Below are 574,002 nucleotides of genomic sequence, written 5' to 3' on the forward strand. Positions count from 1 at the left end.
CATTTATGGACTTTCCCAGCATCCTCGTTGGCTGGCATATGGGTGCTTAAAAGCACCAGAGTGGAGAAGACAGAGGGCTATCATTTCACGTGGAGATCAGGGCCAATGTATGCTGTGAATGGGTGGATTTAGAAGGGTTGGTGGGGGGACTGTGAATGAGGGAAGGGGGTTTTCAGTTGTGCTAAAAGAAAAGATTCCCTCACAGATCAGGGAAGAGCCTTTTGGGAATATTCATGATGAGGACGAGGATACATCATGAATTGATGCGCGTCTCCCACTTGTGTGGCTCATCTTTTCGGTCAACACCAACGTGTACAAAGTGGAAATGTGTTTGCCATGTAGTTTCGAGGATAGTGTTGCCTCTCCACAAAGCAAGATGCGGTTTTGTGCCCTGCGCCGTATTCCTTTTGTATCCGTAGAGCAACAGATGGAGGCCCGTGGAAAGATATAAAGAAGCGAAAACACACAGCCTTTCTTCCTCACAGCTAGCCACCCTGTGGAAAAGATTTTCTCAAGCTTGTGCTATTTCAAACATTTTGGACTTCATCTTTCTTCTCTTTTACCCGTACGTTTTTTGTCCCCCCCCCCCCCCCCCACAACCCTCGTCTGAAAGCCGTGTACTTTCAAGATTCGGGACAATGCACACAGTCTTTATTTACAGCACCGCCCGCAGCGCTTTCAGGGCCTAGCCAGAGTAACGTGTAAGTCCCTTTCACACTCTTTTAGATGCTTCGTGCATGTCTTTCAACTTCAGGCCACCATCAATCCGGGCGGGTGCTCGTAAGGAACCTCTTCCAGATTTATAGTCCGGACACAAGACCAACCTGATGCTCACTTACGGTTGTCTTCAATTTACAGAAGACACAAAGGTGACCTCGTCTACTAAAAAGGTCCGTGACCCACCAGAAGGCCACAAAACCCTTCTGTGCCTTCATCACGCTCTCCTTTGCTCGGGGCTTCTCGGGTCCCCTTCCTTTATGGGTGCCTGCGGGTGTGAATGGGCTCTGTGGTTGGTCAATAAATCCAGTGATTCAGTGGGTGGACAGTTGCAGCCGTGTTAACATTTGTTCACAGGCTTGTCGAAGGGACGCGCCCCGCCCCCCGGCTCTTTGTCTCTGCCGGTCCCGCGACAGGTTAGAAGTCAATGGAGGGCCTTGTGCGGAGGTGGCAGGGGCATGGATGGAGCCGCCTCTCACATGGTTTTCACACAGGGGTTGGACCAGCTCGGATCACTGTGACACTTGTTAGTGTGGGGCCACACACTAATGCTGGGTTGCTCCCCCCAGGGCCTGTACGATATTTTGAACAAACTACCTGTTGATTGTCAGGGAAAGGCGATCTGGACTCCATGGCCCGCAGTGACCAATCTGAAAAGAAATTCGCTGGACTGTGTCTTGCAAAGTCAGTTTACATATCATGGTCACAATAAAATAAGACGGGCTTTCATAAATGAATGATTTTAGTGATGCTTAATCTGGACTTTAAAAATTGGTAGAGCATTTACTGTATGTGCTTTGGTAGCCTATTTTTGTGTGTTTACAGCAGTGATTCTCATCCACGGTGAAATGGATATCGTCGCAAGTCCAGCAGGTAATTTTCCATCCATCCATCCATCCATCCATCCATCCATCCATCCATCCATTTTATTAGCTACTTATCCTCACAAGGGTCACGGGGAGTGCTGGAGCCTATCCCAGCTGTCAACGGGGAGGAGGCAGGGTGAAGTGGTTGCCAGCCAATCGCAGAGTACATAGAGACAAACAGTCGCACTCACAATCACACCTTGGGGCAATTTAGAGTCTCAAGTTAATGTTGCATGTTATTGGAATGTGGGAGGAAATCAGAGTGCCCCGAGAAAATCCACGCAGGCACGGGGAGAACATGCAAACTCCACACAGGCGAGGGCAGGATTGAACTCTTGAACGCTTTCCAGCTGAGGCACCGTCCCGCCAATTTCACTTATTTGGTCTGAAAATGAGAATACAGAATAATTGATGTTCTTCCGCAAGATGACAGTTCAATTAAGGTGAGTATCCACATGTTCTTCGTACAACAGAATGATAGCTACGTCCTCAACTGAAGAGGCCCAGATTTCACACTGAATACATTTGGGTAAGGTTATTTTATGTTTTTTTGTCAATTATTATTTTACCTTTATTAATCCAAGTGAGGCAATTGACAACATATCCTCATTTGTAATGCAGACAGGCAACACACAGCAGAGTAGAAAAAGTAAAAGCAAATACACATACAGAAAACTGCAGTGTAACATGGTGTGTACATGGGTACATAGTGCTACATAACATAATACATACATACATTACCTAATACATTATTATATTGCAAAAGAGCAGACGCTTACTAAAAGGTTCAGCCTATGTGGCTGTGATTTGGGACAGAAAATTGAAAAGAACATGAACTTTGGAAACTGAGTTTGATAAAACTGCTGTAATTAAGAGTGAGGGTGGTGCTATGCATGATGAGCAGAGAGCAAAGACATGGTGGGGTATTGTCAATGAACAGTTAATAGATATAAATATGGACCGGTGGATTTGTGAATCATTATTTCAGTATAGATATAATTTTTGGTGATATTTTTGTTTGGTGCCGTGCGATGAGATTTTTTTTCATTGCAAAATTTGCACCCTAGTACCACAAAGGTTAGAAAAAACACTGGTTTAATTGGCTGAGATGAAATAGTGAAAGGGAGAGCCCAAGATCGAGCAACATAGACAACACGCACACAAACAGAGGAGGGATTTAGTACAGAAAAAGACAAACAAATCCTCGGAGGGACTTCGAGCCATGAAGTCTGACTGTCATGAGATGATGAGCGTTACCATGGCCACCCAGGAGCCACCCACCAAGCATGTGCACTTGGGAGCCAGGGGCCCAGGCCTGGTGCTTGTGGATCACATGCACTAACCAGGGATTATGTGCATAAGTGATGAGCGCTAAGCCGGCAGGTGAAGAAGGGAAGCCCGGGACAAGGAAGGCGCCTTCCCCTTTGGGCAGCTCCCTGTTCAGAGCAGGGACTTTTTTCCCAAGTGAAGCTGATCTCCCATGTGAAGGGGACTCAGCCAGAGGTCCTCCAGTGATGAAAGGGCATCCCCCTGGGCTGCATTCAGCATACAAGTGGCCAAAACACTGGTCTTGTGAGCCATCTTGAGGGGCGAGAATGAGGCATCTTCACTTTCATAAATCCTAATTCAAACACTCTCATGGATATGGGCACCGCATCCCCGTTGACATGTGGCTCCCTTTTTTGGGGGGGGGGGGGGGGGGAGATGGAGGGGTATTTATGCCAAAATACAAGGGGACAGTTCTGTAGGGATGCATTATAAACAAATGTTAATCAAACACAGTAAATAAAACAGCGACACACAGTAGTCTGACATCAGTTTGTTTTCAGGGGCAAACTTTTGTGGTGTTAAAACATTTCACTACTGTACACATGAAAGAAACAATTACATAATGTTGTATTTTTTGTAAGATGATTCAATGCAATTTAACTTTGTTGGGTCAGCATGAAAATGTCAAACATTGAAAAACATTTGTGTTTAACTCACAAAATACAACTGCTGTTTGTACAAAAAGTACTTGTACAGCAAGGTAAGTGGTAAGGTTGAAAGACCCTGTAAAGTGCATGGAGAGATTTGTTTTCAAATATATTATACATGTTTGAAGATAAATACTAAAAACATAAGTTCTGTTGTAGTCAATTTTGGAGAATAGCGTTAAACTTTTTGTTGTTGTTGGTTTGTTTTTCTTGGACATAGCTAAAATGGAGGTCTGTGACACACTAGCGGGATGAGTTGCCCTCTCGCCGACTGTGAAAGAACTTCAGCTATCCACTGATGTAGTTGGGTGACTGGTCAGCAGTCATGTTGTGACCATCAAGTAGGATTTCCTTTGAACTGCATGACTTGGGTCAAACGATTCGGGTAACGTTCCACAAGGTTCTGACAGTACTCTGCTGGAACCCTGACCCATTCCTCCTGACAGAACTGGTTTAACTGAGTCAGGTTTGTCGGTTGCCTTGCTCAAACACGCCTTATCAGATCTGTCCACAAATTTTCAATGGTATTCAGATCAGGGCCTTTTGAGATGGCCACTCCAAGAAATTGAGTTCACAGTATTATCCTCAAGCCACCTTTGAACCATTTTGGCAGTATGCTTTGGGTCACCGTCCATTTGGAAGACCCAATTGCGCCCATGTTTAAACTTCCTGGCTGATGTCTTCAGATATTGCCTTAATATCACCAGTTAATGTTCTTTCTTCGTGATGTCGTCTATTTTAGGAAGATGTCCAGTTCCTGCTGTAACAAAACAGCCCCACAACATGATGTTGCCACCTTCATGCTTCACAGTTGGTGGGGTGTTCTCAGGTTTACTAGCGTCCCCCTTTTTCCTCCAGATGTAACATCAGACATCATGATCAAACAGCTCCATTTTAGTTTTATCAGAACACAGGACATGTCTCCAGAAGTTAAGATCTTTGCCTTGTTTCCTTGGTTGTCCAGCTCTATCCAGCTCCTTAACAAGGTCTTTAGCTTTTGTTGTGAGATTGAGTCACACATTTCGGACCAAAACCCATTCATCTCTGGGACACAGAGCCCATCTCCTTCCTGAGCGGTGTGCTGGCTGGACATTCCCATGATGTTTATATTTGAGTATAATTGTTTTCACAGATGAACATGGCACCTCCAAGCATCTGGAAATTGCACCCAAGGATGAGCGTCTCAATTCTTTCTCTAATTTCCTGGCTAATTTATTTTGATTTTCCCATGATTTCAAACAAGGAAGCAGAGTGTTTGAGGTGTGGCCTTAAATACGCCCCGAGGTGTGCCATCAATTAACTCACATGTTGTCAGTTAACCTATCAGGAGCTACCAAAGCCATGACATCTTCATCTGGGCTTTCCCATGTTCTTTAAAAACAGTGCTTTTTGTGTATGTCGACTTTTGACCTTGGAGAAAATAATATAAAATGCTCTAAGACATTCTCCCTCACATTATTGTGGAATTCAACAAAACTAAATAATTTTTTGTGATCCTGACTGACCTGAAACAGGAGAGGATTAGTCTGACTTCAGACAGTGAGACAAAAAAATGAAATGTGTGTATTTGCACAGTGTACGTGAACTTCTTGCTTCAGCTGTAAGTTGATTTGTGTACTGTCTACTGTAGTATTTGGTTCTGTTGTGTTTTTCCCACCCATTTTTAATTTATCACAAAAAGCCAATTAAAACTCCCAAAACAAAGAAAATATTCAAAAGTGAGCTTTTTTCCCCCTGCATTATTGTTTCACTATATTAATTTCTTTCCAAATCTGAGTTTCCAATTTCCAAACAATTCAAATACTGATGCTGCACTCTATTTCCCGTCAACATCCCGTGTTTAGTACGCGGGATACCAGGTTCATAGGTTATTCCATTGCACAGATTGCCCATGGGAGTACAGGAATGCGTTTGAACCTCGTCTGAACAAAACCACTTCATTCCAATGCTGCAAAGACAGAAAAGCACATTTAATCAACCTCCCACAACACCTTTTCAATGGACGATAGTATCCCTGCACATATTAACATGTAAATACACTTCAGTGAAATGCATATAATCTACATGATAACTAGTCCTTTAAAGCGTTGTCACTGCTGAATGTGGCTGAGGAACACTTTCATGTCTGGGTTTTTAAAAATTAAATGCCAGGCCTCTCTTGGCAAAAGCGTTTTTCAATCTGATGAGGGATAAGGCGACGACTAGGATCTTTTTTCAAAGAGTTCAATCACACTCATTGCCACCACCTCCAAGTCGATGATGTAAACCTCGGCCCGCCAGTTAGTTGGCTGATGGCAGGTTGTTGTGCTGCAATGAGCCCAAAGCAACACAATTTACTATGGTTTCTCTCTCTCTCTCTCTCTCTCTCTCTCTCCCCTCGCCTCCCGTTCCCTGCGAGTGGGGTGTACCGACTTGGAATAAGCTGACTCGAAATTGCCCAGGTTGATGTTGACAAACAGGAGCACAGATGAGTCTCCTAATCCTCGCCCCCTTTTTATGGTCACTTTATTGCCGTATAAACAGGCCCGAATACCCCCCAAAATCTAAACCTCAGTCGTCTCTTATCTCACACAGGGTTTAATCTAATGCCCCCCCCTTTTTTTTTTTACATCGCCGGCTCCGCTAAATTCGACCATATTTTGGATTCAACCTGTTGCCATGACAGTCAGTTATTTCCCATCCCCTGAACCCCCACTGACGGCTCCTCTTCTCTATTGATACGACTAACCTCCCCTACTCCATTTTTTTTGTCCAAATAAAACAAAGCGCAGCGTGAATGCGCTCTGAGGTAGGTAAATGTATTCAGTGACATCAGCCAGGATGATTCCATTCTGCCGGATTCCTGTACCACTTGTTTCCAGTCTTGTCTGGGGGCTGGACACTCTGTCGGGCCCATTGTCCCCTGTGTATTCCATACAGAACCGCAATTAATGGAGGCCTTGTCTAAGGCTTCTGGAGCAGAAACTGCTGCTTGGGAGGGGGACAAAAGGCGGGTAGAGCCAGCTCTGGGAGCTGCAATGGGTGGGCCCCCCTTGTCTATTTAAAGGGAATTCAAAGGGAGAAGAAGCAAGAGGAGCGCTGGGTAAGATGTTTAAGTGAGCCCTGCCCCTCCCGACCAGTGATGTTTTCATGCCAGCAGTTGAAAGGGCTCCTTCGCTGTATTTATGGTCATTTGCCTGCCAACGTGCTTGTGAGCGGGCAGAAGTGATAGCGGGGCCTGCACTTTACTGTCCAGGTAGACAGAAATCAGACATGCAGTGCGTAGCGGCCAAGAGGTGCGCCTGACTGCTGTCATTGCGTTTGCTTGGCCACTTCAATTACATTCATACTGGTAAGACTCTGACTCGGTTTCCCTCCGAGGGGCCGTTATGACTGTGAAACCCAAAAAATCTTCTCATCGTATTCAACACATGAGCTAGTTTTGGAATTAGAAATCAAAAGATAATGAATTTTTTTGTATTTTGGCAACACAAAATGCTTGCAATAGCTCAACCTTATATGACTAATTGAAATTTTAGTACACATTTGAACAAAAATCATGAAAGTTGACACACATGATTTGCCTTCGCGGGCCAGGATCTGGCTCTCAGTCCTTGAGTTTGACCCCTGTGATCTAATGTCTGGGTTAACAAAATGAGATTTTTCCAGGGGAGGGGTCAGTGGGTTGATTTCCATCCATCCATTTTCTTTGCCGCTTATTCTCACGAGGGTCGCGGGGAGTGCTGGAGCCTAGCCCAGCTGTCAGCGGGCAGGAGGCGGGGTACACCCTGAATTGGTTGCCAGCCAATCACAGGGCAGATAGAGACAAACAGCAGCACTCACAATCATACCTAGGGGCAATTTAGCGTGTCCAATGTTAATGTTGCATGTTTTGGGATATGGGAGAAAACCGGAATGCTTGGAGAAAACCCACGCAGCCACGGGGAGAACATGCAAACTCCACACAGGTGGGTCCAGGATTGAACCAACGCTTTTACCAGCTGAACCACCGTGCCGCCAGGGGGGATTTATTATACTGAAACATGTCACACACCCATATAGGGAGAAATTCAGAGATGCGAACAAAGTGTGGTACACTGCTTGAGCTGCGAACAATGCCTTGCTCAGGTCCACCTTGACAGGAGCCAGCAGGAAGACAAGCATCTTTCCAACAACTAGTTACCATGTTTACATTTCCATAGTGGGACTCAAACCCATGTCCTCCAATTGCAAAGCCCAAATCCTTACAGACTGAGCTACTGCATTCCCTAACTAGCTTTTATTTGAAAGTTAGCTTGCAGTGTGGCGGTGTATAACCGTCATGCATAGTATGAACACCACCCCCTAAAGCCACCCCGCCAAAAAGATAAAATAAGCGTTTAATTCCTGTCGCAGCGCAGTTAAGACCTGATGTAATGTGACTTGATGAGAAGTGGAGAAGCTGTCTTGATTTCACTGAGCCAATGCAAACACTGGCCTGGCTTTTGAGGTCATTTCAGCTCTGAGGGCTTCACAAAGTGTTTCAAGTCTAGGACAGAAGGCTCAACTAAACAGCAGAATGACTTTATCAGTGAAAAGCCCATTGAGTCCAGGATTTGAATAGAACTGCCACTAGATAGGAAAGAATTTGATGGATCATCATGTGGAGTTTATTTTTGCAGCGGGAGTGGGCATGTATCGAGCAAAAGCAGGAAATAATTACAACTTGCCCTACTATTCGTCGAATATTCCTTATCCCAAAATAATTATACGCTTTTTAATAATCATACTGAAAGGTATTTAAAATAAGGAAAGTGGCGTTGACATGATTCAACATTTTGACACCAATATTATTTTATTTACAGCAAATGATATTGCATATCGGCCCTGGAAAAAAAGAATCATAGCAATCTCAACTTTATTTATTTATTAATTTTCATTTTTACATTACATTACATTTCCTAAATAAAATGTGTGACCTCAGCCTACTTTTACGGCAATACATTTGCCCTGTCTTTGTTAGTCGTGACTACAAAATAAAATCACACAAAATCGTTCATTGGTGCACTGAACTAAACCAAATACAACAAATAAAAATTGATGCCATAAGACAATCTAAATTCCAACCACTGACTTTTAAAATATACTTTTACATCCAATAAATAAGTCAAATATTATTATTTATTTTTTATACTAAATAATACAGGTGTGTCTAAACTACAGCCCAGGAGGGATTTGTTGCCCGGAATCCATTTTTCAGCGGTCCTAGACATACGTAAATGATGATGATTGACGCAATTTACAATTACAATTTTGCAATGCAAAATTATTTCATTTTATTTTATGTGGGTGAGCGGCATGTGGACAGTGGGTGACGAAAAATGGAGGGCCGCGGGGATTTACGACACCCGCATCCCATGGCTGTGGGCATGTGGTTGAAATGAAGTGTTAGATGAAGAGCTCTCATTGGTCCTCCAGAGTGAGCCGGCGCACGAGCCACTCGCGTGCGGCGCCTCCGCTTCTATAAATAGACCCGGAGGCTGTGTTGACGTTGTGTCAGCGACGGACAGACGTTTGTCATCGTCAAACCGCTCGGAGCTTTGCCAGGGGAAGGCGGGACCCGATTTTCACTTTTTTTTTTCCTTCCTTCCCTTTCCTCTCTTGAGTGGAAGGAAGGAGTACGCGTGAAGATGCCGGCTAGTGCTTTGGAACGAACAACTTCATCCGCGCCGAGTGGGGCTTCCGCTGTGGGAAATTCGCCAAGTCAGATAACCAGCAGAAAGGTACGATATGCCCTCCAATTGCGTTGCTTTTCCTTTCATAGACTAAAACAAATGCATTTAGTGATAATTTTTAAAAACGTGTTATGTGTCACTTTCAAGTCTTCCAAACCAATTATGGAAAAGCGGAGACGTGCGCGAATCAACGAAAGTTTGGGTCACCTGAAGACTCTCATCTTGGATGCGCTGAAGAAAGATGTAAGAAGATCCTATTATATCATAATTGTCGTGTTCAACGTACATTTAGGAAATGACGACCCCCCCCCCTCCCCCCAATAATGTGTTCAGAGCTCCAGACACTCCAAATTAGAGAAGGCGGATATCCTTGAGATGACTGTGAAGCACCTCAGGAACATGCAACGACTTCAGATGACAGGTAATGGATTTCATGCTAACCTATTAAATATGGTTACATACACATCCATCCATCCAAAAACAAATATTTTTCAATCCTGTGACTCATTTAGTAGAGCGGGTTACCACTGACTAAAGTGTCGCTAGTTTGATTCCCGACTCGGCCTTTCCGCTGTCGACGTGTCCTTGTGCAAGGCACCGAACACTAAATTACTTCCAGGTTTGCGTCCTAAATCTGAAACTGTTCTCAATCGTCTTATGAAATAAAATACCAACATTGCGCTAGTGCCAGCCGTCCACGTCAAAGTTTGCGCTCACGCCATCACTAAACCATTTTCATTCCTTATTACCTAAAAAAGTTGGACTTTCATTCTTGAGGCAACGTACTTCCACATGGCTCCTGCTTTGACAGTCAGTTCAAGTGTTCAACAGAGTTAATAGATTTGAACTTAAACTATGTTCATCACTTTAAATTGTTCACCAGTGCATAAAATAACAGGTGAAGTGGGGACAGAGCAATATTATTAACTTGAGGGGAAAAATGTGATATTGGATACACAGGTTGATATCACGTAACAGGAATATATACTTTTTGCGCCATTTAGCGACCATTGGTGCTGTCCTGAAATTCCAGGTTGTTTGTTTTTTTTTTTTGCCCCACAGCCGCCATGAGCACAGATCCGTCCGTCCTGGTTAAATACCGGGCCGGTTTCAGCGAGTGCGTCGGCGAGGTCACCCGTTACCTGTCCACGTGCGAGGAAGTCAACGCCGAGGCGAGGACCGGCCTGCTCAGCCACCTGGCGGCCCGCGTCTCCCAGATGAACGACGTCGGTTTCTACACACCTCACTCCGGCCCGCGCCGACAAAGCGGAATTCCCGCCGCTCGGGTTCCTTGCAAAAGCGTCTCACAGATGGAACACCCTGCGGACGCCGCCAAGCTCCGCGGCGGCTACCAGGTGGTGCCGACCCCCGATGGACATTTTGCCTTTCTTGTTCCCAGTGCAGCTCTCGCCCCTCTGAGCGCACAGAGCAGCCATTACGTGTCTCCCGGTGCACCCCCGCCCACCTCAGACTCTGTGTGGAGACCCTGGTAGGGTCGGAACACAAAACTGGACTATCACACAACTCGACTTGATTTTTATACTTTTTTGTAAAGGTACCTGAGAGTTTACATGTTTTTGGCTTTCTGAAGGAAAGTTTACAGACTCGGTGTGATACGATCTACTTTAGCGTTTCCCAACATTTTTCTCGAAAATTCTAACAGCACCAAACAAAAATGTCACCAAAATTATTTGCATGCTAAACGAATGTGCTTGTCCCAATCTGCACGCAAATGAACCTAAAATCGGAGCTTGCTGAATTGAACACAAAGCTGTTATTCTGTTGGTTGAAGGGCGACTGGTTGATTTACAGCTTAGTCCCACTTTCTGCCATCTCGTGGGAGAACATATTATGGTCTGTCTGTCATGCTTCATTGCCGGCTTAAATTATACAGATGAGCAAAGATACATTTGTCAGAAAAAGTTACAATTTTCAGACCAATTAAGTGCAACGTGCCCAGTGGTTGGGAATCACTGATCTTTATTGTATCCCAACAATTTGTAAGCCTCGTGAGGCAAACACATTTGTTGAAGCACTCCATTTTATAAGCTAAATAATAAAACATTTCTATGTTGTCTACGGTACCGTGCTTGTCTTACCACCCTTTGCTAGTTTGCTAAGGTCAAAAAGTGACATGAAGAAAATCTTAACCGCCTTTCTTATGTGCGCCTCAGCAAACATTCATTTTTCAAAATTATATTTGAATGTCAGTTGAAGGAACGGAATTATATTACAAACAACGTTTTAAATTGTGGAATCACCGTTAATTAAAGGACACAAAACGCAGTCGTAACTGTGCGAGTGCCTTCAAATTAACTGCGGTCACAGCCGACTTTGTGGTATTCATTTCGCCATTCATCTCTTATCGGGAAGTCGGGGACTCCCGTCAATTGACAATTTTAGGACTTGAGACTTTCTGGTTTAGAGCTTATGAAAGATTCAACTTGATTTTTACTTGCCCTTGTGCAGTTCAAAGGCAGTATTTATTATGTATTTTGATAATTATTTTGTGTACGTTAAGAAAAACTGGCAAGCCACGGTTTCTGATTTCCAAGGCCACCTCATGAAGCACGTATCACAGTGGGAGATCTGAACCTCATTTGGATTCCAGTATGATGTTTTTGATTAAGTTGGGAAAACGGAAATAGCAACATGCAAAATTTGAGACGATCCGTCACGAACCAACCAACAAAGACAGCCATTAACCGTTTTACTGAGCTGTGGTCAACCATGTATTACGCTTCATCTCAATTATGCTGGCTAAGCTAATTGGTTAATACTTGACACTTATGACATGCGCCTATTGTTAGCCTCGTAGGATATTTACGTTACAAAGTCATTTTTGACTTGCTGTCAAAAAAGCAAAAAAAAAAAAACCAAAACAACAAATGTGCTGTTTAAATTTTTTTTTCTGTATATAGGTTCTTAGTCATCCACATCATGGTATTTTGCAAAGGTTGAATCGAGGCAGCTGAACTCCTATTTGTAGAATGTGTGGCATTTTTTGTTTTTTTTTCTTGACTTTGGCACTTAAGCTATTAGTCTAACAACGTGTGACTTGTTTAGTCCTCTGTGCTACTCACACCGTCGAACTTCCAATTTCTGCTGATTCTCCAACCCAAGAAGTTGCAGCTCCACCAGCATGCTGCCTAGACTCTGACAACCCGTCAACCAGGACACCAGACACCTCCAAGTCTGTTGCACTCACGTTTCTCATTTTACATTCATGGGATTTTTGGGGGTCTGTCACAGCGATAGCCGAAGATGTAATTCCCAAGCAACAAATACACATTTTTTTTTACATTTCTACATTTGTGAATCATCACTGTCAGAAGAACTTACATCTGTTTTTTTCCCTGATAATAAAGCAGACTGAGTGACAAAACAAGCTCCCCCCAATATCCTTTGAGAAGCCCCCCAAAGTACAAAAACAAAGATGGGCCCCTCAGAGGCTGAATGGCTCCTCCTTCCGTGACCCTCTCCATCTTCATAATGGGCCTTCCCCTTGTTTATCCAGGAAGAGATTCAATAGCTAAAAAGAAGAGGGGGTGAGCATGCTGTCACTTTCACCAAGGATGGAGATTGTCAGCAGCTCCCCAAGGTCCTGCTTTTAAATATTTCGTAGAACCCTACACGGAGGCTATGCTCTTCAGATAAGAGAAGCTGTGAGGTCGTGACAGGTTGCCTCCATCATTGGGCAACCTGCAGTGGCGTGGCATGGGGTAGCATCAACAGATGATAGCTACTCCTGGGAATGCTTGCAGGGGTTGCAGCCCTCCTTCCATCTTTTGTCTTATTGTGCCTTACCCTCTCCCCCCAACCCCGATCTCTTGGCCGCAGCGTTTTCCTGATACGTCGCAAAGACAAAAGGACTAAACTTTTGTAGCTGGGCAGATCTGCCCCCTTTTGCCGTGCTCAGTGATTGATGGCTCACAAACAAAGTGACAACGGCGACGTACACCGGAAACTCCTCTGCCTTTGGCTCTGCCGATGAATTGGCGCGGTGTTGTCTGAAGGGCTGCTATGGCGCTCGATGGGGGTCGACGTCGTGAGTCGTGCCTTGAGGCTAATGAATGACTCGGGCTCTCGATATCAATGGTGAATGCCTTTTGTCCCGTTTTGATTTAGCAAGTTGTTTTGGGAAAAAAAACAACATTCCAGTGGAAGTGACGCTTCCACATGCATGAATCATGGATCAGCATGACACCAGAGCACATTTATCACTTTGGAGCCACACAGAGGGCATAATGGCACAGGCATTAAATGTGGGGAACACTGGTGATGCATCACAAGTCATCCCAGCTTCAAAGGGGATGTCGGTTGGCAGGAAACTCTTGCCTACTCTGACGCCATGCGATCCTTGGCCAGATGCCCTAAAGAGCTTAGAAAGATGTGTAAAGAAACTTCTTATGAAAATGGATACTCTACTTTCAGTGTTCCGAACAATTCTTCCAAATTTAAATGATTTTAAAAAATGGCCAAATGTGCACTAGAAAAACTTAATATATGTGCTTGAATGTGAGGGGCGCAGGAGGAGGAGTGAACCTCCAGGGAGAAGAGATAGCGAGGGTGGATGACTTCAAAGACTAGGGTCAACAATACAGAGCAATGGAGATTGGCGTAAAGAAGTGAAGAAACAGGTCCAAGCGGGGTGAAACAGTTGGCGGAAGGTGTCTGGTCGCCCATGTCACAGATGAGTATCCACTAGGATGAAGGCCAAAGTTTATAAAACAGTGGTGAGGCTGGCCATGATGTACGGATTACAGACCGTGGCACTGAAAAATACAACAGATAGCAGAACTGGAGGTCGCAGAAATGAAGATGCTGAGGTTCTCGCTTGGTATGAACAGGCTGGATAGGATTAGAAATGACCTCATTAGACAGACAGCCAAAGTTGGATGTTTTGGAGACAAGGTTAGAGGGAGCAGACTTCGATGGTTTGGACATGTTCAGAGGCGAGAGAGTGAGTATATTGGTAGAAGGATGCTGAGGATGGAGCTCCTAGGCAAAAGGGCGAGAGGAAGACCAAAGAGAAGGTTTATGGATGTGGTGAGGGAAGACATGAGGGCAGTTGGGATTAGAGAGGAAGATGCAGAAGATAGGCTAAGATGGCAAAAGATGACACGCTGTGGCGACCCCTAACGGGACAAGCCGAAAGGAAAAGAAGAAGAAGATTCAAAACTGAAAAATGAAGCATTGGTCTCCACTCTCAAATACTGTGTGTGTGTTGAATGTAATGAAACTACGACTTGCTCGAATTTCAAATGGCCCGAGTATGACCCAGAAAATTGAATTCTACTTCATCTGGGATCTTTTTTATGCCTACTCATAACTTCCTGCTTGAGCAGCAAATAGATCTGCTTCGAGCTTCCAGTGGCCCTTGACGCTGAAACAAAGGGATGTTGCAACAACGGGGCGCTCTAAAGCAGTCCGATTTTTTATTCTTCCTTCATCAAACTTAAGCCTTCTTTCCAAGACATGCGCAGGCTCACAGTCAACAAAAAGGGATTGTAAAGGGGCCACACCAGCAGATTATCAGAAGGAAAGAGGCATTTCTGGTTTATTGAGTGTAGTTAGCTAGCTGAATACCCGTCACAATTGTGCCAGAAAAGCGGTCAAATTCTTCCATAATTGGAGTGTTTAACAGTTTAATTCTCTACATTACATCAATTGCGCAGTACATACATATATTGCTCTCAAGTCTTTGTACGTTTTCAGCAATAATCTTCAAACATATAATGCATTTGGTAACAAATCTGTACAGTAATGTAATGTACATTAGCGGCCCTTTAAAATTTGCTTAGACTGTGCAAAGCAACAGTCACTGACATGATGGCGGGGTTGCGATTTCACCCTGTTCAGAGGCCACTTTGGTATCATTGAGCCAATTGAGTACATCTCTTGGCCTCTTGAAAAATCACTCCTAATTGGACCACTAAAACGCCACGAAGGACTTGCATGAATAATCAAATACATCTGGGAAGCAGGAAAACAACACAAGGACAGCCGTGTAAGCGCAGTTCTCGGGCATCGGCATTCCTGATTGATCCTTGATTATTGTGACGTGAAGTTAAGGAGCTTAGAGCCCCTTGTCATCCTCAAGACAAAGGATGGCGTACCAGAATTCCATTCTGATGTCATCTCTGCATCCACTTAACACCCGCATCAGGTCAGCTGTTGTTAATTTGGTCAGTAATACCAATGTGCCCCCACCCCCTGGATCCAAGGCTCTGGATGTATTGAAGTGTTCATGTTGACCCTCGTTTGTAAGCAAGACTCACACTGGGAGCGCACAAAATGGCCCGTTTTTGTTCTCGAGAAGATGGGGTCACAGTATCATGGAGGTGGTGTGTGTTGCCTTGGAGGCGATCTAATTGCCACCTGTCCACATCAAGTGGTGCTGGTTAACGTTCTACCACTGTTGGCGGAGTTGTTAATTGCCCTCAAGAATATGTCGATGCCAAATACTATATTTATTTTAGCCTTTTATACTGTGGTGGAAAGTAAATACAAAAAAAAAAGCACATTTTAAATGTAATTTATTATTAATGTTGCGGGATTAATATTATTTTGACTTTATACACCAATCTGATCGGTCTGATCTGCATTGCCCGATAATGAGCATTTTATGGTGATCGGCTTTATTATCAAAATTCGCCGTTCTGATCACTGCTTGATGACAGTGATGTCATTGATCGGCTCACATTTACGCCAATGGGCAATTTAAAGTCTCCAATTAAGCTGGTTTTGGGATGTTGGAGGAAACCAGAGTGCCTGGAGAAAACCCACGCAGACACGGGGAGAACATGCAAACTCCACACAAGGGGGGCCTGGATCTGAACCCCAGTCCTCAGAACTGTGAGGCAGATGTGCTAACCAGTTGTTCCACCTTGACGCACATTAGATTAGCATCGATTTGGGGGGAAAAGAGCAAATTGACCATATTTGGGCATACGAGGTTATTTCTACTTACTGTAAACACAGTGTGAGTGCCGTCATAGTGCATTAAATTGCTTCATGACCCCCCCCTTCCCCCACAGAATGCTGTTTCATTCATCATTATGGTTGATATTTTAAAGAATGCAATTTTATTATTAAAGACAAAGTACCTAATTGTAAAGTTCAGACTCAACTAACATTCAAGTAACAACTCTTGGTACTAGTACTATTATTGCCTCAAGCGCTGGGGCTCGTATGACCTCTCAGTGGCCCTGTGACCTTGCTGCACACTGGACGCTCTAAACTCTGTGGGAACCTCCTCCTTCCACTCCTCGGTGCTTTGTGTCCTTTTGGACATTGTTTGTCTCACCAGATCAAGTGTCCTCTCCTCTTCTGTACCCCGTCCCTTCTGAAGAGCGGTTGCATCGCGCGCTAACTGCCCAATGAGCGGGTTCCGACCTGGAGGTTAAGGCTTGCTTTTCATCCGGCATTGCAGGCCGCCTCTCGGGACCTGCTCCTGCAGGTCAGCCCGTGCCAATCGCTGGCACTGACGGATGCTGACAGCTCATTTGGTGTTGACGATGACTCTATTGATCTCCGAAATCATCCAGGGCTCTTCAGTAAATTCATACACTGGATTGGACAGGATTATTTTCAAATAAATGTACGTGTTTAAGATGCAATCCTCCTTACTGAGTTGAGGAAAACTTTCTTTGTATTTCAATAGTCCAAACCTGGGCCACATTGGAATTTTATATTAAACAGTTGGGCCAAGTCATTTGAACACGAGGTCAAAATTTTCTTACACAAAACCAAAACATAACAAATATTTCACATCTACACTACTTTTTAAATGTCATTTTCAATTCATTCAAATTTGGTTGTTAAAACATTTATATGATTTAATTGAAACATAATTTTTTTTCTATAATGTGTATGTCAAATATTTTAATTAAACATTTAATAAGTGAATATGAATTAAAACACAATTTAAAAATCATTAAATTATTATACTTTTTATACTTTTAATTTAAAATATATATAATATATAGATTTTTATTTTTGTATAAATATAAGATAAAGTACATATAAGTATTTAATATATTGTTATTATTAATAATAATAATAATTTTAATAATTAATTCTATTTACAAACTCAATTATCCAATTATTTAATGTACAAAGAAAAATACATTTAAATTAATATGTATTTAAAAAAATGTAATAAGTCAATATGAATTAAAAACATCCATCCATCAATTTTCTTTTCCGCTTATCCTCATGAGGGTCGCGGGGCGTGCTGGAGCCTATCCCAGCTGTCAACCAGCACGAGGCGAGGTACACCCTAAACTGGTTGCCAGCAAATCCCAGATGAATTAAAACCAGTATTTTAAAATGAATTGCATTATTATAATTTTAAATAAAATGTGTAACTTTTAAATATTTTTATTTTATTTAAATAATGTGTTATTATATTTACAAAATGTGAAATATCCAATTATCTAATGGTACAAAGGAATTGAAAAAACAAATGTGATGATGTTGATGATGCTTTGTGGGCCAGATTAAAGAACAAAATTATTTATAAATATTTGTGCCAAAGCCATAATGTTTTACTAATATTCACATATAAATGAAAAAATATAGATATACTGTATATGTATATAAAATGGAGAACGTGGTCAAGTGAGGATTACCTCCTCTTGAGGTCAAGCCTTCACACTTTGGAAGTAAGACGGCCAAGCGATTTTCTCCACTTGAATTGCGATGTCATTCTGCTGGACAGAGGACCCCATCAAGCCCCTGACCTTTGCCCCTTATTAAGCATGGGTTAGCATGTCGTATTGGAGCGGTAGCCATCTGTGTGCCTTGTTGCGTCCAGGCTCGTCTCCTCCCCGCTCCCATCTCGCATCTTTATATCCCTCTTTGCATTCGGGAGAACTGGGGTCATCCCGGGAGTCTCATGGGATCATAAGTGGCCCGTCGGATCATCTTTTTAAAGACTTAACTCGCAAACTTTTTTTTCCCCTTCGTTATAGTCGACAAACCACTTATTAACATTCTAGTCTACAGAATTTTCTGTTCTATCTGTTAAATAAAAAAAAAATGCATTTTAAATGTAGTCCTCCATAATAGATTCCAAATCAGATTTGCAGACTTACAGATTGTCAGTCCACACTGGACATGCTTTCTCTTCTGTTCAAAGTCGAAGACACTAAAGAGTTTGAGCAATTCGTTCCCTCACCAACTAAGAATCAATAGGAGAATCAATAAGGAAATAGATCACTAAGCAGCAGGGATCATTATCCTTGAGAATCGCTGAATTCTTCTCGATTCTCATCCTTATCCTTTGGTTTCACTTTAAAAGTACATTTTCTGTTGCCTTATTATGAAGTACTGTGGTCCAAAGGGCTTACGGCCACGCTACCCTGAGAACGCCCGATCTTGTCAGATCTCAGAAGCTACGCGGGTTTGGCCCTGGTTACTATTTTGATGTGAGACCGCCTGGGAATACCAGGTGCTGTAAGCTTCTCTCCCCAGCTAAATTTGCAGAGGGGTTGCTTCAAAGAAGGGCATCCAGTGTAAAACTGTGCCATACAAATATGCGTTCATCTGAGATGACACGCTGTGGCAACCCTTAACGGGATAACCCGACAGGAAAAGAAGAAGTGGTCCAAACGAGTATTTTCTCAAATTGGGATTTCCTGTAATGATGAAACGATTTAACGCAGGGATAACCGCAACCTTTTTGAAACGGAAAGGTATTTCTTGAGCTCCGATTAATCCTTCTACAATTAAAACATTTCATTTGATGTTACTCTTAATAATGACTGATGTTTTTCCATCTGAAGACAAGGATCACGTTAATGATCTTTCACAATAGTTGTTCATAAGGGAAGGAACAACAGTTTATTTCTACAAATCAGTCAAAATAAACTGTTGACATTTTCAGATGATCAAATGTACGTCATTCCTAGGAATTCACAATGACCCATCACTGGTGAGCTATTTCTAATAAAGGTTAATGAGCTAGTTGTGGTCTTTGGGGGCTACCAAGTGCCTGCAGGCATCATGCTGGTGACCCCCACAAACTGTAAATTTGTTTGACAAGGACAGGAAATGTTACATTTTCACAAAAACTTTATAATGCACTACCTTTCTTTTTCTATTAAATCTGTATTTTTTTGTTATTATGGGGCTCCACACAGGATAAAACCGTGAACCTTGGAAGATTTCCAACCATTGCGCCAAAAAAAAAAAAAAAAAATGTCACTTAATTGAGTTAATTGAGACAAAACAATTAAATGATCATCCACCAGAAGGTAGAAGGTATATATTTGAAAAAGGGTATTCACTTTTTGTGAGATTTTTGTTTGGTGGTGAGCAGAGAGATTTTTTTTTTTAATGTATAAAAACATCCCTTTGCTCAATAACGGTTGGGATACGCTGGTCTAGTGTACGTGTGACTGTACATGCTGATGGATGATTAACATGTCCCTTTTGGTGACGATAGCATCGCAACAAGAGGGGGACTGAACCTTTGAACCTTGCAAAAAAAAGGTTCATCCACCCTCGCATGCCGGTAATCATCTGCTGCGTTTGTTTGCAGAATTGACTGACAGAGCGAACACATCTGGCAACTCTTGACAAAGGCAATTTGACTCTGTCAAATCGTAAAGAAATCAAGAGAGGTTTATGGCATGGGCACCTCTGATATTGTCACATTGCTGCACTCCGAACCGTCATTTTTCCAAATGTGTTCTCGAGTACTTCCGTTACGCTCCAAAAACTGGACTTTTACAGTCAGTGGCGAACATTTGTCCACTTTGCACTTGATGAGCAGTGAGTCACCGGACTTTTGAAGGCTACAGCTGCTCAGGTCCATCCTCTCATCCCTGGGCAAATGACACAGAAGCTCGTCCCTGCCAATGGACGCCACTGATCGCCTCCGCAGGAACTCGGGATTCTCGCACAGCATCCTGTCCGGCATCTCGATGTCCTGGTCATTGTTCAGCACGAAATCATGCAAATACCACATGTGGCAGTCACATTTCCAAGGGTTTCCATATAGTCGCAGTATGTGCGGGAGCGCAAAGTGGTCCAGAAGGCCCGGAGGGAGATTTTGCAGCTGGTTCTCAGACAGGTAAAGCTGCTGAATGAACCCCTGGTCCTTAAACAATCCGGGATCCAAGCTGCTCAGCTTGTTTTTATGGAGATGGATGATTTTGATGCTCTTGAGATCATCAAAGATTCCGTCTGGTAATGACGTGAGCTGGTTTTCTGAGAGATCCAAGTTCTCTAGTGTGGTGACATTTCTAAATATGTCGTCAGGAAGGCTCGAAAGCTGATTGGATGACAAGAGAACGTCGGTCAGTGATTTCAGCAGGCTGAAAGCGGACACCCTCGTCAGTCTGTTTCCTCTCAGGTCCAACTCGGTTAAATTTGAAACCTGGCGTCCAAACACTTGACCGCTGAAAGTTAAGAGATGGTTTCTGCGGAGGTTCAGCACCTTGAGTTTGGTGAATGCGGAGAAGATTTCATCATCAAGTTCCGATATTCTATTCCCCTCCAAGTGAAGCTCCATCAGCTGACCCACATGATGGAAAGTGTCTGATGAAATATTGCTAATTTGGTTATTGCTCATTTTAAGTATCTCCAGTCCAGTCAAGCCAGATAAAGTCTCTCTTTCTACGTTCTGGATTCTGTTAAGAGATAAATCCAACACGCGTAAATTTTGAAGCTTCTGAAACAAAAATGGAGGCAAAACTGATATGGTGTTGGCTTTCATCTCCAGGGTCTCTAAATGTTTAAGAGAGTTAAAGATACCAGGAAGAAGCGTTTGAAACTTGTTATAGTTGAGCTGCAGCTTGGTAAGGTTTTCTTGCTTGGAAAAAGTCCCCAGAAACAAATTCTCCAGCCAGGGGTTCCCGCTGATATCCAGTTCTTCAAGCTCAGATAAGTTGTGAAAGGCCTGAGAATGAATATTCTGCAGTTGATTGTTGAAGAAGACGAGCTTGTGGAGCTGGAGACCCTCCTCAAAGCTGCTGGGGAACAGGTAGTGCAAGGCTGATGTCATTATGACGAGTTCCTTGGCTTCCCGGGATATATTTTTGGGCACTGATGTCATGTGTTCATCAGCACACAGGACTTGGATCGGGGTAAAACACTGGCATCTGTAGGGACAGTTGGAGTGGGACAACATGGCGCCTTTGGGCCACAGAAGCAACAGCAGGAACAAAGTCGGCTGCAATCCTCTTTCCATTTTTTCCTACGGAGGCATAGAAATTTTTCAGAAATTCAGAAAAATGTGGCGAAAATACTCAGAGTCGATACTTGCATAAGGTAGAGCGTAGCATCGTTTGAATGGCACTAAAAATGAATTCAGAGATTTGCTTCAAAATGCATTACATATGCTACATAATGATTGAAAACGTGCTAAGACTGAGAACTATGTGCTACTTTATCATGAAAATATATCATCACTTCTCAGCAGGCACAAGACGTAGATTCAATGTTGATTTAACGTTGTTTTAGGTCACGATGTCGAACAACCTAAATTCAACGTAAATTCCACAGTTGAATTTTTACGTTGTCAAATAACGTTCTTTCAACATTGATTCCACGTGGATGTCGCAACTAACGTGATGTGTCAGTTACTGTCTGAAAATATTCCCATGATGCAGTGCACATGATGCTGCCATTCCTAGTTTTCAAATCGTCAAGAATCGTTCATCGTGAGTTAAAAATTTTATTGTAATTAATTAAATCTAAACTATCAGTTGGTTCGTGACACCAAAGAGCTGTGACTCCTTGAACTCTGAGGCTGGCAGTAAATCATGGATCAATGAGTTTTCCTGAAATATCTGAATGATATAAAATGGGTAAAAATGGGTAAAAGAAAAAAAATTCAAAATCGAATGCAGTATTAGACTATTATGATGACAGCGATTGTTTCTGTAATGGGGAATTTTTCAAAGATGCCTCAACTAGCCAGCTGAAAGCTCAGCAATCTTCTTCTTTAACTTTCGGCTTGTCCCGTTAGGGGTCGCCACAGTGTGTCATCTTTTGCCATCTTAGCCTATCTCCTGCATCTTCCTCTCTAACCCCAACTGCCCTCATGTCTTCCCTCACCACATCCATAAACCTTCTCTTTGGTCTTCCTCTCGCTCTTTTGCCTGGCAGCTCCATCCTCAGCATCCTTCCACCAATATACTCACTCTCTCGCCTCTGAACATGTCCAAACCATCGAAGTCTGCTCTCTCGAACCTTGTCAGCAAAACATCCAACTTTGGCTGCCCCTCTAATGAGCTCATTTCTAATTCTATCCAACCTGCTCACTCCGAGCGAGAACCTCAACATCTTCATTTCTGCTACCTCGAGTTCTGCTTCGTGAAGCTCAGCAATCTGGTGCCAGTATTTCTGCCTATTACAGTACTATGATGTAATTTGTTGGCATAACGTGGTATAGACACATGACATCCGCTGGGAAGTCGGTGGGAGAAATTGACAAAGTTTGTCGCGCAATTTCAGTACGAGTCGGCTGTCACCGCGCTATCTGCGACAATTAACAGAATCAAAATGTTCAGCATGATGTTTCTCCTTCATGGGACGCTGTTCTTCGCAAAGTGTCCCGAGAGTCGAAAAATTCTCCACCAGAGTTTGTGCGCATGCTGTATCTGACAGCGAACGTACACAAAACAGCGATTCATTACAGTGATTCTCAAAGTGTGGCAAAACTGCAAAAAGTCATATGCAAGCTGCCTCTGATGGTACGTGCAGAATCACTAAATTAAATGTTCAAACTATGCATAACACAGTGGCTTTGAAAAAAAAATCCAGTTCAAACTTCAAACTTAAGCTATTATGGACAATGTTTAATCTTTTTTTTTAATCTAGTCTTTTTTGGCAAAAGTAAGGAGTAGAACGTACAGCTCTACGTAGGGAGTAACAGTAAAAAGTCATCAGAAAAGCACATCGCTGAGAAATCTACTTAAGTACAGTGACAAAGTATTTGTACTTGGTTACTGCCCACCACTGGGTTTGTAGCACGTAGAAATGATGGCGCCATTCAACTCACCTTTACCGCAGTTATCTTAGAGTAGAGAAATGAAACTCCCTCTGGCTTTCACAGGCGGATGAACGAAATACAAACAAAAAGCGCAACAAGCCGCAGTTGGGCAACAGCAAACCTTTGCTCGCTTATTGGACTGTCCGTTACATTTGCTCCCAGCAAGGTATCACAGAGCATTCTTTTTTTTTCAACCCCAATATACAAATGTCAAAACAAAAACTACTTCAATTGGTTGAGTTGTTATTGTTAGTAGAATTAACAAGTACTACTACTGTATGTGACATCTGTTATGATGGAGATGGTGAATGTATTCATTTTAAAAATATTACAAGGAAGTGTCTTGACAGTGTTGGGAAACTAGTTCAAAGTTCAGTTCACAATTCCAAGAAGCAATTAGTTTAGTTGGTAGTTCATAATTCAACATTTTTAACAAAGTTCTTTTTTCAAAATGAATTAGTTTATAGGTCACCATAATATGTTTCTGACAGGCTATTACACTGAAAATACAGATATTTGATCTCCTCATTTTTTTCCCCATCCATTCTGTCCACGTGTCATTTCTTGCAGCTCCTGGTAACTACAAAGACAATCGTTTTTATCTCATTTATTCTTATACAAACCCAAATAAATTCAACATCATGGTAGTGTGAATTTTAACTAAAGTGTTCTGATATGAATAATAATTTTCCTTCTCATCAATTTTTATAACGATGTACTGCATCACAACACATCTAAGGAACAGATTCCCTCATATTTACGCAGCGTCCCTGGACGCACTTCATCCGATTCCCTCACATTTACGCAGTGTCCCTGAACGCACCTCAGGCACCCAGGCTGGTGCTCGTGCCTGCCGAATGTAAACATGATGGCGACATATTTATGAAGGCTCGAACGGCTTTTTGTCCTGGACGTCCCGAGCAAGACCTGCCACTCTTAATAAAAATGAACTTCCGTTCGAAAACGGTTTTTACAAGTCAGAATAACGTTCAACAGGCGCAGATGAGTTCAGTTCACCGGAAATATGCACCAGTTCTGGAGCTTTTCGTTCATTTCAGTCGTTTAAGTACAAAACTGCCTCTTGAAATACAGTACTTCAAACGAAACTCAAAATGGTCATAAACTCACCAGCGGAGGGGCCGGGGCCACATCGTTGTGTGGAGAAATGGGAAGAATAGCCAAAATGATATCCAAGAGCACAGTTACGTCAGTCAAGAGTTTAATGACTCGAATCGCTAAGCATTCAGTGAAAAAAAAAAAAATAATAATAAACTCAAAAACAGAGTAATTGATCCGTCTGATGCAGGCCATGCTTTTTACTTTTTAGTGAAATTACAGGACCGTCTTTTGCGTCTGTCTGAGGGGTTGAAAATAACTAATGATTGTGATTCAACTACGACTGCATCTTTGAAAAGGGAAACATCAAAGTTTATTGTTTGCTACTAAATGCACAAAATAGCAGAGGATGGTTTCGATCCATCGACCTCTGGGTTATGGGCCCAGCACGCTTCCGCTGCGCCACTCTGCTCTGATGGACGCCAGTGTATCTTGTTTTTAATATTTTTAAGTAAACCGCGATGGCCACTAGGTGGTGTAAAAGGCGGCGGACGTGGACTGTAATTGGAGGTATGAGTCAAGGGATCCTCCCTTTTCTCCAGGTTACTCCCAAAAGATGCGCAGCCCGTAAAAGAAATGTGACAAGCGCCAAAACATCTGGCTCATTGATTTCGTTGGTATTGTCTTTGGATTTTTTTTTTTTTGTTTTGTTTTTTTGTAAGAGCCGGAGTTTCAAAACTTGTTTTTGTATTTCCCCTCACCTCCCCGGTCCCCCCAGGACACGCACCTTGATTGTTCCTCTTTTTGTTGTTGAAACATGGCCAACGCTGGACTCCAACTTCTTGGCTTCACGCTGGCCTTCCTGGGCTTCATCGGCTGCATCGCCTCCACGGTCATGGTGGAGTGGAAGGCTTCGTCCTACGCGGGCGACAACATCATCACAGCTCAGGCCCTTTACGAGGGCCTGTGGAAGTCGTGCGCGTCGCAGAGCACTGGCCAAGTGCAGTGTAAAGTGTACGATTCGCTGCTCCAACTACCAGGTAACACTGCCGTGAGTTTTTCTAATCCGTTTTTCCCACCACAACTTCGAAATCATCACCAAAAGAATACCAATGTACCAAAAAACAAGTGCGACACGTGTGTGAGAACAATATTAGAGATGGTCTCATGCTGAAAGTATGAACGCAAATCGGTTTTATTTAATTTTTGCTTGGGGGTAATGCGTGTTCTACGTTCTCAGGCCCGATGCTCATTCAAACCTGTCTTGAGGCATAAAAAAAAAGTCACATGCATGCAAGGACATGCAAGTCAAATACCAAGAGATGCTTCATCAAAGAGCCTGTGAGGTGGGTGGTGAAGGAATAATAGGGACTTGGAGGTGGGTGGGAGAAACCCTATGACATCTTTTTCCAGACCCACCCCAGATAGCTGAAACTCTGCATTTAAGAGAACGTATCAACAACAACAACAACAACAAAAGATTTTTAAAATACTTTACCACTGCGGCACGCTTGAAACACTGAGTGAAACGCTTTGTAAAGTGTTCTTTAGTTCCTATTTTCATTCTCTCACTGTCAAGAAATGGGAGGCCGTCGCATGAGATCACTTTGAGGAAATAAAAATGAAGACAAAAAGCATGGGACGCATGTTTGCTATCAATCTGATTTTTCTAACTCTGTTGAAGTTCATCATCGAAACACAATTAAAACAAAAGAAATTAAGAGACCTGTTAACAGAAATATCATTTCATTGTGATGCTAATGTAATACTTTAATGCTAAATGCAAATGTAAAAAGCCATAAACGGTTTTACAGAAATTTGCATACTTAAACAACTGTTACCTCCACTCATATGGCGCAGCAACATGTATAAAAATACGAAAAAAGATCATTCTACATTGTATTAACATTTTAAGCACCTAAACATTCAACTGAATCATATAATTTCATCTGAAGAAAGTCCACTAGGTTAATAATAACATATAATAGATAGGCTAATAGCAATTAGTGTTGGTATTCAAACAACAGCTACTTTGACACACTGAGGATAACATAAATGGGAACTTTTTTGTAAACTGCTTTACAGTGTAGAAAAAAAATACTCAGTGTCTCATGTATGTAAAAATTCACATGTGGGTAGTTAATATTAACCATTAAAAAAAAAACATTATTCTCAACACAACCATGAGAGTATTTCGGCGAACATAAAGCAAACATTGTAAGTTCGAATGAATCATGGCGCCGGTCCTCCAGGATATAAAACATCACTCCTGAAGTATCCATGGCATCGCAGAATCATGCTAATTTGTTCTCCCCAGCCATCGTCGTGGGAACGCGAGGACTGATGTTGTCGGCCATCTTGCTCTGCTTGATTGCACTCTTGTTGGCAGCGGTGGGCATGAAATGCACCACATGTTTGGCAGACCAGCCGGAGCAGAAAAACAAAGTGGCTCTAACCGGCGGAATCATCTTGATAATCGCTGGTGATTATGCCTGTGCTGTGTTTACTGACACTTTTTTATTAATTACATTGTATTTTAGTTGTTAGTTTTTTTCAGGATAACAAATCAGCATTTAGAAAGGTAAACACAAATGGGATTTTCCTTGTAAGCTGTAGCATAGGAGCATTGCAAAGTTTTGAGAAAGTATATTTATTGTTACCTCAATGTGTATAAATACATTATATGTACATGATACCCAAAACATGAAAATACTATAAATCAATGGCACTTCAAGTCTTTGAACTACGTACAACCTAAAAAAATTCTTAGCACCACTCAAATGGCTAATACTAAAAAAAAAACGTAGGCTCAAGTTTGTCAAAAAAATTAAGCAGACGTCATATTTGTAAAAAGTAAAACACAACAGTGGAACCTTAATTGGTTCTGTGACCTCGTTCATAGCCCGAAATGTTCTTCCCAACAAAATGAATGGAAATGCAATTCATCTGCTACAGCCCCAAAATTAATTTATACTTACTTTTTTTTTTAAATCAGTCTTATTAAACATGTTTTCGGGTCATTTTGTTTTATCATCAATCAGCACAACAAACCAAGCTTGGGAAACTTTTTTTCTGTTCAGAAAAAAATTCCCAAAATGGGACATCACATCATCCTTTAAAACATGAACAGCTCTTGTGGCCAATTTGCTGCACATTTCTTTTAATCGTCTTTTTATTGCCTCGCCAACGCTATCACCAGCGAGCTCTTTCACATTTTGGTCTGGTCTGGTAATAAAATTTAAAAAAAAAAAAGTTGAATTGCACGAGGCACATTCAATGTGGAGCTCTTTCTTTTCGTCAATGAAAAGTACTTCTTAACTGTCTTTTGTAATTTACTTTTCATCTTAGGTCCCATTCTAACAATTTAGGCCTTTGATTACTTCTTTAGAAAAAGTTCCACATGACTTCATTCATAATGTGGCGGCTGATTGTCACATCCGATTGAATATGTGTATTGGTGAAACCTCCGCCAAGCGATCGGTTTTGTAGGGTGCTACTTTGACATGATTACACCATTAACACACTTAATTTCTCATGTATGATGCGCACTTTTTCCCACAAAATTGTCAAAAGTCAGTATTGCACATTATAGATAGGCAAGGGGGAATATGAAAAAGAAATTTCACGTTTCCACGTAGAGGTTATGAAAAAGCTTTATACTTCCATTCCAGTATGCCACCACCACCTAGAGGTTATGAAAAAAGGTGGAGCCTACACTTCAAGGGAAAAATGACTTCATATATGTACAGTGTGCTCATAAGTTGACACACCCTGGCAGAATTTCTGAAATATTGTTTTATTTTTTTAAATAGGACTATCTGAAGAAGAAACATCACTAATTCCTTTATGGTTAAGTTATGTTTAATGATGATACTTTTCTGAAATTTGAATTTCATTAAAATAGAATTATATATGTTTAACCTTGCTCTTCATGTTTTCGTTAAAGAATTAGGGTTAGGGACATCTTACGTATTCTGTCTGGGTAATCAAGCATATGAGCACAACTGTGTTTTCTCATTTACTCAATAAAAGTTGGGATGTGAATTTCAAAACAAGAGCTTGTAAATAAAAAGAAAGTATTGTGTGTTCCAATAACGTTTTTAAATTCAGAATAATTGTTTGAAAAAAACACAGATAATAGTTATTGTTTTGATTATATGGGTTGAAACAAAATCCTGATTTGTAAGAATCCACTACACATAGAAGACTTTTCCAGAATTTTGACATAAACTCTGGGGTTGCACATCATACACGAGAAATTACAGTACATATTGTGCATCCATGCATACTAAAATGATGTTTCAATTAAAATGGAATAAATGTTTGGAAACAGAGTTCAAAAATTGAAAAAACAGTCGCATACAACTGAACATAAAAAAATTTACTTATGTGAGTTTGTGCCACTGAAAAATACGCATAGTTATTGTGTTTTTTTTTTTCACGTACCACTACAGACAGTCTGAATAGTATCAAGCTGTCTTGTTTTGGAACATACTGACAGTGGTGAGCTTTAACGAAATACAAATACTTCATTACTGTACTTAATTAGATTACTCAGATAGCTGTAGTGTACTTGTCCCCGCGGCATTTAAAAATAAATATCTGCACTTTTTACGATTTCCTTCATCAAAGTAGAATCATTGTCTTCATTTAACCCCCGCAGTCCACACCACAATCTAAATAAAAAGTTTTTTAAAAAATAATGATGATGCATTAGATTTGAAACACAACATCTCCATCATCTTTATTTGAAAATGAAAATTCATTTTACTCTGTACTTCTTTATTTTCACTCAAGAGAAGGAATTGAGTCACCACTTTTAACCGTCTTTTAACTGTTTTACAGCCGTATGTGCACTTTTACTTTAGTAGAGGTTGTGAGTACAACTTCTACGTGGAGATGCATGTATGCTAGAAAAATTGAGCACGTTATTTTGATTTTGTTTGCCTCTTGCTCTTGCAGGCCTCCTTTCTCTGGTGGGAGCATCCTGGTACGCTCACAGGATAGCACAAGACTTCTACAACCCGTTCACCCCAACCAATTCAAAGTGAGCTCACTGGAATTTAAACTGCACGCAGTTTATCGGCAGCATTTAATCGGAGTGAATGTGACCAAATGTGCAGGTACGAATTCGGGAGCGCCCTCTTCGTGGGATGGGGGGCTGCGATCCTCATCGCGATCGGAGGAGGCTTCATGTGCTGCAACTGCCCCAGTAAGGGTTCAGGGAAAGCGCCGCGCTACCCGCGGTCCAACCCGGCGAGCAACTCGGGAAAAGACTACGTGTAGACCAACCGTATGTAAAGGGGATCCCCGACATTAGAATCCCATTTATAGTCCTCGATATCATAACACTGAATGCAACTCGCTGAATGTGTTCACATCAATAAAGACAGACTTTACACTATTTTATCTTGAGTATTTAATTTTTTTTAATTTACTATCAACGAGTGATGACAAATTGTATATTTTTGCTCTGATTCCACAGTTTTCCCTATTATTTACCTTCTTTGAGACGTCCCACGCCCCACACTATTATTCTTTATTTATTTTGAGATCACGCGAATGGATTTCTAACACAAGGAGTGCTGTGGAAGATAAAGCATATTAAAGAAAAAAGTGCACTGCATCTACAATTGACGTTTGTTATCGAAGTGTGCTATTACAGAAATTGTGTCCATTTTTAGAAGCCAATCAAATTGAACACACAAGAGATGATCACTGTTATGTTATTTAAATTGCAAATACACAAAGGTATCGCCGTTCTCACAATAAAAAGTGCCAAGAGACTTCTGGCCATCCTGCTGCACACTGTTCCGCACGCCAAAAGGATGCCTGGTGGTGGCACTGTGACAGGATGACCCGTGAGTGAGGGAAAAGATTTTCAATGGACTCAAATGCACTACTTGCAAGATTGTGGTGCCTCCGGGGGAGGCAAAAGTCAGATTGTGAGAGGGGAGGGGCACCTGGCTGGCATACCTGAGTCCACTCATTCCTGTCCAAGCACGCCCGTGTGTACTTCGCATCAAGATCCCAAAACCTTGTCCCATCTCTTACAACCACGCATTCCAAACAAAGCAAAACAAAACAAAACTGCTTCTCCATTACCCGTCATGTCACACAACACAGAAGCAAAAAGCTTTTAACAAATGAGTGAGGTAAAGTCCAAAGTGTTGCATTTGCACAAGTTTCCATGAGTGGGTCCATTGCAAAGAGCGCCCCCATCTGTTTAGACCTCGATGGAGTGAATACAGTTAGCAGCATGTAGTTTTCACATCCCCTCAGAAAACGTATGCTCGGAAGGGAAATCGGGAATCCCTAGGCACACTTCCCGTCTCATTAATGTTTCGTCATTTTTTTTTTTTTTTTTTTGTAAGATGTACCATCAAACTGATGTTGGTGGATATTGGAAAACATCAATGCATTTGTTATCTATCATGTTTAAATGCAGGTGGTAGGATTTTCTAACGTGTTAAATGAATCTGTCTTATATACGACATTTACTTTTTGATTGAAGGACTGAAATAAATCAAGACGGTAGAATAGTACACAGCAACAACATCAAAATGTTTTTTTTCAATACACACACCAGTCGGAAAAATATTTTTCAGTGTGTTTAATGAACAATATGAGTTTCACTTTTCAAATTTAAATGTATTTTCTACATTGTTTAAATTTATTGAGATGCACATGTACACGCACATGCATGCACACACACACACACACACACACTCACACACATGGGTAAATACCTTTTATTTAGAAAATGCTTTGATAATTACTTTTATTTGAAAAATATCTGAATTGCATTACTTGATTCTAAAGAAATATTTTTACTTTAAAAAAAATCCAAAATATGTAATTCTATACATATATTAATTCATAATTTTATTGCAGTAAAACCACACCTTAAATCTTAGTGTTTCTTCTGTGTTTGATTTCTTAACTATGTCCATTGGGTAAACCCGTGTTATGCCACTGTTTGTTTATTTATGGATATAGCAAAAAAAAAAAAAAAAAAAAATCTCCATAACTAACTATATGTTAGTAAATTAACAACCACAAAATTGTTAGTTAAACACACATTGTTATTTTCTCTTCAAAAAGTACAACATCAGATTAAAAAAAAACACATTTATTTTGTTTTATTTTACTATTTAACCAGGTTGGGCTCACAGAGATTAAAAGGCCTTTTTTTCATGAGCGACCTCGTGGACCTTTCCGTCTGGCGATCTTCAGCTCCGCCCCTCTTAGTTACAGTTGCCAACCCCCACAATCTTCCAAAATGGCGAATGAACATAACAGGTTTGAAGTTGATTCTCTATCCCGTATTCCAGATAATATTGGGGTATGTTTTTTGCAAAATGCCCCAGACCAGTCCATGAGGGTTCTACAGAGAGGTCTCAACTATTTCACGCAAGGATATGTACACGGAATTAAGATTTTGGACGGAGCGGGACGCAATGTCAGAGTTTCAGCGAAATGTTGGCGATCGTTGCAAAAAAGTTTGATGCCTCACAAACTTCATATTGAAATCCAACAGGATAAAATTGTGGAATCGTACTGCGCAAGTAAAGCAGGGTGAGTACTTTTTACTTTGAAAGATCACGAGTAATATAATTTTAGTCTTGCCATGTGTACATTATGCAAATAAGTGGGTGTATTCATTTAACTTGGCTCATAATGGAACCCAATGCTATGTCTTAAAAGTTCGATGTGATCCAAATAGGCAAACAGACATTTGTCTTGCATGACGTGGCGCATTTACGTATCACTAACCCGACTCTTTGGCATAAAACATGACACACTTCATTCAGCAGGTCAGTGATACGCTACCAAAGTGAAAGTTGTTCTCCTGCAATGTATAAAGCACTGATAATAATTCAATCAAACTCAGAGAAGGTACGTCTCCCTCACTTCCCTTAGAAAATACAGCCTTGTGTTTGTTGTAATTGTCCACATTTGTGCGCTCTTCCGCAAGCCTTAATCCATTGTAGACACTTCGTCAACTGTGTTTTAGGCTTTGGAAAATGAATCAACCGGGCCCCTTGTAATCTAACAGGATATCTTTCATCAGAACTGCACATTCCCCAAGCACATCTGAGGACCATTTTCTTCGTAACATGAACTTTTTCTAAGCGCACTCTAATGACAACCAGCATTGCTTGTGGGACAATATGGCAAGAGAGGCGTGTCAAGCCAGGGGTTAAGACGATGCGGATATCTGATTGGCTATTATTGTACGAGTGATTGACAGATCGGAAAGGTCTATTGTACTCATCACTAACAATCACCCGATTTTGAACTTAAATAAATGAAGAGTTCAGACCCAAAAGCAGATATATCAATTTTTGTTGTTTCTGTAGATGCTTTATAAATATATATATATATATATACACACACACACACACACACACACTCTTCAAATGCAATCCAACTCCCTAAATTGTAATGATATGAAATACCACTAGGGGGTAATAGAGAACACATTTTGAATGGTTTGAGATGAGGGAAACCTTTCTGGGGGAGAAATTTCCATAACCCTAATACCAATTAACATGACTACCATGAACGAACACCTATCTAAGGATAGAAAAAAAATATTTTTTTTATGAGAATAAAGTTGTATTCTTCCAAGATAGTGATAATATAGTCAAGTTTAACGAAGGAAGGACATGTATTATTTTAAGAAATTAATTTCCCAAAATACATTATTCTCATAATATTACAGCATTTTTTTGGGGTGGGGGTGGGTCGACTATGATCTAGAAAAATACATATATAAAAAAATAAGGCTTTATTTGCACAATATTAAACATTTTGTTATAAAAAAAAACAAAAGAATAGAAGAAGAATAAAAAAAGACTTGCTTCACAATCATGTCAAAGCTTTCAATAAGACTAAAGCAGAGGTAGGGAGGTTTGGTTTTTGTTCAATGGTTTATTGGTCCACCAGTCCTCTATATGCACTTTTTTAAAATGATGCAAATTATTATGTTATTATTCTGAAAGAAAATACGTTTTGGATCAGTGTGTACTTTTTCCATCTCGAGTCCCTCATACACGTTGCATAAATTACAGGACAACAGGCAGCACATTACACAATACAATGAACAATACATAATTACAAACATAGTAATAATGTCTAAATCATAAAAATATTTATATAAAAAAACAAAGCTGCCAAGCTTCTCTTCCTTTTACAAACAGTCCCAAGACCCGACTCCCAGACCCCCTGTGCTCAGTCCCTTCTGTCAATTAACGCCACAATTATTTATATACTAACGTGTTTTTTATTGTATTTTTTTTTTAAACAAACTGTTCATCCATGGAAGTGATGAGCTTGTAAAGAGGTCAACTGGCCATTGGAGACGGGTGTGAAGTGCGAACACTCAAATTCACATTTCATCAGAATGTTCACGACACTAAAAATGTCTTATTAAGCTCCAGTCGATATAGAGATTGCGCCGTCGCTATAAAGAAGTCGTCTAAATGGATTATTCCTCAGGCGAAAGGTCACATAACATTCTTAGAGAGAAAATCAATTAAGGTCTTGGAGTGGATTATTGAGGCGCATCTCTGCACAGCGGCATAACAGTCTGAACGGCAGCGTGGAAATAGCACAGGAGCACCTCAATGAATTAGAATAGTACAGAATAGTAACATTATTTCACTACTTACACCCCCCACCCCTAAAAATACCATAGTAGGCCCAATTATTTGTAAAAAAAAAATAAGGCAAGGGTTTCATTCCTAAAAAAAAAAAAACATTCAATATGACTTGAAGTTGCAGTTTGGATATTAGAAGGGCAAATGTATGGGAAATCTAAATAGTTTTAGACTGTATGTAAATAATGATTCACCCACAAGACATTTCACATAGTTAAAATAAACTGAGAAATGTGTAAAAACAAACCATTTGCACAATAAACGCATGTATTGAATATAAAAGTGAAACGCAACTGAATTGGACTCACTCACACAGTATCATTGCAGGGAGACTTTGAGAATCACAGGAAGTTGATTAAACATCCATCCATTATCTTTGCCGCTTATCCTCATGAAGGTCGCGGAGCGTGCTGGAGCCTATCCCAGCTATCAACGGGCAGGAGGCAGGGTATTCCCTGAAGTGGTTGCCAGGCAATTGCAGGGCACAGGGAGACAAATCACACACCAATCACACCGAGGGGCAGTTTAGAGTGTCCAAATATTGTTGCATGTTTTTGGAATGTGGGAGGAAACCGGAGATCCCGGAGGAAACCCACGCAGGCACGAGGAGAACATGCAGACTCCACACAGGCGGGGATGGGATCGAACCCAGGTGCTCAGAACTGTGAGGCCAACACTTTACCAGCTGAACCACCACGCCACCTTGATTAAATATTGCAATAATATTTTCAACTCCTCCTTCATTCCCATATTAGAAATCATTGTATCGGTTTTTATGCAATATTTCAATTAATTGATATAGTGAATGATGTGCATTTTATTAGCTTTAAGCACATAAATCCTCATTTAACGAAATTCTGAAATATTTCAATCAGTGTGTTGAAAATTTGCACTTTTTAATTTCAACTACTGACAAGTACTCTTTCGGCAATATTATTATATTTTTCGAGGACGTTTTGAACCACTTAAGTTTAACCTTCTCTGGACCAAATCCAATTTTGGAGACAGAAAAGTCTGATACGTTCAGAAAATGATACTCTGGACTTAAAATTTTCAATTATATTAAACCTGTTGCAAAATTGTGACCCCTGCCCTTGAAATCAACTTTTTTTTGTTGTTGTTTAAATTATTGCTTTACAGCAAGTTATATAACCTTTTGTAAAGGATGACCCTTTGATGAAAATACCTGGTCTGCATAATTGACTCAGTTTCCTTGCCTGTTTCAATTGGGATCCTTGCATAACCGAGCCCACGTGCCCCCAAAATATCTGCGGCCTCACACTGCCACTGAGCCGATTGGCCTGTGGAACTCCTGACACAGATCCAACCCAATCGTAATCTGTCAGGTCAAATTGGCCTGATCTCTTAATTCCTTCGGCTGGATCTCTGTGACCACAGGCAGAAGTACATTGTGGGTCATAAAAATCATTATTTATATATTACAAATAATTAATATACTCCAATTTCCCCTCATCGAGCTATATGCCAAAAAACGATGTGACAAGCAGAACAGTTAAAATTCTCTTCCACTAGATGGCACACGGTACTACGAACCAGTGTATCCACCCATCCATTCATAAAACAGAGTAATAACTCAACAGACCACTCGAAGTACATTTGTGAGCACATGGAAACAATAGGATTGTTATTTCAGTTTAAATAGGGAATATTTATTCATTCCAATGAAGGTTGATAAACTTTAGTTGAAGGGGAGTGGAATCTTTGTCATTAATTTGGCTAGAAAGGATCATTGTTAGGCATTGCACAACAAATGTCGCTGCACACTGGAACTACCAGAAAATTTGAATTCAAGAAATATTGTTGTGCTAATATTTGTGCTTCATTTATTTAGTTTCTTGACTGTGCCTTTTTATGTGCTACCGAGGCTCAAATATGAGCAAAGGTTGGGGAAAAGCAGCAGTCGAGAGCTAACGCTGAAAAGACGGCGGAAGCACATGTAGATGGAAATGTTGAAGCCGGACACAAATGTCAAGACAGGGCATCCGAGTCCCTCTGGAACATCAAAAACTTCAAATCTCACATGTAAGATGAGAAGGCTAGACCATTATTTTTAGTTTTGGATTGGTGAAGACACAAAAACAATAACAACAAAAATCTTCTGGCTAAAGTGAAGAAGTTCCATACAAGATATGTTTTTAATTTTTATGTCAAAATGTCACGTAGCAAGGCAGCTGTCTAATTCATGAAAACTAACCTTTTCAAAGGTTGAGAATTAATTTCATTTGAAAGTAAAGAAAATAAATTTCTCGATCGGCCTTGGGGATTTAATGGAGTCTTACTAAGCACGTGCACGTTGCCTCATCCTGCTACCTAACTAAGAAACAAACAGCATTCAAAATAATACATCACGCTTTCGTACTCAAGGGAAAATGACAATAAACTCGTACTCGTACTCTGTTCGGCATTCGCAAAGCCTCAAATTAAAAAATTTGTGGGGGGAACATAATCTCATCTCTTTACTGTTTTTGTGGTGGAGCAAAAACATTTAAACTATAACTTTGGCAGCATCTGCTGGAATCTTTGTGGCGTTGTGAGGTTTATTTACTCGCGTGTGACATCACATCAATTTCTCCTAGCCTGTTATTTAGGCTAGTAGCCGACGCTAGGTACCGCTAACACTATTGATAAACTAAATGTGGAGTAGCTTTATTTGTGTTGACCAATTTAACTTCTGAATATATTTGTTTATGTGACATGCTTAATAATTGTGGACAACGATGAAATTCTTGCCCCAATTTAATGTTGCAATCAACTCGACCGTAAACATATGCTAAGTGTAAGGTGTTGGCGCTTTGTGATTGCTTCTGTTTTAAATTGTTTGCCCCCATCTTGAGGCATCTTCTCTATACATATTTACAAAGCTCTCTTCGGGGCTGACATCAGTTAATGGTGTTTTTTTTTTAATTTATTTATTTATTTATTTTTGCTTTTTACGGGAGGGAACTTGGGCACTATAAAGCCTTTCATTTGTACATTCAGCCCAAAAGGGACCCCCCACCACACCCACCCCTCATAGGAAATCAGACATCTGGCGAGACAAATGTGGAGTGTTTCTGTTTCTGTCACGTGCATAATCTGCCACAAAATGACAGGCACAAGACTCATTAAGATACACGATTTACCAACAAGTTTTTTTTTTTTTTTGCTACATGGTGATTTTCCATATTTGTGGCTGACTCAGAAAAGTTTTATTCCTTGCAAGGATTAAAGTGCCTCTTTGTTTTCTTGAGTGCATCTTCTCCACAAGGAAAATAAACCACCCATGTATGATAATTAATTAAGTAGTTTAATATCACAGGTGTGTCACACAACTTGGCATCAAATCAGACTCTTGTCATGATTTTGATAAACTGTCGACTCGACTTGAAAATATGTCACAAGACTTGCAACTCGACTTGGACTTGAACCGCAGCAACGTGAAAAGATTTGAGAAACTCTGTGAGAAGCCAAAATTCGGAGCGTCTCTTTCTCTTTAGACAATTGACACCTTGATGCGCATTTCCTTGTAAAGGGTCAAGAGGTCATTCTTTCATGCGCTACTCAAAGTTAAAAAAAAAAAAAAAGTAAAGGACTCATCAATGTTACTAATCGCAGCACTACTGGATGCAAACGGGTTTATTTAACATCACCTCAGATTTCAAGAGGGAAAAAAAAGTAACAGAATAGCATTTTCGTAGTATAAAAACGCACAGTATAATTGATTGGTTTTGAGTGGGCAGTAAATTTATGCCCCCCATTCTCATTCATGATTGGCTTTAAAAGGTGCAAAAAAATCCCTATGCACTTGTTTATCAAGCTTGGGATGATAAATAAATATGGATTTTAAAATATATTAAATATATAAATGCAGTTTATATCTAATACATATTCATTAAAAAAATAAACATTATTTATCTGAAAATATATTTTCATTTTGTTGTTAAAATGACTCTTGAGCAATCAAAATTCAAAGTTGAAGACTTGTGATTCAGCTTGAGACTTACAAAGCAATGCCTTGGTAGCACATCTGTTTTATCCCTCCATTGATTTTCTGAGCTGCTTATCCTCACGAGGGTCGCCAGAGTGCTGGAGCCTATCCCAGCTAACATTGGGCAGGAGGTGGGTTATACCCCTAATTGGTTGCCAGCCAATCACAAGGCACATACAGAAAGATAAAGTCGGACTTGCAATCACACCTAGGGGCAATTTAGAGTCTGCAATGAATGCACATTTTTGGGACGTTGGAGGAAACCGGAGTGCCTGGAGAAAGGCTACCCAGGCACGGGAGAACATGCAAACTCCACACAGGCATGGCAGGGATTTGAACCTCGTTTCTCAGAACTGTGAGGCCAACGCGGTACAACTGCGCCTTCGTGTCGCCCAGCTCTGTTTTATGTCAAGGATAAACATGGATGAATATAAACTTTTAACAGGTCTATAATTGCCTAGTGACTAGACTCAAGTGTAGTCAGGCTTCTGCCAAAAGTCAGCTCCTTCCAAACTCTAAATAGGATTTGCAATATTGATGAATGGGTGAGTGAATGAATTCATAATTGTCCCTCGGCTTGAAAGACCAAGCACAGATGTTTTCAGACGTGAGTATAGTATTTACATGCTAAATATATCTTCAATTTCCAATGACCTCGAACAAAAGAACAAAATGGTGCGCAAAGACAAAACTGGCATGTGAACATTCGGCGGCGACGTAATCTGATCTTCATTGGGATGGTTTCAAATTATAGCCTTTCCCAAAGAATATTCACACGCTTAACACAGCCTCTTCATTCTTTTCATGTCAACATCTGTCACATACCAAAGGTCGTATGACTGCCTTCATGCAGAACCACACGTAACTTGAAGCGTTTAGTTGCAGTTATGTAAGCAATTACAGATCCACTCCCAACTTCAGTAATACTCACATTGATATGTCGGCCTTTTGTGCTTGTCAGACTGGTTCAAAAGGATTATGGCAGGGATTTTATGATTTTGCCTTTACATGTCTACCACCAGAGTTCATTTGAAGTAATATTCAATGCTAAGATTTTGGTACAAGAAGTTCCACATCAATATTTTCCATTACCATTCAGGAAGTAAAGACATTTTGTGTGGAGACGTGTACATCTGTTTACAGTGACTTGAGTATTTGTACAAATTGTAAATAGTGTGTAGGTTTTCCATGACAATGTTGGATGGAACAGTGGACAACTGGCTAGTACCTGGGTTCAAATCCCAGCCCGCCTTCAACCCTTGTGAGAATAAAGTGGTATAGGAAATGGGTAGACGGATGAAAAGCCTGACTCCACCTAGTTTGGAGCCCATCAGCAAATTCAAAATTTCCTCCCAGACCAAAAAAAAAAAAAAAAAAAAAGCATTCTCTATTGCGTTAAGGTCAATTTACTGGCTTGGCCGTCTTAAACATTTAATGGATTTGCCTAAATCTGAGGTTGTGTATCAGACAGTGGGGGTCTTGTTTTGTTCCAAAAAGAGCGTGTACTAGGGAACTGTTTCCCCAAATCAATGGTTGACTTTAGGCTTGTGTGCTATGACCTCAAAACTAATTCCCCCGGGGAAACCACTGTGGAAGTCTTATGTCATATAGTTCCAGCATTTAAGGGGCCACAGCCATAAACCCGCAGGCCAAAGCCTCTTGTTTTGCCCGAGTTTCAGATCCAGTGTTTAGACAGGGCTCACGTGCTTCCGTCTGGAGCATGAAGCATGAATAGGCTAAATACACAACTCCAATGTACATTTAAAGGCCGATTGATGGTGAATTATCAAAATTCGGTACCATCCGCATTTGAGAAATGTTCAGCACACCAAAATGAAGACGGAAAATACACGTGAACAGCAAAAATGAGATCACAAAAATACATGATGCCAGAATCCTGTTATTGGTCAAAAAGTAAATACATAATCCATCCATCCGTTTTCTTTTGTCGCTTATCCTCACGAGGGTCGCGGGGAGTTAGCCTATCCCAGCTGTCAACGGGCAGGAGGCAGGGTACACCCTGAACTGGTCGTGACCCAATTGCAGGGCACACGGAAACAAACAGCCGCACTCACAATCACACCTAGGGGCAATTTAGAATGTTTTTGGTATGTGGGAGGAAACCGGAGTGCCCTTAGAAAATCCACGTAGGCACGTGGAGAACATACAAACTCCACATAGGTGGGTCCAGGATTGAACCCGGAACCTCAGATCTGTAAGGCCAACGCATTACCAGCTGAGTCGCCGTGCCCCCTTAAATACATTATCCAAAAAAAAACAACAACAAAAAAAAAACTTAATGACATTAAAATGAGTCAAACTTTTAGTAGACCAAAAGAGTGACATTTTCCCAGGAATAGCTACTTCCTCTTAGCCTAGTTTGATGTACTCCCAACTCATTTGTGCCAAAAAACAGTTGAGAAGATCGCAACTTGCGATTGTCTGCTGTCAATCAATAACAAGATCTCCGTCACCGGTTAGCTTGTGTTTTTAATCAAGCGCTCGACAACACGTCAATGATTTCCTTGTCACGGTGCCAATAGAAAACTGTTTCTCCGCCCGCGCAGCCACACGTCTTGCGGCTGCCAGAAACCACCGCAGTGTATCATTGCTTAAATCAGCAGTCAACAAATACCTCCACAAATGTCAATACTGTACAGAGGATATAAAACGAGTTGCTCACCGCGAGAAAAAAATGGACAGTCAAGACAGATAATGCTCTGTCAAAAAATGTTAAATAAATGATAATTATTGCTGTAGTGGCGGTTTGTAATTGTTGTTGTTTCAAATCCATTGTGGCAAAATAGCTGCCCGTTATTCGTGACCAGAGGAGTACAAATTACTGTAATTACCGATCCTTGGTTCTACCATGTATAATTAGTAAAAACTGTCAATAATATGGATGTGCAAATTTGACGGCAACATTGGCAAGGAAATGTTACTTATTTAAAAAAAAACATTTTGCTGTTATTTCTGTTGTTGTTGAAGTGGACAATTGTGTTTATTTCCTGTTAGCTCAAAGTACAAACTATTTTTAACGTGTAGACAAACAGATAACAATGAGATAGTGATATAATACATAAATCCGTCAATACAGCACAGCAATAAAAATGTACTTTTAGTGGGTGTGGGAGTGTTACGGTTATTTTGGTTATTCCCAATTTGTTGCAGTTGTGTGTGTGTTTTTTTTCCAACTATGTCAACTGTTGTTATTATCTTATCTTTTACCCACTGCGTCTTGAAAGAAACATGAAAATGTTACAGAAGTACAGCAAAAGCGCCACGTGGCCGACACATGGTTGTCATCATAAGACCAGCAGAGCGCCAGAAATCATTTTCGGATCCGAGCACATGGTGTCTTCGCTGCTCTCGCTGTTGTGCTTCATCCATAAAGCTGCCCGCTGATGTGATGGAGTCGTTTAATTCTCTTTTGCTGTTTTAAAACAACTGCAGTTTTATGGTTACGGTAACCTAAAAAAAAAAAAAAAATCATTATAGAGTGGACTGACTTGTGACTTTACATGGTTTATAATCACACAAAAAGAGCTGACAGGTATTTACAGTCATTGGGTTCAAGCTTCCAGTAAAAGAAATGACAACCCAATATGATAGAAAAATATATTGTAGTAATATAGCATTGCAACTGTGTCACTTACATCATCTGGTGTTAGTAGACAAATACATTAGGATGTTTTATAGGAAATGGATAGCTTGCCTGCATTAAAAGAAGACATTTTCTTCTTAAAGGGAAAAAAAGAATGTCACTCCTCTGTATTTTTCTCCTTGTTCTCATTGGAGTGCAACTATGAGTCAGAAAATGTGTATGTCGGGTCATTATAGTTAAGTGCTTTGCCCTTTTCCATCTAGCTGTACGGTTAAGTTAATAAATCACATAATACGTTGAACTAAATGAATTAAACCAGTGGTTCTTAACCATGCCGTTGGTACCGAACCCCACAAGATTCTTCTGTCCATGTACTGAATCCTTTGCACCAGAAAATCAGTGCGTTCCAAGAACAAAACCAGCAAAACATGAATTTCAAACAAATATGTCAACAAGATCTTCATGAAAATTAGATATTTGACTTGCTGTCGCCTTTCACCTTGGCAAGTGCCACTCTCATATCATGTTCAAAACAGTCTCTGTACTTTTTATTTGTTTTGATGTCTGTCTGTTGTTTCCTAAAATACACCCAGAGTAAGTTTGCTCTTATTCAGAGGTGTCGTCGCTTGGCGATCGACCAGAAAGCATCATGGATGTGTTGGCTGATTGATGTTAGCACTATAGATATGAACAATATACGCGTAGATAGGGCACGCCGCTTTTAAGTGCATGTCTACGGCAACATTAAGCTAGTAACGCCAAAGTGTCAGCGGATTCTATGTTTGTGAACGACACGAAAACCAAAATGACAAGCATCCCTGCGCACTGTGCTGCATACGGTCGCACACAATGCCGTGCAATCGCAACAAGGGAACTAGAAATAACCTCTCAAAAGACAAGACTATTTTGGGGGATGTATTTTCAAACATTCTGGATTCATTTCATAGAATTTGACTGTTGACGGCAACAAAAAGTATAGTGAAGAAAATAAGTATTTGAACACCCTGCTATATTGCAAGTTCTCTCTTTAAAAATCATGGAGGGGTCTGAAATTTTCGTCATAGGCGCATGTCCCCTGTGTGAGAGATAATCTAAAAAGAAAAATCCAGAAATCACAATGTATGATTTTTGAACGATTTATCTCTGTGATACAGCTTCAAATAAGTATCTGAACACCTGAGAAAACCAATGTTGATATTTGGTACAGTAGCCTTTGTTACCAATTGCAGAGGTCAAACATTTCCTGTAGTTGTTCACCTGGTTTCCACACACTGCAGGAGGGATTTTGGCCCACTCCTCCACACAGATCTTCTGTAGATCAGAGAGGTTTCTGGGCTGTCGTTGAGAAACACGGAGTTTCAGCTCCCTCCAAAGATTTTCTATTGGGTTTAAGTCTGGAGACTGGCTAAGCCACGCCAGAACCTTGCTATGCTTCTTACGGAGCCACTCCTTGGTTTTCCTGGCTATGTGTTTCGGGTCATCGTCATATTGAACGACCCAGCCACGACCCATCTTCAATGCTCTGACTGAGGGAAAGAGGTTGTTCCCCAAAACCTCACAATACATGGCCAGGGTCATCCTCTCCTTAATACAGTGCAGTCGTCCTTTCCCATGTGCAGAAAAACACCCCCAAAGCATGATGGTACCACAGTAGGGATGGTGTTCTTGGGATGGAACTCATCATTCGTCTTCCTCCAAACACGGTTAGTGCAATTACGACCAAAGAGTTCAATTTTGGTCTCATCTGACCACAAAACCTTCTCCCATGACTCATCTGTATGATCCAAATGGTCATTGGCAAACTTAAGACGGGCCTTATTTGAGTCTTACTGATTGTATAGTGTGGACAGGTGTCTTTATGCGGCTAACAACCTCACACAGGTGCATCTGATTCACGAAAGTACGTGGAGTGGAGGTGGACTTTTGAAGGTGAACGAACAAGTCTTTGAGGGTCAGAATTCTAGCTGATGGACAGGTGTTTAAATACTTATTTGCAGCTGTATCACACAAATTGAGCGTTAAAAACATCACACATTGGAATTTCTGGATTTTTCTTTTTAGATCATCTCTCTCACGGTGGACATGCACCAACGATGAAAATTTCAGACCCCTCCTTAATTTCTAAGTGGAGAACTTGCAATATGGTAGGGTGTTTAAATACTCATTTTCTTCGCTGTGAATCCATGAAAATTGATTGAGAAATGAGCAGGTTATGATTTATTTTCAATGCATATGCTTTGAATGTGATGGGAAGGTTGCCTACGCCAAAGTTAAACCTCCAAATCATAAAATCGGTTTAGATGAATGACCAAACAAATATGCTGCCACATGTTGTCAGAGCTGATATGCAGAAAAAAAAGTTGAAAAGTGAAAACTGAGGCGCTACTCTGCATTCTTACATAAATTCACATTTTAAGGCCAGCATCAATAAGCTGGAGCTGGAAATTGCTACTGGCCTGCCATTCCCCTGCAATGTATTAAATGTTAACGCGTGCTTTTGTTGCCATGGTGACTTGAGTGGTCCGTAATAGCAGCGGACCACCTTGAAAACCTCTGACGTGGTTTTGAGTTTTGTTCAGCGGTTACGCACATTTTCTTCGCACACTGAAAGAAAGATTTGAATGGTATTTCTTTAGCTTTGGACAAATTTATATGCGATGCTGTTTGAAATCAAAAACTAACTATCGCTAAGGTCAATAACAATGAGATCATCGTATCCGATGCACAAGCGCTGCTCTCCTTTGATTCGCTTGACAAGGATCATGTGGGCTCCAATTCTAGGACACACAGAAACTACAAGAAGGTTTTATCAATCCTTAAATGTTGCATTTGGGGCCTGCGAACACACTGTCCCCCCCCCCTCCCCCCCATCCGAAATTGGCCTTAATGAGGACCAGCTGACATTATGTTACAGTTAATTTTAATGCCCTTTGACAGCTCATGTGCCGATGCCTGGAGGACACCACAACAAAATAACACAAAGAAGGAAATGTTTGAAGCCTTGGAAGACATCTTTATTTTATTTTTTGTTTTTCTGGCCCAAAGCAAGATGAGAGATGCATACGACTAACTGGAGCAAAGATGGAAGCAGCTGCCAACAGACCCTGTCACGATTTTGTGGTGATGATAGAAAAAAAAAAAAAAAAAAAAAAAAAAGGAGGACCCCGGGGAAGGAAAGCAAGGCAGGATGAATCTCAACAAAATCATTTAAAATAAATTAATAAGTCAAGAGGGTGGACGAATCAAAATGACAACATTAAAAAAGTCCTAATATTCCAGATGCAAAGAAATAGAAGCAAACAAAACACTCACCCCAAAAGAGGGAACGTGACAAGACTGGGAAACTTGACTTGCAGAAACAACAACAACCCGACACTGACTCATCAAGCCAGGGGAACGAAACGAAAAAAAATTGACAGGACGACGAGGGATACCTGGACAAGACACGAGTCTGGTACAGGGAGCCGATTGGTTGACACACGGTAAAGGGCAGACGAGAACCCATGCAGCCGAAAACCGAACGGACAGACGAGACTTACATGTGACGAAACATGAAAGAACTTAATTCAATGAAAACCAAGACAACGAAAATTTAAAAAAAAATAGATTGGACGGTTATACAAGTACAGGATACTACTGTTTATTGTTATGTGCTTGATTGTGAATAAAATGAACTAAAATAATAATGTGGCCACCAGTCTGGACTTAGAGCCACTTTACCACGAGACTCATTAAGGCATTTTTTGTTGACTTGAGGCCAGAATCCGCTTGCGCCTCTGAACTTTTTATACAGCCTGTCGAGTCTGCTGTCATGATAGTGTGATACTTTTAACTGGCCCTACTTTCAAGGCCAGTGGGCACAGATTAAGTTATGTCATAAATCTTTTATTTTCTAGCGACATTTTGAGCTCAATTGCGCTTTGAAATATTTGCCGATCCTTCCTCTTCTGGGTGGCAAACAATTGTAAAAGTTGACTTGAACATTTTAAAAATTATTCAGCTCCCTGACGAGTTTTGCCCAAAGTCAGCTGGCATCGGCTCCAGCACACCCGCGTTACTCGTGAGGATAAGCGGTATGGAGAATGGCTGGGTGCACGAATTCTCATGGCACGCCACCATATTGAAATGTCACAGAAAGGATGACCTCGCACTAATTATGATCTCGTCTCCATTTGTTTACAAATATCAAATAAAATTTGGGGTAGTTTAATGGAACACAATGCTGATATACTTGCAAGGAGCCGCGACGTATTCTGTGACATGAATGGCAACAGGTGGAGACGCAGCTTAATTGTACCTTTCGCTATCTAGTGGAAGAGCATTTAATTGTACACACCATTGTCAGGGCTAGATGAACAAAAATATATTTCTAATCAATAATTATTTTCTGAGAAATCCGTGGGTTTTCTTTGGGCACTCCGGTTTCCTCCCACACCCGAAAATCATGCATTGATTGGAGACTCTAAATTGCCCCTAGCTGCGATTGTGAGTGCAGCTGTTTGCCTCGATGTGCCCTGCGATTGGCTGGCGACCAGTTCAGGGTGTACACCGCCTCCTGCCCAATGACAGCTGGGATAGGCTCCAGCAGTCCCGTGACCCTTGTGAGGATAAGTGGCTAAGAAAATGGATGGATGATCTCTTACAGCACACTAGTGTGCCACTATACCCTGGTCGGGAAGCTCGGTTCTAAAGGATTTTGCGAACTTCTAGCAGAACGTGCTTACCAACAATAAATTAAGGATGTGTCTCGATTGAGAGTAAGTAAAACGTTGTACAGAAAAATATTCTGACAATTAAAGAAATAAGCAACTTTCCAATATGTTTTGTCGTTTCCAAGTAAAAGAGTCACCAAAAAAAAAAAAAAAAAAAAAAGATCCTGTGAGCTGAAAATTTGTCCAAACTATGAATTCCTCTTGGGTTTACTATACAAGTATGTTCCAATACTGTTTTTAAAAATCCAACAGGTTAAAAAGAAGGTTATTTTGAGAAAACCCAACAAACAAAAAAAAGAATCAGACAGGCACACCATGTTGTAAATGGCCCGTGTTGGGAAAAAAAAGGCGTAAAAGTGTCACTGGACTAATAATTACTTGCAGAAACATGCACGTTTTGGAATCAAACAAGAAGACTGGAAGTGAAACGTCACCAAAGTGATTAATGGCCAGCTTGCTCTCCAACTGCTTTGCACATGTGCCACGGTCATTTTCAATGAGTTTATTCTTTATTTTTTACGGTCACAGTTTGAACAAAGGTTTGTGTTATCAGCATTGTGGAAAATTCATGATTCATGCCATGTTGTCATTTGCAGCCAAAAAGGGTGCCAAGAATGGTTGAGGCTGTCCTCACTGTTTTAGTTAGTAAGTTCAGTTGATAACAAGCATAAAATGAACTACTGTACTGCGCACAGTTTTGAACCAAAACATGAATGACACTTGTTAAAGTAACTCAAGTAAACAGGAAAAATATCTGACTTGCATTCAAGCCAAAGGTCACACAAACCACAGAAACCTTAGGGCAAGTCTCACTTCAGTCAACAAAATAAAAAAAAAACATTGTCTGTGCCTCAAGCTTGACCCTTTTTGGATTTAATATATTCCATCTCACGTGCCTGTTTTACAAGCAAAACTTGATTCTCCTTACAAACCACTAAACGTTTTTCAAAAATGACAACGCATGACACGTGCAATATCTCACAAAAGCGAGTCCATGCCTCATATTCTTCTGGAGAAATGACATTTTGGTGTAATGTAAAGTAGAGCATGTACATCTTGTATACCAGTGTACGGAAATATACTGTCCCCTTAAAATTACTCATTAAAGGTCTAATCCAGAGGAAATGTATTTTGTCCATCACACAAACGTAACTCATTTTTCTTTAAAAGATATTTTTAATATTCTCAATACAACAGAAATGAAATAAATTTGTGTCAAAGTGCACATTTTCTTTGTAATCCAAATGCCTCCGATTTCTGTTTCAAACGGAGGCTGTGTTGAAGCTTCTGCCGCGTGACGTCACGTCAAGACAACCCAGTAAAGACAATGGCTTCCTACGCAGACAATCATACACGGTGCGAGTGGGATCTCGAGGAGATAGACAGCACTGATGAAGAAGTTCTTATAGAATGCTCCGTGGAAGAGATAGGAGCAGACGAGAAGGAATTTTCTTATTCTTCCCGTGTTCGAAAAACATCCCATGCAATATGTTTGAACCCAAGTTGACGAATACAACACAAGGACAGGATTTGCCGAGACCTGACGAAGTTGACGTGGATCTTTGCACCTAAAACACAGATGGCTAGGTGCCTCAAGAAATCTACATAGACCTTGTTGACGAAATAATCTAATTCAAACACGTTTAAACGTCTGATGCTGCTTCCGCACAACAGTGAGTCGTTTGTTGTTGTTGTTGTACTAGCGACTGAGTCGTCGTAAAACAAAAATCGAAAACCTTCGGTAACGTTCTGCGTTGAAAGATTTAGCTCGTATTTTAAATGATGCACCTAACACTTGAAAGCACACACTGCCATAGTCGAATTTCAGGAAGACCTCAGCCTCAACAGTACACTAACTTTATACAGTGTCCAAATTTCATCACCTCCTAAACATCACATAAATATGGATACTAGCTGGCATATATATCTGTATTGGTATTGTACTTACATTTAAAACAAGGTAGATATTATGTCAATGCTAAACAATTGAACATGTGCGTACTTAGTTGCTACCGAAGCCAAGTGAACGCTGTACCGGGTTTTCAAAGCAGTCTTCCGTGAAATGCTTGGAACATAGTACTATATTACTGTCCACTTTGATTAGTAAGTCCAAGGCGCCCGCATTGTCTTCACAAACCTGATCCATAACCTACGTATCGGTTCATGTTTTGGCCATTCATGTAAGCTGACTCCGTCAGCATTTGACGCAGAACAGCCGTATGCAACACACGCCCTCACCATCTTTGTTAGCTTTTTCACTCTCTGGCTAAATGTCGTTGTGACATGACGTCACATTCCGTTGCGGAACTTGACAAATCTAAGTGACATTTCAAACAAAATCTTGAGACTTACTTTGACGCTAATTTTTTTCATTTCTGTTCTGATTAGAACTTTTTCAGTGTTTTTTCATCAAATTTTAGCTACATTTGTATGATAGACAAATAAAATACATTTCCTCTGGATTAGACCTTTAATGTTAAACCATTGGTAACAAACGTGAGTAGACCCCTAAGTGAATATTTCGCTGTAGGGCCTAATTTGTCTTGTTACCTGTTAGTCTGACAAGGACTCTGGTGTGACTGGGGAGTGGGTGTGTTGTATTTTGCTCTCACACTCGTGTACTGGTCACTGGAAGTTTAATATGGCACCACATGGCATTAAAAAAAAATGAAAAGAAAGAGTTGTTACTGGGCAGAAATGTGGTTTTAAGAAGATTGTTAAAATCCCGAAACTGAGCAGCAGCACAGTGGCTGAAGTACCAAACATAAGAAAGAAGAAGCCTTGTGATGAAGGCTGCCTTTAATAATTCATAAACCTCCAAGATACAATGGAAAATTTATGGAGGATTTTTCAGAACTGCTGTCAGTTGTTTGTACTGACTACATAAGGGGAGACTTTAACGTTCATGTTGACAATAACAGGGGGGAAAAAATGCAAAGAACTTGTCTCAAGAAAGCTGTTTTTAATCAACCGGGCAATTTCTAGTTTTTAAATTGACTTTTTGACATATTTCAATCAGGTTTCCGAACTCATCACAGTACAGAATGTGCTCTCATCACAGTGCTAAATGATATTGATACTTGTTGGATCCAAGTACGGCTTTTGATAGGGTACATCATAATATACCGCTAAACAGGTGGGACATGTGGGTAGGACTAAATAGAACAGTCCCTAAATGGTTTAGGTCCTACTTGGAGGAAAGGAGCTACTTTGTAACCAATCGAAGTGCTCAATCTCAACAAATGGCAATGACTTATGGGGTCCCTCAAGGCTCAGTTCTTGGACCCCTCCTGTTCAGCCTGTATACGCTACCCTTGGGTCAAATTCATCAAAATTTCAATTTGGACTATAATGGCTAAGCAGATGACACACGGTTATATGTAGCAGTTTCTCCAGATGACTATAGTTCAATTGAGGTATTCTGCCACTGTCTAAACCAGATAAATAACTGGATGAGCCCAAATTGTCTTCAACTAAATCACAACAAAATTGAGACAATTGTTTTTGCCATTAAAGAAAAGAGAATTACTGTTAGTAAACACCTAGACTCTCTATCTTTGAAAACCAAAGACCAAGTCTGAAACCTTCTAATAGATTCTGACCTGACTTTCATCAGTCTTATCAATTCAATTATTAAAACCGCCTTTACTATCTGAAGAACATATCTCCAGTGAAGACTTCCATGTGTGAAGTAGACCAATAGAAGCCCATCCATGCTTTCATCTCAAGTAGACTGGACTACTGTAATGGTCTTCTGACTGGGCCCAACAAAAAGAGCATTAAACAGCTGCAGTTCATTCAGAATGCTGCAGCTCGGGTTGTGACCAGAACAAAGCGGTCAGAGCATATAACTCAAATTCTAAAGTCTTTACTGTGGCTTCCAGTCAGCTTTAGAATAGATGTTAAAGTTCTGCTACTGGTCTATAAATCACGAAATGAAAGAAATGCTGACAGAATACAAACCCAGTAGAGCTCTGTGATCGACTGACTCGGGTCAAAAAGTGGAGCGCAGAGCCCAAAGCAAACATGGTGAAACAGCATTTAGCAATTAGCGGCACAAAAAAAATGGAATACGTTGCCAACAAAGGTGACATCAGCCGCAAGTTTGAATGTTTTTGAATCCAGGTTAAAAACTTTTTTCTGAAGCTTTTTAAGAGTATTTACAATTTATAATGCCATTTCTTGCACTGTACACTGTTTTTAATTGTACTGTTTCCATTTATTTATTTATTTATTTACTCTTGTCATTTTTACTTTGAATTATTTCCTCCATTGTAAATGTTTGATTTCTTTTAATTCAAATGCTTTCAATCATGCCTTTTGTATGAAATAAATACATTTGCTATGCTTTGCGAAGGTCTGCAAAAAACCTCTTGATAGTTATACAGCTATCGCTGGGACGGGAGGTGCATAATCACATTGTTTAGAGCTACTTTGGGACAAAGAATGTAGTGTTGCACATACAAAAGGGAGGAGCAGTTGGTCAGAGGGGAAGAAAAAAACATCACTGCACTTCACAAATCATAATTTGTGTGATGTGGAATTCCAGATGTGATGACCTCAGATAATAGTCACGTGTTTATTTCAACTGTTTTAGGAGTCCTGCAAAGAATGGAGATTTGGGCGCACAACATTGAGCCCGGGAACAGCCAGATGCACCCATCAATCCGAGCATTGTTGATAGCGCTGTCATTGTTTGGGTTACGGGTGTGTTGGAGCGTTTCTCAACTGACCCAAGATGAATCAAGAGTGAGAATTTGAAAAGAAATTCGCTCCACCTCAGGAAAATATAACATCAGCATGCAGTGAAGTACAAATATATATACAGTACTCTACTTACACAGTAACAGTGATATTAGATTTTCAGGTGACATTTCTTTCAACTTCTGAACCTCAAATTGTTCAGTCTTTTAGTACATTTTGCTCAACATGCTGTTTTCAAACCAGGTCCTGAAAAAAAATATCACACGTCTTTGATACATGTAAATTTCCAAGGACGCCCACTTCTGGGTTTTTCTTTGACTCTTCCAGTCTGTGTATTAAAACCTGGTGATAAGGTCTAAGGTCAGCGGTCACTTACGTCTGAGAACATCTTTTATGAAGCCTCTGAGTGCCGAGATGTTCTCGGATGGAATTGGCATCGGTGTCATCGGTAGGTTGCAACGGAGAGACTGGAAGAGTCACAGAAAAGCAGAGAAGTGAATATTCCTAAATGTTCATGGATCAAACCTCTTTCGTCAAGTTTGTTTTTCAGCTCCTTGTTTGAGAACAGCAATTAACGCAAAAAGTACTGAAACATCAACCAGATGGACATCTGCAAGTCAAATTCGGTTTCACGATTTAAGTCATTTGAGGTTAAAAAAAAAAAAGACATTCCCGTTGATGTCAGATCTGTCCAACTTCGATCATTTTTGCAGCTCACTTCATCAATCTTTCTGAATTCCTCTTGATGGTCCTCATGGTTCCAGCAGCGTGAAGCCATCCGCAGGATTCTCTGGTTTATATCCTGGTGTGCTCTGGGAGAGGAATGTGATCTTTCTAACCTACCCTGATCTCCTGCGTGCAGACTGTGAACTATTTGTGAGCTCTGCGACCGCGATGAGGATCGCCAGCCTCAACAGGTCAGATAGATGGACAAGGAGACGCAAGGAAAAATAGAACAGAACAGTTAATTTTGCTGTCAAGAGTTGAGAGATACCACAAGCCGTCACCGGTGCCAAAGACGATTTTGTTGGCGTTTGTTTGTGAGTCGGGTTTCACAGAAAACAGTGGTGGACAGATAGGCCTTCTGGTGTAAACACTACCAGAATCTCTGACCTATATTTAGCTCCTAATTTCTAATATTTGTCCGATAAAATGGTATTAATTTATTCTCAACTTTTTTTTTTTTTTTTGCCTCTTTCTTATATGCATATGCATGTGTGACATCCAATCAGATTGCGGCCTCTCCATGTTCCCATTTCCATTTAATCTGCCGTGGGCTTTCAGAATCAGTTTTGCTGGCTCCATCTTACTTAAACTACAACAGTGGACTCTTTCTTAAATAGTCACCCCAAGCTGCGTGGATTCAGTTCTCATTCAGTGATGGTGTGAAAGTGTGTCTGAATGGTTGTGCGTGCCCTGTGTCTTTTGAGTGAGTGAGTGAGTGAGTGAATTTAGGAGCACTGTATGGTTGTGATGAGCTCAGTTCACTTCACAATAAACTGCAGTTTTTCACAGATAGTGAACAATTATCCAAAAAAAATGGGCTATAAGCTGTTGATTACCACTCCCGCTTGATGTTTAGGGTCAAAATAAACACAGAACAAAGATAAATACATATTGTGTATTTGAGACTGTTAGGAAAGTCCGTTTAGCTTAACGGTAATACGCAATGGGAAGAAACGGCACAGACGGGCTAACGAAAACCATCTATGTGGCGGTGTTATAGAATATTGTGACTCCATAGTTGGACACAAACACTACGGCAACACATGTAGACAGGCAATATAACAATACTTGGCCATATATTATTTATGCTCTGCAAAAAAATAAATATTTCTGTAGATTCTTAAGGTGTTTATACTAGTTGAGTGAAACTTTACGGCGACATTACAAAGTGCCATTTTTTGTATTTAAAAAAATAGATTCCCCTCTACCCCCTTAAATTTCAGCAATGATTCGCAATACAAGAGTTTTGTGTTATGACCTTGACTACGGAATGAATAAAACTCACCTTCAGGCCCCATTGCAGTTTGTTTTTGTCATGTTTTCAGATAAATCTTGCCATTTTCAGATTTAAAAATGCAATTATCAGATTGATTAAGGACAAGTGATGACTAAAGTCTTATATTACAAATAGTAAAGTCTGTCTTTAGTCTGTGTTTCCACCCCTCAGGGACAACTGATCCAGGCTGCCAACGCTTGCTAGCCCTGGAAGTCTGTCACCTGCAGGTGTCAAATGCAAGGCCGGGCTGTGGCCCTGCTGGCTTGTCACCAAGAAACTGACGATCGCACCTCCCCGCCGCTACTGTGCGAGGGACTTATTTACCACATACTCGGATTTCACGTGTGGGCCTTGACAAGTCTTGCGAAACCAAAAGGATGACCTGGAATCCTATCCCAAACATGAATGGTACTCGTGGGCCACGGTGTCTGGTGCGCTTCTTTAAAAATGTGATTTCTTTTCTAGCAGCTGTTGTTTAATGTAACAGTGTAGAAAATACATGCTTGTATTTGTAAAAATCCAGAGCAAATTGTAACACACATTCAGTCCTAAGTGCCCCCAAGACCAAAGGAATCTGGGTCAAAAACATCAAAGTGGAAAAATATTGTGTTTTTGCCTAAAGCATCAAGAGAAAAACAATAATAAAATCAAATTGAAAAGGAAAAAGAAAAAAAGTAACACTTGTTGCCAGGCAGAGTTCACAGAGCTTATTCAAACTGTAATTGCCCTACAGGCAAATGAAAAAAAGCTGCGTTTTGTCAGGAAGAAGACAAAAACAAGTCAGGCACACACTGAGAAAAAAATAAAATAAATTACAAAATACATTCAGGAGAAACGTTTGGCTGTGGACATTCATTTTCCTATTGAATCACTGACTGTGTTTCTGTATCCACAGTATCATTTTGTACCATAATAATTTAACTTACGCAATGAAGCACAAAGACCACAGATGGTATCTTATTTCATATCCCAACTCCCCGACTAGATTTGGCACAATTTATAGCCTGACCTTGAATCGTGTAGAATGTGAGCAGGCAGTTGACCCGGGACAAAGCGACAGAGTGCGCGCGTATCGATTGGCCACCCAGGAAAGCGTGGACGCAGCTACTTCTGAAGCTTGTTTACGACAGAGTAATAAACAGCTTGTTGCGCACAACAGTGGAATTATGACCTTCATAACATCGTCCAGATATTTCAAGTATCCTACTCTGTCTATGTGTAATGTTAAGCTGGAGCCTTTCAACAGTGAGAATGAGGAATGAAGTTATATAACAAAGGTCAAACGCTTACAAATCTAACACTTGGTTACTTAGCGTACAGTACATGCAGTTGCCTCTCTCAAATTTGTCAAATGCGACAGCTCCACTCAACTGGATGCAATCTTTTAAAGTTATGCTTAGCCAGGGAATATCTTTATGAGACGCCCGCAGTATTGGTTCAATATGCTCACTGAGGTTTTCCCCCTTCTGGAATCCTTTTCCTCTCAGCGTTGCGTTTGGAACTATAGCTGCACTCTGTCCTCACATTTTCCTGGATCGTCAGGGCCTTTCGAGGTAGAAATGCAAAGCTTTCAAAAAAAAAAAAAAAATGAAACTCAAAGAGTAGTGTGGAAATACTTGCCAAACTGGAAGGACGTGAAGTACTTTAGAATCAGCAAACACAAACTGTTACATAAATTTGAAGGCTTGAGGATTTGAAGAGATGTGTTTTTTTTAAAAAAAAAAAAAAAAAGTCTAAATGATTTTACACTTACACTTGTAAAATGAAACAGTTAGAAAAAAACAACTATTACTATCAATTTCTAGCTTTTCTGCATTGTACTACGGCATCCTCTCACGTTCCAAAAATTTACATTCCAGGTTAATTGAACACTGAAATCTTCATAGGTGTGAACGCGAGCACAATATGTATGGTTGTCTGCCTATACAAGGTGTGTCAGAAAGATCCCTGGACGAGTGTCACAATAGATACAATGAGGAAAATAAGTACTTGAACACCCTGCCATTTTGCAAGTTCTCCACTTTGAAGTCATGGGGGGGGTTGAAATTTCTTTTTTAAGTGGATGTCCACTGGGAGGGAAATAATCTTGAAAGAGATTATCTAGAAATCACAATGTATGATTTAAAAAAAACGTGTTTGTATGTTACTGCTGCAAATAAGTATTTGAACACTTTTGAAAATCAATGTTAATATTTGATATAGTAGCCTTTGTTTGCAATTGCTGAGTTCAAACGTTTCCAGTAGTTTTTCCACCAGGTTTGGACAGACTGCAGGAGGGATTTTGGCCCATTCTTCCAAACAGATCTTGTCTAGATCAGACAGGTTTCTGGGATGTTACTGGGAAACACAGAGTTTGAGCTCCCTCCAAATATTTTCTATTAGGTTTAGGTCACGTGACTAGCTACCTCCTCTCAAGAACCTTGATCTGCTCCTTAGGGAGCTCCTCCTTGGTTATCCTGGTGGTGTGCGACGGGTCATTGGCAACTTGGAAGACCGAGCCAGTACCCAAAGGAAGGAGGTTGTTTCCCAAAATCTCAAGATACACGGCCCCGGTCATCCTCTCGTTAATACAGTGGAGTTGTCCTGTCCCATCTGCAGAAGGACACCCCCAAAGCATAATGCTTCCACCCCCATACTTCACAGTAGGGATGGTGTTCTTGGGATGGAACTCATCATTCGTCTTCCTCCAAACACGGTTACTGGAAATTATGACCAAAAAGTTCTATTTTGGTCTCATCTGACCACATAACAATCTCTCATGACTCCTCTGGATCCTCTGGGTAAACTTGAGACAGGCCTGGATATGTATTGATATAAGCAGCAGAACCTTCCGTGCCATGCACCATTTTAAATCATGACGTCTTAGTGTATTACCCACAGTAGCCTTGGAAAGAGTGGTGACAGCTCTCTTCAGGTCATTGACTAGCTGCTCCCATGGAGTTCTGGGGTAGGTCCTCACCTTTCTTAGGATCAATGATATGCTGCGAGATGAGATCTTGCTTGGAGCCCCAGTTTGAGGGAGATTGACGATCATGTTTAGCTTCTTCTATTTTCTAATAATTGCTCCAACAGTTGCTCTTTTTTCACCAAGTAGCTTGACAATTGCTCTGCAGCCCTTTCCGCCCTTGTGGAGGTCTACAATTTTGTCTCTGGTGTGTTTGGACAGCTCTTTGGTATGAGCCATGTCAGTAGTTTCCGTCTTACTGATTGTGTGAGGTGGACAGGTATTTTTATGCAGCTAACGATCTCAAAAAGTTGCTTCTACTTTAGAATAATAAGCAAAGTGTAGGTTGACTTTTTAGAGGCGGATGAACCGGTCTTTGAGGGCCAGAATTTCTGCCAATTGGTGGCTGTTCAAATACGTATCTGCAACAATAACATACAAATAAATTATCAAAAAGCCATATATTGTGATTTCCAAATTTTGCTTTTTTTTTTTTTGCTTATGTCCCTCACAGTGGACATGCACCAGGATGAAAATTTCAGACCCCTCCCTGATTTCAAAGTGGAAAAACTTGCAAAATCGCAGAGTGTTTAAATACTTATTTCCTGTCTGTATATTTCAAACCCAAACTTCGGGTTTTCCCCTTCAATGTGGGTCAGATGATCGAGCAGCATGTCTACAAAAAGATCCTTCAAGGCAGGACCACTCATGGCTGCGTCACCATGACAACAGGGCTGCTTGTATTGCCCTAAGCTCTTAACACTTACTGGTTACGTCTGAGAAGAAAACGTCATTTAGATTTGAAATACATATCTTTTGTGAGACCTTTCCTGTAAGGCCAGACGCTAAATCCAAAAGATCCAGTTTTGTTGCCTAATTAGGCTACTGTTGAATGTTAGTTTAAAACTGAACTTTTGAATTATTCACTGTAGACATTTAACTGTTGTAATAAAAAAGTTATTTGTTCCTGATTCCTTTACAGAATTTATTCTGTACAGCTTTTTTGCTCATTTGATATCTATCTTTGTTTTGAGCCTTTTTTTTTTTCTAGAGCACTGATGGCCTTGTTTTTCTACTGTCCTTTCTTGTTGGTTTTAAAAGATGTCTCTATGTGGGTCAAGGGCTGACTCATTGCAATAACGGTACGCACCAACTACTACTACTAAAATCCACCCTGGGGTACAAATAAAGTTACTTAACCTAACTTAACACTCGTATGTGTGGAACAACTGGCATGCGACCAGTCAAGGGTGTAAGGCCGCAGCTCACCAAGGGGCAAGAAAATGGACGGAGGTAATGTTTTTAACTGAGCCAGATCAAATTATGACAGCCATTTGTAAAGCTCCACCTAAATAAGCACAGGGAGAAGACGCAAAAACACACACAACGTTCAATCCTCGAACCTCAATGACGTGCCTCCTATTTGGATTTTAGCTTATCTAAGGTTCGATTTTTAGATTTGCAACGCTTGACATGCGCAGTTATCTTGGAGAGCCGCTAAAGTGTTTGTCAAGAGAGTTGCTAAACTGCATTTCACTGATGAATGTTGTTTGACTACGTTTACACAGTGACAAGAAACGATTTTCACTTTTGTCTTTGTTATCTAAGCACTGTGCTGCCCGGTTTTGACTTCAGTTATACAATTGTCCAACCAACGTTCTTAAAAACTGAATTTGAGGATGTGAATTTTAGTTTGGACATTTCCTTTAAGGTTTTATTCCAAATGACACATTTTACTCTTGAACAAAACTGTCATGAAGTTACCAACAGTTTAATTTGTGAAAATTACAAATTACTCGGCTGACCGTGTTAGTGTGACAGTTAAAATAATAATTCCATTAGCAATAACGAGGTGCGCTGCTGTGACAGCCACCATTTCATCTGACACCAATCATTTCGAATGAAATGATTTTCTCAGGCAATTATAATCACCCCTGCTGACGACTCACTCACTTATTAGAGGTTTGACTTCATACAACGGAGCAGCGCTGCAAACCCTTTTGACCCTCAAAGGTTGCCATTGTCAGGTATTTTGGGCCTTGGAGACTGGTTTTGTTTTGCTAATTCCGGGTTCCTTATGATGCTTCCACAGGCGCTCCTTGGATCTTGAAAAAGGCTCTCAATTATGCTTTGCACTCTCTCTGAAATATTGCAAGGCACACCTGATTAAAGCAAATATATTGTGGCATGATTAGCTTGGCAATTACAATTATGGCAGCAACTGCACTCAACGGAATGTTCAGAAGGTTAGTTATCCACCTGTAACCAATGCCATTGTTACGGTCTTGCGACAGCCTTCTGTTTATACTCATCGTGAGATGTGCCTTTGACTCACACCTGGGCAATGAGACCTTTTTTGTGGACCATCAATTCGGACTGAACCATCTGATCTTTATTTGTACTGACAAGGGACTGAATTGCTTTGTTGATTGTCTTGGCTTCTCATGCTTCTCATGCCTTTTTGCACCTGCCTTTCTTCATGTGTTCAAAACCTTTTCCATGTCTTTTCACTTTACTACACAGCTTCATTTCTGACCTTATTTGTTCTACGTACTTTCTTTGTATATATTGATTACTTGGGGTGTTCCCAACATCTGGTGAAAATTTCCTGTCAATAGCACCTTACTTACACGTGACTCAACATCTCACCATATAAAGTCATGATACACTTTCTTTTCTCGATTTCCTTTCAGGTATCAATCGCGCAGACATGACGCCAGCAACATTTGGCAACTGAGGTTTTGCATTTTCTGCAAGTTTTTGCCTTGCCCGTGGCTTGCCAATTGAGACTGGAAAAAAAATGACCCCATGTAAAGATGTTTATTTTCAATGTCCCCGGGTGTAGTTTAGCACCAATTGGGCAGGTTTTGCGAAAACAAAAATCTGTTATTGACAAAACACGCAGCTACTCAACACTGAACTTCTATCGCAGGCGTTGGCGCAAAGCCAGGGAAAGTCTATCTGGAGGACAGCATTGTAAGACAAAAGCTTGATTCAGAGAATGCTTAGGAGAGTAGGAAAGCTTTCCGCGTACCAACTTTAGGTTATTTAACGCATTCAAGCGCAAGATTATCATGCTTAATATCTTGAAGTCAAACTAAAACATCATTTTTACATGAATGATAAAAGGCCAACCGATGTGCTTGGTGGTCTGAGCTCCTGCTTTTCCATTTTTCACGTTATGCCAGCATTCCAGGACGAATAGTGAGTATATTTTAGCTGTCAAGAAAGCCACGTGAATCTTCCACACCATCTTGCGGAGGATGGCACGCATCCAGTAGCGGAGGACGCCACATTGGATGAGCAACACTCGTCCACACATACCCATACGTAAATCTGCATAGATTACACGTTGACCTGATTTTCTGAAACTCTTGCGCCATAAGCACACTGTTTACTCAATGATGTTTCTTCTTCAAAGTGTGACAACAAGCACGGTTGCTGAAATAAGTGAAAGCTCATACTTCTAAATTGCAGCTCTGAAAAATCCCGTTTGTCAACTCATAGTGAATACCCGATGACCTACTGAAGGCAGAGCAGAGTTGAAGTAGTAGAGCCACAGCTTAAATGTGCCCTGCTGCTTGGGTTGACCACTCTTTTCAAATACCAAGCTCAGGTTGCACGGTGATATATAATATTTGGCAGACGTCCGAGGTAGCTCACAGCCTGGTAGTACACTGTGATATTTACCTCACGCTGGCCTGCCTATGCTGTAACCCTTGCTCAAGGTCAAGGGTGAAACTGTGGCATGAACGTGCGAGGAATGTTCCACAGAAGGCAGCTGAACCTGACTGTGATTTACGCACACAAAACAAGACTAGAATGCATTTCGATATTATCGAGTCAACTCAAAGGCCTGCTATAAGTTTAGGTTACGGTATATTTTTACTCTGATGAATGAAGGAAACTAAGATTTGCATCAGGAACTGATAGCTGCTATATACACACAGCTGTTACATTTTTATAAATAGGTTTACACAACAGTTAGTAATTTGAATGTACAGGAGTCCCTCAGTGATGATGTACAGTGCAACACCACTGGGACTTTTAACTTTTAACTTTAGATTTCACAAAGCCTCAGAGGTGTCCATGGCATTTTATTATTCAACAGTTGTCTGCGTTGTTGAAAACTTAGCATCGCATACCATTTCCACTGTCAACATTTTATTGGGCATGTAATTATTTCATCACATGCAAACAGAAGCCGACATTTGACCCACATGCTAACGCGGCTATTTCGTGTTTCTAAACTACTGTTTGTTATATTTTATCATTGTGGTCACAAGTATTTGAAAGCGGGATGTGACTTGAGGTGGAGTGGACTAATGGTCAAAGTCACTCTGTGTTTATAACTTCGTCATACTTGACACTGATGCGTTGCTAGTTAGCCTGTTGTACTAACAGCTAACGCCACGGTTTGCAGCTCTTTGTGTTGGCAGTGGCAAAAAAACTAATTAAGAAAACAAATAATTTCTTTTGTCTTATTACTGTTAACCAATAAATGACGCTTGTAGAATTGTTGTACAAAAACAATATGAGACTCAAGTTGTGATGTTCGACTGGATGTCATGACAGTTGTGATTTAGAATCTTACACAAGAGTGGATGTTGGAACCCGCTCCATCCCATAAAAATAGGTCCCAATGCTGAGCATGAAAAAAAAAGTCCACTGAATCCCCAAATTTTGAAAAAATAATTAAATTCACCGAGTCCATCGTTTTTGTTTTTGTTTTAACCCCAGTCAGTCCCTTTCTCCTTTGGTTATAAAATATGCAATCCATGTCCATCCTAGTTACTGTAATAAACACATTGAATTTTTCAAACACACAATTTTAATATCAGGAGGCCCCGTAGCTCAGTGGTTAGAGCACTGGTTTGGTAAACCAGGGGTTGTCGGTCAGTATCCCACTGGGGCCTCCATTCCCTGAGAAGGGTTGCGCCAGGAAGGGCATCCATTGTAAAAATTGTGCCAAACATATATGTGCGTTCATCTGAGATGACACGCTGTGGCGACCCCGAAAGGGACAAGCCGAAAGAAACTTACTTTATTAAAAGTCATATTAGTCCCTCAGTTTATCATTTAGTGCATTGCTAGGTGGAAATATTCAAATATTGACTTGATTTAAAAATAAAGTGTGACCTATCATGGTTTCATGGTGAATGGGGATAAGGTGTGCTTAATTAAATGCTCTTACACTCTCTCACACTGGTAACTTGAAGTTGCCACATCATGCCAAAGAACTCTCTTAGAATCTGTAAAAACAATTGTTGCTCAATGTAAAGTTTGCCAAGGTTAAAGAGTCAGACTGGCCAAGCGCTTCTGCGAACCTAAACGCTATTGCGGAACCCGTGGGGCATTCTCGATCGGGTGGTGGAGGAGCAAAAAGGTCTCTGTGGAGTGGAAGAGGAGGCCTGTGGCAACCTTCGAAGATCTGGTGAACGTGATGCCCAGTGGTGAAAACTAATGACAGCCTCACAAAATACTATCACTTAGGGCACACTGTGGACATTTGTACTTAGGGTTGTAGTCACTTTTGTTGCCAGCGGGTTAGGCTAGAATTATGGTGTTTCTTATTTTAAACCAGGGTTGTATTTATGGTTTCCCTCAGAGTGCCGCTTTGACTGAATGAAACCATAAAATGTATAGTAGTCTCATTGCATTACATACGCGATACACAACAATTTGATGGATACTTAGATATGAAATCAGAACTCAATGAAAATAACGGTTTTGCTACGCAGTTTTAAAAGTGATTTGAGAAAATTCTTGCAATTACTTAATGTTATTAAAAGTAAAGACAAAATGCAATTTGGTTACGGATTTGAGGAAAAAAACTGGAAGTAGATGGACGTTATTTGTTTTTGTGTACCATTTAAAAATATATACATTTTCTCACCAGGATCGCAGGTGTGCTGGAGCCTATCCCAGCTATCTTTGGGTGAGAGGCGAGGTACACCCTCAACCGGTCACCAGCCAATCACAGTGTGCACAGAAACAACCATCCACACTCACGTTCACACCTACGGGCTATTTAGAATCTTCAATCAACCTACCAGACGTTTTTGTCATGTCAGAGGAAACCGGAATGCCCGGAGAACTCGAGACAGACATTTAAATTCCAGACAGGCGAGGCCGGGATTTGAACCCCAGTCCTCAGAGCTCTGAGGTGGGTGTGCTCACCAATCAGCAACCATCCCAACAATAATAACAAATAAATAATAATACAATAATATGAATTTAAAAAATGAAAACTCCAAATTAAAGATTATTTTTTTTTACAAAAGTAAATTTAGATAATTGTCTAATCACAAGATCTTCATGAAATGACTTTTGTGCCTATAGTATGAATTACCAGAAAAAAATGTATGAGCTCAAGGAAACCCAAATCCATGCAGACACAGGGAGAACATGCAAACTCCACACAGGTGGGGGTCGGGATTCGAACGCCGGTCCTCAGACCTGTGAGGCCAACACCCTAAGCAGTTGCTTCACTGTGCCATCCAGTGACAAGTTACAATCCCTTACTAAGATTAAGGAGAAAATTGATAGAAGCAAGTGAAACGCTCTTACATAAAAACTGCCCGGTTAAAAACACATTCTTGGCAGACAAAGAATCTCAAGCATATTTTGCTTTGATGTGAAATATTTTATTTTGCTTAGATTCTATATTTTTTTTCCCCCTTCTGAGTTATTTGTGTCCATCTCTAGCGTGCACCCTTGTGCTGTCAATTCAATTTAGATTCTTTCCTATCGATAAATCAGCAGCATGGAATGGGATGAACGTGGTTTCTTTGGAAATCAAACATCACATGCTGCTCATATGACAAGGGCCTTGATGGCAGAAGCAGGCAGTAGGCAAGGCAAGTCAACAGTGTCACTCCTGTTCTTGTTGAGCGGCAAAGTGCCAATATAAAAGGTCCATTTTATTTGGCCTTAATCTAGATTGAGAGCCCTACATTTACAAGCAAGAAAACCCAGACACGTGCACGGATAATCCCCAAGTGGTGTTCAAGCCTCAGCCCTGTGCCCTGGAGGAAAAAAAAAAAGTGCCATTTTCTCTACAGAAACTACTCTTTTGTCAAGGACAAAGAAAGTTCCCATATTTCCTGCACCCCAAGATGAAGAAAAAATCAATTTACAGTCTTCAAAGAACATAATGTGCATGTTTTTGGAAAGCGGGAGGAAGCCATAGTACCTAAAAGAAAAAAAAAACCGTGCAAACACGTGGAAATGATTCAACCTCTAAACATCTCTGAAATGAGAGGCAGACATGCTTACCATAATTTCACCGTACTGCCTGTAATTAATTCTTCCAATAGTAAATCATGGAAATTGAATCAAATTGTTCCAAAATCAAACTGTCACATTTTAATGTGCATATAATACAAGTGGGGTGGGATTCATCCACTCATTTCCTATATTTATCCTCACTAGTGTGACAGGTGAGCTGGAGCCTTATCTCAGTAGCTGACCTCAAATGAGAGGTGAAATCAAAGGACACAAACAGACAAACAATCATTTGCACTAACATTCACACCTATGGGGGGTTTCTGACTCTTCACTAAACCTACCACATGTGTCTTTGTAATGTAGGAGCAAGTTGGTGTACCAAGACAAAACCGACGGAAACGCCAGGGCCTGGATTTGAACCCCCAGCCTCAGAACTGTGAGACATGGGTGTTAATCATTAGTTCACAGCGCCACACTGAAGAACAACTCCAAATATAAAACAACAACACAGAATTACAAATTTGAAAGCGCGTCAGATCACATGAAGACTTTGACTACTTGAGCTGCTTTTAAAGGGTATGGAATGACCTGCTTTGGAGAGGATTGAAGCCGGCATTTGCGACGCCCACACCAGCACACCACAGACATCCCATTTTATATGTGCTCCACAAAAGTATCGAGCCCGCCGACACTCATATTTCACATTTCATTCATATATAATCATCATCATCGAACCCTCTTGGACCATTGTAGGAGGGAGTTCGTTGAATATGTCGTCATTATTAGCACAGGCATTCTTCAAATTACCACATTGGAAATGATCATTATTATTATATTGGAAACCAGTTCTACTTCAGAGCCTTTTCCTGTAATTGGATTTCTAGGTAATCACTTGTTGGGTTGAGTGCTTATCAAATCTACTGAGAAGAACTTGCATCATGTGCAACAATTATATTGTATTCCAGTCCTGAACTTCTCTGACATGGCTCTATCTTACCCTTTGTTGTCTATGTCTTTACTTTAATGTTTAATTGGGTTAGGCTCTCTTAGTCATCTGGTTCAAGGTTGGATTTGTGCATAAATCACATTAATTACCCTCAAGTCAACACCATTTTATAAGATGTTAGCTTAGCTTCGAAATGTGGAGATCTGCTCAGTGCAATGGCAGATCCATCCTACTGGCATGCAGGACTCCTTCTTCTTCTTCTTTTCCTTTCGGCTTGTCCCGTTAGGGGTCGCCACAGCGTGTCATCTTTTTCCATCTTAGCTCAAATATGAGCGATGCAGGACTCCAAGCCATCCCAAAATCGTGAAGAATAAAGTCAAGTATTTGTCTTATGAAGCTTTAACGCGAAGCTGTGACACAGCACTTTTTTCAAAATAACCAGAGTGTCTCAATAATATCTCATTGATGGATTGGTTATTACATTTTAAAAGTCGCTATTGAGTGGCAAGACATTTCTTCTGAATTTGACACACCAAAGTGTTGGATCAAATTTTTCCCAACCGAGTTGTGAAGGGCTTTTCCCACGGCGCAACAACAAGGCGCTCTATCGTGGCCATGGCTGCACAAAGCCCCAAGCCACACGCTGACTGTCAAGTTGGAGTTAAAAACAAAATCCCACTTTCTTGCTCTTCTGCCTTTCTTTATATGATGTGTGCACACGAGGAGCCAACCACACACACGAGGAGGCAACCACTAGGTGCCAACGCTGGCTTGATGTCCCGGTACAGATGCTGGCTGTCAAGTTGGACTTTTTGGAAAAATATTTCCCTTGCCTTGTTCTTCCGTCTATCTCTGCAAGATGTGCGTGCGCTCATGGCGCAACAATGAGCCGCTCTAAAAGCTAGCCAGCTAAGTGTATCCTGCAATTGCGCCAGATAACCGCTGATGCGAAGCAGACTGCTCTTAACACTCAGTCGTGTGTTTTCACATACAACCCACGTTCATTTTGAAACGATAACAGTTTCCTTTTCGAGAATTTCAGTTCCAAAAGCTTTGTTTCATCTCTGAAAGAGAAACAAACACGCAGCGTTTCTTCCTCCACCTGCAGACCCATGGTGACCTTTCTCCTGTATCAGTGAATAAGCATGTAGCAAAAATAAAAACTTGATGCACCTTCCTGAGCCACTGTTTACATTTCAGTGACATTAAACAACAGCCCTTCTGACTTTGTGTGGAGTTTCTACACCGTGTGCGGGAGCAGAGGGGCAACCCAAACAATTTTGCTCCATTGGGAGGGCTGTAGAAGCCTCAACAAAAATGATGGGAGTGGGTCGGTATCACTATGAAGTGTTTGATGTTTTCATCAGAATCCCCCAGCCATCATGAAAAGTATTAAACACGAGTTATTAGACAAAATGCGTCGTTCGGATAATGTGCATTATATTTTTATAATCACATTGAATATTTGGCATTTGGACCTGAAATGGCTGTCCACCCTGTCATCATGAGGTAAGTCCACCCCCCCCCCCCCTCAAGGACATTGCAACCAACATTTTGTTCAATGGAGGCCGCAACAATGTCTGAACGCAGAATAACTACAGACACTTGTGATTTCTATTTCCGTCATCTGACAAATGAAGTTGGATTCAGCAAGTTTAACATATAGGATCTGAAATATCAAGTGCTATAAAAACTTTAAAAAAAAAGACATTTAAATTTTATTTGTCAAACACTACACAGTCAGCTTGCAAGATGAATCATGTTGGCAAGTCGAGGTCCGCCATGTGCTCATAAAATGCTAACATGAAGCAAAAAAAAAAACTTTTATCAAGCTCATATATTTTCCTGTCTGCATGTACATTATCTGTTTGATGTTATTAAAAAAAACAAAGTGTAGGAGCTTGACCAGTATGCCTTTTATGGGCATAACATCCACTTAATACCATAAATATAAGGTTGAATGGAAAAACTAAACTTTTTTTGATGATGAAATGTGAAAAGTCTCAAGGGCGCATTATATTACTAACTCATGTGGCAAAAGTACAAACTCCTACTCTGTGCTTAAGTTGGAATTCAGGTACTTTTATAAAAAGAAAAGACAGGTGAAAATAAAAATACAGATTCATCTGTAATACTTGAGTAAAAATGTACAGCCCTTGTTAGTACAAAAGTAAAACTACCTGCTTTGAGAATTTGGTGTGATAGAAATAAAAAAAAAAAAAAAACAGTCCCCTGCACAAAAAAAAACAGTTTCTTGCTTTTATTAACATCCATCTTGGACCGCGAAGAAAAAAAAGTCACCATACGCTAGCATTTCTCGACTTTTACGCAATTATTACAACATGTTTCAATTGTAATATTGTGAAATGACAAACAAACAATCCTGAATTAGCTGCTCCTGAACAACTGAAAAAAAATACACCTTACTTGTTTATGGTGTTTGAGCTATGTAGATGGAGAATGTTTGAATGCCAGAACGTGGTCTCCAATTTCTTGCCCTGGTTTTAAATGTTGCTTCCCTGGTTCAAGTTCATCCAAGTTGCTGCTGTCCCTGTCTTTTTTCACATCATAACACCCAAAAATCTCCAACAAAATCCTAAAGTGATTGATTTTACCTTTCTTTAGTCTGTCTTTTTTTCCTGCATGTCGTCATCTGCAGAGGTTTGAATAAAGTAGCCAGCCTATTTTGACAGAGTAAAGAGTACAGATATTCATTTCCAAATGTAGTGAATAAAAAAAAAAGTACAGATACCTGAACAATCTACACAAGTGCAGGAACAAAATATTTGTACCACACGGGGGAAAAAAAAGCCAATTCAAAAGACCAATTGCGAATTTTTCCTCACGTCGCCAAACGAGCTTGTTGAGACAAAATAAACCCTGGCAATTATTTAACCTCACTCCAAAAAATGTTCCCGGCTCTTCTATTACGGCGCAACCCGTCCAAACCTCAGCTAACTGGAGAGGTGCCCAGAAAAACATCAATAACATTCCTCTGCCTCTCACATGCATGAACACATACACAGGGCACACAAATGCATATACGCACCACGCCCCCCCCCCCCACCCCTGTTTATGCACGGGCCCACCCCCTGACAATTCACTGGCTTTGCTGTAAAACAACAGGGGAATCTGCCATGTTGACATGGTGTACCCTGGTAGTTTTCCACAGTGAAACGAAGAGGTGGGGGCGGGGACGTTGTAATGTGTTTGTGTTTGTTTTGTGCATTTATTGCTTAACATTCCATATAGTCAAGGTACACTATGATCAATTCGCCGCAGCGAAAAATGCTCTTTTATCAAGCGTGCACCGGCTGGAGCTTAACGTCTGATCCGTTTTAGACTTTACGAGCCGGACTGAATTGTATATGCATAATATGCATTAGAAAAGGCTGAAGAAATGAACATTTTTAAGATAAAGCTCAGTTACTCGCCAATTGTGTGGATGAGCTGCAGCCTCCGGATAAGTCTTTTTCACTCCAAACTTAATCCATTTAGCCGGCCAAGATTGAGCATGCATTCTTTGGTTTAGGACAACAAGGCCGCCATTATTGTGAGCACCCTCTGAACACTAATATACTTATGACATGGCTGACTTTGAGCAGATGATCAGAAGACACACATGTTCAAACAGTTTTGTAAGGGGAGCGAGTGACGATTTCTTGACAAATAATATGCTGCTCAAACAGTCAATACTTGACCAATAATATTTTTTAAATGAGGAGAATAGAATAGAATTGCCACGGTCAAATGCTTTGGTGCTTCGGAGTACTTGTGCCCGAGCACCTGTCAATAGATTCATTGATACACACTCGTTTGAAAACTCCCTTGGGACCGGAGGAACAGGAACATTAACATACAACACAAACACTTGTTCCATAGGCTCGAGGCTATGTCATTGTTCTATTGTAATTTATGTTGAATTTAAAATTAAAATGTTTATTTCATTTTAGTTATTGTAACATCATTTTAATTACATTTTATTTTAATTGTCCATTATTTTCAAATATATTTTACTTTTTTTATTTTGATCTAAAATGGTATTGAAATCTATTTTATTTATTTTAATGTATTCCTTTTTTTATCTTAAATTGTAATGTTGATTTTGAATTAATTAATTGTTAATAATCAAAATAAATTAATTCCATTCACGTTTTATTTCATATTTAGAATATATTTCAAAGAATATTTTTTCAAAGTTTTTACATACTGTAAGCAGCTATTTCAATTCACTTTTAAATTTATCCTATTAAAATGTGGAATTTAATTTGAATTTAATTTAAAATTAAAACTATGCAATTTTAATATATTGTCATTTTTAATTTGCTTTTCCATTTATTTTTGTCAATAATGTACAATGAAATTAATTTTTTCATGCAATTTTTATCTCACTAGTAATTTAATTTTAATCCAAATTTTAACGCTACTTTTCATGAAAAACTTTTACTATTCTGATCATAATTCACACTTTGCTGTATGTTCACCTTGAGTGATTTTAATTACACGGGCTTGTAATTATAAATGTATGTTAGAAGACAACAGATGGAAATGTAGAACAACAAACGTGAATCATTTGAATTTCGAAATGTAAAAAAAGACATTTATTCTTTTCCTTTTCAAACAGTGCTTGAAAACAACTGTGGCACTTAGTTGCCGAACAACGACGCAGCGGCTGCATAGCACCTGCAAGTAAGTCAACTCCACGTAAGCCTCGCGCAGGCAATTAAATCGTCTCAAAGTTCAAAACGTACAGCTCGCACGGACTTTCCATATTCACTGGTGTGTTTCAACAGCACGCACCTCGGCAACAGCTGCTGAAAAAAAACACAGTGTGGCAGTATGCTATAAATATATTAGGTAGGTATTTGTAGGTCGCGTTTATTTAGATCGCAGCACATTGTTTTGTTCCCACGTAGGCGCAGTTTTGCGGTAAGACGACGGTAATGTAGATAAAAGTCATGCTGCAGGATTTTTGTCTTGTTACTGTTGCTGTAATTTTGTTGTCAAGTGCAAGGTTGCTGGCTCAGGAGGCATGAAAACGTTACCCCCCCCCCCACCTCCACCCCCACCCCTCCCTCTGGCTATATATGTGTGAAGACCAAACTCGTTTCGGAGTCAGATTTTACTGACGTGACCTTTGATCCCTGTCAGGCAACCATGTGCCCGGGTCATGTTTTGGTACAGGGACGTTGATTTGCGTCTGCGTCTGGGCTCCGGGGTCAACTGAGTTCCTTCGAGGGGGGTAAGTGCTCTTGTTAACACTGACAAATCACCCGGCATTTTTCAAACACACAAACACACACATGGATATGTATGTCTTCATAGAAAGTATTTAAGACACTGCAAATTAAATTTTGAGATTGTTTTTTTCCTTCAAAATACACTTGCCATATTTGAAGATAATTTGAAAACATGATCAAAGACTGACAACTATGTAGTACTGAATTGTGGACTCTTTTTCGGCTTTTCAGTTGTCCTGCACCCAATGACCAGGGGTGGAGCCAATGGGTGGCCAGGTGGGGGCCGTGGCCACCCTTCACTGAATGACCAACTGCCTTCGTGTATGATTTTGTCCAAAATGTTCATTTTGTTTCTGAACAGCCAACAGATATGAAGGAAAAATGGGAAAATATTTCATTTTAAAGGTGTCAAAAAATATGCAATATTTATTTATTTTTATTTATTTATGTACTGCAACACTAACTTGTAAAAGAAACAAACAAAAAAAAAAACAATTGTTTAGCTGAGTGATTCTCACCAAGTTGCTCTGTACATTTCAAATGGAGAAAAAGATGTTTTCACTGAATGGAAGACGGGGGGAAAAAAAGAATTAAAGGTAACTGCAGGGTAAAAGCATCTAAAGGGAAAACATGAGAAAGCAATTTATAGACTTTCTTACAGTTGCCATAGTGACGTGAAGAGTAGTAATTTCAACAAGTTCATATGCAACAGGAGGAGACAGATGTTGGTTTGAATGTAGGATGTTTGTTTCAGAATTGTTTGAAAATCACAGTTTTTCTAATCGAGCTTCAGCCTGATAAAATGCACATTGGTCAAGCTGACTTTTATTATGAATCCCATAATTTCCGGTCGCAAGCCGCGACTTTTTTCACACGCTTTCAACCCTGCGGTTTACACGATGGTGCGGCTAATTTGTGCATTTTTTTCTAAAGGCCGCAAGGGGGCACTCGAGCTGAAAAGGTAAGTGTGAGAGCGGTGGAATATATGTGCCGAAGAAGTGACTTTTACTGGTCCGGTGCGCTAGCGTGTTACTGCTGTGTCTCAGTGATTTTTACTGGTATGTTTATTTTTAACCGGCCCTGTTGGCGCCGCGGCGCTAGCGTTAGCGCGGCGGCTCGAGGGTTAAGCTCTCTGTTTACTGTCTTTGTAAATATCTTGTGTTTCAATGTGAGCACTTGCGGCTTTTACACAGCTGCAGTGTACGTATGTATCAAATGGTATTTCCTTTACAAATATACTGTGTGAGGCTTAAAACGAAGTGCGCTCTGTAGGCCGGGAATTACGGTAACTCAAAACACTGTTTATCCCCAAATAAAATCAATGGAAATACTACTAAGTTCCAAAGTGTTTTTGATTAGCCAAATAGTAGTCTAAAATACTGAACGTTAGAAAATAAATATGTCCTTCCATTATTTGTTACTTTGACACAAGTGGGCAGTATAATACAGTCATGCAGAAACAAAGAAAGAAGAGTTTCACACCTACTGTAAGTGATTCAGCAAACTGTGGTAATTTTGTTTTGTTTTGTAGAAGATAAAGAATATACATACACTTGTGAGAATTGTCATATCGTCTATCTGGGTGCGACTGGGCAAATCCCCCAAAAACTTCGGGTCACTGATAAAAGTTATTAAACCTACAATATGTACTATGCAAGTAGCCGCTGATGCAGCCTTTTCTGAAACACATTTTAAGACGTTACCGTAATTCCCGGCCTACAGAGCACACCTGGTTATAAGCCTCGGTACACAGAAAGAGTTTAACCTTAGCGTGGCGCCGCGCTAACGCTAGCGTGAAACTCTTTCTGTGTACCGATGCTAATAACCAGGTGCGCTAATGCTAGCGCCACTTTAACGCTAGCGCCGCATTACCGCATAAACCTCGGGGTTAAAAGCGTGTGGAAAAAGTCACGTCTTGTAGGCTGGAAATTACGGTATATCATTTCACTGCCATGTATACGAATATTTGGCCACTCATAGTAGGACCTCAGTGTGACTGATTGTGATTATGACAAAGACGAGGGCATTTCATAGTGATATTGGAACTCGTAGCTCTGTGAGCACATCAATCAAATGTGCTGCACTATAGTGGCTGGCGAGTGTATACGCACAAAAGTTCCGGTGCATCAAGATCAGGCTTACGCAGCATGACAAACAGAGGAAGTGTTGTTTCCTTTACGTACTTGTTCAACTTGTTCATGCGTATAGCGCTCCCAGGTCCAAATCCTCTCACTGTCAGAGTTTATGCGGTTTTATTCGTTGCGACGTGAATTGCGATTTCTTCCCTGGAAGAGGTCATTCAGGTCCACACTTGACTAACACGCGTCTTGTGCAACAGTGGATCTTGCACCTTGTAATACTTCGATATGCAAGCAGCGCGGTGGTGAGACAGGAAGTGTTGGGAACTGATAAGCAAAGGCGAGTGCAGGTGGAAACTTGGGCCCTTTGGTGTTTGGTGCTGTCAACATTTTTTTTTTTTTTTTTAAACACAGACAATGAAAAACATGAAACGGTGGAATTCAGACTGGCGTGCTTTGCTTCACAAGAATATAAATTATATTTGGGAAAAAAAATCAAAACGTGTTTTTTTACATTCACTCTTCACTTATACGACAGTGTGCAATAATGTTATGGATATTAAATACTGTATGTCCAATGAGGAGTATTACTATTAACATATATACTGCATATAGTGCGATACAGTACGATTATTCATATTTATACCTCTCAATTTGCTGTTGTTGTTCAAAAATGACTGCAGGTGATTGTATGATTTTTATTTTTATTTACATTTTTTATGGTTAAATTATTTACATACATTTTATATATATATGTATATTTATATTTTTATATAGATATCTATATCTATGTAACTATAAATCTATCTTTATAGATATGATTTCTATATATATTGACATTTTAATCAATTACCATACTGTAATATCTTTGTGCATTATACGCATATATTGGGTTTTATGGATGCCAACTGTTTCATATGTTACACAGTATCAAGATTCAGATTCATTATAATCCATTATTGTATTGCTTCATAATGTTTTATTTTGCAAAAATTGTACAAATATTACTGTCGTAATATGATACTGTACTATATTTCTTACATACCAATTATGAACATGCAATGTCAGTTTTTGGGGGGTTATATATTTTTGTACTCGCTTGTTTTTGTTTAGATTATGTTGAAATTGATTTGATTGATCTTTGTTTTTTACTTTGATTTCCCCCGTTATTAATGCGAGTGTAAGTGTGGATTTTGTTGTTCTGAACATCTATCTATCTATCTATCTATCTATCTATCTATCTATCTATCTATCTATCTATCTATCTATCTATCTCTATCTATCTATCTATCTATCTATCTATCTATCTATCTATCTATCTATCTATCTATCAGGCCATCAAAATAAAAACATTGTGACTGTTATGTGTATGAAGTTTAGCGCGCGAAAATAACATCAACATCAGTTCTGATACATGAATCCATATCATAGCAAAGAAATGCGATTTCGATGAACCATTAGGACGCGGGGGAGTGCAGTCCGCGTGCGGCATGATGAAACTTGTGAAGTGAGACTCGACTTGTGTGATTCTGGGCGAGTGCGCGGCCACAAGTTCAACATGTTCTCATTTTGCTCGCAGTATTTATAACTCGGTCAGCTGACCGCTCACTCGGAATGTTCCACTGCTCGGGGATATCGACGAAGCGCACCAAAAAACGACGTTAACTACGACCAATGCGGCACAAATGAGAAAACTAAGTCAATGGAGTGATTAAATACGACGTTCGTGTTAGGGTGCGTAATTTTATGAGCAGGGTGTTGGAATGAGACCGACGTGGGGTTTTTTTCGCGACCACCCCGCCGTCTATAAAATGGTACAGTCTCATGTTGAAATTCCGAGAATTGAGCAGCTCAGTTTCTTAGAACTGGATTCACAGAAGTGGAGTGGCTCGGATTTTCGAGGAAACTTTTTACAAGGTTAGTTTTTTTTTCCTCCTCCCCCCCCCCTCTCAGCACCCTTGCTCGCCTTCCCTTTTCCCCGCATGGAAGAACAACTTTCGCGTTGTCGTTTTCGCCCGCCTTACCATTTTTACATTTTCCATGTAAAATAATAACGAGAGAGTTCGTTTTGTGTGTGTGTGTGTTTTTCCAACCAGTTTAATGATAGTTTGTGAGTTTGTTTTCGTGATATAATGCGGATATTGTTCGGGGGGGCTTTTGCGCGGTTGAAAAAGTTGGGCGTCTAACTTTGAATCGTTGCCACATTCCTTTGATGGACGCACTTAATGCATGCAAACTTTTTTTTTTTTTACTATCCTGCTGTCACTAAACGTGGCGCAATCGGACCGGTCTGTCTGGTTCGAGCGTCTTTTTTTACAGTCTGTACATTGTCGCGTGAACGTAACACAAGCGAGGAGACTTGTTTTCGTGCTCCAAACAGAAATCCAAGACAAACTACAGTACTAATGGCGGAGGCTGAACTTGAACGCAGGGCTGTTGTGTTTAGTTCAGGCCCTGAGTCGCTTGCTGTGGGGCCCCCCAAGTTACTACGCAGCGAAAGCAAGCGTCCTTGAACGCAGCATCGATGTAGAATATCAACATGAGTATTATTTTTTTCCTCTTAAAAACTTGGAATTTGGTTGATTTATTCTCATATTGTGGTATGGTTGAAAAAATGTAAAATAGATCCTTAGAAAATTAGAAATGGGGGTAATTTTTTTACACCTATTCCATATATTGTTCTATTTTTTTCTTTATTTTTTCAACCTTGTAGTTTATGTTAAAATATTTCAGCAGCGGACTCATTGAGTGTATGCAATATCCTTTATGAGTAGAGTAATAACCATGTAATTAATTAATGTAATTAATTTTAAAAAGATCAAGGCAAAGAGGTTGACAGTACTTTTTTTCTATCTACATTTGCGCCGCCTTCTGGTGAGAGTGCCATGTGTCAACTCGATAGCTTCTTTATGACCACAACATGCACACGGAGAAGGAAATTCATCGCAGCCAATCATAGCAATCGGCAGTTGCCGTGGAAATATGCCTCCTCATCGCTGTCGTAATCAACGTGCTGTGATTTTATTAGCTTTGCTTTGGCATCTTTCTCTTTTTGTCTCTAACAAAAACGAGAAAAGTTCAATATTCGATTGGGTTCAAATCTTAGATGGAAAAAAACCTGCTTCAAAACACACAAGACAGTCTATAACAGTGATTCCCAAACCCGTGTGCGGGGGTACATTAGTGTGCCGTGAGCGCTCTTCAGGTGTGCTGTGGGAAGTTATCCAATTTTATGTAATTGCTAAAAAAAAACATTTCAAAGAAATAATGTCTCTTTATTCATCTATTTATGCCAGTGAGGCAAAATGACAGACAGAACAAAAAAATGCTCTTCTATTAGATGGCAGGAAGTACATACAGTAATTATTCGATCCGTTTTTGTTGACATTTACTTTTGTTGGTGTGCCGTGGGATTTTTCAATTGTAAAATATGTGCCTTGGCTCTATAAACGTTGGAAATCACTGGTCTATAATGATATAATAAGTCTATAATGTGCCTCCCACATCTGAAAAACATCCATGGCAGGTTAATTGAAGAGTAAATTGCTCATAGGTGTGAATGTGAGTGCGAGTGGTTTTTCATTTATATGTGCCCTTTGTCTGGTGACCAGCTGAGGGTGCACCCAGCCTCATGCCCAAAAGACAGCTGGGATAGGCTCCAGAAACCCCACGACCCTACTAAGGATAAGCAGTGTGTAAAAGGAATCAATAAAATACAACCTATTTTTTTTTAAAAAAGAAGATAGAAGAAGAAAAGGCCCCCAAAGTTTTGAACAATAGCATATGTATTAGTGCTGCAGCTATGAAATATTTTTTGGAATCGATTATGGTACCAATTAGCCCATCAACAAGTGGAAAAATAAAAAAAGATGCAGATATTATTATTGTCCACCGGGGGTCAACAATTTAACATTCTATTATCTGTGACTTTGAGTGTGTATGGCTTTAAAAAAGAAAAGAAAGAGTGTGCAGTCGGCTGGAGTGATCTCTGGTTGAGGGCTGGCTGTTACCTGGCCAACCGTTTACCGGTTCGTGTGTCAAAATATTCAGGTGAACTCGGTTTAATTGTCGAGTGTGATTCATGGAAAACGTAAAAATTGTCATACTTAACAGAACAAGGAGAAAACTCGTGCTGAGCCCTTTGTTCCCTTTGCGCAGTTTTCACAGCACGGCCATGACTGCAAATGGGTGTGTTCAATTTACACGCCATGCAGGTGACGTCCTGCTCAACTTCAACCGTCTCCGTAGCAGGAATATCCTGACCGACGTCACCATTCAAGTGGACGGACAGCATTTTTACGCTCACAAGGCCATTTTGGTGGCCTGCAGGTAATGCTGGACTGCAACCGGGTCGCAGAGAGCAATGTGACTAAATGTTAACCGCCCCGACTCTTCCTTTCCAGCGGTTTCTTTTATTCGGTCTTCATGAACCCTGAGAACACAAACCTGAGTGTCATCAGCTTAGACCCCAAAATCGATCCCAAGAGTTTTTCAAACCTCCTGGACTTCATGTACACGTCCTGTCTGAACCTGACGGACAGCATGCTGGCGGGCACCATGAACGCTGCCCTGTACCTCCAGATGGAGCACGTAGCCGACACCTGCCACAGGTTCATCAAGTCCAGGTAACCATAGCAGCACACATGCTGTGTACACGCACGGATGTCAAACCCAGTTTTGCCGTGGGGCGGTTTCCCCTCAGGCGGACGTTATGACTGAGAAACCACGTCAATGTTTAAATTGCCTCGTCGTATTATGAATCATTTTCAGATAATTTGATTATTCACAGTACAAGACATTTGTCATGGTGCCTTGGTTTTGTATGGGTAAATGTCTCCATATTGAAACAGCCAAGCTTCTAACTATTTAAAATATATTGTTTAAATAATGTAAAGAATGACCTTTGCAATGGATTACAACTGCCAATAATTTAAATATTAATAACAGTAAAATTAATTGATCAAAAAAAGGAAATTTACTCCTCGGTTTTAAATCCAAACACAGCGATAATTATGTGTTCGGCTTTTGTTCAAGTTACTGTTAAAAGGGTTTTGGTCCCCCCCAAAAAATTGCTTGTAATGTCTACATTTGTTTATTACATATGGAAATTGGACATTTTGGTACAGAAGAGGTGGTCTGCTGCAGTTCTGAGGACCTGGGTTAAAATCCGGCCTTGGATAGCCCCAAATCAATCGTGGACACACATGATTTGCTTTCATCGGCCACATAAAATGATGTGAAATGGGATATGCTCCCTGGGCCCTTAAATTTGATCCACGTGCCATACAGTAATCCCTTGCAGAGTCGCACTTCACTAGTCACAAAATCACCTACTGGCATTTTTGTGTGTGTGTGTGTTGTATCCCTGCTGAAAAACAAAATATTGGTGTCATGGAAGTGCATTGAGATAAACGTTTAATTTGTTCAATGACACTTTACCCAAAGCACTCCTACCTAATGGTGCGTGAAACCTGGCTACTAGGGGGCAGTATAATATAGACAAACAGATGTACTGACAGAAAATGTTCACATTTGATGAGTAACTTCCAGTAATGTTATTCATTCTTCACAGAGGATTAAGAATACATGCTTGTGAGCATTGTTATACTTTGTATACATCTGTTGCTCCACTATTATATATATGTGTGTGTGTGTGTGTGTGTGTGTGTGTGTGTGTATATATATATATATATATATATATATATATATATATATATATAATGTCGCAGCGCTGATGCCATTCTTTAGCCCATCTATGATATTCTGCAATGTTTGTTAGCATTAAGATAAGCTGAATTAAAGCCATGTGGCTGTTTTAAATACACCACGTGGAATTCTCTTCAAGTGGAAGTCCCAAAAATCAGCTTGAAGTTGCACTTGTGAAGTGATTTGAGTTCACTGCAACCACACGGCGCTCATATCTCGAGTTTTTGCTCTTAAGTCAAAGCAAAACCCATCCAAATAATGGGTCGTATCATCTATACAGTAGATAATTACAAACGCAATGGGGGAAATTCATGCAATCATGGAAACATAAAAGGTTCCAAGGTGGAATGATAACGTGTGCTGGATTGTGTTTCCTTAGGCCATCTTTGAATGTGCACGAAGAAGTCCAGGCGGGCATGTTACCGCTGGCTGACCAACTCCCCACATTGAGGCCCATTCATGGAACAGAGTTGGATGTCACAAACCGATACACAGCCACTTCGCCCCCTGTTCAGGAGTGCAGGGGTTACAGTGTTTTCCGGGGTATCAACACCTCCGGCTCATATCACGTGTATGGCGATCACCACATCCCTGCTGGCAAGCCACAAGGTTCCCAACGGATCGGGATGCCTCCCAGAGCTTCTTCGCTGTCGCAGAACCCCTTTATACAAGTCCCCAGCACCAGCGTGCCTCTCAAGGAGTCCTCGCCCGTAATCAGCCACCCGGGTTTCCACCCCAACTTTATTCGACCGGCACCCGCCACCCATATGGAGGAAGACAGCATCCAGCACCCTCTTACCAACTGCCGAGGATCATCTCAAAGTTTTGGGAAAGGCGTGATTTGCAGCCCTCAGAGTCCCCTCAGATCTGACTGCCAGCCCAACTCGCCCACCGAGTCGAGCAGCAGTAGAAATGCGACCCTCAGTCTCAAACAGCCCGCTGACTGCCCCAAAGAAGCCAAGGTCCGAAACTGGAAGAAGTACAAATTCATTGTGATGAACCAAACCCCTCTGAACGAGGAAACTGATGCTCCCAGAGGCAATTCCGAGAGCGAATCCCCTTCGCTTAGTCCCTGCAGGAGCGGCGGCGAACAGAGAGAACCCCAAATGGAAGAAGCTGCCAGTGAACAGAGAGAAGAAAATCCTCTGACTCTTGACAGGTAAGATGACATAACTGCATCTTCAATCTCAGAGTTTGCTTTTGCTGAAGAGATCAAAAATGCTCAGTTTTATCAATTGAGTTTAATTGCAAAAGACAACTGTATTATTACATCGCAATTAACAGGAAAGTAGATGGATAACTTAAATAACTCATAAGTTACATTTAAAAAATAAAATATCTAAAACAAACAGTTCTGAAAGGTTGAATAAAAGCGCAATGAAATAAATGTTAAATATTAACTACATCTACAGTACTTCCGTGTAAATGTAAATAAAAATGGAACATAAAGAGAATTAAGCATAGCATAATTCAAATAGTAAGGCATTGCTCCGGTAAGCCAAGACACTAAAATAAGGGCTCCAGTCTTGCTGCGTTGAATGCCAAGGAATACAAATGAGGAGCAGGGAAGGAGTGAATGATTGCCACCAAATCATGAATGTCCTTCCTTCTCCTCTTCCAGCCACCGCAAATGTTCCTCCTGTGGCTGCGATAGCCCTCAACAAGTGGACACCACTCATCTCTTTCCCAACTCTTACTGCAGAGAGTCCAAGTTCTTTCCGTCAAGCAGTGGTAAGTGCAACCTGGCCCGATCCATATTCTAATTTTTTTACACACCGTCTGAAACGAGGCCGAATGACGATGCATCTTTTGCTTACAGAGGGCTTCCCGGATGAAGATTCGCCCAAAGACCACACGGGCCAGGTCCACAGAAAGAAGCCATACAAGTGCGACTGTTGCCAGGCTGCCTTCCGGTACAAGGGCAACCTGGCCAGCCACAAGACTGTTCACACAGGTAAATAGTTACCCATCTGTCTGTTTTCTTAGCCGCTTATCCTCACAAGGGTCGCAGTAGTGCTGGAGCCTATCTCTGCTATCGTTGGGCAGGAGGCGGGGTACCTGAACTGGTTCCCAGCCAATCGCAGGGCACATCGAGACAAACAACCAGTCGCACTCACTATTATACCTACGGGCAATTTAGAGTCATCCAATTGATGCGTGTTTTTGTAATGGGGGATGGAACCGGAGTGCCAGGAGAAAACCCCCACAGGCAGGGGGAGAGCTTGCAACATCCACACAGGCAAAATAAATAAAATAACCCTAAATAAACTTAAAGGTGTAGGCCTTGCCTGACATTTGCCAACACCGACTCCTGTTGCTAACCGTTGATAATTCCTTCTACGGGGAGATTTTGTAACACTCCGATGACACCATGGTGAACTTTTTGGCCCTAAATCCAAAAGATTTGTGTGGCGCAAACAACACGGTTCGTCACCAAAAGGACGCCACGTCTGTCTACAGTGACGCATGCTGGTGGCAGCATCATGCTTGTAGGGGTTGTTTTTCTTCAGCTGGAACTGGTTCCTTACACGTACTGTAGGTGCAAGGAAAGTAGTAGTTTTGGCGCAAAACCTTCTGCCAAAAATTGGCAGGAAAAGCCTGCTGGACCTTTTGAAGCATCAAGTAGGATGTTATTTAGAGGCACGTGGTGGCAAATGTTCTAACCGGCATTGAACATGAGTTTGAATGGAATTGGTATATTCTGAATGCAGATCCTTCCTAGTTAGTGTGGACATCCAGATTATTTTAATAATTAATTTTTACTTCTCAAAAAGATAAAAAAAAAATCTTTTTTTTAATTTTATTAATACTATTAAATACAAAAACCTGGTCATTTTAACAGGGGTGGGAAGGCTTTTTTTTCTATTGTATACAATTCATCGCTTAACCTGCTGGTTTATTATTAGTATTATTATTATTATTATTATTGTAGGTGCAAAGCCATACTGTTGCAACATCTGCGGTGCTCAATTTAACCGGCCGGCTAATCTGAAGACGCACACTCGCATCCACTCTGGGGAGAAGCCATACAAGTGTGACACGTGTGGTTCCAGATTTGTCCAGGTAAGAAAATACATGTTTTTATTTATTCTTATTTTCCACAGAAATAACAATTCTCTGACGACTAATTAACAGTGGGTGTTTATCTTAATCCTACTAGACTGCCATACTTTATTATAGTACTGTCAAAGTCATTAATAATGATTTGGAATTACAACAAAATGTTCAATCGTAACCATATTAATTTCAAACAAAAGTCCCCAATCTTAATGCTACCATACTGTAATATGTGAAGTGCCATAGACTGGCAAACAGAAATTAGCATAGTTGTTGTGGTTAATACAAAAATGCAGCCCTATGGGGGCACAAACCAGTCCAATCTGTAGGCCGGTCCCAAGCCCGGATAAATGCAGAGGGTTGCGTCAGGAAGGGCATCCGGCGTACAAACTGTGCCAAACAAATATGAGCGTTCATCTAAAGAATCCCATACTGGATCGGTCGTGGCCCGGGTTAACAACGCCCGCCCCCGGCACTGCTAACCTGCAGGGCGTCGGTGGAAATTCAGCTACTGTGGGTCGAAGACAAAGAAGAGGAGGAGGAAACCGGATCCAGCGTCAGAAGAAAAAGAGGAATGCACAGAGCCTACAACTGAGTGTAGGGACTTTGAATGTTGGGACTATGACAGGAAAAGCTCAGGAGTTGGTTGACATGATGATTAGGAGAAGGTTGATATTCTGTGCATCAAGAGAGCAGGTAGAAAGGTAGTAAGGCTAGAAGTTTGGGAGCAGGGTTTAAATTATTCTACCACGGAAGTAGATGGGAAGAGAAATGGAGTAGGGGTTATTTTAAAGGAAGAGCTGGCTAAGAATGTCTTGGAGGTGAAAAGAGTATCAGATCGAGTGATGAGACTAAAATTTGAAATTGAGGGTGTTATGTATAATGTGGTTAGCGGCTATGCCCCACAGGTAGGATGTGACCTAGAGTTGAAAGAGAAATTCTGGAAGGAACTAGATGAAGTAGTTCTGAGCATCCCAGACAGCGAGAGAGTTGTGATTGGTGCAGATTGTAATGGACATATTGGTAAAGGAAACAGGGGGCAATGAAGAAGTGTTGGGTAAGTACAGCATCCAGGAAAGGAACTTTGAGGGCAGATGGTGGTGGACTTTGCAAAAAGGATGGAGATGGCTGTAGTGAACACTTATTTCCAAAAGAGAGAGGAACATATAGTGACCTACAAGAGCGGAGGTAGAACCACGCAGGTAGATTATATTTTGTGCAGACGATGTAATCTGAAGGAGGTAACTGACTGTAAAGTAGTGGTAGGGGAGAGTGTAGCTCGACAGCATAGGATGGTAGTATGTAGGATGATTCTGGTGGTGGGTAGGAAGATTAAGAAGACAAAGGTAGAGCAGAGAACCATGTGGTGGAAGCTGAGAAAGGAAGAATGTTGTGCGGCCTTCCGGAAAGAGGTGAGACAGGCTGACCCGAAGCTCCCGAAGACTGGACGACGACAGCCAAGGTGATCAGAGAGACAGGCAGGAGAGTAATTGGTGTGTCATCTGGTAGGAAAGGGGAGAAGGAGACTTGGTGGTGGAACCCCATAATACAGGGAGTCATCCAAGGAAAGAGATTAGCGAAGAAGAACTGGGACATGAGAGGACTGAGAACAGAGGCGAAAGGAAGAATACATTGTGATGGCGACGTAGGGCAAAGGTAGAGGTGGCAAAGGCTAAACAAGAGGCATATGAAGACATGTACACCAGGTTGGACACGAAAGAAGGAGAAAAGGATCTCTACAGGTTGGCCAGACAGAGGGATAGAGATGGGAAGGATGTGCAGCAGGTAAGGGTGATTAAGGATAGAGATGGAAATGTGTTGACTGGTGCCATAGTGTGCTAAATAGATAGAAAGAATACTTGAGAAGTTGATGAATGAAGAAAATGAGAGAGAAGGAAGAGTTGAAGAGGCAAGAGTGAAGGACCAGGAAGTGGAAATGATTACTAAGGGGGAAGTCAGAAAGGCACTACAAAGGTGAAAAATGGGAAGGCAGTTGGTCCTGATGACATACCGGTAGAGGTATGGAAGCAATTTGGAGAGATGGCTGTGGAGTTTTTGACCAACTTATTCAACAGAATACTAGCGGGCGAAACGATGCCTGAAGAATGGAGGAAAAGTGTTCTAGTTCCCATTTTTAAGAACAAAGGGGATGTTCAGAGCTGTGGGAACTATAGAGGAATAAAGTTGATGAGTCACACAATGAAGTTATGGGAAAGAGTAGTGGAGGCTAGACTCAGGACAGAAGTAAGTATCTGCGAGCAACAGTATGGTTTCATGCCTAGAAAGAGTACCACAGATGCATTATTTGCCTTGAGGATGCTAGTGGAAAAGTACAGAGAAGGTCAGAAGGAGCTACATTGTGTCTTTGTGGATCTAGAGAAAGCCTATGACAGAGTACCAAGAGAGGAACTGTGGTACTGCATGCGTAAGTCTGGTGTGGCAGAGAAGTATGTTAAAATAGTACAGGACATGTATGATGGCAGCAGAACAATGGTGAGGTGTGCCTTAGGTGTGACAGAGGAATTTAAGGTGGAGGTGGGACTGCATCAGGGATCAGCTCTGAGCCCCTTCCTGTTTGCAGTGGTAATGGATAGGCTGACAGATGAGGTTAGACTGGAATCCCCTTGGACCATGATGTTCGCAGATGATATTGTGATCTGCAGGGAGCAGGTGGAGCAACAATTAGAAAGATGGTGGCACGCACTGGAAAGTTAGAGGAATGGAGATTAGCCGAAGTAAAACAGAATGCATGTGTGTGAATGAGAAAGGTGGAGGGGGAAGAGTGAGGCTACAGGGAGAAGAGATAGCGAGGGTGGACGACTTCAAATACTTGGGGTCAACAATCCAGAGCAATGGTGAGTGTGGTAAGGAAGTGAAGAAACGGGTCCAAGCAGGTTGGAACAGCTGGCGAAAGGTGGCAGAAATGAAGATGTTGAGGTTCTCGCTCGGAGTGACCAGGTTGGATAGGATTAGAAATGAGCTCATTAGAGGGACAGCCAAAGCTGGATGTCTTGGAGACAAGATTCGAGAGAGCAGACTTCGATGGTTTGGACATGTTCAGAGGCGAGAGAGTGAGTATATTGGTAGAAGGATGCTGAGGATGGAGCTCCCAGGCAAAAGAGCGAGAGGAAGACCAAAGAGAAGGTTTATGGATGTGGTGAGGGAAGACATGAGGGCAGTTGGGGTTAGAGAGGAAGATGCAGGAGATAGGCTAAGATGACACGCTGTGGCGACCCCTAACGGGACAAGCCGAAAGGAAAAGAAGAAGTTGTGGTTCATACAAACCTTTCAAACAGACTGTTATTAATAAATGAACTTACTCAGGATAAAATCTGGGTCTGGGTCCAGGTATTGAACAAAGACACATGTGAGCTCTTTAACGGTTTGAATTAAGTGAAATTGGAGAATTACCACATGAAGTGGTTGGGAATTACTGTTTGACACTACTACTTTATTTCAATTCTGATTTGTTTTGTTCTGGCAGGTGGCCCACCTTCGCGCCCACGTGTTAATTCACACAGGAGAAAAGCCATACCCTTGTGAAATCTGTGGGACTCACTTTCGCCACCTCCAGACCCTGAAGAGTCACATGCGCATTCATACCGGAGAGAAGCCTTATCATGTAAGTGTGCCTTGTCAAGTCGCTTTTACTTCTCCGCTGTGTCCCGCTGCATGTGATACGAGCACTTTTCTTGTGCCGACTGGAGTGGGCAAAACTGTGGCTACCACAAATGCTAATGCTAATGCTAGTTGAACTGCGTTTGAAAAGGTCAGCAGTATGTGAGCATTTTAGTTGAGGCGGAAATTGCTCAGTTAACAGATATTCTGCTGTAAGCGCTTCCCACAAAATAAAATAAACGTCGCGTCCATGTAGCAGAGATTTAGCCACCGTTGAATTTTATAAGCTCCCGAGGGAAGGTTTTCTGACTTTGAAAAGTTCTGGAATTTCACAACCCTCTGCCACGACGCCAGTCTAAGTTGTGCCTTTTGTTCCTCAGTGCGAGAAGTGTGACCTCCACTTCAGACACAAGAGTCAGCTGAGGCTTCATCTCCGACAGAAGCACGGCGCCATCACGAACACCAAAGCGCAGTACCGCCCCGCAACCGATAGCCTGCCCTGCTGACTGCAGAGCCTCCGTTGTTTCTCCTTCCCACCCTCTACGTCGGCCAATGTATTGTAAAAACACTTTTTTTTTTTTTTTTTTGTTTTGCAATCCAAAGAACCATATTTTGCCAACGTTTGACTATTTCAAGTATTTCAGCGTTTTTATTTGACCACCTCAAACAACTGAATGTACATTTTGGACTGTGAATTTCAACACATGGTTTTTCTTGGTAGCCCAATTTCACCGCTGAATGGCAGGATGCTTTTCAACACAAAATTACTGTTACACTTTGCTCCAGTATTGGTACGAGTTTGCCCACCAACGTCATCATTTATATTTTGTATATAAGATTGCCATCTGCTGGCAGAGCATGAACATGTTGCCCATTATGAGCTTTACTGAAGGACAGTGACAAAAAAATGCTCATTATTGTCACCTCTGGTACTTATTTTTATGTGTACAGTTTTTTTTTTTGTATGTACAGTATAATCTTTTCATAAGCCATTAATGGTACTTTGCACACATAATTGCTGTTATTCAGAATGTTTTCATGATTTCCCCCCTAATTTTATTAATGTTAAAATGTTCTTTAAAGCATGTGCCCTGTCTTTGATGCAGTCAAAAAAAAAAAATATTTATATTCAGCCTTGCCATATGGTCCCGATTGTGGTGCTGAAGTGTTTTCTGAACAAACAGTACACTTTTGACCATACTTTGTATTATTGTGCCTTATATTCAAACGTTTTATTGACTTTTTTATGCAAATGCTCTGTACATGAATGCTTTTTGTTAGTTGTTCACTGTATGCCGCTCTTAAAAATGCAGACAAGCTAAAACATGCTCAGGAATATTGCCTATATTTAATCACATCTTTGTAACTGCAGAATACATAATATATATTTATATTTATGGAATAGAAATAAACATGCATACTGCAATGTCTCTATTACTTTATTACACAGCATACTTACATATATAAAAACATTTTAAAAATAGCAAAATCATTCAACTACTCTTGATCCAAGGTTTATTAAATCTCACAATTTACTGTGTAACTTTAATGTATTTAAGATAAGCAGTTGCCACTGTCATTATTTTACATTTAAAAAAAAAAAAGCTTTTGGCCCCATTCACACCTCTAATATTAGACACAAAAAACACTGCACCTGAGGGAAAACTACCAATCAGTGACAGAAAACATGATTTATGAGGCGTACTGATTATAAAAGCTTTGCTTTTATTTAGTAACGTATCTCTAAGTGATGAAGAAATGTGGCCGTATAGAGCTCGTGCACGTGACGTCACCATTTTCACGGCGCCGTATTGCCGGTCAAACGGAGCTGCTCGACATTGTGGGAGACACGGAACCGGAGGAGAATATTTACAATACCTGAGACCCGTTGTGCTGTTGATTGTCACAACAAACAAGACAGATATTCAAAGAGATCATTCTATGGAATACCAGCTGAAAAGACAATTAAACATGATGGATGGTGCCCAACTAAAATACACACACGCCTCTGTAGCGATCGCTTCATTTCAAGTAGGAATTATTCTTCTCAATCTCAAATTACTAAAAAGTATTTATAATGCCAAGTTGGCTCATTTGAGAACAATGCGTGTTAAAAAAAAAAAAAAAAAAAAACTGTTTGTCGCAGAGGTTTACAGAAGTTAAGTGACCGCAATCGCTTCCACGTATGTTCCATGGAGACGACTCTGCCCTTGTTTTTTTTTTTTCAGAGTTAATGAATGCGAGTTTGTGCAAAACCAAGGGTCATTTATTCAAATATTGGTATTTGTATTGAATACTAGCTGAAAAGATCAATGGATTTTGGCAAAGGTTAACGTGTTGCCAAACACACTTCCGCGTTCACAAGCCGTCAAAAACTATGTGGGATTTATTCTTGAATGAGAACAGCTCCAGCAACAAAGTATTCGTATGCGTCTACAGATTTTTATAGGCTTTCAAACTTCTCCATGTAAATCTCGACGACTTACTCACCAGATCCATGCGTGTATCCAATTGTCCAAGACAAGCGGAAGCGAATTAACGGTCCAATTTCTTTTGGCGAAAACATCGATTTCGGCATTAAATACGGGTCCTCTATACCGAGTTTCTCTCATTTTTCCACGTACTGTCATTTATTTTCACCTTGTAAATGTCTGACGGTATCAGACAAGACTGGGCGTCGTGCTACAAGATATATTTCTTTGTCGTCTCCAACCGACTTAGCATTGAGCAATGCTAAGCCTGACCGGCAATATGGCGAGGTAAACAAAAGTCACGTGATTTTATGACGTAGGCGGACGAGCTCTATGTGGACAGTTGAGACGAGTCAGTGTGGTAGCTACCGTTAGCAATACGGCTGTCATTAGCCGCTAAATTGTTGAGAAACTGTGGCTGTGGGCTTCTAACGTTACTCGTATGTTACATCATGACTTCTTCCTGGTACATTATTGAAAACATATATGATTGATACATGACTTAAATTTAATTGAAGTGATTCAAAACAGTTGAACCCTTGTCCAGTCACTGTCCTGGGCACATGTGCTCGCACTCATACCAGACGCATGCATCGTAGAAAAACTCTTTCCACGCCGCCAAGCACAGAACAGCAGGGGGATACAGCTGCCACTCAAAATTAATTAGCCAATCACAATGCAGCGCTAATAAACCCGCCCACCTGAGAGATTTGTGCGAAAAGTCTAACGCAGAAAGTCAGGCAACACATGCACAGACATGGAAAAACATAAAAATAAACACAACAGGAACAGCACACCTGGAAACGTAGTTACAAGCAAAAATAAAACAGCCTGCAGAAATGCAAGTCATCAGCAGAAAAAAAATACATAATGTACACGTGTTTTTCTTGTTGCTTATTTTATAGCTCATGAAAGTCTTATTTTTTTATTTCCAATTGAAATGCTGTCGTTCTGCTTGATACTCTTGCTTTTTGTGATTTAAAAACTGTTGCTCGAATTCTTTTGGCATGTTTGCAATTTAAAAAGTTTTGCGTCACCCAGCTCAGTGTGAGGCCAGAGAGGTAAGTCATGACATGCCACGTTTCTCAAAGGTTGTTTTACCTCAGGCGAGGTGTTTTCTCGTATATCATGTTAGGGACCAAAAAAAAAAAAAAATGGAAAAAATAGGGAGGATATATTTCACATACGTACATGTCAAATGTTGTGATGACCGTTTCAACAAATATTTCTTTTGTGCGCTTGTTTACTTCCAAACTGAAAACTCCCCTTTTGGAAGGAAAAGTCAAAACTTTGATATTTTAGTCACCAATCTTTATTATTGCAGCAAATGCTTTTAGTAGTGTGGAACTAGCGCTAAACAAACAAATTCCCAAAAAAATGTGGCCATAAGCATGATGTTTGGGGACATGGGGGGGCCCTAAAAAGAAGTGATTTATGCATACTGTAATCCATTTTGTGTACTACCTGAAGATATACTAATGTAAATAAACATGATTCATCACATTCACAAAGAAAACAAGGAACATTTCGATAGTTCTTAATTTTCTGCAGATACAGACACTTGCATGATCTCAGGAGGTATGGGTATGATTAAGTACGTCGAGTGGTTCTGATAGTTTTGCCAGAACATCTAAGTACAGTACTCAGCGTGAAAAGCTCGACTGCGTCAGAGCCATCCATCCGCTGATGCTCACGATAAACAGTATAATAATGTAAGGCAGGACAATTATGCATTTCACTTGGAAACCATTCCGGGTTCTCTTGCCACAACTTTTGATGTTCTGGTCTGACACGCATGGCCGTTGCTTCCAACAACTACAAAGATATTATTGTAAAGATATCAGTGACACATTTCTGGCTAAGCAAAGCAAATCAAGTCTCTTCATTGGTAACAGTATATTTTGTTCCTATAGACAGCGCTCCAAACTATGATGGAAGATAACTCGGACGAGTCGATGTGATTCCTTCCCCTACACATTGTGCACAGCAACAAAAACGGCACAGATTTTAAAAGAGAAAGAAAAACAAAAAGTAAACCCAGGTATAAAGTCATGTAAATGCACATAAATATTACGGTTCTCAAGATAAATTGGCAGGTGATAAAAAGAAAAACTAAAAAAAAAAAAAAAAAAAAAAAAAAAAAAAAAAGAGTAAAATAAGTGCCAGCGACAGCAGGAGAGAAGCCTCAACCCTCTTTGTCAAAGATGCATTTCACGTCAGCAAAGACCTGGAAGAGACAAACAGTGAGGAGTGAATCCATATATAGTGGTGCTCGACTGGCGACTTGTTTGGCAATACGAGCTGGCGTTCAACTGATCGTTTCCTTTGACGAGCAAGCAAAAGTTGGAAACACAACTACTCAACTCACTTCACAACATGTTAGCAGTTTGACAGAGTGAACAAATAGGTTTCAACTTGTTGAATGCCATTCTCTGCTGAGTGTAAAATTAGTGTAAAATTAAGTTAAGTTATCCAGCCATCCATTTTCTCAGCCGCTTATCCTCACAAAGGCCACGGGAGTGCTGGATCCTATCCCAGCCGTCGTCAGGCAAGAGGTCGGGGTACAACCTGAACTGATTGCCACCCGATCGCAGGGCACATATAAACAGACAACCATTCAGACCTACATTCACACCTAGGGGCAATTTAGAGTCTTCAATTATTGTTACATGCTTTTGGGATGTGGGAGGAAACTGGAGTTCCCGGAGAAAACCCACGCAGACATGGGGAGAACATGCAAACTCCACACAGGTGGGGTCGGGATTTGAACCCCGGTCCTCAGAACTGTGAGGCCGACGCTCAACAGCTGCTCCACCATGCCACCTAAATTCTTTACAATTATTTAAATATTCATGTTTTGCATGTGTGCCTTTAAGGGCCTGTGGCCACTGAGCAAAGTTAGTTTAAGATGAAAGTGCACCGGCAACCGCTGCTTTCCTTACCAACAAAAGCGGCATACAGGACAGTGGTTCCATTTTTTTCCCCCCTCAGGCTCACAACACAAAACTAATGTTGTTAAAAGGAGACATATTGTAACTTGAAAAAAAGGTAAAATGGGGCAACAGTTCATCAAGTTCGCATTTGATGAGGACATTGACAAAAGAATGATTGTGGAAAAAAGGGGTCATAAAAATCGAATTATAATGTCAGAGGCGATGCTCTTTAAGATTTTATGAAATACATTCTATTGAAATGTCTTTTTTGTCTTGGAAATAGGTCAAATAAGTCTTGTGGTGTTCATTTCTGACACAAATGAGTGCAGGAGGCTCCACGATTCCACGTCACACGTGTGGATACTCAACCTTTGGACGTCAACAGAAAACAAACCTCACTTGTTATGATCAAGGGCAAAGTTATCACTCAAGCTTGCTTTTTTTTTTTTTTGCCTTTAGCAAACCAATGAGAAAACTGCCTTTGTATGTAAACTCTCGACAAGACTTATTTTTTTTTTTTTAACAGAGGAGCTGCCATCATTCATGAGAAGTTGACATGCAACTGTGTCAGTCTCAGAGCAAATCAAATAAAGAGTCCCAAAGTAGGAAAAATTGACATGGTTAGCACAAATCCAGTCTCACCTATGGCAAGTTTGGGTGTTCTCCGGATCCCTTCGTGTGTTTCATGTGTCGTGTGAATGTGAGCGCAACTGGCTGCTTGTTTTTATGTGCCTTGCAGCCGACCAGTTCAGGGTGTACCCCAGATCTCACCTCAAAGATACCTAGAAGAAGGTCCAGCACACTTGAGACCCAAGTGAGGATAAGCAGAATGGAAAATGGATGGATAAACACTGGACAGTGAGAAAACTACATGAGGGATAAAACTGCAAGTATGGAACACATGTATGAAAGTTACCCTTAAATCTATCCTACAAAATGAATCCATCCATCCATTTCCTATACCGCAGAGCAGAGTTGCTGGTGAGGTGGCGCCTATCTCACCTGACATGGATTGAAAGGCAGGCTCCACCACAGACTGGTCAATCACATGGCACCTAGCTTCTAAAAATTAACCATGATTAGGAAGAGATGAGACCAAGCCCTGCTGCAATTACCAAAAATGAGTAATTGACACCCACAAAAAGGTTTGTAATTGCCTATAAATGTCACAAAATGCCAGAAAAATATTTTTTTCCTATTTGACAAACAATAAATGGAGTCCCCTTGTATGAACAGCTCGTTATCTACACCACCTGGTGCCCAAAAGACTTAATACTGTAAAATCACACCATTCACACAAACACGCCCATACACTAATGCTGCTATTCCCATCGGGAGCAAATGAGGGTTCTTTGCCCGAGGACACATCAACAGCAGACATTTAGAACTGGCATTTGAACCACCGACCCTTTGGTCAGAGGATGACCTGCTCTATCAACGGAGCTAAAGCCGCCTGAAGCTACGGGTCTGGCTAAATGTTACAGAGACCCCAAATTACTTTTCCATGAGGCCACTGTCACAAACGCAATTAAAAAAAAAAAAAAAACATTAAACCATAAAACATTGATTTGTACATATTCTCTGTTGTACAGTGTAAAGCGTATGAGTCTCCCTTCACCAGTCGATCACAGTGTATGATGTCATTCCCGCCCATTCACCACAAGCAACTGCCAAACAAAGCATTCTCATGTAATACACATACAATTGTGTAAAAAAAGATTTTCGCTATTTGCAGCCAGGCTCGGTCCCTATCCTTCACAAAGAGTGGGAGTCTTAATATATAAATAAATACATTCTAATTACATGTGTAACCAAATGAACAACATTTTGTTTTTTAATTTGCAACAAAGGTAAAGTGTTGACCTTGCACGTGAATACAATATTTTTACAGCTGTGACACATTGATGATTTGTCTATTAACTTAATCCGATATATGTGCAATAAGGCTGTTTTAGAAGCAATTCTCATTATCAGCCCAATATTCGAATAGTAATTGGCAAGGCCTGCAAATATTATTATTTTACTACTAAATATGATTTTTGCTCTCATTTATCACGGATAGACTTTGATCCTTGAACATCGGCACGTACTGAGTGTATGGTATAAATTTGGCAGGCAATTTGAGACACCAAAAGGCTAACTGCTAAACTGACAGCAATCGCGATTAGCATTAGTCTGCTCGCGATTGTCTTTTGAGGTCACAAAAAAATAATTACTATTCAGCTCACTTATAATTCATGTGATACAGACACTTTTGGCAGTGTCTCACTTACAATCGTCTTATGAATTTGGCAGTTTAGAAGGCGCCCAACACTGTGTTAGTTTGCAATAAATGTACACGCATTGGTTTCGGCTGGAAAAACACAGTTTCGGGCATAACTGTTTTTTTTTTGTCCCGCCTGGGCTTCGAGGCAGATATTTTTCAGCGAACTATTTTTGAAGTCGACTTTGCCAAGTTATTCTATTTTTTCCCCCAACTGTAATGTGCAACCTAGCATACTTCCCCATTCAGCAAAATGGATAAAAGCACTTCCTCCTCGCTCGTGTAAATGGGGAAGGGGAACATTTTGATACACCTGTAGGAACTTTAAAAGTCTATAAAGTATAATTTTACCAAAAACAAGATGTGACCACAAAACTACAAACGAAAAAAAAAGATGAAAGATGGTGTTTACATGTGCAGTATCGTATGCTTGGATAAATAATTTATGTACATTTAACTAAACTTTAATCCAAAGACACCGGTCAAAGAAAAAAAATAGCAAGTTCGGCTTCAAAGAATCATCAATCTCAGTTATGTATATTAGAATAACATAAAGGGGAAGTCAGCTATAGTGTTCCGTGTTAGGTCACGTGAGGTTCCACGTATTGCAGATGTACTTACAAGTTGGCAGGGAGAGGCAGGAGTGCCAGAGGGTGTTGTGGCACTCTCTGCTGCCATCTAGCGGCGGCATATCAGACACTCGCTTACCCGTCAAATTTTGGCTCTTGCCACAGTGTAAGAAAAAATAAAATGTGACTGAGCAACAGCAGCTGGAAAAGCGTTGGCTTCACAGTTCTGAGGTCCCAGGTTCAATCCCTGACCCGCCTGTGTGGAGTTTGCATGTTCTTTCCGTTCCAGCGTGGGTTTTCTCCAGGCACTCCAGTTTCCTCCCACATCCCAAAAACATGCAACATTAATTGGACACTCTAAATTGCCCCGAGGTGTGATCGTGAGTGCAGCCGGTTGTCTCAATGTGCCCTGCGATTGGATGACAACCAGTTCAGGGTGTACCCCGCCTCCTGCCCGTTGATAGCTGGGATAGGCTCCAGCACTCCCCGTGAACCTCGTGAGGATAAGTGGTGAATAAAATGGATGGATGGATGGATGGATGGACTGAACAACAGCTCATAATTTGGGAAACTCTTAAGTTATCGCACTTGTAAATCGAGGTTTACTACTTAACTCTGAATTCATTGGGCTCTGACAGGTGGTTTAAAACAAATATTGAGAATCAATAATCAAATGTTTTCTGTAACATCTAGTTTTTGTGTATTTTTTTAAGGCAGTTGCTTAAAATAATTGAACTCACCAGAGCACGGTGTATTAGCGGCTAGCACATTTGCCTCACAGTTTTAAGATTTGGGCTTCAAAGCTCACCTTTCTTATGTGCCGTTTGCGTGTTTTTCCTGTGCTTATCTGGTTTTCCTATGGGTACGGCGGCTTCCTCCCACTTGCCAAAAACAAAATCGAATGAACTCAAAATTGCTCAGAGCTGTGAATACGCCCTGCGATTAAGCTGTGTACCCCATGCCTGAGCCAGTCAAATGGGAGTAGGTTGGAATTTCGGAGAAAGCTAGATTATCCACATCTAAGCAACTACACTCACAAAAGTCCAAGCGATGATGACTTAGTCATGTGAACCACATGGACCACCGTGCCACTTTCTCTTGGGTATTTTCACCATATTTAGAAGTGCCATCATACAGTATGTTTTGTAATTGCCTTCCCCTAGTGCAATTTTGGAACTGAGAAGTTCTTGTCTCTGCTTCAACATGTTGTGGTTGTGGAATTGACAAGAACACTTACAGTTCGTGAGTAGACTTACCTCATTCACGGAGTGAGAGGCATCCACACAGCGGACCTTGCCTTGCTTCTCGTACAGCTCTATAATCGGTCGTGTTGACTGCAGGTACGTTTGGATTCTGGATCACAGGGGGAAAATGTTCTTGGGATCTCTCAAAATATGACTGTTTCACTACAACTAACTGATATAGCTTTTGTGAATCTAAACCCAGGAACATAGAGTGGCCAAAAGAAAAAAAAATTAAAGGCCCTTCCACTAAATGGTAAGAGGTACATGATTAAACTGTGCACCCACTTATAAAAACATTTGTGTTTGGTAGTGTGCCATAACAACACTACTCACAAAGTTGGGACGTTGGGTGAAATTTTAAAATGAACACGAAATGCATGATATCCTTTTCCGGTTGAATCCAATTTGATATTCTCTGAACATAGGAATGGATATGTCAAAATGTTCAATGTTTCAGTACATTATGCAAAACTTGAGAAGGTCAAACGAAATTCACCTAGAAAGATTCCAATACATTTTAGGTAGGGATACACCCATACGAGTATTGGGTATTGGTGCTGATATTGTCTGCACTGATGCCACGTCACCAGCTTGATGTATACCTTGTGGAAAAGACCCATGTCAGCTGTGTGGGTCTGGAGATATTTTAAGGACACGAGTGGCATATTTCTCTCTCTTCAGGATTATAAAAAAGATTACTAGGTGGGATTAACGTTTGTATTGGAATGCTTGATTTAAATATACTCCATGATCACAGTTTTAACGATTCATTTTGTTTTGTTTTTTAATATTAGATTTATGCTGTCAATCTCATGCCGTAATGACGAGTTTTTGCTATAGAGTGTTATATATGAGTGAACCAATGAATTTAAGAAAATATTTTGTCTTTTGAAAAACATTTGATGAAAATAATACACAATTTCCTCACAATTGCAAGATGTAGTGGCCCTATAAAGTATTGGGATTTGGTATCTGATAGTACTTAACTGCACTCAAAAGAACAAATCTAAAAGTAATTGTGTAAAAAAGTCATTGGTGCATTTCTAATTTTAGCTTGATCTGAAAATTTCCCCCAATTTCACCTCCACAACCTTTTGTAAATAGTTTATGATCCTTGGCTCAAAAAAAAAAAAAAAAACCCTCAGGAAACAGAGATGTACAATTAGTGGAAAAGCACACCGTTTCTCCAAGCTTTCTCTGTTGTCATCTGTGCGCCCGCTACTCTTCCCTCGTTCTAAACACCTGGTGATGCAAACCTGTACGTAGGTCAGACCAAAGAAATGTCGTCAGTGTTGTCAAAATAAAGCATTTTGTCAACGTCACTGCAGCATTCCCAGGACGTACCTCATTGCTGCAGTCGAAGAAAAGCACAAACTTGACATCTGCTTTTCCATCCATGACACTGGTCCAACCCTGAAGGTTGTCCTCATTCCGGGGGAAGCCATCTATGAGGAAGCGGAATTTTTGTTCATCTTTTTTCATTGTCTCTTCCATTGCCTTAAGGGGATACGGAAAAAAAAATACATTTGTTTAAATGTGACATTTGCTGATGGAAAAACAGATGAAATGTGTTGCACAGTGCCGTGAAAAAAGTAGTTGCCCCTTTCCTGATTTCAGGTTGTTTTTTTTTTTTTTTTTTTTTTTTTTTGAGCCATTCAGAGGTGGACTTGCTGGTGTGGTTCAGATCATTGTCCTGCTGCATGATCCAAGAGCACTTGAGTTTGAGTGCATGAACTGATGGCTGAAAAAACAAAAATCAGGAACAGGCAAATACTTTTTCATGACAATGGACTTGCAAAATCTGTCTGGGTTTTCACAGTGACAAGAAAGCTAAGACCAAAAAAGGTAATCACACTGGCTGTCGGTCTTTAGGCAGATTTTTTCCCCTTGACAAAAAGCAAATGAAGTGTTTCCTATGACCATTAATAACTTAGATAAAGTGGCTGTCACAGTTTAATACATTGCTGCCCCCTTTTGGAATTGAGAACTCCATGCACGATAATAAAACTTGCCCAGAATTTTTGAAAGGTTCAAAAATGAGTGTGCCTTTCTAGAGCGGCGACACACTGAGGTGAAATACATCATAGATTAAATTAGATTTGATCAGATTAGGTAGAGTAAAACATTCTGTAAATTTGGCAAGAGAAATCTTCCACTGATGATTCTAACAGGGAGGGATGAAAAAGCATGCACTCAAAATACAGATGGTAAGATTTGACTTTAGTTTCGTCCTTTAGCATTGGTCAGTAACCTTTGAAAGTTCACCATAAAACACATCTACATACAGTGGATATGCAAAGTCTACAGACCCTTGTTCACGTGCCAGGTTTTTGAGATATATTAAAAAAATGACCAAGGTTAATCATTTCAAAGCTGTACACCTCAACTGAAAAACTTTTCCAGAGTACAAGTAAAACACAATAACTACAATAATGCAGTTGAACAAATGTGTACACCCTCTTATACCTGCCACATAATGTGTTCAGAATTATCCACTTCACATTCAAACTCATGTTAAATGGGAGTCACAGCACCCCTGACAGCATTTGAAGTTACTTTGATGAACCCCAAATAAAGTTCGGCTTGTATAGTAGGCTTCTGCTGACATTTTTGTGATCACATCTCACAGCACAAGCCTTGTTTCACAGATGGATCTCATTGTTTCAAGGTATAAATCAGTATAACAGTATTTAAAAAAAACAAATTTCAATACATTAAATATACCATTGAACTCTGTGAAGGCATTCATCAAGTGGAGAAAATATGGTACAACAAAGATTAACAAGAACTCAGTGTCCTACCAAAAACAATGAAAACACAAGAAGAAAACTGATCAGGAAGGCTAAAGCTATCAAGAGACCTACAGGAATATCAATGGAGCCTCAGGAATTCCTTGAAAATATTGGCTGTTTAATACATGCGATAATAATTTCCTGTTTTCCTTATACGTCTGTGATACGGGATATTAGGATAAGACTGAAGACCTTATCTTTCAAAGAACAAGACCCAAGACCAGCTACATTCTCCAAAAACCCACTTGAGATCTCTGACGTTTAGGTGAGGAAAATGTGTTGCGGTCCCCTGACCAAGGCTGTAGTTTTTGGCCATAATTCCAAAAGCTATGTTTGGTGCAAAAACAAAGAAAAAAACTGCTAATAACCCCCTTCCCAAACAAACAAAAAAAACCCCACAGTGAGATATGATGTTAGTACCATCATACTTTGGCGAACAAAAGAAGCATACCATTCTGAGCAAGACGTGTACTGCTGGGTAAAACAATAATCAAACATGGATTCAACTGTAGCCAAGAAAGTAGAAAAATCTAAATAATGTCGAATAACACGTTTCCAATGTGATGTGACTTCAATTAAATGAATATAGACTGGCAAAAAAAATCTTGAGGAACTTGCCTGACATGTGATGCATCATTTATGTTCCTCACCATTCTTAGTAAGTTGATGGTGATCTCCACGGGGACAATTTTGCCTTCCTTGATGAAGTTGGCGATGAGACCTCCAAACTCCGATCCCTCTCGAGCCCGCTCTGCCCTCAGCAGGTCTCCAGCTGACAGATGGGTGTAGTTGTAGTTCTGTGGTACAACACGAAACAAACATTTCAATAAAGTGTTGCATATAGCATCCAATCATAGACCATATCCTTGGGTACACCCTGGACTGGTCACCAGTCAGTCACAGGAAACATTGAGACAGCCAACCACTGACACTCACATCGTGGGCAATTTAACTGGATGAAGTGAAACCAGAACCTCTTGTTGTAAACCAGTCATCCTTTCCATCAATTCACTGCACTGCCTTCTTTTCCCTATTGACATGTTAATACAAAACATGTAAAGAAGAGGAGTCTTTGAGTCATAAAGCTTTTTTTTGAAGCGCCTTAATCCCTTGCACAACCTGAACAGGGAGTTACGTCCGGGAAAAGTGCTCTTCGCACTGAATGAATAGAGCCTCTGTGTACAGCTGTCACTGAGGCTTGAAAACCATATATGAAGACCAACAGGCAACACCTAGCAATACAGACATACAGATGCCGCTTCACATAGGGACACGCAACCACACTAGTCGAGCAAAGTCCGATTGGAGGACTGAAACAGAGTTTTGTGTGCTTGGATTTAACCAGACAGGACATGTTTGTTTCAAAGGAGCATTCATAAATCAAAAAACCCAAAAAACTGTGTATAAGGCAGCACTGTGCTTGAGTGGTCAGCTCATTCACCTTCTTTGTGAGGAGCTTGAATGTTCTCCCTGCTCTTGCATAGGTTTTCTCATCTATCTTCCATGAAAGCTCAAAATACATGTATGTTAGACAGCTTGACTGAAGACTGTAAATTCTCCTTAGAGGTGAATGCAAGTGCTAAGGGTTGTTTTTCTATATGTACATACTGTACATTAAGGGTTATCGGGAAACATTTTGAGAAGCCTTATAAACATTATTTTTCATGCGCCACAAATAGGGGTGTCCCAGTTTGATCATGAGATCAGAAATTTGGCTGATCTTAGCAAAAAAAAAAAAAAGGATCAGTTAAAACTGGATCTAAAATGTCACATTTTAATCACCCTACCCTACACATATTCCTTTCCATTCTCCACTTCAGCACTTCCATCCAGCAGTGCCCAGAAGGCATCCAGAGCTCGCTCTAAGATAGCAATGCAGAGATGCTAACATAATAGCAAAGTATGAGCAAATGTTTCTCGCTTAAAGTCATTTAAAAATCAATTTGAAGTTCAAAGTAAAACTAAACACAGAATGAGAATTACACCTATTGAATGTTCAAATAAAAAAATAGTTTCTTCCTTGATCAAAGCTAACACACAATGAACAACACCACTGACAATCTTAAAATATTAGTATCAAACTCGGAACACTTATCCCTCATAATTAATACTGGTCCACAAATACTGTAAAAACACAAACATATATCTGGCATATAGTCTTCACACTCAGAGAAACTAATACGAATATGTTCAATCGTGACTTTCTAGGGGTTTTTTTTTCTCCCCAAATCTCAAAAGATTGTTTATCTGTTACAGACATTTAAGCATTCAACAAGTTATACCTGTATTTTGTGTCATGTGCTCTGACAAACTCAACACAGAAAACCACCCGAACATCCTGTTCCCCCACCCAGTTCGAATCTACTCTACCAAGAAATAAACCTCTCATGAGCAAACATGCTCAAACAATGTAAATATTGTACCAATGTTTCTTCAAGTGTTTCTGACGTAATCGGGGGTGGAGTGTTCCAATATGGTTATGTCATTAATAAAGACTTGCTATGAAGAATACAGGTGGGCCATCTGGTGGACCTATCTTGCTATACAAAAAAACCCCAAAAAAACAGATATGACGTTTTTTTTAATCCAGGGTTCATACTCAGTCTGACCGAAAAAATTTAAGGGCTTTTTAGGGGCATTCTTAGGGGCTGACACGGAAAAAAATTAGGGCCATCGTGGGAAATCAAGAGTAAGGAAAAAAAAGACTCACCCAATGGTGCCATCAACCGTTCTTGGTTCATCAAATGTTCCAGTACCTCAGTACCTGTGACAGTGATCACCTGTCGCCCCTTGTGGTAGTTCTCATTGATATGACCATTGTCAACGTCTTCACATAACAGTATACAGAAAAACAGATTCTAACTACAATTGCAATTCTATACACAAATGTCTTCTACTGTTGTCTGTTTCAGCACCCCTACTCTAGCTCCTTGAGCCTACCCAGTGCCTCCTCTTTGTTGCTGCAGAGGTGCCAAAGTGGCTCTCTTGTCCTTTGCTCTGCCTCTGAGTGCATTGGCCTCAGTGATAAATCCCAGATTCTTCTTTTCTTCTGCCTCCTCACACAGCCTGTCAGCCTTCTCAATAAGCGTTGATATGTCAGTCTCTATTCTGGCTTTTTTTGGCTTTGAGGTAGTAGAGATGAAAAGTAGGCAGTGATGCCAAATGTAGCCCTGTACGAAGTCTTCCTTTCCCCACAGTGGTAGTTTTTAGGAATGTCAATTTTAAGAGTCATGCGTATTGGGAGTGAAATTCTTTGTCCAAACCTGTTTCCGAGACGATTATCAGACATCTCAGAACACAGAATAATCTCATAAGATAATCGTATAAAACAAAGATAGTTTGATATCTACCATCCTTGCTCGGGAAGGGGCAGAATGGACCCCACAACAACACAATTATCTTTTGTGTGTACCAGGTCTATCAAACAAATGTGTGGATTGATTTAAAGGTGATATGTACAAGTGTATCCCACAAATAGACACCACCCTTACACATCACCTAGTCACTCCAGCTAGGTTTAATTTTTGACCCATTCAACAAAACTGACTAGTGAGATTTTGCTATATTTAATTATTGAGTTATTCTAATAACCACCACTAAACGCAGGCTGTGGGAGCAAAATATCTCACATATAATGTCCTTAAGTACAGGGTGTGAATACATATTTCCCACCTCTGATTACTGGCTAACTAACGAGCTACCTTGCTAGCTAGCGCAGGTTGATTTTAGAGGACGACCGGGTGTCAAAGAAGAGACGAAAGTAGTGCCCTAATGGGTTTAGCACAGTCTAGCTATGACATCCAGAGGCCGGTGTTTGCTCGTGATTTTTCAACTTCCATGATAAGACGTCACATAAAAGGTGTTCGAATCCCTTTCGCCATCTCTTGTAGCTTACCTCGACGATTTTGGCGCATTGGGTCCCTTTGCCGGCGCCAGGCCCTCCAAGCACGAAAACAACCTGCGGCTTCTTCATCACACAAACCCGGTACGAAAGGCTCGGCCCCCGCTGCGCAACGTTTTTCACCAAACGGCCGATCATAAACCGGCCACGCTGGCCCTGAAAATGTGAACCAGCACGTCTCAGGGGAAGAGAAGGCGAATACAAGCCTGGCCGGTCGTTGAATGCGTGTCAGTACCAACGAAGGGAGCCGAAGGACACCACTTCCGCATTCGAGCTCAACGACCAATGAGCGCCAGAGTCTATTGTGACGTATAGCGGCTGTTTTTTGTTTTTTTTTGTGTGTGCGTGTTTTTCTTTAACCGAGGAAGAGGTCGAGTGACGCCACTCCTCTGGCTTTCCAGCATCAGCACCTCGGAAACCAAAAAAACCGAACGAGGGGATCTGCACCGAGGAGAAAAAAAGATGCGCCCCCTTACCAGCATCGAGAGACGACCACATTTGTCTCGCCTCATTCATGATTCGCCATTCATGCATTTGTAAGAGTGGAAGCACCGCACAGAGAGCCGGGCTTTCAAATAGCGTCTGTCAACCCTGTACAAGCCCCTTCGCCGGCCTTCCTTTGACGGAGCTTCTTTTCTGTAGTGATGCAGAGCAGGGGTTTTATTTTAAATGTAGGCAAACAAAAGGAATCCAAGATCCCCACCCTGTTTCCTTTTGACGCACCTGTCAGCCCGGCCGCCGCTTGACATGACAGCAGCTCCGAGCAGCAGCAGCAGCAGCAGCAGCAGCAGCAGCAGCAGCAGGATCGAGCGGCACCGGGGAGCCGGACGTGTGGACTCAATAAGGAAGAAAGGAGCCTCCGGACGCACGGCGGATAATCATCAGCATCAGCATCATCGGCAGCCTCGGCGAGGCCGGATTGCAGTTTGTGGGGACGAGCACCAAGGGCAGTGCGGCAGTCAGCGGGCACACCAGGGGGAGGAGGCTGCAGAGGTCTGTGATACTTCCTCCCCAGTCCCTACTGTGCTCTCACCTCAACATCACCCCCAATATTTGCCCATGCAGGCGGCTTTTACGTTTGATGAATGGTGACTGGTTCTCCGGGCAAGGGTGGAACCTGGATGGGACTGATGTGCATGCTGGTCAGGTGTCATTTGCTCCCTTGTTTATTGCTCACTCTGCTGGTCACCTGCAGTATGGGATGTATTCAAAGCATCGCGTGCAAGCCCCGCATCAGACGGGAGAATATTGTGGTGTATGAGGTGTCAGCCTCAATTGACCAGTGTCCCACCATCATTGAGGAGAATTCGCCCATCGTACTTCGCTACAAGACGCCTTATTTCAGGGCCTCGGCGGGAGTTGTCATGCCACCGGTGCCCCGGAATGAAACTTGGGTGGTAGGCTGGATACAAGCTTGCACCCAGATGGAGTTCTACAACACGTATGGGGATATCGGCATGTAAGTATACAATAATTCCCCGCATATTCACCATTGACTTCACCTGTTTGTGTTCTTTCCCCCCTGTGGAACGTATCCCCATGCAGCTTTGTGCTGAAAAATGCACCAATTTGAGTTTTTTTCCCCCACTTTTTCCGAAATGGCAAGATGACACAAAAGCATAACTGTGGTACCTTAACTTATGAATGCCCCGTGACAGAAAAATCTGCAACAGAGAAAAAAATGGGATGAAGAGGTGAGCCACGGGTCAATTTTGACCCTGGCCTGCGTTTGAAACGTTTACAGCAAAACAGAAGAATACTTCCAGTGGTGTGAAAAAGAGTTGCTTGGGGGATTTCCTTTAGATACAAGCGAGATATCGATATGGCACCGCTCGAGTGAAGTGAAGAAAAAAATTTAGTACTCTAATGCCTCCACAACTGGGCAAGGAGGGACACAGTTGCTGATGCCCTTTCACCCCTTTATTCAATGGGACAAACAGTCAAACACAAAAATACAATGAAAAGACTCGTAACGACCTGATGCTAGCTACAACTCACAACCAAACACTCGTACGAAGACAAACCCAACCATCTAAGCCAAGTTGACTCCAACTCCTGATGCCACTCATGAGGCCACACCCCTCAAAGGCATACATTCAACACACGAATACTACAGTAGATAGTCATTTCATAAAACATTTCATCTAATACAGTGCATTTTTCTTTTATTAATAAACACGTTGGGGCTGGAATGATTCTTTGTGTTCCAATTTATTTCAACAGAGAGAAATAATTTGATATACAGTGTGGGTAAATGGAGGTTAGAGCTTGGCCACAGAACAAATGAAAGTCATATGACATGGTCTCATCAATTCCCGCTCAGTGATGGTGTCCATATCTGCTCTGTGACTGACTGGCGACCAATTCTGGGTGTAGTCCGCCTTTCGCCCGAAGCTAGCTGGGATAGGCTCCAGATTTCTCGCAAACCTTGTGAGGATAAGCGGCTTGGATAATGACATGACATGGTCTCACTGTGTTTGGTGTCATGAAACAATGATGAAGTGATGCAGCCCGACTGAGAGACAAGCTTCGTATGTCTGGGAGGAGCTTAGTTTAGCAAGGGTTGTCAGGGGAATTCACCACTTGTGCACTTCCGGTCTATTTTTCACAAAATCAGATCAAAATGTTTTGGTATCATAATTTGTGGCATATTAAAGTTGAAACCTTTAATATGAGCAATTATAAACATCTTTAGGGAGCTGTAAATGACTTAAGCCTCTTTCCCTATTCATGGCAGGGTTCAGTTCTTACTACTGATTACAGTATTGTAAAAAGAGTTTGCTTTGTATATTCAGAACATACAATTTGTGTCCTTTCCTGCTTTTTCCCGCCGCAAGGTCCAGCTGGGAGTTACCAGAGCTGCGCGAGGGCCGGGTCAAGGCGATCAGCGATTCCGATGGCGTCAGCTATCCGTGGTACGGCAACACCACTGAAACGGTCACCCTCACCGGTCCTACCTCCAAACCGTCACGCCTGACAGTCAGCATGAACGACAACTTCTACCCGAGTGTGACCTGGGCCGTTCCCATCAGCAACAGCAACACCCCCATGCTAACCCACATCACCAGGGATCAGAGCTTCATCACCTGGCTGGTGGCCATGAACTCCATCACCAAGGTGGGACAAAAATGGCTTGTCTTCAACTCCATCCATCAAACCATCCATCCATCCATCCATCCATCCATCCATCCATCCATCCATCCATCCAGTTTCTACAGCAATTGTCTTAGTTTGGGGAGTCAGTGAGCTGGATTTCATCCTAACTGACTTTGGGTGAGGGGTAGGGTACACCCAGGACTGTTATAGATATATGTTATAGAAGCCCCTATGATTGAACAGAATAGCAGGTACAGAAAATAGATGGATAAAGTATTTTCTAAGTAAACACCTAATGGGCCATCCATCCATGATCTGAGCCGGTTATCCTTGCAAGGATCACGGGTAGACCCTGAACTGGCTGCCAATCGCAGAGCACATAGAAACAACAATTGTAACCTCCAATCAGACCTCAGGGAAATTTAGAAACTCCAATTAATGATTTTTTTGGGATGTGGGAGAAAGTTGGAGTGCCCGGAGAAAACCTACACAGGGGAAATTATGTGGTTTGTTCAGAGTGGCACTGGGTTGTCCACAGGCAATATCGTGCAGCATGAAGAAACTGGTGAAAGCGAACCGAACCAGGTTGTACAAGACTGCTGGAGGTGTTCTCCTACAAATCATCATTAGGTACCTCTCCTCTTCCAGGAACGAATTGTACTGCAGACGGTGCGGTGGCGTATGCGGGTTGACATCGCTGTCGAACCGGACATGCCTCTGGGCTCGAGGGCCTCCCTGCTGGGTCGGCCTTATCAGGAGCAGCCGCACATCCTCAACTACCAGGAGCCGATCCCTCCCAACGCCCTGGGGAGGCCGAACGCCAACGATGCCCAAGTGCTAATGTGGAGGCCACGGCGAGGAGTGCCACTCGTCGTCATACCGCCAAAATAAGAGACTCCCAAACAAAAGTTGTCTATTCTTGCCAAAACAGAAGATGAGGGTGATGAAGCCAACAAGGGAACTGATGCATAAGGTGTCAGAGTCCAGATGGACAGCGACAGAGAACTGCTGTTGCATCAAGTATTGTTTGGCCAAGAACTGCAATTAGAGCTTTGCCAGCATTTTTACAAGCAAACTCTTTTTAGATGCATCGCTATGGTATTTGACCTTCGATGAGAACTATATAATGCATCCTGACGTAGATCTTACTGCATGCGTTGAGAGTGAGGAAAACTGTTGTTGGACAGATTTAAGAATCATATTTGTTTTGTATTCCTTAAAGTGTTTGTGATCGAGACGTCACATCAGCCAAAAAGCAAACCGCAGGCTGGTGATACCTCCTTAGTGCCATTGAAGGCCTTCAGCACACTCATTACCAGAGTTAAAGAATGTATACAGATTATTTAAGACACTTAAGTATTATATTAATCTTTTTAGTTGAGATCGTACTATTGTTCTATCAATTCAGTATGAAAATCGCAAATTAAAAAGAGATCTGGTGGAATTTATAGCACAATGAATTCATAGAGAAAACATTTTCATTTCTGATTGTAACTCTACCTGTTACCATATTCATAATATTTTTCATGATACTTCCAACAAGAGCAATGGGAATTATACAGTGCCAGATTACAATTGAAAAAAAATGTAATTGCACGTCATGTTTATCGCATCTGAAATGAGCCTGAACTGTACTGAAATAGCTGAGTGAATGTGTGTCTAATTTCATCATACCAAGACATTATTACATACATGCTATATGTATTTACAGACAATCAGGGAATCCGACTCTCCTCCTGGTCCTTCAAAAATGGGAGTGCTGTAAACCAGATTATATTTTCACAATGACAAAACCATTGTTATCATATGGTATATAGTGGCTGTGTAGCAGTGTTTTGTTTTTTTCTTCCTGTGGATAATCACCAACGAGAGCCTTCCCATGTCACGGTTCTGGTCCGGTTCATGCTGAGCACCATCCACGGCTCTGCCTGCCACTCCACAAACGAGTCACATGGCTTATCTTCCATCTGTGCTTCTCTCCAGGTTCATGTCTCATCTTCCCATCTGCCTCCTTTCTCGCTTGTCTGTCCATCTCAGACACACAAACACACACGCACTCACACATGCACACACACTCAAACACACATGGGCACACACACGCGCGCGCGCACACACACACACACACACACACACAGACACACACACACACTACCTCCATTCCAAACTACTCATTTGCTCTGAAGGCCACAACTATGCAACGGTTGTCTGAGTGTATAAACAAAAGAACAAATCTGAGAAGGATCAGTTCCACTTCCATTAATCATCTTCGGTTATTTGTAAGGGTGTTTTGTTGAATAAAATGGCCATTACAAACATGTAAATACTCCAAAGATGCTCTGGCATGTTTTTATTGATTCACCATGTACAGCGTGTTGCTTCGCCGCGGCTCATTCAGCAACATTTGCCGGTTGCTACAGAGACTGCGTTTGGTTTCTCAGAGTGCAGTGAAAGTACAGAAAATTTTCCCAAGTATTCATCGATGTGTGTGGATGTGTGCATTCGTGCATGTGTGTGTGTGTGTTTGTGAAACAGAGAGTGAATCCAGGTGCATTGCTCTCACATCCATTTCTATTTGAAGTATCAAGGCAAACCTCGGAACAGATCTTCAAGTCACTGTAAAATAAAAATAAAAATGACACATCCGAGATGGAGCGCCTCTCAAGTATGTAATACTTTGGCGAGAGGTGGCTAACCGAAGTTCTTTCCTCAATCTTAATTAGGAACTAATCAGTTAACACAATGATAATTATTCTAAACTTCTATTACAGCTTGTGCACTTATTCCCTCTCAAAAGGTCTCTGAAATAATATTTCCCTTTATGAGTTACGATTATGCTATTTTATTTATTTTATTTGCTAATAAACTCCACTTTTTTTAACTGGCGTGCAGATAGTCAAATGACTTACCAGTGGAGGTATGGGAGCAATTTGGAGAGGTGGCTGTGGAGTTTTTGACCAACTTATTCAATAGAACACTAGCAGGAGAGAAGATGCCAGAAGAATGGAGGAAAAGTGTTCTAGTCCCAATTTTTAAGAACAAAGGCGATGTTCAGAGGTGTGGAAACTACAGAGGAATAAAGATGATGAGCCACACAATGAAGTTATGGGAAAGAGTAGTGGAGGGTAGACTCAGGACAGAAGTAAGTATCTGCGAGCAACAAAATGGTTTCATGCCTAGAAAGAGTACAACAGATGCATTATTTGCCTTGAGGTTGCTCGTGGAAAAGTACAGAGAAGGTCAGAAGGAGCTACATTTTGTCTTTGTAGACCTAGAGAAAGCCTATGACAGAGTACCAAGAGAGGAACTGTGGTACTGCATGCGCAATTCTGGTGTGGCGGAGAAATATGTTAGAATAGTACAGGACATGTATGAGGGCAGCAGAACAGTGGGGATGTGTGCCGTTAGTGTGTCAGAAGAATTTAAGGCGGAGGTGGGACTGCATCATGGATCCGCGCTGATCCTCTTCCTGTTTGCGGTAGTAATGGATAGGTTGACAGATGAGGTTAGACTGGAATCCCCTTAGACTATGATGTTCACAGATGATATTGTGATCTGCAGTGAAACGAGGGAGAAGGCGGAGGAACAATTGAAGAGTTTGTTTTCAAAACGAGACATAGGTATTTTTTTTTTTCAGATTTACGAAACTCGCGCCAAAATTATCCATTCGGAGCTGGATAATTTTTCTCAGAGTGCAGTGAAAGTACAGAAAATTTTCCCAAGTATTCATCGATGTGTGTGGATGTGTGCATTCGTGCATGTGTGTTCGGAGCTGGATAATTTTGGCGCGAGTTTCGTAAATCTGAAAAAATGCCTATGTCTCGTTTTGAAAACAAACTCTTCAATTAGAAAGATGGAGGCACTCACTGGAAAGGAGAGGAATGAAGATTAGCCGAAGTAAAAAAGAATATATGTGCGTGAATGAGAGGGGCGGAGGAGGAGTGAAACTCCAGGAAGAAGTGATACCGAGGGTGGATAACTTCAAATACTTAGGGTCAACAATACAGAGAGCAATGGAGAGTGTGGTAAAGAAGTGAAGAAACGGTTCCCCCCAGGTTGGAACAGCTGGCGGAAGGTGTCTGGTGTGTTATGTGACAGAAGAGTCTGAAGGGCAAAGTTTCTAAAGCAGTTAACAGTTAACTGCACCACGTTACGGCGTGATTTGAGTAGTCCACTAAAACGACACACTATCACAATTGAACTGTCAACAGTCCTTGTCGAACACGTTGATCAATGTTGATAAATGTCCGTCTTTAACTTTCCTTTTCTTTAAACAACCCTGTGCTTGGCACTCCAACCCGCTTTCCTTTACTCTCTATTGCTCCTCAACTCCTCCTCAACACACCACTTCCTGTCCTTCTTAAACACTGCTTTCCAATAATAAAATGTCAAACAAAATATTGATTTTCACAAATTAAAACACATTTCAATACAAATCCCTCCAAAAGACAACAAATTCAACACACACTTTAACAAATATTCCACACCCTTGTATAAAGAAAACGTATAACCTAATTGCTACTCTATTTATTTTGACTTTTAACTGAAGCAATTTTTAACCGGGTTACAGAGACAGAGTTATTTACAAGCCTGCCTCATTTGAATACATACATGTAAAATTGCTAAGTCAAGGTCTGACCTCAAGGCTTTTGAGTGGTGGGCCTATCCAGCATGACCCAAGTTGGGGGTCAGAAGCTGCACTGGCCCCATATATTCATGAATATGCTAGGTTTTAATGATTATTTCGTACTTACCGTCTTTATAGATTATTATTTAAGTCCCATTAAGAAATTATTAGTACAATTGCATTAATGGCTGTACTAACTTTATCATTCATTTTCTGTACTGTTTATCCTCACTAGGGTCGCTGACGTGCTACAGATTATGCCAGCAATCTTCAGGTGAGAGGCGAGGGATACCCTAAACTGGTCGTCAGCCAATCGCAAGGCTCTGAGAAGCAAACCATCCCCACTCATGTTTACACCTACGGGCAACTTTGGGTACCATGCATGTTTTGGGGATGTGAGTAGGAAACTGGCGTACCCGGACAAAACCCGCGCAGGCATGGGGAGAACATTCAAAATCCACATTGCACAAATGTGAGGGGGATGTTCTAAACCAGGAGTGCTTGATCAACCAACTCCACATAGGCAGGGCGGGGGATTTGAACCCCGGTCCTCAGAATTGTGAGGCCAACTCGCCAACCAGTTGCTCCACCGTGCTGCCCTTAATTTCGGCGGCACGGTGGAGCAACTGGTAAAGGGTTGGTCTCACAGTTCTGAGGTCCCAGGTTCAATCCCGGACCCACCTGTGTGGAGTTTGCATGTTCTCCCTGTGCCTTCGTGGGTTTTCCCCCTGCACTCCGGTTTCCTCCCACTACCCAAAAACATGCAATACTAATTGGACACTCTAAATTGCCCCTAGATGTGATTGTGAGTGCAACTGTTTGTCTGTATCTATGTGCCATGCGATTGGCTGGCAATCAGTTCAGGGTGTAACCTGCCTCCTGCCCGTTGACAGCTGGGATAGGCTACAACACTCCTGTGACCCTTGCGAGGGTAAGCAGCAAAGAAAAGGGATGGATGGAATCTCATTTTCAGCAATTAGGAAAAACATATGCCCATAAGTATTGTTATAGTAACTGTGTCTTTGTCGAGTAACAGCAAAACATGTGTGATCTTTATCTCACATCTCTTTATTTTCTTGAGCATCTTTAAAAAGCATATTTTTGCCTGTCTTTCCACCACTAGATGGAAGCTCAGTCAAGATTTTTTTTCTCTTTGAATTTGGCACACACATCACTGTAGACAAAGAATACTTGGTATTCAGTAACCAATTCTTTCACAAAATTAAAATCATGTCCTGCCCCTCTAACAAGATTCCACAGTACTTGATTATCATGTTGTCTTTTCTCTCACACAGCATTATATCTGGATGTCAAATATCAGTTTTCTCATTCTCTAGGCAAAGTTGCAGTGATCCAGGGGCATATCTGTTCAGAGTCCTTGCAGATGATCTGTAACAGTTTTTTTTTTTTTTTTTCCTTCCCACACACCCATCTTGTTCCCACACTTCACAGAGTCCTGCTCTGTTTATAGTATTGCCGGCAGGAGGACTTCTCTCCTTTATACTTTTACAGCACTGCCACTAGCAGGTTTGCGCTCGTAGCCGTACAGAAATGTGGCTGCCATGACCATCGCTGCCCCTGAGAAAAACGTACTGACAGGTGCCGGGAGGTAGCAGAGGGAATAAAAAGGTGTTAGATGTGAGATACATAAAAACACTGGAATACTGATGGAACCGTTAGCAGATTAAACGAACACAAAACAACAGCAACAACAGAAAACCATCCTCAGTAGTGATTTGCAATTCTAATTAATTGAATGAGTGTCATTAGCATGCATGCATTTACCGAGTAGGGCTGAAGTCTTCCAACAGGAAATAGGAGATAAGCGTAGACATAATGATGGACAGAGAGGTAGCAAAACCTTTGAGGATGTTGTCAGCATATTTAATCACCACAGCTATGACCAAGCCTCCGAAAGCCTGCAGGCGCACGAGACAGTGTTTCAGAGCAACTGGTGGGAGCGACACAGATAATCTGCAGAGCAAACTATGCAAATTAACACAGCAAAGTACCAGAAATTGACCCCTCCGTACAGGGTACTTAACCACGCCCCTGAAGTGACGTCATGCCACGTGCGGGGACGTAAGACAAACAGTAAAAATGGCAAATACAATACATTCTGAACTGAGACAGACTCCATGCTTCTGATTTCATTCAAATCAACGATATATTATAAATTCTAAATACAATACATTCTTAACTGAGAGAGACGCCATGCTTCTGATTTCATTCAATCATTCACACGTAGCAATGTTATGCGAGCCGAGAACGTCTCATTCATTTATACGAGACGTGGATTAAAAATCAAATTTAGGGCATATCTTCGTGCAAACACAGTCTGGTTAAGCTTCTGGCCGCGAGCCAGCAAGAAATCAATAAGTTTGTACAGTCCGATCATCGCTAAATATCGCTCAACAAAGAATAAGTGTGTCAATCGTTCACATGCAGCAGTGTTATGCTAGCGAAGAACTTCAAATTCATTTATACGAGACATGAATTGAAAATCAAATATAGGGCATACCTTCGTGCAAACATATGTGTTGCGGTTGATATTAGATGGATTTAGTTGATGATGCGGTCTTCCACAAAGTTTGATCCATCGAAGGCATTTTTCGTACTGGGTCTTCGGTTTTGGAAAGGGTACGAATCGAACGCCACCAACTAGCCTTTCAGGATACCTGTCGTCACTATTACAAAGTCCGTGACTACACCTCTTAACCATATTTTTTGTTAAATAACCCAAATACGCGATAAAACGCTAACTAAACCTATACTGGACCGTGCAATGTTGTCTGAGAAAATGGCGGACGCAAAAACGGGCTTTGGTTTATGCAGATCTCTGGCCTCTGATTGGTCAGTGACGCGGATTGCGCAATATCCACGGAGGGGTCAATTAAAGAGCCAAGTCATTTTTGAGGTGGTACTTGATGGAAAAAGTTTGAGAACCACTGCTTTGGTTGCCCTCTGAGATGAAGTCTACTGAGATTTGTTACAATGTTTGATTTTGAGGCATTTCTCTACATTTGTTTCATGCATGTTTTAATGACGGTACCCATACCAAGAGGTTTAGATCAATATATACCTTTAAGTGACAGATATTTGAACACAAATCGCGGAGCAACCTCTGAACAGACAATGGAACTACTCCATGCATCCATCCATCTTCTACCGCTTCTCCGGATCAGGTCGCGGGGGAAATAGCTTCAGGAGGGATACCCAGACTTCCCTTTCCCCAGCCACTTCTTCCAGCTCTTCCGGAGGGATCCCGAGGCATTCCCAAGCGTGCCCAGAGACGTAGTCTCTCTAGTGTGTCGTGGGTCGTCCTCGGGGTCTCTTTCCGGCGGGACATGCCCGAAACACCTCACCAGAGAGGCGTCTGGGAGGCATCCGAATCAGATGCCCCAGCCACCTCATCTGGCTCCTCTCAATGCGGAGGAGCAGCGGGTCGACACTGAGCCCCTCACTGAGCTTCTCACCCTATCTCTAGGGGAGAGTCCGGAGGAGGCGGAGGAAACTCAATTTGTCCGCTTGTATCCGGGATCTTGTTCTTTCGGTCACGACCCACAGCTCGTGCCCATAGGTGAGGGTAGGAACGTAGATCGACTGGTAAGTTGAGAGCTTCGCCTTTCAACTTGGAACTACTCACGGGAATCTATTCTTTATCCTCTACAGAGAATAACTATATGAAACCAATTCAAAATAAACTGAAGAATACGGCAAAAGAAAATCTAATGGCCATACCTGTAAGACAATAACTATACTGGTGATCTTGTTGTAGCCTTGAAACATTCCAGACTGTCTCACTCTCTCACCGTCATACACCATCATTCCTATTGTACCAAAGACAAACCCAAACAAACCTGCAGGAAACAACAAAAAAAAAAAAAGTTTTTTTTTTTATGTCTCTCTGTATTTGAATGACACCTCCTTATGCTTCCAGCGTCCTGATAGCTAATAAATGGCAATAGCCTTTAACCCTTATACAAATCATTATATAGCACTTGGCCAATAAAGAACATAGAGTGACTTAGTCTGATCAATCGTGTACGATATATAAGGGTTGTGTCACGGTACCAAAATCCTGACCTTGATACCATAACTGCATAAAGTACCTCAATACCAGAACTGGGAGGGAAAAAAAACACAGCAAAAATCTAAAACATCCATAAAAGCAGTTGACGGAAACTGACAAAAATAAATAAAATACAAATGCTTTGACATCTATTATAGTTAACTCAAAACACTACAATAAACTTAAAAGAATATGTAATAATGGAATATACTTTATATTTATGTTCGTTAACTGTGGAAAAAGGCTTGCTCTCGAAATCAGCTCTTTTATTAATTTCTTGTGAGCTATTTTCATTGTCATTATTATATTTGTCCAGACAAAGTTAGGTTTAGTTGAAGCTGCCATTAAAAAAGAACAAGAAACTGAAGAAACAAGGGACTATGTTGGGACTTCCACGACTATTTTAGTTATTTCTTCTTTCAATACTTATATGTAGTTACTTATACTTATAGTGTGTTTTTCAAGCCAAAAATGAATCTTCCCTGAAGTGTTTTGTTATTTGAACTCGTGTGCCTATTTCCAATTACCCGTCATGCCTCGCGACGGGTGGCATCTTGTGTGTCATAGAGGTCAGAGAACACAGGTGATAGCTGAAGTTTTTTTTTTCCATCGTTAATTTATCCGATTAGTGTAAGAGTTATGACGTCGTAGAAAAAGTGAATCCTGGGACTGTGGTGACATGATCAGAAACCTATCCATAGTGGTGATCCGGGGGATGCGAACCCAGTGAGCCTACAGTGAGTTGAACGACTCCACTGCTAAGTGGTCTCCTACCGGTGGCTAGGCTAGTACTTATTAGATGATTTTGATTTCCCATCCAATACTCCACAGGTTTGTTCCATGCGCCACGTGCAGACCCACAAAATTGAGTTGATTACGTTCGCTAGCCTGCAAGCTAACGAGCTAAGGAACTCGCTTGACCGCGGCGGGGTCGTTTAATACGTCAATGCCTCACTCAGAGTTTCTGTTTGTGGCTCTCCCCACATAACAGGGACACCGGAACGTTAACTGTTTATTAACCATAACCACAGAAGCACGTTATTTAGCCAGTAGGTGACTACAGACACTTAAGCGCATTGTTACGAGTAAACATAGCGTATTGACAAGAGAAGGGCCGTCTTCAGCGAACACGCCCCAGCTGTCACGCAGCTCGATGATGAGCCTTATTTTTCTTTTTCTTTTTAGTTTTTTATTCATTCATTCTTTCAACTTTTTGATGGACACTTCATTTACATCCTTAAATGAGAAAATGGTTTATAGTTCATCACCAAAAAAAAGCCATTGACACATGATAAATAAATCGTGCTCACCCAGCTGTATGTTACGAATCCACACACTCTGTTTAGTCTCCTTGAGGATTTTCTCAAAGTAAACTCCAGCAAAGCCACTGGATATGCACGCCATCAGCACGGCCATCACACCCACAAACTGGATGCTCGCAGACAGAACTTTCTGTTCTGAATCTCCTTCAGAAGCCGTGGGCCACTGCGGAGAATAGAGCAGAAAATAAGCAAAAAAATTAAGATTAATTTGTGACTACAATTATGAGTCAATATGGAAAGCAACTGTAGTCGGAACGAGCGCAGGCACACCCGAGTGCTTCTCCAGTTTTGGTGAGTACCTGCACTAAAGTGACTCCTGCCATGAGAAGGAGGAGCGACATCCACTGATAGAATCCCAGCCTTCTCCCCAACAAAGAGACGGAAAACAGTGCCGTCGTCAGAATCTTTAGCTGGTATGTGACCTAAATAAAACCAAAATCACTTGTTATGCAATCTTGGATCTTGTGATTCACTGTTGTCATTTTGACGAGCTTGGATTTAGCTTTGGACAGATTTTGGTCAGCATTGTATGATATTTACTCGAATTAGGTCACCTTAGTTTCCCCCCGCCCCCAACTTTGACTATTGTTTAAAATCATGCTCTTTCACAACATTTTGTGAATCGTATCATATCCCGAGCTGATCTCAATAAAAGCAATGCCCATTTCATTCCAGCCATATCTAGAAGAGCCTCGAGGTGATGTGTTGAGTTAGTTGAGTTAGGCCGTGAAACATTTGGGAGGAGAGTCAAAGTACAGTTAGAAGGATTTACAGTAGGACAAAAACTATAAGTGGCTTAATTTTTGTCTTCCTCACTTTGAATTTTACATGACTAATATGCTTCAGCACCAACAATGGCAAATTATTGCATTTGGGGAAATTTCCATCAACTCCGATCTCAGGCATTTTCAAGAACAAGTTGCTCATAAATAATCCAATTCACTTTTAAATCAAAAGTATAATTTCAGACCAAATCCCAACAAAAACCTGGATCCAGTTTTGCAACCGAGGATATAAGAAAATATTTACTGTACTTGCTTGTGTAATTTCGAGTTCCACGGCAGAGAGCCAATTATTTGTAAAGTCAATTTTCCATAACAAACTCCCTTTAAAACATGACCACCGCCTGCCCCCCAAGATTGTGCAGTACATGGTAGGTGCACACAAATACATACACAACTGTTGTATTGAACTGGCATGTGTATGCGTAACCTGATAGGTAGCTGCGTCCAGGTTGGACAAGGCAACGTAGAGTAGATTGTTCTGCAGTGTGTAGATTCCCGCCGGGATGGCCAGCTTCATGGTCTCCAGAGGCCTGCTCACAATCTCCTCCTTCAGCTGCTGGTTCGTGGCCCTCATATAAAAATCTTCCAGACACAGACAGAGAAATGTCACGGGAAACTGACGCAGATGCTGAGATGAGCAAAGAACTGAACAAAATCACATGCAGTGCAGTTTTCCCCTGGCTAGATCGCGGTTCGCCTTCCGTAGCACATCTTCATCACGCATCTTTTTCTAGAATGTGTTGAAATCCATTTAAAATCCCGGCCCCCGGGTCTGTGGAATTTGCATGTTCTCGTCGTGCCTGCGTGGCTTTTCTCCGGGTACTCCGGTTTCCTCCCACATCCTAAAAACAGGAGTGAACCTGAGTGCACGTAGTTTTTTGTTTATACGTGCCCTGCAATTGGCTGGCGACCAGTTCAGGATGTACCCCGCCTGTCACCCAAAGATAGCTGGGAAAGGCTCCAGCGCACCTGTGACTTCATGTTGCTTTACCACAACCACTACTACCAGTGGTAGACAAAAATCCACAAAGTTTCGATAAAAACATTTTAAAGCTTTTAAGAATAATACCGTAATTTACGGCCTACAGAGCACATCTGCTTATCTGCCTCACTCAGTACATTTGTAAGGGAAATATAATTTGGTACATACATAAGCCGCACCTATGTAAAAGCTGCAAGTGCCCGCATTGAAACCCACATTGGAACACGAGATATTTACAAAGAAAGATGGTACCCAAAAAGAGTTTTCAAAGTTTTAATACCTCAGCTCAACGTAACATACTGTAGCAACAACACGGAAGCACTAACAGGGCTAGTTAAAAAAAAAACATACTTAAATCACTGAGACACGCCAGAAACACTGCAGCAACACGCTAGCGCGGTGTTAACGCAAGTGTGGCGCTAACACTAGTGCTGCACTAACAGGGCCGGTTAAAAGAAACATACCGGTAAAAATCACTGGGACACGACAGTGACACAGCAGCAACACGCTAGTGCGGTCCCGAACAGGGCCGGTTAAAAAAAAAACATACCAGTAAAAATCACTGAGACACGGCAGTAACACAGCAGCAACAAGCTAGCACAGCGCTAATGCTAATGCAGCGTTAATAGGCGGGTTAAAAAAACAAAACATACTGGTAAAAGTCCTTCCACGGCACATACATTCCACCTGTCTCACTCATACCTTTTCTGCTCGAGTGCCCACTTGCGGCCATTAGAAAAAATGCACAAATTAGCTGCATCACCGCATAAGACGCAGGGTTGAAAGCGTGTAAAAAAAGTCCCGGCTTATAAGCCGGAAATTCCGATACTATTATAGACTAAACGTTTAAGGCGCACGCAACATTTTTGTCCAGTTGGAGACACCATCTTCATATTCTACACTGGATTATCTGTGACTGTGAATGTGTGTTGACCTCAAGGTCTGGGCTAGGCCTGTTTGGTGATAGCGAGTGCTGACAGTACTCACTGTTCTCCATGAAAACCAGAAGGGTGCAGACCAGGATCTTGATCACTTCGGCAGACACTACAGCTGATGAGGCCAGGTAGCGGGGGCCATCTTCCTTTAGAGTGCGAGAGTAGCGCATGGTGAGTACCAGCGTGGTGGTCTGCAACACGAGAACCCCCAGAGACAGGTACTTCAGTCTCTTGGAATGTATGGAGGACACCATGGCGGTGAACTCTCCCTCGGGGGGTTCTGAAGAGTCCTTTGGGAAAAGACAGAAAAAAACAACTGATTAACATCATCCTAGTAAACTGGGAAACAAGCGGGGAAGCTGCTGAAGTCTCCAAATGTAAAACATCCGATTGCTTGAGCTTGCGCATCTCAGCCTGCATGGATCCAATTGGTATAAACAATTCCGTTAGCAAGAAGATACAAGTGAGGACTGATGTAGTTTGTTTGTTGGTGATGGGATTTAACCCTTAAATACTGTTTGAGGTGTTTTGACATTTGCCTGCAATAAAAATACCTTAAAAGTCATTCTTTCACCTTATCATTTCAGAAGCTGTCCTAAAGTGAAAATGAACTCCATGTAAAGATTACTTAGAGGTCATAAAACTGAAGGATCAGAGGTCCTTTGCTTGGCTCCATCTCATTGACAAATCAAAAAGTGAGAAATCTTGGCGTGAATAACCCTAACCTGAGTTGTGAAGCCACCAAAAATTCTGTGATGAAGAACATCTCGAGAATGAGAGATCTTCAGTACAAACAAGAAAAGATGGTTCATTTCGTGTGGAGTGGAATCCTGTCATGGTGCTTTTACATGTCTAAATGTAACAATCAGTCTGAATGCTGCTCCACCAGTTCTTACTTATAAAAAAATCTTCGCTCCTCAATGAATTGAAAACATATTTCCTGAACTCGCAAACTTCCCCAGACTGTTGCTAATTTTACTGTAATTCAGACCTGGAAACTTGATTGTTAGCATGTGTTTTTTCCTAAATCTAAAATATGCTTTTTTTTTTTATACCATCTCGCTTTCATTTTCTGATTTTAGCCTGATATTGAAACATCTTTTGTCATTTTACTGTTGACCATGGTGATCATTTATGACGGGATTTAATCTCAAATTTCACATGTTAATTTCATGTTTTTGAAAATCATTATTTCTTTATAAATCACTGTGTGTTGTGTATGAAGGGCAGTTTTGGGAAAGAAAAAAAACGTGACTTTCCAAAAAAGATCTGACCAGACAATGTGCGACATACAGTACGTGCTTCCGAATCACGTAAGTGTGCTTTCAAAAATCATCTGTTCCACTTGCCGGTATCCGAAAGGATTTCCGCCTTAAGTACAGTTCAGTTGTGTTTAACTTTTAAGTTCAAAACATTCATCCATCTATTTTCTTTTGCCGCTTATCCTCACAAGGGTTGCGGGGAGTGCTGGAACCTATCCCAGCTGTCAAGGCCGGCAGGAGGTGGGGTACACCCTGAACTGGTTGCCAGCCAATCGCAGGGCACATAGAGACAAACAGCCGCACTCACGGTCACACATAGGGGCAATTTATCCATCCATTCATCCATCCATCTATCCATCTATCCATCCATTTTATTCACCGCTTATCCTCAGGAGGTTCACGGGGAGTGCTGGAGCCTATCCCAGCTGTCAACGGGCAGCAGGTGGGATACACCCTGAACTGGTTGGCAGCCAATCGCAGGGCACATTGAGACAAACGGCCGCACTCACATTCACACCTCAGGGCAATTTAGACTGTCCAATTAATGTGGCGTGTTTTTCGCATGTAGGAGGAAACCACAGGTATGGGGAGAACATGCAAACTCCACGCAGGTGGGTCCGAGTTTGAACCTCAGAACTGTGAGGCCAACACTTTACCAGCTGAACCACCGTGCCACCCAAGTTCAAAACATTTGCGTTGAATCTTTGTGAACTCTTTTCTTAAAACTTTTAATCCATGGAAAAAAAATGCATTTATCTCAGCACGCTTTAAATGTTCAGTTGTCTATGTGGCTTACAATCATCTTTAAAATACTTTTAGGAATAAAAGAAGACATAGACTCATTGGCCACAACATAATGGTTAGACTCGCATGGGCTACTACTAAAAGATCATTTTGAATGACTTACATGTTCTGAGTGGCGCATCTTCTGTCTTGACACACTCTGCCTCGATACTTTGCTTGCATTTATCTAGTCATCCTCACGTCACGTAGTATTAAACATATCTGTGCACACAACAATGAGCTATTTTCACCTCGTCCCGACCGTGAAACGAGAACAACTCGATTGCTGGTGGTGGAGAGAAATGCCTGATTTTCCTGTTTCATTCGTGACATAAACACACATCCCAACCGTAACACCATCTTTTAGCTTCCTGTTTAATGACAGATGCTAGGGAGACTTTGATCAAATTTGGTTGTATCATGAAGTTTTTTTCTAGTCAATAATCGGTAACCTTTGGGTTAAAAAAAAGGCTAAAGTAAAATTTAGACAGAATGAGAGGTGCGGTGTGTCTACACTGACCTTGTTGTGTGGCAGTTCAGCAGTGCACAATCCTTCTCAGTGTGTTTGTGAGTGTGCGTGTGCGTGCATGTGTGTGCCCTACAACCCCACCGAACAAACTCCCCCCTCAGTCCTCCGCTCTTTCCATACATTGAAAACACTGTTCACTGTGACGATGAAACGGAACACCCCAGCTGAGTAGCTAACGAACAGGCAGCCAGCAGAAGAGCGCACAATATTTCGACTCTGCGGCTCGTTTGTCACACATTAACTCATGAAGAAGAACTGTACCAAATGTAAACAGCACTTGGTATTACAGAAGGGAGCTCATCTGCAAAGAAATACTTCTGCAACCGTCCTCCTATACAGTGCGCTTCGAGATATGACTTGAATTTGCTCAAATCTCAAAACACTTGTTTCTTAAATCATCCTTCCCCATTGAAATGAATGGAAATGCCATTAATCAGTTCCAGCCCCCTAAAAATACCAACAAAAAGTTTGCCGATGACTTTTATGATCAAGCAAGTGGAAGTCTATAATATTGCACTTTTTCAACACACATGCTACTGGCATCATTAAAAAGAATGAAACAGTTTGTCCATTGTGATGATTTAATTACGCCCTCATGACTGAGCCACCGGGGACCTGAACAAGACACGAATGAAGAAGAATTTCATTACTACTGGAAATGACTAAGTAAGATACAGTAATGGCAGTAATTTTTTTCATTAAGGATGAGTACATCCATGCCTTTGAGAGTTGTTATATTGTTTGTCTACATGTATTATGGCACCATTTTCAATTACATGTGAGGATTAGGCTAGCACACTAAAAGATTTTTTGCAGTTTTTATAGATTTTAAATACACAGGATGTATTTCTCTTTGTTGCATGTTTTGTTTGACAGTATGCTTCAATTCAGAATGGCATTTAGCAGTTTTAGCCTCTTTTTTTGAAGAATTCTTCATCTGCCAAATTGCGTTTACATCTCAAATCAACCCAAAGCAAATAACTGGACGAGTAACATCTCAAATCTCGAAAAAGTTATCATTTGAAGCTGCTGCTGCATATTTGCGCTTGGCATCTTAAGGCACAAGAGGGCAACGGCACTTTGTCACAGTAAGTACATTCATTCATTCATTGGCTGTTCCAGCTTGAAATTTAAAAAGATTTCTGAATTCTCAATTCACTAATCATGCAGTGTGAATTGATATTGTATCGCAAAAAAAAACAGCCCATTTGTACTGATTTCATTGTTGTCATGTATTATGTGTCCAAGTTGTGACATTCAACTCTTATGAGCAAGTAGAAACATTTGTAATTGTTAGTCGTGAAATAACTGCTACTATAAAGTTTCTTTCGGCTTGTCCCTTTCGGGGTCGCCACAGCGTGTCATCTCAGATGAACGCACATATGTTTGGCACAATTTTTACGCCGGATGCCCTTCCTGACGCAACCCTTCTCAGGGAGTGGAGGCCCCAGTGGGATACGAACCCACAACCCCTGGTTTATCAAACCAGTGCTCTAACCACTGAGCTACAGGGCCTCCAAAATAACTGCTACTATAAAATGCAGTTATTCCTCAGCAATGCCTCAGTTACGTTTAAGTTTGGCGGACAGATGAATATGTATTCAAGGGAGCTGACTTAAACAAATATTGGACCTCGTGACATCAGCCGGATGTAAATCCTTGAGAGGAGTGAGTCTCACGGAACAAATGCAGACACCTTGTAAAAAGATGCAGGTGGTGCTCAAATTATGACGGGATCGTTAATACTTTACACTTAAGAAGGCCCGATCATTTTCACATGTATTAAATGTTCTTTCATCTTGGAGCCAAGGAAGAGTTGAAGTGAGTTGAGGAGCTTCATAAAGACACAAGTACTCCTTTGTCCCCTTTTCAGTGGGGGGTGGGGGGTCAATTATACATGGTTTTTTATGACAGGAAGTATAAATGCTTCTTGCTTTTGCCTCAATGGTCCTTTGCAAAAAAACAAAAGAACCAAAACAAAACCAAAAAAAAAACCAAAACAACGCTGCTCGGCCTTTGGCTTCAGACTTCCTGGTTCGGATAAGCTTGTGCAATTTAAAAGAAATCCAGCATGGTACAAAGCCAACTTTCAGTGGCTTAAAACAGTCTCTCACATGGAAAATGCCATTGAACATGTCTACATCCTTCATTTCCTACTAATGTTGCAGTTTCCTAAAAAGAAGAGATCAGCGCCAGAATATCAGTCATGTTGGGGAATTGGGTCATTTAATTTCCCAAGGTTCCTTTTTTGCACGTTCACTCTCACTTTCGGAATAAGATCATCGGAAAGGGCCTTCAAGCATATCAGCGTGTGTTGGAAAAAAAAGAAGGACATCCATATTTTCAAATGTCCCGCGACCCTCGTGAGGATAAGCAAAATGGATGGACAGATATTTTCAAAGGCTATTTTTTAACAATACATTTTCTTTATGGTTATTAAATTCTACAAAAGTGGGTTGCAAGAACAAGAAAATGCGGGCTGTGAAGCATTGATTTAAATTATTCACTCCATTATAGTTCACAAACTTGAAAAAAGGTAGCAGATGCCGCCACACATTCAATGCGTGAAAATGTACAAAACCGTATAAGTAAAAAGTTGGTCAATTTAAATTCATGTTCCGTAGGAACATAAGAAGACATTTAATCAACATTTCTGTGTAAACCTGTCCAATATGCCCTTCCTGAGCAACTTTACCTGAACCAGGATGATGTGGAAGAAGTTCTGTGGACACTCATTCATTGGATAAGGATGATTTGTTGTTGTTGTTGTTGTTGTTGTGCTGCTCCTTCTTCTTTTTCCTCTTTTTCTTCTTCTAACAAAATCTTGCTTCAAAAGTTAATGTTCCTTCCATCCTTGGTAGCCAAATACTCAAGACACACTCGCTCTCTCCAGTCTTTTTGGGGGAGGGGGAGGGATGGAGCCTCCCCCTCTCGTTATGAATAAGCCCTCCTGTCAATCACACGTTGCGAAGAGGCGCCCTCTGCTGGACAAATTATTTGATGTGCAAAGCGGTAAACAGAAATTACAAGTACAAATGAGGAACTTTTTTTTTTTTTTAATCATCGTGGGCTTTTTAACCCTAACGATCGCCTCACTCCACAAGTCACATGATGCCATAATTTTCAATTTATATGACTTGTAAGGGGCCACGGTGGGTCAGCTGGTAAAGCGTTGGCCTCACAGTTCTGAGGTCCGGGTTCAATCCCAGACCCACCTGTGTGGAGTTTGCATGTTCTCTCCATGCTTGCGTGGGTTTTCTCTCGGCACTCCGGTTTCCTCCCACATCTCAAAAACATGCAACATCAATTGGACACTCTAAATTGCTCCTAGGTGTGATTGTGGGTTCGTCTGTTTGTCTCGATGTTGCCTGCGATTGGCTGGCAACCACTACAGGGTGTACCCTGCCTCCTGCCCGTTGACAGCTGGGATAGGCTCCAGCACTCCCCGCAACTTGACTTGGGGTTGACCTGGGTGTAGAGAAAGAAACCCTTCACAGTGGCACTGCAGCACTACGAAAACCTTGAGGAGAGGGAAAAATTCACAGTGAGATATTATGCGTCCTTTTAGAATTTTAAGGTAGTTGTGACTCAGCTCCATGAAAAGCCGTGATAGGTGCTTCACTTTAGTGGAAGACTGGTTACAAAATCGCAAAGGAACAGTTCTACCTAGATCAGGATGAAAGACCGAGGAGCATAAAACTCTCTTCTTAGAAGCACAAAGAAAAATATTCTCTCAATCTCTTTGCCAGGTCAGCAAATGTATGGTTCAACCCTTCAGCTCGTTTTCTTCTTTCTGCAGCTTCGGGCCGGAATGGACGTCTTGAGATTCACAGACTTAGCGTATGTTTCTCCTCATTGTGTCGTGAACATCGAAGGGAGCTTATCGAAAGATTCTAAATTTCATCTGTTTCTTCCTTCCGAAGGTTTGGAATGTAATGGAGCCTTTCTTGAAATAGAAGTTGATGTTTGGCTGCTTTGTTTCCCGCAGTCTCAGGGAAAAACTAGTTTCTCAGTGACACCCTTAGATCACCGATTCGATGTCGGTCTACATCATCAACAAGTCAACGTCATACAGTCCGTGTGAAAGACAGATAGCAACATTTGCTGCCACTGACGGCTTCAGAGCTCAAATATTCATGATAACTGGCAACATTGGGAGTGTATTAATATTAACCTTTTATGATGTGTTTGTTGACTTTGAAGCTGAAGGAATTGTTCCCCAAGATCCGCCTTGTTCTGCCGCAGAAACGTTGGTTAATGGACAACTACGACGCGGCGTTTCTGGATTAGCGGCAGACTGGTTCGCAGAGGTTTCTGCAGTTTCCATTGTTTGGGTCAGCCGGGTTCTGTGTGCGACAGGACCACCGGGCCAATGTGACAGTCTGGAGGAAAACAGGGTCAGTCATCGTTTCATAACTCTTTCCACGTGTACATTCAATTGTCTTGTTTGCACATTTTTCAAACTATAAAACGACAAAAGAGAGGATTTTTAGTAAAGACATTATTTTGAGTCAAATTGAGAAAATGTCCTCAGAAAGAAAGTAGCAAAATATTCATTTTTCATTTTTTAAACTGATATTTTCTTGTTAAAGTGTAAAAAAAAAATCATAGAGCCAGCAAATAGTTTTCATTTTTTGTTTCAGTTTTTTTTTTTTTGGGGGGGGGGGAAGGCAACCATCATCTATGGAGGGAATTGACGGAAAAGCAAAGAGAAGTTGACCACTTGAGGAAGCTCCTGAATGAGAGTGACAACTACGTTGACCTTCTGATGAGGAACTTCAAACCTGTTGATTTTTCCACAAAATCTCAATAACCATCCTAAACCAATCATTTATTTTCCCGAACTGACCCACGAGCTGAAATGGTTTTGTGAATATGAAGTCGAATATTTTTCAGCATTTTCACCGCGACATGCCACTGATGTCCTCTAGAGGGCGTCAGAAATTTCCACTCCAATCCCACCTCATGGCGCAATACTTGGTGTGAAACTTTTCGGTTTCTTGGAGAATCTTCACTGTGGAGACATCCCTTCATAACCCTGAGGGCAATTAACCAAAAACTATCTCGTCTAAGGCTAAACGGCATTGACTTTTTAAATTTTTATTAAATTTTTTTTGGTCCGTCAGTAACATGCAAATTTGATCTGCCCAAATGTTTTGTTTCATCTACCCAAGGGATATCCTCCTCAAAACTTTGTTGCTTGTCAACAAGTATCTGGAAAATTCCACTCTCATTTGTTTCATGTTATTCCAGTGACCACTGTGCGTATTTTTTAATATTTTTTTTTCTGTTATGGCCTTCCAACAATCGTGTCCATGTGCGTACATTCTCACTTAAAAGAACTCACATGTTGTTTGGTGTGTTGAATCATTTTTTTCAATCAATCCGAGATTTTTAGACGAGCTGTCGACATTATTAGACCAGATTTTGTCGAGGAAATTATTCAAAATGGAACAACTAATTATATTCAACTTCTAATTCCATGTATGACGAACTTTTTGGTCATGATCTGGATATGAGTGGGGGGATATTTTTTTTTGGGGGGGGAATTATCAAATAACTTCTTATGGGTTATAACGACCTATAAAATGTTTTGGGGAGATGTAGTGTCATTAAACAGTTATTACACACGTAGTTAACAAAGCAGCGCGTGAGACATCAAAATCGTGTACATTTAATGGAAAAAAATGTCTCAGATGGAGTAAACACATCTTAAAGAACTTGAATTTGCACCATTTATAAATGCTTCGTTTTCATGGTGGCTAAGTGACTCTGATACTTTAACATATTGACCCAGATAGATAATATTTGTAATAAGTCGTAAAAAAAAATTAGATTTCTACAACTGTCTCTCTTTCAGTGGAGTTCTTTCACGCGAGGGAGTCGAACAAATTATTAGATGTTCCATATTAAGACGTCGACATTAGCTGATGTCATCAATAAGCCAGTAACATTCATTCACAATTTAATACATGGCATCATAAAAATAAGATATACAGATAGTTTGGAGAAAACAAGAGACATGATATGCGTGGAGATAAAGCTTTGTTGTTGACGAGCGGCTGTGCGGTTTCTTGGATGGGACATCGAACCGAGTGCGCCACAGAAAAGTGATTACAGAGTCAACAATCCAGATGTTTCACATCATGAAAAACAAGAGGTTTCTTCGACAAGGGATTAACCTTTTTTTTTTGGTCTCGTGGCACATGTTTGGCATCATCTTTGGAAAGACTCATGTCTGCGGTTGGGGAGTGCGAAAGGCTTTTGGGTTGCTGCACTTTGTTGTCACAACATCAATCACAAAGCGTTTCTTTTTTTTTTTTTTTTCTTTTACGCCTTGTATTGCATCTCCCTGTCTTGTTGAAACTGAAAGCACCTCAAGTTTTTATCACCCCCAATTGAAGTCAGGCAAACTCTTTTTGGAAATGTTTTTTCAAGCGGCCAACAAAGTAACTCCAGATGCTCTTTCCTAAAAGTGTCCCGGGGTGCAGTTACCAACACATCTCAACATTAAACTCAACTTCATGGAAATACAGTGGGAACTGAAAGTATTCAGAAGTATTGGAAAAAAAAAAAAAAAGAACAGCTGAAACATCACAAAGTCATAAGTATTCTGACCTTTTGCCGTGACGCTCATGTTTGACTCGGGTGCTGTCCATATTTCTTCGGATCATCCATGTGATGGTGTTTCATTCTACTGATTGGGCTTGATTTGGGAAGCCACACCCCAGGTCACACTACATGTCAGAGCAAATGAGAATCAGGAGGTCAAAAGAACTGCCTGAAGAGCTTAGAGCAGGGCTCAGCAACCTTTTTGAGGCTGAAGGCTACTTCGTGAGCACCGATCGTATGAAGGGCTATGTGACCTGTTTGCAGCAAATTTCCCACTCAGTTCATTATACGTACATCAAATATTTTTGTTTTGATTTATTTTAGCGAATGACATTGCAGGTATTTTAAAATTTTAGTTCGCGTAAGCAAGTCAGATTCAGAATTTAAAGCAGAAATAATAGTAACAATTTGTGGCCTATGGTATTTTTAGAACATACCTCCCGGGCGCCTTATATGGTCCTCGCGGGCTACCATTTGCCCGCGGGCACCGCATTGGTGACCCCTCGCTTAGAGACAGAATTGTAGCAAGGCACAGATCAGGTGAAGGTTACAAAAATTTTAAGATTCCCAAGAGCACAGTGACCTCCATAATCCTAAAACGGAAGACATTTGTGATGACCAGAACCCTTCCTAGAGCTGGCTAAACTGAGGAATTGAGAGACAAGAGCCTTGCTGAGAGGTAAAGAACAACCCGAAGATCACTGTGGCTGAGCTCCAAAGATGCATTTTGGAAGATGAGGGAAAGTTCTACAAAGTCATCTATCACTGCACCCTACCACCACTCGTGGTTTTAGGGCAGAGTGCCCGACTGACGCCTCTCCACAGGGTAAAACAGAAAAAAGCTCGCATAGAAGTTGTGAAAAAAAAAACAAAAACTGACGGACTTCAATATGGTATGAAATTTTAAGATTCTACAGGGATATCCTGGCTGAAAACCTCCTCCAAAGTGCTCGGGACCTCAGACTAGGGAGAAGGTTCACCTTCCAACAAAACAAGGACCCTAAACACATCTAAAATAACAAAGGACCAGCTTGAGAACCACTAAGTGACTGTTCTCGAATGGCGCAACAATGCCCTGACTTAAACCTAATTGAGGATCTCTGGAGGGACCTGAAAATGGCTGTCCATCGATGTTCACCATCCAACCTGACAGAATCGGAGAGAATCTGCAAGGAAGACTTACATAGGTTCCCTTAAATCCAACTTGCATCATTCTCCCAAAAACTCATGGGTGTATTAGCTCAAAAGGGTGCTTCTACTAAATACGAAGCAAACGGTCTGAATACTTTTGGCTGTGTTATATTTCAGGTTTTTCTTTTCATAAATCTGCAAAATATTAAACTTGTATTTTAACAGCCAAGGTTTCAACTGTGACCTTTTCTCTTTTTCATAAGCCACTTTTTCATTTCATATTGTGCATGTTGCCAGGGGCAACCAAGTGTCCTTTATCAGGCATCATCTCCCTGATGTCTGTCAAGCAGGTGGGCGGAGTCTCAAAGTCCAGTCGAGACTTCAGTTGAATCTGCTTTAAAGCCCCCGAAACCCATCAAGTGAGCAGGCCGCACATCTTGGCTGTCTTCGTCTGGACTTGGACTTATTTTTTTTTGTGGAAAGAACCTTTTATGAAGAGATTACGGCATCATGAGAAAAATAGGGCTAAAAGGGAAATACTGCTTATTTTTTTTGCTGCTTGTTGTTCAACTGTACTGCATCGTGGACGGCAAGAAAAATACGACGAAGCGGAACATCGACGCAGGTCGGAATATTGCACACCCATCTACACCTACACAACAAATAAATACATTTATACGTTTTTATACATACACCTCCAACATAGCCAATTGTTGTTTCCTATACACACACACAAATAGATTTTTTTTTTTTAAATTAGTATACTTTCTGTTCTTCACTAATTGGCTGGGAGAAATATTAAACGGTATGCTGATAATTGTTTTAAACAAGACACCAAATAAACAATTTCTTTGTGGGCCTCTGGATAATAAAATCTCTTTTTTTCCCCCCACCCCAAAGCTCTTTGGTTTGAAAACTATAAGCAACATGACTAAAACGGTAATGGATAACAAAAATTGTCATTATTCTGATATTACAGACTTGTGACGCTGCAAGTGACTTATTTGTGAAGTGATGATGTGTGCAAACAAAGCGATCATGTGGTCGTCATCTGGTAACCCTTTTATTGATTTCTTTCATCAAAGCAGTAGGATGTCTGTCGTGCGTGAGAAATGTGTCGACACCCAACCTTTTATGTCAGTCCATCCATTTTTTTTTAACCGGTGGTCAATTTCACATTTGTTTTTCCCACAAAGAAATAAAATTAGTCTGTCCTTTACTTGGATCTTTTATTTATTTATGCTTTTATACAAATAATTGAACATTCTGAAGTTTTGAAAATGCCATCGATATGCTTTCGTGTGTCTGAAATAATTTTACCAGTACTTCTACAGTACTTTTCGGCGAGTCCCTTGGACAGAATTACTGCTGGAAACCAAGTCCAGTTTCAGCCCAGCATATTTTTTCTATGCCTCGGCATCATCATATTTCAACATAATCATATTCTTAAGCATGGTGGTAGAGCCATGCAGGCATAGTCGTATATATGGCTTAAAACAAACAAACAAAAAAAAAACATTAGACATATGCAATATCATAAATCTCCAAAGTGACAAAAGTACTCATAATCTATCCTTAAGTAGAAGTACATACACTTTTAAGTAAAAAAATAAATAAAAATATTTATCTGGTAAAAGTAGAAGTACAGATGAGTAACATTTTTTTTAAAATGCCCCTACTATACTATGCTATACTCTGAAATGTGTAGAAATACAAAATTCAAAAAGGACTTTTATAATATAAAAATAACTGTTTTAACAACTTGGCTCAATAAAAAAAAACTTTGCCATCTTACATGGTGGTCATACTGAGAAGAAAAATATCCACTGTCCCACTATTTGCTGACGTAAATTGAGTAACAACAAAAATAAACTGCATAATAATAATGGAACAAAATCTTTCTCTGCGCTTTATTTTGTATGCTGACAGACGTGGCGCTTACAGCTCTTAAAGAGGCACTCACGGAGGGGACGGTCGGAGGCAAAAGCAAATCTCTAACGAATGCCATGTGATCCACTAAAATAAATTATTTTATGATCCTTCTTAGGAGGGTTTTGAACAACACGAGATGCAAATAGAAAGAGATTACCATCCCAAATGTGTGTCAAATATGTATGAAATAAAAAGAAGTTGGTTATGGTTAGGGATAGGGTTAGAGTTGAGGTTTAAAGCCATTTAGGATGGGTTAAGGTTAGGATTACACATTAACGCCTTCATGCTAAATTCACATACCACAGTGAAGAAAATAAGTATTTGGACACCCTGCTATAATTGCAAGTTCTCCCACTTAGAAGTCATAGAGGGGTCTGAAATTTTCATCCTGTGTGCATATCCACTGTGAGAGACATAATCTAAAAAGAAAAATCCAGAAATCACAATGTATTATTTTTTTAACAATTTATTTGTGTGATACAGCTGCAAATAAGCATTTGAACACCTGTCTGTCAGCTGAAATTCTGACCCTCAAAGACCTGTTAGTCCGCCTTTGAAGGTCCACCTCCACTCCACGTACTTTCCTGAATCAGATGCACCTGTGTGAGGTTGTGAGCTGCATAAAGACAACTGTCCACCCCATACAATCAGTAAGACTCAAACTTGTAACATGGCCAAGACCAAAGAGCTGTCCAAAGACACCAGAGACAAAATTGTACAACCCCACACGGCTGGAAAGGGCTACGGAGAAATTGCAAAGCATCTTGGTGAAAAAAGGTCCACTGTTGGAGCAATCATTACAAAATGGAAAACATGACGCTCAATCTCAATTGGAGTGCAGCCCCATGCAAGCTATCACCTCGTGGGGTCTCAATGATCCTTCGAAAGGTGAGGAATCAGCCCAGGACTACACAACAGGACTTGGTCAATGAACTGAAAAGAGCCGGGACCACCGTTTCCAAGGTGACTGTTGGTAATACACGAAGACATCACGGTTTGAAATCATGCATGGCACGGAAGATTCCCCTGCTTAAACCAGCACATGTTAAGGCCCCGTTTTAAGTTTGCCAATGACCATTTGGTTGATACAGAGGAGTCATGGGAGAAAGTTTTATTGTCAGATGAGAACAAAATTGAACTTTTGGTCATAATTCCACTAACCGTGTTTGGAGGAAGACGAATGATGAGTTCCATCCCAAGAACACCATCCCTACTGTGAAGCATGAGGGTGGTAGCATCATGCTTTAGGAGTTTTTTTCTGCACATGGGACAGGATGAATGCACTGTATTAAGGAGAGGATGACCGCCGCCATGTAGTGTGAGATTTTGGGGAACAACCTCTTTCCCTCAGTCAGAGCAATGAAGATGGGTCGTGGTTGGGTCTTTCAACATGACAATGAGCCGAAGCACACAGCTAGGAAAACCAAGGAGTGGCTCCGTAAAAAGCACATCAAGGTCTCCAGACCTAAACCCAATAGAACATCTTTGGAGTGAGATGAAACTTCGTGTTTCTCAGCGACACCCCAGAAACCTGTCTGATCTAGAAAAGATGTGTGTGGAGGAGTGGGCCAAAATCCCTCCTGCAGTGTGTGCAAACCGGGTGAACAACTACAGGAAACATTTGACCTCTGTAATTGCAAACAAAGGCTATTGTTTTTCTTAGGTGTTCAAATACTTATTTGCAGCTGTATCACACAAAGAAATTGTTAAAAAATCATACATTGTGATTTCTGGATTTTTTTTTTTTTTTTAGATTATCTCTCTCACAGTGAACATGCACCTACGATTAAAATTTCAGACCCCTCCATGATTTCTAAGTGGGAGAACTTGCAAATATAGCAGGGTGTCCAAATACGTATTTTCTTCACTGTATATATAAAATAAAAACGAGTTGGTTTAGGGTAGGTTTAGGGTTAGGGTTGAGGTTTAAGGTTAAGATTAGGGTGGGTGTGACACATTAAGGCCACCACACTAAATTCACATGCTACATTTCCTGTCTGGAGGCAGAAGGGCGTGTTCTACAGGGATACAGCAGCCTATCATAGTGTAGCGCTGCCCGTCCTGGAGCCAGTAATATTGGAGCAGGCTGTGTCCTGTTTGGAAACTATTGGAAATCGAATAACGTCTCATCCACACCTACTTATCTTATTTTTGTACTGTGAGCTACAGAAATCTATGAAAACTGCGTTCTGTGCTCTTCGGAACGTTAGTAATGGAAAACGCTGTCCAGCATCAACAAAATCACAGTTCTAGCAGGACTAAGCTAGCATTAGCATTTAAACAAATCAACATTAGCTACCCACGGATGCGACAGCAGTAACAAGAATTATTTGTAATAGAGTATTGCTGTCACCCAAAAAAGGAGTTCACAACCAATTAAAAATAATTTTAAAAGATGGTAAGAGTGCCGTTCAAACAAAAATGTTAATTTTGTATCAAATTTAATTCCTCTCAGCTGTCTGAGCCCAGTTCATAGCTTGGATTGGCATTTTTTCCCCCATTTAAAACTAGTTCCAACAAAGCTCCTGAAGCCCAAGTGAACACTCAGCCGCGCGGGTGATGGACTGAGTCTGCGCCTGCGAGTGTGCGGCGAATGTGCGACACCTCGACATTGTGCATTCCGTCTCTGATCAGTCACATTCGATTTGAAAATCTGTTAATCAGGTTTTATTATTTCATAATAATAATTAATGGATAACTATTTTTTGAATCGGAAGCCAGTAAAATGAAATAGTGTCATGATCCTGCCGCTTCAGCACGAGCCGTGCGGGTGCCCGCGCGGCTGCGCTAATTGGGAGGCACACACCTCCGCCTCGTGCGGGCTGATCATCCCCTGTATCGATAGGACCCGGTGACGACTGGTCGGCCGCCAGTTCGTTGAGCTTTATGTCCCGTTCCAGCACTCTCGTATTCCTGACCGAACCTGTGTGTACCGACCTCCGTCCGTTCTCCGACCAACCTTGTAAGCCTGACTCCTTGATCCTTCTGCCCGCGTTGATTGTTTCCCCGTGTACCGACTCCTGCCTGTCCGCTCATCTGTTCTCTTCGCCCAACGTCACAACTACCGCTGCCGCACCGGACTGCCTGCTCGATCCCCGACCTCTGCGTACAATAAACGTGTCTCTTCTCGAACTACCTTGCGTCTTCCGAGTTCCTGCATTTGGGTCCGACTCTCGTTTCCGATGGGACGTGACAAATAGTTCTCAATTTATTAAAAAAATAGGGATTGCTAACAAGAAAAAAAATACTTGCATCTATCTCAACGATATTAAAAGTGAAGAGAATTTGTAATTTTGGTATTTTAGCAAGTAGCACGACACGTGATTTGCTGACGTGGGCCACAAAATGAGTTTGACACCTGTACTTTAGATTTAAAATACATAGAATACGACACAAAAATATTCATGATGTACATGTTTTTAATTCTCTAAAAAGGAAGGATTTTGCCTTTCTAAAAATTTGTTTCTCGTAACAACCTCTGAGTTTTTTTAATTTGAGCAGGGCTGCACCTGCACAGACGAAAAATAAATGTTGGCTCTTTATTTCCTGCAGCGTGGACCCAAGTGAAGACCAAACGGATATTTGCAAGACAGAAGCTCTCCCCGCCGATGGAGAGTCGCAACGCGGTAAGTTTCGCTCTTTTGAAAATGTTCTAGTCGTACGCGTGTGCAAAATGTTGCTCGGATTTGCTTCTAAAACCGCAAAGACAGCTTGTAGAACTGTAAGTCCCAGTAAACCTCATACAGTATTTGTAAGACACAAATAATACCTCAATAATCTAAATTCTAAAATCATCTCGTTATAACAGATTCAATTCAAAATTGGAAGGCATGGAAATGTGACAACCAAGTTTTCAAGTATACAGTGTATGACTTGTGATTTTTTTTGGGGGGGGGAGGGGTGAAGGGGACCCTTTCCTCCGTTATTTGGTGAAAACTGATCTTTTCGATATTTGGCCTCGGACCAAAGACTAACTAGAAATGTATTGCTTGGGCGCATCGTGTGGCATCTATAGACAATAATAACACTTTTTATGGTGCTTTTCAGAAATGCAAGCCAGCGGAGACAGCGCCAACGCGTCACTGCGGCCCCCCGAGGGAGGGCTGCCCCTCCTCCGGCGGGCCGTGTTGCGGCCCCTGCTCCTTCTGCCGCTGTCGATTTTTCAACGCCGTCTGCCGCTGCCTGAGGATGAAGCCTCCGTGCTTGATGAGGAAGGAAATTCCGTGCAAGCACAGGCGTTAAGTCAACATGGTGGAATTTTTCTGTCATATAATTAATATATGATAATATACAAAAATTTAAAAAACTAAAAAATGCTAAAAAAGAAAATGTCAAACTATTGATAAATAATGTGGAGATAAGTGCTGTATTCCTGTATTTCAATCATACTATTGGCAAAATAACGTTTTCATTTTTGTCGTGGGCCACATTATATTTATGGTTTCCCTCAAGGGGGTCATCATGACTATCAAAGCATAAAATTGATCACCTCATTACTGTATATCACTACATATACGCAACAAATTGATGGTTTTCACATCAGAAGTTAAAGGATAATCGCTTGTTCAACTACAGTATTGCTCAAGTTACTATGAAGGCATTTTGCTAACAAGAAATGCTCTCACTATGTCTCCACTTGATTATTAATTACATCTGACACTTTCAAAACTCAGTTCAGACTTATTGAAAATCATGTTATGGGCCACATCGGGCCCCCGGGCCTTGTATTTAACACTTCCATATTAGAACATTGAAACTTTAATATGGCACTCAGGCATCAAAATATGCTGTATTTCAAGTAGACCAGGGGTGCTCAATGTGTCGGTCTTGGTTGATCGGGGACGGTAGGCCCAAAAAAAAAAAAAAAAGACGTCAGCCAATGTTCCCTCTAAACTGTGCACGTGCGCAATTGTGCACTGCTGGTGCAGGCTCTTTGCAGATATTCAGTGTTGCGCGCAAAAAAAATTAATCCAATGCAAATTGAAAGTATAAGATACAGCTATTCACTTTGTGGCATTTTGCAATGTGATTCAATGAGTGAGGGATGACTTGTTGTTACATCCAATGGCACAATTCACATACATACTGTAAAAAATCAAAAGAAGAAGCCACTGGTTTCTTTTAGGGCGCACACGGAACTTTCTCCAACAACTACCGCTGCTCGGCCGCACTCTTTTTCCTAGTTTACCTTACAGCCCCTCCTCTCCCGCTCTTAAAGACTTACTGTATACTCATAATTACAAATGTTACAGTACTTCCGCAGCCCATCAAAGTGTTTTATCATGAAAGCATCCACCACCGCTGCTTTAGTTATCAACACAGTCTGGGCAACGTAGAGCAAAGACGAGCTAGACATGCTGCTTATGTTTACTTTTGATATTAATGGAGAAAGTTAAGAAAGAAATGCTGTTGTTCTAAGATGCAATGACTGTCAGAGTATGTGAATAATCAAAGAAAAATTAAAAATTGGTTAAACTGCACGAGATTTTCTCTTTTCCGAGTGGGGAAGGTCCAGTCTGAAGCCAAAGTAGAAAGTGCAGGATGAGATGGTGCATAATGTTAAAATTCACACATGCACAGCCTGATCCAGGATGATAGCACAGACAAATGCACAGAAAGCTAATTCTGTATTGTAAATATAGGAGGCAACATAACATTAACCTTAAAATGGTTTGGGAGTGTCATCATCATCATCATCATCCCACCCAACCCCCCACCCCCTCCCCCAACTCCTGTCCGTTGGTAGCTCACGAGAGGCTGGCTGCTTGAAAAGTAGCTCTGGGGGTAGAAAAAAAAATCTGGGCACCCATGAAGTAGACGCTTTCATTCTAACCTTTTTGAAGAGGAATAAGGAATTAAAAACAGAATTCACCGTTTTATTCCTTGTCTGAGAAGTCAGAAATGAAACAAGCCTAACATTTATCCAGTAAATAATTTTTTTTCCCAATTCTATTTAAACAACATAATTATGTTCTCTACTTAACAAATGAAAATGGAGAAGTATTTGAAAGGTTTCTACACACTGGTGAATAACCATTATGTAAACATTTCAAAAGTTATGATTATCATTTGTAGCAAAGAGGATGTGTTTAACAGGGTGTACACATGTAAAAATTTGATTTGCCCTCATAAAAATCCATAAAAGTACGCTATATGCATGCTTGGTTACACGTGCTATCATTTTTGTTATTGCTCATCAGGAGAACTCTCTTACTGCTTATTCATGCTTTTTACGAGATTATTATTATTTTTTTTATCCTTGGGCTGAACCTACCAGCTATTGGCTCACTGAGTGTAAGAAAATGTCTCATATGTGATGTGTACAATAAGAAGAAACAGAAGGTATACTACAGATGGAGGAGGAATGATGGGTGTGCAACCTGTGGCCCACTGGCCACGTGGGTCCAACTGCCGTCTTCAATGCGACCCACTGAGCTTTTGCATTATCTATTATCCGCTGTCCTGTATTGTTGCATTCATTTATTTGTTTTTCTTTTTAAAAAAAATGTCATTAAAATGCAATTATAACATTTTTATTTCTTTATTACCTCATTAAATAATTAGTTTGTTGTATCATAAATGGACCGTTCTTCTGTATCAATGCCATTTGCATGCACAGGAAATAAAATGTATAAAATAAAATTATGGAAAATGCAGTTTTTATGAACCGATGTGTTTATGTGATTGCAAATGAAATGGTTACTATTTAAAAGAATAATTTAAACTACATTTAACTGTGGAAACATAGATTTTGTTGTCTTTCTCACTTCCTAAAAATAGACTTACTTTACTAATATACTACTTCATTTTGGTGTGTCATGCTTATTTTTAAGATACACTTTTTTTGTTCCCTCATGCTGCCATGGGGTCACTCTAAATACGCTATTAGCATAAATGTTATGTTGCTAGATTGCATGTGTTTCATCACTCTGATAATAACTCAAATGTGTTTCATTAAAAAAAAAAAAGACAAAAAAAAACCCCCACAAATTTGAGATGGGCCAAAACACATCTTGAGTAGTCCAACATGTGTTTTAAGTTTATTTTGGGATAGTGACAATGAGCAAATGGCACCTATTTGGTGGAAGGGCCGAAACAATAAAACAAAAAACTCCTAGTAAAATAAACACTTTTACATTTAACATATGTGCATTCATCTCATTGCTTTGATCATGAATTATAATTACTTAGATAATAATAGAATTAAACACACATGCACAGATTGACGAATAAAACAGGATCCAGCAAGGCTACGGTGATCCGCGTTTCTTTTCCAGTGAACTACAACGTACCTGACCTCCTGACAATGCACAACGTGTCGAAAACCATTTCGGACCTACTGCGGAAACTTGTCGGGAAGGATGTGAACACATGACCGTTAGTCAGAGTCTGAATCAGAGAGAGGTTTTCTTTCAGAAGCGAAGCACCAGCACAGCGCAACAACACTCGGGCTACATGCAGGATGGCAGAAAGTTCATCAGAACTGACGTTTAATATCGACCACGGTTATCTGGAGGGTCTGGTACGCGGACTAAAAACTGGGCTCCTTACTCACACTGACTATCACAATCTGGCCCAGTGTGACACACTCGAAGGTGAGAATACATCCCAGCTGTTACCTGTTTTTGTGTCTTTTTTTTTGTTGCCAGATTTGCTAGAAAAAAAACGACAGCTGTGTCCATTTTGTGTCTTCGTCGCATTTGGGTGCTTTAATGTGGTCACGGGGATCACGTCCTATTTCAACGTCTTTTCCGACCTTCATCGGCGTGAGAAGCAAAGAATTACGGCACGGTGCGCAGAGATTTCTGGACGCAGAGCCGCAAATACACTTTTTCAAGTATTTCTTAGCTCATGTTCTCACACTCTCCCAAGTTACATTAGGCAGAGATTCTCCAATAATACTGAGGTAAGGTGGCTGGAGAGTACACCACAAAGTTCTCCGTGTAAGAGGCACATTGTGCTTGCTTCAAGCTGATTATCTGTCACCCCAACTTGAATTTAATCTAAAATTGACATACAACAAAAGAATTAAACATCTGATATTTAAACACCTGAATGTTCCGCCGAACCATATACACGGTAGCACTGCAGTTTCGCTGCGCTCGTGTCCCTCCAGATATGAAACTGCACCTTCAGAACACAGACTACGGCAAGCTGCTGTCCTCAGCTGGGGAGGAGGACCTAACCGTGTCTATGGTAGACCGCAAACTGAGGGACAACCTGGTCACGGAATTCAACTGCCTCCGCTCCAACAGTCTGCCACCGCTCTCCACCTTCCTTGACTATATCACGTACGCCACAGTATCACGCACATAACTTCATTCATTGACTCCAGTTAAACTTTTGGACAAATTTATGAAAGACTTGACTTTGACTCGTATCCAAGAAACTCCAGCCATCTATTTTCTTTGCCGCTTATCCCCAAAATGGTGGCGGGGAGTCCTGGAGCCGATCCCAGCTGTCAACAGGCAGGATCCGGGTTACACTCTGAACTGGCTACCAACCAATCGCAGGGCACATGGACACAAACAGCCTCACTCACAATCACACCGAGGGGCAAGTTAGTGTCCAATTAATGTTGCATGTTTTTGGGATGTGGGAGGAAACCGGAGTGCCTGGAGGAAACCCACGCAGGCGAGGTGAGAACATGGAAACTCCACACAGGCGGGGCTGGGATCGAACCCGGGTCCTCAGAACTGTGAGGCCAACGCTTAAACAGCTTTTTCCACCGTGCCGCCTCTCCAAGAAACTCAATTTGACAAAAATATAAATTCAACAAACTGAGAATCTACATGATTTTTTTTTTCTTGATAGCAAGCTATTGTGCTACGGTGGTTCAGCTGGTAAAGTGTTGGCCTCACAGTTCTGAGGACCCGTGTTCGATCCTGGCCCCGCCTGTGTGGAGTTTGCATGTTCTCCTTGTGCCTGCGTGGGTTTCCTCCGTGCACACTGGTTTCAGTCCCATATCCCAAAAACATGCAACATCAATTGGACACTCTAAATTGCCCCTAGGTGTGATTGTGGGTTCGTCTGTTTGTCTCGATGTTGCCTGCGATTGGCTGGCAACCACTACAGGGTGTACCCTGCCTCCTGCCCATTGACAGCTGGGATAGGCTCCAGCACTCCCCGCAACCCTCGTGAGGATACGCGGCAAAGAAAATGGATGGATGGATGGATGGACTATTGTGCTATTAAGTTAAAAATGATCATGCTAACTACTAGCATAGCCATTTTTGCCTCATTTTCGTACAACAATCACACAATTCCCATCATCCAAAATGAGAACCAAGCAGAAAAAGTATATTTTTCTGACTTTGCACTCCTGTTCCGTCTTTGTCCCCACAGCTACAGCTACATGATTGACAATGTGGTGTTGCTGATCACGGGGACCCTGAAACACAGGCAGGTGGAGGAACTTCTCCCACGGTGTCACCCACTCGGCGCATTTGACCAAATGGCGGCGGTGGGCCTCGCCCGCACCCCGACCGAACTCTACACGGCCATCCTGGTCGACACTCCGCTGGGTAGATACGTTTTCATGTGCACTGCACACCGAATGCCACAGACTGAACGATTGCTTTTCACCACATGGATCAGATCTGTGAGAACCTCTAAAAGCAAGACGCGCTTCTTAACACGATTGGGCAGGCATGACAAAATATTATGTATGCCCTGTAAATTTGAATAGCTTTTGACTAGCTATCCATGCCATTGACAGGCAGAATAATCCAATGCTTTTATTTCGAGCTCTTACTAAAGTGAAAAATGTGTCTTGTCTTAACCAAAGTTGTGAAACACTGGACTAAAGCGCTCAGAAAGCTCTGGGCTGCAAAACAAAGCAGAGCAAGCAGCTGCTTCAACTCAGCGGGCATCATTTGATACCCCATAAAACTCTCCACCAAATTTAGTCTTCTGCAATGACAACAAAGTACTATCTGCAGCCAAATATCTGCTTCCTGGTTAAAAACCAGGAAACAGTTGTACAAAATGACCCATGGAGGTCTCTTAGCTGTCTGCATTCAATCATGGTCTTATCTCACCAGTCCAAAATGTTACCCTGTCAGGAATTCTATGAGAAATGTCAGCGGATCAGAGGAATCCTCCTCTGAGGTCAACACATGATAATAATAAAACACAATTAGAATGTTGTGGATAGATTCTGAGAAATGATAAAAGGATAAGTCACTGCCTTCTGGTGCCACAGGTCAGTTTTTCCAGGACGCAGTTTCTGAGTCGAGCTTGGATGAGATGGAGGCGGAAATATTGAGGAATAAACTTCATAAGGTCATTTACAAATCCAATACGGGTATCTACCGTTTCATATGCGATATGTGTTCGATGTGTTTATCCTTGGGAATACAATGTTGTCGGAAACGTTAAGCGAGACCAGAGTGTATAAAAAGTCTACCCACCCTTCTACAAATGCCACGTTTTGCACTGAGTCCAAAGCAAACATGGTGAAGCAGAAGTTTGCTGTTATGCTGCACACAAATGGAATAAATTGCCAACAGAGGTCACGTCAGCCCCAAGTGGGAATGTTTTTAAAACTCGTCTTTTTTTTAATCATGCTGTTTACTGCGCTTCCTCTTTTAAAAGACCTTTCCTGCACTCCACCCTATTTTAAAGGCACTTTAAATTTCCAATTGTCTGAAATGTTTGCAAGCTGGGGTTTCTCAATGCTTTTAATCATGCAAAGCAAATTTAGTGACCATATTTTCCCCACTATAAGGTGCACCTTCATTGCATGGCCTATATTAAAACTTTTTTCATATATAAGGCGTACCGCATTATAAGGCGCATAGAATATACGCAACAGTAGAGGCTGGGGTTACGTTATGCATCCATTATATGGAGCTGCACTAAAGGTTCAATATTGATCCATATACATGAGGCACACCAGATTATAAGACACACCATCGACTTTTGATAAAATGAAAGGCTTTTAGGTGCGCCTTATAGTGCGGAAAATACGGCACCTTGTGTATGAAATGTTCCATAAAGTACTTGCCAGACATCTCCAAAGCTCCTTCAATGTTCCTGTCGGCCTCCTGGCTACCTTGCTGACCGGTCGCCTTGTCCCTTTATCATCAATTTTGGGAGGACATCCATTTCTTGGCAATGTCACTGCAAGCACTCTGCGGACCATGGCTTGTGCTGTAAGATGTGACTAGAAAATGGCAGGAAAAGCCTACTTGAACAGTCATAGTTTAATTGATGTTAATCAGAAGCACTTCAAATGTTGACCGGTGCGTGCTAAATCCCACTTAACATGAGTTTGAATGTGATTGGTTAATTATGAACACCCCCAGTTATACGAGGATGTGGACACCTGTGAAAGCGCAAGATCTCAGTTGTTTATTTTTTGTTCCAATTAAGTCACACTAATGCTGGAAACGGGTTCGAAATTATTTATATGGTCTTTTATTTTTCTATACTTAAACCGTGGGATTTGAACAAGGGTGTGTAGACTGTTTATATGCACTGAATATTTTACCATTTCTTTACTAGAAGTGTAGAACTCGTTGGTTATGCAGTTTTAATGTCACCAGAGTCAAAAATCCATCGAAATGTTTTTTTTTTATCACAACAGAAACCCTGAAAGGATGTGTATTTTTTTTCCATGACTTTTTAAAAAAAATCCTGTTTTTCATGTCTTATGTATACTGCATGTTCTTCAAGGCATATTTGGAGTCTTTCCACTCGTTCTGCAAGAACATTGGCGGTACCACAAAGGATATCATGTGTCCCATCTTGGAGGTACTGTGATGATTTCCACCAGGTGGTTGGTTTTATTTTCAGTAGATGATATCAGTTGTGCTTGACTGTAAATCTACACGCAACTGTCAAAAGTTCGAGGCAGACAGACGGGCCTTCATCATAACGGTGAACTCCTTCGGGACGGACCTGAGTAGCGCAGACAGAAGTTCGTTGTATCCATCTTGTGGTAAACTTTACCCTGAAGGGTTGCAATTACTGTCCAAAGTAGAAGAGCGTGAACAAGTCAAAGCGATCGCCGACTGTTACCCGGTAAGTTAAGTCCAACGTTAGAAGAATCACTTTTACAAGCTGTTGTGTTTCTAATTACTGTGTTTACGTAAATGTTTTCAGGAGTACAAGATCGTTTTTGAGAACCCAGACCCAGAATTAGATTTCAAGACACTGGAAGACAAATTCTTTCAGGAAGAGGTAATAAAAGTCCAATGCCTATCTGTATAAACCAGATGCCCAGTGATTAGAGGATTTCTTTTGGGGAGGGATCAAACAACGCAGTTCTCATTTGTAACAGTCATTGTTAATCCAAAAACTGATGCAAATCTGTTCTGGGTAAAATTATAACAATATCGAGATGAAGCACGCCATCCTTGTCAGAATCACATCGTGAAAATCTAACAGGATAATAAAATGGAAACTCATATTTTTGAGGGTGAAATGAGGACAGTTCAAATGAACCTTAGTGACTCTAGTACTGTAGCATGACGTGCACATATACTTACTGATTACTTCGTTAGGTACATTTGATCTTATTAGGCATGCTTGAAATATTCTACGTTTAAAAGTGTAGCAAGGCTCAGTTTCTCATATTCAGCTCATCCATCTGGGATGCTGTAAAACACATTTTTAAATAATTATAATGTCAAGCTCGTGTGTTTTTCTTGCCTTTTGATCAACTTAATCTCTTTCCTCAGGTGAGGCTGAACACACTCGTGTTCCTCCAGCAGTTCCACTTTGGCGTGTTTTATTCCTACATCAAGCTGAAGGAGCAGGAGATTCGCAACATTATCTGGATCGCAGAGTGTGTCACGCAGAGACAAAAGTCCAAGATACATAATTACATCCACACATTTCAGTGTGCAAATTAAGCGGTTAACGGAAAAGATGTGGCTGAGACGTTAAAAACAATTGAATTTAATAAATGCACATGAAACAGACTGAAAAAGAGTTGTGCTTCAGTTGATCACCGATAACATTCATTGGTTGTACAACAGAAGAGGAAAAAAAAACAGTAATTCCTTACTAACAATAAACAGATTTGCTACAGTAATTCACATCATGATTCTGTCTGTTTGCATAAAGTTACAGAATTGTACGGAATGCACCAAACCAGGCTTTAAAAGTCGATTCGGGTGCAGCAGCAAATAAGTCACGAATGTCTCAATTTGGCTCCTTATAAAGTTGTCCATCTTAACTCTTTCACTGAAAAGACAACAAAAAAGATATGCATCATTTGGCCCACATTGACAACAAATAAGCTCGGATGAGTATGAGGACGGTCCCGTCATGTACATCTAAGTCGTACACAGGCCTCACTTACTACACTGGACGGGGACTTCCAGGGGTACGTAGTTGTGTTGGCACAGATGAACAAAAGCAGACGCTAATCGGCAAGGGGCTGCAGAGGAGCTTGACTCGCATAGCAAGGAAAACTGACCAGGATCCACCTGATGATGCAGACACACACAAGACCTTTCACTGACAGAATTTACTCCCCTACTCTCAAAAACTTACAGACAAACACAAAAGGAACCTTGAAGGCAGATAAGGTTCAATTGGACATTGTCCAAACCTCTGGATGCACCTCCATCCATCCATATTCTTAGCAGCTTATCCTCACAAGGGTCACGGGGAGTGCTAGAGCCTATCCCAGCTGTCAATGGGCAGGAGGCGTGGTACACCATGAACTCATTACCAGCCAATCGCAGGGCACATCGAGACAAACAACAACCGCACTCACAATCACACCTAGGGGCAATTTGGAGTGTCCAATTAATGTTGCATGCTTTTGGAGATGTGGGAGGAAACAGGAGTGCCTGGAGAAAACCCATGGAGGCACGGGGAGAACATGCATACGCCACACAAGCGGGCCCAGGATCAAACCTGTGACCTCAGAACTGTGAGGCCAACGCTTTCCAGCTGAGTCACCGTACCGCCTGGATGCACCTCTAACTGTTCAATATTTTAGTACCTATTGTACATCTTGCAAAAAAAAAAAAAAAAAAAAAATCACAACGAGGATTTGATCAACAAATATTTCCAAAATTATTTTTTGAGAGTCTATTATAACATTACAAGAATGTGTAGGTTGTATCTTTGTGAAATAAACAAAGATATGTGCAACGGATAATTCCCATGTCCACCAATGACTTATATGACTATTATACAATTTACAGTCCTCAGGTTAACAGTGTTACAAATTCAACCTTGTTTTAATTTAATACAATTCTGCATATTTTGGCTTTGCTCAAAATCAGATAGAAGTCAGGCGGCTTGTCTGGTGGCCAACATGAAGGGCATTAAATGGAAAGTTAAAAAAAAAAAAAGTATCATAACCTAAATAGTTTTATAGTGCTTTACTCTTTGTAAAGATTTCTGAGGGATAAACCTCAGAAAAAACCTCACCCTCCTGCTTTCGTACTCACCACCCTAAAACAGGAACTCAGAGGGGAATCAGGAGAGGAGAACAGGAAGTCACATGTCATTGCCCTTGTGGCCACAAGTTCTGTTTTAGCTGTCGGTTTTGCACACTCTGAGATCATCTAGGCACAGGAACAAGGGATTGTGCATATTAATGACTAGTCACACGACTATGAATATTGAGTGAATATTTTCAATATTCACAATCGGCCATCGTAATGTATGCCCGATTGTAGCCATGGGATCATTTCCAACTGTAAAATTCTGGAACAATAAAAAGCAAGACTTACCTGCCAGCTAGAGAAAAATTCATTCATATTTTTAGCTTGGGAGCCATCGGGCAAAGGTGAATCATTTCCTGCTTCATTGTCATTGGTCCCCAACAGACCACTCGACATGCCTATGTGCACAAAAATACACACACACTTCATATTTTATACAGCCAACGCGCATACGGTATTTTACATAAGATAAATCTATGTCTAAAAAATACATTTAGTGGTGCTGCCGTGTTTTTCAAAATATGAGCTGTCATTTGGCCAACTTTTTGTGCTGACTTGCGAGCAAAAATGTTTAATTTGTTTTCGTGGCAGTGAACTCAAGTCATTTCATAACAACTATCAGTCTGGCAGATCGTAAACGACAGAGACTTCAAAAGAGACTTCAAGCTGCTCATTGCCACTTCCAGTTGAGGTTGACACTCAAACTAAACTTGAAACAAGATAATTACATGGGTATTTAAAAGACAATGTTGCTTTAAAATATGCTAGTTTAACAGCAACACATAATGGGAAACACCACTTAGTTTCTTTCGGCTTGTCCCTTTCGGTGTTGCCACAGCGTGTCATCTCAGATGAACGCACATAAATGTTTGGCACAATTTTTACACCGGATGGCCTTCCTGACGCAACCCATCTCAAGGAGCGGAGGCCCCAGTGGGATATGAACCCACAACCCCTGGTGTACCAAACCAGTGCTCTAACCACTGAGCTACAGGGCCTCAATGGGAAACACCACACACCAGTTAAATAATAGCGTTAGTGTTTGGTTATTGTAACACTTCCAGCAATTGATATTTAAACACAAATGGTGATGTAACACGTAAACAGATAATAAAACAATTCAGTTTTTTCTCCTTAGTGAAAAACTAAGGCTACAGAATTTAGATTTGACTGTACGTCTGTATCATATTGCCCTTTAGTGGCCGAGGTGTGCACACCAGAAGGACCAGCACAATACCCATTGACTTGAATCAAAAATCTGTCAAAAACTGAAGTTTTACACACCAAATGAAACACTTATCTCAAGGCACGACTGTAAAGTGAAATAATAGTGATCTGAATTTACAAATGTACCTACTCTGACATCTGCACTTCTTTAGTTGAACACAACATTTCTATCCTCACAGTAAACTCTGACCTGTGTAATATGAATGGCAAAAAAGTGGATACACAGGTTAATTATACCTTGTTGAAAATAACGCTGACCACAGTGCCTTGGAATCACTGTGAAATAACAAAAGCTGTTCTATTTGAAAATATACATGCTTCAATAAATGTTGGTGCCCTATCATTTCCCTTATTTATCTTAAATTCTCCTACCGTGCAACCATCCATCGAGAGTCAAGCTGCACACTTCAAGTCTCAGGTCACATGACAGCGACACACCCTCATGATTGGACACCCGCACGATGCGCGATCCCCTTTGGACAGTGACACCGCTGTCACTCTGCCACGTGTGTGTCACACTGCTGTTGCATCGAACCTTTACCTGTAATGCAAACATACATTTTTACAACAACTTTCCATTGGAAAATAAAAAATGCGGCTTTTACCACCTGGAAGTATTGTACATGACATCAGGGCGACGTGTCCTTTACCTGCCCATTGCGCTGAATGCTGAGTGTGCTGTTATTCATTCGAAGCAGGAGAAAGTCGTGTGGGTGTGAATTGAGAAGAAGTGAAAATGAGGGATCAACAGTGGTGTCTTGGGCCAGAAGAAATGGGCACGAGCTTGGCAGCTCATAAAGATGGCCGTCGAAGGTGACCACAAACTGATCTGCCACCAGCAGAGCTTGGTCTGTTGGAGGGACACAAAATACAAATACTGTATCTTTATTGTTACTTTAGGTCTGCGCGATCCTCTCTGGATAAGAGTGTAAGTGCTTCTTACGATTAAATGGGCTGTCCATGATCTTCTTCTTGAGGCGATAAAGTTCAGCAGTTGGTTGAATGGAGGTGAGGCTTTGTAGAGGCTTAAGGAGCCCCTCTTCTAAAAGGATCCCCACCAGACCAGCCTCAGCCGCACGGGTCCAGCGCAGAGGGGGCAATGATATTGACACCGCAACAGAACACTCACTGGATAAACAAAGTAACTCAAATCCATAACTAGCAAACATATTTCTTACAGTGGTGAAACGTACAAGCTATACCATGACAGAAACGTACGTTCTTTCAGTAATAGTTTTAACTTTTGGTATTCAAGAGTCATGCACCTTTCTTCTCACATATAGTTTGCATCTGATGCATTTTCAGTACCTCGGGGAATATTTATAGAGTGAGGCCAGTTGTTTCCTGAGTCCGGAAAAAGTCGCTGCCAACTTACTTTCTACCCAGTGGTAGACGTGCTGGCCTGCCTGATAAATGCAAAACATCGACATATCATGTAAATTCAATCTGCAGTTACTGCAAACGACTTTCAACACTAGAGAATGCAATTTCTGTAGAAATTGCGTGCAAATGCTGAAGATGCTGTCAAATTAATTGAAATGGTGAAATGTAAACTGTGAGACTTCAAATTGGAATGGTTTGAATCAGGCAAGAAACGTGGAAGGAGGAGGTACATATGAAAAATACTTCTTAATTTGAGAACATTATTGTAAAAAAAAAAAAAAAAAAGGGAACTGGGGGAATGTTATAGCTAGTTCCATATACATCCTGAATGAGAAAAACGTTTTGAATGGTTTGAATCAATTGAGAATGGGAAGGAGGAGGTCCTTCCAATTTCCACCTTTATTCATATTGGCATTGAAAATATGGAATCAAGAAAAATGTGGGAATTTGAGGAATGTGACAAATTGTTCTTAGGTTGTCCTGAATGACCTAAACTATGGTGTGAATTGACTGAATAAGCGGTGAACATATGAAAGGATGAGCCACGTTTAGACAACACTTCCTTTATTTCAACAGGATTATTTTGCTGGAAAATTTGTAATCATGGGAAAAATTTCAATTTTGGGGAATGTGCAAATTACTGTACTTCCCAGGATGCCCTAAATGTCGCGGATATTTCGAATGATTTGAATCAGTTGGAAAATATGGAAGGTGTAACACTTCAGCATTCACACAACCAACAAATGATGGCAATAATGAATTAGCGTGAGTGATTTCAGGTTGCTTACAAAATCCACGGCATGCTTGATGGTAACCATGGCCCCTTGAGTGAGCGGCCTTAGCTGGGGACTCTCCAGCAGACCTGGGGCACCCTGCAGAACTTTGTCAGCCCACAGAACCACAGCCTCCCTCCACACAGTCTCCAGCTGTTGGCCTTTGACATCCTGGTACACGCCTGCAAGAGTGGCCAGGGGCCCTGTGGATGGAGTACACACTCAATGACTGACTTTGGATGGATGGATGAAAATCTGAACAGAATTAGGTGTTATGATCCCTACAAAGCTGTTTGGTCATTTATTCGACAGTGATATTGGTTTAAGGTCCGAGTACCCTCTGTCCCCCCTCGTAGCACCAAAACACCACACTAGTAGCATATCAAAAAAATTCTCAAAGAGATTTCCACAAAGCCAACTCGCTCATTCAATCACATTCAGACACCTTCATTGGCTTGCAGATAATTCTGTTAAATCTCATTCTAAATGACAAAACACATTCTTGCTAGAGTTCTATAAATTCTGTGAGTCACCCACGCACAATGAGTGTGATTTGTGATTGGATGAGAGAGTCAGGAGTGCAAGCCTTTGTGGAAGTAATTTGTGAGTGAAACACTGCAGAGATGTAAAGTTGACATATTGACTAATCTACAAATCGATTTAACCCTCAGTAGCTACTATTTGTACATAGCCAAAGTAAAACCGAATGTACAGTATGTGCATGAATGAGATGGGTGGAGGGGGAAGAGTGAGGCTCCAGGGAGAAGAGATAGCAAGGGTGGACGACTTCAAATACTTGGCGTCAACAATACAAAGCAATTGACCCCTCTGTAGAAATTGCGTCATCCGCGTCGCTGGCCAATCAGAGGCCAGAGATCTGCATAAACCACGCCCCCTTTTTTTTGGACCCGCAGTTCCCTCAGACAACGTTGCATGGTCCGGTATAGCTTTTGTTAGCGTTTTATCGCGTATTTGGGTTCTTTAACAATAGATATGGTTAAGAGGTGTAGTCACGGACTTTGTAATAGTGACGACAGGTATCCTGAAAGGCTAGTTGGTGGAGTTCGATTCGTACCCTTTCCAAAACCGAAGACCCAGTATGAAAAATGTTTTTGATGGATCAAACTTTGTGGAAGACCGCATCATCAACTGAATCCATCTAAAATCAACCGGAAAAGAAGACCGAGTACGAAAAATGTCTTCGATGGTTCAAACTTTGTGGAAGACCGCATGATCAACTGAATCCATCAACCGGAACAGATATGTTTGCACAAAGGTAAGCCCTATATTTGATTTTCAATACATGTCTCATATAAATGAATTAGCAGTTCTTCGCTTGCATAATATAGCTACGTGTGAATGATTGACACAGTTGATCTGTGTTGAGCGATATTTTGCGATGATCTGACTGCACAAACGTGTCTGTGCGGCGGCTCCCAAGCTAAGCTAAACCGGACTTTGTTAGCACGAAGGTATGCCCTATATTTGATTTTCAATACATGTCTCATATTAATGAATTTGCAGTTCTTCGCTTGCATAACATAGCTACGTGTGAATGATTGACACACTTGATCTGTGTTGAGCGATATTTTGCGATGATCTGACTGCACAAACATGTCCCTTTGTTCGCGGCTAATGAGCTAAGCTAAACCGGACTAGCAGTCCTAAAAGCCTTCGACGTGCACCGAGACACCAAGACTGAAGGAAGGATGTTTGAGGACACTAAAGTAGTGATTATCGTACTCGGTCGGGACTTACGTAGGTTCGGCACTAATTCAAGAATAATTATTGAGGGGAGCGCGTGATGTTACACAAAGAAAACGAGAGAAAGAACTCGTAAATCAAGCCTCACCTTCTTCTTTTCCTTCATACGGCGGTTCACAAACGGCTATACAGATACGCATACAGATTCTGCACACAAGTGTGATAGGTAAGACGAAAATAGGAAACTGTCAATGACGAATTCGTCTTTGGGTTATAATATATTATATTATGTGGCTCCTCGGTCTTCCTCTGACTCCGGAAAGATCTCGCACTAATATCAATGGTTTCTCCGTCGATATGCATGGAAATACCATTGAAATACCCCTCGCTGAAATACTTGAAGCCCTTCTGTCTGCTCTTCAACGATATTTCACAATTCGGTAAGAATGCGAGTGAAAAATCAGCTGGTAAATCGGACAATTTCGCTCTCGACTTTTCTTCCTGCGACACTATTTTGTGTAATGTTTGTCTGAGGTTAGCAACAGTGGGGTGACGTGACTTCAGGAGGCGTGGTTAAGTGCCCTGTACGGAGGGGTCAATTGTGAGTGTGGTAAGGAAGTGAAAAAACGGGTACAAGCAGGGTGGAACAGCTGGCAGAAGGTGTCTGGCGTGTTATGTGACAAAAGAGTCTCTGCTAGGATGAAGGGCAAAGTTTATAAAACAGTGGTGAGGCCGGCCATGATGTACAGATAAGAGATGGTGGCATTTGAAGAAACAACAGGAAGCAGAACTGGAGGTGGCAGAAATGAAGATGCTGAGGTTCTCGCTTTCAGTGAACAGGTTGGATAGGATTAGAAATGAGCTCATTAGAGGGACAGCCAAAGTTGGATGTTTGGGAGACAAGGTCAGAGAGAGCAGACTTCGATGGTTTGGACATGTCCAGAGGCGAGAGAGTGAGTATATTGGCAGAAGGGTCCTGAGGATGGAGCTGCCAGGCAAACGAGCGAGAGGAAGACCAAAGAGAAGGTTGATGGATGTTGTGAGGGAGGACATGAGGACAGTGGGTGTTAGAGAAAAATATGCACGAGATAGGCTTAGATGGAAAAAGATGACACGCTGTGGCAACCTCTAACAGGACAAGCTGAAAGGAAAAGAAGATACTATCTGTACATGACTCTTGGTGGTCATAACACAAAAAAATGTGATGGCATGAGCTGGTTAAGTTACTTACTCCTGAGCTCCATTTGTCCCAGCAGTGAGGTATGCTGTATAAGTTCGAGACATCGAGGCAGGCTGGTGGTGACAATGTGTCGGAGGGAGCTGCTGTGCCACAAAGCCAAAAAACTCTTGCCTTTGTGTCCCAACAGAGACTGTGCTTGCTGGGCAAAAAGCAAAGGCATGGCACTCAGATCTTGGAGCAACTCGCTGTCTCTGGACTGGAGAAAGGGAACGCTCTTAGTAAAATGTTATTTGCCTCAACATCAATTTACTGTAATTGGCATTTTAAGCAGTTAGGACAACATGAAAGGAAGGAATTTAAAAATGTGCCAATGTTCAGTGTACTTTGGTACTGTGCCAGTAAATCATCATAAGATATTTTCAACATCACAACATGATGAGCTGTTGGATCACCTGTTGACTGAATTCAGCCAAGAGATGTTTCATTGTCTTGATTCTCTCCAAGAGTTTGTTTCTGATTTGAGAGCTTACAGCTTGTATGCGTACCTTTAAAAGAAAATACAAAATATGTAGAAATATATATTTCTGTATATTGCTACCTAGTTTTCCTACAATATATTTCTATTACTCAAAGAGTTAGGGATATTGACTAAAAGTTACAGATATTGGGCTTCTGGGTGAAATTTCAGGACAAACATGAAATGTACCATAACCTTCACAGGTGAACTTTATCGGGCCTCCCCTAAACTTTTCATAGTCCATCTGTTCAATATTTCAGTACTTTTTTTGTTGATAAAACCTGTTGTTCTGTGGAAAAGAACTAAATGGTAAAAATTTACAACAGGTGTTTGATCAATTACATTTCCAAGGACGCCCAGTTCTATTTCATTTTATGACTTCCAGTTTCTCTCTTGCAAATCGCTGATGACACTTTAAGTTCAGTGGCCATTTTCCTCTGTGAACATTCTGTCCTGAACCCTCACAATGAAGTGTCATCAGCAGTTTGCAACATAAATACAGAGGGACTGTCGTAGAACAGCATAGAACTGGAGGGCCTTGGAATAAAATGTGCATTTATTAGTTTAGAGAATGAAAAAACGTCTACCTGTAAAGGTGTTTGTGCATTTTAGGGTCATCCAGAAATCCTGCCTGAATGCCCAAAATCAAAAACTTTTAGTGAGTAGTCTATATTGTATATTTTAATATGTAGCTAGAATGCAAGTGAACAATTGGAAGCAATGAAACCTCTAATGCAGTAAGACTCTCCACACAGCCTCTTGCACTCAATGTTAGCTTCTGATTGGCTGCTACCGCGGACAGACTTCCCAAACTTTCAGGTTGGTTGCTGCCGTCTCCTTTTTGTATGTCCAGGGTGAAATTGTGAATTATCCCCAAACATGCCACCACAGACACGTCCTCACTGAGACCATAACCTGCAAACAAACCCATTCAGTTGTACTGTATACACTATACTGTATAGCATTCAATTAGGGATCAGGTAGGTTGAAGGTGTCAGTCAAACTAAGCATCATTATCTTGTGAGTGTTGTCTTGATGGTTCTATATGTACCGTTTCTATAACCTGCAGTGGTCTGGACACATCTTCCCTCCATTGTTCCATTCAACCACAGCTCTTCTCTGTGGTCCAGTCTAGCACGTACAAGAAGACCGGAGCCCTGGAGCCATGAAAAAGCGCTGCCTCCTATCTCGACACTCCAGTTACCCATTCGAGACTGAAAAAAATAAACATTTTTTTGTTAATTGTAGCTTCACTGATTGGTTTCATGGGGGATTTCAGCACACAATACTCCTTAGTTTGAGCGGGGACTGTGAAGTAGTACACTTGGTCCTTTACCACTTGGAAGATTGCGCAAATCGACCCCTCCTCGAGTGTCATGTCTTTGATTTTTTGTTTTATTTATTACATTCATTATAATCCTTCAAGGGGAAAATTGAACAATGAACGATCAATGAACTTTATTATTCGCAGAAATAGAGCCCCCCCCCCCCCCCCCACATCAAATTTTGCTTATGAGGCTCAGGCAGGCTCTGCATTAAGCCCACTCCGTTCTGCACCTCAGTGAAAAGAGTCAGATTGGAGCTCTGAGCGGTGGATGAGTTGGTCAGGGTGAGCGTGAGGCTGCACAGGTTTGGTCGGCCCGTTGCTGACAGACGGGACTTCGTGTAGAACAACTCCTCTCCAGAGTTCAGCCTGTGGCATCCTGACCATGTCAGAGTCTGAGAGACACATGGAAACAGTTGTGTATTGTGTACATTGTACATGCAAGGTTGATTTTCTTGAATCTATCTAATTGTATATGAATATGTTTTAGAGATTGAAATGTGGCGGCGCAGTGAGAAACTGGTTAGAACATCTGCCTCACAGTTCTGAGGACCCAAGATAAGGCCGCCCTCGCCTGTCTGGAGTTTATATGTTCTCCCTGTCTGCGTGAGTTTTCTCCTGGTATAACTGTTATCCTCCAACATCCCCAAAACATGGACGGTATGTTAAAGGGCCCCTGTCATGAAATGGATGATTTGTAGTATTTAGTTATTAATGAAAAAACGTCAGCCAATATGGGCCCATGCGTTTTTTCACCACAAAACATGATTTTGACATGTACAGCTTTTTGTAACTCCCGCCATGAAAATCCTCTCGAGGGATTTGTTTTCGAGAAGAAGCAGGAAGTGACGTAAAAGACAGCGGCGTCCCCAAGTGGACTCGTCTGTTTTCATTAGTTTTACCTCCGGGAAGGTAGCTCGTTGTTCCTTCGTGTTAGCCAAAATGCCTGCTCTTGCAGTGCTAGCCATTGCTTGAACACTCGGGAGAATGGATTTAGCCTTCATAAGTTTGCAAGAGACCCGGTTCGTTGTGAAAAATGGATTGCATGGGAGCAGAGGACGAGAGCTTCGTGGGTTCCAAATAACAGGTAGGCAGTAATGCGCCCCAGCTCGATGGTGTTCAACAAGTACTGCGGCGGCTTTGAACATCCCCCTAAAAGCAGCATGGCTCGGCTCAATTATACCACTATGGCGCCGAAAATCAGCTACACCGGCTGAGGCGCTGGGTTCAGCTGTCACTGCTTCTGCAAAGGCTGCGCGTCGGGCTTTGGGGACGGGGGCAGCTGTGAAGAACCCAGCCGAGAATGCCTCACTCAGTCGCGTGCGTGCATAAAGCGCCCAGCTCAGCTGTGTTGCTCAGTACTGCGGAATCTGTGAACACCCCCCTAAAGCAGGACGGCTCGTCTCTGTTATAAGCCACACTGGCCGGCTCATCCGCGATGGCTAGTCTCCGCCGGGTATGCGGTTTGTCCGTGTATATCATTTGAATATGGCTCGAAACAATAGTGTCATATTGCCCCGGTAACTTCACTCAGTTGTGTGGTGTTCTCCTTTTCGAAAAGCCGGGACCCTAGTGAGGATAAGCAGTACAGAGGATAGATGGATGATTAATGCCAATCAATGGCAATTATTTGTTGTGCTCACCCCCATATAAAAACAATAACACATTTTGTTGTTGTTTGTAATAAAGAAAATGGGAAATTTATGGTGAAATATAAATATAAAACTACATTTTACAAATGTAAAAAGAAAATGTTTTTACAAATGTAATTAAGGCAATAGTCACACATATGTTATTATATTCGTATGTCTCAACTAATGCCTTCTCTATGCTCATTATGAGTGTTTTCATTTGAAATCTGTATGTTTGGATGGCTGAAAAGTCAGGGTGTTGTTATGTAGCAAGAATGTATATACATACATATATATATATATATATATATATATGTGTGTGTTTTAAAATACTTTTAGTTTAATAGTAAAAATTCTATATTAAAACTAATAATAATTATTATCTAATTATTATTTATTTAATTTATTTCATAATATTAAAAATACTTTTAGTTTAACAGTTCGTGTTTTGGGATTCTAGCGCCCTCTACTGACAGAACCCATTGCCACGAACTACAACCACAACAACAAACAATGTCCATCTATCCATCCATTTTCTGAGCCCCTTTTCCTCACAAGGGTTGCGGGAGTGCTGGAGCCTATCCCAGCTGTCATCAGGCAGGAGGCGGGGAACTGGTTACTTGACGGTAATTCTGTTAATAATAACAGGGGCTGATAAATGTGTTTACCAATAATTGCAATGAAATGGACAAATCCAGAATTGAGAAAAAATTAATCAAATCCATCAAATTAAACCATGTTCATAATATTGACATTACTGGTGGTCTTCATTCATTCAGTCATTTTCCGCACCGCTTATCCACATCGGGGTTGTGCTGGAGCCTATCCCAGCCATCTTCAGGGGAGAAATCATGAACTGGTCAGCAGCCATTCGCAGGACAAATATATATATATAAACAACCATTCAGACGTATGGGCAATTAAGAGTCTTCAATTGACCTATCATGCATGTTTTTGGGATGTGCAAGGAAACCGGAGTATCCGGCTAAAAAAGGGGAGAACAGGCAAATTCCACACAGGCAAGACCCGATTTGAACGCAATTCCTCAGAAATGTGAGGCAAATGTGTTACCCGGTCGGAAAATGGCACCGCTACTGGTGGTCTTGGATAAAAATAATAATTCATATTATTATTTTTAAGTGGTTGACTGACACTTCAGTTTACTTTCCTCAGCATACGTGACCTTTACAACATGCAATTCAGTCAAAGATAGCCAAATCCCAGTTATAATGATGTAATGGTTTCAGATGAGTTACCAGACATGGAAATGTGTACTCACTGGCAGTGAAGGGCAAAGGGCCACCAAAGCTGTGTACTCAATGCGATCTCTGAGGTTGGTTTGGATTTTAGTAAAGACTGAATGTGAGGGACACGGTGCAGGAGACACCTTGTCCACGACCATATTCACATGGAGGCTGTGCATTCCTCCTGCGCCATTCTAAAGGAACACACAACATTATTAGGTGTGCTAGAAGCAGGAAATATTCAGTCAAGTACAGCTGAGCTATGAAATTTTACCGTTTGTGTACCTGATACTTCATCCCTTGTTTAACACTCCTGTTGTCCCATCTTAGCTCAGCATTTTGTGAAAATAGGTTTCCTTCGTGGCTGATTGAGATACAACCCTTGACAGGAGATCCTGCCATCTACTTATATAAAAACAAAAAATGAAACATGAAACATTGATTGCCTGACACAATTCTTACGCCCTTACCTTTTGGGTTGACAACAGAACACATGCTTGCTCCTTGCTAGAGTTAAGCTGCCATCGTTTGTTTAGGCTGAAGGAAACGTTGACTGGGTTTCCACTAGACCAAGACAGATGGGTCTGAGTTGGGCAAAAATATGAAAAGACCTTTTATTTTGGGAAGCCACCTATGCAACAATCATGCTGTTTAACTAGCATCTTGCTATGCCACACTTCTGAAATGACACTTCTCATTCACACTACATGTAAAAGAAATACTTTATGCATAGAGTCTAGGCCTTTTGTGTACATAAAAAAAAAAAGTTTAGATCTTTGCTTCTCATAAAAAAAAAATGGGGGCACAAACAAAAGTTATGTTTATATTTTTATTCAGTTTGTTTTGTAAAACAGTGATTCCCAACCACAATCCCCCTGGCACATTAGTGTGCCTTTAGAGATTATCCAGTAAAATACCCAATTTCACTTAATAAGTCCAACAATTTACACACCAGTGTTCTCCAACCATTGTTGAGCCAAAGCACATATTTTACATGAGAAAAGCTTACCCCAAAAATACTCAATAGAAAAGACAAAAAGTATATTGACTGAAATAATGATGGTCTTGCCTCCATTTACTGATATATGTACAGTACTTACTGTACTCATTGAATTATTTTGTTGAATGAATGGACAGGTAGATTCCTGTGGTAATTGCACACCTTCTGCGTTCTAGTGAAACAATGTATAATTGTTGTGCCTGTCACTATCTCTCTGACATATTCTTCTTTTTCTTTTAGCTTGTCCCGTTAGGGGTCGCCACAGCGTGTCATCTTTTTCCATCTAAGCCGGTCTCGTGCATCCTCCTTTCTAACACCCACTGTCCTCATGTCCTCCCTCACAACATCCATAAACCTTCTCTTTGGTCTTCCTCTCGCTCTTTTGCCTGGCAGCTCCATCCTCAGCAGCCTTCTACCAATATACTCACTCTCTCGCCTCTAGACATGTCCAAATCATCTAAGTTTGCTCTTTCTAACTTTGTCTCCAAAACGTCCAACTTTGGCTGTCCCTCTAATGAGCTCATTTCTAATCCTATCCAACCTGGTCACTCCGAGCGAGAACCTCAACAACTTCATTTCTGCCACCTCCAGTTCTGCTTCCTGCTGTCTCTTCAGTGCCACCGTCTCTAATCCGTACATCATGGCTGGCCTCACAACTGCTTTATAAACTTTGCCCTTAAGACTCTTCTGTCACATAACACACCAGACACCTTCCGCCAGCTGTTCCACCCTGCTTGGACCCGTTTCTTCACTTCCTTACCACACTCGCCTTTGCTCTGTATTGTTGACCCTAAATATTTGAAGTCGTCCACCCTCGCTATCTCTTCTCCCTGTAGCCTCACTCTTCCCCCTCCACTTTTTTCATTCACGCACATATATTCTGTTTTACTTCTGCTAATCTTCATTCCTCTCCCTTCCAGTGCGTGCCTCCATCTTTCTAATTGTCCCTCCACCTGCTCCCCGCTTTCACTGCATATCACAATATCATCTGTGAACATCATGGTCCAAGGGGATTTCTGTCTAACCACATCTGTCAACCTATCCATTACCACAGCAAACAGGAAGGGGTTCAGAGCTGATCCCTGATGCAGTCCCACCTCAAACTTAAATTTTTCTGTCACACCTGCCTATGTCTCCGACATAAACACATGAAATAGATACATCAAATTTGTGGGGGACAGAAAAAATAATTTCATACCAATTAAGATTAATTGGATCACATCAGTTGGGAATCATGAGTGAAAAAAACTTTTGTTTTCACATTTTTTGCAAAAAGCTGTTAATTTTAAACTGATTTTTACACAATCAAGTTTTAATGTCTGAAAATGGATGATGTGAATATGACCAGGCATCAACCTGCTGGATGCTGCGCTGCTCTTTCTCAGAGCACTGTGAGAGTGTGTGAAGGGAAAGCCGGCTGAGCGATGAGGAGAAAGGCTGCTTCAGCTCCAACTTGGTCTCATTCATTTCCTTCGATCGACTCCACAAACTCAGAGCTCTAACCTTGAAAATAGACGCATTGTAGAAATGCAAGTAAAAAATCATTGTTGACTAAAATATATGACAGTCACTTTCACGGTGTCTGCATTCGACCTGCTCCAATCGACCGTGTCTCATCCAGCCTAGTGAAACGTTGTCCAGATGACCTTGGGGGGAGCGCTCTAGTGTCACCTCCAAACTGGTCAAACGGGGCCGGCACTGGATTTGAACTAGTCAATCACAGGACTGCATCATCAAAAGCTGTACAGTTAGCAGTTGATGCAGAACAAAATTTATTTTTAAACACTGATATCTGCAACTTCATAAAGGGCAGAGAAAAAGTAGAAAATACGATATGAAAAACAAGATATGATGAACAATGTGGCTGGCTACCACATAAAATAAAAGTGAAGAGTTTGTTTTCAAAACGCGACATAGGCATTTTTTCAGATTTACGAAACTCGCGCCAAAATTATCCAGCTCCGAATAGTAGTTATCGGGATACTCTGGTTTTTGTTGAAAGTGCGACATATCGTTCTATATCAGCCAAGGAAGATCGCGTTTTATTTCAAAATGCGACATATCGAGATCTTATTTAGAGCAAAATGCGACATAATTTCGTTCAATCAGCGTGCGCTGCTGAACCAAGCAGCATCCAATCAGAATTCGTCTAGAGGGAAGTTCCGGTATCTTCCACATCATCATCCAAAATGGCTGCGCCCACGTTTGAGAGAGATGCTAATGCCGAGTTTGATTTTATGTATGAGACACCGGAGAGAATGAAGCTGGGAAGGAAAAGAAACCCAGCGGAAACGGGGTCAGAAAAGAAGAAGCGCTTGCTATGATAGTAGACCCTATTTTTTCTCTTTGTGAAGTTGACCTATTGTTTCATTTTTTATCACATTTGGATTTTCTTTTACATGAATTCTATTTTTAATAGAATCTACTGATGTGTGAATCAGTAATGTTTCTTTTCTACTTATGAATTGAAAGAAAATAAAGACTTTTGATCTTTGTATATTGTTTTTGTTTACACTGAAAAATATCCAGTACAGTCAGTAGCAAACCTTTTCATTGTTTTGCCATGTGATACATTTTACCATGTTTTTTTATTTGGATCCTTGGCATGGATTTTTGTCGATTTTATCTTTACAGTGTTTCTTGCTTCCAAACTGAACTAAGTCTTGTATTTTGTTTATCAATGTTTAATAATGTCGAATAAATGAATCAGTGATTGTCCTGGTTTACTTGCAGGCTGTCCCATTGTGAGGGTGCTTTTCCTATTTAATTTTAATTCTTTATGAAAATATTGCAATTTAATACTTCAGTTCTCATCCAAGTACCATTGTATCTGAATGTAATAAACATACTGTTTTGTCTATGATTGTGTAATGCTTGAATAGTAATTTTGTTGTTCAAAATATTTCACCAACGATCATTAATGAATGAATAAATGTTTATAATTCTATGCAATCTTTTTTTTTGCCATTTTTTATAAGGAAAGTTATCGGCTATGACTTGAGAAAAATAGACATTAAAAGGAACCCTTGGAGTAGACTCAATTTCTGTCTATGAGCTTTATGAATACTGTTATTATTACTACAGACTTACATCCTATTCTGCAGTGTTCTTTCCCCCGACAGCGACAGCTATAAATAAAATCAAAAGAAAGCAGACTCAATGAGTCAGATTTCAAACAGTGAATTTGTGAGTTTGAAAGTGATTTCATTTTGGAGATGTGTGTATGAGATCGACTACCTATTTTTTTTCTGCTGGTATCCCTCCCAACCCATATTAACCTTGGTAGACTGGTTTGAAGCAGTTTATTTTCTTAATGATCTGACATCAACTTATAAACAAAATTAATCAACTGAGTGACACAATGCCTGCAGATGTCGGATTGCAGAATCGCATACAGATACACAAAATTACAATGATGTAAACTCAGCCTTTCCAAGACCTCATACTGAACAAACAAACAGTTTCTAAATAACTGAAAAACACCTTTTTAAAAGAAATTCCCATTTTTTCATCTCCTTTTTCAACATCTGACATTAGTGAGCTAATTGTGAAAATTGTGACTGGTGACTGACCCTTATTTCTGATACCTAACTCTCTAAATGTGGTGGTCATGGTCTTAAATATTATTTTAAAATGCTTGAAATGTTGAAAGGCAAATAGTTTTCATGATTGCCTATCAAAAGCAACTGATTAAAAAAAATACAGCTGCTCCTGAAGGTTTAAGTCGAAATTTGGATATGTCTCACTTTGCCAAGAATAGAATGTTTGGATATGTCTCATTTTGGAGAAAAAAATGAAATTTGTCATCAAAAAAACTCGGTGAATATTAAAGCCAATATTTTTTGGTAGTATGGTGTTTAGTTACTTTTTAGCATCTCTTTCCATCCCCCAATAGTTAGAAACATAAATTGAGTTTATTCTTTTCACTTCAATACCAAGCCCTTTTCTCAAAATGAAAAAAACGGATATGTCTCATTTTGAAAACAAACTCATCAAGTGTTTCCCAGCCAGTTTTCTGTAGCCCATTAGCAATAAGAGAATGCTAGTCATCTGTTCCAACCTCCCCCCCAAAACACACACAAATACTTGTAATGTGTTTAAATTTGAAAAATACCTCTCCAAAATATTGCATAACCCAAAAAACAGTTTTTGCTTCAATTCATTGGACATTGTGTTCTTCCTTCTGGTGTGTGCGCTTTAGCCAGTATAATACAGACACAGAGACACACAATGAGGAGTTTCACAACTGACTCAATAAACTGCAGTAATATTTGGCACTGTTCGCTAAGGATAAAGAATATATGCCCATAGCAGTGCTGTTATCTCTCTACATGTGTTTTTGACTGCTTATGTTCAAATATCAACTTCTTATACTTGTTACATGAAAAAAGCTTCCAATTTGTGAAGTTCCACAGAATGTATGTGTAATATTTACCTTTAAGCGTCTGATTGCCGCTCGCCAGTGAAGGAGGTGCCATGTAAAGACCCAACAAACCGAACTCCTGCTTTCCCCACAAGCCTGCATGTTGCACTAGGTAACTCCAGTTCCGGGCTTCAAACACAGTCTTTACTGCAACAGTCCTTGGAAGCATCTTCAACTACAGAACACAGACAGCTTTATGTTAATATAGTAGCGTTACCTTGAATTTGTCAATGAGTGATAGCGGGCACACTTGTAAATATAATATTTTATTGGAACTATTGCCTTCTCCAGGCTTCATAAGCACGTACCACTCAGTACTACCAGGTAGAGCCACACTCTGTGGCTATCCAGTGCACAACATGCTAGTAATACCTGAGGATAGGAGTGTTTGAGCTCTAGAGATTGTCTGTATCCGCTGTCAATCACTGCTAACTCCCCAACCGTCCACAGCCGTCTCTTACCGGACAACACCTCCAACAAACCTCCGACACTGGACTGAGATTGGTTAAACTGGACAAAAGGAAAGACAGATCTTTTTTTTTTTTTTTTTTTTTGGAGCAATCGAGCTTCCCTTGGTCATTACCCAGCATGCCCAGCATAAAACAAACCTGTGAGTGGAAATTGAGCTGTGATGGCAAGTAGATCTGCATCCTAGGAATGCTCTGGACCACCTTCACCAACAGGTCCTTGCTGGACAAAACATTATTCTATTATCTATTGCAGTCATTACCAACCATACTGCTGTGGTACGTTAGAGGAGAAAATCATTCATTTGGTCTAAAAATGATTTTCAACTAGTGTGTTGAATTGTCTTGATAGTGAGGACAAAGAATATGTATATAAAGCTCTATACCAAGTATGTAGAATACAGTGCTCAAACGGCTTTTAATTGACGTGTACATTTCTCACTAAGTCAGTTTGTGAAAGAAATTGAGACAACATCATGATAATTGTGACAACATCATGATAATTGTGCCATGCCATTTTTTAAAAAGTAAAAAATCTGCCTTTACTTCAAACACAGATCTAAAGCATGCAGGCGTGCATGCAAGCAAGCAAGCAGATGTGTGATTAACCTAAGGTAGAGGCCAATTTTTCAGTAGGGAAATATTTCCATGCCCACCTGTTGGGCAGATGATGCCCTTGGATGATGATTGCAAGTGAGGACATGAGTTCAGGGTTCAGTGCCATGGAGCACTTGAGCTGTGTTCCAGAGAGCCTTCCCCAGGCTTCAAACTAAATGAACAAACACAAAGCTGGTTGCCAAGCTGCAAACAGTTGTCTGATTCTACCACATTTGTGTTTTTAATGGTTTATTTACTTGAAAGACAGGAGTGGCGTCTCCATTTGTGGTGTGTTTGAAAGTAACTCTGGTTTCTTTGGACACTTCCTGTAACCCCCATCCTGCCACATCTACAACCAATCGAACCCTACAGTCTTGATTATCAGCATAGACTGAAATGATCCTCATAGGACCTGCACAGACGTTAACAAGATTCTGAAAATGGGCGCTAACAACTATGACTTATTCAATAGATATTTGATGAATAGCAAACTGTGACGATTGTAAACGCATTTTCAAGAATTGAAAGATCCAAGCAGACTTTTACCAGATTTTTTTTGCCTTGATTTGTGAGAAAAATATGAGCATTGTATGGTGGCAGTGAACTCAACTTGCTTCACAACAAGGGGCACCTTGTCACCAGGTGAACAATTCTTCAAAATGTTAATCGTCACACCTGTTTGAAGTGTACTCTGAAATTTTACATTTTTTTCATTGTGGATTAAAAAAAAACAGCTTCAGCGAGCAGGTCTGTGTTGCTTAATGTTAACAAACTATCCAAAACGCCATGTACGGGTTCCAACAAGCAACAAATAGATGAACACAAATGGTAGAGCAACACATGTAGACATATAATACTACAATACTTACAGGCATACATTATTTATCTTTTACAAAGGAAGACCAATATTACCATGGTTGGTGAGGCATTGTGACCATTTCCTCCGTGTGTGTGTATTGTAAATGTGTATTTTTTTTTCGGAGGAAAGGCTATAATGGCTTAACGGCCTTTCAATTCCTTTCAATAGGGAAGGATTAATTGAGATACAAGGAGTTGGAGTCACAAGCATGCTCATGGAATCAATTAAAGTGTAGAACACTGCAGTGCATTTATTTTTGGACTGCTTTTGAGTTTACTTCCTTGGGTGGGCTTTAGTTTTCTGGATCAAACCCCTATACTTTCACATTTGATCTGAAACATATTTGACAGCATGTGATTACAGTGACATATTAAACACATACTGTCATAAAGACACTTTCAGAATAAAAAGCGGTTATCGTTACGTGACATAAAACTATCTCCTTATTTGGTAATATGAATACAAGAAAGACGGAAATAGAGAAACATTTATGAATTTGGCTGTGAATGTGTGTGGCTGTACATAAATAGGTGAAGGGAGTGACAGTACATATTGGAAAGAAAATTGATCAAAAAACCTAAGAATATTAGGTACGATAGTAATGATTCTCTTACAAAAAAATAAGCAAATCTAAATTTCTATTTTAGTGTAAATTTCTACTAAATATGTAACTAAACAAGGCAATAGGATTAATGATAAAAAATTAATTTGGGTTGTGTCCCTTGATTCGTTGAATTTCAGAAGTTAAAAACAATCTGACCTTTAAACTGCACAGTCACGGCAGTGTTGAGACGGAACGATTTCCGCGTTTGAGTAGAAGGTGAGGGAGAGTAGGAGAGAAGTACGGCCAGATGCCCATCAACCCAGCTCACATTCACACCCGAGTCGAGTTGCTTGTGCCCGTCTATGGTAAAGTGAGCCCTGGACTGAAGCTGGGACGACATCCCTTGAGTGGAACATAATCCCTGCGAGGCAAATGCAAGTATACAAATAAGTTTCATGCGTAACATTTATTTGGCACTCCAAAAAAAATCTATTTCAACTGTTTAAAGACCGGTGCATTTTTCCGAAATATGTCAAATTCACATGCCACACAACCAAATTCTGAACTATAGCGTGAGGTCCGATCCAAGAACTGAATCAGTCAATCGGCCCACACTGATGATGCTCAGTTTTTATTAAATTGAAAGCCCTTTGAAATATCTTGATTACATTATCTACACACACACACTGGACAATATCTAAGGGGTATTTTTAGGTGTGGCTCTTGATTTGGGATATCATAAGATCACAGTGAAATCCATTTTCATTGCAGCCGACCCACAACTGGTGAAATTCGGTATTTTAGAGAGATCAAATGAAGAGTTTCTTAATAGTTGTATACCTCCCACATGCTTTAAACACATTTAAACTTGTTAAAACATACAACCGCATTAACACACATTCATTAGTGTCTGTTTTCACTCTTGCTGTCATGAAATTGGGGCCTGATGCCCAAGTTATCCTCACCAACCGTACACAGTATTGTGATCCATCCGTCATGAGCAAGGCTTGGCCACTGCCATGAGGGGCATGGCCAGGTCACTGCTCTGGGCGGTGACCCCTGTCACCGGTCATACAGTAGCTGTTTCACATTCGGACTGTAATTAGATAGGCATTTAAGTTGGACTTTTTGTCACTGGAATTTGCCAGTTCGTTGCTTTATGTTAGTGAGTTGCATTCACTCCCTGTGGGAATCTCCACTTCTATGTGTGAGTTAGAGTAACCCTAGTCACAGCGATTCTGTCTCCTTTTGTTTGATCCTGTCCTGTTGAGTTTGTTAGTTTGCCCCAGAGTCATCGGACCTTGCTGTATGTCTTTTGGATCCCGCCTAGCCTAGGGTTTCTGTGCCTCTGCCTTGTCGCACTGCTAAACCGTGTATGACCCACTTTCCGGAATAAACCACATTGAACATTATGCCTGTGCCTCGAAGTCCTGCATTTGGCTCCGCCCCCGCACTGTTGGTTCGTCACACCATCTAACAAAATTCCACTAGCATAATGCTACCATATAATGGAAAATGTCATATACAGGCTAATAGAAATGACCAAAGATGTTATGGTAATTACAAACCTTCAAACAACTGCTAATGTTACAATACTGTAAAACCCAATTTAAAAAAAAAAAAAACAATTCCTCTGAAACCTGCGCTATCACCTGAGGTCATTGCAGGGATGTTTTTCACGTCAACATTTTTTAGTCACATGATTTTTTTTTTTTTTTGCTTATGCTATATATAATATTGCACCTCAATGTTATGCGGTATTCCTCTTTGCTGTAGCCACGGGAAACTGTGCCACATTATTGCTCTTATCTCTTTGGTCATGGGAAAACATTTAATATTTAGTCTCATTCCTGCTTGCTGGTGTCCAAATTGAAACTTTACAGACAGGGCTTTCTCTTCGGAGGACAAAATCTCCACCTGCATAAACAGTCAGCGCACAAGTTAACAATTAAAATAGTGGTTTGTTTAGTTAGCTTTTTATCATAGTTGTTGATTGGACATATCTACCTGGATATGATTGTTTCCAGGGAGGCCCATTTTATTCAGGTAGTTCATTGAATGTCTGAAATGGGTTTTCACAGTAACTGTTTGAAAGGCTTTCTCCATGGTCATCTCTTGATTGAACTGTAATTCAAGGAGGGCAATTTGAGCTTAAAAGAGTAAGTACAGCCGAGCATCCCACCAACTTCTTACGTTTTGGTTCTGTACATTGCAGGATATCCTGTAATAACATGACTGATTCCCATGATTGCCGGAACTCAAAGACACATCAGTTTTTGCCATGAGACCAAGCCTCTTTAACAGGGGTATGGTGTGGTTGAAATGAAGTGATGCTTCATTTTGTTCCTGAAAAACAAAAATGAGAATATTACTAAGTACAGTATCTCTGAAGATAGGGCCGCTATGTGTATGTGTTTATACTATAAACGCATATCAACTTTATAGGGTGAATACTGAACAGCACTTACTATAAATGTGTTCACAGCAACAACAAAAAAACAAAAAAAACAGCATTATTATTCTACCCAATTTTTTACATTCTACTCTTTACACATTTCTCTACTAATTCAAAAAATTTTTAAACTTAAAAATACTCTGAACATTTTGAAAATTCCGGGGCCTATTTCCCACTCTCCAAAGATTCACAGTACACAAGTCTGCATTTTCCACCTGAAAAAAAGAGATCTTTCACATCATCTTTCACGCTCCATATTTCAGTTAATTGAGGAAATCTTGAGAGCTATTATCTACACTACCCAAATTCCCACAAGTGATTATTCCACATTTTCCACATTGAAAAAAAAATACTTAAAATATTTAGCTCTTTCTTCCATATTTCTTGACCAATGTTTTTCAACAATTTAGTAATTCCACAGCATTTCAGTCCAGGCTCAGCTGTTCATCTTTCACTCATAATTTCTACATATAACGCATTCTGATTTTCAAACCTTGGTTTTCTTTAGAGCAACTGAAGAATGTAACTCTGCATTGTCAATTGCCAAAGTGACTTGAGATTCTGCAAGAGTTGGGGTCACAACCAAGGACCCAGAGGCTTGCATCATATCTGGACTGCCCCAATCCTAGAAAGCACAAGTATGAAGTAAGCATGTGAAAAATTCTAATCTAACAGCAAACAACTGTGAGTGGTATTTACATACAATACCTGAATTAGACTGCAGTTATTGTGATACACAAGTGACCCCCGCAGGCCAGAACGTGACATCACAAATCCTCTGGCTCTCACAGCACATTCATCTAATAGAACAAGGGCCTCAGTGGCATACTGCTGTTCCCCAAGTTTGCTTGTTATTATTATTTTACTGTGTTCGGGGAAATTTCCGAGAGCAGTGAGCTTGTGCCTGAGCTCACCCTCCACATTTAACTCTGGCCATGAGTGTGCAACCAGCTGCAGGAAACTCCTTTTACCGTCCAAATTTGCGTCCACCACGGCTACCCATTTACCCTCACTATCCTGCCAGACTGTTCCATTCAGCTGGGCCTGAGAAGAAACAACAATGCTAATAATAACATCTTTGGCGGGACAGACGTTACAATTGGGAAAGAAATTTCAACAAAACTTACCTGAGAGGCTCCGGCTTTTATGAACAGAGCCCCAGTCTTCTCAGCGCCACCTGGCACAGTGGCCTCGATCCTGATCATCCGAGGCACGCCTCGGCTCCTCAACCCTGTGAAAGTGTGTGTAAGGGTTGCTGAGAGATGTGGGGAGCTGAAACTTTCCCGTAGCTCAACACTGAGGTACTGGTTGTCTGCCTTTACGGATGTGTTGAAGACACGGCTACATGAGTACCCTGACAAAGACCCCTGAAGAACCATAGTCACAGGAATGATTGTTCTCTGTGGAAGAGGAAACATCATAAGCGGCATGAATGTGGCTTGCTTGCTTTGCATAGTTGTCACTTTTTTTTCTTTTTACAGTAATCAGAGGTAGACCAGGGGTTTGCAGTTTTAGGGCTGAAGAACATCTTACCAGAGAACTTCATGCAAAGACCCACTCATAATTGTAATGCCAATTAAATATAACAATATCTACCCCTAAATGACAGACTTGCCCATTTTGCCGAATAGAGGAAAAGAATCATAACAATGTGATGAATTCATTCTTCTCATTTACAAGATTTTTTTTCCAATGAAAAAATAAAAATTTTTGTAGAACAGGGACACATTTTTTCCTAAATAAAGTCCCTAAACACTGTAAGCATATCCATTGTCAGTACACAGACATTATACATATGTTTTTTTAATCCATCCATCCATCCATCCATTTTCATAACTCTTTTCTTATCCTCACAAGGGTCGCGGGAGTGCTGGAGCCAAGCCCAGCAGGAGGCGGGGTACACCCTGAACTTGTTGCCAGCCAATTGCAGGGCACATAGAGACAGACAACAGTCACACTTACAATCACACTTACGGGCAATTTAGAGTGTCCAATTAATGTTGCATGTTTTGGGGATGTGGGAGGAAAGCGGAGTGCCTGGAGAAAACCCACGCAGGCACGGGGAGCACATGGAATTTCCACACAGGCTTTAAACCCCGGTCCTCAGAATTGTGAGGCCAATGCTCTAACCAGTTGCACCAGAATGTAATTGATTGCAAATTATATTCAACTATGGCTCGCTGACACTATGGTGTCCTCAGATTGTGAACCCCTGATATACAGTAGACAATAGACACAAACAAGGCACAACATTCAGGTTCAGCTAAACAATTGAATAAGAAAAAAAATGTTCATTGTGTTGGTAAATTTTCAGTTTTAATTGCCATTTTTTCAGATTCCAAATTGTTATTTAACAATAAGTGTGCAGTACTGGTGGCAGTTTAGTATTGAAGAACTGGATTGTGTCATCATGGTTTCTCACTTTTATATTGTGTACGTCAAACGAAAAGCTTAACAATGTTGTACGCTGTTTCTTACCTGTAAGACAGGGCAGTAATGGGCCACATTCACACTATAAGAAAATCCCTTCTTCTCTGCCTCTGAAGATTTGGTCTTATCCAAATGGCCACTGAAATGACAGTTTCCAATCTCCAGAACAACGTTCACAACAGGCAGGTGTGAGGCGAAGACACTGAGGACCAGCGTTGCATGAGAAGGAAACCCCAGTGCATGTATTGCCTCTATGGAGTGGTGGACTGATGCATTCAAACTAAGACGAGGCTGAAAATTAAGCAAGAGCATCATGCCGCCTTTCTGTTCATTCTGAGCCAGGAGATCAATGCTGAGATTTGTAGATGAACCAGAATGCCTGACGGAGAAGTTCATTGATGTCTCGGAAGGGAGGAGAGTCTATACAGCAAAAAGGAGAAGAAGAGTAAAGCTAGGATCAGGATAGACTAGCATTATTTCCTTTATAACATGACAATATCATTAACCAAATCAAACCAAGGTCATGTTTCATCACATGGCTGGTAGCGAAATGACTATAAATGCTCTTCACAGGCAAAATCTAAATCTGAAACTCAGCATAGACTTTCAAGGCTATTTATTGTTCAAGACACGTAATAATTTTGCTTATGTGGGTTCAAACAAAACTTTCTATATTGCATGAAGTCCCAGATGTACAGTACATACCTTGATGTTAAAAGTGAAAAGTTATCTTTTGTTTTATACAGTATTTACCTTTTGATGTCAACCCTAAATTATTAAATTCAACAGCAAAAACAAGGGAATTGGTTTATTGTTGTAATAGTGTTGGAGAGGAGTGTGCAGTACATGACTTTGAATCAAATGGAAAGCAGTGAGTCATCTCCATTGTGAAAATGTCTCTGCTGCTTTCCTTCAGCTGGGAAACAAGACTTCTGACATGTATCTTGTTTCCTGTCCAACCTTCAGAAAGACGCATCGCTGATGAACAAAAACATTCCAGTGGCTCCTCCTGTCCTCTCCCCGGCTTTGTTGATTCAGCAGAAGTATGGAACACTCGTCACTTTCCAGCTGCAACTGGGCTTGACCAGTTGTGGACATCACACCTACGGTGAGTACGCTCGGTACATGGCGAGACACATTTTGGTGAAGCGACACCCTGAGAAAAGGGGATGACTCAAAGCCCACGGTAATGTTTGACTGAGCAAAGTAGGTTTGGACAGAAAGTTGTGCACTATCAGCGAGAGCATTGTGATAAAGCTGACCAGAACCTTGAATGTCCAATGTGTTTGGGAGGATGGTGATGAGGGAGGCCCATTGATGCTGGAATGTCCAGGTCACTTCAGCCTTACGGTCCTTCAATAGACCAGAAAAGACGCAACGGATGGAGTCCCGTTGGTTTTGGAACCGAAGAGCAGCTTTAAGTCCATCTTTCACTGCTCGTCCATGTGCCACTAAAGACCTCTTCTGCAGTCCTCCCCCCTTAAGTTTTCCAATCTGCTCCCACACAAACCTTCCCTTCCCTTTGCATCGCAGAGAGACCAGCAAACTGGAGTTGACGGAATCCCACGATGTCTTGACATCTCCCCAGATGTGACACCAGCTTTCCAACCTTATGCGGCCAGTCATCTCAGCCTTGTGCGTTGTATTTTGACCCCCGAAAGAAAGTTGTCCATGCCAGCCATACAGCCCACCCTTTTCTTCTCTCAGTCTGAAACTCAAGTTGGTTGTCCACAGTCCAATCACCAACCTTATCCCCAGGGCCCACCTCTGAGGCCCAGGCCGGAGGAGCAGCCTGATGCCAGATTTCATTGGCACCCCATAATTACTCAGCAGTATTACAGAAGAATGTGTGAGCTTAGCTCTGAGCTCCCCCTGACCATGAGGACTCAAACAGCCTTTAGCTTCCGCACTGAGGCTCAGGTGTGCGAATGACAGACCATAGCAGATCCTGTTATGGGGTCTATGAGACCGAAATGCTCGTACCTCGACTTGGTGACCTGCCACATCTCCATCGCACTGTGCAGAAAGATGGTCTGTAGCCACGCCCCCTGCGCAGTTCAGCTGTGAAAACAAACCCCCTGTTGTCAGAACTTGTTCCTCAAAGAAGAAACTAGAATAGAAAATAACATTGTAGGAAAGCACATTAGAGATGAGGGCCAGAACTATAACTTTAAAACACTGGTGTGAAACTCATGGCCAGATCATTTTATGTAGCTCCTGTGAAAGCTTACCATGTTTTTTCTGAACGTTTTTTTTTTAAATTAGCCATAAAATAATAATAGCCAAATGTAGGACAGCTATTTCATATGATGGGGTTTATTTAGGAACACACTGAATCGGGTAAGACAAGTCTGACCGCCACACATCCACTCTGTAAACAAACACAGTACAGCTTAGCTTCTGGCTAGCAGATGTGCGTGCATATTCAATTTCCAGCAATGTAAAGAGCCCCCTTCAGCCCCAGCAGATGGAGCCAAATAAATAACAAATGTCAGAACAGTTTCAAGAAACTATATTGAAGTAATTGAGGAAATTCATGCAAATTTGTGCTTTTCTGCTTTGTCACTGTTTTGTTCCATCTTGGCCAGGGGTTATACAGTACATTAAAAAGGGATCAAAACAACAGTACACAAGAAAAAAAGTTACAGCTCAATAATTGAATGTAATGATAATGAGAATGGTTTAAATCTTAAAAAATGATACTTAAACCATGTAACCATAATTACAATGTGGCCCACGAAGAAAACACTTGACACCACTGCTATAAAACATTAATTCCACCCATCCATTCCCAAAACCACTTATCCTTCTCAAGGTTGTTGAGGCGTTAGGAGCCTATCCCACCTGACTTGGGGGGAAAGGTCCACTCCATCCTGAACTGGTCACCAGTCAGTCACAGGGGCAATTCAGACATGGACAACCAGTCGCACTCACATTAAAACCATAACTGAGTGAGAACTGAACCAGCGCTGCCTGCACCATTGTTGGCAGATGCACTACGACACCCTGAGTGATACTATGAAACAAATCATCTTTTTTATAGTCCATTTTTACTGTTTTTTTTGTTGTTGTTTCAGTGTACAAAACAAAACGTGCTTAAAAAAAGACAAAAACATGTACAACCAGTAAAACAGACCTGCAACGTCGCAGGTATGACCCCCTGCAGCAGCTTTATCTGTTGCCTGAGAGATGCTCTGAATACAGCTGTGTTGTTTTTCAATCCAACAACTAAAAGGGTGTCAATCATTTTTTCTTCTTCTGTGTGAAGGATTAGCCCTGTGTCCAACCAGATGTTATTTATCTGTGAGGAGGGAGGGGGGGACAATTAGACTAGGACAATCAAGTGAAAATTCTTATGTGATACTGAAATTTATTTAAAAGACCTGGCAATGTGCTGCGGCTTCCATGGAGCTTGATATTCCTCTTCTCTGAAGAGCTTTGAATCTGTGCTGCAATGTTGAGAAGATATCCCATCGCGGAATGAGCTGGTTTGACCTGCCGCCATGGAACTCAGCTTTTAAATGTTCGGGTCCAGCCTGCAATTCTGCGAAGGCTGACATTCTACCGGTACTTTCATCCTGGTCCCAACTCACCTGCACACTACTAGTAGTAGGTAGACCTGATCACATAACAAAAAAGTCTTGGTTTAAATTCCCATTTAATACCTATCAATGGTATGACAAAAGGAAAAATAATTTACGAAAACACAACAGAGTACTGACTTGAGAGAAGAGTGCCCCGGTTTAGAGGTTTTTCGAGATACAAGTGGGCCAATTTGGCCATTTTCTCGCTTTGACTTGGGAGCAAAAATTTTAGATGCGTTATATGATGGCGGAAAACTCCACTCACTCAAGATAGTAAAGAATAGCATGAAAAAAAAAGCTGTTTACCGCCATTCCCTAATTGAACTTTACTGTTAAAGAAAACATAAAACAAAAATAATTACATTTAAAACAACCACATAGCTTTGATTGAAATAAGTCAATTCTAAAAAACTGCTACAGATGGACTAACGAATAGCATTGATGTCAAAGTGTTATAACCCTTGAAGTGATGGATATTTGAACACAAATGGTGAAGCAACATTTGTAGACAGATCACAATAATACTCACGGGCACATATTCCTAATATGGACCATATTGTATAAGAACAAGTTATTGAGTTGAGGAGCTGTGACCATCTCCAAGCCTGTAAATCTATCTGTATTATAGGCTCCAAAGGGTACCAAGGAGTACACACCAGGAGAAGCAGCACAATATCCATTGGATTAATGCAAAAAATGTGGGAAAATAAAATCACCCTTTTCTTTAATTCTATACAATCATGTAATTACTGTATGATTTAAAGATGTACTATATCATAGCGTGCTATCGTTATAGTTAAAAAAAACATTCTGAAAATATTTTTTGGGGAGGAGGCTGGAATAGCAATTCCATTTCCACTCTTTTCATCATAGAAAGATGATTTGATGATATTTTTGAGTTTTGAGCAAGCCACAAAACAAATTAAACTCAAATCTAAAGGTCCCGCCGTATGTGTAAGTATACTGTATGTTGTAAAACACAGTAAGTATGTGAAATATAATGAATAAAGTCACTGATTACCTGTAGCATTGAGTTGTTGGGATGAGTGAGATAGCTGGACGTAGACCTCACCCGTCCCTTTTTTTTCCAGTTGCCTACTCATGTTTACGCAGAAATTCTCAGTCCGCGACAAAAAACACATCCAGCTATGGGTGTAAGAGACTTTCCTTTCCACCATATGAGAACGTTCCTCCGTTTCCTCCTGATGCCTCAGATCCACGCTGTAAAGAGTCTCCTTCACTCTGACTCTTACTTGTCCTTGAATCGTTTTAAGAACATTCAAGTATCAATCAAAACATTTCAAAACGTGTTTTTCTGGAATTGTTCTACCTTCAGCTATGCTGTCAGACAGTCCCAATACGCCATCTAATCTAATGATGGAAGGCAGAATAGCGAGGTTAGCCATTGAATGCCTCATCTTCCCTGATACTGAAAGCTGTAGACCACTGCTGTTCTTAAGAGACCCTTTCACTTGAGCCAACAGCGTGTTGTGTCCCTCTGTATAGGAACCATGCAGGGATACACTGGAAGGGCAGAAATGAAGCAGACAACAGAGATATCCAGACAACAATATTTGACTGTTGCTGATATGTTGTGTGTGTGTGTGTGTGTGGGGGGGGGGGGGTAATTGGGGGAGTGGAAAAAAAAGGTGACCATACATACCTGTGTCGGGACATGTTGGCAGCCATTTTCACATGCAAGTCAGTGAGCCCATGTAGCAAACTCTGCGATAAATTCAGCCTCAATAGCATAGTTTTGTTTTCTTGAAGGAGGGAGTGGAATATTTGGGCATCCAGTATCAGCCTGTCCTTCCCATCAGCCTTCACACGAACTGAGCTACTTCCTCTACCAACCGCTGCGGACATGTCAGCAGTGGCTTTTGCCTTAACATGAAAATAGCAACATCAGAAGCGTAAGCCTCGGCCACAACATTGGGTAACCGTGCCACATCTCTCAATCGCACATGGGATAATGTGTTAGACTCTGATTAATACAAGTTTGAAGACTTTGGCCATAATTCCATAAACGCAACACTACACATCCCCAAAAGAACACCATACTTACAGTGACGCATGATTGGGGCAACATCATGCTTTGGAGCTATTTCTCTTCAGATGGAATTGCAGGTTTTCTCAGAGTGAAGGGAATTATGAACAGTTTGGTAATTATAAACAGTTTGTGATAGCAGTCATCCACATAAAGCTTGGCAGAGCTTGCGGATTGTTAAAAAATGAAAGCAGATAGCCTTATGCAGAAGCCTGATGTTCCACAGGTAATGGAGAGGAAAAGTGCCAGGAAAAGTCTACTAGAACATCCGGACTTTATTCCACGTTACTCAGAAGTACTTTATTTACATCTGTGTGCTGCCTCCTTTTTAACATGAGTTTGAATGTGAAATTAATTTTTAAAATCCCCAGTTATAAAAGGTTGAGCACACTTGTGCAACCACTTTATTTGAGTTTTTTAGTTTCACTTCCCCTATGGAAAGTAATTCAGATTTCTTTTCGATTGAGATATAAGTCACATCGATGGAAAAAATCTCGATAATTTATCTCAGTCTCAGTTTTTTTCCATCACAAAAGGCTAACATTTGATTATGGTTGTGTATACTTCTTATAGGTTTTTGTCATGATCAATATGATATGGTGATTTCTGTCTTTTATATTTTATACATTTTCGAACATTTCAAAAAAACTTTTACTTCATAAATATGCAAACATTTAAAAAAATGTTTCATGTTGTCATTACGGGGTGTTTTGAATAATAATTTTGTGGAGAAAAAAATATTCTATTTTAGCATAAGGGTGCAAGTTAACATAATGTGGAAAAAGTAAAGCGTGACTACTTCTGAGTTACTGCTCAGTTTTCATCAATCTTGATGGCTTCATTTTCATATTTGTTTGATTGTTTCTTAAATATGACATTTCATATTTAAGTTCAGTTATGTTCAGTCAAACATAATAACAAAATAGCATAAGAAGCAGCCTACCTCGAGAGATCTGGGAATTTTCGACTTGAAAGGATGCCTGAGAGATGAATAGAGAAGAATTCTGTCTGCAGTTCTATTGAGCTGCATTGAAAGCTACAAAGAAAAACTGAGCTTTAGAAAAAGAAGCATTTAAAATCTGCTACTTTTGTAGTGAAGAACTCACCTACGCTATTTACTTACTTGACATTCCTGTCGCTCAATTTTCAGTCTCCCTCGAAGTAGATAATCAAAGTCTGTGTTGTTTTTGGGGCTCCAGAACACATTTCCCTCCACCAACGCAAAAGAGGGGATTTGCAGCTGTAACAGCAAAAATGTTTAACTTGTTACAAGGGTCCAGCCAGTGCAAAAGCAACACAAACCCGATCACCAAGCTATATTTGGTACACTTGGGACACCAAATACCGTTTGTTGGCCTTCTGGTTTTGTTTCGTCAAACTGTCAGATTGTGTTCGAGGCTAATTTACCTGGAGCTGATGGGTGACGTTGGCTTGAACTCTCAGCACTTGCTGAGTCGTGTGAGATGAATTTAAAAGGATTTGCCCAAAGAAACTCAGCTTCTCTTGACTGTTGACTCGCAACCTTCCTTGAATGTCTTTGTGTGTCTAGCGAAAAACAAAACAAAAAAGCCAATACAGTACATGTAGTACATACATTTCCCAAAATATCTTCTATCTTCTCAATTTGAATTTCTCTTATTATTATTCTGGTATTTAATTGTAATATATTTTCAACAACTGGAGACACTCGTATAGTGGAAGTTGGAATGATGTAAAAAGTCTCATAGAACTGACGATATTGATTGAATATTAATGAGTTCATTGAGACTCTCAACTCTCTTACTTGGTTGCTGGACATGGTAACACAGATCTCAGAGTCTGATGGAAATGTTTCTGTGTTGAAAGGATGGATCAGTGCAGAGCAAACCTAAATATTGATAGATGTTATATGAGAAATTCTCTTGAATACAGTAATTAATAACTTGCATTGTTCTCTTGTGAATTTACAACTTGCTTTTACTTACAAAAGGGTTTGGTAATTTGTATCCAACAGTCAGAGTGTGAGTGATCTCTTTAGTGCTATAAAAAACAGCTCCTGATTCAAGGATGTAAAGGCCATTCAGGTAGTCCACGGTAAAAGTCTCCCTAAGGAGAAGCTTCTGAGGAAATGTCTTGAAAGGCTGTCTGTGCGAGATTGAAATCTTTACATCAAAATCACAACAATAAAAGGTTACAAGTGTAAAAGACACTGATGAACAGACCTAAGATGGAAAAATGCTGTTTTTTGGTACATCTTTATGTCCTTCTTCAGGTCCTCCACTCTCCCTTCAAACTCAAACTCAGTAGGAGGACTGTTGGGCTCCAAAAAGTTCACCCTCAATATCGCTTGTCTCTTTTTCAAAAGCTTCAATGAAATAGTTGATAATACAGTAAATGTTTGTTGATAATAAGATAAGAACACACAATTTCAAGATTACAGCAGAGCACCTTGTCAATGGTGTTCAGGGCAGCTGAAACAGTGATATTTTGTTTGCTGTAGCTGGAGGACATCTGCAAGGTGAGACCGGATTTCAGGGTGTCCAGAGAGATGTCTCCTCTCAGGGGAGCGATCCACATTGAGCTTAGGGAATACGAGGCTTTCATATTCTTCTTTCCCATGAAAGCCAGTCCTCCTACCTGGACGCCAAACAATAAAATTAAACTGAAGGACAAGAGAACACTTTGTGCATTTGTGGAGATCGAATGGATAATATACTCTCTGAAGAAGGAGGGGCATTGCGGTACAGTACAACCTGGATAAATTACCACTGAGTCACATGACCTGGGCTCAGAGCTCCGGTCTCAAACTTTGTAGATATAAAGACCCCTTACAGGGGAGAGACATTTTTCCAAACACCGCCTCATTATCCTAATGTTAATTCAACATAACTAGCATGTGCCACACTAAATGTCATGAGAATTAAAAACTTGTTTATTTTCAAGAAAAAAAAAGTAGTCGTATATTTTGGAGATGAGTGATTAAAGTCAGAGTTTAAAAAGTTGTATTTTCTAGAGTAACATTGCAATCCTCCAAAAATAAGATCTAATTTATTCAAGATTCAAGACGAATTGTGATATTAAGTCAAAGTTCAACAATAAGAAGGTCATATTTTAGCAAGTAAATTAATATATATATATATTTAGTCTTTGTTCTGGGAAAGATGCTTTTATTACCTAAAAAATAGGATTATATTGTTGGAGGGGACCTTTTGATTGAGAATATATGGGTCTTCTTTCCCTTTTGTTCTTAAAAAAAAACCTTATTTAATGTAATTTTTAATGACAATTATATGATTTTATTGCGCTTTATTTTGTGCAAAGCTAAGATAGGGAAGTTTGATTTATTACTGTAATTTCCGGACTATAAGCCGCGACTTTTGTCACATGCTTTCAACCCTGCAGTTTATGCAATGATGCGGCTACTAGCAGAAAAGGTAAGAGTGGGACAGGTGGACTATATGTGTCGAGGAAGACGCAGGTTTAATGTAACTTCAAGCTTTGTGCGTGAATAAAATTAGCATGAACAGACCCTCATCATGGAAAATGCAAGAAGAAATGCAGATGACGCAGCTTTCAAGTTAAAAGCAATCGAGCTGGCCAATAAAGAAGGAAACAGAGCTGCAGCATGTAAGCTTGGCATAAATGAATTGATGGTGAGACACTGAAAACGGCAGTGGGAATAACTGGAGCAATGTAAAAAGAATGAAAAAAAAAAGCTTTCAGAGGTAATAAAAGCAGGGACCCGAACTTCTTTGTAAATATCTCATGTTTCAATCTGCGCACATGCGCCTTTTTGAAAGGTGCGGCTTATGTACGTGTAAAATGGTTTTTCCTTTAAAAATGTACTGGGTGAGGTTTATAATTAGGTGCGGCTTATCGTCCAGAAATTATGGTAACTCTATTTTTTCGGTGTACTAATCCCTATATGTAGAGAAGATATGCACATATTTTAATCTTATGACATAATAATTTATTAGCTGGTGACCCTAGTGTGGATAAGCGGTACGGACAATGGATGGATGAATAATCGATTGTAAATTGTGGACCCCCTACTATGGCTCAGGGATCCCAGTTTGAGAACCACCAACCAGTTTTGATCCCAGTTTGAGAACCACCAACCAATTTTAGGAATAACTGAATCTGCCATAACATGCATTTCTATGAATGAAATCCTAAGGTTGATTAAAAAAAAAAAAAAAAAACATTACATGCAAGAATGTGACAGCTGGAGTGTGGAGCTTGAAACGGGCCTCCTTTTCCCGGCCCCTGTCCCTGTAGGAAGCCTCCAGGATGAGGTTGCGTACAGTCACCCATTTGTTGGCGGTCAGTTCAGAGTTGAGTTGCAGTGTGTGGCGATGGTGCTTACTCAGCTTGTGGGTAGTGTAAATGTACAGCCAAGGAGTGTCCATATTAAACGTTCCTGAGAAAGTCAAACGTTTCTCTCACTTTGTACGAACACATATCACATTCAGAGAGCTCGAGATGTCAGTGATCCTGACCTTCCCATTTCTTGTGTGGGGTGTCATGTTGAGGGCTTTTCCAGTGTAAACCGGCCACAAGTGGCGTCAAGTTGTTGTAGTTGATTTTAAGGTGAGTACTGCTCTCCGATCCGCGCTGTCTAAGGTAGGAGTGCATTAGCTGGGTGCGGTAATTTAAATCTTTTTCTGGAATCTGTAAATTAAACTGAAAAAAAATTTGGAATATTTCAGTTTTATATTCAGGAATTTCGCTTTGGTTACTTCAGAAAACAAACAAAAAACCCGCTAGCAAAATATAAATTTGTAAAAACAAACACAAATGTTTGAAAATATACACACCGTAGTTGCACAAATGTACAAATGATGCATTAGGTTTGGAACAAACATAACAGAAGAAAAATTTTAAATAAGAAAATATCAAAGTACAGGATTGGGTTACCTCTAGTGTGTAGCTTGTGTGGTTTTCTGTCGAGTGGTTTTTGAAGGACTGGCTCACAAGTAGTATGTGTTTGTTGTTGATCTCGTCCCAGTGTTTACCGTAGCTGATATCAACAGATGATTTTACCTGGCTTAGGCTTTCGTCATGCCGGAAGTGGATCTGACAAGAACATAAATCTGGAGGTTAATGTGAGGCCTGCTCTCTTGACCTACATTCGCAACCTAAATATTAATATCTGTTCAATTAAATTGTATTAATTTATTTTCAACAGTCTATTCTGTTTATTTTGCAGTGTTTCTATTGGCTGCACTGCTTCCAGTATATGTATGTGGATGTTTGTTATTTTTGTCCAATCAGAGTTCAGCTTCTATCTGTTGCCATCTTCCCAGAGCCTTCAGAATTAGTAGTCCTGACGCAAGTAAATTCGCCAAACAGTACCAGTGAGATGGCCCACAATGACATCAGTATGTTTTCCGTCCTCTGATTGAGTGGTCAGAGCAACCCTATTTCATATACTGAAATGTTTCTGGTTTTGTATTGTTATTAAAACAGTTACTTTGTGGTTTATAGGAGGCGTGTTGGAGCAGTAGAACTCGTGATCCGCTCTCATTGTGTACGTGAGGTTAGCGTGCCTCTCACTCTTCGCACTCTGCGATGTGTGGCACTCCCGATGCAGGCGCCGGGAGTCACCTGCGAAGGGGTCAAAGGACATGGCAATCTGTAATAATAATAATGTTGATACACGCTGCCAAAACTGCTAACTCCTACAGTATATTTTACAGAGTAAACAAGTAATAGGTAATACAAATGTGTTTCAGCTGAGGAAAACTTATTTCACCCTAAGGGATGAAGGAATTAGCTAGTAAGCATTAATCATTAAACAACTATGTTGGAAGATGTACAGTATGCTATACTGTATATTAGAACTTTCTGATCTGTGTTAAGCCAAGGCACTAATTTGATGTTGAAAAATTCTCCCAACTAACCGCTCAAAAAAATGGTGCAAAACGTGTATATGGTGTGATAAAGAACCATGTTGCAGGATGGTTTTCTAACACTCACCACCCAGACCATATTTGAGGCGAAGCGCAGAGCTCCACAGCATGCCTTTCTGCTCCACGAGTCCCAGCATTCTGCTTCCAACCACACCAGGTAAGAAAAGTTCTAAATCCAGAGAGTACTGCTTGCTTTGGCTGTCCCTCCTTCGCTCCAGAGCCACTACAGACAAACATTTGGTTTCAGTCTATTGTGATCAGAAACATGACCCATTTACTTGCCAAAACTATAAAAAGTAAAAAGATAAATACATCCAAATGTAGAATAAACGGGTTGTTCCAGAATTGGTCATTTTCTGTTCCCACGCACATAGATAGATAGATAGATAGATAGATAGATAGATAGACTAATATTAAATTAATAAGAAGTATGTCCATCCATCCATCTATTTTCTTAGCCGCTTATCCTCACAAGGGTTCCTGGAGCCTATCCCAGATGTCAACGGGCAAGAGGCGGGGTATACCCTGAACTGGTTGCCAGCCAATCGCAGGCCACATGCAGACAAACAGCCGTACTCACAATCACACCTAGGGACAATTTAGAGTGTCCAATTATTGTTGCATGTTTTTGGGATGTGGGAGGAAACCGGAGTGCCTGGAGAAAACCCACACAGGCACGGGGACAACATGCAAACTCCATACAGTTGGGGCCGGGATTGAACCCGACTTCAGAACTGTGAGGCCAACAGTTTTCAGCTGATCCACTGTGCTGCCTGGTTGAGCTAGATGAATAAAATTTAATACAGTCATTGATTTTTTTTTTTTATTGGAGGATGTGAATAAAATGCCTTGAAATTTTTCTCCAATTTTGTATCATCCATAAACCCTAATAAGGTCCTGCCTGTTTTATACCTGAAAGCGATGCAGGTACTCTAAACACATTCTTCACTGTGGCAGAAAAGCTCATCTTTCTACCCATTCCACAGGTAACGTTGGCAGAGAGGATGATGGGATTTCTATTTGTAGGCATTTTGGCTTCAAAGTGATAGCGTGTCCTGAGCTCTGAGATGAGTGTCTGCTTATCCACCAAACCCTTGAGTGGAGAAAATATAAAATACACTCATTGGCCAGAACATGAAAAGGACTTGCCCCAAATAAGTGAAATCCTAAACAAAACCTGTTTGAAATATTGTGTCTTCTTTACAGGCATAACCAATAATACAGGATGTCATACAGACATATTAGTTTAGAATAGAGAAAAGCCTTCCAAATATCTGCAAATCTTATAATATACAGTACTGTATAATATCTCTCTCTGACTGTGTAATAATGGTGCATACTGCTTCTGTGAAGCCACAACTTTAAGACACTGTGTCAGATCTCATTTGATTGTATGGATCATTTGATGTTTGTTAACAATGGGCACTAAAATACCTCCGGGTGGCAGAAAAGTGATTAGCAACCACTGATCTGAACTTGAATGACAACATAAACTCATGTTTTGGGGTTGCGCAGACAAATATACCCCCAAAAGGTTTGTGATTTTTCAGACTCTCTTGAGAAAAAAAAAATCTAAATCAGTCCCATGGAACCATAAATCGAGCTGATATGGTAAATATGTGGAACGAGAAGACGGCAAGACTTCCTGGTGGTATAGTGGCCACTTCCACAGGGACAGAGAGAGAACTGCGTCTCCAAGTTTGGGTTTATGGAAGGCATTTTCTCACAGATAAACAGTATAGGAAACATTCGGTTACGTTGTTTTTGAGTAATTTAGCCAAGCATAATGGTGAGCAGTCATCAAAAGACCACGTCTGAACAACTACCGTATTTTCCACACTATAAGGCGCACCTAAAAGCCTTGAATATTCTCAAAAGCCGATGGTGCGCCTTATAATCTGGTGCACCTTATAGATGGATCAATATTGGGCCTTTAGTGTAACTCCATCTAATGGATGCATCACGTAACCCCAGCCTCTACTGTAGAGTCTATTCTATGCGGCTTATATATGAAAAAGTTTTAATATAGGCCATGCATTGAAGGTGCGCCTTATAATGCTCTGCATCTTATAGTGTGGAAAATACGGTAATCAAAGCAATAGAAAAAAAATCCATTAATTAGCTATGTTAACTATATCTAAATTTCCAAGTTGTCTATTTGTTCATCCACTTCTCAAATTATGGTCTGTCTTCCTTTTAACATCTTTTTGACTGACACTTCACACATTCAAACTACGGCAATAGAGAAGAAGGCAAAAATCTTCATTCAAGCCATTTCCCTGTACCTCAGTGGACAGTGACATGTAAGATTTTGTTTACAACTGGTGCTACTTGAGAATACTTCACTTTTTGCCATCTGGAAGTACGTGAGACGTCAAGGGAAAACGTCTCATAGGTGTGACTTTTAGTAATAAAGTGAATCCTTTAGAAAAATACAGAATATGTTAGAAAACTTACCATAACATAATAATGAACCCCATCAACAGTCAGCTCAAGTTTTGCACTCTTTATACTGTTCTCTTGTTCAAGCTGCCCTGAGAAATCAAAATATTTTATGTATTAGGAAAAAAAAAATCTCATGAATGTGGCGTCAAACTAACCTTGTAGGAGGATACTTTTTAGAGGATGAGATACTCTAAGCAGAAATCTGTGAGGGTTGAACGCTAGGTCAAGTGACATGTCCCTGGGGATAGATGACTTTGGAGTAGCCAGAAGGAAGTGGACAGACGCCTCACTTGGAAACCATCTATCTACCTGAGGCCAAAGATGGGGTGGAAGCATTTAATAGTCTGAAACCAGATCAAGTTACTATAACCTTGGTAGCCCTAAAAATAATTAAAAGACGATGTGGAGCTCTCACAGAGATATATCAAAACAGAAAGAACAGAAAATCATCACAAGCATTGTTAAATATATAGTACCAGTGAATCCATTGAGTAGGCAGCTTCAAGCAAGTAGTAATGGAGACCTCTGTCCAGTTTCAGCAGCCTAACGGAGAGGTGGGTGGGACCTGAGGGCGGGAGCGAGATGCTCCCAGAAGCTAGTGGATAGGATGCATTGGCACATAATTGCCACCCGACCATCTTGGACCCTGCGAAGAAAGATTCTCGAAGTATCATTGGAAGACCAACTGGAATTGTGTGTAACTGTCATAATAATCAGTCGGTGACTCAAACATGCACGTTGAGCGATTTGATGCATCAACACGATGTGACAAAAAAAAAAACTTCAGCCTCAGCACACTATATTATATTGTAGTTTATCACTTTTAAGAAATTATAAAAACAGCGTGACTGTTAAGGAAAAAGGGAGTTGGATCAAAGAGTGGAACTGAGTGAGATTAAATGATAAAATGTGGATATTTTGAGTTGATGTAAATGGATACATTTCTCTCATCATCCTTGCTGTTTCTGAAATTAATGGCCGTTCATATTCATGACAAAAAGGAGGTAAATGTGAGCATATCTATCAGTTATTTACAGTTCAGTTTCTAAGTGTACATAGAATGAATATATCTTACAGGTCTTTGGTGTGCAGGCAGTCTCCTGGATGGAACTATTTGGACCTTTAATCTCCTCCCTGTGATCACCACTCAGTTGAAATACTCGGGAGCTGATTGACAAACGCAATTGTGGTTGCAGAGATATAAGAGCGTAAAAATAACAACACACCTTTGTCCACCCTTATCCGAAAAAATTCCCTTAACAGAGAATGTGCACTGACCTCAGAGACACAATGTCCATGGCATCCTCTGGAGTGTTAAGTGTGACCCTGAGATCTTGGCCCTCCTGCATGTGGACACTCCCATCCAGACTGGTGGAGCTCACTAGTTCAGACATCCACTCTACAGCAGCATGACCCAGGGTGCCATCAACCCCCATTCTGGCTTTCAGGCCTACATAAGCACTGGGAAAAAAGACACAGACAGCCATAGGTATTGTTAAGTTGGCCAGTGTGTATGGGGAGCTGTTTGAGCATTTTATTCAATGTCCTTGATAAGCACCTGAAAGTCCATGTACGACGATTAAGCATATTAGTAGAACGGCTGCCTTACAGCTGAAACTAGATATTATTAGTGAGTTACTTACATAGACTTTTACCATGATATTTAAGGATATCTTGACGACTAACTCAAGTCGTGGATTGACAAGTCACAAGATTCAACACATTAATAGAATGACTATGTATATTACTGGTGACATTTATTTCCACTATTGTCTCACTTTTCTGCACAGAACAAACTTTGGCATACTAATTGGACAACTACATATTACTAGTGAAGCATAAGTACAAGTCAGCATTTTGATGCTGTTGGCAGGAACCAGCAAGTGTGTGTGACACATGCCTTAAAAAAAACTGACGTAATTGTCTTACTGGCAAGGACAATGAGTGTACTTATACATAGACCGTAAACTATCAAGGACATTGAATAAATATTCAAAGGCTGTCCCTCAATGTCTAGTTACTTGGGTTTAATGTAACCAGCAAGTGAGAAGTGAGATGCATCTCTGTAGTTGATGTTTCCTTTGACCCGGAGTGAAAGAAATGAAGTCATATTAGTGGCTATTTTCACAGGTAAGCCAGACAAGGAGGGCAGAACCAACTCATCTGTGAAGAGCACAGCCCTGTGGTTCAACTGAACCTCATGACCCTGGAAAAGAAAGATGACATAAGGGATGGTCTGGCCCGAAAAAAAAAAAACGAAAACACTAAAGATGGTGATAATCGAGAGAAACTACCCGCACACCTTGAGTAATTTGATACCTAGTCCTGCTGCGCTAAGTGACATTTGGTTGATTTGAGCATAGAGATTGTCACATGTCAACACACTAAGCTCATTGCCAAACACTTTCACACCAACCCAACACTTCAGGCCATCTTCCATTTTTTTCCTTGTCATTAACTGGAACACACAAAAACAAACGCATGTTGTACACACATTATATTCAACAATGGGTATGTAATCGTGTGTATAATCTAACCAAATCACACCGAGAGGGATATCAAATACTGTACATACACTACTGTGTTTACAGAATTTGGATTCCCAACCTTTATCGAGGCAAGGCACATATTTTGCTTTAGAAAAATCTCACAGGACACCACCAAACAAAAATATCATTAAAGATATACAGTCCAATTAAATATTGATGATCTCATCTTAAATTTTGCACAAACATTCTTAGTCGCTGTGAAATGCAGGAATATTTTTTTAGAACACAATAGGCAGTGTTGTAGGGATAGCACCAGGTGGATTAACAGGTTCATTGTAGTTTCTGCCATGTAGTGGAAAAACATTAACGTAAATGTTCAGCCTGTCACTGTATATCCCTGGCTAGATAGATGAACAAAGTTAAATTATTTTTCATGAAAGAAAAATAATTTTCAGACAAATTTCATTGAAATTGGATAATATTCTATGGTACAGTATATCTTGTGATTTCTTACAGTGGTTGAGAATCACTATTTTAGCTATGCCAAATGTGGAAAAATGCCAGAAACATCTTTAGATAAAGATGCATAATTATACTACACTACTGCAAGCAACAATACAGTAAAACCCCAGCAGGTTCACATTTTGGAATTCACAAATCCATGTCTCTGTGAAGTGAGTCCTTATGTGAATTTTTAGCAAAAAAATTCATTCACTCATGAGGTGAGGAGCTTTGGTTTGACAAAAAATAAGCCTTTGCTTCCATCTTGTGGTATCTCAACCTTTTTAGGTGGTGTCAATTACGCATAGATTTTCACTAATCCTATTGTTTACATTAGTTCCTCTCAAAACTGTACATTATTAATTTGAATGTTTATATACCACATTTTAAAAGCTCTTGCATTAGCTCAAACAGATGTACTCATTTCAGGTGAGACTGAATGAGTGCGTATCCATTGCCAAAAAAAAAAAAACAATCAATAATTAAACAAGAACATGCTGTCTTGTTATAGTCTTTTCCAAATGAACACGTGCAACTCTGCTGGACTGTACATTTCAGAGCATGTACTGTACACTCCTCTGATAAGACTCCACCCTATGCTATGACCTTACCAACGCCCTGGCCTGCTTCAGATAACTGTTGGAGCTGGATAAACACGAGTCTTTCCCTCCTATACGGTCTTCATTTATTTTTCGTCTCGTCTTCGTTGCCTCTTTGGATCCCGAGTGATCTGAGGAAGTCGAGGCTCCAGTTCTGGAGGGATTAAAATGACCTAAAATGCTCTTCACAAGTGGTTCAGCATTCTCAATGTGAAGATCCACCTAGAACACCAATTATGGAAATAAATTTTGGACCCAGCGTGACAGTAGTCCCTTTTAAAAAGAGAGTACAGTAAAAAAAAAAAAAAGCCACTCACTTCTAAAAGGTTGCTGGCTCTACCATGAAAATACAGCGTCAGGTTGACGGAGACACGGCTTGGAAGAAATGATTTGGGGGAGAAAATGACAGTTGTTTCCACATTTGTCATTCCCATGCCTGAAATATTCAAAATCAGAAAGTGTGTGATTCTTGCAGTAGCTACAGTATAACAAAATACAAGAACAAAGAAGGGGATGTTGGATTATTATCAAGACTCCCATAATATTTGTTGCATTAATTTAGCATTATTCCCTAAACTGGGTAGATTCAATTGTTTATTCTTCATTATTGTTAATTCATCTCATTAGATAATTGTTAGTTATTTGTGGAAAATTTTAAAAGAGTAAAATAATTTTTAAAAAATGCATGTACTGTACATTTAATGATTCAATTTTACTAAATGCAGCATGGTGAAGTAACTGGTTAGAGCATTGGCCTCACATTTCAGAGGACTGGAGTTCAAATCCTGGCCCCGCCTGTGTGGAGTTTGCAGGTTCTCCGGGCACTACAGTTTCCTCCCACATCTCAAAAAAAAACATGCATTCATTGGCGACTAAATTGCTCTTAGGTGTGATTCTGGTTATCACTGTTGTACCTCGATGTGCCCTGCGATTGGCTGGCAACCAGTGCAATATCAACTCACTGATAGGTGGGATTGGCTTCAGCACTCCCGTGACCCTTGTGAGGATAAGCGGCTCATAAAATGGATGGATGGATGCATGGATTCATTCTGTACCACTTAACCTCACAAGGGTCGCCGCTGTGCTGGACCCTACCCCAGCTGTCATTGGGCAAGAGGCGGTGTGCACGCTGCACTAGTCGCCAGCCAAACACAAGCCACATATAAACAAACAACCATTCGTACTTACATTCCCACCTACGGGCAATATAGAGTCTTCAATTAACTTAGCATGCATGTTTTGAGGATGCGGGATGAAACTGGCGAGGATGGAATTGAACATGGGTCCTCAGAACTGTGCTGCAAATGTGCTAACTAGTCGTCCACCATGCTGACAGATTTTAAGATATGGTATAAAACATAAAACATGCAAATTAAATACATGAAAAGAAAATACATACAAAATAAAAACATTGTGATTTAGTGATAGGTCAACATTTTTATTGGAAATAAAACATGAATAATTTTTTTTTAAATTAAACACATTATGCAACTTTGCATTGTCCTAAATAATTGGTCAAATAATTATTCACACTACTGTATATACATAATTTAATTAAAATGAGAATAACCATTTTCATTTTAAAAATTAAATACACTGATATAAAACACAAATACAGTGTAGCAATATAAATACAGTACTTAAATAATGCATTGACTTATTTAAAATAAATTATCTTACATATTTTCAAGACACATTTTAATCCCTTCTTTTTTTTTTTTTTTTACCTTATTTACAAATGACCTGGCCCGTTTGTCCATTTTAAATATCAAATGTGGCACTACATCATAAAACCCTGCCGATCCCTGTCGTTAGGTCATTTTTAATAAACATTTGCAGAAGTACCAGTCTTACCATTTGTGGCCGTGTAGTCTGAATAGGAAGAGTATTTTAAAAAATCTGCTTCAAAATCTCTGCTGATTATGTCATCAGGCAGAGAATCGACGAGGCTCTGCTTCATGGGGTCTTCGCTCCTCAATATATTAGTTAGGTGACTCCATACGAATGAGCCCACTAAACGCACGGAAGCACAAAATCAATTCAAAAGATTTTTTAAAATGAAATAAAATGTTTATTGTCTCATACAAGTGGATAAACAAGAGTTAAAATCCCAGTAAAACAGTCTTGCTTGGCACCCCCATATTGTGTACTTTGTTTAAATGTGTTACTAATTTTCGTGAGCCAGTCCATCATATTTCACATTCTATCTTAGCATGAAGCTAGCATACCTTCATTAGATAATATGATATGGTGTGGATCAACATTTTTGGTGTTTAAAGGGCTACTGTCATGAAATGGATGCTTTTTAGTATGTTATTAATGAAAATACGTCAGCCAATATGGGCCCATGCGTTTTTTCACCACAAAACATGATTTTGACGTATACAGCTTTTTGGAACTCCCACCATGAAAATCCTCTCGAGGGATTTGTTTTCGAGAAGAAGCAGGAAGTGATGTACAGGACAGCGGCGCCCCGAAGTGGACTCGTTCATTTCCATTAGTTTTGTTCCCTCGTGTTAGCCAAAATGCTGGCTCATTGCATTGCTGGACATTGCTTGAACACTCGGGAGAATGGATTTACCCTTCATAAGTTTGCAAGAGACCGGGTTCGTTGTGAAAAATGGATTGCACGGGTGCAGAGGACGAGAGCTTCGTGGGTTCCAAATAACAGGTAGGTGTGTATACAGCTACTAAAAAAAATAATAGTTTGGGGCGGACCACGTAATCGGTCTCTCATAACGTAACAAAAGATCCATGTACGAAATATGTCAATGCGTGCATCGGACGGCGTCGGCCTGCTGTGCGGACGGCGGCGAATCTGAAGAACCCAGCCAAGAATGCCTCACTCAGCCGCATGCGTGCAGTAAAGCGCCCCGGCTTGACGGTGTTCATCGCGTACTGCGGCGCCAATGAATAACCACCTAAAAGCAGCATGGCTCTGCTCCATTATATGCCACCAAGGCGCTGAAAATCACCCAGACTGGCTGAGGCGCTGCGTTCGGCAGTCACTGCTTCTGTGAAGGCTGCGCGTCGGGTTTTGCAGATGGGGGCAGCTCTAAAGAACCCAGCCAAGAATGCCTCACTCAGCTGCGTGCGCGTAGTCAAGCGCCCCAGCTCGAGTGTGTTGTTCATCGTGTACTGCGGCGTCTATGAACAACCCCCTAAAGCAGCACCGCTCGGCTCCGTCATAAACCACACCGGCCGGTTGTGATGAGCCGTGATGGCTCATCTCCGCCGCGGAAGTGGACGGGGAAGCGGTTTGGCCATGCTCGCATATCATCTGAATATGACTCAAAACAATAGTGTAATATTGCCCCGAGGGCTCGAAACAATAGTGTAATATTGCCCCGATAACTTCACTCAGTTGTGTGGTGTTCTCCGTTTCGAAAAGAGCTTCCGTGTCAGAAGTGGGGCTTTTGGCTCCCATAGTTAGGGTGAACCGCGTGTTTTCATTCGCGAATGTCCGGGTGACATCACGGACAGAGGATGCAGCCAATATGGCGACCACTTGGATATCGTAGAATGACACTTCTACAACTTTGCGCATGGATGACGCACTCTCCGCTCACATTTATTTTTTCGTATAGACATTGAAGTGAATAATGTTATATGTATTTTTCATTACAATATCTATTTTAGAATGTTTATAGGGATAACAAAGGGCTTTAAACACTAAAAACAACTATTTCGTTGTATGTGTCAGTTTTTTTGCAAAACCAAAAGGAAGGGACAAATAAACAGCTTGAACCAAGTATGCTTTGCCTCTTATTTGGAGGTAAAAGCGATGGTATAAGTTAGTTAGAGTGAGAACAGATTTTAAGTGATACTATTAAAAGTGTGTTTTAATAAGTCTAAATGTGTTAAAATTGTGTAGGACGGGTAAAACTATTATAAAAATATGTATTTGGTTTCGCTTTCCCAGGGTTGTCAATTTTTTGTCGGGAGCCATATTGTAGTTACGATTTCCCTTAGAGGGCCTTTATGATGTGAAACCATAAAAATATTGAATTACCTCGTCATCATATTTGCATCAATTCATGAACAAGTTTTGGAATCAGAAATCAAGGGTAAGGGCTTTTTCAACTATTGTTCACGGTTGATAATATAAGACAAAAATGCTTGTAGTACCTCAATTTTATCATTTATGGTAAATGACAATTAGAAATTTTGAACCATGGATGATGACATGCTAGATTTGCCTAAAATTGCAAAAAATCACGTAGCGCAACGGATCTGGCCCCGGGGCCTTAAGTTTAACACCAGTGCTCTATACCATTGATGTTCACGTCCGAAGTTTATCCCTTGTGATAAAAAGGGTTTCACTGTATAGCCACTAAGTCTTGAAAAAAAGCAACAAATTTTCTACAGGCAAATCAAATGAGCATTTATCAGCTACTGACCTTGGCTGGATTTTTCATATCTTAGGGTCACCTTCACCGCTTCAAAGACATCCTGATCCGGGCAGTGCATGAGCTCCTGGTATGCCGCAATTCTGACCTCCAGAGCCTCCAGGGAGGAGCTGTACAGCTGCAACAACAAAGTCCTCTGGAAGAAGGAAACTGCTGTCAGTCAATCGTGTCATACTCCTGCTAACCTCCTCACCTCTTCACCTTGACCAGTCATGAAGCATGGATTTAGATAATTACACTCTCCCAAATGTGTGTAAAATGTGAAATCGTTCCGCAGCAGTGTCACATTTACTCACATTAGCTGAGCAATCAAAGCGTCTGAAGGCTTTTATGGCGACTAGTCGCAACTCCAAAGGTACTGAGTGGTCGAGTCCATAGTGATTTAACAGCGGGATGAAAGTTGAAGCTGCCAGGCCCATGTTGCCCACGGCTTTCATTGCATAAGTAAGCTGTTTGATAAAATGGGATTGTTTCGAGTTTTTAGAATAAAATACATACTTTTTTACATTTAGGTTTATTTTTTATATACACCTGAATTTCCTATTCATCATTTATTTTACCTCTTTTACTTTGGTGGGAGTTTGTGCTTCACAGCCTTCCTTCAAGGGTACTTCTAGTGTCTGTATGAAGGTCTGGACCTCAGGAAGGTCAATGCAGGGAGTAGTGGACTGATGGCATAGTTGATGGATCAGAGAGGATCCAACCAACAGAGCATTGTCTCTCAACTCTTGGACATCTAATAAAGTCTTTCACAAACAGCAGAGTTTCAATGCTTTCATTCCTTTAAAATGGTACTATTTCCAAAGATGTGAACTATATGGACAAAAGTATTGAGATTTTCTCCTAATCAATTAATAAATCACAGATTTTTTAAAAAAAATCATTGATTCTTCCTGATGAGGTTAAAACAGATTTTGAGTGTGTGTCAAATTTTCCTCTGTAAAAAATGGACAGAGTCCACACATACACAAGCTGATTTCTCTACAAAGTGGCTCCACTGGTGTATTACAAGTATCACAAGACTTTGTACATGTAGTTCATTATCTTGACTAAAAATCAGAAGCTGTGATTCACAGTTGATGCCATGCAGAAGGTCCTACATTGAGGGAGTGTATGATCTGTCGTGATGGATTAGGGATGAGGGCGATGGTAGTGAGAAAAGAATGAGTCTGTTCATCCTCCAGTTCTTTCCCCTTCATTAGGTCGGTCAGTAGTATGATGCAGTTTTCTGAGCCACAAGCAGGTAATACATCCAACAAGGGTTGCCTGTCCCAACAGTGAAAGGAAATTAGTGTCTATGTGGAATGTGGGGTTCACTTCAAGTGGACAGTTTTACTCAAATTAGAGCATGAAATATATTTTACATAATGGTTAGATTGAGAGTAGGTTACTGATCAACTGGCCATACAAAGGCTTATTCAAGCATCCATGTAGATACAGTGTCTTTAAGAGTCAGACATGTTATGATATAATGATGCTATGCAAAAGGAACACTGAACGGACTGACCAGTCATTGCGGCACTTGAAAGACATTTCTTGCCAAAGTGTCTTGAGCTGCGGTAGAGTCAGCTCTCGAAGCTGAAAAGCCAACTGAAGAAACCAATGTGACACCTACAAGTGGAAAATAAAATCACTAATAAAATCCTGTAAGGTTTCTAGGATGGCACACAAAATTGTACATACTTGCACTACTCAAAAAAAGTTTGGAATGTTAGGGATAAATTTGAAATGCAGCAGAAGCTTGACAGGTAAACTTGATTTGACCTTCTCTAAACTCTTGAAAGCACAAGTCCAATTGATCAATGCTTCAGTACTTCTTAAAAATGGTGTTTGTTTGCTCAATGGAAACTTCCAAGGATGCCCAATTTTTAATCGCCCCTTCCCTCTGAGAAGATCCTGTTTGAAGGATCGCAATGGCAAGGTACTGTTGCTCAATAGTTAGGTGTCATCTTGGTCTCAGGATGTAATAGCATGATGAAAAGGACACTTGAAAAACCAAGTGTAAGTCAACCAAGAAACTGGTCGATTCATGGTTGTGAATTTTGCCATTCTGCTACTTGTGAGACAAGAACTTGTTAAAAAAGTACTTCATCATTGGACAGTTGGAGATATGTATTCAAAGGCTTTGGAAAGGTCATATTAAGCTCATCTGTAAAAGTTGGAGAGAATTTCAAATTCATCCCAATATTTTGCGCAAATGCCCAATACTGCACCCTGATTTATTTATTTGTTTTGAGAAGCTTAATTCTCAGGTCCCTCTGACACCTTTTCCATATTAAGCCTACCTCTTGTGGTCGTGATGTGACACTACACAACATCTGGATACTTTGACTGACTTGAGGAATGAAAATGTTTGAAGGTTTTGCAGCTCCTTCGTCCTCAAACGGCAGATCGGTTTGTGTCCAAAAACCTAAAAAATCTGCCAGAGTCAGAACTTAATGTACACCATATAGTTGATGGTTTTATAACATCATGTCTGTTGTGTCATTTCCATTTGACATGGTGCAAGAAGTGAATTAATTTCCCCTCTAAAATCCACTTACCTAGTCCCGCAACAGTGCCAGGCTGGGCTCTGAGCAGCAGCAAAGTTGACTCGGTTTGCGTCTTCACCTGCCCTGAGGTCTTGGACCATGTTGCTATGGATAAAGTTTCGGTACAGTTGACCTCTTCCATAACTGCAGAGCCATAGGTCTGAACGCAGCGTAGCTCTGATTGCACTGACTGTTGACAGGGCAAAAAAAAAAATGGGGTTCATTGCTCCTTTGATACTAACCAAATACATTTATTCAGGATTTTTTTGCTAGCTCAAATTGAGGCACAGACTGTAGTATTCTGATCACATACACAACAAACGTTTTCTGTTTTGTGTATTTCATTTTATGTTATTGGTCTTTAATGTTTTCAATTTTTAAAATCATACGTGGTGTGTCAGATAAGGGTAGAGGTGAGAGTAGAGTAGGGAGGTTGCTCCAGCATAGGGACATTCATTTCGGCGAGGAAGTGTCATGTGCTCAGAGCATTGTAAAAACTGAATGAAACAAAAGCTGCAAACTCTCAAAAACTTGGAATTTTTCTGACATTAGTCTGGGAACTTTTCAGACACATCTTAGGTAACATGCTACAATACATCTTATATTCAATGGTTTTAGGTGGGACCTCCAACTGTTTCAGTACAGTAACGCATAATACTGCAAGTCTGAAATGACACCCAACTTGTAGTGCAACGCTGGTCAGATACATTTCATGATATCAAACATTTTAGCGATAGAGGTGGCCCAAAATTAGGCAGAGGCAGCCTCCCCTAAATTTTATATGCGGGAAAAAAACAGATCTTTATTGAAACGTAAACACTGTATTTTCTTTCCAGAAGGGGACCCTGAGAATTGACTCACCGTGTCTCCAGTTACAGCAACAGAATGGGTGAAGAAATGTGCCAGCCTCAATTGTTGACACTGATTCAGAAACCTGGTTTTCAACAGTAATCGTTCTCGCCTCTCATACAAGCTGGTACATGTACCATGCACATCGGTCTGAAGAAAAAGTAATATACCAAAGTCAGATCAACATGAATATATTATCAGTAAACACTATACTAGGTATACTTGCACCATATAATGAGGTCCAATACAAGGGCTGCATCAAAACAATGTCTTTATCTGTTTTGCTACATGATGAAATTGTGCTGTCAGAGTTAAAGAGAGAACAAAGGCATAGTCCAGACATGCATGATGTTACAAAGCATCAATGATATTTTTCTAGTTCATTGTACAGAACAGATTTTAGTCTGTCATTCAGGTATGTGTGTAGCCTACTTCAGCATCTGGCAAAACAGGTCTAAGCACTTCCTCCTTGTTTGGATGAATGGTCAAGGAGACCAGATTAAAGCAACTGTAGGAACTTTAACTCAAAAGTTAACTTCCAGCAATGTATTTTTTTTTAACAAGGGTTGTCACCACAGAGCCACCCATGATGATAATATTCAATGTTTAGGCTTCATTTGTGTTCACATATCATACTTGTACAAGTAAATGATATACAAGTATGAAACTTTTGTCCAAAGACACTAGCTATAAAAACAAAACTGTAGCAAGTTCAGTTTGAAACAATCACGTAAACAAACTGTAATCATGCTATTTAGCAAAGCATACACAGAAAGTATATCAGGTTTTACTGAATTTTTCACGTGATATTTCTCATATAGCGGAATTTCTTAATTTATAGAAACTGGACTTTACAACAGATGAGAGTTTTTTTGCCCAGGTTAAGATGAGCGTGTAAAGCAAAACTTGGATATTTTGCGTGCGGTTTAACATTGGGGGCAAAGAGACTAAGGTTGCTAGAAATAAAGCGGATCGATGGACTATTGTTTAAATCAGAAGCCAGATTTTTTTAAAAAGTGTTTATTATTTTTAATTTATATTCAAAGAGGGATTGATAACGAAAGCATCAGTAATATCTCACATTTATGAAAAGTGAAGACAATTTGCAATTATGGTATTTCAACAAGAAACATGAAGTTGACCAACACGATTCTTTTTCACGGTCTGCATAAAGTGATGTGGCAGGCTGGATCTGCTCCCCAGATCTTGAGTTTGATACATGTTGTCTCCGGTGTCAAGAGCAACGCTGAGATCATAAAACATCATCATGAAGCCTCACCTCCATTTCTGAACGCTTCGTGGCTGTGTGGGAGGTCTGGAGCATGCTCAGAAGAGCCCTTTTAATGTTCAACGTCCACACCTGCTCTCCCTCCTGGATACACAGGCCAAAGATCTTTCCCCCCTGGAGGGAAAACTTCACTGGCATTCTCTCCAGCGACTCCCTGGGAAACAAAAACACCAGATGAGCTCGCTGAGACCCCAGAACAGACACAAGGGCAGCAACTATCACATTCATTTAAAAAAAAAAAAAAAAACAACACAAACATTCAAAATTGGTCTGGGCCTTAACTTGTGGTAAGCATAGATAAAAGCACATTAACTGATGACATTATGCATAATCATATATATTTTATGGATTACATTACCTCAAACTTTTTAAGTTAGGCACAGAGTGTTCTTTTTGATGGGAAAGATGCTTCATCTGTGGATTTCTTATCTGTGACACAATTCCACTTTATAAGTGCACAACAATTGCAGATTATTATTTATCTTACAGAAACAGACGGAATCTAACCTGCATCATTAGATGACACTTGGAGACAACATCAATATCAACCACACAGTCCAGTATTAATCCATTTCTCCCGGGGTTCAATCCGTGCAGTAATGTGGTGATTGCGGTTCTATACCTGTAAGTATACCTCACCCCTTTCTGATAGGACATGTCAGCGGTAGGAAATGCTAAGGACATGCAGGAATAAAAACATTATTGGTGAGATTTAAAGGGAATTTTTTCTTCTTGTATAGAAAAGTGAAAAAATTTACTTATATACATTTTTTCCCTGGAAAAGTATTCAAATATCATATGAACAAACTCCCATCAAAATTCCTCACCTGCACAACTCGAATCACAGAGATCAGAATTTGACTGAAGGCAATCAGCTCCTGCAAAGAAACACAAAAGAAAATCTAGCTTGCTTCCACCCTCAACACTCACATAACCTCTCATTTTGTGAGGTCAAAATACTCACATACAGTCAGAATAATAGATCAAAACTTGAACTCACCACAGAGGAGACAAATAAGTGCAACATGCAGACAGTAAAGCCACGGCATAGCCATTGCAGCCCCAACTCAAGGCAGGTCCTCCTGCCTCAGAGGCTCCACATGAAAGTGAGATGAAAACGAAGCACTGTTCCCCACCACTGAAAGACCACACTTGTATGAGGGTCTCCACTGTGATCCACGCTGCTCGCAGCAACCAATCAGGAAATACCTTCCAAGCCAGAGCTACAAATACACTCTGGACCAATCATTTCACACAACCACTGGCACCTAAACGCTGCTGACCATATGGCCCTTATGGTCAGAAACCAATGTTTATCCTAGAAAGTGTACAACAAAAAACAATAATTATAAACAAGACAGCTTCTCTGTCGACATTGTTTAGTGAGAGTAATAACTGGTGACATTTTAGAACACAAAACGCCTGATTAATTAGACATTTCAAAAACCTGCCATGTCAGATGATAATAGCATTTTTGAAAAATTATAACAGAGAATGCACTCTGTTAATAGTTTACTCTACACGTGTTAATTTCTGTAGAGAAATTGTTTGTCATAAATGAAATAATACATTGTCATTCTCAAGAGCCATAACACACATAAACATTCAACTTATCACACATTATGTGGTGAATCCCATCCTTCCCTTACCCCACCACACACACGTTGAAGTAAGTGCACAGTTGCTGCTATATTATTACATACAGTTGTGCCATGGTATACGAGCGACCCAACTTAGCTATTTGAATTGTTTTTCTGACAAACTGAGATGCAAGCGCTGTATTGTTACTTGCACTCTACTCATTTCACGTCACAACAAGGAGCCATCTCACATAATGAGTACATTTTTAAAAAAGGTCTTCAAGATATTTAAAGCCACCCCATTTATAATTTTCAGTCCAACTAAATATGAGACCGAGACACATTGTGTATACATTATTATTTTTAAAAAAGACAACTGACTTTCAGTCATCAAACTAAATTTTAATGCAATGTGAAATGCCACAGATAGTCTAACGAATAACAGCTATATGTTAGTCTTGTAGCACTTTAACAAATGCATATTTGAACACAAATGGTGAGACAACACATTTAGACAGACAATGAACGAACACTAAGAGGCACTGTTTCTAAATCCTGTGTTAAGATTTCTACAGATTACTGTGTCAGAATAGTTTAGTAAGAGTCTGATTCATTTGTCTTAAAGACAGCCTAATACTGCTACCAGAAGGTGTTGCGATGAATTAATTGTGCAGCACAAATTGTTTAATTGTTTTTTGTTTTGTTTTTTTCATATTACTACACAATATTTTTACATCATTCTTATTTCCCTTTGAGCTTGTCCATTTGGGGGTCACCACAGTACATCGTCTTTTTCAATGCATCCCCCTCTCCTCTCTAACGTCAACTCCCCTCAAGTGTTTTCTGAGGACATTTATCAACCATTTTTTAATGATTCTCCTTCTCCTTTGTCTGGCAGCTCCATCCTCATCATTCAGCTACCAATATACTCCCTGTCCCTCCGCTACATGTGTCCAAACCACAGAAGTCGGCTCCCCATGACTTTATCTCCCAAACCAACCAAACCAAAACTAACCTTGCAGACCTTATTGCTAATCCTACCCAACCTGGTCACCGTAAAAGACAAACTCAACACCTTCATTTCAGCTACCCCCAGATCTGCTTCCCGTTGTCGCTTCAGTGCCGCTTTTTGTAATCCATACATCATATATATTTAGCAAAGAACAAAAATATCAAGTTGTATTATTCTTACTAAAAACACTTTACAATTGTGTGTGTGTGTGTGTGTGTGCGTGGGTGGGGGGGGGGGGTTAAAGACATTTCTATTAATTTTTACTGGGGAAAGATGGTTTGAGTGTTTTGATTGACAACCGCCGAGATGGAACGAATTAAACTCGTATTCCAAAGCACCACAATATAGTGTTACAGCGTAAAATATTACTCTTTTATGTGGTTATTTTGTTGTGCCCACGCCGACTTCATATGAACGACCAATGAAGTTGTTTCTATGAATGGTTAATGTAACTGCTGCAACCACACTACTTTACGGTAGCGTGTTTACGTCACGCACATATGTTCATTTACGACACTGAGAAAGCAACATGGACGTAAACACGGCAACCATGGAGAATTTAGCCGGTATCGAGGTCAAAACAAAGCCCGAAGAGGACGATGAGGAGCTGGTGCCAAAAATAGGGAACCGTAGCTCTATGGTTTGGCTTTGGTTTGGCTTTAAAACGTCTGACATCGAGCAGAAAACGGTCATCTGCAAAACATGCCGCCATCAAATCATTACCAGTAACTCGAACACGTCCAATCTTTTCTACCACTTAAAAACAAGGCACGAGGAACTGTACATAGAAAGCGTAAGGTTGCGACAAAGCACAAACGGTCCATCACAGCCACAAATTAACGGAACGAAAGAGCCGACAAGCATTGTTGACCAAATGCATTCCGTATGACGAGCAGTCCCGCAGACACCGCGAAATCACAGATGCCATCTCTGAATTCATCATATCTGAAGACTCAGCCTCAAAATACACTATCGAAAAGAAGGGCTTCAGAGAACTGGTCAAAACGCTTGACCCCCCAGATACAACATGCCAGATCGAAAACACTTCAGTGACGTCCAGCTGCCGCGTATGTATGAAGAATGCCGTGCGAAGGTGTCCGAGGAACTTAAACACGTGGAATATTATGCACTGACGACCGATCTGTGGACGTGCAGAGTCACTGAGCCTTATTTGACCCTCACAGTTCATTTTATCAATAATGACTGGATTGTGGTGTTTACATAATTCACCCGCGGGACCTCGAGTTGGGGTGCGGGGTTCCGCACGGACTGTTTTGGTTGTTGCGCTTCCGGAGTAAAAGGTTAACAGAGTTCCCGCCGTTATGCGATTAGTTTGGTGATGTCGAACAATAAAGCAAGTTCTTTTCCTGTGTCCGACACTCCACCTCCGACTCCTTTTCTCCGGCGCTACACTGGTGACCCCGACGTCAGTCCCGGCGTTTTCGAGACTGAAACGAACATGGCAACCGCCATCCTCAAATTGCCGGAGTTTTGGGAGACGTCCGCGGCAGCGTGGTTCGCACAGACGGAGGCTCAGTTCGCCCTCCGCGGGATCTCAGATGATTCCACGCGTTACTACCACGTTGTCTCAGCACTCGGGAGCTCAACGGCGGCCAGAGCAGTGAACTTCATCACCTCTCCCCCGGCCCGAGATAAGTATGCTGGGATCAAGGCTCACCTTCTCAAGGTTTTTGAGCTTTCACGGCCGGAACGTGCCCGACGTCTGTTGGCTATTAATGGACTGGGGGACAGCAAACCTTCCGAACTCATGGAAATGATGCTAAACCTGCTGGGCACGGAAGAGCCCAATTTCATTTTCATGGAACTGTTTCTCAGGCATATGCCACCGCATGTTCAGACGGCGCTCGCGAACAGTACTGTCACTGAGCCCCGGGCCCTGGCCGGGGAGGCTGACCGTTTCTTCCTGGCAACCCAGCGCTTCTCCCCTGAGACGCTGGCCGCGACGCGCAGTTACTCACCTTCGGGCGCGGGGGTGGCATCCAGCAGGGGCCTCTTCGGCACCGACGGCCGTGCTGGCACAGGCTTGTGCTACTTCCATGCCCGTTTCGGTGCGAAAGCGAAGAGGTGCCGCGCCCCTTGCAACTACGACGTGTCGGGAAACGCCAAAGCCCACGCTTCGCAGCGGCCGTGAGCGTGGGCGCGAAGAGCCGGCTGCTGTTCGTCAAGGACAACCTTTCCGGGCGCAAATTCCTTTGCGACACCGGCGCCCAGAGGAGCGTCCTGACGGCCACTGCGGAGGACGCCGCTGGCGGGACTCATGGGCCACCCCTACTGTCCGCTAATGGCTCCCCTATCCGCTCTTATGGCATGAGGACTGTGGACTTGTGTTTCGGGAGTCAGCGCTTCACATGGGACTTTGTCACTGCGGATGTCTCATTCCCTCTCCTCGGCGCTGATTTTTTTTTGTGCCCACGGGCTGCTGGTGGACATTAAGAGGGGCCGTCTGGTGGATGCACTGACTTTTTCCACGGTCGCCTGCGTCCGCAATGAGGCGACTTATGGTGGTCTCTCCAGTTCGCTATCGGACGGCACCAAGTACCAACTCCTCCTTGGTGAGTTCCCTGCCTTGACACGGCCCACTTTCTCCTCTGCCACGACTAAACATGGGGTCGAGCACCACATTGAGACCAAGGGCCCCCCGATCCACGCGAGGGCCCGACGGCTTGATCCCGAGAAGCTAGCAGTCGCTAAGTCCGAGTTTGCCAACATGGAGCGTCTGGGCATCGTCCGCCGCTCGGATAGCCCGTGGGCCTCGCCACTACACATCGTCCCTAAACCGAGTGGTGGGTGGCGACCGTGTGGTGACTACCGCCGCCTTAACGACGCCACTAAGCCCGACCGCTACCCTGTTCCACACATTCAGGACTTCTCAGCCCACCTGGCAGGCAAAATCTTGTTCTCCAAGTTCGACCTGGTGCGCGGGTATCACCAGGTTCCCGTGCACCCCTCAGACGTTCCCAAGACGGCTGTAATCACTCCGTTTGGACTGTTCGAGTTTCTGAGGATGCCCTTTGGTCTTAAAAACGCGGCGCAATCTTTCCAGCGTTTAATGGATTCTGTGCTCAGGGACTTGGCATTTGTGTTCGTCTATTTGGATGACATCCTCGTCGCCAGCTCCTCAGAGGATGAACATCTGATCCACCTCCGCGACCTCTTCGCAAGACTTGAGCAGCATGGCCTGATCATCAACCCGGCGAAGTGTGTTTTCGGGGTGCCCTCTATCCAGTTCCTCGGGCACCTCATAGACAAGAACGGCGCCGCCCCCCTTCCGGCAAAGGTGGAGGCCGTCTCCGCTTTTCCCCGACCTCGCTCGGCTCGGGGCCTCCGGGAGTTCCTGGGGATGGTGACTTTCTACCACCGGTTCATCCACCGGGCGGCCCACATCATGCGCCCGCTCTATGAGGCTCTTAAAGACAAGGCCCCCAACCGGGACGTTGAATGGACGGCCGAGAGGATGGAAGCCTTCGAGGCTACGAAGGCCGCACTGAGTCGTGCCGCTATGCTGGCCCACCCGACTCACGGGGCCCCTGTCGCTCTCACTACCGATGCATTGGACTATGCTGTTGGAGCCGTATTCGAACAGTGGGTCGGCGGCGCCTGGCAACCGCTTGCCTTTTTCAGCCGTCAGCTGGTCCCCAGGGAGCGCAAATACAGCACGTTCGATAGAGAGCTCCTCGGCCTCTGGCTGGCGATCCGCCACTTCCGCTCCCTATTGGAAGGCCGTGAGTTCACGGCATATGTGGACCATAAACCCCTCACTTTCGCCATGTCCAAGGTGGCCGAGCCGTGGTCCGCCCGCCAGCAACGCCAACTGTCGTTCATCTCTGAGTACACTACGGACATCCAACACATCGCCGGCAAATCCAATGTGGTCGCGGACTGCCTCTCCAGGGCGATCGTCGGCACTGTGCATCTGGGTCTCGACTACTCCCGCATGAGCGCAGACCAGGCCTCGGACCACGGGGTGCAGGCCCTCAAGAATTCTGACACGGGTTTGCGCCTGGAGGAAGTCGCGGTTGGTGACTCGGGCGTCAGGTTGCTGTGCGACCTCTCAGCTGACCAGCCTCGGCCGCTGGTCCCTGCAAACTGGCGAAGAGGTGTTTTCGAGGCGGTCCACAACCTCTCCCACCCCGGAAGGAAACCGCTCCATGAAAGCAGCCCTGCGTGCCGGCTTGACGGACGGCAACTGGTTGGATAAGCTCCCGTGGGTCATGCTCGGCCTCAGGTGCGCCCCCAAGGAGGACCTGTTGTCCTCATCCGCCGAACTCGTCTACGGCCAGCCACTGCGGGTCCCCGGCGAATTCATCCCGGACGCCACAGAGCCCTGGTCCGCAGCCAGGCAACGGTCCTCCCTGCTGGAGGCCGCAAAAGGGTTCGCGCCAGTTCCCACGTCGCAACATGGCACCCCAGCTGCCCGGCTGCCCCGTCACCTGCGCTCTGCGGATTTTGTGTTTGTTCGTCATGACGCCCACCGTGGACCTCTCCGCCCCCCATACGACGGGCCGTTCAGGGTCCTGGAGCACGGGGACAAGAGCCTGCTCGTGGACATTGGCAGCAGACCCGAGACTGTTTCCGTGGACAGGGTCAAACCCGCGCACCTGGACATTGCCCAGCCTTTGGGGTTGGCCCTCCCCCCGCGCCGGGGTCGTCCCCCTTTGCCCTGTGCCCCTGCGCCTGCCGGGGTACCCTTGACCCCGCCTGAGCCCTTGTCCCGTGACTCAATGGACAGTGCGGCCCCGCCCCCCTCAGCCCCTACAGTGCACACCCGCCGGGGTCGGGTCATCATCCCACCACGGCACAAGGATTTTGACTATGGGTGAATTCTGGGGGGGCTTGTGTGGTGTTTACATAATTCACCCGCGGGACCTCGAGTTGGGGTGCGGGGTTCCGCACGGACTGTTTTGGTTGTTGCGCTTCCGGAGTAAAAGGTTAACAGAGTTCCCGCCGTTATGCGATTAGTTTGGTGATGTCGAACAATAAAGCAAGTTCTTTTCCTGTGTCCGACACTCCACCTCCGACTCCTTTTCTCCGGCGCTACAGGATCCTATGTAGCCGATGTCTACAAACAGTTTACTTCCCCGAAGACTACACAGAGTCGATGATATGCACAATCCTCAAAGAAGTACTCGAATCCTGGGAACTGCATGAGGATAAACTCATCTGCGTTACTATCGATGATGCAACTAATAACAATGGATCACTGCATTTGACCCAGTGGAACAGGCTACAGTGCTTTGGCCACTATTTCGAGCTGGCAATAGGTGAGTGGAACACAGCATTAACATGCCGATGCCTGTACATTATTTATTAATTGTTGTCCAAACATGTTAAATTAATTGTGCCCCTTCTTCTGCATCGGTGTAATAGCAGACAGCCTGAAAGCCCCTTCTCAAACCCAAGAGGCTGTGAAGCGTGCAGTAGGGCTTTGCAAGCAGGTAACGTCGACCATTTCCAATTCATTCAAGAGAAGACGTGATCTGGCCAAGGCACAAGTGGACCTGGACTTGCCCATTCACCAGCTCAAGAGTGAAAGCCCCTCAAGATGGTGCTCACGACAGCAGATGATCAGCAGGTTCATCGAGCAAGAGAAAGCTGTTAAACAGGTTTTGAATATACGTGTAGTAAATTTTACACACATTTGAAGCCAAGTTTACATACATATTTAATTTTTTTGTCATACAGTCTGAAGTCAAATAAGACTAAACCTCTCCTGTTTCAGGTCAGTCAGTCAGGATCACCCAAATTAATTAATTAATTAATAATTAATTAATAAAGAATTTCTAAGAGATTTGTATATTGTTTTCTTCTAGGTCAAAAGGTTACACACGTACTGTGTTTAACGTACAGTTTTTAAAGAACATGGAGAAGCCCAGATGATGACATCATGGCTTTGGAAGCTCCCGATAGGTTAACTGACAACATGTGAGTTGATTGACGGCGCACCTGGGCATGTATTTACAACCGCACCTCAAACACTCTGCTTCCTTATGTGAAATCATGGAAGAATCAAAAGAAATCAACGAGGAAATCACACAAAATACATGGAGGTCCAAAACTGTGGCTCATCCTTGGGTACAATTTCCAGATGCTTGAAGGTGCCATGGTTATCTGTTGAAACAACTATACACAGTTATAAATATAATGTGAATGTCCAGCTATCACACCGCTCAGGAAGGAGATGGACTCTATGTCCCAGATAAGAATGTGGATTGGTCAAAAATGTGCAAATAAACCCCAGAACAAAACCTAAAGATCTTGTGAAGATGCTGGATGAAGTTGAGAAAAAAGTGTCATTATCCACAGCTTGCTAGGCTACGTAACATTTTGTTGCCTGCTTGTAAGTCGTATTGTAGTAAAAGTATGTGAACAAACCTCAAGCAACCCTTACACAAACACTGGTGACCACCAACATGCTTTTTACCCCATTGTTTCTTCTTATGCAGTCGGTGCGATCCACTTGTGTTGTCATCCCCACGGTAACGACTTTATTTGCATTTGTGATGACAAGATAAAGCCCACTGATCATAAAAACCCAAATGCGGTAGTACCGGAATGTAAGATTTTATTCTAGTAGTCTGACATCGTGAAAGAGCAAATTTGTCTTGCAGTCTGATTCACGCTTTACGTCTTCTCTCTCCCATGGAGCTGACTTTTTTTTTTTCTTGTTATTGGACATCACATAATTCCAATTCTATGTCAAAAGACCTGAAAAAAAAAGATAAAAATGTTTTATTTTTCCATCTTTTGGGGCGGCACGGTGGTTCAGCTGGTAAAGCGTTGGCCTCACAGTTCTGAGGACCCGGGTTCGATCCCAGCCCCGCCTGTGTGAATTTGCATGTTCTCCCAGTGCCTGCGTGGGTTTTCTCCGGGCACTCCGGTTTCCTCCCACATCCCAGAAGCATGCAACATTAATTGGACACTCTAAATTGCTCCTAGGTGTGAGTGAGAATGGTTGTTCATCTGTATGTGCCCTCCGATTGGCTGGCAACCAGTTAAGGGTGTACTCTGCCTCCTGCCCGTTGACAGCTGGGATAGGCTCCAGCACTCCCCGCAACCCTCGTGAGGATAAGTGGCAAAGAAGATGGATGGATAGAACCTATCTTTTGGATTCAGATGTACTGTGCACGACAGCGACGCGGCATAAAGGTCTTTTTCAAAGGCGATCAATAACGTCGCTAAATTATGACATCAAAACCAATCAGCCGATTAGCAAAAAAAACGCCAGTTATCAGCTGATCCGATCAGGCTGACAAAATTGGTATAAAGTCTACTCAAAAGAAAACATTTTTATCACAGTTGCAAGACTTGGTGCTATTATTTAGTGTTGATACTGTACCTGTATATCAGCAAGCACTCACTCAAGTGTACGCACTTGTAACCCTAACAAAAATGGTATTGGTGCATTCCTATGAATAACATTTGAAATAATTTTCCAGGTCCTCCGTGACGACAGGAAAACGAGCCACCTGAACCCGAGCAGGCAAGACATGAGAATTCTGGAGTCCATTAACAAGGCACTGAGTCCTCTCATGGAGTTTACAGATGCCTTGTCTGGGGAGGAGTATGTCAGTGCGTCGTTTGTAAAACCTGTCCTAAACCTCTTCGAGCACCAAATGCTCAAGTCTCAGGATGATGACTCCCCGCACACTAGAACCATTAAAGAGGAAATCCTGAACTACCTTAGTGTCAAATATGCTGACGACTCCATTGAAAAGCTGCTCCACACGGCCGTGCTGCTTGATCCCCGATTTAAAAGAGCCTACATAAAGGAAGAGAGAATTGACCTCATGAAGACAAAAGCTGTAGAAGAAATGGAGCTCCTGGGGGCTGGAGGTAAAGCAGGAGCACCGGCGGTCTCTGTTCCAGCATCTTCTGCAGATGAATCGGAGCTCCCGGCACCCAAGAAAGTAAAGAAGAGTTTGTCCAGCGACTTCAAGAACGCAGCAGCACATACCTGCCGAGACACGTCAAAGCCGAACCGAGCGTCTGTCGAACTGGAGCTCAACATGTACCTGCAGACAGCCAACCTAGATCCTGAGAAAGATGCGCTCGTATGGTGGAGGCAGCACGAGGTCAACTTCCCATTGGTGGCAAAGCTGGCCAAAGAATACCTGTGCATCCCCGCGACGAGTTTGCCATCTGAGCGGATCTTCGGCGCGAGTGGCAACGCGGTGACGTCAAAGAGGTCATGTCTTGAGCCTGAAAGAGTTGACCAGCTTGTCTTTCTATCTGTCATCCTGTGAAGCACAAGACTTTTTTTTAGGTTTTTTCAAGGTGTTCATATTCAAACATGGTGAAAAAAAACCTTCACTTTATTGCATTCCTTGAAAACATTTGTACGATCATGGCATTTGTCCCGTGGATATGTATTGTCTTTTATTTTAATTTTTTATTCATTTGCTTGGACTGGTTATCACATCTGCCTCACAGTTCTGAGGACAAGGCTTCAAATCCTGGTTTCGCTTGTGTGGAGTTTGTGTATGTTTGTTGGTTTTCCCCGACTACTCGATTTCCTTGCACATCCCCAAAACATGCATGGTAGGTTAATTGAAGACCTAATTGCCCATAGCTGCAAATGGTTGTTTGTCAATAGTGCCCCGCCAATGGCTGACAACCAGTTCAGGGTGGTCCTAGTGAGGATAAGCGGTATGGAAAATGGATGGGTGGTTGTAAACTTGTCGTGTGACTCAGTTTCACAACTAGCAAGAAGTAACTAGCAGTTTCATAACTCAAATTGTTTTTAAGTCATGAAACAGCTGTTGATAAATGTGGGTAACTCCACCTGTCGAGGTTCAATATCATCTAAATCTATACATAATTGTACACTTGATAATCTGCCTGCCGAGCCTGCTGTACTGTTTCACGTTTGTAACCAAACAGTTAATTGAAGACATTTTTTTCTGGCTGAATTTGCTTTGTAGTTTGTTCTTTTTAAATATTGTTATAAGCTGATATTGTTGGTTTATATTTGGATTTGCACAGTCCTGTTTTCTATTTTTGATTTGTGTGCTGTTTGAAAATCCATCAGTAAGATGTTATTAACCAGTTACTTAGTATTTTTTCTGCTGAATGTTTACTTATTCTTACCCAAATAATTATTTGGAGGACTACTTTTTACTTTTAACTTCAGTCATATCATGCTAAAGTTGTCATGATCCTGGATTCCAGCCAGGGCTGGGCGTGGCCGTCTAATCGGAAGGGTCACACCTGCGCCTCATGACCTCCGATTAGACCCAGTACATATAGGACCCGGGGGACGACAGAGACTCTATTAGATCGTTGCCTCTCATGCCTCGTTCCCGCACTACCGTACTCCTGACGTCTACCTCCCGTGTACCGACCAACGCCTGTCTCCCGACCTACCCCGTAAGCCTGCCGTTACTGATCTTGCTGCTTGTTTGGACTGACTCCCTGGTAACCGACATTGGAACGAATAAAGGCTTATTCTGCACTGCTTACCTCTCACCTGAGTCATGCATTTGGGTCCACCCCCGAGTCTCGTCCGTGACAGAACGATCTAGCCAAGAACATGGACCCAGCCGACTCTGAAGCCATTCGCCGTGCGCTGCAAGTGCAGGGCAAACGCCTGGGTGAGCAAGAGGCTGCTCTCCAGGGTATGACTCACCAGATCCAGGAGCTCTGCACCCAGCTGCAACCGTGGCTAGCCTCCCAAGCTAGCGCGGCCGCTCTTGTGCCTCCCCGTGCCACCATCACTCCGCTCTCTCGACCAGAGCGGTTCTCAGGCGACTCCGGTAACGTCAAGCCCTTCCTGGCGCAGTGCGATCTCCACTTTGAGCTGCAAGCTCCCGCTTTTCCCACGGACCGCTCCCGGATCGCCTTCGTCATTTCCCACATGACAGGGAGGGCGGAGGCATGGGCCACCGCCGAGTGGAGCCGTAACTCGGAGACCTGCCGCTCATGGGCGAGCTTCGTCTGCGCGCTCACCCAGGTGTTCCAGTATGCGGCTCCGGAACGCCAGGCGGCGTCGTCACTAATGACAATTCACCAGGGGCGTCGCCGCGTGTCCGACTACACCATCGAGTTCCGGATTCGGGCTGCCGAGAGCCGCTGGAATGAGGAAGCCCTCCATGACGCGTTTTACGAGGGACTGTCCCCACAGATCCGTGGTCACCTCGTGGCCATGGATCTTCCGCCTTCGCTTAACTCCCTCATCGCATTGGCCCTCAAGGTGGACCAGCGCCTCACCGTGCAGAGACAGATGGAGGGCCTGAGGGAGGAGGAGAGGGAGAGTCGCAGTCCGGTTGTTTCCGCTTCCCGGCCACCCGTGTTGTCAGCTTCACCGGAAGCCATGCAAGTGGAGGGGCTTGGCAGCTCAGCGGAGGAGCGCTTACGTCGGCGACGAGAGGGACGCTGTTTTTACTGCGGGCGTTTGGGACACTTGATTGCCCGTTGCCCGACTCGACCAGGGCATTCTGACATCAGGATCGCTACTCCGGTGAGTGTGCGGTACACCGCGACGGGGTCAGGGAGGTCCCTTCTTCACCTCACCTTGGGAACGGACTCCCGTTCATGCTCTGTGACGGCTTTCATTGATTCTGGGTCGGAAGCAAATCTGATAAATCCCCGCGTGGTCGAGGAGCTGGGGGCAGCAACCTTTCCCACGCAACGTTTTCGTCACGCCTATGCCGCCAACGGCAAGTTCCTTTGTCGGGTTACACATCGCACTCAGACGCTACGTATGAGCTTTCCGGACGCTCACTCGGAGCGTATTAGCTTTCATGTCTTCGACGCACGTAGTAGCGACGTCATCTTGGGCAGCCCGTGGCTCAAAGAACATAATCCGCACATAGATTGGGCCAAGGGTCAGATCAAGACTTGGGGAGAGGACTGTCTCAGTCGCTGTGTCGCTGTCCGGAGAGACAGGGGTATTCAAGTTGCGCCGGTTCGGCTAACAGAACCTAGTACCGCCCTGGACCTGACCGCAATGCCCTCCTGCTACCATGACCTACGGGAGGTCTTCTCTGAATCTAAAGCAAAGTCTCTGCCGCCACATCGGTCATACGACTGCGCGATTGAACTCCTGCCAGGCACCTCTCCTCCCAGAGGGAAACGGTTCTCTTTAACCGGACCAGAGCATCAAGCCATGAGGGACTACATCGAGGACTCGCTGGCAGCCGGACTCATTCCCCCCTCATCCTCACCAGCCGGTGCGGGGTTTTTTTTTGTCAAGAAGAAAGACTCCACGCTGCGACCCTGCATCGACTACCGAGGCCTGAACGACATCACAGTCAAGAACAGGTACCCTTTGCCGCTTATCTCTACAGCATTCAAACTCCTCCAGGGAGCCCGGATCTTCACCAAGCTCGACCTGCGCAGCGCTTACCACCTGGTGCGGATTCGGGAAGGGGATGAGTGGAAGACGGCATTCAACACCCCCACAGGGCACTATGACTATCTGGTGATGCCCTTCGGACTGACTAATGCTCCGGCCGTCTTTCAGAACTTCATCAACGATGTGCTTCGGGAGTTCCTGAACAGATCTGTCTTTGTTTATCTGGATGATATTCTCATCTTTTCAGCAGACCTAACCTCTCACATTCAACAAGTCAGAGAGGTGCTCCGGCGTCTGCAGCAGCACCAATTATACGTGAATATGGAGAAGTGTGAGTTCCATCGGGCATCCGTGTCCTTCCTGGGCTTCGTCCTGGCTGAGGGAGAGATACGGATGGATCCCGGGAAGGTCGCTGCGGTGGCCTACCCCCACCAACAGGAGGGACGTACAGAGGTTTCTGGGATTTGCCAATTTCTATAGGAAATTCATAAGGAACTTCAGCTCCGTGGCCGCTCCTCTGCATTCGCTCACCTCGCCACATACCCTCTTCGACTGGTCCGGGACCTGCCAGGAGGCCTTCAGCAGGCTCAAGGCAAGTTTCACTACTGCGCCCGTTCTCATTATTCCGGACCCAGATAACCAGTTTGTGGTGGAGGTGGATGCATCGAATTCAGGAATCGGAGCAGTCTTGTCGCAGAGGAGTCCCAGGGATGGAAGGATCCACCCGTGCGCGTTCCTGTCTAGAAAGTTGACCCCGGCAGAGAGGAACTACGACGTGGGAGATAGGGAACTGCTGGCGGTAAAGAGCACGTTGGAGGAGTGGCGGCACTGGGTGGAGGGCTCGCAATTACCGTTCGTTGTCTTCACGGACCATAAGAACCTTGAATACCTGAAGTCGGCGAAGAGGTTGAACGCCCGTCAGGCCAGGTGGGCCCTATTTTTCACCCGCTTCCACTTTAAGGTGTGTTTACGCCCAGGCTCCAAAAACGACAAGCCGGATGCACTCTCGCGGATTCACGAGGGAGGGCGCACGGATTCAGACGCCGCTACTATCCTGCCAGCGGGGTGCTTCGTGGCTGGTTTCACCTGGGCGATCGAGTCGCGGGTGAAGGAGGCTCTGGGAGAGACACCGTCACCCGCGGATTGTCCGTCGGGCCGCCTGTTCGTCATCCCATCTCTGCGGGGAGACGTCATCAACTGGGCCCATACCAACAAGACGGTCTGCCACCCGGGTATGGTGAAGACACGTTCAGTGGTCGAACAAAGGTGGCCTAACCTCAGCAAGGACGTAAGGGAGTTCGTCAACGCCTGCCCGGTGTGTGTGCTGCCAATAAGACTTCCCGCCTACGGCCTGTTGGTGAGTTGCAACCCCTGTCCATCCCCTTTCGTCCGTGGTCACACATCGCGCTGGACTTCGTCACCGGCCTGCCGCCTTCTCAAGGGAACACAGTGGTGCTGTCCATAGTGGACCGTTTTTCCAAAATGGTCCACTTCGTGCCGCTTCCGAAGATCCCGTCGGCCAAGCAGACAGCCCAGTTGGTATTAGACGAGGTCGTCCGTTACCACGGCCTACCCCAGGACATCGTTTCGGACAGGGGTCCGCAATTCAGCGCCCGTTTCTGGAAGGAGTTCTGCAACGTCATCGGCGCTTCAGCAAGTCGGACATCGGGTCATCACCCAGAGTCTAACGGCCAGACTGAGAGGATTAACCAGGAATTAGAGACCGGTCTTCGATGTCTGGCATCCAGGGACCAGAGCACGTGGAGCCAGCACATCAAGTGGGTGGAGTATGCCCACAATTCTCTACCCTCCGCTTCAACAGGTATGGCTCCACTCCATGTCGTGCATGGGTATCCTCCGTCCCTGTTTCCTCCACTGGTCACAGAATCCACAGTTCCGTCGGCCCTGGCCGTGGTGCGACGCTGCAAACGGACCTGGGAAGCAGCTCGGAGGACACTGCTGCGCATGAGCAGCGCCTACAAGGCCGCAGCAGACCGCAAGAGGAGGGCCGCACCTGAGCTCAGAGTGGGACAGCGAGTGTGGCTCTCCACCAAAGATCTCCCGCTGCGGACGGAATCCCGCAAACTTGCTCCCAGGTTCGTTGGCCCGTTCCCGGTTTCCAAAGTTATTAACCCGGTCGCCGTCTCGTTGAAACTGCACAGGTCGATGAGGGTGCACCCTACGTTCCACGTCAGCAGACTTCGCCCGAATCGCACATCGTCGCTGGCTCCTCCGCTCAAATCCCCCCCCCCGCATGGTCGACGGTGGGTTGGTGTACACTGTGCGCCGGTTGCTGTCTTCCCGTCGCAGAGGAAGGGGGGTCCAGTACCTGGTGGACTGGGAGGGATATGGCCCGGAGGAGCGCTCTTGGATCCCCTCCCGCTTCGTCGTGGACCGCTCCCTCATCAGGGACTTTCACGCGGCTCACCCTGATGCTCCTGGGCCGTCCAGAGCCGGCCGTTGAGGGGGGGGTTCTGTCATGCTCCTGGATTCCAGCCAGGGCTGGGCGTGGCCAGCTAATCTGAAGGTGCACACCTGCGCCTCATGACCTTTGATTAAGACCCAGTACATATAGGACCCGGGGGATGACTATTACTCTGCTAGATCGTTGCCTCTCATGCCTCGTTCCCGCACTACCGTACTCCTGACGTCTACCTCCCGTGTACCGACCAACGCCTGTCTCCCGACCTACCCCGTAAGCCTGCCGTTACTGATCTTGCTGCTTGTTTGGACTGACTCCCTGGTAACCGACATTGGAACGAATAAAGGCTTATTCCGCACTGCTTACCTCTCACCTGAGTCGTGCATTTGGGTCCACCCCCGAGTCTCGTCCGTGACAATAAGCTGATATTGTTGGTTAATATTTGGATTTGCACAGTCCTGTTTTCTATTTTTCATTCGTGTGCTGTTTGAAAATCTATCAGTAAGATGTTATTAACCAGTTACTTAGTACTTTTTCTGCTGAATGTTTACTTATTCTTACCCAAATAATTATTTGGAGGACTACTTTTTACTTTTAACTTCAGTCATACCATGCTAAAGTAACAGTACTTAGAGGCTTCAGTTAACCCGCCATGCATCTGTTTGGGATGTGGCAGTAAACCCACGCAGGTACGGGGAGAACATGCAAACTCCACACAGGCAAGGCTGGATTTGAACCCGGGTTCTCAGAACTGCGAGCCAGATGTGTTAACCAGGTAAGCAACACCCTTCCACCACAAGTTATTGCTATCTTTTATACATATGGTTAAAACTGACCATTTCTCTGAGAATAAACCATACATTTTCAGTTTGTGTTGCACATCCATTTATTAGCAGACCCTTGAAGCTTGTGGTTTGGAAATAATGTACTGGCTTATGAAAAAATAAATAAATACATAAATAAAGCTCAAGGTTATAGGCAGAAATTTACCAAATCTTTCAACTGTCAATAGTCTTCACTACAAACACTATGTAGACTGCATATAAAAATCTACACACCCCTCCACAAATGATATGCGCATGTGATATTGATTTTGTTCTTTTAAATACCTGAGGTACAAATTATTGAAATAATGTGGGTGTCTTCAGACTAACCACTCACATTCAAGCTCATGTTATACACAAGTCAGCACACAGCTACCATTTAAAGTGACTCTTAACTCCAAAACAAGTTCAGCTGTTCTAGTAGGCTTTTCCAGACATTTTGAATTTTGCTTTCTACTACATGCCTCTTTCTATACATCATTTTGAATATCACCAAATTTAAATGGGCTGTGTAGACTTAATATCCACTCTTAGGATAAGAAAAAAGGTCAACTATATTGTGCAGGTTTTTTTTCTCGTAGTACCAGGTTATTAAAACATGTACAACAACCAGTTTTACTTTTTTTTTTTTAATCACAACCAGCCCTCCCACTTAAAATGCATATTTGACTTCTTTAACCTTTGGTGGCTTTTGAATGAGTTGCAAATTTTAGGATCTTAACTTGTACTTATGTTTGGGAGTTGAATCAATATTTCTACTTTCACAGGACTGCACTATTTTTTTTTCAACACAAGTATCTTTGATTCTAATTTAAGTATAGGGTGTGATTACTTGTGCCACTTCTGCAATATAGAATGTACTGGACTGTGACTCCCTCCTCCAATCAAAATAAAAAGAATCAACGTATCATCAGTCGATGACAAGTTGGTGCTGACGCATAAGAGAATCGAGCCATCTAGTGGCTGTTGGGGACTTTGAAAAGACAAACAGTGGATTTCTGGAAACCATGTCCGTTTTTAACTTACTGGGGGGGGGGGGGGGGGTTACCAACGATCCCACACGGCTTTCATCCTCCACTCCTCCCCCCATCGTTGTTCAAGCTGGCTGCCAGGCTTCCACGATGCACCCGCCAGGCCGCCACGGGTCCACGCCCGTGCTGCGACGTCAGACAGGCTGTCGTTAAAGATGCATTTGTTTCCTGGGAAAAATTGGATTTATGAAGCGCTTCTAAAAGAACCGCATGATGCACGTTTCGCGGGCAATCCTCGCGTCTACCTTGGCTATTATAAGTGCGGTTGGATATCAGAGCGCTGTCAATTTGGAACACTGCGCACACAAAATGACGCGAACGTGTTCTGTTTGGGGAAATGCGCAGGTTCGTAGGAGCTGGCCGTTTTTGAAAACGTTGGGCCGTGAACGCAGCCGCAGTCCGGATCAGGGGGCGTAGGCTTACCACCGGCTCCCTCAGACACAATGAGCCGTCAGTCGGTGAGGTACACGCATGTTGGCTCGGTGGAATTTTAGCCCACTTTTATTCACTTCTTTGATGTACTTGACTATTACGGCACCGCGGGAGCTCTTTATGGGCTTTATAAGTGCGGCTCCGTCGAGTTTGCTGAAAACGAGGTCGGGAGCAGACTACTGTAGTTAACCCCCCCCCCCCCCCCTCCTCCTCCTCCTTTATTTTTGCTACTTTTGGACCAACAATGTCGGTCACCGCGTCCTCCGACTACTTCGCTGCCGAGTGTTTGGTGTCCATATCGAGCGGTCCCGTGTTGCACAGACCCACCCCGGTGGCCCTCGTCGCCGCCAGCCAGGCGAGCAGCAGCACCACCGCCACCCCCGCGGTGGTGGGCCTGCTCCCCGGGGAGCACGACGGCTCGAGCGAGGACCGAGAAGTGCGGGACACCCTGCGGTTGGAGGGGGCCAACATGATGACGGTGGCCGGTATCCTCACCGACCTCCACGGCAAGTTCCGCCCCATGTCGGCCTACTCCGAGAGCAGCAACTCTTCGTGCGGTGGCGAGAGCGGTTACACCACGTTGTCCGACCCCACCACCCCTACCATGACCCCTTCCGCTACCCCGGTGCCCGGACAGCAACCGCCGAGAGGGGGCGCGGGTGGAGGATGCGTGGGGCCCCCTCGCTCCCCCGTGAAGAGACACCACTGCACTTTTGACGGATGCGACAGAGTTTATGGAAAATCGTCGCACTTGAAAGCGCACATCCGAACCCACACAGGTATGGAATCAACAGCGAGTGAGGTCACGTGCTTCGGCCCGTGGTTGACGCCTTTATCTCCGTTTCTTCCTTTTCCCGAAGTCCAATGAAGGAAACATCGCATTACTGTACTTTAATATACTTCCTTCCGCTTTGTGTGAACTTAGCCAAACTGAGTGGCAGTGTTCCCCCCCCCCCTCTCTAATCGAATGTACCCCTCAACCTGTTGTTGAACAAAAGCCACGGGGGCGGTGAGAGTAAACTACCCCCTTAGCGACGCCGACAAAAGTAAACTCACAAAAGAACTGGGCCGGCCGTTAAAACCGGTGACGAACCTCTTCCCCGACTCCATTTGCATATGAAATGAACGTAAGGCGAAACCGCAGCGTTTTCGTTGCCAGACGGTGTCCCTCCAGTTGATGGCAGCAGACGGCACTCTTTTTGCTTTACAGTATTACGTTTTATGAGGATCTTAAAACTGAAACAAAACAAAAAAAAAAAAAGTTCGACATTGTTAAACCTCGCACGTGACCGTTTAAGGGGACTCGGGAAATTTTGTACAATACGCTGTAATGTCGAACACAGTCGTCAATCGAAAGTAATTCGAATCCTCCTCGTAAAATAAAGTAAGATAGTTTCCCTTCTCTGCCCAACTGGCTTGAAAATCTGTTAATAATAATAATAAAAACGCTGAGAATATTGAAATCTGCAACCTTTAAAGATTCTCAGACACACCAGTGAGTCAAACCACCTCCTCGTGCGCTAAAAGGAGCATGTGGTCCTTTAGGGGGCTAAAATGAGGGGGGAAATGGTGCTTTCGGGATCGCGAGCAGGCGCACACGGACAGGAAATGTCTCAAACTGAGAGGGGAACGCCCACAAGTGTTCCGCAAAAACAACGTGGCCTGCTGGCTTTGTGATCTTGAAAATGGCTCCGGAGCATCCGAATCTCCGACCCTACTCGACTCGTGTTTGCCTGTGGGAGATTAAGGCTAGCAGTAGTTTAGCAAAAACTAATCTGATGGATCTGAATCCATGGTGCTTAGACCCCCCGCCCCCAACCATATACAGTATTTACTGTGCACATCAACAGAAATAAACCTCACTGTGGTGCACTGTTGATGCTAAAATGTGTTAATTATACAGTAAAATAATGCATAGTTCCTACATATGAGTGTGCCAGTCAAACAAATATACTAAACCACTTCCACCTCCCCATTTTATGCCTCGATCAGACTGCAGGATTTAAGATCCAGTATCGTTGCGGGTGATTTCCCAGATCGGGCCCAACATATTGTGTTGGAAACAACAAAACCTCTTGTAGTGTGACATAATAATCCATGACCAACGATTTGGCCCTACGGTAGCCCTATGTCACCCAAATGAGTAGTCTAGCGTGATTGACTTTTTGAAAAAAAAAAAAAAAAAATTAGATCTCTACCATGTAGTGTGATAGATTAAAGACAACCATCCGACAGTGCAGCTTCATGTTGCCGAATAGCATTGCATATTGTGACCAGCGCATCGCCTTCCATACTTGATGTTGTCAACATCCATTGTTGAGATTTATTCAAGCGTCCAACCAAATGTTGACTGAAACTTCAGAGGATGCTTCAACTCAACAGCAGCATGTTTACGTACAAATGTTAGGGCTAGCACTAGCTTGCTGGGCTACATAACGTTTTGTTGTTTACTTACGCGCCGCAATGTATGAAAAGTATGTGAATGTTCCTTGAACGAACGTCCTCCGGAGTACCAGTGATGACCACAGTTTTGTTTTTTGCCCATACTTTCCATTGGTGCAATCCATTGTTGTTGTCGCCATGGTAATGGGTGTAATATGTGTGTGGACTGATAACATGTTTTGTGGTCATTGTTTCATTTGATAAGATAAAGCCGGCCTAGTGATCGTAAAAGATGGTATGTGGTGGTATGGAAATACATGTGTAGTCTTGTCATTGAGCTACAGGAAGATTTGATGCCAGTGGGGAGACATAATACAATCGTTGAAAGACCAAATTTGTCTTGTAGTCTAATCCAGACTTCATCTTTGATTAAAAAAGTTTTCAGTTGTCTATAGATACTCAAAAATGGTGCCAAAGCACTACTTTTAAACTAAAGGGGTCCATGTCCTGAGCATCAAAAGTTAAAACCATGCCATCATTAGGTAATAGAGACTCAAGTAAAAGTCAAACGATTGACGGAAGAGTATGTAAATATAGTGGTGCCTTAACTTGCACATTACACTTGTAACTCAACGCACCCATCTTATTTTTCTTCATTGAAATGAATGAAAATCTCTTGCAGTCCAACAAAGAACACCAACATAGAATATAGAAACTTTTTATAACAGCATAAATAAAAGTCCTTGGTATTGTATCGTCATAAAAACAATGAGCAATAACCTCATGGAATAGAACATAAAAAAATATATATGTTTTTGTATCATGATTTTTTAGCTTTTATTTAAAGGGGAAATACAGTGCTTTGCATGAACAGTGTATCCAATAGGTCATGTAATATGTACCCTATTTCGACAATGTAATGTTAAATCTGAAGGCGGGCTGCGAGCTGAGCTTCGACGTCCGGGGAGGCCGTTAGGCGAGCTTCGGGGGCGGCGGAGGCCTTTAGCCTAGCTTTGGCATCCGGGGCTAACGGCCTCCACTGCCTGGAAGTTCAGCTCGCGGCCCGACGCCAGAGCTCGCTCATCAGGCTCCGCGTCATTCCCGTCCAAAGAACCATAAGCGGCTGCCGGCCCGAAGCTCCCGGGGGCCTTTTACGCTCTTATGTCGCGAATAAGCCTCCGCATCATTCTGCCCAAAGAACCATCCGAAAATGCAACATTATTTACAGCCACAGGTTGAAATCTGTATGGAAGTATTCTAACGTCTTCCCGATCAACCGATACTGCTATTTCTTCATCAGATGAGGATAAATTGAAAAATCGGAGCTGGGCGTAAATGGTGTCCCATGTAATCAATCCTTTGTTGCAGCACAGTACACGTCACATCCGCCCACGTAGGTCATGTGGGTCTCTGAAAATTTGTAATTGTAGATAAAAATCTTCTCAAAACATAATTAAATGAGAGAGGATTTAACGTTACATTGTCAAAATAGGGTACATATTACATGACCTATTGGATACACTGTTCATGCAAAGCACTGGATTTCCCCTATAAAGGGGCTCCTCTTGATCTGTGCATCTTGGCCACCAGAGGGCAATATCATACTGACATACAAGTAATGCTCTTAATTTGATGATAAAACACTAAAAAGCCCGTGAAAGTTAAGATGCGGTAATGTTGGTCATGTTTCACAGATGATAACAAATATGTGGCTTGCTGTAGTATTTTGAGTTCAAATATTAATTTCCTAAAGTTTGAAAACTGCCATCACATCCTTGTCACTTGCAGTAACTCGTCTTTGGCGTTTTCATTGTGTGTTAGCAAATAACTTTCGCCCACTTTAATGTGGTTTGGATGGATACACTTGGAAACCTCTTTAATTTTATGTTTGGTTTCACAGTAAACTTCAGCTGGGTGTGGCGGCAAACAGGCTTTAAGCAAACAGTTGGCATTTTTTGCTTTTTAATTGTTTGCTGTCTGCCAAACTTCAGTTTGTTGTGAAGTTACCTGCCCCTAACTAGCACTTGTAACATTTTTTTTTGCTTGCAATCTAAGATGTAAAATTGGCCAAAAACTAGTTGTTTCAAAACTTGTATGTCGGGACGTTGGTCCCTCTGAAGTCGAGGTACCACTATAATGTGACATTGCATTGTGGCAACAAGCTCAACAAGGGCTGAAATGATTAGTCAAATACCTGACACACTGGTTTAGCAAAAAAATAAAAATGAAAAAAAAAAGAATAAGTCGAAGCAAACTCACTGCCTTAAATCTTTATAGTGAATAGTTTTCCCCACAAATTAATCTTTGTGGCGCAACTACTGCACCACTCAAAAGAAATAAGTTGCTCCGATGGTGGTGAGCCAGGACGAAACATTGCATTAATAGACAAATAATGTCCTGACTCTAAGGTCATTTCACACTTTAAAAAGAAGATAAAGTACAATGTGCCTACTGCAGAGCAAAACTCACCCGAGTAATACATCTATAATCGCCAACACGATGTGTCAATGTTCGCTAATTTACTCTAGCGTATTGTAAGTGGTCGAGAATAGCCACAGCCTTCAGTGCAATTTTAATTACTTAATAATAAGCACATTCATAGACAAGTTGTTACATGCCCTGGCACCAAACAGTACACAGACTGGCTAACGGTTAGACAGTTAACAGCCAACCGCTACACATGATACACTCTACAGTTCGCCCGTTTGCTGACGCCCACGTCGCTTAGCAGGCCAGGTCCCATCTTTTCAAGCCACAGCCTCTGAGTCATTATAGGGCGGAACCCAATAATTGCATCTCCAAGTGAAAAAGAATGATACCCGCACATCACATGTAGATTTTGCTGTTTATCCATCCATCCATCCATCCATTTTTTCTTTTACGCTTATCCTCACAAGGGTTGTGGGGAGTGCTGGATCCTATCCCAACTGTCAACAGGCAGGAGGCGGGTACACCCTGAACTGGTTGCCAGCCAATCGCAGGGCACATCGAGACAAAACAGCCACACTCACAATCACACCTAGAGGCAATTTAGAGTGTCCAATTAATGTTGCATGTTTTGGAGATGTGGGAGGAAACCGCAGTGCCCGGGGAAAACCCACGCAGGCACGGGGAGAACATGCAAACTCCACATAGGCGGGGCCGGGATCAAACCAGGGTCCTCAGCACTGTGAGGCCAATGCTTTACAGCTGATACACTGTGCCACCAATTTTGTTGTTTAATAATGCAAAATCAGTTATTACGTGGTATAATCAGTTCAGCAAATGGATGGATAGACGAATCAGCATATGCGCGCACGAGCAAGCTGTCTAGAGATTTTTTTTCGTGTTTTACAGGCGAGAGGCCGTTCCCTTGCACCTGGCCCGACTGCGAAAAGAAGTTTGCCCGCTCCGACGAGCTGGCCCGCCACACCCGCACGCACACGGGAGAAAAGCGCTTCCTGTGCCCGCTGTGCGACAAGCGTTTCATGCGCAGCGACCATCTGATCAAGCACGCCCGCCGTCACCCCGACTTCCAGCCCGCCATGTTGGGGCGCAACAAGGGCATGTCCTCTCCCAGCATGACTGTACAACATTAGATGGTTCAGGTTACTCTGGGGTTTGGAGCAGGCGGTCACATGGGGGGTTTTAACCAGCTAGAATTTGGTTCATTGAGAAAAAAGTTCAGCATTGCTATATTGTGCTTAAGAGGCACACGTGCAAAAGTCGACACACAGCTGGATGTGAGGGGCAAGTAACTATGTGACCACTTTCTACCTGCAACTATAAAAAGGGTTGGCATTATGGGCTGGTGCTGAAATTAAACCAGTTCCAAATCCATAACAGCGGATTTCAATGTGCTTTTCGATTCCACTTAATCGATTCCTGAAATAAGTTGCATCTATTGCACTTTGTGTTCAAATTGCCGCTTGCAGGCGAATCAAAAGTGCGGTTGTAAAGTATCATGAAACAGCTGTTTTGTTGTTGTTGTTGTTTTTTTTTAAAGGGGAACGAATGGAAGAGGAATGCAGTCAAATGTGAAGCTGCACAATTCATTTAATTGTACGATGTCAGAAGATTTTCTATTTCTAATTTTGGGACACAATAAGTCTGCTGGAAGGATCACACCAGCAAAGAATGGCATTATATCTCGGGTGTATACTTTCAGTACAAAAAAAAAAGAAAAGAAAAATAAATATACTTGGTCGTTTCAAACAGACACTCATGGTTTGGTCAGATTTACAGAAAATAAAATGTTTGCTTTCAAACAAAATTTGGGTTTCTTTTCTCAGGCGGGATCTGATGATAGTTGGAATCGAAAATGCAGATTTGAATTGACCAAATAAACCCAACCCTTAAGTAATCTCAGACTTTCACAATCTGCAGGGATTTTTTTTTCCTCCTTTCTCTGTCAAAATCTGCACATCACCTAACAGCCAAATCTCCTCTGTTATCTCGTGGTTAGTTTTGTAAATTGTTGCCATTTGCTACAGTCGCATTTATTCACTGTGGGCGGCACAATAATATTGTCGTGGTAGTTTAGCACGGCGGCAACTAGAAGATTCTTTCTATACTTTCCATGTTTTGCAAGTTTTAGTAGTGATACATTCCTTTTTTAATGCATTTAAAGCATCATCAAAGTTCTTTCCTTTTATAAAATCCAACCATAGCTCAAATGCTACTTTGGACATGAAATGGCTCAAGCTTCACTGTTAAAGAGCGGTTTGCACGCCATCCTTAAGATGACATCCTTTCGCAGCCTGGGAACACTGAGACATAATACAGCATCGTATTATGTATAATGATGATGCAAATGTATATAAGCTTTAAGCTTTTGAAGTAGAAGAAGTATAATGCTACTAGCAGCAGAATTAATACATGTGATGTGGTCCTTACATTAGGGGTAACAGTATGGCTTGATAGGAAGGCTTTGCAAGTGTGTGTTGGTGTGCGCGCGTGTGTGCTTTTATGTTTCTATTTAGTTTTTTTTTGTTTTTTTTAACGTATAGCTAATTTTGCTTGTGATTCTTGATGCGCTACCTTCAAAGTAAAAGCATCAGGTCCATTAGTGCTGTGGAGCCAGATAACAGATTATCCTTCAGGTTAGGGTGTTTTCCTCACAGCAGCCTTATAAATAAGTAGGACTTGCCGTGTGGCGTTCATGTGGTACTGCTGAGCTGTCTGGGACTAAGAACGGGTACAAAATGTGATTTCAACTTTTCTGTTCATAAAACGCTTAGTGTGATAAGGAACGAAGGCGATTTCGCTTCACTGTCATTTTGAGAACTAAGACCAAATTTACCAGAGGAATGCACGTTTTCCAAATGAATCGTAGTTGATTGTCGGTGACCCTCTGGCCCACCACTCAAGCAGTCAAAAGAAAGTCTGGACAGTGAACGACATATGTAACACAGCTTGACGTTGTGCATCACAATAGACTATATGCATTCATTTACATATTCCTAAAAGATTATCATCATGACCAGTAAGTGGACATCAAATAAATAGCCTACAATGATTGAGACACCAATCCCCCCTTTTTTTAAGTGTGGCTGTAAAAAGGATTTGGCAATGGCGTTGTAAAAATATATATATATAATTTTTGAAACAAAATCCATATAGTGCTCTTAAATTTCATGTAACATAAAAAAAATCTTTGCAACTTAAGATGTAGTAACAATTAAGTCATGTTACGCAGAGGATGAAGACTGTAAAACCCCGAATATATGAGCTGCTGCACTGTTTGTGTTCAAATATTTGTTGCTAAAATAGTTAACTACTGGAACATTTATGGTAGTTTTGTTAGCCAGTCTATGGATTTTTGGAGTAAATGTTAGCATTAATATAGAGAACTTTGGTAAAATGTGGTTTATTAAATACATGACATGTAATTCTCATGAATATAGGGTTTACCACCCGTAGGAGTCGTCTTTGTCTTTTAAAAAAAAAAAAAAAAAAACATGCATCCGCACACCTTATCTGCGACAAATGAAACAGCCGCAAGCCACATAACAAAAATGACCAAAAAGCCAAAAAATGACCTAGTCTTGCCTGTGATGGAGATGCTGGTTGATAACATAGCATCCATGACCACATGTGATGTGATTTCATCAGTTCCGTGATTTCATCAGTTCAAAGAGTGTCCAAACTTTCTCTTGTACTGCTTTGTATTGTCCTGCATACAAAACACAACCTGTTGCCATCGTACGCTTTACCCTCAACCCCGGACAACGTAATTTGATGGGTATTAGTTGAGTGTAAGACTTGGTTGATTCTTGCTTGCTTCCATTTAACCCACTGTGGACAAAAATGTTAATTCTGAAAAGGCTTTTTGTAGATTACAGCAACTTAAAGTTGTAAGACAACAGTGCAAGTATTTTTTTTTTTAATGGCTCCTTTTACTTTATTGATGTGTCTATATCAAATCAATAGTTCGACATCAAAATGTTGACTTTGCTGAGACGCAAAGCAAAACTAGAGGTATAGCTACTCACAAAATGTTAGGGATGTTTTGTATAATTTCAGGATGAACCTGAAATGCTGTATAACCTTTACAGGTGAATTTACTTTGACCGTGGCTGTTTAAACCGTGAACATTTCCATGGTCGCCCACTCTGTCTTTGTGTGAGTCCTTCCGTCACGCTAAACGCTTAGTGGCCACCGTGCTTACGGTGTTGCCATCAGGTTGCAACAGAGAGACTGGAGGAGTCACGGAAAAATATGGAAGTGGCCACCCATGTAAGAGTATTGGAACGACAAATTGGATTTAGAGAATGGAGAAGTTAGTGAGTAATGTATTTCAAACTATTTCAATGGCACCCAAATGTCAAGTGTCACACGGCAACTCACTCACTCACTCACCCATCTCACTCGCATGCATGATGAAGTGAAGCAAACCTCATCTCTTCCCCCCCCCCCCCAACACCACACTGTTTGCCCAGCATGGACCTATTCCTTTAACTCAAAAAACACCTCATCAGGAGACTCTGAAAGCCTTAAACTACGTTAAAACTACTTTGCACCATGTTTACAGTTTGATCATTGTACAAGAATATATACACTATGCCCACTATTTGGGCTCTTTACACATACTCCTTATGCAATATGGCATGTTTGTCTTGTAGTTGTTTCTTGGTTAAAAAGGCATCAGGGCAGTGTTAATATGCGTCTTCAAAAAAAAAAAAAAAACTGTGGAACTTTTTCCAAAATGTGGCGCTGGGTTGTCAAACTGCCTTCAATCTAAGTGCTTTTAGAGAGGGTGACGAAACGAAATGTGATTTGATTTCCGAGACAGACCTGGATCTATTTTGACTGTTTCAACGCATGCACCAGATGTCCTTTTCTTTTCCCTTGCAACGACCATACGGGTCAATATCACTATCAATTGCCTTTGGTGTCTTCATCAGAATCACTTGGTTAATCCAAATATGTATGACGAATGAAATTCTGATGCCTCATATAATTGGCTTAACATTTACACACATACCTGACTAATGGTAACATTAAAATTTTGCTTCATTTTATACGATTCCACCCTTAGAGGAAATTGAATTTGGAAGTACTGATAACTAGTGTGTGTAAAAAGTGATTAAATGACAAATTTAAACAATTTTGGGACGGATTTACTTATGTTTTTTCATAAAAACCTTCTTGTTGATGACATATAATCCATTCTTTTCTATTCTCATGATTATATTGAGCAATTTGTCATTCTGGTTTCTGATCAGCATTTTGTCTTCTTCACTGTAAGATGAAACAGTGGCTAGTTGCAAAGTTAATACTTAAGACTTATGTTTGGCCATTTTCCAATGTGTGTCGTTCGACGTGTGGAAGCTCAACATCTCCACAATGTAGTTTAGTGAAATTTCAGTTGATGTACAACCCTTTTAAAACAATAAAAATCTATTTTAGTTGCAATGTTAAAATCCGCTGTGTACTTATAAAATGCTTACATTCTCCAAAAATGTCCACCCTGTTGTTGACCAACCTGTCAGCAATCTGACATGTTGATATTTTTGGGGTTTTGAAATGTGGGAATTTGAGCAATGTGTGTCTCTAACAGCAAAGCATCTATTGAGTGCAATGAATATGGATTGATGTGAATGGAAAATTTCAGACTTGGGTTAAAATGAGGACATCTCAAAGGCATCTTATGGTGATATTGAGTCGTACTGTCTCACTGTTCCTTATCAATGGGAAACTGTACTCATTGAAGTCAATGTTTCTAAATGTGGTCAGTTTTCTTTTTCTGTTGACTAGTTTTCAGTTGCTGCTGGCAGTGACTTTGGACTCATGGACAGTTTAACAAGGATTTACACAAGCTACCTGTTTTTCCTCACCTCCTGATGGATGTACTCCTGTCATTTTTCCTCTCAAACATCTCTCCTCACACAGACGCTCCAGGTTTTAAAGCTACAATATTGCAATAAGAACATACCTCAGTTTTTTTTCCTGCTCTTTTTTTTCCTTGCAAAATCCATCCAACATGCTTCTGTCATTGAAACCTTAACATCGCAGTTCTCGCACACTTCTCATCGAACTTTTGTTGACGTGACGTGTGAATTTTGCTTCACTTTAGAGTATTTGAAAAGTTAAGAAAAAAAGATTGTTAGGCTGTCAATTAACTGGAGATATCAATAGTGAAACAGCTCATCCCAAATCTTGTTCACATCACTGAATGTGCTTTGTTGGAAGCATTATCCACTTTGGATTTCTTTTTTCATGTGCTACCCCTCAGGGGAATTTAAAGAAAAAGAGATGATTTCTCTAGTCACACACTAATTGGGATCTGCACATTGTACAAAGAAGGTTGTTGGGGTTTTTTTAATTGATGCCTACTTTTTTTTTTACATCAATGTAATTCAAACAAAAAAAAAATATCTAATGAAAGCTTTAGTTAAGGCCAATAAGAGGAACTGGTGGAACAAAATAATTGCTGCAACAAGCTGTTTTGATATTTATATTCTCAGGTTTGTTCAGTTTTCTGCATTGGACTTTTTAGACTTCCTGTGTGACACAAGCATGTTTTATTTCATTTTAGCAGATTAATTTATTACAAAGCGTATCATTTGTGTGGTTTGATTCCTTTCATAACTACTTTTGTGACATGGAACAGTGCTAATATTTAAAAAAGGGTTCCATTGTTGGCTTGACAAATGCTTTTCTTCCTTTTTGTTTTTTTTTTTTTTTTTTCAATAAAATACCCTAAGTTTATTCATTGGTCTATTTATTAGAATTATTTATTTATTATATGATAGGCGGCAGGGTGACTCAGCTGGTAAAGCATTGGCCTCACAGTTCTGAGGTCCCGGGTTTAATCCCGGACCCGCTTGTGTGGAGTTTGCATGTTCTTCCCGTGCCTTCATGGGTTTCCTCCCACATTCCAAAAACATGCAACATTAATTGGACACTAAATTGCCCCTAGGAGTGATTGTGAGTGTGACTGTTGTCTGTCTACATGTGCTTGCGATTGGCTGGAAACCAGTTCAGGGTGTACCCCACCTCCTCCCCATTGACAGCTGGGATTGGCTCCAGCACTCCCCGGGACCCTCGTGAGGATAAGCAGCAAAGAAAATGGATGGATGGATATTATATGATAAAAGTAGTGGTCAATACAAATAAATGACAGCAGTTCTAAAAAGTCCTCCATACATTTTGTATTGTATCTTGGAGGTCTATAAATTATTAAAATAACCTTTGGGTGACCTTTACCTAAAAAAATGAGATTCAAAAAATCTAAAATCCACCTGTCCATTTTATGTTATGTACCATTTATCCTCATTAGAGTCTTGAGCAGGCTGGAGCTACCTTTGGGTGAGAGGTACTCCCTGAATTGGTCACCAAATACTTCATACCTTTTTCCATGTTGTGGTAGTGAAAGAAGGAACCATTCTCCCCTCTTGTTAACGTTGGTCTTTGTGCTACGGCCTGAATCTTGGAGGAGTTCAAAGCTCTGGAACCAAATAAATTCCCTAAGAATCGTAGTCAGCTGCCAGATACTAAAACTGGCTTTAAGTATTTCCTGACAGGTAATGGTTTGTTCGTCATTCTCGCTGACTGTTCCTACCACGTTGGACGATGTTTTCATCCCTCCATTTCATCTAACCGCTTATCCTCACTAAGGTCACGGGCGTGCCGGAGCCTATACCAGCTATCTTCGGGGGAGAGGCAGGGCACAACCTGAAGTGGTCGTCAGCCAATCGCAGGGCACATATACAGCAAACAAACCACTCGGAAACTAGAGTTTTCATCTGCATGTTTTGAGGATGTGGGAGGAAACCGAGGCACCCGGAGATACCCCACTCTGGCAAAAGAACATGAAAACTATTATCACATTAAATTGTTGTATAATCATTGACATATCCAAGATTTAAAATCTTACAAATGTGTAACTCTTCCTCAAGAAAGCTACCAAACAAAAATGTCACGAGTACGATTTCGACAATGATTGTTGCAAATTGTGAAAATCAATGAGTAACTAACTCTAACTAACTAAAAAAACTGTACGTAATTACTTATATCACGCCACAAGCTGTTGGTCAAGTACGTAAAACGGAGAGGACCATTAAACACCATACAGTTAGCATGTGGAAAAAATGAACCCATGTTACACAAACAATTGTATTCAGGAGTAAAATTATACCACACAAACCATCTTCACATGAGGCTCATCAAAAGTATTAGGTCGCATGCCAGCCTAAACTAAAGAAGAGGAGGGGGGGGGGGGACGCCAACACAAACTGATACGCTATCAACCATGAGCAAACAATTAAGTGTATTAGCATGTTCAGACGCAAGCACAGCCCATTTGCATATAATCTTTAGGAAGTACTAAAGTACAATTTTAAAAAACTTTCCCTAATATTCACGACCATTGTTAATGTTCAAACTGTATAATGTTTCAAATAGCTTACAACATTAATTATAACATTTAAGAATTAAACCTCTCGATTTCTTAAAACAAACTTTCATCTGTTGGATTTACTTACCTTATTAATAGGTCAATTCGTTTATTGTAGACATGAAGTTCGTAAATATTATTAAAAACATTATGTGTACTCTTAAAAAAAAAAGTCATGTACTGTTTATGTTTGCCGCCTGTGTATATTTGTAACTTTTTGAGTAGAATGTCACAAACGGTGAGCAGGAATCTTACTTCTTCTGTATTCCTAGAGGGACACATTAAGTGTTACACACACGCAGCAACTATGCGGGTTTGTTCGAATTTTTAGCTGATGTCCTGGTACGACTTGCCAAGCGACAAATCACCACTATTCTGCGTATTTTATCCACGTCTTCGCCAAGACAAATGATTCATGACGACAGTGGGCAAATAGTATGACAAAACGTTAACGGAAAGGTTAACTGCGTGGCTCTGTTGTATTTTGCATTCTTTAGTACAGTCATGGACAAGTCCCAAAAGTCTGCTAACTGGATGCTACACCATCCAATGGTGAGTGTGTTTTTATACGACAGGAGTGCTCAACCCGCTAAATAAATGTATCGCTCAAATACACTGTGTATCTTCTGTTTAGTATCTCAAGATGAAGAACCTCGAGGTGGAAGACAGTGAACAAATCCATGCTGCATTCCTTGTTTACATGGATCTCACTGAGGGTACGTTTGAGAAACTGATGCACAGCCAGCTGAAAGCATCACAGGAGGATGTAAAGCGTTTTGAGCATTTATTTGATATTGTATCCAGTTTCACAGTCCAAGTACAAGTACGTACCTAGTCCCCACTGGTAAGACTTTAGGGCACGAGTAGTTGGAATGACTGTGTACTACCACCTAGTAATGCTTTTTTTTTTTTTCTACTACAAAATATTTTTGCTACTCCAGTACCTTGGAAAAATGCATACCAGTACTGATACCAATTCATCAGGCTGACAAAACACCCGAGGGACATATTTTGCAAACCAACTTTTTCTTGTATTTGGGATGTAATATTATCTCTGTGGTGCCTTCTTAAAGACGTGGAATATAAATTAACCTCATCCACGCTTATCTGACTTTCAAAGATTTTTCTGCCTAGTGGCCTGAAATCAGGGAATTCATTTTTCTCGAGTTTATCGACTCACAAGCGAGTCTTCTACATAGAGTCAGCCAATCCGAGATTTGCCAAATATTGACAAAGCAGATCCAAAACTGGCACAAACAGAAGTAGCTTTCACAGGGGCCTTTTCTGGACACTCGTATGACAAAAAACAAGATGCATTTGTATTGTGTTATGAGATCGACACTTTTATACTAAGTCTATAAAGGACAGTCACTCAATGGAGGTCTAAATAGCCAAAATACTTTGAAGGTAAACATGGATCATACGCTACTACTCGAAAAGACGATAATAACAACCCGGTAGTGGGATTTTATGTTTGTAGTAGTATTAATTACCTGTATTTTTCGACTAGTGCAGTTTTACCTAACTAGTAACATGATTGTCGAACTAGTATACCAAAGTTGTACTTTGAGTGAAGACAAAGAGCATTAGTACATGGATTTTAAGAAAGATGTTAGGGATTTCAACTTCATTGTCCAACACTTCATTTCCATATTTTGACTTGATTATAATTTTGCCTCTGTCGCGCATTATGTATTTGTCTTCTGTACAAATGGTGCTATAAAAATAAACTTGTTCTTTCCTGGTTGTTTGCAGTTCGTAAATGGAAGGAGGTTTCCTGTGTTAAAAGTGATGAACTCCACCTGGTACTGTTAGAGGGGAAAGAGAAGGAAGGATCAGCCATCCAGTCAGTTTTCCCGCTGCCTGTGCATCGGTCTTTGACCCACAGAATGTGAGAAAGAACACTTTTTTTTTTCAGTACATTTAGGCACAGTTCAGTTGTATTTAACTTTTAACTGCAATATCTTAGCATTTAATCTTTTAGAACCGTTTGTTTTCAAAGATTTGTCGAGATATGAGTTGTATTTAACTTTGAAATACCGTAATTTCTGGCCTATAAGCCGCAACTTTTTTCACACGCTTTCAACCCTCCGGTTTATGCGGTGATGCGGCTAATATGTGCGTTTTTTGTAACGGCCGCGAGGGGTCACTCGAGTGAGACCGGTGAATATATGTGCCGAGGATGTGAGTTTTACCGGTCCGGCCCTGTTAGCGCTGCGCTAGCGTGCTACTGCCGTGTCTATACCAGTATGTTTTTTTTTTTTTTCGTTTTTTTTTTTTACCGGCCCTAGCGTTAGCGCGGCGGCCCTAGCGTTAAACTCTCTGTGTACCGTCTTTGTAAATATTTCGTGTTTCAATGTGGGCACTTGCAGCTTTTACACGGCTGTGGCCTATGTACGTAACAAATGGTATTTCCTTTCCGAATGTACTGGGTGAGGCTCATAACCAGGTGCGCTCTGTAGGCTGGGAATTACGGTAATAGGAAATGTCCTCCAAAAATGTTTTCAAGCTGTTGATTGCCTCTACAAGTTTGAGTTTATTGTCAAACCATAAAACAAAGACAATTTGTTGTGCCTCCATCAACCATACAATGTAAAATAACACAGTCACACATACTAACAATCAATATAAGACATATGCATATTGACAAAATAACACCAGCCGTGGGTGTTTAAAATAATTTGGTTCGGTTCAACTGTTTAGGTTCGGTCTGCATATGTCCGGTTAGGTTAAAAGGCATGCACAATTATTATTTTTTCCTCATTTACTAATGTGGTGAAGCAATGAGCAGTAGCACTAATGCAATCCAAGATGGTGATGTGCATGGCTGAGGCAGTGTTGAAATCCGGCTAACTTTGTAGCAATGCCCGTTTATGGCGCCGTCAGTGCATTGTGAGCTTCCACAGAAAGCAACATTTCCAGCATCTTGAAGTTCATCCCTGCAAAACCGGGATACAAACCAAGCCATGGATTTTGTGAACCGTTGCATTCCTAATATGTAAACAATATTGTATGGTTGAGTGCAAATTTTCTCATTATAAGATATGTATCTCAAATGTTTTTGGGTCGTAACTGCTGATGAAAGACATGGAGCCTTCCTGCTGGAAAGGGGGGGGAGGGGCAAATTTAAAGGCACGGCACATGAATGTACACAAGTGTCTGCACATGCGTGTGCTGATTACACTTCATAAAACCAGTTAATTACATTCTTTTCTATTATGCCCTGATGACTGTATTTACATTCTTTTAATAATGGGGAAGTTTGTTTTAAGATAAGAACACCCTCATGGAATGAATTAAACCTATATCTCATGGTACCACTGGATAAGTAAAATGCACTTATCAATTTACAGTATTCGACACGTTCTGGACAGAGGTTTTCCCATGCTGCTGTGCGCTGTGGCTTCGGACTCCACGCTGGTCTACCAGAGGTTGACTGATGGCTTGGTGACCCCTGACCCACCCGTAGGCCCCTTCCAGGAAGCGGGGCGACGACACTCCAGGAAGAGACAACAGCATCAGTTGGCACCCGATGGGAGCCACAAATGATCTTATATCTATTTGGACTTTGATTGATTGAGACTTATGTTCAGTCCTCATTTCAGGAACGTCTGATTGCTGCTTGACAACATTCAGGTCCCCTGTGTGTATATAACTATTTTCACAGATGGGTGATCATTAGTGGTCTCTATATTTTTAGAGATATCATACACCATGTCGTTTGTAAGAAACTAATTAGCTTATCACTGCAAGAAAGTTTCGCATCCTTGACACCTCCATCGCTACCTGTTTAAGTTGCCATTTTTCTTTTGTATGATTTTGTTTCATACATTTCTGTAGTGGTGGGGGATGAAGATTCTTTGCCATGGTTTTGTAAACTTTGCTCAAAATATTTCTTAATCTGTCAGTGTTTTTTTTTTTTTTTTTTTTGTCACGACAGTCCACATCTGCTCTCTCAGGTTTGAAGCACTTAACAACACAGGCTAACTGGATTCCTCGCTAATGTGCTGGTGTTCTGTCCTCCCTTTGGCATCCCGTCCCATATCTTTTGGCTTTCCTCCTATTAAATGCTATGGAGAAGTGCTGGATGATCCATGACCGTTCCCACATTCCACATCTGCTCCCTTGGTGGGGGCTGACCGTGTGTTAGCGTGCTCCTGGTCACCATTTTGAGACATCTATTGCAACGGTTTCATTTCCCTCCACATACACTTAAAGGCGGTGAATTTTTGTTTCCAAGAATGCCATCTTCTGAAGCAGTTTGTGATAGTGTTCAGTGGAAAAGTAAGGCATCTTGTTGCTGGTTGTTTTTGATTGCAATGCCACACTCATGTAATGATGAGGGAATATCGAAAAATGTTGGAATATGGCAATGATTGACTGTCTACAAAAAATAGATCCAACAGGTTTAAAAGTGCCCAGGAATCTTCTTCTTTTCCTTTCGGCTTGTCCCGTTAGGGGATGCCACCACGTGTCACCTTTTTCCATCCAAGCCTATCTCGTGCATCTTCGTCACTAACACCCACTGTCCTCACAACATCCATCAACCTTTTCTTTGGTCTTCCTCTTGCTCTTTTGCCATCCTCAGCACCCTTCTACCAATATACTCACTCTCTCGCCACTGGACATGTCCAAACCATTGAAGTCTGCTCTCTCTGACCTTGTCTCCCAAACATCCAACTTGGCTGTCCCTCTAATGAGCTAATTTCTAATCCTATCCAACCTGTTCACTCCGAGCGAGAACCTCAACATCTTCATTTCTGCCACCTCCAGTTCTGCTTCCTGTTGTTTCTTCAAATGCCACCATCTCTTATCTGTACATCATGGCCGGCCTCACCACTGTTTTATAAATGTTGCCATTCATCCTAGCAGAGGCTCTTCTGTCACATAACACACCAGACACCTTCCGCCAGCTGTTCCAACCTGCTTCTAATTTTAATTTTGCTTCGAATTAAAGCTTATCAGAAAAAAAGTGTCAACGGACAAAGCAAGTCCAATGAGCTAAAAAAAAAAAAAAAATGAAATTCAGAGTGGAAGGCAGTAGTGGATTTTTTTTTTAACTAAGTCATTCATTCTACCAGTGCACTAAATTATCTTCCTCGTGAAGAGAAAGAGCATATTAGTACAATGATGGATCTTTAAGTTTTATAGAAAGGATTGAAAAAAAGGGTTAAATGGCTTTTCATTATAATGTACCATATGTAGAAAAATCTATTATTGCAGGTCATACTTTGACTTTTGGTGACAGTTAATACTTGTGTGTCCGAAGCAGTGGAGATAAGTTCAAAGCCACTTTTATTTTATTTTTTTTAGAAAAACAAAAGACCAACATAGACTTCCACAGTAACACTGATGAGTGAAATACAGACGCCGACTAATGAGTGAGTTCACCCAAGCGGGTCATTACATCGAAAGCCGACCGTGTGAGTGCGTGCAAGGGTCTTAATGTGCGGTGATGAAAGGAAGCAACCCTGAGCCTTGTTTCACATAAATATAATGGAAAGAAATGTTGGGAGACATTTAGAATCGGCCCAGAAATTGTAGAAAAGAGTGATAGGTTTTTGGGGGGGAATGCAGAAGCCAACCTCGTGACTTTTCAGGGGGGCAGGTGGAGAGCGTGGGCCTCATGCATGAAATATCTGTGCGGCTGGTTTTACTGTAATTGTACATACAACTAATTCAATTACTCTTTTTTTTTTTTTTTTTTTTTTCAAATCAGCAGCCTTAAAGCCTGAAGATAATTTTAAAGTATCAATGAAAAAGTAAATCATGGAAACATGACTCAAGGCATAGAAATTCTATTCAGTTAAACTTATCAATCAATTTTATTACACAGTACTGTAACACTGGATGTATTGGGGCATTCGATTTTGGATCAAATTTGTGTGGCAATATAATATGCATCTTACTTTTCACTGAATGGATCCAATTGAAAAATAAGAAATATTCACGCATGAAGCCCAATTTTATGACTTGTCGAAACTGTCCAATCAATGTATATTGACTTCCAAGCAGGGACGAGTTCCTCTTCATCCCCAAATCCTGTAATGGCTTTTCTGTAACGTAAACTGAACCGAAGTCCTCTCATCAACTCGTGAAGCGTCTTTGATTTTGGGTCATTGGGTTAGACACGAAGGAGCTTCGTAATGAGCACGAGGGCGAGAAGTTGCTCTGAATTGTCCTTCTCCCCTTTGGACGGGTGTAATGGTACTGACCATTCCAACACCAGCACCCTTGCCATCGGATGGCTGATGAATGCTCGAGCATGGTGCTATGTCATCTCTTCTTCCTCTGAGCAGTAGTCCCTGCCCTGGAAAGGTATCAAATATTATCACCATCTTATAATCAAAATCACTTGTTACATGGAAGGATTTTGTCCTAATCACAATCAAATTTTATGAACCACACAGAATAGAAAAGGTGGATGGAATGAACACACCCACAAAGCATAAACACACTTCATTGAATAAAAAGCTGATAATAAATCCTAAATAAACAGATTCCTACAAAAATATATATATATAGAAAAATCAATGGATGGATGAAATAAACGTTTTTTTGACGTGACCAATTTACAGGTCCACACGCATTAAGATCAAGCCTGTTGTAAAAGGCACAAGAAACTTATTCACAGGCCAAAGCCATGACCAAACTATTAATAAAATATATGGAAGTAAATATGTGCCACCAGAATTTTAATTTGAAATGCCACAGAAAACAGGATTTGAATTTTCAATGTTAACAATTCAACTGGCTACAATTGGCTGTCTAAAATTCACCGTCTGTGCCACCAGACGGGGTTACTTCAGGTCAGAACTAAACAGCCAGCCAATCCAGTTACGCTTTTTTTAGTATGTGATGTCGCGTGACTATGAAAGCTCCAGTAATACCTTTTCAATCTTCTCATCAAGCATCCTGAAAAACTCTTGCTGGCTCTCTGAGGAATGAATGCTCCTATGAGGGCAAAACAAGAACAGCTAAAATACATCAATCTGTAGTTGATATGGAAATACAGTATAACATAATAGAGCAGAGACTCTTACAATATCTTTCCATCTTCGTTCGATCCGGTTTCATCCGTGAGTTGATTTTTCCCGAGTAAAGCGCTTTTCTCCTAGAAGGACATAAAAACAGAAAACTATTTGTCGCACTATACGTGACTCAGTTATATACACAGGAATGGGGGGGGCGGCAAAACCGTCTCCCATTTTTTTCTTACATATATACAAAATACAGTATATACACAGAGTATAAACAGAGACACACACACAATGTATGTACATAGAGATTCTTTATATATACATCATGAAGAAACCTACGGAAGCGTATTGCTGTCACAAAAAAAAAACAAGAAAATAAAAAAAACTTTTTCGGGCTAAAATTTTTCTCTCTGTTTTTTTGGGCTATTTTTTTCTGTTTTTCGGGCTAATATTTCTTTCTGTTTTTTTTCTAATTTTTTTTGAAAAAAAAAATTATTTGCCTGAAAAACAGGAGTTTTTTGTGACAGCAATACGCTTCCGTAGAAACCTCACGTCTATATATATTTTTTTCACCTCATGTGCTAATTTTATCAAAGAGTTGAAAAAACATTGAGAACTAATCAATTATCTCTTGAACACTTGAACTGTTTGAAAAGTGTTGTCAAACTCTTCTGTTTAGTCTGCAAGAGCCGCATTACTCTTTATCGCATATGGCTGAAAGTCTGGATTTTTCTTTCAAGACAATAGTGATACAAAGTGAAAATATTGAGGTTAGAGACATTTCATTAAGCCTCTTTTCATGTATTCATTAGAAAATATATATACAGCACATATTCCATTTGATATACCCAAAACCCTGTAATAATAACACAGTAATAACAAATGTAACAAACCGTGCTGTCCTGGCCTTCCACTCCTGGCTCTTCGCCGCCGATGTACTTGACTTTGTCCCCCCCTTTCATCTTGTACTCATCTGCGAGCGAGTGGGAGAGACAAAAGAGGCAGAGAGGTGCGCATCTCTTTGCGTTAATCGACGACAGCGATGGCCAGCGGCCCGCTCATGGCTCACCGCGGGCAAAACCCGCCTCTCCTCTCAGTTCACAGGCAGTTCTCACACTTAGCCACTTGGCTAAGTAATGATGTGCTTGATTTCTCACGCCGCGGCCCAAATCCTCTCTACACAATGCTTGGCGAGCGGAAAACACACGAGGTGTCAGGCCGATTCTCCTCTCACTGTGTTTTGGCTCACACTTGCACAGCCTCCACTTCCTACTCTGACTCCCACACGTTCAGAAAGCAAAGGACTAAAATACTCATTGCAATGCAAATATCCAAATATTGTCATGAATTGAAATCATCACATCGAGACAGAGAGACCTTTGGAGGTTGAGCACATGATTCATCTCAAACACTATAATTGCTGCATGCTTCCACGATAGCCATATTTCGAGTCGACTGTAATACAATTGCTATATAATTGAGTCTGTAAAAGTATTTATATATTGTATTTCGAGAACTGGATTAGATACAGAAAAACAACTTACTACCAAAATAACTTTATATTCAATATTAGTACATTGATGGAATTGAAATTCATTTCAAATTATAAAGCAAAAAATTACATTTGAGACTTTTGAGATTTGAAGGGTATTCGTACCAAATGTCATGCTTGTATCACAATTTCAATGATTCTTTCCCTTATATGCGCCACTAGTTTTCACAAATATTCAAGTGATGATTTGAGTATTATTATTTAGGGTCAGAATTTGAGACCTTGTGAAGAATTATATGGAAAGATTTGATTGAAGATTTTACCAATCTTTTGGTTGTATTATTCTAAGTGGGTTGTCAGATTATTAGGAACAGCTTTCAGTACTAGTCAGTGCTCCGCAAACTACAACCAGAATAACATAATATATAATATAGTAAACCTGCCACAAGTAATTGAAACCCCCCCCAACATGTTTGTAATTGTCTACTTTAATAGATTAAACTGTAAATATACCACAAACTGTTATCCAAAACACTATTATCATTTTAAACTTATATAATAACATTACCCGTACAAATTTTGCGTGCATGTCCATCCACATGCAGTGATGACCTTCTGTGACTTCCGCTAACAAGCCAGGCTAAAGTTGGCTCCACCCCACCCCAAAATACAAAGCTCTAAGACTCTCAGTCATATTGTACTTCCTTGACACCAATTACTCCTTTTAGATCTAATACGTCTTAGAGGCCATCTTATGGCCTGCAGAGGAAAAACATGAATAGGTAAATTTGTAAATAGCGAAGCACGAATAGAATATCGTGAAATAAATTGAGACCTCTCTGAGAGTGCCAATCAAATCTCGGACCTTGCTGGTTTTCTATCTCATGCTGAACTGACCAGAGAAGAGGTCTCCATTGCTGTGGGATTTGCTCTGGTCCTCTTCACTGTTGGGAACTGCAGACACCTGCTTGGCGGAGGTGCAGCCCATCTCCTCCTCCTCCTCCTCCTCAGCCTTGCTCCTCTTCACCCCCGAGCATCACAGTCAAGTCTCAGAGAGTGAGAGAGTGAAGAGTGCTGTACTTAAGTAAATACTTGAGTTAAAACAAAACAAAACAAAACAAACAAAAAAAAGAGAAGGGTAAACGCAGAAATACTGATTCAACTGCTGTGATTATGTAAAAAAGTAGACTAAAATGTATTTACGCACACAAGTAAAATTTCATTTTAACATTATTTATGTATAGTACACATTTTTCACCAACAAACTATTTTCCACACTTTTATTAACTTACACAGAGGTCATTCTGTGAAGAAAATAAAATCGCTAAGGTTTTTTTTTTAAAACACAGTGTGTGGTAGTGTTTGGTGAGACTTTTATGCTATCAAAACATGCTCAGATTTCTCATCTTTGCAAACTTTGTGATCTGATTGAAAAAAAAATGCTTTGGTAGATAATTACAACAATTGAAAAGAAACAGAATACAGAAGATTTTCAAGCCGGTGGATTTTAGGCTGACACATCACATTCACCACAAATCATTACTGCAATTGACAACAGAAAACTTACATCCATCCATTTTCAACACCGCTCATCCTAGTTAGGGTCTCTGGGCGCTGGAGCCAATCTGGCATCGGGCATAAGGAGCACCCTACACCCTGACCTGATTGCCAGCCAGTCGCAGGGCATATACAAATGCCGTTACTCAGTAGGAATTGAACCCATGCTGCCTGAACAAAAGTCAGCCGAGTGTACCACTACACCAACAGTAACTTCTGCCAGCAGAAAACAATGGACCTTTCCAACCTGTCAATCACTCGTAGAATAATAGCCAATCAGATATATGCATTGTCTTAACCCCTGGCGTGACACGCCCCTGCCACCATGTTGTCCCACAAGCAATAGCGGTTGTTAGGAGCGTGCGCTTGGAAAAGTTCATTTTACGAAGAAAATGGTCCTCAGATGCACTTGGCGACGTGCAATTCTGATGAAAGATATCCTGCTAGGTTACAAGGGGCCCGGTTGATTCAACTTTCACTTTGTTAGTTTATCACTGACCTGCTGAATTCTTCTTTTCCTTTCGGCTTGTCCCGTTAGGGGTCGCTACAGCATCTTAGATTAAGTGTGTAATGTTTTATGCCGAAGAGTCAAGTTAGTGATACTAAATGTATGATGTCATGCAAGAGAAATGTCTATTTGCCTAATTGTATCACATCAGACTTTTAAGACAAAGCACTGGGTTTGATTACGAGCAAAGTCAAACTTTTTCATCTGGTGACTACAGTACTGACTGAGTTAATCACCATTGTTTAAATGCAATTGTAGAAAATTGAACCTAACTCACTTATAAAGACTACAATGATATTACTCATGATCTTTCCAGGTAAAAATACTCACTCTGCTTTACATGTGCAGTACAATTCCACTATTTTATCCTGTTGGCTTTCAATATGAAGTTTGTGAGAAGCCAAACTTTTTTTGCATCGATCGCCAACATTTCGCTGTAACTCTGACACTGCGTCTTGCTCCGTCCAAAATTTTAATCCCGTGTACATATCCTTGCGTGAAATAATTGAGACCTCTCTCTGGAATACACAATAGAGAATCGACTTCAAACCTGTTCTGTTTAGTCGCCATTTTGGAAGCTTGTGGGACATGGCAACTGGAGTTAAGGGGGCAGAGCTTAAGATCACCAGTCGGAAAGGTCTAATCTCTTGAAAGCTTAAAAAAAAAAAATCTTCCTCTTCACTGGAACACATAAGAGGGAGCATATACTGTAAATCCTATTGAGCCAATTTGAATGTTCAATTAACCTAACAGGCATGTTTTGGGGATCTGGGAGGAAACCGGAGTACCAGGAGAAAACCCATGCAGGCATGTTTTTATTTGAAACATTTTTAAACTGTTTTTCAAATTATGTTACCATTAACGGTTTTATATTTGATTTTTATATTGTGTTGCAATTTGCAGCGGTTGAAAAGAAAATAGCTTCTTTTGAAAAAGTCAGGAGTCGACAGTACATCAATTCTCAAACGTAGGGAGTAAAATTGGGAATTTGTCAGAAAAATAAACACTAGTGTAAAGTGCAGAAACCTGTTTAGTTTTAATTAAGGACCAATTGTACCACTGCACACAGCCTAAGGGAGCCCATTTAAAGACCTCAGCAGACATAAAGGACACAATAACCTCCGTAACCGGTATAACGAACCACTTAAAGATGGTTATTTTCTGAAACGGACCTTGTTGTGCTGGCAGAATTCCCTCCACCCGCAGCTTGAAACCACTCATTTCCCATCAATTAGTCATGAAGGAGCAGCACCGCCCTCGGTTCGAAACACATCTCCTTCCCAGCCCTTCTTGGAGCGACAAAGACGAGCTGCACTCAATCCACGCACACCATCGCTGATCTTGGCAAAGAGGGTGCACGGTGGTGCCAGCTGCACCCCAACAATGGATCCTTTTTTTCTCCTCTTTCTCTCTCTTCAGGCCTTTCAGTGGGGTCATTGATTAGTGCATCCAGGGGTGGGGGTGGGGTTGTGTTACACTCTCAAGGATTAAACTGGCGGCTGCTCCATCCACCGCAGACCTGATCCAGAAAAGTGAGCCGCATCAGACTGTGGGCCAGGGATTGATCCCTCTTGATGATCATGCTGAGAATCCAGCAGCAGTTTTCGGATCCACACCCACAACCATCTTTTCAATACAACCGGGTTGACTGCAGCTCACAATCACTCATCAATCATTCCTAGCCAGGAAGTCTAAACTCCAAAGGTTTTGATTCAATTTGAAAACTAACACGAAGGCAGGCGAGAGTGATGGGAAATGTGCCACATACAACTAATGACCAAAAACAAGCGAGAAGGAAAGCTGTCTCACATCACCAAAGACCCGAAGATGCTTACATGTTAATCAAACAAGATTAGAGTAAAATTACCTATCATGGGTATCCATGATTAGGGGGGCAGCGCTCCGGTTTCAGCTCAGAGAGGGTTTTTGGAGCCAGACAGACCGCATCTGCGCCTCTTGGTTGTTTGGAGCCAGCATCCGAAGTCGAGATGCAGTCAGTCTGCCAGCTGTCTGCTCCGACCCCCAATGCTGCCGAGTATATCCTTAACTCAAGAGGAATACAGACTCGAGCAACAACGGGGGAACAAAATAATGAAATGACTTTATGACACACGCAAACAAATCCGTGCTGTTTTCAAATTGGACTGTGCGAGACGGTCGACGCGACGGGGGAAAAAAATATGCAGCACTGAGTTGCATCAGCGTTGGTTGTAACACGGATGTATATCACCGGCGCACAGCTAACTTCCGTCCAACTGGTTTTTTTCCGCATCGGCAAACCTTGGAGAAAAAAAAATACTTCACGAAGTTTGACGTCTCTTAACTCGAAAAGTTTACTTGTGAATTTTTCAGCTCCAGCGAGATGATTTTACTGACAATGATCGCTCGTGTGGCGGATGGATTGCCACTTGCTGCCTCCATGCAAGAGAACGACCAGGTTTGAATGGAAATTCGCCAAAAATATTTCATATATTTAATTATTTGATTTTTAAAATATATTTATAAATATTTGCTTTGCCTGTCCGTTTTGATAAAACGATGACAAAACCCCACTTGAAACTTCAAGCTGTATTTGAACATTTGGGGCTTGATCGTTGTTTATTGATTTTAAAAACAGATTTCATCTAGAGAAGCTCACGGCACACCGTCAGCAAAAATATTACAGATAGTGTACGTGTGATTAAGAGGGACTTATTTGGCTTAAACTATCAACCATATGGAACTAAACAAACAGGTGGTATTTGTTTTGCTCATTTTAAATGGTCATAAACTTAATTTCCCATGTTCAACAAAGGAAACTGTCAGTTATTCAGAGTTCCTCCTGACAGTCACACTGGACTATATCATGTTTACATACTACTCAAATATTTTTTTATGGATGTTGGGTGACATTTAAGGATACCCCCCAAGGGGGGAATCCACTTACATTTGACTTTTTTTCTGAACATTTGAATGCAATCTTGTTCTTGCCAGTCAGGAAGAGACCTCCAACAGTACCAGAGTCAAGCCAAGCAGCTGTGCCGTAAACTGAATGCACAAAGTCCAGACCGCTGCACTGTGGAAGCAAAGGACATAAGCTTTCAGTATGTGAAGGGAGGAGAGACGTTCAAGAAATGTTCAGCATAACAACAAATACACCGTACAGTGAACCTGTTTTTATTGCGATGTTACTTTCCAAACACAGGAATACAAGTGAAAAAAATGTGATATAGTGAGACCACATGCATGCATATATTTTAAAATATACTTAAGATTTACTCTTCTGACATGCCCTAAACGTATAAATGCCTTGAAACACGTTATGATAACACACTTTTAAAGTTTTATTTAGAACCTGTTTTCACTCTTGGTTGCGCAATTTTAAGATGCAGAGTGTGCTCACTCCCTGCTAGTTTACTTTAAAACACTTTACAGTTAATAAAATATAAATGTACAATTGAGTCTCCGGAAATTAGACTACCTCAGATGTGCTACTGCAAATTAGCACCTATGAGGCTAAACTTTCGAACAGATCTACACAGTGGATGACTGCTTAATCTGGTCTCCCCTGGAATTTGGAATTCTCCCTGTGCCTATGTGGGTTTTGTCCCAGTACTCCATCCAAGTCCCAAAAACATGCATAGTAGGTTAATTGAAGACTAAATTTTCTACAGGTGTGAATGTTATTGTGAATGGTTGTTTATCTCAATGTGCCCTGCAATTGGCCGCCGACCAGTTCAGGGTGTACCCCACCTCTCGCCAAGAATCAGCCGGGATAGGCTTCAGCATGCCCTATTGAGGATAAGCGGTATGCATAAATGAATAAATGTGAATATGAATAAACCCATCAACCTGTTGCTACTTGAACACACACGGAGCAGTAACACAGACAGACAGAGTAACTACAACTATCAGAACTTGAACCTCACTGAAATAGATTGGGATGATGCCGATATTTTGCAAAACAAAATTTTGATAAGTGATTCATCAGCCTAATATTTCAACAATATATAATGACTAAAATAACTTTAGTCCCTTCAAACCTACAACCATAAAGATATGGACTCCAGGCTGGACATTTGACTGTTTTTTATCCTTTAATTTTTAACTACAACACCAAGAAAAATCAGCCGGTGTAGAAATCATCTGGCACACCTTAATAAAATAGCAATATAACCACAATATGGGTTATGTAGGTTCACTGTACTATGATAACGTAGGGGGGAAATATCGCCCTATTTATTTGTTTGCTTGGTATCTGAATGGATTCAATGGTGAATGTCTTTTTTTGTTTGTTTTAATTTTAGTTATTTAATAGCAGAAGGTGTTTGCTACCTGTGCCTTTGTGAGCCATCTTTCCCCAAGAAAATTGTCTTTGCATACCTCGAGGACCTTCACGGTGAGTTCTTGGACCAGTACGGACGGAGGGTTTCCTCAGTGACCAGACCGTACTCCTTCATCGAGTTTGGTAAGTATGCCTTTTGTACAACTACAATGTGCCTTCAATTCTTTTTATATATATACTTTTTTTTTTTTTTTTTTTTCCAAGATACATACATCCAGAAAACCAAAAAGTCATACATTGACAGCAGGGCCAGGAGGAACTTGGGTAATATCAATACAGAGCTGCAGGATGTTCAAAGAATTATGGTTGCCAACATTGAAGACGTTTTGCAACGTGGAGAGGCACTTTCCGGTAAGTATTTTTTTTTTTGTTTTTGTTTTGGGAAAGTAAGAAAAAGAGAGAAATTGTATCCATTTCCCTCATAGCCCTGGACACAAAAGCGAGCAATCTGTCCACCTTGTCCAAGAAGTATCGCAGTGACGCCAAGTACCTCAACACCCGCTCCACGTACGCCAAAGTTGCTGCCGTGGCCGTCTTCTTCATCACGCTCATCATCTACGTGCGCTTCTGGTGGCTCTGATGAGACGCCGAGGTGACACTTGAGGGATTTCTCACCGTGAGCTGCACATTTAAACTGATTACCAATGTGCCTAAACCTCTGGGGTGGAGTTCATTCGAAAGCCGTTTCAGCGTTTATTCCCTATTCCTAGTATCCACTTTGAGGTCCATTTACTTCCACACTCTCTGCCCTCACTATTAAGACAATTCAGCGCACTAGCAGTGTTTTTCCACACAATTTGTGCCATTTTTGGTCACCCAACACATAATTAAACTGTACTAGTAAATTACTGTAGCACAAGTGGGCCAATGCTACCAGCCAGGCCCAACCAGATGGCTTGTCTTGCAGGCACCAAAAAGCCTAGTAATAGTTTTGCCTTACTAGAACTACCCAGTTGTCCTACTTGTATGTTGAAGGAAGAAGTGGGGGGAAATATTTCTACTAGTGCATAATGGTCTTAATTTCTGAGGCCAAAAAGCATACTAGTTCATGGAATGTTATTCATGAGAAGCCATTTGAGCATTTATATATATATATATATATATATATATCCAAATTAAGTTCAATGTACTAGTACACTTTTGTCTTCACTAGTAGGACAATTACATGTTCCTAGTTGGGTAAAATGTCGTAAAAGTAGTTGGCAGCTGTAAGTCGTGACATAAAATTCTACGTTATCAACTAGTACTTCACTACTAGTAGTCCACTGATGTCAACAAGTGCAGTTGAGTAACCTACTAGTATGCCAGTTGTCCTACTAGTGTGTAGTAATGTCAGAGCATTCGGGGTGGGGGGATATATGCCTGAATTGTCATACTAATTACAACAGCACATACTAGTTCATTGATTTTATGCTGGATATCAAATGTCTTTATGTAAATTACATTTTTTGTCATGCTATGGACAATGAGTTAGCGCAAGCTAGCAATTGGTTTGGTGAAGTCTTGCGGTGGGTTCAAGAAGTTCAACCGCGGTCATTAGATATGTTTACACGTTTGTTTCTTGATGTCATCTTGTGTTTCACCCTGTGGAACAACAATCTTTAAGTTAAGTCTTAAAATCTGTGATTTAAAAAAAAAAGTTGTTCAATGTTAACAGTTCTAATTAAAAGCTTAAATAATGAGCAAAATGTCAGTTTTATTACAAATGTTTGTCATCAATCAGTAACGTTTATGCATGCCTAGGGTTAGGGTTATGTAATGTAAGCAATCTTAAAACAAAAACAAAGTCATTAAGCATTTTTATGCTGCCTTGATTTGAATAGGTCAATGTCATCCATGCAGAAACAACCAACCTGAAACACCCATTTTCCAAAAGTTGATTTCAAATTTGAGGTAATCATAGTAAAGGCCGTCTTACTCCTCTCACTTGGAATACACTTTGCATATTGATAAGGAAACAGCTTGGTAAAAATAAAGTTGCACAATTCAGTTCAATAAAAAAAAACTAAAATCCTTTATTTAGACCTTGAAAATACACCGAACTACTTAATATACTTATTACACGACCCCACATTATAACAAATTGAAAGAATACTATTTTTCCACCAGATGGCATCCAAGAAGCATGAGACAAATTGTAACCTCATAGGTCACTTCATTCCTTCACCTAAATGCATCAAGTGTTGCCATGAATGTGGTCCATTTCTTTTTTGTCTTTATATAATCATAATGGTAAAGCCATGCTGTAGTTCTGACACTCAAAAATTCGTACATATTCATAGCAGGAATAAGACTGTTGTCGGCTATTTGTGTGAATGCAAAATGGCTGCCTAATCCTGGCACGTTAACTCACAGATCCCTCTGGTGTATTGCAACGAGATAAGGATTCCTCCATTGACATCAAGTGTAAAGAAAAAGGAACTGTTAAGACACTATGTTTGTGTTAGTTTTAATGGAAAATGAATATTAAGCAATAAGGAGAACATCTTCAAAAAATAATCAATCAATGAAAACCATGAAACTTCATTCAGGACCCACAGCGATACACATTTTGGCATTCATAGTGTGAAATTTAGTACATTACAATATATACTTTTTCTTGGAAACATTTATTACCATTTGAACAATCACTGCCAACAATTCAAATAATCAGTAAATTGTATTTTCAAAAGGATATTCATAGTGGCAAGTCTTTACCATTAGTGATAAATTATATGAAAGTGACCCACATATATTTGATAGAAAACATTCTGACACTTTGCATACCTGCAACAATCTAATGACATTCAATAGCCCCAAATCCTACATTTACAAAGTATTTTTTTAACACATCACTGTACCTCATAATATGGCTAATGAAAGTATACAATATTCCTCAGATATTCTTGGTTCATACAAAACAAGAGCATCTCAGAAACTTTGTCGCTACACACAACCAAATTATAATTTATTACGTCCAAAATAACTACATGACATACCAGATGTGCAATTTTTGACTATGTAAGGAACCACATAGCAATTATGAAATGAGGGATGGAGACTAAAGATGTTTTTGAGAGTGGTGAGACTTTTCTTTCTAATTTGCACTGTGGGGTCACTTTCAGATTTTTTTTTTTACCCTCGCTTGGTGCAGAGTGAACATGGCAAAAAAATAAAATAAAATTCACGCCAACATGTCGAAGTCATCTCTCTGCAAGAGATTCCACAAAAAGACTGTCAACTTCAAATATTAAATAGTGATATGCAATAAAGAAAATCTTTCAACAATGCTCACCTCCTCATTATAATTCATGACATGCTGTTTGATCTTTGAAGAATCCACCCAAGTAATAAAATCTTCCATATTTCTGAAATTATAAAAAAAATGTATATATATTTTCCTATATTCTCAAGTCTGCTTGTTTCAAAGTATTTCAGTGAAGATGACTTTACATACCTTGTGACAAGAAATGCTGGATCTGTGATAACCTCAGGGCCCACACGCACATCTGAGAGCAAGTCAAGGACCACTCAAACATGTTTTTACTTGAGACACAATCAATTGAAAATGCGCAGACAAAAGTTAAGTAGATCACTAGCGAAGGATACGTCCTTGCTCAATGAAGGTGATTGCCGTTTTCAGGTTCTCGGCCATTCGAAGCTTCACCATGATCCAAGGAAGTCTCCTTCTGCGGGAGTGACGACAATCATGTGAAGGACAGCCGGTCAGTACGAATGAAGAGTGGTCAAGGGCACAAAGGGTAGAAAAATAATGGCTAATGTCAAAGAATTACTGAATTCAAATGTACATGTCAAACATGCAATACAATCAGTGTTAGGATGGAGAAAAAGAATGCCAAGATAATAAAGGGACATTCAGATTAAAGTACATTTGGAGTTAAGTTGTATTTAACTTAAGTTACAGAACTATTTGTTTTCCAACATTTTAGTACACTTTTTAATGCAACTACCAACAGTTGAAACATTCGTGGACATTTTTTTTTTTTTAGGGATTCCAACTAATGACCAATTTTAATCAATCATCACTTAATGATTCTACTCCCCTTGCGATTGATCAAATGAAAACTTTTCTAAGTGCACCCATTTATTCAAAAGGGCATTATTTCAAATTGACAGTGCAGAAAATACAAACAAATGGATGACAATGCAGTTATTGGTTTAGTCTCAAATAGGCGAAAATGTTGATCATTGTTTTCCAAAGTAAAAAAACATGTCTTTACAAACTAACAAGAAAAATAATTCTTCTTGGCTTTGGGTGTAATTTGTGCTGTTTTTACTCTACACCAGATAATTTGAATGGATCCATAAACATACACGTGCACTAAGTGTTTTACCTGCAGAATGACGAAGCTGTGACTTTCTCCGTGAGGGACAAATCCTGTTTGGTGGGGATGAGTCCGGTGCTGTATCTACAAAGAAGAATCAATACATGAGGTTCACACAGTCTACTGACCAATCAAATGTTTTTTTTTTTTTTTGTGGACAAACCATTAATTTGTGACTACAAAGAATTGTGCCCAGATTGCCAATCTCCTTTTTAAAGCAATTTATGATGGTGAAAAACTGTTACTAAAATTTCCACAAGATGTGTTCGTTATCTACGTCACAACAAACTATGCAGTATCTGTATGTGCTTTCATTTTCATGTTTCACTTCAACAGTGTATATGTTAAATGGGAAAAACCCCAGTTGGGAAATTACAACTGTCATCTCAATTACACATGAAAATTAACTAATCTTCTCCAAAGTTGCTTGGACATTCCAAATGCAAATTTAATTGCATCAGTTCGAGGGCGAGAATCGACATGAATTCGTGATCAGTTATCGTTTTTTTTTTTAAACTCACTTCTCCCATGTGCACTAGTGCAGGCGAGGGAATTTGGGGTCCCCTGAGTCGGTACAACGCATCACTACCCACAGACACTTTTTTACGATATCATTGCTTTTTTTATGTGTTGTATTTATATTGCAGTTAAAAAAAAAATGAACAGTGCTTTTCTGGTTTCTTGGGTCATTTACCACACTGTGCAACCACACTAAAAATCATGCCAATTTATTAGTCTTTAAGGGTCAAAAATATATAACATTCAGAAATTGCAATTCCTTCTCGCCACTGCAGCACCATTTCATTTGTGTGTCACTGTGTTTGTGTGTTATTTTGAAGTGTAGTAGGGTAAGCAAACCAAATGTACCTTCTGGAGGAACGACAATATTCTAGCAAAGGTCGCCTCCCTATTTTGAGGTCATAACGTAATAATGTTTTCCTTCCCCAGGTCAACTTCGAGACTCCGTAGGTTTTAAATGGCCACTCACAGTTTTTCAAGTAGATGATGCGTGCTCTGAGCTCTGAATCCATCTTTCTCGTCCAAGTCTCGAATTTTCTGGGCCAGGTCCCTGATGTTACGACTCAATTTGTTATACCTAAGAAGACAACGTCAATTTGACACCCCACTTCAACAAGTTCGGCTCCTTCGTTATTTCAGAATGAAACCTAAACCTGTTTTGCAACGCGGATGCTTACTTAGTGTAATCTTCCCTCTTCTCGATGCGATATTTCCTCAAAACTTTGACCTCGTGAATATTGTTGTCAACCTCCCAGTTAATAAAGTCCACTTTCTTCAGCAACTTCTGTTCATGGTACTTCAATTTACGGACCATTTTAAAAAGATTTTTACAAAGACGTTCTTGTGCCTACTGTAAATATATTTCCACGTTGTTGTAATTGGGTTGGGAACACAGGAAGTTTGTTTTCTTCTTCGTTGGTGGAAACCGGAACTTGGACGGTGAACAGCGCTACCTCTTGACAAATTAGGGTGAGTGAGTATTATTTATTACGCACCTTTCGTGTTTCACAGTTATAAAATGTGGAGGGAAAATGCTTTTTTTGTGGCTAACTAATTTACAATTCTGAGTTAACATTTAAAAAAAAAAGCTGCCAAAACGTTTCTCTATCGTATCCGGTGACTTTTTTAGTAAAGGGATTTAATCAGTACTTTTAGTTTAAGTACAGTGTGTGAGAACTTTGGTCACCTCTTTTTTAAAACGTGACCCAATAAGTCATTGAAAACATCCTAATTATTTGAAAGTGAGAATTTAATTGGTGCTCTGAAAAACAGCGACAAAATTATGTTAATATCTGCAATGAAATGAGTGAAATAATATGACACAGGTATCTTTAAATGTGTAAAGTCATTGATTTTTTTTAGCGATATCATTTTTTTTTCAATTTCTCTTCAGAAGGTTAAAGATAAGGAACCGCTGATCGACCCTAAATGGCCGTCCGTTCGCTTTTTATCGATTCCGACGACAGTAAAGGCAACTTCAACCAACCCGGAAGCGTGACGTCATATACAATAACAAACCCGACTGTCCGCGTCTCCTCGTGACCGCGCTGGCTTGTTTGTAAGCAGACAAAACACGCAAAGTGAAACCTACCGGCCCGAATTCCGTTCACTGAGTGGACGGCGTTGTCTCCCAGAAAACAGTCCGAAGTTCACCATTCATTCATTCCTGCCCACCCTTCTCCGTTAGCTTAGCAGCTTGCTAACGCACTTGAACATAATGAGATGCGTGTGAACCAAGCTCCGCTGCTCCTCCTCCTTGCGTATTTCGAAAAGGCCACTTCTGCTTTTATTTATATTTGGGTTGGAGGCAGACAAGTCGCTCTGCCGGCTTTGGAAACGGCGAGGCTCACCAACGGCGATGGAGCCACACGCGCCTGCGACGGGCTGTGTGAACGTTGGTTGCCTGACCAGCACCTTGCCTGTGATTCCCTACCAGAAGCTGACCGACTTGTACTACCTGAGCAGAGGGGGCTTCGGTACCGTGTTCAAGGCTCAGCACTCCGACTGGAGGACCACCGTGGCCATCAAGTGCCTCAAGTTGGACTCCCCGTTCGGCGAAAGGTACCATAAAATGAAGATGTAGCCGCAGGGATGTCGAAATTGTGTGTGTGTGTGTGTGTGGGGGGGGGGGGGGGGTCTCCGTTGTTTAATAGGAAAGTACAGTAATTGATGCAAGTATTCCGAGCCTGTTGATTGGCGGTTCTGACCGCACCAACGAGGGTGGACAAAAGTGATATTAACATTAAAGTAAAAAACTACATGTAAGCCATTAATGTTGGGATGTATGTATGGTGAGCTTGGAATGAAATATTTTATAATTATATATATATATGGGGTGTTCAACTCCACCCAATTGAGCTTTCCCTGAGAGCAGGGGTGTCAAACTCAAATTCACAGTGGGCCAAAATTTTAAATTGAACAAAGCTGCGGGGCAATTTTCAACAAATGAACCTTTTAATATAGAACCAAACAAGTGTGTAATACTTGTAATACCGGCGGTCCAGCTCTAATATTAATTTGAAATTGCCTCGCGGGCCAAATATTGCATTTGGTTCTGAATGGTAAAGCATATACATCGCCCCCTCATATTATTACATATACACAACCAATTTGTAGATAGGTACTTTTTGAAATCAGAAGTCAACGAAAATGTTTTTTTTTTTCACCTCTTATTTTCATTAAAAAAAAAATGGGGGGGGGGTAACAAAAGATGCTTCCAGTATCTCAAGTGAGCAAGGAGCAGTTTGGTACAGATGGAGCTGATCTGGTTCCTATGCATTGAGTTTGACACCTGTGGTTTAATTGATCAATATTGTACTCTCAAAACCCTTGTGAGGATAAGCGGCTCAGATAATGGATGGATGAATGTTTGTCACACTTAAATGTTCCCCTAAACCCCTGTACTCACATTTTTTTCCACTATTCACTTCAGGACTCACGAGGGCAGGGGATTTACTATACAGTATACTAAAATAATGATGGTCTCAGATATGTTGAAATATCATGGAAGAGCATTTCATTGTCTGTTGGCATCGATAGATAAACAAATCTACATGATTTGTAGTAAACATAATTTTCATGAAAATGGTATGGGGGGGAAAAAAAGATTTTCTATCTATCACAGAGCAGTGATTGGGAATCAGTAGTATAATTTATTTGTGATCATGCCATACCTGACAACAACAACACCCAAAAAAAATCATGCAACTGATGGTGAAGACTGTGTGCATCTGCCCGTGTTCCAGAGAGCGGAAGTGTCTGCTGAAGGAGGCAGAGGTCCTCCACAAAGCCCGCTTCAACTACATCCTCCAGATTTTTGGGATCTGCAACGAGCCGGAGTTCTTCTGCATTGTGACCGAGTTTATGAGCAATGGCTCCCTTGACCAACTGCTGCACGAGGTAGACATTTTGTACATGTATCATGTCTGTGTCGTTCTGTACACGTAGCATTCATGTGACGCTTTAGTATAACCCTTGCCGTGTTGAAGTTTGAATAGAATGTACATTATTTTACGGTGTAGAACTTCGCTACATTCAAACTGTTGAGAATTTATCATAATTTACCCAGGCACCCATTTTATCCCCTGCACTAGTATCCTTTGGGGCTCAAGCGATTAATCGGCTGGCTCATTTTAGCAACCTATATAATACCTTTTCAAATTCTCCAAAATCAGCCATTAAAAAAAAGAAAGAAATATTTATACAATCAAACAAACAATACAGGAAATAACTCTGAAAGATGTCACTTTTGACACGTGAAAAAGCCAACTGTTTTTTATTTTGAGATCTCCTGATAGCAAAGAAATGAATGGAGTAGACGAAATGTGATTTAATGTTAAAGGTCCCATATTTTGCCCATTTAGACCTCTTTATTGTGTCTCTCTCACATGGACTTCGTATAAAAGTGTCAATTTCATCGAAAAAGAACACCTTAGTTTTGTCAAACGAGTGTCCGGTAAAAGGAGAGCCCCTTCTGTTTGACCCAATTTTGTACCTGCCTTATCTATATTTGGCTAAGACCGACCTCTTTCCTGTGATTGGTTGCCCCTGTATCAAAGACCCAGTTATGAGAGCACGAGTGTGTGTTCTCTTTACAGCGCGGGCTCAGAAGTAGAAGGAGAATGCAGAGGTTTTTTTAGAAGTGTTAGATTAGCAAAATATACTGTCCATCCATTTTCCGAGCCACTTAGCCTCACAAGTGTCGCGGGACTGCTGGAGCCTATCCCAGCTTCATTATATATTTCTTAGATTAATGTGTCTTGTGATTAATTTTTTTTTATGTGAAATTTCAGAATTGGTAACAGCCTAAACAAAATCCACATCGGTCGCGCCCCACTGTGCTTGCTAAGTAAGCTACAAACTGGTGTATCGAGCAGGAAGTGACTTCAAAATTACAAATGGCTGAGTGTAGCCACCAGATCACTTGATGATGAGTCACTCACAACCGCAATACCCATATTGTATTTTCATCCAGTGACTTTACCGTAACAGAACAGCAATAAAAACATGCTTATCTGTCTAACCTCCCTACATTTCCAGAAAAGCAGCAATTACAGGTTGACAAAGTCTTTCTTTTCAGGGTGCTCCATCTCTAATTTTGCTCAGCTCATTGTTTCATCATATTATTATTATAGCAATATTTCATGGAAACAAAAGTGAAACATCGATGTGTTTTTCAGTCTATAAACTAGAAGGGGAAGTCAGATATTATCTATTTGTTCGTCAATCTGTTATCCAGCAAGGATTTGTAGCATCAAAGCTCTCAGGTAACTCACTTGCTTAAACTTATATTTGTATTTATTTGATATTTCGTGTGTATGTAGAAGGACATGTACCCTGTGCTTGCCTGGCCTCTGAGACTGAGGGTCCTGTATGAGATCGCCTTGGGAGTCAACTTCCTTCACAACATGTCCCCCCCCCTCCTACACCACGACCTGAAGACACAGAATATTCTGTTGGACAGCGAATTCCACGTCAAGGTGTGTTCAGTGGAGTTTAATTTTTGTGTCAGGAGGGCAACATACCTTTAATGATGAATATACAACTAAACGATTATCAAATTAATCTACAACTAATTTGATCATCAATTATTGCCAGAATAATTTTTGTAGTGCTCCATAAAAGCAAAGTGATTCTTTGTGATTGATCAAAATAAGACATTTGCTTTCACTGACACGATTGAACCCTTACTTAATAATTAATAGGACATTAATGATTTGATAACATATTTTTTTTAAACCCTGATGATCTTCTGTTTAGATTGCAGATTTCGGTCTTTCTAAATGGCGGCAACTCTCTGTCAGTCAAGGCTCAGGGTCCAGACCGTCTGAAATTGGTGGCACGGTGATCTACATGCCCCCAGAAGAGTACGAACCCTCCAGGAGCCGCCGCGCTGACGTCAAACACGATATGTACAGGTGAGACATTGAAACTTAATACCGTAATTTCCGGCCTACAAGCCGCGAGTTTTTTCACACGTTTTCAACCCTGTGGTCTATACGGTGATGCGGCTAATTTGTGCATTTTTTTCTAACGGTCGCAAGGGGGCACTCGAGTGGAAAAGGTAAGAAGGAGACCAGTGGAATACATGTGCCGAGGAAGTGAATTTTACCGGCCCTTTTAGTGCCGCACAGGCGTTAGCGCTGTGCTAGCGTGTTGCTGCTGTGTTACTGGCGTGTCTCAGTGATATTTACTGGTAAGTTTTATTTTCACTGGCCCTGTTAGCATTAGCGTTAGGATTAACGTTAGTGCTAGCTTTAGCATTAGCGCAGTGTTAGCACTAGCGTTAGCGTTAAACTCTTTCAGTGTACCGTCTTTTTTTGTAAATATCTCGTGTTTGAATGGGGGTTTCAATGTGGCACTTGCGGCTTTTACACAGCTGCGGCGTATGTATGTACCAAATGGTATTTCCTTTACAAATGTACTCGGTGAGGCTTCTAACCGGGTGGGCTCTGTAGGCCAGGAATTACGGTAATCAGTAATGTGGTACGATTTGAGGTGAACGCTAAACAAACCAGTACAGATACATATCATGCTGACTAGTTCATTTGAAAGAGAATTTAAATTTAAATCATTTGTTTTTAATGTGTTTGCCTTTTCCCTTTCTCATAAAGTTATGCGATCATCATGTGGGAAGTGCTTTCCAGGCAAATTCCTTATGATGGTAACTTGTTTTTTTTTCCCTTCCTTTCTGCACTTATTCAATTTCGATTAAGTTGCCTAGCTGTAGATGTGTATGAAACGTGTGTGTGTGTGTATACATATATTGTGTGTCAGAAGTGACCAACCCCATGAAGATCATGTTTAATGTGCTTCGCGGGATGCGTCCTGACACAAGCCAAGCCAGTCTGTCGGATCAGATCCCTAGCAGAGACACGCTTGTTTGCTTGATGACCTGCGGCTGGACCGCAAACCCTGATGAAAGACCTTCCTTCCTCAGTAAGCATGCACGCACGCACACGCGTACATTACAGAAGTGTCTCCAACTTCTTTGTAATTGACTTTTGAATAATTTCATTGAGGCAAATTAGAGCGTACTGCGGAAGAGGTGCTTGTCTTTTAGTCACGACTAGTTTGTGGCCTGGACAGGGATGAGAATTTTCTGCGGATTCGCGGAATTCAGAGTTTTTTCAGATGAAATTGTCATTTTTGTGAAACGTGTAAATCCGTTGAGGAAATTTGGGGAGGGTGGGGGGTACGGCTTGACACGGGGCGAGGCTGTGATCACGACCGCCCGCCAGCATCTATCTGCAACGCTCGTCGTGAAATTAGTCACAGCTGTGTTAGCGTAAAACGGCATTGCCATCTGTTTACGGCATTGCGATCTATCTGTTTGCATTAAAATTGGTGTTTATAATAAAAACAACATTCCGATTCCCGGCAGCATATCGAGCGGTCTGCACATTTGCCAGTATGGCGAAAGTCTTGTCCAAAGGCAGACATTTTCAGTGTTTTTCCAAATTGGTCATTCTCATCCCTGCCTGAAGAAATGTTGAAATGTAGAAAGTGAGACGAGATGGTTGGTCAAGAAATGTGGCAGGAGGAAGTAGATTTAAAATACTGTAATTATTGATGAAGGAACTTTATTGTAACCAAGTGGACGTTTTGGGGATGTGGTAGATAGTTCTGTATATGCCCCGAACGAGTGGATCAGTTTAGAGGTGAGATTATGTTGAAACCGAAAATGATACTTTTCCTTTCCATGTAATGTCTCGTCAGCGTGTGACTTCCTCGCTGCCATTTCAGAGTGCCTCATTGAGCTGGAGCCCATGGTGAGGAAGTTCAACGAAATCGACTTCCTGGTGGCTGTTTTAGAGATCAAGAAGTCAAGGGTAAATACAGATTATTAGTTTACTCAACTTGAAACTTTAATTCACAGCCTGTTATTTTAGTTAACTTGAAACTTACATTTAGCTGTTACAGCATTTTTATTTTTTTATTATTAATTACAGATGAACTGTTTCCTGGCTCTGAGATTTGAGTATTGGTTACATGATTGTTGCAATACAACATTGATATATATTCCCCTTTTTTATCTTTGTGACGTAAACCCGTGACGTGTGGTTGTTTCACAAAGTTCATCATTCAGAAAGTCCCCCGGAAAGTGAAACACAGAAAATCGGGAATGATAATGAATGACGGGTCATTACTTCACACAATTTCCCCTTCAGGTGACCTTCTTCTTTTTGTGCGCGCATGAGTGTGCACATAACAATTGATCGCTTACAAAGGAGGAAGGGGGTTTTCCTGCTCTGCATCAGAAATAAATGCAAACAAAGTGGTTCCCTTGCTATAGTTTATCCTGAATGCTGATAACCATTCCTTTTGATGTAGTTTGTTGCTAGTCAGTGTGACTAATTCGCATCCTCCTTGCCATCCACAGGTGAAGCATAGATCCAGCTGCTGCTCAGCACAGCCCGAGAGCGAGAAGACGGCCGAGGACGAGACTCTGACGAAGCTGAAGAACACATCCCGCATTTGGCCGGTCAGTCGGGAGCCGCTCGCATAAGGATTCAATGTCAAGAAAATACAAGTAGTTCTATCACTGCATGCGTTGTAAACGTAACCCATCTACCACTCCTGTGTGACAGGAGAACATCATCTCAGGCTCAGGCTCTGGCTCTTGTTCCTCCCAGGAAACGGACATATCACTACCAGGCGCCCTCACCAGCAGCAACGTGGCGCCTTCCAAAGGTGACGCTCAGTCATCAGTCGACATCTTCTTACACTCTTGTCGGAAAATAAAATGTTAATAACATTAAGACAATGACAGTGTGACTAAAATTGTTTTACTGAATTTTGCTATTTTGTTTCTGTTGGAGCAAATTTATAGTTTCTTAAAATGTACAAATGGTGATCTGTAGATTAGATAAAGCTAAAATAAAATATAACGTTCAAATGTACATATTGAAAGTGTACAATGTATAATTATTTTGTAATACATTCTCATTTTTAACTTTTCTTGTTCATTTTTTATGTAACTAGTTAACTGTCTAACAATTTAAAATAAAGACATAAAATGTGCAAATACATCAGTTTTATTTTAATTTTGCTCATATCATTGTTGTCATTTAAAATATATTTAAAATATAAAAATAATACAAATCTAAAAATGAATATCAATTTTTTTATTTAGTAATACGTTAATGACATTATGAACATTAAATAAGTGAATCAGTTATTTAATAAAATGTATTGAAAAAATTACAAATTAAAAACTATCTTTTTAACTCTGCTCAAGTTTTGTTTTATTTAAATTAGTCAGCAAACCATTTGTTTTTCCAAAATAAATAAAGAATAATAATAATGCATGCTAAATATCCTACTAATACTCAATTTAACATCAATAAATTGACTAATTTGTTATGAAGTCGTGATGTTTTTCAAGTAAATGAAAAACAATGCAAATAAAAATGAATGTGTGTTTTTTTTTTACTTTAAATGGGATTATTTACAATAAATCATTACATAAAACAAAAGAGAAGTATAAAAGGAATCTATGTGTGATTTGTTGTAGTTTACGCATTTATTTACTGTAAGTAATAGAGTACCTATCAGCTGTATAGGCTTGCGTCCACGTCTGATGTCTTCTTCCTGTCTCACTCCAGAGCGACCGCCATCATCAGTCTCAGTTCATACTCTGGACCCCCCCGAGTCTCTGAAGGACAATCTAAACGGCTTCCAGAGTGCCCGGCCAATGAACGACATGAGCAAATTTCTAAGACCTGCTCCGCCTTTATGGGAGAGCGACACGCAGCTGGAGGCCCTCACACTCAGTGTAAATTGTACAAAGCCACAAGGTGCGTGTGCATTTGAGCGTGAGAAACGAGGGGTTGGCTGTGTTCATAATCACTTTGCGATCCACTTACAAAGTGGCTATAAAAAGGATGAAAACTTCTTTTCCTTTGCCAAAGTAAATAAGATCAAGATGAATCCTTTTTTGCCTTTAATGTGACCTGTAACCTATGCAACTCAATGTATTTTTTTTTAAATGTATATTTTCAATGGGGGTAAAGTAAACAACTGTAATCATAAATGTGTACACCCTCGTCAAACTGGGGATGTAACTGTGTTCAGAATTAACTAATCTGACTCAATTAGCAATTAATGTATTTATTGACAACTAATGATCTTCAAATGAACAGGCAACTTTTTCACCAAAAGAATACCATACCTACAGTGAAGCATTTTACTTCAACTGGAACTGGGAGCCTTAAAGAATTATGATCAGTTCAAAACCGCCTCCATATATAGTGTAGTGATTAGGGAGTAGGGAATTATTGAATAATTCCAAACAACTTTTGTTATTTTTCGCATTTTCCAATCAACCATATCATCCCTCTCTTTCCTCCCAGCAGATAATTCGCCTCCCTTGCGCTGCTCATCACCTTCGCAGGGTCCCATCGGTCAATGGATGTCGACGCGACGCGAGGAGATCGTGGCCCAAATGACGGAAGCCTGCCTCAACCAGAGCCTGGACGCCCTGCTCGCGCGCGCCATGCTGATGCGCGAGGATTACGAACTGGTGGTGAACCAGGGCACACGCGCCGCCAAGGTCCGCCAGCTCCTGGACGACTGTCACAGACACGGCGAAGACTTCTGCCGCGTCGTCGTCCACAAACTACACCTCAACAAGCAGATGGGCCTCCAGCCGTACCCAAATGAAATCCTCTCGGCTGCCACAGTGTTGGGGCCCAGCGCGCCGCCGTCTTCGGTATCCTACAATATCCCCAGAAACTTGTAGGCCCGCAATGGAAACTGTCCAGATTGTAGACTGTGCCAAATATTTGTTCCATCGACCTTTAATTCAGGAGGTCGTGTGTACAGTACTTCCAGGTGGCATAAACTCAAACATCACAACAAGATGGTAAATGCCTGAAGTTATGATTTTCGATGTGATGTGTTGTGATTTTCACCCACAGACGCCAACGTCCTTGGCCCCACATGTCCCACATGCCGTGAACCACCGCAGGTCGCAGTCAAAAACAAGATGTTGGGGGTAGGCGTAGTTCTTCCAAGACAGTGAACACTGAGGGACTGGCTCATTGATTGACAATTCTGTTGTTATTGATGTTTATTTTCCATGCAAACTATTTCAAACTTTAGTTCATCATTCCCACTATTCCATTCGTAGTCCATAATTCAAAATTTTGAACGAAGTTCACCGTTTCAAAAATGAACGACTACTAGTTTATTTACTTGCCCCCCCCCTCCCTCTGAATATATTGTGACAGGCAATTACCCTAAAAATACTGGCATTTTATTTTTCCCATGTTGTCACCCCTTGAGTCCATATTAGTCGCCAGCTGCAGCTTTCGCTCTACTATCTCAAAAGCTTGAGTAAAAATGTATATTTTTTTAAATGCATAATTAAAAGAAAACAAAACTTTTGTCTTTAACGTGCACACAAAAAAACACACAAAACAATATAATAGGAACAGTGGTGAAAGGACAATGACGACTTTGGATTCCTAACAGCTCTATATTATCTTCATTGAACTATTTTCATTTTTCTTAGATTACCAAAAGGGTTAATCCTAAATTCATTTTTATCAAGGTGTGATCCTACATGTTTTAACTGAACTGGCACTGCACTAAATCGGTTGTCAAATAATGTCCTGATTATCCCCGAAACACAAAGCCTCGTTGAAAGTGTGTTCAGCCGGGTTTTGTCCTGGAAGTACCTAACACACCCGGACGCTCTTGAATGAAAATGAATTGCAGTTCAAGAACTGTTCCCAGACGCCATAATGAGCCCATTCTCAATAGCGTTCACATGGCAGAAATTAGTTCACGTTATGTTTTCCCATAATATCAACAAATTCATGAACTTATTTTTATCGAACTCATTCAGATACAACACTGAGCACAGACTTGGTGTTTTGTAGTCTACTAGTAGACTAGATTTTGTTTTGCTAAATGACTTGAAAACGGCACACCCAGAAATTTTATACAGATCTGTGAGAAAATGCTTTCCACAACCCTAATTATGAAGGTTCGGTTTCCATTCTGTCCATTTGGACTTGACTACTCGGGCATAAAGCTGTACAGTATTGTGATCTCTTCACAGCCACTTGATTTATACTCCTCACTTGTAGGTTCCACCAAATTGTGACATACTTTTAAAAGAATAAACAAAATGGTTTGTCATATACTGTATCTGCCGGCGCAACCCAAAACACGTGTTTTTCAGTTCATGTTAGTAGTAGTTTCCGCCCCCTTGGAAGTACTTTGGTGCCAATTTTTTAACAAACATCGTGAAAAGGTCCATTTGCTAAATCTATTTTTTATTGAAACTGTCGTCATAGCTGGAGTTAGTGTTAAATGCTTAAGTCAGTGGTTCCCAAAGTTTCGTTTATCGAGATGAAATTTTCAGTGACCAAAACTTGCACATTTGCAATGCTGCCCCCCACCCACCCAATGGCTTGCAAACATTATTCCTTGTAAATCAAAAACATGAACAACAGCTGGGAGTAACTTGGTAATGAAAAGTCTTCACAGTAGCCCCCCGCTCCATCATAGAATTGGACAGTCCTCCCAGGGGACACGCCCCCCAGTTTGAAAACCACTGTCTCAAGTCAAAAATAGTTGGGCTTCTCTTCTGTATTATCTAAAGCAAGAGTCCTCAAACCATTTGGTTCCGGTGGTTCCCTCTAATTTTTGCACCAGATGAACATAACTACAGTGGATATAAAAAGTTGACAAACCCCTGTTCCATTTTGTGTTTTTACACAAATGTGCACATGCTCTTCTATCTTGGAAATGTTCAGGAAATTATCATTAGAATTATTTGGTTTTGTCTCATAACACAAAGCTAGCATTAAAACAGGGGTGTGTAGACATATTGACCTGTTTAATAGAAAGGAACTCAAACAAGTCAACTCTAATTATTGTAGCATTGTAGTTTTAGTGACTTTTCTGACGGCATTAGGTAACAAAACAGACATGACTGCACAAATTAATTTTAATTTGTATTTCTTGTCTTGAAGGTCAGTGGTTCTCAAACTTTTAGATTCAAGGGATCTCTTACAGAGGAGAGACCCACCCCCACACGCCCCAAAAAATTCCTAAAACCAATTAAATCTAAGCAGCATGTGTCGCATAAAATGCCATAGGAATTTAAAAAATGTCTATTTTTTTAGTTTGTTTCAATTAGTTAATATTTTTAGCTGAAAAAAAGATGTTTTGAAAATAAAGTCGTATTTTTTCAAGAAAAACAGTCATCTTTAAGAAAAAAAAAGATGCATTTTGTCAGGGTGAAAAAAAGTAATAATCTTACAAGGTGTATTTTTACCCAAAAATGTCATCACAATTAGAAATAAAAGAGAGAAGTGATTCATATTTTATAAAGAGAATGTCAAAAATATAAGTTTATTATCATAATTCACCTTTTATTTTGTAAAATATGCCTTTGCTATTTTTTTAAAGCACTATATTCTTAAAAACATAGGTCTCCTGTATGTAAAAAGAATCTTTTGTTTTTGTGGTAATACCATTTATGTTCTTAAAATAATAATAAGACAGGAGCCTGTTTTTCTTTCAATGGTAGGACTATTGCACATTATTTCATGGCCCGCAGTTTGAGAACCCCTGATCTAAAGAACTTCATTTTATTTTCAAACATTTTAGTGATTTACTCTATGTATAGTTTCTTTATTCTGAGGTTGTACTTTACAGTCTTACTTTGGTATATTTTATAGTATATTTTTATTTTATTTTGATTTATTATTTTTTTTATTTTTGCTCGGCTCCACGGATTTGATATTTGGAGCCTCATTTGTGGAATGTAAACATGCTCAACCCTCCCGTAATTATGATTGCGTTATCGATGTCAAGTCGCTTTTAAGGTGCAGGGAACACACTGCGAAGGTGAGGTTGAAATCCAATTAAAATCTCCTTTGAAATGTTCAGGTAATTATTTTATTGATCAATCATGTCGAGAATATTAGTTATCCATCAATCTATTTTTTAAAACTGTTCTTTATGCTCATTAGGGTAGTGGGTGAGTTTACTCATTTATTAAGGAGATGTTATGTTTTCTATTTGTTGTAATATATATATTTAGTCAGCATGTGTCACATACTAGTAGCCTCTAGGAGCACACTAGTAGTACTGAAATGCCCAGTTGTAGTTTTGCACGACTTCTAATGTGGTTGTCGAATTGAATGTAGAAATGTTGTAGCATTTCGGAACTAATTTGGTCAACATTTCATTGGTGTCGTGAATTGACTTACTATTGGTTGTATGGCTCGCAGAGCCCTCATAACGACATACTGTATACAGCAGGGGTGCTCAATGTGTCCATCGTGATCGACTCGAGGAAGAAAAAAAAGGAGAAAAAAAAAGAGGTCAGCTTGACACCAGAAATGTTGTATTGTAGTGGGGGACAAAAACATTGTAGTAAGAAAATAAGTATACTACTACTAGCGTGCCATAGTCATTCTGTTTTGCTTCGAGTTGCCTTACCATTGAGGCCAAAGAGCATATGCTTGTACAAAGTCCTTGAAGAAGACACCAAGGATATCAAATGAATCCTCCAATGACTTCCCATATGTGCTGTTAGTTCTCAGGAAAGCCTACAGTTTTTTCATTAATGGTGCATCATAGTGTGGCATGGTAAGTTTGTGTGGGGTGGGTTGTGTTGGTTCCTCATCATTGGCTTCACTTCCTCAAAGTGAGTCTTCGGTGAGTGTACTGGCATTGGGAATGTGAACTCACATCATAAATCAAAGCCACAATGGTTATTTCTCCTTTTTCTCTGCAGTCGTGAAGTTTAAAAAAAAAAAAGATTCTTGAACTTTTGGGTTCAGGGACCACTAATGGGGAATTTATTTTTAAAGAGCCCCTATCATTTACACCAATTACACGTAACCGCAAAATGCATCCCTTAAAAATGTCCTAGGAATTAAAAAGTAAGTTAAAGGTCAAGTGTCATCCCTTTTAACATTCTAACATAGATATTGTAATGAAAAATACATATAACATTATTCACTTCAATGTCTATACGAAAAAATAAATATGAGCAGAGAGCGCGTCATCCATGCGCAAAGTTGCGGAAGTCTCATTCAACATCCAAGTGGACGCCATATTGGCTGCATCTCCAGTCCGTGACGTCACCCCGGGATGTCACATTCGCCATTGAAAACACGCTGTGGCGCCTACTGTGGGAGACGAACCCCTTCTGAAACAGAAGCTCTTTTCGAAGAAGAGAACATCTCACAACCGAGTGAAGTTACCAGGGCAATATTACCCAGGCCCAGCGCCGCGACAAGCCATCCCCAGCCGACAAGGCCAGCAGCTGACTCGGCCGGCTCGGCCTTGTCAGCCAGGATGGCTCATTTTCGGCGCCGTGGTGGCTTATCACGGCGCTGAACCGGGCCGCTTAATGGTGTTGCCGTGGCACGCGGCTGAGTGCGCTATTGCCAGCAGCATTGTTCATAGCAGCTCCCGTCCGCGAGCCCAGCGCGGCAGCCTTTGTCGGCGACACTTCGACACATTTAGCACCCCTGTCATACGTACACCGATCTTTTATTACGTTATGAGAGACGGATTATGTGGTACGCCCCAAACTATTTTTATTTTTTTTAGTAGCTGTATAGACACCTACCTGTCGTTTGGGACCCACGGAGCTCTAGTCCTTTGCACCTGTGGAATCCATTTTTCACAACGAACCGGGTCTCTTGGAAACTTATGAAGGGTAAATCCATCCTACCGAGTGTTCGCGGAATATCCAGCAATGCAACGAGCCGGTATTTTGGCTAACACGAAGGAATAACGAGCTACCTTCCCGGAGGTAAAACTAATAGAAACAAACGAGTCCTCTTGAAGGCGGTCCTGCCCCGTACGTCACTTCCTGCTTCTTCTCGAAAACAAATCCCTCGAGAGGATTTTCATGACGGGAGTTTCAAAAATCCACATATGTCAAAATCATGTTTTGTGCTGAAAAAACAGATGGGTCCATCTGGCTGCTGTTTTTTCAAAAATAACATACTAAAAATCACTCATTTCATGACACTTGACCTTTAATTTCAATTTTAAAAAAGCCTCCACTAACGAGTGCTGTAGGCATGTCTATAAATGCGTTAAATCATGGCATCTGAAAAATGCTACTTCTCCTAGCTAGCATCCTTCTAATACCTACACTTCCCAACATTTGAACCACAAGAAAAATTATATATATTCCATAAAGCAATAACGATGTGCGAACCACCAACTAACACACGATTCAACCTAACAGATGCATTTTTCTTTTGTTTGTGTGGGCGTAGCTAGAAAGCTAACTGCTACTGCACAGGTAGCAATGGATATGCCCCCCACGCACCACCCCAAATCAGGAAGAATGATAGGGTGGGGGAAAAATCCTCATGAGAGCGAGCTCAAGAATTCAGCACTGCTTAGTCTTTTCATGTTGTCAGCAGTTATCTTCGAGTATAAATAAACAAACCTCTGAATTTACCTCAGGGGCTCTTTTTACTGCGGGTTGCCCTTAATTTCATTTTCTTGCTGTGAATAACTTCACTTGTATATTTAGCTGCAGTACAATATGTGGATCCAATCAGCATCAAAGGGCTATCTATATATAGCAAGTTTCTATATGAGTACTTGAAGTGCTGGTACAAGTTGACTTTGTTGAGTTTTGACCCAGTAGTGTCCTGTTCTGTGGGGGGGAGTCAGGCTCATCTGGTTCTACCCTGCGACTGAAAATAGCACAGACGGGAACAAGAGAAAGTAGTTTTGCACGGAGCTGGGAAAAACACATGTGAGATGTAGTTGAACAAACCCGTAGGGATTGCCTCACCGGCTGTCTCGTTGAGTCCTGCTCACATGTGAGCCCACGAATGTCTCACGGCTGTGTTCTGAGGAGCTCCAGTGGCCCATGAGTGTGACATTAGTAACCCAGAGGGACAAAAAAAAAAGAAAAACGAAAACAAGAGCAGTTCATCCGAACAATAACGTAAGTAACTCCCCATCTTTCTCATTTTCTTTGTTTTGATAGTCCTGGACTAGACCACAGAGGTAAATGTCCCCGTTGCTGATCCCAAGTAGGAATTTGATAGGTCGCATGACCTTTTTATTGTATGACTTTGTTCATGGACAGAGGATTTTGGTCATTTGGCAGCATGGAGTAGAAGTTCACTGTGGGAAATGTAAGGGTTGAGGTGGCTGACGGAAAAACTTTAGAAATGGAGGGGGAGGGGGTCAGAGTTCTTCGGGGGACGACTTCTACCATCTAAAAAAAAATTGTTGATGTGGGGTGCGGATAAAATTTTTTTTAAAAATCTAGTCCTCAGCCAGGGTGTTGTGCCCGAGCAAAGGGGCACATCACACATTAGGGCCTCAGTAGTTTTGGACGGCCCTTTTTACTATTTTGAGGGCAATTTTTACCACTTGGAGTTTATTTTTTGCTGCCTGAAAACTACTATCAGCAAAGGTACACATATGAACGTGAAGAGGTCAGATTTAATTGAAATGATAATAATTTATTCAGGCGTTATTTCAAGAAGCGTAACATCCTGGAAATGTTATATTTTGAAATGTACTTGTTAAAATATGACACTGGCATAAGTACAGGTATTTGAAAAGGGTGAAAACAGGATTGTTTTAGACCAAAAGGCATATTGTTTGTGGAATAAAGCCCTATTTATTCTTTAGAATGAAGACACAAATTTCTTTTGAGAACGCCATCCAATTTCTAAGAGAATTAAATTGTCTTTTCCATAGCAAAAGACGTAATATCGTTAGAATGGCATTGTATTTACAAATCCAACTATTGTATTAAATCATGAGTTTATGCAAAAATCACGGGCAAGCGGCGCAGGGGCAGACCCAAATGCAGGACTCCGAGACGAGGACATGATGATAAGCATGGTTTTATTCCGAACTGAGGTCGTATACCAATAAGCAGTCCAAAAGATGCAGAAGCACAAAAATGCTAGGCTATAGGCAAGATCCAAAAACATGAAGCATGGTCCCATGACAACGAGGCAACACTTGACACGTGAACAAAATGTAACAAGGCTATGGGGGCACAGATATGCTGTGACAAGTGGATACTCTGCACAAAATTTGTGACTTACACACAGTAGCAGAGTATCCCAAATTGCAGTAATGCAATGCAATGAACTGGCAAATGCTGGTGACACATTCAAAACTCTAATTAGTGTCCATTGTAACGCAGCTGTGTGACACCTGTCAGAGGTGATAGCACCCAGGGCAGTGGTTTGGCCATGCCCCTTAAAGAGAAAAAAAAAGAACAAAGCTTTTTAATTTGTCTAAAAATATGACATTCTTCTCCACGGTGGCCGTAAAGTGCAAACACAAAAACAAAAGTGTTCCCATTTTTGCTTTACTGTTTGCACGTTACAGCCACCGTACTTCTCTCTCTGAACTTTGATTTTATCCATCCATCCATTTTCTTAACCGCTTATCCTCACAAGGGTCGCTGGGAGTGCTATCCCAGCTGTCATCGGGCAGGAGGCAGGGTACACCCAGAACTGGTTGCCAGCCAATCGCAGGGCACATGGAGACAGAGAACAGTCGCACTCACAATCACACCCAGGGGCAATTTAGAGTCTCCGAGTAATGTCGCATGTTTTTGGGATGTGGGAGGAAACCGGAGTGCCCGGAGAAAACCCACGCAGGCACAGGAAGAACATGCAAACTCCACACAGGCGGGGCCGGGATCGAACCCGGGTCCTCAGAACTGTGAGGCCAATGATTTCCAGCTGATCCACCATGCCGCCAACTTTTGCGTTACTATCATACGATTACAAATTTATCTTGGACAAACACAAATGGCTTGCTCTTGTAAAATCATGGCTTTTCATCTTGAGAAAATTTTTTTACTCTTGTCAGAATTTTATTCTGATAACAGGACTTTTTCTCTAAATTTATTGTAATGGTTTGTTATTTTTTTGTCATAAAGATGAGGCAACTTTTTAATCGATATGGCATTTAAGCTTTAATTATGTTTATTTGGCATTTGTATTCTCAGCGTGTACTTGTTAAAAGAATGACCCCCTGACCAAAAAGCGGCCCTGATATTCTGACATCTCCCCAATTAAATTCTGCTCTGTGATACCGTCCTCAGCAGTGTCTGAATAATGAGCGATATAAGAGAGAAGATGGCGGCCATAACCCAGACGATCTGCCCGAGAAGCCGAGTTCCATCCGACGAGGACTTAAAGGCTTCAAAAGTGCAGATGAAGAGAGAAATCTCTCTGGTGAACGGGATCTGTCTCATCGTGGGCAACATGATCGGCTCCGGGATCTTCGTCTCCCCGAAGGGAGTGCTCATGCACAGCACCTCTTTCGGGCTCTCCTTGCTGATCTGGGCTCTCGGGGGCATCTTCTCGGTCTTTGGGGCCCTGTGCTACGCCGAGCTGGGCACCACCATCACCAAGTCCGGAGCCAGCTACGCCTACATCCTGGAGTCCTTCGGGGGCTTTCTGGCCTTCATCCGCCTGTGGACGTCCATCTTTTTGATGGAGCCGGCCAGCCAGGCCATCATTTCGCTGACCTTCGCCAACTACCTGGTTGAGGCTTACTACCCCACCTGCAGCCCTCCCCATAACGCTGTACGCCTCATTGCAGCAGCCTGCCTCTGTAAGTGTTGAGTATTTATTTCTGTACGTATTTATTTATTTGTTTGTTTGTTTATTCATTAATTTTTAAACGTTGATGGGGAATCCCAGCTCTCATTGGACAGGAGGCGGGGTAGACCCTGAACTGGTTGCCGGCCAATCGTAGAGCACATGGAGACAAACAAATATCCACTCTCACAATCAGACCTAGGGGCAGTTTAGAGTCTCCAATTGATGCAAGCATGTTTTTGGGATGTGGGAGGAAACCGGAGTACCCAGAGAAAACTCACGCAGGCAGGGGGAGACCATGCAAACTGCACACAATTGAACCTAGGTCCTCAGAACTGTGAAGCCAACTCTTTACAGCTGCTCCACCGTGCCGCCGCATCTTTGTGTAATGTCACAATTCTTGAAGGCCGCAATCCTTGAAATCTTGGCCTCTCTCTGTCTTCTCCAGGCATGCTCATCTTCATTAACTGCGCCTGTGTGAAATGGGGAACTCTGGTGCAGGACGTTTTCACTTATACTAAGATCTCAGCCCTGCTGCTCATTATAATGGTTGGGATCCTGAAATTGTCTGCTGGTAAGTTGCGCCGAATCACCAAACTGAATTACCGTATTTTACGCACGACAAGGCGCAACTCAAAGCCTTTCATTTTCTCAAAAGCCAACGGTGCGCCTTATATATGGGAAAAGTTTTTGAATAGGCCATTCATTGGAGGTGCGCCTCATAATGCGGTGCAGCTTATAGTGCGGAAAATACGGTAAGTTGATCAAAGCGGCTTTCACTTACTAAACTTCTCTTTGTCTAGGAGAGACGAAGAACTTTGAAAGTCCATTTGAGGGTTCCTCCACAGATCCCGGAGCCATCGCTCTGGCCCTTTACTCAGCTCTCTTCTCCTACTCTGGCTGGGACACGCTCAACTTTGTCACGGAGGAGATTCAGAATCCAGAGCGGTAAAAAGATTATTGTACTGAGAAAATTAAATACAACAACATGTAGTGAATGCAAAACACAGGTTCTGCATTTTGGAGGTCCTCTGCGCTGAACAATAATGTGATTTGTACACTTTAATCAATTAATCAATCAAGCGATCATCGTACTCTTCATACATGCGTAACTAGATCCAGTCTACGGCTACAATGGGTCGCATGTAACTAGTAAAGTTGAGTGGAAACAAACGAAAACATACTCCGACACTATCAATCGATCAGGCACGGCCATTTTTTTTTTTTTCTAAGAATCACGAATCGCTCTATCTATTGTTGCCCTTTTCGCAGCAATCTCCCCCTGGCAATCGCCATCTCCATGCCAATCGTGACCATCATTTACCTGCTGACCAACGTGGCCTACTACGTGGTTCTGGACATGCCCTCCCTGCTGGCCAGCGACGCCGTCGCTGTGGTGAGACGTCAACGGTCACTCCGCTGCTGAACGTTGTCGTGCTCTTCAGTCAAATGCTTCTGACTTCACATGTGTTTAGGCCCGTTGGGATGAAATGTGAGGTCAACTAATTGCGATGATTCGTAATGGTGTGTGAAAAATCTGATCACGCAGACTTTTGGGAACGAAGTTCTGGGACCATTCAAATGGATCATCCCGGTGTCAGTGGCCATGTCCTGCTACGGGGGACTCAATGCTTCCATCATTGCTGCTTCAAGGTACTTCTACTTGAGCACACAGCGTGAGTGCTTTTCCCAAGTCTGAAACAAATTTAGATAAAGCAGCAGAAAAATTCATAAATGTTATTTTGCTGCAGGTTGTTCTTTGTGGGTGCTCGAGAGGGCCACCTCCCTGACACCCTGAGTCTGATCCACCTGGAGCGCTACACACCCATCCCTGCACTCCTGTTCAACGTGAGGACATCAACACTTGAACTTGATCTGAGCTTCTTACGCAATCCATTCCGAAAAAGAAACGACTCGTTTGTTTTTGTTTTTTGGTCTCATTGCAGGGCTTGATGAGCCTCATTTTTCTGTGCGTGAAGGATGTGTTCCAGCTGATCAACTATTTTAGTTTCAGCTACTGGCTCTATGTGGGCCTATCTGTGGCCGGCCTCATCTATCTGCGCTTCACGCAGCCTGACAGACCCAGACCTCTGAAGGTGTCGTGTTTCTTTCTGCTTTTTGTCAATAGCAATATTCTTAAATGAATGCATGGTTAATAGTTGTGGGACGTGCTAATAAGATCACGTACACCTCCCAAATGCCTTAGATTAGTGGTTCTCAAACTTTTGACTCCAACTACTGGAGCTATGAACACCTGAAATGCTAAAATAAGTTAACATAATAATATAAGCACTGAGAGAAAGGTCAAGTAAAAATTATAACTAAACATTTTTTTAAAAAGAAAAAAAAAACGAACACAAACAATACTTGAGCATTAAATGCTAATGTATTGTACTAAAGAGTTAAATACAACTGAATTGCACAGAGGCAGTGATTTGTTGGTGCTCCACTAGAGGGCATCCACATACCACTAGTGGTACACGTACCTCACTTTGAGAGTACTGTAACTGCTTTAGATCATTGTGGAGTTTACATATTCATGTCACGAGTTGGAATGATTGCAATACAGTCGACCCCCAGATGGTCGCGGTTTGGCATTCGTGGTTTTTTTCGGGGGGACCTATTACCGTTATTTGTGAAACTCACATTATTTAGGTTTTTATTCAAATGGGATTTAGAAGGAGCGTCAAGATTCAAAAGTTGCACACAAGCCACTGTACAGGATCTGTATCAAAAAATGTAAATATTTCAAGCGCGTTTGTGACATTTTAGTCATTCTTGATCAGATTTCGTGACAATAAAATGAAGATACATTGTAATACAATAGGCGGCACGGTGGCTCAGCTTGTAAAGCGTTGGCCTCACAGTTCTGAGGTCCCGGATTCAATCCCGGACCTGCCTGTGTAGAGTTTGCATGTTTTTCCTGTGCATGCGTGGGTTTTCTCAGGGTACTCCGGTTTCCTCCCACATCCCAAAAACATGCAAGATCAATTTGACACTCTAAATTGCCCTTTCGGTGTGATTGTGAGTGCGGCTGTTTGTCTCTATGTGTGCTGCGATTGGCTGGCAACCAGTTCAGGGTCTACCCCGCCTCCTGCCCAATGAGAGCTGGGATTGGCTCCAGCACTCCTGGTGACCCTCGTGAGGATAAGTGGCAAAGCAAATGGATGGATGTAATACAATATAATATAACAACATTTCATCGTGGGATTTTCATGATTCACCACCGATTGAGTCGCTATTGAAAAATAATTTTTGAGCTTTACGATTCACTACTGAAGGTACAGGAGTGCACCGAACAGAATTACACAGTACAGTGCTCCATTACATCGTAAATTAGATTAGGATTATGAAGGCGGTCCCTTGACCTAAAAGTTTTGAGAACTCCTTGTACCAGATAGCGTGTATAGATACTGTGCCTGAACACACCACTGTTCAAATCATGAGTGACTTCTTCTTCTTCTCCTTCTTCTTTGTTCTGCATGTCGTACCAGGGCAGGACCGACTGCCGGAGAAAAAAAATCTCGTGTGTTTTTACACACTTGGCCATTAAAGCATGGTTGTGATTCTGATTCTGACTTCTCTCCACAGCTGACCTTGTTCTTCCCGTTCATCTACTGCCTGTGCAGCCTGTTCTTAGTCATTGTCCCCCTGTACGGCGACACCATCAACTCCCTGATCGGCATCGGCATCGCCCTCTCAGGGGTGCCCGTTTATTACGTAGCCATCCACCTGCCTGAGGAAAGGAGGCCCAAATTCTTGCGCACGCTAAACAGTAAGTTACTCAGATGATTCAAATGTCACGTTTTGGCCTCACTTTCTAAATGTCATCATCCTTCCCTTCCTCTTCGAACAGTCTTTGCTACCAGGAACACCCAAAAGCTCCTTTACTGCTGCCTGGCGCAACCAGGCGGCAAAGGGCAGTGAGCTCGGGACAAACAGCAGCGTCGCGAGGCCGCCCACTTTTCAGGCGAAGGAGCTGACGTTTTGTCTGGCCGTGAGCAGAAAAACAACGCCCCGAATGTGTCTGCGGACACATGTCGCATACCAGGTCAAGTTTAAAAAAAACCCTGCCATATCAGATGACAGCTGAGGGCGCAGGCACTTGTGACTTGTGCAAGCAATACACACTACTCACAAAATGTTAGGAGGATACGGACAGAGCCCTGCCAAGAATAGCCAAAATCTGCAAGGTAGTGAAGCCTAAATCAGAATGTTTGAAATTGAATTTAGATGTGAAAAGATGGTGGCAAAGCATATCTTTCGATCAAAGGTGTGTCCTGACTCGATGAAGCTCCTCCTCTCACTTGGCATATGTGCTTGGCACCAAGATGCCAGAAGATGGCACCAAAGACATATTTTTATATTTGACATGGCTTTCGGATGAGCACAAAAACTCAAAGAAGGAAAAGATAGGTTCCCACATGACATCCACAAAAAGGCACATTTGTAAATGCCGAACTGGGATAGCCAAAACTTCGCTCTGTTGGCTTTCTGGGTGAATTTTCATTATGAACTGAAAATGCACTGCAGCCTAATTTCATTTGGCTTCTGAACTTTTGAGGTCCAACTCTTTACTGTTTCAGTATTTTTCACTGTTCTCTAACAAAGCGCTAAATGGAAACATCCGGGACAGATACTTGAACCACATTCTTTCAAAAGTTTGGAGGAGGTCAAATTTAGTTCACTTGCTAAATGTTATAGCACGTTTTAGGTTCATCTTGAATTTCTCCGAAAAGCCCACTTTCCCCAACATTCGAGGAGTAGTGTAAATTCTCTCCAGGGATCATTAAGTATCTTCCGTGAGGATTAAGAAGTTTGCAGATTGTTTGTTTTACTAAAAACCAAACTGTAAGAGCCTTTTACAATGCATGGACTTATTATTATACTATACTTATTATTCTGACCTTTGAGGTCATTTGTAGAGACTGTACAATGATGCGTTTTGTGATTTTACACAATGAACAGGACTTTATGAATAAGTGAAGTTCAACAAATGTTTCAGAGTGAGCGACTTTTATCGCATTTATGTTATTGATTGTAATGAATCCTTAAATGTTCTTCCCCCTATGTATCGGGGGTTTTTTTGCGCCACCACACACCAGACTATAGTGAGGATAAGCAGTTCAGAAAATTGATGGGAAGCTAAATATCATTTCTCAAACAGTGTAATTAATATCTAATCGGAGCACTTATTTGGTGGTCAATGTTTTTATTTGTGACCTCTTAGACACATGGGAGTATGACATAGTATGTAGTAGTACACAAGGATTCATGGGTTGACCAAGAGTTACAACACAAACATTCAAATCAGAGTTGATACTGTCTCCCGAGAGTTTTACTAACTGTAATATTTCTGGAAAATAGTAAATGGAACCCAGGATGTATTGTGTAAAAATACGAACTATACAGGGAAATATCGTATTCCTCTTAGAGTTTTGCTCAATTTTTATCCTAATTTGTTTCAGTGTAATCTGATTTCCATGGCGACTTTCAATTTGTTTTCAATTTTTTTGGTGTAGCTTTTTCTGTGTTTTTAGCCTCATATTTATTGAAAACCAACATATAATGCATTTGACAGCATGAATAAAATACAACAGGTGCTAATGTAAGAGTAAATATTGATGGTAGTCTAATAGCAGAAATGGTTTTCATTAAAATGACAATCAGGAAATAGCTTTTCTCACCCTACATAGTTAGTATGCAAGTATTTTTGCTGCTAGTCTAAAATAAAATGTCAGAAAGAAGAGAAAAAAAAACAAGTGCTTTCTGATGTTTTCCCAGCTTGCCAATTTTCACATTTTGTTCATGGCGAGGTGCAGTTGGCATTTTCAAAGCCAGCACAGATCCATTTGTTGGTGAAGCGTTTGTATCCCTCAGCGTCAATCAGGTCACTTCCTGAAAGAAAACACGTACATGATGTGGTACACACCATCTGGAGCGGTTTGCAATAAATGTTTCTAATAACATGACAAAAAAAGAAAAAAAAATGCCGTTTATGTCAGTGAGGACCAGCGGTGGTATGGCCTTGTGAGGCTTTTTTTTTTTTTTATGTCTGATTGGTCACAGAAAAGGTCCAATTGCAAAGATATTTGAAGTGACATGGGCCAGCAGACAGAGATTAGATTGACTTGGCCACACATAAGGGCTACAATCTGATGAGACTAAAATAAAATAAAGTAAAATAACACAGAACTGGAAGCAGAACAGTCAAGGGAAAGGCAATGAAATGAAGACATTAGACTATTGGTAATAAATAAATACAATTTTATGAAATGAATGTCAGAATTTAGGTTTAAAATGTAGGCCAGTGCTTCTGATTGTGTTTAGGTGAGCAGACAGCCCACCAAATAAAATCTTCATATTTCTTCATAATCCCATTTGGTTACATGAGCAGAGATTATCAATTCACTCTAATAGTTTACTGAAAATTCCCCAACTCAAATGGAAGGTTTCTGAATCTTTTTACGAAGATGTGATGGCTATTTGCCATGCCTTTGCCATTCTATTTACAAGCAAGGCAGTAATGTGGGTTCCTGTGCACATGTACAGTGTACCGGACCACACTGACCGTCTATCAGGTTCTGGAGGCTGCAGAAGTTGGTACTGTTATCTGCAGGATCTTTGGAGGGCTCACACATTCCTTCTCCCTGTAAATGACCGACACATTTTAAACAAATATCAATTGAATAAAGCGTAACTAATAAAGGAAAATCTTCTCCTTAGCATACTGCCCGTGAGGATGTTTTTTCATGCATCCTTTGTTATATCTATGGTGTAAAATTGTGAATACGCTTGCCAATAAGGCACAATTTTGAATGTGTGTAAAGGTTGCATTTGACAGGAGTGACTCACAAAAATCATCTTGGCAAAAAGTAAACCGTTTTTTTGCTTTGAAAAATGAGGCCAATTGTTCTGGTGTCGTTATAAAACCAGAAAAAAAGGGATATCATTATCTGTCAGCAAATTATATTTTCGAGTTTGTAAAAATAAAACATGATTATTAGCTACAGCTATTTTTAAATCCTTAGTCTTTCATTTTTACTAGTTTAAAAAAAAAAGAGGTAACATGATGCTCATATTGAATGGCACGAATGCAAAGTAAAGGCCCTCAAAAATTTTTCGATTTTTCCAATAATCCAGGAGTTATTGTATGACATAATTGACACTTCACTTTCAAAAGAAAAAAAACCACAACAATGTACCAAAACAAACAGTTTGAGATGCTAACAATCGTAAATAACGTACGGTCACTTTGCAAACGGTGGACTGCTCCAGAAGAAACTGCAGGTCATTGACTTTCTTGGTTTTTGGAGACGTGTGCGTGGCTGTTATCTGGTTCGGAGCGGTCGAAACAAGCTGTGGCGAGTTTTGAATTCACACAGAAATATTTTTAATGCCACCGTGGAGATAGTTGTAGTCATGTGTGATCATGGCAGGCCAACGTTACGTTGGCGCAATTGATTAGTATCATTTAGCAAGATTTTTATCAGGGCACATCACAAATGAGATGTTACTGAGAAGAGAAGAAATGAAAACATTGTCCTGTCCCCTCAAGCGTGTCATGGAGATTTTTCCATTTCTCTTTTGCTTTTTCCAGATGCCGAACTCCTGACTGGCCACAATATTAGGTACACCTTCAAACTCCACTGACATTAAGGAGCACATAAGAGTGCTTTGACATATGATGCTACTTTGGTCTGTGATCTCAAAACACCTTTGTCCATTGAAATGAATGGAAATTATATTAATCGGTTCCATCCCTCCATAAAACACAAACAAATATTTTGGTAATGTGTTTTTCCAAAAGATGGATATTGCCAAATCATATCCCCTAATTTCAGATCTTAAATGCTCTTGAGCAAGACGCTCCACTAGTTTCTTCTTGATCTGGAAATTAGCTCACTTTTAAAAAGAATGTACAAATGTACCTAACAGAATGACAGGTCAGGGTAGTATTTTTTTTTTAAAAACAGTCTGACTTCATATGAGCATGTCTCTCCTGCGTCGAGGCAGCTTTGCTGGATCTGCCAGGCCTTGATCTGATTGACCAATGCTCCATAAACATCTTCACACGGGATACCAAACAACCTGCAAAGCAGAGAGCAAAACCGTTGTTTTTTTTTTGTTTTTTTTTTTTTTGTATATTTACACAATCTGTCATTGACCGTAGCAGTTAAAAAGTTAACATTAGGTGACATTTGTTCATCTAACAATGAACAAAATGTTCCACCATCAAAATGGTTTATCTTGGAAGTCCTACATGAGAATAAAAATGCGGGGGAAATCTTGGCTAAAACTTACGCAAACCTCTTCCCCCTGACATACAGTTCATGTCATACAGAATTAAAATACATGCAAAATTTATTTCATACAGCTGTGATCAGAAGTTTACATTCACTCGCCACAGCTCATAATAATTTGGGGCTTTAAATTATTTATTCAAAAAGTATTATTATTTAATGATTATTGCACATACATTATGGGTCATTTCCCAAAACAAAAATTGGGTAATCATAATGACAACAACCAGAACCTGATGCCAAACTTGCCGGGTTCTGTTGCAATCTACTGTAGAAAACAATGACGAGTCTTTGCCGGAAAAAAGTTGCTCGTCAATGGTGATGTACCGGCCTGGAATGTAAGATGTGATGAGGTTGCCAATGAAAGATCGGAGATGGCATCAAACATGTCAGTCCCAACTCCTTCACTGCACGTCCTTGTCATCGAAGCGCAGGTCTTGCATGAGGTCTTTGAAGCGGTTTCGCACCAGTTTTGCTGACTATGCGTCAGGCAGGGATGAAAGTTTGATCCCCCCGCGCAAGTGGAGCGTGCCAATGAAAGCCATTAGTCCTTGGAAGGCCAGGAACCTGCTGTAAGGCCGTGTCTGACGCAACCCAAGAATGATGAAACAGAGGAAACTCTGGAAAGGACTCAACACCATTTTTCTGACCAACGCAGGTGGGTCCCCATCCTATGTAATACTCAAATGGGATGTGATGGAGGGGCCTTTCCACCTCTTCTGGTGCTTTTGGCTTCTCTGTTGGCCCAATGGGTATCTTCAGTCAACCTCTCTTTTCTGGTCCCGGTGAAGTCTCATCTGTATGGTGATTATATTTTTGAGATGTGAGCGATGAAAACCTCAACCGAGGTTGGAAATCTATGCAAAGCTATCCTTTGAATTGTGCTTGGAGAACATCTCAAGTGTACCTCCTCGGCATTGATTTAGGATTATTTTCATCTTTTCTGAAAGCATGACTGCATAATCACCATATCAAAATGGGATGTTTTGGAAAGCTTACCAGAAGATATTTTAGTCTGAACAGAACTGAAAGGCAATGTCTTCTCCAGCGGGTCTTCAAGGGTGGACTTGGAGAATTCTTTAGGTGGCACCAGGAATAAGTACTTATATGTGCACACTGGTAGTATGTGAAGCAGCAGTTATGAAAGCAAATATTCAGAAACGCTGCCGGCTTCTCTTGGCCCCTGCTTATCTAAGATGGACTGATGAAAAGTGGAAAAGTGTTCTGTGGTCCAACGAGACCACATTTCAAATTGTTTTGGGAAATTATGGAGGTCGTATCCTCCGAGCCAAAGAGTAAAAGAACCATGTGGACTGTTATGGAGGTAAAGTTCAAAAGTCAGCATCTGTGATGGTATGGGACTGCTTTAGTGCCAATGGCATGGGTAACTTACAAATCTGTGAAGGCACAATTAATGGTAAGAGATCCATACAGGTTTTGGAGAAACATATGCTGCCATCCAAGCTACATCGTTTTCACACCATTGCTTATTTTAGCAAAATAATTCCAAATCACATTCTGTATGTTACAACATCGCAGCTTTGTAGTAAAACGGTGTGTGTACTAGACTGGGCAGCCTGAAGTCCAGACCTGTCACCCATTGAAAATGTGTGGTGCATTATAGAGGATGAAATAAGACAATGGAGACCCCCAACTGTTGAAGAGCTGAACCTGTGTATCAAACAAGAATGGGAAACAATTACAACTACAAAGCTTCAATAATTCCTGTCCTCAGCTCCCAAATGTTTATTATGATAAAAGAAAAGGTGATGTAAAAGCGCTGGTAAAACATTTTTTGGAAACTGTTGCAGCCATAAACTTGCAAATTAAAATGTACACATGCCACTCAGATACATACAAGAATATACATGAAGAATATAAAAAGTACCACAATAGAACATTTCAAAATACTAATTCAAAAATACTTTACTGTCTTTCGGCATGTCCTGTTTGGGGTAGCCACAGCGTGTCATCTCAGATGAACGCTCAGATTTGTTTGGCACAGTTTTTACGCCGGATGCCCTTCCTGACGATAACCCTCTCAGGGAGTGGAGGCCGGAGTGAGAAACGAACTCATGAGCCCTGGTTTACCAAACCAATGCTATAACCACTGAGCTACGGGGCCCCAATTAAAAATAAATAAATACATCAATAAACTACTGTAAATAAATGCAATTCCAAAATAAAAACACTATCAAAAAAGTCAATGTCGGTTTTGACTTTGGACTGCAGAAGAAATGGGATTTCTAATCACATCATTGTTTTCCAATTACAATTGCCCAATAGTCTGAGTGGTGACAATATCCAAATCCACTTCACATTTTCTGTTGGGCCTAACCTGCAAACTGCGCAGAAAAAAAAGACACGTGAGGCCTGTTGAAGGTTGAGCCATTAGTATTTTGTGTTTTAATTATCAACTCACACACTGTGCCGTTGACCCAAACATGTTTGGATAACAGCTTTCTGTTCCCACAAAAGTCAAAGGGAAGGCGATTATCCCTCATTTGAAAGCAGACCGCACAGCCTTTTGGCCGTCCTCTAGGCACAGTACCGGGATTAAGACAATTTTTTTCTCAGTATTAACTTATGATGCAACCCTCCCCCCCAAAAAAATGTTACAGAATGATACAGAACTAAAGATGCGCAGCATGACAGCTGGAAGCTTCCAAGTTAATACGTTACAATAACAAAACAAAGAAACATTCTCTTACCACTTGATTTTGCACTGCGCTGTGCCACCCGCCAGCAAAATGGGGACAGTTGCCCCCAAAACGACAACCGATGCAGTCAATAATAATTTTAGGTACATATTGTGCTGTGTGCTCCCCGGCTGTCCACTCAAAGCGATCCAAAGGCTGGAAAAGACAACTCACAGCTCATGTGGAACACTGGAGAAGAAAAGCATCCCAAATGGATTCACTCAAGCCAGGACATGAGAACATAAAACTCATCTTTCCTCATACCATCAGAGGCAAGTTGCAAGTAAAACAAATATTTCAGTTTACAAGGCTACTTGTTGTGTTTTTGACCAGGAAACGATGACCTGTTCCTCTTAGTTATAGTTCTATTTAATTGCTGGAGTTGCCCGCTTTTTGTTTGCATTCTGTAAGTTCCCTTAGTTAATTACCAACAGTGAGCAACAAAGACCTGTGCTCCAAAGACAGAGAGGACAAAGGTATTTGTATTGTAGAAGTAGCACAGATACTTGCATAAAAAAAGAAGAAACACCAAGAAAAATCCTTTGCGAAAGAAAAGAAATACAGTCTGAAATGTATTTAAGTATAGAATTAAAAAAACGGGACTTGAGGCCATTCACTCAAAAAGACTTACTGTAGTTTTGTAGTCTAGATTATATACTGTAGTATATGTGCACTTTTCTGTCTTACTGCAGGAAGATATCACAAGTGATCGGATAATGCCAAAGTTTTTATTTCAAATGTCTTTTGATAAAGTCAGAGTGTCGCACATCATCACTGCAAATGGGATGTTTAGTCTTATTATCTTTTAAGCACTTTATTACCGAGTTGAGCATACATTGTATTACAAACTGAACTGACACTAGAAATGTTTGGAGACGAGAAGTTTTTTTTACAGATTTAGGGCTTTGTGAATTGTGAATTTAACAACAATACCGTTGATTATCTAAAATAGGAAATCAATTGGATGTTTATTACTCGGTGACATTTTTTACTTTCTCGTGTATTCATAATTGCTCTTTAACGAAGGAAAATATGTATTATCCTGATACTCAATTATTGGTAAAAAAAAAAAAAAAAAAAAAAAAAAACTAAAATACTACTAATAATAATATTACGAATTCCAGCATGGCCGCCACTGTGACTCAGCTGGAAAGTGTTGGCCTCGCAGTTCTGAGGACCTGGGTTCAATCCCAGCCCTCCCCGTGTGGAGTTTGCATGTTCTCCCCGTGCCTGCGTGGGTTTCCTCCGGGTACTCCGGTTTCCTCCCCCATCCCAAAAACATGCTTGCATTAATTGGAGACTCGAAATTGCCCCTAGTTGTGATTGTGAGTGTGACTGTTTGTCTCTGTGTGCCCTGTGATTGGCTGGCAACCAGTTCAGGGTGTACCCCGCCTCCTGCCCATTGACAGCTGGGATATTCTCCAGCACTCCCGTTACCCTCATGAGGATAAGCGGCTAAGAAAATGGATGGATGGACAGTTCCAGACGACTGGATGCAAATTCTTGTTACAGATCCGTTTCATGACACTTCAGATATAAAGTGGAACAAAAAGTAAGTCGTAGCATTTTCATAAAATAACTAAAAACCCATTATCAATCGGTTTTGAAGGGGGAATAAAACTAAGAGCCCCGCGCCCCATTTTGACGATTGGCTTTGAGGGTGCAAAAATTATGATCGGCCCCTTCTAAAGGTTCGATGCACTTATGAAATTTTGTTTGAAATAAATTTGCTGAGGTGCTTCCGTGGCCCTCATTTTATCCACCCCCCCACCCAAAAAAAAAAAAAAATCTGGAAAACTGATATGGCAAAACCAGTTTCACGCTGTATCTCCAGAAATCAGTTCTACATTGTTCTCAGTCTTTGCACATTTTCAGCAATTATGTTCCAACACAATTTCAAAAAAAAATTTGTATTCATTTAATAAGGTTCATTTGTTTTTCTTTGAAGCTGTTATGTTTCAAAGTGGTGACATCATCCATAGCAATAACCCCCCTTCACCTTTCTTGAATTCTCTTACCTGACACGGACAAAGGACTATGAAAACAAGACTGTACTAAACACACCCCATGCAAGACAATGAGATTTTACTTCCTGGTACCACACACAAGTGGCCAGAGTGGCTGCGTGAGAGCAAAAGGAACTCTTGCCCACCTCGGATTTCACACTTTTATTTTTGCCCAACTCAACCACTTCTTCATCATGCTGCTGCTGATCTTCTTTACTGCGTCTTTGACTTCGTGCGCTGCACAAATCTCAGGTGAGTACATTGAATCGAATCCCGATTCTAATCACTTCTAATGGTGTCAAAATAAAACAGAGAAAATATTAATAATTGCTGTTACATTAAAAACAATAGTTTTGGATCACATTGGAATGGTACATGGAAGCAATTATGTTGAGTTCAAGTATATGGGTGATAACTGGGAGATATAAGTTGGGGGGAGGTTAAAAAAAAACATCCAATACTTCTGCGTATAAGGTTTGTTGTTCCATCTGTTGAAAGATGCTTCAAACCTTTTTTTTTTAACTAGTAAAATATTAATTAATGAAACTTTTTTTCTGTCTTTTGATTTAATACCACAGGCCTCTTCTACTGCCATTACGCATATAGTTGCACAGCTGCCAATTAAAACAAAGCCAGGCCGTTCGCAATTGTGTTAAATTTCTTGTTGATTTTTCCAAAACCTGGGAACCTTTAGTATAAAAGAATATATAAATATCCTCCAATGTTTCATCTGATTTGATGGATTTTATGCTAGTGGCCTCTCTGACTGCCAGTGTACAGAAAAACAGCCCGTCGACAACTACAACGTATCCTACAACGACAGGCAAGTACATGCTAATAATTGTGTTGCATTTAGTGCCTGTTGTGGAGTTTCCCAAAACCTTTCTGATTTCTGTTAAAACTAAAAAAAAAATTCAGCACTTGTACAACGAGATCAGAGTTTGTTGTTCTACCTGTTGAAAGATTCGTCAAAGGACTTCTTAAAATTAAAATATTTAGTAATGAAATTGTTTAATATGTCATCTAATTTGATGGATTTTATACCAGTGGTCTCTTTGACTGAGAGTACACACAAAACCAGCCCGACGACAACCACGACGTATTCTACAACGACAGGCAAGTACATGCTAATAATTGTGTTGCGTTTCAGTGTTTGTTGTGGAGTTTTCTGAAACCTGGGAGATTTCAGTAAAAAAAAAAGAAAAATTTGGCGGCACGGTGAGGTGGCTGGAAAGCGTTGCCCTGCCCGATGATAGCTGGGATTGGCTCCAGCACTCCTGCGAACCCTTGTGAGGATAAGAGGCCAAAATGGATGGATGGATGGATGGATGGATGGATGGATGGATGAATGGAACCAGCATTTGTACGATCAGATGAAAGTTCTTCTACCTGTTGAAAGATGCGTCAGATAAAAGCACATTTTAATGGTAAAATATTTAGTACAGTAATTCCTTGCCATTGGTCGAAGTTGAGCCGGGAACCAATCACACGCCTTGTATCAATGTGCCTTTCCACAATATGCCGCAATATGTTTTTTTTTAATTCATAAAAACCTGCAAAGCCATGAAGCCGCACAAAGTGAAGCACGAAGTAGCGAGGGAAGTCTGGAATGAAATTGTTTGATATGTCATCTGGTTTGATGGATTTTATACCAGAAGCCTCTCTGACTGCCAGTACACACGAAACCAGCTCCACGACAACCACGATATATCCTACAAAGACAGGCAAGTACATGCTAATAATTGTGTCACATTTCAAATCCTGGAAGATTTCGGTTTAAAAAAACGAAATAAATTATGCAGCACTTGTACAATGAGATCAGAGTTTTTTGTTCGACCAGTTGAAAGATGTGGGTAAAAAAGGTAAAATATTTAGTGAGAAAATTGTTTGATATGTCATCTGATTTGATGGATTTGACACCAGTGGCCTCTCCGATGACCAGTACACACGAAACCAGCCCGGCGACAACTGTGACGCATTCTACAACGACAGGCAAGTACATGCTCATAATTGCGTTGCGTTTCAGTGTCTGTCGTAGAGTGTGATGGGCATGGCCTGGCCACTGCCGTGGGCGGCGCTTCCTGCAGGGCGTTTCTGACACCCGTCACACCTGTGTTGTATTCGGGACTCTAATTGACCAAGCACTTAAGCAGTGAATGTGTCACCAGCATTGGCCAGTTCGTTGGGCATGCTTCACCGAATTCTGGGATACTCGGCTACTGTGTGTAAGTTAGTGTAGAGCAATCTTTTATCACAGCGAGTCTGTGCTCTTTTAGTTTGACCACGTCTTGTCATGTTTCTTAGTTTGCCTCATAGTCATCGGACCTTGTTTCATGTTTTTGGACCTTTCCTCTAGCCTCGCGTTTTTGTGCCTTTTCTTTCTAAGCTTTGCCTCGTACTTTGGACCTTGTTTTAATTATTATTGGACTTTGACTTTTTGCCACGCGTTTTTGTGCTTCCGCCTTTTTCGACTGCTTAGCTGTGTACGACCTCTTCCTAAAATAAAACCATTCTTAAGATCATGCCCTTGCCTCGGAGTCCTGCGTTTCGGTCCGCTGCCATGCCGCTGGTTTATGACAGTAGAGTTTTCCAAAACAGGAAGATTTAAAAAAAAAAAAATATATATATATATATATATATAATATATATATATATATATATATATATATATATATTTCCAGGGCGGCGCATTGGCCTCACAATTCTGAGTTCCTGGGTTCGATCCCGGCCCCGCCTGTGTGGAGTTTGCATGTTCTCTATGTGCCCTGCGATTGGCTGGCAACCAGTTCAGGGTGTACCCTGTCTCCCGCTCGTTGACAGCTGGGATAGGCTCCAGCACTCCCCACGACCCTCGTGAGGATAAGCGGCAAAGGAAATGGATGAATATTTATATAATATCTAGCACATGTACGACGAGATCAGTTTGTTGTTCTACCTGTTGAAAGATTCATCAGACAAAAGGACTTCTTAAAATCAAAATATATTTAATAATGAAGTTGTTTAATACTATGTCATCTGATTTGATGGATTTTATACCAGTGGCCTCTTTGACTGAGAGTACACACAAAACCAGCCCGACGACAACCACGATGTATTCTACAACGACAGGCAAGTACATGCTAATAATTGTGTTGCGTTTCAGTGTTTGTTGTGGAGTTTTCCAAAACCTCTGAGATTTCAGTTTAAAAAAAAAAAAATCCAGCATTTTGCGGCACGCTGACGCAGCTGGAAAGTGTTGCCCTACCCGATGATAGCTGGGATTGGCTGCAGCACTCCCGTGACCCCTGTGAGGATAAGCGGCCCAGAAAATGGATGGATGGATGGATCCAGTATTTGTACGATAAGATGAAAGTTTGTTGTTCTCCCTGTTGAAAGATGCATCAGACAAAATAACTTTTTAATGGTAAAATATTTAGTACAGTAATCCAAAATTGCGCCAGGAACCAATCACACACCTTGTATCAATGTGAGTTTCTGGAATCTGCCAATCTGGATGGTATTTTCTTTAAGTAATAAAAACCTGCAAAGCACTGAAGCTGCAAAAAGTGAAGCGTGAAGTAACGAGGGAACCCTGTAATGAAATTGTTTGATATGTCATCTGATTTGATGATTTTATACCAGTGGCCTCTCCAACTACCAGTACACATGAAACCAGCGCAACGACAACCATGACATATTCTACAATGACAGGCAAGTACATGGTAAAAATTGTGCTGCATTTCAGTATCTGTTGTTGAGTTTTCTAAAACCGAAATAAATTATCCAGCACTTGTACACTGAGATCAGTTTTTTGTTCTACCTGTTGAAAGATCCATCAAACAAAAGCACTTTTTAAAGGTAATATATTTTGTGTTGAAATTGTTTGTTTTCTGATTTGATGGGTTTTATACCAGTTGCCTCTCCGACTACAAGTGCACATGAAACCAGCGCGACGACAACCATGACGTATTCTACAAAGACAGGCAAGTACATGATAATAATTGGGTTGCGTTTCAGTGTCTGCTGTAGAGTTTTCCAAAACCTGGAAGATTTCAGTTTAAAATTAAAAAAAAATATCCAACACTTGTACAAAGAGATCAGAGTATTTTTGTTCTACCTGTTAAGATGCATCAGACAAAAGCACTTTTTAAAGGTAGAATATTTTGTGATGAAATTATTTTGTCATCTGATTTGATGGGTTTTATACCAGTGGCCTCTCCGTCTGCCAGTACACACGAAACTACCATGACGTATCCTACAAAGACAGGCAAGTACATGATAATAATTGGGTTGCGTTTCAGTGTCTGCTGTAGAGTTTTCCAAAACCTGGAAGATTTCAGTTTAAAATTTAAAAAAAATATCCAACACTTGTACAAAGAGATGAGAGTATTTTTGTTCTACCTGTTAAGATGCATCAGACAAAAGCACTTTTTAAAGGTAGAATATTTTGTGATGAAATTATTTATGTCATCTGATTTGATGGGTTTTATACCAGTGGCCTCTCCGTCTGCCAGTACACACGAAACTACCACGACGTATCCTACAAAGACAGGCAAGTACATGATAATAATTGGGTTGCGTTTCAGTGTCTGCTGTAGAGTTTTCCAAAACCTGGAAGATTTCAGTTTAAAATAAAAAAAAAAAAAAAAATCCAGCACTTGTACGACGAGATCAAAGTATGTTGTTCTACCTGGAGAAGATGTGTCAGACAAAAGCACTTTTCAAAGGTAGAATATTTTGTGATGAAATTGTTTGATATGTCATCTGATTTGATACCAGTGGCCTCTCCGACTACCAGTACAAACAAAACCATCCCGACGACAACCACGACGCATTCTACAAAGACAGGCAAGTACATGATAATAATTGGGTTGCGTTTCAGTGTCTGCTGTAGAGTTTTCCAAAACCTGGAAGATTTCAGTTTAAAATTAAAAAAAAATGTATCCAACACTTGTACAAAGAGATCAGAGTATTTTTGTTCTACCTGTTAAGATGCATCAGACAAAAGCACTTTTCAAAGGTAGAATATTTTATGATGAAATTGTTTGTCATCTGATTTGATGGGTTTTATACCAGTGGCCTCTCCGTCTGCCAGTACACACGAAACTACCACGACGTATCCTACAAAGACAGGCAAGTACATGATAATAATTGGGTTGCGTTTCAGTCTGCTGTAGACTTTTCCAAAACCTGGAAGATTTCAGTTTAAAATGAAAAAAAAAAAAAAAAAAAATCCAGCACTTGTACGACGAGATCAAAGTATGTTGTTCTACCTGGAGAAAGATGTGTCAGACAAAAGCACTTTTTAAAAGTAAATTATTTAGTCATTAAATTGTTTGATATGTCATCTGATTTGATACCAGTGGCCTCTCCGACTACCAGTACAAACAAAACCATCCCGATGACAACCACGACGCATTCTACAACGACAGGCAAGTACATGATAATAATTGGGTTGCGTTTCAGTGTCTGCTGTAGAGTTTTCCAAAACCTGGAAGATTTCAGTTTAAAATTAAAAAAAATGTATCCAACACTTGTACAAAGAGATCAGAGTATTTTTGTTCTACCTGTTAAGATGCATCAGACAAAAGCACTTTTCAAAGGTAGAATATTTTATGATGAAATTGTTTGTCATCTGATTTGATGGGTTTTATACCAGTGGCCTCTCCGTCTGCCAGTACACACGAAACTACCACGACGTATCCTACAAAGACAGGCAAGTACATGATAATAATTGGGTTGCGTTTCAGTCTGCTGTAGACTTTTCCAAAACCTGGAAGATTTCAGTTTAAAATGAAAAAAAAAAAAAAAAAATCCAGCACTTGTACGACGAGATCAAAGTATGTTGTTCTACCTGGAGAAAGATGTGTCAGACAAAAGCACTTTTTAAAAGTAAATTATTTAGTCATTAAATTGTTTGATATGTCATCTGATTTGATACCAGTGGCCTCTCCGACTACCAGTACAAACAAAACCATCCCGATGACAACCACGACGCATTCTACAAAGACAGGCAAGTACATGATAATAATTGGGTTGCGTTTCAGTGTCTGCTGTAGAGTTTTCCAAAACCTGGAAGATTTCAGTTTAAAATGAAAAAAAAAAAAAAAAATCCAGCACTTGTACGACGAGATCAAAGTATGTTGTTCTACCTGGAGAAAGATGTGTCAGACAAAAGCACTTTTTAAAAGTAAATTATTTTGTCATTAAATTGTTTGATATGTCATCTGATTTGATACCAGTGGCCTCTCCGACTACCAGTACAAACAAAACCATCCCGACGACAACCACGACGCATTCTACAACGACAGGCAAGTACATGATAATAATTGGGTTGCGTTTCAGTGTCTGCTGTAGAGTTTTCCAAAACCTGGAAGATTTCAGTTTAAAATTTAAAAAAAATGTATCCAACACTTGTACAAAGAGATCAGAGTATTTTTGTTCTACCTGTTAAGATGCATCAGACAAAAGCACTTTTCAAAGGTAGAATATTTTATGATGAAATTGTTTGTCATCTGATTTGATGGGTTTTATACCAGTGGCCTCTCCGTCTGCCAGTACACACGAAACTACCACGACGTATCCTACAAAGACAGGCAAGTACATGATAATAATTGGGTTGCGTTTCAGTCTGCTGTAGAGTTTTCCAAAACCTGGAAGATTTCAGTTTAAAATGAAAAAAAAAAAAAAATCCAGCACTTGTACGACGAGATCAAAGTATGTTGTTCTACCTGGAGAAAGATGTGTCAGACAAAAGCACTTTTTAAAAGTAAATTATTTAGTCATTAAATTGTTTATGTCATCTGATTTGATACCAGTGGCCTCTCCGACTACCAGTACAAAGAAAACCAGCCCGATGACAACCACGACGCATTCTCCAACGACAGGCAAGTACATGCTCATAATTGTGTTGCATTTCAGTGTCTGTTGTAGAGTTTTCCAAAACCTGGAAAATTTCAGTTTAAAATGAAAAAAAAAAAAAAAAAATCCAGCACTTGTACGATGAGATCAAAGTATGTTGTTCTACCTGGAGAAAGATGTGTCAGACAAAAGCACTTTTTAAATGTAAATTATTTAGTCATTAAATTGTTTGATATGTCATCTGATTGATGGATTTGACACCAGTGGCCTCTCCGACTACTAGTACACACAAAACCAGCCCAGTGACAACCACGACGCATTCTACAACGGCAGGCAAGTACATGCTCATAATTGCGTTGCATTTCAGTGTCTGTTGTAGAGTTTTCCAAAACCTGGAAAATTTCAGTTTAAAATGAAAAAAAAAAAAAATCCAGCACTTGTACGACGAGATCAAAGTATGTTGTTCTACCTGGAGAAAGATGTGTCAGACAAAAGCACTTTTTAAAAGTAAATTATTTAGTCATTAAATTGTTTGATATGTCATCTGATTTGATACCAGTGGCCTCTCCGACTACCAGTACAAACAAAACCATCCCGATGACAACCACGACGCATTCTCCAACGGCAGGCAAGTACATGCTCATAATTGTGTTGCATTTCAGTGTCTGTTGTAGAGTTTTCCAAAACCTGGAAAATTTCAGTTTAAAATGAAAAAAAAAAAAAAAAAATCCAGCACTTGTACGACGAGATCAAAGTATGTTGTTCTACCTGGAGAAAGATGTGTCAGACAAAAGCACTTTTTAAATGTAAATTATTTAGTCATTAAATTGTTTGATATGTCATCTGATTTGATGGATTTGACACCAGTGGCCTCTCCGACTACTAGTACACACAAAACCAGCCCAGTGACAACCACGACGCATTCTACAACGGCAGGCAAGTACATGCTCATAATTGCGTTGCGTTTCAGTGTCTGTCGTAGAGTGTGATGGGCATGGCCTGGCCACTGCCGTGAGCGGCGCTTCCTGCAGGGCGTTGCCAGGCCACTCCCCTGGGCGGTGCCGTTTCTGACACCCGTCACAGCTCTGTTGCATTCGGGACTCTAATTGACCAAGCACTTAAGCAGTGAATGCGTCACCGGCATTTGCCAGTTCGTTGGGCATGCTTCACCGCATTTATGACAGAGTTTTCCAAAATGGGAAGATTTCAGTTTTTAAAAAAAGTGTGTATATATATATATATATAAATATTTATTTAGATATATATACCTGTTGAATGACGCGTCAGACAAAAACACTTTTTAGCACTTTTTAAAGTGAAAATATTTTTTCATAACATTGTTTGCTATGTCATCTGATATGATGTATTTTATACCAGTGGCCTCTCCGACTACCAGTACACACAAAACCAGCCCGACGCATTCTACAACGACACGTAAGTACATGCTAATAATTGTGTTATCCAGCATTTGTATGATGAGATGAAAGTTTCTTGTTCTACCTATTGAAAAATGCTTCAGACAAAAGCACTTTTTAATGGTAAAATATTTCATAATAAAATTGTTTTATGTGCTGCATTTGGGTGGCAACCAGTGCAGCCAACCCCCACTTGTGCTCAAAGATAGCTGGGTTGGCTCCAGTGCTCCCGCCACCCTTGTGAGGACAAGCGGCTAGGAAACGAATGAATTCTTTCATGTCATCAGGTTTAATGTCTTTAATACTAGAGGCTTCTTCTGCCTCCACGACACTCCAAACTAGCCTGACGCCAACCACGTATTCTACAACGTCATAGGCACGTGCATAATACAAGGGATCTATTGTGTTGAATTTGAGTGTCCGTTGACACATTTTCCAGAATTCAGGAGCATACTGCTCAATGCCTACACATTGAGGACAAAGTTTGTTGTACCTGTTTTAAGTTGCTTCAAACAAAAGCTGTTTTTGTAATGGGAGCATAATGAATTATGAAAGAAATTAGTTTTTTTTTTTTTTTTTTTTTTCATCTGATGTATTGTTTCCCCAGGGGCCTTCCTCTCTTCTGTGACACCTACAGAGTCTCAGAAACAGCCAGGCAACTTCTTTTTTCTGTTTAAAACTTCCATACAGGTACCCGTTTGAATTTTCAGATTTGTAAATGTTTGTTTTTTTTTTTTTCCCCCCTCCCCACAGTTGTAGTCTTTATTGATGTGAGAGTTCTCTCCCAAATTGAGTTAAGTTACAATACAACGCAAACCGTTTTGGACCAGGTAATTTCAAACTTTCACCGTACGTCATAATCGCTTAATTGTGCACTGGAATGAGACCTCCAACATGCTAATAAAATACTGTACAATTATTCGTGTGTTTCAGCTCAGCGCACTCATCAGCCGGGAATCAAACGAGACGATCCTTCTAACAATACGGAAAATTACCAAAGTTTAAAGTGTGAAGGCAATTAGAAACTACGTATAAATTTCATTAAAGTATATACACACAATTATATTAGATTATTGCTAATATTGTTGTTGATGTTCTTAATGAGACTTCAGGAAAGCAATACAGTTTGTCAAAAATTACTCTCAATTGAGCAGGAAATCATCCAAAACTTCAGGTATGCTGAAATTACACAAACGTACAGTACATGTGATACGTCACGCACGATGAAATCGAACCAAATGTTCAAACTGTGCATCATGTTACGGTGCCTTGAACTTTACTTTAATCAATTCCAGGGCATTTGTTAACTGAAGTTCAAGTATGTAACTTTGCAGTACTACACACTTGTAAGAAGTGTATATGTTCGATACACAAGTATGTGCTATATGCTGTATTACAAATAGTCTTTACTTTAATTCATCCATACTATTTGGTTTGTTGTTTTCATATAATATGTAAAAGTGCATCATGTATAACCTGTTTATTTTTTCAAAGAATAAAGACTTTGACAACAAAAAAATAAATGTATATACTTTTTTCAGAATAAAACCTCTGGCTAATTTTTAATGAACCTTTACTAATAATATTGGTGACTAGGTTGTACTTGAAAAAGGATTTTTTTTTTTTACATGGTGGTGTATAAATGTGGCGGCACGGTGGATCAGCTGGAAAGCGTTGGCCTCACAGTTCTGAAGTCCCAGGTTCAATCCTCGACCCACCTGTGTGGAGTTTGCATGTTCTCCACGTGCCTCCGTGGGTTTTCACTCCAATTTCCTCCCACATCCCATAAACATGCAACATTAATTGGACACTCTAAATTGCCCCTAGGTGTGACTGTGAGTGCGGCTGTTTGTCTCCATGTGCCCTGCGATTGGATGGCAACCAGGTCAGGGTGTACCCTGCCTCCCGCCCATTGATAGCTGGGATAGGCTCCAGCACTCCCGTTACCCTCATGAGGATAAGCGGCTAAGAAAATGTATGGATGTAAAATGTGTTAGAAACAGTTGACTCAAGGAAAAAAAAAATCACATTCACATACATTTGTGTCGACCAATTTTTTTATATACGTTGTTTCTGTGTTAGATTTTATTTGAGAGTAATTTGTGGTCATTTCAAAATTGGATTGTATTTACAACCAAATTCTATTTGTATTTTAATTACAACAAATGCTAAATGTAGATACATTTTGTTACATTAAACCACACATTTTTTTAGATGCACTAATTAAAATGAATTAAAACAGCAAATTGAGGCAATGAATAAAATACTTATTTTTCATTATAGAATAATTCACTTTTTTAAATTTTTAAAATGTATATTCATATTTATCTTTCATCAAAATTAAGTTATCTTAGAAAAAAATGAGTGAAAAAGTTGACAATTTTCATTTTCTATACAATAACTTAACTAATTCTTTCCCGAGATGAATCAATGTAACATTTTAAAAAACAGCTGAATTATTGCAACAAACATGACAGGTCTGTTGATAATTGTAAATTTTATGGTGACTCCTTTGAGGCCTCAAAAGCTCCAATTCACCATGTAAATGTGCACCAAATCGATTTTTTTTCTTCTTCTGGAAGAAACGTGTGAAAAGGTAACTGTGGCAAATGCTGTTGGAGCAGCTTTGAATCCCTTGAGTTCACCACTTTTCTCAGTGAGCTGCTGGCCCTGCGATTGTTTCACGCCCACGCTTTCGATACACATTCCTGCCATATTACATATTATGGAAACAGTTGATGATGAAGTCTCAAGTTGAAAGTGGTAATACTTTTGACATGTTAATGAAGTGTGTCCAAGAGATGTTTTGTCCATTTGTTCTTGTTGTAGTTCCTCTCAACTCCTGTTGGATCCTTCTCGAGGTTGTTGTAGTTGTCATCTGACCATTATTTTATTATTTTCATAGGTAGGGTCTACACACTCCTGTTAATGTCGGGTTAGGGTTATTATTTCAAAAAAAATGAGCCCAGGCTAAATCATTTCAAGAATGTTCACATCATTAATGTGACTGTGATTAATGATTTATCTCAGTCTCATTTTGTTTGTCCACATTAAAAAAAATGCCATTTCAACAGGAGTTTCTCGACTTTTTATATCTACTGTTGTTTGCATAAGGTATAGCTTCGATATTAAGGAAATGCTAAAGAGTCTTAAGTATAGAGCATTCCCCATCCGTCCGTCAAGTTTTTGGGAAACAGGTTAAAATATTTTTACGTAGGCCTTCTGACATAAAAACACAACCAAGAAACAAATTGCAAGGACAACATAATCTCATTAGCGCAGTGCTATTATTATTCCTAGAACGAACTCTACTGTGTTGGTGAAACATTTTGTAAGAATAGGATCATGCTATGGACTCTTTATGCGACTCATGGCTGAGCTGGAGCCTCTGCTGGCTGAAAGAGGAGGTGAAGGAACAGTTATATCTAGACTCAGGGCCACAGTCTTCAGTAGAGGGGACTGAGGTGCAGAGGTTTCCCGTCTACTGGCTGAGGAAGCTGAAGACCTGCCAGGTGGAGAACAATACATTTTTGATTGAGTGAACATTTATTTCAAATATGCTATATCAACGTGATACCATCCTGAATTTGTCTCCCCAAGCAGGAGTATGAAGAAGTGAGACTTTCATAATGGTAAAGTGAATAAATCCAAGGCTTTTTTTAGCCCCAGTTGAAAAACTACAGTCTTTCACATTGAGCTTTTTTCTGATACATTCCCCTCTCAGAAAGTGCTTTCTTGACTTCACAAAGTTGTTTAAATTCTCTTCCCTCATTTTGCATCTTTACTCCATCATCTTCAACTCCTGCAGCTCAACTTGTCAATCAGCCCCACTTTATGACAGACAGATGTGATGTTGGCCCCAGGTGGGAGTGTGTTCCTATGTAAAACCACCTGGATTCAGGTCTAGGTGGAGGATAAGTGCAGCTCATTGAACACCCCTCATGTACAACTTTTAACGAGAGTCTATGGGTGAAGACCCCGGGCCAGAACCATCACTAATCAGACAATACAAAAGAACAAAACATCTTTACTTTCCTGGAAATGCTTACTCTTGGATTTTATTGCAACTTAATGAAGTGTCAGGTGAGCATAAATCAGCATTAAGAGTTACTGTGCATTTAGAGCCCAAGGGTGAGTGCGTCATACCTGGAGGAGGTAGAGATGCGGGCTGAGTTGGTCTTACAGCTTCGGTGGCTGCTGGGAGTGGAGGGAGGAGACGGAAAAGACAAGCTGGTCTGAGAGAGAGGAAGAAATTTTAAACAAAAGAGCAATTTAAACATTTGTATTTACCACAACTATTAAACGATTTCAATTTGCATTAATTGCACGAATGTATCCATCACATACAGTAAATTCCTGTTGGTTCAAGTTGAAGCTTCATGTGTTCTCTCATTGTTTACCTGGAGGAAGTAGCTCTCCAAGACTGATCTGAGGTCAGGCCTGCCCTTGGTGACATCATTGAGCATCTTGTTGATATTCTTGTTGAAGTCCTTTAACTGTTTGAGCCTGATGTCCTTCTCCTCAAAAGTCTCTGCCTTGGTGTTTCTTGAGAACCGGATCTTTTGGGTTAATTTAGAGCACTGGGAATGGGAAGACAAACGTTGAAAATATACGTTAAAGAGCTCTTCCAAAATGATGAAATGACTCATCATTTCAAATGACTCAAATGACTACGTAACAACACACATGTTTTAAGGCTCTGTTAATTTTTTCCTGCTGAGAAGCAACCTCACGATTCAGTCTGCTGATGAGGGACTGCGTGTGATCGATCTTTTGGTTTTCCGCCTGCTTGGCCTGCAGGACACTATCTAAGACATTGTTCAGTTCCTGAACAAAAGCATAAAGGTAAAAAGCACAACAGTGAGTTCCTTGGATGACTCAATTAGATTAACAGAAAAAAGTTGAATACAAATACAGCGAACAAGTAGTTAACAAGTCAACTTAATTACATGGAACAATAAATCAGAATGAAAAGAAAGTCCAGGAATAATTAGAGAACTCCTAATATGCAGAAAATGTTCTTGAATTGTATAAAGACAAGAAACAATGACATACATATTCAACTTTTCATGGTATAGCCTAAACGACATTACAACAAAAATGTTCTTGGGCTGCTCTTTACTCTTAGTGATAAATTATAATTATCATCTCTTGTTGAATTAAAAAAAAAAGACTAGTGACTATAACACATTGCTGATTTAAGACCATCAGGTCCTCTAATACAGAACCTGGTTGAGTTTTTCTTTGTTTTTTTTCAATGTTGTGAATACCCGATTCATTTCCCTCACAGGCCCACTTGGTGGCTAGCGTAAATGACTTAGCTGAAATAAGAACAAGGAAATGATGACGACGAAGAGTCCAGTGAGTGGACGCTGCATGATTCACAGCAATGACCTGTTGCTCTTGCTGAAGCTCTCTGACTTGTCTTCTCTTGTATTTAAGTGTGTCTTCAACCAAACGCAACTGCTCTTCCATCTTGATTTTTTCCTGGTATTCTGCACCTGACAAAACAAGAATAAGTCGTGGAAAGAAGAAACAAAAACATTTGTGCAAGTCCTTCATAGTCACTGAGAAGAATGCTGACGTACTGGATTCTTTTGCTTTGTTTACTGATGTGTGGAATCGTGAATTGCTGATATTGAATAACAGAGTTGTGTTCTCCAGAGCTTTATTTTCCTCCTCAGCCTTGCTGATTTTGGCAGTTAGACACTCTCCCTGCTGTATGAGTTCTGCTCTCTCTAGCGCTGCCTTGTGGGGAAAAAAAAAAAAAAAACATGTCGTTGGTGTTGGTACACGCCACACCAATCTTTCCCAACTTTGGGCCAAGATACATAGTTCACATAATCTCATGGCACACCGCCACACAAAAATCACAAAAGGTATACACACTATTTATTGAAATAATGAGGATCTTGTCTCAGTTTACTCAAAGATATACTCAGTCAGTGTGAAATGGCGTTTAATTGAGTACAATGCTTTTATTGTGTTATATGAATGGGAAATAGCTGATTACAGAAGTTAAATGTATCTTCTGTCATCTGGTGGAAGAGCATTTAATAGCTTTTCCTATCACTATACATAGCTAGAATAGCTAGATAGAGGAAATTACAACTTTTTGTATAAATACATTTTCTGACCTGTTAGTTGGAGTTGGAAAATTTCTCATTGTACAGTGATGTGTTAGGACAGTGGTTGGGAAAGACTGGTACGCAATAAATATTTCCAGTGGTGTTTGGGGTCTTCTCACCTTGGTAATGTACTGTGCTTGACACTTTACTGCATCCTCGTCATCCCCTCCAGGGGCTCCCATTGAGAATGTTACCACTTCGAAATGTTTCTTCATGACGTCGATCTTGGAAAACTTTGCATTGAGTTCAGCACTGAGAATGAACCATTTTCAAATTAACCAACCGGAACAAGACCTCTGTATACTATACTGGATCATATTGATTGGACAGAGATGGGTAAAGTCTTTGCCCTCAAGTCCCAAGTCAAGACATGCAGGTTCTGAATCAAGACCCACTCTTTGAGTTTCAACTTCTTTTGAGTCGTTATCTCAACAAAATAAAATATATTTTAATATACTTTTTTAATGTTGATATATAATTAATATATATGTAGCGTCACTGATGGTGTAGTGGTACACACGCCTGACTTTGGTGGGGGCAACATGGGTTCGCTTCCTTGCGACTGACTGGTGACCAGTTCAGGGTCTAGCCTACTTTCATCCCAAGCTCCCTGGGATATGATGATATAAGATGATATAAGAGCATTATATCATCATCTATAACATTTTCCTGTGGTAAAACAGTAATTAGAACACATACAACTAGAAAGCTCAGCTGGGCTGCGGGTTCCTCAGTGCTTTGCTCAAAGTGGCAAGTCTTTTCAAGTCAATGGGTTTAAGTCCATGTGAAGTCACAAGTCATTACTGTTGAAATCCAAGTCAAGTTGCAAGTCTTTTATCAGAATTGTCAAGTTGAGTCTAAAGTTATCAAATTCACGACTCGAGTCCAAGTCATGTGACATGAATCCACACCTCTGATGCTGGACATAGCAGGGGTGGAGGACTCAAGTCACATGACTTGACAAGTCACTGGTTTGAGAAACATTGACTTGATTTAAGATTTGCTAACCCAATTAATAACTTGATTTAAAATTTGGTGAGAACTTGCCCTGATTTGCTTGATTTTGCTTGACAGTCATAATGGTCTTGCTTGAAACTTGAAGGCTAAGACTTGAGACATACTGTAAAAGTCAGTTTCTTTCAGCTTGTCCCAGCTATGTTTGGCACAATTTTTTACGCCGGATGCCCTTCCTGACACAACCCTTCTCAGGGAGTGGAGGCCCCCAGTGGGATCCAAACCCACAACCCCTGGTTAACCAAACCAGTGCTCTTAACCATTGAGCTACAGGGTCTCTACTTGAGACATACTGTATCTCTGATATATACGATACAATTATGACAGTCAATGTTCAAACCTGATTCTCTGTCTCTCCTGCTCTGTAGTCTTCAGTTCCTGGCTGAGCATTTGACTGTAGACTCTGATTTCCTCTTGCCTCTCCTGAATGGCTTTCTTCACATTCAGTTGCCTTTTCTCCAAGGACACTACGCCGTTGGCTTTGTCAAACAGAAGATCCCTCTTACGCTTGACCTCCAGCTTGAAGATATTCTGCTCCACGAGCTGTTCCTGATCAGGAGCAACAGAGTGCTTGGCGAGGGGCGTCACTTCAAGATCCACCATGGATCGAATTGTGGGAAATCCCTCTCTCAAACAGACTTGGTCATGTCTATAATTAGTAATTACATGTACAGTACTCACAAAAAGATTGGGATAGTTGGCTTATGGGTGAAATTTAACTTCTTTAAACTTTGTTCAGTGCTTCAGTACTTTCTGCTATTCACTAACAAGGAGCCAAATGGATATATAGTACATGAACTGACCTTTACATTTTCAAGTCCACTTCCATGCCTTTCTGTGACTCTTCCAGACTCTCTGTCGTATCTTGCTGATGACACTTTGTGATACTCTATGCTCAGTGACCGAATATCCCAATTTGTTTTGTGAGTAGTGTACTGTAAACTACAGAGCCCCTAAAGGGACATGGAAGGGGGGGGGGGGGAGAAATCTAATTTCTCGTTCTAATGAGAAAGTTTCTTGTTAGAATGAGAAACAACTTTCTTTTTTTCCCCATGTCCCTTTAGGGGGTGTCAAATTAACAAATATCGATACATAGCGAGCAATAATTTCTTCAGGTGTAAAATCAAATATCTTAAATAACATGTTACCTGTTTGTGGAGGCCAAGTTTCTTAAGCTCTTTTTCATTATTATTATTGATGAGCTTCAACTCATCAACTTTGTTGTATAGCGCTTCTTTCTCTGCTACTGACCTCTCATTCTCTTTCCTCAAATAGCGAATATCACTCTGTGAGAGATAAAATACAGAATGAGCAGGAAATATTAGTCAAGATGAGTGAATCCTACTGTCCCCAGGCTGAGACCTCGGACTCTTTGATTCTGTTGATAATTGTGCTAGATGTCTTCATCCTCTCATCAAGGGCTTTGCTCAGATCGCTGATCTTAATTTCTAACGCTTGCTTTTCATCTGAGTCATCAAGACCTTTCAGTCGTGCAAGCTTCTTCTCCAAAAAGATGATCTGGAGGTCCTAGAACGCAAGTGTGTGAAAGAAAGATGCGTGAGAAAGCAGTAGCACAAATCCAGTTTTAATTATTGCTTTAGTTTGTATACTTTTTCACTCTTAATAATCTGCTGCCTCATCAAATGCTTCTCCTGCTTCCTGAGCTCACGTTCCAGACTGGTGATGATAGACTTGCTCCGCAACTCTTGGGCCAAAGAGTCCTTCTCCATTCTCTTGAGGTTGTCAACATGCTGTCTACATCGGAAGAGCTCCTCTCTGCATTCACGCAGTTGGAGATCCAACTCCTTATTTAAAAAACAAAAAATAAAAATGAAAAAACATTCCCCACCATCCAATGTGATTAATGTATTGATGTCCAAAGAGAAAGATATTAATAATAATAATAACTGAATATTGCATCCATCCATCCATTGTCCATGAGCCTATTAGCCAAACAAAGCCAAGATAGTCAGGCATGAAAAATGAGCTACAGATGAGTTTCTGATGTGATTTTATCACTTAGTCTGGTGCCACCTCAAAGGAAGTCAAGCTCTAACACAAATGACCACTGTGATTAGCTAATGTGTGAAAAGCGTTGGGTCTTGGGATTCTCGTGTCAATTGACAGGTTTCGCTCTCGAAAACAAAGAACAATGAGGAAACGCTTTAATAGGGTTTACTGGGGCTCTAAGTCCCGATTTGCTATTTATGTTGACAGTAACAAATTCCTTGCAAATCAGACTGAAACCATCATGTGAACAAATAGTAGTCAAGCAAGTGAAAGATTCAATTTGATTAATTAAACAACTGTCGCTTGAATTGTAAAGCGAGTGTGTTGGTGCCTCCTGTGCCTGCCACTTCTCCCTGAGAGAAACTTTTTTCCTTTGGAGTTTAAAATGGCTTACTTTAAAGGTCAAGTGTCATCCCAATAAACATCCTAAAATAGACATTGTAATGAAAAATACATGTAACATTATTCACTTCTATGTCTATACAAAAAAATAAATGTGAGAGGAGAGCCCGTCATCCATGCACAAATTTGCAGAAGTGTCATTCTACGACATCCAAGTGGTCGCCATATTGGCTGCATCGCCCGTCCGTGACGTCACCCGGACATTCGTCAATGAAAACACTCGGTGCACCCTACTATGGGAAACGAGCAGGCCCCTTCTCACACAGAACACCACACAATCGAGTGAAGTTACCGGGGCAATATTACACTATTGTTTCGAGCCATAGTCAGGTGATATGCGATCACGGCCAAACAGCCTCCCGTCATATCCACTTCCGCGGCTGCCATGAGCCGTAAGGCTCATTTTCGGCGCCGAGGTGGCTTATCACGGAGCCGGGCCGTGCTGCTTTAAGGGGTTGGTCACAGCCGCCGCAATACGTGATGAACTGCATTGTTGTCGCACGCAGCTTAGTGAGGAATTCTCTTCAGAGCCGCCGCCGTCCACAAGCCTGACGCGGCACCTCAGCCAGTGTGGCTCATTTCCGGCGCCGTGGTGGCTTATAATGTAGCCGAGCTGTGCTGCTTTAGGGGGTTGTTCATAGCCACCGATTACGTGGTCCGCCCCAAACTATTCTTTTTTTTTTCGTAGCTGTATACACACCTATCTGTCATTTGGAACCCACAAAGCTCACGTCCTTTGCACCCGTGCAATCAATTTTTCACAACGAACCGGGTCTCTTGCAAACTTATGAAGGGTAAATCCATCCTGCTAAGTGTTCAAACAATGTCCAGCAATGCAACGAGCCGGCATTCTGACTAACACGAAGGAACAACAAACTACCTTCCCGGAGGTAAAACTAATGGAAACAAACGAGTCCACTTGGGGGCGCCTCTGTCCTTTGCATCACTTCCTGCGTCTTCTTGAAAACAAATCCCTCAAGAGGATTTTCATGGCGGGAGTTACAAAAAGCTGTATACGTCAAAAACATGTTTTGTAGTGAAAAAAAGGCATAGGTCCATGTCGGCTGCCGTTTTTCATTAATAACATACTAAAAATCATGCATTTCATGACAGTGGAACTTTAACCAGGATCCTAAACCCTACCACGACCAGAACGCAAGTTGGTTTTGTGTGTGTCTGTGGTGTAAATACACGCTGCCTTGGACCAGCTGCCTCATCTCTAGCTGGCAACTGCAGATGAGATAAATTCTGATAAGTCGAACTCAATTTTCTGATGAAATGGTCATTACAAACTAATTGAACTGTAAATTCTAATGTCTATACCCACAACATGCAGGTATAGGTTGCTGATAATACTGCACTGGCAAGCTAATAATAATACTACAGAATGTAATACTCGTAAGTTGGAAGTGGTTGAGTCCTCACCTTAATGGTCTGTTCCTCATCTGTGAGGAACTGTTCCATTTGGGCAGCTTTCTCCTTCTCACTGAGGGCATTCTGCGTCACAGCTTTCCGCTTCTCTTCGAGGGCAACATTTTGGGCCGAGGTTTGCTTCAGTCTAAATTCAGGCATTTACAAACAACTTGTTTGCCCAAGCAAAACAATGTCTGCCATTTACAGCTTTGACAAATAACAGTGAAAATGTGGCTGACTTGACATTGCTTTTCTGGATTTCCTCCTTGAGCCCGGAGATGTGGGACTTCATCGACTCCACAGTGGAGGTTGTTCTATCCATTGAGGTTTTACAACTTTTGAGCTGCAGACACAAGTTAAACAAATCAAGGACACGATCACTTTAGCTTGAGTGCAGTGAACCCTCGTCTATTTGCAGTTCGGCATCTACATGTTCAGGAATTTTGGGAACCTTTGGCTACTCAGGCTGTAACCCCTTATAATTGAAAAAGGTGTTTTGCCACCATCTCTTGGCAATTAAAGGCAAGTACAAACCTTTTGTATTGGTCAACAACAACATTTGCAATCTGTAATTGTAATTGCTCAGATTTTCACCTCATCCTGCATTTCCATGTAATTCTTCTCATGCGCCTTCAATTCTTGCCGTAGTTTTGCCGCCTCACGATGGACTGACGTCAATTTCCTCCCTTTTTGCTTGTTGTCATTCATCTGAGAGTCGTGCAAGTGCTTCATTTCTGTCAAGGAGTCATTCCTTTCCCTGATGATTTGGTTGGTTTCTGCAAGTTTCTAGAATGACAAATGGACTCGTCAGGGTTTTTTTTTTTTAGGTCGAATTAAGTCAGCTGCGATGCCATCCTGATCATCTGAAGATGGGAAATTCAGGCCTCTTTTCTATCCCAACTTACGCAGATTTGGCCGCCTCTAAATATTATGTCGGAAAACCCCTGACAGTGTTCACATTGTGTTGGTAACATTGCGTGTTTGGATACCAGAGCCCACTGTTGTATATCAGCATCTCTTTGCTTCATCTGTTGGATGGTGTTTTCCCACTGGTGGATGATCCGCTCTGTTTCCTTGTGAGCCTGCTGCAAATTCTCTGCCATCTTGTCTAAAGCAATCTGTGTGCAAAATGGAAAATGTTTAATTTTAGATGGGTTTTTTTTTTTTTTTTTTGACAATTGCGTATTTTCTATCCTTTGTTATATGAGGTATACATAAGAGTATGAGATGGTATACTATGAGGATGAGGTACATGGCTTAACATAATCATCAATCTACCCGACAAATGTGGGTGAATTTCAACATCTGCAGGTAACAGCCCTAATTTGACTGACCACTTTCGTAGATTGTAAAAAGTTATTTTGGGGGGGCTGTGTGTGAGCTTTGAATTTTTTTTTTTTAATGTGTAAGAACCACCTGTCCACTGTTGAGGATGCTTTTTGTGAAAATGTAACTGCCGCAACAGTCACTTACAGAAGAGCCATGCAAGAATCTGCCATAGAATTGGTTCGTTTTACCTGCGCAGATAAATTCTCTGTCATTTCCATGTCAAGGGCTTTGCGCTTTTTCTTGGCCTCCAGCGTCGTCCTCTCAATGGCCAAAGTGAGTGACTGCAGGACAGACCGTCATGCTTTTACAATGCTTTTCAGGACCTTCAAACTATCCATACACGCTTGCATCATTACCTTAATCCTCTGCTCATCCTGCTGCGAATACTTGATGATAGCCATCACGTCGTCGTCTTTTCGTGCTGACTCATCCAAGAAAGAATCCATGGCCTGCTGGTCCCAGTCCATCTGGATGCGAAAGTGCTCCAGCTTCTGTTTCACCTTGAAAATGTCGCTCTGATAATGTGAGCAAAGGTTGATGCATGAATCTCTGCGGCATCTGTGATTTCCTATTAAAATAAAAGTTTGCAAGGTTATGGACCTCCAGGAAATTTTTCCTCTCAGCCAAAGATCGAAGCTCCTTCTCCATCTGAGCGTTCTCCTGCGTCAGATGGCCGATTTCTCTCTGTGCGATGGCAGTGAGGTGCTTCTCCAATTCGGCTTCTCTGTCTTTGGCCTGGCACAGAGCCTTTGCACAACAACCACACAGTTTATTTGCTCGTGCCTTGAGATAGGAGTTTCATTTGTGCCGTGACAATGCTCACGGCTCAAGGTACACGTACCTCAAATCGCCTTTCCCATTGAAATGAATGAAAATGCCATTCATTTGTTCCAGCCTCCTCCTCAAAAGTTATTTTAATAAGTTAAAATAGCACCATATACTTTGATTTTGTAACACAATAGGAAAAGCATGCAGTATTGACATAATTTAATGTAATATATACAATTAAATATTTATTAACAACTATTTTGCTTCACGTCAATGGCTATGGTGTTGCTCCTTCTGGTACATGCACCTCGGGTACCTGGGGGAAGAAAAATCTCCCGGCACACCACCAAACTAAAATGTCAACAAAAACCGATACACAGTGGTGCATTGAGATACATATTTAATTGGTCCCATGATCATGCTTGTAACTCAAAACACTTGCATCTCAAGTCATCTTCCCCAATTGAAATGAATGAATACATTTGGGGGAAAAAAACATTTTTACAACATTTGGGACACAAAGAATTAAACATTTTCCGCTACATTTGTTGCTTCAATTCAAAAGACACTGTGGAGGTTACTTTCGGCTTGTCCCTTTCGGGGTCGCCACAGCGTGTCATCTCAGATGTACGCACATATATGTTTGGCACAGTTTTTACGCCGGATGCCCTTCCTGACGCAACCCTTCTCAGGGAGTGGAGGCCCCAGTGGGATACGAACCCACAACCCCTGGTTTACCAAACCAGTGCTCTCACCACTGAGCTACGGGGCCTCTCACTCAAAAGACACTGTGCTGTTTTTAAATTTTAAAAGGGAGTGGCGATAAAAAGCTTCAATCCTCTTTTTTGATGATTTGTAACGAATTAACTAACATGGTGCTCATATTGAAGTGAGTTGTGTTTTTTGTCACCTTCCAATGTATCCCAAATCTTATCTCGTAAGTTGAATTAAAAATAAATATATCAAGCAAATGGCACTTTTGAGTATTGAAAATTTCATATATACTGCATTGCTCATATTTCAAGGCATCACTGTACCTTAACTTGACATTGCACTCTCTGCCATATGGGAAAGAAAATACCTCCATATTTTCCAGCTCTGCTTTGACATGTTTCAAGAATTGTGTTGCCAGTTGCTTTTGATCTTTGCGACCCTCTCGCTTGCTTTTCAAATGCGAGAGTTCTTTCCTTTTCTTGATAATCTGCGTGGATGTAATTAGATGAAAGAAACAATGTGAAAGATGTACCAGATGTTACAAGGAATGTCACATTGCAAATAACAAGTATGTTTTCCCTCTTAAAAATCTAAATAATCTATTATAAATTATGATTGAGTTTTATTCGTGGTTGTGAGCACGTTTATCCTATAATAAGAAATACCATCTCTTTGGGTGTTTGGCAGTATAAATACAACCATACCTACTTTCAGGACAGTTTAAAGAAATTTTTGCAGATGTTCTCATTCTATTGGCACATATATTTGCTTAAATTAAATATAGTAATAAATCCCCATTTTATTACTTTTTTTAAAAGATGAAATGTAGAGGAGAAATAAAGTACGTTATTCTTGTCCCGAATTTCAAATCAAACATCGTATACTGAGTGATGTATTCAAGAAAAAAAATATTCTCACCTCTTCTATTAACGCCTTGTTTTCAGCATTAGGCCCGGGAACTGAGTAACAGTCCTCCCAGCCAAAATCTGGGAAAACTGCCATGGCAGCACTTAACATTATACGTCCAAAGTCTCCTTAAGTGCCAAGTCGAAATTGAGTTTGAAAGTTGTTTTTTTTTTTTAAGCTGCGTTACAACCAGTGGCTTCTCACTGTAAACTGGGAGGACTGGTGTTTGTTGTCAGTCGCTCCTAGCAACCATTCAGGTTTTTTTTAAAGGAGCCCCGGGAGGAGGCAGCAAGCAGCCAAGCTTAAGCCCTCTCACACAGCAGAGCACAGACAAAATGATAAAAAATGGCAAAATTGTCATTAGGGGGAAAAAAGCAACAAAATCAAAATCTGTCAATGGAAAAAACTTTCAGAAACTCCCAAGACGACAGCTGTTCAATGCATTGTTGCTTTATTTGTAAAATGAGCTAGGGTTAAAAAAAAAAAAAAAAAGTTAAGAGTATCAGGTTTCGCCACTTGTGCAATAGGCAACTGCCATGACGGGAAAAAAAATGTCAAAATTCTATTTCCCCAAGCGGCATTGTGGATTCAGCTGGAAAGCGGTGGCCTCAGTTCTGAGGTCCTGGGTTCGATCCCGGACCCGCCTGTGTGGAGTTTGCATGTTCTCCCCGTGCCTGCGTGGGTTTCCTCCGGGCACTCCGGTTTCCTCCCACATCCCAAAAACATGCAACATTAATTGGACACTCTCAATTGCCCCAAGGCGTGATTGTGAGTGCGGCTGTTTGTCTGTATGTGCCCTGCGATTGTCTGGCAACCAGTTCAGGGTGTACCCCGCCTCTTGCCCCTTGACAGCTAGGATAGGCTCCAGCACTCCCTGCAACCCTCGTGAGGATAAGCGCCAAAGAAAATGGATGGATGGATGAATTAAGTTGAGGTGAAGCGTGAGCTCATATATCTGGATCAGAGGCACAATCTGTGAGCGCGTCCTTAGGATGCCAACGGAAAATTTAAAGTTTTCAATTAATCTAATATCCATGTAATCTGGGAGAACACTTCTGTATCAAAAGGGAAAATTTGAGTTACAAAAATACTTCCGGGTGGCACAGTGGATCAGTTGGAAAGCATTGGCTTCACAGTTGTGAGGTCCCAGGTTCAATGGCAGACCCACCTGTGTGGAATTTGCACGTTCTCCCCGTGCCTGCGTGGGTTTTCTCCGGGCACTCTGGTTTAATTGGACACTCTAAATTGCTTCGAGGTGTGATTGTGAGTGCGGCTGTTGTCTGTCTCTGTGTCCTGTGATTGGCCGGCAACCAGTTCAGGGTGTACCCCGCTTCATGCCCGTTGAGCTGGGATAGGCTCCAGCACTCCCCGCGACCCTTGTGAGGATAAGTGACTAAGAAACTGGCTGGATGGATAGGATTTCCCCACTTAATGTTCTATATTCCAATTAACCCCATAAAATTTCAGTCAATTAAACTGGATTAATGGATGGGGTTCAATTGAAGGCTTGAGAATCCATGTGTGTGTGTGTGGGGGGGGGGGGGGGGGAGGAAGGGGTCAACTACCTGGAACTTTTTCTACAAAATCCAAGAAAAACAATGTATCACCAGATAAATAAATTGTGGTAATTTCAAGTGAATGCTGAAGAGCTGATGTGAAATTTTAGGAATGTGAAAATGATTGATATCACTTTGAAGTACTTTTTGTGGGCTCATCAAAATGGCAGTCACCATGAAAATGGAACACAATGGAGCTCTCATTTCTCACATTAAGTAGTCCAATTTTTGCAGCACAATGTGTTTCCTTTCATCTTATGTTTTTTCTTCATTGGATGCCTGAGTTTAGCATCTAGCAAATACTCCTCTGCAAACTACGAAAACATTTTTTACATAGTTTTATTGCCCACATTATTTGATAGGAGTCATTTTGATCTTGTATATTCTATTTTCTAAAGCATATTGATCACTTTACACATATCCCTTAAATGACTGCCCACTCCATGATAATGGCGTAACTCGCTCTTTGAAAAAAAAAAAAATATTTTCAATGACATTATGACTAGGAGTTTGATGTTATCCAATCGAGGCTGAAAAGCTGAACAGTTGCAGTGTAAATATTTACACTTTTGTTCAAATGAGTTTCATCATATTTTATTATTATTTTATTATAACCTTGAAAAGTCTGAATATACAGAATTTTGTGGAAGGACAAAAAGTGGATCCAAAATATGGACCTGAATATGTGAGGATGTTCTTCAGTATTCACACAAAATACTTGTTGTAGAAGGAAAGTTTTCACTTTGCTTCAAACAGAACTGCATTATGATGCATTCATCAGTCTTATATTTTTTTTAATTCAGGACTCCCCCTGGAGTTGTAAACTGTAATTTACTAGTTAATTTACTTGAGTGCCACATAGGAACATACATTAAAAAGTGTCCTGGCTGGTCCCGCACAATTCTAAATAACCAAAATCAAGTTGCGTATTCAGTCGTGTGCAAGGAATAGCAATCATCCAGTACAGTACGGCACACAGTCGCAAGGATAGCGGGTCAGGGGTTTGACTCCTGACCATCCAAAAGTCATGACAAGGCAAAAAAATTTTTACGGCAGATCCTGGCCCAGAATCACAGTCTTCACAGTGGGGTCCGGATCTTCAGAGGGCTTGCAGCTACTGGCTGAGAATGCAGCACACCTGGTGGGGAGAGGGAAGAATGTACAGTACAGTAATTCAATGCAGAGCTGCAGCACGCTTGAAACAACGTACGGTATATTTAAATGGCGGTACCCAGTGTTGGGAAGGTTATTTTGGTTATGGTAACAAGTTACTCTGTTGAAAATTCAAATGTAAGAGTAATTTGTATTACTTTCTCAAACTAATGGAAAGAATCACATTTGATTACATTTGGATTGTTTTTCTAAATCTCGAATGAATTAATCAACAGAAGCCATGTATGTTTTTTGCTTAAAAAAGATAAATAGCATACATCCTTATTTTAGAATTAACCGTAAATGTGTTCTTTACACTTATAACAAATGCGCACAATTTAGCATGTAACATGGTAGAAATGTACAGAGCCCCTAATGGGACATTGAAAAAATAAAAACTGGTTTCCCATTGGAATGAGTAACTTACTCATTGTAATGAGTAACTTTGTCATTGTAATGAGTAAGTTACTCATTAATTAAATTACTCAATGAATAAGTTACTCATTACAATGAGTAAGTTAATCATTACAATGAGTGTCGAAAAACAGTTACCGATTACCTGCTAGCGGTAGCTTCCTGCGTTCAGGTAGTTGTAGCTTATTTACCTGCTAGCGGTAGCTTCCTGAATCAGGAATAAGGGGCTTTTATACATGCACACATTACGATGAGAAACCAGTTAGGTTTTTTTTTTTCAATGTCCCTTTAGGGGCTCCGTTGTTCGAATTTTTTTATTTTTTTTACACCGTTCAGACGTGACAGAATCTAACATTTTTAAACTCTCAGACAAACTATAAGATGGCACCACAAGGTATCGCTTTGAAGTCTTATTTGGAAAAACATGTCATGTCTGAGACTACAGCAAAATAGCACATGACCAGAAAGAGCCAATCACAAGTGCGGGCTTCAGAAGAAGGAATAAAGCGGCTACTTTTCAAACTGTCAACATGAACATTTCCAAAAGAAATCTGATGACAAATTTTCAGACATAATAATATAACTAGATTTACATACACTTTGTAATTTAATTATATAATTTCATTGCATGTAATTCATTACTCCGCAACACTGGTGGTACTTTGACTTATGATTTGGCATGTCATTATCTAAGCCGCTTATCCTCACAAGGGTTCCGGGGAAGATGGAGTCTATCCCGGCCAGCTTCGGGCAGGCGTGTGTACCTCTATGCCATCAGCGACAGTGACTTATGATGTTAACTTGTTTTATGCTTAAGCTCACAACAAAATCTCTCTGTATTGTATAAAAATATAAAAGAGAATGTAAATTAAAATAAATAAATGAGAAAATACTTTCTACATGCTGTGTGCTTTAAGGGGCGTGGTCTAATCCATAATATCAAGAATTAGAGTCCGGTTAATCTGTGTGTGAACGTTTGGGTATGAGCTGTGGTCTACAACAGCTCCTTGCAAGTGTTCTCATATTGGCAACTTTGGCTCTGGCTTCATTCCAGTACTCTAATTTCCCCCCACCCCTGGTTACTTCTATCTGTGGCGTATATTTGTAGATCAAAAGTAACTTCAATTTTTGCCCAAAATGGCTCGTAACTAAAAAAAAAAAAAATAATCATAATACTAATAAAATAAATCAAAAGTTGGGACACTCATAAGTCAAGGTACCACTGTGTTTGAAATAAAAAAAAGATATGCGTTTGACCCAACATAACACAAAAGATTGCCGTGTTTGACCTGACTGAGGGGGACCTGCTGACCAGGTTAGACCTTCGACTCGTACCAGGGGTAGTAAAAGTGGGAAAAAGCAGATTGGCCTGGAAGAAGCACACGAGCAAACGTTATTACATCTACAGACGATCAAGTATAACTATGAAGATAATCATTAGCTCGTATTGATTTACTCACAAAAGCCAAACACAAAAGCATGTGGATATGCAGGAAATCGTACCGACGGCTATTTCGTGGAAGGGCGTCGCAAGGACGAGCATTATTTGCAGTGAGTCAATCACTCTGATCAATCAATCTAATCAATCTGAATATTTTGCCCATTTAAGTGAAATTGCATTATTTCACACGGAGGTTTGGAATCCCTGATCTTGATCAATTAACTGAGAATGACTCAAAACCTGCTGAAAGTGTTGCTGCAGCGCCGATTTGAGGCGAGGTTTGAACTTGGTGGCGGTGACCAGCATCTCGTCGATGGAATCGTTGAACTCCATCAGCTGCCTGACTTCTTTCTCCAGATCCTGTTTGGCTTGGAGGCGGTTCTTCAAGGCACTGTTAATTTCCTGAGACCAGGTCCAGGTCCAGATCAAAAAGGAGGAATAAGAAAAAAAAGAAAGGAAATGATAGTTAGCTTGTGCTACGATTATGCACTAAACCTGTTCATTGTTTATCATGGTGGCAGAGGCATCCTTATTAGGGGAAAATACACGATATAATAAGACCAAATCAAAAATAGAAATTTTAAAAAGTTGCCTCTGGCACATGCCTTAAACACATTTGAACATTAAAACTCACTTGAACCTATTAAAACATTTTTTTAGACACACTTTTAGCTCCAATTAAACATAACTCAGAAGTTTCTGAGCATTTACTCAGGACTTAAGTAGTTGGGGTTTTTTCTCTTTTTTTTTACTGAGTACTTGCACTTACTCAAGTATTTATTGGTGAAACTACTTTATACTTTTATTAGACTCAAATCGTTGTAACAGTACTCTGGGGCCCACCCACGTATTGAGCGATTTGATATACAGTAATACTGTGCTTGTATAGGTTTTAGAGTTTCCACATGCAGTATATCGCTCTTTATCACATTTATTAAATCATAAAAAGTTTGAACAATAATTAACAAAGAAGAGAGAAAGGCTATGGCCAAGAATAAAAACAAAAATGGGTCAGCTTCGTATCGGTTCAGTAAATTTTGACCTCAACGTGCGCTATTTCATCCACAGGTGCATTATAAATTATGTACAAAATTAAATATTGTTGTAAAACACATATTATGTATACTTTATATATTATATTTGTATGGCTCGATGGTGGTGTGGGTGCCGGCTCTCTCTTACTCGCTTAAAAAAAAAAAAAAAAATTCCAGCTCGTGTGAAAGTTTGTGCATTTTTGATTGGCCGTAATCTATAGCATTACGTTCGGTCATCAAACAATATTTTTAAAATGAAACTTCGTCACGTTACCACACATCCCCTCAAAAGTTATGTTTTCAAAATACACGGCATTGTTGATTAAATCCTACACAAATTCCTCGTGTGTTGTTACACACGTGGCCAATAAAGCTGATTCTGATTCTGATGAGATGAATCTTGACAAACGGGGCTTTTAGTACCTGCAGCTCCTCTCGAAGCTTTTGAGCGAGTTGCCTCTTGGACTCCAATGTCTCCTTGGCTACCTGAAGCTGTTCTTCAAGATGGAACTTTTCCTGGTAATCTGGAGCTGACGTGGAAAAAAACAAATATTGTTCCTTGAGAGACTTGCATGTCAGATGCTACAGTGAAATGAAAGCGCAGAAATATGTTGCTTAAAGGGTAATATTATCAAAGGGTTCTTATACTGCGACGTGACGCGGTTTGTTAGCCAATGTAAGGACGTTTGCGTTGTTTGTTAGCATCAAGCTAAATCGACTTTAAAACAAAGTTGATTGTTCTCAATATTCAAGTTTATTTTGACAGTAAACTTCAAGTGGGAGTGGCATCAAACCATTTGAACCCTTTTTTTTTTTTTTTTTGAAGACTTGCTCACTGCCGCCATTCACACTCGTATGTGAAATTTTTGCTCGCGAGCCAAAGCAAAAACAACGGCCAAACAACAACTCTGATCTCGGGCCACTTGTATCTCAAAGCGGAGTTCCTTGTGGAAGTTGTTTGAATCGGTGGTGAAATGTAAAGGGAGGATTGCATTAAAGTGGTTCAAGATTATCTTTAAAATGGAGAAGTTAACTTTCATTTTGAGGCGAGAACAAGACAAGTTTGAGGGACATTGGGAAAACTGGACAAAATATGCGATGACATGTTACCACATAATGTGAAATCATGTTTATCTTAATTTCGTTCATTGGTTCCACCACTTATTCCTTTTGTTGTTGTCGTTTTTTTTTTCTTAGCGTGTTGTGTCGTGTATTTTTTTTCTTCTTTTTTTTATAACTCATAAGTATTGCATCTTGTCTTGTTGTCAGAACAGATATCACCCAAGGGTTCCGATACCAAGAAAATTGGAAAATTTGAGGTGGTATAATTTATCTTTTTTTCACTACTATAATTATTCTTGTTTTCCCCTTAAGGTTTTTTTTTTTTTTGCTCACTTAGAGTCTCTCAATATTCTCCTATTCTGTCATTTATTCTGTCATTTATATTATTATCCCACTGTTAATGAATATAAATTAATTGTATTTTTTCCTCTCCCTTTTTTTTTCTTTTTTCTTTTTTTCTTTTCTCTTTTCTTTCTCTGTTTGTATATAAAAATGGGGGTGGGGGAATTTAAGATTAAAAAGTGTACAACTTGGGGCAGTGCAAAATGTGAGCAGTTCAGCGTTCACACAACAAATTATGATCACTATAAAAGTGGACAGTAAAATAAAAAGTAAAAAAAGGTTGCAACTGATGAGCGTGGAAGTCATCTTTACTTACTGGCTTCTTTGGCTTTGACGACTGTTGTGTGAAATCCAGTATTACTGATGTGGAACAATAGAGTCGTGTTCTCCAGAGCTTTATTTTCCTGTTCGGCTTTGCGGATTTTGTTATTTAGACACTCTCCTTGCTGCTTGAGTTCTGCCTTCTCCAGCGCAGCCTAGCGGAAAAGAGTCATGTTTTACTGACACGACATCATTTTGAAGTGAATTTAAGTTTTTCAATGATTACCTTAGCGATGTAATGCGCTTGAGACTTCACCGCATCCTCATCATCCTCTTGGGCCGCCATGGTAAAGGTCACGATCTCGTAGTGTTTCTTCGCGGCTTCAATCTTGGACAGCTTTCCATTCAGTTCCATACTAAGGAGGACAATAAATTCAAGGCCAGTTGGAAGTAGCTTGGATATGGTAGACCTCAAGGAGGCACAAATTACCCACACAAAGGGTAACGATCGACATGACCATCATATTTAAAAAAAAAAAAACAAAAAACTGATATACGTTATAGTAAAGTTCTGTTTCAACGGTTCAGTCATTTCTTTTTTTTTTTTTTTGTTACCTGATTTTCTGTCTCTCCTGCTCCGTGGTCCTCAACTGCTGATTGAGCATTTGACTGTAGACTCTGATCTCCTCTTGCCTCTCCTGGATGGCTTTCTTCACGTTCAGTTGTCTTTTCTCCAAGGACAGCACGCTGTTGGCTTTATTGAACAGCAGATCCCTCTTACGCTTGACCTCCAGCTTGGAGATGTTCTGCTCCACGATGTGTTCCTGATGAGGCGTGACGCGGTGAGCAGACACACAATACTGTCCAAAGGTTTCAAGGTCACCCAGAAAATCTCACGTTTTCCGTGATATAGCTTGAGATCACGGGGCTTGATCAGCACACCAAACTGATTTCCATGGTAACAACTTGACTCAGCTACGGCCTGATCTATATCAACTGCAATCCATCCACCGGAAAGTAAAAATCTCCAAATGAGCCGAGATTAGCTATTTTGCATCTCTGGTGTCGCGTAAGCGGGTGTATGAAATTTGCTGCAAGCGAACTTTCGTACTGGTGACCGGAAAATCGGCCCACCTGTTTCTTCAACCGAAGTTTCTTCAGCTCTCTTTCGATATTATTATTGATCAGCTTGACCTCTGCTACTTTGTTGGACAGCTCTTCCTTCTGATCTGCGGAATCCTCCCTCTCTTTCCTCAAATAGCGAATGTCCTCCTGCCACCAAGAAAGGACTACTCAGTATGATGTCATCATTTAAAAAAAAATAGCCATATACTGTAATACTGTGCACTTTCTGACCTCCGACTCCTTGATTTTGATGAGGACCTTACTGGACGTCTTCTTCCTCTCCTCGAGGGATGCCAGCATCTCCGTGATCTTCAACTCCATCCCTATCTTTTCGTCGGAATCACCGACAATACCTTGCAGTCGTGCTAGTTTTTTGTCTAAAATGATCAACTGGGAGTCCTGGTGCAGGCATGGAGCAGATAAAGAATGTTAGATAAGGTACTCAGGGCGGGGTGGATGATTTTAAGCTTTGCTTACCTTTTCATTCATGATCATCATCTGTTTGACTAAATAGTCCTCCTGTTTCCTGAGCTGGTTTTCCAACGCGTTGATGGTGCACCTGCTCCGTAATATATGCGCCATATAATTCTTTTCCTTTTCCCTAAATTCCTCCCCGTGCTGTTTGCAGCGGACGAGGTCCTTGCCACGTTCACGTAGCTGAACTTCCAGCTCCTGGTTCACAAAACAGGACCACATATGACACGGTAAGCAGTCAATAAAGTACGGTCTTGCCTTCTGATACAAGTTAAATTTGTTCCAATACCAGCCTCCTTCACACAAAAAATTAATTTGTAATCTGTTCTTTAATAAGAAAAATAGCACCAGGTGATATTGTACTTAAGAAGTTCTTCCTACATTATTAGCTTAAATTCAATTGACATTGGGCTGCTCCTTCTGGTGCGTGCTTCTTGGCCACCTGGAGGCAGTATAGTACATCCATCCATTTTCTCAGCCGCGTATCCTCACAAGGGTCGCGGGGAGTGCTGGAGCCTATCCCAGCTGTCAACGGGTAGTAGGTGGGGCACATCCTGAACTGGTTGCCAGCCAATCGCAGGGCACACAGAGACAAACAGACACACTTAGAATAATTTAGAGTGTCCAATTAATGTTGCATGTTTTTGGGATAAGGGAGGAAACCGAAGTTCCCACAGAAAACCTACTCAGACACGGGGAGAACATGCTAACTCCACACAGGCAGGTCCGGGATTGAAGCCGGGACCGCAGAACTGTGAGGCCAACGCTTTCCAGCTGATCCACCGTGCCACCCAGTATAGTACAGTGATACAGATAGTGAATATGGGGTCCGTCACTCCTCAGTAAGCGTAATATTTGCCATGCTCAACAGTTAGTCAGTTCGCCCATCTATGGTGCTTTTTATTCTTTGTTGGTGTTCCACTTAACAAACTTGTTACCCGACTGATGCTTTGCGGTAGTTTTAAATACACGAGGCTGCATTCTTTGTTTTGAATGCAAGTAGGTTCACAAGCCAAGTGGATAAGAAAAAGACTTATGCACAAATGGGATAACATGCGATGATGCATGTTAATAGAGATAATGAGTGAAGTGGCTAAAAAGTGACTTAGCAAGATTGTGTGACTTGATGTCACTCTTGACTTGCTTGTATACAAGCTGCGACTCGACTTAATTTTCTTCATTTTTGCCACATTACCCTGGGACCTATTACCTTGATGGCCTGCTCCTCTTCCTTGAGGAAAATTTCCATCTGGGCAGCTCTCTCTTTCTCACTCAGGGCGTTTTCACATTCCGATTTCAGCTTCTCCTCCAGGGCAACATTTTGGGCCCCAGTCTGAATCAGTCTGCAATGGAAAAAAAAAAAAAAAGTCATGATTATCTCACAAAGGCATGAAGCGGGTTCCAGCATCACACTTCGGCAGTTCATTTGGACTGACTTGTCGTTGTTGTTCCGGATGTCTTCCTTGAGCCTGCTTATGTGAGACCTCATCGAGTGCACACTGCTGGTTGTTCTATCCAGTAAAGCTCTGCAAGTTTTCAGCTGCAGACACACAACAATACACACTGTTGATTTATAAAGCTACTAAAAGTTAATTTGTCTTTAAATTTTTTTTTTTTTTTTTTAATCTTAATTCCTTCCCACAGCCCTGACTCCTTTTTTTTTTGTTTTGCTATCGATATGAACTTTTCTGTCCATCAAGCACTGGCCTACATTTACAACCTAAATTGTAACATTTGTTCCATGAAATTGTATTTATTTATTCATTTTAGCAACGACTGTGCCTCGATGTTTTTTCTATTGTTTTTTTTTAAACCAAAGATGTTCTTTGATTTTTATTCTATTTTATTGCATCTTGTGGAGAAGCACACATCATTTCATTGTATGCGCAGCATATAATGACAATAAAGGCTTTTTTATTTTTTGTTTTTATTTATTCCCAGTGATCATTTTTGTAGCTTTTGTCTCGGCTGTACTGCTTCCAGTATGTGAATGTTCGATCTGTTTGGCCCAATCAGATTTTAATCTCTACGTGTTGCCATGTCAAGAAAATCTTCCCAGGACCTTAAGAACAACTAGTTCCGGCTCACATGAACTCCAACTCTTTCTGTTCTCTCTTTCTTATTTCTAATTAGTCCTTTGTCGGCATTTTTTTTAACTGATTGGTTGGTCAGAGCAAAACTGCTCAACGAACAAAATAACCAGCGATTTGCGCACATTAATATATTTGATACTCGGCATCTCTGATGTACGTGGCTCACTGTATTACTCTGCTTTTGTAAAGTATTGATGCTTTCTCTAACTTTGAAGTGTTAAGAGTTGGATGAAGCCAGTGGGGTGAGTCCCAAGTGAAGCCCCAGGTAACAAAAGCAGTGATCTTCCACCTTACCTCATCCTGCATCTCAACGTAATTCCTCTCCTGCTCCTTGAAGTTGAGTCGCAGTTTTGCGGCTCGCTGATTGGCTGTAGCCAGCTTCTTCTCTTTGTCCCTGTTGTCGTTGAACTGGGCCTCCTGCAGGTGCTTCATTTCTGTCAAAGTGCCGTTCCTTTCCCTGATGACCTGGTTGGTGTCTGCAAGTTTCTGGAGTGACGGAGGGACAAGTGGGGTACATGTGGCCGTGTGTTCACCTTGAGTTGCTTGATCATGTCCGGTACGGTAATATCTCCCACTACATCGCGGCCCCGATACTGTGCCAATGTTTCTGTAAAATATTTTATTACCAGAGCACACTGATGCATATCTGCATCTCTTTGCTTCATCTGCTGGATGGTGTTTTCCCATTGGTGGATGATCTGCTCAGTTTCCATGTGAGCCTGCTGCAAATTCTCAGTCGTCTTGTCTAAAGCGATCTGTGAGGGGGGAGAACAAATATTGTACAAATGTTTAACAATCTTCGATCGTACTTTTTCTTCCCATTTCTGTTTTCTGCGTACAGTATTTTTTTGTGTGTGGTCAGTACCTGTGCGGCTAAAGTCTCTGTCATTTCCTTGTCGAGTGCTCTGTGCTTTTTGTTGCCCTCCACTGTTGTCCTCTCAATGGCCAAAGTAAGCGACTGTGGGACAGACATTTTCGTTGAGAAGGATTCAAAAAGGCAAAGCCATCGTTCATACGAGTGCGTCAAACACCTTGATGGTGTGCTCGTCCTGATGTGAGTACTTCATAATGGCCATCATGTCATCATCTTTTCTGGTCGACTCCTCCAAAAAAGAATTCATGGCCTGCTGGTCCCAGTTCATTTGCAGCCGAAATTGCTCCAGCTTGTGTTTCGCCTTCAAAATGTGGTTCTGAGCAAATGGCCAAAAGCTGAATTGTCGTATTTTGCCAGCGTCTCTGTGATGTTTCAAATTTGAGTAAACGAGCTACGACTGCTACTCACCTCAAGAGTTTTTATCTTCTCAGCCAAATATTGAAGATCTTTTTCCATCTTCGTATTTTCCTGCCCCAGACGGCCCTTTTCTCTTTCGGCGATGGCGGTGAGGTGTTTTTCCAGATTTTCCTCTCTGTCTTTGGCTCTACACAGAGCCTTGGCACAACAGTCCGCGTTATTGTCGCGATTTGACATTTTTCCAACTTAGTCACTCAAACCTACCTCTGTGAGTTCCAGCTCCTTTTTTGCATTTCTCAGGCAATCGTCCCCTAATTGTTTTTTTTCTTGATTGGTCTCGCGTTTGTTTTTCAGTTTCAGGAGCTCCCTCTTTATATTACATATCTGTAGGAGCAGAGAGAAAACTTTGCAAAGTACAATTCCCAACAAATTTTACCGGCATGCTTCCTGTTGATCATTTTAGTTACTTTTTACTACTTTAGCTTTGGCACCATTAAAAATTCTGACACAGTATGACTGTGACATATCACACGAGTCGCACATTCATGAAATGATTTTTTTGTCTTCAGAACACAAAGTATATTAGCACAGAACTCAAGTCCTACTTCTTTTAAGAAAAGGTGTGTACTTTCAAAAAAATTTTGGGGAGGATCAAAAAGCACAATACTACAAGAAAAAAAGTTGTCTTTTTGTAATTCATTTGATAAAAATGACTTTCTTTTCTCTTTAAACTTGGTCACTGCTTTTTCTCAAAAAAAAAAACCTTCATTCTAATAACCTTACAACTTCATCCATTTTCTTAGCCGCTGACCCTCACAAGGGTTCGCAGGAGTGCTGGAGCCTATCCCAGCTGTCAACAGGCAGGAGGCAGGGTACACCCTGAACTGGTTGGCAGCCAATCGCAGGGCACATAGAGACAAACAGCCGCACTTACAATCACACTTGGGGACAATTTAGAGTGTCCAATTAATGTTGCATGTTTTTGGGACGTGGTAGGAAACCGGAGTGCCCAAAGAAAACCCACGCAGGCACGGGGAGAACATGCAAACTCCACACAGGCGGGGCCGGGATTGAACCCGGGACCGCAGACCTGTGAGGCCAACGCTTTTACCAATTATTGTTGCATGTTTTTGGGGGTGGCACGGTCACACTTCTGAGGTCCCGGGCTCAATCCGGGACCCGTCTGTGTGGAGTTTGCATGTTCTCCAATTGCCCAGAGAAAACTCAAACCCGGGACCTCAGCACTGTGAGGCCAACACTTTCCAGCTGAGCCACCTTTACAACTCGTTTTCTCTAAAAAAAAGATATATTTGTCGTCATACATTACGACTTTTTGCCCAAAAACAGGCAACTTTTTAAATCCTGTGACACCTATGGGGATAGGCGAAAGGGATTAATTGACATTAAGATTACGATTTTTTTTTTTTATTTGTACAGATAAGGGATCTATCCATCCATTTTCTTCGCATCTTATCCTCACAGGGGTCACGGGGAGTGCTGGGCCCCATCCCAGCTGTCAAAGGGCAGGAGGCGGGGTACACGCCGAACTGGTTGCTAGCCAATCGCAGGACACATAGAGACAAACAGCCGCACTCACAATCACACCGAGGGCCAATTTAGACTTTCCAATTGCTGTTGCGTGTTTTGGGGATGTGGGCAGAAAGTGGAGTGCCCGCAGGAAACCCACACAGGCACGAGGAGAACATGCAAACTCCACACAGGATGGGCCGGGATTGAACCCGAGTCCTCAGAACTGTGAGGCCAACGCGTTACACCTGCTTCACCGTACCACCCATAAGGGATCCATGGATCCAAAATTTTTGTGAACCATTGCTGCATATGCAGTGGATATAAGAATTATGCACACCGTTGTTAAAATGTCGGGGTTGAGTAACATACAGTAAAATAAATAAATCAGGACCATACTCACCTCGTCTATTAAAACCTTGTTTTCATTGTTGAGGACTGGGAGGGCATAATGCTGCTCCCAGCCCATCTCTGACAAAACCTTTGCTGCAAATGCGGCCATGTTTATTTCATGCGGTTTAAGTTTCTAGATTGATCGGGATTTCTTTCGTCGACTCATGTAAACGCAGTTTACGGTTAAACCAAGGTGCGCATTCAAGTGCTTGGAGGAAATTGATTGTACGACATCACGGGTTGTTGTCGTAGTCATTCTCTCTGATGTCATCACAGGGAGGCAACATTTGAAAGGCAATTGTGCGGCGGGAGCTTTATGACATCACTATGCTAGAGGCTCACCTTGCTAAACTACTACTGTTAAACTACATTTCTCGTCACCTAGCAACCGACACACATGGTTGGGTGCAGTAAGATGAGCAAACAAACAAAAAAGTAAAGTGGTAATATCACCAAAGAGGTACTTTTTTCAAAATGTAAACTGCATGTAAAAAGTCTACACACCCCACAGGTATTTGCAATTTAGAAAAACAAGGCCAAAATAAATTATTTCAAAACATTTCCCACCATAAATGGGGCATATCACCTGTACAACCCAAATGATTTTTTTCAAACCTCTCAATAGGGAAAGTTAAATTAAATTCATTAATTCAGATAATGTTTGCCCAAGTGTGCATATCTTATAACTGGGACAATACTCTTCAGAATTAACAACTCACATTTAAATTCATATTAAAAGGAAGTCACCACAGAAGTTCCATCCTTTAAAGTGCCTCCAAAAATCCGCCATATAAAATTCAGCTCTTCTTGTAGACTTTCCTGAATCTTTACCTTCACTTTCGAGTCGAGGCCTGAAGCTTTTTGACCTAACACTGAGTGCCAGTTGGAACTCCACATAACTCAGTTCCAAATATTTTAGAAAACATTTATACTGTTATATGTATGAATGGTGGATAAAGTTTTGGAACGATTTAGGTTGGTCTTTTTAACATCACAAAAACCTGGCATTTGAACAGGGCAGTTCTTCTTTTTCTGATTTATTGGAGGCCCCTGCTGCATAAGGTTACCAATAATAATCATTTTGAAAAAGTCACTGTGATGCAATGCAGTTGTACATCCCCCCCCCCCCCCCCCTCCTCCACCATTTAGTAATTTTCAAAACCAATACTTATTTTGACTATCACTTCCTCCTTGTTTGGAAAGAAATATTGACATCTTCCAAAGATTGATCTTCTTTAACCTAAGCCTGAAAGTTTAAGAACATATTGATCACGCTGGGGCTGTTAAAAACAGCTCTGAAGCACACAAGGCAAGGCTGCTTCAAAAACTGAAACATTTATTTTATGTTCAAAGAAACAGGGTTGAGCTTGGGAAAGAAAAAAAAAAGGTGATACGGAATAGTCACAGAGATGTATCATAAAACAAAAATCTTGATGCTGCGCAGAAGTCAAATTAAAAGTCATTATTAAAGAATGTTTACATTATAGTTGAAGAGTGTGTGTTGACATTTGAGCAGAGTCCAAACACATCCCAAAACTGACATGATGCCTCTTCTTTCTTGGCTTCGGGGCACACACACACACACACACACACACACACACACCACATACGCGCGCGCACGCACACACACACACACACACACACCACACACACACATACAAAAGCCCATTATGGTAGATAACACCATCAAACTACCACAAGTTGACTCACAAAGTGATATGCATTTTTTTTTTGTATTGTACATACATGAACACACGCGCACACACATACACGTGTATGTATATATAAAGTCTCTGCTGTGTAAAATATTTCAGTCCTGAGGATTGAAAAGGCAACGTAGTTGTCAGCTCAGCGTGGGCCACGTGTTCGTTTCTCTAGTTTGTGCAGGCTGTCGTTAACGGGAGCTCAAACTGCAGTACTTTTGGTCCCGATGTGCGGTCGTGCAAACTCCACAAAGTCGTCAATGAGTACCGGCCATGCTCCTGATCGAGGGGGGGGAGAGACAAAAAAACGTCTTCTTCAGAACAGGCATGTTGAAGTTTATTTCCAAAATAAACAAATATAACCACACACAAGGCATTCTATTTTATTTCATGTGCATTACATCGAGTTCCCAGTTCTACGCACGCCTACAGGGGACCCGTTTTCATTAAATGCAGCACGAACCTTCCTCATCATAATTGGACATGTCGTCTGTGATCATGGTGCTGAAGTCTAACAGCAGGTTCCATGTGTCTTTCGGAATTGATCTTTTGTGATGCTCCTGCAATAGCAAAACATGAAGTCAAGCTCAAGCTAATCCTGACAAGAGTTTTTGAGAGAATGTACTCGACGATCATCGGATTCCTTTGAAATTACTGACATGTTGCCTGGATTCTCTGTGCCCAGCCATAAGTCATGACATTATTATTTTATTAAGTGTTTGCGTGTGGATAAAATGTAAAGTAATTCTGATTTCATACCCATCTGATATACATTATTCACAAAAAAAGATAGCAAGGACATATTTGAACAAAATGTGAAGACGCATTGGAAAGGTGCATCACGGGAGCCCACAACTTACAACTAAAAATGTTTTCCATAGGTCGAGAAACTTGAATCTTCCGTCCAATACTAAATTCCAATATGCAATCGCCATTTCTAAATCTAGAAGAAAACAACAAAAGAAAAAAAAAATAGACATAACTCAAACAAGGTTATAATCACTCATTCAGAGTATCAGAGTTGATTGTTACCTAAACCTTTCTGGCCAGGATTCTTGGCAAAATTAAACGTAAACTGGTAAAAGTCCTTAAATCTTCCTTGGTCTTTTAACTCTTGTTCCATCTTGGGGAGTTGCGCTTTTAGCTTGTCTATACTGTCACACCTGAGGAGACACAATGCAGTCAACAATATAACGCGGGATCTCCATCACTAGACATTTTCCGTACAGCTTATCCTCACCGGGGTCGTAAGCATGCTGACTTTGAGTTAGAGGTGGGGTACACCCTGAACTGATCACCATCTTATCGCAGGGGACATATACTTTGTAACAAGCGACCTTATGTTATCATATAAAGCTGCAGTCTGGGTCATTTTTAACAAATACACTGGTGCCGTGATTTACGAGAGAATGACTTAAGAGTGTTAATATACGAGCTGTCGCTGAACCAATTTTGTGCTTTGACTTGCGAGCAATTTTTTTTTTTTTTTACGAGCGCGAGATGGTAGCAGTGAACTCATGTCACTTTGCAACGAGCAGCACTTTAGCAGATAATTTGAAAATGAGGCTTGCAACTCTTTTATTGCCATTGCGCCTTGCTAAAGTTGACCATAAAACCAAATACAAGGGGGATAAAAGTCATAAAAGTAATGAGCCCAATTTAACTTACTGCTAATTGAAATGAGTCGCTGATGGCGTTGTGGTACTTTCGCCTAACTTCGGTGCAGCTCAGCGTGGGTTCACTTCCCACTTATTGAGTTTGCGACTGTGAGTGCAAATGCTCGTCTGCTTGTCTATTGGTGCCCTGCGACTGAGTGGCAACCAATTTGGGTCGTAGCTCGCTTCTTGTGGCAATTGTGTAGGTTAGGTTAAATTGGGCTCATTACTTTTTGACACTCCCTTGTAGAATGTGCATGCCACTCTGAAGTACAAAACATTGCTTTGGGATAACCCCTTAGGCAACTGATATTTGAACACAAACTGTGCTGCAACACATGTGGACAAACACTATATCATATGTGACCCTCCAGCATGAAAACCAATCGAATGTTGCATGGTCCTGTTTAGTTTGATGGGAATTTTTAACGTAAGGGCTAAAAAAAAAAAAAAAAAAAAAAAAAAAAAAAAAAAAAAAAATGACTACAACAAAATATGCACGAATGAAGTTCGATAATGATGACACAAATCGGCTGCTGCCACTCGCAAGAAGGAAAACCACACCATTTCTGGCATCGGCAGAAATGTTGGGGCTCTCTGCAGCCACGGATTTAATTCAAAAGTACGTCATTACGCAAGTGGCAATCAATAAAAGGCTGTATGACAGTCCCTTCATTATGTAAACAACACATCCTATCTAACTGCTTGGCTAACGTTGCCTGATAACTGCAATTTATATATTATTGGAAAACATTTTAAAACATTTATGAAAAACATATAGCTCAAAACACAGCCATGCGACTTCTTCATTGGTTTTGTGATGGAGGCTCACATATGTTCTTTATCCTCTGAGAAAAACAACTACACATGATTGCATCTTATTGAACAGGTGCGACTGTCGTCTTGTTTTATAATCATATGTCTATAGTGCACCCGTGTCCCTGGTGGTCAAGTCTCACCCACCAGAAGGAACCGCACAATCTTTTTTTTTTTTAACATTCTTTTTGATTATGTTTTTAAAGTATTTGTTAAGTACAATAATCTCGAGCACTTTTTGTCTTAATATAGACATCCAAAATGTCCTGTTGGTATCCTAATGGAGGGATATGACAGATTAATGGCATTTTCAAAGAAGGATTATTTCAGACGAATGAGTGTTGTCAATTTGGAATAAAAACAATCTAGTGAGGCACTACTGGATGTACATTCTCACCCTTGTTCTGTCATGCCGTCCATGAACTCCTGTTTTGAGAACTCGCACTGTGTCGCGGCCTTGAACTTCCATGCGATGAGAAGAACGCTTATACTAGCGGGGTCTAAACCGAGGTCGTCGCAGAACTGCTGAATCCCTTCGATGCCAATTTTGTTGTCGTCGTGAGGATCTGAGTGGAAAGGTATTCAGTGGAAGATAATCACATCCATGTTGCAGTGATTCAACAACCCACAAAAATAAGAGCTCAGTAAGAGTGTTGCAGGAAATAATTCATTTTTACAGAACTTGTCCAAAAACTACTATTTCTCCATTACGAATAATGTACATTTACTCATCTATTTATGCAGGCACAGATTTCACACACAGTAAACTTGGGAACATATTGAGATGACGTTATCATTAATTCCAGTATATTTTGTTGCAATTTGTTTAGTGGTGTGCAATGACTTTTTTTTCTCATGTAAAATATGTGCCGGAGCTCAATAAAGATTGAGAAACACTGACTCAGTGTTGGACTTTGTGACAAATCTTTCTGCGAATAATCCAGGTACGGGATTGTTTGAATGCATATATATCCTTAACATATTTGTGTTCAGCATTTTCTTCTTTGTGTACCTCTGTATCTGTTGTAGAGCTGCTCAAGCTTCCTCTTGTCTAAAGCTCCCTTTAAAGTCGAAACATAGAGCTCTGGATTTTGGAAAAACTTGTCTGTGGCCACCTCTAGTTTCCAGTCATGTTGTGACAGACAGACCAGCGCAGTCTTTTCGTTGGATTGGGTGAAAATCATGAACTGGCGAATTTTATCCTTCTGTGAGGACTTCAGCTTGTTCTGGGGATAGGCAAAAAAAGAACACCACCACATCACGACAAATGTGGGATCCAGAAGTACCAAACAAAGCACAAATACAGTAAAATGCTACCTACTGAAGCTTTACTTTCTCTTAAGTACCATAACAATGAAAGTTAAATAAAGAGGTTTTTTTTTTCATGGTGTCAAGTTTTCAAAACCTGCATTGCTTATAACTGAAATGGAAGTAAAAATTCATTGTTCCTTTTTTCTTTAAAAAAAAAAAAAAAAAAATCTTGATTTATGAGTACTCCAATTAATGTATCAGGGCACCACTGTATATTGAGTTATGAACTCGCTAAGGCAGCAAACCAAACTTATCAGTCAAGGTAACATATAAGGATGCACAAATTTATCAACTAGTCAATTCTCATCCTATTTGACGATTTTGTTGATAATCGATTAATAGAGACACTTTGTTCAACCTAATATTGTCCAAATCCTCAGAACGTCAGCCTTTCAACAGTGAATATTCAGTAGTCCTCTATGAAAGTTTGAAAATTGTGATTGTGACGTTTTGAAAATTAATGGGTTTACATTTTTACTAACATTTGAAGGCATTATTTTTTAAACCAGATTTTGGGGGATTCTACCAAAAGGCATATTTTTTTGCGACACACACAAAAAAAATCTCACCCTCCAGGATCAATCATCTGATTTTCAAAGTTTTTGCAGCTTTATACTCACGTTGACACAGCCGTCCCAACCAGGTTAAACTTGTCACATCGCTAATTAAACTCAAAAGTCAAAGTACCGCTCTAAACTAAGATAGTTAAAAAAAAGATAGGTCATGGAACAAATTAAAATCCTACGTCCAGACACCACTGTTCACTACAAATATAGTCAACAAACAAATTAAACTCATGTGTGTGGGAGTGACTTTAAATACATTTAACTCTGCACTTCCTTATTTTTTTACAGTTTGGTCCAGACGTTGAAGGACTACTTCTACTTGTACAGGTGTTTATTTCTCTTTACCAAGTGTCTCGACTTCATCATAAATCCCCGCCTTCGCTCTTCGGTGCAATGTCAATAAAACCAGGCAAATCGTCCCAAATGTGGTGAAATCTGAATCCCCACTACAAGACTGATTTCATAACATCATGGGAGGTGAGCATAGCTCCATCTCCACTCCCAACGCACACATTTCACTTATCTCACGCCACAACCCTGTTTGACAGCTGTGACCAACTGATGATAGGAATCTGTTTGAGGAAGGACAGCCCTTGGCAAAAGCGGTGGACGAGGCTGCCATTAGACCGACGAGTGTAGAAACAACTCTTGAAAAGTTACCATGTAAAAGCCTTTAGCAGCTTGGCTAGCTAATAGAACGAGTTGGCCTCCGTACCATCAGCTAGTCAGCGCAGGCTAACGCGCATATGTACGTTTTGTGGGGACAAGTAAGGGCTGTTTAAGGCAATTAAGTCGGTTTCTCGGCCAGTCGTGTCGCGTTTTCCTGATCAATGATATTTCAGCAGCATCCTAAGTTAATAGATAAGATTTCTTACCATGTTTGTCTTTGCTCGGCTCCCTTTCCACCCATTCAGCTAAGCGTGTAAGCAATGTTACAGAAACAAGCACGGCTCCGGCTGACTTTTTCAAATTAAAACAGTCGTTTAGCTTTGAATCCCTCGGCAAATAATTATGTAGACACGATTTCATTAATGAACACGATCCATATATTTTTTTATTTATAATACATGTAGTGACAAAACCGAATAATGAATAACCAAGCGTAAGGGTACTTTTATTTTTGTGAAGCACCGGTGTCGGAAGTCATTAAGTTGTTGTTGCACAGGATGTATTTAAGTCCTCTTGTTTGTAACTTGTACGAAGACCGTGAATGTTTAGAAAAGTACTGGAGAGATTTCGGCTCACCTGGAAGTCGTACCGACACCGTTTTTTGCCCTGGATTGTACTTAACATCTCTAAAAATGAGAAAACGCTGCGCCAAGTCAAAGGGCGCCGCGAGGACAAGTTGGTCCCGGACGAGGAGGTGTCACGGAGTCTTCTGCACCTCTTCCGAGTTCTGGACAGGGCGAATGGCGGTGTGGAGCTCGGGCATTTCCACGGCCAGGTAGAAAGTGCCAAGGGGCGCTGTGGACGTGATGCCATGTTCCAGTCACTTGGCTTCTGTATCGATCGGAAGCCCAGCACGCTTCCTTCTGCGGGAACTGGAGTGTTCGTCACCAGGGGCTCAGTACCCAGAGGAGCAACAGTTGCCATGTATCCTGGCACCATCTACCAACCTTATGAGCCGATTCTGCTCCAATCCATCAGAAACCCTTTTGTCTTTCGGTGCATCGATGGCGTCTTGGTTGATGGAAACGACAGAGGCATCTCCAAGATGGTGTACAAGTCATGCAGTGGCAGGGACCGAATGGGCCCTTTGGAGACAAGCGATACCAGCTGGCTGACTGGCACGCCCCAGAACCCGCTGGCAATGGGTCAGTATGTGAACAACTGCTCCAACGAGAGGCCCGCCAACGTGTGCTACCAGGAGTACGACGTTCCTGACACGATTCCCGTCCAGCTCCGCCGATACCTTCCCAACGTCAACTACAGTCCTTACTCGCAAAGACCTCTTCGCTGTGTGGTCCTCGTATCACTCATTGACATCACGGCAGGAGAGGAGCTATTTGCCAACTACTACACTATTGTACACTAAAGTCAAGATACAGTATGGAACTGAAAAATAAATGATGACTGCACAGCTCTTTGCGTGATTATGACTAAACTCAGCTATAATGGCACGTCTATGCTAGTGTTGCGATAATACTGTTGGATACAGAAGTGTTCTCCCTGATTACATGGATATTAGATGAATTGAAAACTTTAGAAATTGTCCGTTGCCATCCTAAGGACGCACTGTCAGATTGTGCTTCTGATCCAGATATATGAGCTCACGCTTCAGCTTAACTTCATTCAGGGGTAGGAGGCGTGAACTGGTTCTCAGACAATCGCAGGGCACATCCAGACAAACAACAGCTGCACTCACAATCACAACTAGGGGCAATTTAGAGTGTCCAGTTAATGTTGCGTGGTTTTGGAATGTGGGAGGAAACCCACGCAGGCACGGGGAGAACGTGCAAACTCCACACAGGCAGGGCCAGGATCGAACCCAGGTCCTCAGAACTGTGACGTCAACGCTTTACCAGCTGAGCCACTTTTCCGCTTTCAATTTAATTCATCCTATTATTTCGTTTAAAAAAAAAAAAACTAGATTGAAGATATGTTTCGTCGGCAAGTATCTCTCAACCAGTTGACATGATGGAAAATGTTATCATATTGGGGTCAGAAATCAAGGTAGATGTGGTAGAATCCAGATGTGATTCAAGTGTAGACTTTAGGCCTTTGAAATAAACTGCAGAATCGTCAGATAGTGCAGCAAATATTGTTGTCATTCACATTTTTTAAGTAAATCTCACGTGAATCATCTCAAAGTAGTTTTGTACATAATTCCTTGGATGCCAGGAAAAGGCACGCAAACTGTAAGTAATACTGTAATAATAATCGAAAGAACAATGCCTTGCAACTCGCGTGTGAACCATTTCAAGTTCGTACAGGGACATCATCATTAAAATCACCTCAAATAGCTCTCAGTTGAAAACAGACTCCAAGACGCCAACACTACAACATTATGAAGTGTTTGTCTAACTTGTTTGATGAGTCATATCGGGCAAGCACATACTACGTTATACCTGCCGCTGTATGGTGCAGCCCAATATATTATCGAGCAGTATCCATAATTACAAACATTATGCACCCATGCATTCAAGTGCAGGACTCTGCCTTTTAATTTGGCTTCGTCGAGTAGATGCACGGCACTTTGAAGTGGAACGAGCTCACATTGGATTAAAGAAATCCTAAAACTTGATGAATACCAAGATTCATCTTCAATGCAGTTGGGAACTTGCATCAGCAAGTACAAGGATGTAACCAGGGAAGTTCACCATGTGGGGCAGGTCATTTTTTTCCAAGGTAAACGAGACAGTCAAAGCATAATTATAAATGATCTCCTGCATTGATTGTCTATCTGTAACACCATGCCAGTCTATGCATGGTGTAATCCATACTAAGTATACTTTAAAAGAGATTTTGAACGAGTGGACCGTAAAACAACCGCCCACCAATTATAAACTGTTTTTTAAAAAAAAAAGTACGAGAAAGGGCGGATCTACATCAATGAAAAGAGGCGTAATAATCTGAAAATTTTACTTGTTTGGCAATGTCTGATATAATTAGATATTTACAAATAACCTTGATGATGTTGTTCCTGCCTTGTCCACATATTTCTAATAATTTCTTAAAATATATACTGTATTCTATACTCATATTGAATAGATGGCTTTATCCAACCGCTCCTTTGGCTCAATGACAACGCTGTTACGCAACCTCAAGAAAGATTTTTGTCCTCTCGCGGGCACGATAGCTGCCGCAGCACTCTTTATTACTGCAAAATCCTTCCGCTAATACATATAGTGAGATAAAGTTTTGGTTGTTTATTCCCATACGAGGACAAAATGCCAACTAAAGGATATGTATTATATTGTAATAGGATGTGGTGAAAATTATACACACGGCATCGACAATATGTTGGAGGATAGCGGCTACAGGGTTGAAAAGGCGAAAGTAGTTCGGCCACATAAAGGCAGTTGACGTCGCCATCAGCGATCTTTCCAGTCGCATGCCGAGCTAGGAGAAGTATCATGTCTAACGATTCTGCTGATTACAACAGGTAATTAAAACAAAATGCCTATGGATTGAAATTGATTCAGAAGCGTGCAGAATTTTTTTTTTTTTAGCGCTATAATATCCTCAAATTACTTAAATGCAGCCTGGGCCTGAGTCAGACGCTGCTATCGGGTAGCTAACGGTCGGCTGCGATACATTCGAAATGTGTCCTTTATAATATTCCCTCTAAAGGTTGTGCGGATCATTCATTTAATGGTATATGTGTCTTTATATATATATACACTTGTATCTTTTGTTTTGGTTTCAATGTGGTCGCTTCGGCCCACGCTGGGTTGACTGCAGTAAAATTCTTCGGTGGTGACTGTACAGCACCGTACTGGTGTAGGCCCCAGTGGCCGACATGTTGGCTCTGCCATCGCAGCGTGGGCTCCATGTTGAAATTGGACTGCATGTGTATGATTTTTGATTACTGGTTAGTTTTGATATCAAATCTTGGGTCCAGACCTGCTCGGTTGCGTAAGGGGCGCTCTTTTTTCTAGGGAGGGGGAGGGGGAATGAATCTACCGACCCCGTGGCCTGGTTCGTGGAATTTGACGTATGTTTTTTTTTTTTTTTTTTTAACGGTGTCATTTAGGGTGTTTGAATGGCAATCAAAGCACACGATGTCCCCCCCAATTTCAGGACTATTTAACTCAACCCGACTGCGCCATAAGTGAGCAAGCTTCCCAGCACCACGTGGTAGTAGGGGCGTACTACGTTGGGGGGACCCCCCCCCCCCCCCCAGGCAAACCCAGTCATGCGGCCCGCCACATTCAGGGCAGAGATTATCAATATCCTCAACGAAAAAATGTAAATACGAGAGGTCTTGAACCAGAGAGGCTTTAAAATCCTTCTTGAAGATTATCTAACAAGTGAATCATTTTACTAGTTTTTACAAAAGTAATCGTAGTTATTGTTTGAAATAATTACCTTTTTTCCTGCAAGAATTTATTGTACTACAGCATTCTGATTTTATTTTTTGTAAAATTCCCTCGACAAATTAATCCATCTTGAGTTGTTGGTATATTGGGTAATATCACCCCTTGCGCTTTACCAAAATGAACGCATCATGTAGATCTTGGGGTTAAAAAAAAAAAAGTCTGGGCACCCCTGGTATACAGCAGTAACCACCATAACAATGGGTTGAACAAAATTTTGGCTAGTTTGGTGTGTTAATTTTGATTGACAACAGAGGGGGATATTGGCCAACATGGCAGCCTCTGAGCTTGATGAATTTATTTTTTTTAATTCCACAAATTCACTAAAGTCAAGAATACTGTTTTAGTGGTGGTACATATGTATTAAAAAAAATAGGATAACATTTAATGATGAATGCTCCACTCCTGTCACTCTAAACTTGATCGCTACTGCAGCTCCCTCTGCTGACACGTGTTGCGGTGCTACTACTGCCAAGAGAGTCTGGCCTGTGTTTTTGTGTTATCCACACTTTGTAGCACTATGAGAAAAGGTTGAAATCGAGCGATGGTAGCTTACTAAAAACTGTTGACACCTTCTTCTTGAGACAAATCCGCACATGGGCATAAAATGGAATAATCATTGCATGAAAAACAAGCCATGGTAGATTAAGCATGTAAATTGGGACTAAAATAATTGGATTTCAGTGAAGAAAAGGTCAATCAATTTTTGTTGAATGTTTTTTTTTTTTTTTTTTTTTAAATAAATTATTATTTTATTTTTTGGGTTGGGGGTGTTCTTGAGGCGAATGGTAAGTCCACCACTGCATGGTTGCACCTTGGGCGCATCTAGTTTTAGCTACTAAACATGCCTACATTGGCATGTTTAGTGTGTAGCGTTTTTGCTTCCGTTAGAATTAGTACAGTTTAGGAATACTGATGCATTTGTCACAGTTGGGTGGAAAAATGGATCCTTTTGGGTATGGTGGGGCGGTCTTTGCTCTAGCAGTGCCAAACAGTTGAGGCAGACTGTTGGCGCAGTGATTCTGAAGCCTGTTTAAGGTTCCTTCCTTAGTGATTCCCAGCCCCGCTCCCGTTTCCTTCTATGACCTAGTGCGTTCTCATGTGGGGTTCAGTGGACTTTGTGTGGGGCGCATGATTCCAGACATGCTCAATTATGTAAAGTGCCTTGAGGCAGTTATGAGTTGGTGCTATAGAAATAAAATGGATTCAATTTTTTTTCCCCTCTTTTCCTTCACAGCGACCATGTGGGGCCAGATGGAATGGAGCCAGATGGTGTCATTGAGGTACCCCCATTTTGCAACCAGCTATTATTGCAACGTGCCAATATGTTTTTTGCTCATTTGAGTTTTGTTTTCAGAGCAACTGGAATGGCATTACAGACAACTTTGATGATATGAACCTGAAGGAGACTCTTCTCCGGGGAATTTATGCATATGGTTTTGAAAAGCCTTCAGCCATTCAACAGAGGGCCATTATCCCTTGCATTAAAGGTACAGTATAGCATTTAAAAAAAAAAAAAAAAAGCAATTAACTGGTATATTTGAGTGAAATGATGCTTTTCCATCTTTCGGGACTTACCCATTAATGGGGATATCCTTTTCTCACTGATCACTCCACAGAGTCGCATGTTCCCAACCTTTATTGAACCAAGGCCCATTTTTGTTTCGTTGAGAAAAAATGTTGCCCAGTGGAATCTTTCCCAGGGCCTGGCATTAACAGTGGCCCATGGCTTGTAGTGCCCCCACCTAAATATGTATAGCAACTATCCTGCTCAGGCCTCTGGGAGTGGCTGGAAAATTTTTGTCCACCAAAAATGGCCCAATATTGTGTTTTCTGAAATTCTGTTTCCATCAAAGCATCCCGGTGTCTAGACTAGATGTGATGACTCAGAGAAACTTTGGCCAGATAAACAGGCACACATTCAGATTAGCCTCAAGATGATGGACAAAGATAACGTTGCTAGCCAAGTACAGTAGCTTGTATTTTGGAGGCTGTATATTATCCCATTCATGGGCAGGGTGGCAATTTTTTTTTTGCCTTATTGAGATAAGTGTCCTAACAGTCCACAATCAAGGAAATAAGACTTCTTTCTCGTTTAACGTATAAAAGAAAGGGCAAAAAAGATGTACCTTTTCGCGGGCAGTGGGATGGGTATGTTATCAGTTCTGTGAAGTAGTACATACTAGAGATATGTTTATTAATTAATTCTTATTCTAGAATGACACTTACACATTAGTAATACTGATGGATTAGCATTTTGAAGACAAACTTGGTTGCATACTGACCTTTCACTCTTTCTTCTCTTGGAAAACGCTCCACATGTACTTGAGGCAGCCATGTTGGGTCAGGAAGGAAAGGGAAATAACTGCTAACTTTGACTGAGTTATCCTCTCTTGATACCAAATTATGGTTTCAGATTAAAACGCTTACATATTTTTATATACTGAAGGATATAATGCCTGGAAAATCATGATGTCCCAAAAATGGGATGCTGCCCACAAATGGGTTAAAAAAAATACACTCACGATATGGTGATAATCTATTTGCGAAGAATAATGAAATTGATAAACTGTAGATAAAGGTTTCTGCCAAAAACTGTCAAATTCTGAACTTTTCTTTGTGTGAAATCTGGCCCTGTTTATTTGTAACAGGTTTTATTCTGTTTTGTTGATGTACAGGTTAATTGTATTATTGGGTGATGCCAGCCATCTAATGAAAGAATGGGCTGTGGTTTAGTGGTTGGGACTCAGACTTGAACGCGTTAAAAGAAATGACTGCATGCATTGTTTGTGGTGTGTCCCTAAATAATCCTGTGCCCTTTTGCCATTAGGCCATGATGTCATTGCTCAAGCCCAGTCAGGCACTGGCAAGACGGCCACATTTGCCATCTCTATCTTGCAGCAGCTGGACATAGAGCAGAAGGAGACTCAGGCTCTGGTCTTGGCTCCCACCAGAGAGCTGGCTCAGCAGGTATGCTGTTCCTGAGGTCATGAATACCTCAGCAGTGTCTCAGACCTAGGCAGCACTTTGAGGACACTATTCAGACCCAAAAGGTACCGTTCTTTAAAGACTTGTCTAAATTCTGCAAATGTGAAATTTATACCCCTAAGATTTGGTGTAGTCTCCGTCCATGACTGCACTGGTCTAAAAGGTGATCTGGCTTAACTTTTTTTGGGGGGGGAATTTGTTGGTGTAAATAACTGGGTGACATGATGGCATAACATCTTTCGGGACTGACTCTTAATGTTGAGAGCTCTTGACACACTGATCACTCCAGTTTGACTTGATGCGCAGCCGTTCTGCTGTGCGACTCTGAGCCGGCTTCCATGTGCTGTGCTCTCTCTTTTTAGATTCAGAAGGTCATTCTGGCTCTGGGCGACTATATGGGGGCGACCTGCCATGCCTGTATTGGAGGGACCAATCTCCGCAGCGAGATCCAGAAGCTGCAGGCCGAGGCGCCGCACATAGTCGTCGGCACGCCAGGTCGAGTGTATGATATGCTCAACAGGAGACATCTGTGTGAGTGTTGCACCTCAAACTTTGTATTTATTTATTTTTTCCTCCCGTTTGATCGAGGATTTAGGCAAATGTTCTCATACCATTTGCGTTTGTGTACAGCCCCAAAATGGATCAAGATGTTTGTTCTGGATGAAGCTGACGAGATGTTGAGTCGAGGTTTCAAAGATCAGATCTATGAAATCTTCCAGAAACTGAGTACAAACATTCAGGTAAGAAAGGAAGTCTTTCTTCTTGCATTAGAGATGAATTTTTTTTTTTTTTTTATGATGATAAATCAAATAAACCCTTTATGAAAATAGCCTAATGTTCGGAAGAGGTTACTCTGGTGTTTTGTAAGAGGCCTTTCCCACCCCCCTCCCTCTAGGTTGTACTACTATCTGCCACCATGCCTACAGATGTGCTAGAGGTGACCAAGAAGTTCATGCGGGATCCCATCCGCATCCTGGTGAAGAAAGAAGAGCTTACCCTCGAGGGTATCAAGCAGTTCTACATAAATGTGGAGCGGGAGGTGGGTTTGCATTTGAAAGAATTTTTTTTTTTTTTTCTCCCCCCCTTTCTTTTAAGCAGCCCTTCTCTCTAAAGCACCCTGCTCAAACTGCAGAAGCCGAGCCTCCCGAGGCTCAGCCGATGCGGATGTGTAAGCATGGGTACACCAGGGAAGGAGATAAAAAGCCACGGCTTCGGAAATGAGGCGTGGAGGGACCTCTTTCTTAATGTCCGCTGTCCATTGTCTCAAGATGCTGTGCAACATTGAGGGTTTTTCCTCTGAGGACTTGATTGCGCCTGACTAGATTAATTTGTTGACATATGTTGTTTGGTGTTTGTTTGTTTGTTTGTGTGTGTGTGTGTGCGCGTGCACATTTGTGACTCAGGAGTGGAAGCTGGACACCCTGTGTGACCTCTACGAGACCCTCACCATTACACAGGCTGTGATCTTTCTCAACACAAGAAGAAAAGTGGACTGGCTGACTGAGAAGATGCACGCTAGAGACTTCACCGTTTCTGCCCTGGTAGGATGCGTGTTGATTGAAAAGGGTTAGGAGTTTGACCCTTCAGAACTAAAAACAAAAAAAACACTTTCTTAAATTACCCATCAATATTTGTATTAACCTATGTCAAAACACATTCATTTCTCACTATCTGTGGTTTAACAAGGTTGGAAACTGATAAATGCACAATGCTACTGTGCTAAATCTTTGCAAATATTTAGTTTTAAATGATCACTCCTACAGCAATCCCAATAAATATCACTGAGCCTAAAGTTTTATCAACGTGCTTTTGTAATCTTGAAAGTGCAACTGAAAAGGAACTCTTGGATCTGTCTGTCCACAGCATGGTGACATGGACCAGAAGGAGCGAGATGTCATTATGAGGGAGTTTAGGTCTGGCTCAAGCAGAGTGTTGATCACTACTGATCTGCTGGTTAGTGTCAAATAATGTCATGTTACATTTACGTTTTGAAAAGTTGTGGTGAGCCGATTTGATTTGTACGCAAGCTAGTTTTTTTTTTTTTTTTTTTGTTTACTGCGGGTAGGTCACGCAATTCTGCCATCTACTGGAAAAGCATTTGTCACTGAGATCGAAGGATGAACTCAAATTTCAAGATGTTAATAAATAAAAATAATTTGCTGTGGTACAGCGGTTGGGATCAATAATTGTTCATCTCAAAAGCTTCCAAACATTCTGAAAGTCTCTCAATGACTTGGCAGTGTGAACTTTTGGGAGATTGGTGCTCGTGCTCCACAATGGTTTCCTCTGATGTAGGAATCTGTTACTTATACGCGAGCGACATTCCAGACTTAAACGTTGAAATTGAATTTTTTTGGGGGGGGGGTTTTAATTGCTAATTGTTCACCTAGGCTCGTGGGATCGATGTGCAACAAGTGTCCCTAGTCATCAACTATGACCTTCCTACAAACCGAGAGAACTACATTCACAGGTGAGTTGACTTGGAGCTGTGAGTTGAACGTCCCCCCCCCATGTGAACGCTCACCTTTTATGTGCTTGTCCAGAATTGGTCGAGGTGGCCGCTTTGGCAGAAAGGGAGTTGCTATTAACTTTGTCACTGAAGAGGACAAGAGGATCCTGCGCGACATTGAGACATTTTACAATACTACAGTGGAGGAGATGCCCATGAATGTGGCTGACCTCATTTGAGCCTTTTGGTTTTCCTTTATAAAACACAGTTATCATTGACTGTACACTTGCATTGTGCTTATTATTCCAGGGGGCGAGGGAGAGGATAATAATTAAAAAAAAAAGACAAACTTATCGATGCTAAATCTTGGATCAGAATAGTTCCGCCTGACGAGTTCTACGGTAGTCGCTCTTGGACAGTTGTAGACTTCCATTGTTTTGGCAGATTGAAGCTACAAAGCCATGGGGTCTGCACTTGTGGTCCTTTTCAGGCATTTCTTTCCATGTTCTATTATAATGCGTGTATTTGATGTGCTCCACCATTTAGTAACCTACCTGTGGACTAAAAGGTATAAGTGCTGTATAAAGTCTGCAAATTCTGTTATGCTAACATGTGCGATGTGTTGTGGGCCTGCTTACTAGAGGTACTTGTCACGGTATTATATATTATAGTAGATTTGTATTTGCCTTTTTTTTTTTTTTTTTTTGTGAATCTATTTAAATGTCGTGTTTTCATCCATCTTGCTGTCAGGATTTCTCAGTTTGGCTGTAGTTTGCTCATGATAGATTATATACGCATTTACAGATATACACACCTCCCCTGCACTACTTTTCAGTTCTCTCAAATTGTATGAATGTCTTAATAAATGAAAACTGGCGTTAAAGCGACTGTTGTCCTTGAGGTATATAATACACCAGCAATGCCTGTAACATCACTGACTGCTTTCAGCATTCAAAATGCTGTAACCAAAAAGAAAGCATAACTAAACAAGCAACACTCGAGCCTAAAAGGGCAGTTGGAGATTCCCCCGGGGAATGTGGCTAGTGCAAAAAATAAAAAAAAATTCAACCATGAAGAATTTGGCCAAGCATTGTGTAAACCATTTTTTTTTCTTTGAATACAGTAGAATGTCCAAGAAAATTATGAAAAGTGACTTTAACACTGCGCAAATATAACAGGTTTGAGGCCAGCAGTCCTCAACTTAAATCATATATTTTTCTTTTCTTATAGAAAATATCCACGTTTGTGCTACTGTTTTTTTTTTTTTTTATGTGTACATTCAATTTGGAAGTGTTATGACTTAGCATGTTATGACAACTTATATCTGGAAAGTTAGTCCAAGTATCTTAGGTTATGTGGCCTATGTAGCTGCTAAAAGAGCACTAAAGTAACTTATTGACCTTTTCAAAGCAAGTAATGTGTAAAGTTAGCTTTTAAAGATGGGTTGTCCAACTCAGTTTAGTTTGTGGGTCAAATTTACCCGAATTAGATCCCAATAAACCTACCTCTTGTGAAGTGATGCTTTGGACTGAAATTTTATAATGTTCAATGTATTAAAACATTTCTACAGGAGGTATCTTGAAAGAATTGTAGTGCAAACATGGCACACCACTTTATAGTCATAAATTAATTAACTTGCCATTGTTTGGGCTTGACAAGTCAATTTTCTCAGTGCACCCTCGCATGGACAAAATTTGAAAAAGGTTTTATTGAAAAATAACAGTGTTCTCCATCCCCTACGGGGCGGATTGCACTCCCTGGTGGGCCAGTTCTGGCCCCCGGGCCGTATGTTTGACCCACTCATTTTAAAGGAATCCGATTACTTTTTCAAGGTAACTGGTGACACTGCCAGCCACTTGCTACTGTTTTGATTCACGGGAAACATTTTGTTCAAGACCTGGAAGTCAGTGTTTTATAAGATTTTACTAGCACATAAACCCATAAAAAGTTGTCAAGAAAGGTTCTGCCAAAAATGTCACCGGCTGCAAACTTTGCGGCAAGGTGGCAAAAAGGTTGGGCTCAAGTTTGGGTCCTTAGAAGTGGCAAGCGGGCCAGGCCATTTGGAGATGAAGTTTCAAAGGCCTTTTCATTTTATTTTATTTACCAATAAACAATGCTCGTTTGTTGCTGTGGTCGACACAAAAAAATTGTATGTTGATTAACCTGACCTGCAATGTCTAATGATTGAAAAGTTTAACATTTTCTGACTTTATTGGGAAATCCCAGAAAGGAAAAAAAAAAAACTTCAATCTAGAGCATTTGAGAAAATAACCACAACTGTAACATTGAACATAAAACATATGTGGAAAAAATATTATGACATATTTCTCTATAAAACAACTGCTGCAAGTCCTTCATGGTGGTTTTGAGGTGTTTGTTTGCACTTGTGTTCTGACTGAAGAACTTCTTCCCACCCTTCTTTTTTTTGGGGGGGGGGGTGCCCCCTTACATGTAACATGTCAGTTTTAAAAAATCAATTATACATTAAATGAGAAATTGCAAAATCAATGCAACAGATATATTACATAGTTATAGTTAATTATTTTTGAGGGATTATTGACAAAAAAACTTGCTGGTGGCCTCTATAATGAGTTTGCAGAAGTGTCAACACCCTTGCCACCTACACAGTTTAGTTGGATTGAAAGTGAATTTTATTGTGTTTGTACTTTGCGGTGATGTAAGACTGAAAATGCTTTGTTGTCGTAATTTGCAAAATTAGATTTAGGTTGTTATCAATCATTTTTATTTTTTTAATAAATGTACACATTCTGCTGTTTCTCACATCAAACAACTCATTAAATAGGAAAAATTGGTCATTTCATGACAATTTGTTTTATTTCAGTCCACAAACTGCTTGCATTATCAGTTACGTTCAACATTTTCCTTCTCTGTGAGGAATTTTACACGAAGCCATGCAGATATTTTTGGACACGTTAGATCACGGGTGTCAAACTCGAGGCACAGGAGCCAGATCCGGGTTGCCACATAATTTTATGTGGCCCGCGGAGGCAAATCATCTGTCAATATCTGTGATTCTTGTGAAAATCTGTACCAAAATTTCAAATGGTCATATAACAAAGTGATGATGTTGAGATATTTTAAGCATTTTTGTGTTACCAAGCATAAACAATGATTGGAAAAACTCTTTACTCCTGATTTCCAATACCATAACTAGTTCATAAATTTTTTTATGTAAATATGATGAGGCTGATTAAAGATTTTTATGGTTTCACCCAATAACGGCCTTCTGAGAAAAAAAAAAAAAAACATATCTACAATTTGGCCCGTGCCAAAAATTACTTTGCATTAAATTGTCGACCCTTTGGATTCATCATCGGGAACACGAAAGCGCTCAAGTCACTTCGGCTTTGGAGTTATTTAAGAAGTCTTTTTAGTTGACTTCAGTCCAGAAACAGCATCAGTATCCAAGAAAGTATCAAGTCAAGTACTCAAGAGTGCAACCCTCAGCTTCTTCAAGAATCATGGATTTTTTTTTTCTTTCCAAAGGCAGGATTGCAAACATTTGAAGCGAAACGGATGTGCTTACTTGCTCAATGTATCTCGCTTCACTCAAGTTTTAAAAACAACAGATCAGAGCTCAGTAACGGACTTCTTGTCAGTCACGTGAGAAATCGCCACCTAGTACAAATACTACATTGCAGTACTTGAATGGATTTTTCAGAGTTTTTCTGAAGACTTTTTGCAAAATTTTACTCCTTACTTTTGAAAACAAATCTCTCGATTTTCCACACCTCATTATGTCAAAATAGTCCTGTCGCCTTGTTCAATGCCAGCAGACAAAATGAAAAAAGACATTTTCTAAGACAGAAAAAAAAAAAAAAAATAGAAAACTGGAACAGACAGTACATAGACATACGGGAACCAGGGAGAATTGACCCCTCCGTGGATATTGCGCAATCCGCGTCACTGACCAATCAGAGGCCAGAGATCTGCATAAACCAAAGCCCGTTTTTGTGTCCGCCATTTTCTCAGACAACATTGCATGGTCCAGTATAGGTTTAGTTAGCGTTTTATCGCGTATTTGGGTTATTTAACAAAAAATATGATTAAGAGCTGTCGTCACGGACTTTGTAATAGTGACGACAGGTATCCTGAAAGGCTAGTTGGTGGAGTTCGATTCGTACCCTTTCCAAAACCGAAGAACCAGTACGAAAAATGCCTTTGATGGATAAAACTTTGTGGAAGACCGCATCATCAACTAAATCCATCTAATATCAACCGGAACACATATGTTTGCACGAAGGTATGCCCTATATTTGATTTTCAATACATGTCTCGTATAAATGAATTCGAAGTTCTTCGCTAGCATAACACTGCTGCGTGTGAACGATTGACACACTTATTCTTTGTTGAGCGATATTTAGCGATGATCGGACTGCACAAACGTATCGATTTCTTGCTGGCTCGCGGCCGAAGCTTAACCAGACGGTGTTTGCACGAAGATATGCCCTAAATTTGATTTTTAATACACGTCTCGTATAAATGAATGAGACGTTCTCCGCTAGCATAACACCGCTACGTGTGAACGATTGACACACTTATTCTTTGTTGAGCGATATTTTGCGATGATCGGACTGCACAAACGTATTGATTTCTTGCTGGCTCACGGCCAGAAGCTTAACCAGACTGTGTTTGCACAAAGATATGCCTTAAATTTGATTTTTAATACACGTCTCGTATAAATGAATGAGACGTTCTCCGCTAGCATAACATTGCTACGTGTGAATGATTGAATGAAATCAGAAGCATGGCGTCTCTCTCAGTTAAGAATGTATTGTATTTAGAATCTATAAAATATCGTTGATTTGAATGAAATCAGAAGCATGGAGTCTGTGTCAGTTCAGAATGTATTGTATTGTATTTGGCATTTTTACTGTTTGTCTTACGTCAGCGCACGTGGCGTGACGTCACTTCAGGGGCGTGGTTAAGTGCCCTGTACGGAGGGGTCAATTCAAGACGACAGCCACATCCTGTACAGTATTCGGAGAAGCGAGCTAACCCCCGTCCGTTAGGGTTGCAAAGATACAGATCTGGATCTTTGAAATTGTAAAGCTGCGACACGCTTTCCAGCTCCCAGAGTTGTCCTGTGTCCAATCGTCCTACATTTCATTCACATTTATATTATTCTAAAGAGGTAAATAAAACACAAGCCGAGATTGATGAGGTTTCTTCAGCAAGCCTCTCCCAAGTGTTTTAGATGCGTTTTGGTACCTTCAGTACTGATATCGCGATAGGAATCAAATCTTCGTTGCAACCCAACTACCCGTGGCTAAAAGAGGTATTCGTGGCAAATGCAGTTTTCTCATGTCAGCCTCGAAGGCAGAATCCTCTTTTGTTGAAAAATTCATTAGCTAATAAAATAAAATAATACATTCACTTAAGGTTTATTTTTATCGGTGGTAATAATTTGTGAATTTATTTTTTGGGCAGTTCACAGTGATAGCAAATGTTTTGATAGCATGAAAGCCCATGCTTGTTCTTGGTTTCAGGGGAAAAAGTATTAATTGTATCAAGTTATCAAAATAGATATAACATATTAACAGTATAAAAGGATATTTTCTTTTTGTATTTAAACCAGAGTCTTCAAACCTTTTTCTCAAGGGAGTCAAATCAGCAATTCTACTTATACCAGAGTATCTGTATTTTTATTTAAGTAGTGAGTCGGAGTAGTTTTTCCACCTGTGGTTAATAATAATAAATAAAATTTAAAAAAAAACTCCACTGTGAGGTTATGTCCATTCCATTTTTTTTTCCAATCAGGTTTTGGGACCACCACCATCTGGTATGCGGGCACTGACCAGGAATCAAACCCGGCATTATCTCACCAGTGCACTCACTGTTCATCCTATTCACAAAACATGTGAAAGTGCATCAGTAACTATCCATCCATCCATTTTCTTTGCCGCTTATCCTCACGGGGAGTGCTGCAGCCTACCCCAGCTGTCAAAGGGCAGGAGGCGGGGTACACCCTGAACTGGTTGCCATCCAATCGCAGGGCACATAGAGACAAACAACCGCAGTCACAGTCACACCTAGGGGCAATTTAGAGTGTCCAATTAATGTGGCATGTTTTTGGGATGTGGGAGGAAAACCAGAATGCCTGGAGGAAACCCACGCAGGCATGGGGAGAACGTGCAAACTCCACACTGGCGAGGCCAGGATCAAACCCAGGACCCCTGAACTGTGAGGCCAACGCTTTACCAGCCGATCCACTGTGCTGCCCGGAAGTATTTCTGTAACTCAAATTTTTCCTTGCTACACAAAGCAAAAAAAAATGATCAGAACTAAAAAAAAAAAAAAAAAAAAAAAACTCGCTTGTAACTCAAAACACTCCATACCTGATCTTTCCTCTTGTGCTCCTTCTGTTGTGCACACTTTTGCTACCAAAGCAACAGACATACAAACACAAGCGAAGAAAAGTTTTACAACCAAGCAACTGATGCTATTTGTTAGCCCGTCTGTGGCATTTTGCATTGTGTGTGAGCATTTCAGACAGTGGACTTTTGTAAGATGAAGTTACAGTATGTGGCTATGTCATGTCTAGTTTGACCGTCCACTTAAACGAGGAGTTTAAGCTTCTTTTTTGAAAAAATATTCCTCAGCTGCCAAACTGCCTCGTGTTGTCAAGTGAGTTGAGTTTGCGGCCACCATCGTATTTTCAATTTGTGCTCGCAAATCAAAGCAAGTTTGCCGGTGGCTCGTGTCACAAAAAACTGGCAAGTCGGGCAATTTGTAACTCGAATACCGCGGTACAGTACCCCGAAATGATCCTCACACGATCACGGCCTCAATAAAAAGCGGCTATGCAAGGGTAGCCGTTGAGACGGTATCGACAAAGCAGCGAGATCTTCACCGCCGTGCAGTACAGACGGCCCAGAAGTCCGGACGTCCTCTCTTTCACCCGCGGGTGCGTCGCCACCTTCCACAGGCCTCGGAGATCCTCCACGTGGCCGTGGGAGGTGATCATCTGGTTGTAGATGCACGGGTGGTCAGGTGCCTTTCCCTCCCCAGAGAAATACAAATGCTCCTGCGGGGACACGCCCACCGCCTTGGCGCAGATGCCCATGAACACGTCATCGATGTGAAGCGTGGCGTTCAGTGTCAGAGTAGCGTGGTAGATCTTGCTCGCCACATCGCCCGACACCACGTAGCCCGCCCCTGGTGTATAGTCCGGGTACGACATCCACTGGTACATCTCAAAAGGTACGTAGTACTTACTGTGCTTGCTGCGGTTTGGCGGCGCCCCCCTGTGGACCCGGCCCACCCAGAAGTCGGTGACGCCCCTCTGTCTGGCGTCTTGCAGGTACGCCACCAAGTTGGGCATGTGAACGAAGACGTCGTCGTCCGCCGTCATGAGGAAGCGAGCGTGAGCGCAGCATCTGTGCATCCAGTGAAACTGCATGATCAGTTTCAGGGTCAAGTTGTGGAAGGAGTCCAAAAAGTCCTGCTGGATCAAATCGCTGTGGCGACGGTCCTCTTGGAAGAGCTGCCTTTGAATGATAGCGTCGGTGCCGTTGGGGCCAAGGGGTGCGCCCAAGGCGAAGACCACCTTAACCGTCACTCCCAGTGAGTCCGAGATGAAGGTCTCGTTACCCCACGTGGATCTGATGTTTTCGCGTCTGGCGGTGTTGACCGGGGACGTTTTGACAAAGAGCAGGAGGAGGACGTCCTGGCCGGCACATTTATCCGGGTGGTCCAGCAGGTTCCGGAAGTTCCAGAAGCTCTGGGCCTGCTCTCGCGTGATGGTGAGGCTCTTGTTGATGTAGTTGAAGCGGTTCACCAGGAAGCGAAACGAGTAGGACTTGACGTGGTCCACCATGTCGTTGTCCCACCAAACCGTGAGCACCGAAAGCACCAAGCAGGTGGTCACGAGCCGGACGCAGTGCCTCTTCCGTAACCGGCTGAATTTCAAAAGCATCTTGTCACTCGGTTGGGGTGGCGGAGCGGGAGCGGGGGTTGCAAACGCTTGGAGTTGTGTTCCCGCGGCGCCTCGGTGCAGCACTTAGCGCGTCTTCCATTCTTGCCGCTGATGGGAGTCACTGGGCCTGCTGGGAAACATTGTCCATTACAGAAGAAATACTCAGGCACTCCGAGCCACTTAGCAGCCAGTCATTCATCTTCATCGCCATCTGAGGAAGGAAAGCAGTTTTACTGTGGTGACAAGATTGTGGCCAAACACGTACGTAAAGTTGTCGACTGGCCTGTGGGGGTCGTCAACATGTGAAAACTGTGGTGATAAGTGACGACAGACAAATACTTTTCTTACTTCACTTACGCAGAAATGTGTTTGCAATTGACTCCAGCCTTCCCTTTGAGGATGACTTTTCGCTTTTAATCCCGGTCTTTGAAAAATGGATTTTCTACTGTTTACCTCTTCAAAATGGCAACACAGACGGACAAAGTTGAGTTATCCTCAATAGGGCTGCAGGTAAGATGGAGCCTATCCCAGCTATCATTGTGCCAGAGGATTCATCCAACCATCCATCCATCCATTTTTCTTAGTCGCTTATCCTCAGAAGGGTCGCGGGGAATGCTGGCACCTATCCCAGCAGTCTCCACGGGCAGAAGGCGGGGTACACTCTGAACTGGTTGCCAGCCAATCCCAAGGTGCATGGAGACAAAAAGCCACACTCACGATCACACCAGTTTTTATTAAGTGTTATGCTACAGCTGAGTCACCTTGAATAAGACTAAAATTTAAATATCAAAATACAAATATTTCCATTATTAGATTAGCAGAAGAAATAGTACACAGTTAATTACGAGTACAGTTGTCTTATTTTGTGACGTTTGTCTGGTCTGGGGCTCAAAAGTCTGAACCCATTGACTCTTGTCAAGTTTTTTTTTTTTTTTAAATTTTATTTTTATTTTATGTAGCCCTCGCAAAGAAGATTCCACCAGTAGCCAAAGATCCATCATCTTTTGTAAACAATCGAGCCACTACTTCTCTGCATTGAGAGGAGCCAGATGTGCTGTTTGGGGCATCTGATTCGGATGCTTCCTGGACACCCCCCTGGTGAGGTGTTCCGGGCATGTGCCACCGGAAAGAGACCCCGGGGACGACCCAGGACACGCTGGAGAGACTATGTCTCTCGGCTGGCTTGGGAACACCTCGGGATCCATCCGGAAGAGCTGGAAGTGGCTGTGGAAAGGGAAGTCTGGGTATACCTGCTGAAGCTACTTCCCCTGTGACCTGACCCGGGAAAGCAGTAGATGATGAATGGATGGATGGATGGATGGTTCATGTTGTCAGTTACAAGAGTCATTTAAGTCTCAAAAACACCAGCGTCTGGTAAAAGCAATTTAAAAAAAAAAATCCTAAAAGGTAAGATGTATTTTTGTGGTTGTTGTTATCATTAGAAAATGTAGCATAAAGCTATGGGAACACATTGTGAGCGTATCCGGAGATATTTTTCATCGCGGTGCGCAAGTATGGCGCATGAGTTTCACAGTTGATTGCTCAGCCATTACTACTGCCATCGGAGCAAAGTAATTGATAGCAGCTGATTTATGAACAAAGGTAATGAACATTGTGCGCCGTTATCAGGACTGCACCTTAGCTGCTGAGTCGGTCACAGCCAGTACCACGAAGAACCAGACTAGGTCCGATATGGGAAAGTCCCAAGTAAGTCTCAACTTTTACAAGTTAGTGCGGGAAAAATGAAGAAAGTCGCATCATTCCTTAGATTAGCAAGTTGTACCGTAAATCAGGCCATACAATCTTGCGCAACTACAAGGAAGTCGCCTGTGAGCCACTTTGTGTTCATACTTGTACTAGCATTAGTTGGCTGGAGTAACACATTTCCAATTACAGCATCAAAATAGTCTATACTGTCATCTCAATTTAACGCATAACCGACATCTTGCTTGGTTAATGTTTGACCAAGCTATCTGTTTGCTAAACTGAGAAGTGCACATTGTGGGTTTTATTGTCACACATGACATTAGATGTCGTACTCGTTGTAGCGCTTACCTTTGAGCTACAAACCTTCTCATGATGTTATTCTCTTTTCCCCAATTTTTGATCACAAGCATAATCCCCAAACGCAAGTTGAATCGTCTTTGGCACTCCCTCTCTGATCCGTCCTTTATGAGGTGGCCTCGCACTCCGCATCATGGAAAACAGCTGAGTTGCCAGGTCAGAGTGCGACACAAAGGCTTCTTTCAACAGTGCAACAAATAATAGCTACATCCATCCATCCAGCCATTTTCTAAGCCACTTATCCTCACAAGAGTCGCGAGGAGTGCTGGACCCTATCTCAGCTGTCAACGGCCAGGAGGCGGGGTACCCCCTCAACTGGTTGCCAGCCAATCGCAGGTGCACATCGGGACACTCACAATCACACGTTGGGGCAATTTACAGTCTGCAATCAATGTTGCATGTTTTGGGGATGTGGGAGGAAACCGGAGTGCCCGGAGAAAATCCACGCAGGCACGGGGATAACATGCAAACTGCACACAGGCATGGCCGGGATTGAACCCTAACCCTAACTCGTAGAGTTTAGCCATAATTCATACGGATTTTGTGGTGAATCTTACGTATACGGCCGTATATCACAAATCATACGGATTCTGAAAATTTCCGTTTGCTTTTGCCCAGAATGGCGCTAGTCTACTCTATTGTGAGGAAAACCCAAAGCTGGAGAATTCCAAACGTAGCCTGCATCAAAGATTTTTGTCGCAGCAGGCATGATGTTTAGCGCAGCGGCAAATTTTGATTTAGATTAGCAAAATAATTTCATTTCCGGTAACTTTCCAGTAAATCCTTGGCTCGGATCGAACACCGCCGAGCCGGACACCTCACCACGGGAAACATGAAGGCTACGGCCGAGGAGCTGCCGGCCGGCTCTCGGCTACGTGTCACAATCGATCAAATTGTTAACGATACGCTATCGGTGACGCTGACCTATCGATATAGGAGCTATACGAGGATATTACTTGCTCCAACAAAAAGTGAGTCGTTTTTTTATCTTGACTTTGATCATTTGTGGCTCATATTAATTTGACTTTGCTCATAGCTAATGTAGCGCACATGCTCGCTAGTTCGCTGCCTGGGCCTCAATACAAATACATGGGATTATTGTAGCTGACATTGTAGCTCTCTTGCTAGCATTCTAGGTTATGGTCTTGTTTTTATAACAGCTGACAATAATTTAATTGAATGCTGTGTTTTCACCACAAGGGTGTCATATGCCTGTCAAGATAGACGTTCCATTTACTAAAATTGAGCAGATGTCAGTGAGTTCATCTCTGACTATTTGTTAGCCTTATCATACAGATCAGCTCCTTCCTTATTCATTAAAAATAAGGAATTAGTCATCGGCATTCAATAGATATGTAATCTTTCAAAACATTTTTCTTTTCCCATCACTGATTCTTTTGGGTGAATCTCTCTTACAAATATCTTTGGTATTGTAGCCATCTTTTTGATCAATCTACTTAGTAGAATTAGACATTAACTTCAGATATTATCATTATGGAGATCTACAATAAAAACAATTGAAAAACTTTGTGTTTTTTCCCTCCGTTATTTAGGATTTTTTGCTGTCTATAAGGATTTTTTGGGGAGTTTATACAGGTTGCCTCTCTGAAAAGTTGATGAGTATGGAGATTGAACCCGGGACCTCAGAACTGTGAGGCCAACGCTTTCCAGCTGATCAACCGTGCTAGTAGCAACACAATTTTGAAAATAAAGATGTTCGAATAGCAGCAGCCAAGCGTTGTCAAATCTAGATCAAGTAGAATCTCATGACTACTAAGTTTTAGCCAAGCAAATCCCAAGTCTACAACAATAACAAAATAATGTTGTGTATTTGCTGTGCATTACAATATTTCTGACGTGGTTTTCTATCGTCGCGGGTTAGTATGTGTGAGAGGATCAATCGCCAGGTGTGCGTATGTGTCACGGCGACAGTGACTTGTTCTTGATTGTCAAGTTTAGTAGCGTTGGAGCCCGTCGATGGCCCGGTTTGCGTTGGGCCGCGAGTCTGCTGAGAAGTGTGCAACAGCGGCCCAACAGGAAGAGTTTGGGTGAAGGGGGGCTTTTGGCAGACATTGACATCTGAATGCAAAAAGCCAACACAGCAAATGTTGGCATACAAGGGAGGCCGGGCCGGGGCCAGGGGCCAGGGGCCCGGGGGCGGCGGGGGTGGTAAGCGGACGACCTCGTGAAAGCGCTGAGAGCCGTGGAAAAGCGTGGGTGGGCGAAACAATGGACAGCACGAGAACAACCAACCGCGCCGCACAATGCAACGGGTGCGAATAGTCGGCTTCCTGCACTCAAACCTGCGAGGGGGCAGATGACGATGGTGCCTGAGGGGCCTGGGACTCCCAGCGCACCCTGAGAGCTTTTTTAAAACAGCACCGCTGGATGTGCGGTGCATAATGGGGTCACTGGGCTCAAATTGGCTCCCTTCGCTGAGGGTAATGAGACTCCCGAGCAGCGCCATCGTCAAACCTTGTTTGCACTGTCCTGCCCTTCCCAATAACAACAAGCACACATCCATCAGCAAACTTAGCAACGCGCAAGGACCGCACCGTATTCTGCGGGACAAAAAGAAACTGATCCGGTTGACAAATCCAACTAACGAACTTGTGGTTTCAGCCGGCCTAGACTGTTGACTGAGGGTGTTACCGGATTTACTGTGTCTCAACTTATTACTACAGTGTGTGTAAGATTTAAAAAAAAAAAAAAAGTGCAGTAGCTCTCTTGGAGAACAACCTTGCAAGGGTTTTAGCTGCATCTAAAACAAGCGCAAGGGAACGTGTACCGCATACTTCCAAAGTCACCATTTGTAAAAATAGAAGGCACAGCATCACTGAAGACTCACCCCAAGAGTGGCTTTAGCGGTCCCCCCCCCCACTTTCCCCGGCAAGTCAAGTGTATGACATCAAGTTGAAGTTTGCTCTTTTAAGTTTTCCGTCATCTATTTTGTTGTGACTTGCCGTGCGTGGAAAGAGCGGGCTAAATGTCAGCCTACTCTCTTGTTCTCGCATTCTCAACTCTTGCTTCCTCACTCTGGGGTGTGGACGGGGGATCGGGGAGGGGGGTGGAGCTTCTCCGTCAACGCGCTAAACGCAATTAAATCTAATCCAGATGTTGTCAAAAGTTTTGCTCCAGGGGAGATCGTTTTCCGAGCCCTCATTGTATGAACGACAAATTTAAAAAAAATGAAATATACGATGGATGTTCAACACCGTCCGTCGTCCCCCCCCCCCACACACACACTTCTAATTACTCACCAATACGGATAGTGAGAACTGATCCCATCATTGTGAACAAAGACCTTTCTTTTTTTTCTGAATCACACAATGATTGGCCGTCAAGAAGAAATAAAATTGTCTCGTTATAAGAATAAAGTTGTACTTTTCCAAGAAACAAAAGGCGTGCGCTTAACAAAAACAGATTGATTTATTTTCAAAATAAAGTTATTTTCGCCAAAAAAAAAAAAAGTCTACATATCATGAATGATTATTAAGTCAAAGTATAACAGGGGAGGAAAGTTACGTTTTTGCAATTGAATTAAAAAAACAACAACTAACAATTTTACTCTTGAAATAACGTTAATTCTCACTTCTGCCATTTAGTGGAAGAACATTTATTGTTCCACCTGTCACAATGCGTTGCTGGAATACAACGAAACAACCATTTTCTTAGCCGCTTATCCTCACGAGGGTTGTGGAAGTGCTGGAGCCTGTCCCAGCTGTCACCGGGCAGGAGGCGGGGTACCCCCTGCACTGGTCGCCAGCCAACCGCAGGGCACTTAGAGACAAACAGCAATCACACTCACAATCACACCTAGGGGCAATTTCGAGTGTCCAATGATGCATGTTTTTGGGATGTGGGAGGAAACCGGAGTGCTCGGAAGAAACCCACGCAGGCACGGGGAGAACATGCAAACTCCAGACAGGCGGGGCCGGGATTGAACCCAGGACCTCAGAACTTTGAGGCCAACGCTTTCCAGCTGCCCCGCCATGTTGCTCGCTGGAATACATGGCTGAACAAAAATACAATACTGTATTTGTAGGCTCGCAATTGAGGTACACATATAATTCAGTCTGACCACACTTGGAGCTAAACACACTCCAATCCATAGGTCTAAAAGTGTTGCTCCCCTCTTTGTGTTCCAATGCTAACCATTGGCACGTCAATGGGGTTTTGTGCTGTTCGTGGACATTTACCTAAATCGATCTAAGTAAGGAAATGTTCGAGGGTGTGGTTGTTGTAAAGAGACAGCGTTTGCGTCTCTATGTTTGACGTCTAGTTTGACACCAAACTTCAGCCGGGAGTTGCATTAAAACCTGAAGCCTCTTTTTTTGCGGTTAATTGTTCAATATTCACCAAACTGCAGTTTATTGCGAAATGGGTTGTGACTGCCACCATACAGAGCTCGTATGTCACATTTACCGTCACAAATAAAACAAAAAAATTGGCACGTATCTTGAAAAAGTTGTGCGTCGGGTCGCTTGTATCTCAAGGCACCAGTGTCTTCTGACCAATGGTGTAAAATTGGATGACATAACACAATGTTTGGCAGACTCTACTCTCTTAAAAAAATAAACCTTATCTTCAGGCAAGAGGCGGGGTACACCCCGAACTGGTCGCCTGCCAATCGCATGGCACATCCAACCAGACGGCCATTCGCACTCACATTCGCACCGACGGACAATTTAGAATATAATACATGCAAAAGCTTGCTGACGACTACAGATGCGATTTATCCATCCATCCATTTTATTTTCCACTTATCCTCATGAGGGTCACGGAAGCGCTGGAGCCTATCCCAGCTGTCAACGGGCAGGAGGCGGGGCACACCCTGAACTGGTCGCCAGCCAATCGCAGGGTACATAAAGACAAACAGCCACACTCAAGATCACACCGAGGAGCAATTTAGAGTGTCCAATTAATGTTGCATGTTTTTGGGATGAGTGAGGAAACCAGAGTGCCTGGAGAAAACCCACACAGGGACATGGAGAACATTCAAACTCCACACAAGCGGGTCCGGGATTGAACCCGGGATCTCAAAACATCTGCAAGCTTCTGTTGCACAATTTATCTCATTACAATAAAATGGAAGAAATACACATTTGTATTTGTTGATAAACGTCACTCCCTACCTGAAAAACTGCCTGCAGCCAGATCGGCACTGCAAACGTAGAACAGTTTTGGAGTGTCTCACCTGGATAAAGATATCAAAAGTATTTGACATTTAGATTAAGATATAAATAAAGTAAGACATCGAAAGCTTGAAATACTGGCATTATTTTTTAGATGTCAGTTGTGTGAAATGCAGCCCTATGGGGGCACAAACCAGTGCAATCTGTAGGCCGGTCCCAAGCCCGGATAAATGCAGAGGGTTGCGTCAGGAAGGGCATCCGGCGTAAAAACTGTGCCAAACAAATATGAGCGTTCATCTAAAGAATCCCATACCGGATCGGTCGCGGCCCGGGTTAACAACGCCCGCCCCCGGCACTGCTAACCTGCAGGGCGTCGGTGGAAATTCAGCTACTGTGGGTCGAAGACAAAGAAGAGGAGGAAACCGGATCCAGCGTCAGAAGAAAAAGAGGAATGCACAGAGCCTACAACTGAGTGGAGGGACTTTGAATGTTGGGACTATGACAGGAAAAGCACAGGAGTTGGTTGACATGATGATTAGGAGAAAGGTTGATATTCTGTGCATCTAAGAGAGCAGGTAGAAAGGTAGTAAGGCTAGAAGTTTGGGAGCAGGGTTTAAATTATTCTACCACGGAATAGATGGGAAGAGAAATGGAGTAGGTGTTATTTTAAAGGAAGAGCTGGCTAAGAATGTCTTGGAGGTGAAAAGAGTATCAGATCGAGTGATGAGACTAAAATTTGAAATTGAGGGTGTTATGTATAATGTGGTTAGCGGCTATGCCCCACAGGTAGGATGTGACCTAGAGTTGAAAGAGAAATTCTGGAAGGAACTAGATGAACTAGTTCTGAGCATCCCAGACAGCGAGAGAGTTGTGATTGGTGCAGATTGAAATGGACATACTGGTAAAGGAAACAGGGGCGATGAAGAAGTGATGGGTAAGTACGGCATCCAGGAAAGGAACTTTGAAGGGCAGATGGTGGTGGACTTTGCAAAAAGGATGGAGATGGCTGTAGTGAACACTTATTTCCAGAAGAGGGAGGAACATATAGTGACCTACAAGAGCGGAGGTAGAACCACGCAGGTAGATTATATTTTGTGCAGACGATGTAATCTGAAGGAGGTTACTGACTGTAAAGTAGTGGTAGGGGAGAGTGTGCTCGACAGCATAGGATGGTAGTATGTAGGATGATTCCGGTGGTGGGTTAGGAAGATTAAGAAGACAAAGGTAGAGCAGAGAACCATGTGGTGGAAGCTGAAAAAGGAAGAATGTTGTGCAGCCTTCGGAAAGAGGTGAGACAGGCTCTCGATGGACAACCGAAGCTCCCGGAAGACTGGACGACGACAGCCAAGGTGATCAGAGAGACAGGCAGGAGAGTACTTGGTGTGTCATCTGGTAGGAAAGGGGAGAGGAGACTTGGTGGTGGAACCCCAAAATACAGGGAGTCATACAAGGAAAGAGATTAGCGAAGAAGAAGTGGGATACTGAGAGGACTGAGGAGAGGCGAAAGGAGTACATCGAGATGCGACGTAGGGCAAAGGTAGAGGTGGCAAAGGCTAAACAAGAGGCATATGAAGACATGTACACCAGGTTGGACACGAAAGAAGGAGAAAAGGATCTCTACAGATTGGCCAGACAGAGGGATAGAGATGGGAAGGATGTGCAGAAGGTTAGGGTGATTAAGGATAGAGATGGAAATGTGTTGACTGGTGCCGGTAGTGTGCTAAATAGATGGAAAGAATACTTTGAGAAGTTGATGAATGAAGAAAATGAGAGAGAAGGAAGAGTTGAAGAGGCAAGAGTGAAGGACCAGGAAGTGGAAATGATTATTAAGGGGCAAGTCAGAAAGGCACTACAAAAGATGAAAAATGGAAAGGCAGTTGGTCCTGATGACATACCGGTAGAGGTATGGAAGCAATTTGGAGAGATGGCTGTGGAGTTTTTGACCAACTTATTCAACAGAATACTAGCGGGCGAAACGATGCCTGAAGAATGGAGGAAAAGTGTTCTAGTTCCCATTTTTAAGAACAAAGGGGATGTTCAGAGCTGTGGGAACTATAGAGGAATAAAGTTGATGAGCCACACAATGAAGTTATGGGAAAGAGTAGTGGAGGCTAGACTCAGGACAGAAGTAGTATCTGCGAGCAACAGTATGGTTTCATGCCTAGAAAGAGTACCACAGATGCATTATTTGCCTTGAGGATGCTCGTGGAAAAGTACAGAGAAGGTCAGAAGGAGCTACATTGTGTCTTTGTGGATCTAGAGAAAGCCTATGACAGAGTACCAAGAGAGGAACTGTGGTACTGCATGCGTAAGTCTGGTGTGGCAGAGAAGTATGTTAAAATAGTACAGGACATGTATGATGGCAGCAGAACAATGGTGAGGTGTGCCTTAGGTGTGACAGAGGAATTTAAGGTGGAGGTGGGACTGCATCAGGGATCAGCTCTGAGCCCCTTCCTGTTTGCAGTGGTAATGGATAGGCTGACAGATGAGGTTAGACTGGAATCCCCTTGGACCATGATGTTCGCAGATGATATTGTGATCTGCAGTGAAAGCAGGGAGCACGCGGAGGAACAATTAGAAAGATGGTGGCACGCACTGGAAAGTTAGAGGAATGGAGATTAGCCGAAGTAAAACAGAATGCATGTGCGTGAATGAGAAAGGTGGAGGGGGAAGAGTGAGGCTACAGGGAGAAGAGATAGCGAGGGTCGACGACTTCAAATACTTGGGGTCAACAATACAGAGCAATGGAGAGTGTGGTCAGGAAGTGAAGAAACGGGTCCAAGCAGGTTGGAACAGCTGGCGAAAGGTGTCTTGTGTTCTATCTGACAGAAGAGTCTCTGCTAGGATGAAGGGCAAAGGTTACAAAACAGTGGTGAGGCTGGCCATGATGTACGGATTAGAGACGGTGGCACTGAAGAAACAACAGGAAGCAGAACTGGAGGTGGCAGAAATGAAGATGTTGAGGTTCTCGCTCGGAGTGACCAGGTTGGATAGGATTAGAAATGAGCTCATTAGAGGGACAGCCAAAGCTGGATGTTTTGGAGACAAGATTCGAGAGAGCAGACTTCGATGGTTTGGACATGTTCAGAGGCGAGAGAGTGAGTATATTGGTAGAAGGATGCTGAGGATGGAGCTCCCAGGCAAAAGAGCGAGAGGAAGACCAAAGAGAAGGTTTATGGATGTGGTGAGGGAAGACATGAGGGCAGTGGGTGTTAAGAGAGGAAGATGCAGGAGAGAGGCTAAGATGGCAAAAGATGACACGCTGTGGCGACCCCTAACGGGACAAGCCGAAAGGAAAAGAAGAAGAAGAAGAAGAAGTTGTGTGAAAATCAGCCTACCCGGAAATAATAACTACAGCGCAAACACAAACCACGCGGGCCACAGGAAGCTTGTGCCACCAGAACCTCGAAATTCACCGGCGGGTTGGTGGAACGGCTCTGAGCAATACTGCAAATGGATGCAGATAATTCTCATTATTTTTTTTGAAGTACCGTAAACCCTTGAGCACAGCATTTACGCGAAGGCTGGCGGAAACAGCGGCATAAATCTGCGTATAGTTCTCTCTATGTGACCTTTGCTCACCGTAATAAATAATAAAACGGAAAGTGCTTAGTCAGTGCCTGAGTAGTTTTATGATTGCTTTGTATGATGATGATGTATTGCACTCTTAATCAGTCCTACTGAAGTAATTTTTATTTTTATCAAAACAAATTTTTGCTTTGACTAGAGTCATGTTATTCAAAAATAACTTTAGACTTGCTTGAGTAACATTTATGGCTCCTCTACACACCTGTTACTTCGAGTAAATCCACGCACATTCCAATGCGTTTGGATGTCCTAGGCAGAAATAAGAGCGGCTAAATCTGTAAAAAAAAAATTTCATATCTCTACTAAGACATCAATTTTTAAACTCTTTTGTTTAACCCCCACTAAGTATAAAAGTAGTCTCTTGCCCCGCCTTTACCCTGACATCTGAATTTTGGCCCGATTTACTGCCACACTTCCTCTCCTTCTATATTTTGCTTTCTTGTATCATCACAATTGAAAGTGACTGCAAATCATTTTTGACATGAAAAATTGGAACACAAGTGTTCATTTGCCCTGTACCAGCCCTACTTGATATTTTCATTATCTCGACTGTTGAACTCACTGTGCATATTATTATCTTATCTACTTTGGCGTCATTCTTATGAGGCAATAGTTGGGGGGTGGGGAGGGGTGGGGTGCCTACCCATTGAGTGCTTATCCACGTAGTCCAACTGTGACAACCTTGAACAGTACAGTCACTGAAGTCTGGCAGAAGTAGGATTCATTTACCGTTTACCAATCACACGACAAACCTCGAACTAATCATTGCACAAATGCACTTCGGTTATGTTGAACTTAAAACTTGAACTTAAAACTTAAAAGTTCAATACATTTGCGCTTTGAGAACTGTCCGGTTATTTAGGTTCAGATGCTTTTTCATTTTTTTTTTTTTATGGGCAATACATTCCAATTTGAATCAATAGCGTCAGGTAATATACTGCGTTTTGGGGAATAAAAGCTTTCCCACGACCCGAGTGAGGATAAGCGGTACGGAAGATGAATGAATGAAACCTCTAATTTTGGTAAGTATAAAAATGAATAGTTTGAGGAACCAACCACTGCCGTCCGTATATTAGAAGTCCATAGTAGTAGTATCAAAATATTTAACATACAACAAGTTAGAGATAAATAAATAAATCTGGGAGAAAATGAGGAAAGGGAAACTTTCTGTGGTCGCCACCTGCAGAAGCACTCCTGTCTAGGGTTGTCTTGCTAATTGCTTCTCTATTCCACGTAATCCATTTGCGTAACAGTTGGAGAAATTGATTCACAGTCTGTGTTGCTTCCTAGCTGGAAAGGCTGACATCCCGGAAGCGTGATTGACTTGGAGCAATGTGGTGTTGTTGTTTGAATGTTCCCTTTCTAATTTTGTTGTTTATAGCTTGAGTCGATAGAAACCCCAAAATTCAAATTGGAGACTCTCAACTGCCCTTAAGTGTAATTGTGAGTGCGACTGTTGTTTGTCTCTATGTGCCCTGCGATTGGCTGGCAACCATTTCAGAGTGTACCCCGTCTCTGGCCCGTTGACAGCTGGGATAGGCTCCAGCACTCCCGTGACCCTCCTGAGGATAAGCGGCTCAGAAAATGGATGGATGTTAAATACTTCATGACTGGATTTTCTCAATTTATTTTCATGAAACGCTTACATTTAAGCTGTCAAACCAAACATGACCCCAAAATAATTACATCTTGTGGATTTTAAGCAACCGGTCTGCAGTCTGCTCACTTATCCAGGCAGGCTAACAAGTCGCATCTATAGTATGCGTTGTAATGTGTAATTAAAACAACCATGTAGCTTAGCTTTTAAGTTAGCTATCTCAATGGCAATGCTAACAGACGATCTACGACTGAGATCCGTTCCTGCAGTAGCGACTTAACTCGAATTCGGAGTTACGTCGGATTCCACCAATAAAGTCAGGATTTACATCGAAATACTTTGTATAAAAAAACAAATATACTGAAATAAACAAGAGGATGTACCTAGCATGACTGCTGAGAGGTGGATGGAGAAGAAGAAGGGGAGGCTGTGCTTAGCTGTTGCGAAGGAACCTGGTCCTCAATTCTCTCCATCGACAAGTTTCAAAGAACCTTGTTTTGTGATCATTGTATCCGACATAGGAATGGAACCCTTCATATAAACTAAAATGCAGGCCTTTGTCTTTGATAATTGTCACCTGAAGCCTTGGTGGTGTGAGTGTCTCTCCTTTCTCCAATCTTTTTATGATCGTAAACTTCGTTTCCATGGTAATGGATTTTCTTTTGGGTGCAGAAGCATTGCTAAAAGCTTTCTTCTGTGGGGCCATAACGTCTAAAAAGGAGGGTGAAAAATGCGAAGATACTCGCGGCGCACAAACATGGACAAGCGTCAGCCAGACAAAATGGCGGACGGGCGTTGTCAATTCGAAACGTCTTGGGTCGAGACCGTCTCAACCCGAGGACTCCCTGTATTCTTTATCCTCCGCAAAGCACGACTAATATGACTGCAGCTTACCGGGAGGCCAAAATGTCTCCATGGATTTCTGTTAAAATGCTGCCAGGTGGTCCAGGTGGACACTTCAAAAGCAGCAGCATCATATCAACGGAATAAACGAAAAAGTGCGACAAAATCATTCTAAAACACTAATAATAACTGAAATACACAAACCTTTGCTTGCAAGGTGCACAATTATCATCACCTGGGATAGGCGGTAGCACACCCGCAACCCTCATGAGGAAAAGCATCTTGGGAAATGGATGGATTACAATTTTTATTTTGTACTTTGGGGAAAAGCAGTAACTGATTAATGGCATTTCCATTCTTTTTAAAAGGGAAGTGTGATTTGAAATATAGGTGCTTTGAGTTATGAGTGTAGTCACAGAAGAAATGTAACTCTTATATCAAGAGTCTAACTGTATTTTTTTTTTTTTTCCCCCCACATGCCATGTCTGGGGCTCTGTAGGATTGGCGCATGGGAGAGGGTGAAAAAAAATGAAACCAAATGATATTATCAAAATAGATTTTATTCTAGACCTTGAGATCCAACTGATATTCCAACAGTCAGACTGCAACCATGTGAGTGAGAGAGTACAACGCAAGTGAGGGCAAAGACATCACAAGAAAAAGAAAAGATCTGCAAACTGGTATTTACATTTTCTGTGGTACATCAACAATTAACCAGATTTTTTTCTCTTTTTGTTCATTTTGGAGAACATAGCTACAAATCAGTCTGAATTACAAAAGTTTGGAGGAATACAAAACCTTCAAGGGCTCTCAAACATAGCAAAGATAGAAGAATTGGACTATTTTATCTTGTTTTTTTTTATATATTTTTTTTTTTTACTCAGTAGGAACAAAAAGAAAAAAAAAGCTACCACTTGAATGCAGTGTAAAAAGCGTATCTAAAACAAACATTAAAAAATACCATTCCACTGTCATGGACCTCATTTTTGAAATTGTGTATTCGTAGTACAGCTCAGTCACCATCGACACCAATAAAGCAAACTTCAAAATAGTACAAAACTTTTCAAATGGGTAACATTGTGGCAAACCTCCCGTGTATTTGTATATTTGTATCGAGCGGACTATATTTATGGCTGTGAGATGACACCTGGAATGCAGACGTTGGCTTCAACATAAATGATTCAGTAGAAATGTGATTAAAACCCGTGGAATCTCACTAAAGCACTGCACTGTATTTCCTCTTTTTTATGTATTTATTTTTTTTTACTTTAAATGTGTTCGACTTGAATAAAAACACACCTCCCTGTTTCTCCATTTTTACGCTAAAGTGCAGGAAAAGAAAACCCTTTAGAAGGGCAGTTAGTTCAACTTTCCAATGACTGTTTAATGGTATTTTAAATCACAAAAAAAAAAAAAAAAAAAAAAAAACATTCTTCGTGGTCACGGCCCCTGGTCACGCAGGACAAACATTACGCATTGCATTTGAAACATGAAAACAAACTAGAATCCACTCTACGTGCAAGAGTGGCACACAAACGTATGGGTTTGAACAACAAGCACAGACTGGCATCATAATAATAAAAAGAACAAAAAGCGCCACCATTCTATCCGTGCATAGGCTCGAACGAAGCCCGTCTCCAGAGCGTTTGCGCGACCCGAGGGTGCCGATCGCAAAAAAAAAAAAAAAAAAATATTGAATCAAGTTCCACGAGTTGCGCTCAACAGTGAAGCCCGTGGTGCCCAATTAGAGGGGATTAGTGTGATTATCACTCAGCATTACTTTGCGTTGAATTGAGGATGCAAGCACAATTACCGTTAGGATGGACGCAAGCAGTTTAAGCGCCACGCAGATCCCTCCTTATGCTGCGGTCCTTCACTTTGACAGAAACAAGAGGTCACATCCCGGATGGAGGGCGGCTGCACAATGTGTCAGACCAACACATAAAGTAATAATAATAATAAAAATAAAAAATAAAAAATCTCTCCAAGCCTTGAGGTCTTTTTTCTTCTCTCTTTCTTTTATAGCTCAACATTAAACCTGACAGTTTGTGAACACCTAGAAAAAAAAAACTGGCAAAAAGATGCAAACAAAGGACATTGGGATTTTTTGGAGGGGGGATTATTTGCTTTATATTTTTGTTTACAACGGCAAAAAAGCAACAAGTGGATAAAAATAATGGGTAAACCAAAGTACCTTCTAAGCTATACATCTGCATGTTTGAAGAGTGCCAAGAAAGTGATGTCCTGCTGGACACAGATTTAAAAAAAAAAAAAAAAAAACTTCATCCTCTTGCCCATTCTCTCCCCAGCATACAATATAAAACTTACAGTAAAGTCCAATTTCAACACAATGTCCACAGGACACCAAATGCTGACATATGCAATATGCACACACCAACAGAAAACAAAACAACAACAACCGGAAAAAAAAAATCTTTAGAATTCTGGTACAAAGGATTAAAAAGAGGACAAATGAGGAATCCCGCTGTTTTGGTTTGCATGTAACGAAAGGGAATATGGACTGGGGCGGACAAAAAGCAACGACTTCCTCTTGAAAGTCTCTCACACGTTCCCAAAAGCGGATGTGTCGAAAATGTGGTCCTTGAATGAGTGTTTGAAGGTGGGTGATGGGGAGCGGGGAGGTTTCGGGATGGGGCTGAGATGGCAGGCCATGGCGTCTGGTGGGGACTACAGCAGTGTGGCGGACAGGCAGGGAAAGTCAGTCATTTTGGCTATGTACACATTCGTAGTCGGTCCATGGCTCCCCCGCACGAGTGTCATTTCCTCAGATCTAATACGCAAACCTGCAGAGGAAAGAGGACGACAAAACTGACAGTTTACAGACAGGAAGCCACAAGAGTCTGCAGTTCCTCAACACTCCTCATCTAGGACATTACCAGATGTGGGTAGAGGAGACAAAAAAAGATTCGTGTGAAAGTAATGCGCCATGGAGATGTACAAAAAAAAGTGCATATAATGTCAAAAAAATGATAAAAGTCACTTTTTAAAAGAAATAAAACAGCTCAGACCTTCGGAAACAGATTTAGTGTATTATCTGAAATGATTTGTATCATTTCAATGCTGTGTCTATTTCTATCTTCTAGGGTGCCACACCTTTAAAAGAGTTTGACAAATCACAAAAAAATGTTAAATAATTCCTTTAAAATCACATTCTTCAAAAAACTATGGTTATTAAAGGGATTAGTTATTTTCTAAATGTTTTCAATTGATTGGTAGAGTGGGTAGTTCTGCTTGGGTAGTTCGAGGACTGAATCTGATCAACTTTGGTTCTATTTCATTCAAAGCAAACAGAGCTCTTGTGTTTTGATTTTATTGTAATACACTGGAACCTCGACAAAATGGACCACGCTATGACCGCTATTGGATAAAACTGACTGTCCAAAAATACTTTCCATTTGTCATTTAGAATGCAAAGTCCGTTGGTTCCACAATTGGCCGCTGTTGTTTACTGGCACTGTGGCGTAATGCAAGCAGAATGGGCAACAGATTGGAATCGAGGAAGCACTACAATCCCGACAGATCATGAAAGCACCGTGAATACATCAACAATGTCGGCTCCACCAACGATGAGGATAAAATGTGCAACCCTCGCACATATTGACACTTTCCTTTTAATACCTACAACGGTTTTGTACTATACTGGGTGGTTTAAGCCATTGGGGGGGGGGAGGAAGAGAAGAGTAATTGTAATTTCCGGTCTATAAGCCGCGACATTTTTTTCTCCACACGCTTTCAACCCTGCGGTTTATGCGGTGATGCGGCTAATTTGTGCAGTTTTTTCTAACGGCCGCAAGGGGGCACTCATACGGAAAAGCTAAGAGTGAGACCGGTGGCATATATGCACCAAGGAAGTGACTTTTACCGGTTTAGCGCGGCGCTAGCCTTAGCCCGGAGGCACTAGCGTTAAACTCTCAGTGTACCATCTTTTGTAAATATCTCGTGTTTCAATGTGGGCACTTGCGGATTTTACACAGCTGCAGCGTATGTATGTACCAAATGGTATTTCCTTTTCCAAATGTACTGGGTGAAGCTTATAACCATGTGTGCTCTGTAGGCCGGGAATTATGGTATGTACTGTACAGTATATGGGCACAAAAAGTGCTTCAATGTGATGGACCATCGGCTACATCGGATAACAACCCTAACACCCCTCGCCCCTCCCGATCCCTAATAGTCTGTTCTATGCAGGTTCCAGTATGTATTTTAAAATGTTGATGATCAGAATACCGCTGCTAGCCCTTGCATGGTTACTGTAATTACAAAGTTGAAGTGAGGAGGGTCCAGATGCAACGAGGTGGCCTGGAGTTGACCTTTCGCAGGACATGTTTCACGGCCAACTCTTAACCTTTTGGGCCAATAAATTTAGAGCCCCTGGGGTGAACATGGTGCTGTGAGCTAAGCGACTGCAGTCAGTCAGTCCTCTCAGCACAGATGATGAGGTGAGTGTCAGAGATTAGGCCGAGAGGTACTTACAGATCCATCAGATGCGCTGGCTCCTACTTTATCCCCGGTGGCATTCCAGCACACCTCAAAGATCCCTCCTGTCCCCCTGTAGCTGTGGACTAAAGCACCGGTCTGAAAAACCACAAACTCACGTTAGCCGCGACGGCCTCATGTGTGTGCGAGAGGGCAAGCGAGTGCAGACCTGAGTGTTCCAGATGTGGACACACTTGTCGAAAGAGCCGCTGGCTAGGTGTCTGCCGTCAGGACTGAAGGCCACGCTGTACACGGGCTCTTGGTGGCGGGTGAGCGTGTGGATGCACACCCCGCGCTCCACGTCCCACAGACGCACCGTCGAGTCAAAGGATGCACTGCCAGGGAGAGGGGAACACGAGAGAGTTACGTTTATTGAAATTAAACGGTACACATCACACAAATGAGACACAGAACAATAAGACCACTACTGAGCTCTGCCGCTAATGGCAAAAAAAAAAAAAAAAGTCATGTAAACATGGGGAATGTTGTTTCCTTGGTAAGAACACCACAGTACACAGTTTTTCCCTGCAGCTCGTCAGTAGGTGCGCAGCAGGGAGTCACCAGGTAATTGGTCCTTGATGGTTCAGTTCAGTCGCGTTTACTCAGGATCTGATGGCCCTTTGTATAAATTCAGACCGTGGGAGTGATGCAGGCAAAAAGGACCACAAGTCACCTGGCCAGCATGAGGTTGGCATTGGGGTTGTTGGTCCCGGGTCCTGTGGGGCTCCACTTGATGGTGTAAATTTCTTTACTGTGGGCTTGAAGGTCATGGACACACATGTCCTGTTTCATACTCCATATCTACAAAGAATTCCACGAGAGACTGAGCAGTTAGTTCCGAGCTCGCACCTTTACACAGCAATGTGTTCACAAACCTGCATGTGCATGTAAGGACTGACCTTTAGAGTCATGTCATCAGAGCAGGAGGCGAGCAAGCTGCCAGTGGGGTCCCACTTGATAGCGTTGACCTCATTCTGTAGCATGTAACATAAGGGGTGGTGTCGGGGGGTGTCGACATACAACATTTTAGAAGATACAGATTAACTTTGCGCCACTGAGAAAACTTCGCTGCCTTACCGTGTGTCCCTGGAAGGTCTTGACGGGTCGGTCCTGACCCAATTTACAGACATGAATGCACATGTCTGTGCTGCAGGACGCAAACGTGTTGTTACTCTGCCAGTCAACATCCAGAGCAGGCGCTGGGAAGGAAAAACAGAATATATAAATGCTTTTTAATCAATGTGGATTTATTTATGAGATGAAAATGTAAATTCATTTGTAGCCCCTTACTCAATAAGTGAGTTTGTATCATGAGTAGTAAAGTGATGCAAAGATGTACAATGCAATCTTGATAGGTAAAAGTGTGCTGTGCCGTTAAATTATTTATATAAGTCATTTTTTTTTTTGTTTATCACAGAACCCTGGCATTTCAACAGGAGTCTTTAAACTTTTACTGGCCATTGTATCCATTAATCAAACTCTTGTGACTCACCTGAGTGGAAAGGAAACTGCTGCTTTGCCTCTCCTGTGTGGGCGTCCCATATAATCGTGGTCTGAGTGAGAGACAATTTAAAAAAAATTATTACCGTAATTTCTGCCCGACAAGCCGCGACTTTTTTCACACGTTTTCAACCCTGCAGTTTGTGCGGTGATGCGGACAATTTGTGCATTTTTTTCTAGTGGCCGCAAGGGGGTAACTCAAGTGGAAAAGGTAAGAATGAGACCGGTGGAATAAATGTGCCGAGGAAGTGACTTTTACCGGCGCTGTTAGCGCTGCAGTAGCATTAGCGCTGTACTAGCGTGATGCTGCTGTTTTACTGGGGTGTCTCAGTAATATTTACTGGCAAGTTTTATTTTAACTGGCCCTGTTAGCGTTAACTGGAGGTAGTAGAAATGAAGATGTTGAGGTTCTCGCTCGGAATGAGTAGGTTGGATAGGATTACAAATGAGCTCATTACAGGGACAGCCAATGTTGGATGTTTTGGAGACAAGGTTCGAGAGAGCAGACTTTGATGGTTTGGACATGTTCAGAGGCGAGAGAGTGAGTATATTGGTAAATGGGTGCTGAGGATGGAGCTGCCAGGCAAATGAGTGAGAGGAAGACCAAAGAAAAGGCTGATGGATGTTGTGAGGGAAGACATGAGGACAGTGGACGTTAGAGAGGAAGATGCACGAAATAGGCTCAGATGGAAAAAGATGACACTGTGGCGAACCCTAACCAAGCTGAAAGGAAAAGAAGATGAAGAAGTTAGCATTAGCGCTAGCTTTAGTGTGGCGTTAGCACTAGCGTCAGCGGCGCTAGTGTTAAACTCTGTGTACCGTCTTTCTTTGTAAATATCTCATTTTAACATGGGTTTCAATGTGGGCACTTGCGGCTTTTACACACCTACGGCGTATGTATGTACCAAATCGTATTTCCTTTACAAATATACTCGGTGAGGCTAATAACCAGCTGCGCTCTGTAGGCCGGGAATTACGGTAATATTAAACATGAAAAAAAAAAAAAAACGCAGTGATGAAATGGCTAAATATTAACAGTAAACGGAAACAATTTATTGCACTCGAGCAAACGTTGCGTTTAGCAATCAGGTCTCTTTTTCCCCTTTTTTTTTCCTTCTATTGAATTCTTAGTCAGAAATCTACAGTTTGTCCCACAGTGATAAAAGAAAAAGAATTCTAGTGATACATTTTTCAAATATGGCACAAGATATTGGGTGCTGAATTCAGTGAATGATCATTATCCCTCTTTTAGCTCTACCATTGTATATTAATAAAAGGCCATCTTGGGAATATTAACCGCAACAAAATACTGTATTTTTTGTAGATGTTTGCCAGATTAATCCATTTGTGTGTCTGAGCTCTTCCAGCAGCTCCATTATTCCATTTTTTATATTATTAGCAAATTGATTGTCAGGTATGAGGTCAAGTGACTTCATATTCTTGAATACTGATAATATTTGTGTGACATCCTCTACATCACAGCTTTCAAACTCAAGGCCTGGGAGCCAGATCCAGCTCGCCACCTCATTTTATGTGGGCCGGAGAAGCAATCATGTACATCAACTACTGGGATCCTTGCTAAAATCTGCACTGAAATTTTAAATTGTCACATATAATAAATTGGAAACTTTTTTCGTTACTAATTGCTTTTTTTGTTTTTACAGTTTTTACTCAGAGGCAGGCAGGAGAGTACTTGGGGTGCCTTCTGGTAGGAAAGGGGAGAAGAAGACTTGGTGGTGGAACCTCAAAATACAGGAAGTCATCCAAGGAAAGAGATTAGTGAAGAAGAACTGGGACATGGAGAGGACTGAACAGAGGCGGAAGGAATACATTGTGTTGCGACGTAGGGCAAAGGGAGAGGTGGCAAAGGCTAAACAAGAGGCATATGAAGACATGTACACCAGGTTGGACACGAAAGAAGGAGAAAAGGATCTCTACAGGTTGGCCAGACAGAGGCATAGAGATGGGAAGGATGTGCAGAAGGTTAGCGTGATTAAGGATAGAGATGGAAATGTGTTGACTGGTGCCGGTAGTGTGCTAAATAGATGGAAAGAATACTTTGAGAAGTTGATGAATGAAGAAAATGAGAGAGAAGGAAGAGTTGAAGAGGCAAGCGTGAAGGACCAGGAAGTGGAAATGATTACCAAGGGGGAAGTCAGAAAGGCACTACAAAGGATGAAAAATGGAAAGGCAGTTGGTCCTGATGACATACCGGTAGAGGTATGGAAGCAAAGTCTAAACAAGAGGCATATGATGACATGTACATCAGGTTGGATATTAAAGAGGGAGAAAAGCATCTCTACAGGTTGGCCAGAACGAGGGATAGAGATGGGAAGGATGTACAGCAAGTAAAGGTGATTAATGATAGGGATGGAAAGATGTTGACTGGTGCCTTTAGTGTGCTAAGTAGATGGAAAGAGGCACTGAACAGAATGAAAAATGGAAAGACAGTTGGTCCTGATGACATACCATTGGAGGTAAGGAAGCAATTTGGAGAGGTGGTTGTGGAGTTTTTGACCAACTTATTCAATAGAATACTAGCAGGAGAGAAGATGCCAGAAGAATGGCGGAAAAGTGTTCTAGTCTCAATTTTTAAGAACGGACGTTTTTCAGAGCTGTGGAAACTATAGAGGAATAAAGATGATGAGCCACACAATGAAGTTATGGGAAAGAGTAGTGGAGACTAGACTCAGGATAGAAGTAAGTATCTGTGAGCAACAGTATGGTTTCATGCCTAGAAAGAGTACCACAGATGCATTATTTGCCTTGAGGTTGCTTGTGGAAAAGTACAGAGAAGGTCAGAAGGAGCTACATTGTGTCTTTGTAGACCTAGAGAAACCCTCTGACAGAATACCAAGAGAGGAACTGTGGTACTGCATGCGCAAGTCTGGTGTGGCGGAGAAATATGTGAGCCCCTTCCTGTTTGCGGTAGTAATGGATAGGCTGACAGATGAGGTTAGACTGGAATCCCCTTAGACTATGATGTTCGCAGATGATGTTGTGATTTGCAGTGAAAGCAGGGAGCAGGTGGAGGAACAATTAGAAAGATGGAGGCACACACTGGAAAGGAAAGGACTGAAGATTAGCCGAAGTAAAACAGAATATATGTGCTTAAATGTGAGGTGCGCAGGAGGAGTGAGGCTCCAGGGAGAAGAGATAGCGAGGATGGATGACTTCAAATACTTGGGGTCAACAATACAGATCAATGGAGAGTGTGGTAAAGAAGGGAAGAAACAGTTCAGAACAAGAGGGGTGGAAAAGTTGGCGGAAGGTGTCTGCTGTTCTATATGACAGAAGAGTCTCCGGTAGGATAAAGGGCAAAGTTTATAAAACAGTGGTGAGGCCATGATGTACGGATTAGAGACTGTGGCACTGAATAAACAACAGGAAGCAGAACTGGAGGTAGCAGAAATGAAGATGCTGAGATTCTCCCTTGGAGTGAGCAGGTTGGATGGGATTAGAAATGAGCTCATTAAAGGGACACCCAAAGTTAGATGTTTGGAAGACAAGTTTAAGACTTAGATGGTTTGGACATGTTCAGAGGCGAGAGTGAGTATATTGGTAAATGGGTGCTGAGGATGGAGCTGCCAGGCAAAAGAGAGAGAGGAAGACCAAAGAAAAGGTTGATGGATGTTGTGAAGGTGGACATGAGGACAGTAGGTGTTAAAGAAGATGCGCGAGATCGGCTTAGATGAAAAAAGATGACACGTTGTGGCGACCCCTTACGGGACAAGCCGAAAGGAGAAGAAGAAGTAGTTCTGTCTTTGCACTAAGAGGTGATTCATCATTTCGATGGTTTCAAAGTCATTATGGCCCTCTAAGGGAAATCGTAACTATAACGTGGCCTGTGACGAAAAATGAGTTTGACACCCCTGCGCTTCATGAATCACTTCGCAAAATGTATGCAAAATAAATCCTGTTTTTAATCAATGATTTTACAGCCGTGACATCAAAAACACTGTTGTTAGTGTTCTTCCGATGGACCCAAGATAGCAATGTTGAATAAGGAAGGCCCTCATGTCATATAATGGTTATATGATTGTGTAAAGTGCACTTATACCCAAAGGCACAACTAATCTAAAAGCTGTGGATAGACGATACAGAATGTGTGCATGTTTTCCCTTTACATGCTGCATGTACACATACACTTAAGATGTGGGACATCACCACAACATGAATGTTACTTAGCATCCACACTTTGAATGATTTATTTACCTTGTCTACCCCAGCGCTAAGGATGAAGTTTCCTTTTTTATTCCACTTGAGTGCAAATATGGGACCTTTGTGCTGACCCAAAGTACTGGCCAGGTTACCTGTAAACACAACACAGTGGAGATAAGCGGAAAAAGGATACAACAAGATTCAAAGCTAGAAGATGAGAGTTTACCGTCTTTTGTCCATATTCTAGCAAAGCCGTCATAAGAGCCTGTTGCCAAGAGTGTGCCCTCACTCTGAAAGACAAACATTTGGCATCATTAAATGGGAAACAAACTGAGAAAGTGGTGACAGTTAGATGACAAGCACATGCACTCAGGTGAACGTGAGCAATCATACAGGTGAGTTGAACACATACTCACATTCCAGTCTAGTGAGGTGACGTCTTTGTTGCTCGGTACGTCCTGGCCTCCTTCTCGTATGCAGTGTCTCAGAACCAGCTGGGTGGACCCACCTGAGCTGTTTTCACTCAGGTTCCAGATTCGAGCTGTCGAATCCCCAGACCTGTCAAGAGTAAAAAAAAAATTGCCACCAAATTTAAAATGTTAATAGCGCAAGGGACCTTCAGTTAAATTTCTACTTGCCGATTACATTTTTTTTTAATCGTTTAATTTACAGGATTAGACTGAGGGGATCTTAAATTACTCAGACAAGCAAATCAGGAAAAAAAAATCACAAGCTATTACATTTGGATGTGGTTAGAAGAGGTCTTTTGGGAAGTACTGCAGGAACCTGATGTTAGTTTGACTGCATGTTACATAATACCACAGATTAAGAGAATTCAATGGTGCCTTGATTTGCAAGTTGAATTTCATATGGAATCGTGGTCATAACTCAAAACACTTGTATCTGAAATTATCTTTCCCCTTTAAAAGAAAAAAAAAAGCTGTGACTTTTTAAACCAGAAAAACTGCACTTAACAGTACTTTACACAATGAAAATTACTGTTATAATTCAATAAAATGTACAAGAAGTAAACCGTTTGTGCATTGAAATAATTCAATTGGCATTGCGTTGTATGTTTGTTTTTAAAGGTATACTTCAATTTGAAGTGCCAATGAATGGCTTGAAGCAAGTGCTTTGCCTCCTTTTTGACAAAAATCGGCCATACTGCAGCTTGTCGTGAAGTTTGCTGCCACCATAGCTTGCGCTCGTAGCAGGTCATATAAAAAAAAATAAAAACTCAAGTCAGGTCATTCAAATAGCGAGGCACCACTGTATTTTGAAACGTTAAAATAACATTCACCTCTAACCAGTTCTCACTTTAGTGATGCACAATTTCTGAGCCAACATTCTGTGTTAAGAAAACCACATCTTGGCATATCAGGTCTTATGTTTTTGAAAACTATTCAGTTCATTTGTTGTAAGATGGTATAAATAAATGTAATAGTTATGGTAATAAGTACAGATTAGTGTAGACTACAAAGTTAATGTTATTACTGTACCAATGTCAAGAGGTTTCAAAGCATGAGCAGAGAAATCACATATCATTCTATACACACAAGCCCAAGACTGAAACATGCAGTATCTTGTAAGATAAATAAAAAGAAAATTAAGGTTGATGGTTTTCAAAGGTGTTTTGGTCCAAATAGTCCAGTACTGGACAAGTTTGATACTGACCCAGATGCCAGCAGGTCATTGACTGGATTCCAGGCACAGATAAAAACTTCAGATTCGTGGCCTCTGAGGACCATGGCTTTACTCTGGGGTATTTCTACATCCCGATCCACTTCCATCATCTCCGAGTGGTGATCTAAAATGTGAAGTAGATCAATTTAGAAAAAAAAAAAAAAACCCATACAATAGTAAAGTGAAGATACAAAATATACTGTTTAAACTGTTTAAAAAAATGTCTTCTGGGAGTTGTTAAATTAGTCTGTACATTAAGACAAAGCTAAAGGAAAAATACTACTGAATTTTAGATGTTTTGCAACAAAGTACTGCTGCATGACCCTGAATGACCATATGATATTCTCATTTGTGATTTCATAACACAAGAGTAAGCTACAGCTTTAGAGGTGATGCTCTAATCCTGCTTGAAAAACTTCAGGTGAAATATTATTCATAGTGATTTTGATCTCTATCCTGTTTTATTACAGTTGTGCTTGTTAAAGTACAGTACTAGTAAATAAATTGAGTTTGGTGCGGACAGAGGGGTGTCACACCGCTCAGTGATACAGTCTACCCCGAAAGTATTCACAGCGCTATACTTATCCCACATTTTGTTATGTTATAGCCTTATTCTAAAACGGAAATAATTTTAGGTCAGTACATACAAGATGCATCGAAGTTCAATTTCGCGCTTCATGGCAAAGACTAAAAATACTTATGCCAAAGATGATTGTTTTTTTTTTTTACATACAATACAAATTAAATTTTGGAATAATGTTGAAACAAAATGTAGAAAAAGTAAAGCGCTCTTAATACTTTCCAGAAGTACTGTAGACACTTAACTCACAATATAGGCACAAGCACACAAGTAAATATTGTCTAAGGTTTAGTTTGAGGGACGCAGGAGTGAAAGCCATACCCATTGGATCCCCCCCCTACACACCCCCTTTTACACGCCACTAATATTTGTAACAAAGTTGTGATGTAGTCGTAATACCCTCTGTACATGTAAACAGGTAATTCTTTGGTAGACTGTTTTGATCCTTGGTTTATCTTTTAAATAGTATTAAACAATAACACGAACAAACATTAACCTAACGGAAGATGAGAAGTTTTTAAAAAATCCCTGCGGTAGATATGAAATGCCGACACACACCCCCGCTAACTGACCAGCTATTATAAATCACATGTTGTTGTACAGTATGTGATTTTGGCAATGGAAGCCCCTCAACAAGTGAAGACATGGTGCATAACTACTTTCGCGGTTTGTTTTAAGTGACAACAATAAATACAATCAACTTAATAGTAAGTAGTATTTTTGTTAGTGATTTTTTTAGGCTTTTTTTTTTTAAATATTGCTTTGTGAAACTGGTCTGTGGCTCAAAAATGTTTGGCAAATGGTGAGTTAACATAACATACTTAACATCAACAAATATCAATACAATTACTGTACAAATATTCTAACTTGCAAATTGTAGACTAACATTGGACCTCACTGAATGCTAAATACTCTAAAGTTGGAAAACAGTTAAGAAGAATATGAATAACATAACACTATAGGATAAGCGACTTAAATAATGGATATGATAGTAAACTTTGGCACTACTCACACCAATACAAGAAAACAAAGCTGTTCAATAGTTTGTTGACAATCATGTGCTTGCTTACTGGCTAAGGCATGGGATCCATTTTCCTCCCCATTTGCTGCACCCTCGCCATTCTTAGTGCTTCCCTGGGGCCCAGCGCTGCTGCTGCTGCCTGCTGCTGCCTGCTGTTGTTGCTGTGCCAACTTGTCCCTGTAGGCTTGCTGCCTGGTTTGGACTACATCGGGCATCACTGCGTCGATCAGAGAGAGCGACTCAATGGGGCGCCCGTCAAATAAGGTCCCATCCTGCATTTAAAAAAAAAAAAAAAAAAAAAAACATTAATCAACATCATTGAATGTGTTTTTAATCAACCCTATTACGACAAACCAACACTGGAGTCATAAAATGAAGCTGTCAATGTGAAGATGACTGACTTCGTTGATGCTGACTTCAGCCTCCACGTACTGCAGGCCCTTCTGGATAATGGAGATGAGGGCAGCAGGGGGCACCAGGGCTCCATTGATGTTGGACTGGCTGATGTGGCTCTCTATGCCAAAGGTGAATGCTGAGTGTGAGAAGCCTGGGGAAGAATAGTTTGGAGAGTTCAAGTATGGTTCAAACATGGACATGTTAAAAACAACATAATATATAGTCAAATATATGTACATCTTTAACTTTACTGTAACAGGCTATGCCATTTTTTTTATAAAATATTTCCCCCCTACTTCACGATAAAAAAAAGAAAACACGGGTAGGAGCTATTAAACATTTCCAGATCCAATTATTCCACTGATTAGTCCACTAATAACTCAAATAATCGGATAAATATTGATTTTGCATTATTAAACAACAAAATGTTCATATAAGGAGCATGTATTAATGCTATCCTACTTGGGGTTGCCATTCTCACGCTCCACTTTGAGCGTGTGGCTTTAAGAGGCTGGCCTGGCCTTGTGAGTGAGTTGTGCGTCAGCGAATAATTGTGTAGTTCGCAATTCTGGACTCAGGTTAGCAGCTAGCTGTAAAGTTGCTAATTGTGAGTCAGTACTTTTTGAGTGTCTGAGTGCTCGTGTATGTCTGTTGGAAAAATTATCCCTGTGAAAGTTTAAGGTACAGATATTGTTAATTTTATTTTTAAATGGAATAATCGGTTGTTCTAATAATCGTGGCAGCCCTAAAGAAAACATTCCGATCGTCAGGGCAATTTAGATGATAAAATGCATTTGTGTGTGTGTGGGGGGATGCCCAGCTAAATTAAGGGGAATCCATCCATTCATTTTCTTTGCCGCTTATCCTCACAAGGGTCGCGGGATTGCTGGAGCCTATCCCAGCAGTCAACAGCCTGAACTGGTTGCCAGCCAATCCCAGGGCACATCGAGACAAACAGCCACACACACAATCACACCGAAGGCCAATTTAGAGTGTCCAATTATTGCTGCATGTTTCTGGGATGTGAGAGGAAACCGGAATGCCCGGAGAAAACCCACGCAGGCACGGGGAGACCATGCAAACTCCACACGGGGAGGGCTGGGATTTAACCTGGTTCCTCAGAACTGTGAGGCGAGTGCTTTCCAGCTAAACCACCGTGCTGGCGAAAGGGGAATCATAAACATGAACTGGAAGTAATGCGCAATTACTCCCAAATTACAAAGTTCACAATACATTATTAGAAGGAAGTGGATCAAAAGCAAAAACAACAATTACAAAAACAGAACTTTGTTATAATGTGTTTATGTAGACAAAAGAAAATCTAAGAAAATTACATTTAAAGTGCAAATTTGGGGGGGACCTACCTGACTCCTGTAGGTATCTGTAAACCAGGAAATTAACCTCATCACTGCTTATGCTCATTTTTAGTCCTGGTCATTAAACCATTTGGTCAGCACACTATAGGAGCCTGGGAAAGGAAAGACAAATAACAGATCTGCTTATTCACAGTTCATGGCACAACACGCCATAGAGTAAAGAAAAACAGGGGCAATGCACTGTAAAAATACACAGTGGATGGCATTTCACAGAATGAACAAGTAAATTTTGTTGATGCTGAAATCTGAACGAATGTGGAAAAAAACAAATGTAACCAGTAAACACACAAGTGATCTTTTATTTGAAGAAAAAAAAAAAAAAGTTTTGTTCCACCCAGCTCCAGCAGGGAAAGTGTTTCCATTCATTAATCTACATGAGGCAGCCATCACAGGGTATTTCTAACTCAGTTAGGAATAGATGATCTTAAAAGTACCATAATAACAGATCCCAGTGCTTGCGTTCTGGAATCCAGATTCTTTCTTGCAGATCCAGCACTGTTTAAATGCAATTATGGAAATAAACATAGGATCCGGACAAGGCACTCTTTTCTCCATCATGCTAGTTCTGATAAAATCCTTTCTGAAAAGTCTCCACAACAAAAGTGGAAGGAAATGCGTATAGTCAATAAGCCGGAAACCTCAAATGTCCAAATAAGGTCAATGTAATATTTTTTCAGAACTCCAATCAATCAATGGTGTTTTCCTGCCATTTTTTTTATGTAGTATTGAAATAGCTTCAGAAAAAAAAATCTACTGAATTCTCTTGAATAAAACTTTGAGTGTCATAAAACACTCCCTCTTCTCTATTTCTGCTGGAGCATTCACTCCAAGATTGAGAGTCTGGATTTTTTTTTCGGCCCTAACAAATAAAAATGGTTACGTTAAATAAATTTCAGTTTTCTGTTTTTCTAAAAATGGATCACTGTAACTGAAAAAAAGAACTGGTCAGCCACAATGATAAGTGTGGTCAGATTCATTTCTGCGAGTTGAATTTCTTAAACTAGCATTATTTATTTATCTATTTATTTATAAATCATCACTCATGCCTCAGACCTTGAGAAAGATTTAGGGGAAATCTGTAAACCACAGTAATCTGTATTAAAAGATTTTTGTCTGGTCGGAGGGTTGGCGTGAGCGCAGACTTTGATGTGGACAGCTAGTGGAGGCAAATGTTTGCAACCATTTTGAAATCTACAACAGCATACTAAAAAAAAGGGGGCGCGGGGGCTAATTAAATTAGCAACTGAACAGGATTTTGTTATTTGTGTGTTATATAAGTCTGTAGGCAATGGTAAATGCTGACAATAATACCAACTTTTACAACAGAATGTTTGATAACTAAGAAGATGCAACATGTCCGCCAGATGACAACGATGTGTTGAAGGACAGTTCTGGTTGTGAATAAAGTTTTCAGTGGATGTTATTCTACATAATTAACAGTACATGAAGGTGACCATGCAGAGAGTCAATCAAATTCTGTTAATGGTGACAAAATGCTCACAGGCACTGAGCACCAATACTTTCTTGTACTGGAATAAAAACTGCGTATTGGCCCTCTATTCCAGGGATCCCTGACATCCCCGTTGGAGTAGCAAAGAGAGGTCCCCTATGCACCGAACTCTGGTCGTCAGGCTGAGGATTTAAGAAGCGTGACCTCATTGCATTATTGCAATGAACATTTTTTGGCTGGTTGTGTGAACATTGTGAACAAGACTTTGCTTATCACTTCAGGCCTGCACTATCAAATTTATGCTAAACACTGCAGCGGGTACATGCACCAGTTAGTCTCAATGGTGATAGCTTGTACAAGGCTGGTTTGTCAACGTTTATCAAACTGTTGTGGCTGATCCTGAAACTGCCTTTTTTGCTCAAGATAGAGTCCTCGAGTTGACCAAAAGTCATTCAAATGCTTGAATAGAGCCAAGGTGAATGTGTGAGATAGAGCCTTGTGAACATTGGCCGTTTCAAATAAAAAGATGAAAATGACACAAACATTCAGAATTCCATCTTTTTATTTCATGGAATTTACATCTACATGTTAAACAACTCAAACAAGAGAGCAACTTTTGTTTGAACCCACCCGCTTTTCAAGTGAGTGAAACTTACTGGAAGATTTAACTGAAGGGTGTTACATTTTAGATTGATTGGTTGAACTTTAGATACTTTGTTTTTGGCTTTGGGTTTCCACTCGTGAAAACTGCATTTTCTCTTAAGCAAACTTGAAGACCAGTGTTGTCTTTGTGAAAACAGTAAAACCATTTTGAAGCTGAGAGAAGTTAAAAAAAAAAAAAAAAAAAAAAAAATCGATCAGAGCTATTGCACAAACATTGGGCATAGCCAGAACTACAATTTAAAATTTCCTGAAAAAAAATAAAATAAAATACTGGTGTACTGAATAAGAGATAAAACAGTTCAGACAAAATCAACAGCAGTTGATGACAAAAACATTGTGAGAGTTGTGAAGAAAGATGCAAGACAACAGTCTTCATGACATCACTGCCAACCTTCACAGGCCAGATCTGTAACATAATTTACTCTGCGAAGACGACTTCGAGAAGAACCGTGAAACCAATCGTCAGTAAAAAGAAACGGAAGGGCAGATTGGATTATACAAACAAGTACAGAGATGAGCCACAAAAGTTTTGGAACAAAGTTTTATGGACTGATGACACTAAGATTAACCTCCAGCAAAGGGAGGGAAAGCCATTTTCTCTGCCAATTTATAGACAAATGCATTAAACTAATAGTGAGATGCTTCAACATGCAACAAGATAATAAGCCAAAACACAATGCTAACACTACAAAATACTTCATAAGGGGGAAAAAGTGGAAGGTCTTAGACAGCCCAAGTCAATCACCAGATCTAAACCAAACAGAGCAAGCATTTTACCTCCTGGAGACTGAAGGGAGAACCCCCCACAGAAACAAACAAGAAGTGAAAGAAGGTGCAGTAAAGGTCAGGAAAATCATTTCAAATTAAGAATTTAAATCAATGGGTTGTAGGCTGGAAGCAGTCATTGCTAGTAAGGGTTATTCCACCAAATATTAAATGTTCTTCCAACTACTTCCAAGTTAATTATGTCTGTTCCAATACTTTTGCTCACTTGAGAAGTGGCTGGTTTTAAACAACCATGCTCTCTACTGAGTTATTTCACACACCTGGATGTAAATACCATGAAATAAAAAATGGATTTCTGAAGGTTTTACTCATGTTAATCTTTTGATCTGAAATCCAAATCTCTTCAGTACACAACAAAAACAATGGAACTGACCCTGCCATTCTACACCTTTGGAGGGGGATTCATATAGAAATGGCTGTGGAAAAAGTTGTATTCATCCTTAATCTGTTTGGTGTGCATTTTCTCAATTCAATGCAAAACTAAAAAAGCAACAGTTTGGATTAATAATTTGGATATAAACTTCACTCATGAGGAGATAGTCAGAAAAAGACTACGGTCACTCAATCTGGCATAGCCAACATGTACGTATGGATCCACCCAGTTGTATCTGTCACAGAGGCTTACGACTGAGCTATTGTGTGGGTCTATTTCCTTGCTATACTTTCCTCATTATGACCGATTACATTATCTAAAAGTTTCAGCCTACTGTTACTTTTCTGACCATATCTGACCAGCTATGACACCAGTGTACCATGTAATTACCATTTTTTTAATTTTAAACTGATTTTTTTGGGTCACGTAACCCAGTTCACTGGACTCACCGGAATCCCTGCGCTATGCAATCACAGGATGTCAATCAATACTGAGCATACATGGTATCTGGCAAAATATAGTGCTTTATGTGCTATTGTTAAGGTTCCTACTCGTGCTTGCAGAATATTAGCAGTTTACATATGCGTTGGATAAATGCACTTAATTGCCTTTTACCTCTATTAGATGAATTCAATTGTGAGGATTAGATGTGTCGATATAAAGAAAATATTGGATAATGAAATGTAAGGCTGCATGATTATGGCAAAAACTATAATATTGTCTTACAGCCTACCTCCAAATGCGCTGAGACCGCCAACTTCGAAGTAAAAGTTGAAATATCAGGACAATGGACATCAGTGCCATTTTACTTTAATTATAAAGTTGGACCCGGAGGACTGTGTCTTTGCTTAAGACTTCTTTATACTTTCGCGGGCGGTCACCATGCTAATGTCACAGCAGCTACCCAACACAGTTTGCCGTTATACTCTAGTGCTACGCATGTGCACAGTTTTGAAAATGTGTTGCAATTCTCATCCAAGTTGGGGGTGTTGTTAAGGCTGCTATTGCCTGGGACACCATAGGGTGGAGTTTCCTCTGCATTTTGTGGGCATTTCTAGTACCCGTTAATGGTTCCTTTCCGGAACAGGGAAGAAAAGAAAAAAACAAAGGCGACCATGGAACAGAGTCTCGAACAAATGGAACTACAGTACATGACACGTTTAATTATGCTGCAAAATCGATCAAGAACGTGGATGAGTAAGTGGTATGAGAAATGGTATGTCATCATAGCATGTGACTAAAACGGACCAATCAGGAAAGATGATCTCCATGGGATTCTACACCCAGCACCAAGTTTTGCTGTGCATGTCGTGATGTGTGGCCGAATGCGTTGGTCATGTGATGCAATGTAGGTGCAATGCGGCTGCTGTCAGGCGTGCAGGAGTATAAAAAGGCCTTAAACCAGTGGTGTCAAATTCATTTTTGTCTTAGGCCACATTGTAGTTAGGATTTTCTTCAGGGGGGTTGTTAAAACAGTGAAACCATATACATTTTTAATCAAATTATATTATTACCATTGCCCAATAAATAGATGAATACCTAACTTTTGAAATTAGAAGACAAGGATCATAGTCTGTTCAAGTATTGTTTAAGTTATTCGAGAAAAACTGGCAACAGTAAAATGCAATATATTATTGTTCATTATTATGAAAATGCGGACTTTGGCTACAAATATCACAGACGATGAACGTAATTTGCTTTCGCGGGCATCATAAAATGATGTGGCGGGCTGCATTTGGCCCCCGGGCCTCGAGTTTGACACCTATACCTGAAACCATAAATTCACTCTCTTGGTCTTGGTGTTTGGCTGCTACGAATGAAGCACTTTTCATATGAATCAGTGCCCATAATGTAATTGTTAAAAATAATCGGTGAAAATCAGGGTCATTTAATTGTAGCAGCAAAATCACAATCACGAATAAATTTGATTAATTCTGTAGCCTTATTGCAACATATTGGACAATTAGCTGCCATACCACTGTCTCTACACTCTGACTTCAGCTATTGAGGCCAAACATACAAATATTTAGGTTTCCATTAACTTGACCGACCGTAAATATTCGAAAGCAAATAAAATTGCCGGAGTCTGCATTTTTTTTTTTTTTTTTTACATGAAGGGGAAGTACTTCTGGTCAAGGGAAGTAACTGTTTGTGTGTGTCAACAATAACGATGCGAGACAGCTTTGAATATTCAGTCGCGCTTGAATTCAGACACCACTCTGCACATAACAACCGCGCGGTTCCGCATGCGCTGCTCGAACAACCAATAGAGCTGGGGATGGGCACTACCGTTCCTAACAATAACCCGGGTTCTGTCTAAAATATTAACCAATCGGGAAGTAGTTTTCTCACCATCTGCCTCGGGCTATCATGGCGGACGGCGTGCCATTTGCTTTCTCGCTTATTTTAAACGGCAAATCCATCGTAAGTAATAAGGAGAGAAAGGTGAGGCCTTCATTAACACTCCAGGATGCATTCAAAGTAATTGCCCCAGAAGAATTTGGAGATGACATGCTGTCTGAGATAAAAGAACTGCGACTGGGGCAAACGCACGGTGGCATCCAATGCGAATGTTTTCATGAGTTTGAGACATTATTACAGTTCGATCTGGATCTTAGGGTAGTGATTTTTCATTTAAGGAAAAATGGATGCATTTGTCACTATCATGGCAGCTGCCAAGGAAAAGTCAAGACCTTTCCTTCCCGTTAAAAAGAAAAAGAAAAAAAAGGTGATCTGAGAAACCACCACCTTTTTAACAAAGTCCTGGAAGAGGTTGAACGAGCCAGTGCCTCATTCCCAAGTTCAGTATCCAAAGAAGGAGCTACGTACGTTATCCAGGTATGCACATCAGTGATTTGAAATCATTACTGGGAAGTTGAAAATGTGAAGAAATTAATATTTATATAATTTATAACAAAATTGTGAGCTACATTAACACACTGAATATATTTATTGGTAGCATATGGGCCTTTAAAAAATAAAGACCAAGTCCGAAACCGATTCCAACCTGACCTTCAGCAGTCATAACAATCAATCACTAAAACTGCCTTTTCCCATCTGAAAAACATATCTACAGTGAAGGCTTGCTTGCTTGTGTGAAGCAGACCAAGAGAAGCCCATTAATGCTTTTATCTCAAGTAGACTGGACTCCCGCAAAAAAGGATTAAACAGCTGGAGCTCATTCAGAATGCTGCAGCTCAGGTTCCAGAACCAGACCAGAAACAAGAGGAAGAGCATATAACTCCAATTCTAAAGTCTTTACAGTGGCTTCCAGTCCGCTTTAAAATAGATTTTGAAGTTCTGCTACTGGTCTATAAATCACAAAATGGTTAAGGTCATGAATGCATGCAAGAAATTCTTAATGGACTATAAACTCAGTACGGCTCAGAGATCAACAGACTTGGGTCAAATAATGGAGTGCAGAGTCCAAGGCAAACATGGTGAAGCAGCTTTTAGCTATTATGCTGCATAAAATGGAATAAGTTGCCAAAAGTGGTCATGTCAGCCCCTAGTGTGAGTGTTTTCAAATCCAGATCAAAAAATCTTTTGTCAAGCATTTTAGAGTACTTCCACTTTTCAGTGATATTTTTTGCAATAAAAGCAATTTTAATTGTATTTTTTCAAAAGTTTTTATGTATTTGAATGCTTTTAATCATGTAAACCCCTTTGCGTTACCTTGTTTCTGAAATGCGCTATAAAATTTATTTGCTTTACTTTATTGTAAATCTCAGTGTTTTCCTGAATGTACTTGAAACTTCACGTGCCGTAGTTTTCAAAGAATTTAGTTTGCAACATTTTGTCCCGATTTTTGTACATCCGGTCAGTCTTCATACAGCTGAAAATTGTTGATACCTAAATCAGAACTGACGGACAGAAGTTCAGACTGTCAACGATGGTTTCATAATTATAATAGATTGATGCAGATTTCTTGCAGAGTGGTTGGGAACCACTTATCCAAACAACTGTTTTATGTTGCTTTTTTAACACCCTCGCCCACACCCCATTTAAGAGTAAAGAATAACGCTGTCAAGAAAACTCAGCGAGGCAATTAAAGGCAGGAAAGATCTGTCTCAGGTGGTCAGCGTGTAGGGTGGTGATTATGCTCTTTTCAGCGAGTCACATAATACAAGGAAGTTGTACTGGAACAAGGCGAGTGGTTGAAGTTGAAGGGGCTAACTTTACAACTCAATCAGTTCCTTGCTGTGTTGCATAACTTTTGCAAAGATTGATAGCTCGCTTAAAATTTTTGTAGTCTTTGAGAACAAAACAAAAAAGTATTTCAGTTACCAAATCTAATTCTAAAACAACCCCTAGCGACGAAAGAAAGTCCTTTTTCTCTTACTGTGCACATCTTTAAGAGTGCAGGAAATTCAAAGGACACAACGACATGCACCGCATTAAGTTCGATCATCCTATTTGGACAGAGGAAATAATGGGAAAACAGTTGCGATACTTTATTCCTATAATACTTTGCAGGTACAGTGGTACCTCTACTTGCAAAATTAATCCCTTCCAGAAGTCGTTTTGTAACGTGATTTTTTTTGTAAGTAGAAGTGCATTTTACATATAAATAGCCTAAACCGTTCCAAGCGCCCCCCGCCAAAAAAAACAACATTCAAAGTACATAATAGAAAGAATAATAAGAATTATGTTAATTTAACTTTGGCATTGGACAACTATGCAAAGAGAAGGGTGAGTAACAAGCAAAAGGATTCGTAGGGGGACAAAGGGGGAGGCAAATGTTTGACGGCTGAGAGAAAACATACGTACGAATATACGCACGCACACCACTTAATTCCACTAATGTTTCTTGGGCCCATGGTGAATAAAGATTAATAAACTTGCAAAAAACAAATGAAAAACTCACAAAAAAGTTGTACTTTTCCAATGTGTGCTAGCGGGATTCAGTGACACTTCAGTGTCCAAAGGAAACGAAAAGCATCACGGGAAAGGACTGACGCCCCTCCTAGCCAATGGGATGCCAGGAAGATGCTACGGATATAGCCAATGGGAGAGCAGCTCTGACACCACACATACCAAGATACAGGATGTTTACGTTTGGTGGAATTTGTGGGCTGCGCCCATTTTTTCCTTTCGTATCCTGAACTTTCTTTTGTAACCAGAGACATTTTTTTCCCCCGAGAAGTTGTTTCCTTACCTGAATGTGTTGTTACTAGAGACATTCGTAAGTAGAAGTATGACTGTAATTAGATTTTCGTATGATCACTTCAATATTTCCACGGAACTATAGTGCCTCAACAGTAGTGATCTATTTTGAGAACATCTCCAGGGGCTACTCATGTGAACTCCATTAATCCATCGTCCGTAATGAGTGTTAGTATTTTTACAAGCAGTTTCGTAACTGTCGGTTTTCTCAATGAACTAGTTCATTATTCTAATCAGGGAAACAACAGTTAACGTGACACACAGACTAATCATTTCCTGTCGCCCCCTCAAATCACACAACAGGATATTTACACGCTAATAATGTGTGAAATGGCAATAACAGATGCACACATCATAAGAAGCTAAGGCAAAACAAGACGAAAGGAAACGCACACACTCTGAATCAACCAATGCACAGCCAGTTTTTCTATACTTTGACACAGATTTTTTTTTTTTCCTGGGTAGACAAGTTTCATCACAGCCAGTGTATTTTATTGTCAAGCTCCTCCTCGGGGTGTACACTTTCACAGCTGTGCACTCATTGCAGAGTGAGTAAACAAATGATTTGTGTAAAAAGTGACAGATGCTTTAAAGGCCCTTTCACACTAAATTTAGTACAATGCAGCAACGCATAGGTTGCTGGTTTTTGTTTGGGCATGCAGTGATGAAATCTTGGGGCATCCAATGGGAGAGATGGTGGCAGAGCAATTTCAGACTGAACACAGCAAGAGTATTTGGTGGAGTTCCACAATGAAAACAGCATGGAAGATAAAATGGAGGAATCCATTATTAATGCGGTGTCCTGAGCGCTGAGACACGAGACAGATGACGTACCCTGACGCGTTTAAAAATATACTGCTCCCTGCTGAGTTTGAAGTATCCATCATAGTGGACTTCATGTAGTTGTAAACTCGGGGGTGAGCCTAAACACCCCTAGGTCCTGCCATGTCATTTATTACAATTGGACCTTTTCTTTTAGTTGCTACTGCCCTCCCAATTATATCCAAACCAAGGCCTTTCCATTGAAACAGTGACAAATAGAATGGAGCGTTATTGTCACAGGAACAATAAAAATGTGAGGCCTCTCCCAATTTCCATCATTGAGTCCAAATACAGGATAGACACAAAATTATGAATAGGCAGAAAATAGAAAAAAAATTGTTCAAATTTGGAAGGTTTACTGGCCATATATTTGTGTTTTGTTACCGCACAGATTAATATCAGACAATATTACATAGTAATTCATTAGATTGCACTTTATACCTGAAGACATACATAATGCTGAGCTACATCCTACGTTACATCCAAATCCACAGGAAAAGGCACCAGGCTACTTCCGTTTTTGTTTGCTTTGCAAGCCAACAACATATATGGGCAAGCTAGTACCGTGCCGTCGCCTCTGCGGTTGGCCCCTTAACATGTGCTGCGCAAACTATGTTCAGTGTATAAGCACCTTGCCATTTTCTAAATATTATGCTCGCACCTAAGACAGATTGTTTATTTAACCGAGAAGCTATCAAACAGCTATACAAAAGGGATGTTGCCTCTGCTACTGATATAAGACCAGTAATCCCCTGCGAGGAACAGGGACTGAGTCCTGCCATGCATAGCAAAAGGCACATGTAATTTATAACCTAGAAATACACAAAAAACTATCATCACAAAACTGTTCATCATTTCAAACTCATTTTACAAAATTGCCTTCAAAGATAAACAGCATACAGGTGATTTTTTTTTTTTTTTTAATCAACCAGAAGTGCACAAGCAACAATCATTACTTCTTCCGATAACAACCCAGACTAAAATTGGCTCCTCTCTGACATACAAAGATTGTCTCTCAGTCAAGATGCAATTCTACATAGTTTCTTGACGTTGATCTTCAACATTCCTATTCAACATGACTTTGGCATCTTCGTGTTTCAGAGACCACAAAACCTGCAGAGAGCTTAGCGCTTAGGAGAATGACTGGGGATAAGTTTGGTAAAAAAAAAAAAAGTTTGAAATAATGTGAATTTGTGAATAGTGCAGTGTGACTGATGACTGTACTATAAAACCACAAATTAAATGTACAGAATAGACACGTGGGTCAATATGATTATCTAACTATGTTGGTAAACCTAATTTCAGCCAGCATCAAAGGAATGATTCTGGGTGCGTTTTTTGCCTGTGTAGTTTCTGTGAGCACTTTTTTTGAAAGGACAATGGCGCTAAAGGACATATGCATGCATGGGGGAATTTGCGGAGGCCAGTGCCACAACGGAATGATGTTATTGGTTGAAGACAAGGGAGTGGGAGTTGCAAACAAACTTCTCAAGCCTTTCCACCTTGTGTAGAAAGTACTGCAGTAAAATGCAGACAAATGACGCAGCCAGTGTTCACAATTGTTCATGCTGGGTGGCCCAAAAAAACAGATGACCGTTGAGACATTTTCTTTAAACTACCCAAACTGTTTTGACCCTGTACACATACAGAATCTGAATTGAAACAATGAACTGGAATCGGAATCGTGCAGATTCAAACAATGCCCAACCGTAATTGCAGGTAATTGCTTGAACAACTATGGATCTTCCAAGAGACAAAAGGATCACTGTAACATAACTGAAAGCAAGTACAATGAGGATCTTAGTAAAAACAATACTTTTAATTTGCATTTTTAAAAGGTTTTATGTATAGATGACAACACTGCCAAAAAAAACAATCCTTGTTCACAATGACATATGATGATGTAATATCCATGCAAGACCAGCAAGAAACAAAACAACACTAATTGCTTGTCTTCCTTTTTGCAAACAAATCTTTTGAGTACCAAGTAACAACCCAATAAAACTACACTTTGATAGACCATAAATACACAAAAGTCCTTTAGTCTGTCGTTACTGTTTTGGTTGTGATATACTTCCACAGGACCAGACTGACCGTGTGACATAAAAATATGTATGAGCTTGACAGTAGCATTTTAGAGGTTTGGACGGAAATGCTAATGTTTTAGTTTTTAAAGCATTTTTACATACAATTTGATTCAGGATGCACTGACAACCGACACTTTGTCTGTACAGTACCTGTAAAAAGGCAGCAATACTAGTACACACAAATACTACTTCACCAAATACAAATACACTCTATGTTCCAGTTAAGCGCCATGTCTAGATTCTTCAATGTAAGCACAGGAGACATCAATTTTAGCCAACTGCATATTATTGAGATTATGATATTATTGTGGGTGGCACGGTGGATCAGCTGGTAATGCGTTAGCCTCACAGTTCTGAGGACCCAGGTTCGATCCTGGCTCTGCCTGTGTGGAGTTTGCAAGTTCTTCTCGTGCCTGCGTGGGTTTCCTCCTGGCACTCCGGTTTCCACCCACATCCCAAAAACATGCAACATTAATTGGACACTCTAAATTGTCCCCAAGTGTGATTGTAAGTGCGGCTCTTTGTCTCTATGTGCCCTGCGATTGGCTGCCAACCAGTATGTACCCCGCCTCCTGCCCGTTGACAGCTGGGATAGGCTCCAGCACTCCCCGCAACCCTCGTGAGGATAAGTGTCAAAGAAATTGGATGGATGATATTATTGTCTGGCCCCCAACAGGTTTCGTGTACTCTTGTACACTTCGCTCCACAACGCTCGGCTACAGCCAAGCCAGCCGTATTCCCGTCACAAGGCCGCAAGTAAAGAGAAGTGTTTAATAAAGTATCGCCTCAGCTGTCCTGTCAGCGTTTCATTTTAGAACTCGTGGTATTCTCAAGCAGTTTTGTGTCGAACGCAGAGGTAACAAGACATCTAAAGTCCAACTTATTTATAGCCACCTGACTCTACAATCTGTTTTTGTCCCTTATCTACTGTAAGTACTCCTTTTACGTTGTACCACCAAGTGCTTAAAATCAAAAGCATTAGTGCAATGCCTTGTGTTACTGGGTACATCCATCAATTTTCTGTACTGCTTATCATCACTTGGGTTCCGGGCGTGCTGGACCCTATCCCAGCTATCTTCTGGCAAGAAGCGGGGTACACCCTGAACTGGTTGCCAGACAATCACAGAGCACATATAAACAACCAACCATTTGCACTCACATTCATACTTACAGGCAATTTAGAGTCATCAATGAACCTACCACACATTTTGTGATGTGGGAGGAAACTGGTGTACCCAGAAAAACCCATGCGGACACATGGAGAACATGCAAAATCTAAACAGGTGGCGTTGGGATGAGAACCCCGGTCCTCAAAACTGAGGCGGATGTGAACACCATGCCGCTTAACTGGCTACATTCAAGTGAAATGTGAGGTAAATGTCAGTAACGACAATTTGCTACAATAAAAAGTGTCCCATTTGAGTGACTATTATGCCATTTTAAGAAAGGTTTGTGTTTTCAACATGACTTGTATTGAATTCCATCACAATTGTAAGACATAATAGCATTATCAACTATCAGTGCTGGGCATGTACTCAATATGTACTGGTTTTTGGTCTAAAAAAAATTTAATTAGTGCATCCCTATGTTTGATACTTTGAGATCAAAAAATTAAAGAAAAAGAAAAATCAAACGATTAGCCAAATGACAACTTTTCTCTGTTGGCAATTTATCTTATGTAGACTCAACAGTATAAACATGATTTGATTGCTAAATGTAGTTTTGTGTATTAGTGAGAACAAAATATTCAAGAGCTAAGAGCTGTGCACAATTGTGGCCCAAAGTCGCAACTTATTTCTTTAGCAATAAACTGCTATTGTATAAACACTTTTCCACACTTGAAACTACAAAACAAAATTAGTTTTTCTCTCGAAATTTCACATCACTGCTGTTTCTGTGGTTACTATGATCAAATATGACAGATGTAATCATCGTCGGCCATAGTGGCAGTAACCAACAACTGCAAGCACATGACAGCTGCAACCAACCTCCCGCTCTTTACAACTGCTGTCATGTTTACACTAGAAACAATTGGGATGGTAGCAAGTCGCACATTTATGAAAATAGGTGCTTCTGCTCAACCAATGGGTTTGATAGTGGTTAATGTAATTAATGAGCACCATCATCACACTGGTTGAATAGGAAGCACTCATACATACATGGCATAATAAGACCAAATAAATGTAAAATATCTTACCCATGTGATCAGGATAAACTTTAGGCGCACATCATTGCTTTGTTGTCCTCAACAAGAACGCTCAATACCTGAGAGACACAGACACACACATACACACAAAGATTTGTCTGTCAACCAGCTCATAGAAGCATTTATATCACCAAAAAATATGATGGCTCTTTGTTCAAGTCAGCTGCTGAAACCATGGGCTATCAGATGACCTGCTGCCATGTAAACATAGATTTAAATTCTAGTTTGAGTGACAAGTATCCAGGCACGGACAAATTCTATCCTAATATGCAATAGATTTTAGAGCACTATGACAATAAATTTGTATCGAATGAAAACTTCATCAGAGTTGCGTCAGCGTGGCTGAAAAGTAAACAAACATGCGTGACGCCAAACAATTGGAAAATGGGCCAGCAACATAAAGCTCAATTAGGAATGGATAATGCCAACATACACAATCAATCAATCTGCTTGAGTTATGCACTCAAGGTCCAGGCATCTATAAAGCAATATAGAGTGACACAAAACCTAGATCCACTACAGATACACAGATATAAACTTAATATTTACTAAAAAGCAACATTCAATGTGTACAAATCTGGGACTGGTATTGTGTAGCATTAATTTTTCTGTTCGACAAACATTTCTAAAACGGCCAACAAAGTATTGACTCGCAATTCCATTCTACTTGCACTTGTCCATTTATATCTAAGAATTAATCATTTCAGAGCATCGTAATAGACTATTCTAGTTTTTTTGGCAGGCTTGTTCTGTACCGTATACAGATCTGAATAAAATTGAGAGGCCACGGCAAAATATCAGTTTCTCTGATTTTTGGTAAAAGGGAGTTTTGTGTTTGATTCCATGGTAAATGGAGAGCACTTATATAGCGGTTAAGAAGCAACAGAGGCTCACATTTACCATTTCATAAAAATTTGCAAGACCTGAGAAACCAACCACCACCCTTTTGGTACCAGAATGACTTGACTACACGAACTGACTCACGAACACCCATAGTTAACTATTCTAATAACTACTGACAACAGACCCAACTTCTAAGTAAAAATACATTTACATCAGTTTTGCAGAGAAAGAAAATTGGTCAAAATATCTAAAAGGGTTTTGTGATTTTTGTGTCTTAATGGATAGGGTTCCACTTACGCCATCTTGTGTGTCATAGAGGTCAGAGAACACAGGTGATAGGTGAAACGTGAATTTTTTTTTCCTATCGTTAATTTATCCAATTGGTCTACGGGTGGTGGTGACGTCATTGGAAACCTATCCATTCCTTTCGCATGTGTTTACATACATCATATTTAACGTTTAATGTTGCATTTAGAGTGCTCTGAACAAAGGAAACTTTACATTACTCTACTCTAAACTGTACAGCAGTAGACGACTGTTGTTGAAGGAGGGGTATATTTACCGGTTACACAAACTTAAATCTGGTCTTAACCACTTCAACATTGTGCCATGCACCATTGTGGCCTTTTACTCCCAAATTTCTATTTAACGACAGTCAACTGCGTCACCCTGGATTTGCTGTTTTCAAGTGGAGGAGGTCTTACATCTTATTCACACGTTTCCTTTTGTCCACTCGTTATATTTATAAGTTTCCCCTTCACAACTGAGTCACGTGTATGCAAAAGCGTGCCAACATGCTTATCTGTCGGGGGCTAAATTAGCAGGATAGCGTGGAGTGCTAGCCACTTGCGGAAACACGTCGCCCATCCCCCACCATAGTGGCGGTGAATGGGCTCGACATAATAATACAGTGTTGACCTCCACCGATGCACTTAGTCAACTACTGTACCCATATTTGAACGTATGAATGACGAATAATGCATTTAAATTCATAGTAATCCATGTCGCCATTTACAGTAGACTTGCATTCACATGCGGACGGACGATAAATGACAACGGCACTTCGTTAACTCTCTTTAAACAGCGTGAATAGAAATGATCGAATATTTAATGCCCTTTAAATACAGCTGAACTGGCTATTTTTTTTTTCTCTTTCATTATCACCATTTACAACCACAGCACAGCGACGCCCCAGCCGGCAATGCTTTCTTATGGCGGTCGTCCTTTCCATTTGAATTCATCTTATCGTGACACAATTGAAAGTGTTACTGATGTCTCGCACACGTTTCCATTCCACCCCCACCACTGAATACATTACATTTAGCGTCTTTTCAAGGGGATTGCAATGAGTACTGTACTGTACTGTACTAGGACACTGCTAGGTAGCTTCCAGCTAACCTTTGCGCTAAAGATGCTAACAAGCTGGCTAAACGCTAGTGTGCTAAGTGTCGCTATAATCTGGTACCTACTTGTCTTAAAAACCTTTTGAAATACGACGATATCTCCCGACAGTTGTCGTGTACAATTCAGAGCGTTTCATGTGTGTGATCGATTAGCGTTTTTCTTTTTTGTTGTTGTTGCAAATGTTAATATCAATCGTTAGGTTCAAATATTAAAGCTAAAAGCAGGCGCTAAGAAGCCTGCAACGCTCTCAGACGTTCGACATAGTGGCCTGACCGATCAGGCGAAAATGAGCAGCCTGGAACTACTGTTATTTTCAAAGCGCCGCGCTCATTTCATATTCGTTTACTCTCCCTCCGTGTTTACGCCTAATGTAATGTCAACTGTAGGATTATTAACGCCGCACTAATCCATAAAACATGCACACGGGCGTTTCTAAACGAGCGAGTAGGGGCCGAAACGGCAGCGAAAATTCATCGCCACATCGGTGACTAACCTATTTTCCGAAAAGCGGCAAACACCCAGTGTGTATCCCCTCCTGTTTTGCGGATGTGCTCCGGTTTCGTGCGACGGCTTCGCGGTCAAAGGGAGTCACATATCCTCGCGGAGCCGAGCGATGAGAGGAAAATGTAAAATACCAAGGCCCTGGAAGTTTGTCCCGCAGCCAAGTACCAGTCATAACAACAGAGTGCGCGCCCATCCCCCACTCCCGCAGCTCATTTGTGCATGTGTGGTCACCACTAGCCAGGATTAATGACAGCCCCCCCTCCCCTCAGCACTCCCCTCACTCCCTTTCCTCACCCCACATCCTCACCCCTATCCGTTCCTCAGCCATTCAGACTGTGAAAGTCAACAACAAGCTTACATCATCATTGCAATCTCTGTTCTACACAGATTTTTTCCCCCTCTTGAGCTCGATGCATATTCCATAATCACATTAATTCACCCAATGTCCCCACATGAAGATGGTAGCCTGACAATATTTATGCTTCTCACTAATAGTCTTCTGTATCGGTCATTACTGTTCCTTTATATAACAATTCTCCAAAGTCCATTTTCATTGACTTGTCCAGGTCCGCGTTGCAGAGAAAATAGACGAAGCAGGGAGGCCCAGGGGCACCCAGCTACTTCGTCTAGCACTTACAGAGGGATCCCGAGGCCTTCCCAGGGCAAGCCAAGGCCGTTGTTTCTCCACCATGTCCTAGGACTTCCCGGGATAGGATTTGCCTGGAACACCTTACCTGGATGGTGTCCAGGAGGCATCCTAACCTGATGACCAAGGCACCGAATCTGTGGCTCTAGTCTGAAACCCGCCCAGATGGCCAGCGTTTCGACTCTTAAGGGAGGGCCCGGACACCCTCCGAAGGAAAATCATTTCAGCCGCTTTTATCCATGATCTTGTTCTTTCAGTCATGACCAATTATTCATTTACTCATGAACAAGACCCCCAAGATATTTGAGCTCCTCCTTTTAGGACCGGATCTCATTCCCAACCCAGGGACAGCACGACACCCACTGCTTTACAATTAGCTGTGAACCAGGCCAGTGAGGGTTGAAGATTCTTGCTTGAAGGATCCAACAGAACTACACAATATCCAAATAGACAGAATCCAAAGAACATCAAACAAGACTACTTCAACACTGGCTGTGTGAAATTCTGTGCGTAAGGATTATGAACAGAATTCTTTCCAAAGGGCAGCCTTGGTCCTGACTGGAAACAAATCAGAATTACTTCCGGCAATCTCTTACTCCCCTAGAGGGGTTGCGTCACGAAGGGCATCCGGCATAAAAACTGTGCCAAACAAATGTGAGCGTTCATCTGAGATGTCCCTCTGTGGCGACCCCTAACAGGACGAGCCGAAAGAACGCCCCCCAATCTGGACTGAACTCTGACACTGGTCATCCGGGGACCAAACAACACTCCATAGGACTCCCTGAGGGACATGGTTGAATGCTTTCTCCACGTCCATAAAGTACATATGGAGCACAGGGCAAACTCCCATGCACCCACATTAATTCTGCTGTGAGTGCAGAACATGTCCACTGTTCCACAACCAGGACGAAAACCACACTGCTCTTTCTGAATCAGAGAGTTCACTTCTCAATGGATCCTCCTCTTCTGAACCCCCAAATAGACCAAATATCCCGTGAAGCTGAGGAGTGTTATTCCCCTGTAGGTGGCACACACCCTCTGAGACACTTTTGTTTTAAAAGAGGGACAACCGCACTGGTTTGCCAATCCAGAGGCACTGTTCCCTATGTCCATGCCATGCTACAACATCCATAGCCTTTCTGAACACTGGACAGATCTCCACCAAGGAGCTTTTTAAACACCTCAGGGACCTAAACCTAACCCCAACTCAGAATCCCCAGGCTCTGTTTCCTCATAGGAAAATGTATTAGTGGAATTGAGGAGGTCCTTGAAGTATTTCCCCACTTTGAACAATGTCCAAGCTCAGGAGCACCTCATCCTGACTACACAGAGTGTTAATGATACACTGAATTCCCCACCTGAGACACCAGATGGAATTTCCTCGAAGCCATCCGAAAGTCATTCTCCAATGTCTCACAAAGCTCCTCCAACATCCAAATCTTTGCCGCAGCAACCAAAAAAGATATTTTCTGTTTGGCCTGCTGGTACCCATCAGCTGTCTCCAGAGTGCCATGGACCAAACAGGCCAGATGGGACTCCGACATCAATCATCTTGATGACAACCCCCTCTGTCGTTGTTTACCAACGAGTTTGGGGATTAGCACCCCAACCAGCCTCGACCCCCTTAAGGCCACAGCTCCAATTGATCGGCTCAACAATTGAGGCACGGAACATGGCCTTCTCTAACTCAATGTCCTTTGCCTGCTCTGGACTTGGTTAAAGTCCTGTCAGTTGTGGGAGTTAACACTTCTAGCGGGATTCAGCTCAGTGTTACCAGTAGACTATCAAAATATGTTTGGTCTGGCTGGCCGGAACGGCATCATCCTCCACCATCTGAGGCAACACGCCACCAAGTGATGATCAGTCGTAGTCCCCCCCACCCCCATCTCACTTGGGTGTCCAAGACATGCATCAGATTAGCAAATGGTGGCCGAGGGTATTCTTGTGCCAAGTGCACATATGTCTAACGTACTGTATGAGCCCGACGACTGTATATCGCCTGCCCTGCCAGACAGCTGACATTCCTCATCACGAGGGACTTTCGCCAAGGATAAGACATTCGGCGCAAGATAAGTAGGTTCTGACTTTCACAGAAAAAAAAAATGGGGTACTGTCATTCAGAAATCAGTGTCATTGTTTTAACCTGTACTACTCTGAAAGCAATTTAGAAGTGATTCATCTCAGCGCTCCCAGTGGACATTGCCACCTTGCCTCTGCCCTCTCGTATGTGAGATGATGACATCGTATGAAATATCACATTTGCAGGGCTTTTAAATTCACTGCTCCACCTCTAGCAAATATTTTCCAAGCTTCTGTTTGCGTCTAATAAGATTCATACTATCTTCTACCAAGTAAAATTGTTTGAAGTTCTTTCAATACACCAGAAAAGAAAGGATCTTCTTCTTCTTTTCCTTTTGGCTTATCCCGATTAGGGGTCTCCACAGGGTGTCATGTTATTCCATCTAAGACCATCTCGTGCATCTTCCTCTCTAACCCCTACAGTCTTCATGTCCTCCCTCACAACATCCATCAACCTTTTCTTTGGTCTTCCTCTCGCTCTTTTGCCTGGCAGTTCCATTCTCAGCACCCTTCTACCCATGTACTCACTCTCTCGCCTCTGGACATGTCCAAACCATCAAAGTCTGGTCTCTTTAACCTTGTCTCCAAAACATCCAACTTGGGCTGTCCCTCTAATGAGCTCATTTCTAAACCTATCCAACCTGTTCACTCCAAGCGAGAACCTCAGCATCTTCATTTCTGTTACCTCCAGTTCTGCTTCCTGTTGTTTCTTCAGTGCCACCGTCTCTAATCCGTACATCATGGCCGGCCTCACCACTGTTTTATAAACTTTGCCCTTCATCCTAGTGGAGACTCTTCTATCACATAGAAAACCAGAAACTTTCCGCCAGCTGTTCTACCCTGCTTGGACCCGTTTCTTCACTTCCTTACCACACTCTCCATTGCTCTGTATTGGTGACCCCAAGTATTTAAAGTCGCCCACCCTCGCTATCTCGTCTCCCGGGAGCTTCACTCTTCCTTCTCCACCCCTCACATTCATGCACATACATTCCGTTTTACTTCGGCTAATTCATTCTTGTCCTTTCCAGTGCATGCCTTCATCTTTCTAATTGTTCTTCCGCCTGCTCCCTGCTTTCTCTGCGGATCAAAATATCATCTGCGATAATCATGGTCCAAGGGGAATCCAGTCTAACCTCATCCGTCAGGCTATCCATTACTACCCCAAAGAGGAAGGGGCTCAGAGCGGATCCCTGATGTAGTCCTACCTCCACCTTCAATTCTTCTGACACACTTACAGCACATCTCACCGCTGTTCTGCTGTCCTCATACATGTCCTGAACTATTCTCACATATTTCTCCTCCACACTGGAACAGAAAAGAAAGGATAATACACCTAAAATGTTTGATCAAACCACTGTTGCCTTCATGACTGATTAGTTTGTCTTTTGCAAATATTATGTATCAAATAGTGATATGTCTGTCGGAGTAAGAATGGCATAGGTTAACGATTTCTGTATTCATAGGCTATATAGAGTATAGCATGACATACAGTATTTTATCAAGTGATGGATTTGGCTGAAGCAGGAATACTGCAGTTACAGCCTCTGAGCCGTCTGATCCTTCCTCCCACTCAATTATTGCAGTGCTCATCTGTTTTTTTTTTTTAAATCTGCAACTCCCAGTCTCTCACATCTTATGCCACATCCTCAGAAATAAATATGGATGATTGGGTATCACAGTACATCGTAATTTTCTCGCACAGATGTAAAATATGTAAACGATCTTTATAATGTCATTTTCTGCACTAATGGATTTTGATACATAATACCTAATTCCTGCATTCCAGCTTTATTGCTGTTTGGTCCAAGTATGGGTGGTTTCCCATATGGTGCCGCTTTGCTTCTCTCTTACTGAGCCGGGAAGAATGGAAATACATGTTTTGCATTCCCACTGTGTGCGGGTGTTCCCCACCAATGATGTGAGGCAAATTCTTTCCAAAGCAGGTTTTACGCAATCTATGATTTACTTTATGCGCAATCGCATCCCCTAAACACTTTCCCTCCATTTTTACCTCTGCATACCATATGTGTAGAAAACTGTGAAAAATGACGTTGCATTATTCTAGATAAATTGCCACAAAATTAGATGCGTGTGTGCTCATTTTATCCAGAGATGTGACTACCAGGAGTACAGCTGTGAGTGTGGGGGTGGGGGGTAAATCTGCTGGACAATTACACAAGGTTGCTAAGGATATGAGCATACTGTATCAGCAATGCTGATAAATATGAGGTGGACCTGTTGGCATTGTGCTACTTGGATACAGCAGTAGGATGTGCGTGCTTCATCTAGCATCTTAGAAACAGGATCTTCGCCTTGATTGCATTTTTGTGTGGCGAAACACAAATGGAACGTGGAGATTATGTGTAAAAATGAAAAAATATATATTAAATGAGAGACGAGAATGAATACTGCAGGGAGTCACTATTATCCCATCTTTAAGCCCCCAGAGCTTGATAAACAGGACTGTGATGTCATCGCATGGATTTCCAAATATCAAATCTTGTTTTAACGAGAGGTGCGTTTACAGTTTCCGCATATTTTTTTCTTTTTTGGGGATTACACAATGCACTGCGATAGTGAAACGAAAGACAAACAGAAAATGGAGCAGGAGAAGGAACTGCATGTCGGCTTTAGTGCCTGCTCAGCAAGAGCTATTTTTAGATCTCGGTAACAAAGATACAGAATTGCCTTTCTTCCCCTCTTTAATATCATTTCACCTCCAAATGTAGCATTGAAGGGTAGCCTACAATCATTGTTGCTATGTTTAGATTAAAACATGAAAAAGAAATGAATGTCTGCCTTTGAATAATTTTTTCCCCCTGCCTTTTCAGATTTGTACATGTTTGCCAAGTGTCTTTTGTACAGTGGGTTTGTTATTTTTCCAAGGCTGAATCCAGGCCTGGGTATAATTAAGAAGGAGCTAGTGAAGATTTTCTAGGAATACCAGTATGCAGTACTGAACTGTTGTCTTTACTCATCCGCTTGGATGGGGCAGTGCTCGTAGAACAATGATCAGTATCCGCACTCCTAGCAGAATATGATCTACTTATATGGGCTGCTGTTATCAGGGACAGATTTCCATAAGAACAAAGAAGAGATTTGAGATTAGATCGTAGCCAAGATTGTTCATTTTGTCTGCCAGAAGGTTAGAAAAAAATTTACTGACTGTAATCCAGCCATGCAACCATTATCTATAATGTTTGACCTCCTTACGGTTGTGAAGAACTGGAGTCAAACTACTGGGTTGCCTGTCAATCACAGGTCACAAACAGACAAGTAACCATTGACTGGAATTCGAATATTTGAGAGAAGACATAAACATGCTGCAAACAGGTTATAAACACACTCGTATGTATAAAAATGTTCTTATAAATGCATGACTAAATTTATGAAAAGATGGTTTCAAATTGACTCCAGAGAGGGTCGGCACAGTGTCCAAGTGGTTAGCACACAGCCTCATTCCTCTCCCTGCTCTTGCTGAATTTTCTCCAGATAGGCTGGTTTCTTCTCATGTCCCTAAAACCTCCACGCAATGGAACAAGATATACAAACAGCTACAAAAAACTACAAAACAGTAACCATAAAAAAGGATATAGCTTCTAAAATGTGTAGAAATGTCTTTATTCATTATTTTTCCATTTATTCATTGTTTTATCTAATTATGTTGTTCCAAAACAGCTAATGTTGCAGCCACTACCCTTGGCAGGAGTTTTCTCTTAGAAGTCTTTACTTGGTTTTCAAGTGGGCCACCATGGTGGGATCTGACACCAGAACCAGCATGCTTGAGTTCTTCCCCATTCAATTATGACCCCTCTTTCCTCTGCCAGCTCGGTTCAGCCACCGCTCGTTCCTCTTCAGCCACAGTCATCCAGATTCTGTCGCTGCCCGTTTTGCGTCATTCATGGTTTTCACTGGCTTGTTGTGGGTTGACCCTCTGATCCAAAGCAAGCCAGATGCTCTCCAGACTGACTGCAACAGAGATCCACTGGTCGATTACAAGCTCGTCACCCCCTCTGCTGGTGCTTTAGGATGAGGAACTGATATTTGCCCAGCTGCCTCGTCAATCCTTTCCTGCCAAGGCAGTATAGAAGACAAATGAATGGAAATAATTAGTCAATACATCCATTTTCTTTGCCACTTATATTCAGGAGGGTCGCATGGAGTGCTGGAGCCTATCAAAGCTGTTAACAGGCAGGAGGTGGGGTATACCCTGGACTGGTCGCCAGCAAATCGCAGGGCACATAGAGACAAACAGCCGCACTCACAATTACACCATGGGGAAATTTACAGTGTCCAATTAATGTTACATGTTTTTGCGATGTGGGACAAAACCGGAGTGCCTGGAGAAAATCCACGCAGGCACAGGGAGAACATGGAAACTCCACACAGGCGGGGTTGGAATTGAACCCGGTCCTCAGAACTGTGAGGCCAATGCTTTACCAGCTGAGCCACCCTACCGCTCTTAGTCAATACAATCTAAATAAATTAATTATTAAAAATAATGATTTAATTTCCATAGTAATAGATTCCATTTTAAATCTGCCCCCCCCCCCCCCCTTACGTACAAATGACCTGCACTAACTCTTTGTTTTAAATAATGTATGTGGCCCTGGAGAGAAAAGCTTTTCACACTAATCGAATAAAGCATGTTGTCTTGTGCACTTTGTATTATAGGATTTTGCTCATCTAAGAGGGACTGATACAAAGTGGAAATGTATGGTGTGGCCTGACGAGTCCACCTATAATTTTTTGGAGACGAAATCGTCGACATTGTGTCCTCTAGCCCAAAGGGGAAAAGGACCGTATTGATTGTTATTAGCGTAAAGTTCAAAACCCAGCATCTGTAATAATATGGGGAGTGTTAGTGTCCTTGGCATGGATCATTTACTCATCAATGAAGGCACCAATAAAACTGAAAGGTACGTACAGGCTTGGGAGCAACAAATGCTGCCATCCAAGCAATGTCTGTTTTAGGGATGTCCCTGATTATTTCAACAAGTCAATGCCAAGCAGCATTCTCCACATAATATAACAGTGTGGCTTCCTTCGTAGTAAAAAGTCCAAGACTCTCCTGCAATCACTCCAGAAATTACTCTAATTGAAAATGTGTGGCGCATTATGAAGCGCAAAATATGACAAAGTAGTCCTCAGACATTTGAGCAATAGAAGTTCTACTACAGGCATCATGTTAAGAATTCCCTCTACAAAGTTTCAAAAACCAGTGTCCTCAATTCTCAAAGTGTCTTTCCCAGTTTGACACCTTTGGTATGACCAGGCGTAGCCTGTCAATGGCAGTGAATGACTTCAAAGTTGATGTAACGGTGGTAAATCTGCACGTCTTTTTGGGAACATGTTGGAGGGATCAAATTCAAAATGAGTGAATATTTTGGGGAAAGTACAATGTCCAATGATTTCCTAATAATTCTATTCTGTCTTCAATTGTTTTACAGAGTGTCCCTTTGGAATTGGGGCTTGTACACTGCTGAAAAGCTATATCGAATCAGATTTCATCACTCATGTATTATGAATGTGTCCTGTGTTAATCAACTACTGATCTGGCCCTTGGGAGGATAAGTGGCTCAGAAAATGGATGGATGGATGGATGGATGGATGGATGATTTATAACAAAGGGAAACCTCCACTTGAGTCGTTGTCGTGTTCCTGTTATTGAGGTTGTAGAGACATCTTGTGGCAAAAAATAATAACATATTGAAGGCATTGCCTTCAAGGTGCCCGAGTACTGTATACAGTGCCGTGCACAGAGCAAGTCAGAGATGTTTGAAATAACAGCTCCTGGATTCCTCCTTTGAAGTACACAAGTGCCTGAAACAAACATAGCAACAGGCCCTGACCAGTTCCAGTCACAACTATCCATTCATTCATTACGCTGCCTGGGACCAATTCACTTGAAGCGTGACAACAAAGTACTGGGAACTCGTGTTACTTACACAAGTATGATAGGTATCCTATTAGCTTGGGGGTAAGAGTTTAGCTAAGAGATGGCCAGCTGCCGGCCCTGGGAGACCACAACAATCTGGAAAGCCACTCGTGACAGTTACACCCAAAGTCTGGATGAGCATAACAGCCCTTAAGGACGAGGTAGGATTCTAATGACTGCACGTATTGAATAACCATCACTATCCCATGATATAAAATGACATAAAATGCAGCTAAAAGTACAAAAACAAACAAACAAAAAGCTCAGCACTGTATGATCAATAACAAATGGCCAATAAAAGGCTTTAATTGGCACAAAACATCCCGTACACATGATGTACTAGTTAATCTCAGTGGCAATTTAACGACATTATTATAAAGCTGCATTCAATTCAACAAGGCAAATACTGAGTAATAATGACTACTACACTGTATTTTCCTCTCATTATTTTTTCATTCTGCTCTTTTATTTGTTAATTATGTGGTAAGCAATGGCAACAGTTCTGAATGAAAACAGAAATGGCCCGAGATGTGGATTTTATTCAGGCTATACTCTTTTTATACTTCAGGTAGGTGTTCGCCACCTTCTTAAGTCTGTGGAGTGTTGTTCAGTTGGGGCTATTTCAAGTCATCAAACACAAGAACACCTGGCAGTGAAGCAATAATCACTGCAAGGACAAGGCAAAAATACTTGCTGACACATTCTTCATCAACGAGCACATTGATACTGAATTTTGCTTTGAATACCACATCAAACAAAGAACATCTCCAAAATCAAATTCTTTTTCCAAATTAAAAAAAGAATAGCCACTGTCCGTGTACAGCAGTCTAACTAGAGACTAATTTGAATTAGTAATTTCATTTTGTTCACCTACGTTTGACTTTGCCATCCATAAGAACACTGCAAAAGAGCACTGAAAAGTAATGCAAATAGACATAAACACCTGCTTGACTGCTATACGGTCTGCCAAGTCGAGATTTACCACTCACGCTTTCAAGACTGGAGAGCAGCAACTAGAAGAAATGTGAACCAACCCACATTAATCATATCCTTACAGGATATACGTAGACAGTACAGTAAGGTCAGTTGAGCATGTATACATCACGCATAAGATATTTAGTTCGATAATAGTTGGTTCCTGGTGGGTGGAGTCTCACATTGCAAGAAGATGAAGGGCCTTTGGGCGGCACGGTGGATCAGCTCGTAAAGCGTTGGCCTCACAGTTCTGAGGTCCCGGGTTCAATCCCGATGCCGCCTGTGTGGAGTTTGCATGTTCTCCCCGTGGCTACGTGGGTTTTCTCCGGGCACTCCAGTTTCCTCCCACATCCCAAAAACATGCAAGATTAATTACACACTCTAAATTGTCTCTAGGTGTGATTGGGAGTGCAACTGTTTGTCTCCATGTGCCCTGTGATTGGCTGGGAACCAGTTCAGTGTGTCCCCTGCCTCCTGCCCGTTGGCAGCTGGGATAGGCTCTAGCATTCCCTCCTCGTGATGGATGGATGGATGGCTAGATGGATGGAAGGGCCTTTGACATATGCAGTAATAGAGTCCTCTCACTGGATACGTATTTACGTCAAATTTTCATGCGCTGTGCCTTGAGATATGAGTTTATTTCATTCCATGACCACGCTCATTACTCATTACCCATTTTTTATTCAATACATCTTTCTCAGTTAAAATTAATAGAAATTCCATTCCTTTGATCCAGCCCCCCACCCTCCACCCCCAAAAAGTAATGCAATTTTAACCTGGATAATAACACTCTATGATATTGTACTTGATAAAACATAATAAATAAGTAATTTTGGTACTTTGTGCATCATCATTCATTCATTGCATTTCCTTGCACGATAACATTGTCATGCAGGCACAATTTAATGAAGAAGAGTTTCACAACTACTGTAAACGATTCAGCAAATTGTGGTAATATTAGTCGTTTTTATATAGCATTAAGAATGTATGCCTTTGAATATTGTTATTTTGTCTGTCTACCTGTGTTGTGCCACCATTTATGTTTAAACATTCATTGCTTACAGTGTTACAGAGGAAATCCTGCACTGAATGCCCCCCTTGGTCGATTGTCAACAGGGATGTGGGAGGGTGCTGGGGGTGCTCGCATCAATTTGTCTTTCAGTCTTTGCAGCGATGTCACACAATCAACAACCATCAGATGAGCTCCAACATAAGTGAAAACACAAAGTTTGGCAAACAAAGGTGCTGGGTTTATATCTCAGTCTGAGACTAGGCTGTGACTAAAATCTCAACAGCTTGTCTTTTGATGTGAGCAGGTGAGAGGTGATAGTTTTCCAAGAGTTTTTAACGAATCGTCATCAAATCTTACATTTCACATCAAATCTTTTGATGTAAAGGTAACACGACCTTGAACCTTGAAACGAACTTATATTACCCGAAAGAGTGAGAATCTACAGAAAAAAAATGTTCTCAAGTTTTTTTTTTTTCTCCATTCTGTTGGTGCTGCGTTGGAGGTTTCTGGAAGGTCAGACTCAAAGAGACTGCCAGCCCTGTCCTGTAAATCACCCAGAAGAGTGACACTAGCTATTCCTTAAGAGCTATTTGACAGGAAGTCACCTGTCACAGTTAGTCCAGCCTATATAGAACATGGAGCTTGGCTAACAACAAGTGAACCACTCTCCAAGGGATTTACAAGTTTTAGTCTGCCTGTAAACTTAGTGGAAGGAGGAAGGCAGTGATTCTTAAAATGTATGTGTCCACGTTTAGCTGAAACCAATACAGGTATGTGTGGAACTTGAGGCACTTGGGACGCAATGACCAGCGCGCTCACACAACGGAGAAAAGTTGTAAGAAAGAGCATCAAAATCATGTAAGTGTGATTCTTTAGAGGTGGGAATGCATGCAAAATTGAATGCCAGATCTATTTAATAGTTTCCTTCAAATGTTTTTTGTCACTCTCGTAAACATATTCTTGAAGCAGCTGGGAATGTAATACAATGAAGAAATCCTTCATTGGTTAAATATTATTTTTTCTATAAATCTCTTCAATGAAAACTCTCTGGTTATATGCTATAGACTGGATGGTGATGTTAGTAGGACTGCATTTGAACTAATTCAGATATCATGACCGAACTTTTAGGTCCAATTAGGTGTCAATATAGTGTTAACAAAATATCTGACTGCTGTACAATTAGAGGGTGTCAAAGTCATTTTCGTTTTAGGCCACATCAAATATATGGATTTAATCAGAGGAATGTTATGACTGTGAAAATCATATTCAGTAATTGTATCATCTCCTCAACATATTGTCATGTACAGACACACTTGCCATTGTTACCATCTCTCTCTCTCTCTCTCTCTCTCTCTCACTCTCTCTGTCTCTGTCTGTGTTTGTGTGTGTGTGTGTGTGTGTGTGTGGCCGTACGTGTATGTGTGTAGATATAAACAAACTGAATTTAAAATGCGTCGTCATGGAAAATAGTGACAGTTCTACTGTCTATGCGTACTACGCGTTTCCATACTCTGGCAAAATTTGTGAGATGTTGGCATTTTTTTCTTTTGAGAAATTAACACTGATGACTAAATGAGGATAATGTCATTATTTCTGTATGTTTTGTTTAAAAAATACATCACAGTAGAATTTCAATCCCAACAGTACACATCTTACAGATTCTGGCAGGGTCTGTGAACAAATGTGGACAACTGTCTAGCATTTTGTTCAATTGTAAATGGAGTTCATGAAAAAAGGCTTGCAATAAATGAAGTCAAATTTGCAATATTGTTACCAATTTAAACATCCAATACATTTAGCATGGAACATGAAGTAGACACAAGTTGTTTGTTTTAGTTGGTCACAGAAAATTACATGGAGGGCAGGATCAGGTCCGTGGGAGGATTCGAGTTTGATAGATAAATTATACTGTACATATGAACTCCATTGTCACTGTCGGGTGGAAATTGTGTATGCCCAAATATGGGCGATGCCATTTTTTTTTTTTTACAAACATATACTATTGATCTCTAGTCCGTGTCATCTGTTATTTTTAAGCACTATAAACCAATTCAAAGATCGTGAACAATAACTTTTGAACAGTTGTCTGAGAAGTGTAAAACTCTGCCTCTTCCCGCAGGCTGCAGTTGCTGTGTGGCATGATGGCACCTCATAAATAAGTCTGGATGTTTTTTTTTTTTTTTAGACTACAATGTGTGAGAATAGGCAACACGGTGGATCATCTGGTGAAGAGTTGGCCTCACAGTTCTGAGGTCCCAGGTCCAATCCCGGACCTGCCTGTGTGGAGTTTGCATGTTCTCCCCGCGCCTGCGTGGGTTTTCTCGGGCATTCCGGTTTCCTCCCACATTCCAAAAACATGCAACATTAATTGGACACTCTAAATTGCCCATAGGTGTGATTGTGAGCGCGACTGTTGTCTGTCTCCATATACCCTGCGATTGGCTGCCAACCAGTTCAGGGTGATAAGCGGTGAAGAAAATGGATGGATGGATGTGTGAGAATAGTTAGGTTAGATACATTTGAAAGAGCGTGTTTTGTTAAAAATGGAACGCTGTAATGCTTCAGTGCCAAAGGAACTGGTCACCCACAAAGCATGCTTTTTGTGCAGTCATTTCCTCCTTCTACAGGGGTGCTCAATGCGTCGATCAGTCGATCGCGTGGCAGTCTTGGTCGATCGTGGGACGGCGTGCCAAAAAAAAAAAAAGACGTCACCCAATGTTCCCTCTAAACTACACGCGTGCGCAATTGTGCACCGCTGATGCAGTCTCTTCGCAGCTATTCTGTGTTGATCGCAAAAAAATACAATGCAAATTGAAAGTATAAGATACAGCTTTGTGGCATTTTGAAATGTGATTCGATGAGTGAGGGATGACTGGTTGTTCCATCCAATGGCACAATTTACAAACGTACTGTAAAAAATGAAAAGAAGCCGCCACTGGTTTCTTTTAGGCAACACATGGAACTTTCTCTAACAACGACCGCTGCTCCGCCACACTCTCTTTTTCCTAGTTTACCCAACAACACCCCCCCCCTCCAACCGCTCTTAAAGACGTACACTCATAGTTACAAGCAGCCCATCAATGTGTTTTATAATGACAGCGTCCACCACCGCTGCTTTAGTTAGTAACACAGTCTGGGTGACGAGTTAGACATGCTGCTTATGTTTACATTTGATGTTAATGGAGAAAGTTAAAAAAGAAATGCTGCTGTTTTAAAATGCAAAGACTGTCGCAGTATGTGAATAATCAAAGAAAAAGTGGTTAAACTGGATGAGATTTTCTCTTTTCTGAGTGGGAAAGGTTTGGTCTGATGCCAAAGTAGAAAGTGCAGGATGAGATGGTGTGTAATAATAATAATAATTCCACCTTGGCACAGCCTGATCCAGGATGAAAGCACAGACAATAAAATGCGCATAAAGATAATTCTGTATTTTAAATATAGGAGGCAACATAACATTAACCTGAAAACGGTTTGGGAGCATCAACCCCCTCACCCGTCGGTAGCTCGCAACAATCTGGCTGCTTGAAAAGTAGTTCTTGGGGTAAAAATGTCTGGGCACCCCTGCACTACTGACTAAGCTCATCATTGCCTTTATTGCTCATCGCACTAAAACCTTTGAAAAATATTTTGGGAAGTGAATACAGTTTGATTTTCTGAAGTATTAAATGCTTTTTGTCTCAAGCAGGAGGGCATTTTTTGATTTCTTGGAAACTAGTGGAATAGGAGATGCGAATGTTCCATCCAAGAGTGACCCTATGGAAGTAAATAAGTCACTCACATTGCTCCAAAAACACCTTAATGATCAGAACTAATTATTCACATTGCCTCTTATTCATTGACAGACATTATATCAAGAACGGTGACTGGTATGTGACCAAAACCAAACATACAGCTTTGGAAATTGTCTTTTACGTCCATGATAGGAGGTGCAGACAGAAAAAGGATCTCCATGCAAGGTGTTGTTGTTTTTCCAAGCGCGGACCCAATGAGTTTGTGTTGACAGCATCCATGATCCAGTGGGTAGGTTTTTCACTAATCCTGTCCATCATCAGTAGTACACCATTCTTCCGTCATCTTGTTTACATTTTTAATGTTTCTTTGTGTTGAAAATGGGATGTTTAACTGATAGCCATCACCAGGAAGTCAACCACAACTGGAACGGTTTCCTTCCAAGCATGTCATAAAAATACTGGAGAGAAGGAGTTTTCATAGAACTTGATGTAATCTCTTTAAGTATTGCACGAAATAAGAGTAGACATGCACCAAAGGTAGGTCTACCTTGACTTGTTGTGCCTATAAATCTTCTGTCAAACTATTTCATCTGTTATTCCAGGTCTTTCCAGCAATCTGCTCCTTCCATTTCAGCGAGTAAAGGAGGACAAGGGTCATCAAGAAATATGTTCTTTGTGACTGGGGCCAAAAATACAGCATCAGGTGGAGTAAATGAAAGGAGGTGAGGAAGGGGCAGGTGGATGGGCGAATCGTGTAAAGCGCACTTAGCAACGCTTTTATTACCAGGCTGTTTGTTTGTTATATTTGCTGTGTTGCTTCAATGTAGTCACACAATAGTCACTCATCTGTTCTGTTATCGTCAGGTTAATTTATCAGAAATTCCGTGAGGTTGATTTACTGGACAAGAAAAAGACAGTGACAGCACTCAAGCCCGGTGAAGATCGAGCTATTCTCCTGGGTCTTGTGATGATCCTGGCCTCCGTCATGATGTACTTTGTCCTTGGGATCACTATATTACGCTCATATGCAGACAGGTAAATGTCAAAATTGTTCTATTTAAATCCCGTGTTTTAATACCTAGGGGAATCTATGTTCTGACTTCCTCTGCATTCATAGGGTAATGAAATAGAAACTCAATACAGGGAATCCCAGCAAATTTGTGGTTCGGCATTTGCAAAATTATTCATTTTCCGTTTTTGTGCTCAAGACAAATGCAACAACAGTATTGTTTTGGTGCCATCTGGTGGCATCTTGGTGTCAAGATAGTACTTTGGAGCCTTTCGGTACGTGAGACTATGAGATTCTGAGATAAGAGGTTTTCATCCATCCATCCATCATCCATCCATCCATCCATCCATCCATCCATCCATCCATTTTCTTCGCCACCTATCCTCACGAGGGTCATGGGGAGTGCTCTAACCTATCCCAGCTGTCAACGGGCAGGAAGCAGGGTACACCCTGAACAGGTTGCCACAATCACACCTAGGGGCAATTTAGAGTGTCAAATTGATGTTGTATGTTTTTGGTATGTGGGGGGAAAATGGAGTGCCCGGTGGAAACCCACGTGAGCACTGGGAGAACATGCGAACTCCTCACAGGCAGGTCCGGGATCCAACCCGGGACCTCAGAACTGTGAGGCCAACGCTTTCATGCTGATCCAGTGTTCTGCCAAGAGCTTTTCATCTTTCATTTAATTTTCATCATTCTATGTTTACACAGAGTACTATTTTTTTGAATACAGTACAAAAATATTGCTTTTTGGAGGGGAGGCTGGAACGGATTAATATAATTTACATACATTTTGGTGGGGAAAGATGATTTGAGATACTAGTGTTTTGAGTTATGGAAAGGATACGCTCTTGTTTCAAGGCACAATTGTATGTTAAATGGGGATGAGGGGTTTCATTTAGACATGAAATATTTATTTTCAAGTATCCCATGGCATTTCTATGCAGTTGCAAAGTAGTCAAGTAGGGCATGAAGTAAATAGTTAGCTCAACAACTTGAAATCTGCTCCAAAAACACTTCTTCAAATATTTGATGGTTGTTTTCATTTTGCATTAAATCGGATGTCCATTTAATTGTCAAAACAGTGCGTGGACAGAGGAGGGCCTGTGTGTTGTTCTCAACTCCACCATCACAGCAGACATGAACTGTTCCTACAACTGTGGCTCAGACTGCTGGCGAGTCTCCAAATACCCGTGTCTGCAGGTCTATGTGAACGTCAATAACACAGGCCGCATCAGTCGATTGTCTCACAATGAAGAGACACAAGATGCCAGCTTGGAGGTGAGTATTGCATGAGGATTTACTTGATAGGATTTTGAGTTAGCGGTACGGTGAAGCGACTGGTTAGAGCATTGGCCTCACAGTTTTGAGGACCGGGTTTGAAATCTTGGCCTCGCCTGTGTTGAGTTTCTATGTTCTCCCTGTGCTTGCGTGGGTTTTTTTCTAGGCACTCCGGTTTCCTTACACATCCCAAAAAAGATGCATTTATTTGAGACTCACAATTGCCCCTCGGTGTGATTGTGAGTGCGACTCTTGTCTATCTCCATGTGCCCTCCGACTGGATGGCAACCAGTTCAGGGTGTACCCCGCCTCCTGCCTGATGACAGATGGGATAGGCTCCAGCACTCCCGTGACCCTCGTGAAAATAAGCAGCTCAGAAAATGGATGTGTGGATGAATGGATTTTGAGTTCGTCATAACTATACAACCAATCCTTTCCTTGCAGTGTTTCTATGTACCAAGATGCCAGAAGGACAGCGCCCAAATGCACACGATGATCATGAACATCTCAGAGCGTCTGAAGGCCAACCAGCAGGTTCCCTGCTACTACGACCCCAGCGAGCAGCATGAGACGGTTCTCCTTACTCGGCTCTACGACCACAGTGTCGTCTTCCACTCGCTGATGTGGCCCTCGTGCATGTTTGTTGGAGGTGCTCTCATAATCGTGATGGTCAAACTCACACAGTACCTCTCTAGGTTGTGCGAAGAAATCGAGAAGATTAAGAGGTGAAGCTGTTTTCAAAGCTACCTGATATCAAAAGCAAAGGAAGACTTTTTAACCAAATGACCATTCTGGGAACTGTTGCCTTCGGTCGATGCATTTGGGATAGCTGAGAATCTCAACATTGAGGAAGCAACTGAACAAATGTTTCCAAAGAAGAAAGCCTGATTGGGTCATAACAACACTATAAATCAGACTATTTAGAAATTGTTTACAATTTTTCTACCTGCAATGTGATATTAACATTAGATTGGAAAGACAATACAAGCTTGCCTCCAATGTTCTTTTTTTATACATCAGAGAAATGCTATTTTGACATCGTTCTCAAATGTCTGTGTTTTCTGAATCACGTGTTCTCCATTATACCAGTGACCAAAACAGACTGTCCCGCCAGTCTTTCACAACACGAGGAACACCATTTTATTACTTTCCACTTCTGTTTTATTTACAATTCTATGCATTTTCTATTAGAACAAAATTCCTTTTTGCATGCAGCATTATAACGTCAGCTGGAATGATAAATACTTGACTAGTTTCAGGGTATAAGGAGAGGCTATGGTCCAGATTTATTGTAATTTCATTTCAGGTTTCTCACCCAAAAACTTCCTCACATCTGTGATACCTTTTAAAGATGTGTACAGTGAAAATGAAAGTCTTCTAAATGTTATACACCACAGAGAAGAATGTTGTTGAACAACCCATCCAAAATTAAATGAAAAAAATACATAGTGTATCACCAAATATCTAAAATGCGCCTTCAAAATCATTAAATATGATTAGGGTTAGGGTTCAATTCCCTCCGCTCTCAAAGGCTATGAGGGCATCAGCTTGAATGGGCTGAAACCGCGTCACGCTAAACTGTTAAGCAAATCCTACTTCTATGACCTGGAAAAATGGATGTCTCTTTGTCTAGTGTCTTTCACATGCATACATATAACAAAATGTTTGAGCTGAGAAAATATATTCACTAAAAGTCCCCAGTTGCTGGAATATTTCCCACCGTTCATCCCGGGGCTTTTCCACACCACAACAACGAGGGGCTCTGAAGCAGCCACACCAGCGCGAAACCCTTGTCCACAAGCTAACGGTCAAGTTGAACTTGTTAAAAAAATGTTTGACCTTGACATGTGCACACTTAATGCCAACAATGATGCAATCTAAAGCGACCACACTAGCAGACTATCCAAAGGGAAGATCCATTTCTGGGCTTGCATGTCAAATTGGTCCCAAATAACAAATAACCACCGATGTGAAGAAAGGCAATCAAGCACTTGTATAGTGTAGTAGTATCACTGCACCCCATTTTTACCCCGTTCCAAAAATGGCAGAAAACTAAAATGGTGGAAAACATATAATTATCGTAACCTGTGAAAATATGCAAATTTCTCCATTGTGGTACAACAAAAAGGTTATCTTCGATTGAGTCATGCCTGCCAACTCAACCAGAGATAAACGTACAATATTATGTACAATAGCCGTTGTTACGATTTCCAGTATCATTGGAGTATCTTTGACTGATAATACAGTGTAAGAGTATGTGCATGGATTAAAGAATTTAATGAAGTAAATTTTGACATTTGATTTTTACATTGTTGCAACATTTCACTGGGAAACTAAATTATATTCAGAGCTATGGTATGCATGAGTAGTTGTTTTTAGTTATATGATTTTTAGTAGTTGTAACACAGACATAAAATTCTCTGCAATTAATTGTTTTTGTAATGTAATGTAGATTTTAAAGGATGTCACAAAGCGCTGGTAGTGAACATAATGTTTGTTTAACTGAGCAAATAAGTACTTGTGCAGTCCAGTATTTTTAAATGGTGGGACAGGACCCCAAAAAAGTGCATTTTCTTTTGTGGGTTAGTGTTTATAATGACCTGTTTTGTGCAACACATTGTGTTGATTTTTTTTTCAATCTGAAAGGAAAGGTGCCCATTTAAATACTGTAAAGGATTCTTGATTGTAATGTTTAATTTTAATATATTTGTTTTTGTCAGTAATGGCAAGAAACTAAGTGCAAATACTTTGTTACTGAACTGAAATACAGTACAGTCATTCAGTTTGACTTACTCATTCATTCCGACAAGGGTCATTGCTGCTCATGTCGAAGAAAATCAGTGAGTCAGAAGTTGTTTTCAGTAAACGCTCTACAAGTTCCATTTCATGACAATGTAACAGCTGCCCTCATCTCTGTGCAAAAGAAATGAATGGCTATATTTACAACTGTGTTTGATTAATGAATGGACCCCAATAAGTCCAACGACGTCCACCTTGATGTGTTTTTGTGACTTTTCCAGTCTTTCTGGTTGTGGTTCAGGAGCATCCTGAAATGTAACCTGGAGGCCAAATATCCCTAACCTTAAGTGGGTAGAGTATGAAAAAATAAAAAATAAATACGTTATCTAAATGGTTTCCAAGTGCTATTTTTTAACTAAATATTTTCTTAATCGTTATTTAGCTTACTCCATGAAAGTGGGTCACGACTTTCCTAATAGGGAAATGCGGGTTTCAGGGAGACACCAGTTTTTGACAAGAATCAATGATCTAATCAACAAAACACTTTCACGTTTAGCTCATTCCCTCGAATAGGAAGATAAATAAGTGAGTAAGTCGTTTCCAGTAAACGCTCCTCCACCAGCCCCATCTCAAAAAAACAAGCCGCTTCCCCCACCTTTATCTGAGAGCACTGAGACCAGAGGGCGGTCCGTTACGAGGAGCCTGCTAGCGTTAGCTCTGACCAGCTAACATGCCACTCTCCTGTGCGGTTCACTTTGTAGGCAGCACAACCAATAATATCATGAAGTAGACTTCTTGTTTCTCGCACCATAACTGCCCAATAAAAGGCGTCTTTCAGTCCCATGGTCATCGTTTGGAAGGACTCATGTTTGGACTTTCGAAGCGGGCTCAAATGGGATTTACCCAGTTAGCCCCCGCTGCTAATGGTTGCGCTGGAACCGGTTCATACTAGCTCTGTGGACACAGGTACTTAAGAACATTTTTTCCTGATTTACTTCGTTTGATAAACAAACACCTAATCACAAATGTCCTTCTTATAGATATATACTGGCTCGCGTATCCAGGATTTCAATATTGCTCTGGACATCGATCTGCTTGTGAAAAGGCAGCGAACGAGTAACAGCTAACGTTAGCCCTGCGAGTAGCATAACAAAGTTTGAGGAGATGACTGACTGGTTTATGCTTGGATAACAGTATCCTAGCACCATCTCTTTTTCTTTGGGAAATACCGGGACAAAGCTAGTCGGCTTAGAACTTTGTTGACATGTTTGTTGAAGACGATCATACTGCTTTCCCGCGGTAGTACTGCTTTCGTGACCATCATTGAGATATTACCATGCAAATCCTGTACTAATGGGGTGCTTGCCTTGTTATCATATAAATTATGTATGTGAGTAAAAATTTTAAATAATTTATGTACATAAGACCAGCGTGATTAGGAGGACCTTTAAAGAATTCTCGATAATTACAGTTTTCTTTTAAGAAAATTATGAATCTTTAAAAATCCTAAATGAATTGGGCTTAAGATTTTAGGTGTGGCCTTTTTGTTTCATCGAAGTGAACAACGTTAAGGAATTTCTGTATCCTATTTTCAGAAGGTTGGTATCATCGGAAAGCTTGCTAAACACAAACTTGTAAGATGTAATAATGAGTTTAATTAATTATGTTGTTTAAATAAATGGCAGTGTCCACCCATGGTCTGAATCTGTTATCCTCACTAGGGTTGCTAGTGTCCTGGCGGTCATCCCAACCGGCTCAAAGCGAGAGGCAGGGTACACCATGAACTGTTTGCCAGCCAATCGCAGGTCACATGGAAACAACCAACCATTTGCACTCCCCATTCCCACTTATTGACAGTTTAGAGTCTTCACTTAACCTACCATGGATGTTTTTAGAATGTGGGAGGTACCCCAAAAAAAAAAATACACAGGCACGATGGGGAGAACATGCAAACTTCACAAAGTCAAGCTGGAGTTGAATCCAGGTCCTCAGAACTGTGAGGCAAATGTGCCAATTTATCGTCCACCGTTCCACCACATTCAAAACACTCATTGGAGAAAAAAAAAAAACTTCCAGAAGGTCAATAGCACTGTTAAAAGGCATTTGTCATTGTTCAAATTCATGAAATTAGCATTGGAAAATCTGAGCCATCGTGGCCAGCTTGAGTGACATCTCAAATGACCTGGCCGGGGGGCTCTGCAAATTGATCAGTTTCCATCACATTTGGGAGAATGAAGAATTCTTATCTTTTATGTTATTGAGGGCTGTTTGTCATCTATACATTTGAATATGTCAGAGATTTCTTGCTCATGTAATTGGATGACAAATGGGAAATTTCAAAGTTATGATTACAATTGGGAAGTGTGTTCTATGTTATCAGTAATGTTAAGGTGAGTAACGTGACTGCAGTTAACCACAGAATACAACAAGCTATGTCTTTAAAGGTTGTATAGTATTGTTTAAAATGTTCATAATGTTCTTTCCCTGCAAGGCAAACAAATGACAATATACGATAGCATTAGGTTATGTGCTCTGAGGAAGGAAAACCAACAGCTTAGATGTCAACTATTTCTTTTTTTTTTTTTTTTTAGTCTCATGCATTATTGTTCATGGGTTAGTTGTTCTTCTGTAACTCTTGTTTTCCTTCTACCCTTTTAGCTGGTTCATATCGAACTCATAATAAGCAGGTGGATTAATCAGAGCAACCATGCCTCCCAGGCCATCCTCGGGAGAACTATGGGGGATGCACTTGATGCCACCCAGCATCAAAGTGGACTGCCTCCTGCCGAACGGCATGATCCTCACGTTGGAGTGCCTTCGCGAGGCCACGCTGATCACAGTGAAGCACGAGCTTTTCAAAGAAGCCCGGAAATACCCTCTTTACCATCTGCTGCAAGAGGAGAGCTCCTACATCTTTGTCAGTGTTACCCAAGAGGCAGAACGAGAGGAGTTTTATGATGAAACCAGACGATTATGTGACCTCAGACTCTTCCAGGCCTTCCTCAAAGTCATCGAGCCTGTAGGAAACAGAGAAGAGAAGATCCTCAATCGAGAAATAGGTATTGTCCTTGAATAACCATAGAATTATCTCAACAATAACTAGAGTACTATTGACCAAAACATTAGATCCACTTTCATACTGTAAGCGAAATTTTGATTTAACAAGATTGTATTGTAGAACTCTGGGTGAATTGAATTTTAATCTATATAGTTGAATTTGAATTTCTACACTTGAATATTTTTATCCAAAAACATAATTTGAATTTGTATTATTTAATTTGAAACATTGCTTTTTAAAACAAAATCTTAATAGTATAGTTTGAAATTGAATTTGTTTGTTTGAAGTCCAATAAACTTGGAAGTGAAAAAGATTTTTTTTTCAATCCTCAACAAAAATATGCATAATTTATTGTCACATTGAGTTTGACAAATTCAAATCCAAATTAGCTGTGACAGATGTCAGGGGACTCTAGGAATAGCAACCAATCAGCGATACACAGACGTCCTATTCAGCCAATAAATGCTTTTTTTTTTCAAGTAAAAGGATGCAGGGCTAAAATTTGGCCATAGTTTTGAACGTTACGGTTAAAAAAAAATCACTGCGTAATTTCCAAGTTATTGAAAATACCCATGTCATGTGATTAAAAAAAATTAAAAATAACGGCACTGATTAACCGAAGAGATCTGTGACTCGCCAATCGATTACTAATCCTTGCAGTCCCCAGATCTCTGTCCCAGCTAACATGACATTGAATCTGTCTGACTGAATCTGAAATGATTACATAATCTGAAATAATCACACATTTTCATTGCCGATTAAAACATTTCTACATTAATTTTCATGTTTACTGGACTTCAGTTCCATACTAAGAAAGTTACTTTGAATCACCCTGTGTGTATATATATATTCTTAATGCATTGCCAGGGTATTGGATGGGACTCCCTATTTGCTGTTACTCAAGGGAATCTAGTGCAAAAAATTCGATTGGGACATTTCCAGCATTTTCTCATTTTAAAGATCATTTATTGTACAAAAGTACATTAACAGCATTGACCTTTCTTGAGAACCAAATGTGCTTGAAAATAAAAATAAATCGAACTGGTCTTTACAGCACTTTGGAAACAATGTAAAGTTGCAGCATCAACACATTTTGCAGCGCAAAGAAAGCAGAAAATACTTGCTTTATTCTATTAGTTATACTATTGGCTTTAACTGTCTTCCCTTTTAGGTTTCGCTATTGGGATGCCCATATGCGAGTTTGATTTGGTTAAGGATCCAGAAGTCCAGGACTTCAGAAGGAACATTTTGAATGTTTGCAAGGAGGCAGTGGACCTCAGAGACTGTAACGGCTCCCACAGTAGAGCCCTGTACGTCTATCCCCCCAATGTGGAATCCTCAGCTGAATTGCCCAGGCACATCTATAACAAACTAGATAAAGGTTAGACAAAAGCTAATCTTGTCCTGAAAAATGTCCTCCCAAACCCCTTTTACCCATTTTCTTTAACAAACATTTTCTGTGTGCTTTGTATTTCCTTTTCCTTAGGTCAAATAATTGTGGTAATATGGGTTATTGTGTCACCCAGCAACGACAAGCAGAAGTACACTTTGAAGATCAATCACGACTGCGTGCCAGAGCAGGTTATCGCCGAGGCCATCCGCAAGAAGACGCGCAGCATGCTGCTCTCCCAGGAGCAGTTAAAGATGTGTGTGCAGGAGTACCAAGGGAAGTACATCCTCAAAGTCTGTGGTTGCGATGAATACTTATTGGAGAAATACCCTCTGAGTCAGTACAAGGTAATTTAATTTCATATGATGCTAACAACATCTGATGCTTATACATTTAACGTAAATTGCATCATATCAAATTAACATTAAGTCAAATTTGAAAAAAGTTGAATAGATGCTGTGTAGATGTAATGTGCAAATTTCAGTAATTTATAGTTTTTTTTTTTTTCTTTCTCTGTACCCAGTATGTCCGGAGCTGTATCATGTTGGGACGAATGCCTAACTTGATGCTGATGGCAAAAGACAGTCTATATTCTCAACTGCCAATGGACAATTTCACCATGCCGTCATACGCGAGACGAATATCCACGGCAACACCTTACATGAATGGGGAAGCATCCACAAAGTCGCTATGGACTATCAACGGAGCACTAAGGATCAGGGTGCTCTGTGCCACTTACGTCAATGTCAATATCAGAGACATAGACAAGGTATAAATGCGGCAAATGTGTGTCATCATCATTATTTTGGGGTTGTAGTTTAAAACTACTGCTTTGGATAATGACACACTATTCTTTTGCATTTTAATGTAGTCAGAGACGGAGCTGAATAACTTATATGTGGTGTTTGTTTTCCCCTAATTTAGATTTACGTCAGGACCGGGATCTACCACGGTGGAGAGCAGTTGTGTGACAATGTCAACACCCAGCGAGTGCCTTGTTCAAATCCCAGGTAATTCACAAAAGAATACTAGAATGCACCCAAGCTGTGCGTAATTATTTGTAAATCTCAAACTTGTTTATTTCAGGTGGAATGAGTGGCTCAACTATGACATGTACATTCCAGACATCCCACGTGCTGCCCGCCTTTGCCTGTCCATCTGTTCGGTTAAAGGGAGGAAGGGAGCAAAAGAGGTTAGCTGTAGTTACATTTAAAATGTCCATTTGATCTGGTTATTGATGTTACCGTTGGGCAGCTGGATAATGTCGTTGCCTGAAAATAAAAACTTTGTGATAGTTGCACAGTTATCAAATGTTACGGATCCTCAATATTTTGTGATGGAAATCACTCAATGCTAACTTTTCAAACTAGTAACACTGATTGTTCTGGATATTTTGCAAAAAAAAATAAAATAAATAAATGTCCGACTTCCTCTCCTTGAGCCGTCACCTTATCGTGGTGGAGAGGTTTGTGTGTCCCAATGATCCTAGGAGCTAAGTTGTCTGGGGCCTCATGCCCCTGGTAGGGTCACCCATGGCAAAAAGGTCCTACGTGAGGCACCAGACAAAGTACGACTCCAAAACCCCCATGACGAGTGGGAAAAAATTGGATCTCGGTTTCCCTTGTCACTGGGGCCCCCCTCTGGAGCCAGGCCCGGAGGTGGGCCTCGAACGCGAGCGCCTGGTGGCCGGGCCGCCACCCATGGGCCTCGGCCGGGCACAGCCCAAAAGGAGAACATGGGTCCCCCTTCCCATTGGCTCACCACCTGTAAGAGGGGCCATTGGGGTCGGGTGCGATATGAGCTGGACGGTGGCCAAAGGCGGATGGAAGTGTCCGACATGGTGGCCCGCGACCAAATATGCTTCAGATGCTGTCCAGTACAAATTTCATAAATGAATTTGATAAAAAACCTACTGCAAAGAAAAGAGAAAAAAAAACAGACGCTGCTATCGCCCATCCTTCTTGCTTACCGCTTTTTGGGTACTACCGTGGAATCCTTTATGGGTCCGATTTTTAATCTGAACCAGGTACTATACTAACGACGGCTGGCTAGCTATCTTGATACAATAAATACATTAAAATAACAGATATTGAAGCCATAGTTTATTTTATGATTATGAAGTAATCATTATGTTCTGCAGTTGAACAGTATGCAGAATTCTTTTTATCCAATACCTAATGTAATCATTGTCCTGTGGTAATGTTCTTGGCATAATTTTAAAAGTAATAGAAATTCGGACACATTTTTCCTTGGAGTGATTTTCTATAGGTTGGCTGAATTGTACGCATAGACGTAAATAAATTTTACAAATAATTGGCATAAAAATGTATTTCAACTTTGGTTTCCTCATTTAGTGTTTTGGTCAATAATTTTCATTTCTGTATATCTCTGCGGTACACACATTGTATGTATGCATTTGTAATAAATGAAGTCTAATTTTATATTCTCGACTGGTGTTGGATAACAGCATCATGGAATCCAAACAACTTAGCTGAGGAGTTGTTGCTATTGTTGTAATTGTTTACTTCTATTCTTGTAGGAGCACTGTCCCCTGGCCTGGGGCAACATCAACCTGTTTGACTACACTCATACACTTGTAGCAGGGAAGATGGCGCTCAACCTCTGGCCCGTCCCACACGGCCTGGAAGATCTGCTCAACCCCATTGGTGTCTCGGGCTCAAACCCCAACAAGGTCAGACACGTTGTCTTATGACTCTAGTTTTGTGTTGTTTACTCACTTTTAATAGACCTTTAAAGAAAAAATTAAACCACCCTCTTTAATCACCAAGCTTTCTATCAGCCTGCTGTAAGGGAATCTTTCTTTCATTACCATAAATTTGTCTCTAATTTTGTAGGAAACCCCTTGTCTGGAATTGGAGTTTGACCATTTCAGCTCTCCTGTCAAGTTTCCCGATATGACCATTATTGAGGATCATGCAAACTGGAATATTTCCAGAGAGCTTGGCTTTAATTACTGCCCTACTGGTTTGGTAAGAGAGCAAATGTGTTAAGGTTTCACCATATTGAGCATGAAACTGGATATTTTTTAATCTGTGCTGAAAAGAAAAACAGTTGAAACTCAGTTATCTTGATTTATCCAATCCTAAGAAAGTCTGATGAAAACTGAATCAAAAACTGAAGCAGAATTTCTAATAGGAAATAATATGAATCCCATTGTTTCAGAGGCTCTAATAATATTAACTGAAAAATATATATTCTCGAGGATAACTATAGTTTAACATACAGAAAATAATGTGAAGTAAATATAATTCAATGAAATGGATAAATGGACATTTAATATTTACTGAATACTCCTAATGGATTATGAAAGACTGAGGAGAAGAGAGGTAGGAGAAGGCGTCATCACGTTTAATTTTTGTCATCAGAGGTATACGAAAACTAAGGAATGTGAAAACTGAGATTCCACTGTGGTTTTTAATGATGTCATCTGCTATTGAAATGGTGGTTAAGTTGATTTTCAATGTGTCATGGTGGGCATTAGAGTAACAGAGTGGCCCGAGACAATCCTTTCACAGATGGCGACAATGAGCAGCTTCGCCAAGTATGTAACCGGGACCCATTGTCTGAGATCACTGAGCAGGAGAAAGACTTTCTATGGAGGCACAGGTAAGCTGTACATACATGTCCATTATGTTGAATTGTTAAGGCCTTGTTTGATGCCACCTACTAGTCACAAATCAATTGTAGATGGCAAATAGTTGCCTTGAGTTTCTTAGTACGGTATTCCAAAATTGCTTATGCTCTTTTATGAAACTCTCGCAGACATTATTGTGTCAATATACCCGACATCCTTCCCAAGATCCTGCTTGCTGTGAAATGGAACTCCAGAGATGAAGTTGCACAGGTAAGCATTGTCTCCCCCCTTTGCTGACATGTATTAATTTCAGGACATTGTTTGGGGAAAACAGATGCCGACCAGGCTTACTTGTTAGCATATACAGTACCTCAGCAGATTTTTCCATTGATAAAGGACACATTCATCTTTTGTTGAGTTCTTTCCAAATACGATTATTTATTTGGGTAATTGTACCTTTTTTTTCCCCCACAAGATGTATTGCCTTCTGAAGGATTGGCCCGCTATCAAGCCAGAACAAGCCATGGAGTTGCTCGATTGCAACTTTCCTGATCCCATGATTAGAGATTTTGCTGTAAAGTGCCTTGAGAAATATTTAACTGATGACAAACTGTCACAGTACCTCATTCAGCTGGTTCAGGTGAGTTACATTTTGTTGTATTCTACATTCTTTCGGCACTGTACACTTCACTGGAGGTGTATAAAATTGTACTTTCTCATAGAATTTAACATTTTAGTACTGTGGTTCACAAAGTTGTAACTACGCTGTCACCATACTAAGGTTTCTAATATTTTTCTCATATCGTAAGACAGCCAATCAACCTTTTGTAATATCGGTCCTAATTTTTAATAGAACTCTTGTGTTAGATGTTTGAGATAATTCAGTTGTAGATTGTGGTGTGGCCAATCAATGATCTGACATTCTTGTGAATCACTCCGGTATTATTAATGCTTTCTTGATATACTTATTTTCATTTTCTTTGACTGGGATAATAGGTTCTAAAGTATGAGCAGTACCTTGATAATCCACTTGGCCGTTTCCTGCTGAAAAAGGCATTAACCAATCAGAGGATAGGACATTTCTTCTTCTGGCATTTAAAGTGAGTGAATTTTCACATCTACAAAAACCAAGGACATCTGTCATCATTTTTTTTCCATTATTTTTTATTAGAAATTCATGGAGAAACGTTTTTTTACGTGATAAGATAAAATCAATATTGATTCAACTGTGGCTTGTGCAAAATGGACTAACTGCTTTGATACATATATGTGTCTCTGGAGTTCCTGCCGACAATATATTAAAGCTACATTTTCTTCTATTATACTTTATTAAAACGTAATGCAAACATAGTAATTTGCCAACAAATGTATTTTATCATTCCAAAAAGCCCACAGTGGTGTTTAAATTTGTACATTAAAATTATTGTCCAAAGCATCATAGCAGTAAATAATTTTTAAAGAATATATATTTATGTCACAGTCTGTTCAAACATTACTCAAATTATTAGCAAAGCGATCTGACCAAACCTGAGGCACGTATTCTTTCCCGTCAACTTGTTTTGATTTTGCCACACATTATGCAGTTGGCCTTAATAAATATTTATAGTACAATCTGTCAATTATGAGTGTAACTGCATGAATTTACATAATTTTTGCAGCCACTGTAGATACAGGAAATGCAAAGAGCACGGAGAAGGAATTTGGCTACAAAAGCGTCTGCCATTCCAAGGTTGATGCAATAAATACATTAATACATATTGAAGCCATAATTTATTAAAGATGATAGAATGATTATTGAGAAATTGAACAGGATAGAGAATTATTTTGATCCTATTACATAATATACTACAATAATTGTCTTGGTGTAATGTTCCCAACATTTTTTTTTAAATACTGAAATGCATACAAATTGTTTTGGAAGTGAATTTATGGCAGTTGGCAGCTCTCATAGTATTTTCGTTGTCTTTGGACTTCTGGCCATGGGTTCGACAGTTTTAGGTTTTCGGTTTCGGCCAAGAATTTTCATTTCGGTACATCACTAACTCTTAATTTCTTGGAGATCATCAGATGTCTTTTTTTTTTTTTTTGTCAGCTGTAAGATAAAGTAATCTAAAATAAATGTAAAAAAAATATTTAACTTTGCAAGGTCAAAGATTTCTTTTTAAAATGAAAAACCCAAATCCACAACATTTGCTTATTCCAGTTTGGTGAGCTGAACCTGTATTCAATGGGCTAGTGACAGAAGCTCGCAGGGGAAGACGCAAGCACCAAGCGGGTTATTTAAATGTCAATCAATTTTTATTTGCCCCAAAATTATTATAAGTGTGTGTTCAGGCAAATGGCATATGTTGGTGCAGTGCTTCACATACAAACATGTTGCTGCACTGCTCTGTTTTGGTTTGACTTTGTTGTGGATGGACAAGAACCAATGCAGTTGTAGTGCATGTTTTCGAATGTTGATATAAGCATTTACTTGCTTGGTCCCTCCTCTATGAACAATGGGGGTTACTGTACTGTTAATAGCACAACATTGCATAAATAATACCGTAATATTTTAGACGTATGTCTCATCACTCACTTTTTTGTTCTTCCTGCGTTATACACTCTGTAATGACTTCATCTATTCATTCATTAAGAAAAAGAATTTACATCTGCATCTCGATGCATCTAAGACTCATTCATTTCTCCTATCCCTGCTGTATACCAACTCCATCAAAGTGCAAGATTTTTTTGGGGGATAGAATATCACTAGCACAGTGGGGTGCCAAGAAGACTGCAGTGTGTGACTCGAGAACATGGAGGGGGGTGGAGAGTGCAGCTGTCAGTGCCCGAACTGTCGAACTGAGCTCAGGGGATGATCTTAGCAGTGAGCATAAGTTAGCTGTGCATTGCTGCACAGCTGCTGTGTAGGGCGTGTGCCGCAGGAACACCAACTGGAAGGTTGTTTAATTGAATTAAAAAAGCAGAGCATATTAGTGAGTTAACAGCTACAATCTACAATTTTGATATTTCTAATGTAGACAACTTCCATACAAATTATCAGGAGATTCCTCTGGATCTGAGCAAACAAAATAGAAACAGTTTAGATAAACATGGTTTGACAGCAATATCAACATCGAAAGCGACATCTAAATATGTCAGGTGGAAATGTCCATTTCAAATGGTCCAGTTCAGCTTGAGATTTCATTTTGATATGTCATTAAATCTTGATGCTACTTAATGCAATTTAAAAAAATGTTATGTGCAAGGATTAATACAAATTTAGATGCTGATATACATACTCTGTTCTCGGGATATTTGCTACTCACAAATTCACTTATTCAATATTTTGAGTAAACATTCTCATTTTTAAACTTTTCTTTTTTTTTTTTTTGTTTTTTTGCTTTGGCCTGGAGCTGCACAGTGGAGCAGTTGTATAGAGCATTGGGGTCACAGTTCTGAGGGGCTGGGTTCAAATCCTGGCCCCGCACGTGTGGGGTTTGCATGATCTCCCCGTGCCTGTTTGGATTTTCTCCGGGCACTCGGGTTTCCTCCCACATCCCAAAATAATGCATTAACTGGAGACTCTAAGCTACCCCGAGGTGTTATTGTCAGTGTGACTATTGTCCATCTCCATGTGCCCTGCGATTGGCTGACAACCAGTTCTGGGTGTACCCTGCCATCTGACCGATCACAGCTGGGATTGGCTTCAGCACTCCTGCAACCCTTTTGAGGATAAGGGTCTTTGAAAATGGATGGATGGATGCTTTGGCCAAAACCTTGCTTATAAAACAAATTTTGCTTTGGTGCAATCTTGTCGCATCTTGGTGGCAAGGAGCTACAGTATGTGGCTATGAGGCAGGGGTCTTCGTTTATGGTGGGCATACCCCCATTGAATTGAATTTTTTTTTTTTTTTTGTTTAGACAAATATATGAAACATTTTAGGAAGGCATCAATTACTCATGGATTTTTTTTTTTTGCTATTCATGGCAGTGCATTGTCCCTATCTGGCGTCATGCTCTGGGGCACTTTCTCTTCAACTGGAATTGGGGTCTTTATCAATGTAGAAAGAATTATAAACAGTTCAAAATAATAGTCATTGTCAGCACAAAACCTTCAGGCTCTGCTAGGGAAAAAAAGATGTTAGGAAAAGCCTACTAGAATAACTGAACTTGTTATTATTACAAATGTTTTGTATTAATGTTGTTGGTATTAAGAATTAATATGAAGACTCAGAGGCACTTTGAATAGTGTGCTTCTGAATTTGAACGTAATTGGTTAATTCTGAGCACAGCCACACCCTAGTTACCGGAATATCCCGTGTCTAATGGGCAGTCATCTATAATAGAGTTGACCTCAAAATGCTGTAAAACCATTTTACCTATATATAATGCATTCTTACAATGCGAGATTTTGCTTCTACCCATATGATCAAATCATGAAGTATAATCACAATTTTGTTTTTTTTTCAGTTTCAGTTCTCCTCTTTTTTTCCTCATGCGTTTTAGAGAACTTCCACTTTTCAGTGATATTTCTTGTCCTAAAAGCTGTTTTAGTTGTACTTTTTCAAACATTATGTATTTGAATGCTTTTAATCATGTAAAGCGAGTTGAGATTCCTTGTGTATGATTTCTGAGAAAATTAACTGCTATTTAAGGCACCTTAAAGTAGATAAAATTTGGTACATTAAAGTTGTAATTTTTTTTTTCAGTTTTCAATTTGCTCTTGTTTTCAAATTCACAATCTACGTTGGTATTCTAAATGAGAAAACGCACAGTCGTACTCATATGTTTGATCACTGGGGCAGAATTTGTAAGGTGGGTGCAATTCTTTAAAGAAATCATGAAAGATCTGGTAAAACGCATACAATTTATTTTACTGGGATTCAAATTAAATTGTCAGAAAGCATAATCATAAAACTAAGCGTAGCCATAAAGGATTGAATGTGGTTGTTCAGTCATCAGTTTTATTTACAAATATAGTTCACAAATTCTGCAAGGGTATGTAAACTTATGAGCATAAACACAGGTGTGTTTACCTTTCATAGCCACGGTATTTTCAAATGATCCAAAAATGTATTTTTAATGGAGCTAATTAGTGGGCCAAATCATTTCTGAAAAAAAGCCTTATACAGAAGTAACCATGTATCTTCACCAACATGTCTTCAGATCGGAAATGCACAACAAGACGGTTAGCCAGAGATTTGGACTCCTGCTGGAGTCGTATTGCCGGGCCTGCGGCATGTACCTGAAACACCTGAGCCGGCAGGTGGAGGCCATGGAGAAACTCATCAATCTCACTGACCTCCTCAAACAGGAGAAAAAGGATGAGGCACAGAAGGTAATCGGACTGCTGACAGCTGCTTGGCGAAATCATTGAGTTTAATCATGTCGACATCTGGCCTTTGAGCCATGGAGGTCATTATAATATTTCATGGCAGGATGCTTTTGTGATGGTGGCTGTGTTTATGTAGAGTTTCAAGCTTGATTGATTCTAATAGGGGGGAAAAAAATTGCAGCAATTTTAACAAAGGCAGCGGTAAAAATTTGCTTTGTATGCAAGTGAATGACAAACACAAATCTTTCTATTTCCTTGAAATGAGAAAGACCGGTTGCACTATTATTTTAATTATTTAGTATTAAGGTACCATCCGACCTAATCATGAATACCTAGGTCATATATGTTTTACTGACTTCTTGAGACGCCCTGGGCATATCCACCACTGCAATATGTGATTCAATATGAAGGTGTATCATAGCTAATAATGCTCAGTATTCATCAACAATCAACCATAGTAGTAGTCGTAGTAATTCACAATGTTATTTACATAAGATGCCAAGCCCATGTCAACTTTAGTCATACATTTTAACCTGGATTTTGTCAGTTTTACAATAAGGCACTAAATTACACTCTATGCTATATTAATTTCCTCACCTTATTTAATTATATGAGAGGTGACAAATTAGTGCTGAAACAATTAATAGATGGGTTAGGGTAACTTGAATAATTTGATTACAAAAAAAGTTGAAGCAAAATCTCTGCCTCAAAGCTTTTCAATAATTTTTTTACACACAAACTCATGTTACTGTATCTTGCACACCGTTCCATGTAGAAATAAGTGCGCGTTGGTACTGAGCGAGGTGGGAAGAGTGTGTAAAAGACAGAATCCTCTAAGTTTTATTGTATGGAATAGTAACAAAACAAATATGCAATAATCACATCAATTTAAGAAATTAATTTCTGCAAAAAATTATTCTTAAAAAAATTGCTAGTTTAAGAGCTAGTCAGAATATTAGACACCTATTATGAATCAGTGCCTCTATAATGCTAAAGATGTAAAAGAAATCATTTACTTTCTTTTCATTCTTGTATTTGTAAAAGCCAAACATAACTGATAAATGTTATGAAAGAGATGCTTGTTGTCAAGTCATCTGTGATATCTGTGTGGAGTCTGATCTTCCACAGAGCACATAAAGTGCATATCGTTTTTTTTTTTTTTAAGTTCAGATGTAGTTTTCAAAATCTTTTCATCATTCTTGCTTAGTATTGCCAAGAGTTGTGGACAACATGCATTGCCAGTGGGTGTTTACATTCACCCGCACGGCCTGAGTAAAGTAGAGTTGCATCATTGGAAGGGTTGGTAATTTTTCCAAAGCAAACCAGCAGATGGGCTACACTTTTATTTACCGCTCCAACTTGACTCCTCCAGATTTTCACATCTGCTGTGTTATTGATTTACCTGCTTCTCTGCTCTCAGGTTCAAATGAAGTTTCTTGTGGAGCAGATGAGAAGGCCCGACTATATGGATGCACTGCAGAGCTTCACCTCCCCTCTGAATCCAGCACATCAGCTGGGAAACCTCCGGTACTTCACAATCCTTACGTAACACATTTGACCACTGGTAGCTAATCTGTCCCACTAATTTCAGAATTGAATTCTGTTCAGCAACCGCAGACCTCTTTTTTTGCGAAATGTATGTTCAACCTATATTTAATTCAATGCACTACAAAGACTACAACACATTTCAAAAAACCTTGGGCAGGTTCATGTTTAACACTGTATTACATCACCTTTTAATAACATTAAATAAGAGTTTGGGAACTGAGGACACTAATTGTTGAAACTTTGTAAGTGGAATTCTTTCCCATTCTTGCTTGATGTATAGCTTCAGCTGTTCAACAGACTGGGGTCTCCATTGTTATATTTTACTCTTCATAATGTGCAATACATTTCCAATGGGAGACAGGTCTGGACTGCAGGGAGGCCTGGCTAGTACCTGCACTCTTTTACTGCGAAGCAACGCTGTTGCAACACGTGCAGAATGTGGTTTGGCATTGTCGTGCTGAAATAAGCAGTGGCATCCATGGAAAAAGATTTCTCCATGACCTGTATTTCAACATTAATGTTGCCTTCACAGATTCTGGCTTTTGAACTGTGCGTCTGTAACAATCCAGATGGTTTTTTCCCTATTTGCCATGGAGAAAACGACGTCCACTATTTCCAAAAACAATTTGAAATGTGGACTCAGAATATGTTTCCACTTTTCATCAGTCCATCTTAAATGAGCTTGGACCCAGAGAAGCCGGAAGCGTTTCTGGGTGTTGTTAAAAATTGCTTTGCATAGTAGAGTTTCAAGTTGCACTTACGGATGTTGTGCTAAACTGTATCTACCGAAATTGGTTTTCTGAAGTGTTCCTGAACCCATGTGGTGTTCCCTTTACACATTGATGTCAGTTTTTGAGTGCCACCTGAGGGATCGAAGGTCACGGGCATTCATTGTTCGTTTTCGTCCTTGCCGCTCACATGCACGGATTTCTCCAGATTCTCTGAACCTTTTCATGATATTATGGAGTGTCAATGTAGAACAGTAAATATCTCGTTTTTGTAGTGTATTCAATGAATTATAGATTGAAGATGATTTCCACATTATTAATCTACAGTTTTGCAACTTCATTGGATTTGGGTTTGTAACACTATAGCTGATAAACAAGGGGACTTTGATCAATCTCGTAGGATTTTCATTTCTTGTGCTGTGATTGTTATTGGTATTAATATTGCACAAACTCGGACAGAACTGTGGGCAGCATCAGCTTTTTGTGTTTTGTATGAATATTGTGGGAACTTTTTGTTTTAAGCCATACAATGGCCCACTAGCATCCTGAATCTTCTTAGGCTTCTGGTAGTAAGCCTCAGCAATTGCCTGGGACCCAATTTGATTATACCATCTTGTAAATCCCCCTGCATAGTCCACCCTTACAAGTTATTGTTGGCTCGTGGCTAGGAGGGAGCTTGAAAGACTGCTCATATTGCTCCATATCAAGGACACATTTTTTATTTGTTTGGGGAGAGGCTCCATGGTCTTTCTTTCCTGGGAGCCCAAGGGAGTCAAGAAACGCCTGTTTAGGAAGGATGGAATTACACCGTGGTTGTATTGAGAATACTTTGTTTCCGGTTCCCTTGTTTTCACAACACTTATCAATAATGCATTGTATTTTTTTTTTTAAATACATTTTGTGCTTGTGAATTTTTGTGTTTGCATACATTTACAATTTGTTTAAGGCATATTGGGATGGTGTGTTTGTGTGTGTGGGACAAAAAAAAGTTTCTAGCATGGCTTTTCACCCTATCGCAGTTGAGTCCGGAATGTACTCCTGTGACTAACAGTCACTTTTTTTTTTTTTTTAATTTATCTTTGAAAAAATATTTTAAGATGACTGTGTCTGCCCTAGTCACATCATTTTTTTTATGCTTCTCACTGATTACTTGCTGGTTTCTGTTCCAGTCTGGAAGAATGCCGGATGATGTCATCTGCCAAGCGACCTCTGTGGCTTAATTGGGAAAATCCAGATATGATGTCAGAGCTCCTGTTTCAGAACAACGAGATTATCTTCAAAAACGGAGATGGTGTGTTTTGTAATCCACATTTGTTCTTTCTTGCCTCCAGCCATTTCTGTGGCCTCATCTGTTCTCTTTATTTAGAAAGTTATATTCATGGTAAACACTTCACTGTGCATTGTGGCCAAATTATCTTTGACGGTCCTCCTTATAATGCCATAACGTATCACGGAGTTGATGTTACAGGAGCTCAAAATTGATGCTCATCTCATTGTCGTCTCCTTCCTTGTTTTACTATGCCACTGCAGATCTGAGGCAAGACATGCTGACACTGCAGATCATTAGAATAATGGAGAACATCTGGCAGAACCAAGGCCTTGATCTCAGGTAGGTGCCTCAGTTGATGGTGACAGCAAAGATGCAGGTACTCATTAATAGGCACTGAGTAACTTTTATGTTCTCTGATCTATGTCGTAATGCAGATTACTTGCAAAGCCTTCCAACCACCTAAGGTCATCAGAAACTAAAGCTGCTTAGACATTGCCTTCCCTGGTATATTGGCCTATCAGATGTGTAACAGTCAAGGCTGTAGTTATTTGCTCATCTCTTCCAGACAGTACTTGTTAGAGAGGGACAGGCTATGCGCTTGGACACAAAGGTCCAATTAGTTGCTTGGATATGTCACTGTGGCAGCTTTGGCTTTCCAAAAAGAAACAGGATTGCTTGAACTGTGAATGTCTATGGTGTTGAAGTTGATTCAGATATCAACAAAAAGCACATTCCCAGGTCGAATTCAACTGCCCCCACTTTGCGTCAGTACCTTAAACCAGGGTTTCTTAAACCCTAAAAAGTTAGAACCCTTTACGGGGGGGAGAAGAGACTTTTCATAGTTAAAGTCCCAATTTCACATTCATATATTGTCAGGCAGAATCCTTGCGTTCTCCTACAACGGTATTAGGGATCGCAAATGGTTACAATTAATCGGTTATAACCGGTTTTCGATTGTTTAAAACCGAAACCGTAATCGGACTTTCGAAATCGGTTAAAATTTCCAATAATTTCTTCCGGTTCCGGTATTCCACATTGCGCTATTTTTTCAATATCATTTCCACTTTTTTCAAGAATGTTAACATTAAAACATTTTTACAAAAATAAGAACAAAAATTTAACTTATACGAGTGCGTTGTTGAAAGCCACATTCAACAAGATTGTTTATCAATATTGTATACAAACTACCCCATTACCGCGGAGTAAATTAACGATCGATGGTGTAGCGCCGGAGAAAAGGAGTCGGAGGCAGAGTGTCGGACACAGGAACAAAACTTGTTTTATTGGCAGACATCAAAACATTACTCGCATAACGGCGGGAACTCTGTGAACTCGTCACTCCGGAAGAGCAACAACAAAAACAGTCCGTGTGGAACCCTGCACCCCAACTCGAGGTCCTGCGGGTGAATTATGTAAACACCACAATGGTACCGGTTAATCGTTTTTTTGCTACAAGTGTTCGGTTAAAACCGATTATGAAAGTAAGCGTTTTTTTGCGATCCCTAATCGGTATTCAAGAAATTAAAAAACAGCAGAATTGAATTCCGGGGTGATGGGAACCCCATGACCAGACAAAAGACGTTAGCCCTTTGCAAAAGAATATGACTGCTTGCATCATCCCGAAACTCTTTCTCAGAGGTTAAAGTGATACGATAAATAAACCTGAGCTTGACTAACCAGTTTAATAGGCATAAAGTAATCTGCAAACATATGTACCTTTGTGCCTCACAAAGAGATGCCCCCCGAGAACCAAAAACACAGTAGCAGCATTGAATTACCATATTAACACTTGGTCCATTTTTTTTTACCAGCATGTGACTCTGAAGCAAGGTGGAAAAAAGACTGGCTTAGATGGCTAGTGCACAAGGGTCTTAAAATGATCTTGCGGGCCACCAAAAAACCTTTCAATTAGTGTCCAAGTTCTTTGACTCTTTGATCTAAGTGCTGAACTCCCCGCCCCCCCCTTTTTTTTCCAGGATGCTACCCTACGGTTGTCTGTCCATCGGCGACTGTGTTGGTTTGATTGAGGTGGTGAGGAATTCTCACACCATCATGCAGATTCAGTGTAAAGGAGGCCTAAAGGGGGCGCTGCAGTTCAACAGCCACACGCTGCACCAGTGGCTCAAGGATAAGAACAAGGGCGAGATGTGAGTGACATCAACCTTATACATTGCTAGTAATCTAGTCAGAATATTGAGAAGACGCACATTAGGACATCTTATTCTGATGCACATTGTCTTTATTGACATTTATTATTTCAGGTATGACCAAGCTGTAGATTTGTTCACGCGGTCATGCGCAGGCTATTGTGTTGCCACATTTATCCTGGGCATAGGAGATAGACACAATAGCAACATCATGGTTAAAGATGATGGACAGGTAAATTTCACAATATGGCATACATTTTACGTTCCATTATATTAATGTTGATTATCTTTTTATTATTTTATTTTGTAGCTGTTCCACATAGATTTTGGCCATTTCCTTGACCACAAAAAGAAGAAGTTTGGATACAAGCGAGAGCGTGTGCCCTTTGTTCTGACACAAGACTTCTTGATCGTTATTAGCAAAGGAACTCAAGAGTGCACCAAGACAAGAGAATTTGAAAGGTACAGTAAGTGTTCAACATCACCGGTGGTCACCACAGTGTCAGTCATATCTCAAGGCACCACTTTACAATTGTACCGTGACTGGAGTTTTTCAGGCTATTCTGGCAATTGTTCTGCTGTGACTTGCGAGCAAAAATATTTATATCTGAGCACTGTATGCAGGCAGTCAATCTGCTACCTTCAGAACAAGCAGAAATCGGGCAGATAGTGAACACTGCCACACCCAGTTTATGTTTACTGTTAAACTAAACACAAAACAAAGAACTATAGTACATTGTTTAAAACCACAACTTTGCATTCCACTAGCTTAATGCTAACACGTAATAAGAAAAACCATAGATGGGCTAATGAATAGCATCTATGCGGCAGTGGTATAACTTTTTAAACAGATATTTGAACACATTGCAGCAACACCCTGACAAATAATCTCACAATATTGTAGACTAGAGCATCAGCAATTAATCAATTAATTGATAAATCGATTACCTCACAAATCAACTATCTTGACAATAGATTGTTTAGGATCATTCCCTGTGTAAATTCTGAGTTTCAACGACAAATAGATTTCTTCAGTCCTCCATGAAAATAGACTGATTCTCTTTGTGTGGAATCAAAATAAGACATTACCTTGGAAAACAAATAACTTTTGCCCATTTTTTTTACGTAGCAGACTAAACGAGGGTCTGAATCTTAATCAATTTGTTTGTGCATTTTATTTGCTCTTAATTCAAAATACTCTCCCATTTTTGAATGAAGCCATGGAAATAACTTTTTTTAAAAAAAAAAATACAATTCCATCGATTAATAGAAAAAAATTGTTGTTTGGATTATATTTCTATCTCAAGACACCACTGTTTTAGGGAACACTGTACATTCACTTTTGTAATAAATGTTTGGCTAAATAAACGGTTTTGGCTTTGCATCCTGCCCACCAGGTTCCAGGAGATGTGCTACAAGGCATACTTGGCCATTCGGCAGCACGCCAACCTCTTTATCAACCTCTTTTCCATGATGCTGGGCTCGGGGATGCCGGAGTTGCAGTCATTCGACGACATCGCTTACATCCGAAAGACCTTGGCCCTGGACAAGACCGAGCAGGAGGCTCTCGACTATTTCATGAAGCAGATGAACGATGCTCACCACGGCGGCTGGACTACTAAAATGGACTGGATCTTCCACACCATCCGCCAGCATGCCATGAACTGAAACTGCATCCAAAATAGTGAATTTAACAGAAACATAGAGATGGGCGCCGAGAACCAAAAACACGGTAGCGGCAAAGAATTACCACACTAAGACTTGGTCCGATTTTTCGCCAGCATGTGACTCTGAACCATGACCTGCCAGCGCAGTATGAACACAGGGCTGATAAAAAGAGCCTGTATCAGGGACACTAAATGTTTTCACTCCCGTGTGAATTTCTTTTGTGGCTGCACTATATGAACTTGAAGGCACGGTGGAGTTGTATTCCATCAGTTCCCTCCACAGGAACTAAAACAGTTGAATGGACCTTGGGCACATTCGGCCATCTTCATAAGAACTAACTAAAGACACTTTATTCAACCCCACGTTATTTTTTTTTATTTTTTATTTTTTAATTCCCATCGACAGTCATCACCATTACAAGGAACGTCACTATGAAGGTGTACATCGTCAGCACAGGGAACGAGATATATATATATATATATATATATATATATATATATATATATATTTTTTTTTTTGTCAGTCAACTGACGAACACTCATGTCATTTTTTCCCACTACCTTATTGAAAACTATGAACGCTAGATAAATTCACTACAATATTGGTGGATGTGGAAGAAAGTAAAGGACACAAAGAAGCCGATCCAGATTACTCATGGCAATCCTGAGAAAGAAACTAGCAATACTCAAGTACATATGGAAACCTGTTTGAGTGTTTTATTTCAAAGCCTTGATATCCAGCTGCATGCACTAGTATACAGTTTGTCCTCAGCAGTCAAATGAATCAGAACACTAAGAGAGCAACTGTTCCCGTAGAAATATCATTTTTTGCTCCATGCTTCCTTCCACACTTGTGTTCACTAGTAGGATAACTACACAGGCAAAACTGTTTGCGACCATATCAAGATGGATATCAAGGAATATAAAATTTGATATCCTTTATCCTTTTTAGGGTCCATGTAGTAGTGCACTATTTGTCATCACTAGTGAGACAGTTCGTGCCCTATTAGAAAGACTGCATCTTACTAATAATGTCACTAATAATACTAGCACTGTGTTGTTGCCAACTGGTGTACAGTTTTGCCTCAATAGCAACATAATGTTCTTGTATGACAAAGTGTCATACTGGTGAGCCAAATGTACATTACTAGCCTTCTGGACCCTACTAGTTGTACCAAAATGTCCACTGTACTTTAGTCTTTCTAGTAACATGTAATTGTTTTTCTTGTGTAAAAAAAAAAAAAAAAAAAAAATCTAAAATATGTAGTTACTATCCGACTAGAATCACAACAGTTGAGTAGCGATATCAATGAGATGCCCTGCCAGTGACCGGGATGAATATCATTCTGCTACTTGCATTCAATTGTCTGACTAGTCAGGCCAAGTAGTGTACTAGTCCACGGACCTCAAGCTGGATGTCAAGGATATTGGATAAATTCTCTTTCCATAAGTACAAGACTGACAGAGGTATTGTTGTGGCAGACACTCAAATAATAGCATTTATTACCGGGACATCTCTTGTTTTGCTGAATTAGCATTCAAATATGCCTGCAGTGTAGAAGTCCTCGCACACTAGTTGAGTTTTTTTTCTTTTTGTACAGCAGTATATCCATTGCCGTGTATATGTACAGTGAACAGATTTCTTTTTTTGAGTCCATTTCTACTGAGCCAAAGTAGTAGATGTTTAAACCCCTCTACTCAGCAGTCTTATTGTAAAAAAACAAAACAAAAAAAAAAGGTCCCCTCATCTATACTGGTTCTCGTCGCACTGATTTCTGCAGTATGTTTTTTTTTTTTTTTTTTGGGTGTGTGTCGTGTTGTCTTATCAGTATTATTGGGTTGCAGTCAAATTGGGCAGATTCGAACTAACCTCTAGCCACGTTGTGTCATTGGTCTCACTTGGAATATGCAAGGGGAGGTAAAACAAAGTTATTTTCTTCTGTTTTATGCTGTTACACTATGCAAATTGTGATCATAAGTACTGTATTCTGAGAAAATAACACAAAAGAAGAGTTATGTCAAGAAAAAGGAAAGCTGTGGCCCAAACGGAGAAGTGTTGGAAATTTTAAACACATTATACACATGGAAGAAAATAATGCACAATGCTGCACTGTAACCAGATCATCGACTATGTTTCCAAAAGCCTAATAAGGATCAGAACTTTTTTCCCTGCCTTTTTAACCTTACTTGAAATCAGTCAGTTATGCTCGTCTGCTTGTTGACGCTTATTACACTTTGACTTTTTTCCTCTTTTCAACTGTCCAAGTGTCCTCCTTCCGATGATTGTCACCCCTGTGTGTGGAACTATGCAGCTCTGCACGGACTCAGACGTGAGGTATCTAGCTTTACCAAATGATGCATTCACACACACATGTACACATGCATAGTGGTTTCCTGTATTTTTCCCCCCTTTTAGATAAAAGAAAACCAGTCCTGATTAATTGCTTGGGCCGGACCCATTCAAACTGAGACCCCATTTATATGTAATTTATAGAGAAACGATACTGATTCTCTTATGCTTTGTACTTGTCAAACTGAATTACGTACGAAGTCTGCAAATAACTTTTTTTTTTTTTGACCTGATGCTGTTTACTTGAATTTCATGTATAAAATGACCTTGTTACTTGTGAGGTACAACAAAGTCACAATGAAGGTAACAAAACTGCTACTGCTATATGTGCAAATGCCCCCCCTCCCCTTGAATAACGACAGAGGTAATATATTTTTGTATTTTTTTTTTAAATATAATCAAACTCATATGGAATTGCTAACCAAAAACACACAAAAAGTATTGTGTATGATCCTCATCCTAACCCAGTAGACAGCTTGTAGTTGTTGGAAAACAAATGGGAGCCAAAAGTTTGAGTGGATGAATGAAGGACATGGGTTGATGGCTTTCACAAAAAGCACAATGAGGGGGAAAAAAAGATATCCTGCATGTTTTTAGAAAAACAAAGGTCCATGTTATCTGTCCATCTGTGTACATATTGACATATATATTATAAATATAAAGTCTCCTCAAATACTTTTTAGTCATCCTCATATGACATCTGATAAACTGTATGTATCCATTGTTAAATAAAGCATTTCTCCCATTAAAAAAAAAAATCATTATTTTACTGTGAACAAACATGAAATGTTGTGTCATGGCGCTTCTCCATTGTGACTATTTGGATGAAAGAAATAAAACTCATTTCCAGCAGCAACAACAAGAGCAAAAAAAATCATTATTGTGGGAGATTCTTTGTCCTATTTTTTGGGCCGGGTTTATGGTGGATTAAGAGAACTCAAATTCAGTGGTGCCTTGAGATATGTTTAATTAGTTCCGCCTTGTACCTCAACTCATCTCAAAGCGTTTCCCTGTTGAAATTTATGGTTGCTATTAGCACTGTTTTACTTGATAAGAACATAGTCATCATTAAAAAGAATGTAACGAATCAGACAGTTATTGCATTATGATAAATTGAAGTTCTTTCAATTGTGTGACTTGGCCACCAGGGGGCGATACTAAATCGTCATGCATATAAACAGACGTTTCACAACTACTAAGCGACACTGTAACCTGCTGTAGTTGTATTCTCTTTCTGTAGAGCATGAAGAATATATCTGCGTAAGTATTGTCTGTCTACATATGATGCTGCACTGTTTGTGTTCAACTAAAACCATGCACACCACCACTTGATGCTATTTATTGGTCCATCTATAGTGTTTGGATTCTTTTTCTTTCTTTTAGCACAATACACTGTTTTGTGTTTGACCCTGAACATCAACTGGGAGTGGCAGGATAGCTTGAAGTATTTTTTTCCAAGGATTGTTCAATAACTGCCGTATTCCTGCTTGTGGGAAGTTGTGAGACAAGTTGTTCCTAATATTTCGTCCTAATAGCTGATGGAGCAAAAGAGGTCACTGTACTTAGAGGTACAACTTCAAATTAAAGTTAAAAAAAAAAAAAAGAAGCTCTCGTATTTAAGTACAAACATAAGAATTTATTTTTGACATGTTTGATGACTTCCCCCCTTTTTTCTTTTGCTCCCATTTTGCTCATTCTAAGAAGAATAAAAATAATTCAGTGGAGCCAGCTTTGCTCCAGTCCAAATGAATTCTGACACTATAATCAAGACTGAGCTAATAGGTCTTGCAAGAGTGATTTTTTTTTTTTTTTTTTTTTTTAAACTTGAGAAAACGACTGAAAAACTACACAAAAGATTAGACTGAGACTGACAGAAGTTTGTGGTTTTTAGGCTGGCACAAAAGATTTACCACAAATCATTCTTGTAGGTGGGAAGAGTGTTGTTCGGCCTTTCTGAAAGAGGTGACATGGGCCCTTTGTGGATAGGAGGAGCTCCCAAAACCTGGACTACTACAGCGAAGGTGATCAGAGACAGGTAGGAGAGTACTTGGTGTATCTTCTGAGAGGATTAGAAATGAGCTCATTAGAGGGACATCCCAGGGTGAGATGCTTTGAAGCCAAAGTTAGAGAGAGCAAAGTTTGATGGTTTGGACACATCCAGAGGCGAGAGAGTGAGTATATTGGTAGAAGGGTGCTGAGGATGGAGCTGTCAGGCAATAGAGCGAGAAGAAGACCAAAGTGAAGGTTGATGGATGTTGTGAGGGAGGACGTGAAGACTGTAGGGGTTAGAGAGGAAGATGCAGGAGATAGGCTCAGATGGAAAAAGATGACACTGTGGCGAACCCTAACAGGACAATTAGAAAGGAAAAGATTCTTGTAGGCGATGACATCACCTTTTCTTTTTATGTGATTTTTACATTGCGTTGTGAAGTGTAGAGGTATAAAAAAGAAATCATTTTGACCAACTACGGTTTAGAAAGTACAGATATCCATTTCCAAATTTAGGGAGTAAAAAAAAGATAAAAACTCAAAAGTACACATATAACTGAAAAACGTCCTTAAAATCCCTGTCAAGTGAAAATAAGTCTTCTAAATTATGCACATGAGAGGGAAGCGTGTTGTTATAGGGGAAATCCACTGGTTTGCATGAACAATGTATCCAATAGGTCATGTAATATGTACTCTATCTTGACAATGTGATGTTAAATCCTCTCTCATTTAATAGTGTTTTGAGAAGATTTTTACTGACAATTACGAATTTGTAGGGGCGCTGACATTTTCGCGAGTCACACGACTTATGTGTGCGGATGTGACGTCTACCATGCCGCAACAAAGGCTCGATTACATGGGACACCATATTAATGCCCAGCGCTGAATTCTCAGATTTATACTCATATGATTAAGAAATCGCAGTATCGGTTGATCGGGTAGATGGAGGAATACTTCCATAAAGAGCGGAGGAGCCGTGAGCTCGCTCCTCACTGAGCCAGGAGCTCACTCTGCCGGGGAGCAAGCTCACGGCTCCACCGCTCGGCGGAGTGAGCTCGTCTGACTCCCCGTCATTCCGCCAGAAGAACCATCCGAATATTCAACGTTATTTACAGCCGAGCGGCGGAGCTCGCTTGCAGCGGCATTATTTACAGCCACAAGTTCAAATTTGTTTGAAAGTACTGCTTTGTCTTCCCGATCAACCGAGTGGTCGAGCCACTCACGGCCGTGCCGCTCACGGCTGTGTATGAAAGTATTCCTCAGTCTTCCCGATCAACCGATACTGCTATGTCTTCATCAGATGAGTATAAATCTGAGAAATCTGCGCTGGGCATAATGTTGTCCCATGTAATCGAGCGTTTGGTACGGCACGTAACATACGCCCACGTAGGTCATGCGACTCACGAAAATGGCGGCGCCCCTAAAAATTCGTAAAAATCTTCTCAAAACACAATTAAATGAGAGAGGATTTAACATCACATTGTCTAAATAGAGTGCATATTTTCACCTTTAACAACCCTACCAAATTTGTGACGACAGGCACAAGCCACCAGCTAGCTCCTGAGCTAACGTGCTCCCGGGCCTCCTCTGTGCCGGCGGCCTTCTCATCCGCGGGGTCAACCTTCTCACTTGAGAATTACAATAACGACACCGATCTGTTTTGTGAATTGTGGCATTCAGGAATGATGCATTTTTGGTGTGGTACTGGCACTTTGGTGTGCGGGTAGAAAAGAGGACTAATACGTGTAACTTGCAATCATTCACAAAATCTTTTGTACTGCCCAAAACTGCCCTCCGATGAAGCTAAATACAATTCAGTAGGTGACTGCAGTTCAACACCAAAACTTGGACCTCATTAAACTGGTCACAGGATTCCAACTTTGGCCATCTTGCTTATATTTTGACAATGTCAACATCGCAGTCAGATAGGCGAGGACACAGCCGACCTCTGGAGGAGTTTGTAGAATTTGCCCTGACCGTATCTAGAAGTCATCCGCCCCCCCGCCTTCCTGCTGCATATCTCAACCGACAGATGAGCAAGACACTGCGTCATTTTCACCAGGCCCACCAGAAGGACTCCGCCGGCCAGCATCAGGCTCGGCCACAGCAGAGCATGCAGGGTCTTCGTCAGTGTGTACTTTCTGCTCAAGATGACATCCCCGGGGTGCCTGGCAAGGTCTGTGAGGCATGAGGAGGCGCTTCCCACCTGAGAGTCCAAGTTACTTTTCACCTTCAGGGCTTCACCTTCAAGTTCTGTTTGATCCATTTTACATTTGGGGATGTAAAAACACTGCAAAGGAAGAAATAGACCAATAACTACATTGTTGACATTACTTGTGATCATCAAATAATAACATTCTGTTCTCGTTGTATGTATGTATGTATGTGTGTGTATATATGTATATATACTGACTGACAGTATACTGTTGGACAGTATACACCCATCTATTTTCCAACTCGCGTATCCTCACAGCAACTTTAAAATAACTGTTAGCAACTAAGGAATATACAGTCAATGATTTTTGAGCCTGTTCTAGCGCAAATTGTTTTTATACCATAAAAGGCTGAAGGTGCAGTGTAGTGTCATAGACAGATACGACAGAGTCCTTCATGAATCAACTTTCATTTATGTTTACCTTGGGCGTCAGTAACACTGACTCCTCGTCATAGTGCAGAAAAGCTTTTTGATTGGAGCCCGTGAGGTTAACGATGACCGCCAAGCACGGCATGCTGCTCACACCTCTGCAGTCAACCCACTCGGCCAAGATTTCAGTGTGCAGCAGCACACAAATGTCCTCCTCCTCCCACTTACTGCAGCACAAGACAAAAGCAAGCACGAGTTCAGAAAAAGCCACGCTCGGGCATCCTGCACACGCTCACAATGACAAAGAAAACAATGTTGGCAAATGTTTATAGATTTCTCATTGGAGGTGGGGGGGGGGGTCTGTATATATAGTACAGTACAGTATATCCTTACTCACACACATCCACATCGCTGAGAGCCAATATCACTGGGACAGAAGATACAACAAGTGCCTGTAGTTCTGCTGCACTACAAATGTGAGTACTTTTGCCACCTCTGATGCAGTGCACCTGAGGTACAGTGAAGAAAATAGGTATTTGAACACCCTGCTATATTGCAAGTTCTCCCACTTGGAAATCATGGAGGGGTCTGAAATTTTCCTCGTAGGTGCATATCCACGGTGAAAGAGTTAATCTAAAAAGAAAAATCCAGAAATAACAATGTTTGATTTTGTTTTACAATTTATTTGTGTGATACAGCTGCAAATAAATATTTGAACACCTGAGAAAAGCAAAGTTAATATTTGGTAGAGTAGCCTTTGTTTACAATTACAGAGGTCAAACATTGTTCACCAGGGAGGGATTTTGGCTCAGTCCTCCTCACAGATCTTCTCTAGATCACACACATTTCTGGGCTGTTGCTAGAAACGCAGAGTTTCAGCTCCCTCCAAAGATTTTCTATTGGGTTTAGGTCTGGAGACAGGCTAGGCCATAACAGAACCTTGCTATGCTTCTTACGGAGCCACTCCTTGGTTTTCCTGGGTGTGTGTTTCGGGTCATCGTCATGTTGAAAAACCCAGCCACGACCCATCTTCAACGCGCTGACTGAGGGAAAGAGGTTGTTCCCCCAAATCTCACTATACATGGCAGTGGTCATCCTCTCCTTCATACAGTGCAATCGTCCTGTCCAATGTGCAAAAAAACACCTCCAAACCATGATGCTACCACCTTCATGCTTCACAGTAGGGATGGTATTCTTGGGATGGAACTCTTCATTTGTCTTCCTCCAAATACGGTTAGTGGAATTATGACCAAAAAGTTCAATTTTGGTCTCATTGACCACAAAACTTTTTCCCAAGACTCCTCTGTTTCATCCAAATGGTCATTGGCAAACTCAAGACGGGCCTTGACATGTGCTGGTTTAAGCACGGGAACCATCCGTGCCATGCATGATTTCAAACCGTGATGTCTTCGTGTATTACCAACAGTCACATTGGAAACGGTGGTCCCGGCTCTTTTCAGTTCATTGACCAAGTCCTGTTGTGTAGTCCTGGGCTGATTTCTCACCTTTCTAAGGATCATTGAGACCCCACGAGGTGATAGCTTGCATGGGGCTGCACTCCAATTGAGATTGAGCGTCATGTTTTCCATTTTGTAATGATTGCTCCAACAGTGGACCTTTTTTCACCAAGCTGCTTTGCAATTTCTCCGTAGCACTTTCCAGCCATGTGGGGTTGTACAATTTTGTCTCTGGTGTCTTTGGACAGCTCTTTGGTCTTGGCCATGTTACAAATTTGAGTCTTTCTGGTTGTATGGTGTGGACAGGTGTCTGTTGCATGCAGCTAACGACCTCACACAGGTGCATCTGATTCAGGATCAAACATGGAGTGGAGGTGGACTTTTAAAGGCGGACTAACAGATCTTTGAGGGTCAGAATTCTAGCTGATAGACAGGTGCTCAAATACTTATTTGCAGCTGTATCACACAAATAAATTGTTAAAAAAATAATACATTGTGATTTCTGGATTTTTCTTTTTAGATGATCTCTCACAGTGGACATGCACCTACGATGGAAATTTCAGACCCCTCCATGATTTCTAAGTGGGAGAACTTGCAATATAGCAGGGTGTTCAAATACTGATTTTCTTCACTCTACCTATTAACATGCGGTTTGACCATTGTGATTCCAACCACGAAGAACATGAGCGCGGAGAAGGCCATCATGCTGAAGCCCAACAGGATGGCTCGCTCTTCCCCGATGCTCGTCACTGGCTTCTGGCTACGCACTCGCGGCTCCCCGTGGTCTTCCGCAGGCGCGCTGCCATCTTTCTCTTGGGCCGTCACCCTGTGGAGGAGCTCTCTGGGTCTCTCACATAAACAAAAGCAGACATTAATACATGGCGTGTATGAATAGGAGCTACTACGGACACAATTCAGGATTATCTGAAATGGAAGCGTTTCAGTTGGATGTGCGTTTCCATGTTAAATGTGAAAGTTTCTGTCATGTGTATGAGATCATTTCAGTAGTACTATATGTAATAAAATTAAGCCAATTCAGTAGTGCATAGAATTGTTTTAATAATGTGTGTAGGAGGAGGTTTTTGTAGTGGATGTGAGAGAAAAACAAATCAGTGGCCTGTTTAAGTCTTTCAGAAAAAAGGGTTGCACATGTGTGAGAGTATAGCATTTCAGTAGTAGTCTTGTCATGGTTTTGCTATCTGTCAGTGTTCCAATAACGCATGAGAGAGCATCATGTTTGTTAAGCGTTCCACTGGAGTGTATGAGCATTTCAGTGGTGCGTGGGTAAGGATTTTAGAAGTGGGTCTACGTTGTGTGTGAGAGAGTATTTTTGTTCTATGTAAGAGTGCTGAGTAGTGAATGAGTAAAAGGTTCAGTAGAATATGAGAGCGTTTCAGTAGGGTGACAGGAAAACTTTCAGTTGTGCGGGAAAGACAAAGTTTCTGTTATGTGTGAGAGTTTTTCAGTCAGGTTTGTGTGAGAGTGTCTCTGCAATGTATATGAGGAAAAAACATCAATAGTGTGTGTGTGAGAGCATTTCCGTGGTGCGCATAAGTGCAAAACAATTCAGTAGTGATGTGAGAGTGTTTCGGTAGTCTGTGTGAAAGCATGTCACTTGTGTGTGTGAGGCAATCCTGAATTATATCTCTGATGGCCCCCAAAATCGATTATTATTATTATTTTCATTATTTGACGTCTCACATCTCAACAACTTGCTGAATTGTATTTGGATTAGGCCTCTTCTAATTTCTCATTTCACATCATATTCCTTTACATTTAATAATGAGAGTAAATGTGTATCACTCATCTTTTTTTAAACAATCTTCATTTTTGTCCTTCTATTTCTAGGAAGCGTTTGAGAATATGAAATCACCTCCTGTCGGTGTTTACATTTGAATATCCAAACTCAATGAACCAAAACTTGATGAAATTGATGAATTCCTCAGAACACTACAGCGGAAGTATGTATTATACATATGACATATTGCTATATTATCAATTAGTGGTACGTACAGTATGCATTGCAACCAAGAACAGCCAAGAAATAGTCACCGTTCACACTATTGCTTTGGGCAACTTCTAATATGTGGTTTTATTGAGCAAATTATGTCAAGTGAGAAGTTATTAAAAATATATTTTCTCCTACTACTGTTTTAAAATGTCCTCTGTGGGACTACTAGATCAATGTGCTTTATCCATAATGTAAAGTAAAAAATACCTGTATGTCTATTTATGAGTGCACTTTTTGGTTTTGGCACAGGGCTTAATATAAACAATATTAACGGTTACCTTTTGGTCCATCCCTTTGCCACGGAAACACAGCGAGATGAAATGTTTCATTTAACAAGAATGACTTTCAACGGACACACTAAATATTTAATGTCACACTTAGGATGACAATGACAAAGTCAAAGCAGGCAAAGCTCTTCCAAGTCAGGCTACGAAAAGACATTTTCGATAACGCGGGATGTGTGATTACGTGTCATCTTACCCTTTCAAACAAGACACACAGCCCCATTTGAAATCCGCTAGGCACAATATGCGCGCTAAAGATTTAAGGTTTTAATCTCTGAATTTTATTTTTTTTCTTCAAGTCATAACAACCAAGATACTATTTGCTCTTTGACTCAGCTTATCTGAAAACTACGCAGCCCCAGACATGGGGAACATTTTTTTAAAAGTGGCCACATGATATCGGCACAAAAATGAAAATTTGAGAGCCGGAAATGCTCATTTGTGACCACAAAAATCTGCATGATCTGCACAATAAATACTTATTCGGGGCTGCGAAATAGCTACAACTTGACCACAAAATACTATTTTGCAGCCATGAAATAAGTAATCCCTAATGTGTACAAATGACTAAATCGTTACCAAGAAAGATGTATAATATGCAAATGAAGTATTAATTTGTGGCCACTAACTCGGTATAACGTGTAAGAAATGCTAATTTGTGGCAACAAAATATCTGTGCCTCCTCTATTTGAAAGTTGGATAAGCAAATGGAGGACAGATACTCTAGTTACAATAACATAGAGTTCTACCCCACATTGGACTGGGATAGTATACTTGAGACGGCACGGGGACGCATCTGGGTAAATTGTTGGGCTCACAGTTCTGAGGTCCAGAGTTTGATACTGGCCCCGCCTGTGTGGAGTTTGCATGTTCTCCCCATGCCTGTGTTGGTTTTCCTAAGGCACTCTGTTTTCCTCCAACATCCCCAAAAACAATCATTATTTGGAGACTCGAAATTGTCATGAGCAAGGCTGGACCACGGCCAAGAGGAGCGTGGCCTGGCCACCGCTCCGAGCGGTTTCATCTCTAACACCTGTCGCCGGTCACAGCTATGTCACATGAGGCACTGTGATTAGACAACGCATTTAAGTTGGAGTTTTGTCACTGGTTTTTGCTAGTTCATTGAGTATGCTTTCCCGCATCCAGGGTTACTCCGCCACCGCGCCATTACAGTCCAGTCACGCTTTTGGTTATGCTCTTTAGTTGACTCATAGTTGTTTCTTGTGTTTTGGACACTGCCTTCTTGGACTGTGTTGTCGTGCACAACTTTCATTTATAATAAAACCCACTGAACGTCATGTCCTCATCTTGGAGTCCTGCATTTGGGTCCGCCAGTGCACTGTTGGTTCGTGACAGAAATCGCCCATAGGTGTGATTATAAGTGCGACTGGTGTCTGTCTCCATGTGCCCTGCAATTGGTTGGTGACCCATTGAGGGTGTCCCCCACCTACTAGTGGGATAGGCTCACAAAATGGATGTATGGATGGATAAAATCCTTGAATTGGATTTTAGTCTGGGGATGAGGTACAAAGACATTTATATCACCTATGACAGGGTTGTGTTCAAATATCACATGCTTATTTATAACCCAGTGACTATTGATGTTAATCGTTAGCCCATCCATGGCATTTTCCATTGTGCATTAGCTCATGGCTATCAGGGGTATTCCTAAAACAAAGCTATATTGTTGTAAATACATGTGTAATTCTCATAATTTTACATTTAGTTTGTTAGTAAACTTCAGTGGAGGGTGGCAAAAAGACAAAAAACATATTGAAGTCTTTTTTTAAGTATTGTTCACTATCAACTAAACTACTGCTTATTGTTAAGTGAGTTGGGCTGTCTGTCTCTAGTGGAGTGTTTATCCCTCAAGTAAAAGCAAAACATCAAACGAACAATAGCCCGTGTCTCGAAAAAATTAATTCAGGTCCCTTGTCTCCCAAGAAGTTACAAAAATCAATATCATAAATGCACATTTGTTTCCATGAAGTAATACATTGCATTGCATATTTCCTCACTTTTTCCATCTGTTTTTTCCGAGCCCATTTTTGTAATTTTCCTTTTTTTTTTTGCAATGTGGTGCTCCGTCAAAAACAAAGCCGCTAATGCAGAATGTATACCCCAAACTCCCTCCCAGAATATTAACGAGAAGCCGAGTCAAACTCGTTTTTAACGATCTCCAAAGAGTCTGGCCGGCCAGGTCGATGGTCCTCCTACCGTCTCTGCCGCCTGCGAGCACCCTGCAGGTTGATGTTAATTGGGATGCTGAATGATCTCTGGGGAGACGCCGTGTTCAAGAACATACCAAACTCTGTTCTCAGTCACTACCGGGCCCAGATATCTGCCTAACAAGATGCGCTCTCTCTATCTATCGATCTAAAAGTCAAATACAGTATCTCTGTGTTCAGCAGCTGAATGTAGCTTATCTTCTGCATGCTCCAGAGCTCACGGTGACAAAACTGAATGAACGAGAGCCAGCTGCTAAGGGAACAACCCTGTTGTTTACCCAGACTCAAAGGTGAGGACGAAAAACACCCTCCACCCTCATGCCTGTTTCTATAGAAACCAGCCCAGGTAAGCCAGGTATCGATACTTAATGGCCTCTCGGTGGGCCTGGGAAGGTGAAACAAACATCACGACTTATTTGAACACTGATTAAAGCAGCGGAGCAGATGCAGTCTGTTGGATCGATGTGTCATGCGCCAAAAATCAACTTCAGCGCAAGATCAATGTATACAGTTTTAATTTGTTTGGCCATCTTTGTAACTCAAAACATCTTCCCTCATTACATTGAATGACACATTTCAGCAAATACTGTATATTATGAGTGAACAAGAGCAATGGATCCATCCATCCATTTTCTTTGCCGCTTATCCTCACAACGGTCGCGGGGAGAGCTGGAGCCAATCCCAGTTGGCAACGGGCAGGAGGCAGTGTACACCCTGAACTGGTTGCCAGCCAATCGCAGGGCACATCAAGACAAACAGCCACACCCACAATCACACCGAGGGGCAATTTAGAGTGTCCAATTAATGTTGCATGTTTTTGGAATGTGGGAGGAAACCGGAGTGCCCGTTGGGAAACTCACACAGGCATGGGGAGGATGTGCTCCACACAGGCGAGGTTTAACCTGGGACCTCAGAACTGTGAGGCCAACACTTTACTAGCTGATCCACTGTGCCGCCACAAGAGCAATGTATCACACAAAAATATTGTATAAACAATACAAAAAGAGTTATAACACTGTAATAACATTTACAAAAAACTGAACAGTAGTTTTATGTAGTACCATTAACAGAATTAAATAGATTGCAAGGAAATAAACAGTTTGCCCCTCATGATCATTTCATCGCAGCTCCATCTGGTTTATGAGACTAGGCCATCAGGGGGCAGTATTAATGGACACTCCAATATTACTGTATAAACCAAGAAGACTTTCACAACTACTATAGGTGACCCACTAAGCTGCTGTAGTATTTGTCATTGCATGGCAGAGGATGTATTAGTAGATATACTTGTGTTATATTTGTTGTCTATGTGAGTTACGGCACCTTTTGTCTTCAATTATCCATTGATTAAAATATTCCTACACTGCCAAATAGATGCTATTCATTAGCCTCTCTCTGGAGTTTTGCTTACTTTTTTAGCATTAAGATGAGTGGATTTTCCAAAGGTAAAGATGTGTGGTTGTTTTAAATCCACAACATCTAATTGGATTTGGTGGCCCACTGTTAGTTCTGAGGAGCAGTTTCGTCCCAGATTCTCAAACCAGGCATGGTATGTTAATTAAAAACTCAAAATTGTCTATAGGTCAGTATGTGTGTGTGAATGTTTTTTTTCATTTTTTAAATTTTAGTGTTCTCCGATTGGCTGGCAACCACTTCAGAGTGTACCCCTTGACCCTAATCACAATAAAATTGACTCTACCTCTCTGAATGACAATCAAAACGAAGCAAAATTAATTTCAAGATGATTGATGCAAACTCTTGGATTTGCGCAGGAGTAGTGTATACATGGAAGAATGTTTGGGTCATTTCCAGTCATTTTGGTTGCATTTTGCTTTTATTTCTTCAAGATCTTGGCTCAGATTTCTTCTTCTTGGTTGTGTTTTATTTCCCCACGGCCAACTGCTCTTTTAAACACGACGCGTTGGCTGACCTGTCGCATTTAATATAAGGACAGAAAATCAAACTAGCTGGCAAAAGAGGGAGTGAAAAACATATCTCTGTCAACATAAATGAGTTGCACTAATAGTGCCTTTGAACCTTGAAATGTTGCCTTTTTAACAGTGTGATGATGCTGTTCTCAACTGTCGCTCAGTCACATCATGACATGTTTCCCACTTACACTGACTTCCTATTTTCTCTGGAAACAGCAATAGACAGACTCCAGTTGGAATTGGATTCAAGAGATTTATTTGGCTAACTGCCATAAATTGCTCTGTTGGACCATGTGCCGCCCTCAGCAAAAATCGCAGCGACGCTCACTCACTGGAAATGATGCCGTTTCATTTCATTGGCCTGAAAATGGCCAATTATTTACTGAAAATCAACTATGTTGATTTCTCCATTCCAGCAACATATAGTGACAAAACAATTCAATTCTCCTCCACTAGATGGCACAAGGTACAATTAATCCGTGCAGGCATCTGAATTCATTTATACAGTAGAATAGCAGCTTTTATGTTGAACGAAAAAGGCCCAGATATCACCAAGATTATTATTTCTTCTAACAGTGAACCTCACATATTCACAGTCAGGCAGTTGTAAATTTGCCCATGGGCAGATATTTTGGCGGGTGGGGGGGGCGGGGGGGTTGAGGTGGTGGATGTTTTCTTGGTTTTTCTTTGTGCTCTGGCCAAAGCCATGTCTAACACAAAAATGTTGCTTTGTTGCCATCTGGTGGCCTCTTGGTGCCAAACAACCATGTTAAACTGAAGTGATTTGTTTAATCAGTACATAGCTTTGTCTAATGGAAAAACTGCTCTCTCACCATTGTGTAGAAAAATCAAAGCAAATACACATACATGGATTCAATTCCGTACAGTGTGCTATAGTTACATAGTTACACAATAAATGATGCTACATTACATGGTAGCACATGATGGAAAAATGTGGTTTGGGGCAAATAATTAAAATTAAGATCAACCAAAAGTAGTGTGGACTTTGGGAACTGATAAAAAAAAACAAATGTTCATAAAACGACTGGAGTGTAGAGTGCAGGTGGTGGTATGCATGGTGAGTGGTGAGAACAAAGATACATATTTAGTTTTTTAAAAATCTGTTACTTATTGAGACATTCTTAGAGTTCCACTTTACTGTGAATAATCATGATTCCCTGTAATGATATACTATTGTGGCATTTTTGCTTGGTGATGTGCCATCAGATTTTTTTCATGAAAAATATGTCCCTGGGATCAGTAATTATTAGATTAAGTCATTGATGGTCTAGTGATTAAGTTGGCAAACTTGTTTTCGCACCCACTGAGTGTGTGACTTTGAGCGTGAGTGGTGGTTTTTCCCCCACATATCCCCAATGATTGATCGGTGACCATTCCAGAGTGTCGTTGAACCTTTTGGCCTGAGCCATCTGGGATGGCATCCTGGTCCCTGCGACCCATAACAGGATAAACGGTCTGGAGATTGAATGGCTGGCCAGATTAGATGAGTGCAACCATACCTAACGCTGTAAGCAAATTGTATGAAGTAACAATGGCAAGACAATGAAAGGTAACGTAATGAAATTGAGAGCAGGTGGTGTTCCTCACCGGCGGCCCTTAATATGTTATACAGAGTAATTATTTTAAGGGCCAACTCCTCTGCCAGCATATCTTTTTTGTGAAACAACCAACTGCCCAGGGGTCCATTAAAAGAGTTAGACAGATGGACTGAGTAGGAGTGGCTCTTTTAACTATGCCTGAGAGAGCGAGCTCGAGACATCTACAGCCAAGGATTTTCGACCGGGCCCTGGGTTTGTAAGCTGCTGTGAAACGGAGCAAGAGGGCCCGTCTTAGAATAGTACAGAACTGTGCACAAATCCAGGCTGTTGTTTGGACTGGGGTGGTTGGGTGAGCTATTCCATGCTATGACGTTACTTTGTGGGTTCTCCATGATGACCAAAAGTTACATACAGAAGTGTGGAAGCGCAAAATGAAGGCAATTGATGACGACGCTGCACTTTTCAGCTGCTTTTACACATTTACTCATGTTTGTACAAATGATGTGTCGTTAATGTGTCATTAACCACGTGAAAACACCTGGCAGATAACAGTGACATCTCTGGACTTCTCTATTTGCCTTCATCCTCATCTCAAGGCTGCTTGTACTTTAAACCAATTGTTATTTCTGAAACATGGCCTTCTTTATGATGTTAGATATTTAGGGTTCAACAGTAATGTTGAATACCAGACTAACTGTCAATGTAGGCCAGATTTATGGCTAAGAACACCTGTCCGAATGTGTGAAATGTAAAGTTAAAAATCCCAGGGCTTTTGTATGATATATCATCACCCATGGAATGATTCTTGTCCAATCCGCTATTTTACTTCGAAGTAAACTTGTATAAACTGAAGTAATGATGATTCAGTACGCATTTTGTGACAATTTTTTGGGATGGTGTGTCATGATATATATATATATATTTTTTTTTTTTACGTAACATATGTACCTTGGCTCATAACACTCCTTATATTGGGTGCTGCTCAATTAAGCTATTAAAGCTGTTAACTCAGGGTTAACCTAAAACTGAACGAAGCTGGACTACATTTGGAGCACACACCTCCACCTCCAGACACAAATGCCGATTCTGCCATCAATTACTCAGCGTGTTTGATGAAACTGTAGACAACGCAATTAAAAATGTATAAAGTTCAGCGTACCTGACTTCACCTGGTAACCCGAGACACTTCCGTGATCATTCGGCTCCCAACGTGGTGACAAGCTTCGTCGCTGATGCGACCCGAAGAAAACTTCATCTCGAACATAAATGCTAAATGACAAGTGGACTCCAGTCCTTATTGTCATTTCAGACCGGAAAGATTTGTTGTGCTCTTATTGGCTTTTCATTCGATACCCTTGCGAAACGTCAGCACGTGATCTCTATTTTCAACATGCTCCAAAAGGACTCTTTCAAATGCTGCAACAAATGGTCGGGCCAAGGCGCTCTAATTGTACATGTGCTGTATCTTATTATCTGATTTAACCACTGCACAGTGCTTGTGCAGCACATGTACACAGATCCTTGTAGAAAAAGTCACAGCGCTATGGATAACCTCCAGAAGAGGAATCTCACTTTTTTTACCATTGGACTAATATTTATGCTCAGCGGCATCGAGTACGGTAAGTTCATCATGATGTTCAATAAATAAAGTGGTAATACTTCATGACTGTAACTAAGTACAGTTTTCCGATAACATTTTTGATGACACAGGACTTTTAATCAAGAGTATCTGTACTTCTATTAACTTATACTACTTACTTGTGGTACAGAGTGTGAGTACTTTTTCCACCACTGTTAATAACGTCATTAGAGCATTGAAGAACCATGAAGAACTGTTGGGTCCATCCTCCCAATGAGGAAATTGCTTCAGATTTTACTGCCGTATAACTCACAACGTTGTTGTGGCCATTCATTGATCCCCTTCTGGTGTTTTCAGCTGTCATTCTGCCCACAATATGGCGGTATCTCCAGATCCTAGAGGCGCCTCCATATTTCTTGGGTCTGGGTCTCTCTGCTTTCAGTCTAAGCGGGCTTCTCACTGGACCGCTGTTTGGCTGCTGGTCAGACCTTAGCAGAACCACCAAGCCCATGATTCTTTTTGCCAATCTTTTTGAGATTGCTGGTAAGTTGGAAATCCACATAGACACAATTACCTGATATATTGATTACTCAGTCAACTGGGGTCCTTAGTCCATTCAGATGGGACAATGTAGCTAAAACATGTTGGAATTATGGATCTGTTTTCATCAAAGAAAATGCATATTAAAGGTCATGTGTCATCTCTATAAATATTCTAAAATAGATATTGAAATGAAAAATACATATAACATTATTCACTTCAATGTCCATACGAAAAAATAACTATGAGCAGAGAGCGCGTCATCCATGCGCGAAGTTGCGGAAGTGTCATTCAACATCCAAGTGGTCGCCATATTGGCTGCATCTACTGTCCGTGACGTCACCCCGGACATTTGCCATTGAAAACACGCTGTGGCCCCTGCTATGGGACACGCCCCTTCTGACACTTAAGCTTTTTTCGAAGAAGAGAACATTTCACAATCGAGTGAAGTGTCCGGGGCAATATTACCCGATTGTTTCGAGCCATATTTAGATGACATGCGGATTACTTCTAACAACAGACTCCCAGACAATATGTTTGAGCCAGCATGGCCGAAGCTGTGCTCGTCTGTGAGGCACGACGCAGAAGCCGTCCGACGCGCACATTGACACATTTAGCACCCCATACGCACGCGGATCTTTTGTTACGTTATCAGAGACGAATTATGTGGTCTCCCCCAAACTATTATTTTTTTAGTAGTTATATACACACCTACCTGTCATTTGGAACCCACAAAGCTCGCGTCCTTTGCACCCGATGAACCGGGTCTCTTGGAAACTTATAAAGGGGAAATTCATCGTCCCGAGTGTTCGAGCAACATCCAGCAATGCAACAAGCCGGCATTTTGGCTAACACGAAGGAACAACGAGCTAACTTCCTGCACGTAAAACTAATAGAAACAAACGAGTCCGATTGAGCGCACTAGTGCCTCCAACGCCACTTCCTGCTTCTTGTCAAAAACAAATCCCTCGAAAGGATTTTTATGGCGGGAGTTACAAAAAGCCAAATACGTCAAAATTTTGTAGTGAAAAAATGGATGGGTCCATACCAGGTGCCGTTTTTTTTTTTATTAATTACATACTAAAAATTATCCAGTTCATGACACTTGACCTTTAAAGTGTAAGGTGGAATCAGAGATTTGGTTCTAAGTACATTACTACAAATATTTCAACGAAGAAATGCTCACTAATACAGCTTTACACAGATTTGTGAACAAACATTTCAGAGAGAAATCGGTCTTTTGGGTAGAACTGCTCCCTGCTGCCTTCAGTCAAGTGTTTGTTTTACTCAGTGGAGGCATATTTGGTCCTAACGGTAGGTTTAATTCTTTTTCCAGGTAACTTCATGTATTTTATTGGCTATTCCAAGTGGCTCTTAGTATGCAGTCGTCTTGTGACAGGTATGACACACACACACACGCGCACACACAGAAAGAAGGATGATACCGTCGTCCTCTCAGGTGTCGGTGCAGGAGCGGGATCCTCAATCTTCGGTTTCCTGACTAAGAGCACCCGGTCAGAAGAACGAGCAGGTGTCTTTGCGGCCATCATGGCCTGTCGACAAGCTGGTCTACTTGTGGGTTAGTCGCCACCCCTGCAGATACATACCACTGTCGGGTGGTGTATTTGGTACCCACAACTTCAGTGGGGACTTAATCCATCAGTTAATACCACCACTATGATGTCGCAGCTATAGAAAAAAAAATCACTACTATGCACAAATGCTACAGCTAGTAACCTTTAAAACAAAACAAACCAAAAAAAAAAGGTATTATAAAACTCTTCCCAAATGCAGGAGCTGAGCGACATCATGTTGCCTTAAGATTGAGAGTCGAGATATTTTTTAGACATTAAGGTGTGAAAATAGGTTTGACATTTAGGTGAGAGTGTAAAAAATGGAATGCTTCAGTGCGCAAGGAACTGGTTAGCCACAAAGGTAAATGTGTGCATATTCATTTCTGCATATCAATCTGCCTCATTAGCGTATCGTTTTAGCATATTGATATGGTGATTGAAGATAATTTGGTGATGACGATGTCAGCATTTTTCTTTTTTGTGAGTCAGAGCAAAACTTTGAACAACAAAAGACATCTGTAGCTATCTGCAGACATTATAACACGTATGATTCAGCATCTGTGGTGAGTATGATGTACTTTAATTAAATGTTTTAGTTTTTAATCATGTGATCAGATAAATATTGGTTCTGAAATGCACCAGAGGATGTATGCAGCACAGTAGCTAGATTTAAGCTTTGGCGGCACAGTACACACCTGGTTAGAAGATCTGGCTCTTAGGACCAGGGTTTAAATCCAGCCTTGCTTGTTTGTGGGAAGTCTGCATGTTCTTCCCATGCGTGTGTGGGTTTTCTCCGGGTACTCCAGTTTCCTTCCACATCATACGTACGAGAAATTGACCATATTTGGACATACTAGACGAGATTTCTGCTTGACATTGATGATAATTTGAGTCTCACTACTGATTGTGGCGTCTGTGGGTAGATTAAATTGACAATATAACATGTAGAGACTAAAATGTGATTGGACAAATAAAATGAGCATCTACCTTATGTACAGGAAGCAGTGCATCTAAAAGAAATGCTACAAAATGAAGAAAAAGGACAAATTGGAATGAATGAATATGATTTTGTGGAATTAATCGGTCAGTAGTCGCTGACTTTGCTAGTGTTTACACTACACACAAACTGGCACATCCTTTCTAATCTCCTCCCCTCGCGTGTATCTTCTGAGGAAATATCACACACACCAAAAATATTTCCAAAGCGGAGCTGTTGTGTTATTCTGTCTCATCATAAAATAACTTCCTCCTTTCTCTCCAGGGCCAGCATTCAACCTGTTTTTGCGACTGTGTGATTTCAAACTTGGACCTTTTGTTGTCAACAAGTTTACATCTCCTGGGGTAACAGCATCCCGATCAATAATCTAAGTTTCCCACAAAACATCATCAACACGGCGTGGCATTGTGCAGAAATTAAGCACTCTGGCCTAATTGTGCCCCTTTTTTTTTGCCTTAAGAAGAATATAACTTGCCGCTAAGACCTTCAACATCAACGCTTCATTTGGTTCTCTTGAATAATTTAGGAGATGAAAAACAATCATTTTATTCTCTCTAAGGGGAATAAAGTTTTATACAGTTTTTAAAAATTTGCATATACAGTAAATCAGCACAATGCTCAAGTAATTGGAAGTTTGGTGCATTGCTCAAGGGCACCTCAGTTGCGGTTAGACGCGAACTGCGTTGCTCTACGAGAAATCCCAATTTCCATAATTCACTAAATAGCTGAGATTTTCTTATTGGGGTCCCTAAGCCTTGCCCAAGTCTTGTTTACCTCATTTAGCTAGCTGCAGTTCATTAGAGAGGAAAAATATCAGAAATTCAATACAAGACAATGCAGTTGTAGAATAAAAATAAATGAATCTCATTGACAGCGATGATCAAAATGGTGCTTTTTTTTGTCTTTTGAAGACAATATTTGATATCACTTGTGCTGCAGTGGTGTCAATGTTGTTTTCCCTTCATAAAACTTTATTTAAGCACATGCTTGTATAATCGCTATAGTTTTAATCGTAGCTCAGAAATCACAAAGTTGAAGTTCGTGGTTCGCTTCAAATTTGGAGAAATGGATCCAAATACATGATTGCTTAGATTTTGTGTCAACACATTTAAAAAGTATTTATGATGAAACATCACATCTTAAATTGTTTCAGGAAATTGCAATTATTTAAGATGCAGACACCTGTTTAGATGATAGGAATTATGATGCTGTAAAAATGCAAATAATTTCTTAATGCTGTGGCAAGGTCAAAGATGCAAAGTATATTTCCTGAATGTGTTTCCAATTCTTCCTCTCAGATCTTCATGTGCTTGTTGTGGTTGCTGCTCCAGTTTGTGGTCCTGGCAATGTACTGGGATTTACCGGCCGTCGAGACCACAGAGGGGCCGGTCCCGATGATGGACTTGAAACTGGAGGAAGACGAGGAGGATGAAGACGAGCCACTGATTGGTCCGGATGATGGTATGCGGGTGCACACTTACAAAGCTGTCAACTGCAACCAGTTAGAGTCCTCCACGTCCTATGAAATGAAGACCCTCCACGAGGCCTCCTCAATTGGATCCAAAGCGTTTGCTAACTTCAGCATGAGTGGAGGTGAGCCACCATTTTTATTCAACATGGCTCGCATTCACATTGAAATTCAGATTTGTTTCATACATATTTGGAATTTAGAATTCAGTGCTGATGTGAGAAATGTTTGGGCTGTGTGTAGTTTTACAATATTATTATTTTTTTAAAAATGGTATTGTTGCTGTGGCACAGTCCATTTGCTGGAAAGCGTTGGCCCCACCGTTCTGAGGTGCCGGGTTCAATCCCGGACCTGCCTGCGTGGACTTTGCATGTTCTCCCCGTGCCTGCGTGGCTTTCCTCCGGGCACTCTGGTTTCCTCCCACTTCCCAAAAACATGCAACATTAATTGGACACTCTAATTGTGATTGTGACTGCGACTGTTGTCTGTCTCGACGTGCCCTGTGATTGGCTGGCAACCAGTTCAGGGTGTACTCCGCCTCCTGCCCGTTGACAGCTGGGATCGGCTGCAGCACTCCCCGCGACCCTTGTGAGGATAAGCGGCGCAGAAAATGATCTATCTATCTATCTATCTATCTATCTATCTATCTATCTATCTATCTATCTATCTATCTATCTATCTATCTATCTATCTATCTATCTATCTATCTATCTATCTATCTATCTATCATTTCTTGCTTTCATAAAATTATTAAAAAAAAAAGAGCTATATAAGGTCATTTTTTTTCCAACCAGAAAAACCTTCCATTTGGACACCGTTACTTTACAGACTTTCTCTAGCCACCAGATGTAGATTTACTGCAATTGTAGTTTACTCGGTGGGCCCCATTAATTTTTGCGAAGTCGTCAAACAAGCAAATGTACAGGAATTCAAAATCTCCTTTAATCCAAAAATGATGTTTTATTGACAACAAATCTTGTATCTTTGTTCATCTATCTGTGTTAGTGACGTATAGTAGCTGCCAGAACAAGGAATGTTCTTGAACTAGTTGGCAGAAGGTGCAATTAACTTTTGTACTCACCTTCTGCCATTCATAGAGGAGAATAACAAGTTTTCTGTTGAACTAAACTGGCCTAGATTTGACACCGGGTACATTTTGGGGAAAACCGATACAAAATCAGCAATACTTCAGTAAACTGTATCTATTTTTTTTGTGCCGTTATGTGAGGTTTTTCTTCATGTCAAATATGCTAAATAAAGGTTGGGAAAACTTGGCCTGCAAGATTAGCGTCAGTTTCCACGTAAACAGCTGTTGAGCGCTTGCATTGATTATCTATACTCCATACTGTACGTTTGTGCGTGTATCGGACAGAATGTGTGCATATATATCAAACTCTGATATCGATTCTTTCGTTCTGTGAAAATGTGGCAAAGGAACGGCGAGATGGACAGCGCAGCACCTTTATTGACTACGCATGCTGCGTTGACTCCAAATGGAGAAAGAAACGGTCGTGCGCTCGCGCAACGTTCGTCTATTGATTCTCTAGTTTTACCACCAGCCTAGAATATTCTGCAGCAAAACAAGGGAACATTTGCATTCCTATCATCAAGAGAGCTTTTAATTATTGATCTTATTTCTGAATCCAGTCAGGGATTGAACGCTTCTTGCTTGTTTAGTTGTGAGAGAGAGAGGGTTGATTTTTAAACAGTCATCGCAGCAGCAGAAGGCTCTGCGGTAACTTTCGGTCTTATGCGAGTCTGCAGGACTTTCCAGTTTAAAGTTTTCTCTCAGTAGGGTGCAGAAAGAGCTTTGTTCGTTGGCCCAAACTACAGAGAATGTGCTCATCAGTCAGTTGGAGAAAAAAACAACATAAAAAAAGCAACTTGCCTCTTGCGTGTGTCTAAGTCTATCAAGAAGAAGTAGAAGAATCTGTTCCATGTAGTGATATGCGAAAGAATTACTGCTTAACTGCTGTTCAATGTTAAAAATGGACAAGATGTAACATGAAACAAATATTGTGTCTGTTATTTATAACAAACATAATTTTAGCCTTCTCAATCTGCAAATCTTTCCGGTGTGACGGTCTGAGCCCTCCCCCCGTGCTGAAAAGTCTCCTTGTGATTAATGCCCATGCGTTACTAATAGGGGAACTCTGGGTACGTAGCAGATGCTTCCTGGGAAATCACCCGGTCTCACAGTTCCCCTTCTTCTACATAGAGGGAGCTAACGTACATTATAACCTAACCCTAACAACCTTAAATAAAAGTTGATAAAAAGATATACACATATATGTATGTTCGCTGTGTCCATCTTTCTGAGACGTCCATAGCGAACATGAACGCTCGGCGACAAGTTGTCGAATGGCACATGTTGAAGCATGGATGGGGATGTTTCAGAATGGCCGGAAGTTAACAAAATATATGCGCATGCGCATTAATCACGAGGAGACTTTTCAGCACCAGAAGCGCTCAGACCCTCACACCGGTAACGAACAATGCAAAACGCCATAAATGTGCTTAAGGGTTAGGGTTCGTCTACATTTTGTGCCAGTGTTATGAAACTTCAAGCAAGGAATATTTCAACCCAAACGGTGCATCAATAAATGTTGAAAAACAGTCATATATTCTTTATCCTCTGTAGAAAATGACTAATATAACTGGAGATGAATACTGGGAGTAAATGAGAGAAACTCTTCTTCGTTTACATCTGCATGCATTATGCATTGCACACAAACTAGAATTTTGAACTTGAATTGAACTTGTATTTCAATCCATTGAAATACTTTGTTTTTATTGAGTGGTGAGGGGGCGCACAAACATGTATGTTGTGCATATGTTTGCATGCACACTGAAAAATATGCAGCACATTCAGCTATGTAACTGCACCTTTGCCTTTGTATTATTATTATTATTGTTATTGTTCTTTTTGAATGCAGCGGTGGATGGGCTTTATGTGCAAAGTGTTGCCTTGGGCAAAAGCGCATAAATTAGCCAATGACAGGGCATTATTTTTCCTTGGTGGGCCAGTGCCATTTGTGTTTGCATTTTGCCGTCAAAAAGTTGATGTTAGAACAAATACTACATCGGGGAGCTAATGTAATATGGCAACCAGATGGTTGTAAACCATCAAGGGGTTCCTGCATTAATATTTTTGTGACACAAAAAGTAGCTTTGCTGGGGTTTTCATAAACTATTTAGATCTAGCAAGATTTCAGTAGTTTCTCCAATCTGTACTGCCTCCAGTGAAAGACATTTCTCTGCCCTTAAACTGATCTAAATGCACAAGAGCAACTATGACACTGACACTTGAGTGTTTTGAGAATCTAAAATATTGAGTTTAGCAGGGAAAAATGTCTTCGTATGGAAAAAAAAGTCACAATTTTCCACTCAGCATAGAAACAGCACATTCATCCTATTGTAAATCATGTCACTTATTAAGGCCTTTAAATACTTCCATTGCCACTTATAAAAAAGCACCATTTCCTTTCTTGCAGAAAAAAAATGCCATCACTGTAAAATCACTACAGTATTCAATTTATGTATGTGAAACTTTGCCTTTCAGTGTCTGCACTTTACAGCTGAGGCCTGACAAGAAAAAAAAATTAAGTCCTTCTATTGTACTTTCATGTATTTGATCAGGCATACATTTATATTCTTTATTGGTCATAAACAAGAAACTATTCACTTTTCAATGGAACAAAATGAAACCTTTATTGTAAATCAATTAGCTTTGAAAGTAGCAGTTATTGTACTGTACATTACATTTTGTAATACATGAGTACGTTCCGCCCAAAAACCTTTTTCTTCTCATGGTTATTAGCTCTGTCTTCTACCATCTCAAGAAAATATATTGAGTGAAGGCTTGTATGTGTCAAGCAGACCAGGAAAAGCTCATCCATGCTTTTATCTCAAGTTGACTTGACTATTGTAATGGTCTTCTGACTGAACTCCCCCAAAAGATGAATTAAACAGGTGCAGCTCATTCAGAATGCTGCAGCTTGCGTTCTGACCAAAACAAAGCAGTCAGAGCATATAACTCCAATCCTAAAGTCCTTTCACTGGGTTCCAGTCAGCTATAGAATAGATTTTAAAGTTCTGCTACTGTTCTATAAATCACAAAATGATTTAGGTCCTGAATACATGAAAGAAATGCTTACGGAATACAAACCTAGTAGAGCTCTGAGATCGACTGACTCAGGTCAAATAAGTGGAGCGTGGAATCCAAAGCAAACATGATGCAGCAGCATTTAGCTATTATGCTACACACAAATGGAATAAGTTGCCAACAAAGGTGAGGTCAGGCCCAAGTGTGAATGTTTTTAAATCCAGGTTGAAAACTCTGCATGCTTGCACGCTTTTTAGAATATATCCACTTTTTGATCATATTACTTGCACTGCATGCAGTTTTAATAGTCTTTTTTTTTATTTTTTGTGTGTCATTTTTACTGTTTTTATGCCATTTAAAATATTTATCTTTGTTTTCAAATGAGTTTAATTATGTAGAGCACAGTGAGTTACCTCATGTATGAAATGCGGGATACAAATAAATTTGTTTTGCTTTACTTGGCTTTGCTTTGCTTTGAATTCTCCTTTGACAAAATCATAGAATACCAGTTTCATTAAAAAAAACACTTTTTTCGTAATTTTTTGAGGGGTGGCTGAAAGAAATGAATAGCCTACGAGCGTACTCATGGAATTAATCAAACGCATATCTCAATCCACCACTGCATCTTTTTTTATGTTGTGTTTCAAATGCACTTTGGTCGATGCGACTGTTTGCAAATGTGCTCTATAAACACGTTTGGATTGGATTGTAATGGCAAGGGTTGACACTGCTCATGGATTCAAGCTCACGTGCAGGTTTTAATAATGTGTTGAGTAAGTGTACATTTTTTTTACTCACGATAAAGTCACAAACTCAGATCTGCCTATGCATTTCCAAAGAAAGCACGCGTGCATCCGGAACTGTAATAGCAAGCGGTTCTCTTCAGCCATCTGGCCTACACGCATCCAAATTTAGCAGCAAACGGAGCTCCATTTTCCCTCCGATCCAAGTTCCAGTTTCACCAATTCCTTCTGGAGAAGATAAGCTCAAAATTTGGAATCGATTAGAATACGCTTTGTTCTCGTCTTTATTGCATTTTGGACATCGGAAAAACAAACAAGCAAGCCATTAATCTCCCACGGAAAACACTGACAGGCCAAGTTGTGCACAGTCTGCCTCTTCAATCGTAACTCACCAACTTTTTTTTCCCTCGCATAAATCGCCAGTTTAAGCTTTCAATTTCATAGTAGCACTTGAGCTTTATGATATTTTTTTCCCTCTTGGTTGCTCAGCGGAGCTCTTTCTCATTTTTGTTTTTCATCCTTTAGAGTTCCTGAGGGAGGAGGTGATTGTTCTTCTCACGGCTCAGTTCATCACTCTCTTCAATCAGACTGCGCTGGAGGTGAGATCTGCCACCCGGCCCGCACCCATCAGCCCAAATTCTCCCCAAGTCCTCACTTCATGCTGTTTTAGACCGTCAGAGCCTCATTCCAACCCCCCAAAAATTGATCAATTTGAAAAACTTAACCGTCATTCGCAGAATTCAACACATGTGAAGCACATTCAGACTCTCAGAAAAAAAAGAAGAAGTACTTGTACTATGTACTATAATTTAACCTTAGATGCCAAATGGACTTAGAGTGTATACTTAAGCAGAAATAAGAAAAAAATTATAAAAAATAAAAATAAAATAAAATAAAAATTGCAAGAACTGATTCCATGTCCATGCCTGCTAATTTTAGGTGTTTTTTCCCTATTCCTTATTTGAATTATTTTTTTTAAAATCAGACCTCCCACTTATTCAAATTATTTTTAGTAAATATTTTTTCATGGTAATTATAAGACTCATTCATCTTTCATGTCAATTCAATTACTAAGCAATTTTGGGGGTTATTTGTGGTATTTTTCTCAACCCTCGCTTATTAATGTTTTTTTTTCATTTTTTAAAAACTAAAATTTTGCCCATTTATTGATCCATTCATCCATTCAACCAATTTTCTTTGCCGCTTAACCCCACAAGGGTCACGGGGGAGTGCTGGAGCCTATCTACCAGGAGGCGGGGTACACCCTGAACTGGTTGCCAGCCAATCGCGGGGCACATGGAGACAAACAGCCACAGTCCAATTAATTTTGCATGTTTTTGGGATGTGGGAGGAAACCGGAGTGCCCAGAGAAAACCCACGCAGGCACGGGGAGAACATGCAAACTCCACAGAGGTGGATCCGGGATTGAACCGAGGACCTCAGAACTGTGAGGCCAACGCTTTACCAGCTGCGCCACCGTGCCACCCATTATTTGTTTATTTACTCATTTATTTTTCAGGGAAAACTATGATATGAAGCACCGCGGCCGTTACCCTTCCCTGATTGACCATCAGAACTCCTTTTTAGTTTCTGCTTCCTTGGTGAAGCTCGCATCACCCATTTTGGACAGCCCCTTGGTTCTTCTTTTACAGATAAAACGTTAAATTCCTTCGCAAAACGATATTACATTATTGGCCGGTATTGCCATCTGGTTAGTAGAAATAGAAAAAAAACATTGGTTTATTTTGATTCCAATGAGGGCGTCCTCCTTTTCACTGAGTGAAGCGTTTCACGGCCTTGTGACCATATGTTTCAGACCATGGTGACGCCTCTGACGCAGCGCTACTTTAGCTTTGACGAGCTGGGCAACAGTGTGATGTACAGCCTGTGCGGGGTGGAAGTCATCCTGGGCTTCCTCTTTGTTCGCTGGCTGAGCGGCAAGGTGGCCGACCGTGCAGTGCTGGCCGTGGGCCTGGTCATCTGTTGCACCGCCTGTATCTGGTGCCTCTTGTTCCTCTGCAACCTCCGAGGTACTAACCAACCCAAGCAAGACATAGACAGTGCTGTGAAACGGTATCGTGTTGTGTTTTTGCTTAGTTAGCACCAATTTAATGTTTAATATCATGAAACAAATATAAACAACAGACAAAGATAACCCAAGTACACATAAAATGCTGTTTTTAAACTATTATTTTCCTTACTGGGGAAAAAAAAAAAACATTTGAAGCTACCAGACCGTGTATGGAAAAAGCATTGAGCGCCCTTGTTAAATGATGAATTAACTGTGGTTGATCACAGTTTTTGGGCCAATCTCATTGACCACACCCAAGCCTGATTACCTCCAGGTTGTCATGATCCTGCCGCTCCAGCACGAGCTGTGCGGGTGCCCGTGCGGGTGCGCTGATTGGGAGGTGCACACCTGCGCCTCAATTAGCCTGATTATGCTGTGGATTTATATGACCGCGATGACAACTGGCCGGCGCCAGTTCGTTGATCTTCATGTCCCGTTCGTGTGCTCCGGTATCCCTGATCGAACCTGTGTGTACCGACCTTCGTCCGTTCTCCGACCAACCTTGTAAGCCTGACTCCTTCGTTACTTCTGCCTGCTTTGATTGTTCTCCTGTGTACCGACTCCTACCTGCCCGCTCACCTGCTCTCTTCGCCCGACGTACCAACTACCGCTGCTGCACCGGACTGCCTGCTCGATCCCCTACCTCTGCATATAATAAACGTGTCTCCTTGAACTACCTTGCATCTTCCGAGTCCTGCATTTGGGTCCTACTCCCGTTCCGATGGGACGTGACACAGGTCTGATTATCAAAAGAAAATGACTTTAACAGAACCTATTTGACAAAATTAAGTTGACTAAAAAAAAAAAAAACAAAAAAAAAAAACATTAAGTTCCAACAAAATGCCACAATGTAAAAAAATTAAAGACTGGACTAGACTCTGCCAGTCTGGAAGGGGTTTCAATGCAATTTTTAAAGATTTTGGATTCAACCGAACCACGGTGGGAGCCATTATCCTTAAATGAGATAACATGGGACAGTGGTGAACCTTCCCATGAGTGGCCATTCCACAAAAATGACCTCAAGAGCACAACAACAACAAATACAGGTGGTCACAAAGGAAACCAGGGCCACAATTAAAGAACTGAACGGCTCCCTTGCCACAGTTTCAGGTTAGTGTTCATGACTCAACAATAAGAAAAAATAAAACACAAATAAAAATGGCCCACATGGCAGAGTTCCAAGGCAAAAACCATTGCTGACCAAAATGCTCTGAAAAAAAACCATCTGTATGTTTCCCAAGAAGATGTTTTTGGAAATATTCTATTGACTGACATGAACAAAATGAGGTGTGCATCCAATTATATCTGCCACAAATGTAACACAAAAGAAGAACATACCAACAGTGAAACATGATGTTGGTAGTCGTGTGATGGGCAGTGACTGTTTTGCCTACTCTCGAGTCTGAATGACTACAGGCCGGTCGCCCTGACATCTTTGGTCACGAAATGCATTGAACCCCACGCGTTGGAGTACCTCAGTAGCATCATAGGACACCTGCTGGACTGTCAATTGTTTGTCTACCGAGCAAGCAGGTCGGTGGAGACACGGCCAACACGCCTGAACGGCTCTAGAACCTAGAAGTCATCTCTCCCCCACTAAATCAGAGCTTGAGCACCTTTCATTGCATCAGCAGTTATCTAGCACAATTGCGACATGCAGTTAGTTAGCTGATTTCTATGCCAACACCCCTAAATCGAATCTGTCCTTCAAGTAGTCCGTTAGTAGGGCAGCTTTAGAGTGCCTCGTTGTTGGGCTTGACTGTCCACAGGCCTCGGTGAGAAAAGTCAAAACGGGGAAGGTGAGGGAAAAAAACGTTTGACTTGACAGGCACCATGTGAACTGGGTTTCCGTGTGGTCGCTTTAGAGTGCCTTGTTGTCTCAAACACCCGATGGTATATTTTCCAGCCTATGGAAGCTTTAAGTAGATAATTTTCACAGTGAGAACAGGCAGTTATATTTAGGCGTAAGAAAGATGCTAGATGAAATAGCATTCTTTTTTTTCAGGTTGTAGTAGAGGTAATTAACTGACAGTATCTCAGGACCAACAGTGGGAGACCAACATTGACTTCACCCTCAAAAAGACACAGCTGAGGATATACCTCCACAAGCTTTTGAAGAAACACGGCTTGCTACTGTTGAGGCAGTTTCACATAGCAGTCATCGAATCTCTTCCGCGTTCATCCATCGGAGACTTCTTCAGTACTTCACCAACTACCCTTGGGGACTTCCGCGCTGCCAGAATAAAGACAAGAACATGCAAAATCCTCTTGGACCCTCCATTTCTCATTGTGAGGGCTTGTGCAAAACAAATACATTGCAGTTGTTTTTACTTCCTATGGGTTCTCTATCCTGATGTCTCCCGGTAGAGCCCCACTAGTTACTTGCACTGGAAGGAAATGTTTCAACCTTTTTTGGGGGAAGTTGGTTGGGCATACCCCCTAACGGCTACAGATGCCACATGATCCATTCTCGAATCATTACCATTTTTCCCTATAAAACCAATAGGAATTTGTTAAAGCAACATCACAACTTTTAGAAAGTTTTAGGGTTTCAAGTGGTTGTTCTATTTAGGATTATGAAGGGGACCTTGGAAAAAAATTCTGGCTCCCCAAAAATTTGAGAACCGCCTACTTTAGTGGATGTGCTCTGTAAATGATATCACTCAAGCATTTGTAAGGCCATCTGGAGCTCACGGAGGCAAACCGGATCCCGGGTCTTCATGTCAGCGTGCGTCTGCCTCGGCGCGTCACGTTTATCACCGTGATGACAAACGACAGGTGCCGGGGCGGAAAATTGCCCGAGTACATATAAAGGGATTACGGTAATCTTGTTAGACCAGAATGCTATTTGTTAAAGCATATCATACATTTGTAAGCTATTTGTTACAGCTGAAGCAGCAAAACAAAGAAAGCAATCTCAACGTTGACGTACCTGCAAATGTGATTTTGTCTCGGACCATTTAGAAGCATGTCTGATTGATAAAATTGCATTTTGAAAATGAGATTACAGGCTTTCGCTCGAGAGAGGAACATCCAAGATTTTCGAGTGGGCACAGATTCACACAAACATGAGCGTGATGCAGAGCAGCCCCCAACCAAAAAAAGAAAAAAAAAGGGAGCTTGGCAGAGGTTTCGTTTTCAGATAGAGCTCTTTGTGCTCCTGCCAAAAATATTGGTGGACAAGGGAAGGATTGGAGGAGTGAATAAAAGATCACAGTCGATCACAAAGTAAAAAAATTGACATTTACCACTAAGATCGGGCTGGATATTTCACAAGTCTACACATCCCTGTTCAGATTAATTATTTCAAACCTTTTTCGACCATCAGTGTGACTTTGTAACCTTTACAACTCAATTGACATTTTTAAACTTTTTTTTATTTTGTATACCTTATGGTATCCAAAAGAGTAAAAAAAAATGTAATCAAGTGTATTGTACACAATATAGGTCACATTAATGGTGAAAAAAGGTTTTTGGAAACCTTTTTTTGGGTCTCAATTTTTTAAATCACCCCCCCCCTCAAAAAAACAGGGGTGTGTAGACTTTTGATATCCACTGTTTCTCAACTGCACTTCCAATGACAAGAGCTCATTCTAAATAAAAATAATGTGTTATTATTTATTTATTATTATGATTTCAATTTATTTATTTATTATAATTAATTGTATTTCATTTTCCAAACAAAATCCAAAAAACCTTACAGTATATCCACCCAGTGAGTAAATAAATACATACTGCTTGTCCTCATCATGGCTGCAGCTGAGCTGGAAAAGTACTGTATGGATACTATTCACAATATTTGCATTCTGTTGAATAAATTAATCATGTCAACGTTATCGACACAGAAAGAAAGGAAAATAGGAGACTATAGATATTATGAATAATATTATTATTGCTATTTGTAGGCAGCTATGAGTGGAAGCTGTCGGTCTTCATCGTTGGGGTCTTCCTGCAGCTGTTGGGGCTCCCGTTTGTGGCCGTGTCTCAGGTGTCTCTCTTCTCCAAAGTCACAGCGGAGAAAACACAAGGTGACCTGTAGCACAACCGCAGTAATACTTTTTTTTTTTGTATATATACAATATATAGAATGGACTACATTCTGTAGGTCATTAAAAAGTACACTTAAAATATCTTCATTATAGTTATTAGGGAGTAAATAAAGGAGTTATTGATTCTGAATGCAGTTAACTCCTTTCCCGACTCCTTAATCACTTATAGTAAATTTTCCATAATAATGATAAATAATTGTGTCCCTGTGTCATCAAAAGGGTTTAGCCAAGGTGTAAGACGATCCGTCGGGGGCCTCGCAACCATCTTGGGTCCTTTGTGGGCAGGAGGCTTGACCAATCATTTGTACATAATGATCGGCATGATGTTGGCTCTCCTCTTGATGGTCGCAGTATGTGTCACTTTTCTCATTTCCGTGTTTGCGTGCATTTATTACTCACGGCCGTCATTCAGGAATTCATCCATCCATGCATTTTCTACCGCTTATCAGTGGTCGGTCCGTGGGGCAGGAGCTTTAGCGAGGATAAGATGAATTCCCTCTCCCCAGCCACTTCATCCAACTCTTTCGGGGGCATCCAGAGGTGTTCCCGGACCATCTGAGAGATGTAGTCTTTCTTGGGTGTTTTGGGTCATCCCCGGGGTCCCCTCCTGGTGGGACGTATCCGGAACACCTCATCAGGGAGACGTTTGGGAGACATCTGAATCGGATGGCCGAGCCACCTCATTTGACTCGTGTCATATTTTTGTATGCCCCCCCCCCCCAAAAAAAAAAAAAAAAAAATTAAAAAGGGGAAAACAAGGAGAACCGCTACTCTGCTTTGGGATACACTCGGATGTAAACGCCTTAACTCAGCGTGTCTTTAATAGGCTTTACTGGCTGTTCGGTTCTCTAAAGCAGGATTGCGTGCTGTATATATTTCAGGTTATGACGGCGTTGTCATACAGCCGCCTGACTCAAAGTAGAGCTGCAGGGAGTGCGGGGAGCCCCGACAAGGGGGGATGGACGGAAAGAGCCGGAAAGGCTCCATACAGGGGGTAGACCCCTTCATCTCAAAGAAGATCCATGCAGGTGGACTGACATTGAAATAAAATATGTTGTCATCAATGGTGGGAAATAACAAGGAGCCAATACTTTGTTACTCGAGTATTTATTTTTCTGAAACCTTTGTACTTCTGCTCCCTAACTTCTGAAAACAGATACATTTTAATTTTGATCTCTCAACTCTGTTACGGTTTTTCACTGTGTTTTGTTCCAGCATGAAAACCAGTTTCAGATTTCTGGTGTTATTAAAAAAAAATCCCCATCTAGTCTGAAAAACAACAGCAAAAAACAAACAAAAACAAAACACATTCAACAGGTAAACCCCCCCCCCCCCCCCCATTTATCATGAGCTAATTTCTGTCTTTTGGCTTTGTTCATCCAGGACCACTTGACAGTTCAGTCATGACTATCCTGATTTTAGCTGTGTCAAGTGATTTTTTTTTTCCTTTGCAATTTGAGTATGACGCAAATTAATAAACGAGGGAAATATTTCATGCGCATATTTTATTTGACTAGGCCGTTGTATATAACAAATAGTCAAAATGTAGTTTTACTTTGGTAAGTTTTGTACGTCAGAGTAGTTTTTCATCTTTAATCAAGTTGAATCAGGACTTAAGCTTTTTCAAGACTCTTTTAGTATCACTTCTACCTCTATAGTTTGACTTTAAAAACTCTCAAGAGATTTCAGTGATTTGTTTCTAAATACATCACACGTTTGTAAATAATTGCTGAAAACGTGCAAAGGCTGGGAACTACGTAGAAATCAATTGTGGACCTCTACCATAAAACTATCCATCCATCCATTTACTATGCTGCTTATCCTCACAGGGGTCGCGGGGAGTGCTGGAGCCGATCCCAGCTGTCAACAGGCCGGAGCCGGGGTACACCCTGAACTGGTTGCCAGCAAATAGCCGCACTCACAATCACACCGAGGGGAAATTGCCCAATTGATGTTACATGTTTTGGGAATGTGGGAGGAAACCGGAGTGCCAGGAGAAGACCAACGCAGGCACGGGCAGAACATGCAAAGTCCATCCAGGTGGGTTCAGGATTGAACCCGGGACCTCAGAACTGTGAGGCCATTGCTTTCCTGCTGAAGCACCACCGTGCCGCCTCATGAAACTAGTTATCATTATTGCAGTTTTCCAGTGGCGCACTTTGGCATCCAGCATAAGTCAACCCTCCCTCGGTATATTAGCGCTTGAGCACCTTTCTTTGCATCAGCAGCAAGTCAGCTGACTGCAATGCCTACACCCCTAAAATTCATTTTCCCTCATAGTGGTGCATTTGCAAGGCAGCTTTAGAGTGCCTCATTGTTGGCGATGAATACGCACGGGCCTCAGTGAGAAAGGTCAAAGCGCGATGAGGGTAAACATATGGGAGGAAAAAAAAGCTCGACTCAATATCTAGTGTGTAAACTGGGCTTGATTTGTTGTGATTCTGAATCCTCATTTTATGTCCTTGGTCATTTTTATAATTATTTAAATTTGATAGAGTTGTCAACAATGTTGATCACTGTCTTTATTTTCATTTTTGAGAGACTTTGAATACATTTCAGTCTGTACTAGTTCATCAGTACTTGTACTTCTCTACTCGTCATTTCTGTACTTCTACCTAACTAAAAAGTCCGAGTATTTTTCACACCTTTGGCTCTCATAAAACCTTGTCAGAGAGGAGGTGAAATCCTTCTCAGAGTTTGAACGCAGTTCCCTTCCAGACTACAAAATGATATCATACACAAGGGGGCAGTGTTGTTCTCATGGACAAGATTCATCGATTCCATAAATGAGGAAGAAAGTGATTCTTCTCCCATCTAAACTATTTATACTCTTCTGTGTTGATGGAAAGATAAGAGAAAAGGTTTTTCCATGTGACCCAACTTCTCATTCCTTGTCACCGGTCTTTTTTATTTCTGTAATAAAAAAAAAAACGGGGGGAACTTGAAATGAAACGGTTGACACGCCGAGTGTAAAAGTGGAACTGTCAACTGTCTTATCAGCTTCACGACAGCGAGCTGACAGGAGCGCATGTTCAAAAATAGTGATGCATTGCAGAATGCTTCGTATTTATTCCAAAAAGCGAATTTTTATGACTCAATCAAAACACAAAGCCTTGAATACAGCACAAAGAGCATATCTGAAAATATAGCGGCGCGGCCCAAAATCATCCTTGTCAGTTGACGATATTTATCCGTTCACAGTGATAAGCTCCATTTTATGAGCTTCATTTTACTCATTTGTAATTCAGCACTTGTCAAGTTGGTCGCCGGTTGCAGGTTGTTTTCGTCCCTCAGGATGAGACGCATGCTAGCCGTGGTGTGTGCAAGCAACATGAAGGCAGTCCATTCCTTTTGTAGGGCTGATCACGGGCTTGGACAATCTTTTTTATTATTATTTTTTTCTTTGTCTGTGCATAATTTGCAGATAAGGCCCAGTAACCTTTCCATTTTTCAACAATCAGCGTCGGTTGTTTGGCTTTCCGCAGCCTTTTTCACCTGAAATGGAAAATCTAATCTGTGGGGCTCAAGGACGTAGTATTCATAAGTACTTTCATGCCATGATCAGCATATTCAGCTACTTGACATTTATGGGAGATAAGAAAGTGTATAGAATCAGGTCAAAGCTGATTTGACACTCTTTGAACGAGCTGACTTTCCCAGCGTGACTCCTGCTGCTTACTGTAACGGCAATCTCGGTAAATTGCCTCGGCCAATAAAATTCCGCAAAAACATGTTTGCTCACAACTTGAACGCGACGAGAAGGAAGAGATCACAATTGAATCTGCATGTTAACTTGAAATAAACACTGGCAGATTGTTTTATAGTCGTAAAACTATGCCGACAATAGCATAGTACTGCAGTAAGGAGGTCGTGCACCCATATCCTAAAATCATGTGACTTTTGTTTACGTCGCCATATTGCCGGTCTAACAGCGCATTGTTCAATGCTAAGTCTGTTGTAGACAACGCGAAAATACGTCTTATAGCACGATGCCCAGAGTCTTGTCCGATGCCGTTAGACATTTAGAAGGTAAAAATAAACGAAGGTTCGTGGAAAAATTAGATAAACCTGGCATAGAGGACCCTTATTTAATGCTGAAGTCGATGTTTTCGCCGATAAGAAATTGGACTGTTAATTCGCTTCCGCTTGTCTTAGACAACTGGATCTACACATGGATCTGGTGAGTAAGTTGTCAATATTTACACAAAAAAGTTTGAAAGCATATAAAAGTCTGGACGCATACAAATACTTCGTTGCTGGATCTGTGTTCAATCAGGGATAAATCCCACATTGTGACGGGTTGACAGCTCGTAAATGCGGAAGCGTGGTCGGCCACACCTTAACCTTTGCTGGAATCCATCGATCTTTTCAGCTTGTATTCAATCCAAATACCAATATTTAAATAAATGAACCCTGGTTTTACACAAACTCACATTCATTAACTATGATTGAAAAAAAATAAAAAGTGGACGTAGTCGTCTCCACGGCACGTACACGGAAGCGATTGCGGCCACACGTTAACTTCTCTGCTGCAACAGACGGTTTATTTTCTCTCTTAAATACGCATTGTTCTCAAATGAGCCAATTTGGCATCGTAAATACTTTGATAATAATTTTGAGATTGAGAAGAATAATTCCTACCTGAAGTGATCGCTACACAGGCGTGCGTGTGAGTTGGCTGGGCACACTCTATCACGTTTAATTGTCGAAATCCATCGATCTTTTCTGGTCTTTTCAGGTGATATTCCATAGAATGATCTCTTTGAATATCTGTCTCGTCTGTTGTAACAACCAACGGCACAACAAGTCTTGGGCATTGTGAATATTCTGCTCTGGTTCAATGTCCCCCACACTGTTGAGCAGCTCTTTTTGACTGGCAATATGGCCCCATGAAAATGCTGACATCACGTGCATGAGCTCTATCATACAACAACATATGAGCACCCAATTCTAAAGAGTAATGTGTCTTAAGTGTTAAGCAGTGTTATGTTTGCAAGCTAATGTAGATTTAATTACTCATAGCTGAAAACGTGCATATTAATCAGAGTAATTTGTATGGAAGTACATAACATTCTTTTAAAGATGCATGAGCCAATTTAACACAGATGGATTGGACTTCCTGTGTCCGAATGTGGGGTTATTGTACGGGGAAAAACTTTTTTTCTGACTTCACGAGGATTTGCTTTTTCCCATCCTTTCTATTTCCACCATTTATGGCCTACTGATATGAGTTCCGTGGTTAAATATTAGATATATAATGTATGAAACTGTACGGTGAGAAAAATACAAAGTTAGTTGATGAATGATCCTTAATGGCTGTAATTAGGACACAGCACCTCAACATCCTGAAGCACTTTTCCTGGTGATCATAATCGATTCCGAGCTAATTATGAATCGCAGAACAGTTTGCATTTCATGATGATTTGTCTTCGCTGACAAGCAAACCCAAGAGTGGAATCAAATGTATTTGCAGTCACCTTTAACCAGCCGAACAGAGATGTGGACGTAGAGACCTCCTTTTGTTCCTGCTGCCTGTCTGTGGATGTTACCTGTCGTGCTCATAAAAACTGCTCTGAAAATCCAAAACTCCTTTTTTTTTTGGAGTTGGCAGCAACTGCGTTGGTTCATCTAACCTCATAAAATTGAATTTTTTATGAAAACTGCGCCTGGAAAAATAATTCTTAATCATGTCTGACTGTCCTCGCCAGTAAATTAATCTCATGTGAGAAGTTCGGCGGCATCACTCAGAGGGGTGAACAGACTATTTAGCCGAACCAATCAGAGGGCGGAAAAACGCTGTCGGCCGTGTCGTCGACACTCAACCTTTGCAAAGGCACGCAGTGGCGAATGTAAAAATTGATTGGTTCAAAAAAGAACTGAACATTTCAACAGTGTGTGTGTGAGTGTGTGTATTTGACACCTGCACTCGGAATACCGAGGTATTTGGGCTGATTACATTTACAGGCAACACATGGAAGCTGCAAGCTGATTGGACAAAAAAAAAAAACAAAAAAACAAAAAAACATACAGGGAGTCATCGGGTTACAACGTTCTCGATCTAAGATGTTTCGACTTTACGGCACCCGTTTCTCGTCCGCCATTTTGTCCCCAGCACCATAGTGTTTCTGCTTAGCTCATGACGACCCAGGTTCGATCCCAGCCACGCCTGTGTGGAGTTTGCATGTTCTCCCCGTGCCGGTGTGGGTTTACCCCGGGCACTCCGATTTCCTCCCACATCCCCAAAATTAATTGTACACTCTAACTTGACCCTCGGTGTGAGTGTGGCTGTTTGTCTTTGTGTGCCCTGCGATCGGCTGGGCACCAATTCAGGGTGTACCCCACCTCCCGTCCGTTGACAGCCTGGATAGGCATCAGCACACCCCACTACCCTTGTGAGGGTAAACGGCAAAGAAAATGGATGGATGGATGTGTTTCTGCGCTGGGAGTATATTTGCCCTATCATAATGGCCCAAAAGAAGTAAGCTGTCTTTTTTTTTTTTTTTTTTTTTTTAGCAACGCTGGTCCACCCAAAAGAAAAGCAATTCGCACTTAAACGAAGCTTCATATCATAAAAAGATCAGAGAAAGGAATAAAACTGACAAACATTGGTAAAGACTTGGGCTTCAGTCAGTCGACCGTGGCGATTAATATTAAGGACGAAGCCCATATTTTAGCCCATGTGAAGGGTTTCGCCCCTATGAGGGATAAAGTGATGACGAAGCATCTTTTTTCAGGAAGAAAAAAAAACGCAGAAGCAACGAAAGATTACTTACGTGATGGATCGAGGATCAGAATCAACGTAAGCTTAATATCAGCCTCATGTTCATGAAGGGAAAATGCACGGCATATTTTCCTAACTTTGAAAGAGCAGAAAGGAAAGGGCGCTGGGACAGACAAAATTCATCTTAGGGGGTGCGGCCTGTACAAGCAATCCCCCCCCCCCCTCCCCTCGCCATGATGGCGACACTGGTGCTTGCATCTTAAGATCAGTAAAAACGTATTTTTACTTTCCACTACGACCGATAATCCCTGTATAGTCCCACATATTGTGGTTAGCTGCATGAGCCAGCCAGCCAGCACAGCCCATTAAGATGCCACACAAACCCCATCCCAGAACCCACCCCACAGTACATAAATAGATAAGTTAGAGGCCGGGGGGGGGGGGGGGGGGCTTTTATGTTAAAACGCCCCAAAGGTACGTGCAGAAGTACACTGTATGAAATTTTAAAGATACTGTGCACAGAAGAGCCATTTGATGCTTCTATTTATGAGTGAGATGTTTGTTGCCATGGAGATCGGGTGTCGGAGGTCATAAGTAAGAGCTAAAGATCCAGTGAGATTATGCAACTGAGAGGTGGTTGTGGGGCAAATGCAGTAGTGTAGTGGAAGTATTTGCATGTTGTACTAGCGGCTGACTCCTAATGTCCTTCTGCTCCATAGCATGAAGTGGCCTGTGCCCAAGAATATTAAGTTGGCTGCAAGCGTTTATTTTAGTCCAGAAGTACATTCAGCCATTATTCAGTGTTAAGTACTTTTTTGGGGTCACCGTTGCTGTACAATGAACTGAACCGTCCAGTAATTACATTTACCCCTCTCAGGCTTTCTTGAGTTTGCTTCACTCCATACCTCAGTGCTTTATCTTTTCTAAATATCCTCATCTGAGGAAAAATAGCAATCATTTACGTGTGCTAAACATGTGTGGGGGAAATTTGCCACCTGTTATATTGTATGTTTTTTAGGGATTGTTTTTTTTTTTGGGGGGGGGGCGTGGACATATCTATCATCTGCTATTTATTCTCTGGCCCAATCCTTGTCTTACAGGGGCTACGCATCTATCTTAATGTACACACATGAAGTGGTACACGCATGAGGATTTTTCTCATTTTAAAAGATTTCTGATATGATATGATCATATAGCAGACCCCACACATGAAAATGATCAAAAATATGTCATTTTTAAAAAATGTACTCTGTGTGGTGTGCCCTGATAATTTCAACACAGAGCACTAAATGGATCTCACAAAAATGAAGATCAGAAGACACTTTGATGTCGTTGAGAAAATAAATGACAGTGGGTAAGATGGTGTCAATTTATGGTGCCATGACTCTGGGAGACGTCAGCTTCACATAAATATTTTTGGTCGTAAATATTGAACACATGCAATATTTAAGATTGTCGGCGCAACCCGTTGCAGACCCCATTATCAAAACAAATCACCTTTTAACATCCAGTATGTCAAGCCGAAGCATAATCTTCTACTGTGATGTCCTTGGTCATGGTAAGAGGGGCAAAATCATCACGAAAACAGCCCCAATTCTCTTTACCGTGACTTAACCATAGCCATGCCTAATGGGAAAAAAGTGCTTCACGGTCATCTAGTGGTATCTATGCGTAATTAAAAACCGTCTGGGTGGCAGATAATTATTCCTGCTGGGGCTCCGTCCCTAGCTTAGGCAAATACCCGTGAGGTTACAATGCATTTATGCCCCTGCTTTATCGCAGATTTTTATCAATCTTTTTTTTAATGCGTTTTTATACTCTGAATTTAGAGTTGCGCACCTTCAGTGTAGTACCACATTGTGCCACAACATACCAGGACCCGCTGAGATCAAGAGGAAGAGATGCCACATTATAAAGATCAAGAAGTAGAGAAGACGGCGCAGTGATGGGTTCAGCATTCACAAATTCATCTAATGGCGGTGTTTTTTTTGGTGGACCAATTGGCTTGTTTTTGTGCTCAAGCAAAAACAGTACTGCAATGCCAGTATTGTTGAGGCGTCATCTAATGGGAGCTTAGCACCAAGGTAAATGCGCCAGGATTGTCCAAGAGGGTTCTACAGAGAGGTCTCAACTATTTCACGCAAGGATATGTACACGGAATTAAGATTTTGGACGGTGCAGGACGTAATGTCAGAGTTACAGCGAAATGTTGGCGATTGATGCAAAAACGTTTGATGCCTCACAAAGTTCGTATTGAAATCCAGCAGGATAAAATAGTGGAATTGCACTGCGCATGTAAATCAAGGTGAGTACTTTTTACTTGGAAAGATCACAAGTAATATCATTGTAGTCTTTATAGGTGAGTGAGTGTATTCATTTGATTTGGCTTGTAATGGAACCAGTGCTCTGTCTTAAAAGTCCGATATGATACAAATGGGCAAATAGACATTTCTCTAGCATGACATTGCCCATTTACGTATCATTAACCCAACTCTTCGGCATAAAACATGACACGCTTCATTCAGCAAGTCAGTGGTACGCTACCAAAGTGAAAGTTGTTCTCCTGCAATGTATAAAGCACTGATAATAATTCAATCAAACTCAGAGAAGTTACTTCTCCCTCACTTACCTTCAAACATACAGTCTTGTCTTTGTTGATATTGTCCTCACTTAGTTGTACGTTTGGTCTTCCGCAAGCCTTAATCCATCGTAGACACTTCGTCAACTGTGTTTTAGGCTTTGGAAAATGAATCAACCGGGCCGCTTGTAACCTAGCCGGATATCTTTCATCAGAATTGAACGTTCCCCAAGCGCATCTGCGGACCATTTTGTCCATAACATTAACTTTACATAGACTGATAACCAGCATTGCTCGTGGGACATGACAACAAGAGGCGCGTGTCAAGCCAGGGGTTAAGACAATGTGGCTATCTGATTGGCTATTACCGTACGAGTGATTGACAGGTCGGAAAGGTCCATTACTCACAGTTTATTTACATTTGGTTCAGTTTGTTCTCACAGATGAGAGAGAATATATACTCTTCCTGTTAGTATTCTGCTGCTTGTATCTGTTCTTGCTTTGCGTGTTGTTCTGTGCTAATTTCCTTTAGCCAGTTTACGGCAATTCACAATACATGGCGGCGTGGAACTAGCAGACGTGTGTGAGACCACATTTGTACGCTTCTACGGAATACTTTTCAAATAACGTGTTTTAACACTTCTGTGGTTTGATGCATGTAAATATCTTCAAAGGGTGTTGGTGAGGTAAAACTATCAGCCCCCCCGCAGCCCAGATCTCTTTATCTCGCAGATTTTCACATATCACAAGTTAGCGTCTTGCAAGCAGCCCCACAATAAACGGGGATTCACTTTATATTAAAGTGTGTGAAAGTGTGAAGCGTCATTTTCAAGCCTACCAATTGTGCTTAGCATCATCAGGATCTCCTCTCGTTGGCGCTATTAGCTGGACCGAGGACAGTCGTTAATGGCTCCCACAAGACAAATGAGTTCCACTGCCGAAAAAATACAAAGGGACTTGAAATCCTGCCAGCCGTATTCGATCCATAATTTCCCGCTGCTATCCAGGCTCGTGGCCACAAATCATCTAAGTGGAAGATTTAATCATACAGGAATATATTTATCCAAGGATGTCATTTTGCCTCTGTGGATGAGACCATTTCTTTAAGGGATTTTTTTTTTTAAATAGACGTCCGTGGCTGCTTTACCGCTCAGCTTGGTCAAAAGATTTATGGCGTCGCTATCTTTGCTGCTGATTTAAGAACTGGATGTGTTTGCCAGGGTGTTGTTCCATTCCAACAACATCCACACGTGTGTGTGCGTGTGTGTGTGTGTCCTTTCTGTCAGCAATTATATGAGTACTTTTTTTCCCTTCTAATTGACGGTATTACATGTTGGAGGAAGTGTAATTGGAAGAGAGTCTCAATCTGGAGCCTCAAATGTAGACGGGGTACTAATGAGCTGACAAAAAGACAAGGCAGAAGAAGGGACATCTCATGGTTCGATATCGATGAATACAAATCACTTTTTTTCCCTCATGTCCTCAGCTCGGGATCCGACAACAAGACAAGCACGAGCCAAGGCGAAGCGATTTGATTTATCACGTGCGACGGCCGCCCAGCAGCCAGCCTCGTGCGTGTTGGTAGGTAGAATTTGCAGTGGCTCAGGTAGCCCCCATCCCCCAGGCCCCCCCCCCCACCCTGCACTTCTTATCTGTGTGTGTTTGTATTCTGCACACTGGCATCGCCTCACATGCATTGAATCAATTTTCTCCACCCACACCAAGCTTCCACCCGCACTCTCATAAGGGAGGTTTGGGGAGATAAATGCCTCGCGGGCTCATGTGTAAGTCGCGAGGCGCCCTTGCTTAGCGATTACGGCTCATTATGATGGAAAAGTAGGAGCGGCATGGGCGAGGAATTAAAGTCCAAACGTGAAACCATTTAGAAGAAAGTATGAAAAACACAATGCACAAAGACTCAGTGAGAGTACGAGAGTTGGTATCGAGCCAAGTAGTTAGGTTTCTCAGCTATTGTTAATGATATTTTTTAACAATTACGGTTGCTGCATCATAAAATTGATCAGTCTGAGTGAATTTTCGTGATCAGGGCTAGGTCACAATACAATTGTATCAGTTCAGACTGGACCCGGTAGCAGGCAGAGGCTGAAGAAGTTTGTGGACAGTGTTGTATCCAGATTGTACTCAGAGCAGACATTTGGGGCGTAATTGCGGGCCGTCGAGGCAAGGAACGTGCGGGTGGCAAAGAGGACAGTGAGGCGGGGAGCACCAAAGGGGCACTGAGGAAGAACACGGAGGTCAGAACAATTGCCAGAAAAGGTGTCTCTGACGTGCGAGGGTGCGTCACTGACGGTGTAGCGGTACGCTCGCATGACTTTGCTGCAAGCACTGTGGTTTCAGTTCTTACTCAGTACCTGTTTGAAAGTGGTTTCTTCATCCTTCTGCGACTGACTATGTGAAGAGTTTGTTTTCAAAACGAGACATAGGGATTTTTTTCAGATTTACGAAACTCGCGCCAAAATTATCCATTCGGAGCTGGATAATTTTGGCGCGAGTTTCGTAAATCTGAAAAAAAAAAATGCCTATGTCTCGTTTTGAAAACAAACTCTTCATGTCTTTCACCCAAAAATCAGCTGGGGTAGGATCCAGTGCCCCGTGGATGCATAGCAATAGAGTGCCATTTTTCTTTATTGAAGACCACAAAACACAAGATAGATATAGATAGATACAAATATAGCTAAATAAAGATATAGAGGCCTGCACGGTAGCGCAGCTGGAAAGCGTTGGGCTCACAATTCTGAGGACCTGGGTTCAATCCCGACCCCGCCTGTGTAGAGTTTGGATGTTCCCCCCATGTCTGAGTCGGTTTTTTCCGGGCACTCCAGTTTCCTCCCACATCCCAAAAACATGCAACATAAATTAGACACTCTAAATTGCGCCTCGGTGTAATTGTGAGTCTGACTAGTTTCTATGTGCTCTGTGATTGGCTGGCAACCAGTTCAGGGTGTACTCTGCCTCCTGCCCGTTGACAGCTGAGATAGGCTCCAGCACTCCTTGTGAGGATCAGCGTTGGAAATTGAATGGATAGATTTCAGTTTATCTCATGGGAAAATGGGTTTGTTACACAAGTAAATTATATTTGCATTTTTTTAAAGATCGAAACTGTATGTACTACCTGTACTTACAAATATAGAAAGAAGGATTTCAATTTTTCAGCTAAAGGTTTCAACATGCTTGAAGTAAGGGGAAATGCTCTCACACAAAAACTTACTTGTTATTTTTAATCTTGATTAGATTTCATGTTTTGGAGTGTAGTGTTATTCCACTGCACGTTTTATGTTTCTTTTTTATATGAACTGTGCATTGCTTTTAGCCACCGAAATTCAGTGAGAAGCCAAGAGTCTCTGAGCTGACACTGAATCTGTCAGTTTAGTTCCAGTGTGCAGTAAAATTATCCGCAATTTTCACGGTCTCGCTCCTGAGAAGGTGCAGTAACACTTTCGTTTTCATGGCTCGAGATGAAAATGTGACTCGAACGTGTGCGGTAAACAAAAGAATGGTCACGTGACGGCAACAGCAACGTGAAGCGCTTGGTCCCGCTTGTTACCTGACTGAGGTCGAGGTTCATCGGGCCCACTGGGACAACCGCCGAGCTCATTAACACGGGAAGTGTAACGAATAATATCAAATGATGATGATGATACCGGGGGGTGGGGGGAGTGGGGTGGCTGAGGATCAATATCAAATCCTGTTTTAGTCATAATCCTGCAGGGCACGGAGGCTTGGCGCGGCTGAGCTGCTTCGAGATGGCAACATTTAACAATTGACTTTAATGCACATGTGAATACGCGTAATAAGGAACACGTGCTCTGAGATAGCGTTTTCGTTGCCTCCCCCAAGGCAACAAATGCACTATAAATACACCTGATAAATGATGGAAAAGCTTGGCCAAAGAACACAAATATGATCACGGAACGCCGTAGACGCGATTTGAATTTAAAATCGACTCCATAAATATTTGCGCGGCTGCTATTTTTAAGAGGATTTGGACGCTGGTATCTTTCATCCTCTTAACAAACACCATCTCCAGATCTCGTTACACACATGCAATTAATCCTTTCTCTAACTGCAACTTGTGAATCTCACGTCTGTTTTACTGCCGAAGTCAGAGGGTGACATCTGACACAGCCCGAGCTAGAGTTAGAACAATGTGTCCCAAAAATAACTATGCAGATCCTTTTTTTCATTTCATTTTAGGCAACATTCAGACAGACGTGAGGCCGTCACCGTTTGACAGGTTAAGCTTTGCAGTTTTTGTAAACGTATAATTTCGTAACCCATGGCTTTCCATTAGACAGTGACATTAGAGCAGCGGTTTTCAAACTTTTTTTTGGCACACTCGCCTTAATGGAGATTAATTTTTTTTTCTGCCCCCCCATCCCTCCCCTCTTCACATCTTTTTCTGCCCTCATGGGGGTTAGCGCTGAGAATTTTAAAGCGGGTGGTGGCATGGGTGCTTAAAATTTAAAAGCCGTGGGGGGCGCTGACACAATCTGACACCCCACCCCCCCACCCACACACCTTCCGCCCATGTCATGACATTCACATTTCTGAAAACAAATGAACAAAAACCGAAACACATTTTGGACTTCTTGCCCACCGTGCTCAAGTGTGTAGTAATAATAATAATAATGCAGCATTTCACTGAGGGGGCACTTCTCCGGGCACTCAAAGAGCTTTACAATTTCATGCATTATTCCCAAATGGCTTAGTCACACCTGGCGGTGGTCACTCCATGTTTAGCCAGAGCTGCCGAGGGGCATTCTGATGGAGGCATGGCTGCCATTCTGCGCCTACGGCCTTTCCGACCACCGCCAAACATCCAACCACGTTCGTTCGCGATAAATGAGGTTTAAGTGTCTTGCCCCAGGACACAAGAATGACATGGTCGGGTGGGGATAAGAAGCAGTGACCCTCCAGTCGCTGGACGTACTCTTACCCTCTGCGCCATGTTGCCCGCAATATACACTTCCGATGACAATTTCCAGGGAAGCCAAGGAAAGTCTTTCTGGAGGGCTGCCCTGGAACTCAGCATTCAAAAACTGGATTCAACGGACGCTTCGGAGAGTGATTAAGTACTTGCGCTGACTTGGTTGTTCAATGTCTTCAAGCGTTCACTGAATTGAGATTTTGTTGATGCCAAGTTTCAAGTGCAAATTTCTCTGAGCGTTGGAGCTGTGTTATTGGCAATAGGCTTCTGAAATTGGTGCTGGACTGCAGTTGGGAACAGAAGAACTTCTTGCCAATGTGCCAGGGTTAACTCTACCTTGAAGCAAAATGTCAAAAGAAATTCTACAGTGAATGTAGCGACGACCTCTGAGTACAACTAAAATAGTAACACATTTCCTCTTGAAAAGAGTGAAGTGAATAAAGATAATTCTCTTTCAGAAGCAGGAAGTGGTTTCTTCCACTTTGCGTTCAATATCACAGTCCCATCTGTGAACACATCGCATTCATGATCTTCAGAGTATCGACTTTAAAAATTCTCAGAATACTCCTGAAACGTGGCCATAGGCCACGGTAAAATTTGGAACTATTTGCTTTTGAAACGCCTTTAACAGAAAGCTCTGATGAATACGTTTTTCACTTTAAAATAAATCCAAGTCAAATTATTTCAAAGTTTCCAAGTTATGTCCTTGCATTTTTCCCTATGCCACCCTTGGAGGAAAAGTTTGCCCCTGGTTTAGATGAATTCGAACACCAGAAGGGGGCTATTTCTCCTCCAAAATTGCAATGTCTGACCTTTGATCCTACCTTCTTCAGACAATTAAGCTATGAGATTTGTTTGAAGTCGTTGACAGAAAGGAGAACGGCAATAATTTTGGTTGAAGGAACGCACCGCAGGGGTCTGTCTTCCCAGAGCCTGTATGTGTAATCCAGCCTAACATGCATGCAAATCTCATCTGTGCCAGCACACAATGGAGCGTCTGTGTGCGAGCAGGGCGGGGTGGGGTAGGGGTGGTGTATTTTTTTTTTTGGGCGGGGGGGGTTTCCCCTCGGCTGAAGCATGCCATGATGTGGCTCGGGAGACATGGCACTGACAAAGTGGACTCATGGTCCGTAAGTGTATTATAGTGTTTTTGATATTTAAACAGCTGCATAATTATTACAATATTTGTGCAGCTCTCTGAGGAGAGAGAGAGAGAGAGAGAGAGAGAGAGTGAGAGAGAGAGAGCGGCAGTGGGAGATGATGTTGGGTGAGAGGGGGAAAAGCGCAGCCTCGCCTGTGGAATCGAGAAAATTGTACATTCCTGGCACTGCGGCTCTTTTCTCTGCTGTGCAAAAATTCTCCGGGGAAATTAAAAAATCTTTGTCTTATCCAGCCAATTAAATGAAATAAACTTTTTGAACATGGCGGTGGACCGTAGAGTCTATTTATGACTGTGTTGTGGTTCTTTCTCCTTCCACACTTCACAGCGCAGCCTGAGCTTCTTCTTTTTTTTTTTCCTTTCCCAGCGACCCAGAGAACTTACTTTCCATCTGTCTCGGTCTTCAACTTTCATAGGATTAGGACAAGTGCTGTTTTAGTCCTCACTTCTTTCATGTGAAACATTGGATCAAGTAGAGAGGAATCTTTTGTGTCTGGTCTCTTTGTCTGCTCTTTTATTGTTTCCTTTCTTTCATTGAATTTTATTACGTTTGGATACCTCCTTACATACATCGACCGCCTCTCGCTCTTCTGAAATCCCCACGGGGAGAAGATGGCTCACCGTGGGGCCTTCAGTCCAATTTGCCATCGTTTGTCATCGTTTGTTCCTGGTGACAAACAAAACATTGGCCCTGGGTCCCGCTCCTGTCAACTACAACTGCACGCCATGGCGTCAGCTGCTCTTGCACCTCCTCCCATGACTGGATTTCAGGGATTCCCAACCAGCGTGCTGTGAGAGATCAACAGTAGTGCAGCAGGAAATTACCCAAGTTTACTTTACTGCTCTGAAAGCTATTCAATTATTGGGCTAAAATAATAATAATGATGTCCATTTTCATAGACGCGTATCCTCACAAGGGTCGCGGGGAGTGCAAGAGCCTATCCCAGTTGTCAACGGGCAGGAGGCAGGGTGCACCCTGAACTGGTTTCCATCCAATCGCAGGGCACACGGAGATAAAGAGCTGCACTCGCAATCACACCCTCAGAACTGTGAGGCCAATGCTTTCTAGCTGCTCCACCGTGCTACCCCTGATTCACCTCCTTTCGGTAATGAGAAAAAGTACAGGCTCTGAATTTGTAATGTACTTGAGTACAAAATAAAAACATGAATAAATATTTATATTGTAAATTTTATAACAGTTGGACAGGTGTGGTAACCCTAGACTGAAAGATGCCCACCGCGATGTTGATTCCCCCACCATGCATCTTTGTTGTGTTCTTAAAGAGCCACAAAACATCAAGAAATAAAATAAACAATCCTTTTGACTTTGAGCCCCGCGTACATTCATCAACCCAGCGGTAATGCACGTACGCTCTCCCGACTTGGGCCGTTTTGTGCAGGTTGTGCTTCTTCTCGAAGACGTTTTCTTCCCTCACGGAGGCCGTCGCACATGAGCAAGCGAGGCACATAATGTATCTTTGTCCGTCGACTGTATCTGCTGTACGTGGGCGAGACAGGCAGAGCAATTCGGCGCTCTTCTATTAGACGGCAGAAGGTACATAATTGACCTTTGTATCGTGTTTTGTGGCATTTCGGTTTAGTGGTGGGTTGTTATCTAATGTCAAGTTTGTGCCTCGGCTAATAAAGGGTGAGAAACGTTTTTCTATTCTGCCTGATGTGTTTTTCTTCCAGATGCTTGCAGAGATCCTAAAATAGTTTCCCTGTCTAATTACAGCATTTCATCTGCCATTAATATTGTAGAATGCTACTGTTGCATTATTGATGGCGTGTTTGTTCTGGTGCATGAGATGCTAATTAAAAGATAAACTGGGGCTCAATGACAGAGGCTGTAGGAAACTATGTGAGCTTTTCATTTCTCCAACCCCGGTTTCGGGGATCGAATTCTCAACGCTCACTCTGATGTCGTCGCCGACTTTGTTAATATCATCATCACAGGGTCCTTCGATTTCAAGGTAATGGCCTAATTGCCGAGTCTGATGATAAACCGACGCTGGACGGACTTCTGAGCCTGAGTGGCTTGAGCGCCGTGGCCGAGATGGCTCGGGCAGATAACAGCTTGCGCGCGCCGCACGTTGGACGGAGCGTCGCCCGATCCTGATTTTCAGCCTCCTATCGCCACTTTGCATCTTTGCTGGTGCGGCTGAGAAACTAAAACGTGTCCAATTGCTCCCTCGCTCATAAAAACACGGGAAGGTCAGCCGCTTAAGGGCTTTCTAAAGCTTCCTCAGGGAGTAAAAGAGCTCTTTGGATTGCTCGCATATGGGCATGCAGTAAACCTGTGGCCACTTCACTGCGTTAAGGGGCTGTGGTGGAAAGTAACTAAGTACAAATACATTGCTACTCTACTTACTCTTCTTTTTGAGGAGTGAGTTGAAGTCAAGCGGAGTTAAGATATTAATTATTGCGATCTTGGGGTGTAATAATCAGGAAAAAAAGAGGACAATGGCAACATGGGACATTACACATTACACCGTACCAGGAAGCATTAAGATTCAAAAGATTCGGTCGGGGCTAGTGAAGGGCGAGGAAGGCACGGCAAGCCGTGGAGGACCCAAATGCAGGGAACTGGGGGAGCAAGACAGGAGTGGAGGAATCTCAAAAAATCTTTCATTGTAAAACAACTTCACTAAGTAACAAACAAAAATATTCAAAGTCAAGAAGTACAACATCGACCTAAACTAGAATCTTGACATGACTTTCAAAAACACAACAAGCATCTATCTATCTATCTATCTATCTATCTATCTATCTATCTATCTATCTATCTATCTATCTATCTATCTATCTATATCTATCTATCTATCTATCTATCTATCTATCTATCTATCTATCTATCTATCTATCTATCTATCTATCTAATCTAAACACTAACGACTTCACACTGTCGCAACGCGCCATTTCCTCGGTGCCGTCCCACTCAGTCTATACTTTGATATCTTTATTTCACTAAAAGAGATACATTAGGATTTCTTTTACGAGCTTCATTTCACATTAGTCTTTCAGCTTTTTCAGCTTAAAAACAGAGCACTTTTGCCACCTGTGCAGCCAAAAAAAAAAAAATGCTGTAGGGAATCGCCGGTATTAACAGCGAGTAGCGATTCCACTCACCGCTATGGTTTGCCTCTCCTCGGCCTGCCCGACTGTCAGAATGTTCTCCTGCCAATTGGTGAGATGAGCTGACAGTTGGTCCGACCACGAGGGCTGAGTGGCTGGCTGATGCCCTGCTCAATGAACCTTCAGATACAAATAAGTTGGCAAAGAGCTGGAAAGAGGCAGCTTGCCTGGCCGTTCCCCGTTCGGCCCGACGAGAACCCAAAAACAGATGTCAGGTTGCAAGCCACAGATAGCTTCCTGAGCAGCAAATTTTCTTATTTTGAAGTGTGCCTGCAGGCACGGCTCATTTTCGGCCCTTGTGTTATGCCACGTGCATACCTTTTTTTTCACAGCTTGAAAACTCTCATTATGTCAAATGAAGAGTGTCAGAAACTGAAGGAAGCCATTAAGGAAGAGCACCGTGTCGATGGTGCTAAAGTGAAGAAACTTGTGCTGAGAGCAGATTTAATCAACGCCGGCGTAAACCTCGCTAAAACCGCGGCGTTCCCAAAAGTCACTACACACTTTCTTTTCTTTTCTTTTCCTTTCAGGTGTCACTCTGACAGATGCGAGGTCATTAGCGTTTGACAGCTTGGGCTTTTAGGCGTTTCAAAGTTTAGGCATTCATAGTCAAGGCAATTCTAATTGACACAGCAAATGGCAGGCGTTCATTAAAATACCTTTCTTTTCATAATGGTAAAGACAAAAGTGTGTAACAGAAAAGCCATAAAGAGCTTTATAAAAATCGGACAATTTACACGTGTTGTCCTTTAATCTTCAAGCACATTAATGATCCCAACTATTTGTCTTTAAAGTGGGCCTATCATGAAATGGATGATTTTTGGTATATTATTAATGAAAAACCCACACCCAATATGGTACCATGTGTTTTTTCACCACAAAACATGATTTTGACGTATACAGCTTTTTGTAACTCCCGCCATGAAAATCCTCTCAGGGATTTGTTTTCGAGAAGAAGCAGGAAGTGACGTAAAGGACAGCGGCGCCCCCTCGTGGACTTGTTTGATTCCATTAGTTTTACCTCTGGGAAGGTAGCTCGTTGTTCCTTCGTGTTAGCCAAAATGCCGGCTCGTTGCATTGCTGGACATTGCTTGAACACTCGGGAGAATGGAATTAGCCTTCATAAGTTTGAAAGAGACCCTGTTCGTTGTGGAAAATAGATTGCATGGGTGCAAAGGACGAGAGCTTCGTGAAGTTCCAAATCACAGGTAGGTGTGTATTCAGCTACTAAAAAAAAATAATAGTTTGGGGCGGAGCACGTAATCGGTCTCTCTCATAACGTAACAAAGATCCGCGTATGAAATGTGGATGTGCGCGTCGCCCAGCCAACAATGTCTCACTCAGCCTCGTCTCGATAGTGTTCATCGTGTACTTCGGCGGCTTTGAACATACCCCTAAAAGCAGCATGGCTGGGCTGCACCTCCTCCTTATATGCCACCAGGGCAGAAAATTAGCCACACTGGCTGAGGGGCTGCGTTCGGCGGTCACAGCTTCTCTGAAGGCTGCACGTTGGGCTTTACGACAGGGGCGGCTCTGAAGAACCCAGCCGAGAATGCGTTACTCAGTCGCGTGCGCGCATAAAGCGCCCCGGCTCGACTGTGTTGCTCAGTACTGCGGCGTCTGTGAGCACCCCCCAAAAGCAGCACCGCTCGGCTCTGTCATTGTCAAGGCAGACCGGCTGGCTGCGATGAGCCGTCATGGCTCAGCTCCGACGCGGAAGTGGATCGGACGGGGTTGCGGTTTGGCCGTGATGGCATATCATCTGAATATGGCTCGAAACAATAGTGTAATATTGCCCTGAGGGCTCGAAACAATAGTATAATATTGCGCCAGTAACTTCACTCGGTTGTGTGGTGTTGTCCTTTTCGAAAAGAGCTTCGGTGTCAGAAGGGGCGTCGGAAAAATCCGAATATCTCTGTTGTTCGACTTCCACAGTAGCAGGCACTGCCCGTTTTCAACGGCGGAAGTGACGACGTCAAGGACAGAGTACGCGACTAATATGGCGACCACTTGAATGTCGAGGGACACTCAATTGCACAACTTTGCGCATGGATGACACACTCGCCGCTCACTTTTTTTTCGTATAGACATTAAAGTGAATACTGTTATATGCATTTTTCATTACAATATCTATTTTAGAATGTTTATAGGGATGAGAGTCCCACTTTAACTGTAAAGAATGTAGTGGTTTTGACAGAAGCAATGCAGTTTATTTTGCTGTCTCCTTTTGTCTGAATGCAAAATGGCTGCCTGAACCTGACACTTCCGCTCACAGATCCCTCTGGTGTATTGCAGCAGGATAATTTGGGTCTCTTCAGGGGTATTAATGCTAAAGACAGCTTGAGCGACAAAATTTTAACTCTAAGACGCATTTGGCTTGCCGTAGTTTACTTGGAAAATCCTCTGAATTGAAAATTGTAATCAGCATCTTCAGAAAACGTCTTGCTTTATATGAAACTATATTTTGGACATCTAAAAAAAAAGCTATTTTGGCAATAAAGGTTTGAAAAAAATGTGTTTACTTGGAAACAATTATGGACTTTTGATGGATAACAGCTTCCAAATAATTAAAAATTGATTTTGAACAGGAAATTCAGTTGGCCATCTCTTGACTATTATTGTTCAAACTGCATGAAAATGACCCATCCATCCATCCATCCATGCATTTTATGAGCCGCTTATCCTCACGAGGGTCTTGCGAGTGCTGGAGCCTATCACAGCTGTCAAGAGGCGGGGTTGCCAATCGGCACATGGAGACAGACAGCAGTCGCACTCACAATCACACCAAAAATGACCTGAATGCTGTTAAAAAACAAACGAAAAAAACAAACAAAAAAAAAACCCGCAAAGCCTTGATGGTATTACAACTGTGCGAATGATACCTTTCAACTAAATAGTGAAAAGGAAGTACATTTTCATAGGGACACGTGTGAGACTTTATGAATGGCAACAATTTGATACCCCGTCATTGTACCCCGCTGGCATGGTACGGAATGAAATTGGATAACTTCCTCGGTACGGAATCGCTGATGTAATGCTATTTTGGCCCAGACATCCAAATTCAATGCACGCTGCGTTCAATCTTGAAATTGGCAGGTGAAAAATAATTATAAAGCAAAATGTGTTATTTACTGCTGGGTAAATAACGCTTGCTCAAGTGAAAAGCGCTCATCTGATTGAACGAATGTTTTCTTAATTAGACTAAAGCCCCCATTTGGACACACATATCAGGGACTAATTGCTGCAACAATTACGAGTGTGGCATAAAAATACAAAACCAGAACCACTCGCTGTAGGAACGCACATTTCACAATGCGGGGAAATGTTTTAATTACTGACTTCCTCTTATGATTTGACTCATCCTCCACCTTGATATCGACACAGACCAATTTACTCTAATCTAATTGGAAGGAAAAGACCAAATTAGAAGACAAAATCCGCTTCCACATAGTTGTCACAATCCAGCAGGGTGATGTGAATCTGAATTTCTCTCATTTTTTCTCCATTTGCAGATGATTTCGTGATTAAAACCACTGGAGTGGCATCATGTCCTTTCTCATTTCTCATCAAAGTTGTCGATTAGTCGAGCTCTTTCAAACTTACCTCTCTCCTGAAGGATGTTCAAATATGTTGCCGCCTAAAAATAACACAGTGCCGTTAATTTACAACAATTATAGTATATTATTTTCTTTCATCATGCTGCATATGCATCCAAAAAAGAAACCTGGCACACATTTTCTTTAATGACTTTATGATAAGATGTTATGATCTGATTCAAATGAACCATCCACACGTTGCCTTGCTGAATTATGGACTAATAACTGTATAAGGTGTTTTAAATAAGTTGTGCAATCAAAAGACCGAAGGCTCCCCCGATTAATTATCAGCCCTTTTTTTTTAACCCACATTTTCTACGCATGTGCCATTTTCCAGTCCAGTCATTTTCATCAGGAGCTCATCTCATTTGTGGCACACTATGTTAATGCGTATAAATGAGCAGGCTTTGGCATTGTGGTCGCAATCAAGCCAGACTTTTTAACACTGTACGTCAGAAAAAGATGAAGTGCAGCTGAAGAAAAACAAACGGGTTATAAATCACAAGCGTAATTGTTCATTCAATCACGTGTGCCCTTCACACTTTTTTTTTGATTGTGTGTTGCCTTTTAATTTCTTCGAAGATGAAATGTTGATTGCTCTTCTCACACTAAGTCCCCACAAAAACTGTTTCAAGCCCCCTCTCAAAATCTAGATGGATGGTGACAAGTAATGTTACAAAGAAGTTTTTATTTGTGTCATTGCCATGGCAACCCCTGATCACTGTAAGACATTGAAATTAAATTTAATAAATACATTTTAAAAAACATGTTTTTGCTGATGATAAAAAGCCTTTTTGATGCTCTCGATTTGCATTTATCATTTTTTTAAAAGATGAATTATAGATAACTGTTGGGTAAGGCCTGAATTTTTCTTTACTTCTCTTTTCATTAGGTTTAAAAAGCTTAATTGCTACATTTTACACCCCCCCCCACCACCCAGTTCCCTTTTTTATTTTTTTTAAATTGTATTTTCACTCCCACCTCCCCAGTGCAGAGAACATGATGTGATGTGAGTCATCATGTTGCAAATATTATCAAAGGGCATTTTGTGAATGCGTTAACCCTTGTCCTTGAGCTGTTTTGCATATTAATTTACAAGCAAAATAATGAGGTCAAACTTTGTGCACTCACATTTTCACTTGTAGATGGAAAACTCTTGTACCACTTTTAATTTATGCCGTTTTTGTAAGAAATAATCTTTTACCACACATCATCCACAGATACGTCTTTTTTTTAATCTCTCTCATGAGTCGTAAATCAGGGGTGGGCGATCAGTCCAGCAAGACCTCATGCACTAACCTGACAGCTACTCCATAAATTCCAATATTTTTACCGTGTAATTGAATAAATTTATTCCCAACAATCTATTCTCTTCATTTCGTAGTGTTTCTCTTGGATGCACTCCTTCGTTCTGTTTTGGTATATTGGTGTGATCTCCCCACAGCCTTCAGAATCAGGACAAAATAAAATATGTTCTTAAAAAAATATCCCTGCAATTCTAACGAACATTAATTATACGTGGGTTTTTGCCCTGTCCTCATGTGTGCAATGTATGAGCAATGGAACTGTTTTTTAAATTTTTTTTATAAACATTCGGATTAAACATTCGTCGTTGCACGGCTGGAGGAGTGGCCCTCGATTATGTCATCATTTTTCCGCCCTCTGATTGGTTTCAAAAATTGTCACGACCAACTTCAAATGGTAAAACATGTAAACATTCTGCACACATTAAGTCGTTCCAACCATTTACTGCCACCAGCGAATACATTCCTCAAGTCCTCAAGAGGGTCTCGCCCTGGTTTTCTGTGAATTTCAACCCTTTACCTAACTGTAATAATGAACACGTGGCGGTAGATGGCAGTGTTGCATCGCTTTGGAGTGACGATCAGCACAGTTTTTGAGTTGACGATGAAGATTCAGCTGTTAATCTCATCTTTTCACGTTGTTTATTATGGTGAGTGATGCCAAAACGTCAGTAGTCCGACAATAAGCACCTCACACTCAAAGAGAGTATGTGTACTTCTGGTATATAAAGAGTATTCATCAGAGTATTTATTGAGAGTGTGGGATCTCTTTTATTTTCCCCGAACCTGTTGAGCTGATCTGTATGCCGCAGTAGACAGTAGACAAGGAGACTAGAGGTGAAAACCACAACAGAACATTAGTTAAACAGTGTAGATATTTGTACACACAAATTACATTACAATGGTTATTTGTGAGTATTTATGACTGAGGTTATATCCAGAATAAGCCAGACTTCTATTTTGATCAGGCATTTTTCATCCCTGTAATTACAAGGGACAGAATGTTGATCAAAGATATATGGCACAAAAATAAAGTAGAACTATAAACTAAATAAATGTCACAGATGATGTAGTAATGTAGTAATGTAATGTAAACACACCTGAATTTGGTGCGGGCAGTATGGGATCGATTCTCGCTCAGTGATGGTGTTGATATGTGCCCTGCAGCTGACTGGCGACCAGTTCAGGGTGTAGTCCATCTTTTGCCCAATGTTAGTTGGGATAGGCTCTGGTACTGCTGCGACCCTTGTGAGGATAAGCGGTTTGGAAAATGGACGTGGACGTATAAACTTAGTGAGGATAAAATGTGAATCAATCAAACCATTGTCTCGAGTTATGTCTGCGAGACTAGCTCTTCTCAGTTTCAGGTCTCTGGGTCATTGATTTATTAATCAATGTTGATTAATGACATTACAACCTATGATCTGGACTTTTTGTTATCAACTGAATCGCGGTTAGCAGAAAGTAGCAATAATAGCATTTTAAATGAGGCAACACTAGCAAATTTAAATTACATGAACAAGTGTCAAATGACATGGGGAATAAAATCTCAATAGCTCTCTGCTAGATGAGACACATTTAATCTCTCTCTCAACACATTAAAAGTCCAACCCACACTCAAGGTCAGACCTTAGACCTGGTCGTCTCCAAGGATGATGATATTCTATCAATTGGCATTTAGGATATGGCTATTTATGACCATTTTTGTGTACTGTATTCTGCCATTTAGAGATTCTTCCAAAAGTTCAGAGAACCTCTACGTCTATTAAGAAAAGATACGAGTACATAAATGAGAGTACTGCCACTAAGTTTATGGAGTCTGTAGCTGTGCCATAGACTGTGAATGCTGAGACAGTTGATGAACTTTTTGGACAATTTCACCTCGAAAAGCTGAAATGCCATGAATGCTGTTGCTCCTGTAAAAACTAAGACCATCCCAAGTGGTAGGTTTCCTAAAGCTCTTAAAGTAGTTGCTGTTAAGCCTCTTCTAAAAAACAGAGCACTGGACGATTCCACGTTAGCAAGTTATAGACCCATCTCAAATTTCCCTTTCATAGCCAAGATTCTCAAGAAAGTTGTTTTTAATCAACTCGGCAATTTCTTGACTTTAAGTTGACCTTTTGACATATTTCAGTCACGTTTCTGAACTCGTCACAGCACAGAATCTGCTCTTATCAAAGTGTTAAATGATATAAGGAGAGGTGTCATTTTTGGTCTTGTTGGATCTCAGTGCGGCTTTTGATACAGTAGATCATAATATAGTCCTAAACAGGTTGAAAACGTGGATAGGACTAGCTGCAACAGTCCTGAAAGGGTTTAGGTCCTACCTGGAAGAAAGGCGTTAGTTTGTAACCATTGGAAGTGTTCAATCTCAAAGAATGGCAAAGACCGATGGGGTCTCTTAAAGGTCAGTTAAGGACTCCTCCCTTTCAACCTGTAGATGGTACCGTTGGGTCAAATTCTTCTGAATCTTAATTTTTACGATCATAGCTATGCAGATAACACACAAGTTACATTTAGCAGTTTCTCCAGATGACTACAGTTCAATTGAGGTATTAAAGCAGACAAATAACTGGATAAGCCCAAATTTTCGACTCACGGTCTTAAAAAAACAAAGGTCAGGTCCGAAACCTTGGTGTTCTGATAGATTCCGACCTCCCCGACAACAGTTCTATCAAATGATTGACTAAAACTTCCTTTTACCATCTGAAGAACAAATCTCGAGTGAAGGTTTGCATGTGTCAAGCAGACCAAGAGAAGCTGATTCCTACTTGAATCCCAAGACTTGACTATTGTAATGGTCTTCTGACTGGACTCCCAAAAAAAGAGTATTAAACAGTTGCATCTCATTCAGAATCTTGCAACTCGGGTTTTGAGAAGAACAAAGATCTCAGACCATATAATTCCAATTCTAAAGTCTTTCAACTGGCTTCCAGTCAGTTTTAGAATAGATTTTAAAGTTCTGCTACTGGTCTATAAATCATGAAATGGTTGAGGTCCTGAATACATGAAAGAAATGCTAATGGAATATAAAGCCAGTAGGGCTCTGAGATCGACTGACTCAGGTCAAATGGTGGAGCACAGACTGCAAAAGCAATAACATTTAGCTATTATGCTACACATAAATGGAATAAACTGCCAGCAGAAGTGATGTCAGTCCCAAGTGTGGATGTTTTTAAATCCAGGTTGAAAACATTTCTTTTTAGTCATGCTTTGTCAATGCTTTTTCTTGCACTGCTGTTTTAATTGTAATTTTAATTGTATTTTTTATTTTTATTCTTTTTCTCTTTTAAATGGTTTATGTCTTTGTTTTTAAATACTTGTAATCATATAAAAGACTTTGCATTACCTTGTATATGAAATGCACTCTAAAAAATAAATTTACTTTTTGTTATACAAGTATGTATACAGAGTGAGAGAGAGATGATGCAACATCCATATTATAATATTTCACATCCAATTAAATCTATTGATAACATGCTCTTGTTATGATATGCAATAAGAACAAAGGCAGAAGGGATGCTCAGACAATGTTGTAAATAGGGCCCTCTTCCCCCCCCCCCTTTTTTTATTTTTACCCCTCGAGCTATGGCATTTTTTTTTCACATCATCATGTTTTAACTCGTGATTCAGTCTGGCGTGCTCTCAATCCTATTTATGCTTGAAAAGAGGAGGCAAAAGAAATTCTCCGTGCTACGCTATGCTATCATTGACTTGAACACAACATAAAAGACATGATCCTGTATTACCTAGCATGGAAATGGGAGGAAATTCAGAAGACTTTTCCTATCGTGTCCAGACCAGAATGAGCCCTGCAGCGGTTGCCTTTCTTCACATCCTCTCCTGACTTTTCATTATCCTTACAAAATTCCCCGTGTGCTAACAAGCCACAAAGCTTCCTGAGCGAGCAGACGGAGCTCAGGGGGGAGGAGACGAGGATCAGAGAGACTTGTTACTCTTGGGTTGGTCTGCTCCGAGACTCTTTTCTTCTTTTTTTTTTACCCACCAACGTACAGCTGGGGCTCAATTAGTGTCCATTTTTACTAATTAAGCACACATTCTGCCTGAATCAGTGGTGCAAAAACTAATGTTGTTTGTCAAATCATACGCTTTCTGCGGCTTGCTGCCTCCAAGGCAGCCCATAGGCTGTTCTTCTTCTTTCCCTCTTTGTGCGGAGTTCAGAGGCAAAGAGGAGAAATTAGGCAGTCCCGGCCTTCTCTTAAAAGTAGTGTTAAAACAAAAAAAAAGTGTTCATACATGCAAACATTTTAAGTGAGTTTAATATTCTGCATCATTTATTTCATTGCTAATGGCGTGCAAGGGCAGGAGGGTGGTGGGGCGTCGGGGACACCGACCCAGGGCATCTACCTCGGATGGCGGCATCCAAAGCGCTAAGGGTGTCACGACGCTCCCCTTGCCACCTGTTAATGTTTTCCTTTCGACAGACAAAAACTTCTATCGGCACCCCCATCCGCCAAACATTAATATGTTTTTTTCATCCATGAATGGAGCAATACATTACCTGGTTCACCGAGAAATGCTTAAACGCTCTTCAGTTCAGCAACGGGACAACGATCCAAAGCAAACCCGCAAGAAGAAGAAGAATAAGCGAGTGGGTGTATTCATCTGACTTGGTTCGTGATGGAACCCAGTGCTCTGTCTTAAAAGTCTGATGCGATAGAAATAGGCAAATAGACATTTCTCTTGCATGACATTACGCATTTACGTATTACCAACCCAACTCGTCAGCATAAAACATTACACACGTCATTTAGCAGGTCAGTGATATGCTAACAAAGTGAAAGTTGTTCTCCTGCAATGTATAAAGCACTGATAATAATTCAATCAAACTCACAGAAGGTACTTCTCCCTCACTTATCTTCGAACATACAGCCTTGTGTTTGTTGTTGTCCACAGACAAGTTGTACGCACGCTCTTCCGTGAGCCTTAATCCATCGTAGACACTTTCTCAACTGTCTTTTAGGCTTTGGAAAATGAATCAACCGGACCTATCTAGCCGGATATCTTTAATCGGAATTGCACGTTCCCAAGCGCAACTGAGGACTATTTTCTTCGTAACATTAGCTTTTCCAGCTTTTACGAGTGATTGACAAGTCGGAAAAGTCCATCTCTGGGTGTCTTAAAAAAAGGTGTGGGGGTGGGAAGGTTTTGGAGTTGCCTAGTTAAAGTCCAAACTTGATTCCAACTGAAATGCAGTAGTATAACCGTGAAGGTCAATGGACAAAGCTGTTACGGGGTCAGTTAAAATTCACATTTTGATTGTTTATGTGTAATGTGTAATACATACATGTAACTTCCATCAAGTTTTTAATCGTTGTTTCGCTAAATATTGGGTTTTTATTGCGCATATTGGCCACTCCCTGAACATACCCAAAGCTTGAGACACCCGGGTCTAGTTACTCTTTCCACCGCAAGTCTACCGGAAGTGATGGTGCAATTGCCAAACACAGCACGTGACGCTCTGTACACAATTGAGAGTAACAAATTGGAACATGAGGAGGATTTTGAAGTACAGGAGCCCTGAGCTGAACTTGGCATGGTCAAAGCTTACATGGTTGAGCCGATCAGACAGTGAGGAGGACGAGCAGCCAAGTAGCAGCTGCAGAACAGAAAAAGTACATACTGTGTATACATATGTGTGTCAGTGACACGACACAAGGTTTTGCATGGTATGCACTAATCCTACATACTGTGTCCCCAGATATATGTGCAAAAAAAAAAAAAAACTGAAATAAGGAATATTATAATATTTTGTTTACGGCACTGTACAGTATGTGTGTTGTGCGTGTGCATTTAGCTGCGTCTAATCTCATATAACAAAACCTTTCCACTCTTTCAGCTCTGAAATATAGTCTGGCACAGAGTATCTCTCCTGTTTTCTTCATATTGTGCCGGACAAACAAATGTAGTAAACCGTGCCAAAGCTCAACTCAGGAGTTTTTGTGCAAGTGAAGCTCGGCCCAGATGATAAACCCTAAAGACTTGAGGAAGACGAGAGCTCCAGTCACGGACATTTACAGTGTTAAAATACTTTCGGCTCGTGTCTGAAGCGAACACTTTGTAGTATGATATGTGTTAAATTGCTCCCACTGAGAGAATTTGGTCGGACACTGTCAATCTCTACGCACCATCTGCGCACGGCGTTCATTTCCCAGACACTACGACGGTCCTTCCGTAGAAGGGTCAGCCTTTTCCAAAATGATCTGTCAACTCCTTCATCCCCTGTCGCACTCTTATCACGACTGCACACTGCGCTCTCCACTGTTGCCATGGCGACAGCTTGGCAGGCAAGGGATGAGCGGTATCAAAAGCACTCTGGAGTTTAGCGAAGACTCCACTACACTCTTACCTCTGTTGTGTTGCGCTAATCCCTCCCTTTTCATCTTCTTTCAGACGGGGGGACAACCTGGATGAATTTACGCGCAACCTCACAAAGCTCCGTGGCGCCGTTCGACCGGATGAGGCGTCCATCCTCGCTCCTGGGCGGACTCATCCAGCCGGTCCGTCTGGGCTACTGTCCTCCAGATACGGCCTCATTATCTACAATGCGCCGCGTTGAAGCTCAGCTCTCTTTGAAGCTTCAAGCCAAACAATAAAATGTAAAAAAAAGAAAAAAAAATCCAGTGTGAAGAAGCAGCTCTTTGTGCTAGATGACTTTAATATGTTGTCTACGTATGAGACGGTTGTGCTAAAATGATCACGGTGACATAAGCCCCTTCAAACTCAAGAACTCGCCAAATCGGGACAGGCGAGCACCGATGTCCAAATCACTCGGACTGAACGTTAAAGCCACTTAAAGCTGTGCTGAAGAGTGGCTGAGCTGGAGTGTAAACAGTGTTAGGGCATCGGCCGCTGCAGTCGTCACAAGTGATGTGTCGCTGATGTTTCTATAATTGGATGGCAAGACGAGAGACACGCAAGGAAGCAAAGGACAAAAAAGATGTCCAAATAATTTTAGACTACAGGAGCAAGAAGCATCTTCATCTGCTGCCACAGAATATGATATTTGAATACTGAAAGAAAAAGGAGAAAAGATTTTGATTGCATCATCCGCCTGTGTCTCCGTACACATGAAACCACTTGTCTGGTCACGTGATGCAATATTTTGAAAACTAAGTCCTCCAGTCCTTTGCTAACCAGTCGTCCACCCTACCACTTTATCCACTAATCAAACCAAACCGGACTGTTACTGGACAGGAAACCCCGACAGTGCACGGCTGGCCTGCCATGTACCTATGGGTTGTTTTCACGTGATGTCACCCGTTGTGCTGCATCGGACGACGGCCATTTTTTATCCCTGAGAACCGTTACTCATGGATAGGCAAGGCGGACAACATTATGTTTCTAACTACATTTGTTGAAGACGCGACCGACAGCACATCAAGCCCAGACTGACTACTACGCTAACTGGCATACACACATCATGGGACTCAGGACTGCGTCACAAAGGTGCAGTATTGTGCCCTTGATCTTTAACTCTATGTGACAGAAATCACGAAGGAGCAGCAGTGGGATCGGACACTTGTCTGCTCAAGACACTTCGTAAACGGTTAGTTCAGTCTTATTTTTTATAGTTAGGTTGTTGTAGCTAACGAAAATTGCTGCAGTGTGTGCTCACCTCTGTAACGTCTGTGCACCATTCCTCGTTGATATAAAAACATACTCCACCGGCTTTCGTTTTCTGTGTCAGCATGCAGGTAAGTGCCCATATAAAAGGTATATGTCACGACCCTTCGGAACGGGAGTAGGACCCAAATGCAGGACTCGGACGATGCAAGGTAGTTTGGGGAGAAACGTTTATTATTCTGTGGTCGGGAATCGGGCAGGCAGTCAGGTGCAGCAGCGGTAGTTGGGACGTCGGGCGAAGAGAGCAGGTGAGCGGGCAGGCAGGAGTCGGTACACAGGAGAACGATCAAAGCAGGCAGAAGTGTCAAAGGAGTCAGGATTACGGGGTTGGTCGGAGAGCAGGCGAAGGTCGGTACACACGGGTTGTCGATCAGGGATACGGGAGTACTCGAACGGGACATGAAGCTCAATGAACTGGCGCCGACCAGTCGTCATCGGGGTCATATAAATACACAGAATAATCAGCCCGCATGAGGCGCAGGTGTGCGCCTCCCAGTCAGCGCAACCACGCGGACACCCCCACAGCCCGGGCTGGAGCGGCAGGATCATGACAATATATATATGGGTACTTACATGTATGCTAACATGGAAAACTAAAGACGGTGGAATACTATTTTTTTTTAATATTGAGGCAAATTCCATTTTTTTTTTCAAAAGTTAAAATGTATATTAGTTCACCACAAGCAGAGCAAAATGTATATTGTTTGTTTAAAATTTGATGTCAATGGCAGAAAGACAAAAGAATAAACAAATCCAGTATTTCACAAAATTCAAAAAAATATCCTAACTGTAATGTTGGCCTTCTGAAAAGAGTATCGATTAAGCTTGTTAGCTTGGCTCGGCGACACGACGATGGAGGTTGAAGCCGGGCAGCGTGATAGCAGCGTCAGGCACTCGTCCACAAAGCCAAGTCTCCGTGAAGCACAGAGTCGCAGAACTTCCAAAGTCTTTCGTTGGAAACGTTAAACGATGTCCCCGCTTTCGAAGGCCTTGCATCCCAGATCGCGAGCCTCTTCGTCGCGTCGCTTTGAAGAGCGCACCGACTAGCAACTCTGGAAAAAGCTTCAGCGAAGTGGCGAGAGTTGTCGAAAAAAAGTCATAAGAAAAGTCATAAGAAGGCCCTCTGATAGGTGAGCAAGTCCTCTCTTGTGTACTCGAGTCCCGAGACGCCTGTAAAACACAAAACACAAACAGTAACGGAGAGCATTCTGGAGGCTACAACACTTGTAGGCGTCAGGCAGTGGTGTATGGGTAACTCAGCAAAAAAATGTGACGTCAGTGAAAACAACCCATTAGTGTGATCGCTGACAAAGCTAGCTGCTAATCCTAATGCTGATGTAAACAAACATACGTGACGCCAAGCTGTAACATTTCCACAGTACGGTGTGGATTTCATGTATTTACTTATTTGTGTGTTTGTTCATTTATTTGTTGCAATAATTAATGTCGTAATCATTATGTTAAATGTCTTTGTTGTTTTTGTGTATGTGGTTCCTGGAAAGTTCATGTTCTTCTTTTTTTTCTTGTTTTTTTTTTTAGGTAGTGTTTGAAAGAATGACCTCTTGGTCAATTCCTGTACTAGAGGGTTCCAGCAAGGTGTGAATGGATTAATTGCAACCGATAATGCAATGGGATGTACAGTAGTGACTTACTAGTAAAACGGCAAAGGTACAAAGTCTTGGTTTTCTGCACTTTTGTCAAAGTAGCAACTCTTTTCAAGTCAATCGGTCAAAGTCCAAGTGAAGTCACGAGTTCCTGCAGCCCAAGTCGAGTTGTCCGTCTTTTCACATATTGTTGAGTCAAAATTCACCAAATTCACGACTTGAGTCCGACATGAGTCCAAGTCATGGGACTTGAGTGCACACCTCTGGTTTAGTATTCTATTTTTGATACCATCCATTTGATTCTGTTCAGGGTTTGGGGGGAGCCGACTTTAAGAAAAAAGGTTTTCCTTCTGGTCTCATGCTCGATCATCTGTGTTGAAAAATTGCATCTGAATTCCATTCTGCCTCGACAGTCATCATCTTAAACAGTTATCTCTCCAATCTGAAGTTTGGAAAATAAACGTCTCTTTTACAGAAGTGATGAGAAACGATTTATGAGCCACTTGTCCGACAATTTCCTCGCACAATTCGTACATCTCGAGCCCTGTGGCGCTCCATGAGAAGTATCAATTTTTCTGCCACACGTTTGAGACTGAGTGAGCGCAAACAAATACTAGCAAAATGTGCACTTGTGCTCTTTACTGTACGTGCGCATCCGGATATGATTTCAAGCCAAATTAGTGTAATGTTAATGCTTAATGAGGCTGAACAAGGCATTCACCCACTGACAGGAATGGCAAGCAATAAATTACAAATACATGTTTTCAGGTATTTCGGTTTTACATGAGTAATTTAATGTAATCCCTGCATTTGAAAACACATACTTGTACTTCTTATATTGTCAACATTGGATTATTTTTTTCAACCTATGTGGACGAGAGCATGACGTAAAAAACACAAAGTAGATAGAGACATTAAGACAATCACTGTAAAAGTATTGACTAATTGATTGATTGATTAATGGATATCTTGGGATCTTATAATGCAGAAAAAAAGAAAAACAGCAGTGACATGGAGGAATGTGGGAAAATTATGTTAGAGTCACTGACACAAAAGATTCAGTCAATCAATCAACAATGAATAATTCAAATACAGATTTGGAGAGGCTATTGTCTATTTGAAAAAAAGCTGCCCTTTCTTTAAAAAAATACCTAGTGTATTTTACAATTGTTATCAGTAGCTTATTTAGCATTTTTTTACCATCTAGGTTTTTTTTTTTCATTTAGAATTAAATTTGCAGCAAACTGTGACCTGTGATTATTATTGTTGTTTTTTCTTCTTCTTCTTCTTCTTCTTCTTCACAGGTAGTATTGTGCAGTGGGACAACCACAGCCCCGTATAGCGAAAATTCCCTATTATCGCCACCAACCAAAATACGAATAAGTTGGCTTGATCAAAAATTGCAAATACGCTTGGTTTTCAACGAATATGTAGAATAAGTTAACTCAAACATCAACACGGGAGTATTTCCAGAAATAAAAGGAAATAAGCTCTAAAACACATCCACAAATGGGCGAATTTGAAAAATGCCGTGCCCACCGTAAAATCTTTCTTCGTAAAGTATTTGAATTTGTTCTTCTGTTTTTACCAATTCATCTTTTTAAACATTTGTGCCTCTCCTTAAGAACGGCGTCTTCCATCCACTGACAGGAATAAAAGACACTCATCAGCTCTCCACAGAGTAATTAACGATAATGAGCGACAATTATCGCAGGGGGCCGTCGTGACAGCACAGCACACAACGACTAAGTGCGCGCGCGATTGTGGATGCATCACCACACCCGGACGTGTTGTGTATTTGTCAATGGCGGGCCTAAAGGTTGAGTATGTGACTTGTTGTTGTGAATATGCTGGAGTTTATATGGTCTGCATGATGAATAGCCGGTGTCAGCTGTTTCCATGGGAATGATTACTTGGATGCAGCCGAGGCATTATAAGCATTTGGGATTTCTAGAAAGCCATCAAACGCTTGGCAGGCCATTTATTTCCAATACACAGGTACTTTCGGGCGATAGCAATCTGTCTGCTCGGGTGTGTTTGTTTTCTTTTTCGCGACGCAGACAAAAGCGGCATCTCCGTCAAACAGTCGGCGTTCCTATTTAATTATGGAACAGATTGCCCTCGTTTCTGTCGACCCCGGCACGAGACGCCGCTGTCTGGTGTGGACGTCGAGGCGAGGAAGTCTTATTGTTCCGTGTCGCGCTTCATCGTTTTCAAGCAGACTGTAAAAAGCCCTCCGCATGCCGAGGCGAGTCCCCCGAAGGCAGAAGGCCTTGTCGTAAACACGCCCCGCGGGCCGCAACAAAACAGGCCCCCTTACGAAGTTTGAGTGGCAGCCCGGGCGGCGAGATCCGCCTCAGTGCCCCTCACTGATACTTTTCACATTTTGCAAGGACGGGTGTTAAGCCGGGATGCACCAGTCCCTTTCGCTCTTCTTCTCTTTTCTTTGCTGATCTCCGACATCTGTTCGGAAAACCAGTCCCGCGCCCACCGTGTTTACTGAAAAGCTTAGTCAAGTCTCTGTCTTCCTGCTCCCCACTCCCTGTCTACAGCCTTTGGCCCTCCCTAGTAGGGATTTGTGATTCAAACTGGGATGAAGGGGGTCTAAACCCCTCAATCTCAGCAGCAAACATACTAATGCATAATCTTTTTTTTCTTCTTCTCTTTCTTTTTTTTATCCCGAGCGAGCTATTCAAATTCATGCAAACGATTCCTGTCTTTTCACCCAGAGCCTTTTGCGCTGCGCCTTTGAAACTCACTTGGGCTGTCACGTGTGCGCTTTCAGATGCTTTTTAGTTAATTCTTTTTTTTTTTTTTTTCCATTTATGAATGTCACTTTTGGTTTTTGATTTCGACATTAGAGTGAGGAAAGGTTGAACGCGTCGAGCAAATATCGATATTACCTGTTCTGGTGAAGATGGGGCGGGAATAGTTTCATTGATGGAACATTTGTTTATTCATTTTATCGCATTCTGGAAAAAGCATTTACTGCTGTTGAGGAAAAGATTTGATAGAAGTAAAACCTTTCAATACTACCTAGATAATTGGAGTTGATTCTAGTTAAGTTAAATTTATTTTGATGTAGATCAGACCCACAGATTCTGATTCTGGTATTTGTATGGATCGTTTTTATTCGGTTTGGGAATCTAACCCTATTCTAGTTGGAGTACAAGGACACATGTCAACCAAATCATAAGTCCGTGGTATTCTCTAACCTTTAGGTCTGAAGTTACTTTGGCAAAATTCAAGCAGGTCAAGTCAAATCATAGACTTTGTGAAACCAAGTCATAATCAATTCACGGAGTCCTGCTAAATCACATCATCTAGCACTTAGCGGCTAAATATGAGTTTGCTGTCCTAAAACATTCACAATTTTTTTTTTTTTGTTCCAAAATGCGCCCTTGTCATTTACTTTATAGGCTTCCCAATTAACCCTCGAGAACCCAAAACATCCAAATCCTCTTTGAAAGGGGAAATCCAGTGCTTTGCATGAACAGTGTATCCAATAGGTCATGTAATATGTATATGTATACCGTATTTTGACAATGTGGTGTTAAATCCTCTCTCATTTAATAGTGGTTTGAAAAAGGTTTTACTGACAATTACAAATTATCAGGGGCGCTCCCATTTTTGCGAGTCACATGACCTACGTGCGCGGATGTGACGTGTACCGTGCCGCAACAAAGGCTCGATTACATGGGACACCATTTACGCCCAGCTCCGATTTTTCAATTTATCCTCATCTGATGAAGAAATAGCAGTATCGGTTGATCGAGAAAACGGAGGAATACTTTCATGCAGATTTGAACCTGTGGCTGTAAATAATGTTGAATTCTCAGATGGTTCTTCGGGCGGAATGACGCGGAGTCTGACTACTCAGACGCCTACGCGCGACATAAGTGCATAAACAAAGGCCCCCGGGAGCTCCGGGCCAGCAGCTGCGGATGGTTCTTCGGACCGGAATGGCACGGAGTCTCACTAGCGAGCTTCGGTGGTGGGCCGCGAGCCGAGCTTCGGCGGCGGCGGAGGCCGATAGCCCCGGATGCCGAAGCTAGGGCTAAAGGCCTCCGCTACCACCGAAGCAGGGCTAAAGGCCTCCTAGTATTCCTCCGTCTTCCCGATCAACCGATATTGCTATTTCTTCATCAGATGAGGATAAATACGAGAAATCTGCGCTGGGCATAATTGGTGTCCTATGTAATCGAGCCTTTGTTGTGGCACGGTTCACTTCACATCCACGCACGTAGGTCGTGTGACTCACGAAAATGGCAGTGCCCCTGAAAATTCGTAATTGTCGATAAAAATCTTCTCAAAAGACTATTAAATGAGAGAGGATTTAACATCACATTGTCAAAATAGGGTACATATTACATGACTTATTGGATACACTGTTCATGCAAAGCACTGGATTTGACCTTTAAATATGTGACCCCATGGGTTCTCTTGGGTTGAATACATAACTGACATTTTGCATAGTTTATGTTTGATCTGCTAATAATTGGCTAAACTACGATGTTAATTTGGCTCATCTGTCCTTGTGGGCTTCATAGTTTAGGGTGATGACATCATAATGTTGTGTTCCCCATATTTGAAGATGGAAATATTGCACGTCAGTCCGTTTTTCCTGATTTAAAAAAAAAAAAAACTCTTAACCATAGCCTAAGCCATGAATTTTAATTCTGATTTTCGTACGGAAGTAGGCAAGTGCTGTCAAGCAATAGCTTACAATTGTTGACTTGAATCACCCACCTATGATACTGTAGATACTTCATGCATGAGCTACAACCCCCCCCCCTCCTCACCCCTCAAAAAAAAAAGAAAAAAAAGTGGAACATGTACAAAGGGAGAAAAAGTTGCCTCAACATTTGACAAAGTTAAACAGTTTCACCTACAATCCTCCATCTTTGCATTTATTTACTATGAATGCATTCGACGGCGTGCCTGTCCAAGCGTGTGTGTGTGTGTGTGTGTGTGTGTGTGTGTGTGTGTGCGCATGTGGCCCTGAGCTCAGCAGCCCTGGCAGCAGAATGAGGGATGGCGGCGCTCGGTCTGCTAGTCTCGACGCTAGCTGCACTTCACACCCGGCACAATAGTGACCCCCCCTTGAATCGATGAGCACTCCCTCAGACGCATTTAAAATGTACCAAACAATGATGAGGAGCATCTTCCTCTCCTCCTCCTTCTCCTCCTTATCATCAGCATACATAATGGCAGATCGGGAAGCTAGCAAGCACAAAGCGCACTGTCATGCTAATCGTCAGCCGCTGAGACCCGAAAGGCTCCCGGGAAGGAAAAGCGCGAGCGACAACACATCAGGAGACGTGTAGGTATAAGAGCGTGTTTTCATTTCTGAGACGTTTTAATTAAAAGGCAAGCAGTCTGTGAGGAGACGAAAAAGATCTTAATACTTAGAGGACCGCAGCTGCATAGTGCTGGATTATCTTTAACAAGATTATCATAAAATGGTTACAAGAAATGGCAAGTGTAGCCCTTTTATGGGAGTGAAAAGGGGGAATTATTCATAAATTTGGACTTGATGAGGAAATTAATAGATTTCCCTCTGCAGTATGTCTTCTAAGTGTAATTAAAGTAATAATAGTAAAATTACACATAACCTTTGTTGTATTATGTAAGCAGGAAAGATGAGATTCCTCCTTCTATGGGCCATTTACTTTACCACTACTACCATTTCTACTACAACTGCTACTACTACTACTACTACTACCATAAATTAATTAAAAAAAAAAAAGAAATTGATTTATGTTGTTGGTTGGTTGTTGGTGCACGGGAATTATGTTGAAGTTAGTTGAAGAGCTTTAATACCCCCTAAAGTTAAAGGCTAAAGGTAGTACTCTGTACTTGTGTCATGTTTAGGCAATTGCAAAACTGTATTAACCATTTCGGATCATCCATTTTTGAAATGGACCTTTCCGATGGTGATCTTAAGCTCTGCCCCCTTAGCCATGTCCCACAAGCTTCCAAAATGGCAATTGAACAGAACATGTTTGAAGTCGATTCTCTACCGCGTATTCCAGATAATATTGGGGTATGTTGTTTGCCAAATGCTTGTCCAAGAGAGGTCTCAACTATTTCATGCAAGAATACAGTATGTACCCGGAAATAAGATTTTGGACGGAGCAGGACGCAATATCAGAGTTACAGCGAAATGTTGGCAATCGATGCAAAAAAGTTTGACGCCTCACGAGCTTCATATTGAAATCCAACAGGATGAAATTGTGGAATCGTACTGTGCATGTAAAGCAGGGTGAGTACTATTTACTTGGAAAGATCACAATTAATATCATTGTAGTCTTTATAAGTGAGTGAGTGTATTCATTTGACTTTTGTTTGTTGATATTGTTCACATTTAGTTGTACGTGCGCTCTTCCGCAAGTCTTAATCCATCGTAGACACTTCATCAACTGTGTTTTAGGCTTTGGAAAATGAATCAAGCGGGCCCCTTGTAACCTAGCAGGATGTCTTTCATCAGAATTGCACATTCCCTAAGCGCATCTGAGGACAATTTTCTTCATAACATTAACTTTTCCAAGCGCACGCTACTGACAACCAGCATTGCTTGTGGGACAACATGGCGAGAGGGGCGTGTCAAGCCAGGGGTTAAGACAATGCGGCTATCTGATTGGCTATTATTGTACGACTAATTGACAGGTCGGAAAGGTCCATTTTACGCAGGGCTCGGTCCACATCCCCCACTAATACTGTGAGTGGTATTTTGTGTGGCGCTTTTAAGTTTGTGGGCTAATGAAGCCTCTTCGACTTTGTTTCATCACGGTAAATGTAATTTAATGCTGTAAAAATATAGGATTTTTTTTTAAATCACTTGGTGCCTGTACAGTTAATGGCTGAAATAAACTAATGCAAATTGCATTGCATTGAAGGTCAAAGCACGGAAGATTGTGACACAAAAAAAAAATAAAATCTTTCATAGATTTTCATCATCTTCACATGTTCAGTCTCATCATGCTGTAGCTTTTTTCTCTCTCTATGCCCTATTTGCTACATTTGCCACCTTCCCATCAGTTTTACATATAAATTGTTGCTGAAAAGACTTTGATTTCCATTTGTTCTTGCGATATCGAGATGCAGAAATTCCACCACAAAAAGAGCCAGCGTACCGGATGATATTTTTGTCCCTCCTCACAGTTTTTGGCTTAGCGCTGCACACGCCTCATCCTTAAAGAGGGTCGTTTTCCATTGATGAGATGGCACAGGCGGCTTTAGCGCAGGCAGCAGCAAATCACTACTCCGTTAAAAGACCCTGATGCGTTGCAAACGCTCCTGCCAAGCCCCGCCTCGCTCCAAATCTGCCTGCTCGCAGACCCCTTATAACCGGAGGCATTAAACTAGCTTTGGACAGGGTAGCCAATGAGTGTTTGGAGCTCGGATGAGAACTGACTGGTGCATTCAGCGAGCCAGTCCACAAGTAGCTCAAGATAAATCTGACAAATTACTACCAGTAGACTTGCCCGAGTTAGCGCGGGCTACACTAACGTGTGTTTTGTGTACATTTGGAAGTGCCTTTGCAGTGTGCCGTCTAATGTTGTCTCGGTTTCGGGTTGGAGGCAACTGAGCTACTGTTAATCCAGCATTAATCTCCAGGGTCTGAGTGGTGGTGACATTGGCTTTTGGGCATGAACTACAAACTGGCAGGTCAAGTCTGTCACGCCGCCATCCCGCCATCCTCACAAGCCTTCTGTCCTCCCGGCGCGCTCATTAAAATCCGCGCGATCTGGACTATCTTAATGAGACGATTCCTTTTTGCAGGCGTTTTGCATCATCTCTCGGATGCGGCGGCGAGAAATATTACAAAGCCGTTTCTGCTGAGATGGAGGGAATGTTTTCTCTGGTGAGCAGTGAGCCAGACACTTCAAATGTTTAATGGTAGACAGGACACACAGTTTTAATGTTTAATCGTGGCGTCAGATCTCAGACACAATGGAAAATACTGAGCAAACATCAAGAAATAAAAACGTGGTTTTGGACCGGGCTCTGTTCTAAATAAGACTTCCACCGCATCAGACTTTCATATTTGATGCATGAATGTAAACTATATTCAACTGTTTTCTACACGGCTTTTCTTTTGCGTCGCAGGGAGCTGCACCGCATCCCTGCTGGCTTCAGGCAAAAGACAAAGGAAGCAGACAACATGGCAGGAATGATACAAGTTCTAAATTCTCCTTTGATTGGTCTCAGTCACCAGGGTTAGCGTTCTTGTATCAGTTGGGTGTAAAAAAATAAAAAAAAATGCCATTTTCTATGAGCCAATAAAAATGGAACCAGACAAATTTTTAAGGCACTCCGATATCTTCAAATGTAAAAACTGGATTAAGCATTTAGGTCTCTCGACATACAGTACTTTGAGAAGTGAATCACCTACTTTTCAACGGCTCCCCCACTGCCCATCGGCTAGATTACAGACTAGGGATATTTACTGAATAATCTGTATCTTTCCAAAATTGAAGATATTAAAGCGTGCAAGCAAACAACATAATTCATTGACTCACCCAATGAGAACGATAAGGAAATTGCCAATTGTCAATCGCCATCCTCAGTTGTGACTCAACACGACTATACGGCCTCATTTACGATTTAGTAATGACTAGGTAATAACGTAAATTACTTGATTTGTGCGACAGTGACTTGGGCCGTAGTCCCGGCTCTGGACGACGTAGTATTGTTGATGTTTGGCAGGGTATGCCACCCATGTTTAGCCAACATATGAACCTCTATTGGTAGGGGGGTTTGTAAAGAGGCTGTTATGTGAGCAGCCAGCGCAGATGTTTAGCCAAGACCCACCCAACCACCCCCACCCAATACTCACGCACAAACTGACAGATGAGCTTCTTCCCAGTCGATTAAAACCGGAGGTGACAGCTTGGCTCACCTGCTCTGAGCTTTGTGTCCTGGCTGACGGATTAAAGCAGAACAACACCGACAGCCATAATAGGTTTGTCTCCTCGAAGCTTCTCCAGTAATACATCCCCCACTTCAGTCACGTGATGTCATTATTTGCTTCTTTCAATTTTTATTCATCTTTGAAAAAAAAGAAAAACTCACGAGTCCATCCCGGACTGCTGTGATATTCTGACAGTGGAGGTAAAACATATTTGCTATTCCTTCTTTTGATCCCTCGGCCGGATGAGACTCGGAACTCCAGCCTGGTGAACATACCGGGAAATCAAAGAGAATACCAGAAATCTGTTTAATAATTTATTTGCATATGATTATCGTAAAAATATTGAAGGAGAAATGGGTACTTTTCTTCTAGTTTTCTGTCATTTTTTTGTGTAATACTGTATATCTAACACACCTTGAATTGCACAGGAAAAAGTCTGCCCTTACAGACGCACATTTTCTTCTTCTTTCTTTGTGACATATAGTTTCAGATAGGTAATGACCGTTACACTTTTACCTTTTGCCATTGTTTGTTCCTCAACAACAAACAAACAAGCATGTAAACAAAGGTCACGCAGAGGCCAAAGTCAAGTCGGAAAGCTTGAAATGCTGATTGAGCTAAAGAGTAACTGTACGTATATACAGGCAGTCGTTTGTTTAAATAGAAACTGCACCGGACGAGGGTGAGGAAAAACGGACCGATGAACAAGAGGTTTTCAATCCACGTTAGTTAGGTCAGTTCAACATTAAGGTCAGAACGCTTTCATCTTTTTAACTCAATCCGTGACACGTTTGCCACAGGGCGATGTACAAGTCACACGTGTCGTTCTTTGCGATGCAAAACAAAAACAAAAACAAAAGTTGAATAGCAGAAATGTCTCCATGTTGTCCTTTCAATGGTTTTCTCTGAATTCATTCATTCTGGTCTGATCACTGGAAGAAAAAAAACAAAAACGGAACACACGCATGCACACACACGCACGCACACTCGCACAGAAGCATTGTAACAAAATTTTGAGCCCCTGGTAAAAAAAAAAAGCACAACTACAGCTCATCAGTCATAAATTAGCATTCAAAATAACGCGCATATGTTTCGAATAAGAAAAACACGGACGTTAAAGTCCATAGCAAATGCCACCAAAGCAACATACAATGTGGAAGGTTCCACTTTGGCATGCACGTGATGGACGTGTCCAGCACAGTGTCATTTGCAGCCCCCCCCCCCCTGTGAGGACAGACCGCCTGAAGACTTGGATGCTTTGTACACAGTTCAAACATGGAATTCTCCCAGTACGTGTGCGGAAGACGATATACACCAGGAAGTGGATTTACCTGTAAGTTTTATCCTTCAAAAAAAAAAGTAAAGGAAGAGAGAAAACAGTTGGTTACATTAAAAAAAAAAAATTAAAAAAATTTAAAAAACGGCATATCAGTTTTTCTTCCCACATCTTACCTTGGGAATTTAAATCTTAATTTTAACCACATGGACCCATCTGTCAGTGTCTTGATCAGGAAAGATCCATTTTAGCATAGCTTAGAATAGCTAGCTCACTGCATGCTGCAGTGCTAAGAGATATTTGTACTTGCAGTTGTCGGCCTTCTCAACACCACGACAAAGAAAACACTGTGCATTTGCCAACTGTCACAAATTTTTTTTCCACCTTCTCTCCGTGACCGGCGCGCACTCCCAGATAACAACGAGGCACTCTATTGCGGCCATGCCTCTGGACTATGCAGAGGGACGATGTATTTTGAAGATGTAACTCTACGTTGCAATTTCATCGGATAGCCGCCGATGCGAACGAAGGTGCTCCAGTTTTTAGATAGTGGGGAAGGGGGCACAATGCTAGAAGCCCATGTGCACACCTGGGCACCATTTTAGACACGCCCCCAAAATCAGGAAGACTGAAATGGTGAAGAACTGTTTAACGCGGTATCTCTACGATGCAGTCCTACAAAGTCCTCGGTCGTTGCCCACGTTTCCAGCAATTAACTTTCAACATAGAGACAAATGTTTTCATTAAGTTCAAAGGGTATTAAAATCAAGTTCAGCCTTGTGGACGCTTTTTCAATGCCAATTGTAAATGGAAAGAATGATCCACTGGTTTCCAAAAAGACATCTACCACAGCTGTCTTGAAGACTTGGCACTCTCGGATCCTTTGCCAGACCCCCGTTGTAGTTTTGTGAGGAGAGAAGCCCCACTGGCTCCCAACCAGCAGAAAACACATGCAGACATGCAAACACAACCTGAGAGGGCCCATAAGATGTTTGGCTTGATGTCAACAGTCACAAAACCACAAATGAAGAACACACACACACACACACACAGACCGCAACGGAACGTTCTCTTTTGACACAAAATCTCCAAGCGCTTGCACAACGTAATCCGAGTGGTCCTTCCTTTGCAATGGGAGCTTCCCTCGTTTTTTTTCCCCTCTTCTTTATTTTACATAGGGCTCTTCACGTCAGAGTTTTCTAGGTAGTTTATCTCGGGTCTCCCGTCTCCTCGAGGGTTGCTTTTGCGGCAGCTCACACTCTGATGGGGAGAGTTTGGCTCATTTGCTGCCGCACGATTTCCTCGCTGCTGTCCGGACTTTTCCTGTTGTGTCCCGGCAGGGTCCCTCCGAGCCTCAGCAGGTCCCTGCGGTCACAGGTCACAAGGAGTCAGCGGGAGGTTAACAGACACATCACGGTATCGCCAAATTTCCAGTGACGTAGGTCAATACCCTTCTTCCAGCGTTTCTGCTGAAATATTTGAGCCGTACTATCCCAATTTTTAGCACCTGCTCAATGCAGTGGGGTACATTTTGCTAGTTTCCCAACGTCTTTGGAGTGAAGGCATATAGTTTATGTTTGAAAAATCAAAAAGGATTACAGAAAGTAAAGATATATTGAAAAAAATGGTGTGTTGCAGTGGTTTAATTATTAACTGATCTACCTCTCACGATACATCGATTGCAAAGATTGATTATTTGAAGTCAATAAGTAGAGTAGAACTTTGACTTCTCCCAACTTAATCGATTCCACACACTCCCACACTAAAAGAAAGTTGCATTTTTTTTTTTCTAGGCTTGACAAGTGTGGTTTTTTTTGTGTGTTTGACCGTCTCGCTAATGCAGGTATACAGTTCAATAAATGATGCCAAAAGTTGGATTTAATTAGTTTAATTGAAAAAGTGAAACTCATTATTTTAATCAATGACATCTTAATTTATTTGGGGATTTTTCAAATTTTTTCTTTGGGGATTTAACACATTGAATTAGAGTTTGAACATGATAATGTGATGGTGTTGTTGATTTTTGCGCAAAGGATTGTAGGAATCTTCTTTAATTTATTGTAAACTCATTTTGCAGACCCTCACAATAGGACTGGGGATCCCAGTTTAAGAGCCACTAGGCTCGAAGGCGCCTTTCAGATCTCGTTGCTCTCCATCTCCTTTCTCTCGGGACTTTATCAAGCCGACCGTCGTTGCAATGACTTCCTGACAACGCGACATGTTTCTCTTCCAGCTCTTCTTCCTCCCATCGCTCGCTGTTGCGTCGAAACGAGGCCATAAATGAATCATTGGGATGTCATCAGCACACAGCGACACGTAGCAGAACATGCGTACGGGCTCGTCTCGCACACGATTCTCTCCTGTTGCCCCGAGAGGGCACTGGGCGCGCACTCTCCCTGATGCATTAAAAAGCTCATTAGCAAGCTAATTAAACACATTTCTCTCTTTTAGCTTCTCCTCAATCTCCCTTATTACTCACACTTCATCACCGCCTGCTTTTCCACATCAGCGGCCCTGGCTGCTGTCTGTCCTATCGCCGACATTCCAGCATCGCGCCAAGTATTGGGGGAATTAAAGCGAGGTCAGCCACTACATTTCCCCACACAATTAGCTTCAGTGATCCCGAATCCTGGCATATCGCTTGCCCTCGGGGGCGCCGGTGCTCCAGTGAAGCCGTGAGCCAAGGAGCTGGCAAGCGACCTGGATACGCCGTGTGAGATTCTTACCTTTTGTGCCCGTCGGAAGCGGGAGGGCATTACAAAGCCAGAGACAGATAAGGTGTCTATTATTCATTCTACAGTACAGTAATACATTCCACGCCTAACACATAAATATTAAAGTATGTACAGTAAGCGCAGGCAGCATGGTGGAACAATTGGTTAGAGCTTTGGCCTTACAGTTCTGAGGACCGTGGTTCAAATCCCAGCCCCACCTGTGTGGAGATTGCAGATTCTACCCGTGCCTGTGTGGGTTTTCTCCAGGCACTCCCACATCCCAAAAACATGCAACCTTCATTGGGGTCTTCGGTCTGACTGTTGTTTGTCTCTATGTGCCCTGCGCTTGGCTGGGAACCAGTTGAGGGTGAACCCCCGCCTCCTGCTCGATAATAGCTCGGATAGGCTCCATCACTGCTGCGACCCTTGTGAGGATAAGCGACTCACGATGTCTTTTGGAATGTTTTCATACAATGCAGTGCTATTTTTCATTTTGGTCACAGGACAAATATGAAATGATTTGATGAGAAATACAGCATTTATTGTCGTGCATATCTGTTGGGGCCGTGAGAGAATCTGCATGTGAGCGTCTGCGTGTGATACGTGGCCAACAGCAAGATCCCCTCTGCACAAAACAATTTTCTGCCTTCTGCCGCAAAAGTTTTTGGGGTAATTACCGCCAACAGTTGTATTACTTTTGGTAACATCTATGATGGTTCCTGTTCACCCATTTTTTTCCTTTTATTTCATCTTTAATCATTAAGATTAAAAACCTCTCTTTCAAAGTAGAGGCACGCAAACACAAAGGGATATTTATATAGTCACAACGCAAGTTTACAAACAATCTGAAAAATGATGTCATATGTTAGCATGAAGCGAGAGTACTTTTGTTAGATGAAAAGATATGGTTTGGTTAAATATTTTATATAAACTGTTTAATTGTCTTTTGTTTTGTTTGTCTGTTCTACAATAAACTGGGAGTGAAAGTTAAACTGGAAGCAAGGACACTATGCCTCTTATTTGGAGAGCTGTGAACAAATCTTTTATAGTCTTGCTTTTTGCGACAGCAAGAGCGAGTAGCATGAAAGAACACTCTAAAAAGTGCATTTATTAGATCTCATGCTATTAAAATAAAATCTGCTGTTTTATACACAACATATGTCAAAATGAATCTATGACATGATTGAAGTTTGACATCTATGTGGTTGGTCGACTGAACGTAGAAAGCATTGGACAGCGTGAGCCTTGCAAAACAGCTGAATTTGAAATTGTGACGTGGTTTCATCAATTAATATTCAACTCGGCTGAACGGCAACACGGCATTTTCGCAACTTAAGCGATCGAGTCTCAGCAGCCGTCAAGCCACACAAATGCAGTCTAATAAAAAGTTTTATAACAATTCCTAACTACATTTAGAATTCATTATGTAACTGTGCATGACATAATGACACTTGTTGTCATTGTTACCAGAATATGCGTGAGCAATGAACGTCGCAGGGAGCGGATGACATAATATGTGATATTTTTCGTCATTTTCACCCACGTCCCCTATCAGGCCACGATTCCTATTATTGGGCCACCAATCAAATACTTGTTGAGTTCTCCTTCACAATGGTAGTAGGACACCTCATTTAGACTTCACTCTGAACTCTGGGCCCCCACAATAGCAGGGATTCCCCCGACAGACAGACACGAGTTATATTCCTAAAACAAATCTGTGAAAAAAGCGTGGGTGCGAAAAACGAACCGCCGCATAGCAAGGGAAACGTTCTACATCACGGAGGAGGGGGGATGCCGCAGCTACAGCAACAGACAGCATCCCGACAACCAGGTCCCAGCTCGGCAATTTCTGTACAAACACAGACTCCGACTCAGTAACATTCGATGCGCTGGAAGTTGGAAGAACATTTAAATCACTGGTGTCAAACTCGAGGCCCGGGGGCCAGATCTGCCCCCCCCCCGGATGATTTTATGTGGCCCGTGAAGGTATGAACTTCCATGATTTTTATTAAAACCTGTAACAAAATTTCAAATGGTCATATTATAAATGATAACATTGAGATATTCCAAGCATTTTTGTGTTACCAAACAACAATAGTTGAAAAACCCACTATTATTGATTTCTGATTCCAAAACGAGTTAATAAATTTCATATGAAAATATGATGAGGCGGTTAAAGATTTTTATGGTCTCCCAGTCGTAACGGCGCTCTGAGGGGAACCGTAAGTAAAATGTGGCCCGCGACAAAAATGAGTTTGACACCCCTGATTTAAATGATCACCAGGCAGACCAACGCTTATGTATAGGTTGACTTGAAATATATGCAGCAGACGCACACGTCTGTCTGGTAACAAGAGCCTTCCAGATCTGACAGAGAGGAGCCTTCTCTCAAAAGAAGCTGAAAGCGGACAAACCCTCCAAGAAGGAATCTCGCTCGCCCCTTTGCGAGGCCGCCATATTTGTCTTTTGCGCGACATCTTATTCCAACAACCCCGGGGCAGAGTCATCTCTCTCAGCGAACGAGGCGTCATCCTCCGCTTCACAGCTGTCGTATACAATAGAGGGCACAATTTCACACGGGGTGAAAGAGAGAATCCTGCATTTTCCTTTTGTTTTTCTTGGCCCAGCTCTGCTTCTGTTGTGCTGGGGAATGGGGGGGATGAAAGCTTTACATGCTCATTCTCTTATCATTATTATTATGCTGGAAGCGACAATACTGTCATTTACTTGAGTATTTATTTTTTACTTCCTTTATTAAATGAAAGCGTAAACCAACATTGATGTAAAAGATTTGGGATGCAACCGCAAACCAATCTGGGCTGATAAGCGCTCATTATAAAAATCATCCAACCCGATTCTTTGACTTGGGTGGGCAGTCACGTGACGAAAACACAGTTGGATTTCACACCATCTAAGAGCGAAAACGGCTCCCTTCTCTCTGCAGTCACCCCCACTGAGTTGCTGCACAGCAGGTAGCTGGCTCAGTGCTGTGTTCATAGAATCCTTTCGCTTTAGAAAACTACGACACTGAAGAAAATAAATAAATAAATAAAACCGACAAAAAAGTATAGCCCATGTTAATTATAAAATAATCTCAATTTAATCATATATTTACTTCATTCAGGGCCAGGTTTACTAAAGGTCTGCCTGACAAAAATGGCCGCACACTTGTTTGCTAATGCAAATAGATGATGAAGATGATCTACGACCTGGTCGCTCCCAAGCGTGTCTGTCAAATTCCCTTGCGCAGTTTATTTTACTTCTTCTGGGAAGAGGATACGCAAATAGATGAATTAAGCAAGTGCAATCAGATATGTTAAACCTGAGAGGAACTGCAAAGGTTGATTTTTATTTTCATTTTTTTCAAACAGTGTCTGTCTGTGTCAGTCTTTCAGTGAGGGTTGAACTCTCTCACGGTTACCCTTACGGACGGAATTTCTAGGCGCAGCCGAGGTGTTGAGGAGTTCTCGTGTGGTGGCCACAGTAAAGTATCTCTGCTTTGTTTTTTGTTTTTCATTTAGACAAGGTAGATGATGTGGTTCTTTTGGCTTCATCAAGCTGTGATCTTCAATTCTCACTGGAGCAGTTTGCAGCCCAGTGTGAGAGGGTCGGGATGTTGAATGTTACATGAACTGCATTTTATCGACACCATCACAGGGCCAAACGTGCTTTACAAAACCTCATATTCACTCCACTCACTTAGACACACACACATTCATACACTGGGAGCAAATTAGGGTTTAGTGTCTTGCCCAAGGACACTTTAATGTGCAGATAGTGGGAGCTGGGAACCGAACCAGCTGTACTTTGCTGACTGGACGACCCGCTGTACCGACTGAGCGGCTCATGATCAAAATCCACACCAGATCTGAGATCAAGGTAATCATTGCCCTCTCCAGGTGGAGAATCAGATCCCAAGTGAAGGGGTTAAAGTAATTAGGGGTCTTGTTCACGACTGAGGGAAGAATGGAGGGGGAGTTCGACAGAGGATCATTGCAGCATCTGTGATGCGGGCTTTGTATCAGTCTGGCGTGGTGAAGGCGGAGCTGAGCTGGAAGGTGAAGCTCTCAATTTATCGGTCGAGCTACGTTCGTACCCTCACCGATGGTCATAAGTTGTAGGTAGTGATTGAAAGATTATGGCCGTGGATATAAGTGGCCGCGATGAGTTTTTCTACAAAGGGTGTCCTGGCTCTCTGTAAGCGATAGGGTGAGAGTCGAGCTGCTCCTCCTCATCGAGAGGAGCCAGATGAAGGGGCTCAGGCATCTGGTTAGGATACCTCCTAGGTGCAGTGCTCTGTGCCCGTCTCATTGGAAAGAGGCCCAGGGGACGACCCAGGACACGCTAGATAGTCTCCCGACTGTCCTGGTAACACCTTGGGATCCCCCCAGAATAGTTGGGGAGAGGGAAGACTGGACTTCTCTGCTTCAACTGCTGCCCCCATGACCTCCCATGACCCCACGACATCAATTCAGGGCACTGTAACAACTGGTGCTGTTCTCTCTCAGAGCAATTTTATGGATGTGCTATACGAGGTTTAAAATGCAATTTTAAGCCACAGCAGAATAAGAATCATTTTTAGTAGTTTTTTTAAGGAATTTTCCGGTGGTTGTACATACCATTGGAGTACAACGATAGACAGCCATCTATCCATCCATTTTCCAAGCCTCTTATATCCTCACCCATTTTGAGAAAAAATACTTTTCAGACATTAAAATACACTGTAGGGAGACACTTAGCCTCTAGCCGTGAAATGGCTCGAGGGAAGAAGCTGCTGGAATGCCTGCTGGTATTATTTTGCATGGATCGATACTGCCTACCTGAAGGAAGTAGCGACCAGATGCGGAGGGTCCATGAGAATTTTGCATCCTGACGATTTTTCCAGCTGTCCTGATCGTCTGTTTCAATTGGAGTTCCCCCCTTGTTTTTGGCAGTTTAAACCAGACTGTGGTGGTGGTGGTACACAGTACTGATTGGATGACCGCTGTGTAGAATTATCTCAACTGCTCCCATGGCAGGATGTGCTTCCTCATTAGTTGCAGGACGTTTATCCTCTGCTGGGCCTTTTTGAGGATAGAACTAATGTTTTTCTTGAGGTTCTGAGAGACCATAATTCCCGTGAACTTGAAGGTCTCAACAGTTGACAAGGGAGTTGTACTGCGTGAGGGGGAGCTGTGGTGAAGGATGATTCCTGAAGTCCACGATCATCTCTACAGTCTTTTGTGCATTCAGCCCGAGTTGCGTAGGCCCCACCACAGCTCCAGCCTCTTTTATAATTGTTTATAATATATGCTTCCTCCGATTTTGACAATTAACGTCATCCAATAAATAACACCAACAACCACTATGACAAAACACATAAGCAAGCATTTGGAAGCACACACAAAAAAGAAACTTTCTCCAACAAACCCAATTATGTTTGCTTGCCTCTTCCCCTAACACTTCCAATTCCATCACTTTAAACTTCATTTCGCACTTGCGGTGCTCACCCAAATGTTCCTTGGTTAAATGGTTTTTGGACCTGTTAAGTAAAATTGGATAATTTCCCGTGGCACACCTGATGATGTCTCAAGGCAGATTCTCATTTCACGTAAACCCCCACCCCACCCCAACCACCACCACTACCAAAAAAAAAAAAAAACTGTTCAGCTCCTTCAAATACCTCTGCTTGCCTGTCAGATTTCACAATGAGTACTATAAATACATTTGTGAGTAAATGAAGACAGCAACATTATTTCAGTACACACTGTCTACATTCTGCATCATTTTTGCTTGTTGCTGAGCTGTTCGATTTGTGTAATGAAAAATATGTGCCTTAGCTCAGTAAAAGTTGGGAAACAACAGATGGTGTATTGAGGAAACGGACATGCATTTGTTATTTGCCTCCATTTAAAAACATCAACTTGCAAAGGAATCAATACATCTACAATGTGTGCATCCAAAGCCTGCCTGTTGTTGAAGACCAAATGATGCACGATAACGATTTGGTAATTTGCTGACAGTTCAGTGCAATGTGTATATAAACACAGCTGGTGAAAGATTATCAATGTCGTCTCATAATATCATTAGCAACATGTTTCCTATTTTTATTCGCCAGCAGTTTAAGCCTGTTTCTCGCGAGCTGAGGGTCCCGGGGGTACACGTGCCATACCTTCAGGGTCAGCAAAATAATTTGCAATAAATTACTACGCTCCATCATTAAAATAAAACATGGGCCTACGTACTACTTCTCAGTTTTGGGCCAATTAAAAATTCTTCGATAATTGTGATGTATCATCACATACTGTAAACCTGTCATCGCTGCATGAAAAAAAGTTTTCTTTTTTTGCCCAAGAACAAAACCCTTATCGTGACATTTAAAGACGGAAGCTCGCCTCCACTCACCCTGAGTATGTGCTGGTCACAACCTTGAGACTGCCGGCGTTGCGGAGCAGCTTATCCAGCGTGTTGACGATCCGTGAGAATTTGGGCCGCAGGTTGCGCTCCTTCATCCAGCATTCCAACATGAGCTGGTGCAGCACCATAGGACAGTCCATGGGTGGGGGAAGCCGGTAGTCCTGCTCTACTGCGGTCATTACCTGAAGGATAGGATAGATTCAGAAAACACGCCCGTAAATAAGTGCAATGAGTGCATTGGAAATACTCAAATTGTGTGGCGACATGTAGACAGACAATACAACAAAAAACAGGCATACATTCTTTATCCTCTATGGAAAAAGAAGTCATATTACTGTAGCATCCTGAGTCACTTAGAAGTTGTGAAACTCTTCTTCATCTCTCTGCATGGCTGTTTTATACTGCCCCAAGTGGCCAAGTCACACATATCAGAATGTGCCGCAATTAATTAATCATAATGCGCAAACACTTTAACTCTTTATATTCTATTACATTATTTTATCCCTATAAATTTTTACAAAGTGCAATAATATAGAGTGCTCTTTTCTTTTTTAAAAAAACACACCACAAAATTGTTTCTTGTTTTTGGGGTGACAGCAATGGATTATTAGCTTTCGATTCATTTCAGTTGGGTAAAATGGTTTAAAATATCATATATATCCATTCCGTTCCTGAGCAAAATCCGAAGAAATTAAATTCCAAGCGTAATCATGGAATGAACAAAACTCATTTCTCAAACTTGCCCCTGACATACAAAACTAAGGTTTGTAATGATATGAATATGAAATGAACAATTATAGGACATCCCTGTTTAATATTTCCTCATTTGAATGACATTTAGTATTTTTCCCCTCCGTGTATGCAAGGTGAGAAGCCGCAATGTCAAACCAAGTTTCCGTTCCACATTTGGGAGGTAAATTTAAGAGAGAAATCCAATTTAACATGTTCAGAGGCTTACATTGGATCAAATCCTATCAGATAAGGTTGTAATTTGCTGTGCTTATAAAGGATCTTATTACATTGTATTCCCCCTGACCCAGAAGAAATTCAGTTTCTTGAGTTAACTTTACTTCTTTTTAGCGTTTTGGTTTCTACATGTTCAGAGACTAAGCCTTTGGTGATTGATTCTTTGTTAGCGTGGTGTCAAAATAATCTACCCATGCTTCTACGTATCTGCATGCAACAATAAAACTCACTATCGCATATTGTCAGCTTCAGTTCAGGATCTTTCTGAAATGACACGAACAGCACTGGATTCTCCGATGACAATAAATGGAGGCTGAAAATGTTTGCTCACTGGATTTTCACAGGGTTCAACATATTCTTCTCCATAAGGTATTAAAAACTCCACCACAATAAAAAATTGCCATCCGGGACTAAAAACATTGGGTTTTTTTTCCTCATCTCCTTCTGCGTAATTTTCATTTTTATATTGTGCTTGGAGCAGGCGAGTACCTCTTTCTACATCTTGTGTTTGTTGACTGTCGCTTATTGAGCTAAGACTGTGGCACAAAGGCGAGTGGGAACAATAGAGGCCCTCGACTTTGATACTTTCATTACCGCACGCGGCTTTTGTCGGCTGGCAATTTTCATGGCGTCTCTCGTTTTTTTTTTTTTTTTTTTTTTTTTTTTTTGCTCCTTTCTTATCGCCGTTACAAGTCTGACTTTGAATCGCAGCACCGCCGAGCAGCTATTCCGCCGAGGATTGGCGTAGAGCTCCGGTAAGTGTGATGGAGGGACACCCTTTGCTGTGAGCGTACTGCTGGAGATGCGACGTCTGTGTGTTGCAGATAGCCCGGGGGTAACAACAGCCGATGTCTGAGTGTGCGTGTGCGTCAGGGGGGAGCTTTGCAGTCTGCATTTTTTGGAGGGTAGGAGGGGGGGAGCAGACGAAAGTTGTAAATAGGGTGAAATAAAGCAGAACACAGACACACTGCTGCAGTGAGGAGATAAAGATTGCAGCCTAGTGAGACAGCGGGTACTAGACTCGGCCCGAAATGCAACGTGACACGTGCCTTGGATCTCCAATTCTTTGTTTATAGATATTTTTATCCATCAGTCCATTTTCTGAGCCCCTTATCCTCACCAGGGTCGCGAGAGTGCCTATCCCAGCTATCTTCGGGCAGGAGGCGGGGGGGACACCCTGAACTGGTTGTCAGCTAAATGCAGTAGATTATTTTAGGTATCTGAAATTTACTTGACTACAGTATTCTCCTTGCTACCCCAGAGTTTTATGATTTACCGGAAGAGAGTATACCTGTGAATATTCTTATACTGTATGCGCCGGTTGTATATGATTTGATTTAACTGACGTTTCAAGGTTTGGAATCATCCTACCATCAATGCTAATTTAAGTTACCCCAGCTATGGAGTTTTGCATCATATGTTAGCATTAAGATAGGAGACTTTGGTTAAAAAACAATATATGGTTAGGTTCAACATTTCTGTGTTTGAATGTATAATATTCAAATTTCTCGTTTTATGTATCAGATTTGCAGTTAACTTCAACTGTGACCGACAAATAAAAAGCTTCACTTTGGCTCTTATTTGGGGAAATGTGAAAGTGACAGAGTAAAAAAAAAATGCTTATGAGTACAGTACTTTAAAAAAATATGATTTAATGTGTTTAAATGTGATAAGTTGGGCGGTATTAAAATTGTCAGGCAAAATTCCTTTTGAGTTTCATAATTATTGACACTTCAGACTGTACTTACGTACATTTTCTAAATGAGTTAAATTGCCACTTGTGCTTAAGTAGAGTGAGCACTTTTTACTTTTTGTAACACAATTCTTAAGGAAAAAGAACAACATGACAGTATTGTACTTTATACAGACATACTGTAATAATTAATTCAATGGACATTGTGCTGCTCCTCTGTCCTGGTGTGCATACCTTGACCACCAGGGGGGCAGTAAAATACAAATGGTCACAATTTGATGATGAAACGCAGAAGACTAAATTAAGCTGTAGTCATAGAAGTCATTTTCTGCAGAGGATAAATAATATGTACCTTATATGCCTGCGTTGGTAGTTTTGTTAGGCCTTCTATGGTCTTTCCCATTATATGTTAGCATTAAGCTACCACACATTCGTAATAAAAGGTTACGTGAGTTGACTCAATAAACCACATGTAATTCTCTTTATGTATAATTTTACAAAAAAACGTCATCTAGTGTTGGTGATAAACAGCTCGAAACCACTTTGCATGTTTTTGCAAAAATGCTTACTATCAGGCCAGCCCCGCCTGTGTGGAGTTTGCATGTTCTCTCCGTCCCTGCGTGGGTTTTCTCGGAGCACTCAGGTTTCCTCCCACATTCCAAAAACATGCACCATTAATTGGGCACGATAAATTGCCCATAGGTGTGATTGTGAGTGGAGCTGCTTGTCTCAATGTGCCCTGCGATTGGCTGGCAACCAGTTCAGTGTGTACCCTGCCTCCTGCCTGTTGACAGGTGGGATAGGCTCCAGCACTCCCCGCGACCCTTGTGAGGATAAGCGGCGAAGAAAATGGATGGATGTTTACTATCAGGTGCTTGTTGTAAAGTTGGCTGCCATCCATAATATTTTTGTCCGTAATTGAAGACAAAACAATTGATTGAGCGACAGCTCGCACAGTTTGAAAATCATTCCTAAATCAAGGTACAACTGTATCCGCACTTGTACTTCAGTAAAAAAGTGGCCAGTACTGTGAGCCACAATCAAAGTAAAGCTTCAAATCCATGTTTTCAAGGTTTATTGTTGTTCTGACTCACGTCCTGGTTGCTCATGTCCCAGTATGGCCTTTCTCCATACGACACCACCTCCCACATAACAATGCCATAACTCCACACATCGCTCGCAGAGGTGAACTTCCTGAAGGCGATGGCCTCTGGTGCCGTCCACCGGATGGGAATCTTCCCTCCCTGCTCACACACACACACACGCACACACACACGTTGTAGAGGGTGAACGGCCACATTCCGAGAAATACCGACATCGTGTAATAATAGGCAGCCAGTAGATATCCAGAAACATATGTTAATTTCACAGGGCTTCTTGCACGCAAATGCAAATATTGGCACATATGAGCAGTCACGAGACTCAACATGGGCGTGCTACACGAGGATCAAATTAGCATACAGAGGAATTTTCCTCACAAATACTATGCTCTGCACTCTGGCCTTATGTTTAGCTTTTTCTACAAATTTACTTCAAAGAGATTGACTGCTGGCCTGTCAATATTAACTTGGCTTGTGTTTTTCTAAATAACCATAACTAGACATTAGTTTTCAAACATTTGTTTTAAACTTGCTACGCTTACTTGAAGAAATTTGGCCAGGTAAAAATGTTCTTGTAATTTAAGTAATTGATTTAACTTAAAGTAATAGGTACATAATATATTGTTTTGATGAAACCTGAGCAAATTTCAACATTTTCTATTGGCAGTTAATTTTGCTCAAATAAAGTAATATAGTCCTAATTTTATGAATGTACAGGAGCGCTTAGCAAAATAGAAAGTAATTTAAAAAATGTTTTTTCAAGTTAGCTATGTTTACTTGGTCTACCAAGAAAAATTCCCTGTACAATAACAGATGCTTTTTATTAATTTTTTTTTTGTAAATTTATTTCATGACACAAAAAGAAAAATCAGATGTCCGTTTACATACAAATTTTGCATATAAAAGATCTGACAGAAGAATAATTTTCTACCCCTTTTAAAGGAAATATTTCCATTTCACATTTTAATTTTCCTTTTTGCATCTCTATTAAAATAAATTTACCAACTTTACTCAATGAAGTTCGTTTTTTTTGTGGCCTGGGATTGGCTGGCAACCAGTTCAGGGTGTACCCCACACCTCCTGCCGAATGAAAGGTGGGATAGGCTCAAACATTCGCGTGACCCTTGTGGGGATAAGCAGCTGAGAAAATGGATGGATGGATGGATGATTTTTAACTTTGTCGCAGATTACTAGCTTAAAGGGTCCATATTTTTCAAAAGCATCTTTTCCTACTATTTGGGATGTAATGTTATCTATGTGGTGCCTAAATAAACGTGTAATAAGAATTGAAATGGTCCACTGAATTTTTCTGCTGAAAGGCCTGAAATCAGGTCACTTGAATTCCTTGAGCTTATCTACGTCACTGGTGAAGTTCTCCGCCTTCCCTTTCGGCTCAGGGGTTAGCTAGCGTGCTGTCACAAGGCAGAGGCAGCCAATCAGAGAAAAGGGGTGGTCTTAGCCACATACGGACAAAGTGGATAACTACAAACCGGATCAAGCTGAAGGAGCTCTCACAGGGGCTTTTCCAGACACTCGTATGATTAAACCAAGGTGCTTTTGGGAAAGAAATTGGCTCTTTTATATTAAGTCGATGTTAGAGAGTCACTCTATGGAGGTTTAAAGAGCCCGAATATAAGACTTTTAAATAACAACGTCACCATTATTTAATACCCTTGATTTAATGAGGTGTTTAAATACATTCCCTGACCTTGACAGCTCCCCCGCCCAAGCAATATGTTCCTCATTTACATTAATGGTCATGGGATTTTTTTTTTCCCCCAAACAAAATTCAGCCACTAGTAATATAAACAATACTTACCAGCGAGCTCGTGTAAGTGGGGTCGGCAGAAGTGTCGTCCAGAAAGCGGGAAAGACCAAAGTCGGAGACTTTGCACACCAGGTTGCTGTTGACCAGGATATTACGGGCAGCGAGGTCCCTGTGGACATAATTCATGTCCGACAGATACTTCATTCCTGCGGCGATGCCCCGCAGCATCCCCACCAACTGAGTCACAGTGAAGCGGCCGTCGTTCAGCTGAGGGCACAAAACGACGGTGCTTGAGTCGAGGACACAGAAGGAAAAAATGCTAAGAACAAGTGAGAGGGTGTTGAAATGAAAGGAAAATAGCTGAATTTACTAGGAGGAGCACATCAGAGAAGGGAAGTCAGGCACTGAGGCCATATAAATGTGACGGCCGTCGTCATGCTTATGGCGGTCCTTGACAGCTTCAATTAAATATCTAATTCGACTCTATCCAGTCATAAAAAAGATAATGAAACTGAACTTTGTAAATTGGAATCCTGCAATATTGCACCATTTTAGGCATATTCAGCAAAGTCCGATTTTAGAGATCTTAGTGGAGAATACTAGTGGGCGAAAAGATGCCTGAAGAATGGAAGAAAAGTGTGCTGGTTCCCATTTTTTTGAGAACAAAGGCGATGTTCAGAGCTGTGGGAACTAAAGAGATTTAAAGTTGATGAGCCACACAATGAAGTTATGGGAAAGAGTAGTGGAGACTAGACTCAGGACAGAAGTAAGTATCTGCGAGCAGCAATATCGTTTCATGCCTAGAAAGAGTATCACAGATGCATTATTTGCCTTGAGGATGGTCTTGGAAAAGTACAGAGAAGGTCAGAAGGAGCTACATTGTGTCTTTGTAGACCTAGAGAAAGCTTATGACAGAGTATCAAGCGAGGAATTGTGGTACTGCATGCGAAAGTCCGGTGTGTTGGAGGAATATGTTAGAATAGTACAGGACATGTATGAGGGCAGCAGAACAGCGGTGAGGTGTGCCGTTGGTGTTTCAGAAGAATTTAAGGTGGAAGTGGGACTACATCAGGGATCAGCTCTGAGCCCCTTCCTGTTTGCAGTGGTAATGGATAGGCTGACAGATGAGGTTCGGCTGGAATCCCCTTGGACCATGATGTTCGCAGATGATATTGTGATCTGCAGTGAAAGCAGGGAGCATGCAGAGGAACAATTAGAAAGATGGAGACATGCACTGGAAAGGAGAGGAATGAAGATTAGCCAAAGTAAAACAGAATATATGTGCGTGAATGAGAAAAGTAGAGGGGGAAGAGTGAGGCTACAGGGAGAAGAGATAGCGAGGGTGGACGACTTCAAATATTTGGGGGCAACAATTCAGAGCAATGGTGAGTGTGGGAAGGAAGTGAAAAAACAGGTCCAACCAGGTTGGAAACAGCTGGCAGAAGGTGTCCGGTGTGATATGTGACAGAAGAGTCTGCTAGGAGGAAGGGCGAAGTTTATAAAACAGTGGTGAGGCCGGCCATGATGTAAACGGTGGCACTGAAGGAAGCAGAACTGGAGGTGGCAGAAATGGAGATGTTGAGGATCTTGCTAGGAGTGAGCAGGTTGGATAGGATTACAAATGAGCTCATTAGAGGGACAGCCAAAGTTGGATGTTTGGAGACAAGGTTTGAGAGAGCAGACTTCGATGGTTTGGACATGTTCAGAGGTGAGAGAGTGAGTATATTGGTAGAAGGGTGCTGAGGATGGAGCTGCCAGGCAAAAGAGGGAGAGGAAGACTACAGAAAAGGCTGATGGATGTGGTGAGGGAGGACATGAGGACAGTGGGCGTTAGTGAGGAGGATGCATGAAATAGGCTTAGATCGAAAAAGATGACACGCTGTGGAGACCCCTAATGGGACAAGCCGAAAGGAAAAGAAGAAGAAGTGGAGTACAGTGGAGAGTTATAACAGTTTTGTATTTCTATTATACTTCATTTTTATTTCGTTTTCACTTTTGTTTTGCAAAATTCAGTTGGTTTAAAAGTTTTAGAATTAGATGCATCACAACATTCGTGAAACCAACACTTTCTCAATACGGTCTCTTTTTAAAAATGTTTTTAGATTTTTAACTTTTATAGCTCTCTCTTCATTGTTATAAACAAACAAACAAATTCAAATTCCTTCCTGCCCAAAAGTGACGTCATCAGTCAGCATCTAATAAAAAAAGACAATTACTGTTTGACATTCCTTGTTCTGTAAAACATTTAAAGAGCAAGGAAACTGTGTATTTTTTTCCATTTTCTTCTCTCTCCATCATACTAGCCTGACACAAATACCGTATGTACAATCCACTGTTTCTAATTCTTTTTTTTCCCCTCAAAATTGTAATAGATCAGCGCTCCATTTGACTTTGATATCTCCAAATGGAAGGAGAATTAATCACGGGAAATGTCAATACCCAATTAAGTTGAAAAATTGTGTTTCTTCGAGGCTGAAACAGCGAATTTGGATTGCCAAACGCAACACTTCTGGTTTGAAAGGTTTTCATAAAGCATCTACATTTTTTTTCTTTTATTTCGAGCCGTACCTCTTTAAGGGCAACTTTTTGCATTTTTGCAACTCGAGAACTGGGAGTCCTTTTGAGTCACTGTTAGTGTGGCAGTGTGACCGGGGGAGGACACACACACACACACACACACTGTTATTTTGTTTGTTGTTTTGTTTTTTTCATGAAAGGACAACTCACTCGGAACAATTGCCACAGGCAGGAACAGACTCTGAGTCGACATTCATTTTACAATAAACAGCTCAATTTCTATAAAATTAAGGGATGCTTTAACAATTGTGTTGACTTCTCCGGAAGCCATATCTCAACAGTGATGCAATTAAACCAGCCACAATGGAAAAACGCTATTTTGCACAGATGTGGGGGAAAAAAATATGAATTTGATTCATTCTATCAGTGAATTTAATGAGTAATGACCACAGCAACATTTAAAAGCGCGTTTTCCCGTATGTTTACATCCCGTTTAATGTGTTACGGTTGATTAATTATACAGGCCGCCGGTTGATGGAGAGGCATGTGGCTACAATAAATGTCGGGTAGCTCGTTTGGCAAGAGCAAAGCGGGAATTGAAAAGTCATAAAGTGATGTTGACCATCTCCTCCTGCAGAGATGGAAGATTGAGATCACATCAAAATTCTGGTTTTGGATCAGGGATGCTGACGTGAAGTGAAAGTATCTGAGAAACAAATTTTTACAACTCTTTGTTTTTTTACATAGAGTGAGGGGTTAAGACAATATCAGAAGGAGTAGAACGATGAAAGTTGGCAGAACAATAATAAAGTTCTTGGGTGGAGAATAAATATGCCCCCCCAAAAAACTCAATTACACCCAAAAACTCTCACAAAAAACAAAACAAAACAAAAAAAAACCTCATAGACAACCCAAAAAATTTACAAAACACAAAAACACTCTCAAACTCACTTAGACCAAAATAAGCGTAAACAAAAAAAGCCTGTCACACTCAACCCCCATCCCAAAAATCAACAAAAACACACCCTCCAAAAATTCACAGAAAAACGTCACACACTGAAAAACATATATTTGACAAAACTCCAGCACACACCTAAATACCTCTAACCTAACCCCAAAAATGTCTCACACCCCACAAAATACCACTCACAAAAGAAAACTCTCATTTGCACCCAAAAATTCACACATAACAAAATTTTCTCACGGCAGAAAACCCAGTTAATGGATATCTGTAACTATAAAAACGGTAATTGAAGCTATGATGGACTGTAATGATTCTCCACAAACATTACAGAACCCATTTAGCCTAACAGTCTTCTCTCAATGCAAGCACGTGAGAGAACCAGTTTGATTCGATGCAAACGACACGTAATAGGCGCCGTGCAGCTGCAAATGTACTGTACGACGCCTCATTTCTCATCCTGTCTTTGTTCGGCACTTTGCGTGGGTGACGGCGGCGTGAAGCGCAAATCTCTGATCACTAATGTATTCCGTAGTCGCACAAAGACTCGGGGAGTACACTGAAGCGCGCATTCAAACGCAACAGTTTTCCACCTGGAGTTTGCGCTCCGTTGGAAAAGAGTCTTGCCATCAGTTGGGAGCGTCAAGCAGAGTCACCGCCCCTGTCTACAAACGTTACAGAGCACATTTAATCTCCATCAGTCAGCAAGTGAACGCCTCGGGCTGTTTTATGGAGCGGAAAACATTGCGATACCCGCCGGTGTCGTCGGCGCCTGCCTGCCGGTGTGTATGGGACGTTTTGGCTATGCCTGCGTGTGCGTGTGATGCCACATGAGCCCCCCCCCCCCCCCCCCCAAAAAAAAAAAAAAAACATTTACCGCTCATGTAAACCAGAAAAACTCTCACACAATCCTCCCCCAAAAAATCATACATGACAATTCCTCTCAAAAAAATAACACCCACCAAAAAATATTTTACTTTACACAAAACTTTTGAGACTCACAAAAGTACCTCTAACAAAACCTTTCACACGTGTGTGTGTGTGAGGGGGGGGGGGTGCTGTAAAAAAAAAAACCTCAAACATAACATCTCAGCCAAAAAGAAAATGCTTTGACACAAACACCTCCCAAAAAGTCTTACACAAGCCAGAAGATGTTCATTCATCAAATAATGTTTCATGCATAAAAGCCCTATCACTAAAAAAACTCCATAACGAGCCTAAAAGCTCTGACATTGTCCAAAATGATCAGAACAAAAAAAACACACACAAAAAACCTCTCAGACTCATCAAATCCTTTCAAACTCACCTATTTACCTAAAACAACAGTAAAAAGCTTTCTCACACGCATAGAAACAAATTCGGCAACAACAAAAATCATCTCACAAACACCAATAAAACACAAAAACCTGAAACTCACCCAAAAATATTCTCAAAAAAAAAAAAAAACCCTGAGAATGAACACAAAAAAATCTCTCATCCCAACAAAAAAAACTCCCCCCAAAAAATCTCACACATCCAAAAAAATCACACACAACAAAACTCTCACTGTTACCCATACTTTCTAACGAAAAACTCACGCATCTAAACAACACCCCAAAAAATCTCTCACTTTGCACCAAAAAACTGTTACATACACAAAACCTCACACTCACCTAAAAATTCCATTCCGCCAAAACGCTACTGAAAACCTCATCTCTCATCTAAAAAAAAACCAAAAAAAAAACCTCTCGCAGACCCAAAATCTGTCACAATGACCCAACCCTAACCTAACTCCCCCGGACACACACAAACCCCAACCTTCACCAGAAAAAAAACTTTTCGACCCACAAGTAAATTCTCACATGTAAAAAATCTCTGCCACCCAAAAAAAACTTAATTCACCCCCCCCCCAAAAAAAAAACTCTCACCCACATTAAAAGGTCTCTCACAACCACATGAAAAACTATCACACACTTTTTTGGCACCTCGTGTTCATCTCCGGTTTGTTTCGCACCGAAAATCATCTTTCTATCAGAGGCATTCAATGGTGAGCACTCCGTCCCAGACTCACCCTCAGGAAGGAATCGAGCGCGCCGTTCTCCATGAACTCTGCGATGATGAGCACTGGACAGCTGCGTGTGAGCACACCCTCCAGGCGGATGACGTTGGGATGGTCGAACTGGCCCATGATGGACGCCTCGGCCAGGAAATCCCGCCTCTGGCGTTCAGTGTAGCCGGCTTTCAGGGTCTTGATGGCCACCACCATCTCCCTGCGGCCGGCCAGCTTGAGCCGCCCACGACACACCTCGCCGAACTCACCTGGGGGGATGCAAGGGGTGCGGGCAAAAAGGGGTGTGGGCATGGAACAAGGGGGTGAGGGTGATAAGGGACAAGGGTGCAGTGAGTTGAGGGAGGATAAGGGGGGGAAGCTGGAGAGTGTGAAGGGAGAGAGAGGGAACTTTGGGCTGATTTGAGTGGTCAGTGCTTAACCGTGGGCGGGGCGTTACCAAAGGCCAGTGAGGCCGTCTATGCAGGCCAAAACAATAATTTACATTTACAACTTTCAGAAAATTCGATGAAATTCTACGACATTATACGCAAGTCTGTTCGCTTCATTTTGTAGCGTTTGCCTTGACTTCATGACTTCCAGTACATGCATGTCAACCCCACACCCAAAAAAAATAAAGGGTATTGGGTTTCTGTGTGAAATGTTACAACGGACTTAAAATTCACTACACCACGAGCCAAAATAAATACAGTGGGAGGAAAAAGTATGCAATTGGAATTTCTGCATAAATTGGTAATACAGTTTAGTCTGAGCTTTGTCTGAATCACAAGAATAAACAAAGAGTCTGTTGAAGTTAATACCACATCAACAATGACCCTTGATTTTAATAGGTCATTGCCCCTCGGTTGCTCAGCAATGATCTCAACTAAACATTTCCTGAAGTTGCAGATTATATCGGTCCATGATGGACGGCGCTGCAACTACGGGAAATGTTTAGTTGAGGATCAGACATGCAGAATGATCAGAATGCATTTTGGACCCGTCTTCAGATCCCTGGGATGTCTGCTGTCAATAGTTCTATTCACACCAGACATCGCAGCGTATTTTCTTCTTCTGAAACCATTCTGTTGACTTTTTTTCTGTACTCTGGAACATTGTCCTGTTGCAACAGCCATCATCTTTTGAACTGCAACTGTTGGACAGATGGCCTCAAGTTCTTCTGAAAAATATCTTGATAAACTGAATTGAACTGAACTGAATTAATTTTTCCATTGATAGTAGCTAGTTGTCCAAGCCCCGAGGTAACTCAGGTGCCCATACCATGATGCTCGCGCCATCATGCTTCACAGTTGGGCTTGTGCTTTGGTTTCATCTGTCCACGGAATATTGATGAATCTCAAGACTGAACACTTTTGTAACCTTTCCCAGCTTTGAACAAGTTTATGTATATATAAAGTACTGAGCTTGACCTGCTCGAGATTCTGTGGCATGAGCTATAGAGAACTATTAGAGCCAGACATCCCAGGAATGGTGCTGAACTGGAACCGTTTTGGAAAGAGGTCAAAAATACATCCTGATCTACTCTTTCTTTTGCCTCCCTGTCCTCTAAATGTTTCCATGTTATTTAAAAATGTGAAAACATGTAGATGTTCCTGAGGTATTTGTTTAAGCAAACTGTTTATTCTTATGATTTAGAGAAAGATAAAACTACATTTAATGACTAATTCATGCAAGAATTGAACAAGTTCCAAAGGGTTTAATTAAGTACACTTTTCCCCCACTGTCTGTCTTGTAAATTTGACACATCACCGAAGACTAATGTGAGCAATCCTGCCAAACTTGAATGATTAAAAAAAAAATGCTGTAAGTAAAATGAGGCTTTGAAATAATAATAATAATAATAATAAAACGTAATGGACATGTCTGCTGAAGGAGCTGAAACATTGTCCCGCTGAACTCGCAACTGTTAACAAATACTATTGCTATCACCAGAAAAAAAATGGATGACAATTCGTCGAACATCTTTTTATGGATACACAAAATTACAACCTTGCTGCCATGTCAGACTTTTTCAATTAGTTTAATCTTGCTCTTCTTCCCTCACGTGCACATTCACAGCCAAACACATGGTGCTCTAAATGGGACACACTTCCCCAAAGCACACTCTCTGTCAAGTTGGACTTTTTAAAATAATACTTTACACCGCCTCACTATTCCGACTTTTTCCGCGTAACTTGTGCACTTACGGCTAACAACGAGGCATTCATGGGTAATATGTATTTTCAGGGTTTACGCACCATTAGCTAGCTAAGTTCTCGTCGCAGTTGCGCAGGATAAGCACTCATGCTCACAAAGGCACTAAAGTTCATGTGTTCTGGGTGAGAGGCAACTTGTGTGGGACTTGAAAGTGCATCACAGGGTGATGTTTTAGGCCCCCCCTTTTGCCCAGGGCCTTCACAATCCTAAATTGTTAAGTCTGGAACTACATTAGCAATGAGGTTATGTCCCTGACCAATCAGATTTCAGATTGGTCTTCACAACGTCAGCAAGCCGGCCTTTAATGACATCAGCATTTTTCCATACTCTGATTGGTGGGTCAGAACAAAACGTTTTACAACCAACTTCGACTTGCAAAGCACTTCTGTAGTGATCTACAGAAACTAGTACTTAATAATAATCATCTTTGATTCGATGAAGTTTTTCCCATTTTTATGTTCTTAGTTAAAGGTCAACTGACAGTCATATATACATTTTAAAATAGATGTTATGAAAACTACATAAAATATTCACTTCAATGTCTATACGGGAAAAAAAATGAGTGGAGAGCATGTCATTCATGCGCAAAGTTGCGAAAGTCTCACGCAACATCCCAGTGAGAGAAATTAGTCCCCCACAACAATTTTTTTTTAATTGCTCTATACACACCAACCTGTTATTTAGAACCCACAAAGCTCTCGTCCTTTGTACCTGTGCCATCCATTTTTCACAATGAACCGGGTGTTTTGGAAAAGTGTGAAGAGTGAATCCATCCTCCCGAGTGTTCGAGCAAAATCCAGCAATACGGCGAGCTGGCATATTGGCTAACACAATGAAAAAAAATCGAGCAATTTTTCGTCATCTTTTTCCATCTAAGCCTATCTCGTGCATCCTCCTTTCTAACACCCACTGTCCTCATGTCCTCCCTCACAACATTCAATCTTCTCTTTGGTCTTCCTCTCGCTCTTTTCCCTGGCAGCTCCATCCTCAGCACCCTTCTCCCAATACCATCAAAGTCTGCTGTCTCTCACCTTGTCTCCAAAACATCCAACTTTGGTTGTCCCTCTAATGAGCTCATTTCTAATCTTATCCAACCTGCTCACTCCGAGCGAGAACCTCCATATCTTTATTTCTGCTACCCCCAGTTCTGCTTCCTGTTGTCTCTTCAGTGCCACCATCTCTAATCCGTACACCATGGCCGGGATCACCACTGTTTTATAGATTTTGCCATTCATTCTAGCGGAGACTCTGCAAAAAAAATCATTTCCTGCTTCTTCTCCAACACAAATGACTCGTGAGGATTTTCATGGCAGGAGATGCAAAAACCCAAATACGACAACACCCTGACGTGCGGAGAAAAAACGGATGGGTCCAGCAGACTTTTTTTTTTTTAATTGAAAACATACTAAAAATTAAGCTTTAGGTGTCAGTTGACCTTTAAATATTGTTTCCAAACTCCTCCTGATGATGTACATGGCATAATATCCCATTTTTGTCTGGTATTGGCGGTTTCTATAATTCCCATGTGATAATGGCGGTGTTAAAAGATGGATTAAGTCCCCACTAAAAGCTCAGGAACCAAACGAACGTCCCGCCATTGCAAATTAGGAAAGGCTACTCGGGTGGGCAATCATAGGGTAAAGATGTCAGGGAGCGAATGGGTGATCGGTCGTGATTGGGCGTGCAGTCTCGGAGTAGTGTAGGGACAACGAGGACAGGTGAGAAACACGGGTGTTGTGCAATTGGTGCCTGAATCCAAACATTTACAAAAAGGGAAAGAGAAGGAGAAGAAAGGTAAAGGACAGAAAGAGATAATGAACGATTACACCGTCATTCAGAGGTGAAATCAGGACAGATCATGCTGCCAGAGAGTAACAAAAAACGATTGAAGGGAGGGAAAGATTTTCACCTCAAGGTTTCCCCGCCCCACCTGCGGCGCTCACGCATGCACGCTCTGAATCTAAAGTCCTTTTTCCTGCCTTGAAGGCCATCACACAGAACAAACCTGTTGGCTTGATGGCACACTCCTGTCCGGCTAAATCATTCATGTACACGACTCATTTGGCCGTCCCTTTCGGACAAAAGCGGCAGAGCTATTCACCTGCACCGATGACTTCTTCAATCTTTATGCAGGAGATGTCGATTTCCTTGGCGAACTCGTGGATGGCGTCGTTGGGGTCCTCGTAGGTGAAAGGGTCAATGTACACTTTCACACCTGGAGAAACTGAGACGTCGAGAAAAAGCCACAAATGGGAAATACTGTAAGTGGAGGGAATGTTATGTGCGTAACTCTATTACACGACAAGTCCCCGTAGAATGAAAATAAATCTCTGAAGAGTTTGATTGAAAAGTATGGAAAATGAGGTGTCAAAATTGTGAAAAGTCACGCCGTTGACTCGTTGTGGGCATGTCCGCTGAAAACCGCTTAACTGTCAACTGTCAATCAAGCACCGGTACTTCGACCTGGAAAAGTGGATGTCTGTCTTATAGCTGAACATAACTACATGTTTGAACCACGGAAAAGAAAGCCTAAAGCCTCCAGTGGCTGGAATCCATCCCACGTGTCAACTTGGGCCACAACAAGGAGGCGCTCACGTTAGCGGTCAAGTTGGAATTAAAAAAAAATAAATAAATAAAATAAATCCACACCAGTGGAATGAAAGCTCTCATGTTCTTACATAGTGGGGAGGGGCAACTAATGCCAGATCCCAATGTGTGTCATCGGTGGCCTTTGGGCCAAAATCAAGAAAACTGAAATGGGGAAAAATAGTTTCATGTTATTTCTCCACAATTAAGTACTAAATAGGCATCCGTCTTTGCACCTTTATCTTCATCTATATCATTTGTTTTAGAAAACATCTTTGAAATCACTTTCTTTCTTTCTAGTCTTTTGAGAATGATTTGGCTGCTGCTAATGAGGAAGGAATTTCTTTTCTATTCTGACAGTTAGTGTCATTCCATTTTATGGCTCAAAAAAACATATCTCATAATTGCTATGCTAAGCAGGGCCTGATGAGCATCACATTTGACACGTACACGAAAAAAAACCACACACACAATACCAATTCCATGCTATCCAGAAATTTTGTGTTTTCAAAGATAATAATGCTCAGTTTTGGGTGGGAACAATATGTTCCATTATTGTGGTTTGAGTTTTCTTTTTTCTTCAATATTTTATCTTATCTAGCTACAGCAGATGCTTTATGATGCAGTACATTTCTATATCACTACAGCCATAAAAATGGATATATAATAATAAAAACAATTAGACCTCTGACAGTAACAGTTTTGACTTAAACTGCAATTATCATTTGCTGTTATTATTCTCCACACATTTTGTCCTAGTAAAACATCCACATTTCTCAACTGATTCAAACCATTCCAACACAGGACACCTTCTAATAGTTCCCACTTTTACAATTCCACAAAACAAGTTAAAATGAAAAATGACATTTTCCAAATTGAACCCATCCTCCCATATTTCGCCATTTAATGCATTCAAACCATAACGACAAAATATTTTTAGTTCATTTGAGACATAATAGAAATTAGCGTTCACATTCCAAACATTCCTAGCTTGTTGGTGTGCCATATTTTCCAAAACAACATTCCTAAATCAATGTAACCATTTTTCATATTGACCTTCTACTTCCACATTTCTCAACCGACTCAAACCAATTCCACATTTCCCATGGGAAAAAAAATTACATTGACACAAAGGGAAACATTTCTCAACCAATCTAAACCATTCACATTAAATTATTCTTCAAGTCTCACATTCTATCCATCCATCCATCCATCCATCCATTTTCTTTGCTGGTTATCCTCACGAGGGTCACGGGGAGTGCTGGAGCCTACCCCACCTGTCAACGGGCAGGAGGCAGGGTACACCCCGAACTGCTTGCCAGCCAATCGCAGGGCCCGTAGAGACAAACAGCCACACTCACAATCACACCTAGGGGAAATTTAGAGTGCCTAATTAATGTTGCATGTTTTTGTGATGTGGGAGGAAACCGGAATGCCCAGAGAAAACCCACGCAGGCACGGAGAGAACATGCAAACTCCATACAGGGAGGGCCAGGATTGAACCCAGGTCCTCAGAACTGTGAGGCAAACGCTTTCCAGCAGCAACGCCATGCTGCCCACCATTCTATACACATTTCAATTAATTTGACGTTTCATTTCATCCAGCATCAGGTTTCCAGCATTCACACGCAACATGTTTGTGATTTATAATGTAGATGACTGTGATGTAGTCCAGGTCACTGACAAACAAGCAGATTCGAGGGCAAAACAACTCTCGGATGACTAGATGACTATCACAGTCTAAAAACATTAGCCCAGGGTCAGTGATAAAAAGAAAGAGTTGAGCTGTTACCGTGCCAAAGTATAAATGAATTTGCTGTCTCTGGGCAAATTTTTCAATTGCACCTTCACAGGATATTTAGCTCACTTAACGGAGAAAGAAAAACAACACAGAGCATGACATTGTCCAGATTGAATGGGTGCGGGCGCAAATACAAAACTTGTTTCCTGCCTGGATGAGGTGACTTAATTGAATCAGTTGGTTAACAGTGCATGCATGACCAATAAAGCACTGCTGCAGACCACGTAAACTTACTGTATTGCTGCAGTTTCTCTGTGTACTCCAGCTCAGAGCCACTGCGCTGCTTTCTGTAAACAAAGTGACATAAACATGATAAGTCTTGACTTTTTCCAGGTATACATTTTATCACCATCAGATAAATCCACCGTACGACTTTTATATTCTTCAAACCTCCTCCATTTAGAAGATTAGGTTTGTGCTCAATCTATGAAGGCATTGGTTGGAAGTAAACATATAAAAATACTTTGTTAGTGGAGGAGTACATTTTTAAGTACCTGTACCTTGAACTTTTTACTTTTAGTCCCTCCATTTTGTAACAATTTGCTGTACTTTCTACTCCTTACTTAGTCAAAATATTGGCTTGTTGATTTTTTTTCAACCACCATGGATGACAAATCTGAGATGACATGCTGTGGCGACCCCGAAAGGGACAAGCCGAAAGAAACTTACTTATGGATGACAAATATGACAAAAAATTGTCAATGGAAAGATGTAAAGTCAACCGCACTTGAGATTTTGATTGATTGAGGTCATGGGATCTTGTATATCAGAAAAAAAAAAATGAGGACTGTGAAATGTTCCGGGTCCATGGTCTTATTTAAAGGTCCACTGTCATGAAATGCATGATTTTTAGTATGTTATTAATGAAAAAAAAAAGGCAGCCGGAATGGACCCATCCGTTTTTTCACCACACAACATGATTTTGACGTATATGGCTTTTTGTCACTCCCATCATGAAAATCTTCTCGAGGGATTTGTTTTGAGAAGAAGCAGGAGGTGACGTTAGTAGCAGATGCCCACTCAAGCAGTCTCGTATGTTTGTACTAGTTTTACCTGCTGGAAGGTAGCTCTTTGTTCCTTCATGTTAGCCAAAATGCCGGCTCGTTGTACTGCTGGATATTGTTCGAATACTCGGGAGGATGGATTTACCCTTCATAAGTTTGCAAGAGACCTGGTTCGTTGTGAAAAATGGATTGCACGGGTGCAGAGGATGAGAGCTTCGTGGGTTCCAAATGACAGGTAGGTGTGTATACAGCTACTAAAAAAAAATAATAGTTTGGGTGGTGGGGGCTCGTAATCCTCTCAGAATGTAACGAAAGATCCGCGTACGTAAGTCAGGGGTGCTAAATGTGTCGAACAAGGCAGGGCTTTGCCGGACACGGCTTTAGCTGGGCTGGCTCATACGTACTGTCTGGGAGTCTGTTCTTAGTTAGAAGAGATCCGCATATCATCTAAATATGTCTCGAAGCGATAGGGTAATAAAATTTGTAGTATGACCTTGCAGTTATACTGTTGCATTAGTAAAATGATCTGTAAAGCTCCATCTTGTACCTGTAATTGGATTTTTAAGAAACCATCGCGCCTGATGGAAACATGAAATCATAGGTAGATGAGTTGTCAATCATTCTTGTGCACTCATGGGCACACACCTGTTGTATCAACTGACCTGTTAATTGGAATATGGACCTTTGGAAAAAAAAATACCCATTCCTCATTTGCAAACAGGAATTAGTGAAGTGAGGTTACATTCAAATCCTGCTAGCGGTTGCAAAACTGCAAACTTTACCTTTAAGTGCATTTCAGAGTCCGTATTTTTACTTAAGGAGTTGAATCAGTCCTACTTTAACCATAGACTTTTTACACTAGTTTCAGTCCTTTTGCTCTGAGTACTTCTTCCACCTTTGGATGCATGTAAACATTTAATTAGCCACTCTGTTCAACTCTAATTTGCTAAATGAGACACATAGTTCGCGTTTTCAGCGTTGTGCACTTACTTGAGGCAGACAATAGCAATTACCACCAAGGCAACAATGACCACCAAGCCTGCGGAGGCGGAGCCTATGATTAGAGGCAGCTGGTCTTGCACAGACTTCTGAGGATCACCTGGACCGAATCACACAAAATGCACAAATGAGCACCAGGCAAAGCGTGGCTGGAGGCATCAGACAGTGTTCTGCACCACCTACATAGCAGAAGTCATTAAAACTGTGAAGAAATAAAACCGTAAACTACAGCAACAGATCACTAGAGAGATCAACAAAAGAGGTCTTACTGTGCAGGCTGGTGCTGATGTCCATCGGGTTGCTGTAGCGACCGTACCCAGCGACGGTCCGAGCTCTGACCTGCACCACGTAGGGTGTAGCGGCCCTCAGCCCCTCCACCTTGGCTGAGCTGAGCTGGGATGTTACAGTGTGCGACATAGCCTGGCCCTGGAGGACATGACGGTTGATGTTCAGGGATCACTTTGCATTCATAAATAACGACTTTTTTCTGAACTGAATTGATAAAGGTCGTATTTTGAATGACTATTCGCAGGAGAGAGAGACCAAGCCTTCCTGCAAGAAACATGTATTAGAGAGTAATTGACAACCCCCCCCCCCCAATAATTTATATACAGTGGAACCTCGATAAAATGGATTACGGATATCGGATGAAACGGACAGTGAGGACAGAACAATCTGTCCAAAAACAGTTTCCATTTGTCATTAAACTGCTGTTGACAAAGTTTGTTAGTACCAGTATTGGTCGTTGTTGTTCACTGGCGGTGTGGCGAGATGCAGGCGGAGAAGGGGACTGACGTAATTGGGGGTAATTACAGGTAATTCCAGATATACAACAAAAATAGCTCAAATTCCAGAAGCCGTGCCTCCCGTGCTTATGTGAAATCGACATTGAATATATGGGTATTGACGTGGTGGCCATATCATGATGGGAGGTATCTATTGTTGATTGTACTGACAGCGCAGAGAGGGTAAGAGCTGCCTGGCGGCGGTGTTAACTCTGAGAAATACAAACGAGTCAATGGAGTCTGAAACATTCGATTTTTGGTACAGTAACGTTTTTTTTTTTTCAATCCGGGCGTCTTTGGCTACAGATTTGGAACTAGGAAGCACATGAATTCTTCATGAAAACAGTTCACATATGATGAGTACTGTGCGTCAACAATTTAACCATGACCAACCACACGGGGGTCGTCGTAAGGTTGGAACAAATGTGAAACTTTCTAACATTTTCAAGCTTTTTAAAAAATATTTATTTACAAAAACTCTGTATAGTACTGGGCATTTTAGGCCACAAAAAAACCTCAAAAACTTTCTACCATACAGAAAAGTGCGTGCATATGGCCTAAAACGTTAAACAAAAAAATGTTTTTTAAATGCTTCATTGTAATTGACAATTGGCTATATCGGACAACCGCCCCTACTACTCCATTCTATCGAAGTTCCAGTGTAACTGCCAACATACTGATAAATAGTTTAAATTCAAAATGTATATCACAAACAAACCAAAACAATTATTCTTACTTCATCCTTATAATCACCTTTACAAATTGATGGCGTAATAATGGATCACATGGATGTACACATGTAGCAAAGACTGTGTTACTTCCACGAACAACTCAGGATTGAACGAGTTAGCCGACGCGCCAACTTTACAACTCTGGAATGACAGTTGGACCTTGATGGATCGCAGTGCATGTGTTTTGGGTTTAAAAACACAGACGCCTTGGTGAAAGCAACAGGAGGTGCGTTTGCGCAGCAAACTAGTTGGGTGCCTCGAGAGTGTGGAAATATTTTGCTAAAAATGAGACAGGTAGCAAGATCACTTGCACCATTTGCAAGCCTATCCTCAAATATGGTGAAAGAAACATCCAACTGGTGTTTCGATCGAGCCTTCAGCCTCCTCTTCCTAATTTTGATCATCCCATGGGCCATTTTACTTACAGTATCCAATCACAAACACACAAACTATCAGAGTTTTTGGAACTCTTAACAAGAATCCTCAAAGCAGGTTTGCTACAATAGCCTACATTATTGTAAACTCATTTGCTCCTGTGATTGTATATAATTATACTATTGTAGCAAGTACAATTTCTGACTGTCTGTGTCAAAAGTGTGTAACAGTGTCTGAATTTGATTGGACAAGGTTGTGTCTGAATGTGATTGGATGTGTTAGTGAGCAAGTGTACTGCATATCTGTTGCTGAGGGAGTGAGTTTGTATTTGAAGGCTGAAGGCGGCGAATTGACAACTTAAAAAAATATGACATCATCGATTAATCGACTCAACTCAACTATCGTCACACTGACTATAGAAAATCCAACCTAAAGCAAATACCCCTCCCTAACAAACAAAGCTGTCACCAAGTCGAGATGTCTTACTTCAACATACTTCCTTGACACCAATTCTCAATGACTCAGGCCTTTGTTGGCATCTTGTGGCGTTTACTTTTTCAGTTTATGGCTGTGGACAGGTTCTACACGAGAAATTTGAATACGTGAATTTGTGAATAGTGAACGATGAAACCTTAAAGTTTCCACATTTATTTTTACTTGGATTCACAAAGATTCCAAATCTCTTTTCAAAGCCCCCCATCAACAGAGTTACTGACACTTGTGAACTTGTAAAAAAAGCAATCCAAATTTAAAGTCAGCTTCACTTCACGCATTTAAAAATAATTTTCTAAGTATGGAATTACACCAGGTCCGTCATTTGAATTTTTATCAGGAATTCTGGAATACTGAAATGACATTATCATAAGATTATGAAAATAGCGGGCAAGGTACATTATTGGTAGGTGCCTGAAATTTGGAGCGACAACTGACAGTACTACTAAAATGAAAATAAAAGTCTCATCTTTTTAAATGGAAATCAAGATGCGAGCATACACTCCGACAGAGAATTTTTCTGCAATAGGAAGGTCGTTTGACCATCGCAGGTCATAAAAGGAACACATTAGACCGTGCGGGTCCATGCAGAAAATGTGATCAATAGCAATGATTCAACATTGCAGGAGCTGCCGAGGCTCTCCATCAATAGAAATGACTCCCTCACACGCAACACTTTAATATTGTACTTCCCAGCATCAGGAAAGGATGGAAAATACAACTCACCCTTTCGTGGTATTTAATCTCGTAGTCCAGAATGACCCCATTAGGCTTCTCCGGGGGCAGCCATGATAGACTGAGGGTGTCTGCGGTGGAGCGCATCAGATGGACTGTTGGCACTGCGGAAGGTGCTGCAGGGGGATGCAACAAAAGTACATGCTTTATGGGAAAAAAAAATAAAAATCGCCTTCATTATTTTGATGGATGGCACAAAACTCTCCGTTGTCTTTGCGATATTTGTTTTGTTTGCTTCTTGTTGTAGTTCAACCCCAGTTGGGCTGAAAATATGCCTGCCCCATGCTCATGTCTGTGCCAGTCGGGGGGGGAATCAGCTATGTGTTGCAGTAAGATATCACAAACGCAATCAAAGTATGGAGTCAATAGACTTAACTGGCCACCCGTAATGGTTGAAGTAATGGCTCATGTTTCACCTTCACTGCATGGGTTGGTGAATCCTCCAGTGACTCATCTCACAGTCATTGTCTGCGTTCCATTAACCGCAATAAAGTGGATTAAGTGTGGGTTGATTTAAGTGATTACATTCTGTGAAAGGTGCTGAAGAGTTTGCTTAGCTGAGATGTATGAAGGTGACATTGGTTGACGGGAGACATTGTTTAGAATGTTTTCTTTACATTTAATCTATGTACTGTAGACGGATGAATTTTTTTGTGTTGTCTACAGTGTTGACTTTTGCTGATGTGAAAGCTGAAAGGCGAGAAGTGATAGAAAATCACATATCATTACTGTTAAGTCCAAATCTAGTACGTAGGTTCAATTTTTCACAATACTAGTAGTCGATGTGAGTCGTTTGTCTCCATGTCTTCTGTTATTTTCAGATATTATTAACCACTGTAAATTGTTCGAATCTTTGAAGTCTCTTAAACACTTAAACACACTTAAACTGTCTGAGAAGTCATGACAAGCTCCACCTCTTTCATCACTCTGCGGAAGCCGTGCGGCATTATGTCGCCTCAAGATTAAGTCTGGATGTTTTCTTTAGACATTGAGTGAAAACAGGTAACTAAACGTGTTTTGCTGAAAAAAAATCGATCGTTATATTACTTTGGTTCGGCTTCGTGCTACCCTGAGGACGCCCAATCTCGTCAGATCTCGGAAGCTAAGCGGGTTTGGCCTTAGTTAGTACTTAATTGGGAGACCACCTGGGAATACCAGGTGCTGTTAGCTTCTCTCCCCGGCTAAAATGCAGAGGGGTTGAGTCAGGAAGGGCATCCAGCGTAAGACTGTGCTGAACAAATATGAGTGTTCATCTGAGATGACACGCTGTGGTGACCCCTAACGGGAAAAGCCGAAAGGAAAAGAAGAAGATATTACTTTGGTGGAGAAGGAACTGGTCAGTCACAACGATAAGTGTGTACAGGTTTATTTCTGTCTACTAAACTGCTTAGTCAGCTCATTGTTTTATTTACTGCATCATGGCATTAGGACCTTTGAAAAAGAATTTGATATAAGCGGACTCATTTGGTTTTGTGAAGTAAGGGCTCATCTCCGTTGGTGACATGTCCCACCATTTTAATCAATGAATACAATAAATTTGTGATTGTTTAGGATATTAAAATAGCAATTGAACATGACTTTGGGGTTGTGTTGTTTGTATAGTGGTGCACAAAGGTATATGATAACATAAGGTCTAATACCTGATTTCCTGAAATTTGTGATTTTGGAGTTGTGAGAATTTGACGAATAGCAGCCATACATACAAGTAAGCAGAAGTCATAAATAACTCTCAATCTTAACCATGTCCCAAGTTACTGTGGCAAAATTCAAGCAAATTGAGTCCCAAGTCCTACAATTCCCAACTGACTTGAGTCCCTCACCTCTGTTAAGAGATCATTAAGGTACTCATTGACATTGAGTGAGCGTAGCATCTATTAAACCGCCCCTTTCATTGTGTTTTTAAGTGATATTGATTGGGGAAAGCCTATGAATTAACTTGGTTTGTGGACACACGTGTAGTGTCATTGACAGGTCTACGAACCAGCCTGGTTGGTGGTGATGTTGACCGTCGAGTAACGCGGCGTGGCGGGGTTTTTCCCGGAGACGCCGTTGACCGCCTGCACCTCGAAGCTGTAGCGGGTGTGAGCCTGCAGGTTCCTCACCACCACCTTCCTCTGCCTCAGCCCCAGCCTCCGAGGGGAGATGTCCACATTGTCGTCACAGCGGGTGCACGGGCTGCGGTCTCGCAGGCATTTCTTGCACACCACGTTATATACCAAGTCGCTCCTTCCGCCGGTGTCTTCGGGTTCCTCCCATTCCAGGGACAACGAGGTTTCGTTCACACTGGAGATTACGTTGCGGGGGGCTGACGGGATAGCTGCAAGGTGTTGAAGAATTAGGTCAATCGTTGCCTTTTGATGAAATGACAAAAGACAAGAGTGGCCATGAAACCTGCACAAGGAATACTAATTCACGGGTTTATTATGAATGCTGTGAGCAAATTGGGACATCGGTAACAAATGGGGCGAACATTTGCTAGAATCGCAGTGGTCGATGTCTTCTACCTTCCTCTTTCTAGAGAAGGTGTACTCCATTTGCTTACCAAATTGTCCAAGAATGATATTAAGGTTATAAAGTAAAAAAAAAAAACTTCTGAGATAAAATGGTTGTACAAGTGTGCCCACCCGCTTAGAACTGCAGTTGTTGCTGTGTTCAGAATAAACCAATCTCATTCACACTCATGTCACACCTGCCACCATTTAAATTTTTTTAATGAATTAATCACAAATCATGAAAAATTTTGGTAAAGAGGGAGCTAAGTCCAAAGGCGAAGCTCTGAATTTACTAGTCGATCTACGTTCCTACACTCACCAATGGGCACAAGCTGTGGGCCGTGACTGAAAGAAAGAACAAGATCACGGATACAAGCGGCCGAAATGAGTTTCCTCCGCAGGATGTCCGGGCTCTCCTTTGATAGGGTGAGAAGCTCGGTCACCCGGGAGGGGCTCAGTGTCGAGCCGCTGCTCCTCTGCAATGAGAGGAGCCTGATGAGGTGGCTGGGGCATCTGATTCGGATGCCTCCCGGACGCCTCCCTGGAAAGAGACTCCGGGGACGACCCAGGACACGCTGTAGAGACTATGTCTCTCGGCTGGCTTGGGAACGCCTCGGGGTCCCTCCGGAAGAGCTCGAAGAAGTGGGTGGGGAAAGGGAAGTCTGGGTATCACTCCCGAAGCTACTTCCCCCGTGACCTGACCCGGAGAAGCGTTAGAAGATGGATGGATGGATGGAATCACAAATTAATGTCGGAGATTCAAGTAGGCTTTTCACATTTTTAAGCACGAGCAATGGTCTGCAGAGACTGTCCACGGCATCAAAGGTCTCTTGTTCAACGTTTTCATCCAGGAGAAATTTAAAAAAGTATTTAAATAGCAAAAAATATAGAATGAAGAACATCATTAGTCGGGCAAAAGATGGCATAACATTTACATTACCGAGAACTGGACATAAATCAGTGATTTGCATAAGTGTCTTTTTTTTTTTTTTTTTTTACAAAATTCTGGCATTTCGAAAGAGGTTTGGAAACTTTTTCCATCTACTGAATATTCTGGCAACAATTTTACATCGGTTCTATGTCTCTTTTGTTTTACATCTGGCTGCGATTCTACATCTGGAGCTTCATCGCACGCGCTTCACGTTTTCAGCTTAAGACTCAAATGCAGTGAAGTCCTGCGCTGTATCTACACTTTCACTATAGATTCACTATACAACCAAGGAAGAAGTGAAGGAGAGACAGAATCCTCCCCTAAATTGGCACTAACTTTATCCCGAAGCCATGTTTCCCTCAGCCTGTCCCTTCCAATTAGAAACAGACAGTTCAGAGTGGAGGTTCTTCTAATTGGGTGCCCGACTAAAACACACGCTGAGCCCAAGCTGCCCACTGGCTCAACCTCGCTTGTGCGACACCACACAAAGGACAGGCTGCCCGGCACACAAGCGCTGCCAGGCCACAGGGACAGAAGTGTCAGGCCCGTGTGTTTGTATGTTTAGTTGGAGGTGGTGCTGCCCGAGTTCTTGCCCGTGCGTGTGTGTGTGTGTGTGTGTGTGTGTGTGTGTGCTGGTCAGCGTCAGAGTGCACAGTGTTCCCGGGATCTGGGGAGGACAGTTGCGGGGCCGTGTGTGTCATTTAAAGTGTGGAAAGGCCCCCCCGGGGGTGATTTACACAGTCAAGGCAGCTCATGTCACTCTCCATCAGCACCATGGCTGGGCTAAGAGCTTTGTCCATCCACAACTGATACGCAAAGTGTATCAGATCGCATTAGTCTCAGCATGCCTACAATTTGCTGCTGTCATAGCACACATTTCTTACTATATTGTCTGATGCATGTTACGTTATCTTCTCTTTCGGGCGAAGAGAAATGGTTTGCAAAGACTTGTTTTAGAAAAATCCTACAAGTGGGCACCACAAATGATGGCCATGATCACTGTACTTAGAGGTCACTTATGCGTATCTTAGTGGTTGAACCAATTAGTCGGGTTTATGAATTGAATTTACTTCTCCGCATCGACATTTAAAATTAGAAGATGTCTAATTGGCATCCCATTAACCAATCAGCTGCTTTAAGATGGCTTTGCAATCATCCTTCTGTGGTCGTAATTATAGACTAAAATGTCATGAGGAGCTGCAAAATGTCCGGCTAACAAGGTGACACGGTATTACATATATATCTGCGCAGGTCTGAGAGTTTCAAAATAAGCTTTTTGTGGCTGAGAATAGCAGTTAGCCCCACTAACTTTGGCTATTCTGATCACCGGTGCTCCTAAAATATTCATACCAGCCGGACGACGGGACCGGCAGGGAGGAACGAGGCCAGCTCCGTGACGTGAAGCTCCATCTTTGTCGTGAAACAGTTATGCAGAATAATGTAGGGGGAAGCAACGGTCCACTAATAAAAAATTTTATTCATATCAACACACAGAAACGCATGTCATGGTACTTGTTGCATAGCAGCATACAGCCTTACCGAGCCACAAAGCATGTGGAAATTAAATAATGAGATTCATTATTTTGGAGCACATCTTCATATACATGTTTGTCTAAGACGCGCCGTCAAAATATGCTTTTAGGTGAAACTAATTCTTAATGCAAAAGGAAAAAGTTGGGGATCGCTGGTCTTAGGCAGCCCTCGATTAGTTGATAATCACATTGCTCAAGTATTTCTCCATTCTTGACAAAAGACAAAAAGACCAGTCAGTGTTTTTTTTTTTTTTTTGAAGCATTTGCAATATGGGATGACTTACTAGTGCAGGCAGTGTCAGGTGGGTCACTATCAGCGCGGTAGAACCCACTTTGGCAGGGACAAACACTGGCTCCTCGGGCACCGGTGCGACTGTTGGACGGGCACGCAACACAGGATCCGTCCCCGAATTTGGATTTGAAAGTCCCAGGGATGCAAGCTGGATGATAAGAGGGGAAAAGAAAAATATCAATGGTGGGAAGTCACCAAGTCCAACTACTGGAACTTCATTACTTCACTTGAGTAGATTTTCCAGGTGTCTGAACTTGTGTATTTTTCTCTTTTATTTTTACTTACTACAAATATTTCAAAACATATCCTTCTACTTGTCAAAGGAGGCACATTACTTTTTTGTACCTCCACAAAAGAAGTTGTACATAAAAAAAATATATATATTTAAAAAAACAGGCAAAGCAATGACATGAAAGTAGAAGAACCAATGATGTTTTAAGAGTTTGGTCAAGATTACGCTTTAACATATAGTTTGTGACAAAAATGGCAAGAAGAATGTCTTTCTAAAAAAACATTTGATTGGGGAGAAAAACAAGATGTTCTTTTTCAGGTGTTTAGCTAATGTAGCAATGTTTTATTCAACAATTCATAACATTAGCAAAGCTATGTCTTGTTCTGAGCATAACAGTCGAGCTAATGCATGCTTGCGTTTGAACAACAACATTGCAACGTACACATTTTTTTCTCTTCTTCTCAGTGATCAATAAAAATGTGAGATGGAACAAATTTGAGTGCGTTGTTTTTTGTTCCTTCTTTTAATCAAAATGTGTACTGTTTATAACTGACAGTAAAAATTAAGTTTTACTTTAAACTTTGGTCCCATATTTTGGCTTCCTAGACCTCCACCAATTAACTTTCTAACATGGACCTGATATAAAAATATCAAATCATGTGAAAAAAAAAAACCTTGATTTTGTCATGCGAGTCTCCAAAAAAGGCCCCCTTGACTATTTCTGTTTGACCCAGTTTTGTATCCGCTTTGTCTATATTTGGCCAAGAGTGCCCCCTTTGCTTTGATTCGTTGGTTCAGAGTGTACGTTTTTACTTTTACTTAAGCTCATGAGTATCTGTTGGAGGAGTATAAGGAGTTTAATTATTTTTCATTTGTTGTCTTTTTTAACACTTTTTTTTGTATCTGTACTTCAACCTAAAGGTCCTTTTATGTCCCTTTAAATGGTTCCCATGTTCATTTTGATTAATAATGCCCCAAATTTCCTTTTTAAGCTATTCTACTTGGTATTTTATGCTTTGCATTTAGAAATATGCTTTGGTCTTATTGGATCGGTCATTTTCCAATCTAAATATGGAAAACAACTTTTTTCTTCCTGGTCCATATCACAGCATCTGCTACCATCCATATAAAAGCTTGGGACACCCAAGCATTCATATAGATGTCACAGTAAATTGTGAATATTGTTAAGTAATGTTGTGAAAAACACATATATATTTTATAGACTGTATTTTTGTGTTTTGGCAGCGACCCAGACTCGCTCCCTTTATCCGAAAATGCCGTGTTTCCGTTCGGCGGCGTCAACCTGGTAGGTACCAGCCACAAAGTGGGCAAGTACTTCAATATTAACTGGCCAAACTACATCACAATTTCAGCACATTCAAATCCACCTGTTTTGCGAGCCATTTATTGACTTTTACATTCAAACCATCTCACTAGCTAATTCTGACCTGCTATCCATAAACCAGTAGGAAGAAATTGATTTGGAAGGAAGGCGGCCTTTAAGAGCAGTGTAAGTACTTTTACCGCCTCCAGAAGAATTTTTTTAAAAATTGGCAAAAGAAAGAAAAATGAGAGCTGTCACGCTAAAAAGACAAATTTCCGTCACACCTGTCAGAGATCAAAAGACTGCCCTGATGAAGTTCAGTATTAATGGAGACGTCAATATGCGAGTTTTAAGAATACGTTATCTTTACATTTGCATCTTGCTTCCCTTTTTTTCAGGTGATATTAAAGGGGAAATCCACTGGTTTGCATTAACCATGTATCCAATAGGTCATGTAACATGTACTCTATTTTGACAATGTGATGTTAAATCCTCTCTCATTTACTCGTGCTTTAAGAAGATTTTTATCCACAATTATGAATTTTCAGGGGCGCTGCCATTTTCACGGGTCACATGACCTACGTGCGCGGTTGTGACATGAACTGCGCCACAACAAAAACTCGATTACATGGGACACCATTTATGCCTAGCGCTGATTTCTCGGATTTATTCTCATCTGAAGAAGAAATAGTAGTATCGGTTCCCCTGAGCCCCAGAGTTGTGCCACTCACGGCTGTGTGTGGAAGTATTCCTTCGTCTTCCCGATCAACCGATACTGCTATTTCTTCATCAGATGAGGATAAATACGAGAAATCGGCGCTGGGCATAAATGGTGTCCCATATATTCGAGCCTTTGTTGCGGCACGGTATACGTCACATCCGCGGACGTAGGTCATGTGACTTGCGAAAATGGCAGCGCCCCTAAAAATTCGTAATTGTTGATAAAAATGTTCTCAAAACACTATTAAATGAGAGAGGATTTAACATCACATCTTCAAAATAGAGGACATATTACATGACTTGTTGGATACATTGTTAATGCAAACCAGTGGATTTCCCCTTTAAACTCCCAAAGCTGGGATGACAGTGAAGTTTAATGTGAAGAGGTAGAAATGAAGGATAAAGATGACAATAGACCGCTGACAGCAGAATGCTGTTTTCAGACAAACAGAGATGGAGAACGCCTCTGAGGGAATGGATGCAACATAAAACCCATCCATCAGCCCATAGCCCTCACAATACTGTCCAGCCTCCAAAAGCACGCAGAGCTCTCACATAATTACTCTATAAATCAGTTGCGGAACTGAAGGGACATCAACGAGATACAAATCACCTCGAAAGAGATACTGGTAAAACTATATAACAAATACAATTGTTCATAATGTTTGTCAACAAGAGGCAAAAGAGTTTAAAAGTGAGTGACATTCAAAGGTGAGTTTGCATTAAAAAAAACACTTTTTATATGTAAAACTGCTGAGATGTCCTGACACTTCTACATAAATAAATAATCTGTGAAAAAAAATCAGCCTTCCATGGCCCAATCTTGGATCGTTGAGTGATTACCCCATCTGAGTAATCACCTCACCTGAAGGGTGATTTCCAAAACAACCAATCAGAGACAAATGGCGTAACTGACACATCCATCACTATGGACGTGCGAAAACAACCAATCACAGACAAATGGGGTAACAGACGCACCCTGCGCCATGGACGCACCATTGAGGGCCCTGCTCTCCCACTTGAGGCAAAGATCTCTAAAAGATTGCATTCTATTTGGTAGCACGGTGGAGCAACTGATTAAAGTGTTGGGCTCACAGTTCTGAGGACCGTGGTTCAAATCCCAGCCCCGCCTGTGTGGCGTTTGCATGTTCTCGCATGGGTTTTCTCCAGTCACTCGGGTTTCCTCCCACATCCCAAAAACATGCATTCATTGGAAACACTAAATTGCCCTTAGGTGTGATTGTGAGTGCAATTGTTTGTCTCTATGTGCCCTGCGATTGGCTGGTAACAAGTTCAGGGTGTACCCTCCCTCCTGCCCAAAGACAATTGGGATTGGCTACAGCACTCCCGCGACCCTTGTGAGGATAAGTGGCTCAGAAAAATGGATGGATGTATTGTATTTTATCAGAGTAGCTGTTAGTTTGTGTTGAGAAATACTCATCAATGCTGAATTCTTTATCACCAAGACATTAAAAATGTAAAGGAACAATGCTGTGATTATGTTAGGAACCTAATTTGCAACCTGATGGCCTTACTGGAAAAAAAAAAGTTTCACTTGAAGAGTTTCCACGGCAACGTGTGAAAGCTTTTATTTCCCCCTCTGAGCACCCACGAGGTAGCTGCCCAGACGCAAGGCCCATGTGATTAAGCTTGCTTTTGAAAATGACCTCAGTGAGAAATTTCAATCTGAGTGGAAGGTTGCATCGATGAGGAGGTTATCAATGTGTGTGTGTGTGTGGTGTGTGTGTGTGTGTGCGTGGACACGTGTTTGTGTGTTGCACGTACCCAACGTTGAGCCCTTAAACAGCTCCCGTTATGGTGCTTTATCAATTTGAGAGATGCTTCAGTGCTACAGCTCGTAATTGACCATTCAAGTGTTTTGTGGATATTGATACCTTAAATTATCAGGCCTGAATTTGCAGCTGGTTATATTTGCTATTGGGTAAGTTTAACAGGATGATAACGCACGTCAGTGCTTCATTAATAGAGGAGGCAAGATTATCCATCCATCGGTTTTCTGTACCATTTATCCTCACTAGAGTCGCGGGTGTGCTGGAGCCTATCCTGACTCTCTTTGGGCGAGAGGCGGGCTATGCCCTGAACCGGCCCCCAGTCAATCGCAGTATAAGATGATCAAAAATATGAAAGTTACTGCCTGTTGGGTTGTAATAATTCCACTCCATATGGCTGAGGTCAGATGACGGTTCTGGTGTTTCGTTGAGCTTCAGGAGCTTTGCTCAAACTATGGTCAAATAGCCACCATCAGAAAATGTATACTCAGTTTACATCCCTCACCGCCTAGAGGTGGAGTAGCCACGTCTAAAAGAAGCAAATCATCACTACGTTTGTGGAAGGCATTTTCCCACAGGTACGTGGTGAATAAAATGTTTATTTGAGTTACCATTCATCCATTTTCCAAGCTGCTTATCCATTTTCCAAGCTGCTTATCCTCCAAGTGGCACCGGAATGCTAGAGCCTAACCCATCTAACTTCAACTGAAAGGCGGACTACACCCTGAATTGGTCGCCAGTCAGTCGCAGAGCATATATCGACACCATCACTGAGCAGGAATCGATCCCATGCTGACTGTGCCAAAATCAGGCATGTGTAGCCATTTGTCAAAAATAAAGTGACTAGCCTGCTAGCTAACGTCAGCGCTACTGCACACAAGGAATTTCACCATTAAATGAACACACCTGTGCCATTAATCCAAGCAACAGAAAAGTCAGTCCTTCGATGACTGTCTGAATTATTACCACATCTCTCAGTCACTCCGCATTGATAAAATGGCAATGGAGGGTTTGTTTACAAGTGGTGCTACATGTAAAAAAAAAAGCAAAAAAATGCACGTAATGTCATTTGGAAAACTGAAACAGTCCGTAGGGTCATCTTTGATCTTAAAACGAGGCTAGCTAATATTGAAGGGTAAGGATAAACCACCTTAAGACAAGACTAAAGAAGGATTCTGATAAAGGGGATTAGTGGTAAAAAAACGTGGAGGAATCAGCCTCGGGAGCCCCGTTTGCCACATTCCGCAGCGGTGGTGTAAAAGTGGGGTCTCTGGAAAACATCTGTCCTGTCAGCGTGAGGGCTCATAAAAACCCAACCTGTGAGGGAATGAATGATTAACTGGTCGGCCTAAGAGCTTTTTCAGTCTGAACTCAAGCTCCAGCCGAATTCTCAACAATGGGTCTTTTAGAATGATCCGTGCCGTTAACAGCCTCTCGTTGTAGCTCGAAAATGGCGCAATAAAAGAAACTAAAGTCAATAGGATGACAGTGCAGAATTTCTGCCTCCCGACAGGCTTTCAGGTTCCACACTATCTGTCCTGATTTATGTTTCTCAGTTATTTGTTTTTCAATTTCCGTGGCCTCTTTTGAGAATCTGCTGAATCACCCCACCGTCTGACTTCAATCCATTAACCCCCACTTTTCCATGTTTCCTCTACCCGATTGTTGCTCTCTCCACTTAGTTGCCTTCCCCGTGACTTGTAGAGCACACTGCAAAAACTCATATCAACCCAAGATTAAATTTTAAGATTACAGTCGCAGTTCCCGGTGCCCCCCGTACTGCTCAGCTGCGACTTCAATCATGTTCCGAGCGCTCATCTAGTGACAAATTCAAGTAAAATGTGGACTGTGCAATGACTGGGAATCAAAATCAGGCCTCTTGTCGGCTTATGTTATGCGACCGTGTGACTTTTCTTCTCTCCTTCATCTTGCGAATCAGAATCACCATTTCATACATCTTGAGACCTTCCACGGGTTGCAGGTGGAAAAGCAGGCAGCCATTATAAGGACAGTGACAGTGTGACGAGAAGACAAAGCAGAGGTGCTGCAGGAACATTTCAATGTCAACCACTGGTCTGATGTTTTCAAAGATGTATAGTTTTGCATCAAACAGACTCTTTTATGCATCATTATTATTATTATTATTACATTTTTTTTAAAAACTGCTGTTACACCTGTATTTCCCCTCTGGGGACTAATAAAGAGTATGTTATGCCATATTAATTAATCTTCCCTACGTGAGTGTTGAAGGGATAATAGCATGATGATTGTAGCGAAGCATTACATAAATCTGACATCCCTGCTGGAATGAGGTTGGGGTTTTTTATTACAGGAGTTGTTTTTTTTCCCAAGAACAAAAGGTGTATTCTCTTGAGAATATAATCTTTTTTTTTTTTAAGAATAAAGGTATGTTTTCCACAATAAACGGTTTAATTATAAAAGCAAAAACTTGACATTTATATTTACAAAATGTATCACTGTTTGTTTTTAATGTTTTATTTTCCTGCACATTCATGTATGGTTTATTCCAAGATTGAAAAAACTAAAATTAAAAAACGTACTGCTGATCCGCTTTACGGCTTTTTGTGATATTAGCCATTATTAATGAAGATGCACAAACTTTAATTCTTTACATTATATTTAACAATGTTATTCATTGGTTTTAATATGGAAGAAAATTATAGCGCGCTAATTTCCTGATTGAAAAATACATTGGAAACATTTTTGGTTTTGTTTTTTGGGTGGAGGCAGAAACAGATAAATGGCATTTTCATTCATTTCAAAGAAGAGAGTTGACTTGAGTGTACTCAGGCACAAATGTACAACATGCATTTTTATGTTAAACTTTTATTTCTGTGCATGTGAGGTGTGGCGTCCCTGCCCTCTCTGAACCCCCAAAACGCTAAACAAAGCAGATACATTGGGATGTTTATTTAGCACCAGGATTATGAAGGGGTGCCTGGAAAATGTTCCCCCGGCCCAAAACGTTTGTGTCGTGGTTTGTCTCGAAAGCGTCGTCCACACTGAGGCAACAACTAAAACGTCTGTGTGATTAATGCTAGCGCTGTCGTGTCGGCTCACGTTGCTCCGAAGGGTGTTAATGAGCAAGGCCGCCCGTAGATTCACTCACGGGAGGCAGCAGAGGAAACGACACTTCCTCATCCCAACCCTTGGCTGAGGCCCTGAGAGCTTTTTATCAGGCGGCGGCGCCAAGCTTTTAACCTTGAGCCGCCAAATGGCCACGACAAATATCTTCTTCGCATGTTTGACACCATTTCTCAAGCCAGGTGAGAGGGACGGTAATGCTTGTCTATCCCAGAGCATTTACACCCCCCCCCCCCAACCCCTTCCACCACGTTTTTCATTTGTTCGCTCTTGGCGGCTGTTTCTGTCCCATCTTTGGCAATTCGCACATTCTCTCGTCTGTCAATATCTCTCCCATTCGTCTGTGGACTTCAAACTTCTATCCGCTGCCGTTATCTGCATTTTTCCCCTCTACTGGCTCTCGTTCCCGCACCGCTATCTTTCTTTTCCCTCCCTCCTGTCCTGCTCTTACTGTATTTGTATGCCGCTCCTCTCGGCAACACGTCATTAATTCATCCTCTCCTCCACCCTCCTTCACCTCCATTCAGGAGCCCCACAATACATGCCGGCAGGGCACAAACAGGGGAGACTTGCAGGGGGAAATATTAAGCAGCTTTGGTGAAATAAAGGTTCACGTGTCATATTAGATACTGGCAAGGAGCATACAGTAATCATCGATTAGTTGATCGGTGAGGCTTCACTGGATCTGGGTTAATTCATTTTTGGTTAATCATGACTTGAAGCAATTGAGGCAAAATGGAGTGCACAACATCCACTCAAAACTAGTTTAGTCTAATTAGCAAACCCTGTCCCATGGCGGGAAATTATCTAATTTCACTCAATTGAATTGGTTTGCATGTTCTCCCCGTGCCTGCGTGGGTTTTCTCCGGACGCTCCGGATTCCTCCCACATCCCAAAAACATGCAACGTTAATTGGACACTCAAAATTGCCCCTAAGTGTGATTGTGAGTGCGGCTGGTCATTTGTTTAAATGTGCCTTGCGAATGGCTGACAACCAGTTTGAACTGCCCGAGGATAGCTAGGATTGGATCCAGTACTCACATGACCCTTGTGAGGATAAGCGACTCGGAAAGCATGTGTGTGTCTATGTGTGTGGGCGTGTGCTTTGTGTGTGTGTATATATATATATATATATATATATATATATATATATAATATATATATATATATATATATATATATATATAAATAATTGCTGTTTAATCATGTCTTTGAAGCAGCCGAGGCATAATGGAGTGCACTACTTGGCTGCTGTGAACAGTGTGCTTTCCAAAGAAGAACTATGACATTAGCAATGGGAAGGTAGGAAGGGTTGAAGAGAGGTAGGTAGGTGGGAAGTAGAATTACATCCACACAGACCTCAGCTGTGACTCACCACCTCTGCATTCTTCTTATCGATACAGAATGACAAAAATGGATAGATAGATAGATAGATAGATAGATAGATAGATAGATAGATAGATAGATAGATAGATAGATAGATAGATAGATAGATAGATAGATAGATAGATATATAGATAGATAGATAGATAGATAGATATATAGATAGATAGATAGATAGATATATAGATAGATAGATAGATAGATAGATAGATAGATAGATAGTAGATAGATAGATAGATAGATATATAGATAGATAGATATATAGATAGATAGATCGATAGATAGATAGATATAGATAGATAGATATATAGATAGATAGATAGATAGATCGATAGATAGATAGATGGAAAAAAATCATGTAATGAACTTGAAATACATGATGATTAATGATGAAAACGTTTTTACAGAGTTTCTGTAAAATCCTTTTGAGTTTTCCTCAACTAAAACAATATGGAAATGACTGAAACAAATGTGCATTTTTGTCCGAAAGGCTAAAACACAGACTGCAACTCTGAAAACCAACATGAAACCTCACGTCAGGGTTAAATCCACATACCTTGGCATTGGGTGTGATCGGCGGAGGGCTCGTAACCGGCGACGCAAGTACAAGCCCCCACCGGAACCATCCACTCTCCGTCGCCATTGCAGTAGAGCTTCAGCGGGACGGACATCTCCATGGCATTTGTCACGCAAGCCCCGGGAGCGATGACTAACGAAGTCGCTTCGGCGCCCGTCGCCGTCTCAGGGAAGACTGCGAAATTAGCGATGGTCGTGGAGCACTTTTTGAAGAAGACCCGGACCGAGATGAGAGACATGCACGCTCCGAGGTCCTGGAAGGCCAAGAAGAAGCCAGACTTGGACAGGGGGCCGAAGCTGCGCACTTTGGTGTTGATCCTGCCAGCTTCCAGTAGAGAGAAGCTCTCATCGGGGGCTATAGTATCCACTTTCACATAAGGGTTTTCCCTCCACAGGGGGCTGGTGTCTGTGGCCGTGTCCCCCTCAGATTCATAGTAAAACAGATTAAAAGTCTCTTTACAGGAGCCGGGGATGTTGGGGATGCTGGCGCAGTCGCGCACAGAGAACTTGAGCTCCACGTAGACGCGAAGAACACCCCTGCGGGGGATATAGTCCGTCCTGAGCCAATTGTTCTGGTTGGGCTGTCGGACATTACACACCTGGTAGGTTCTGATGGGACTCATGGAGTCATCATAGCCGCTTACTTCCTCCCACTGCGGGATTAAAAAAAAACACACATTAAGCGTGAAAAAGGAAGGCAGGGAGACGTTCGATGATGACATGGTGCACGTTTAATAGAGTTTTTTTTTTTTTCAAATTGGGCAACGGGTCTATTTCTCATTTGGCGACAACTGAGCCACGGCAGATAGGCGCTTATCTGTTATGTTTTAATTAATACCGAGTCGTATTAAACATAGAGCTGCCTAATACAAAGCACTGAAGCATGAGCGCATTCGAAAGTGAGAAATGACATCTGATATAAAAAGGCACATCCCACATTGTGTCGGGTACGGGCTGTGAGGAATAATTTGCAGCAAAAAAAAAAAAAAAAAAGATGTGAATTGCAACAATCAGTCTGCAAATTCTATTCATTACATGCAGACCATTCATACAAAACACATTTTCTCATTAAAACACATTTCCACAGACGGCGGCTATTTGACAAACACGGTCTGGGACAGATCATCAGTTGTATAAAACAAGCTTGTTTTGCTTTTATAACACGATTGTAGTTCCTGCATTTGTAGGAACATTTGTATGTTTTCCAGGGTCTCCACAAAGTTTTTTTTTTTTCATTTGCTATTGTAATAAATAAGTTTTACTGTGTGACACCCCGTTTATATTTATATATATTTATATATATGGGCAATTTTAAATGAACTCCAGGGTACATTTTGGGTTGTGTAATACAGAACACATATTTTAAGATTCCCATCAAACGGGTCAAATTTGACCTGTCCATGACCTTTGCCTGTACGTTAAACATAATGGTGCCATGAGATAGCAGTTTAATTCATTCCATGATCACGCTCATAGCGTCAAACACTTCTCAAATCCTCTTTTGACATTGAAATTAATGGAAAGGCCAATACTGCAATACTCTAATCTGGTCCAGCGTCACCTTCAAATGTGTAACATGTCTTAAGTCGAAAGGTATGCTATAACGTAGTACTTTTTTATAAACAGTAAAGACATAATTAAACAGTTTTTTCTTCAGTTTAATGGTAATTGGGGTTCTCCTTCTGTGTGTGCCTTGACTACCTGGAAGCAGTGTAATATGGACAAACATGGAGATAATAATAATAATATGAGTTGGTCTTTGCGCAGGGCAAATAATTCATGTCTGAATTGTTATATTGTCTGTCTACATGTGTCGCTCCAGTGTGCGTGCTCAAATATTGCTGTGATTGCTGACCTCACCGAAAATACAGTATATTTTCTCAACTGCCCAATGCTCATATTATGGCTCTTCACATCAATCATCTGCTTATTATTTAGGAATTGCTGTGCTACAAGATAAAGTATTCCTATGTGTTTAATACTTTATGATTCGGTCTGTCAACGTTGACGAAAGTTGATAAATAGGTTTGTACGTAAGTTGGTCTTCTGCATATTAATGTTTGCTAGCTAACATTACAGTCTGATTAATGGCCCAGTTAGTCAATAAATACATAGTCCATTAAGCAACCACCTCATCGCAGTCAATCTATTCTTTTATTTTATATATATATTTTTTTACCCCGCCAATTCCCTGTTGGACCAAACACTTCGTTTCCATAACAAATGAGTTTGAAGAAGTTGATCATTTCCACAGCAAGAAAATACTGCATAAGTCATCTCACGTCTTTGAGGTGCTGAGCAATTTATTCCCACGCGATGAGCCCAGGAGTCAGCATTTGGCGTCATAAATCACCAGCGGCACGTTGATGGACTACCTGACAAATATGATAATTGCGGGTCCCTAACGTACGGGGAGCTGCCACGTTGGACTTTATGGATACCAGGACACTCCGACTCGGCCCTTTTTAGCCAAAATAAAGGAAGGAGGCTGTGCTGCCCGAGATCGTTTCCATGGTAACCCAGCATTTCCATTGACTGACTTTGCGCTCACGTAGCGAAGACAAATGACACTGGCCAGGAGTGGGGGGGAGGTCTGTCAGGCTGTTAGCCCTCGGGTCAAATTCATGTTGCTTCATTTTCCCAGCACTCATACAGGGGATACCAACAGAACCCATTCATTTTTTACTCTAATGCGCTCTCGGATTTCAATTATCAGCCACTCCATGCTTCCTGGCGGTTCTTAAAAACTGCGGGGATTTGCTCCGGGTTATCTGCATGCTCGCACATTGGTTTGTTTAGAGTAGTGGTTCTCAAACTGGAGTTCCTGGCTGTCGCTTGGGGAACCATGAAATAATTTGAAAAAAAATATTATGTTGTATTATGTTAAAAAAAAAAAAAAGATACCGTGAAGCCTCATTAGGGTGACGGGTAAAATGGATGTTGTTCAATTTCACCCTGGAGCGGTCGCCAGCCAACCGCAGGGCACACACACACACACAAACAACCATTCACACTCATACTCACATCTAAGGACAATTTAGTGTGACGGAACGAAGTGGCTTACAGTTCTGAGGTTCAAATCCGGCCCGTGTCGTGTTTGCCTGTTCTGCTTGTGCCTTCTTCTCACATTCCAAAAACATTCCTGATAGGTTAATTGAAGACTCTAAATCGCCCGTAGGAGTAAATGCAGGTGAGTATGGTTGCTTGTTTCTATGTGCACTGCGATTGGCTTGCGACCAGTTCAGGGTCATCCAAAGATCGTTGGGATTGGCTCCGGTGCGTGGCCGCAACCCTAATGAGGAAAAGCTGTTTGGAAAATAGATGGATGGATGAACTTTCACCCCTTTCTAATCATTGCCTTTAACATCATCATATTATTACTTTATCTTGGAAAAATTTGATGTTATTCTTGTCAGAAAAAAATACATTTTCATTATTATAAGATTGTGAATTCTTATCCCAACAAAATACATTTTTATCCCGATAAAATAATGGCTTTTTCTCCTGGAAGAACATTTTTACTGAAAATATTTATTCACACATAAAAAACTGAATTGCTGCTACAGTAACATTCACAACTTTTTAAATCCTGATGCTTGCATTGGTACACATGGTAGTTATGTTAAATTGATGTTAGAATTATGAGGAAAATCAGAGAAACATTTCTCCCCTGACCAATTCTTCCTAGCGGTTCTTACACAGTGTTGGGATTTGTTGTGGTTTATCTGCATGTTTGCACAGTGGTTTGTTTAGAGAACACGATGCGCAGATTGTGTGTGGCTCATCAAGCTTTGAGCTCCCCCCCTCCACACCCATCACCCGTTTTTAATCCTGAAACTCTGCAGTTGCTTCCCCCACAATGTCACACAGCGTGTTTCTGATTTGCGTTTTTAGTATCCCAGAAAAGCAAACACACGCTGCAAAAACAAAGAAATAAAACAGTAGGAGACGTGCTGCTCAAGACACTTGGGGCTCTCTTAATGAGCAAATGGAACAAATGTTCTTAAAGGGGGGAACAAACGGAGTGGTTGGGGCAACGGAACACAGACAACCATATGCTCACCCCACTCTCTGGGAATGTCGTCCACGCCAGCTCTGTGGTAGCCCAGCGACTGTCCATCAGAGTTTCTGTAAAATCAGGAAAGACACATTCGTCAATAAATGCCACACGTTAATTAATTCACAGTTTACAAAGTGAAGGCAATATAAGTAGAAAATACAATTCCCTCAGAAATGTGCCAAGCTGAAATGTCAAAGAAAGAAATAGCTTGAAGACTCCAATTTGATGAGGTGGAAGAGTTTGAACTTCTCTTGCAGTTGTGTGGAGACCACTGATCTTAAAAAAAAAAAAAAAAAAACAAAACAAAAAAAACATTGGCTGGCTCATTGGCCACCAAAACTGAAGTCACCATCCGGCATCTTGATACTCCCAAAACAATCATGCTGATCAGCGCATTAATCGCCAGTTTCGTGGCTGTGAGAAAACATTCCACAGGTAAGAAAGATTTGCTTTGACACTGTTAAAGTTTGTTTGTAAAGGCTTTTTTTTTAATTTTGTGATCAGCTTAATTAACTTGAACAAAGTTTTTTTTACTGTTGTTCTTCACTGTTCACTCTCTGTTTCACCTTTATAGGCCGATGGTTTTTCACAAAAAAAGTGATGTAAATATTTTCCCAAGTTTCAGTATCCAAGTTATCAGTGGATAAGCAAGAAAACACATTTTCTGTGAAATTTTTGATGAATTTCATAATACAGGACTCTGCAAGTTGAATTTGATTTTCAAACGCGAGGAAACATTTAAATTTTCTGTCTGAAATAGGACGTCACAGAGACAACAAATGAACAATGCATGTAGCATGTACGTTCCGATCGCGAGTCCTTATTTCCAAAAATATATCTAACTGATTGACTTAAAATATAATGGTTTTATGACAAAAATGCTTCGTTTGTTGCTATGTTATGATGATAGTGCTTCATAGCGTATTTTGGGAAAAGTTAACGTCATGGAAATTGGGCTCTCGGTAATATGCAAGGTTTCTTGGTAGTCAGGGTGTTATATGTCTTTCCTTTCCACTTATCCTTTTTTGGCTTACCAAGTCCAATTAAAAATCCTTCATGTTACCAGAACTGAAAAAATGTCAAGTTCACATGACCGGTTTTAATTCTACATGTCAAGGCGTTGAGTGCAGCGACCTTCCTTATGCACCGGCTCCGTAAAGCCTACGCCGCTAACAGTTCCTCTGCTGAGTAACGCACCTTACACAGACTTTGTGAATGAACTTTCCGGACGCTCACAAGGAGCGCACTAACTTTCACGTTTTCAATGCACGTAGCAGTGACAATATCTTGGGGACCCCGTGGCTCAAAGATCACAATCCGCACATTGATTGGGCCACGGGTCAGATAAAGGCATGGGGTGAAGATTGCCGCAAGCGGTGCTTCGCTGCCCGGGAGGAGGGGAGGATCCAAGTCGCGGAGGTACGGCTAGAAGAACTGAGTACCTGCTATCATGACTTGAAGGAGGTGTTCTCGGAAACTAAGGCGAAATCCCTCCTGCCGCATCGGCCATATGACTGCGCTATTGAGCTTCTCCCAGGCACTTCACCTCCTAGAGGGAAATTATTTTTGTTAACTAGACTGGAGCACCAGGCCATGAGGGAGTACGTCAGAGTCCCTGGCCGCTGGTCTCATTCACCCGTCGTCCTCACCAGCCCGTGCAGGGTTCTTCTTCGTCAAGAAAAAGGACACTACGCTATGGCCCTGCATCGACTACCGAGGACTTAATGACATCACAGTTAAAAACAGGTATCCTCTGCTTCTGATCGCGACGGCATTTGAACTTCTTCAGGGAGCCCGGATCCTCACCAAGTTGGACCTGCGCAGTGCCTACCATCTGGTGCGGATCCGGGAGGGAGACGAATGGAAGACGGCGTTCAACACCCCCACTGGACACCATGAGTATCTGGTGATGCCATTCGAATTAACGAATACCGCGGCTGTCTTTTAGAACTTTATCAACGACGTACTTCGGGAGTTTCTGATTAAAAATGTATTTGTGTACCTCGATGACATCCTGATCTTTTCGTCAGACCTGACCTCCCACATCCGACAGGTTAGAGAGGTGCTCCAGTGTCTGTTGCAGCATCAGCTGTTTTTCAAGATGGAAAAATGCAAATTCCATCGAGTGTCTGTGTTCTTCCTGGGCTTCATCCTGGCGGAGGGGGAGATACGAATGGATCCCGGGAAGGTCGACGTGGTGTTGCAGTGGCCCACTCCCGCCAGCAGGAAGGACGTGCAGAGGTTCATTGGCTTCGCGAACTTCTACAGGAAGTTTATACAAAACTTTATTTCTGTTGCCGCCCCTCTGCATGCTCTTAGATCCCCACACAACACCTTCGAGTGGACCAGGCCCTGTCAGGAGGCTTACGACAAGCTCAAGGCAAGTTTCACCGCTGCGCCTATCCTCATAGTGCTGGACCCAGATCACGAGTTCGTGGTCGAGGTAGATGCATCAGACTCAGGGATCGGAGCCATCTTATCGCAAAGGAACCCCAAGGATGGAAGGATCCACACGTGCGCCTTCCTGTCAAGGAAGCTGACCCGGGCAGAACGGAACTACGACGTAGCTGGCGGTCAAGACGGCAATGGAGGAGTGGCGGCACAGGCTGGAGGGTTCGCAAGTCCCGTTCGTGGTCCTCACCAATCATAAGAACCTCGAATACCTGAGGACCACGAAGCGGCTGAACGCCCGTCAGGCCAAGTGGGCCCATTCTTCACCCGTCCACAGCGGACCGCAAGAGGAGAGGTGCACCAGAGCTCAAGGTGGGACAGTGAGTGTGGCTCTCCACCAAAGATCTCCCGCTGCAGATGGAATCTCGCAAACTTGCTCCCAGGTTCGTTGGTCCATTCCCGGTCAACAAAATCGTTAACCCTGTCGCCGTGTCACTGAAATTACCCGGGTCGATGAGGGTTCACCCAACATTCCACGTAAGCAGACTGCGCCCGACTCGCCCATCTCCACTGATTCCTCCGGCCTAGCCCCCCCACTATTTTCAGGGATGCACAAATCACAGATTTTACAGTGGAACCAAGATTTTGCAGATATATTTTCAGTATTTGCATTTGCCTTATTCTATTTTTTTCATTATTAAGACTTTTAAAGATAGAAATGCTTAAAGCAAAAGAAATACTCTTACACAAACCTGCCTAGTAGGGAGCAATATATTACCAGGCAAGCTACTTCGCCTTGATATTTAATCTCGATTAGATTACATTTCTTTGCATCATAGGGACAAGGCCTCCAATCTCAAAGGCTCAAACGCAGAACACCTCCTCTCGAGTGATATTTGTCAAACTCAGTTATCAGCAGATCCTCCCCCCGGCGTTGTTTACGACTTTGCATAAAGGTGAGAGCGGGATGGGTAGAAAAACAGAATAAACAACAGATCAATAGACACTGTTGTCTGGATGTCAATCAGTCACCCGCCGGTCCAGTGAGCTTGTTACACCTCTCCCAATTCCCACTATGGACGAGAGGCCTCCCAAAGTGATGTTGTTGTTAGCGCATAATTACTGAAGCAATTACACTTTCTTCCCAGAGACTCAATGGCACGGCGCCTGCTGTGCACCATTTGCACACAAGTTGTCGGTAGTGCTAACCGAGGAGAGTGAGAGAGCCAGGGCGAACACACACGTGCATAAAAAGACGAGCCGCAGTCTTGTTGATCTGGTTTCACAATGTTGCGCTTCAAAGAATCAAGGCAACGCAGCGGAGGCACACTGAGTGCGTCCCTGACTTGCCTAAAGAGATCATTGGTCCATCTGTAGCTGCTGAGTTGAAGAGTGTGCACTGTTTACAGTCTGGGCAGCGCTTTCATTAACAAACCCACAACGGCCTCTCTTTTCTTTGGACTAACGCAATCCGCGCACGTTCGCAGTTGGAGATCAAAGCTACGGAGAGACAATATTAGCCACCAAAAACCAACATAGGCTCTCTCCATTTTTGTCAAGTTGTTGAAAGTTCAATGCAGAAACGAAGAGGGAAAAAATGAATCTCTCCCAGGTGAATACATTTTTACGTCCAATTGTGGCATTTATTGGACATTCCATCAGCACTCAGCACTTTTCCTGATTCATTAGTGCCACATTGGTCCAACACCCCAGAAAGTGAGGTTCTCAGAGTGAAAGTAGTATCAGAGGGTAAGTATTGTGTCACTGCTTCTCTCTGTCACTTATGTCATGTCATGTTGTTCATCATCCTTCATCAAATATTGATACATTTGATGAACATTTAGATTTACACCACTACTCCACATTTTTCCTGTAATTAGAGTTTAAATAATTTCTTTTAGGCAACCGAGATGATACTAACAAGAGTCTAACCTATGAAACTGAACATGAGAGTACCTCAGTTGTGGATAAAAGCACATTATATCGTCAAAATCAAAATGATCACATTTGTCAAAAAGCATAAATTTTGGGGGGAAAATGTAATTATTTTCATGCAAAAATAAATTTCTGAACAGACAAAAAAAGAATACTAAACGAACAGCAGTTTCTGTGCCTTTAAGAGGCGGACCCTGGTGGGGTTGTTTGATGTCAACAGGTCTGAAGTCATTCACATTTGAAAAATCTACGGATGTGGTCAGCCATGCCGGCAGATATAAAGTTGCGGGTGTGTGATCTGTTTGTAATTATGGGTGTACCCCTTTAAGAGCGGAGGGGTGGTGGTGTCAGATAAACAAGGAAGTAGAAGTAGGCTCGTTGTTAGAGTCCGTGTGCTTTGAAAAAAAACAAAACGTCAGGCTGTGGTTCACTGCGCTGGTTCGGTATTCATGTGCGCTGAGAGTGCGCGACAGGTGTGCAATTGCGCAGTGGCAGAGCTGAGAGGGAAGATTGGTCAAGACTACACAAAATAAGCGACGTCTTTCAATATCTATGTATTTCTACTCCTAACAAATTTTACCCGCGGGATTTTTCGTGCTCGACCGTGGAGATTTGCGAGTGCCATGGCTCGCCCGTCAAATCACGGTGACTGGGTTTGTATGCGTCTGTGAGAGATCTGTGGCCATCCGCAGCTTCTATGTGACCGTTCTCGTGTATTTTACTGGCATACCCGCATTCAATAAACGGCTGAAAGGTACATCAGCCATTGTGACCCTCCTATCCCCCATGCAAGGCGATTACAGGAAGTACACTGTAACAACCTATAACAACGTTTGCTTAATTCACCGCGACACAGCGGCACGTTGAAAAGTGAGCGACAGCCAACTTCAATTCTGTCGAATAGAAACGGCTCCTCTCATTTCCTTTCAAAGTGGCCCAATAGTGTCTCAAAGAGGCGTCTCAGGATACAGAAGAGAACTCACCCATCTGCGTATGGCTGTAGCATTGAGTGCTAGCTTCATTAAATACAGAATTAGCTGGTGAAACGTGCAGGCTACTAAATTATGTTAAACAGTATCTATCCCCTCCAACAGCCATTTGTTTCCACCCTCTGGGATAATGATGACAACAATGCATGCTATTAATTGATTTCTACAATGATTCAGAGGGATGGATGCTGGCTGGTAAAATAAGTCTGCCATTCACCAATCGTCCTAGGAAATCAAAATCACCAAAATTGCTTTCGACTCTCTGCATCAGAGGTTACACATGGTTACTTTCGCCTCTGTTCAGATGGACTTTCTGCCACAAAAATCTCATTCCACCAAGCGCGTCTCCAAGGGCGAACCCTTGCTGCGCCGACACGCCCAAACGAAACTATGTGACGAAAAAATTACATTAAAAAAATACATGCTTCTTTCCTCACTTTAGCTTCTACACATTTGGACGCTGGGAGCAAAGGAGAGGGGAAAAGAAGTCACTGTGAAACCTTGTTTCAATGCAAATGAGCTTCTCTTTTTTTGTGTTTGGATATGGAGATCTGAGCGGACAACTGCTGTTCCATCTTCACAGACACAATGCTAAAATCCTAGAGGAACTAAAGCAGTGAATAAATCCAGCACAATTTGTGATGAATGAATTCATGAATGAACGCGGAACCACCACAAATTTTTAGTGCTCGTCCTGAACACTCTTGGAATCAACTGTCACAGGGTCGTGCACTAACACACAAGTCCAGCTTGATCTAATTAATTTATCGGCTTTTTGCAGCCTTTTCTCAATAGTAATAAGGCTTTGGCGTGCTGGGGATCACTCGAAACCTCAAAAGTGGACTGCCGTGTCATTCAAAAGTTGACCAAACATTTTTTCATAGCCGTCGCCAACAGTTTACTGTGACTGACAAAAACAGTATACACATCATGTTAATTTTTTCAAAAGAGTCTCACCTAGCTTGTCTACAAAATTAATCATTGTAAATCACTGGAATAACTTAACCGAACCCTGTAGATGGTGGTTTTGCATCCTTTTGAGTTTGAGGTCAGCACAGCTTTTGAGCGGAAGATAAAGACAAAGTGCTCAATCTCAGGTAGTCATTTCCTTTGCGAGGGAGAGATTGCCAACGCATGGGACGTCGGACAACTTTAGGCCCTTCATATTCAAACAGAAAATGTATGGGTGGTCTGAACACAATATGTGTCATGGTAGGTAGTAGAAAAATTGTGATGTGATCTTAAGAAATGGAGTGAATAAGAAATGCTAAGGAGAAAGCCACTGGCGTTCAATTCGAGACATGATAAATAACATTTTTATTTTGCCTTTAAAAAAAAACTGTTTTTGTTGTTAAATGGTTTGAGGCATCACCAAAGCAAAAAATGTCAGCGTCAAAGTCACTAGCCTTTTCACCCAAAAATTCCATTTTCTCCAAAAAGATAACATGTGACAAAAGTTGCCCGACATTAAAGTTTGTTTTATGAGAGCTGTGAGCAGCCAAAATCTGCAGCTAATCGACTCCACTCACCCCTCAAATGGTTCGTAATTTCCAGAAGATGATAAATAATGTTGAAAAATGCCTATTTTTGTCTAAATGAAACTCCTCAACTCATTGCTCATTCTTGGATTTACGCCAAGACGCCATCAGAAAGTGACCAAAAAGGTTAACAGTATATTCATATATATTTTCAGTAAAAATGGAAATTGTGTGCAGTGATAATAATTACCTACTTTGGAGGTAATTTAGTGCATTGCTCTTTTGCACAAGTTTCTGTGAAAATATCATGAGAACAAGCTTCTCTATGAGGATCTTCACAGGAGCGTATCAGAACTTTTCTTCTCTCTGCCTCCATTCCCTTTGATTTCCTTTCACATGCATTTTTTATCAAAACTTAATAGATGATTTATGTTGCAGGGTCTATTTTCTGTAAACTCGATTATTTTTTCATGCTTCACAACACGAATTCGGGAAAGATGATGCTTTGGAATATCAAGACTCGTCCTCAAGTTGAAGAGTGGAATCAGTCGGCTGAAGGATTGTGTCAATTAAAAAAAAAAAATACAGGACAAAAACTAAAATCAAAATACATCAATCAAAGTGAAATATACTTAATTCATTTGCAAAGATATTTCTCCTTGCCAGGTTTTTTTTTCTGTGAGAATTTAATTTACCTCCTAGAACAGGGGTTAGGGCTTCTTTTTTTTTTAGACCTGGTCCCTGGTTAAAAGCAAATTTAATTTAAAATGAGAAATCCCAAAATTCTATAGGTTGTGTTACCCCAATTGTGTATTGAGATCTGAGTTTAATTCATTCTGTGACCATCCTGATAACCCAAAAATCTTGTCTATCAAATCTTTCCACATTAAAATGGAAATGCCATAAATTCCTTTCAGTCCCCCCCACAAAAAAATTGTAGTTTTTAAATGACAAAAATAGCACTGTTTAATAAAACATAAGAACTAGTCTAATAATAATGACCATTAAATAGGATGGAAAGAGCTGAAAATTGTTTGTTACACTTTTTGCATCACTTCAATGAGCATAGTGCAGCTCCTTCTGGTGTGCACACCTGGCCATCGGGGGCAGTATAATACACACATATGGATAGACACTCACAACTCCTCAGTAAGATGTAGTAAGATTAGTCCTTCTTTGAAGATGATAAAGAATCTGTACCTGTACTATGACATTATCTATCTACAAGAAGAATTGTTCGCTATCTGCCAAATTACTTTTTGTTTTGAAGTAAGTTGGGTTCAGATCAGTCCCCCCCCAAAGCACTCAGAGATCAAGTTCTTATCTTAAAAAAGCTGCAAAGCTCTTTATTTTTAGTTTAACGACCCACTGTATAGTTTTAAGACATTTAAGTACTCCAGAGAGTTAAGTGGTATGTGCGTATAACTTCATTACTATATATGCCAATGTTTTACAAACTGAGTTTTTGCAATGAAGTCCCAAAATTTGCTGAAGCTTGGAACGTAAATTCTTCTGTAGTCGTGTGCGTGAATGGCGGGACCTCAGTCCGGAAACACACACTAGAATGAACACCTTTGTTTTTATCATTAGTCGTGAGAGAGGGGGACTGGGGATGTGTAGGGGCAACCAATCACAGCTGTGTTTGTTTGGCCGCTCTCGGGCCTTGGGCGGCACGCACAGCTGGCTGAGCCTTGGATCATGCCCCCCCCCCCTCCAACGCACCCCGGGAGTCCCATCGAGCTCAACCCTCTCCTGGTCTCGGTCCTCAGGGACAGCGAGAGCAGAGGTTCTCAAAATGGCGTCAAAGCCATTGTGGTGGAGGTTTGGAAAATGGTCTTATTGGGTGGCACTTAAAACGTGTATACCTACAGCTGGGTGTTTATAAAAAATTATTATTTTTTCAAATCCAAAAGGTCTGCTTTTCGAGGACAAATAAAAGCGTCTCATGTCATGTAATAAAGTTGTACTTTTGAAATGAATGGTATCTTTTTTTTTTAACAAGGTATCTGAAAAGAATGTCTCTTTTTCAATCAATGCTGACCAGGACGCAAGTTAGGGTTCCATGTCTTGCTCAAGGGCACGCTGAGAGTGGACGGTCAGAGCCGGGATTTGAATTGCTGACTTTTAGTTAGCGCATGACCCACCCAACCAATTGACTGACAGGTGCCCGATTCACTCTCTTCCCTCATTAAACTATGAATTAAACACCTGTAACTTGTAAAACGATGACAAAGCATTTTAATCAGAGTAAAATATTTGTTCGTGTAACGATTTTCTTTCGCCATTGTCATAATATTATAACTTTCAAAACAATTTTTTGTTGCAAAGATTCTGACTTTTTATTTGTAATGTAACCACAAATATTCTCTTTTTAAAAGATAACTTTTAAGATTCACCCTTCTTTAATTAAAAATTATGATTTTTTTTACTGTCAGTTAATGACATTTTTTCTCTAAAATAGGCAGGTTTTATTTTTTTTTAAATCTGTTTATGTAGAGATTAGACTTGTTTATTTCTATTTTAAAAAATATTTTTCTCAACATTACAATATATTTCCCTCCAAATTATGAATTTGTTCTTTTAAGGCTGGCATTAATATTCAAATTATTTTTTCTTGAAATTGTTTGTCACTTTGCAATGTTTTTCTCAAAAGTAGCCTTTTTTTTACATTTTCTGATTATTTTAAATTGTACCACTTTTTAAAATACAAGATGGTGAATTTTTTATTTTTTTATTCTAAAGATTTATTTATTTCCGTTCAAATTTAGAATTTTAGGTTCCCCCCCCCCCTCAAAAATCAGCAAAATCTTTATCCCTACTGCATTTCGGATAAACTTGTTGGTTGTTTTTCTGCAGTTATGATTATGAGGGGGTTCTTGGAAAAATATCTCCCTTGAAAGGGGATCCTGGACTTAAAACCTTTAAGAGCCCCTGCAGAGAGTCTCCGGTGTTTCTTTGCATAAATCTCTCTTTATATTGGGGCAAAAAAAAAAAGTTGTGTTTTTGAATACAGAAAGAAAACGTGATATCAGTCTTCTCTATCCGCTCATAACACATTTCCTTCATTTGTTCCAGAAAGTGGTTCAGATCGTAAAAGATCCCATTTGTCCCAGAAAGCTTCGACCCCCCCCTTGTTAAAATTTTACTACACCTTTGAGATAACCGCCACTATTACTCATACCCCAAAACTCTCCCCCTCCCCCACACTAGCCCCAGCCCATAAAACTGCAGCAGCGGTAGAGTTGCCCTCGGGTATTAAAAAAAAAAAAAAGACAAAAAAAACAATGCAGCAGTAAGAACTTGCGAGAGTCACCATCAGTGGCATTTTTTGTCCTTCTTTGTATTTTTTTTTTTTTAATTATGATCAAAATGCCGCACATGCATGACTTCCAAGCCCACTTTGGGAGCTCACACATGTTTAATTCGCTTTGAGAAGAAGCGAGAGCATCATGAAAGCCAGGCAGGCCTCATCTTATAACGCCGGCTCCTTTGCCAACAAGCAAACATATGAAATATTCACCAGAAAATATTAGCATCACTGATCAGAGGATGATCAGCGAGACAGCCATTAAGAAGCGATACTGTAAACATTTTTTTGGAAATCAGTCTACTGCCCGGAACTGACGTCTGTCTGAACTCTGCTTCATCTCTGCTTGAGATTCTCTGTGATGGGGGGGGGGGGGAATTTTGACTCTTGATGAGGGCCTACAAGATCCCACCGCTAAAGTCGACCTGATTTCATCTCGCTGCATTCATTTGCGAGTCAGCAAATTATTAAGGATATCAGGATATTACATCTTTAATGTGTGATGATTATTTTGCGGAAATGCTCAGGTACCAGCTGTCCCTCCCCTTTTACGATCTTTTTAAAAACAACTCTGCAGTAAATGCTCCGCTTAAAGTGAGGGTAATGCAATGTAAAAATGTCACATTTTATTGCAGTCTGTTGGTGTGAACTGCAGAAATGTGATTACGCGAGCGTCATCCAAGCAAAGCAGTTGCCAAGATAAGATAAGCTAAGCTAAATTAAGCTAAAACGTGCTGATGTAGAAGGAGCCCCAGACATGACATGGAGAGAAAAAAGTTAAATTGTGGCCGCAATATGGACATAACGTGGACATAAAATGCTAAATTGTGGACATAAAATATGTATAGTGTGCACACAAAATACTCATTTGCAACTTTAAAATTGCTCCCATGAAGAACTTCGACATCTGAGTAAACAAATGGGAGCGCAACACCATTAGCCCGCTAAAGAAAGTCCGCTCGATTTGCTCAAGCATCTGTCCAGTACCGAGCCACACCTCCTTAGTATTTCGTCTGCACATTCCATAAATTTGTATTTCATGGCCACAAGGTAGCACTTCGTGAAATGCTAATGAGTATTTTCCTTTGGCCAACAACTCTCTATTTCATTGCCACAAATCCCTTTTTTATACTTTGTCTGCATACTCTACCTATTTCATAGCAATAAATTAGTATTTCCTGCTCACTTTGTTCCTGCTTTGTGAGTATTTTATGTGCGCCTGTTTAGGTCACAAGTTATTATTTTGGGGTCACAAATTAGTTTTTCGGTGCCGCCACAAATTAGGTTTTTGTGCACACAAATATATCTATTTGGAGACCGCGAATTAATATTTCTGTGCACATTACACATATTTTGTTGCGACAAATCCGCATTTTAGGTAAGACCTATTTAGTGCCCGCTACTTAGTATTTCGTGACCACAGTTTTATTTTTTTATCATTCATGTCATGTCTGGGCCTTTGTAGAACTCTACTGACGTACAAGTAAATAATTACATAGCTGGAAAAAGGCCACTCTCGCTTTTTAACCACCCTCCGATGAGCCGCCCTTTGTGTTTATCCTCCGAGGACAAACACTAGTTAACCCCTAAGCCTTGAGTAAAAATCTGCAGCCAGCTTGAGAGAAAATGGGCCGATCATCTTGGTCGGAAAGCCCACTGGGACTCGGGAGGGCCGGCGTGCCCGCTGCATTGATTTAGTTGCTGACACCAGAATTGATGAGGAATCACGCTGGCCACGCTCCAGCAGAAAGCAGAATTGCACAGAAGGGGAGGAGCTCGGGCGGGGATGGCGAAGAGGACCGAGGCGGACTTTTCCCTGGAGCACTGCAACACCACCCGGGTGGTGAAGACAACTCAAGCGGCTGCGTTACACTTGTTAAACCACTGACCTTTAATTCACTATTGTCACCTATCATGTTACACATGTACTGTATGTCCTGCTGGCTTTGAGGCGGGAGTAGTTGGGGGGGGGGGGGTGAACTGCCATTGATCCACTCTCGTCTGTGGTTTAAATCTCTGCAGCATGCTTCTATTTCACAGACATGTGAATTCACACTCTGGGCGGTGCAGTGGAGGGGTATCGGGCACCCTCACAATCTAGGATTCTCAAACTGTTCGGCTCCAGATTATGAGTACATTTACTGGAGCTCAAAGGAGAGAATACCATAATCCTAAATGCGTAGACAGTTTAAATGCAGTAGTCTTAACACTTTGGTCTGGGGTTTTGACGCTATCTATGTTTATTTTATTAAAGAAATCTTGCTAAGGCAGTTTTTTCTATTCGGTGGCAGAAAGAATAAAAAGGGGGGAAAATACACATTTTAAAGACTAAATTACAAATTAAAACTTCTTCTTTGTAATATTATGCCTTTCATTGAACATTCTCCCACCAAAAACGCAATTTCTTCTTGAAAAGAAAGAAGACGAGAGGTGTTGAAGCAATTCGTCAACTAGTGGACGAGTCAACTTTACAACTCCGCTTTGAAGTTGAAAACTGGAAGTAGACTAATCTCTAATTGTGTGTTTTGGGGATCTTGTCTTCCAATTTTCCAATATACAGAGGAATTTGGTCTGCACCATCCGCAACAAGACGACACAATCTACAAACTTTTGGCCAGGTCAGAGAGTACAAAAATACAAAGAATTGCTTCGACTATTCCCATCACCGCCAGTCTTTAAAGATTTAAACCAGAGGGACCACATGACTGGTGGCGAGGAACGAGGTGAAACTCCATCTTTGTCGCCAAATGTTCCGTGCTAACAAGAACCTCATTCACCATAGAAGTTGTTTGATACATCACTACAATGTCATTTATGTCACTCTTGTCACTGTACACAGTCCAATGGATGCCACTACTATGTCTGTCCTCCCACTAATTTGAACAAATATATTTTGCTTCATTTTTTTTTTTTTTTTTTTTTTTTTGTCTTTACATGACAGCTGTCCATGGCACAGAAAAGTTCTGGGAACTGTGGACTTTGCTGAAAAAATATCAGTGACGTCATTGATTAATTGACTTCTGTTTGACTTTCATCTAATTGCAGTCAACTCTAAACTCTCTTAATTCATTCATTGGTCAATTTTGTAATAATACACGTTCTATTCTAAAAAGGAAAAAAGTGTTTTTTATTCACGCAAGGATTATAGATTTGCTGTGTACGTTAATTATCGACAATGTTATCAGAGCTTTTAATTGGCCCAAAGCTAAGGTAGCGAGAAGTAATTGGTTTTATTGGCAAGCCAGTCCCCAAACGTACTGTAGGTATGCACTTTTTTTTTTTTCATGATATGACAAAATCACAAATCATTCTTCCCCTGCAAGTTAGGGCTCACCATTCCCCCGGGGGTCCTCAGACCCCAGTTTGCAAACCGCCGTACCAGTGGGTGTGACAACAGGGACAATAGCAACAGGGCAGCCCTGCAGCCGCAATGCATGGGCATCTGCTCACAGCAATACAATCATGCACGGAGTCTTTTCTAGCCTTAAACGACACAAAAGGCAAATGACCGGTGGCTTGCTCTTAAACCACAGAGAAAAAAAAAATCTACTTTTCATCCTTTGGGAATGCCACAGACCCAAATTCCAACATATCCATTGTTCTCGGCTGGTAGGCAAAAAGTGGCGAAAGGGGTTGTGGGGGTGCGGGAGGGTGAAAAAAAAATAAAGCATACCTTCAACAGCCAGCACCGTTGGCACGAGGAGGCTGCACAAGCACAGCAAGTAATCCATTGTCAGGAGCCAGGCGTTTGCAACATGAAGAGAGAGCCACGGGGTGGATGGACGCAAGGAAGGAAGGAACGATGGATGGGTGATGGATGGATGGTGGGGCTCAAACAGTCATCGCCGCTGCGGAGCTTTGTGTTCCTCGCTCACACCACGGAGGACTCCTGCCGCTACATTCCGGCATCATCCAAGTGGCTTTTGTTGTGTGTGTGTGTGTTTTTTTTTTTTTTAAATGTCCCTCTCACTCAGTCACGTCCCGTTATTCCAATGACTCCTGTGATTTGACTTTAGCATCTGACTACGGGCGCTTCTCTCTCTCTCTCTCTCTCTCTCTCTCTCTCGCTCTCTCTCTCTCCTCTCTCTCTCTCTGCCGTCCCACCCCACGCGCAGAGATTTGGGGGTCGGGGGAGTGGGCGAGTTGAAGGAGGGGTGGGGGTGTTAGACCCCTATCCGAAGCCGTCCGGACCGGACCGCAGATTGTGTGGAAGTCCACTTGGCATGGGCTGTTGCGCCTCCGTCGGGGGGCTGTGCGTCGGAATGGCAACACTGGGACTGACAGAGGGGGCTCCGGAGAAGGAGAAGGGGAGGGGGGCTGGGTGGAGGGTGGGGAATGGCGGCGGGGATGGGTCTGCTTCCATGAGCATCTTGTGAACAAGCAAGATCCGGTAACCACTTTCAAAATAAATCATACATATAAATAATTTTCAGCTTGTTCCATTAACCCTGTTTTCATCGTAAAAATATTAATTTGAGCTAATTTTAAAAAATGATTGGATATTTAAAACCTGTTAACACAAAGAACCTTCACTCTCAGATATTTATTTTGATTGAAAATCCTGTGTAAAAGATAAAGATGAAGTGGAAAGCCACTCGATGCTTCCCAAACAAATCCACGGTGCCGTGGTGTCACTGAAATTTATATTTTCAGGCAAAGTTCATTTTTTCTAACTATATTCAATGACTTGGCCTATGTTTTCGATTTGTTTTATGACAACAGAATGTTATGTTCCCATTACAAATTAGAATTTCAAATTATGTGGCTGGGAAACAAGTTTGCGTGCTTTGCGAAAGTCAAAGTTGGCTGGAACAAGTTTAACTCCAACTAACCAACCGGAGGATGAGAGGGGAAACTTGATCATCACGAGGAGGAAAAGCATCACAAAGAAAATGCCATATTGATAATTTAGTTTGGGGAAAAGATGGTGATTCTGAAGGCCACGGGGAACTCAGGTTGACGTGGCAACGCTGAAATCGGATTGGACAAAAAAGCCCAAGATCCACACACATCCACACATTCCAAGAAAAACGCAACAAAATGAATGATTAAAAAAAAATTAAACATCCTTGCATCCACCCATCAGCCAAATGCAGGTATTGTGTAAGCGAGAGCAACAAGAATAAAGTTAAAGTCAGATTTAACAGTCCCAGACTAAGTAAGTCTGACTATCTCCTGGTATGTCTTGAGGGAAATCTATATGTAATTCCTGGAAATGATATTTTCTTTTCATGATTTCAATTTTTCTTTTGATGTGGAAAAAAGATCATACAGTATTTAAAAATAGGCACAGATCCTTCATTTTCACTTTTTAACAAACCTCAGTAAAAGATATTAGGAGAGCAAATAAGAAGAGTTAAGGGCCAGAGATGCCTTTACCATAAATGGCAGTCGAGTGGATTTTTCAACAAATGCTGATTTAACAATTATAACAATTTTTTGTCAATGAGATGGAGAGAAATAGACGCTAAGGTAGTATTTTTTAGTTTCTGTAATATGTACTTGTTTTGGGGAAAACAACAACGACATTATCGGAGCAAAAAAAGAAATTAATTGATTAAATACACTGTCGCAAAATCTGTGTTTATTTTAAAAAGTTTATTTTCCTCTTGTCTTCATCATTTTCGGGTTATTTGACTCCCCAGATGAATGTATAATTCAAACCTTTTTGTGTTGGTTGTTAAAGACCTGTCTGAGCTGAATAAAATTAAGTATTTTTTTATTCTTTTTATACATTACCACCTGCCTAGTTAACCAATTACACTATTCGGAAGTCTTTGTTCCATTAGTTGTGAGCAACAACTGCAATTTAAAAATGTGAATCACCGAGGAACATCTGAAAATGACCTCATGCTGTGACGTCACACTCACCTAAATCTCACATCACTGATGGTGCGTTCACGTGGGATCACGCCGAGTTGTCACTGTTAGTCGTCCGAGCCGCACAATTACATCAGCTCTTTTATTTTGTAGTCAAAGAGGATGTGTACTCCTGGAAGCACGGTGGGTCTTGACAGCGGTGGCCGCGGGTGCTGAGGATGAGGTTGAGCAGGTTTTGTTGCAGTCTGAGGGCGGCCAGCATCCCTTGAAGCATTTGTCCGTCCGAACAGCAGGCAGCGGCGTGTCGATCAATTGCTTGATTACACGGACCTGGGAGAGTGTCAATGGGAGGCCGGATAACAATGGACAGACGGCACCTCCCGCAGTTTATTGAGTGGCCTTTGAGGATGACACCACACAACAAAAACCCCATGCGCTTCCACTCGCATCATTTGGGTGTACATGCAAATTCCACTCAATTATTCACAATAAAAGTATCCAAATAAAGCCCAGGAAATAGAATGTGAAGCCCCACAGAGTAGAAGCAGAGTGGCTCCTACTTACAAGCACATGATTAGATCATGTCTGACCTTTATAGTATCTGTCAGTGTCACGGGGGGGGGGTGCTCCTTTGTGCTCAGGGCAAATTAACAAAAATATTAATTTGGCGGCAACTGGTGGGAGGATAGTGCCAAGGGACGATGTTGATGCGAGTCGATGAATTTCATTTCGATGAAAGCCATCTTACGGCATTTTGGTGCTGAGAAACTATGTATAAGTGAGTTGAGGTGCTTCAATTGGACAAAACTGGTGCTTCGCCACCATATTCTGGCCTCTTTGTCTCAAGGAACTAGGTTGAAGCTTTAGGTAGTGCTTTGGCACCTTCTTGTGGCACATTGGTACCAAGGAACTCTGTTGAAGTGAGTTGCAGAACTTCTTTTTGTTGTAAGTCGTGCTTTAACACCATTTTGTGGTATCTTGGCACAGAGGAGCTTTGTTGAAATAAGTTGAGGAGCTTCATTTAGATCAGGGGTGTCAAATGTATAAACAAACAAGAATCTGTATAACTAGTTTTGAAATAGAGAGTGAAAGAAAACAATTTTTTCAACTAGTCCCTTCATTTTAAAACATGGTTTCATCATATTTAAAAAATGCTTGCAATGCCAACGTTCCATCTATCCATTTTCTTAGCCGCTTATCCTCACAAGGGTCGCGGGGAGTGCTGAACCCTATCCCACCTGTCAATGGCCAGGAGGCGGGGTACACCCTGAACTGGTTGCCAGCCAATCACAGGGCACATCGAGACAAACAGCCGATCTCAGAAATCACACCTCAGGGAAATTTTGAGTGTCCAACTAATGTTGCACGTTTTTGGGATGTGGGAGAAAACGAAGGGCCCGGAAAATAACCACACAGGCACGGGCAAACTCCACACAGGGTGGTTTGGGATCGTTCCCGGGACCTCAGAACTGTGAGACAGGCGCTTTCCAGCTGAGCCACCGTGCCGCCCAATGTCAATGAAGTTTAGAACAGATTTTTAGCAAAAAAAAAAAAAACGGTACATGATTTGTTTTCCTGGGCTACATAAAATGATATGGTGGGCCATATCTTGCCCCCGGGCCTTGATTTTGACACCTGTGATTTAGATGAACGTGGTGCCGTGCTGTCATTTTGTGGCCTCATAGTGTCAAGGGACCATGTTGAGGTGAGGTGCGTTAAGCAGTTCTTTGGTTCCAAAAACGATGTTGAAGTGAGTTAAGGAGTTTCTATATGACAAAAGGAGAACTTTACAACCACCCTGTGGCATTTTGGTGCCAGCTATGTTAAAGTGAGTTGAAGAGCTTAAAGACATCGATAAAATATGTTGAAGAGAATTGAGGCGCTTCATTTGGTGGTATTTTCCAACATTTTCTGGCATCTATTAATATCTATATGTGTCAGTTCCTCGTTAAGTTTTATTCAGGAGGCGGCATGGTGAATCAGCTGGTAAAGCATTGGCCTCACAGTTCTGAGGTCCGGGGTTCAATCCTGGACCCGGCTGTGTGCAGTTTGCTTGTTCTCCCGTGCCTGCGTGGGTTTTCTCCGGACACTCCGGTTCCCTCCGGCATTCCGAAAACATGCAACATTAATTGAACACTCTAAATTGCCCCTAGGTACTCTTGTGAGTGCGTCTCTTTGTCTCGATGTGCCCTGTGATTGGCTGGCAACCAGTTCAGGGTGTACCCCACCTCCTGCCTGTTGACAGCTGGGATGGCCTCCAGCACTCCCCGTGACCCTTGTGAGGATAAGTGGCTAAGAAAATGGATGGATGGATGAATAGTTATTCAGGCCCTGGTTCTTATTCTATAATACATTATCGAATAGTATACAGTATGAAACAGTACAGTACAGTGTGTGGATATGTGGGTGGGTGTACTTAGCTCAAAAAGCTGAAGCACAAGACTCCCCTTCACAACCCCCAATTCATCAGTCTGCAATCCTCACTGCTTTTTCAGTCTCACCAGTCCTCCCCGCTTCCTGACCCCCCCCCCCCAACCCACAATATCCTAAATTTAAGATCCCCCACATTTTCATCCCCCTCTCCCACTACTTTTATCCGCTCACCCTCCATCCTTTTGGCTTTAGCAATTCTATCCCTCTCATCCCCTCCGCCCTCCAACTCTCTTTTGTCCCCCCAGCTTTGTGCACTAATTAACTACAGTTCAGTTCCCAGCAGGCTCGGGTCAGCCCACACTGTCGGGGGACGTGATTGACAGCTCCCTTTAGCCAGCCGCACTCAAACGGAGAAAAGGACACACAGTGTCCTTCTCGTACAGTCGCCCCGTCACTCCTTAAGAGCAAGTAAATAATGACATGGGAACAGGCACCAGAGGCTCGAATACACAGATTTGTTAAATATGCTTTCTTGGCACAGCCCGTTTGTTGATGTGTTTTCCTGGTGGGTCCTCTGAGAATACATTTTTTTTTCTCTGACTAAATTTACAAAACTTGCTTCAAGAAATCCCTGGCAGAGTCCTTAAATGTCTTAACATATACAGTACTGGGAGAAATGGTGATGGATAAAAAAAAAAACATTACACAAATACATATATATACATATATATATGTGTGTGTGTGTGTGTGTGTATATATATATATATATATATATATATATATATATAATATATATATAATATATATAGAGAGAGAGAGAGAGAGAGAGAGAGAGAGAGAGAGAGAGATAATCGAAAAAGAACAATCCTGAAATCACTGTGTCTGATTTTTTCGTGATTTATTTCTGTTGTACATCTGTAAATAGGTATTTGAACACCTGAGAGAAGCAATGTTAACATTTGGTACAGTAGCCTTTTTTTGCAATTATAGAGGTCAAATGTTTCCTGGAGTTGTTCACCAGGTTTGCACACACTGAAGGAGGAATTTTGGCCCACTCCTCCACACAGATTTTCTCCAGATCAGACAAGTTTTTGGGATGTTGCTGAGAAACGCGGAGTTTCAGCTCCCTCCAAAGATTTTCTACTGGGTTTAGGTTTGGAGACTGGCTAGGCCACACCAGAACCTTGATATGCTTCTTATGGAGCCACTCCTTTGTTTTCCTGGCTGTGTGCCTCGGGTCATTGTCATGTTGAAAGGCCCAGCCATGACCCATCTTCAATGCTCTGACTGAGGGTAAGAGGTTGTTCCCCAAAATCTCACAATACATGTCCGGGGTCATCCTCTTCTTAATACAGTGCAGTCGTCCTGCCCCATGTGCAGAAAAACACCCACAAAGCATGATGCTACCACACCCATGCTTCACAGCAGGGATGGTGTTCTTGGGATGGAACTCATCATTCGCCTTCCTCCAAACATGGTTTGTGGAATTATAACCAAAAAGTTCCATTTTTGTCTAATCTGACCACAAAACCTTCTCCTATGACTCCTCTGTATCATCCAAATGGCCATTGGCAAACTTAAGACGGGCCTTGACATGTGCTGGTTTGAGCAAGGGAACCTTCCGTGCCATGCATGATTTCAAACCGTGAGGTCTTAGTGTATTACCAACAGTCACCTTGGAAACGGTGGTCCCAGCTCTTTTCAGGTCATTGACCAAGTCCTGTCGTGTAGTCCTGGGCTGATTCCTCACCTTTCATAATTGAGACCCCACGAGGTGATATCTTGCATGGGGCTCCGCTCTTGTTTAGCTTCTTCCATTTTCTAATGATTGCTCCAACAGTGGACTTTTTTTCCACTGAGCTGCTTGCCAATTTCTCTGTAGTCCTTTCCAGTCATGCTGGAGTTGTAGAATTTTGTCTCTGGTGTCTTTGGACAGCTCTTTGGTCTTGGCCATGTTACAAGTTTGAATCTTACTGATTGTATGAGGTGGACAGGTGTCTTTATGCAGCTAACGACCTCACACACATGCATCTGATTCAGGATAATACATGGAGTGGAGGTGGACTTTTAAAGGCGGACTAACAGGTCTTTGAGGGTCAAAATTCTAGCTGATACACAAGTGTTCAAATACTTATTTGCGGCTGTATCACACAAATAAATCGTTCAAAAAGCATACATTGTGATTTCTGGGTTTTTCTTTTTAGATTATCTCTCTCACAGTGGACATGCACCTAAGATAGAAATTTCAGACCCCTCCATGATTTCTAAGTGGGAGAATTTGCAATATAGCAGGGTGTTCAAATACTTATTTTCTTCACTGTATATATATATATATATATATATATATATATATATATATATATATATATATATATTGCTGTTGGAATTCCAACCGATGCCCCCATATGACAAATTCTTATGGAGGAATATAACAACACGTATAGTATAATTCTGTTGTTTTAATGGCATTAGGTAGAGACACAGGTTAATTGTACCTTCTGAATTATTCTGGCTGTCACTAAACATTGCTGGAATAGTGGAACAATTTTTGAAGTCTGCGATCGGCTGGTGACCAGTTCAGGGGGTACACCCCGTCTCACCAAAAGAAAGCTGGGATAGGCTCCAGCACTTCCGTGACTCCCGTGAAGATAAGTGGAATGGTAGATGAATGAATGAATGCATTTTTGTAGGAAATAAAACTGATTTGGATTTTTTTCATTTTTCATATTTCAGAGTCATTTCACATGCTACCAACGCACAAACAGACGAACCATGTTTGTTGTTTAAAATACAACAAATAGGGCACAACAAAGACAAACACATCTGGAAGATTCTGACAACCTAAGTTCATTGACAGTGTCATCGCTGACTTTTAGGGCAGCAAAAGATACCCTAAATATAATAAATAAATAATCACCTGTTGACTGGACAGTAATTCTAAGAGTTTGAGGAGGTTTTTTGCCTCAGTTGATGTTTCGAAACGTGTGGAAAGTAAAAAGAATTATTGCAACTGCAGACTCACCCCATCTGGCTGCAGATGGCAAGTCAGTTCTTGGACTCAGGGGGTACAAGGTTCATATTTTAAAAGACAGATAGATACAAGGAGCTATGGATAGAGGCAGAGGAAATGAAAAGTAGTCTGTGGGGCCCTTAGTGTTAAGGCTACAAGGAGGGGCTGACTTAATATCGCCAAAAAGCCGCAAACAGTAAACTGCTCGTGAATTATGGAGTCAGCCCGGCTGCCCACACTGAGTGTGTGTGTGTGTGTGTGGAGGATAAACAACGCGTGATCACCGGCGTGCATGTTATGCTTGTGCAGCTGCAATTCTGACATTAATGTTAAATGAGTGTTCCTCCTCATGTTTTACACAAGGGTTCCGGGGGTAAGGTCAGATTTTGGTGACATTTTGTAAAATTCCTTACTAGCAGAGAGTAGCTGTGCCGTTTTGGCCTTAAAAAAACGGTACTGCTGTTAAGGACAAGTTGTAAAACAAAGCAAAAAATAAAAGCAAGTACAAGTCCATAGAGATGAAGAATGAAGTGGGTTTTCTAATTTGTTGCAGACAGTTCAAGTCATTTAGGGCAGAAAATGTAAAAATCAACCAAAAGAAGTGTTGACTTTGGGAATGAAGAGGTCAATAGAATTGAGAGTGCAGGTGGTGGTATGCATGGTAAGCAGATCGAAAGGATTCAGGACGGCGTGATCTTGCCAATTAGTGTTAAAAGGAAAGCTTGTAAAATGACAAAAAGTGACATTTTTGCAGATGACGAATGATTAAATAAAAAAAGAATATGATCATTAAAGTTGAGAATAGTTGTCCATCACTAATACCCATTTAAGAATGTCAGTTAACTCGGTTTTTTGATTCTTTACAGTCGTCCCTCCTTTATCACGGTTATGTTCCACAACCCTCCAAATTAGGCAAAATTCTATTTTATTTTCTATAAATGAACATCATGAACATATACTTATTTTTATGTCTTAGATGCTTTTAAACGGTGGGGCAAAAGGTTAGAATGTTAGCGTCTGAGTTTGCTTGTTCTCCCCGTGCCTGCGTGGGTTTTCTCAGGGCACCCCCGGTATTCCTCCCACATCCCGAAAAACATGCATTTACTGGAGACTCTATATTGCCCGTAGATTGCCCGATGATAGCTGGGATCGGCTCTGGCACTCCCAGGACTCTCGTGAGGATAAGTACCTCAGAAAATCGATGGATGGTTTTAAAGGTGTATGCATAATACCAATACAGAATATGCATGTGGTTTGCGGCTATTATTTGTGTCCACTTGGAGTTCCCATCGTCACGTTCTACACATGTAATCTGTGAGTGTGATTTTAAAAGGATGGGTGAGTTACGTGGGAGTCAGCAAATGAGAGTGAAGAGTTGGTCAGCTGTTAACTGGTTAAGCCGTTAGCCAGTTTATCTGTTGAGTGACGAGAATTTATTGTGGCTGTTTGTTTAATAAAGTGATTGAAAGTGCAATCCAAAATGATCCCAAACTTTGGACCTTCTCTGACCTTTATGCACTATATTTTCCTGGACTGTGCTTATTGCTACATGAGTCTGCAGTAACCCTCATCTGTTTAGAAAAATGATTTTTGTAAAATCCTGCCATATAGTGAAAAATCATAGCTATACTGTACATACAGTTTACTATACAGTACAGTCACACGGCAGTGAGCAGCAAAACGGCGAGGGACGACTGTGCATACCCAAGGCAAACATCAGGTCTTATATAAGATGTCATAATATTGTGTAGGCATTATTATTATCTTTTTCCAAATACTGTAGACATAAACCAGATATAGTTGAGTCCAAAATTATTCATACACTCGCCCAATTTTTCAAGTTGTGTTAGAGGAAGATATGTGGGTGTTGAAACACACACATCCCCCTCCCCACAGCAAACCCCCCTACTAGGCAGCGCTCCATCATTTTCAGCAACCAGCCCCAATTAGCATATTTTTGGTCCATAGCAGATGTTTTGCCTTTTGGTTCTTATTGGATCTCCAGAGATGGCAAAAGTACTCGCCCGCTGTAGCACTACTTAAGAAGTCAAGATATTTGCATCGGGCTAGGGTTGCAATTATATGTATGCAATTATACCTTACCGTATGTTTGTTTTTTGTTTTTTTTTCCAGAGTAGATACAGAATTACTAAATACCTGAAGCTGGTGGCTTTTAGGATGGAAATTCTCTAAAAGGGAAAGTTACAAAAAATAATAATAAATCATACCACTTTTTGTCATTCTTGTTAAAACAGTCAGCAGGATCTGACAATCTGAGAGCAGCACATTAGTGAAAAGATCTTTTAAAAACAATCAACCCTCTCTGGCCCCAACTTGTACTCCAATTTGATTTTTAAGAAACCACCATGCCTGAAGAAGAAGAACCAATCAGAGACAGAAGGCTTGACCAATGAGGTGTCAGTTCACCATTGTGCACTCGTGAGTACACCCTTTGCAGCAAACTTTGACGGAATATCCACCTTAAGAAAGTAAGAAAAATGCCCTCGTTTGCCAACAACTGGCCATACTGTAAACACAAGGAAAGTAAAAATTCAGAAGCACAATCTTCTGGTCCCGCACAGACTGATCCATTGCCAGCCCCAACAGCTATTCTGCCGGAAAGATTTCTCATCACTTGACATAAATTTTAATATATGTCACTCTGTCTGGGTTCATTTGTTAACGAGGCTGAAACAAACCCTGTTGAAACCAGATGTGGGAAAATGGGCAAGGGTGGCGTTTCTCATCACAGCATGGTCAAGTAACGATTCCTGATTATGTTTGACAGGGAGTTGTTCGTTCGAAGGTGGCGGAGGGCAAACGACGCTGCTGGGGTCTTCACGACGGCTTGTCAGCGTGTCGCTTGGCTCATGCTGCGGTGGCGGGTTATGATTTAGACGAAGTATCTCACGCAATTGACTGCTTGTCACGAAGCTGTTGTGAGTACCACTGGTCGGCCCTGAAGTACCAGCTGCACTTCCTCTGACTCGCAAACTTTCACTTTTAATCAGCCAAAACTGTCACTTGCGTAACCCTCACTGTACATACTGACCGGGCCAAATACGACCGGTTTT

The 574,002-nt window shown here is 41.3% G+C and overlaps 31 protein-coding genes, 2 long non-coding RNA genes and 4 other non-coding genes across 74 annotated transcripts; 21 read left to right on the forward strand and 16 right to left on the reverse strand.

The window, feature by feature from the left end:
• Positions 1-9,059: 9,059 nt before the first annotated feature.
• Positions 9,060-11,331, forward strand: LOC133511421 (transcription factor HES-1-like). The gene is made up of 4 exons (XM_061840331.1): positions 9,060-9,300; positions 9,400-9,495; positions 9,586-9,673; positions 10,315-11,331. The coding sequence occupies exons 1-4, from the start codon at positions 9,208-9,210 to the stop codon at positions 10,743-10,745; spliced, it is 708 nt and encodes a 235-aa protein (XP_061696315.1). The 5' UTR covers positions 9,060-9,207; the 3' UTR covers positions 10,746-11,331.
• A 7,905-nt stretch (positions 11,332-19,236) lies between these two features.
• On the reverse strand, positions 19,237-24,652 carry zgc:153913 (carboxypeptidase N subunit 2). The gene is made up of 2 exons (XM_061839152.1): positions 24,389-24,652; positions 19,237-21,460 (listed from the first exon to the last, which is right to left on the reverse strand). Exons 1-2 carry the CDS (start codon positions 24,569-24,571, stop codon positions 19,886-19,888), a joined length of 1,758 nt encoding a protein of 585 aa, XP_061695136.1. The 5' UTR covers positions 24,572-24,652; the 3' UTR covers positions 19,237-19,885.
• A 64-nt stretch (positions 24,653-24,716) lies between these two features.
• Positions 24,717-24,788, reverse strand: trnam-cau (transfer RNA methionine (anticodon CAU)). Its single transcript has one exon. It is a non-coding gene; the product is annotated as a tRNA-Met (tRNA).
• A 127-nt stretch (positions 24,789-24,915) lies between these two features.
• On the forward strand, positions 24,916-29,703 carry cldn1 (claudin 1). Its single transcript, XM_061839153.1, has 4 exons — positions 24,916-25,356; positions 26,634-26,798; positions 29,279-29,363; positions 29,440-29,703. The coding sequence occupies exons 1-4, from the start codon at positions 25,134-25,136 to the stop codon at positions 29,600-29,602; spliced, it is 636 nt and encodes a 211-aa protein (XP_061695137.1). The 5' UTR covers positions 24,916-25,133; the 3' UTR covers positions 29,603-29,703.
• Positions 29,704-39,299: 9,596 nt separating this feature from the next.
• Positions 39,300-71,795, reverse strand: LOC133510754 (uncharacterized). Of its 2 annotated transcripts, none has more exons than XR_009797709.1 (3): positions 71,535-71,795; positions 51,366-51,456; positions 39,300-41,440 (listed from the first exon to the last, which is right to left on the reverse strand). It is a non-coding gene; the product is annotated as an uncharacterized LOC133510754 (long non-coding RNA). The 2 variants fall into 2 exon arrangements; XR_009797708.1 differs by lacking the exon at positions 71,535-71,795 and adding an exon at positions 51,708-51,935.
• Positions 71,796-73,281: 1,486 nt separating this feature from the next.
• LOC133510751 (B-cell lymphoma 6 protein homolog) lies at positions 73,282-85,228 on the forward strand. Of its 3 annotated transcripts, none has more exons than XM_061839063.1 (9): positions 73,282-73,346; positions 75,588-75,758; positions 75,833-76,054; positions 77,515-78,294; positions 78,757-78,866; positions 78,955-79,089; positions 80,068-80,198; positions 83,677-83,814; positions 84,191-85,228. In XM_061839063.1, exons 2-9 carry the CDS (start codon positions 75,604-75,606, stop codon positions 84,314-84,316), a joined length of 1,797 nt encoding a protein of 598 aa, XP_061695047.1. In that variant the 5' UTR covers positions 73,282-73,346; positions 75,588-75,603; the 3' UTR covers positions 84,317-85,228. The 3 variants fall into 3 exon arrangements, with proteins under 3 accessions (XP_061695047.1, XP_061695048.1, XP_061695046.1); XM_061839064.1 differs by lacking the exon at positions 73,282-73,346 and adding an exon at positions 73,466-75,479; XM_061839062.1 differs by lacking the exon at positions 73,282-73,346 and having other exon boundaries at positions 75,491-75,758.
• An 829-nt stretch (positions 85,229-86,057) lies between these two features.
• Positions 86,058-100,261, reverse strand: cmpk (cytidylate kinase). Its single transcript, XM_061839067.1, has 6 exons — positions 99,978-100,261; positions 96,733-96,879; positions 94,635-94,787; positions 94,470-94,546; positions 93,303-93,399; positions 86,058-88,508 (listed from the first exon to the last, which is right to left on the reverse strand). Exons 1-6 carry the CDS (start codon positions 100,119-100,121, stop codon positions 88,467-88,469), a joined length of 660 nt encoding a protein of 219 aa, XP_061695051.1. The 5' UTR covers positions 100,122-100,261; the 3' UTR covers positions 86,058-88,466.
• A 143-nt stretch (positions 100,262-100,404) lies between these two features.
• On the forward strand, positions 100,405-104,062 carry fam78ba (family with sequence similarity 78 member Ba). Its single transcript, XM_061839066.1, has 3 exons — positions 100,405-101,442; positions 102,821-103,100; positions 103,728-104,062. The coding sequence occupies exons 1-3, from the start codon at positions 101,069-101,071 to the stop codon at positions 103,968-103,970; spliced, it is 897 nt and encodes a 298-aa protein (XP_061695050.1). The 5' UTR covers positions 100,405-101,068; the 3' UTR covers positions 103,971-104,062.
• A 4,688-nt stretch (positions 104,063-108,750) lies between these two features.
• slc35a3b (solute carrier family 35 member A3b) lies at positions 108,751-122,681 on the reverse strand. Of its 2 annotated transcripts, none has more exons than XM_061839054.1 (8): positions 122,548-122,681; positions 115,852-116,089; positions 114,310-114,464; positions 113,397-113,519; positions 113,086-113,260; positions 111,445-111,563; positions 109,489-109,622; positions 108,751-109,295 (listed from the first exon to the last, which is right to left on the reverse strand). In XM_061839054.1, exons 2-8 carry the CDS (start codon positions 116,051-116,053, stop codon positions 109,202-109,204), a joined length of 1,002 nt encoding a protein of 333 aa, XP_061695038.1. In that variant the 5' UTR covers positions 116,054-116,089; positions 122,548-122,681; the 3' UTR covers positions 108,751-109,201. The 2 variants fall into 2 exon arrangements, with proteins under 2 accessions (XP_061695038.1, XP_061695036.1); XM_061839052.1 differs by lacking the exon at positions 122,548-122,681 and adding an exon at positions 121,069-121,213.
• A 3,812-nt stretch (positions 122,682-126,493) lies between these two features.
• asip2b (agouti signaling protein, nonagouti homolog (mouse) 2b) lies at positions 126,494-134,704 on the forward strand. Its single transcript, XM_061839056.1, has 3 exons — positions 126,494-126,741; positions 131,601-131,674; positions 132,096-134,704. The coding sequence occupies exons 1-3, from the start codon at positions 126,627-126,629 to the stop codon at positions 132,288-132,290; spliced, it is 384 nt and encodes a 127-aa protein (XP_061695040.1). The 5' UTR covers positions 126,494-126,626; the 3' UTR covers positions 132,291-134,704.
• Positions 134,705-135,408: 704 nt separating this feature from the next.
• On the forward strand, positions 135,409-140,911 carry LOC133510746 (V-type proton ATPase subunit d 1-like). Its single transcript, XM_061839055.1, has 8 exons — positions 135,409-135,643; positions 136,165-136,339; positions 137,394-137,572; positions 138,253-138,332; positions 139,728-139,805; positions 139,899-140,075; positions 140,157-140,234; positions 140,735-140,911. Exons 1-8 carry the CDS (start codon positions 135,511-135,513, stop codon positions 140,906-140,908), a joined length of 1,074 nt encoding a protein of 357 aa, XP_061695039.1. The 5' UTR covers positions 135,409-135,510; the 3' UTR covers positions 140,909-140,911.
• Positions 140,912-141,104: 193 nt separating this feature from the next.
• Positions 141,105-193,788, reverse strand: LOC133510744 (uncharacterized). 7 transcript variants are annotated; one of them, XM_061839050.1, is made up of 74 exons: positions 193,681-193,788; positions 193,361-193,527; positions 193,212-193,282; positions 192,845-193,007; positions 191,578-191,715; positions 190,729-190,906; positions 190,471-190,604; positions 189,693-189,796; positions 189,286-189,451; positions 188,746-188,931; positions 188,482-188,634; positions 188,177-188,321; positions 185,631-185,789; positions 184,094-184,212; positions 183,789-183,998; positions 182,490-182,645; positions 182,209-182,393; positions 181,466-181,648; positions 181,263-181,354; positions 180,664-180,833; positions 180,343-180,496; positions 180,200-180,276; positions 178,655-178,835; positions 177,810-177,965; positions 177,304-177,437; positions 176,748-176,906; positions 176,330-176,513; positions 176,039-176,250; positions 174,279-174,467; positions 174,053-174,195; positions 173,816-173,975; positions 173,635-173,718; positions 173,259-173,396; positions 172,975-173,091; positions 172,795-172,887; positions 171,468-171,688; positions 171,135-171,328; positions 170,826-171,062; positions 169,604-169,839; positions 169,357-169,521; positions 168,204-168,281; positions 166,269-166,640; positions 164,918-165,190; positions 164,705-164,834; positions 164,499-164,590; positions 164,284-164,415; positions 163,529-163,681; positions 163,343-163,459; positions 163,079-163,252; positions 161,552-161,756; positions 160,190-160,344; positions 159,992-160,104; positions 159,477-159,558; positions 159,241-159,378; positions 158,881-159,043; positions 156,039-156,154; positions 155,802-155,948; positions 153,916-154,029; positions 153,731-153,847; positions 153,481-153,639; positions 150,804-150,965; positions 150,298-150,460; positions 149,974-150,161; positions 149,182-149,274; positions 148,781-148,985; positions 145,861-146,048; positions 144,998-145,095; positions 144,633-144,817; positions 144,340-144,539; positions 144,062-144,230; positions 142,751-142,860; positions 142,466-142,582; positions 141,361-141,487; positions 141,105-141,242 (listed from the first exon to the last, which is right to left on the reverse strand). In XM_061839050.1, the coding sequence occupies exons 2-74, from the start codon at positions 193,508-193,510 to the stop codon at positions 141,214-141,216; spliced, it is 11,160 nt and encodes a 3,719-aa protein (XP_061695034.1). In that variant the 5' UTR covers positions 193,511-193,527; positions 193,681-193,788; the 3' UTR covers positions 141,105-141,213. The 7 variants fall into 7 exon arrangements, 4 of the variants coding, with proteins under 4 accessions (XP_061695034.1, XP_061695033.1, XP_061695032.1 ...); XM_061839049.1 differs by having other exon boundaries at positions 164,499-164,834; positions 190,471-190,595; XM_061839048.1 differs by having other exon boundaries at positions 164,499-164,834.
• A 6,724-nt stretch (positions 193,789-200,512) lies between these two features.
• LOC133511018 (E3 SUMO-protein ligase ZBED1-like) lies at positions 200,513-203,709 on the forward strand. The gene is made up of 4 exons (XM_061839590.1): positions 200,513-200,727; positions 200,834-201,069; positions 201,149-201,185; positions 201,277-203,709. Exon 4 carries the CDS (start codon positions 202,954-202,956, stop codon positions 203,707-203,709), a length of 756 nt encoding a protein of 251 aa, XP_061695574.1. The 5' UTR covers positions 200,513-200,727; positions 200,834-201,069; positions 201,149-201,185; positions 201,277-202,953.
• Positions 203,710-211,203: 7,494 nt separating this feature from the next.
• On the forward strand, positions 211,204-223,042 carry zgc:153115 (uncharacterized protein LOC768186 homolog). The gene is made up of 2 exons (XM_061840254.1): positions 211,204-212,247; positions 217,187-223,042. Exons 1-2 carry the CDS (start codon positions 211,713-211,715, stop codon positions 217,426-217,428), a joined length of 777 nt encoding a protein of 258 aa, XP_061696238.1. The 5' UTR covers positions 211,204-211,712; the 3' UTR covers positions 217,429-223,042.
• Positions 223,043-224,976: 1,934 nt separating this feature from the next.
• tsen15 (TSEN15 tRNA splicing endonuclease subunit) lies at positions 224,977-228,621 on the forward strand. Its single transcript, XM_061840257.1, has 4 exons — positions 224,977-225,281; positions 225,364-225,445; positions 226,485-226,620; positions 228,083-228,621. Exons 1-4 carry the CDS (start codon positions 225,234-225,236, stop codon positions 228,276-228,278), a joined length of 462 nt encoding a protein of 153 aa, XP_061696241.1. The 5' UTR covers positions 224,977-225,233; the 3' UTR covers positions 228,279-228,621.
• Positions 228,622-230,007: 1,386 nt separating this feature from the next.
• Positions 230,008-237,467, reverse strand: zgc:55943 (uncharacterized protein LOC406337 homolog). 2 transcript variants are annotated; one of them, XM_061840259.1, is made up of 6 exons: positions 237,134-237,467; positions 234,099-234,275; positions 232,603-232,682; positions 231,773-231,843; positions 231,620-231,683; positions 230,008-231,039 (listed from the first exon to the last, which is right to left on the reverse strand). In XM_061840259.1, the coding sequence occupies exons 2-6, from the start codon at positions 234,187-234,189 to the stop codon at positions 231,001-231,003; spliced, it is 345 nt and encodes a 114-aa protein (XP_061696243.1). In that variant the 5' UTR covers positions 234,190-234,275; positions 237,134-237,467; the 3' UTR covers positions 230,008-231,000. The 2 variants fall into 2 exon arrangements, with proteins under 2 accessions (XP_061696243.1, XP_061696242.1); XM_061840258.1 differs by having other exon boundaries at positions 234,099-234,249; positions 237,134-237,464.
• Positions 237,468-237,481: 14 nt separating this feature from the next.
• On the forward strand, positions 237,482-240,665 carry LOC133511380 (vesicle-trafficking protein SEC22b-like). Its single transcript, XM_061840255.1, has 5 exons — positions 237,482-237,703; positions 238,240-238,349; positions 239,553-239,713; positions 239,795-239,941; positions 240,016-240,665. Exons 1-5 carry the CDS (start codon positions 237,629-237,631, stop codon positions 240,168-240,170), a joined length of 648 nt encoding a protein of 215 aa, XP_061696239.1. The 5' UTR covers positions 237,482-237,628; the 3' UTR covers positions 240,171-240,665.
• A 1,434-nt stretch (positions 240,666-242,099) lies between these two features.
• On the reverse strand, positions 242,100-245,286 carry imp3 (IMP U3 small nucleolar ribonucleoprotein 3). The gene is made up of 7 exons (XM_061840256.1): positions 245,112-245,286; positions 244,904-245,011; positions 243,925-243,999; positions 243,179-243,258; positions 243,027-243,078; positions 242,865-242,937; positions 242,100-242,780 (listed from the first exon to the last, which is right to left on the reverse strand). Exons 1-7 carry the CDS (start codon positions 245,246-245,248, stop codon positions 242,754-242,756), a joined length of 552 nt encoding a protein of 183 aa, XP_061696240.1. The 5' UTR covers positions 245,249-245,286; the 3' UTR covers positions 242,100-242,753.
• On the forward strand, positions 243,206-257,892 carry LOC133511377 (receptor-interacting serine/threonine-protein kinase 2-like). 4 transcript variants are annotated; one of them, XM_061840252.1, is made up of 12 exons: positions 243,206-243,294; positions 246,371-246,495; positions 247,680-247,833; positions 249,258-249,413; positions 249,694-249,851; positions 250,548-250,597; positions 250,711-250,872; positions 251,680-251,765; positions 252,317-252,418; positions 252,525-252,627; positions 253,542-253,733; positions 254,289-257,892. In XM_061840252.1, exons 3-12 carry the CDS (start codon positions 247,798-247,800, stop codon positions 254,675-254,677), a joined length of 1,434 nt encoding a protein of 477 aa, XP_061696236.1. In that variant the 5' UTR covers positions 243,206-243,294; positions 246,371-246,495; positions 247,680-247,797; the 3' UTR covers positions 254,678-257,892. The 4 variants fall into 4 exon arrangements, with proteins under 4 accessions (XP_061696236.1, XP_061696235.1, XP_061696233.1 ...); XM_061840251.1 differs by lacking the exon at positions 243,206-243,294 and adding an exon at positions 245,299-245,403; XM_061840249.1 differs by lacking the exon at positions 243,206-243,294 and having other exon boundaries at positions 245,481-246,495; positions 254,289-257,890.
• Positions 257,893-260,661: 2,769 nt separating this feature from the next.
• On the forward strand, positions 260,662-268,248 carry LOC133510763 (Y+L amino acid transporter 2). The gene is made up of 10 exons (XM_061839080.1): positions 260,662-260,887; positions 263,024-263,538; positions 263,974-264,099; positions 264,329-264,473; positions 264,798-264,921; positions 265,075-265,178; positions 265,277-265,373; positions 265,472-265,621; positions 267,117-267,300; positions 267,382-268,248. The coding sequence occupies exons 2-10, from the start codon at positions 263,037-263,039 to the stop codon at positions 267,450-267,452; spliced, it is 1,503 nt and encodes a 500-aa protein (XP_061695064.1). The 5' UTR covers positions 260,662-260,887; positions 263,024-263,036; the 3' UTR covers positions 267,453-268,248.
• A 960-nt stretch (positions 268,249-269,208) lies between these two features.
• On the reverse strand, positions 269,209-274,651 carry wu:fc46h12 (uncharacterized protein LOC568958 homolog). Its single transcript, XM_061840500.1, has 5 exons — positions 274,540-274,651; positions 271,508-271,616; positions 270,774-270,884; positions 270,097-270,175; positions 269,209-269,423 (listed from the first exon to the last, which is right to left on the reverse strand). Exons 1-5 carry the CDS (start codon positions 274,635-274,637, stop codon positions 269,332-269,334), a joined length of 489 nt encoding a protein of 162 aa, XP_061696484.1. The 5' UTR covers positions 274,638-274,651; the 3' UTR covers positions 269,209-269,331.
• Positions 274,652-276,610: 1,959 nt separating this feature from the next.
• LOC133511302 (uncharacterized) lies at positions 276,611-285,848 on the forward strand. Of its 14 annotated transcripts, XM_061840080.1 has the most exons (24): positions 276,614-276,785; positions 277,288-277,356; positions 277,581-277,649; positions 278,189-278,257; positions 278,457-278,525; positions 279,573-279,641; positions 280,155-280,223; positions 280,427-280,495; positions 280,723-280,779; positions 281,008-281,064; positions 281,292-281,360; positions 281,589-281,645; positions 281,876-281,944; positions 282,172-282,228; positions 282,755-282,823; positions 283,052-283,108; positions 283,331-283,399; positions 283,638-283,706; positions 283,933-284,001; positions 284,241-284,309; positions 284,751-284,807; positions 285,396-285,443; positions 285,542-285,618; positions 285,722-285,848. In XM_061840080.1, exons 1-24 carry the CDS (start codon positions 276,728-276,730, stop codon positions 285,791-285,793), a joined length of 1,563 nt encoding a protein of 520 aa, XP_061696064.1. In that variant the 5' UTR covers positions 276,614-276,727; the 3' UTR covers positions 285,794-285,848. The 14 variants fall into 14 exon arrangements, with proteins under 14 accessions (XP_061696065.1, XP_061696075.1, XP_061696072.1 ...); XM_061840081.1 differs by lacking the exon at positions 285,396-285,443 and having other exon boundaries at positions 276,611-276,785; XM_061840083.1 differs by lacking the exon at positions 283,052-283,108.
• A 2,288-nt stretch (positions 285,849-288,136) lies between these two features.
• ccdc39 (coiled-coil domain containing 39) lies at positions 288,137-313,743 on the reverse strand. The gene is made up of 40 exons (XM_061839591.1): positions 313,588-313,743; positions 311,922-312,041; positions 311,709-311,855; positions 311,458-311,616; positions 311,292-311,384; positions 311,053-311,181; positions 310,721-310,912; positions 309,770-309,873; positions 309,544-309,676; positions 308,337-308,531; positions 308,091-308,258; positions 307,869-308,006; positions 307,350-307,558; positions 307,021-307,150; positions 306,790-306,949; positions 305,493-305,599; positions 304,276-304,437; positions 303,884-303,963; positions 302,080-302,166; positions 301,876-301,931; positions 299,485-299,600; positions 298,934-299,053; positions 297,685-297,831; positions 297,441-297,599; positions 297,273-297,365; positions 296,745-296,873; positions 296,350-296,541; positions 295,995-296,098; positions 295,768-295,900; positions 293,541-293,735; positions 293,293-293,457; positions 293,079-293,216; positions 292,271-292,479; positions 291,036-291,168; positions 290,377-290,536; positions 290,183-290,289; positions 289,475-289,615; positions 289,189-289,368; positions 288,935-289,023; positions 288,137-288,293 (listed from the first exon to the last, which is right to left on the reverse strand). The coding sequence occupies exons 1-40, from the start codon at positions 313,684-313,686 to the stop codon at positions 288,137-288,139; spliced, it is 5,535 nt and encodes a 1,844-aa protein (XP_061695575.1). The 5' UTR covers positions 313,687-313,743.
• A 1,150-nt stretch (positions 313,744-314,893) lies between these two features.
• dcun1d1 (DCN1, defective in cullin neddylation 1, domain containing 1 (S. cerevisiae)) lies at positions 314,894-320,646 on the reverse strand. Of its 4 annotated transcripts, none has more exons than XM_061840056.1 (7): positions 320,504-320,646; positions 318,764-318,977; positions 318,149-318,317; positions 316,313-316,443; positions 316,141-316,223; positions 315,744-315,840; positions 314,894-315,559 (listed from the first exon to the last, which is right to left on the reverse strand). In XM_061840056.1, exons 1-7 carry the CDS (start codon positions 320,504-320,506, stop codon positions 315,483-315,485), a joined length of 774 nt encoding a protein of 257 aa, XP_061696040.1. In that variant the 5' UTR covers positions 320,507-320,646; the 3' UTR covers positions 314,894-315,482. The 4 variants fall into 4 exon arrangements, with proteins under 4 accessions (XP_061696040.1, XP_061696041.1, XP_061696039.1 ...); XM_061840057.1 differs by lacking the exon at positions 320,504-320,646 and adding an exon at positions 320,289-320,490; XM_061840055.1 differs by lacking the exon at positions 320,504-320,646 and adding an exon at positions 319,974-320,254.
• A 61-nt stretch (positions 320,647-320,707) lies between these two features.
• setd9 (SET domain containing 9) lies at positions 320,708-322,452 on the forward strand. Its single transcript, XM_061840054.1, has one exon. It carries the CDS (start codon positions 320,839-320,841, stop codon positions 321,661-321,663), a length of 825 nt encoding a protein of 274 aa, XP_061696038.1. The 5' UTR covers positions 320,708-320,838; the 3' UTR covers positions 321,664-322,452.
• Positions 322,453-323,581: 1,129 nt separating this feature from the next.
• eif4a2 (eukaryotic translation initiation factor 4A2) lies at positions 323,582-330,987 on the forward strand. The gene is made up of 11 exons (XM_061839156.1): positions 323,582-323,733; positions 325,905-325,950; positions 326,025-326,157; positions 327,498-327,637; positions 328,018-328,186; positions 328,286-328,395; positions 328,551-328,694; positions 329,059-329,196; positions 329,519-329,608; positions 330,046-330,125; positions 330,199-330,987. The coding sequence occupies exons 1-11, from the start codon at positions 323,705-323,707 to the stop codon at positions 330,341-330,343; spliced, it is 1,224 nt and encodes a 407-aa protein (XP_061695140.1). The 5' UTR covers positions 323,582-323,704; the 3' UTR covers positions 330,344-330,987.
• LOC133511640 (small nucleolar RNA SNORD2) lies at positions 326,210-326,281 on the forward strand. The gene has a single exon (XR_009797981.1). It is a non-coding gene; the product is annotated as a small nucleolar RNA SNORD2 (small nucleolar RNA).
• On the forward strand, positions 327,870-327,941 carry LOC133511639 (small nucleolar RNA SNORD2). Its single transcript, XR_009797980.1, has one exon. It is a non-coding gene; the product is annotated as a small nucleolar RNA SNORD2 (small nucleolar RNA).
• Positions 328,754-328,939, forward strand: LOC133511638 (small nucleolar RNA SNORA81). Its single transcript, XR_009797979.1, has one exon. It is a non-coding gene; the product is annotated as a small nucleolar RNA SNORA81 (small nucleolar RNA).
• Positions 330,988-332,917: 1,930 nt separating the features above from the next.
• Positions 332,918-343,159, reverse strand: b3gnt5b (UDP-GlcNAc:betaGal beta-1,3-N-acetylglucosaminyltransferase 5b). 5 transcript variants are annotated; one of them, XM_061839160.1, is made up of 3 exons: positions 342,956-343,159; positions 340,114-340,251; positions 332,918-338,254 (listed from the first exon to the last, which is right to left on the reverse strand). In XM_061839160.1, exon 3 carries the CDS (start codon positions 338,041-338,043, stop codon positions 336,913-336,915), a length of 1,131 nt encoding a protein of 376 aa, XP_061695144.1. In that variant the 5' UTR covers positions 338,044-338,254; positions 340,114-340,251; positions 342,956-343,159; the 3' UTR covers positions 332,918-336,912. The 5 variants fall into 5 exon arrangements, with proteins under 5 accessions (XP_061695144.1, XP_061695145.1, XP_061695141.1 ...); XM_061839161.1 differs by having other exon boundaries at positions 332,918-338,173; positions 340,099-340,251; XM_061839157.1 differs by having other exon boundaries at positions 340,099-340,251.
• Positions 343,160-351,840: 8,681 nt separating this feature from the next.
• On the reverse strand, positions 351,841-382,997 carry tbl1xr1b (TBL1X/Y related 1b). Of its 4 annotated transcripts, none has more exons than XM_061839790.1 (16): positions 382,778-382,997; positions 380,029-380,096; positions 366,473-366,576; positions 365,114-365,259; positions 364,762-364,984; positions 363,103-363,235; positions 361,845-361,986; positions 361,655-361,718; positions 361,483-361,580; positions 357,260-357,320; positions 356,845-356,966; positions 356,667-356,741; positions 356,441-356,568; positions 355,937-356,102; positions 355,765-355,866; positions 351,841-354,074 (listed from the first exon to the last, which is right to left on the reverse strand). In XM_061839790.1, exons 3-16 carry the CDS (start codon positions 366,528-366,530, stop codon positions 354,048-354,050), a joined length of 1,545 nt encoding a protein of 514 aa, XP_061695774.1. In that variant the 5' UTR covers positions 366,531-366,576; positions 380,029-380,096; positions 382,778-382,997; the 3' UTR covers positions 351,841-354,047. The 4 variants fall into 4 exon arrangements, with proteins under 4 accessions (XP_061695774.1, XP_061695775.1, XP_061695776.1 ...); XM_061839791.1 differs by lacking the exon at positions 382,778-382,997 and adding an exon at positions 382,350-382,688; XM_061839792.1 differs by lacking the exon at positions 382,778-382,997 and adding an exon at positions 381,178-381,196.
• Positions 382,998-397,695: 14,698 nt separating this feature from the next.
• kcnmb2a (potassium large conductance calcium-activated channel, subfamily M, beta member 2a) lies at positions 397,696-400,188 on the forward strand. The gene is made up of 5 exons (XM_061840205.1): positions 397,696-397,706; positions 397,772-397,891; positions 398,034-398,204; positions 399,264-399,459; positions 399,904-400,188. Exons 1-5 carry the CDS (start codon positions 397,696-397,698, stop codon positions 400,186-400,188), a joined length of 783 nt encoding a protein of 260 aa, XP_061696189.1.
• A 2,631-nt stretch (positions 400,189-402,819) lies between these two features.
• Positions 402,820-425,661, forward strand: LOC133510830 (phosphatidylinositol 4,5-bisphosphate 3-kinase catalytic subunit alpha isoform). The gene is made up of 21 exons (XM_061839216.1): positions 402,820-403,164; positions 404,857-405,257; positions 406,428-406,637; positions 406,743-406,993; positions 407,170-407,415; positions 407,571-407,656; positions 407,733-407,838; positions 409,186-409,338; positions 409,502-409,636; positions 410,149-410,273; positions 410,430-410,511; positions 410,717-410,881; positions 411,238-411,341; positions 415,390-415,561; positions 416,979-417,085; positions 419,004-419,125; positions 419,365-419,443; positions 421,081-421,251; positions 421,366-421,483; positions 421,562-421,713; positions 422,649-425,661. Exons 2-21 carry the CDS (start codon positions 404,906-404,908, stop codon positions 422,917-422,919), a joined length of 3,207 nt encoding a protein of 1,068 aa, XP_061695200.1. The 5' UTR covers positions 402,820-403,164; positions 404,857-404,905; the 3' UTR covers positions 422,920-425,661.
• Positions 425,662-428,302: 2,641 nt separating this feature from the next.
• Positions 428,303-436,009, reverse strand: kcnmb3 (potassium calcium-activated channel subfamily M regulatory beta subunit 3). Its single transcript, XM_061839217.1, has 4 exons — positions 435,811-436,009; positions 431,936-432,139; positions 429,894-430,068; positions 428,303-429,547 (listed from the first exon to the last, which is right to left on the reverse strand). The coding sequence occupies exons 1-4, from the start codon at positions 435,894-435,896 to the stop codon at positions 429,179-429,181; spliced, it is 834 nt and encodes a 277-aa protein (XP_061695201.1). The 5' UTR covers positions 435,897-436,009; the 3' UTR covers positions 428,303-429,178.
• Positions 436,010-440,839: 4,830 nt separating this feature from the next.
• On the forward strand, positions 440,840-457,455 carry mfsd8l2 (major facilitator superfamily domain containing 8-like 2). The gene is made up of 11 exons (XM_061839573.1): positions 440,840-440,930; positions 441,248-441,433; positions 442,767-442,829; positions 442,890-443,009; positions 444,266-444,345; positions 445,300-445,594; positions 450,843-450,916; positions 452,134-452,347; positions 456,294-456,416; positions 456,657-456,787; positions 457,319-457,455. Exons 1-11 carry the CDS (start codon positions 440,855-440,857, stop codon positions 457,433-457,435), a joined length of 1,479 nt encoding a protein of 492 aa, XP_061695557.1. The 5' UTR covers positions 440,840-440,854; the 3' UTR covers positions 457,436-457,455.
• Positions 457,456-480,100: 22,645 nt separating this feature from the next.
• Positions 480,101-483,860, reverse strand: LOC133511009 (uncharacterized). Its single transcript, XR_009797766.1, has 3 exons — positions 483,628-483,860; positions 480,979-481,123; positions 480,101-480,709 (listed from the first exon to the last, which is right to left on the reverse strand). It is a non-coding gene; the product is annotated as an uncharacterized LOC133511009 (long non-coding RNA).
• A 14,535-nt stretch (positions 483,861-498,395) lies between these two features.
• ephb3a (eph receptor B3a) lies at positions 498,396-549,823 on the reverse strand. The gene is made up of 14 exons (XM_061839667.1): positions 549,629-549,823; positions 545,546-546,218; positions 536,428-536,583; positions 533,170-533,505; positions 531,180-531,304; positions 528,340-528,496; positions 528,062-528,170; positions 526,302-526,354; positions 523,782-523,904; positions 519,488-519,735; positions 514,011-514,226; positions 512,186-512,335; positions 508,421-508,614; positions 498,396-500,687 (listed from the first exon to the last, which is right to left on the reverse strand). Exons 1-14 carry the CDS (start codon positions 549,683-549,685, stop codon positions 500,576-500,578), a joined length of 2,709 nt encoding a protein of 902 aa, XP_061695651.1. The 5' UTR covers positions 549,686-549,823; the 3' UTR covers positions 498,396-500,575.
• Between the last annotated feature and the right edge of the window lie 24,179 nt (positions 549,824-574,002).

This window comes from Syngnathoides biaculeatus, chromosome 13 (genome assembly GCF_019802595.1).
Source record: "Syngnathoides biaculeatus isolate LvHL_M chromosome 13, ASM1980259v1, whole genome shotgun sequence".
Taxonomy (NCBI): Eukaryota; Metazoa; Chordata; class Actinopteri; order Syngnathiformes; family Syngnathidae; genus Syngnathoides; species Syngnathoides biaculeatus.

Coding starts and splice junctions, on each gene's coding strand:
- LOC133511380 (XM_061840255.1), top strand. CDS start 237,629: ATGATTTTACTGACAATGATCGCTCGTGTGGCGGATGGATTGCCACTT. Junction 238,350..239,552: donor GCAAAGGACATAAGCTTTCA/GTATGTGAAGGG, acceptor TTTTAATTTTAG/TTATTTAATAGCAGAAGGTG. Junction 239,942..240,015: donor ACGTGGAGAGGCACTTTCCG/GTAAGTATTTTT, acceptor TTTCCCTCATAG/CCCTGGACACAAAAGCGAGC.
- eif4a2 (XM_061839156.1), top strand. CDS start 323,705: ATGTCTAACGATTCTGCTGATTACAACAG. Junction 325,951..326,024: donor AGCCAGATGGTGTCATTGAG/GTACCCCCATTT, acceptor TTTTGTTTTCAG/AGCAACTGGAATGGCATTAC. Junction 329,609..330,045: donor TGATCACTACTGATCTGCTG/GTTAGTGTCAAA, acceptor TTGTTCACCTAG/GCTCGTGGGATCGATGTGCA.
- LOC133510830 (XM_061839216.1), top strand. CDS start 404,906: ATGCCTCCCAGGCCATCCTCGGGAGAACTATGGGGGATGCACTTGATG. Junction 406,994..407,169: donor ACCCTCTGAGTCAGTACAAG/GTAATTTAATTT, acceptor CTCTGTACCCAG/TATGTCCGGAGCTGTATCAT. Junction 415,562..416,978: donor AAAAGGATGAGGCACAGAAG/GTAATCGGACTG, acceptor CTCTGCTCTCAG/GTTCAAATGAAGTTTCTTGT.
- kcnmb2a (XM_061840205.1), top strand. Junction 397,892..398,033: donor GGTGGAGTAAATGAAAGGAG/GTGAGGAAGGGG, acceptor TGTTATCGTCAG/GTTAATTTATCAGAAATTCC. Junction 398,205..399,263: donor TTACGCTCATATGCAGACAG/GTAAATGTCAAA, acceptor TTGTCAAAACAG/TGCGTGGACAGAGGAGGGCC.
- dcun1d1 (XM_061840055.1), bottom strand. CDS start 319,994: ATGATGAAGTCGAGACACTTG. Junction 318,978..319,973: donor TGATGAAGTCGAGACACTTG/GTAAAGAGAAAT, acceptor GCCTATCCCCAG/AACAAGCTGAAGTCCTCACA. Junction 315,841..316,140: donor TATGGAAAACATTTTTAGTT/GTAAGTTGTGGG, acceptor TTGCTATTGCAG/GAGCATCACAAAAGATCAAT.
- wu:fc46h12 (XM_061840500.1), bottom strand. CDS start 274,637: ATGTACCTAAAATTATTATTGACTGCATCGGTTGTCGTTTTGGGGGCA. Junction 270,176..270,773: donor CCACCGTTTGCAAAGTGACC/GTACGTTATTTA, acceptor GGTCATTTACAG/GGAGAAGGAATGTGTGAGCC. Junction 269,424..270,096: donor CCTCCAGAACCTGATAGACG/GTCAGTGTGGTC, acceptor GTTTTCTTTCAG/GAAGTGACCTGATTGACGCT.
- LOC133510751 (XM_061839062.1), top strand. CDS start 75,511: ATGGAAAACGTAAAAATTGTCATACTTAACAGAACAAGGAGAAAACTC. Junction 78,295..78,756: donor AATCCTCTGACTCTTGACAG/GTAAGATGACAT, acceptor CTCCTCTTCCAG/CCACCGCAAATGTTCCTCCT. Junction 83,815..84,190: donor CCGGAGAGAAGCCTTATCAT/GTAAGTGTGCCT, acceptor TTTGTTCCTCAG/TGCGAGAAGTGTGACCTCCA.
- LOC133510763 (XM_061839080.1), top strand. CDS start 263,037: ATGAGCGATATAAGAGAGAAGATGGCGGCCATAACCCAGACGATCTGC. Junction 265,374..265,471: donor TCCCTGCACTCCTGTTCAAC/GTGAGGACATCA, acceptor GTCTCATTGCAG/GGCTTGATGAGCCTCATTTT. Junction 265,622..267,116: donor ACAGACCCAGACCTCTGAAG/GTGTCGTGTTTC, acceptor TTCTCTCCACAG/CTGACCTTGTTCTTCCCGTT.
- tsen15 (XM_061840257.1), top strand. CDS start 225,234: ATGGACAAGTCCCAAAAGTCTGCTAACTGGATGCTACACCATCCAATG. Junction 225,282..225,363: donor GGATGCTACACCATCCAATG/GTGAGTGTGTTT, acceptor TCTTCTGTTTAG/TATCTCAAGATGAAGAACCT. Junction 226,621..228,082: donor CGGTCTTTGACCCACAGAAT/GTGAGAAAGAAC, acceptor ATCAATTTACAG/TATTCGACACGTTCTGGACA.
- LOC133511421 (XM_061840331.1), top strand. CDS start 9,208: ATGCCGGCTAGTGCTTTGGAACGAACAACTTCATCCGCGCCGAGTGGG. Junction 9,301..9,399: donor GTCAGATAACCAGCAGAAAG/GTACGATATGCC, acceptor GTCACTTTCAAG/TCTTCCAAACCAATTATGGA. Junction 9,674..10,314: donor GCAACGACTTCAGATGACAG/GTAATGGATTTC, acceptor TTTGCCCCACAG/CCGCCATGAGCACAGATCCG.
- LOC133511018 (XM_061839590.1), top strand. CDS start 202,954: ATGAGAATTCTGGAGTCCATTAACAAGGCACTGAGTCCTCTCATGGAG.
- slc35a3b (XM_061839052.1), bottom strand. CDS start 121,113: ATGAATGAGTGTCCACAGAACTTCTTCCACATCATCCTGGTTCAG. Junction 113,261..113,396: donor CAGGAGTCACTTTAGTGCAG/GTACTCACCAAA, acceptor TATTCTCCGCAG/TGGCCCACGGCTTCTGAAGG. Junction 109,623..111,444: donor GTATAGTTATTGTCTTACAG/GTATGGCCATTA, acceptor GTGCGCCTGCAG/GCTTTCGGAGGCTTGGTCAT.
- b3gnt5b (XM_061839162.1), bottom strand. CDS start 338,043: ATGCTTTTGAAATTCAGCCGGTTACGGAAGAGGCACTGCGTCCGGCTC.
- zgc:153913 (XM_061839152.1), bottom strand. CDS start 24,571: ATGGCCTGCATCAGACGGATCAATTACTCTGTTTTTGAGTTTATTATT. Junction 21,461..24,388: donor TGGCCCCGGCCCCTCCGCTG/GTGAGTTTATGA, acceptor ATGCCTCCGTAG/GAAAAAATGGAAAGAGGATT.
- zgc:153115 (XM_061840254.1), top strand. CDS start 211,713: ATGTCGGTCACCGCGTCCTCCGACTACTTCGCTGCCGAGTGTTTGGTG. Junction 212,248..217,186: donor GCACATCCGAACCCACACAG/GTATGGAATCAA, acceptor CGTGTTTTACAG/GCGAGAGGCCGTTCCCTTGC.
- fam78ba (XM_061839066.1), top strand. CDS start 101,069: ATGGTGACTGGTTCTCCGGGCAAGGGTGGAACCTGGATGGGACTGATG. Junction 101,443..102,820: donor ACGTATGGGGATATCGGCAT/GTAAGTATACAA, acceptor TCCCGCCGCAAG/GTCCAGCTGGGAGTTACCAG. Junction 103,101..103,727: donor CCATGAACTCCATCACCAAG/GTGGGACAAAAA, acceptor CTCCTCTTCCAG/GAACGAATTGTACTGCAGAC.
- setd9 (XM_061840054.1), top strand. CDS start 320,839: ATGTTTAGAAAAGTACTGGAGAGATTTCGGCTCACCTGGAAGTCGTAC.
- ephb3a (XM_061839667.1), bottom strand. CDS start 549,685: ATGGACAGTCGCTGGGCTACCACAGAGCTGGCGTGGACGACATTCCCA. Junction 533,506..536,427: donor ACCTGACACTGCCTGCACTA/GTAAGTCATCCC, acceptor AACACCTTGCAG/CTATCCCGTCAGCCCCCCGC. Junction 526,355..528,061: donor ATTGCTATTGTCTGCCTCAA/GTAAGTGCACAA, acceptor CTTTGTTTACAG/AAAGCAGCGCAGTGGCTCTG.
- imp3 (XM_061840256.1), bottom strand. CDS start 245,248: ATGGTCCGTAAATTGAAGTACCATGAACAGAAGTTGCTGAAGAAAGTG. Junction 244,000..244,903: donor CATCATCTACTTGAAAAACT/GTGAGTGGCCAT, acceptor TCTTCTTTGTAG/ATACAGCACCGGACTCATCC. Junction 243,079..243,178: donor CACCTTCATTGAGCAAGGAC/GTATCCTTCGCT, acceptor ACTTGCTCTCAG/ATGTGCGTGTGGGCCCTGAG.
- ccdc39 (XM_061839591.1), bottom strand. CDS start 313,686: ATGGCCGCATTTGCAGCAAAGGTTTTGTCAGAGATGGGCTGGGAGCAG. Junction 311,385..311,457: donor AGGACGAGCACACCATCAAG/GTGTTTGACGCA, acceptor TCTGTCCCACAG/TCGCTTACTTTGGCCATTGA. Junction 308,532..309,543: donor AAGAGGAGCAGGCCATCAAG/GTAATAGGTCCC, acceptor TTTGTGAACCAG/GAGCTGGAAGTTCAGCTACG.
- LOC133510744 (XM_061839048.1), bottom strand. CDS start 193,510: ATGTCCTATCAGAAAGGGGTGAGGTATACTTACAGGTATAGAACCGCA. Junction 163,253..163,342: donor CTGGAAACAATCATATCCAG/GTAGATATGTCC, acceptor CTGTTTATGCAG/GTGGAGATTTTGTCCTCCGA. Junction 160,105..160,189: donor ACGCCACTCCTGTCTTTCAA/GTAAATAAACCA, acceptor TTGTTCATTTAG/TTTGAAGCCTGGGGAAGGCT.
- tbl1xr1b (XM_061839790.1), bottom strand. CDS start 366,530: ATGAGCATAAGCAGTGATGAGGTTAATTTCCTGGTTTACAGATACCTA. Junction 356,967..357,259: donor GCAGTTTCCTTTCCACTCAG/GTGAGTCACAAG, acceptor TTTCCTTCCCAG/CGCCTGCTCTGGATGTTGAC. Junction 355,867..355,936: donor TCCACATCTGGAACACTCAG/GTCTGCACTCGC, acceptor GTGGTTTTTCAG/ACCGGTGCTTTAGTCCACAG.
- zgc:55943 (XM_061840259.1), bottom strand. CDS start 234,189: ATGGGCTGCACCTCCGCCAAGCAGGTGTCTGCAGTTCCCAACAGTGAA. Junction 231,844..232,602: donor TGGAAGGCCAGGACAGCACG/GTTTGTTACATT, acceptor ATGTCCTTCTAG/GAGAAAAGCGCTTTACTCGG. Junction 231,040..231,619: donor TTGATGAGAAGATTGAAAAG/GTATTACTGGAG, acceptor ATACCTTTCCAG/GGCAGGGACTACTGCTCAGA.
- LOC133510746 (XM_061839055.1), top strand. CDS start 135,511: ATGGCAGAAAGTTCATCAGAACTGACGTTTAATATCGACCACGGTTAT. Junction 137,573..138,252: donor CCTGGTCGACACTCCGCTGG/GTAGATACGTTT, acceptor CTGGTGCCACAG/GTCAGTTTTTCCAGGACGCA. Junction 140,235..140,734: donor ACAAATTCTTTCAGGAAGAG/GTAATAAAAGTC, acceptor CTCTTTCCTCAG/GTGAGGCTGAACACACTCGT.
- kcnmb3 (XM_061839217.1), bottom strand. CDS start 435,896: ATGTTCTTGAACACGGCGTCTCCCCAGAGATCATTCAGCATCCCAATT. Junction 432,140..435,810: donor GCTCGCAGGCGGCAGAGACG/GTAGGAGGACCA, acceptor TGAGAGACCCAG/AGAGCTCCTCCACAGGGTGA. Junction 429,548..429,893: donor CAGTGTTACTGACGCCCAAG/GTAAACATAAAT, acceptor CTTCCTTTGCAG/TGTTTTTACATCCCCAAATG.
- cldn1 (XM_061839153.1), top strand. CDS start 25,134: ATGGCCAACGCTGGACTCCAACTTCTTGGCTTCACGCTGGCCTTCCTG. Junction 25,357..26,633: donor TTCGCTGCTCCAACTACCAG/GTAACACTGCCG, acceptor TGTTCTCCCCAG/CCATCGTCGTGGGAACGCGA. Junction 26,799..29,278: donor AATCATCTTGATAATCGCTG/GTGATTATGCCT, acceptor TTGCTCTTGCAG/GCCTCCTTTCTCTGGTGGGA.
- mfsd8l2 (XM_061839573.1), top strand. CDS start 440,855: ATGGATAACCTCCAGAAGAGGAATCTCACTTTTTTTACCATTGGACTA. Junction 452,348..456,293: donor GTTCCTCTGCAACCTCCGAG/GTACTAACCAAC, acceptor TGCTATTTGTAG/GCAGCTATGAGTGGAAGCTG. Junction 456,788..457,318: donor CTCTCCTCTTGATGGTCGCA/GTATGTGTCACT, acceptor TATATATTTCAG/GTTATGACGGCGTTGTCATA.
- LOC133511302 (XM_061840080.1), top strand. CDS start 276,728: ATGCTGCTGCTGATCTTCTTTACTGCGTCTTTGACTTCGTGCGCTGCA. Junction 277,650..278,188: donor GACGTATTCTACAACGACAG/GCAAGTACATGC, acceptor ATTTTATACCAG/AAGCCTCTCTGACTGCCAGT. Junction 285,444..285,541: donor AGAGTCTCAGAAACAGCCAG/GCAACTTCTTTT, acceptor CCCTCCCCACAG/TTGTAGTCTTTATTGATGTG.
- asip2b (XM_061839056.1), top strand. CDS start 126,627: ATGAGAAAAATAGGGCTAAAAGGGAAATACTGCTTATTTTTTTTGCTG. Junction 126,742..131,600: donor GAAGCGGAACATCGACGCAG/GTCGGAATATTG, acceptor TATTTCCTGCAG/CGTGGACCCAAGTGAAGACC. Junction 131,675..132,095: donor CGATGGAGAGTCGCAACGCG/GTAAGTTTCGCT, acceptor GGTGCTTTTCAG/AAATGCAAGCCAGCGGAGAC.
- cmpk (XM_061839067.1), bottom strand. CDS start 100,121: ATGATCGGCCGTTTGGTGAAAAACGTTGCGCAGCGGGGGCCGAGCCTT. Junction 94,788..96,732: donor CCATCAACTTACTAAGAATG/GTGAGGAACATA, acceptor TATCCCCTTAAG/GCAATGGAAGAGACAATGAA. Junction 88,509..93,302: donor CCTCTCACTCCGTGAATGAG/GTAAGTCTACTC, acceptor TGTCTCTTCCAG/GTCTTTGCTGACGTGAAATG.
- LOC133511377 (XM_061840249.1), top strand. CDS start 246,293: ATGGAGCCACACGCGCCTGCGACGGGCTGTGTGAACGTTGGTTGCCTG. Junction 249,414..249,693: donor ACAGCGAATTCCACGTCAAG/GTGTGTTCAGTG, acceptor TCTTCTGTTTAG/ATTGCAGATTTCGGTCTTTC. Junction 250,598..250,710: donor CAGGCAAATTCCTTATGATG/GTAACTTGTTTT, acceptor ATTGTGTGTCAG/AAGTGACCAACCCCATGAAG.